Below are 455,160 nucleotides of genomic sequence, written 5' to 3'. Positions count from 1 at the left end.
TGTCTGTTTACCAATATCACACAGTCTTGATTACTGTAGCTATATAATAAATCTTGAGACCTAGTAAACTGATTTCTCACTTCATTCTTCTTTTTCTTTTTTTTTTTTTAGTCTTTCTCTGTCACCCAGGCTGGAGTGCAGTGGTGCAATCTTGGCTGACTGCAACCTCCGCCTCTCAGGTTCAAGCTATTCTCCTGTCTCAGCCTCCCAAGTAGCTGGGACTACAGGCACACACCACCACACCCAGCTAATTTTTGTATTTTTAGTAGAGATGGGGTTTCACCATATTGGTCAGGCCGGTCTTGAACTCCTGACCTCAGGTGATCAGCCTGCCTTGGCCTCCCAAAGTGCTGGGATTACAGATGTGAGCCACCACACCCAGCCCATTCTTATTTTTCAAAATTGTTTCAGCTATTCTAGTTTCTTTGATTTTTTCATATAAATTTTAGAGTAATTTTGTTTCTATCTATTAAAAAAATCTTGCTAGGATTCTGGGCCAGGTGTGGTGGCTCACACCTGTAATCCCAGCACTTTGGGAGGCCAAGGTGGGCAGATCACAAGGTCAAGAGATCGAGACCATCCCGGCCAACATGGTGAAACCCTGTCTCTACTAAAAATACAAAAATTGGCTGGACGTGGCAGCGCACTCCTGTAGTCCCAGCTACTCAGGAGGCTGAGGTGGGAGAGTCGCTTGAACCTGGGAGGTGGAGGTTGCAGTGAGCCGAGATCGCGCCTCTGCACTCCAGCCTGGAGACACAGTGAGATTCTGTCAAAAAAAAAAAAAAATCTTGCTGGGATTCTGATAGGAATTATATTTAACCTATATATCAGCTTGGGGAAACTTGACATCTTTATGATGCGAATTTTCTGATCCATGAACATCGTATGCCTCTCTATTTTGTGAAACCTTCATTGATTTTTTTAAAAAAACAGTGTCTCATAGTTTCAGCATGAAAGTCCTGTACGTGTTTTATGTTGAGCAAGTGTGAATGGTTTTGTGGTTTTTATTTTGGTGTCTACATGTTTATTGTTGATATATAGAAATTCTAATGTTTTTGCATGTTCATCTTGTATCCTACAACCTCGCTGAACTCATTTCCTTAATTCTAGGAGTGGTTTTTGTTAAATCTTTGGGTTTTTTTTTTCAAAGACAATTATGTTTTCTCTAAATAGGGACAGTTTGATTCCTTGCTTTCCAACCTATATGCCTATATTTCCTGGTCTTGCCTTATTGCACTGGCTAAAACTTCCAGCACTAAGTTGAATCACAGTCATGAGAGTGGACATCCTTGCTTCATTTCTGATCTTAGGGGGAAAGCATCCAGTCTTTTGCATTAGTTGCATGTTTTTTGTAGATGTTCTCTATCAAGTTGAGGAAAGCTCCCATTATTTCTATTTCTCTGAGAGTTCTTATTGTGAATGGATATTGAATTTTGTCAAATGCTTTTTCTGCATCAATCAATCTGATCCTGTGACTTTTTCCTTTTTATGATGACAAAATATATCCCACCTCCCCTCTCTGCCAGGAACAAAGGTTAATCACTGACAACAACTGGATTCTTATTGGCCTAAAGATGATACTAGAAGAATCTATGATATGGTTTGGATGTTTGTCCTCTCCAAATCTCACACTGAAATGTGATTCCCAGCGTTGGAGGTGGGGCAGGATAGCAGGTGATTCTGTGATTTCCAGCGTTGGAGGTGGGGCAGGTGGGGCAGGTGGGGCAGGGTAGCAGGGATTATATGATTCCTGGCGTTGGAGGTGGGGCAGATGGGGCAGGGTAGCAGGTGGTTATGTGATTCCCAGCATTGGAGGTGGGGCAGGTGGGGCAGGTGGGGCAGGGTAGCAGGTGATCGGATCATGGGGCCTGATCCCTCATGAATGGCTTGGCACCATTGCTTTGGTGATAAGTGAGGTCTCGTGCTATCTGCTTGTGTAAAGCATGTGACACCTCCCCCTCTCTCTTGCTCCCACTGTCACCATGGGAAGTGCCTGTTCCCACTTTGCCATCCACCGTGATCGTAAGTTTCCCAAGGCCTCCCCAAAAGCTGAGCAGATGCTGGCGCCATGCTTGTACAGCCTGCAGAACTGGGAGCCAATGAAATCTCTCTTCTTTATAAATTACCCAGCCTCAGGTATCTCTCTAGAGGGAAGCAAGAACGGCCTAACACCATCTACACAAGCAAGCTTCCCCAACTCACCTCCATCTGCCCTTCTCTGCCTTCCCACAAGCTGCCAGCCCTGGGGACTCAAAGTCCTCCTCTGCCTTGTCACTTCTCCAAAAATGTACTGTCCTTGGTTGAAGATGCTACATAAGCTGGAATTCAAAGTCACCTCTTGGAGAACGACTCATTCTGTAGGTTCTTCCGTGAAATATGCACGTTCATAAACTTCTGTTTGTTTCTCTTGTTAAAATCTGGTTTTTGTCACAGGGTCTATTCCAACTAAGAATTTAGGGCCAGGCGCAGTGGCTCATGCCTATAATCCCAGCACTTTGGGAAGCTGAGGCAGGTGGATCACCTGAGGTCAGGAGTTCAAGACTAGACTAGCCAACATGGCAAAGCCCCGTCTCAACTAAAAATACAAAAGTAGCTGGACATGGTGGGCGCCTGTCATCCCGCCTACTCGGGAGGCTGAGACAGGATAATCGCTTGAACCCATGAGGCGGAGGCTGCAGTGGGCCGAGATCACACCACTGCACTCCAGCCTGGGTGACAGAGCGAGGCTCCATCACAAAAAATAAAAATAAATAAATAAATAAATAAATTATGAGGCTCAAGAAAAATGTTTTGCCTCTGCTACAATGAGCAGAAGCTTTTCATTCCGAGAAAGCACAGTGCATCAATTTCTCTTTCATGGCTAGTGAACTGGGCTACCCCAGTTCACACAGATATTCTCTTATATTCTAAAAGTTCTGGAAACTTCATCATTTACTTCTTTTTTTTTTGACTGAGTCTCGCTCTGTCACCCAGGCTGGAGGGCAGTGGTGGGATCTCGGCTCACTGCAACCTCCGCCTCCCGGGTTCAAGCGATTCTCCTGCCTCAGCCTCCTGAGTAGTTGGGACTACAGGTGCACGCCACCACTTCCAGCTAGTTTTTTTGTATTTTTAGTAGAGACGGGGTTTCACCATGTTGGCCAGGCTGGTCTTGAACTCCTGACCTCAACTGATCCGCCCCCCTCAGCCTCCTAAAGTGCTGGGATAACAAGCATGAGCCACCACGCCTGGCCTCAAATTGACTTCTGTGTATGGTGTGAAGTAGGCAGGAGCTGAGGTTTATCCTTTTGCAGGTGCGTGTCCAGTTGCCCTGGCACTGGAAATACCCCTTTCTCCATTGAATGGTCTCTGCTCCTTGGTCGAAGGCCAGCTGTCCATAGGCATGAGGTCTGTTTCTGCATCTTCCCCCTTCCACGGTCCGTGTGTCCATTGGTTCACCTGGGCCCTGTGGTCTTAGTGACCGTGGCTCTACACAACCACGTCTTTGGAGTCTGGCCACACAGCGATCCCCTTGCTTCTGCTCTTAGAAGTCCTTGGCATTTCTATAGGAAACTTGGGGTCACCCTGTTGATTTCTAGAGCTGTGTCCTTGGGGCCACTTGAACCCCTCAAGGCTTTTGGTGGGGGGAACCCCTTCTTGGCTCCCCTCAGAGGCCCCCCATAACCTGCAGAAACTCGCCCACACCCAGGACCGAGGTTGAGCTCAGGCGTCTGCCAGCCTGCCCGGCGGAGGTGCTGGTGGGTGTGGACACCACCTTTGGATGGGCTCCAGGTACTGCTCACATTGCACCACTCGGAGGGAGCCCAAGGTGCCCCACAGGGGTCTCCAAGGACTTCCTAGAACAGAGCCCCCTCCCTTCCACCCTCCACATCTTCCCTCTGCCCACCTGCTCCCTGCCAGGGTAGGTGGCTCTCCCCTGCTGGGCCTTCCATCAGCACCAAGGGGTTGGCAGCGTGGCACCAGGGAACAGCCCTCTGGCACCCCCACCCCTGGCATGGGCCCCATCAGCACTGGGGTTTGTAGTCGGAGCTCTTGTTACCGAAGGGGTTAAAAACAAGCAGCAAACACAGCCGGCTCCACCATAGTCAGAAAGCCCAGAACGAAAGGAATGGAAGAAACCACCACAGGGCGTTGCGTGCTGATGGGAGCTTCCCACAGGGTCTGTCCCCATGAGGCAGTGCAGAGGTGAAGGACAAGGAAAGGATCCAGAACGCATCGGCCAACCCTGAATCCAGAGTCAGACGGTGGCCCTGACAGAGGGAGGTGGGTAAGTGGGGTGTCCTCAGCTGGAGGCCCGGGGGAGCCTGTCGTCTGGACCCGCACACGGCCACCTGTGCCGAGGCGCATCCTCACCCTGGCCCCATTGTGACAGTCCTCACCTGGGGCCCTGCCCCTCTGCTGTCGACTCAGGTGCTCACGGCTGTGCTGGCTTACAGGCTCACCCTGGGCAGGAAGAGCCCCCGACCCTGGGCAGGAAGAGCCCCCCACACCGAGGAGAAGCCTGTGCTCAGAGGGGCCCCAGGAGCCTTCTACGCTGGCAGCCGCCCATGGCCCTTGGCACCAGAAAGGAAGGCACCGCACCCTTGGTCCCCTCCTGGCCCAGCCCAGCACCTGCTCTTCCTCCAGACCCCAGCGCAGCTTGACTTCCCAGCCCCTCATTGCTGGCCTTTTGCCGGGCAGCCAGTCCCTGTTCCCTGCCATGGAGGAACCCTCCCTCTGCCCAGCAGGCCTGCCTTCTGGCCTCACCCCTGTATCTCTGCAGGGTCCCCTGGCTATCCCAGGTTCCCAAAGAACCCGCCCTAGCCCACTTGGCCTCGGGGCCGCAGCCCTGCCTGGTGGGTCCACTTTTCCCAGAGACTTGGCTGGCTTTCTCCCAGCGTCTGCCCAGGGCCTGCCCTGGAGCAGGTCTGGACACACCCACTGCATGGACAAGAGAAACAACATGGCTCCCTCAGCCTCTCCACCCGGCCAGAGACAAGGGGAGCAGGCCCCAGATGTGCTGATGGGTTAGTGCTGGGGAAAGGTGCCAACCCTTGAGTGATAGTAACGTGTGCAGAAAACACACAGGGAGTCTCCAGGTCAGAGGGCCTCTGCAGGCACCCCCATTCCGGCATCCTCAGCCCTGGCCCTGAGCCCCCAGGCAGACTCCAGCCATTCCTCAGCCCTTCCGGGTCTCTGGTGTGCTGTTTCTGAGCCACTGCAGGCCATGGAAGCGGGCACTGAGGCCAGGGTGCTCTGGGGACGTCCCTTCCACACCCATGTCCCCACCTGTTCCTGGCCTGCTGAGGCACAGAGAATAGAGGAGAATGTGGCCTGGTTCGGGGCTGGAAGGGAGTCCCCTGAGATTAAGAGGGAGGACAAAAGAACGGAAACTACCCAAATGTCCCTCAGTGGGGGCAGGTGAGAGACCGGGCGTCCCTCTCCGCAGATAATGGGCCAGCCAGTAACGGGAAGCCGGGACCGAGGGCTCAGACTGCGTGGGGTCCAGCGTGCCACTGTTTAATCTGTAAGCATAAGCGTGGCTTCAGTTGTAGACACATGCATAGATTCATTCTGATGTTAAAATAGGAACTAGGCCGGGCACAGTGACTCACACCTGTGATCCCAGCACTTTGGGAGGCTGAAGCGGGCAGATCATCTGAGGTCAGGAGTTCGAGACCAGCCTGGCCAACATGGTGAAACCCCGTCTCTACTAAAATTACAAAAATTAGCCGGGCATGGTGGCAGGTGCCTGTAATCCCAGCTACTCAGGAGGCTGAGGCAGGAGAATCGCTGGAACCCAGGAGGCGGAGGTTGCAGTGAGCCAAGACCGTGTCATTGCACTTCCAGCCTGGGCGACAGAGCAAGACTCCGTCTCAAAAAAAAAAAAAAGAGAAGAAAAGAAAAGAAAGAAAAGGGAAATAAAATATAATGGAAAAATATTCACAATACCAGTGAATACTCACTTTTTTTTTTTTTTTTGAGACAGAGTCTTGCTCTGTCCTACAGGCTGGAGTGCAGTGGTGCGATCTCAGCTCACTGCAACCTTTGCCTCCCAGGTTCAAACAATTCTCATGCCTCACCACACGAGTAGCTGGGATTACAAGCATGTGTCACCATGCCCGGCTAATTTTTGTATTTTTAGTGGAGACAGGGTTTTGCCATGTTGGTTAAGCTGGTCTCTAACTCCTGGGCCCGAGTATCTGCCCACCCAGGTGCTGGGATTATAGGCGTGAGCCACTGCACCCTGCTGTAAGTACTCAACATTTTTTAAAAAGAGGAAAGAGACTGGGCGCGGTGGCTCTCGCCTGTAATCCCAACACTTTGGGAGGCCAAGGTGGGGGGATCACCTGAGGTCAGGAGTTTGAGATCAGCCTGACCAACATGGAGAAACCCCATCTCTACTAAAAATACAAAAAATTAGCTGGGCATGGTGGTGCATGCCTGTAATTCCAGCTACTCGGGAGGCTGAGGCAGGAGAATCGCTTGAACTCGGGAGGTGGAGGTTGCGGTGAGCCGAGATCGTGCCATTGCACTCCAGCCTGGGCAGCAAGAACGAAACTCCGTCTCAAAAAAAAAAGAGGAAAGAGGCCGGGTACAGTGGCTCACGCCTGTAATCCCAGCACTTTGGCAGGCCGAGGCAGGCGGATCACCTGAGGTCAGGAGTTCGAGACCAGCCTCAACATGGAGAAACTCCGTCTCTACTAAAAGAAATACAAAATTAGCCAGGCGTGGTGGTGCATGCCTGTAATCCCAGCTACTTGGGAGGCTGAGGCAGGAGAATTGCTTGAACCTGGGAGGCGGAAGTTGTAGTGAGCCGAGATCACGCCATTGCACTCCAGCCTGGGCAACGAGAGCTAAACTCCGTCTCAAAAAAAAAAAAAAAAAGAAAGAGGAAAGAAATGGAAAGATACATCATGTTCCTAGATTTAACTTTTTTTTTTTTTTTTTGGCAAGGTCTCACTCTGTCACCCAGGCTGGAGTGCAGTGGTGAGACCACGGCTCACTGCAGCCTCGAACTCCTAGACTCAGTGATCCTCCCACCTCATTTTGGGTAGAGATGGGGTCTTGCTATGTTGCCCAAGCTGGTCTCCAACTCTTGGCCTCAAGAAATCCTTCAGCTCAGCCTCCTAAAGCACTGGGATTACAGGTGTGAGCCCCTGTGTGTGCCTGGATTTAATTTTTTTTTTTTTTTTGAGACGAAGTTTTGCTCTTGTTGCCCAGGCTGGAGTGCAATGGCGCAATCTTGGCTCACTGCAACCTCTGCCTCCCAGGTTCAAGCAATTCTTCTGCCTCAGCCTCTCAGGTAACTGGGACTACAGGTGCCCACCACCACGCCCAGCTAATTTTTGTATTTTTAGTAGAGATGGGGTTTCACCACGTTGGCCAGGCTGGTCTCAAACTCCTGACCTCAGGTGATCCATCTGCCTCGGCTTCCCAAAATGCTCAGATTACATGCGTGAGCCACGGTGCCCGGCCTGGATTTAACTTCTTAATAGTATTTTTACAAGTCAGTTCTTCCTTAATTAGTGTGTAAATCTAATACCATTCATTCCAATCAAATTACCAATGGGATTTTTCAAAGAACTTGATTTAATGTTCTTGTGGAAGGTGAGTGAACACGAGACAAGACACTTCTGAAGACTGTCACACGGCGCGGGGTGTTTAAACATGGTATAAAGCTACAGCCAGCGTGGCAGGAGCTCCAAGGCAGAAACTGACACACCCCTGGAGAGAAATGCAAAGCCTGAGACCCAGGCACTCAGAGAGGCAGGTGATTGACACACGGTTTTGAATGCATCAGGGAATGGAGGGCGTATTCAAAAGTGATCTTGAGAGAACTGGATAGTAATTCGCAAAAGCCATGGCAAACACTAAAATTATTCCAATTAGAATTAATACATAAAATGACTTAAATGAAGACATGAAATGATGAAATGGAAAAAATGAAATAAAATATCCAAAGAAAATAAAGGTGCATGCTTATACCATCTTGGGGTGAAGAGGAACTTTTTAAATATGTTAGGAAGAATGGAAATCTAAAAAAAGACTCGTAGACAGGGCCAAGCGCAGTGGCTCACACCTGTAATCCCAGCACTTTGGTAGGCCGAGGTGGGCAGATCACGAGGTCAGGAGTTGGAGACCAGCCTGACCAACATGGTGAAACCCTGTCTCTACTAAAAATACAAAAAAAAAACCAGCTTGGCATGGTGGCACGTGCCGGGAATCCCAGCTACTCGGGAGGCTGAGCCAGGAGAACTGCTTGAACCCAGGAGGCGGATGTTGCAGTGAGCAGAGATCATGCCATTGCACTCTATCCTGGGCAACAGAGCGGGACTCCTTCTCAAAAAAAAAAAAAAAGACTCATGGACCTGACTAAATGATAATGTAATATGCTTGCATAGAAAAATGCCATTAAACATTAAAATAGATTAACAAGCTGAAGAAAATATTTGTGACTTATGTATACGAGGATTATATGAGTCAATATCTTTAATATATAAAGAGGCTTTCAAATTAATAAGAAAAAAACAAGCAAGGGTTACAAAGAAAATGAAAGGAACAGAGAAGAGAGACTTAAGCTTTGCCAGAGATTTCATGTCATAGTTCAGTAGCATTGGGGGCTGCACAATCCAGCACCATTTCACTGTTCCCACTTTGCAGCTTTTGAATATTGAGCTATGAAAGTATGTGACATATGCGAACATCATAAAACTCGTGTTTTCCAGAACACAATTTCGTACATGGCTTTTATAAATGTACCATAAAGGAAATTTCCTTTACTTAGTAGGTTTGGGGGAAATGGTGGATAATTTAACGGGTGAAGCAGATGTAGTATTTCGGGATTCTCAGACTCTAATACAAAGGTGCCAACTGTGACCACAGCGTGTCCCTGACTATCTGACCGTGTTCACCGTGGCAGCTCTGGACCGGGCTCGGCTAGGAGCGCTGTGGTTCTTCAATGGGGAGCCTCAGTGAACCCCAACTATGGCCCGGGAAGAGGCTTCACGCACCCCTTTCAGCCAGGAGAGGGGGATATTCGGTCATTTTTGTGGGTGGCCCCGGGACCTTGTTTTTGTGGGAGCCACGATTTGGAAGTGGCCTTATTTTTTCACTCGTTTTATTATTGTCCCGAACAGCCTTGTCTGAGGCCTGCTCTGTGAGGCTGCTGACGTCTGCAGGAGAGAACCAGGACCTCACTGTGGGCGCTGGGCCCACTCCCAGGCTTGTCTTTCTCAATATTAAAGCATCAGCTTCATCCAAGGTTGAGAGAGCCGCAGGCCTGGGTGTGGCGCTGGAGAGCAGTCTGGGGACCCATGGGCCCTGGGGCGCCTTGCAGTCCTCTCTAGATCAGGAGACGCAAGAGCTCACGCCACCTCTAACTCCAGCGGCACTTTGTCTTCAGGAGAAAAATGAATGTTTGCTCATTCGTTCATTCACTCCACAAACACAAAACGTATCACCCCCCACCCCACTACAGCTGTGACTCGATGTGGCCACTGAATGTGGAGGGGTCACCACGTCCCCTTCGCCTGCCGTGATCACCACCTCAGTCTGCCCCTCAGAGGCCCAAGGACATGAGTGTGTCTCCAGATGCTGGGCTTTGGCTCCTGCTGTCTATAGATTGATCAAGCAGAGGTGAGACAGTGTCTTCCGCACCATGGGCTGGAGGGCAGAGGGCACACGGTATGGGGTCCCCGGGGCTCCCCAGCCCCCAGCGGGCCATCGGCGCCAGTCCTCGCACTATCACGGGCTCCTGGAGAGAAGATGGTTTGCACGGTCTTCCCACTTCTGGAGTGCGATTTCCCACATGGGTGTTTTCTGAAAGTTTCCCGTGCCATTTATAAATGCACCATCAAGGGAAGGCTCTCTGCAGAAGCAGCTTTGGAAGAGATGGGGGCTTCCATTGATTAAGGGTGTCTGTCCTATGTGCTTCTCAGAAACTTCACGCAGGGATGTAAATCACAACCCTCCAAGCAGGTGAGGGGCAGACAGTGTGTCCCAAACAATCTGACTATGCACCCTGTTCCCAAGCACACTCATGACAGTGCCTTCTGGAGGGTGGGAGAAGCGGCAGCCCCTGCTGGGGTCCAGTGCATTGGCCATCAGGTCTGGGTGAGGCTTCAGTGACCACCCCCAGGCTCCTGGGGCTTCCACAGTGGAGGCTGCCATCCTGTCCTTTCTTCCTGACCCTCATGGCCCTGGCTGTATGTGGCCACCCCGGGTCCAGCTGGGCCCAGGCCAAGGCCAGGTTGAGTCACAGGGGCCTTTCCAGACCCCTAGGGTCAACAGCATCAGAAATCATCGTGTAGGCTGGGCTTAGTGGCTCACGCTTGTAATCCCAGCACTTTGGGAGGCCGAGGCGGGTGGATCACGAGGTCAGGAGATCGAGACCATACTGGCTAACACGGTGAAACCCCGTCTCTACTAAAAATACAAAAAAATTATCCAGGCGTGGTGGCGGGCGCCTGTAGTCCCAGCTACTTGGGAGAATGTCGTAAGCTTGCAGTGAGTGGAGATGCGCCACTGCACTCCAGCCTGGGTGATAGAGTGAGACTCCGTCTCAAAAAAAAAAAAAAGAGAAATCAATGTGTAGTGAGCTGTGGGTCACCCCATCAAGCCAGCACACGGGTGGCTTCCAGGCTGGAGAGGACATGGGAGCTCATGCAGAAGGAAGACTCCAGATGCATCCATGAGTGCCAGGAAGGGGCAGCCACACAGCGGGGACTGTGCTCCACCAGCCCCCGTAGCCCTGCTTGGGGAGCTTTAAGGCCCACCCTGCCACGTTTGCGTCCTTGGGGCTTTCTGGGGCATGGAGAGTGAGGCCAGAGGTCCCCCAGTGACCAGCACCTGTGGTCCGCATGCTGGTGGGTATATCACAGGGGCCGATGCCAGTGGTGGCCTCAGGGACTGAGCTCCCAGAGAGCTCCCCATGAGAGGCCAGCTTTTCTGGGGCCCATCTGTAGAGCACCGGGCCTCTCTCCTGCTGAGACCGCTCTGGTCTCTGCTGAGCAGCAGTGGGGTGCACGGGGACTGGGGGCTCTGATGGATGCGAGGGGCTTCCTGTCCTGTGGCCTACGCCAGGGCACCCGCCCTGGACAGAACCTTCCTTTACTGCAGGAGGTTCTGGGGTGTGAAGTTAGAAAACTGCCCTTCCGGAAGCCGGGCGCAGTGGCTCACACCTGTAATCCCAGCACCTTGGGAGGCCGAGGCAGGCGGGTTACCTGAGGTCAGGAGGTCGAGACCAGCCTGGCCAACAGGGTGAAACCCCGTCTCTACTAAAAATACAAAAAATGCTGGGTGTGGTGGCATGCACCTGTAATCCCAGATACTAGGGAGGCTGAGGCAAGAGAGTTGCTTGAACCCGGGAGGCGGAGGTTGCAGTGAGCTGAAATTGCTACTGTACTCCAGCCTGGGCCACAGAGCGAGACTCTATCTCCAAAAAAAAAAAAAAAAAGAAAAGAAAAGAAAAAAAGAAAAAAGAAAACTGCCCTTCCAGGATAACTTGAGGTCAGGAGTTCGAGACCAGACTGGCCAACATAGTGAACCCCGTCTCCACTAAAAATACAAAAATTAGCCAGGCAGCCGGGGCGAGGTGGCTCACACCTGTAATCCCAGCACTTTGAGAGGCTGAGGCGGGTGGATCATGAAGTCAGGAGTTTGAGACCAGCCTGGCCAACATGGTGAAATCTTGTCTCTACTAAAAATACAAAAATTAGCCATGCGTGGTAGTGCACGCCTGTAACCCCAGCTACTCGGGAGGCTGAGGCAGGAGACTCGCTTGAACCTGGGAGGCAGAGGTTGCAGTGAGCCGAGGTGGCAGCACTGCACTCCAGCCTGGGCAATAGAGCGAGACCCCCCTCCCCAAAAATTAGCCGGGCATGGTGGTGCGTGCCTATAATCACAGCTACTCAGGAGGGTGAGGTGGCAGTGAGCCGAGATCACGTCACTGCACTCCAGCCTGGCAACAGAGAGAGACTCTGTCTCAAAAAAAAAAAAAAAAGAAAAGAAAAATAGGCTGGGCGCAGTGGCTCACGCCTGTAATCCCAGCACTTTGGGAGGCTGAGGCGGGCAGATCACAAGGTCAGGAGATCGAGACCATACTGGCTAACGTGGTGAAACCCCATCTCTACTAAAAATACAAAAAATTAGCCTGGCAGCCCGGGCGCGGTGGCTCACGCCTGTAATTCCAGCACTTCGGGAGACCAAGGTGGGCAGATCACGAGATCAGGAGTTTGAGACCAGCCTGGCCAATATGGTGAAACCTTGTCTCTACTAAAAATACAAAAATTAGCCATGCGTGGTGGTGCACGCCTGTAACCCCAGATACTCAGGAAGCTGAGGATTCTCTTGAACCGGGGAGCTGGAGGTTGCAGTGAGCAGAGATGGCACCACTGCACTCCAGCCTGGGCAATAGAGGGAGACTCCTCAAAAAACAAAACAAAACAAAACAAAACAAAAGCCGAGTATGGTGGTGCATGCCTGTAATCACAGCTACTTGGGAGGCTGAGGTTGCGGTGATCCAAGATCACGTCATTGCACTCCAGCCTGGCAACAGAGCGAGACTCTGTCTCAAAAAAAAAAGAAAAAGAAAAAGAAAAACAGGCCGGGTGCGGTGGCTCACGCCTGTAATCCTAGCACTTTGGGAGGCCGAGGCGGGTGGATCATGAGGTCGGGAGATCGAGACCATCCTGGCTAACACGGTGAAACCCCATCTCTACTAAAAAAAAAAAATATATACAAAAAATTAGCCGGGCATGGTGGCGGGCGCCTGTAGTCCCAGCTACTCGGGAGACTGAGGCAGGAGAATGGCGTGAACCCGGAAGGCAGAGCTTGCGGTGAGCCGAGATGGCGCCACTGCACTCCAGCCTGTGCGACAGAGCGAGATTCCATCTCAAAAAAAAAAAAAAAAAGAAAAAGAAAAAAGAAAACTGCCCCTCCTTGGAGCCAAAACCAGCCCCCAGGAATTCTCCCCTTTCCACTTGTGCTGGTGGGAACAGCCCTGCAGGGCAGGGGAGGTTGGGTGTGGGGCTGGGGTCAGGGGACAGATGGGCCTGCTGCTCCCGCTGTCTCCTTCTAATCACTTTCAATCCCGTGAGCTCCTGAAAAACAAAGCTCTTTGGAATAAAAGGAGGAGAAAACAAGATCATTTTACTCAAACACAGGGAAGTGATCTCACTGTCATCCTCAGTATTCTCTCCCTTCACTTTTTTTCATTAAAAAAAGTAACTATGTTAGAACAGCTTTAAAGTTATACAAACCTTGAGGCGCTAGTCCAGAACTGCCGCAACCCCCACCCAGCCCTCAGGCCCCCATGGACACTGTGGTTACATGAACAAACCTGCAGACACACCAACTTAGAGCCAAGGAGCCACATTTTATTCAGATTTCCCACTCCCTACCGCCCCTCTCTGTCCCGGGATCCCATGTGACACTTCATTGTCGCAGTGCCTCAGGGTCCCCCCGCCCCCTGCCCCGCTGTTTTTCAGACTCTCCCGCTGGGCGGCCTGACTGCCCCAGTGAGGAGGGCTCAGGCACTGGGCCGCCTCTGCTCCGACCCAGTTCACTCCTGGAGAGGCTGGGCTGTGGGTGGGGGGAGAAAGCCCCGGTGCGGGGCACCCACCCAGGCGAATCCTCCCCGAGACGCTGGCCTGGGCCAGGGGCCAAGGGGTCATCAGGCTGCCCCTGTGTGGTCACCCCTCATGCAGTACTTGCAGAAGGAAGTCACCAGGCCCAGCCCACACTTCAGGGGGGTTACCTCCCGCAAGGGTCTTCTCCCACTTTCGACCAGCACAATTGTCCTGTGGCTCCAGCCCTGCCCGGCGGTCCTCCGCCCCCTGCTCTGAAGCCCCTAACCTCCCTCCAACAAAGTCCCCCTTCCCAACCCACCCCGCACCTCCCACACTGCCCCTCTGCCCACCCCACCTTCCTGCTCCCTTCCCTGCTTCCACGTTCCACCCCCACCCTGAACCTACCCCTCCCAGCTCCCCAACCCCCCACCTGCCCTGACATTCCCCACCCAACACCCCTTACCCCATCCTCCAGGGCCTTCCCTGTTTCCTTCTCTCCCCCACAGCTGCCCCCCAAACCTGGGGCTCCAGACTGAGCTCCCAAGCCCGGCTCCTGAACGCCCCTCCCTCTATCCCGCCAGAGGACCACCTCCCCTGAACACCCCCATCTCCTCCTCACCATCTACCCCCACCCCCACTCCCATCCCAACCGACCCTGAGATCCCTGAGGCCCATCCCCACCCCATTCTCACCCCTATCCTGCCCTAAAGGCCACCTCCCCTGAAACCCCCATCCTCGGCCTCACACCCCCATTCCTACTTTCACCCCGTCTCTACCCTTGCCCTGAGCCCCGACCCCCGCCACTGAGCCCTGCCCCGGAGTGCCCACCCTCACCCTATCATCACCCCCATCCCGCCAAAGGACCACCTCCCCTGAAGGCCCCCATCTCCAACTCAGCATCCACCCCCACCCCCACTCCCTAATCCCCCAACAGATCTCCCTAAGCCCCGCCCTCCACCCACCCACCCTGCCCTGAGGGCCACCTCCACTAATCCTCACCCATCTCCACCCAGGGGGCCAACTCCACCTAACCCCCCGCCCTGCCCTACCTCCACCCTCCACCCTCCACCCTCCACCCCTCCACCCCTCCACCCTCCACCCTCATCCCTTTCTTCACCCTTGCCCTGAAGCCCACCCCTATGACCTTCCTAAACCCCACCTCTGAGCGCCCTGCCCCTACCCCACAGCCACCCCTATCCCCCACCCCACCCCAAGGGCCCCCCTCTACTGAAACCCCCCTCATCTGCCCCATCCCCAGTCCTCCCATCTCCACCCCTCCCCTGAACCCCACTCCCCACTGAGGTCCCCAAACCCCACCCCTCACTCCACCCTGAGGGCCCCATCCTCTGAACCCCAATCCCCCAGCCCCACTGAGCTCTTAACCCTCCCCACCTGAGGGTTCCCTTTCCCTGCCCGTCCCCCAGCTTCCTAGCTCCCCACCCCAAGTGACCCCCCGCAGCTCCTCGCCCCTCCCACTGCAAACCGGCACTGAAGGGCTGCCCCGCCCCCGCCCCTCCCCGCCCCCGCGGGACACGCCCAGATTCTTTGCCCCCATAGCCTGGTGACCTCTGGCCACCCGCTGTCCCAGGTGGGCCTGGATCCTTCCAGCTCATTCTTTGCCTGCGCCGTCCCTCGTTCCATGGCCCAGTCCTCCCCGGGGACCCTGAGCCTGGAAGCCCCGGACCACTGGAACCTTGAACCCACCAGCTGGCTGTACCCGGAGCCGTGGCAGCAGCCCTGTGAGTCTCTTTCCTACTCCCTGACCATGCTGCCTTCAAGGGTGCGGCTGGCCAAGACCATCCCCAGGGGTCCCTGCTGGGCCTGAGGGACACTGTAGGAGGCTGGGGCATGGGAGTCCCTGAGGGGTCGAAGGCTGGGCCCAGAGGAAAGCAGGGGCTGCAGCGGCCATTGGCCCCAGGTCCTCATGAGGGCCCTGCCCTCCCCTTTTTGCCCCATCTTCCATGTTGTAACAGGGCCAGGCAGGTGGGGGGCACGCCTCAGGGGACCCTTGAGCCCCTCTCAGGGCTGGCACTGGCCTTGGCTGTCCTGCCCCTCATCCCTGGGTTGGGCAGGTGGGTGTCACCGCGGGGGTTCAGGTGGCCTGAACTAGTCAAGGTCTGCTCAGCAAGCTGCTTCCCGTGCTGGGGTGCATCAGGGATCTGAGCAGGGGCTGACGGCTTTCTCACATCTGTGTCCGTGTGTCCTGACACAGCATCCCCATGGCGGCCATCCCAGCCCTGGACCCAGAGGCCGAGCCCAGCATGGACGTGATTTTGGTGGGATCCAGTGAGCTCTCAAGCTCCGTTTCACCCGGGACAGGCAGAGGTGAGGGCTCATCTGCTTATTGGACCAGTCACTTAGGATGCTGATCCCAGGCCTGGATGAGGTCTGGAGTTCCAGGCTTCTGGAGTATTCATGCATTATTCAGGCACCCGGGCTGGGGCAGGAGGTTCCCCACCCACAGTCTTCCCCCAGGTATGGGCGTTTAACACACCAAGATAAGGTGTGAGGGCGGGATGGCAGGGGACCTCAGGCTCCTGTGACTTTGGAAAACGAATTGTGATGCTCACTTCCTGGCCGAATTTAAATTAAGAGATCAGAGGAAGAAGAAAGGGGCTACTTCTTATCTTCCTTTCCAGATCTTATTGCATATGAAGTCAAGGCTAACCAGCGAAATATAGAAGGTGAGTGTTTGCATACTGGCCCACACCAGACAAAAGAGACGGGGCACAGTGGCTCACACCTATAATCCCAGCACTTTGGGAGACCAATGTGGGAGGATCATTTGAGCCCAGGAGTTTGAGACCAGCCTAGGCAACATAGTGAGACTCTGTCTCTACAAAAAAATAAAAATAAAAATTAACCAGGCATGGTGGCATGCACCTGTAGTCCCAGCTACTCAGGAGGCTGAGTTGGGAGGATTGCTTGAGCTGGGGAGGTCGAGGCTGCAGTGAGCTATGATAACACCACTGCACTCCAGCCTGGGTGACGGTGAGATCCTGGAAGGAGGCAGTGGACACCACTGTGCCACGTGTATCCCTTCTCCCCCTCCCAAGGCCCCTGTAGCTTCATTTAAAGCATATAGTTTAATGTATTTTAGTTTATTTACAGAGTCAGCAACCATCATCACCATCTAATTTTAGAAGGTTTTCATCACCCTGAAAAGAAAACCCATGTCTAGTAACAGTCACTCCAAATTCCCCCTTCTTGCTTCCCTTCTTTTAACTCTAGGCAACCACTCCTCGACTTTCTCTCAACGTGGGTTTGCCTTTTCTGGATCCTTTGCATTTCCGTATGAATTTAGGATCAGCCTGTCAACTCCTGCCCAAAAGCCAGCTGGGATTTTGAGAGGGCTCTGCAGCTCCATTTGGGGACTCATGCTATTTTAACAATATTAAGTCTTCTTCTTTTTTTTTTTTTTTTTTTTTTTGAGACACACTCTCACTCTGTCCCCCAGGCTGGAGTGCAGAGGCATGATCTTGGCTCATAGCAACCTCTGTCTACCAGGTTCAAGTGATTCTCCTGCTCAGCCTCCTAAAGTGCTGGAATTACAGGCATGAGCCACCACACCCAGCCAATGTTAAATCTTCTGATCCATGAACATGGGATATCTTTCCATTTTGTTCCATCTTCCTTAACATCTTCCAACAATACTTTGCAGTTTTCAGTGTATAAGTCTCATATTTGTTTGGCTAAATTTATTCCTAATCGTCTGCTGTATTTGACAGCACTGGGAAAACACAGTGTGCTTTGAATGTTTCCTTTAGACATCTGCATCTGCTGCGGAAGTCTCCAGGTTCACACACAGCACCCTCTGTTTGAGGGAGGGATCTGCGCCCCATGTAAGGTAGGCAGGGAGGCTGGGGGTGACTCCCTCATGGCCTCAGAGCAGGGATGACACAAGCCAGCCTTGCTTTGCTCCTTCCAAGGACAAGTTCCTGGATGCCCTCTTCCTGTACGACGATGACGGGTACCAATCCTACTGCTCCATCTGCTGCTCCGGAGAGACGCTGCTCATCTGCGGAAACCCTGATTGCACCCGGTGAGGCGAGGGGCCTGCCCAGGGGGGTGAAGGGGCTGAGGACACACCCATCCTTTCAGCTACTCATTCTGGAGTGTGGGTGGATTTTCTTCCCAAATGGATGATTTCCCTGAGAGCTTCTGATTTCTGTCTCCAATGCGTCATTTGGCATAGAGCCCTGAGCTATGGGAGGCGGGTGTCTACGGTTGGCGATTGTGATTTTTCTTTTCGGTGTTGATATTGCCACATCGCTGTGCAGGGGAGCGATGGAAACCCCACACCCCAGGCTGCCAGTCATGACCGGGGTGACAAGGGGTATGCTCACCCCTCAGTCGTTACTCCCTCGCCTCGGCTCCCTCCGTGGGCTCCTCTCCTCGGTCCTTCTGGGCCATCCTCGTATTTACAGCTCCCCACTCCTCAAGTTCTCTCCCCCAGCTGCTGTTGCTACATTTGGTTTTGCTGGGAGTCCCTACGCTGTTTCTGCAGGCTCGAGTTTGGGGGCAGACAGGTGGCTTAGGGGGTTCCTTGGATCTGTCATTGCCTGTGAATCCACCTCCCTGTCTTCTGCACCTGGCTCGGCTCCTGTCACTCTGCGTCTCTAGGAAGGACCGTCTCCCTCTTCCCAGTCCACCACCTGGTCTTCCCAAAGGGAGCTCCAGCGTGACTTTTCCCTCCAAAACAAGGCTCAATCAGGCCCACCTCTGCCATCCTCAGGAGAGGTGGGCTGTCATGTCCGCTGCTGTGGTTTTCTGTCTGGCCTTAGATGCTACTGCTTCGAGTGTGTGGATAGCCTGGTCGGCCCCGGGACCTCGGGGAAGGTGCACGCCATGAGCAACTGGGTGTGCTACCTGTGCCTGCCGTCCTCCCGAAGCGGGCTGCTGCAGCGTCGGAGGAAGTGGCGCAGCCAGCTCAAGGCCTTCTACGACCGAGAGTCGGTAAGGAGCCCGTGGAGGGGCAGCACCCGGCAGCAGCAGGCCCTGACTTACGGCCTTCCCTCGGTTCCCGCTGCAGAATGCAGGCGCGCCGACGGGCACCACGGCTGCAGCCTCGGGAGCAAACACTCTTTCCTGGGTTCCTCTCCGATAGTGGCTTCCACTCGATGGTGGCTTTGGGTAAACTGCTTTGGCAGTTTTGTTGCTTCCAAGCCTAGGAACGAGGCCCTGGTAGCAGATGGGAGAGGGGCCGGGAGAGGGTGGCTGGCACGTCTCAAAGTCCAGTCCTCAGGAGCAAGTGCCTGGGCTTCTGCTGGCCAGGTGTGGGCCGTTTTGGGAGTCCAGCCGAGGAGCCAGGGGGGCCGGCAGGAACCTCAGACAAAGGCAGAGAAGGTGGAATTTTGTCCCTCTGAGAGGGACATCCAAGTCTCCATCCCTTACCTGTGAATGTGATCTTATTTGGAAACAGGGTTTTTGCAGATGTAATTTAGTTAAGGATCACGAGATGAGATCATTCCAGATTTAGGGTGGGCCCTCAATGCAGCGACTAGTGTCACTGTAAGAGATTTGGGAAATGGAGACGGAGAAGACAGTCACATGATGATGGAGGCAGAGACTGGAGTGAGGTGTCCACCAGCCATGGGTGCCAGCAGCCCCAGGAGCTGGGGGAGAGGCCTGGCACGTCCTTGCCTGGCGCCTTCTGAGGGAGGCACGCCTGCCGGCACACCTTCACTTCAAAACCTCTGGCCTCCTGAGCTGTGAAAGAATAATTTCTGCTGTGCCAAGTCCCCTGGTCTGTTTTTTATTTATTTATTTATTTATTTATTTATTTTTTTTTTTTTTTTGAGACGGAGTCTCGCTCTGTCGCCCAGGCTGGAGTGCAGTGGCGGGATCTCGGCTCACTGCAAGCTCCGCCTCCCAGGTTCACGCCATTCTCCTGCCTCAGCCTCCCAAGTAGCTGGGACTACAGGCGCCCGCCACTACGCCCGGCTAATTTTTTGTATTTTTAGTAGAGACGGGGTTTCACAGTTTTAGCCGGGATGGTCTCGATCTCCTGACCTCGTGATCCGCCCGCCTCGGCCTCCCAAAGTGCTGGGATTACAGGCGTGAGCCACCGCACCGGCCTTGTTTTTTATTTTTTTATTTTTGAGATGGAGTTTTGCTCTTGCTGCCCAGGCTGGAGTGCAATGGCACCCTCTTGGCTCACTGCAACCTCGGCCTCCCGGGTTCAAGCGATTCTCCTTCCTGCCTCCTGAGTACCTGGGATTACAGGCACCGACCGCCACACCCGGCTAATTCTGTACTTTTAGTAGAGACAGGGTTTCACCATGTTGGCCAGGCTGGTCTTGAACTCCTGACCTCAAGTGATCCACCTGCCTCAGCCTCCCAAAATGCTGGGATGACAGGCATGAGCCACCGGGCCCAGCCCCTCCAGTCTGTTTTAATTTGCAGGCCAGCCACGGGAAGCTCCTACAGAAGGGGTGTGGCCCCCGGTGAGGCAGCCAGCGGGGAGCAAGGGACCCCTGAGCTGACCATGAAACTGCACTGGCCTCCAGCTCACATTTGTTAAGGTTGAACGAAGTCATCTCTCCCTGCCTAGCAAGCTTCAGCCTGCTCCAATTCGAAGGAAAGGGTCAGATGGGAAGGTATTTTATAGGAACAGAGCCTAGCACTCTGAAAGCCGAGGCCCCCGAGTTTTGGGCCTTGGGGGTTGGCCCTTTAACAGGGAGCATGTGAGGCTGGAGCTGGCTGCCCGCCTAGCCCATCAGGTTGGCAGGGTCAGGGAAAACCACAGGCCTCACCTGCCCCGAGGCTCACCTCTCCCCGGCATCTCTGGCCTTGGGGCTCTCTTCTCCGAGGTTCTGGAAGCTGCCAGGATGAGCAAGACCAGCCTGGCCAATATGGTGAAACTGTCTCTACTAAAAATACAAAAATTAGCCGGGCGTGGTGGCGGGTGCCTGTGATCCCAGCTACTCGGGAGGGTGAAGCAGGAGAATCGCTTGAACCCGGGAGGCGGAAAGTTGCAGTGAGCCAAGATTGCACCATTGCACTCCAGCCTGGGTGACAGAGCAAGACTCCATCTCAAAAAAAAAAAAAAAAAAAAAATCAGCAAACCCCTCCACACCTACTGTCTCTCGGCTGGAGACAGGTCAGAGCGGGAGACTGAGGCTGGAGCAGGGGGTGGAGTTGGCCTTCCTGGGGGGGCAGTGCTGGTCAGGACAGGCCCAGTCAGCCTCAGCAGGTGTGTCTTATGTGTGTCTCCGGTGAGTCTCGAGTGAGTGTTCATCCAGGGAAGAATTTTCATTGTAACTCAAGGGCTCTGTAGCCAAGTAGCCGGCACAATGTCCTGTTTTGGTTTTTTAATAAATAGGAGAATCCCCTTGAGATGTTCGAAACCGTGCCTGTGTGGAGGAGACAGCCAGTCCGGGTGCTGTCCCTTTTTGAAGACATCAAGAAAGGTGAGTCAGTGATGTCCCAAAGACACACATGGAAAGATGCCTCTAAACACCTGACTGCCCCTCAGGCCACCCCCCGGGACTCCCCACCCCCTCCCCTAGACCGGCCAACTGCTGATGTCCTGTACCCTTCCCCACCCTGGGCCCATGCTAACCCTGCACTGGGGCCTTTGGAAATGGCACTTGTCTTCTGGGCCCCGCAGGCACAGCCAAATCCATGAAGACACTCCCTCTCCTCTGGCCGTTAGGGATGTGTCCCGCTGGGACACCCACTAAGGCCCACAAGTGTCTCAGAGCGGCCTCATGCGGGAGCACATATCTGCCCCATGCAGCCGATCAGGAGCCTGATCCCGCAGCGCCTGCACAGCCTGTCCAAGGTCTTGCTGCCCAGGAGGGGCTGAGAAAGCCAGGGCCTCCTCCAGGGCCGTTCCAGGGCTCTGCAGCTCACACCAGCTGCAGAGTGGAGTGGACTCCACTGCTCTGTGGATTTCCTAGCCAGAGGTGACATCGCATCCCAGAAATGCCTGGTGCTGTAATACAGTCCTTGACATCCTTTTTTTTTTTGAGGCGGAGTCTCGCTCTGTTGCCCAGGCTTGATCTCGGCTCGCTGCACCTCTGCCCCCCGGGTTCAACCAATTCTCCTGCCTCAGCCTCCCGAGCAGCTGGGATTACAGGTGCTCACCACCACGCCCAGCTAATTTTTGTGTTTTTAGTAGAGACAGGGTTTCACCATGTTGGCCAGGCTGGTCTTGAACTCCTGACCTCAGGTGATCCATCCGCCTTGGACTCCCAAAATGCTGGAATTACAGGCTTGAGCGTCTGTGCCCGGCCGTGCTTGACATTCTTAAATCAATACTTGGCAATGTTTGCTTGTTTAGCTTGTTGTGAGACAAAAACCTCCATCCTTAATCCTCCTGCCACGTCATTAAAAAGATAAAGTTGGGCGGGGTGCAGTGGCTCACACGTGTAATCCCAACAATTTGGGAGGCTGAAGTGGGCGGAACATTTGAGGTCAGGAGTTGGAGACCAGCCTGGCCAACATGGTGAAACCCTGTGTCTACTAAAAATACAAAAAAATTAGCCGGGCGTGGTGGCACATGCCTGTAGTCCCAGCTACTCGGGAGGTTGAGGCAGGGGAACCGCTTGAACCTGGGAGGCGGAGGTTGCAGTGAGCCAAGATCACGCCACTGCGCTCCAGCCTGGGCGACAGAGGGAGACTCCATCTCAAAACAACAACAACAAAAATATACAGTTGGCTCCTTAATGGTAGGAGGGTCCTCTGATCGTCCGTCAGCCTTTTCGAGTCCCTGTAGGGGCACAATCCACGCTCACCCTCTGGGCCCTTCTGGTCTCTCCCCATCCAGAGCTGACGAGTTTGGGCTTTTTGGAAAGTGGTTCTGACCCGGGACAACTGAAGCATGTGGTTGATGTCACAGACACAGTGAGGAAGGATGTGAGTACCGCCGTGAACTCTCAGACACTGTAGTGGGAGCGGGGGTGCGAGCTTCCTCAGAGGAAATGCCAAGGATGAGGCGGGCAAGGAGGCGGCAGCAGGGGCTGGGAGGAGTCCTGAACACACGGGGGCCTCTCGGCAGCCTGGTGGGGATCCTGGGTCTGACAGGAGTCAGCCCAACCCCGCCGGCCCAGCCACCACTGTGATGCCCCGCAGCGGAGGGCTGAGCAGCACGTTTTGGTGGTCCCAGCATTGCCCAGAGCCCAGAGCCCAGAGCTCAGAGCAGGGCAGTTGGGCAAACATCTTGTCCAACATCTTGAAATCTAAGTAGCCAAATTCCACTGCCTGTGATGGGGCGCTGTCCGGCAAGGAGGGGCTGAACCCCCACTCCACCCTCTAAAATGAGGAGGCCGAGCCTTGACCTGGACAACTGGTCACTGTTTGAAAGCATCCTCCCGCTGCTGGAAGGAGGTGACACAGCTCCAGTCGTGCGTTCCCCCTGTAGGCCAGATTCCCCGCTGCCTTGGTGCCTTCCCATGCCACTGTGAGAGAAGCATGAGCAGCCACCTGTGTACAGGTCTTTTGGGGGCTCCCGGCCTGGGACCAGCAGCCCCCCCTCACCTCCGCTGTCCCCACCCCACCATGCCTTTTCGGCACTCGGAGACCCTCAGGTTGCACCTGCCATCAACAGTTAGGTTTATCCACTTGCTACATCGTGGAAGGACACAAAATGATGCCCCGGAGGCATGAGGAGTTTGGGGCTAATGGGATTCGGGCTGTTATGTGATTTGAGGGGGTCCAGGGAAGTGGAGTCCATTGTTGACTGGTGCTATCAGGAGACGGGGTTCTGATACTTGACTATCTTAAGTTTTGGGGGGCTTTTTTGTTTTTTGTTTTTGAGATGGAGTCTCACTCTGTTGCCCAGGCTAGAGTGTAGTGGCACAATCTGGGCTCACTGCAACCTCCGCCTCCAGGGTTCAGGCGAGTCTCCTGCCTCAGCCTCCCAAGCAGCTGGTATTACAGGCACCCGCCACCATGCCCAGCTAATTTTTTGTATTTTTTAGTAGAGACGGGGTTTCACCATATTGGCCAGGCTGGTCTTGAACTCCTGATCTCAGGTGATCCACCCGCCTTGGCCTCCTAAAGTGCTGGGATTACAGGTGTTAGCCACCACGTCCAGCTGTTAATTTTTATTTAATAAGAATGACAGAGTGAGGGCCATCACTGTTAATGAAGCCAGTGTTGCTCACAGCCTCCCCTTGGTCACTTTTTGTGACTGAAGGGCATGTGTTCAGGCAAGATTGTTGGGTGGCTGTGTTTTGTCTTCTTCCAGCTCGGCCATGGAATAGCCTGTGGGGACCTACTCTGTGGTCCCCAGGGAGCTACTCTGTGGGGGCTGTTTCTGTTCAGCAGGGAAGGCTCTGCCCTTGCTGTTAGCTCCTGGAGGGCTGCGGACGGCACCTGCTGTGTTCACAGATGACAGTTACTTCCCTAGGTAGTCTGCATGTTGGGCCTCCCAGGACTGGTTCTCTAAGGGCAATGTGAGGACAGACAGAAAAACCAAATTCTGCCAAAGTTTTTAAATAGGTTTATTCTGAGCCAATAAGAGTGACCATGGCCTGGGAAATACAGTCTTAAGAGATCCCGAGGAAGTGCACCTGAGGCGGTCAGTTACAATTTGGTTTTATGTATTTATTTATTTTTATTTTATTTATTTATTTATTTGTTTTTGAGACGGAGGCTTGCTCTGTCGCCCAGGCTGGAGTGCAGTGGCGTGATCTCGGCTCACCGCAAGCTCCGCCTCCCGCGTTCCTGCCATTCTCCTGCCTCAGCCTCCCGAGTAGCTGGGACTACAGGCGCCCGCCACCATGCCTGGCTAATTTTTTTATATTTTTAGTAGAGACGGGGTTTCACCGTGTTAGCCAGGATGGTCTCAATCTCCTGACCTCGTGATCCGCCCGCCTCTGCCTCCCAAAGTGCTGGGATTACAGGCGTGAGCCACCACTCCCAGCACAATTGGTTTTGTACATTTCAGGGAGATGCGAACTGCAGGTGGAATCAGAAAACAGTACACGGGCCGGGCGCGGTGGCTCACGCCTGTAATCCCAGCACTTTGAGCTGAGGAGTTCAAGACCAGTTTGAGCAACTTGGTGAAACCCCATCTCTACCAAAAATACAAAAAAGTTGGCTAGTCATGGTGATGTGCACCTGGGGTTGCTCAGGGGGCTGAGGCAGGAGGATTGCTTGAGCCCAGGAGGTAGAGGTTGCAGTGAGCCGAGATCTCGCCATTGCACTACAGCCTGGGTGACAGAGTGAGACCCCATCTCAAAAAATCAATCAATCAATAAATCAATACATAGAAGATGTGCATTGGATCAGCCCCAAAAGGCGAGATATCTTGAAGCTTACAGGTTATAGGTGGGTTTAGGGATTCTTTAGTTGGCAGTTGGTTGAAAGAGTTGAGCTTTGCCTAAAAACTGGGAGTCAGTAGAAAGGAATGCTTGAGTTAAAATAAGGAGGTCTGCTGTCTGTCATGTGGTGCCATGGCAGAGTCACAATATACCAGGTCAAAAACACCCATTCCACAAGCTTTTGTGGTTTGTAAGGCGTGATTCCCCTACGCTCCTTAGAAAGGAATTTGAGCAAGAAAAAATAAAGGCAGAATTCAGTCCCCAAATGCATGGCACAGAGTCTTCACCTCAGACCCGGAGCTTTCTCCTCTGGGCTCCAGGCAGGCAGCCCCTGAGGCTGGTGGTGGCTGTGGATGGCTCTGCCCTAGTGGGCTCCACTCCTCAGCTTGCCCTGGCCTGTGGGCCCTGCGAGCTGAGCAGGGTCTGCCCTGGGGTCATCTCGTGCTGCCGCACGCGACCTTGCCCACTGCTGCTGCCTCTCAGTGCCCACTCCCCTCTGTCCTGCAGGTGGAGGAGTGGGGACCCTTCGATCTTGTGTACGGCGCCACACCTCCCCTGGGCCACACCTGTGACCGTCCTCCCAGTGAGTGATGCTTCAGTTCTGGCAGCCTGTCCCCACCACCCCTGTCTCCTCTCCTCTCTCCTCACACCTCCATGCCAGGGCAGAAACTGCAAATTGTCAGCATTTTTCAAAAACAGCTTTATCGAGGCACCACTGACATACAGTAAGTTGCACGCATTCAGTGTGTCCGACTGGATGAGTTCTGAGCTAGCTCCACACCCATGCACCCCTCATCAGAGTAAGAGAGCAACAGAGTAAGAGTCCCCATCACTGCAGGCTTCCCTGTGCCCCCAAGCCTCCCGCTGACCCCATGCAGCCCCCAGCGTGCCCACATCACTGCAGCTCACGTGTCCTCTGGAGCTTCCTCTAAAAGGCGGTATTTGTGCCGCGGCACGCGCTCTGCGTCAGCTCCTCCCTCGGGGTTGCCTGTCTGTCTCTTCCCCACTCTAGGCCTGCCTGGGGGAGGAGGGGTCCATGCACCTCTGTGGCCCCAGCACTGGGCAGGGCTTCATTGCTGCTGGAGGGACAGGGGCAGGGGGATCCCTCAGACCCAGGCCGGTGCGTCCCCTCGACCCCCTCAGCCCTTCTCTCAAGCCCCAGTTTCCTTAGGCCCCTGCCCAGATGCACCTGAACAGCGTCCCCATGACCAGCCCCCCCGGCCCCCCCTCAGCCCTGCCCCCTCACCCCACTCCAGGCTGGTACCTGTTCCAGTTCCACCGGCTCCTGCAGTACGCACGGCCCAAGCCAGGCAGCCCCAGGCCCTTCTTCTGGATGTTCGTGGACAATCTGGTGCTGAACAAGGAAGACCTGGACGTCGCATCTCGCTTCCTGGAGGTGCGTGCAGGGCTGCGTGGGCCGCCCTCTGACCCCTGCCCACGTGAGGGAGGGGCTTTTCTGGTGGAGCTCAGTCTACACCCCAGGCTCCGGGCCTGGCTCCTTGCGGCCCCTGGTTTCCAGGTGTGTACAGGGCCCAGGAGAGCTGCTGTGCAGTCCGGGCAGGGACTGCGGCCTGGGACACAAAGCCCCTTCAAGGACAGCATGGGAGGGCAGTCCCACCTCGCACCACTCCTGTGCTCACAGAACACGGCCTCGGGGGCTCACCTCCTGCCCCTGCCCCCTCAGTCTCCACCCACACACACGCACATCACACCACACACACAGGTGCACACACACTGCAGTGCACAGTCACTGTACACATGCACCACACACAGGGACACACTTGCCACACACACACAGGCACACTACGTGCACACATACTCACACCACACACATACAGCCTTTTCTTCACACGTCTGAATCCTGATTGTCAGAGCAGCCACTTTTGGACTCAGCGGATGGGTCCCCTCTGGGGCTGATGGGCCGGGTGTTCCAGACACTTCCAGGGTTGGGGAGGGACGGCCACACCTCAGCCACAGGAGACAGGCGTGAGGCTCAGGAGGGGGAATTTCCTCATGCTCTCAGGTTCCATGGAGGGGCCACAGCCAGCGGGGGCCCGACCCACCGAGTGGGCAGCACCTGTGGGCCAGAGCCTTTGCTGGGGGTCCAGGTGGCGTTGAGGTTCCTTTGGTGCTGGAATCTCGTGGAGTGGCTGGAATGCAAATCCAGCTATTCAGAAGGGGAGCAAACGCCATGAGCTGAAAATCACAAAGTCTGTGCTTTTAGAACAGGAGACTTTGTTTCTGTAAAGGGGCACAGCCTGCAAGGTCCCGTCCCCCAGGCTGGGAAGCACGGGGCCTCCACCAAGACCAGAGGAGCCAGGAGGAGGCACTTCGAAGGGGAGGGGTGGCTGGGGCAGGAGCTCCGTGCTGACCGGGTTGGCTAAACCTGTGCGGCAGGTTATGGAGGAGCGGTGAATATTCATGAAGGGGGTCCTGCTGCGTGCGTACTGAACAAAATCCGTGGAACTTACGACCTCTGTTCACTCCGGGGTGGAGTCTTATCATGTCAGTGTGTCGCAATGAGGCCCTAAACCTCAGAGGTCTTCTCAGGACACAGGCCCTCAAGCGCACAACCTCTGTAAACCGGCCGGAGCCAGTCTGTGGTCGGGGTCCCTTATCAGGAGGAGGTTCCTGAAGTCAGTCTCCTGCCCAGTCAGAGCTGTGGTCATGGCTGTGGAACGTGGTCAGTTGGCATCTGCAGGTGGATGAGCTGCAGTCATTTGAACCTTGCTCATCCTCATCGCGGGGCCAGTGCGTGTTTAGCCGCTGCAGAAAAAGCAGCAGCTGTGGCGTGAGGGCAGAGTCCGTCCTCTCAGTGTAGGGCACGCGGCTCGGCTCGACCCTTGCCTGGCGCGGCCTGAGGTCCTGTTTGTAATTTGATATCTTATTGCCACAGAGTCTGTTCTGTCAGTTTAAAATAATTCATCAGCATTTTTCTCCAAAGGTGATTCATAAGAAAAAAGGACGTAGGGAACACAGTCGGGCTAGAAAGTCCATTGACCACTCAGGGCCATTGGCGGCTGAGGCCAGTGGGCCTGTGGGGGGCGCTTACCGTCCAGGTCCCCTGACCCACGGCCGACCCTCCCGCCCCCAGATGGAGCCAGTCACCATCCCAGATGTCCACGGCGGATCCTTGCAGAATGCTGTCCGCGTGTGGAGCAACATCCCAGCCATAAGGAGGTATTTCCTGGGCAGCTGAAAGCGTTCAGGGTCAAGGGGAACATGGACCCAGAAGCGGGGTTCACTGAGGAAATGGGGTCTGTCTAGCAGAGCCAAGCCCAGAGCAGCCTCTGCGCCCCAGTGGGACTGCGGTCGGCCTTCGGGGCCACCCTGAGACCCTGAAGACACCGAAGCCTGAGGATGCCCCTTTCCCCTTGGGGAGCTTCTCCAGCACTGGCTCTCAGCTTCTCGGGGTCCAGCCCCTGGACACCCATATGCGCCATGGCGGCCTGGCCCTGAATCGGCTGCAGCCCCCAGGCTTTCATTCCGTGTGGCCTCCCCACCTCCCTTGCACACCCACAAGCTCATGCGTGCTCACACTCAGCCACACTCACATGACTCACTTGCACGCTCATCCATACGCCTGTGTGCTCATGTATGCACACACACACAGTCATTCCCACGGTCACGCTCATCCACACACCTGTGTGCTCATGCATGCACACACAGTCATCCCCACAGTCACGCTCATCCACACACCCACATGCTCCCTCAGTCACATGCTCACACAAGCACACTCACGACTACCACCTGCATCCACACGTTCACATGTGCTCACAATCACACAGGCACACACGCATCAGTCTCACCCACCCACACGCTTGCACCCCCTGCGGTGCACTCCTGGGCTGCCCTCCCCACCTTTTGGGGCCTTGAACACATGGCCTTTCCCCACGTGCCCTCTCTGCGGCTAAGCACCCCCTTCTGCTGCCCCCACAGCCTCTCCCAGCTGCCCCCGCCCCTCAACAGCCTTTCCAGGCGGCCCAGACCTCACGACCTCCAGCCAACCGCCCATCCATCCCCTCACTCCCACACTCGCCTGGCGTGCCTCGCTCATACGTGCATTCGTGTGGAACGAGCGCTTTCTGGCTCAGCTGAGTCATGATCTCCTCCTGCCTGAGAGTGAGTTCTGGAAACTTACTCCCTCTCACCTCCCCGGTTCCAGCATCTCCCACGTCACCACCGAGGCACGATCCTGTTGCCTGGCACCTGCCAAGGCATGGCACCTGCAGGTCTTGCTGGCCTGGCTTCCCCTGGATTTGAGTTTGGGTGGGGCTGAGCCGAAGCACTTTTCCAGCATGCTTTCTCTTCAGAAGCCCTCTCACCTGCATGCCAGCCTTCGCACAGCCTCCCCCTAACCCTAAGCCTGTTCCCCGCCATGTCACTTCCTGGGAGGCCATGCCAGGCTCTGTGGGGCTGGGTGAGCGGGGGTGAAGGTGGGGGCAGACCCAGCAACACCTGTGTGCATTACAGGCCATGCCTCACCTGCTGCCTGGCCCCAGAGGCTCCTTGGCCCCCGGAGGCTCTATGCGTCCACACAGCAGTGAGAACAGCGCCCCATCAGGGTTCTTAAGTGGCAGGTGCAGCCAGACCCAGGGTTGCTGCTCCACAAAAGGCACCTCCCTCTGCTCCAGTGGCCACACTTGTGGCCCCTGCAGGCTTGGGCTGTGGGCTGGCAGCTGCTTCTTCCCAGCCCCCCTTTCTGAGCGAGGCTCCACAGAGCTCCTCACAGGGTTTCGAGGGCTGGATCCACCTGAGCCGTGATCCTGGGGTCACCTGGTTCCCAGAAGGAGGCTGGCAGTTCCTTCCCACAGGTTTCCCTCCCAGGCTCCTGGGTGTCTCAACAGTGACATGAGAGACACCCACTCACTGAAAGGAGAAATCCTTTTGCAGAGGTAGCCACCATCACCCCCAGGATGGTTAAGGACAGTCCCCACTGCCCTAGGGAGGGTGCCTGAGGAGGAGGAGGAGGAGGGGGACACTGTATCTGGCACTTCACTCGCAGTCTTCACCCCAAAATAAACTGAGAAATGTTCCTGGCCTCCAGTGGGGTGGCTGGGAGCAGGAGAGGGGGTGTTGGTGCCAAGTCTGCAAAGCCCGTCTTCCTCAAGGGCTCCTCACAGCAGGCTGGCAGGGGACCTTTCCTCTCACCACCTGCCCTCCTGCACCCAGGGCTGGGGCTCCCGGCACAGGCAGCCCCAGGAACCCAGGGGACGGCCTTTGTGATAGAATTCCCTGGGAATGCTCGCTGACTCTGCGAGGGTTTGGCCAACTTTTGCCCAGAGTCCTGTCCTTTCCTCTGCGGGGGTGCTGCCCAGGGATGGTGACATCCTCTAGCGATGGCCCTGGAGCTCGCTGTTCACACGGAGTGACCCCCAGCCTGCTTCCCAGGGGACCAGCCCCCGGCCGGGGGAGGCGGGAGGCAAGGGAGTCATCTGGTCCCCTGTTGCTCACTCCACCTCCATGAGAAAAACTCCCAGAATCAGGCGGGGGTTCCGGGGGGGGGGTCTTAGGCACCTGGGACAACTGAGAGGCAGGCTGTTCCCCTCGCCCCCTCGCAGCGATTCCTTCCCAGCCCCATCTCCGGGGCCACCCAGTGGGCGCTGCGCTTGCTCACAACCTTCCCTCCCCTCCTCTCAGCAGCAGGCACTGGGCTCTGGTTTCGGAAGAAGAATTGTCCCTGCTGGCCCAGAACAAGCAGAGCTCGAAGCTCGCGGCCAAGTGGCCCACCAAGCTGGTGAAGAACTGCTTTCTCCCCCTAAGAGAATATTTCAAGTATTTTTCAACAGAACTCACTTCCTCTTTATAAATGAGTCACTATACTGTGAAGAAAAAGACTTTTCCTAGAACAAAGGCAACTTTCCTCACGTTGTCTCTTTCCTCTTCGGATTCTTGTTTTTTTGCGTCTCCGTCGTCACTGCAGACCCACGTTCCGTTGGGTTCTGGAGACTCAGGGTCTCTCCCCCATCACGCTGGCTCATGGGACGGGGCGAGGCCCACGCCGCTGCACACAGGACCACACGTGGTGGTGCGCGATGTACTTCCTGAAAGCATTTCTGTGTTCTAGTTGAGAAGTTCGAGTATATTTATTATAAGATAGTTATTGGTCACGTCTGGTGTTTTATGTGTAGGCACAGCCATCTGTCACCCTGCAGGGCAGGGGGTGGAGGCCAGAAGTGAGCAGGAGGCGTCTTCGGAGCGCCTGCACCGTGTCCCGCATGATGCACTTTCTGCCGGGGCCTTCCCCTTGAGACCGCTGTTTGCGTTCATAGAGAAACCACGCACCCTGATTGTAGCTGCACCAAACAGCCTGGACCTTTGCAAAAGTACAGGACCTCAGCCTTGGCAGACAAAGGAGGGACCTGCTGAACAGACGGTGCGGAGGCCAAGGCCAGATCCACACACAAAAGTACAGGACCTCAGCCTTGGCAGGCAAAGGAGGGACTTGCTGAACAGACGGTGCGGAGGCCAAGGCCAGATCCACGCACAAAGGATGTCACTTGTGGGTCCTACCCCAGGTGGTATTGCTTGCAAAAAGCAGGGCTCCTCCTGGCCCTCTGCAGTCTGAGTCTCAGTGAGGATAAACCCAGCAGAAAGCTCTGCCTCAGGCTGTGCTCGAATCACAGGAAATGAATCTTACAGGGGAACTTTGGGGTCTGCACTGGGACTATTAGTGGTACGTAAAATGCTTTGTGGAAGAAAGGTTAAAATTGGACCCTTTGAAGGTTAAAAAGGTGTATCTGGAAGTAGAATAGAAGCCTTCACTTGAGTGAACATGACTGAACGCCTCTCCCATCTTGGGACAGTCCTGGATGCTTACGACACACATCTCACGTCCAGGGATGAATTTAGCAAGCTCTGTAATGACCCCGGGGTTCCTGAAGCCACAGAGGGAGCACAGGTGAGGGCATCCAAGTGCAAATGAGCCCTCTGGGGAGGCCTGCTTGAGCTGACACATAAATGGGGTTGAAGCCATTGTGAGCCCATGGGCACGGGCCAGGCAGGGTGGTGAGAGCTCCAGACAGGGCGGGCTGGGCTCAGGCTGTGTCCACCCAGGGAACCAGTGTCATGGGCCCAACATAACTCGTGGTCAGTTTCTGTGAGGGCTGCTTCAAAGCAGGGGCCCAAGGCTCTGTTAGGGGCTTTCTGCCACCCAAAATGCACTTTCCTTCTTTTGTTCTCTCCCCAACACTCAGAACTGTCCACACCACCTTGAGATTCTCTATGTATTTTATTTTAAATTTTTATTTTTTGAGACAGGGTCTAGCTAGTCCCCCAGGCTGGAGTGCAGTGGCACAACCATAGCTCACTGCAGCCTCCGTCTCCTGGGCTCAAGAGATCCTCCAGCCTCAGCCTCTGGAGTAGCTGGGACTACAGGTGCATGCTACCATGCGCTGCTAATTTTTAAAAATTATTTGTAGAGATGGGGTCTTGCTCTGTTGCCCAGGCTGGTCTCAAACTCCTGGGCTCAAGTGATCCTCCCACCTTGGCCTCCCTAAGTGTTGGAATTACAGGTGTGAGCCACTGTGCCCGACCTGCCAAGTATTTGAATTTTATACACAGGACCTGTATCATGATCCCATGCTCAGCTGAACCACCCTCCAAAGGATGCCCATGTCCCCATTCCCGGATCCTGTGAATGTTACCTCATGTGGCAAAGGAAGGACTTTGCTGACGGGATTAAATTGAGGTGGAAGGCCTCCCTGGATCATCCAGGTGGGTTCTACGTGTCATCCCAAAGGTCCTCATAAGAGAGGGGCAAAGTGAGGCTTGACCACACAGAGAAGCCACATGGCCACTGAGGCGGCTGCTGGAGCTAAGCACAGGGATGCCTGGGCCACCCAGAGCTGGGAGAGGCAGGTAGGATACTCCCCTAGCGCCTCCACCAGGCAGGCTTCCGCTCTCCAGGGCTGAGAGAGAATAGACTGCTGTTGTTTTGAGCCAGCAAGCGTGAGGTCGTTAGTTCCAGCGCCCACAGGAAACGAACATACAGTCATGCACCACATAACCTTCGGTCAACAAGCAATGCCACAGTGCTCCCATATCACAGCGCGGTATTTTTACTGCACCTGTTCTATGTTTAGATGGCTTTAGATACACAAATACCAGTGAGTCACAGCTGCCTACGCTATTCAGCACAGTCACCTGCCGCGTAGGCTCGTGGCCCTGGAGCAGCAGGCTGTGACACACAGCCTCGGCGTGTAGCAGGCTGTGCCACCAGGGCCAGTGTGTGCACTCTGTGTTCACACAAGGACAAAATCACCTAAGGACGCATTTCTCAGAAGGAATGTATCCTTTTCGTTAAACAATGTATGACTGTTCCCCGAAGAGAAAAGATCTTCCTTGGACCAGAAGTTGAGCTCTCAGCATCAGCGGACGCCCATGCTGTCAAACGCAGGTTGCTGTGCCAGACCCCAAAAGGACCCGGGCCTGGAGGTGCATCAAGGTGGAGATCAGAAGACCCCCACGCCCTCGAAACGGCAGAGCAGGGCGGCCTGGGGCTAGGGGCATCAGGCAGCTGCTTCCTGCTTAAGCACTACGACTCGCACCCAGAGCCTCGAACTCCAGGCTGCACAAATACGATTCCTGCTTGGTTCCCAGTTGGCCCTGGACGCTGCCAAGGGGCCCTCTCTCCACACCCCTAGAACAAAAGCCTATCCTGCCGGCCCAAGAAACAGTCACGGTTGAGGGGGAAAACGAAAACCTTCCTTTGACTACAGGAAACTTCCCAAAGGTTTCCCTGTTTCTTCATCTAAACCCATCTAAGTGTTGTGACACATGTGCCGGTGTGCTGTGTGCGTTCACTTACAACAGCCCCATTCATGTATATGTCACACGTCAGGGGATGCAGGCACCAAGGGGCTAAGGAACTTTCTGGGGTCACACAGCTCCGGAGTTGGGATCTGAACCAGCCACCGCTTACCGTGGTCTCCGAGGTTCCTGGGCTGGTCCTGGCACCCTCCCCCGCGGCCGCCTCGGCCTGCCTCAGTGTCCCCTTCTGGCCCAGCTGCCTTCCTGCCCCTGCCTGGCTGTGGCCTCCACGCGGCGTCCCCTCTCTCGGGGGGGCGGGGGGGGGGCTGCCCGCAGCACTTGGCTTGCTGGGGTCTCCGGCGTCTGCCCGGGAAGCAGAGCCTGGACCTGCCCCCTCGGCCACAGCACGGCGGGCCCTGCGGTGTCGGCCCCTCTCCCACCGCCCCCGGGCGGCACTGGGGGGCTGCGGGGTCCGGACGCACCGACAGGGCACCTTCCCTTCGCCGCCGCGGATGACCGGCCGCGCTCTTGGGAGGCCTTAATTTGGGAGGCTCTGCTCCCCCAGGACCCATTCCCCATCCTCCCAAAGCCCCCACGCGGTATCCGGGGGCCGTCCCCCTCTCCGCAGTCCCGCGGGTGGAGGGGATTCAGGTGCGCCCGGCCCTGGGGGTGGAGCGCTCGGCCCGGCGTCAGCTCATCGGCGCGGCGCAGCCCCGGACCTCAGCCGCAGGCCCAGAGGCGCGCGGTTCCCGGCCGGTCAATCAGGGAGGGCCTCCGGGAGGAGGTGGCGCTGCCCGCAGCCCGCCCGGCTCACCTGCGCCCTCCTCACCTGCGCCCTCCTCACCTGCGGGGCCATGCGGTCCCTTACCAGCAGCCGCCCGCCCCGGGGCGAGGAACCTCAGCCCCCAACATCGCCACCCCTCCAGCCTCGCCGGTCCTAGCCGGCGTCCCTGGGCGTGTCCCGGGAAGCGCACGTCCACGCTGGCGCTGGACCGGGTTTTCTGACTCCAGGGACGGGACTCGTCCTAAAGAGTCCGGCTCAGATGCGGTTACGCGCCTCACCTCACCCGGGTGCGGACCGCCAGTGCCTCCGCCCTGCACTCCGCGGGCCCTGCCCAGCTCTTCCCGCCGGAGGGCAGGTGGCCCCCGCCCCGCCCCTGCCAGGCGCGCGATTTTAAATCCCCCCAACCCCCGTCTCTCAGCGTGGCCTGGGAGGGGGAAGCCGCCCGGCTTCAGGGCTTCCTGCGCCTTCGCCGCCGCCCTCCCTGCCCTTCCCCGCCGCCGTCCCCCCTATCCCCCCAGCCCGTCTCTTCCGCCTTCTTATTTTGTGCCTGGGCTCTCTGCTCCGCAAAAATGTTGACTTCCCACGGGCAGAGGTTTCAGAATTTTTTTAAAGCTTTTGTCCACGGCGTTCTCTACATCTTGGTTGAAGGAATGGCAGCCTGCGGGGTGCCGTCTGGGGCCCCCGTCTCCCTGCGCTTCTCGCCTCCTCCATGCGCAGGAGGCGGTGGGGATCCGAGCCTCAGCCCAGAGGCGGGGGCTCCGGGAGGAGGGTGCCCCGCTGCCCTGTCTAGCAGCCTCACCCAGGCCCTTCCGGAGGTGCCTCTGCAGAAAGGGAGTCACGTCCCCCCTGGGCCTCACCTGGCTTGCAGGGATCAGGGAGGGAGGGCGGGGTGGGCTGGGTGCGGTGGGGAAGGAGCAGGGACTCTGGGTCCCACCCTCGGTTGCGTGGTGCAGCCTTTCCCAAACCAGCTGCCCCAGACTCCAGGCCAGACGCCACTGCCAAGGCTGACGAGCCCAGAGCCGCAAGCCTGCCTCGGTTTCTCGGCGGGGGATCCTCAGAGCCAGTGTTAAGCAAAGAGGCTGCGCCAGCGCCCTTCACACCCCTAGAAGGCTAGGGGAGCAAGGCTAGGTGGGGGCGGGCTGGGGCTGGCCCAGAGGGTAGAGCCCGCCCACTTTCCCTCCCTCCTTCCATTCATGCATGCGTTCATTCAGTCATTCATTCCTCAGCAGTCGCTGAGCTCACTCGCCTTAAGTCCTGGAGATCATCGGAGCGCAGCCGGCCAGGGGCCTGGCGCTCTCCCAGCCTTGGGGCCTGGGTCCCCGGACTCCTGCTCGGGGAGGGCCGCAGGACCGGCGCATTGTGCGCGGCGCGGGGAACGGCCCTTGCCTCCCACGGTGCCCTCCCTCGCTGCGCCGGCACCCGCAGCACCCCTGGCCACCTTCCTGCCGGGTACCCCCCACCCCTGCGCTTCCCAGGGCACCTACGGCGCCCAGGTCCGCGTCCAGGCGGACAGGCCGACCTGCCTCTGTCCCGCCTCCGGCCGACGGGCACACGCCTGGGCAGAGCCGAACTTTCCGGAGCCGCCGCGCAGCGCCCCGCCTCCTGTCCCGGGGCGGTCTCGGTCGCCAGAGGAGCCAGGCCGGGGGCGGGGCGGGGACGGGGCGGGGACACGGCTGCCTCCAGCACACCGCGCGCTGGGCGCTCAGAGCCTCGGGCGCGGCGGGAGCGCAGTTAGAGCCGATCTCCCGCGCCCCGAGGTTGCTCCTCTCCGAGGTCTCCCGCGGCCCAAGTTCTCCGCGCCCCGAGGTCTCCGCGCCCCGAGGTCTCCGCGGCCCGAGGTCTCCGCCCGCACCATGCGGCTGGGCAGGTGAGCCGGGGAAGGAGCGGAGGCGCCGCGGTCAGGGGCGGGGTGGCTCGGCCCGCGCGTCCCCAGCTCGGCTCGGACGCGGGGCCTGCGGGGCTCGCCTGGAGGTGCCGGGCTGGCAGTGCGGGTCCGAGGAGCGGGCGGCGGAGGCGCCGGGGCGGCCGGCGGGGCGTGGACGGCAGTGGGCGGCGGGGCCTGGCACCGGGACCCATGGCAGGACGCACAGCCGTGCGGGGGCGGGCTCGGGGGCGGGGTCCCTGCCAGGGAAGGAGGACCGCGAACGCTGGAAGGAGGGAGGGAAGGCGGGCGCACCCTGCACGCCGGGGCACGGGCGCTGCCCCTTCCACTCCCTGGCACTGCTGATTTCCTAGAAGAAGGGAGAAGGAGGGAGGTGACCGGCCGAGCGCTCTCCAAGGCCAGCTGGTGCCCACGGTCTGCGGACACGCCCTCCCCCACACACGTGGGATTCCCCGCAGCCCGGCAGCCGATCCACACTGGGGAAGGCGGGGCTGCCTGAACCAGGAGTGACAGCTTCCTCCTGGATTTTTGCGAAAATATCCAAAATATACTCTTCGCAACCCACGTTGTAGGGTCCGCAGCCTGTGCTCCCCTGGGTGAACCTGTGAGGCCCCTGACCCCAGGGATGCCTCCCGCACAGCTCAGAGCTGGGCCACACCGGAGTCACACTCCCCAGGTCCCCTCCCCATTAGAAGTGTATGCAGTTATGATCCTGCCCTAGAGAGAAAGAATTTAAAGGTCCCGGAATGTCATAGCCCTCCCAAATGTCTTAGCCCTCCGCCACCCACACCTTCAGGTAGGCGGCCCTGTCCATGCTGGGTCTTGAGGCAAGCTCGGGGTGGGGGTAGGTTAGATGCAGGGGTGCTGAGGGTCCAAGGAAAGGACACAGAGGCCGCTGCTTAGGCAGCACCCAGGGAGGGGACAAGCCAGAAACAGCCTGGAGCAGGCACCCCCCACCCTGGCCCAGGAAGCCCCCAGATGTCCTGAGGAGGCCTCCATAGACAGGAGGGGCCTTGTGGGCTGGTGATGAATATGGGCACTGTGGGAGACAAATGGGGGCACAGAGGAGTTCTCACAGCTGTCGTTTAGATGGTGGCTCTGGGGAAATGCTTGAAGGGGCTAAGGGTGGAGGCAGGGGGCCTGCTGGAGGCCATCACAGCCATCTTGCCAGCCAGAATGGTGGCCCCAACAGGGGGAGTGGGAGAGAGAGGAAGGGCCGCCTGCAGACTTCAAGAGCCCCTGGTGGCCAGGGGCCGCCTTGGTGCATGTGTGCTCACTTGGCACAGACACACCTCCATGCAGACTCAGATGACAGCCATCGTGGGTGGGGCAGGGGTTTCTGTGGCTCCAGGGCTCAGGGACAGCCCACTGGGAGGTTCCCACAAGACCAACCTTTGACTTACAAAGCCCCCAAGCTTTCCCAGGCAGAGGCCACAGAGAAGAGGGATGAGCGTCTCCCAGACCTTGGAGGTGCAGGGACATCAGAGAAGGAGATGTCCCTGCTCCTGGGGCTCTTGCTTCATGGGGAGCTGGCCCCAGAAACTGATGGTTTGGGGGGCTGGGGTAAGCACTGCTACCAAAGTGGTCCCGGCCACTAAGGGCCCCCACGTGGGGAAGGCATCCTGGGGGCTGGCGGGAGGAGGTGGCGAGCCTGTGGCGTGCAGGGTGCAAAGGCTCCCAGACCCAAGATGGCAGGGGCATTGGAGTCACGAGGGGAATTTGCTGCCCGAGGCAGGGGCACCAGCTGCAGCAGGATCTGAAACAGGAGGAGCTCAGGTTTGGTTTCAAAATGATCCGCGTTCCGCACAGGGCTGTCCCGTCACTCACCTGACCCTGTCACGGGCACGCCTGATGTTCTCCGTCTCCCCAGCATTTTAAGTGACACTCCTACTATATGTGCCCTGAAAGCTTTTTTTTTTTTTTTTTTTTCTGATTTCCTACAACTTCTTGGCATCTGTCCCCAGGAAGGCTAGACCAGCCTCACTGGCGTCCCTCGCTCCCCTTCATCCTCACGCCAGCATCACTGTGTTTCTGGGGATTTGTTACCGCGAGAGCTAGAGAGTGGTGAGAGGCTGCCAGCCCCTCGGACTTGCTGTGCTGGGCAGGAGGGTGGTGGTCCTGGCCCCGGACCCCGAATTCCCATGGAGAACAGAGGCAGGCAGGCTCCTGGCTCTGCCTTCACATTTCTGTGATGGGCTTAACTACCTCCTGCTCATGGGAACCAGCCTGTTCCTGTTTGGAAGATACAGGTAACTCCCTGGTGGCCCCGCCTCACCTGCCTTTCTGGTTGTTTTTTCCAGTCCTGGACTGCTCTTCCTGCTCTTCAGCAGCCTTCGAGCTGGTAAGTTCAGGGGGTGCTTTGCCATGGGGCGCCCAGCTCAGAGATGGGCTCTCCGGCTGTGTGGACTGCTGGCCGCAGGGCACTGGGAGCAGCCTCACCAGGCTCCTTCTTGCTTCTCAAGTGGTCCTTTGGAGACAGTTGGACCCTAAACCTAGGTTGCTGCACAGGATAGAAGCGTTTCCTTAAAGGGAAACACTTCTGCAAACTCCGGAGTTCTTGTTTGACTCCGTCTTTGTTGCGGGCAGAATGCAGTTCCTCTGAGCCAGGGCTTCCTGGGTCCCCTGGTCTCCCTGTCCCAGGCAGCAGCCCTGCTGAGCCCTAAGAGCCACCAGCCTCTGGAAGAGCCAGGAATAAGGACGAAGCACCGCAGCACAAACCTGAAACCTTGCCAAGCCTTCCAGCCCAGAGGGCTTTGGGGGCAGGGGACACACACAGATTTTCCTGCAGGTGCCAGGTGCAGTGGCTCACTCCTGTAATCCCAGGACTTTGGGAGGCCAAGGCGGGTGGATCACCTGAGGTCAGGAGTTCGAGACCAGGCTGGCCAACATAGTGAAGCCCGATCTCTACTAAAAATACAAAAAATTAGCTGGGCATGGTGGCGGGCACCTGTAATCCCAGCTACTTGGGAGGGTGAGGCAGGAGAATGGCGTGAACCCCAGAGTCGGGGGTTGCAGTGAGCTGAGATCACGCCATTGCACCCCAGCCTGGGTGACGGAGCAAGACTCCATCTCAAAAAAAAAGATTTTCCCACAGGCATTTACGTAGCTGCACAAACAGTAAAGCTACCCTGTGTCTGCCACATTTGTGACAGCTTTCCTACTGCAAGTGAGCAGCAATATAATGTAATTGCTGAGAAATTCTTTTCCCTTAAATGCCTTTCCCTTAAAGAACTTTTTATTGTGCATTAATTATAGACTCCCGAGAAGTAGTAAAAGTAGTGCTGAGTAACAAAAATAACACTGAGCGGCCAGGCCCCATCCAGCCGCTCCTCCCCATGGCAGCCCCTTACATAACAGGAGTGTGTCATCGAAGCCAAAGACTGACATGGACCTCACCATGAAATGTCTGCGTTTTTCAAGTTTGACTGCATTCCTACATGTGCCTTGTTAATAAATTCTGAGCCACCGTTGGTGTTTGAGGCTTGAAACCCAAAGTCTGCCCCATAGAGTAGCTTCATGGCCTGGGCATCAGCCTCCGAAAACAGATTTTGCACCTTTTGGGCCATTGCAGATACTCAGGAGAAGGAAGTCAGAGCGATGGTAGGCAGCGACGTGGAGCTCAGCTGCGCTTGCCCTGAAGGAAGCCGTTTTGATTTAAATGATGTTTACGTATATTGGCAAACCAGTGAGTCGAAAACCGTGGTGACCTACCACATCCCACAGAACAGCTCCTTGGAAAACGTGGACAGCCGCTACCGGAACCGAGCCCTGATGTCACCGGCCGGCATGCTGCGGGGCGACTTCTCCCTGCGCTTGTTCAACGTCACCCCCCAGGACGAGCAGAAGTTTCACTGCCTGGTGTTGAGCCAATCCCTGGGATTCCAGGAGGTTTTGAGCGTTGAGGTTACACTGCATGTGGCAGGTAGGACCATCGAGGCGGGGAGAGCTAGGTCCATCCCAGCCTCACATCGTGGACAAGTGTTCATGAAACCCCCTCCCTGGCTCATTCACTGTTTCTTCCAGTGAAGAAAATTCTCATCTGTGTTATCAGGCTTCTGTCTAACTTCGAGGGAAACTAAACAGCTGAAAAATCCTTAGTGCATGACCTGCGGCTGCTTGGTTTCCCGGAAGAGCTCCTACCCTTGCTGTCTTTGCCTCTTGAGTTAGTTAGCTTTTGTTTTTGTTTTTGTTTTTTGAGACGGAGTCTCGCTCTGTCACCCAGGCTGCAGTGCAGTGGCACAATCTTGGCTCACCGCAACCCCCGCCTCCTGGGTTCAAGCAATTCTCCACAGCCTCCCGAGTAGCTGGGACTACAGGCGCGTGCCACCACACCCAGCTAATTTTTGTATTTTTAGTAGAGACAGGGTTTCACCATGTTGGCCAGGCTGGTCTCAAATTCCTGGCCTCGTGATCCGCCCGCCTCAGCCTCCCAAAGTGCTGGGATTACAGGTGTGAGCCACCGCGCCTGGCCAATTAGTTTGTTTTTTGAGACAGGGTCTCACTGTTGCCCAGGCTGGAGTGCAGTAGCGTGATCACGCTGCAGCCTTGACCTCCTGAGCTCAAGCAATTCTCCTGCTTCAGCCTCCTGAGTATCTGGGACTACAGGCACATGCCACCTCGCCTGGCTAATTTTGATTATTTGTAGAAATGGGGTCTCACTATGTTGCCCAGGCTGGTCTCAAACTCCTGGACACAAGCGATCCTCCTGCCTCACCCTCCCAAAGTGCTGTGATTACAGGCGTGAGCCACCACATCCAAACTAGAGTTTTAAAAGTGAAATTTGAAGGGAACTCTATAAAGCACTAAATGAGAACAAAATTTAAGAGAAAAATAAGAGGCAACCAAGGAGCTCTGGGCAGTTCATTGGGGAGAACAGCTGTGTCCATTTCAGATGGACTGTGAGCCCCTGTGTCAGCAGTGAGAATGACCAGATCCAAATGAGGGGGTCCCGGCACAGCCGACGGCTGTGGAGTGGGGGGTCTGTGGGTGCCAGTCACTGCCCGACAGGCTCAGCGGTCCCTGGCTACTGGGACTGGCTTGGGGGATGACTCTTGGGCAGGACAGGGCGGAGCCTGCTGCTCGGACCACAGCCCTGGTCCTGGCCTGTCACCCATGTCGGGGCACAATGGGCCGCCTCCCCTCTGACCCAGCCTTGGCACCGTGTACCCTCTGTTTCTTGACCAGCAGGGTCTGGCATCTCTCACAATCTGTTTCCCTCCCCTGCAGCAAACTTCAGCGTGCCCGTCGTCAGCGCCCCCCACAGCCCCTCCCAGGATGAGCTCACCTTCACGTGTACATCCATAAACGGCTACCCCAGGCCCAACGTGTACTGGATCAATAAGACGGACAACAGCCTGCTGGACCAGGCTCTGCAGAATGACACCGTCTTCTTGAACATGCGGGGCTTGTATGACGTGGTCAGCGTGCTGAGGATCGCACGGACCCCCAGCGTGAACATTGGCTGCTGCATAGAGAACGTGCTTCTGCAGCAGAACCTGACTGTCGGCAGCCAGACAGGTAAGGTCCCGGCGCCTGCGTGCTGAGCTGTGCCCGACAGTGGGGCCAGGGCTGGCTTGGGAGAGCCTCTGAGGTAGGAGACAAAAAGTCCCTTCGACGCGGCTCAGCACCCGAAAGGTGGTTGGAAGGGAGGGGAGGTGAGAGGCACATGCCGCACAGTGAGAACCACCGCGGTCTCTGGGAACAGGAATGGGTGCCGTGCCCAGTGCATATTGCTCCATTTTCTTCACCTGGAGTCGGTTTTCTTAAACCTACTTTACAGATGAGGGCTGAACTCTGAGGCTGGGTAACACTTCAGAAGCCGCAGCACTAGGCAGCAGCAGCCCAGAACAGAAGCCCACAGCTGTGCAGCCCCCACCCAAGCTCCCTGCCTCTTGGGCGTGTGTCCCCTGAGAAGACTGAAGCCCCCAGACACGGGAATCCCACTGCGCACGGCTGCTGGCCCAGCCCCTCCCTGTGGAAGGGGTGCCCTGTGGAAGGGGTTCCTCTACGGGGACTCCTTTGTAGAGGACACAGGCCCTCCCCATTTGTGTCCCCATCTCCTGTGTCAGGATGAGAGGCAGAAGATGGAGGCAGGAGATGATCGAGGAGGGGTCCTGGGGCCCTGCTGGCTGCAGGAAAGGGGCTGCCAGCAGGACTCACCGTGTGGCCCTGGGCAAAGCAAGAATGCAGGGCTCCTTGTTTCGGGAGCATTAAGAATTCCAGACAGTGACCACAAGCATTGCACCTCCTGCCGGCCTTTCTGAGCTCAACCCCAGAAGCCTGCACAGGTCATACCCTCGAAGTCCACCCTGGCCGCCAGGATCCCCGGCAGAGCCGGACCTTCTCCTTCTTGAAATCAGGGCTCAGCCCTTCTGACTCAACATTCAGAGTGTCTGAGCTGCATGCAGCGGGATGAGGGGCTGCTCCCAAAGCAGCCTCTGATAACTGCCTTCCAGCCAGCATACTCCCCGCAGAGCAGCCCAGGTGGCAGCAGAAGCTTCTCCCAGGGCTGTCGTCTCAACCCCGGCCACACAGTGGGGTCATCTGGGCAGCCTATGAAAGCCCCCATGCCCAGACCCATTGCACCTGAAGCTCTGGGCTGGCACCTGGCATCGGGACAGTGTCTAAAAGCTTCAGAGGTTCAAGGTTGAGCACCGTCCAGGTGGTTTCTCCAAGTGTGTTTGGAGACGCGCCGGGCATTCAGAACAAGCTCCCAGGGGGATGCCGCTGCTTGTTTGCCGGTGAGGACGGCTCTCTGAAGGGCACTGCACACAGAGACCAGAGGCATTGTTAGCTTTGTGCATCGTGGCGGAAAAGCAGAAGGGCGCAGCTGCCATGGGGAACGTTGTGGCAGTTCCTCGAAAAGCTCAGCGTGGAAGCACTGCAGGACCCAGCAGTTCTCTCCTAGCGATATAGGCCAGAGGATTCAGAACAGGGACTCAAACAAATGCCTGTCCGTGAATGTTCATGGCAGCCAGAAGGTAGGAACCACCCGAGTGTTCCTCGTGGGTGGACGGATGCACCAAACGTGATCCATGCGTGCAGGGGAGAATTAGCCTGAAAAAGGAAGGAGGCCGCTGTCCTGACGCACGCTGCGGCGTGGAGAACCTCAAGGCCATTATGCGAGTGACAGAGCCAGACACCTGAGGACAAGCCTGTGGGACTCTGTTTATGCAAAGTGTCCAGAATAGGGTGAGCCACTGAGACACAAAGCAACTGGAGGCTTCTGGTGCAGGAGGACAGCAATTCTCCTGCCTCAGCCTCCTGAGTATCTGGGACTACAGGCACATGCACCTCGCCTGGCTAATTTTGATTATTTGTAGCGATGGGGCCTCACTGTGTTGCCCAGGCTAGATTCAAGCTCCTGGACACAAGCGATGCTCCTGCCTAAGCCTCCCAAAGTGCTGAGATTACAGGTGTGAGCCACCACGTCCAAGCTAGAGTTTTAAAAGTGAAATTTGAAGGGAGTGCCATGAAGCACTAAATGAGAACAAAATTTAAGAGAAAAATTAGAGGCCCCAGCTGTTCTGAGACCCCCTCATTTGGATCTGCTCCTTCTTGCTGCTGACACGGGCTCACAGTCCATCTGAAATGGACACGACCATTCTCCCCGATGAACTGCCCAGAAAGACAGCAGACGGCAGGGAAGAGTGGGGAGTGACTGCTCATGGACACAAGGTTCCCTTTTGGGGGTTACAGGTCCTGGAATTAGGTGGTGGTTATGATGGCACTGGCACCCTGAATTGTTCACTTTAAAATGGTTCATTTTGGGCCGGGAGGGGTGGCTCACACCTGATCCTAGCACTTCGGGAGGCTGAGGTGGGTGGATCATCTGAGGTCAGGAATTTGAGACCAGCCTAGACAACATGGCGAAACCCCTTCTCTACTAAACATACAAAAATTAGCCAGGTGTGGTAGCATGTGCCTGTAATCCCAGCTACCCGGGAGGCTGAGGCAGGAGAATTGCTGGAACCTGGGAGGCGGAGGCTGCAGTGAGCCGAGACCGCACCACTACACTCCAGAGTGGGCGACAGAGGAAGACTGTGTCTCAAAAAAGTAAATAAATAAATAAAGCATAAAGTGGCTCATTTTGGCTGGGCAAGGTGGTGCACACCTATAGTTGCAGCTACTTAGGAGGCTGAGGCAAGAGGATCACTTGAGCCCTAAGACCAACCAGAGCAATATAGTGAGATCTCATCTCTACCAAAAAAAAAATTAGCCAGGCCTGGTGGTGCACGCCTGCAGTCCCGGCTACTTGGGAGGCCGAGGTGGGAGAACTGATTGAGCCCAGGAGGTCGAGGCTGCGGTGACCTATGATCACACCGCTGCACTTCAGCCTGGGCAACACAGCAAGACCCTGTCTCAAAAGCTCAATAAATAAAATGAAATGGTTAATTTTATGTTATGTGGCTTTCACCTTTTTTTTTTTTTTTTTTTTTTGAGACGGAATTTCACTCTTGTTGCCCAGGCTGGAGTACAATGGCACGATCTCGGCTCACCGCAACCTCTGCCTCCCGGGTTCAAGCAATTCTGCCTCAGCCTCCCGAGTAGCTGGGATTACAGGCATGCACCACCACACCTGGCTAATTTTGTATTTTTAGTAGAGACAAGGTTTCTGCATGTTGGCCAGGTGTGTCTCAAATTCCCAACCCCAGGTGATCCACCCGCCTTGGCCTCTCAAAGTGCTGGGATTACAGGCGTGAGCCACCGTGCCTGACCTCACTTTGATTTTTAAAAATCCAGTAAGGGCCGGACGCGGTGACTCATGCCTGTAATCCCAGCATTTTGGGAGGCCGAGGTGGGTGGATCACAAGGTCAGGAGATCGAGACCATCCTGGATAACATGGTGAAACTCCGTCTCTACTAAAAAAATACAAAAAATTAGCTAGGCATGGTGGTGGGCACCTGTAGTCCCAGCTACTCGGGAGGCTGAGGCAGGAGAATGGCGTGAACCCAGGAGGCAGAGCTTGCAGTGAGCCAAGATCACGCCACTGCACTCCAGCGTGGGCAACAGAGCAAGACTCTGCCTCAAAAAAAAAGAAAAAAAAAATCCAGTAAGAACCTGTGCTTCCCACCATACCCAGCCCTATGGTCCCCTGGCTGTGGTTGGGGTTATCGCCCCTCCCAGGTAGGACGAGGAGGAACAAGATCCCTGCAGGAAATGAAGCCCCTCTGTAAGAGAAAACCCTCATCTCATCAGTTTGGTGTTTTTAAAACCTCAAAATCATGTCAGGGAAGTTCTCTGGAATAAATACTTCCTTGCAACACTTTCTACTCAAGGATGAAAAAAAAGACCCTTTTCCTCTAAGATCCTTTAAGTCGGGTTATTTTCCTCTTTCTTGTAGGAAATGACATCGGAGAGAGAGACAAGATCACAGAGAATCCAGTCAGTACCGGCGAGAAAAACGCGGCCACGTGGAGCATCCTGGCTGTCCTGTGCCTGCTTGTGGTCGTGGCGGTGGCCATAGGCTGGGTGTGCAGGGACCGATGCCTCCAACACAGCTATGCAGGTAGAGACGGCCCCATATTGTGGATGTTAGTGTTTGTCCTGTTGGTGTGAATGTTTGCCTGCTTTAACTTCCCTCACTGATACTGATTTAGCTTGAAACTTTATTGTGGTAGGCTGGGCACGGTGGCTCACGCCTGTAATCCCAGCACTTTGGGAGGCCGAGGCGAGTGGATCACGAGATCAGGAGATCGAGACCATCCTGGCTAACACGGTGAAACCCCGTCTCTACTAAAAATACAAAAAATTAGCCGGGCGTGTGGCAGGCGCCTGTAGTCCCAGCTACTCATGAGGCTGAGGCAGGAGAATGGCGTGAACCCGGGAGGCGGGGCTTGCAGTGAGCCGAGATCACGCCACTACACTCCAGCCTGGGCGACAGAGCAAGACTCTGTCCCCCCCAAAAAAACAAAGGAACTTTGTTGTGGTAGCACTAATATTCATGAGGCTTAGCAACCCGAACTATCCCACAAAGTGGTTTTGAAACCCAGCATCTCTGACATTCCTGACACTGCCAAGCCAGAAGGGCGCTGCGAGGTCTGCCCTGCAGGTCGGGTGGGCAGGGTGGCTTCTGCATGTAGAGGCCGGGGTGGTGGTCATTTCCAGGGAAGCCGCTGAGGCTGCCTTGAGCACTCCTGCCCTGTGGGTCTGTGACTCTGGCCAGCTCCGCGACAGAGCCCGGAGGTCTGTGTTTCAGCCATGTAAGACACAGCAGCAGGACGCAGTGGCGCAGGAAGCCCTGAACGTTGGCTGCAGTGATGGTCCTGATGACGGGGGGGGCTCTTCCCAGAACCCCCCAAGGGTGGCAGTCAATGGAGTGCAGGCGCAGTGGCCACGGAGTAGGGGCGGCTCCTGTGGGCTGCCCCTGGCTTTCCCATTTGTGGCCAATCTCAGTCATCCCAGAAACATCTTCCACGGCCATGATGCCACTGCTGGCTGGGCCGCAGAAGGGCCCCAGATCCAGGTCACAGCATTTTAAGTGCTTCCCAGGCACGTACCCCTTTAAGAGGATCTTTCTCAAAAGCCACGTGGCCTGGGGAGCCCCTCATCTGTGAGTGTTTTCCCCGCCTGGAGCTGGGAGCCTTGGGGAGACTTCCAAGTAGGGTGTTTAGGGGGCTGCTGAGAGCTCAGGAACACCAGGGGCTTTAGGGACACCCCCCATCGCTGCTGCCCTGACCATTTTGGTTTGTCCTCCAGGTGCCTGGGCTGTGAGTCCGGAGACAGAGCTCACTGGTGAGTTTGCCGTGGGAAGCAGCAGGTTCTGGGGGGCCCAGGGGAGGCTTGGCTGCCAGCTGTCTTTCAGAGTTTCAAAAAACTTTCAAAAGGCAAAAGTCCCTTGCCTTGAACAACTGTTGTTCCTGGAGACGCAGCGAAGCCCTCGATGGTGCGCATGGCATTTCCTGCAGCCTCCCCTTGGCATGGGATGGCATCCTGGTGTGCACTTTGTCACACTGCGATGGGATTTTCCCAACATGCACAGAAGCAGAGAGACGAGTGCTAGACCCCCGCGCTCCCCAGTGCCCAGCCCCGACCAGGGTGTCCAGGGCGGGTCCAGGCACCGGCGCCCAGCCCCCATGGGGTGTCCGGAGTGGGTCCAGGCACCGGCGCCCAGCCCCCGTGGGGTGTCCAGGGCGGGTCCAGGCACCGGCGCCCAGCCCCTGTGGGGTGTCCGGAGTGGGTCCGGGCACCGCCAGCTTCTCTCTGTGGCAGCCACTCCTGCAGCTCTCGTTTGCCCCTCAGTTCCAGGAGCAACATAGATGTGGATTCCTGTCCAATTTGGGAAAAATGTCCACACACGGTCACCCACCTGGCAGGTGCCTCTGGCTGCAAGGGGCGCTGGGCTTCGCAGGCAGGCCAGCCGGGCTCCCCGCCATGGGCCAGGATCCCCTCCGAGCCCTGTTTGCCGCCCAGGAGAAGGGGTTCCCCGGGGACAGTGGGCTCAGGGTGTGCGCAGCCACCATGCTGTGGTGTCACCTGTGGACCCAGGCGAGCTGATGGCCGACCGCAGAAACGCACTTCCAAGGCCAGGTCGGCCCATCCAGATGATGCAGGAACACAGCTTGCTAAAAACACGGCCGGCCTGTTCCCGTCGGAGCCAGTCGAAGTTCCCTGAACAGGCCGCTGTTTCCGAAGCTTTAAACCCTGTGTTTCCACCAAGCTGAGTCCTGAGAAAACCGACGTCTGCCTGCAGAAGGGAAAGGGGTGCTTCATGTTCCTCTCTCTCCTTCATCTCCCTTCCAAGGCCACGTTTGACCGGAGCTCACCGCCCAGAGCGTGGACAGGGCTTCCGTGAGACGCCACCGTGAGAGGCCAGGTGGCAGCTTGAGCATGGACTCCCAGACTGCAGGGGAGCACTTGGGGCAGCCCCCAGAAGGACCACTGCTGGATCCCAGGGAGAACCTGCTGGCGTTGGCTGTGATCCTGGAATGAGGCCCTTTCAAAAGCGTCATCCACACCAAAGGCAAATGTCCCCAAGTGAGTGGGCTCCCCGCTGTCACTGCCAGTCACCCACAGGAAGGGACTGGTGATGGGCTGTCTCTACCCGGAGCGTGCGGGATTCAGCACCAGGCTCTTCCCAGTACCCCAGACCCACTGTGGGTCTTCCCGTGGGATGCGGGATCCTGAGACCGAAGGGTGTTTGGTTTAAAAAGAAGACTGGGCGTCCGCTCTTCCAGGACGGCCTCTGTGCTGCTGGGGTCACGCGAGGCTGTTTGCAGGGGACACGGTCACAGGAGCTCTTCTGCCCTGAACGCTCCCAACCTGCCTCCCGCCCGGAAGCCACAGGACCCACTCATGTGTGTGCCCACAAGTGTAGTTAGCCGTCCACACCGAGGAGCCCCCGGAAGTCCCCACTGGGCTTCAGTGTCCTCTGCCACATTCCCTGGGAGGAACAATGTCCCTCGGCTGTTCCGGTGAAAAGTTGAGCCACCTTTGGAAGACGCACGGGTGGAGTTTGCCAGAAGAAAGGCTGTGCCAGGGCCGTGTTTGGCTACAGGGGCTGCCGGGGCTCTTGGCTCTGCAGCGAGAAAGACACAGCCCAGCAGGGCTGGAGACGCCCATGTCCAGCAGGCGCAGGCCTGGCAACACGGTCCCCAGAGTCCTGAGCAGCAGTTAGGTGCATGGAGAGGGTATCACCTGGTGGCCACAGTCCCCCTTCTCACCTCAGCAATGATCCCCAAAGTGAGAGGTGGCTCCCCCGGCCCCCACCACCCTCAGCAGCCCCACCCCACTCAACCCTGAGGGTCCCCAGGGTCCTGATGAAGACCTCCGACCCCAGCGCCAGGCTCCTCGGAGCCCAACAGTCCCAAGGGGGCAGGAGACGGGGTGGTCCAGTGCTGAGGGGTACAGCCCTGGGCCCTGACCAGCCCCGGCACCTGCCATGCTGGTTCCCGGAATGAATCAGCTGCTGACTGTCTCCAGAAGGGCTGGAAAGGATGCTGCCAGGTGACCCGAGGTGCACTCGCCCCAGGGAGATGGAGTAGACAGCCTGGCCTGGCCCTCGGGACACATTGTCTGCCCCGGGGCTATGGGCAAATGCCCCTCCTTCTTACTTCCCAGAATCCCCTGACATTCCCAGGGTCAGCCAGGACCTGTTACAGCCCTGGTCACTTGGAACTGACAGCTGTGTGAGGCCTGCACTTCTCAGACCCAGACTTAGAACAAAAGGAGGAGTGAGGACTCAAGGCTACAATGAGGTTCCAGTACTTGTTACAAGAAATTGGTTTTCTGCAAAAAAAGTCCCTACCTGAGCCTTTAGGTGAATGTGGGATCCACTCCCGCTTTTAACATGAAAGCATTAGAAGATGTGTGGTGTTTATAAAAGAACAGTTGTCATCACCGGGCATTGATTGGCAGGGACAAGGAGCTGCTTGGGTGTGGAAAGTTGGGGCGTTGGAAAGTGGGCTGTGGTGCCCATTTGCAGTGACTGTGAAGTGACTCCAGGACGGACCTGCGGGGGCACCCAGAGGTCCTAAGCCCCAGGACTGAGGGTCGTGCATCACCACTCGGGTGTCCCGGGAGGTGCCCTGGGCCCGGGGACCTCACAGGCAGGACGGCGACACTAATGCAGGGAGAGGGAGTCTGGCCCCAGCTTTTCCTATCAGAGGCGATTTTCCTTCACCAGGGGATGGGCAGGAAAGAGGCAGGGGCCCCAGAAGCTTCTGTCCCTCATGCCTGAGGGCACGGGGGACACTTGGAGGCTGCTGTCACCACTGTGCGTCCAAGGCCATGCTCTCTGCGGGTCAGTGCCTGAGTCTCGCCTCCCTGCTGGTCCCTGAAGCCCCCTCAGAAGCCCTGCCTGTCACGTCGGCATTTGTGAGACCTACCCTGTAACGCCTGCCCCTCTCAGCCCAACATCAGCTTCCTCTTTCTCCCTTGCTGTAGACAGGCTGGATTCCAGTGTTGGGACAGCCATCTCCAGAAACCTGACTTAAGAGAGTAAGATGCAAATCGTGCCTGTATCCAGTGGCTTTGGTGGGTGCAGGGAGTCTTGGGCACAGCCAGCTCAGCTGTCTGTGGTATGAGCAGGAACAGGTGCCACTCCTGCTCAGGGGACCCTGCCCTACACCAGGCTGTTCCGTCCCCCTGGAGGACATGGGGCCAGGTCTGGAGGCATTTTGGGTTGTCACAGCTGGGGGCTGTTCCTCGGCTTCAGCGGGTGGAAGCCTCAGATGCTGTTCAACATCTTCTGGACACGGGAGGCCCCGACAGAGAGAAGCGTCCACCCGCAAGTCCACAGTCTGAGGTCTCCCCTCAGAGACCCTGCCCTGCACACCCACCTCCAGCCAAAGGTCCTGCCTGCCCCAGGGCTCAGGGGAACCTTGCCGGTCTGTGGAACAGGAGAGGGGACTCTCGCCAGCTGCACCACCCTGCACGTAGTAGGTGTGCGGTAAACATCCACCAGGGAGGCTCCAGTCAAGGCTGGCAGATGGGGCGGTCCATCCCTAGGGCAGGTGACAGAAGGGAAAAGGCTGCCTGCTGGCCCCCGAGCCAGGTAGCACATGCTTGTGCCTCAGTTTCCCCTCCTGTAAAGTGAGGCGCTGGATCCAGGTTCTGTCTACTGGGCTCTGCAGCTTGGACGCTCCTAAGACCAAGCGACCCACCCTGGGGAGGGCAGCTATGGCTTTGGAATAGCTGTCCAGGCCCGGGTGCCTCCAAGACGGCCACCACACCCTGCCTGTGCTGCAGGGGTGCAGGGGTAAGGGGCAAGACTCCAGAGGCCTCCTCTCTGCATCTCCTTGTCTTCAGTGGCCGGAGGTGAGGCCTGAGCTCAGGGGAGGGGCTTCTGCCACGAACCCTATGGCGGGGCACAGCACACTTTTCCCAGGGAGGACCCCTGGGCCCCCTGCATTATCCCCAGCGGAGTGTGGGGTCACCTTCCAAGAGCGACATTGAGAAGCTCCAGCTCTAGGAGTGTGCAGACTCTTAACCAGGCAGGCCCAGGCCCTGGGGCACACAAAGGCGGGGCCTGCTCTCCCCAGCTGCCCCTGCCAATGGGGGCTGGACTGTCCTACCCTCCTCCCTTCTACCTCCCCACTGTCTTCCCTCTCCACTGTCACCACTGCCTCCCTCTTCCACTGTCCTCCATGCACTGCCCTCCCTCCACCTTCCCCCACCCCCACCACTCCCCATGCTGTCCCCAGGCTCCCCCCGCTCTCCCCCCTCCCCACTGTCCCCCTCCCCATGCTGTACCCAGCTCACCCCGCTCTCCCCTCTCCCCACTGTCCCCCCTCCCACTCCCCATGCTGTCCCCAGCTCACCCTACATGGACTTGGCGATGTCCTTCCATGGCTCACCGGTCTGAATTTCCATGATGAGCCGGGCCTGCAGCTTTGCTCCCCTATCCCTGCCCAGGCTGCAGCTGTCCATGCAGGGAGCGAGCTCCAGCACCTGCGGAGTCCTTCCGTGGGGGCCTCTCCGTGCCACAGCAGCCAGGGACCTCAGGTGCCTGTGCATGACACCACCGCCCATCCTCATCCTGAGCCAGCCTCTCAGGATCAGGACTTGGTTTGGCGGCGTTAACCTTAGAGCCTGCAAGGGGCTTCCTCCTGGTGGGTCTGGCCGTAGCCTGGGGAGGCCACAGCTCCAGGCCACTCCAGACCTCCCTTCCTCTGGGCCTTCCATGTGGTGGCAACCACCGCAGCTGTAAGGGAGGGAAAATGGAGCGTTTGTTCTCGGGCTGGGCTGGGGTCTGGGGGAAGCCATGGGCGTGAAGACTGGAGTATTATTTGATGGAGAAGCGGCCACTCCTGGAGACCGGCGGCAAACACAGAAGCACAGCGTGGAAGGTGCTGGTGTCAGCCCACACGGGTGATGGGGTCAGACTCAGGAGTCACACTCAGGAGTCACCAGGCTCAAAGGGCCCAGGCACCGCAAGTCCTGCTCAGCCCCAGACACAATGCATTCCTGTTGCCCTCGCCCTCAGCCAGGCCCCACGCAGGCCAGGGAGCACTGGCAAAGCTTGGCAACCCTCTGGGGGCCAGCCTTCATCCAGGCCGAAGGTGGTCAGTGGCCCACCATGGCCCAGGTAGAAAACTCACGGATTAAGATTTCATGCCCGACTCCAAAGGCAAGAGACTTTATTATTTTATTTTTTTTGAGCCAGAGTATCGCTCTGTCACCTAGGCTGGAGTGCAATCTCTGCTCATTGCAACATCTGCCTCCCGAACTCAAGCAATTCTGCCTCAGCCTCCCAAGTAGCTGGGATTACAGGTGTGCGCCACCATGCCCAGGTAATTGTATTTTTAGTAGAGACAGGGTTTCACCATGTTGGTCAGGCTGGTTTCAAACTCCTGACCTCAAATGATCTGCCCACCTCGACCTCCCAAAGTGCTGGGATTACAGGTGCGAGCCACCGCACCTGGCTACCAGACACTTCAGAGTTACAGGTTAGTTTTTCTTTTTCTTTTATTTTTTTTTTTTTGGCGGAGGTGCAGGGGGAGTTAAACAAACAAACAAAATAAACAGGCCGGGTGCGGTGGCTCATGCCTGTAATCCCAGCACTTTAGGAGGCCTAGGTGGGTGGATCACGAGATCAGGGGTTCAAGACCAGCCTGGCCGAGATGGTAAAACCCCGTCTCCACTAAAAATACAAAAATTGGCCAGGCACGGTGGCTCACACCTGTAATCCCAGTACTTTGGGAGGCTGAGGTGGGCAGATCACCTGAGGTCAGGAGTTCAAGACCAACCTGACCAACATGGAGAAACCCCATCTCTACTAAAAATACAAAATTAGCCAGGTGTGGTGGTGCATGCCTGTAATTCCAGCTACTCGGGAGGCTGAGGCAGGAGAATTGCTTGAACCCAGGAGGCAGAGGTTGCAGTGGGCCAAGATGGCGCCATTGCACTCCAGCCTGGGAACAAGAGCGAAACTCTGACTAAAAAAGAAAGAAAGAAAGAAAAAAATTAGTTGGGCACGGTGGCAGGCGCCTGTAATCCCAGGTACTCAGGAGGCTGAGGCAGGAGAATTGCTTGAACCCGGGAGGCAGAGGTCGCAGTGAGCCGAGATTGCACCACTGCCCTCCAGCCTGGGTGACAGAGCAAGACTCCGTCTCAAAAAAAAAAAAAAAAAAAATTGGATACATTGTAATACCTCAAATACTTGTAAGTGAAGCACCCCAGTTCCCATAGAGCTGCCGCACTCAGAGGCTTCTGTAACCTGCCTGCTCCCAGCATTCTATTTAGGGTCTGGTATGTCCAGAATTTGCAGACACAGCAATTCCTGCAGCAGCAGTGCACCATGTGGAAGGGGCCCCATGACCAGCCCACTGTGAGCTCACACGTGATGACTGAGGCTTCTTCACACAGCAGGGCTCTGGGTGTGATACCCAGGGCACACGCGTTTGCACAGGCACAGGCCACACAAGTTCTCACATGCTCAGCCCCATAAGCCGTGCTGGACAGGCATGGCCATTTACACCCAGGATCCTGCTGAGAACAGCAACCAACTCACCACCCTCGCATCATGATCCTTGCCACACAGGGGCTCTGGTGGCTTTGGTGGCCTGGGCTGTGGCTCTGCTGCCAGCCACCTTGAGTGAAGATCCGGGTTCTCTGGGTGCTACTCAGCTGCTATGTGGGGAGCTGGCCCCTGGGGTGATGAGGGCCCTTCCCAACCCGCCCTCAGCCCTTGGACAGCCAGGATCACCCGGGGCTGTCTGCATACAGACTTCTCAGGGGAGTTCTCAGCTTGGACCCTTATCTCCCCAGAATCCTGGAACCTGCTCCTTCTGCTCTCGTGACTGACTGTGTTCTCTATGCAACTTCCAATAAAACCTCTTCATTTGAAAGGAAAAAAGTCTGCATTATCTGTTTAGGAAGGGAGAGAGTTCATATTGCAATCTTTTTTTTTTTAATAAAAATAATCTCAGCCTGGGCAACATGGTGAGACCCCATCTCTGTAAAACATTTTTAAAAAATTAGCCGGGTATGGTGGCGCACACTTGTAGTCCCAGCTACTCAGGAGGCTGAAGCGGGAGGATCCATTGAACCTGAGAAGTCGAAGCTGCAGTGAGCTGTGATTGTGCCACTGTACTCCAGCCTGGACAACAGAGTGAGACGCCGTCTCAAATAAATAAATACATAAATAAAGGACTCTGAAGCCTTATTACCATGGTTCACTCTAAGTATTTTTGCTCTGAGGTGTGCTTCCATACATAACTTTCATTATGCCCATTAGGGTCCATAACTATAAAAATCCACAATTAAGTCATATTTTATATGCTAATTTGTCAGCCCGCCATGGTGGCTCACGCCTATAATCCCAGCACTTTGGGAAGCCAAGACGGGAGGATCGCTTGAGTGTAGGCGTTTGAGACCAGCTTGGGCAACATTGTGAAACCCTCTCTCTACAAAAAATACAAAAATTAGCTGGTTGTGGCGGCATGTGCCTGTAATCCCAGCTACTCAGGAAGCTAAGGTGGGAGGATCAGCTGAGCCCAGGGGTGTCGAGGCTGCAGTGAGCCATGGTTGTGCCACTGCACTCCAGCCTCGGTGACAGAGCAAGGCCCTATCTCTAAATAAATAAATAAATAAATAAAAATTAAAAACAGGCCGGTGCGGTGGCTCACGCCTGTAATCCCAGTGCTTTGGGAGGCCGAGGCGGGCAGATCACGGGGTCAGGAGATCGAGACCATCCTGGCTAACACGGTGAAACCCCATCTCTACTAAAAATACAAAAAATTAGCCGGGCGTGGTGGCGGGCGCCTGTAGTTCCAGCTACTCAGGAGGCTGAGGCAAGAGAATGGTGTGAACCTGGGAGGCGGAGCTTGCAGTGAGCCGAGATGGCACCACTGTACTCCAGCCTGGGTGACAGAGCGAGACTCCGTCTAAAAAAAAAAAAAAAAAAAAATTAAAAATAATTTGTCAATTGGCTGGGTGCGGTCCTGTAATCCTAGCACTTTGGGAGGCCGAGGTGGGCGGATCACCTGAGGTCAGGAGTTTGAGACTAGCCTGGGCAATATGGTGAAGCCCTATCTATACTAAAAATACAAAAGTTAACCAGGTGTGGTGGCGGGCGCCTGTAATCCAAGCTACTCAGGAGGCTGAGGCAGGAGAATTGCTTAAAACCGGGAGACAAAGGTTGCAATGAGCTGAGATCACGCCACTGCACTCCAGCCTGGGTGAGAGAGGGAGACTCCATCTCAACAACAACAAAAAAGTCAAGATAACATTTTTCTTAGGTATTCCCCTAATTTAGGTATTTAGAAATAATACCCTATGGTTGGATAAATCCAGATAATTACCAGATAGAGATTGGATATTGTCGAACATTATTGTTCAAATAATCTTTCATTTCTGCCAAGAAATCCTTTTGAGTAATTTGTGTTTGATCGAATTGCTTTTAACCAAATCATCTGTATTTTTTTCTTCTTTTACACATTACCCATATCCCTTTTTCCTGAACCCAGAATTCAATCACTTTGACCCTCTCTGCCTCTCATTCTCCCAAGCCACCCACAGGTGACAATCTTCACTTTAATTTGTCCTCTGCAGGGATCGAAATGGGAAAAACCCGGCCAGGTAAGCAGGCAGGGAGGACAGGCTGGAGTCGGGTGTGGGGAGTCAGCCACTGAGGTCAGGAGCCCTGCAGGCAGCAAGCCACCCGGGCTTAGGAGGGATGGTTTAGAAAGTATCAACAAAGGCTGGAAACAGTGGCTCACGCCTGTAATTCCAGCACTTTGGGAGGCTGAGGCAGGTGGATCATCTGAGGTCAGGCGTTCAAGACCAGCCTGGCCAACATGGCGAAACCCCATCTCTACAAAACTACAAAAAAGTTAGCCAGGCATGATGGTGGGTGCCTGTCATCCCAGCTACTCGGGAGGCTGAGGCAGGAGAATCATGGTGGCTGCTGAGGCAGCAGAACAAGGCTGTTCTGCTCTGCGGTTTGTGGGTTTGACACTCGTGGCCCAGGAGGCGGAGGTTGCAGCGCAGTGCAGTGGCCGAGATCGCGCCACGAGCCTGGGCAACAGAGCAAGACTCCATCTGAAAAAAAAAAAAGTATCAACGATGAAATTATCGACGATGGGGTAACCCCGGGAACCTCTCTGCCTCCACCGTGAAGAAGCATCAAGCAGAACCCGGCTGTGTGCAAGGGAGTCACATGCCTTCGGAAGAGCCCAGGTCTGGGCACAGCTGCCTGCTCAGACCAGAGGGAGGCCTGCCATGCCCCAGGAAGGCACTGGCTTGGAGTTTTTCTTCATTGTGAAGAATCACGATGACGAATTAGAATCAGTGAGTTTGGCACGAATGAGGTGCTTCCTCCAGGACGTTGCTGGAGGGCGCTGCTATAGCTGGCATCCCGGCCTGGAGGCACTTCCCCTCTCATTCTTCTCAGGAGTCAGTCCTGACTGAGACCTGCTCCCAGGGCAGGACTCTGGGCTTCAGGAGCGTGGTCCTGAGCCGCAGGGACATGGTGGCTGGTCTGCAACAGGCTTCCCATCCCGTGGACATGTGGACACTCCAGAGCCCTGGAATTTCAGCAACATCAGCCAACGGCCACAGGGACAACCACAGTAAAGCCAGCCTGCCAGCAGAAAAGTAACAGACTGAGCTAAAATCACCTCTGGAACTTCCTGTCTACCTGGACACCTGTCTACAGGGCCTGAGAGAGGAACTGACACTTTCTCCTCCAGCAGAGCCATGTCAGGAAGGAGCCTCTCCGGCAAAGGCTGCCCAGGCCCACCCGGACTCCACTCAGAGCCTGAGCCCTTGGTTCCCGTGAAGCTCTGAGGGCAGGTTGGCAGCCACAACACTGGGCCAGGACCCAAGATGGGGCAGGCCAGGCCCTCCACCAAGGGCCCAGACCCTCTATGCAAATGCAGGCCATGCCTGTGTGCAGCCAGGGGCCCCTGGGAGAATGCAGTGAGGAAGGGCAGGTGGATGTGCTTGGACTGAGACAGAAAGCTCCAGGGTGACGCTTGCCATGAGCGTGGGCACGACCCTCCTCCTCTTCCTCCTCCTCCTCCTCCTCTTCCTCCTCCTCCTCCTCTTCCTCCTCCTCCTCTTTCTTTTCCTTCTCTTCCAGGCACTTCCCCTGCAGCTGCAGTGGGAGGTGTTTCCAGATGCTGGAATGTGCTCCTGGGGCAGCAGCTCCCTGCCTGCTGGAGTCTCCTGGGCTCCTCTGCTGGGCTGTGCACACAGCACTGATCTTAGGGCACAGCCGGTGGGGAGGCCACACAGGGGAATCCTCCTGTGGCACTGGGGATAAAGGTCCTGTCTTCCAGCCGGGGGCAACTCCATCCAGTGTGGCCTAAGGCAAAACTTGGAATCCATGTTGACTGATTTTTGAGATGGTGTTTTGCGAACAGTAAAGGGATAGGCAAAGTTCTTGTTGTAAGCCACTCAGGCACCCTCCTGACAGAAGCCTGGGGATTCCGGAGGTAAAAGCTGTAAGGTTGGGAGTGGACCCTGGAGCCCACTCCCCCGACCCCCGACCCTCAATGAGGTTCTTTAGAAGACTGTGCCCTGGGGCTGCCCACACAGCCAGGCACTCTAGGGCCTGGGAAGACACTGCTCTCCCGTGCATGTCGGGGACACAGGCTTTCGTCCTCAGCAGTTGTGCAGGTCAGGTGGGGACTCAGGGAAGGCAGCCGGGCTGGGTGAGAGCTTAGACAGAGACAATGACCAGCCACAAGATGCAGTTAAACAAATACACAAACCTGCTTTCCAATGGTTTACAATGGATTCTGAACAGCCCGGGGCCCCAGAACAGCTAGATTCCTCACTCCTCTCCATTCTCAGGCCAACCTGTGGTCTCATTTTATAAAAAAGAGATTGGGCTGGTTTACTCAGCCAAGAAACATCGAAGAGATGGTACCTAAAACCAAGGGCTTTGGATCATCTGTCTGGCCCAGGGCGTCCCACCTCCCTGCCTCTGACAGGACTTCCCACCTCCCCGCCTCTGACTTCAGTTGGGAAGAGGATGGTGGCGGGAGATGGAGGATGAGGCCCTCCTCATCTGCTTGGCCAAGGCTGTTCTGCTCTGCGGTTTGTGGGTTTGACACTCGTGGCCTTGAAAGCAAGCCTCCCGGCCCAGCCTCCATCTTCCTGACAGTAGTGCTGCCTGTGAGTATTTGCATGGCACGGCAAAGTCACAGCTCAGCAGACACTCCTGATAACACTCTTAACAACACCATGCACAGGGGAGGGTGAGCACACTGCCCTTCTGGAGACCAGGAAACTCCCCGAAGCCTCAGGGTGATTGACCTGCCCCTGCCACGCCCCTAATAGCTCCATCTTCTCACTCCACCTTCCTGCCTCTTTCTGAGTCGTGGTTCCAGGTGCCTGCCTGCCCTGGGTGAGTGAAGCCACCAGTACACACCCAGTCACATTAGAACTGCCCAGTTCCATCCCAGGCCAGTGTAAACCAAAAATAAAACCCGAAGTCCCCAGCCAACTGAAGTGACCCCCGCTTGGCCATGTCCACCCCAGAGAAGCCTGAAAAACCTCCTCCTGGGTGGTCGCACAGGCCTCGTTATGTCACCGAGCAGCTCAGCTTCGAACTGTGTTTTAACACGGCCTTTCTTTCCTCCTTTCTCCCCAGTCTCAAGACATGGCTTTGAGCAAACTACAGATGTGCTTCCTTTCATCTTGAAATCCAGCCTGGGAGCAAGCTGTGAGCCTACTGCCTTCCCTCTCCCACCTGCAGCTCCCGGGCCCTGTGCACATTTGTTTATCTGGATGCTTGCTGAGTGCACACCATGCTCACCTGTCTGGTCATCTATTTCCTAGAAGCTTTGGGGGCCAGATCCTGGGACGAACCAGGCATCTCCAGAATTCCTTCCCCAGCAGGCGGGTTACTTTGAGGCCAGAGCTTACTCCTGGCTAAAGACTCACTGCAAGATTGACTGTGATTGATTTCTAATCTGGGGGCGACCCGCGATGGCGCAGCCCCTTCACCAGATGTGTTTGTGGTGGAAGTTATCCAAGTGACACGGCACCAAAACCTGTGATCGGTGGCAAATCCGTACAGGTCTGCGGCAGCCGCAATTCTCACCTCCTCAGAAGAAAGAATTCGACCAAGGGGCAGAAGGCAGAAGAAGAGACCGAGACAAGTTTTAGAGCAGGAGTGACATTTATTAAAAAGCTTTAGAGCAGGAATGAAAGGAAGGAAAGGACGCTTGGAAGGGGGCCAAGCAGGTGACTTGAAGGACAGGTGTGTGGTTTGACCTTCGACTTGGGGTTTTATATGTTGGCACGCTTCCGGGGTCTGGCCTGCCTTCTCCCCTGATTCTTCCCTTGGGGTGGGCTGTCCACATGTGCAGTGGCTGCCAGCCCTTGGGAGGAGCACGCGCTATGTGTTTACTGGAGTTGCGCGCCTGCTTACCTGAGGCGTTGTTCCCTTACCTGTCAAATGTCCCTAGGAGGCCATAGACCAGTTACACTCCACAATTTTGCCTTTTAATACACATGCTTGAGCCCACTCACCCAATGCCTGAGGTCTTATGGGGAAGGATTTTTCTGTCTGTTGGGAGGCTGCCTTTCCCTGGCGTTGGCTGTGACCAATTATTATTTTAGAGAGACAGTTAACAGCCACCCGACCAACACTGATGGTCGCCTGACATTCCTGGTTGGGAGGGCCCTCTCCTGCCCTGCTCATGTCTGACCAGCTGCCTACTGTAACAGATGGAACAATAACTCAAGAGAAGCCATCAGAGCAGGTCACCTGGCACCTCCTGGCCCCTGCCTCGCCTGCATTCCAGACCCCCTCTACACGTCCCTCTACAAATTGAAGAGTGGCCATTTTTGGAAAGGATTCCGGCCAATCTCCCCCTTGCTAGCATGAGAATGAAGCTCACGCTCTTTCTTTTTTCTTTCTTTTCTTTTTTTTTTTGAGACGGAGTCTCGCTCTGTCACCCCGGCTGGAGTGTAGTGGCGTGATCTCGGCTCACTGCAAGCTCCGCCTCCCGGGTTCACACCATTCTTCTGCCTCAGCCTCCTGAGTAGCTGGGACTACAGGCGCCCGCCACCGCGCCCGGCTAATTTTTTGTATTTTTAGTAGAGACGGGGTTTCACCGTGTTAGCCAGGATGGTGTCGATCTCCTGACATCGTGATCTGCCCGCCTCGGCCTCCCAAAGTGCTGGGATTACAGGTGTGAGCCACCGCGCCCGGCAGCTCACTCTCTTTCTATCACGCCCCACTCTTGTCATCGTGGCTTCTTTTTAAGCGGTGAGCAGCCAGACCTTTGCTGGTTACAGCCACAACCCTCCCTTTCAGAGTTGAGGCACAGCTGGCCAGTCCTGACATTAAAATCAGGATCCTAAGACGGATGGAACACACTCTATGTGGCAATAAGACACCAAATTCCAGCCTGACTCTGGTATAGCATCACGTGACGGATAGCAGACTCTGAAGGAAATGAGAATATTTTGCCTTAAAATATATTTCTTTGACATATTTTGAAAGGGTCCCACAGAACCATCCTTTCTCAGAGAAACTAGCACCCATAGAGAATCTCCACGAATGCAGCCAGGACTTCCTCTTCTAGTACTTTCCAGACCTAGGAGAGATTAACTGAGGGCCTGACACCTTTAAGGTCTGAAAAGGGACATTTGCCATCTATTCTCTCTGAGGGCTGCAATCTACAAGGCTTCATCTGCAAACCAAGGGCCTCGGCCCCCACACCCCTCATCTTAATTCCAGCCTTCCTTCCAGCTGACTTCACCTCTGTAGACAAAGCTTCACGCTTTCAATCAACCGTCAACTAAAGAATCGCAGAACCAGCCGGTGCAGTGGCTGATGCCTGTAATCCTAACACTTTGGGAGGCCGAGGTGGGCGGATCACTTGAGGTCAGGAGGTCAAGACCAGCCTGGCCAACATGGTGAAACCCCGTCTCTACTAAAAATACAAAAATTCACCAGGCATGGTGGTGGGCGCCTGTAATCCCAGCTACTTGGGAGGCTGAAGCACGAGAATCACTTGAACCCAGGAGGCAGAGGTTGCAGTGAGCTGAGATCGCACCACTGCACTCCAGCCTGGGCGACAGAGTGAGACACAGTCTCAAAAAAAAAAAAAAAAAAGAATCGTGGAACCTACCTATGACCTGTAAACCCTGCTCCAAGATCTCCTGCCTTTCAGGCCAAATCAGTGTGCACCTTCCACATTCTGATTTATGTCTTGGCCTGTAACTTGTGTCTTCCTGAAATGAGTAAAACCAAACTGTAACCCGGCCGCCTCGGGGCCACTCAGTCAAGCTGTAACCCGGCCGCCTCGGGGCCACTCAGTCAAGCTGTAACCCGGCCGCCTCGGGGCCACTCACTCAGGCTGTAACCCGGCCGCCTCGGGGCCACTCAGTCAAGCTGTAACCCGGCCGCCTCGGGGCGACTCACTCAAGGCTTCCTGGGTTTGCTTCTCTCCAGGCCACAGTCACATGTACAGGCTCAGAATAAACCTCTGTAAAATGTTCTAGAGTCTGTTTTTTCCCATTAACAGCAGTTACGGAAGGGTTGTTTTACCACAAAGGGATCCCAATCCAGACCCCAAGACGGTACTTGGACCTCCTTCCAGAAAGAATTTGGGACGATTTTATAAAGTGAAAGCAAGTTTATTAAGAAAGTAAAGGAATAAGAAAAATGGCCACTCCATAGGCAGAGCAGAAGTATGGGCTACTGGTTGGCTATTTTTACGGTTATTTATTGATTATATGCTAAACAAGGGGTAAATTATTCATGAGCTTTCCGGGAAAGGGGTGGGCAATTCCTGAAACTGAGGGTTCCTCCTTTATTTGTTTTTTGTTTATTTATTTTTTGAGACAGGTCTCACTTTGTCACCCAGGCTGGAGTGCAGCGATGTGATTTCGGCTCATTGCAACCTCCGAATCCCGGGTTCAAAAGATTCTCATGTCTCAGCCTCCCAAGTAGTTGGGATTACAGATGTGCACCACCACACCTGGTTAATTTTTGTATTTTTAGTAGAGATAGGGTTTTTGCCATGTTGACCAGGCTGGTCTCCAAACTCCTGGTCTCAAGTGACCTGCCCATCTCAGCCTCTCAAAGTGTTGGGATTACAGGCGTGAGCCACTGCATCTGGCCATCCTCCCCTTTTTAGACAATATAGGGTAACTTCCTGATGTTGCCATGGCATTTATAAACTGTCGTGGTGCTGGTGAGAGTGTCTCTTAGCATGCTAATACATTATAATCAGCGTATAAAGAGCAGCCACATGGTGAAACCCTGTCTCCTCTACTAAAATACAAAAAATTAGCCAGGCATGGAGGCGTGTGCCTGTAATCCCAGCTACTCGGGAGGCTGAGGCAGGGGAATTGCTAGAACCCAGGAGGCGGAGGTTGCAGTGAGCTGATATCACACCACTGCACTCCAGCCTGGGTGACAGAGCGAGACTAGGTCTCAAAAAAAAAAAAAAAAAAGGCAAGGCGAGGTGACTCACGCCTGTAATCCCAGCACTTTGGGAGGCCGAGGCGGGCGGATCACAAGGTCAGGAGATCAAGACCATCCTGACTAAGACAGTGAAACCCTGTCTCTACTAAAAATACAAAAAAATTAGCCGGGCGTGGTGGCGGGCGCCTGTAGTCCCAGCTACTCAGGAGGCTGAGGCAGGAGAATGGCGTGAACCCGGGAGGCAAAGCTTGCAGTGAGCCGAGATCACGCCGCTGCACTCCAGCCTGGGTGACAGAGCAAGTCTCCGTCTCAATGTTAAAAAAAAAAGGAGCAGTGAGGACGACCAGAGGTCAGTCTTGTCACCATCTTGGTTTTGGTGGGTTTTACCCAGCTTCTTTACCACAACGTGCTTTATTAGTGAGATCTGTGTGACCCGTACCTTGTGCCGACCTCCTGTCTCATCCTGTGACTTAGAATGCCTGACACCCTGGGAATACAGCCCAGTAGGTCTCAGCCTCATTCTACCCAGTGCCTATTTAAGATGGAGTCACTCTGGTTCAAATACCTCTGACAGTGGGGTGGGACCCAGGTACATCTAACATGCAGCCAGCTTATACTCACTCAGAAGAACCATTGTGCTGTGCAAATGGCAGGCCAAAGGAAGTGACCAACAGTTACCTCACGGGAGCAGTCTTATGGCGACAGACAGGGTCCCACCGTGATTTTACTGAAAGGAGCCAGAGGCCCAGGGGGATGGGATGGTCTGGCCAGGGGTTGTGATCCATGGCAATAGCCACGTTGGCCACCACCAGAATGGGTGAGGGGAGACAATCTGGGAAGCCAGGGAGGAAAACGCGGGGTATGCTCACCCCTGGGGCCAACGCTGCACTTGCTGGAGCATGAGGGTCTTCCCCAGGCCTCACCTTGGTGCAGCCCTGCCCAGGTCCCCAGGTGTGGAAACCATTACTAAATATTCAAGAATTTTGCAGCTAGTTGAGAACTAGCTGGAAGCTTACAAATGGCCACAGCAGGAGTATGGAGCATTTACACGACAGAAACTGTGAACTCTAAAATCAGGGCTGCGCTTGGGGTGTGTTTTGTTTGGAACACCTGCTTAGCCGCACCTACCACTCCTTGCTCTCCCATGGCCAGCCCTGAGCCCACAACCTTCTCCAAATTATTTATTTATTTATTTATTGAGACGGAGTCTCGCTCTGTCGCCCAGGCTGAAGTGCACTGGCGTGATCTCGGCTCACAGCAACCTCCGCCTCACGGGTTCAAGTAATTGACCTGCCTCAGCCTCCCGAGTAGCTGGGACTACAGATGCATGCCACCACGCCCAGCTAATTTTTGTATTTTTGGTAGAGACAGGATTTCACTATGTTGGCCAGGCTGGTCTTGAATTCCTGACCTCAGGTGATCCGCCTGCCTTGGCCTCCCAAAGTGCTGGGATTACAGGTGTGAGCCACCACGCCCAGCCCAAATTATTTATTTATTTGGATTTTTGCATTTCCTGTTGAGAAGTTCCACGCTGACAAATGCTGTTTTGTCCAAAAAATCCTCAGGACAAATTGGCCAAGGGCATTTTCCTTAAATAACAATCCTTTATGTGGGGCCCATGGTTTATTTGCAAAATCCATGAATGAATTGTCAGTGTCTTTCTTAGTGACTGTTGGATGACTGTTTTCCAAAGGCCCCACCCACCCTGGACACAGACCCCCATGTCAGCCTCAGCTTCCCCGAGCAGCTGGCCTCACTCCCGGGCTGTCCCCAGGGAAGCCCCCAGAGAGGTGTGTTATATTTTCAAGAAAAGGCCCTCAGCTCCTGAACATGTAACTTTTCTGAATTCAATGACAGTGACTCCTTTTGATAAAGGGAATTTCCGTTCGTTTGTTTTAAAAAAAAATTTTTTAACGGTCTCTATTTTTAACACTCTCAGCTGAAGCCCCAAGGTTGGCTTCATGAGGCCCAGGGTCCAGGACATCTCCTTTCCCATGAAACTGTTCTGCTGAAGCACCTGGGGGGTGGGGGGGCTTTGTATTCATTCATTCATCCCACATTCACTCACTCATTCATCCCACATTCACTCACTCATTCATTCATCCCACATTCACTCATTCATTCATCCCAAATCACACATTCATTCATTCATCCCACATTCACTCACTCATTCATCCCACATTCACCCACTCATTCATTCATCTCACATTCAGTCATTCCTTCAACACACATTCCCTCATTCATCACACAGTCACTCGTTCATTCAGCCCACATTCACTCACTCATTAATTCATCCCACATTCACTCACTCATTCATTCGTCCCACATTCACTCACCCATTCATTTCAGTCACTCACTCATTCATTCATCCCACATTCACTCAACCATTCAGCTCAGTCACTCACTCATTCATTCATCCCACATTCACTCACTCATTCATCCAAAATTCACTCATTCATTCATTCATCCCACATTCACGCACCCATTCATCCCACATTCACCCACCCACTCATCCATTCATCTCACATTCACTCACTCATCCATCCCACATTCACTCACTCATTCTTTCGGCCCACATTCACTCACTCATTCATCCCACATTCACTCAGCCCACATTCACTTACTCACACATTCATCACACATTCACTCACTCATTCGTCCCACATTCACTCAGCCCACATTCTCTCACTCACACATTCATCACACATTCACTAGCTCATTCATTCATCCCATATTCACTCACTTTTCACTCATCCCACATTCATTCACAGGCATCCATCCATCCATTCCACATTCATGTGTCCCTGACAGATGTCAGGTGTCAGGTGGTGGGACCTGTTCCAGGAATTGGAGACAGAGGGCAAGCCATGCAGAAGGCAGGTAAACCAGACAGTGTTGGAGTGACCTGGGCTCTGGGAGAGAATCAAACAGGGGACTTATCAAACTGTGAGTGTTAGGGAGGCTTCTGAGGAGGTGACATTTGTCAAACCTATGACCTTGTGTCCTGTATCCTTCCATCCATTCATCCCTCCCTCCCTCCTTCCCTTCATCTATCCATCCATCCCTCCATCCATCCATCCCTCATCTCTCCATCCATCCATCCTTCCCTCCTGTCCATCCCTCCCTCCCTCCCTCCATCCATCCATCCCTCCCTCCCATCCACCCCCTCCCTCCCTCCATCCATCCCTAGCTCCCTACCTCCATCCATCCATCCCTCCATCCATCCATCCATTCCTCCTTCCCTACCTCCATCCATCCATCCCTCCCTCCCTACCTCCATCCATCCATCCCTCCATCCATCCATCCATTCCTCCCTCCCTACCTCCATCCATCCATCCCTCCCTCCATCCATCCATTCCTCCCTCCCTCCATCCTTCTATCCCTCCATCCTTCCCTTCCATCCATCCATTCCTCCATCCCTCCATCCATCCCTCCCTCCATTCTTCCCTCCCGTCCATCCTTCCCTACCTCTTGTCCATCCCTCCCTCTCTCCCTCCCTCCATTCATCCATTCCTCCCTCCCTTCATCCATCCATCCCTCCTCCTTCCATCCTTCCATCTATCCATCCCTCCCACCCACCCATCCCTCCCTCCGTCATCCCTCCCTCCATCCCTCCATCCCTCCATTCCTGTATCCCTCCCTCCTTCCCTCCATTCATCCATCCAGCCAGCCAACCATCTATCCTTTTGTTTGCTCCTGTCCTGGGTGCCGGGAATGTGTGGCCTGCAGTATTTACACCCCTTGCTGTGGCACCATGCCTAGCTGGAGAGACAGACACATGTAAGTCACCAGTCATCTCCCCAAGGGGTGGGCCTGGGGCTGACGGAGAAACCCAGAATGTTCTTCCACAGTAGGTGGGGAATGCCAGCTGAGCAGGGGACTCAAGAGAGAGGTTGGGGGAGCAGGGCCTCTCCATGCAGAAATCTTACCCATGGTGGGTAGGAACTTCCAAAGGTGAAGGACAGTGGGCTTCTCTTCAGGTTGATGGATTACTTTTTAAAATCATAACATAAGTCAGGCATGGTGGCTCATGCCTGTAGTCCCAGCTACTCAGGAGGCAGAGGCAGGAGGATCACTTGAGCCCAGGAGTTTGAGAGCAGCCTGAGCAATATAGCAAGACATGTCTTTAAAATAAAATAAAATAATAACATCAAGTTGTCCCTCGGTATCCTTTGAGGATTAGTCCCAGGACCCCTGCAGATACTGAAGTCCCCAGAATAAAATGGCGCAGTGTCTGCCTAGCACCTGTGCCCACCCTCCCGCACATCTTCCTGCATCCTGCAAACCATTGCTAGATCACTTATCAGACCTAACACAACACAATGCTCTGTCAATAGCTATACTGTATTTTTTATTTGTGTTCTTTTTTATTGCTGTATTGTTCTTTTTTTCATTTTTCTTTTTCAAATATTTTGCATCTGGCTTGGTTGCCTCCAGGGATGTGGAACCCTTGGGTCTGGAGGGACAGCTGGTCTCTCAATTGGTGAAAATATTCCCTTAACCTGGAGAATACTTTTGCCACTTTTGCTCAGTCTGCTCCTGGATCCGGTCTGTGTCATTTTGCCCGGATCCTGGGCCCGCTCCCAAGGAGGGCTCCCCCAGCTGCAGGGGTGAGGGCCTGTGCTGTGTGGGCGCATGGCTTATCTGCCAGCGACCCATGATTGTTCCCTGGGGCTCTGCCACCCCCAGCTGACTCCTCTACACAGCTCCTGATGCCTTGGGCAGGCCATGTTGGGGGGGTGTATCCCAGAAAGGCATTGTGTGGGGTGCTGGTATCGCTAGGGGCCTGGGGTCCCCGGTCCCCTCTGTGACTTTCATGAGCAGAATGGAGGTACCCAGTCTCTCCTCATGTCACCACACCCCGCTATCAGGAAGGGACAGGGTCTCAGGTTCCTAGTGTTCCCAGGACCTGCCTGCCGGAGGGCTGCAGCTGAACTGCTGTTAGCGTGGGTGGCTCTGAATCAATGGCCCATTTTTCTGTGCAGTGTGTTGGGGGCAGCCTGAGCCTCTCACTCAGGTTGAACAGGAGCTTGGGGAACCCTCTTCCAGACCCTGAAGGGGTCCTGCTCTGTGTCCTGACCAACACTCATAGGGTCTGCTCTGTGGTCCTGACCTCACTCAGGCCCTGCTCTATAGCAAAGAAGCAAGCTAGACCTTTCTCCTTTGATGTGGAGACGGGAAAAAACAAGTTTTAGAATAACATGCCCAGAATGACCCCAACTAGGAACAATCGACTGTAGGACTGGGAGGATTTGAACATGTGCAAGCAAAAGGAGGCACCAGAGGGCTGTTCAGATGGATAACTGTGCAGGTGGGCATCCGTGCGGGTGGGCATCCATGCAGGTGGACATTCACGCAGGTAGGCCTTTGTACAGGTGGGCATCCGTGCAGGTGGGCATCTGTGCAGGTGGGTATTCGTGCATGTGGACACAGGTGGGCATTCATGCAGGTGGACATCTGTGCAGGCGGACATTTTTGCAGGTGGGCATTTGTGTGGGTGGGCTTCTGTGCAGGTGGGCATTTGTGCCAGTGGACACGGGTGCAGGTGGGCATTTGTGCCAGTGGACATGGGTGCAGGTGGGCTTTCAGGCAAGTGGGTATTCATGCAGGTAGGCATCTGTGCAGGTGGATATCAGTGCAGATGGGCATTTGCATGTGGACATCTGTACAGGTGGACATTGGTACAAGTGGGCACTCATGCAGGTGGGCACTCATGCAGGTGGGCATCTGTGCAGGTGGACATCCATTAGCTGTCACCCTTCTACCCACCATCCACATCCTGAGGATCCAGGGCCTCCTTCCTTGCAATATGTCCCCCACTGTCACCTCAACAGGTAAGGCAGGTCCTTACCACCTGCCTCTGCCTGCCCTCCAGGTCAGCCTCCCAAGGTTGGGCCTTCTTCTTGCCTCAGACTCACTTGCTTTGCAGCAGTGTGGCTATGTTATGGGCCCACATCCGAAATCCACACAGCCCACACCACCTGCAGGACAAGGGCAGCCAGTTAAGCTTGTACAGTCAGTCAGGGCTCACTGCTCCCTCCCTGGCCCTCCCTTGCCCTCTGAGAGGCCCTTTTCTTACCCACCCAGGTGTCCATCCACCTGCCCTGGGGTCCCCTCCCCTCCTGTACCCTTGCAGCTCCCATGAGCCTCAGCCCCCTCCAAGCCCGTCTCCCTAGCAAAACCTTCCCTGAGACTCTAGCCCTTCCCTTTCTGCTGTGATAGGATCTTACCACATCTGCAGAAGATTTAGTGCCTCCCGGCCCTGAGGCCCCGATGAATCACCCAGGCCTGGGTTCTTCCTGCGGACGGAAGACACTGACGGAGGCTGCGGGGCCTGCTTCCCTGAGAACTTGCACATTGACATCCTCCTCCTTGGTGGCTCCTTCCAAACACAACAAACGTGCAGGCCCAGAAGGACAGGCAGGATGGCGATGTGGGGGCAGGGAGGGCTGAGAGCAGCTGCCCCCAGGGAGGGAGAGGGCCAGAGAGAGTGACCGGAGGGACACAGACATGGACACGTCCCCACCATCGCCGGGGCTGGAAAGGAACAACCCAAAATGTCTCTGGACTTTGTCGAGTATCCCCTGGGGTTTCAAATGGCCTGGGGGTGAGAAGCTCTGGTCCAGGCAAAGTTGTGTCCCTGGACAATGACTGTGTCCAAATCATACCCCCCGCCCGGGGTCTGAGTCATCCAGTCGTGCCACGGTGGTGGCTCTTCTGCATGTGGACCAGAGACACCTGTTTTCCCTGATGCCCAAGACAGTGTTAGCGATGAACAAATGAATGAACAAACGCTGCAGAGGGGAGGCCTCCCTCAGCCTGGGGCTGCTTGCCCACCTTCCCCGTGTGTCCTCCTGCCCCCAGCCCTGGAGGGAGCCCACAGTCTCACTTCGGAAAACCCCTCCAGAAAGCCCGGGACAGAGCAGGTGTGTGGTTCAGCTCGAGGAGGAAACCGGAAGCGGCCATGAACCCACGCCTGGGCAGCCACCTGGAAACGTGGTCAGATGTGACCTCTTCACAGACTCGGGGGTGCTGGGCTCTGAGCAGAAGCGGCCGGGTGGTCCTCCTGGGTGCCTCAGGGGCCCGGGGAGCATGGGTCAGGGCGAGTGGCTGCTCCCTGGCCTCAGGTTATCTGGGTGCCCGGTGAGTGAGGCATGGCAGGCGATACCGGACCCCACCCACCGCGTATACCTCTGGAATAGCGATTGCCATGATTGATGTCAGTAGCCTGGGCTGGGAGCCTGCAGGTGGGTGTGAGGGGGTGGAAGGAGCTGGTGTGAGAGGAAGTAGGGCAAGCGGGGGCTGGGAACTGGTTTGGGAACAACCGCAGCCTGGTCAGCAGGACCCACAGGGCCTGGACAGGGGCTGGAGCTGACCGCTGGCTGACCGGCTTTGCTGCAGCCACGTTCCTGCAGGGGACACAGACCCACCCACATTAGAAAAGTGACCCCTGCACCCCCAGTCAGCCTCCCGGAACGGCTGTCACCACTGTTTCCTGATTCGCTGGTGCATGTCTCCCCCACGGGGCACACATGCGTGGCCTTAGGCCTGAACAGAGCTGCTCACAGCACCCACTTCCCTTTCGGTTTTAAAGCTGCTGTGCCCGGGGGAGGGAAGCCTTCCCCCAATGGGTGTTCTTATTTATTTTCTTAATCACAGGTAATCAGAACTGCGAAGATGATTGGGTCACAGCCAGGAGACTGATTTTGTATCCAGAAGTTTCTGTTTCACAATCACTAAACTACTCATGCTCAAAGATTAGTGTCAACAAGAAATAAACAGACTCTGATACCGATATAAAATGAACGCGCGTTCAAGATTTCCTTCAACTCATTGTTAGCGCAGAAACCGGTAAGATGTGCCAGCCAGGTCAAAGGAGAAGTGACAAAGGCACCTGTGTACGCGGAGTAAAGGGATACAGGTACGCTTCACATACGAGGACTGGCTCTCCCACGGACGGGCGGGCGGTGGGAACTCGTGGGCAGCCGCGGGCAGAGCCCATCTGCATGCTGTCCAGGCAGTCCAGACTGTCCAGGCTGCTGCAACAGAGGACCACAGGCGGGGCCTAGAAACCGCAGATGTTTGTCCTCGCACATTTCTGGAGGCCAGAGTCCAGCATCAAGGCGTCGGCAGGACTGGCTCCTTCTGGGAACTCGGAGAGAATCCGGTCCAGCCTCAGCCCCTTCTGGCACAGCCGGCAGCCCTGGTGTCCCCCGATCAAGGCCGCGGTGCTCCAGTCTCCGACTCCGTCCTCCTGTGGTTTGCCTCTGCGGACCCCAAATCTCCCTCTCGTTCCTTCCACACGGGTGCTAGTGTCGGATTCAGGGTCCATCTGCATAACCCAGGATGACCTCGTCTCAAGAGCCTTAATTTGTCTGGGCACGGTGACTCACGCCTGCAATCCCAGCACTTTGGGAGGCCAAGGCAGGCAGGTTGCCTGAGGTCAGGAGTTTAAGACCAGCCTGGCCAGCATAGTGAAACCCCATCTCTACTAAAAATACAAAAATTAGCTGGGTGTGGTGGTGGGTGCCTGTAATCCCAGCTACTTGGGAGGCTGAGGCAGGAGAATTGCTTGAACCCAGGAGGCAGAGGTTGCAGTGAGCCGAGATCGTGCCACTGCACTCCAGCCTGGGCAACAAGAGTGAGACTCCGCCTAAAAAAAAAAAAATAAAACAAAAAACAAAACAAAAAAACAAAAAAAAAGCCTTAATCTAATGACGCATCTACAAACACCCTATTTCCAAATAAGCTCAACCCCATAGGCATGAGGGTCGGGACTTACACATAGCTTTTGGGGGCCACTGTCAACCCACTACACGTGGCTATAAGCAAGAGTTATCTGCATTGCTCTCTGTTATCTGTAATGTACAGATTGGAAAATCGCTCAAAGGCAGCGCGAGGCTAAAATCAGAAAACCCAGAAGGGAGATGGCTCCCACTGCAGGCACCCAGTCCTCCTTCAGGCTCGGCTGCGTGTTCCAGACATGCTCACACTCACTTCTCAGGGTCATTCCAAGGCTCCCAGAATGGCCGCTGTGTTTTTTTGTTTTTTTTTTTTTTGAGACGGAGTCTTGGTCTGTCGCCCAGGCTGGAGTGCAGTGGTGCGGTCTCGGCTCCCTGCAACCTCCACCCCTGCAGGTTTAAGCAATTCTCTGCCTCAGCCTCCGGAGTAGCTGGGATTACAGGCACAGGCCACCACGCCGGCTAATTTTTTTGTATTTTTAGTAGAGACAGGGTTTCACCATCTTGGCCAGGCTGGTCTTGAACTCCTGACCTCATGATCCACCCACCTTGGCCTCCCAAAGTGCTGGGATTACAGGCGTGAGCCGCCTGGCCCGCTGTATCTTTTTACGCCCACCCGTCCCTGGGGGCTGCAGGCACAGGCCCTGGGGGCCTGGTCAGTGCTGTTTGGGCAGGGGGAATCCTGGACCTGGAAAGGGGAGGGGTCTGGAGCACAGAGGAGCCAGGTGAGGGAGGCCTCCAGGTGCAGGCAGGGTGGAGCCTGGGATGGAGTGATGCAAGAGCCCGCTCCACTCCGCCAGCACCCAACAGCTCTTCCCTTTCTCTCCCAGGCCTCCTGCCTTCCCTCTTCCCTGGTCTTCCCTTCAACACCAAGACTGCAGGCATCACCCCCACCCTAAGAGCCCAAGCAACCACCGACGCCCCATCCCCTTCCCCTCCCCCTATCCCCTCCCCTCTCCCCCTCGGTCCCTTTTTCCCATGGGCGCTGGAGCTTGCAGGGCAGCTGTACCCGTGGCTCCCTCTCCAAATGCTCCCCTAACGCACGCCCTTCTCACTTCCATCGGGCTCTGCTCAGAGAGACCTACCAATGTCCAGCACCCATGGCCGCAATACTGCGTGAGCTGAGACCCCCCTGCAGCCATCCCCATCTGCACCACAGGTACTCAGCAGACAATGGCTGCAGGTGGGCGAGGGCACCCTCACCATCCACCTCAAGTGCAGACCTGCCAGCCTCACGCTCAGCCCTTGGGCCTGGCTGGGGAAGTGTCTAGGGCACAGATCCTGGCACAGGGCAGGCCCCTCCTCCACATTTCACAGATGGCAGATGAATGAGGAGGAGGGGAAGGAGGGGGTGAGCAGCCCATTGCCAAAAGCCCGTGGGAAATAGGGATCCTGGGGGAGATCCTGGCTCACGGAGATCAGAGGGGCGGGGCCACCAAGGAAGGGTGTGGGGGGGAGGCAGCTGCTGCTCATGGAAGGCAGCCGGATGGAGGTAGCGGGGTCAGGCAGAACAGGCCTGAAGAGAGGGGCATAGGGTAGGGACATCAAAGGAAGAGGCAGCGGTTGCCCTGGCCAGGGCCCACAGCAGGTGCGGGCATGGCTCTGGGCTGGCTCACCTGGCCCCCCCGACACCCTCCCTGCAGAGCCCCCGCCCACAGCTGCTCCACAGGGGGTACCAGTGGGTGTCAACCCCTGGCAGCGGGGACACCAGGCCTCTCTGAGCTGATATGGGGGGTGCAGGGGCAGCCCTGGAGTCCCAGCGGGCTGTGCCCTCTGTCCTGGCCTCATCCCTGTGAAACTGCCTTTGCAAAAATTGTAACAGCCATTATTCCGGAGGTCACACAATTTGCAACTTCCCCAATTACTCCTGAGGATGAATCACTATTGTAGACGCTAAGATCGGCCTTTTGAGGTGTCTTTTCAGGTTTTTGCATTTCTGACAATGATGGCTCCACCTGGATTTGGACACACCAACCCCCCTGCCCGCCACAAACGGGTCCTGTGGCCCCACCCAGAAGCAGACTCCCTGGCCTGCCAAACTATCCTTGAAAAACCCGAGCCTGAGAATTTTGGGGGAGATGATTGATTTGAGTAATAACTCCGTCTCTTGGGGGAGATTGATTTGAGTAATAACTCCATCTCCCACGTGGCATGGCCAGCCTGGTGTCTATTAAACTCTTTATAGCAATGCCTTGGGCCCAGTGAAGAGGTTTTGTCTGTGCAGGGGCAGGAAGAGCCCATCAGGCGGTTACACCTGGAGGCCCAGCCCTGAGCCTCCCGCCTTCTCCAGCGTCTGCAGAAGCTGACCCAGAGCCTCTGCTTCGGGATTCCTGGGCTGTGGTCAGGGTGGGTCTGGGGACTCCCGTGCTGCGGGGCTCCTGGTCTGCTCCCCAGAGGCTGTGGGCAGAAGCTGAGACCTCTGAAGAAATCCTAGGGATTTTCAGGAAACCAGTGCATGTTTTCTCTTCTCTAACCATGCACAGGGGACACAGAAAGCCCCAAAGATCGGGGCCACTGCGATTCGTTTTCCAGAGAAGGACGCTCCGAGTTTGCACTCTGACCGCACTGATGGGGCCCTGTTCCTCCGGTGTCCATGGCTCCCAGCAAAGCAGACCAGCACCGCCCCCACGCACACCTAGGCCCAGCCCAGCCCCAACACCGGCTGCCGAGCTCACCATGATGAGGGCTAATGGCTCTGGGCATCGGCCTGCAAGCATTTACTGAGCACCTACTGTATGCTCAGTGCCCACAGGCCGAGAGGCAACGAAGACAAAGTCTCTGTCCTTAGTTCAGGGAAGCCACTCCCAGGCAGGGTTCTAGGAAAGAAAGAGCCCCGGGCTGCATCCGCACTTCTCTGGGCTCCAACAGGATGTGGTTGCATCATCTCCTGGAGGAACGGATTTGCCTTGAAACGCAGGAGGCAGAGCGGGCCTGGGAGAAGGAGGTTGTTTCCACGCCTTCCTGGGGGAGAGGCTGGTGCAGTCGTGAGAGTCAACCGGGAGCTCGGAGGAGGAGCAGACAGGACGTGGGAGAGCTCGGGAGAGACCCAGGCTGGGCGTCTTGCAGCTCAGACCCTTGGCCACCCAAGCAGCGTAGCCGGCATCACAGCCCACGGCGTGAGGCCACCAAGACAGACAGAGGAGGTGAGGGGGACCCGGACTGGGCCAGCCACACGTGGAGGTCGTGGAGGAAGCAGGCATCTATGCGGAATCTCGGCCGCCCAGTCTGCCTTGTCCACAGAGAGGTGCCTGTCCGCTGCTTCGAGCGTGTGCCGACGTCTCCCGAATGTGTCCCCTTTCTCTTCTTCCTTGGGATTTCCTAACGTCTGACGATCCCAGCTTGCGTTGGCCCCCTGTGCTGTGGCCCCACGACGTTTTGTCCAGCTTGATCAGAGCAGAAAGGGGACCTGGTGGGCAGCCCAAGGGGCAGGAAACTTCCGGGTGGATTCCAGCACAGCCCCAGCCCTGCCGGGGTCTTCATGCCAAACCCCTGGTCGGCCAGGCTTGAAGCTGGGCTGTGGAGCCACAGTCCTGGCCTACAGGCAGGTGCTTAAGTCACTCAGGCCACTATGACACAGTTCCACAGCCTGGGCAGCCTACATAACAGACATGTACCTCTCACAGTTCCAGAGGCTGGACGTCCACAGTGAGACACTGTCTCTAAAAAATAAATAAATAAAAAATAAACAAAAGGCCAGGAAAAACGTAAGGTAGTATCAAAAATGTAATGTGTCAATCTCTTTTCATGACAGGCTACAACTGAAAACACCAGTCATATTACCAAGGCTGTGACCGAAATCGTGTCTCTGAGAATGTGCCTCAAGCGTTCCAAGCCTGGCCGGCCGCGCTGGCTCACGCCTATCATCCCAGCACTTTGGGAGGCTGAGGTGGGAAGATCACCTGGTGTCAGGAGTTTGAGACCAGCCTGGCCAACATGGTGAAACCCCATCTCTACTAAAAATACTAAAATTAGCTGGGCGTGGTGACAGCCGCCTGTAATCCCAGCTACCTGGGAGGCTGAGACAGGAGAACCGCTTGAACCCGGGAGGCAGAGGTTGAAGTGAGCCAACATCGCGCCATTGCGCTCCAGCCTGGGCAACAAGATCAAAACTCCATCCCCCCTCCAAATAAAAAGAAAGTTCCCAGCCTTACAGCGAGAGTAAATAAAAACTGTCACCATCTGGCAGGCCCAGGAACCTCAGGGCTATCGGTCAAATCTAAAGCCTGCCTTGGTTTGGCTTCTTAGCCTCAAGAGGCCATTAAATCTGAGATTCCCATCTGATCAACATAGGGAGAAAAGCTTATGTTTCTAAAGAAAAGCTGTAGGCCTGGGTGCAGTGCCTCACGCCTGTAATCCCAACACTTTGGGAGGCTGAGGTAGGAGGATCACTTGAGCCCAGGAGTTCGAGACCAGCCTGGGCAAAATAGAGAGACCCTTATCTCTATACTTTTTGAAAAAGGAAAAGAAAAGCTATAATACATCTGTTAGGAGATTGTAGCTCTGGGCATTGTATTTGAGCTCTTATATCTACCTACAGACTAGACTAGATCCTAAATTCTTCTAGATTCCTTCAGTCAAAATTTCTTCCATGGAATTACTAAAAATAAAAACTGCTCTGTTCCTAAATCCCTATAAACTGAAACTAGATGAATTTTAAGGAACAAGTCTCATATCTGACATATGGGCCCCACAGGAGTTCACCAAACCATCCAATGCCATAACCACAGACATTTCACCTGCAAACCAGGCAGAGAAGCTGGCGTTTTCACACTGTAGCCAGGGCTTCCAGTTCATCGGGACGAGATTCTGTATCAGAGACGCCCTCCCTCTTACCGTCTACCTGCTCGTGCCACAGGATCATGGTCATTTAGTTCATTCAACTGGTGATCTTAAGCCTAGGTTTGTAGCTCAAAACTGTTATGCAAACTGGGATTTTCATATTACTATTAATTTTACTTTGTATTTTCCCTTTTTAAACTTTGTGCCTGTTACTTGTTAAATTTCTGCAGATGTACACCTCCTAACTGAACAATGCTGGACCGGCTCTTTGAGATGATAGCAAAGACTATGAAACAAATAAAACTGAAATTAATAATGGACTCCAGGTAGACTCAGCCTGAGAGACATTCCTTTCAAATCTCTCTTGTTCAAATGTGGCTAAAGGTTTTGCCACTGACTTCTAGCTGCTAATCACTTCCCTCCACTGTGGGACAAGACCAGCAACCGCAGGACACCACATCCCAGCACCAACAAGGGACAATCAAAACCTAACAATAGAATAATTGATCAGTGATTCTTTCAAAGAAAGACCTTGGTAAAAAGGGGACAATGAGAAAGTTATCAGAATTAAAATGGAGTCACTTCTGTTAAAAAAAAAAAAAAAAGCCTCTGACAAATAGGCTGGGCGCAGTGGCTCACGCCTGTAATACCAGCGCTTTGGGAGGCCGAGGTGGGTGGATCATGAGGTCAGGAGTTTGAGACCAGCCTGGCCAATATGGTGAAACACCGTATCTACTAAAAATACAAAAATTAGCCGGGCATGGTGGCACCTGTAGTCCTGGCTACTCGGGCGGCTGGGGCAGAAGAGTCCCTTGAATCTGGGAGGCAGAGGATGCAATGAGCTGAGATCATGCCACTGCACTCCAGCCCGGGCGACATATACTCTGACAAATAGCGCTGGGGGAGGCCATAAAGGGAGGGTTCTCCTGCATGAATTACTGATAGCAAGAGCTATTGATACGGCTCCAATGACTGGAGGAACATCACGGTCCTTGGTCCTCCGCCGATTTAGATAAAACGACATGGACACATGTGGAGTGGTTTTAAGGAGCAGAAAGTTTAATAGGCAAGGAAGAAGGAATAAAGAATAAAACAGCTCCCCTATACAGAGACGCAGTGGGGCTCAGAGCAAAGAGGCCCCGCATGCCGCAGAAGGGCATTCCACGATAGCGGGAGGCTGGAGGAGGCGGTGTCTGGTTTGCATAGGGGGCAGGGAATTGGTTTGACCGGGTGTATCATTCACGTAGTCCATGAGAAACCTGGCCCTCCCACCTTAGTCCTTTAATATGCAAATGTGGGTTGCCATGACGTTTTGAACACATGGTGTTATGTGGGGGCGGCCATGACACCTGGCACACCTGTCGACAAGAAGATGTGGGAATCGCCATGTTGGGTAGACCCAGTGTCTATTTGCCGGCGTTTGCATATCAAAGCTTGCTGGTCTGGCTCTTTAAGCCGCCTTTCTGTTAGTTTCCACCTAGAACCTTTACCCTATCCAGCTGCCTAAAAATTATTTCTTTTTTTTCTTTTTTTTAAAGACACAGTCTCACTCTTGTCCCCCAGGCTGGAGTGCAATGGCGTGATCTTGACTCACTGCAACCTCCGCCTCCCGGGTTCAAGCGATTCTCCTGCCTCAGCTTCCGGAGTAGCTGGGATTACAGGCACCCGCCACCACGCCCGGCTAATTTTTGTATTTTTAGTAGAGATGGGGTTTCACCATGTTGGCCAGGCTGGTCTCGAACTCCTGATCTCAGGTGATCTGCCTGCCTTGGCCTCCCAAAGTGCTGGGATTACAGGCGTGCGCCACCGCACCCGGCATAAAAATTATTTCTTAATAACTCTTGTATTACTATCACAAAATACTGAGAAACCACAACGCTGTATGAAGTCCACTGCAACCATGGACAGAAAATACTGTGAGGACATCTGCCCAGCAACTGCGGTCCAACCCTGGACTGGCACCCCCCGCCGCTGATGCTTGTAGACAAGGGGAATCGCCTCAAAACAACGGTGTGATCCTCGTTTTCCCTTTAAAAGCCTTTTTCTCCCTTTACCTCCCTGAACACACACAGTCTACCACCGCACGTGTGTTCCGACTGCAACGCCCTATTTTTGAATAAATGTCGTTTTCTTTCACAGAGCCTCTCTGTTATCTAAGTTGACAAATGTAATCATAGCACAACAGTGGTCTCTGTTGTAATCCATATTTATTCAATTTCAACGGCATACACACTGTGGAGTAAAAGCCATGACAAGGAGGCAGGGCGTGGGGCTCATGCCTGTAATCGCAGCACTTTGGGAGGCCAAGGTGGGTGGATCACTTGAGGACAGGAGTTCGAGACCAGCCTGGCCAACATGGTGAAACCCCGTCTCTACCAAAAATACAAAAATTAGCTGGGCATGGTGGCGCGCATCTGTAATCCCAGCTACATAGGAGGCTGAGGCAAGGGAATTGCTTGAAGCCAGGAAGCAGAGGGCGCGGCGAGGCTGAGACTGTGCCATTGCACTCCAGCATGGGCGACAGAGTGAGACTCCATTTCCAAAAGAAAAATCATGGCCGGGCATGGTGGCTCACACCTGTAATCCCAGCACTTTGGGAGGCTGAGGCAGGCGGATCACGAGGTCAGGAGATCGAGACTATCCTGGCTAACAGGGTGAAACCCCATCTCTACTAAAAATATGAAAAAATTAGCCGGGCATGGTGGCGGGCGCCTGTAGTCCCAGCTACTCGGGAGGCTGAGGCGGGAGAATGGTGTGAACCCGGGAGGCGGAGCTTGCAGTGAGCCGAGGTTGTGCCACTGCACTCCAGCCTGGGCGACAGAGCGAGACTCCGTCTCAAAAAAAAAAAAAAAAGAAAAAAGAAAAAAGAAAAATCATGACATTGAGAGGATTGGGGGAGGAAATGTGGTTGTAAAAGGGTTAAAATGTAACCATTTGTCGCAGGAAGCCAACGCATAAAGTCTAAAATGATAAACCAAGAAGCTGAGCGTGGACCCATTTTCCGTTCTGCTGCAGTGCTCCCTCCCCTCCCCGAGTCCTCGGTGGGCTGGCAGACGGGGCTCTGCCGTGGCCGACTCTTGGGGTCCCTGCAGTAAATCCAAGCGCCTCCAAGGACATCCGAGTGACCAGGGACTGGTGAGTTTTCTTTGAGTTGTAGGGCTGTGGCGGGCTGCCTAGAGGCCCCCGACATGGGCTCATTCTCCCTCCTTCTTCTCCGCCAAGAGAAGAGCCGTGATCCCCAGGAGGAATCCTGTGTGGAGTGTCTGTCTGGAGTTGGATCAGACAGTGATCCAGGGATTTCTTCTTCTTTGAACAGTGATGGCCCAAGGCCAATCCTTTCCTACAGAATCAGCCTTCCCAGTGTTGCCACGGTGGACGGCCTGAATTTATCATACGTGGCTCTTGCTGGTGACATTGCCACGTGTGGGAACTACTGTACATCAGATGCCTGCCCCAGCAGCCTGGCCGGTCTCAGAGCGAGACATGCTGCTCACCAGCCCTCCCGGTACCTCAGGGGCCAGAAGTGGACAATCGGCCCTGCGCCTGGACCGGCCATCCCTGGGCGGCAGGCCAGGACCTCCTCCACCAGGCCCGCATGCCGCTGGGACCATACATGAAGGGAAGGTCCCAGGAGGTGACGCTGTCGGAGCCGATGGCCTTGAGACTGGTGCCGGGCTGCAGAGAGAAACGCGTCCTCGGCAGACCTCGTCAGCGCTGACACAGACGCTTCATCATGGGAGCCTCGGCCACAGCTGTGCCCTAGGTGGTGATTATGAGAAGACCAATTCTAGGAAATTTGAGGAAGGAACAGCAAGTTCTCTTGATTAAACTATGAATGAATTTTAAAAGTCTGTAATCGGACAGTTTTCTTCCTTGGACGTTTCTGTGACTCTGGGAGCTGACTATATGGCTTCAAACCAACCCTGAGCCTCTACCCCAGGACAGAACGCAGGGCTCCCGGGTGAGTGCACCGAGCTGAAGGACCTGAGAGCGGTCCATTGCCAGGTGGCTCCATTAGGGGCATCTCACCTGAGGCTGCCTCCAGGGTAAGGCTCGGCCTCAGGGATGGAGAGTGGTGCTCACACTGGGGGCCCTGGATTCTATGGGCAGCAAAGCCGTGTGTGCTACATGAACAGGCCCAGCCAAGAGGTCCCCACCCACTCTGCATGACCGGGATCAGCTCATCGGTGCTTCAGGGCAGGATGACCCCACCTGCTCCCTGACAGACAGGTCTGGCCGTGGGTGATAAACCTGTGTAGGCTTCCAAGGCCTCAGCAGTGCATGTGTCTTGCTCCTGGAGGGGCCAGAGGAACAGGTGCTCTGTGTCCCTACCAGTAGGATGAGGACCGTCTCGGACAAACGTCCCTCAAGGCCTGTGTCCTCCCACCAGGAAGCCACAGACAAGGCTGAAGCTGGGCCTCCCACAGCCAAAGAGGAGCTGTCCTGGGACTGAAAAGAGGAAGCAAGCCCAGATCTCCACACCTCCCGCCCCGACTCTGGCGTCACTGAGGTGCCTGCCCCCGTGTCACGGCTGTGGCTGTTGTGCTGATGCAATCTCAACAGCAGAGAAGCACGCACATCCTGCAGGCCCACGTGGGCCCCCGACCTGGCAGATGGGGCCCTGGGAGACCAGCCCAGAGTGCCACTAGTGCCCTCCAGCCAGGCTCCAGCCACCCATCTCTTAGAACAGGGCCCTGCTCTCAGCACCAGGGGCATCTTTGTCCTGGGGCCATCCTGTGTGGTTAGGGTATTGAGCCGCACCCCGGCCTCCACCCTCCAGGTGCCCGTGGCACCTCTGCCCCAAGTCATGACAACCAAACATGTCTCCAGACACTGCCAGTGTCCCCTGAGGGGTAAAATTGCCCCTGGTTGAAAACGACCACTTTAGAATTGACATTTACTAACCCATCACCGTCAAATCTAAGGTTGAAAGGTGTGTGCATAAACACAGGGACCGAAATTCTCAACAAATGCCGTAAGTTGGCAAAATCACAGGTAGTTGAAATTCCTAATTATATCTTTATTACCAGTGGAGAGAAGCTCCCCTAGGAAGTGTCAGATCCCACGGGGACGCCTCACAGTTTCTCATTATTGATCACGATCTACGTAACCAGAGCTCTGTTTTGAATGGGATTTTAGCGCGGTCGGTAGAGTTTTAGACAAGACCGCTTTTGCTAATGGAAATGTTGGTTCTAAAATTTTATCCTGGAAGTTGGATCTTTCTTGCACCTATTTTTGGAAAATCTGCTCTCTTGATTTTTGTGGGTGTGTGAATGTGTATTCTATGAATCTTTTATAAGATGGTGTTGAATGTCCCAGATCATAAATAAGGTGTTTACGCCACTTCTGTGAGTGGATCAGGACCAGACAGCCAGGTTTTATTTCTATTTGGCCACCAAGAGCACCCATTCCATGAAAGCCAACTCGTGGCTCCTTCTTGACAGAGGCATCTTACAAAAAAAAAAAAAAATGAAGGACGGCTCAACAATCACTGTTAGACTCGATTAAAAAGAAATATCTAAGAGCAAATCTGCTTGAGGCTCGTGACATTCCTTGGCAGGGCGGGGGCTTCCCAGCTGGAGCCATCCCATTTCTCAGAGGGGGTCTCTGGCTCTCAGACAAACTCAGGATGTGCACAGGCATTGGTCAGGGCCGGGAAGGCCATCACTCAAGACGACGTCTGTCCCAAGAGTACATGCGAGATTTTAATATTTGTTTTACAGGCCATTGTGGTTTACTCTTGTTTCCTAGGAGGAAGCATCAGGAATGGTAACAATTGAACCAAATCACGAACCGTGAAGAACAACACTCTAAGGGAATCTTGTGTTCTGGAAAAAAAAAAAAAAATGTGCAACTTTGGTTTTCCTGGCTCCATATGGTCAGCAACACTGCCCTTGGTGGGTGCCCATGACCCATGAAGCCCTTCCCAGCTCTCCCAGCTGTGAGCCAGACACTGGCCCAGTGGGGAGCACTGATGGCTTTGGGAAGGAGGGCCCACCCTGTCCCTGACGTTCAGCGAGCACAGTCCTTGTGACCCGGTGCGTCCTCCTTGTGTTGGGGTCCCCCCACCAGCTCAGCTCAGACTCAGGCTGCAAAGCACCATGCATGGCTTTGGTCTCCTCTTCTGGGAACCCCTGAACCCCAGTGCGGTGGGCTTCTCCTCCCCACCCGGCGCAGATCCCAGCCCAGTCACCCAGACCCCAGCTCTCAGCCTCTTCCTGGAGCAGCTGCCCTGCCCCACGGGAAGCGGCCTGGAGCCCAGATGCACAGCCTGGACCAGTGTGTTGCCTCTGCAACTGCTAGCAGGAACATGATGTCGAAACACCCTCCATGACACGATCCAAATGGCCCTCTTACTCTCTTAAGTAGCAAAATAAATACCAGCATCAAGGTTCTGGATGGAGACCACTTCATTTGCTCACATATTTTTGCAAGCCGTTTATTAGGATACCGCTTAAATAATTACTTCTTGTTTTTATTTGGCTTTTCTTAAACATGGTCTTGTTAGGTGAGGTTTCATAACCACCACACAACTGTCTTTGTTCTCACGCTGCTGGAGCGTGTTTTATGGGCATTGTGATAATAGCTGTAGTTTCCAACGGTTGCAGTAGCTGACTAGTCAGTGGCTTCAGCAACACACATTTATTCTCCTATAGCCCTGGAGGTCAGAAGCTCCGATCCAGGTGTTGGCTGGGTTCCACTCCTCCTGGAGGCGCTAGGGGAGGATCTGTGTCCCTCTTACCATTTCTAGGATCCGCTGCACCCCTTGGCTCAGGCCTCTCTTCCATCTTCAAAGTCAGCAGCCTCTCCTCCCCTCTGACCTTGGCTTCCTCTGCCCGACTCTGACCCCTTGCCTTCCTCTTACAAGGACCCTGTGATGACCTGGCGCCCACCCAGCTAATCCAGGGAGGAGAAGAGAATACTGAGCGTCTTTTCGTTGTAAGCTTTTCAGATTTCTTTGGTTTTTGTTCTTTTAAACTGAGTGACACATGGATGTATGGATGGACGGATGAATTGAGACAAGATCTTGCTCTGTCATCCCAGCTGGAGTGCGGTGATGTGATCACGGCTTCCTGCAGACTCGACCTGCTGGGCTCAAGTGATCTTCCCATCTCAGCCTCCCGGGTAGTTGAGACCACAGCCCCGTGCCATCACACCATGGCTAATTTTTTATTTTTACTTCTATAGAGATGGGGTCTTGCTATGTTGCCCAGGCTGGTCTGGAACTCCTGGGCTCAAGTCATCCTCTGGCCTTGGCCTCCCAAAGTGCTGGGATTACAGGCATGAGCCAGCACGCCCAGCTTGCCTGTATTTTTAAAACAGATAATGGTGGCTATCAAATCACTGGGGTTTTGAATACATTTAAAAGAGTGACTTCATGGTTATTTCTTACATATTGGTTTTATAATATATCAGAAGTTATATCCTTTGCAACTACTTAAACTTACGATGAGAAATTTTAGTTGTTAGAGACTGAATGTGCACATGGACAGCGGCCAGCCCAGCTATAAAAATGGAACTCCACCCCACATCTGCAGCACCCAGCCCAGGAGGCCTCCCCCCTGCCCCCATAACCAGCCCGGGAGGTCGCCCTCATCCCTGGTAAGCAGCCCAGAGGCCGCCTGCTGTGTTGAGTCATAGGAAGGGAGACTGTCATCTCCAGAGAGCATCCAGGAAGCTAAACAACAGCTCCTGTTACCATCAGCTCCAAACAGCTGGGACTGGATTAATACATCAAATGACAAATGTAATTCACTCATTAATTAGCTTCCCTAATTTTTGCTCCCACTTTTTTTTTTTTTTTTTTTTGAGACAGAATCTTGCTCTGTTGCCCAGGCTGGGGTGCAGTGGCGTGATCTCGGCTCACTGCAACCTCTGCCTCACAGGTTCAAGCAATTCTCTAGCCTCAGCCTCCCGAGTAGCAGGGATTACAGGTGCCTGGCACCACGCATGGCTATTTTTTGTGTATTTTTATTAGAGATGGGGTTTCACCGTGTTGGCCAGCCTGTTTTCAAACTCCTGACCTCAAGTAATCCACCGGCCTTGGCCTCCCAAAGTGTTAGGATTACAGGCGTGAACCACCGCACCCGGCTTCGCTTTAAACTTAGGACCAACCAGAGAAAGCCACTGTGCAGCCCTCACCAATCCCATAGGAACCCTGCTGTCTGGTGATCCACCCCCACGCCTGGCCGCCTGCCTTCCCAGGGCACACCTGTGCCTCCGCTCTCCCACTCCGAAGCTTCCCCTCCCTGCCTGCCTTTGCATCTCTGCCAAACACAGAGGCCAGCACCAGGGACCTCTGCCCAGACCCACCCCGCTCCACCAGCCCGAGCTGTGTATCCCTGCCCTCATCCTATCACATGACACCCTTGGGTGGGGACCCCCGTGTGCTCATGCACGGTGGCGGGGGGGTGTCTATTTTCAGCTGTGTGTCCAGGGAAGAAGGGTCGCCTCCCATTACAAAGGCCTGAGGTCCCTCCCTGGCCCCTAGATGTCCAGAGAGAGCCCAGAGCCTAAAGCCCTGAGATGTGAACTGTGTCCTGTGTCCTGAAGCCACTCAGTCACAAGTGAGACCCAGAATGACTCACCATCAGAGCAGGCAGGGAAAGCCAGCCAGACAGCCCAGCAGGGAGCAGCCCCAGCCCCTGGGGTCTGGGGGACTGGCCGAGTGGTGGCCTCCTGGCCCAGAGGCAGCCCAAGGCCCTACAGAGGAGGACTTAGGATAGTGCTGGGAAGCCCCATCAGACTTTCTGGCTCATCACACCTCGTCCTGAGGGAAGAAGGACAAACAGCATGCAGCCTTTTGAAATAACACCATTGTCCCTCATCTCCATCCTGATGCCTCAAATCACAGAGCTTCTTGTGTGCTCTACAATGGCACTCCCCAGCCTTTTGGGCACCAGGACAGTTCCATGGAGAACAATTTTTCCATGGATGCAGGTAGGGGGATGGTTTTGGGATGAAACTGTTCTATCTCAGATCATCAGGCATTAGATTCTCATAAGGAGCACACAATTGAGATCCCTCCCCTGCGCCCCTATGAGACTCTAATGTGGCCGCTGATCTGACAGGAGGTGGTGCTCAGGCTGGAATGCTCACTGCTCCCCATCCTCACCTCCTGCTGTGCGGCTCCGTTCTTAACAGGCCACAGACCAGTAGTGGTTTGAGGCCCGGGGGTTGGGAACCCCTGATGTGTAAGTACCAGGTGGGTGGGGGTCCTCCTGACTTGTAGGTGCCCAATGTGGGCCAGGCTCAGCTCGACCTGGGTGTACACAGCCCACGCCAGCCCCCACCCAGCCCCACCTTGTCTGGGTCCCTTGGGGCCAATGTGCACCAAGGACATGGAGGGCCCTGTGCCACTGATGGGACAGCAGTGGAATCAGACTAACAGTGGTCCTCTCAGCAGAAACTTTACAAGCCAGAAGAGATTGGGGGCCAATATTCAACATTCTTAAAGAAAATAATTTCCAACCCAGAATTTCATATCCAGCCAAATTGAGCTTCACAAGCAAAGGAGAAATAAGATCCCTCTTATTGGGGCCCTGCGTCCCAACATGGTGGAGGACTACCTAGGCTCGGGGGAGAGAAGACAGGAAGGGCAGCTGAGAGTGCCACACACACCCCATCACACGTGCACTGCAGACCCCCTCACACATGTGAGCACAGGGCATAAGCACGGCCTGAGTCTATGGATGGAGGGAGGCTCCCAGGCCCAGAGCACACAGCAAGCCAGGTCCCAAGGCCAGTAGACAAGAGGCTCCTGGCCTGGATGACGAACACAGAGATGTGTGCCCATGTGACGCCATGGGATAGGGCCACCGTGGCCAGAGGACAGGAGCGAGGACGGTGTTGCCGGCTGGACGGACAGACAGGCAGAGGGAGGCCAGGCAGAAGGAGCCGGCTGGGTAGCCTCTAAACCGCTAGGAATGGGTAGAGTCCATGAGCAGCAACGATGCAGGATTCCCACAATCCTTCCATTTTCCAAGTTAGTATTGAGCCTGCTAGGAGCTGAGGATAAGGCAGCACATAAGGTAAGTTTCCAAGGGTCAAATTTCCATCTGTGTGTGGAATTTGTGTTGTTCATAGACTAATCAAGTGGTTTCAGATGTCTGGGTCTGTCTCTAAGTCTGTTTACTTGCAAATCCAAGCCAAGGTTAAACAAATGGTCTTCATTAAACCTTCATTTGATCTCATGTCCACAGTCTGCTCTGCCAGTAGTTTACAGCCAGAGGCAAAGCAAACCAAGAACACAGAGCCATCTACAGGGAAAAATCCTGGGTAACTACTTCTTCTCAGAAAAGCCCATCACCATCTCCACGCTCAAGAGAATAGTGCTGGACCCCTACCTCACACCATGTACCAAAACTAACTCAGAACAGACCAACAACCCTAATGTAACAGCAAAAAATATAGAACTCTCAGACAAAAACCCAGGGGAAAAGCTTGACAACATTGCTTTTGGCAGTGATTTCTAGGATATGACACCAAAAGCACAAGCAGCAACAGAAAAAAACATTAAATTTAAACCATCTGTGCACCAAGGACACTGAACAGTGAAAACACAACCATGAAATGGGAGAAGGTAGGTGCAAATTGTGTATCTGATATGGGATGAATATGCAGAATATGATTATTTTATTTTTACTTTTTTTTGAGATAGAGTCTCGCTCTGTCACCCAGGCTGGAGGGCAGTGGCACAATCTTGGCTCACTTTAACCTCTGCCTCCCGGGTTCAAGTGATTCTCGTGCCTCAACCTCCCAAGCAGCTGAGATTATAGGCGTGTGCCACCATTCCCGGCTAATTTTCAGTAGTAGAGACAGGGTTTTGCCATGTTGGCCAGGCTGGTCTCAAACTTCTGGCCTCAAGTGATCCACCTGCCTCAGCCTCCCAAAGTGCTGGGATTACAGGTGTGAACCACCGTGCCCAGCCATGATTATTATTATTTTTTAAATATAGAGACCAGATCTTGCTATGTTGCCCAGGCTGGTCTTGAACTCCTGAACTCAAGCAATTCTCCTGCTTTGGCCTCCCAAAATGCTGTGATTACAGGCATGAACCACCACGCCCGGCCCAGAATATGATTTTTTTTAATTGGCAGAGACAAGGTCTCATTTTGTCACCCAGGCTGGAGTGCAATGGCACAATCTCGGCTCACTGCAACCTCCGCCTCCCAGGTTCAAGTGGTTCTTCTGCCTCAGCCTCCCGAGTAGCTGGGATTACAGGCACCTGCCAACATGCCTGGCTAATTTTTGTATTTTTAGTAGAGATGGGGTTTTACCATGTTGGCCAGGCTGGTCTTGAACTCCTGACCTTAGATGATCCACCTGCCTTGGCCTTCCAAAGTGCTGGGATTACAGGCGTGAGCCACCGTGCCTGGCCAAAATGTTAAATTCTTTACAGATATGTCAAAGTCAGCAATAAACCATACTATATAGAAACAAACAAAAATTTACTAGAAATAATTCAGTGAGCCAACTCTTTGTATCAGTCATTATTTATTATTATTATTATTATTATTATTACTATTTTGAGACAGGGTCTCATTCCCATTGCCCAGACTGGAGTGCAGTGGTGTGATCACTACTCACTACAGCCTCAACTTCTTGGGCTCAAGTGATTCTCTCACCTCAGCTTCCCAACTAGCTGAGACTACAGGCACCCGGCTACTTTTTGTATTTTCAGTAGAGACGGGGTTTCACCACGTTGCCCAGGCTGGTCTCAAGTGACCCACTGCCTCAGCTTCCCAAAGTGCATAGTCATTTTTAAAGTACAGTTTAGGGATAATGTATTATTTCTATTAGAGTTATAACTTTAAGCTGGGAGATGTTCAGTAACTAAGTTTGTGAAGCTATTAGAATGTTTAAGTGCATTTGGTTTGCTATGAGCTTGATTTATTAAAAGGATAAGAGTAATTTAAGTGTTTGACAAGTCTGGCTGTCTGTTTTGCAAATGTTTCCTGTCAGGTATTTGAAATGCTTAAAAAGAAAAATGAAGACATTAAATTATAATCAAACGTTAAAAACATAAAGGGAATTTAACTTTAATAAAAAGCCTATCAACAATGATACATCTACAAAGAGGCAGACATTCCAAGTTGGGAAGATGGGGAGGTTACTTACCCGTGCTGCTCCCGAACCAATTAACTAGCAGAACTTGTTTTCAAACAATAAGATACAACCTGGTACAGAATGTTCCAACGCGGTGGGGGAGGGATCACGTTTGCCGATGAGGACTGCAATGTTGGGACTAAAACCGTGTGTGAAACCTGAACGGCTCCAAAATCATCTGTTCCCTTCTCATCTCTCCCAGAAGTGTCCGTGACAGTCGCTGTCATGGAAGTCACCTCCCCAGCACCACAAGGGAGAGCCATCCTTCCTGCAGGGCGGCCACGTGGCCACCTAGGCTGGTCCCGGGAGACCTTGGACCCAGGCTGGTGCCTGCCCCAGCTCCTGTCCCGAGACGTGGCTGAAGGTGAGCATCTCACCCAGGCTGGGCAGCAGTGTCCACCCTGGGACTTTTGGGACTGATGAAGACAGTCAAGTCCATCCCCATGAAAACAGAGAGGGCTGCTTTTCCAGCAGAATAGAAATCACCAAACTCAATCCTAGAAGAACTGGAATATTCGAATAGTCCGCCTTCCACAGGAGAAATTAGAAAGGTGATGGATATTTATCTTTAAGGAAAGTGCAGACCAGTTGAATTTTATTTAACCTTTAAAAAGATAATTCTAACTTTTCTAGGCCACAGAAAAAGATGGGAAACCTCCTATTTATGAAGGCATAGCTTTTGTCAAGGGAGCATATAGGGCCAGGTGCGGTGGCTCAAGCCTGTAATCCCAGCACTTTGGGAGGCCGAGGCGGGTGGATCAGCTGAGGTCAGGAGTTTGAGACCAGCCTGACCAACATGGAGAAACCCTGTCACTACTAAAAATACAAAATTAGCCAGGTGTGGTGGCATGTGCCTGTAATCCCAGCTACTCAGGAGGCTGAGGCAGGAGAATTACTTGAACCTGGGAGGCAGAGGTTGCGGTTAGCCAAGATTGCACCACTTCACTCCAGACTGGGCAAAAGGAGCGAAACTCCATTTCAAAACAAAAAAAGGTGGTGGGGGGGAGCATATAAAATGATAAAGCTATGTTGCTTGTACCTATAGATGCAAACAGTTTGGATAAAATATTAGCAAAAATATACTACCAATGTGTCAAAATCATCACACACCACCCCCAAGCAGGTGGTTTATTTTAGAAATGCAAAGATGGTTCAGGAACAGGACATCTATCAGCATGAAAAAGAAATTAGTGGACAAGGAGCAGTGGCTCGCACCTGTAATCCCAGCACTTTGGGAGGCCGAGGCGGGTGGATCACCTGAGGTCAGGAGTTTGAGACCAGCCTGGCCAACATAGTGAAACCCCGTCTCTACTAAAAATACAAAAATTAGCCAGGTGTGTTGACGGGTGCCTGTAATCCCAGGTACTTGGGAGGCTGAGGCAGGAGAATCACTTGAACCCGGGAGGCAGAGGTTGCAGTGAGCCGAGATCACGCCACTTCACTCCAGCCTGGGTGACAGAGTGAGACTCTGTCTCAAAAAAAAAAAAAAAAGAAAGAAATTAGTGAAAGAAGAAAGATGCAGATAACTCAGGCTTAGCAATCCTTACGCAGCTGCTCCTGGGTGGCCTGAGGGCAACTGGAAAGGGAGCTGGGCCCAGCCAGCTGCAGAATGACCAGGAGCTCAGCCCGACACAGCCTCACCAAGGTGGGCCTGGCATGCAGCAGGGGCTGCACGAAGGCCTGGGGAGGGGAGGGTCTGTCCGGCCTCCGAAGGGACCCTGAGAGTCCTGGGCAATAGAAAGTTCTGGGCATTGAGTTGTTAGAGGGACCAAAAGGTGGGGAAAGAGCGTGTCTGTGGTTGGGATGTGTGGGCTGCAGGCCACAGCCAGCAAACTCCTCCGTGCAGATGCTGACAGGGAGCGTGTCAGCAGGGTGATCTGTGATCCCAAACCAGGCCTGGAGCAGTGGCCCCCGGGTGGCCCGCCAGCCTCGGACTCTGGCCTCATCCCTCCTCCCTGCTCCTCTCAGGGGCTGGACACTGCCTCCTTCCCCTCTGGCCCCCTCTGATCCAGCCTCCAGGGGTGGGGACCTCAGCCAGCTGATGTCCAGGTGTCCTGGGAAAGTGGCCCTAGCCACAGATTCACACTCCTGAGGCAGGCTTCGGATGGGCCCACCTGGGACCCATGCTCACCTCTGTCAGAGGTCAGGGCCCGGTGTCCCGTGGACAGGAGGGCAGATGCAGAGAATACCCTCCCCACCCCTCATCCTTTCTCGGCCTCTCAGCATAGGCCGGCAGATGTCATGCCAGGCACGGTGGGTGAGGACCACATCAGCCAAGGCTATGCTCTGGTAGGGCCTAAACGCTGCGGGATGCTTTACGCCTGCTTGGTGTTCACGATCGTCGTGAAACAAAGCCAAGGAGCTCATGCCTGTGGGGACCCTCCCCTAGGGTCACGGGTCTACCCCGATCTTAGTCCTCGCGCCAGCCTGTGGAGGGAGTGCTCTGATTTCAGATGGGAAATCGAGGCAGGGAACGGCTGTGCAGCTCACCCAGGGCCAGGCTCGGGCCAGTGCTCCTGTCCGGGGAGAGGCACCATCCTGGGTCTGGCTTGTCATGCTGCATTCATCACGCGTGTCTGCAGCCGCATTTGTCGTGCATGTCTGTGTGGATATGGCTCCTCCAGGTCCAAGGAGCAGGAGCAGAGCAGGCCCCGGGGGGCAGGAAGCTCCGTCCCCACTGCCCCACGCACAGTGCAGAGGACCCGTAGGTGGCCACAGAGGTCTCCGCTAGTTGAGGCCGGCATGGCTTGTCCTCCTGCAAAGGTCCAGCCCCGAGGGTGGGCGCTCGGGGCCATAGGCAGCGAGGGCAGTTCTGGTGGATCCTGGGGCTTGGCATCTCGGGGCAGGCAGGGGCTTGCAGAAGAGAAGCCAAGGTCACTGCTGGGGAAGCAGCCGGCACCAGGGGCCACTGCCTGACGCACCATTGCAAGCAGGGTGTGGGGCTGTCCACCACCCCCAAAAGACCGCCAGCATGCCCCCTGCCTCCAGCACCACCCTCCCCATCCACAGCCTCTGTGCTGGTCCCGGCCGCTGGCCAGGCTGGCATTGGCCCCTGGAGCTGGTGGGAGAGGGTCCTGTGTCTCAGGCTGCCCTCCGCTGTCTTCAGGGCTCAGAGACTGGGATGAGTGGCCTTTGTACCAGGTGCTGGGGGCTGACAGCAATGAGGGCCAGGCTCCAGCATCACCAGGACTCGCCTCTTTGGGTAAAACACTTTCTCCAAAGGGCCCCGTGGCAGATGCAGCAGGTGGAGCAGAAGCCCCCACACCTGGGGTCTGGCAGGGAGGGGCCTCACTGGGGTTTCCCAGACACTGGTGCGGACGGGGCTGCTTCAGTGGGAGGTGAGTGACCAGGAGGAGGAGGGGCGCTGGGACCCGCAGCCCCTACCATGAAGGCTGAGCGACAAGGGGAGGCAGGGCCCCAGCAGGGCACCCGGAGGGCACGGGGGACACAGAGACCACAGAAAGCTGAGGGACAGTTCCTGGCCAGGGCGTCCTCTCCCCAGGTAGGAAGAGCCTTCCCTGACCTGGACAGTGGCAGCCCCTGGAGGGGGCAGCTGTGGGCAGGGGCTGGAAGCCTGGGCAGGGGCCAGGATGAAGTGGGGCCAAGGCCAAGGCCAGCACCGGAGGAGCCCGTTCCCAAAGGGCAGGGCCTGGCCCAGCCCCGTGGCTTCGCTGTGATGGAGTAAAAGACACAAAGTCCCCCATGGGGTTTCCCGGGGCTGCTTCCACCCCAGTACCCCCAGGCAGCTGCAAAACTAACTTGGCAAACACCATCTGCCGAAAGAGTAAGTAGGAGTTCAACCACAGCGGAGTGAAAAGGAGGAGAGGCTGGAAAAACCCACTCTCCCTGTTCAACAGGGAAAGTCCCAGCTGAATCACACTGATTATTCATGAGGAAGAAAAGGAAAACTGGCAGAGCTATAAAAATATTCTGTTTTATCAAATCAGGAAAACACAGTACTCAACCTGCGGATTAAAAACACTTTCTGAAGGAAGAAAGAATACATTTAGGCGCTAGTTTCACTGGAAAAATTCAGGAAATCATTAAGTGTAGGCACTGGGTGCTGAGATGTCAGATGAAATAGATGGGAATGGAACAGGAGCTGGTGAGATGTCAGATGAAATAGATGGGAATGGAACAGGAGCTGGTGAGATGTCAGATGAAATAGATGGGAATGGAACAGGAGCTGGTGAGACGTCAGATGAAATAGACGGGGATGGAACAGGAGCTGGTGAGATGGCAGATGAAATAGACAGGAATAGAACAGGAGCTGGTGAGACATCAGATGAAATAGATGGGGATGGAACAGGAGCTGGTGAGACATCAGATGAAATAGACGGGAATGGAACAGGAGCTGGTGACACATCAGATGAAATAGATGAAATAGACAGGAATAGAACAGGAGCTGGTGAGATGTCAGATGAAATAGGAATGGAACAGGAGCTGGTGAGAGGTCAGATGAAATAGACGAGGATGGAACAGGAGCTGGTGAGATGTCAGATGAAATAGACGGGAATAGACAGGGATGGAACAGGAGCTGGTGAGATGTCAGATGAAATAGATGGGAATGGAACAGGAGCTGGTGAGATGTCAGATGAAATAGGAATGGAACAGGAGCTGGTGAGAGGTCAGATGAAATAGACGAGGATGGAACAGGAGCTGGTGAGATGTCAGATGAAATAGACGGGAATAGACAGGGATGGAACAGGAGCTGGTGAGATGTCAGATGAAATAGATGGGAATGGAACAGGAGCTGGTGAGATGTCAGATGAAATAGATGGGAATGGAACAGGAGCTGGCGAGATGTCAGATGAAATAGATGAAATAGATGGGAATGGAACAGGAGCTGGTGAGACGTCAGATGAAATAGATGAAATAGCTGGGGATGGAACAGGAGCTGGTGAGATGTCAGATGAAATAGATGAAATAGATGAAATAGCTGGGGATGGAACAGGAGCTGGTGAGATGTCAGATGAAATAGATGGGAATGGAACAGGAGCTGGTGAGATGTCAGATGAAATAGATGAAATAGCTGGGGATGGAACAGGAGCTGGTGAGATGTCAGATGAAATAGATGAAATAGATGAAATAGCTGGGGATGGAACAGGAGCTGGTGAGACATCAGATGAAATAGACAAGGATGGAACAGGAGCTGGTGAGACGTCAGATGAAATAGTTGAAATAGATGGGGATGGAACAGGAGCTGGTGAGGAGTCAGATGAATAGACGGGAATGGAACAGGAGCTGGTGAGACGTTAGATGAAATAGATGAAATAGATGAAATAGCTGGGGATGGAACAGGAGCTGGTGAGATGTTAGATGAAATAGATGAAATAGCTGGGGATGGAACAGGAGCTGGTGAGACATCAGATGAAATAGACGGGGATGGAACAGGAGCTGGTGAGACATCAGATGAAATAGACGGGGATGGAACAGGAGCTGGTGAGACATCAGATGAAATAGACGGGAATGGAACAGGAGCTGGTGAGATGTCAGATGAAATAGACGGGGATGGAACAGGAGCTGGTGAGAAGTCAGATGACATAGACGGGGATGGAACAGGAGCTGGTGAGACATCAGATGAAATAGACGGGAATGGAGCAGGAGCTGGTGAGAAGTCAGATGAAATAGATGAAATAGACAGGGATGGAACAGGAGCTGGTGAGAAATCAGATGAAATAGACAAGGATGGAACAGGAGCTGGTGAGACATCAGATGAAATAGACGGGAATGGAACAGGAGCTGGTGAGACGTCAGATGAAATAGACAGGAATGGAACAGGAGGTGGTGAGGAGTCAGATGAAATAGATGAAATAGATGCGGATGGAACAGGAGCTGGTGAGAGGAAATATATGGGAATGGAACAGGAGCTGGTGGGACATCAGATGAAACAGACGGGAATGGAACAGGAGCTGGTGGATGGGCATGAATTAGCTGAGGGCAGGTGTGAGGAGGTGATCTCAGGAGAGACCCAGCGGCAGCTTTCAAGGCACTGGGAGCTGAAGGAACAGCACCCACAAGCACAGAGCCGGACCAGGAGGCCGAGACACAGGCGGCGGCAGCCCCACGCCCCACACCCCATGCCCCAGGGAGGAGGAAGGCAGAGATGAGGAGAGAGAAAGCAGACATGGAGGACGGAAGCCAGAAACCTGCTGGGCGAAGGAGCAATTTTCCAGATAAAGAAACTCGAACAACCGGAACGGTGCAGCCATAGAGTATGTAAGAGAAGGAACTTCTAGAATGAAGACAGATCTGAATCTATTTAATCAAACGGCTCACGGGGACAAGCAAAATTAATGAAAATGAATCTGGTGGAAATCTTCCACTTCAAGCATAAAACACCAGACAAGCACAGAGAGAAACTGAGTAGCCCAGCAGCATCCTGTGCCAGGAGACCACGGAGACCACAGGGCGACAGCTGGAGCTTCATGGCTGCAAACCCACCAATGCCAGGAGACCATGGGGCGACAGCTGGAGCTTCATGGCTGCAAACCCACCAACGCCAGGAGACCATGGGGTGATGTCTGGAGTCTCACAGCTGCAAACCCAGACTTCTGTGCTTGGCCGGGTCACTATAGGGAGACCCGCTGCACCAGTCCAGGCAACAGAAAAAACATTCTCAGCTACATAGAGGCCAGAAATTGCACCAAGAACATTTCCTTCCCGAAAAAGCAACTCAAAATTAATTATTTGAGGCAAACAAGAGGTGACTCCAAACAAAGACCCATAAACAGGGAAGGGCAGGCAGGCAGTGGTGGCCGGGGACATGGAGATGGCTTGAGCTAGAATTGAGTCCACGTGGATTTTGTGAATAAAATCTAAGAATTGCAAAATAACAATCACTAAAACTTAAAACCACCTTATCAGGGATGACGGCTCTTTGGGGGTCTTGTAGTGAGGCCAAGATAGACTTCAGGATCGAGGTTCTACCAGTGATTTAAAATTAGGATGTTGAAATTTGGCAGAATGACTTAAGTTTTAGAAAAAAAGGAAATTGGGTCATTCTCTTTCCAAAGGAAAACTGTCCCGTGATGGAATGCGTAGTCATTTGTGTCTGCAACAGTAAGCGTCTGTAACCCTTGGGAACTTCACATTCTCAGCCTCACTTCATCCCAGAGAAAGTCATGGGAAATGCCAGTCACTCTGGAATGTTCCCAAGTGTGCAGAAACTGAGAGGCCTCCCACCAGGCTCACCTGGCCTCCTTCCCCAGCTGCTTCTCTCCCATCTCACTGCTCTACTGAGCACTAGGGGCTTCCAGACCTCCCTCCAGCCTCTGAGCTGCTGTGAGTCCCACTGAGGCAGGGCAGGGGCAGGGGCAGCCTCGTGGCTGTCCTGGGTGTCATGAAAGGCGGTTTGGTGAAGCTGTTGGTAACAAAATCCAAATGCCAGGATGGAAGAGCGATATGGTGTCGCCAGATGGCAAGGCAGACCCTAGGCCAGCTGGCCCCGGCCCACCCGTCACTGTGAGCACTGGCATAGTCACCCTGAACGTGAAAGGAGGCAATTCCCTGCCCGGCTCTGGAGTCGGGCTGCCCAGACAGCTGGGCTGGCTCTGCCGTTGGGCTGGGCCTCAGTTTCCTCACTGCAGAGAGGGTGACAACACACTGGCCCACATGTGAGGGAGTGGGACATGTGAGCCGGCAGAGGGGAGGTTCGCTCATGAATGCTTACTTACCAAGGCCTCCTCCATTCCAGGCACCTGCCCAAACATGGCCCTTGCACGCCTCCCGGGACCCCACATCTACACCCAGTGACGGTCCCATCCTTATGCTCCAGATGAGGAAACTGAGGCACAGTGCTGGAACCCAAAGCCTTCTAGTTTGGGCTCCACAAAAGGCCTTTTGATTGAATTATGCTTGAAAAGGCAGGTTTCTCCGGCAAGAACGAGTGGGAACCACACCCAGTCTGAGGCTTCGTGCCTCACCGCTGCCCCTGGTCCTGCAGCTGCCTGGTGCCACCACCCAGGGCCACGGCTCCTCCAGGGCCCACTCCTTCCTCTGTTCAGGAGATTGCTCTCTTCACGTTAGTGCATGAATCCCATCCTGGGTCATGGAGCCAGCATGGCTGGAGCTCAGAGCCCAAACGCAGCTGAAGACAAGATGGCTCAGGCGGGAGCCCCGCAGAGCTCATCCCCGTCCATCCAGGCTACAGTGGGGGTTGGGTGGGGACATTTCTAGGGGGTGGGTCCGAGAGAAGCATGAGGACCTAACCCCACGACCCCCAGAAACCAAACTGGCTCTCTTGGTACAGCGCTAGTCTGTGGAGTGGGCCCATTCCCATGGTGTAAACACCCCCACTGATGCTGGCTTCCAGCTGCTGACGTGCTGTCACTGAATGTGGAGCCGGGAAGCATTGTTCCCTTTTGGCTTTTGAGACATGCCAGGCCCAGTGGACCACTTCAGGCTGCAACACATGCAGGGCAGGGTGTGGGCCAGGGCATGGCCTGAGTCCTCAGTGCCAGGGCATCGGAACACCTGGGAGTCCCTTGAGGATAAAAAAGGAGACCCAAGCCAATGAAATGGACACACAGCCCCTGCAAACTGAAGGTCCGTCTTCATGAACTTGATGATCATCTGTGGTGTTGGGTGATTTTTGTTTGTTTGAGACAGTCTCACTCTGTCACTGGGGTTGGAGTGCAGTGGCACGATCTCGGCTCACTACAACCTCTACCTCCTGGTTCAAGTGATTCTCCTGCCTCAGCCTCCCAAGTAGCTCGGATTACAGGTGCATGCCACCATACCAACTAATTTTTTATAGTTTTCGGTAGAGATGGGGTTTCACCATGTTGGCCAGGCTGGTCTCAAACTCCTGACCTCAATTGATCCACCCGCCTCAGCCTCCCAAAATGCTGGGATTACAGGTGTGAGCCACTGCACCTAGCCTGGGTAATCTATTTCAATTTAACAAACCAGCCCAACACTGCATGGCTTTAAACAGTAATAGCCGTTTCTTTAACTCACGCATGTGCAGTTTGGGCAGGGCTCAGCAGGGCTGGCTCATCTCCTCTCCGTGGAGGCCTGGGGCTGGGAGCCCTGCAGGCTCAGCTCGGATTCATGGGGATGGACATTCAAGCTGCAGGATTCACCAGGAACCTTACCCTTATCAGTGAAGACTGAGTTCACCTCTGAAAAGAGGGAGCCACATGGCTGGAGTTTGACCACCAGACATTCCTGGGCAGAACTTTGGGTCTGGAGCAAGTGACCCAGAAGCAGGGACAGTCTGGGCTGTACCAGCAGCTGCCTCACAGCCAGGCTGCCCTCTTGGCCTCCCTGGACCTGCCTATGCCCAGCCCTCATTCTCCAGCCTTCTGTCTGGTTTCCAGAGCCCCAAGAGCCCTCTGAGAAAGTTATTTAGCATAGGTTTCCATTCATTGCAACCAAGATCCTGAGTGCTTGTATGATACAGCAGATATGGTTAAATTAAAAAAAAAAAAAAGAAAGGAAAAAGCAGAGAGAGGTGTTTGTGCAACAGGACTATGCTGCAGAAAAGTTGCATGGAGAAGCTCTGGCAGAGTGGGCAGGCAGGGGCTGCTGGGAGGGGCCTCCGGCTCTATGGCTGAGCAGACCATAAGGAACCTGGTTTTCCCAGGGCTGGCCGGCAGGCCGTTCTCAGCTCCTCTGCCTCCACTCAGGGGAGGGTGGGCAGACGAGTGGGCAGGTGGGGAACCATGGCTCCACTGGCTCCTTGGGGCAGCCCCTGTTGGGCCCTGTCCTTACCCTCAGAGAACACGCTGCCTGCACCACCCCATGAAGGGGGGTCCACGAGGGTTAGGGCTACAATGCACTTGGTGACATCAGGACCATGGCAAGGTGTGGAGGGGGTGGACTCTGATCTGGATGCCACTGAGCTCATCCCATGGCCCCAGCCTCAGGGAGGGGCTGGAGAGCGTCCATTGGGGCATGGTGTGGACCTGGACGGTAGCCTGGGCACTGGAATCCTGGCCCTTCCCAGACCTGCTGAGCCAGCGCCAGCATCCTAACCCCAGGGACCCCAGGGACGCCTGTGCGCAGTCGCTCAGAGAAGCCCCAGGACGCCTGTTCGCAGTCACTCGGAGAAGCCCCAGGATGCCTGTGCGCAGTCACTTGGAGAAGTCCCAGGACGCTTGCGCGCAGTCACTCGGAGAAGCCCCAGGACCCCTGTGCACAGTCACTCGGAGAAGCCCCAAGCTGACTCAACTCTGTTGAAACGACTGTTGTAAGCAGATCTTGGAGGTCGCCCGTGGTCTCTGCCTCCAGTGTTACTCCCAAGACGGCTGTGTTGTGTGGCAGAGGGATTCTGAAGGCATGGTGAAGTTCACCAACCCGCTGACCTTAAAACAGGGAGGTGCCTCCGGGCCTGACCTCATCACACCAACACTTTAGAAGCGGAGTTTCCTCTGGCGGGTGCAGAAGGGATGGCCAGAAAGAGCCACTCATGGGGGGACTCCACCGGCCCCTGCTGCTTGAAGATGGAGGGGCCACCAGAGGCCACCAGGCAGGGACCCGAGAGAAAGCCCTAGGAGCTGAGGGCAGTCCCTGACAACAGCTGCGAGAAAACGGGGACCTCAGTCCCACACCCACAAGGACCTGGATTCTGAACCAGCCTGGGAGGAGGCCTGAGCCCCAGGTGAGGCCCCAGCAGGGGACCCAGGCCGGCTCCTGACCTGCAGGTGTGAGCTACAAGATGGTGCAGGCTTGTCCATTTATTTACTTATTTGTATGGTAGTAAAACACACATAACATAACATTGCCCACCTGAACTATTTTAAAGAGTCCAATTCAGCCACATTCCGTGCACTCACACTGTTGTGCAGACACTGCCTCAAGCAAGCTCCAGAACTCGTTCATCTTCCCAAACGGAGACCCATCAGCAGCCGGTCCCTTCCCTCTGCCCTCAGGCCCTGGAAGCCACGAATCCACTTCATCTCCTGGGTTTCTCTACTCTAGACACTTTACATCAGTGCAAGCTTTTTATATAAACGCAGTCACTTAGCACCATGTTTCTGAGGCTCACCCACGCCATAATGTGTAAGGGAGCTTCACCCTTTTTCTGGCTGCACAATACTCCGTCGTGCGTGCGCCGTGGCCTGTTGATCTGTTCCTCGGTCCACGGACACTTGGGTTGTTTCCACCTTCTAGCTACTGTGAATAACGCTGCTGTGAACACTCATGTCCGAGTTTTTGCTCAGACACCCGTCTTCATTTCTGGCTGTGCATCCCCAGGTGTGGAACTGCAGGGTGCTATGGCAATTGTTTAGCTTTGCGAGGAATCACCAGACCATTTCCCACAGCAGCTGCACCATTTCACACTCCCAAAAGGAATGTGTGCCGAGCGGGTGCTGTTTCAAGCTGCTAAGTTTCTGGTAAGTAGAAAACAGAAAACGAACACAGGGACTGGCCAGAGGGCTGGGAACAGGAGGCAGGGTGGCAGCAAGGTGGCAGCAGGGGGGTGGCGAGGGGGGGCAGCAGGGTGGTGGCAGGGCTCTCCTCCCTGGCCTCTCAGCCCAGCTCCCAAACTCCAGGTATCCTCAACCCCTCCTCCCAGCCTCAGCCCCAGCTCCACATCTCAGCTCCCAGCCTCAGCTCCAGTGGCCTCAGCTCTTGCTCCCAGCCTCAGCTAGCAACCTCACCTCCTGCTCCCGGCCTCAGCTCCTGGACTCAGCTCCAGCTTGCAGATGGATTCAGAAAGGCCCCAGGGCCTTACAGCAATGCCCCAAGACCATGCAGCTGCAGGGGGTCTGATTGGCAGGCCCCAGGAGGACTGCAGATGGGGCGGAGGTCTAAGCCCCCCACTCAGCTAAGTGGGGCATACGCCAGGGCAGGAAGGACACCTGAACGCCCACGTCCGGGTGTTGAGAAGGGCAGAGGCCTGGACAACGTGAGTGAGAGGGCGCGCGGGCACCAGATGTCCGATGAGGCCAAGGGCCTGCTGTATCCCTGTGCTGGGGGAACAGCGCCTCCCAAAATCAGGTCCCCTGGAACCCAAGAAGGCGACTTTATTTGGAAATAAATCTTTGCAGCTGTGATTAGTGGAGAACGAGATGAGGTCATCCTGGAGAGGCCCTCGCCGTAGCAGGTGTCCTTCGAGAAGAGAAGGGGAGGCGGCCTGATGACAGAGGCGGGGCCGGCGCGATGCTCCCACAAGCCAAGGAACCCCAAGGAGTGCCCGTGACACCAGCAGCCGGACAAGGAGGGCTCAGGACCAAGAGTGACCGCGGCCCTCACAGGCCGATCTGCCTTCCAGCCTCCAGCTCTGCGAGACGAGGCATTCCTGTAGCTTTAAGCCCCTCGTCTGTAGGACACTCACCCCCAAGTAAAGGCCCAGCCACGATGGGAGGGGAGCGTGAGGCTGTAGCCCTGGGGAAAGCTGTCCTTGGTCTTCCAGAGGCGAGGAGCTGCGGAACCCCCTGCGGGACACTCAGCTCCGCCCAGAACACCTGGGCTTCTCCATTTCCTCTTGGCAAGTCCCTCGGTGTTTACTTTCTCCCAGTCCAGGGAAACTCCACGCCCAGGGCTTCGGGACTCGGGTCAGGAGAATATTCCCCCTGCGGCCAACCGCAGGCACGGGGAGGAAGTGAGCCTGACCTTTCTCAGGTCCAAAGGTCCCTGAGCTCATGCAGCCCCGCACAGGGAGGGAGGAAGGTGGCTCTGCCCTGCTCCTGACCTGAGACACCAGGGCCACAAATCACCTGTCCTGGGGCCTTCCAGGCCTCATGGTCCTGGGCTTCAGGGCTGCCCTTGGTTTGTACTTGGCCGGTCTTTCGTTGGGTTGGGAATACTGGTAGGGAGGTGCGGGGGTCCCAGGCAGAAACCGACAAGAAACCTGTGGTCGCCAGACCTTCTTGGCACCTGTCACCAGGTCACATCTGATTTGCTGAGCCCCATGGCAGAGTCCAGATGAAAATGCCGGCTGGGCATGGTGGCTCACGCCTGTAATCCCAGCACTTTGGGAGAACGAGGCAGGAGGCTCACTTAAGGCCAGGAGTTCGAAATCAGCCTGGCCATCATGGTGAAACCCCATCTCTACTAAAAATACAAAAATTAGCTGGGCGTGGTGGTGCGTACCCCTAGTCCCAGGTACTCAGGAGGCTGAGGCACGAGAATTGCTTGAACCTGGGAGGTGGAGGTTACAATAAGCCGAGATCACGCCACTGCACTCCAGCCTGGGCGATAGAGCAAGACTCTGTCAAAAAAAAAGAAAGAAAGAAAAGAAAAGAGAGAGAAAGAAAAAGGAAGGAAGGAAGTTAGGAAGGAAGGAAGGAAGGGAGGAAGGAAGGAAGGAAAGAAAGAAAAGAAAAAATGCCTACCTCCTGGGACAGAGTCTCTGTGAAATGCAGCCTCTTCCCTGAACCATGCACATGCCCGCGCGCGCGCGCACAGCAATGGCCGCCCTGCAGACAGCCAGGCCTCGGAAGTCTGGACGTCCGCGAGGCAGAGAGGCGGGGGCGGGCCACTGACCCACGCACAGCCGGCACCTGCATTTCCCCTTTCCCAGAACCAGATGGGGCAGGGGAAGTGGGGTGGGGGTTTCAGTTCCTCTTGACCTCATCAAGACACTGTTGTCTAGAACCTTCTTTCTGCCCATCACGGTAATTGGAGATGCTGCTAACTAGCTCCCACCTCTGCCTGCCCGCTTCATGCCTGCCATCCTTGGCATCCCTACTTGAAAAAAAGCTCTCCATTTTTGCAGGAAACCCGAGTGAAGGCTGAGTGCCCCATGAGGGACCCGGGCTCTGACACAGACAGACTGTCCCGGCTGGAGTCCAGCTCCTGGACGACCTGGGTCTCCCCGTTCTGCACTGGTATCGCGCGGTGAGGCGGCGCTGATCAGAACCTCAAAAGACCTGACCCCGAACACCGTCATCCCAAATCCTGAGCTCCTGAAAGATCAAAACCTAACATGTTGGTGTTCTGACCAGTTTCTCTGTGAATGGTTCATCTGCACATAACTCATATCCACGTGACTGAATGAGCACACCTGTGTGTCTGTGCTGGAGAAAATGTTATGATCACCGACTTTATTGGGTAAAGTCGCCTATGAGGGGTGCTGTCGTGTTTTTCAGTTTCTCAAATCCCCCTTAAAATATAAATAAATAAATGTATTTTATTTATTTATTTATTTATTTTTCTTTTTTGAGACAGAGTCGCTCTGTTGCCCAGGCTGGAGTGCAGTGGCACAATCTCGGCTCAGGGCAACCTCCACCTCCCAGGTTCAAGCGATTCTCCTGCCTCAGCCTCCCGAGTAGCTGGGACTACAGGCGCCCGCCACCACACCCGGCTAATTTTTTGTATTTTTAGTGGAGACGGAGTTTCACTGTGTTAGCCAGGATGGTCTTGATCTCCTGACCTCGTGATCCACCCGCCTCGGCCTCTCAAAGTGCTGGGATTACAGGCATGAGCCACCGCGCCCGGCCAAACAAATGTCTTTTACAGAATGTTTTCGAATTAGTTTTTCCAGAATTATAATTTTGGGATTTTGATCTTTCAGGATGTCAGCATTCAGAACTGTGTCCCAGGATCGTGGCCCAGACCCACAGGGCAGGGGCGTGCACTTTTGAGGGTTCTGAAGACGACTCAACAGGGTGCCTGACCTGCTGGTAAGGACTCAGGAGACCTCACCTGTCCTCGTCACACTCATGGAAGGGGACTCCAGATCCCTGGCGTAGCTGGTCTGGGAACTGGGGAGGGATGGGCAGTGCCCGGTATAGGGTGCAACCTCCAGTGCCCACATTAGCACGTCTGTTGCTGTGAGATTCTATCCTGTGGACACCTGTGGCTGTAACACACACCTTCCCACTGCTGTCACAGGAGTGATACTCTTTCCGATTCTAACATCAGTGTGTGCACATTTTGGGAAAACCAGCAAGTACAGAAGAAGAATTTAGGCCGGGCCCAGTGGCTCACGCCTGGAATCCCAGCACTTCGGGAAGTCAAGGCAGGAGGATCGCTGGAGGCCAGGAGTTTGAGATCAGCCCGGGCAACATAGTGAGACCTCATCTCTATTTAAGAAAGAAAAAGACCACTGGTCCTCCCAGTGTTTACAAGATTTTTCCATTAAAACAGGAGGGATCATAATGAGCGGCCTAACAAAGACATTTAAAGACACGCCAAGAAGGGGCGCAGACAGGAGTCCTGAGATGCAGTCATGGGAACCCGCACCTGTTTTCCCGCCCTGGGCACCCAGCGTGGACAGGCTGGCCGGTGCCAGGGTGAGCAGGGCAGGCTGAGGTCTCCAGTGGGTGGGGACAGGTTAGGGGGCAGCAATTCAGTGACCCTGTCCAGGACTGGGTCCCTTGCAGAAGGTGAGGTCAGCCAGGGGTGGGGGTGGTGGCTGTGGAATCCGTTGTCTGGTCTATAGGGGGTCCCCCTACCGAAGCCCTAACCCTCTCCCCTTCACCACCCCAGTGATCTCCTGGCCCAGGCTGCTGCCTCCAGCAGCTCCCCAGCCCCCAGGACAGTCCTTCAGGACTCTAGGGGGAGTCCCGTCTACAAGGACGGCTCACCAGTCTCCCGCCACAGCCAGTGAGGATGGGGTCCTGCAGCCGAAGTGGTGTGTGCCCAGTGTGGTGTCCCTGGCAGGCTGGGAGGGTGCCCCCAGCTGCCAGTTAGTGAGGCTGGGTTAGCACGAGGGCAAGGAGCTTGGATTCTGGGGCTGACAGCCTGAGCTCAACTCCAGCGCCCCATCTTGCTGGGGCTCCTCCGCCTGGAGGCGGCTCCTCCACCTGCCTCTGCCTCCGTTTCTGCAGCAGTTGCCTGCCGGACTCCAGCCCGAGGCGGGGGCCACGGCTGACCCAGCTGGAGAACGCCCCACTGGCCCAGTCAGTGCTGTCCTCTGCACCTGATGGCTTCTCTTGGCAGGGAGGGCTCCCCCGCCCCCGGGCTCTGTGCCAGCCAGAGGTTCCGCAGGAGCTGCTCACTTCCTCCCGCCGGCAGAGGCAGCCTGCGGGGCGGCTCCAACCTGGAGAAACCAAAATCAGGGCAAGTCCCTGGCTGCTTCCCTGGAAAGCCCCGACGGAGTCCCCGCTCCTTCCCGCCGGTTCTCAGGGTGCTTTATTTCAGAAGGGGATTTCTTCCTCCTGAGAATCTGATGGCCACAGGGTGCCTGTCACATGTCCACATCGGGCCCTCCTGGCTGTCACCAACTTGTCCAACTGTCAGAGGTGTTTGAACCAGAGCGACTCCGTCTTGAATAGGGGCTGGGTGGAATGAGGCTGGGGCCTGCTGGACTGCGTTCCCGGGAGGGTAAGGCATTCTTAGTCACAAGACAGGAGGTTGGCACAAGATACAAGTCACGAAGACCTTGCCGATAAAGCAGGTTGCAGTAAAGAAGTGGCCAAATCCCACCAAAACCAAGATGGTGACTAGAGTGACCTCTGGTCGTGCTCGCCACTCATTATACACAAATTCTAATGCATTAGCTGCTAAGAGACACTCCCACCAGCGCCATGTCCACAAATGCCATGGCAACGTCCGAAAGTTACCCTGCACGGTCTAAAAAGGAGAGGAAGCCTCAGTTCTGGGAATTGACCACCCTTTCCCAGAAAATTCATGAATAATCCACTCCTTGTTTAACATATAATCAAGAAATGACCAAAATAAGCATAAGAATATTCAGCTGAGCAGCCCAGCCCTCCGCACTGCCTCTGGAGTAGCCATTCTTTATTCCTTTACTCTATTAATAAACTTCTCACTTGACTCTCTGGACTCACCCTGAACTCCTTCCTGTGTGAGGTCCAAGAACCCTCTCTTGGTGTCTGGATCAGGACTCCTTTCTGGTAACACAAGCACACAGAGACGTCTCCAGGGGAGTGGGAGGGCCCACTGAGCAGGCCGCAGAGGCAGAGGCTGAGCGCCATCCCACACACTCATCACCAGGGGACGGGCCACCCACACCACACCGGCAGCCCCCTCATACCCCCATGCTCCAGCCCAGAAGGCTGCCCTGGGCCGGCTCTCTATGCTGCCTCGATTTCCCCCTTTCTAGGCCTTGCTTGGGATGAAGGTCACTGCACACCAGATGTCTGCACGTACCGGAGCAGAGCGGGGCCGCCTGGAGCCCCTTCCCACCAACCAGAGCTGCGGCCAGGCAGGGTGGAAATGCAGGCTGTGGGGAGACGAAGGTCAAGTCCCAGAACATGGACGTGTCCCGGGCTCCTGGCTGGTGGGGGCCTGGTCCCTGGCGGGGAAAAGCAGCAGTGCAGGAGCCAGGGCTGTCTGCAGGGAACCAGCCAGGTGGGCTTGGGGGTCACAGGGTCCCTCAGGCCTCTGCTTTGCTCTCTGCTCTCTCTCTTCCTCGGAAAAAGTCTGTGCTGTTGGTCACTTCGCTTTCATTCAACAAGCACAGAGGGAGCACCTGCTCGGGCCAGGCCCTGGGCTGGAACCACGTGGGCGAGTCCCTGCACCCTGGAGCTAAGGTTCTGGGGAGAGGAGACCGGGAGGCAGGCGGTGCCCGTGTGTGCGCGGGTGAAGAAGCCTCAGGGAGCGTGCGGCCGAGGAGGAGCCGCCTCAGCAGATCTCGGGAAGAACTTTCCAGGCAGAACGGTCCGTGCAAAGACCCTGGGGCAGAGGTGCTCAGACACAGCCAGGGGGCTGAGGGCAGAGGTCTGGGGTCAAGCTGGGGCTGGAGGGTGGGAGGGGTCCCCGGGAGGGGGTGTCCTGGCTCCTGGTGGCTCTTCTAGGGCAGGGACCTGGGCTGCTCCACTTTCACACTCCTGGGGTTTCCCCGGGAGCCTTCTCTGTGGCAAGAAGCCTGTCCTGGAAAGTCCCGGACCACAAGTCAACAAGGAAAGGTCAGCTCTGGGCTACGGCCGGGCCAGGCCAGGCCTGTGCCCTGTGGTGCTCCCGAGGACGGGGCCAGCGACCCTGTGTCCTGCTCCAGCCCCTCTGTGGGTGCAGGAGGTTGGGGGCTGCCCTCCCAGGAAATACCACTGAGGCCTCGGCTCTCAGGCTGCCCACAGGGCCTCTCCCACTGAGGCAGCGGGGGCAGCAGGGCCACAGCCCCCGCTTACCCCCTACCCAAGCCCTCTGCCCTTAGGCGTGCAGCCACACCCAAGAGTGTCAGGCCTGGGGTCCTGGGTGTGGAGCTGAGGGGCCTGGGCAGGGCAGATGGGGGAAACTGGGGGTCCAGGTTACAGCAGGCTGGGAGGGTGAGAGGTGGCCTGAGCACCAGTGGCCCTCTGGGATGTGACATTTACTCTGAGGGTGAGAGGAGAGGCCGGGAACAGAGAGGGCAATGAGCAGGGAGGCAGAGGCGGCAGAGACGTGCAGAAGCAGGAGAACTGGGCAGAGCACCTAACCCGCTCCGCTCCGTCCCGTAGCCTCTCCCCTCCAGGCACAATCTGCCTTCCTCCTCCAGGCACAAGAGAGTTGGCCAACGCCTCCTGGGGCAAAGTCCCCAGGTGAAGAGCGGCTGCTCTAAGGTTTAACCTCCAGGTTATCACAAACCCAGGGAGGGGAAGGAGGGACAAGTTGTTATAAAAGACAAACCCCGGTGGCAGGACATCCTCCCAGCAGAGTCAGTGCCACTCTAACAAGCTGGGGCACGATTCCAGAAAGGCAAGGCGTGGCACCGAGTGAGGGCACCTGGGACATCCGAGCGCGAGTGGGAGGCTAGATGCTGTGTGGAGTTTTCCGAAGGCCTTGTTGTGATGGCGGCGACGCGGGGAGTGTCCTCATTCCCAGAAGTTTGCTGATTGATGTTTTTAGGGCCAGTGTTCAAATGTCTGCAACTTGTGTTCAAAAATGGTGCATGAAAAAATAATGCGAATGGAACACGGATCCTGAAAGAGGTTGGGTGCCTTTCAAGCGTTTCCTGAGGGGACGGGCTGGGCGTCCACACTCTTATTCTTTACACTTTTCTACGTACATCACAGTTTTCACAACACGCACACATCGGGATGGCTATTATCAAAACACAGAAAATCACAAGTGCGGGCAAGGATGTGGAGAACCAGACCCCTTGGGTGCTGCTGGCAGGAGTGTAAAACAGTGCTGCCACCGTGGGAAGCAGGATGGCAGTCCCTAAAACAATTCAAATAGAACTGCCAGGCCAGGGGCGGTGGCTGGCACCTGTAATCCCAGCACTTTGGGGGCCGAGGCAGGAGGATCACTTGAAGCCAGGAGTTCGCAACCAGCCGGGGCAAAATGGCAAAATTCTGTCTCTACAAAAAAATGAAAACTTAACCAGCCATGGTGATGGCCACCGGTAGTCCCAGCTACGTGGGAGGCTGGGCTGGGAGGCTTGCTTGAGCCCAGGAGACCCAGGTTCCCGTGAGCTATGATCATGCAGCTGCACTTTAGCTGAATTCTTCAGCAGAAATAAAAACTTCGGTCACACTGGTGTATACTGTCTTATTCTGTGCCCCTTAAGAAAGGTTTGATTCCCTAATTCCTTTTTATACACTAGTTTTTTTTCAAAAGTGTTTGCAGGGTTAGATCGCGTCTCTCGTCTCCACACTGCAGGTAACTGGGTAGAAACTCTGCCCTCATGCATCAGACACGCTCCTGGTTCCCTGCAATCGGACCTGTCACTACAAACAGACCAAGCTTTCCAGATGCCAGTGGTGGTGGGAAAGCTGACAACACTCCCTACAGCAGGATGACGGAGGACACAGCCTGCTCTATAACGTCAAAGTGGCCTCTGGGTCCTTGTCCCAGGGCAGAAACAGACTCCTAAGTGTGAACGGAAAACAGAGGATTATTAAAATTGTCACCTAATGCAGAAGCCCTGCTACGCCCTTAGGTGGTCAAGGCTGATTTCTTACCCATCCACGACCGCAAAGGAAACCGTTCTTTGTTGGGGTCGAAGAGCATGAACCCTCTTTAGAATGGATAGTGTTGGCCAGGCACGGTGGCTCACGCCTATAATCCCAGCACTTTGGGAGGCCGAGGCGGGCCGATCACCTGAGGTCAGGAGTTCAAGACCAGCCTGGCCAATATGATGAAACCCCGTCTCCACTAAAAATACAAAAATTAGCCGGGCATGGTGGCATGTGACTGTAGTCCCAGCTACTCAGGAGGCTGAGACAGGAGAATTGCTTGAACCTGGGAGGAGGAGCTTGCAGTGAGCCGAGATCGAGCCACTGCACTCCAGCCTGTGTGTCAGAGTGAGACATCATCTCAAAAACAAAACAAAACAAAAAAACCAAGATGGATCGTGTCCATGTCTGCACCACCACACATCAAACAATCCAACAGGTGGAACTGTGCAGACTTCCCCACACTCAATGTCCTCTTTCCAATGTCGCTGTTCGCTATCTGTGGATGTCCCTAAATGGCCTCAGAAGTTTCCATTAGAAGAAATTAGAGATATTGTAGGTTTTAAGTCATTGAGCAATCACTTACTAATTACAAGTCACTTATTTATTAGACAAAAATGAACATTTTATGTGCACAAAGATAGTATCATAAGAGGTGTGGCGTTTTGCCATTGGAACCTGGGCATACGGTCATTTGTCCTGCAGTTTCTCGTGTACTGAAAGGTGGCGTGGATCCTACAGTTTCTCGTGTACTGAAAAGCGGTGTGGATCCTACAGCTTCTCTACTGAAAGGTGGCGTGGATCCTACAGCTTCTCGTGTACGGAAAGGCGGCGTGGATCCTACAGCTTCTCGTGTACGGAAAGGCGGTGTGGATCCTACAGCTTCTCTACTGAAAGGTGGCGTGGATCCTACAGCTTCTCGTGTACGGAAAGGCGGCGTGGATCCTACAGCTTCTCGTGTACGGAAAGGCGGTGTGGATCCTACAGCTTCTCTACTGAAAGGTGGCGTGGATCCTACAGTTTCTCATGTACGGAAAGGCGGCGTGGATCCTCAGCTTCTCGTGTACCGAAAGGCGGCGTGGAGCAGCACAAGGAGCTTGAGCGTTGCAATGAGAAGTCATGGCTGTGAATCCCACCCCATCACGTTTTGAATGTTGGGCAAATTAATTAATCGTTTTATCCACTTACTAGGCGATGTATAGTTTGTATACTTCATGCCAGTCATTGTTTTAGACTCTTAAGATGCAAAGATAAATAAGAAAGTTGCTTTGGGCAAAGAGTGAGACCTTTTTCTTAAAAAAACAAAACAAAAGAATTACCATGTGATGAGCACTTCTCCTTCTGGGTGCATACCCAGTGCTCTGAGCTACAGCGTCTAACGTTCAAGCCAGCTTCTCAATCGGACCCCAGGATCCTTTCTAGAGAGAAATCCTGTCCACGTCGCCCTCCTAGCTGGCACGGCTGCAGGCACCAGTGTCGTGGCAGCGGGAAGGGGAGGACGGGCTTGGTGAAAGGGGACTGGGGCCTCCTCACTCCTGGGGCTGCCAGCTCCCTCACCCTGAAATCAGACCCACGCCCGCCCTGCACTTCCTGAGTGTTTCCTGAGACCAAGGGATCAGAGCTTCGGCTGTGAGGGGCGGTGCTGTGCCCTGGGACACACGGAGCCACAGCCTCCGCTTCCAGGGTGCCCTGGGGCCTCTCTCCACGTCTCCCTAGGGGCAACCGCCACAACTACTCTGTGTCGTGTGTCCTGCGCCGTCCATCCGACCCCTCGCAACTCATCCCAAGCCTGGGGGGCTCTGGGGGACAGGGCAGGTGGGGCCATGTGACCAGGAGAACCTGCTGGTGTCTCCGGCCTCCACTGGGTGCCCCAGGACTGTGGTCAGCAGGGTGGAGCCCCTGATGCAGCTTCACTGCCTGCTGCAGCCAGAGGGGGATGGGGTCCCACCCACAGCCCCTCCTCCGGAGCCCCCAGCTCTCCCCTCCGAATCTCTCCACCCACCGCACCCCTGAGCGTGAGGGGCACTGGGGTCTCCTCCCGGAAGTGGGGGTCCCGCCTGGCCCCTGAAGCCCTGGGGAAGGGTTTCTGTGGAGCTGCTCATGGTCCCTGCCTGTCCTGCCCCCGGGCCCAGGGCCTGGCTCCACCGCCCCGGCATGTCATTCCCGGGGGTGGGGGCGGCACCACGGAGAAGTCAGACTCCGGCTGGGCTGGCAACAAGGGTGGGGTCAGAGGAGCCCCGTGGCGCTGTGGAGGGTGACCGGGTGCCAGGGTCCCGGGAGCTGCAGGGTTTGGGGCTGAGGCGCAGGATGAGGCCGACACAGGGGTCCTGGGGCGCGGGCGGTCCGAGCCGTCCCCTCACCGCCCAGCCTCGTAGGGGCCCGCTGTGGGCCAACTGCAGCAGGAGCTGGGGACACAGCCGTCTCACACCTGCCTCCTGGTGCGTTTCTGGGGCTCAGGGATAGGCGTCCTCACTCAGGACACACAGGACTGGTCTGGCCGTGGGGTCAGGCCAGGAGGCATCCCCTTTGCACCTCCTCACACCCCTGTGGGGAGGGGAGGGCCCTGGGAACCCATAGACGCCTGCCCCACAGCAGCTGAGGTCCCGCAGCAGCCAGCAGGGCTGGGCCACTTGAGGCCTCCGGCTCTGATCGCCCAGAGGGCGCACGGGGTTTGGTGCAGCCTCTGATGGGCACGAGGCGGCCGCACGGGATGAGCACAGTGGGCGTCCCTTCCCCATGGCCAGGACTCCAGGCTGGAATGTGGAGGTTCCCGAAACCCACACTGGAAGGCACCCCATGGATATGCTGGGGACTGGGGCCGAGAAGAGGGCACTGCAGGCACGCGGTGGGGTGGCCTCCCAACGCCCAACTCTCCTGCACACCCCAGCCCCTCCCGCAGGCCTGGGCATGGAAGTGAGCCCGGGGCGGGTTCAGGCAGCAGTCAGGGCCTTTGTTTCAGTGCCGTACGCTGGCCAAGTTCAACATCCAGGGGGATAAACAAAGGTCCTGCACACGGCCTGCACTGGGCGGGAGCAGCTCCAGAGAACCTGCCTGGGCCAGGGCTGCCCACAGCGCGGGGGCAGCATCTGTGGGCACACCCGGACCCTGGGTGACCAGTGTGGGGGCCTCTCTGCATGCTCAGGCAGGTGCAGACAAGGCCGCGGCCTGGGCAGCCATCTGCCTGTCACTGCCTGGGCAGCCATCTGCCTGTCACTGCCTGGCCAGTCATCTGCCTGTCACTGCGTCTCAACAACTGGTGCCACAATTCTGTGCTGACAACAATCTCCACGCTGCAGCCACCGCCCGCCCCACAGGCCCCTCACCCTCAGGCCACCTGCCCGCCCCACAGGCCCCTCACCCTCAAGCCACCCGCCTGCCACACAGGCCCCTCACCCTCAGGCCACCCGCCTGCCACACAGGCCCCTCACCCTCAGGCCACCCGCCTGCCACACAGGCCCCTCACCCTCAGGCCACCCGCCTGCCACACAGGCCCCTCCACCTGAGACGCCAGCAAAGGAGGCCGAGAGGAGAAAGCCCCAGGCCGGCTTCCCGGCTGCCACTCCCCGCACCCCGTGCCAGTTGAACTCCTGAGGCTTCAGGGTCCAGCCTCTCTGCAACCTCGGCTCCACCCCGCCCTCCCCATGCCTTCAGATTCCTCCGCTGGCTCTGAATGGGGTGCCGGGAGGGCCCCTCCTTCTGCAGCTCAACAGCCACGTGAAGCCCTCGCTGCTCCAGGAAACGGGGCCCCGAAGGCTGGCCCACGGAGATGGAGGCAGGCACCCGCCATCCTCAGCACCAGGACCACGGGTTCCATCCTGGCTGCACACCGCGCTCCCTGGAGAGCTGTAATGTGTCCCGATGCCCAGGCCACCGCCTAGCCAGTCCACCCTGGACAGTGGGGAGCGGGGTCCCCGCATCAGCACTTCTGAAGGTTCCTGGGTGACCTCAAGGTGCAGCGGGAGAGATACTCACCACTCATGGGTGGTCCCCGGCCCAGTGCTCCCCGGAACTGGGGAGGGGCTCCATCTCAGCCACCCAGACCGAGGGACCCATGTCTGCACCCACAGGACCCCAGGGGCTCCCTGTGCTTGCCAGGTGCAGCCACAGTGCGCAGCGAGGACTCAGCGAGGGACAGGTAGCAGCAAGGCCAGCTTTAACTCGAAGGGGCCCAGCCCAAGCTGCCAGGTGTCTGGGTCCCCGATCAGGGTCTGTATCAGCTCCCATTGCTGGCACTGCCAATCATCACACAGCAGAGGGCTTAAAAGGACAGTTTATTCCCTCATGGTTCTGGGGCCAGGAGCCTGAGGTCAAGCGTGGGGAGGCAGTGGCTCTGGGGATCCGCCCTGCACCTCCCTCCTGTCACAGTCCTGCCCTTCTCAGCCCATGGACGTGCCCTCCACCTCTGCTGGTCTCCCTCCAGGACACGCCACTGGACTCAGGGCCCAGGCAGGCAACCTGGGGTGACCTTATCTTGAATCTTGAGATCCTTAACTCGATCACATCTGCAAAGGCCTTCCCGAGGTTCCAGGTGGACGCGTCCCTTCCCGAGGTTCCAGGCGGACGCATCCCTTCCCGAGGTTCCAGGCGGACGCATCCCTTCCCGAGGTTCCAGGCGGACGCGTCCCTTCCCGAGGTTCCAGGCGGACGCGTCCCTTCCCGAGGTTCCAGGCGGACGCGTCCCTTCCCGAGGTTCCAGGCGGACGCGTCCCTTCCCGAGGTTCCAGGCGGACGCGTCCCTTCCCGAGGTTCCAGGCGGACGCGTCGCTTCCCGAGGTTCCAGGCGGACGCGTCCCTTCCCGAGGTTCCAGGCGGACGTGTCCCTTCCCGAGGTTCTAGGTGGACATGTCTTTTGAGAGGGCCTCAGGTTAACCCACTACTGTGTCTGAATCTGTCCCTTCCCCAAGCAGCAGCTCTGTGTCCCAGCATGGCCACTGTGGGGCAGAGACACAGCAGGTCCCACATCTCTGTGCCCTGCAGACCCGTCAGCCCTGGGGATGCTGGTCTGGGACGGACCCCTAGATATCACACAGCCGAGAGGTAGGTCAGTGCTTTAAGATGCTGATACTGCTGGTTCAGCTCCTGGAGCAGAATTCTCAGGGTGGATTTCCAGCAACGCCTCCTGGGAGGGTCAGCAGGGGCTGGGGTCCGTGGGGTGGTCTCCGGGAGGTTTGCCTGTGTCAGGCCTGTGCTGCTTCTGGCGGAGGCGCTTGTCCAGCCTCATCCAGCCTGGTGTCTCCGGTGCCACGCGCTAACACCTTCAGTGCACGCTCGGGAACGCGCCTGGAAGGCCCTGCCCTGCCCCGCCCCAGGCTCCAGCCAGACGCTGCCAGCACCCGGGCCCTAGGCTATGCCAGTCCCACAGGACTTGGGTGAAAGTGGGTCCCAGAGGCAGGGCAGAGGGCAGCTCCTGTCTGGGGGCGCATGCTGGGCACCTGATCTATACCCAGAAGCCCATAGGGAGCAGGGTCCACAGGGCTGGCGATGCCGCTCCCAGGAAGCCTTTGTGGGCTCAGACACAGGACCCAACAGCCCTGCAACAGTGCCTGGAGCCAGACGTTCACCCCAGATCCTTCTGTGGGGTGAGACTGCAGGTCAGGCCGAGGCGTGTCAGCCAGGGTGGTGTGACTGCACCTCCAGAGCCAGCAGCAACGGCCAGGCTCAGATTAACGTTCAGAAACTCTGGCACCTCCAGAGCCAGCAGCAACGGCCAGGCTCAGATTAACGTTCAGAAACTCTGGCACCTCCAGAGCCAGGAGCAACGGCCAGGCTCAGATAGAACATTTAGAAAGAACTCTGGCGGGCAACCGTGGGTGGCAGAGTCACAGCTAATTCACAATTTACAGCCAAGACTGTCCCTGATCCAGTCTAGAGAGAACCTGTTAAGGAAAAATTATCCTGGTGCTTATCGTAATGGCAAGGAAGACTTCATTATGGACTCCCGCAGTGAGGGAGAGACGGGCTCTATGTTGGGTGCAGCAGGACAAGGGGGGTTCACAGCCGAGAAGTGAGGGGGTCCGTGGCTGGAAAATCACCAGGAGGGTGCGGCAGGGCCGGGGCATCCTGCTGAAGGCGTCGAGGACTGAGGTCTGATCTGCTCCTGGAGCTCAGACATCGGGGTGGGATTCTCTCTGACCTGACTCTGGGTTCCTGCTCCGTTGGACTCGGCAGGGTTGCACATGGAAGCCCAAGGTTGAGTCCCCCTCAAGAAGAGGCTCCAAGAGTCTCTGCCGCGCCTGTGTCATTTGGCCGCAAGCACAGCTGTGTGGGCCAGAGTGTTGGGGAGATCCACCCCTGCTCAAAGAGTGGGCAGGGGCTGAAGCCAGGAGGTGGGCCCTGCGTAGGGGTAGCACCCACGAAAACAGAGCGAGGAGGCACACGTAGGCTGAAGCATCCAGGAGCCAGGGCCTCAGGAGTGGGCAACACAGAGAGCCAGGGAGGACGGTGGCCACCTGGATCCCGGAGAGCCACCACGAAGTATCCCAAAGCTCTGGGCATTGAGGAAGCCTGATCAAGGAAACCCGAGAGAACTGACATCGTCAGACGCAGGCTGGCCGGGCTGGCAGTGGCTGAAGGTCTGGGATGGGGCCCCTGCCACGTGGCCACCACAGGCTGAGCAGAGCCCAGCGGGGAAGGACCCACCAGCTCCCCTGGAGACCCTTTCCACCCCTGGCTCTGGGGGCCAACCCTACAACCAAAGTCCTGCCCTCCCCAGGGGGCCAGGACCACCTCCCTTTCCCTGGGCCCTGGGAGTGGAGAGGAAACGGCTTCCTTTTTCTCCCCCAGCCCAAGATCTAGAAAAGCGGGGCTTAGCCGGGCACGGTGGCTCACACCTGTAATCCCAGCGCTTTGGGAGGCCGAGGCCGGTGGATCTCCTGAGGTCAGGAGTTCAAGACCAGCCTGGCCAACATGGTGAAACCCCGTCTCTACTAAAAATACAAAAATGAGCTGGGTGTGGTAGCAGGCACCTGTAATCCCAGCTACTCGGGAGGCTGAGGCAGGAGAATCCCTTGAACCCAGGAGGCGGAGGTTGCAGTGAGCCAAGATTGCACCATTGCACTCCAGTCTGGGCAACAAGAGCAAAACTCTGTCTCGAAAAAAAAAAGAAAAGAAGAAAAGAAAAGCAGGGCTCATACCATATGCCATGGGCACCTGACACACAGGCCCCTGCCTGCCCAGACCTCCACATGTATCCAGGCCCCGAGTGAGTGTCCAGCCCCCCCACCGTGTGTCCAGCCCCCCGCCACGTGTCCAGCCCCCCGCCACGTGTCCAGCCCCCCTGCCGCGTGTCCAGCCCCCCGCCACGTGTCCAGCCTCCCTGCCGCGTGTCCAGCCCCCTGCCGCGTGTCCAGCCCCCTGCCGCGTGTCCAGCCCCCCTGCTGCGTGTCCAGCCCCCTGCTGTGTCCAGCCCCCCTGCGTGTCCAGCCCCCGCCACGTGTCCAGCCCCCGTGTCCAGCCCCCCACCGCATGTCCAGCACCCCAACCGCGTGTCCAGCCCCCCCGCCGCGTGTCCGGCCCCCCCGCGTGTCCAGCCCCCCTGCCGTGTGTCCAGCCCCCCAATGCGTGTCCAGCCCCCCCAACTGCATGTCCAGCCCCGCACCGCATGTCCAGTCTGAAGAATCCCACAGAAGAGCAGCCCGCATGTGGGAACGCACATGCTTTTCTATAACACAACATGGCTACAAAATGTTCACAGCCCTTGAATCTCTGTCATTTCTCAGAAAATACCCTAGGGAAAAGGCCTCAGAGGCCCAAATGTTCTTCTCAACATTATTTTAATCAGGAAATACTGCAAACTATCCCAAAGCCAACTAAAATGGTAGGGCAGAGGGAAGTTTTCTGTAAATGCCACTGGAGAAAGTATCACACGGCCCTCGCGGTCCCAGGGGCTGGGCCAGGGCAGGCTGTGGCCTCCCAGGGAGTTTTACAGATGCTGGATCACAGGGGTGGGCCCATGAGAAGCGGGCGGCGGGCTCCTCCGCCCTCAGACTTGCAAGCACGGACCACGGCCGCCTATGCTGGCAAGACCGCGATCATGCTTTTTCATTTCTCAGGGTTCAGTAATCTGCCTGCATCTCTTCTCCAGCAGCAGCTGCACATTACGCCATGGGGCATCAACTCCGAGGAGCGCTTGGCACGCGCCTTCCTCCTCCCAGCCTGGAATCATCGCCCGGGCCCTTCCCTCTCAGGGCGGGGACCTCTCTAGGGAAAGGAAGGGCTTTCCAGGGCAGCCCCTCCAGCCTGCATCTCCTGGGAGGGCCCCAGAGAGGGCACTGGGCAGCTTCACTTCAAATCGGGGGCATTGGGGCTGAGCCCGAAGCAGGAGGGCAGCAAGGGTCCTGACATTGTGGACTTGGCCAGGGAGGGGCCAGTCCCTCTCAGCCACCCACAGCTACCTGTCCCGAGAGTGTGAGGATTCGGGTCTTTGGTGGGCTCTGGGGAAGGGGCTGCAAGGAAGCGGGCCCAGAACCTGGTGCTGAGGCCCAGGACCCATGCAGGGACGTGGGGCAGGACAGAGAGGGGCAGGGCAGGGGCAGGGACAGGGGCAGGGATGCGGGATAGGACAGGGGTACGGACAGGGATGGGGCAGGGACGCAGGGCAGGACAGGGGCAGGGACGGGGCGGGACACGGGACAGGACAGGCGCAGGGGCAGGGCAGGGATGCAGGGCAGGACAGGGATGAGGGCAGGGACGTGGGGCAGGGACAGGGACGTGGGGCAGGGACAGGGACATGGGGCAAGACAGGGACGGGGCAGGGACGTGGGGCAGGGCAGGGAGAGGGGCAGGGACGTGGGGCAGGACAGAGAGGGGCAGGGCAGGGGCAGGGACAGGGGCAGGGACACGGACAGGGCAGGGATGCGGGGCAAGACAGGGAGGGGGCAGGGATACGAGGCAGGACAAGGAGGGGGCAGGGACTCAGGGCAGGACAGGGCAGGGGCAGAGGCAGGACAGGGACGGTGCAGCCTCCGCTGCTGCCCTCTCGGGGAGCCTGGCTCCCACCCTCACCCAGCCACTGCTCCTGGGCACAGAGCTGAAGGGGAACTGGAGGCTGCGGCGTTCCTCTCTCCGTTCCCCTCTCTCTGGTGACTCGTGATAACGAACCGACCTTTTGGAGACATTCTGTGCCCTCAACAAAAGCGGCCCCTGTCTGGAAACCCCCCCGAGGGAGACTGACTTCCTCCCCTGCTGCCTGGGCTGCGGTAGCTCTTCCGGCACCTGCTCTTCAGGCACCTGCCCTGTGCTGGCCCCTCCTGCAACAATCGGGTAAGGGGACCCAGGACCACAGGGAGGCTCCAGGGAGCCCCGTGGGTGCCTCCAGCAGCCGTCGGGGGTCTCTGTCCCTCACACCTCATCTGTGAGGGTCCCTTGGCAAGGCAGCCCCTCCCGCTTGCCCAGGGTGGCAGGCCGGCTGCCCGCATGCAGAGGCTGCTGGGAGGGTCCCCTCATGCTCTCCCCTCCCCGTCCCCTGCCTACCCAGCCAGGGCTCTCGCTCCCAGCAGCCAACGGTACAGCCCGCCTCGGTCTCTGGGGTGCTAGATACACTCTGCCTGGAGCCCAGGTACTGGAACCTCTGTGCCTGGGCCATGGGGGGCAGGTTAAGGGAGGCCCTGCCCCTGGAGCGCAGGTACTGGAACCTCTGTGCCAGGGCCATAGGGGGTGGGTTAAGGGAGGCCCTGCCCTGCCCCTCACCTGTCCCCTCATCTGCACATCCCTCCTTCGTGTCACCTGCACAGGAGCCCTCACCTCAGTCGGCGCTGCAGAACCAGCCCAGGAGAGCAGCTGGCCTGTCATCTGCTGAGGAGCGGAGGCGTGCGGGGATCCGGAGGGGAAGGGGGTCTGGAGTGCTCCGGGGGAGACCCTCAGGGACTGCCCTGCTGCTGGCAGCGCCTGGGCCCACGGCTGATGGAGGCGTCTCCTGGCCCCCAGGGCTGTGCCCAGGACTGCAATGGCCTCCCACACTACCTCACTACCCTGGTCCAGGCTCACTGACAGATGAGGAAACTGAGGCAGGGGCCCCGGTCTCACGGCCATTGGTGCAGAGCTGGGATCCACGACCAGGTGGGCTCTTTGTTATTACTTCCTCCAAGGACAAGCCCAGGTTCTCCAGGGTGTGGGGTCCACGTGTGGCCACAGCGGGCCTTAGAGACAGACAGGCCTGGGTAGGGGGAGGGGTGGGTGGGCAAGGCCTTAGAGACAGGCCTGGCGGGGGAGGGGCCGGGCCTGTGCACTGGCAGTGGTGGCACCACGGGCCCTTGGGGACACCAAGTGAGCTCTTTAAAGTGGCTAAAGTGGTAAACCTTGTGTTTTGTATAGATTCTACCAATTAAAAAAAGGAAATGTGGGCCGGGCGTGGTGGCTCATGCCTGTGATCCCAGCACTTTGGGAGGCCGAGGCAGGTGGATCACCCAAGGTCAGGAGTTCAAGAGCAGCCTGGCCAACAGGGTGAAATCCCATCTCTCCTAAAAAAACAAAACAAAACAAAACAAAACAAAACAAAAACAGAATTAGCCGGGCATGGTGGTGGGCACCTGTAGTCCCAGCTACTGGGGAGGCTGAGGCAGAAGAATCACATAAACCCAGGAGGCCGGAGGTTCCAACGAACTAGGATCGCACCACTGCACTCCAGCCTGGGCAACAAAGTGAGACTCTGTCTCAAAAAAAAAAAAAAAAAGAAAAAAAAAGGAAAAGAGAAAGAAAAAGAAAAAAAGTGACAATTCACATAGACCCCTGAAAACCTCTGGGCTTAGGGACAGCAAGAGCCTTCCTGGGGCCTCCTGGACCATGTCAGGGCCTCCGAGGCCTCTGGGACGCCATCCCTGCTCAGCTTCCTCACTCTCCTTTTGCCCGAGAACAAGCTCTGTTCTGGCCACGGCGTTGTCTACACAACACAGCTAACTGCTTTGCCATCAGCCCTCATACAGATTTAAAACACACACACACACACACACAAAAGATAAGGTTATGGGCTGCACTGCGTCCCCCAAATTCACAGAGTGAAGTCCCGACTTCAGGATCCGCCTGTATTCAGACACAGGGTCTTTACAGAGGCGACAAAGGTGAAACAAGGTTACCAGGGTGGGCTCTGACCTGACCTACCGGCGTCCTTAAAAGAGGAGGACACAGACACGCAGGAGGGGCGGCCACGCAAGGACACAGGGAGGTGGTGCCGCCTGCCTGCAAGGAGAGGCCTCGTAACAGCCACGCCGCACCTCAACCCGGGACGCCCCCAGGACTGGAGAGAACCCACATCTGCTGTGGGAGCACCTGGCCACGGTGTGTGCGAGGCGGCCCCGGCAAACTCACGTAGACAGGACCCAGCTCCCCCAGGCCATCTTTCAATGGGAGAGGGTGACCCAGTGTTTTCCCAAAACCCAGCACGGTCCCCAGGACGCGTTCCCCACCAGGGTGGGCTGGGCCGGATCACAGCCCAGGCTCCCAGAGACTTCCGGTGCCACATCAGCTCACAGAGCTTCCTGTTTCAGCCCAGATCAGAAACACCATGAGACGCCCAAGGAGGAATATTTTAATACTTCTGCTATTGGCCTCACCCAAAACCAGAAAGTGCAGGGAGTCGTGAAAATGAAGAAAATGATCAGAACCTGAGGGACCAGGCCGTGCCATCCGAAGACAATCCTGAGATCTCTCTCCGGGCCCTGCCCTGCCCCTCCCTCTCTGCCCCCAGCAGGAGCCCCCTTTTCCCCTGGGGCCAAGAACCCAGGCCACACAGGGTGCAGAAGACCCGCCAGGGAGGCCACAGCAGGGGACAGAAAAGAAGGCCCGTCGCTGGCATGAGGGGTGGCTTCCATGTGGGGAAACTGAGTCAGTAGCAATTCCAGATTGGAGGTCCTAACCAGGTCAGGTATGCGGGCACCGCACCGTCAGCCAAGACCACAGCCCCACCTCCTCAACAGCTGGGCCCACGCCATCGGGGGGGCGTTCCAAGAGACTTAAAAAAACCATAACCCAACCCCGAGGAGGTGCCCTCTGAGGTGGGGTGTCCCATACTAGAGTCAGGGTGACCTGAGGACAGGCCAGGCACACAGGGCCACCCTGAGTAAAGACGGGGGACCCAGGAGGGCCTGGGACTAGCCAGGATGGTGGCTGCTGTGTTGAGAGGGCATCTGGGACCCCAACCCGCAGCCCCTCGTCTCCTTATGAGCCATGGGGCCTCAGGAAATGCACCCCATTTCGTGCCTCAGTTTCCCTCCTGGGCTGAACTGTGTCCCCCACAGCCATGTGTTGAGGTCCTGACCCCAGACCTGTGAGTGTGACCTTATTTGGAGGCAGGGTCTGCACAGAGGTAACGAGGTTAAAGCAAGGTCAGCTGGGTGGGCCCTGACCCACCCAGACACACAGAGAGAGAACAGGCCACATGACACGGGGCCGAGGCCGTGGCAGTGCTTCCGCCAGCCAAGAAGCACGGAAGACCTCAGGCCACAAAGCCAGGAGCGGCCTGGGACAGACCCCACTCACGGCCTCGGGGGCCAGCCCTGCTCACACCTTGACCTTGGACTTCTGGCACCATAACTGTGGGAGGGTGAATCTCTGGTGGTTTGGGGGCGTGGGGTGAATCTCTGCTGGTTTGGGGGCGTGGGGTGAATCTCTGCTGGTTTGGGGGCGTGGGGTGAATCTCTGCTGGTTTGGGGGCGTGGGGTGAATCTCTGGTGGTTTGGGGGCGTGGGGTGAATCTCTGGTGGTTTGGGGGCGTGGGGTGAATCTCTGCTGGTTTGGGGGTGTGGGGTGAATCTCTGCTGGTTTGGGGGCGTGGGGTGAATCTCTGCTGGTTTGGGGGTGTGGGGTGAATCTCTGCTGGTGTGGGGGTGTGGGGTGAATCTCTGCTGGTTTGGGGTGTGGTGATTTTTTGCCACAGCAGCGCTGGGTTTCCGATACGGCTACAATGCACATCTGCAGCAACTGCTAAATGAGGTAAAATACGTACAGAGCCAGCACGTGGTAGGCACGCCCTCAGAAGAAGTAGTGGGAGCAACAGGGCCCTGGAAGGTTCCAGAAGGCCTAAAAGATGGGAGAAGAATGTGAGCCGAGCTCTGGGATGGACCAAAGAATTCCAGAAGGGGTTGGAGCACCAAGTCTGACCTGGGGGGCTCCTCTGAGCAACCCCAAACCTCCCAGACACCCACGAGCCGCCTTGGCTCTGGGCCAGCACTGACCCCGACTGCTGACGAATCGAGGGCCCGCCAGCCCCGTGCACTCGCTCGGAGCCGCGCAGGTTTACAGCATGGTCCTGTGTGTGACCGCACTTGGTCCTCGGAAAATTCGGAAGGTGTGTCCCAGCCGCAGCCTGAGGACCGGCAATGTGGGCGTCCCACAAGCCACACGCCACACGGCAGGAGCAAACTGCCAATCCTCCCCTCTGCCCACCAGGCAGAGGCGGGAGCCGGGACAGCCAGAGCGCCTGATAGCCCTGGACTGCCACCACCACAGGAGCGGGAGCACCCGGCCAGCTGCAGGCTTAGAGACGATGCCCTCCCGGCTCCTGCCGGCCACAGGCTCCGCATTCGCCATAGAAAGGCTCTGCTGCATTCAGCACCCAGCCCGTGTCTCTAAATGACTGGCTGCTGTTTGTTTTTCTTGTGGCTGCAGTGGTTTTCTAAGAAGGTAACTCACACTGCAAGGCAGTAAAAATAGTTACCATTCATGCCACACCTGCAGGCTGGGGCCTACCGGACCTGGTCCCAGAGGCTTACACATGTGCACAGATACACATATCACACATGACTATGTGCAGACGTGTGCACACACACCTGCCTGCCCACAGGTGCGCTGCACACCCGCACACACACATGCACGGATACACACATCACACGTGCCTATGTGCACACCTGCACACGCACGGATACACACGTCACACGTGCCTATGTGCACACCCGCGCACGCATGCAGTTCAAGTCCTTGCAAGCCCCATGAGCAGGTGTCCTCAGCCCCTTTCTCTGGAGCCGCCGCGGGCACATGATTTGTCTGAGGTCCCATGGCAGGAGAGTCAGCTGCTGAGCTGGAATCAGGAACTAGGCCTGGCTGGCCAACACTGCTTGTCTGGGCAGTGAAACTCATTCCTCATGAGGCCCTCCAGGCGACTCGGTGGCCTGGCCGTGGGAAGAACGCCTTGCCCCGCCTTCCCCTCGCCCCCACCGCAGCACCAGCCAGGGTGCTGCGCTCCTCTCGCTGGGGACCTGCCAAGTCATCACCAGAGATGGAATCTGCCCCGTCAGACGTCCATACCACGCCCCCAGGGCCCTGAGATCAGGTCCCCAGGAGGAGCGGGGAAGGGACTGGCTGGAGCCCCGGCAGTCCTGAGCTCCACGAGAGCAGGGTCTGCCCGCTCAGGGAGGTCTGTCCTTTTGAGGCCAGGCACCCAGTCCTGGTCATCCGGGTCCACCCAGGATGACCCTGCCCTGTTCCTGCTTCTCCCAAGCACCCGTGACCTGGGAAGCCTGTCACAAACACCTCCCTGGACAATCCACGCTACAGAGTGCCCTGCTCCATTCCCACCACAGCCTCAGGCAGCACTGGCACCCACAGCAGAGGCCACCCTCACAATCTCACACTTCAGGAGCCCAGATGGGATGCTAGCCAGGTTCCCTAGAGGTGGCTTTGCCGGCCCAGGCAGCCCCATCTCTCCGGGACCCCACTGCTCCCCGGGTCCAGCCCGGACCCTGCAGTCGGCAGTGGCTCCATAAAGAAGTAAAATGAGAATATGCACGGGGCCCACACTTAGGGGACTCGTGTCACATGGTGTCCAGCATGGCTCGTGGGTGAGGACAGCAAAACCACCAAGAAATGACCCGAGAGGCCAACAGCAGCTCCCCGGGAAGGCCTGGCAAGAAATCCCCACAACCACCTCACATCCATTATCAACAAAAACAGTGACAAGTGTCGGCGAGGATGTGGGGAAACCGGAAGCCTTGTGTAGCGCTGCTGGGTTGGAAGATGGCGCAGCTGCAGGGAGAGCAGGAAGGCAGTTAGTTCCTCAAGTCAGAACGAGCACATGACGCGGCAATTCCACTTCCAGGCGTGGGCCCAGCAGAACCGAAAGTGAGTCTCAGAGAGACACCTGGCGCCCATGTTCACGCCAGCATTATTCATACCAGCTAAAACATGGAAGCAGCCCGAGCGTCCATCGCCAGAGGAATGAACACACAAAATGTGGCCCACGCACACGATGGAATATTTTTCAGCCATAAGAAGGAAACTCTGACACACGCTGCAACACAGATGGGCCCCGAGAACATGACGCTAAGTGAAATTGAGAGATTTTGTTAGTGGCTTGAAACCATCATTGTATTTGCTCACAATCCCGTGAGTCAGCCGTTTGGTTTGGGCCGGTCTCCTGGCCTGGTCTACCCAGGCTGCCCCCACCCCTGAAGCCACTTGGTGGTTAGTGCCGGCCAATGACCCCATGGTGCACACCTGGTCGACTTCCCAGGTTCCAGTTCCTCCCCTCTAGGACAGCCGCTGGGCCTCAGGGTCGGGGTGACTGAGGCTGACGGAGATGGCAGTCTCTTCCACGGCTGTGCCCAGGGAGGCTGCCAGGCACCCATCTACGCAGCAGCACAGTCTAAAGCCAGCCAGCCCCTCCCTCGGCCCCCACCCACGCCTTTCTCACCACGGCTGGAGGCCCCAGGAAAGCAACACAGACACGGGGGTAGGGAGCACTTCCAGACCCAGCAGGAGCCTGGAAGGCTTCCGCAGCCACACCTCTTCCACAGCCACACCCCTTCCCCAGCCACATCCCATTCCTGCAGGGAAACGCTCGCAGCAGCTGGGGTGAGTCCTGGAACTGTCTCCCCTGCTGGGTGCCTGTCCAGGCACCAAGTCCTGCTTGTGTTTTAGAGCAGGCTAAAAGCGGTATCATGCCCAATCTACACCTAGGCATTTGGTATTGAAACTGCAGAAAGTTAAAGAAACAATCTTGAAAGAAGCCAGCAGCGGGTGGGGAGGAACACCTAAACTACAGACAAAGAATACATTCATTTCTTATAGAATTAGTTTTGACTTTACAGAAACTGTGCAAGTAAAAATACAGTGGACTGAAATATTTAAAGTGTTGAGAAAAAATCCACAAGCCTAGAATTCTGTATCCAGCGAAATTATCCTTCAAAAGTCAAGGAAAAATAGACTTAGACAAAAATTGAGAATTTGTTACTAGTAGACCTGCTTTGCAAAAGGTGTTAAAAGTTCTTTAGAGAGGAAAAAAAATGTACAAGTCAGAAACTTGGATTTACATAAAGAAAGGCACGAGTGATCGAGAAGGAATAAGAAAGGTAATAAAAGCTTTTATTTTTCTTACTCTTTTTTTTTTTGAGACAGGGTCTTGTTCTGGAGTGCAATGGTGTAATCACTGCAATCTTGATCACCTGGGCTCAGGCGATCTTCCCACCTCAGCCTCCCAAGTAGCTGGGACCACAGGTGCACACTACCATGCCCAGCTCGTTTTTTAATTTTTGGAGAGATGGGCTCTCACTATGTTGCTCAAGCTGGTCTTGAACTCCTGGCCTCAAACGATCCTCCCACCTCAGTCTCCCAAAGTGTTGGGATTATAGGTATGAGCCACAATGCCTGGCCATTAATCTTAATGGAACAGACAAAAGTTTGTTAAAGTTATAACAATGTACTTGATTATATATGCTTATGTATAAGTGAAACTAATAATAGCAGTGATACAGGGGACAGGAGTGAAGAATTGGGAACATACTGTTATTAAAAGATACTTTTGGTGGGGCACAGAGGTTCACGCCTATAATCCCAGCATTTTGGGAGGCCAAGGCAGGTGGATTGCTTGAGCCAGGAGTTTGAGGCCAGCCTGGGCAACGTGGCAAAACCCCGTCTCTATAAAAAATACAAAAATTAGCTAGGTGCTGTGGCATGCGCCTGTGGTCCCAGCAACTCAGGAGGCTGAGCCAAGAGTTCCAGGATGCAGTGAGCCGTGATCACACCACTGCACTCCAGCCTGGGCGACTGAGCAAGACCCTGTCTCAAAAAACAACAAAACAAAAAATACTTGGGCTACCGATTAGCAAGCAGTTCAGTGTTATTTGAAAGTGGGCTTGAAATAGTTGGAAATGTGTATCACAAAATCTAGGGTAACCACTGAAAATGTGAAAAAGTATAATTGATGTCTAAGAAAGAATAGAAAATAAAATCATAAAATGGTCAATTAAAACCACAAAAGGCAGAAAAAATAAAAAACAAAAACAAAAAATAGAAAATAGGAACAAACATGGTAGATATTAATCCAACTATATCAACAGTGACTTTGAATGTCAGTGGTATAAATGCACCAATTAAAAGACAGAGATTGTCAAAACGGATCAAAAAATAAGACCTAACTATATGTTATCTACACAAAACCCACTTTAAAAATAAAAACAATGGCTGGGCGCAGTGGCTCACGCCTGTAACCCCAGCACTTTGGATGGCAGAGGCGGGCGGATCACTTGAGGTCAGGAGTTCGTGACCAGCCTGGCCAACACGGCAAAACCCCATCTCTACTAAAAATACAAAAATTAGCCAGGCGTGGTGGCTTGTGCCTGTAGACCAGCTACTCAGGTGGCTGAGGCAGGAGAATCACTTGAACCCGGGAGGCGGAGGTTGCAGTGAGCCATGATCTCATCACTGTAGAGATGGGTGGCAGAGCAAGACTCTGTCTCTAAATAAATAAATAAATAAATAAATAAATAGACACATGTAGATTAAAAGTAAATGAACAGAGGAAGAAATACCATACTCACATTAATCACAAGAAAGCTGGAATAGCTATATTAATTTCAGAGCACACTTCAGAGCAAAGAAGCTTATCAGGAATAAAAGGAGTTATGCATAATAAGGGGTGTGGAATATCTTTCCATTTTACCTCTTTGACTTATTAAAGTTTTATAATTTTCCTCACAGATCTTGTAAATATCTTGTTAGATTTCTACCTAAGTTGTGTGTTTCAGAGTTGCTATGTCTTCCTGGAGAGTGTGGCCTTCCCAGGGAGCTGCTGTTGGCCTCTCGGGTCATTTCTTGGTGGTTTTGCTGTCCTCACCCACGAGCCATGCTGGACACCATGTGACAGGAGTCCACTAAGTGTGGGCCCCGTGAATATTCTCGTTTTACTTCTTTATGGAGCTGCTGCTGAATCAGGGCCTGGGCTGGACCCAGGGAGCAGCGGGGTCCCGGAGAGATGGGGCTGCCTGGGCCGGCAAAGCCACCTCTAGGGACCCTGGCTAGCGTCCCACCTGGGCTCCTGAAGTGTGAGATTGTGAGGGCGGCCTCTGCTGTGGGTGACAGTGCTGCCTGAGGCTGTGGTGGCAATTGGCGTGGTGCACTCTGTAGCATGGGTTGTCCAGGGAGGTGTTTGTGACAGGCTTCCCAGGGTCACGGGTGCTTGGGAGAAGCAGGAACAGGGCAGGGTCATACCAGGTGGACCAGGACAACCAGGGCTGGGTGTCCGGCCTCACGAGGACAGACCTCCCACAGCAGGCAGACCCTGCTCTCCTGGCGCTCAGGGCTATGGGTACTCCAGCCAGGCCCTCCTGGGGATCTGATCTCAGGGCCCTGGGGGCATGGTTTGGACATCTGATAGGGGCAGATTACAACTCTGAAGACTTGGCAGGCTCCGGACTTACTATAAAGCTACAGTACTCACGACAGGGTGTTGGCAAAACAGACCAGTGAAAGCGGAGAGAGAGCCCAGAAACAAATCCGCATGGAGAGTCAACTGGTCTGTGACAAAGCGGCAAAAGCAATGCAATGGGGCACAGCCTCCACCAAATGGAGCCAAACAACGGGGCGTTCACATTCCCAAAATGAATCCCAACACACACATTCCACCCCTACAGCAATTCACTCAGAATGATCACAGACCTAAATGTGAAATGCAAAACTATCAAACTCCTAGAAGATAACACAGGAGAAAATCTAGATGACCGAGGGTTTGGTGATGAGTTTTAAAAACACAAGACTGAGCCCAGTGGCTCCCACCTGGCATCCCAGCACTTTGGAAGGTTGAGGCAGGAGGATCAGTTGAGCCCAGGAGTTTGGGACCAGCCTGGGCAACACAGTGAGACCCTGTTTCTTTCTTTCTTTCTTTTTTTAATAAGGCGGGGGCGGACCACAATCCAAGAAGAAACCAGTGAGAAACTCGATTTCATTAAGATTAAAAACTGCTCTGTGAAGGCACTGTCAAGAGAATAAGAAGAACAAGCCCCAAACCTGGAGAAAATAACTAGAAATGAGATATCCATGAAAGGATTACGAGCCAAAATTTACAAACAACTCTTACAACTCAACAAAAAGAAAAGGGACAACCAATTTAAAAATAGGCAAACATTCTGAGCAGATACCTCACCAAAGAAGATACGCAGATGGTAAATAAGCCATGAAAAGGGGCTCAGCATCATATGTCAGTAGGAAATAGCAAATTAAAACAATATACCACTACACACCTATCAGCTGGCCAAAATCCAAAACACGAACACCACCAAATGCTGGTGAGGACGTGAAGCCACAGGAACGCCCATTCATTGCTGGTGGGAACACAAAATGGTGCAGCCACTTGGGAAGACAGTTTGGCAGCTTCTTGCAAAACTCTCACCATATGATCCGGCAATCACACTCCCTGGTAAATCCCCTTTGGGATTTACCCAAAAGAGGTGAAAATGTATGTCCACACCAAAACTTCCACACCGGTGTTTATAGCAGCTTTATTCATAAATGCCCCAAACTGGGACAAGCCTAAGATGCTCTTGAGAGAGGGTAAATGGATAAACTGTGGTAGAGCCAAACAATGGAATATTATTCGGCACTAAAAAGAAATGAGCTGTCAAGCCATGAAAACACACAGAGGAAATATAAATGCTATTACCAGGCGAAAGGAGTCAATCAGAAAAGGCCACATAGTGCATGAGTCCAACCACATGACATTCTGGAAAAGGCAAAACTGTGGGGACAGTAAAAACCATCAGTGGTTACGGGGGTGGAGGGTGGGGGAGGAACGGGCAGAGCCAAGGGTTTTCAGGGCAATGAAACCATTTTGCATTCTCTGTAAATGGCGGACCCGTGTCCTACATTTGTCCCAATCTACGGAATGGCTAACACCAAGAGTGGGCTCTAACGGATGCCGTGGACTCGGGGTGATGGCGCATCCGTGTGGGTTGGCTGCCTTAATAAATGTGTGCTCTGGCGGGCGGGGGTGTGCGGGGGTGATGGTGAGGGAGGCCGTGCATGCGTGGGGGCAGGGAGTGTGTGGGACTCTCTGTACCTTCTGCTCCATTTTGCCATGAAGCTAAGACTGCACTAGAAAATAAAGTCTATTTAAAACAAAACAGAAAAGGTGATGTTGAGGGAGCCCTAGAGGAAGACGCTGGCCAGCAGTAGGTGGGAGGGGCCTGGGAGAGGGCGGGCACCAAGGTGGGCGTGTCAGGTCCGTGAGCCTTGGGCCTCGCAGCACGCACTGGCCTGCTCATGCCCAGAGCCCACCACCTCAGAGCCCGGGCCTGGCCGGGGAAGGTGGAGGGCACCCATGAGGCCCCCATCCTCTCTCCTGACACTCCCAGTGCAGTGGGGAGACAGATGACAAAGCTGTGATACATGTGTACTCACAGACCTCGAGATCTGTGCAGCGAGTGGCCCAGGGACCCCTCCTCAGCCAGGGCGTGCTGGGAAGTCCTCTCTGCAGAGTGATGCTGAGAGCCGAGAGACAAGGGGAGCCAGTAATACAAAGAGGGGGGCTGGTCGTCCCAGGAGGGAGGGATGGAAGGTGTCAGGACCAGATGTGGGGAGTAGGCATGAACCCGGTCTAGGCACAGGAGAGGAAGGGGGTGGCTTGGACATATTTGGAGGCAAAACCCATAGCTGGCGGCAGAGGGAGGGGCAGGGAGAAACAGGTGGCTGGGACCAGTTTCTCATGGGGATCTGGGCACATGATGGCCCCCAAGACAGAGACAGGAAGAAGTACGCGTGGGGGGCCCAGTCTGGATATGCTGAGTGGGCGGTACCCCACTCCAAGTGTAGTGCACAGAGAAGGGCTGGAGTTACAGGCCTCCTTGGGCAGGGGTCTGAGACAGCAAGGAGCTCAGGGGGAGAAAGGGAAGGAGCAGCCTTCAAGAGAGCCTGGAGGTCAGAGCGGAAGACGTCCATCCCCAGGTAATGAGGGACTGGGAGGGACAGTCAGACCAGGTCTGGGGAGAAGAACACCAGGAAGGAAGAACAGGTGGGAATGGAGAAGCAGCTGGGAGTGGTGGGGGGGTTGGGGGTTGAGTGTGGAGGAGCTGGGAGTGGTAGGGGTGCTGGGGGTTGAGTGTGGAGGAGCTGGGAGTGGTGGGGGAGCTGGGGGTTGAGTGTGGAGCAGCTGGGAGTGGTGGGGGTGCTGGGGGTTGAGTGTGGAGGAGCTGGGAGTGGTGGGGGTGCTGGGGGCTGAGTGTGGAGCAGCTGGGAATGGTGGGGGAGCTGGGGGCTGAGTGTGGAGCAGGGGACTGAGTGTGGAGCAGCTGGGAGTGCTGGGGGAGCTGGGAGTGGTGGAGAAATGGAGAATGAAGAAAGGATTATCAGGGAATGGGGCATGTCCACAGGTGAAGCTCTGGTGACCTGGACAGGAGGTGAGGAGGTACCCTGGAAGGAAACAAGAGGGACAGGGCAAAGGGGTGGGGCATGTGGAGACCAGAGAGGGCTTCAGGAGAGGATAGCCCAGACTCTGATGGCACCAACAGGAAGCAGCTTGGTGAGGGGCCGCCTGCCCGTGGTCAGCCCCAAAGACAGTTCTGCCACGCCCCCTGGTGGCAGCACCTAAAGCCACAACCACGTTCCAGGGTGCACAGCCTGTGGGATGCAGAGGCCTCTGGGATGGCAGGACGGGCTGGTCCCGGGAACCATGCATGTCACCAGCGCCCCTCCCTCCCCACGCCCTGACCTTGAACCCCTGGTTAGCTCCTGTTCCCACTGGACCCCTTGTCCCCTTCCTTGATCACTTTATGCATGCCTGGCACTGCCATCCTCCTTCCCAGCATGTCCACACCCCCACCACTGCCAGGGGGACTCCATGGCTCACCGGGCCACATACTGGCTGCCCCCACCTGAACTCCAGGACGAGGGCATGCTCGTGACAATGCCCTTGGTACCTGAAGGTGCCTGGCACGCAGCAGCCACGGAGTCACTGTCCAGTGAACCCAGGACCAAACTCTCCTGCAGTGAACCCAGGACCAAGCTCTCCGGTTCTGTCACGGCCCCTCTCTGGGCTTCCCAACGTCCCAAGATCTATTTCTAGGGCTGGGGTTCTGGTGCTGCGCTGCCCGGAGCTGAGTCCCAGCCAAGCCCTACAAGCTGCAGGGCCCTGGGGGGAGCAAAGCCTCATCTGCAAGTGGGGACACTGAGGACCCACAGGGCCACCTGGGCTAAGGGCAGATGCAGGTGAGGACAGGCCTGGCCCAGCAGAAGCACCTGCGTGTGGGGCGCCACACTGGATCACCTCAGAGAGAGCGCGCAAACAAGCACGCAGCCAGTGCCTGCAGGAGGCTGAGAGGCTCTGGGGACAGTGCCACCGTTCCAGGCCCGAGCGATGGTTTTGCGTATTTGCTTTGTGGAAACCCCAAAGTGAATGCTTGTGACTTGTGCACTTTTCCATACACTCACACACACGTGAATAAACATGCGTGGTATACGGGTACCCCCCCTCCAGCCATGCAAAATGTGTCCCTACCAGCCTATGAGAAAGGGGAGGAGCCCCACCTTACCCTGGACATGGGAGGCTCCTCCGCTGCTGGGGACAGGGTAATCCTGGCCCCAAGGCGAGTGCTGTGGGCGTTTGCAGCGGGCGTGGGCGCCCGTGAGGACTTCCTGAGGCCCGGCCTCCGTGGGAGGAAGGCCACTGGAGAACCCAGCTCCCACGGAGGAAGAACCAGAAGTGTCCGGCTGAGACCCGATGCAGGGTGCACCGGGGCCTTCCTGCCTTACCCATGGGCCCCCCACGCCCTCTCAAGGCGGTAGAATGAATCCGCTGATTCCATGCAGTGGGTGGGGAGGGCCGAGGGGGTGTGGTGGGTACCAGTGCAATTGAGGGTTCGAGTCTTGTGGGACCAGGGCCTGCACCCCCATTCCGGGCCCAGCACCTGACACACAGGGAGGTGCAAACCAGACCACACGGAACAGCCACGCCAGCAGCCAGAGTGGGCGTTTCCCACACCGCCACCCAACACTGGGCAGCTCCTGCCACCCACCCAGCGTGGGGCCTCTCAGGCTGGCCTGGCCCTGGCTGCTCAGGCAGAGACAGACCCAAACAGCAACAGATATGTGACACTGAGTGAAGCGTGCAGACACCTGACTCCCACCCCAAATGTTTTCTTCCCCAAACAACCCTGAACACACAGATGAATGCAGCACAAAGTCTAACGCCAACACACTTTATTTCCCTTCGGACGCATCTGCAAGCTTCTGCCACACCTGAACCCACGGCCTGGCACCAACGCTACCATCACTCCCCAGAGGTCAATCCTGGGGGCTGAGGGGCTGCAATTTCCCTTTCTTCCTGAAAATTAAGAGAACTGAGACTAATTGAAGAAACCTCACTGCCATTCCTCACTCAGCAGTCTCAGCAGGTCTGAAATGTGGCTGTGGGAAGTTGCCATTTTGGGAAGGCGTTTATTCTCTGCGGCTACAGGGATTGCCTGCTTTAGAAATCCCCTTACGCTGATTAACTCAAAAGTCCCTTCAGAGTCAAGAACCAACCTTTCATGGTCCATAAATGTGGTATTTCTGGTTTCCTGATCAGGAGGCTTGCAAACCTAAAAATGTTCTTCCTTCCAAAAACTAACTAACCTGAAGTATAAAACCTCAGACGGCAGAATTTTCTATTTCTGGAAAAGCTGGCTGCGATTTGTTTTTGGGACACAGTGAGGCAAGTCCCTGTGGCAGAGAACGAATTGGCCCCTCGGCCTCTGTATGTGAGAGCAGCCCAGCCACACCCAGGAAGAAACATCCCCCATGCACTGCAGCACATCCTCCTTAGAGAGAGAACGCCTGCAGGTTTCGGCAAAGAAAAAAAAAAAAGGGCCTGCCAGACTCCCAGCTGGATGGAAAGCAGCCGACAGCTCCTCAGCCAGAGGGTGAGGCCAAGTCCTGGCGCCTAGCTGGGCCCCGTCCATGCGCGTCACTTTCCAGTGAGTTCCAGCACCTTCCTCACCATGGCTCCGATCCCATCATGGATGTAGTGGAGTGCCGTCTCGCACATGAAGGCTGGGGTCGTGACCACCTTGTTTTTCTGGTCCACGTGAGCTTCGTGTGCAGAGTTACGGAAAAAGCCACCCAGCACGGACCTGAGGGACTTTCAGGTGTGGAGCCCCGGCCCCTCCCCCACCCTCACCGCGTGTCCTAACTTTGTTCTCAGATAACTTGGAAGAGGAGAACTCGCTCCTGGTGCAGTCTGTGCCGGCAGGACCCTGCTTTCTGTATGATTTATGCTGCTGAACAACATAAGAAGGAACCTGTTCCCAATTCACATGCATTCTAGAGGAAGAAAGCAGCGGGAAATTCCAGGGAACGGGGCACCTTTCATGCCAGCATCACACAGGCCCAACACCCACACATGGCCACGAGCTGCCCCGCCATGGGGGCGCACACATGCCTGGGGTGCTCACAACCACCACGGGAGGCAGTGGCAGCACCTCCGCTTTTCAGATGAAGAACTGGCCGTGAAGGAGCCGGTCCTCATGGGGCAGGGCAACAGGCAACAGGGCAGCAGGTGGCACAACTGGGGCCGGCCAGCCACAGACCTGAGCCTCCCCAACACCATGCATGTAACCACTGGCCAGGCCTCCACACCACCCAAGACACGTGCCCCTATCTTCCTGCAAGCAGTCAGAGGCCTGGGGCCAGCCTTGCACTGCGCTCCTGCCCAGCAGGAAAGCCGCAGGGAGGGAGATGGGGCCTGACGTCTGAAGCTGCCTGTGAGAAAAAAGCTGCCCCATTGAGAGGAACTGCACCCTTCAGAACAACACCTGCAGGGGACCGGGTCCATGCTCTACTCATTCCAGTGCCTTCCGGCACCCCGGAGTGTTCTGTTCTCTCAGTTGGGCTCACATGGACATTCTCCCAGATCCAGGCAGGGCCTTCCAGGAGCCTCCCTCCAAATCTCCCTGGGCAACAGCCCCGCTGGTGTTCTTGGTCCATCATCTCAGAACTCAGGGTACACACCTCAACAGGAGGGGCTGGGGGCCGCAAGGCTGGCTGAATCACCTGGCCACCCAAACTGGCCTGAGAACTTCCGCCCAAATGAAGCCAGGAAGCCCCTTCTCCTGCACACCCGGCCGCTTTCCCCCAGCATCTCAGGAAGCCCCCGCCTCCTGCACGCCCGGCTGCTCTCCCTCCACACCTCGCACACACTCTTTCCTCACCCTCCCCCCGCTGGGCCCGGAGTGTGGCTGCCTGGGTGTTGCTGAGCAGACTAAACAGTCAGGCAAGGGACCTGGATCTGCCAGATCTGCCAACCACGCACCAGAGCTGCGCTTCTGACGTGTCTGTGACCCACCTCACACCAGCTGGGCTGTCACAGCCATCTGCTCTCTGCCCTTAGACACATGGCTGCGGTGCCCACTGGGGGAGGCCCCACAGGGAGAGCAGCAGGTGCAGCTCCCGGTGAAGAGGCCACCCACCAAGACAGCCCGGAGGGAGGGGCGTCCCTATGCACGTCTCAGGGACAAGCACGACAGCGGGCCGGGCCTGGCTACCAGGAAGGATATGACCACTTCCTTCACGCAGTGCTTGGCACCCAGGGCCTTGATGGCCTCTGCGGTCCCGGCATAAGGCCACTTGCCACCTTCCTCCTGCTCGTGGCCCACAGTCACCTCGACGCCTCTGAGCACCTTGGCCGCGAGGACAGGTGCAATGCAGCACAAGCTGAAAGGCGAAAAGAACACGGGTCAGGCAGGCTGCATGGCCTGCAGAACAGAAATTACCCTCGCCATGACCCCAGGCTGCCCTGCCACGGGAGCCCTGCCGACCCTGCCCCCTGTGAGCCTGCGCTGCCAGAAGGCTGTGGCCCATGGGATGTGATGGAGGTGGCACCAGGTGACTCAAGGCTGAGAGTGAGGTGTCCTCAGCCCCACTCCCCGCCAAGCACGCCCTGCAGGCACTCAAGCACCAGGCCAAGGACCCCTGAGGGGAACCCCCAACAGCCATGGGCTAAGCCCCAAGCCCCAGGACACCCCAGACTGGCGAGAGTCCCGGGCTGCCAAAGTCCACTCACAGAGAGGGTAATGATGTGCGGCTGCCCCAGCCCTGAGTTGTGGGGTGGTCTGTGACCCAGCAATAGATAACACAGCTGCACTTCTCATTCACACCAGCCCCCCTTCTACAGGAGGCACAACGGGCCAGGAGCAGCCTCGCCAGCCTCCGACCTGCAGCACAACTCTCAACAAGTGCAGGCTGGTGGACGCACGCCCCTGACCCTGACGCACAGGCCGCAGCAGCCCTGAAACTGAGGGTCCTGCCACACCCACCCCTGGGACCTGCTTCTGCTTCATCAGGAACCCCTCCCTGCCAAGTCAACAGAGGCCCCTGTGTGCCAGGCACTGTGCCCACAGCAGGGCCTTCAGTGACCTGTGTCGTCCAGCGCCTCATGGCCACCCAGGGGCAACAGTGGAAGGAGTACGGCCTCATTAACAGCAGCCCCATCCCCTGGCAACCTGTGGTGTAGCCCACAGCTGTCAGGCCCCACCCTGCCCTCAACACCCCGCACCCTTCATCCCTCCTCCCGCTGTCTACAGTCCTACCCACTCCCGACAGGCCCAGGTGGAAACTGCTACCGTGAGCTGTAACGAAACACTGTTAAAAACACATTTCACAGCCAGGTGCAGTGGCTCATGCCTGTAATCCCAGCACTTTGGGCAGCTGAGGCAGGCAGAACACCTGAGGTCGGGAGTTCGAGACCAGCCTGACTAACATGGCGAAAACTTGTCTCTATTAAAATTACAAAAGTTCGGCCTGGTGGCAGACACCTGTAATCCCAGCTACTTGGGAGGCTGAGGCAGGAGAATTGCTTGACCCCGGGAGGCGGAGGTTGCAGTGAGCCAAGATCACTCCAGCCTGGGCAACAGAGCGATACTCTCAAAACAAACCCGCCCCCAAAACTGCATGTCCTGAAGCAACTTCTGGCTGCCTATGAGATGAAACCCCCCTGCCGCCCTCTGCGCAGGCAGAAAGTCCAGGAAGCAGGTTCTCAGCAGCTCCCGACGCTGCGTGCAGCCGCCCAGCCATCAACTGCCAGCTACAGATGCCACAGTGGCTCCTGGCACAGCCCAGCGCCCACCTCGACTACTGCATTCAAGGAAGGGGTCCCAGCAGTGAGCGGCTGGGCCGCCTAACAGCCCCTGGCTGGCCACGCAGGCCTCTGACACCAGGCTGAGGGGTGGGTGGGGCCAGTGGGAAAGGATTTAGGTTTCCTCAGGAAAAAAGCCTGTGGGTCACCGTGCACGGAAGCCCCATGGCTGGACCGGGGAGCAGACGGGCTTGTGCCCTGCAGTTTTCAGGGGAGCCTCATGGCTGGACCGGGGAGGAGACAGGCTTGCGCCCTGTGCTGTTTCCAGGGGAGCCTCATGGCTGGATTGGGGAGGAGATGGGCTTGCGCCCCACACTGTTTTCAGGGGAGGCATGCTCAGAGGCAGTGGTTCACCTGCCAGGGGCTGTCTTGTTTCATCGAGATTTTTAATCAGTCACAGAAGAAAGGGCCATGGGCTCCTCCCTCTGGGCGCTCATCCAAGGAACACTTCTCTGACAAGGACGGGATCCCGAGGTGGAGACCATGGGCGAAACCTTCACCCCGGCTGTGACACGGCTGCAGCAGGGACCTCCTTCAGGAGCTCTGAGCCTGCACCTCTTCCTGAGGCTCCACTTTAGGGGCCTCCCTGGACAGTGACCAGGCAGGTCCTTAAGTGAGTGACTGTGGATGGGGAGACAGAGGATTCCGATAGATCCTCATCCTTGTTCGGCTGACAGAACTCGGTAGTGAGCGGCCATCGCGAGTGCGCCTCACTGATGTTCACCCACGCAAGTGCGGCTCTCGCCCTGCCAGCACCAGACGCAGCTGAGACCTGGACAGCACAGCGCCGCGTTCCAGGACCACCAAGGAGCAGGTGCCGGGAGGCTCGTGGAAGCATCACACCTGCCGAGGCGGAACCCGGCCTTGCTGGGTCACCCTCACACATCTGAGAGTGACTTCCCGGCAGCAGACGCTGAAGAGCACACACTCCCTGCGGGGCTGCGACCCGCCACGTAAGCCAAGGCGCTTACGTGGATGAAGGAGTGGGCGCCCTACTCGTGCCGCCAACCTCAGGACCCAGGCTTTGTCTGAGCAGGGACAAAGGGGCGTGGTTGGCTGTGGCTCCCCAGGAGGGAGGCCGCTGGGAGTGGATGGCGTCAGGGATGGAGCACGTGCTGCAGTGACTGGCCAGAAGTCAGCGGGGTTGGGGGTACTGTGGCTAAGGGGCTTGGGAGAAGGGGTCTGGTAAAGGATAGGGGTCCTGAGGGACTGCCTAGGGACACCTCTGGGAGCCAAGAGAATTCCAGGCCTCCTCTAGGGAAGTGCACTGTGCCTCTCCTTCCTGTTAAGTCACCAGTGACATCGTGTGAAATCCCCTCAGTTAAAACAAGAAAAGCAGCTGTGAGTTTTCAGGATCAGCGGCAGCTCCTGGCTGAGAACAGAGGCCGCGGGCCCACGCACCCTCCTCCCTCCCTCCCCGAGGCCTGCACGGCTGTACACACCCGATGGGCTTCCCGGCCTGGTGGAACTCCTTCAGGACACGCTCCACTTCTTTATTCACCTTGCAATCTTTCCCGTCCACGGCAAACGTGCTCCTACCGGGAGACAAAAGGCCTCCTCAGACAGCCTCACAACCAGGGTCTATTCCTGGGGGGCTTCCTAGGCACAGCTCCAGACCCTCAGTCAGCTGCAGCAAGGGACATGGGCATGGCTGCACATATGCGCGTTTGATGTGAACATATTTTCCTGTTTTTTAAACAGAAATAAGCATAGGAAGCAGGAGGATCAGGAAGTGGTGCAGCAGGAGGCCACCAGGGCGAGAGGGCCCACGCCCTGGAACCTTCCGGAGCAGCTGGCAGAACCCGGGCTGCGGTGCTGAGACTCAGACGCTGGTTTCCGGCTCCTAACTCCCGTGCTGCTTGTTAGCTTTCTGTTACGACGTTGGCTGTGTCGGGCCTCGGGCAGCCTCTGACCTTCCCGCCTGCCCTTTACCTGCCCCAAAGCAGGACTCTAATGTTCCCCGCCTTTCTGACTGTGGGTCTCAGGACCCTCTCCTGAGAGGGTCCCCCACTCCCCGGGGGAGAATGCTGACGTCATGTTTCCCTGAGCACTGTGAGCCACGCCAGCAAACGGGGTTGTGGGAACCCCAACTTGAAGCCAATTGGTCAGTTCCAGAGGCTCAGACAGTTTACCGGTATGTGTCAGAGGGCAGTTTTGGGGACGGAGCCCTCAACCCGTGCGATCGGACGCTACCCCGGGTCCATACTGTTGGAACTGAATTAGAAGGCAGCAGCGACCCCTGCGTGGTGCATGGGGAAGACCCTTCACACCCACCTTCTGTGTGGACAACTGTTGTGGTGGGAGGAGGAGAAACACGGTGTGAGAGTTTTTCCTTAAAACAAAGGGGCAGCAGGAAACTCCAGGAGTTCCCAAAAAAAGAAACGCAGTCGGCCTCCAGGCATACCAAGCACTCTTGCTTCGATGACCGTGAAAGAAACGCCAGTTTACCTGCGACACCAGCATCCACACCTCAGGCCGAGGAGCAGGAGCTGTGGAGGGCACGCGGGGCAGGGGAGGTCTCTCCACACTGCCCATGGGGCGTGTGATCTGGCAATGCCACCAAATCTACAAGTGGACACACCTTCCCACGAACCCACCCCTGGGCTCTACGCCACCCTCACGCACCCCAGTCCTCTGCCCCAGCATTTTCCACATGGCTTTGCTGGCAGAGTGCTGGGAATCTTCTGGAGGCAGTGGGTGTTCGCCGTCCCCATGGGTGACTGTCTCAGAGGGTGCAGAGTGGCCACGGCTGCAGCTCATTAGAGCGCGCCGCACCATGGACACGCAGGGCAGGCTCACCCAGAACGCTCTGGACAGGTCAGTGAAAATGGGAGCTTCGCCCAGGGGACGTGGGCTCAGACACACGGGCACATCAGTCCCAGGGCCCATCAACACCTTGAAAGCCAAGGCCAAGACCCACTGACCCTGAGAACCACCACACACCTCACGCCTGTGCCTCTGGGTTGGCAAAATGTGGAGGAGCCATGCCAGGGCACGGAGCCCCCAGCACACCCTCCAGCTGCCCCTGCGCCCCGCCACACACGGTGTCAGTGGTCAGAGCCTCGTGGAGACGGCAGCGACGCAGGGACAACTGGACAAAAGATCGAGCCTGACGTGGGGCTGCGTGAGGTCAGGGGTGTGGGCGGCACCGACGAGGCTTGCTGGCTTTCAGGAGACCGGGGACGACAGGCTGGGGTGGGGCTTCCGGTGAGAGAGGGGTGAGGGCACGGCCAAGGGCACTGAGAAAACAGCTGGCATCTGAGGAAGGAGGCCTCTGAGGTTTCGGGATAAGGAGGGGCGCATTCTTCGGATGGAGACTGCCTACCCCTCGACTCTGGGTGCAGGCTGCCCAGGGTGGGGCAAGCGGCCAGCCAGCCTCCAACCTGCCCTTGAAACAGGAGCTGCCGACCGGGGCCGGCCGTGCTGGGGCTGCCACCCACACCATGGCACAGAAGCCACCTGCACGCTCCGATGCACTGTGGCCAGTGCTCCTGCAGGTGGCAGAGCTGTCCCTGGAGGGTCAGCCTGGCACCACCTCCACCTCTCAGGCAGGGCCATGGGGGCGGTGCCCAGAGAACCTCCATGAATGTGCAAAGAGAGAGAGGAGACACAGAGAACAGAAAGAGGATCTGGAACTCAAGGACGCCACCGTGTGGGAGCCAGCCAGGCCTCCATGATTCACGGTCCAGCTACCAAAACAGCCACGCCAAGGCGGCCTCCCTTCTTCCTGTCAGGACCGCCGCCCAAACTACCAAGAAGGAAACCCATTTCTGATCCTGCAAGGTTCCATAAGAGAATTGGGGCCAGGCGCGGTGGCTCAGGCCTGGAATCCCAGCACTTTGGGAGGCAGGAGGGTTACTCGAGCCCAGAAGTTCCAGACCAATTTGGGCTACATACATGGCCAAAAAAAAAAAAAAACAAAACCATGGGCATGGTGACATGCGCCTATAGTCTCGGCTACTCAGGAGGATGAGGCTGGAGGATGGCTTGAGCCCAGGAGATCATGGCTGCAGTGAACTAGGATCGTGCCACTGCATCCCTGCCTGGGCAACAGACCAAGACCTCATCTCTACAGAAAAAAAAAAAAAAAAAGAGAGAGAGAGAGAAAAAAAACTGGCACTTGCAAGGAGTAAATACTCAGAGACTGATTTCAACGTGACGAGACCTACAGCACAGTGATGAGATAAGAGGGAGCCCCAAACCCACTCTGACAAGCTGCTGGGTACCAGGAATGCTGAGAGAAGAGGCAGCAGAGAAGCAGAAACAAAAGCATGGCTCGCTACAACGCTACCTAAGACCCAACCCTAAGAACAGCTCCCAAGTCAGAGGGCAGGCACGTGCCCTGCCCAGACCCTAAACCCAGAGACTGCTCCTATCACCACCCCCTCCCATCGCCGCTCCACTGACCACATTGGACAGCAGACAGGTGCACCCCCTTCCCATCTGCTCCACATGGAAAGCGGAAGACCTTGGAGCTCAAATACGCACAGGTTTTTAGCCGCTCCAAAGCCTCCTGGAAAGATGGCAGCATCATGGTTGGCTGCACTGAGGTTGGCCAGGTCTGTGATTTTGCCACGGGCGATCCTCGCAGACTCGGTCAAAACATTCCTGGGAAAGAGCACAGGGCAAAAAGCCTCAGCATGCAGGTGAAGGACTGTGGAGCGCGGCAGGGGCACAGCCCACAGGCAACACGCTCCACACACGTGGCTCTCAGCCACACGGGGACTTACTTCCAGGTCAGCATGTTTGGTCACTACCTGGAAAGACAACATGGTTCTAGCAACGCTAAATCTATGCTGGGCTCTTCCGATCAGCACTTCAGAACCTGCGCCAAATCACTCTGAATCTTCTGCAGTCAAGGCCCATGGGAAATGGAAGTCTCTCCGAGTGTCTAAAGCAGACAGAATTCTGTGCACTCATCAGGACGGTGGGACTCAGAGGGGAAGGTAAGAAGCCAGGACTCAGGACCAGTGAAGCAACCCGAAGGCCAGCCACCGCAGGAAGCTGCTAGCCCCCAGGTGTGGGGGCCGAAGGTGCAAGTCCAGGTGCAGAAGCCAGGGTCCCAGGCAGGAAAAGAAATCACAGGGGTCCCCACTGGTGAGAAGCACAGCCCCAGGAGGCAGCTATGGCTTCTTCCTCGAATCTCCAGCTCCGACCTCTCGTGGTCCGAGGCCAGTTGGAAGGCACCTTGGAATGGCCTGCACAGGGCTGTCAGGCAGGACAGGCAAGGGAAGGGGATCTCAGGCCACACAGGCCAGAACCACACACACCGCAGTAACAGACATGCTGCTGGGAACCAGCAAAACAGATCTGGAGCCCAGACAGGGGAAGAAGGTGGGCGACCAAGCTGAGAACCACCACCTTTGCTTAAGACCAAGGTATGAGCAGCCTGACTCAGTGGGAAGCGATCCGGTCGCCATTTTCAGTCCTTCTGTGAGTACTGGAAGGAAGGCACTCCTGAGCCTTGGCAGCATTACTTCTGGAACAGCCCGAGCACAGCTGCTCAGAAGGACGTTCATTTGCACACAAGACTTGGTTTAAGCTAAGCCAGCAAAAAAAGGCTGCACCGTGGGAGGTAGACAAGAAGCAAGTTCCAATCCCACCCCCACACCTGCTCTCGCCTTCGGACGGCTGCCCCTTGGTGTGGTCAATCACGTGCATCTGAGGGACGTCAGGAGCAAAGATCTGGACTTCAGCCCCTCCACGGCTCAGGTGCACCAGGATCCTGCACGGGGGAAAACCAGAGACAACTCTTCAAAACGTGCCCCACTCAGATTTGTGTTAACACATTTTTAAAAACAGGATTTTAGCTAAGTACCAGGAGCAAATTCCTAATGTATATTAATATCTTACTTGCTCTGCAAAAAGTTACAGTTGGTTCCATACCAAGCCAAACGTCCCCCACACCCCCATTCCAATTCACTGTCGGTTGGTGGGTTACGACTATGACAAACCCTCAGAAGTGGGCTATGGAGATCAGCTGGTCCCAACAGCTCCCTTTGCAAACTGGGGTATGGGGGCCGGGTGACTCCACTGAGGGCACAGCCTGGAGGCGTGCGGGTCCCCGGCTGCTGAGTGCTCTACCTACACCCAGGGCCTGGCTGCCCTCCTCCAGTTGCTTGCTGCAAGCACCAAGAGTGAGAAGCAGCAGTGTGCTCAGAGTGCCACGTGCACAGACGGTGTGACGGGGCTTTCGGTCACTACTTAGTTCAATTTCTAGTCTCCCTCAACTTTCCCATCACAGATGGTGGGAGAGACACAAGAGACCCCAGGACAACACCACAGGCCAGGCAGCTCCATCTCCCCAAGGGCAAGGGCAACAGAAGCTCCTCCTGGGGACAACAGCTGACATTATGGGGGCTCACGCTGGCATCCGCAACTCCCAGTGCCAACAGGAGATAGGTGGCTAAGCCCACCCACACACTAAGCCCTCACTGCCCCTTACGTGGAGGAGGAAACCGAGGCATGAAGTGCAGTGACTTGCCAGAGGGAGAGGTCAGCACCTGGCCCTGGCACTTGGGTTCCGCTACCCATAAGAAATCCACCCAGACACCCCAGACACAAGACCCTGCCGTTCTGCCTGGGAGGGCTCAAGCTATTCTGGGGCTATTTTCTATCCCACCAAGGCCAAATCATGAAACACATCCTGGCCCTTTCCCCCAGCTCACTCTGCCTAGTGCCAACTCCAACCAGCCAAGGTGGGCCACCCACAAAGCCACCAGCCTCAGGCCACTCTCCATGGCCTGACACCCCTTTCGCCACCACCCAGCTCTCCCCTCTCCAGTTCACCCTGAACCACATGGGAACTACAGGTACCTGGCACGCGTGGTGGCCTCCTGCCCTACTGGTTCGGCCTGCAGTCATTTCCAGTAGCACAGGAAATCAGGCCACCAAGCACTCAGCAACAGCTGACCAGTTACGTAAACAGTAACCTGTCTAGGACCCAGAAATACCACGCAACTGTTAAAATGATGTTGAGAACTGAATGAATGGGAATTACTTCCCATGCGTCAGAAACATTTGCAAAACACGGGTGAGTGTGATCTCAGTGTTTTCAAAATGTGTGTGTCCTGAAAAACACTCAAGTGAAATGCTAAGTCATTTCTAGGCTCTAGGTGACAGCATAAGCGACACTTAAAAACTGTTCTTTCTTAGCGTCTCCCTGGGTTTTGCAAGTCGTTTTTGCTTTTTTTTAGCCAAGAATAGGGTATTTAAAATACAAGCTCTCTCGGCCGGGTGCAGTGGCTCATGCCTGTAATCCCAGCACTTTGGGAGGCCAAAGCGGGAGGATCACTTGAGGTCAGGAGTTTGAGACCAGCCTGGCCAACATGGTGAAACTCCGTATCTACCAAAAATACACAAATTAGTTGGGTGTGGTGGTGCATGCTTGTAGTCCCAGCTACTCGGAAGGCTGAGGCAGGAGAATCGCTTGAACCCAGGAGGCGGAGGCCGCAGTGAGCCAAGATCGCGCCATTGCACTCCAGACTGGGCGCTGTCTCAAAAGACAAAAAGTAAAAATAAAATAAAATACATGCTTTCTCTAAGCTGTTCAAAAAAGAGTAAACTTCACTGGTGGAGAGGCCTTCTCGAGGCCCCCGGGGTGGAGGACCAGCTGCCCCTGAGGACTTACGCCGAGGCCTCGTGGATCTCGGTCCCATCGTAGACTCCGCATCCAGACAGCACCTGCGAGAGGAGCGGGAGCTGACCCGGGGGAAAGGGGCCGACCTGGGCGGCGGGAGTTGACTGGGGGGAAAGGGGCCGACCTGGGCCGCGGGCGCTGACCCGGGAAAATGGGGCCGACCTGGGCCGCAGGAGCTGACTTGGGGTGAAGGAGCCGACGTGGGGCGGCGGGAGCGGACCTAGGAAGAGGGGCCGACCTTGGGCAGAGAACAGCGAAGGCTGATCTCTGGAGGCGGGAGCTGACCTCACCCCCTCCGTCCACTCACCAGCGCGACCCTGGCCGCGGGGCGCGGCACGGAGAGGTGAAGGGCTGCGCGCTGGGAAGGCGTCCGACCGCCGGGGGACAGGGACGTGAATGCAGATGCCGCAGCGAGCCTCGAGGCCACCAGGACCCTCACAGCCGCCATTGCGGTGAGGACAGCGGGGTCGGAAGGTCACGCAGGGACAGAGCGTGCGCACCCACCCCTCTACAAACGCGTTGCTCGTCGGGACTGCGCCTGCGCAGCCTTCTGGGCGGAGCCAAGACCCGCCCCCGTCTCAGCCCTATCCAGTGAGTTCGCCGGTGGGCGGGGGCCGCGCCTGCGCAGAGCCTCCGAATAGAGTTCCGGGAACCCTGTCTTCCTTCCGGTGGTGGCTGAGGGCTCGTGCTCGAGGCTGAGGGATGCTGGTGACTCCCGGGGTCCCCAGCCCCGCCCCCATCGGACGCCTCCACAGGCGGCGCACCCTTTCCGCCATCCGCAGAGCAAGGCTGCCTCGGGGCGGCTCAGTCCGGCGCTTCTTACCTTACCTCCGTCTCATCCTTAACTCACCACGAGCGTCCAGGGTCCACATCCTCCTAAATGGCCACTCGTCTTAATCTCGGCGTCAGGACCCACGCGGGGTCAGGACTACCCCTCCGCTTCCATGACTGTCTCCTCGCGGCTCCGGCTCCCACGGAGCGACCCCTCCGGGTTTTACTGACCCCGGGATGTTGTATCCTGGAAACTGCAGTTCCACCCAGGGGCTTGATCTGGGTTAGTCTGGGGGCAAGTGAGCCGCCGATTCTGTTTGGGTTTTTTTTTTTTTTTTTTTGAGACGGAGTTTCCCTCTTGTTGCCCGGGCTGGAGTGCAATGGCGCGAAGTCGGCTCAACGCAACCTCCGCCTCCCAGGTTCAAGCGACTCTTCTGCCTCAGCCTCCCAAGTAGCTGGGACTACAGGCATGCGCCACCACGCCAGGCTAATTTTGTATTTTTAGTAGAGACGGGGTTTCTCCATGTTGGTCTGGCTGGTCTTGAACTCCCGAGCTCAGGTGATCTGCCCGCCTCGGACTCCCAAAGTGCTGGGATTACAGGCGTGAGCCACCATTCCCGGGCGCTGTTTGGGTTTGTTTTTTTGTTTTTGTTTTTTACGTTCACAGCATGGACGGTCAGTGTGAAGATCCCAGCTGCTCGGGTCCTAGCTGGAATTCTTCCATTAAAAAAATCTGTTTGTTATGCATGGGTTAGTTCACAGAGGAATAGCTGGATAAGTGCTGGCTTTTTCCCCGATTTACCCATTTTCAACCTAATAATGCAGGTTTTTGAAATAATGTGAATGGTTACTGCTGGCGGATGTTCACAGGGACACACCGGATTCTACAGACACATCTGATGATCTAGCCACGGCTGTCACTTTCCCCACTGCCGCGTTGTCCATCACTAGGACTTTACTGCCAATCCTTGCAAGATAGTGGGGAACTAGAATAACAGACATGGGACATTACCAGTTACAACCAAAGACAAGCTTGGCACATTTGACTGTCCTCGTTCCTGCTCCTCCGTGCCTGGCCCTCTTCAGGCTTCTCAGCTCCTGGGGAGCGGCCAGCCAGGGAGCATCAGCTGGTGGGAGCGATGGGGTTGTGGGATGGCACAAAAAAACACCAAGCGCCACTCAGAAAGGAAATGCCGAATGCAGACTCTCACTCAGTCGGTGTGGGGGCCAGGACCCTGTCTCTACCAAGTGTGCGGGAGCTGCCCCTGGCCGGGAGCTCCCAGACCCCACTGCAGAGCCGCAGCTCCAGTTGTCCCAGGGGCGACTACTCAGGTGTCCATCGCCATGCACATGTGACACAGAAAAGGGTGAGGCGAGGAGGGGGAACGCTGGAAATTGTTTCACGGAAAAGGGCGAGGCAAGGGAGGGGAACACTGGAACTTGTGCTTTGGGTAGGCGATAGCTAAGGATTCTCTCTCGTCTGGGTCACGGAGATTGTGCAGCCACAGAACACCTGGTGTCATCAGGGCCTGAGCTCCTCCCTTCTACAAAGACCTCTGGTCTGCAGGCCTGCAGGTACAGTGCTGTGGGCCACAAGGCACTGCCTGTCGTATTCATCTCCACTCTCTAGCACATCTGGCCTCACGCCACCCCCGGGAGGCCGGCAGGCAGATATCAGCTCCACTTCCCAGATAAGCAAGGGAGCCAGGTACTACCCAGGGTCTTGGGGGCCACACCGCTGGCGAGGGACAGGCTGGGCCTGGCAGACAGCACTGGCAGTCGGTGAAGTGCCCACCTCAGTGTCAGCCTCAGGTCCTGACCCTGGAGGCTGCTGTTACTGAGCTGTGGGGACCAGGATGCCCTACCATGATGGAGACCCAAGCCTCTCTCATGATGACTATTCCCAAGGGCACTGCAGAGGGGAGGAGCTGTCTCCTCCTCCGTGTGGCCCACGCAGAGCTGGTGCAGGTCTGAGTGAGCTCACCAAGACAGGCCAATCCCAGCCCCAGACTCCAAAGCATCCCCAAGAGGTCAGGGAGAGGCTCTGTGCCCCTGACCCCAAGGATATGCACAGGTCACAAGGCAGAGCCCCCGCTAGACAGCAGGAGCACCCTGCTCTGTCAGCCTGCTTCCCCAGGACGGAGGCCCTGGTGGTAAGGCAGGCAGGTCTTGAGCCCCCACAAGACAGCAGGATACAACATAACCCTTTTTAATCTGAAGTGTAGACTTCATCCTCACGTTAGAAAACTCCATCTTTTTTTTAATCCCTAAGTTCTTTATCAAACCTTTATGTTAAAGATATAAATAAGTCTCATACAAAGTTCATGTGAATACCTCTCTGAGACGCATTTTCAACATTCATCACCGTTCACACGGCCCCGCTCCTGGGGCCAGGTGCCAGTGCGTGCCGGCCCCTGGCGTGACCCGTCGGCTCGCTGTCCTGATGGGCTACATGTGTGCACAGGAAAAGCAAGTCACTACCACTAGTGACAGTATTTCAGCTGTTCTCTGGACCCCTCCTCTTTGCTGGCCCAGGTGGCACAAGGGTCCCATCTCCCTGGCAGGTCTTAGCCGGCACAATCCAACGCTGCAACCGGCTGGCTCTAGGCCAGCATCTCTTCTTCTGAGTCTCTGCCTCCTCCTCCAAGCAGATGCAGGCTGTCATCTTCAGATGCTTCTGCCTCCTCCTCACTTCCCAGCGGGTCTAGGGAGCGTTTTGTGCCCCGCTGCTTGGAAACTGCTAGTGCGTACTGCATGTTATAGTGGTTCCAGCTACAGCTGTCAATCACACAGGGATGGTCAATGCCAGCAACGCCCAGGCCCTGGCCTGTCCTGCACCCAACCACCTCCTCTGTGACCCCTGAGAAAAGCAGCAGGGGCTGGACATGCCGGTTCCTCCACCCCAGCAGCCATTTTTTTCCTCTTTTCCCTGCCCCAACAATCTGGTTCTGCCCCATCCAGCCCTGGGGCAGCAAAGGCCTTCAAGGACCCAAGGACCCAACTGTAACATCCCATCCCTTTGGGGTCATCCTGGCAGCTCAGCCCTTCCGCTGGGCCCAATCTAGATGGCTTCACCAGCAAGTTCCACCAAACACTTAGGAAGAGACCGCTGCAGAGCTATGTGGTGTTGTGGAGCGAGAGGGGAGGAAGGCACGCTCTGAATCAGTTAATTTTCTGAGTTAATGGAATAAAGGAGAAAAGTGATGCCACCATCACTTTACATAGGAAAGGAGAACTGAAAGATAAATGGATGAGAAAGGAAGGAAGCGCCCCATCGCATCTGCAGGGCACAGGACCCTCTGTGCAGGACTCTTCCTGACAGCCAATGGCAACCCTACAGATTGGCAGTGAACGCCTAGACAGGAGGTCCAAGGAACAATGCACTTACGTGAACTCTAAAAACATCCCATAAGAGGGAATAAATCTAAAGGAGCTGGGCCGGGTATGGTGGCTCATACCTATAATCCCAGCACTTTGTTTGAGAGGCAGAGGCAGGCAGATCACCTGAGGTCAGGAGTTTCAGACCAGCCTGGCCAACAAGGTGAAACCCTGTCTCTACTAAAAATACAAAAATTAGCTGGGGGTGGTGGCGTGTGCCTGTAACCACAGCTACTTGGGAGGCTGAGGCAGGAGAATTGCTTGAACCTGGGAGGCAGAGGTTGCAATGTGCCGAGATCACGCCACTGCACTCCAGCCTAAGCAACAGAGCGAGACTTCATCTCAAATAATAATAATAATAATAATGAATTAAAAAATAAATAAATACATAAATAAGGGAGCTAGACAACCCTCCTCCCCTACAGAGCTCTGTGAAAAGTCCAGGACATCTCAGCCGAGGGAAGGCCTGGCACCAAAACTGTGGATCAGGGCACATCCCAGCCTTCTGTAGGGCACCCAGAACACGAGGGGAGGACAGGCTCGACCTGGACTCCAGGACTCTTTCCAAAGACTGAGTGACACTTCAAGGACAGACAGGAGGACCACATGAACCCACAAGGCCCAAACTCAGGCTCTGCCCCTGAACCCTGGACAGAGCAACTCGCAAACAGGACAGAGAACAGACCGTTCAGAAACGCAGCTGGGAAACCCGGCAACTGATTGGCAACAGAGGGTGATATCCCTCACATGGCTACTCTGAGGCCTGCCTAGTCCCGGCTCTGCAGGACCTTTAGGGAAGGTGAATTGGTAGGGACAAAAAAGGCACAAACCACAAAGAAATGACAGGAGAAGAGGCGGGCACCCCTGCAGAGTGAGCACTGCGGAGGGCCAGGCCCTGTCCTAGGCCCGCGGATGAATCCTCGCAGCAGCAGCAACAGCACCCTTTTCTAGGGGAGCCACAGCTCAGGGCAGCCACACCTCCAGGACTCCAGGCTGCCTGGCCTCACAGTCCTGTGACCACCCCCACTGCCTGTGCAAGTGACCTGCAAATTCAGGAAAGGCTGCCTGGTCCTACGAATGCGGCAATCCCTCCAAGAGCCTGGAGGATTCCGGCCGCACCTGGAGCGCGCCACCTGCAGCCTGTCTGCCTGCCACAGTGCTCACTGCTTTCCATTCAGCGCCAGGCCATTTCCCAAGCTGCTCAACCACGGGGTGGCCGGGCAGGTGCAGTTCACCCGCAGGTGAGAAGACAAGCCTCCAGCACTGGTTCCTTTTGTCCTCAAATCAGATGACACAAGGAGCACTCCACAGTGTGGACCAGCAGGGGACCGTGCACCCCACCCACCCCCAGGCCCTGCACCCACACGTACAGTTTCGACAGGTCGTCCAGGTGCCGCTGGATGCTCTTCTGGAGGAACTGAATGACAGGCAGCAGCGTCCCGGCTCTGAAAGGGAGACTCCCTAAGCGTGCGGGGCTCACCCCGTGGTACAGTGGGCTCACTTCATGCTGCATTGGCATGTCAAAGTTCCCTTTTATCCAGCAGGACAAGCTGGTCCAGTGACCTGAGCCACCGATGAACTGCGGGGGAGACCCTCTACCTGGACTTCAGCTTCTGTCCGTGCAACATGAGCAGTTTGTGAGTCCAGAGGAGGTAGAATTCCAGGTGGCGAGACACTTCAAAGGAGGAAGCTAAAAACTCCAGCACTTTCTCCACATACAGTTCAGGAAGGGAGGAGGTGACCACTTCAACTGCAAAAGGAGAAAAAATCATGCTTATTCTGCCACCAACTCAAACCAGGGGAAGAGAGGATGACCCCGGCGCCCGACACCGAAGCCCCAACTCACTCTCGCCCCTGGGCACCGCCTCCAGGGCCTCCTGCACCAGTTTGCTCTCGTTGAGCCGGAGGGCCATGAGGATGGCCCTGGTGAAGTCCTGCTGGCGCAGTGCCTCGCGCACCCTCCCGGGGGTGACGCTGGTGTCCAGCTCAAACGGGTCAAAGAGCACGCGGGTGTCCAGGGAGTAGATGAGGAGTCCCTCCGTGGTGGTGGCCGCCCAGCAGCGCCCTGGGAAATTAAGCAGTGCTTTCCTAAAAATTTAAGCTCATTCCTCCCAACATTTTTTTTCTTTTTTTTTTTTTTTAAAGAAACAGTATTAAGTACATTCCCCTGGGACAAAGTGCAAAAATCAGGAGGAACCGGGACGTCTGCCTCTAGCCCCCACCCCACTACTCCCCTGGGAAGGAATGAATGGATCATCCCAGAAGTTACTCTCCCAGGGATGCACATATAAGCAAATATGTACACGCATGCGTCCTCCTCTCTTGACGCCGGGAGCCAGCCAAGTCTTCTGTCTAGCTCAGGCGTCTTCAGCTCCGCAGGCCCTGTGGTCTCTGCTGCACCTACTCAGTGCTGCACGGATCACTAGAGACAGCCAGAAGGATCCGCCAACAAAAAAACGCCCAGTAAAATGTCCCAGTAAAACATCAGTGACCAAAGCAGGTGGCCAGCCAGATTTGGCCCTTGGGCCCGAGGGCACAGACCCCTGGCTCACATGGGCCTCTCTGCCCCTGGCTCTGACACTCAGTCTAGGCTGGAGCACGCTTGCCAATAGCCCTGCTCCTGGCTCCTCTGTGTGGGGACCATGTGCACCGCCAGGCTCCACAGGCCTGTGGCACAGACCCTCCTCCCCACTGCGAGAGGATGGGGGCAGTGCGCAGGAGACGGGCTCTCCGTGATGGCAGAGCCGCCCCCAGGCAGCACGTCCAGGGCACTCGGGGAGCTGCTAGAGCAAGGGCATACCAGGCCTGCCATGTTTCAAAGCTCAGTGCATCTGAGGTTGGCACCGTGACAGCCATCCATCCTCAGGGACAACAGCCATCTTGTGGCCTGCAGGGTTTGCAGGGCCATGTTCTTACCCAGGGGCACAGGGCACAGCCCAGAGCCTGCAGACAGCTCCATGGTGGCCAGCCTTGCTATGGCACAGATGCCCCAGTGCCCACCGGCACCAAAAGCCCATGGCTCAGTGCTCACCAGTGGGAGAGAAGCGGAGTGAGGTCACCCTGATCTCAGGTTTGAAGTGCCGAGAACTCATGTCACCTGGGGAAAAAAGAACCGTTAATGATCACTGGACAGCATATCCAGGCTGCTCTCCCCACGAAGCAAGTCATCCTGCGGTCTCCCGGCTGGCTGGGGGGTGCTGTGGGAGCCCCATCAAGAGCAGCAGCCTCTACTCATTGGGTCCTGCACAAAGCGGAGGCAGAAGCAGCCCTTCCCTCGCTGCAGCTGCGGCAGGTGGGCCCGTGCTGGGGCCGCGGAGGCTGTTCCGGGTGAGCTGCCAAACAGATGGCCCAGCCCATGGGGCAGATGCTCAAAAAAGCCAGCCCGGCCAGCAGACTGTGTGTCCAACCCAGAAAAGGGCCCCAGCCCAGCCCAGGAGTGGGTCTGCTGTGCTCAACACGGTACCCTGGGCCTGCATATGGAAGCACTCAGGGTTTCTGGCTGGCGAGTGTCCCATCAGGATGGTCTACCTGGGACCCAGATCTTCTAGAGCACCTGGCTCTCTGTGCGGCGCACATGGCCTCACGCCAGAATGCTCCGTGTGCTGTGCAGCAGACGGGGCACCCAGTCCCAAGAGCAAATGGACGGGTCCCGCCAGGGCAGGGAGGCCACGTGTAGCAACACATGGGCAGCTTCTCCTGCCCAGGGGCTGACGGCACCAGCACCAACCCACTGGGCCTTTGACACCCCCAGTGTCCAGCAAATGTCACCATGTAGTAACTGTTATTTCCACACACTGCAGCCCCAACCAGGGGCATGAATGCGTGGTCACCCAGGACCGGTGAGTGGTGGGCAGATGCGGGAGGAACCTCTGCTCACCTTTCCTGACGCCTGGCAGTGGTATCGCGACTCCATCCTCCTGCCCAGCATCCTGATCAATTAGTGCCAGGTTGCCAAACTCTGTCATTTTTCTTCGGTTCAAAAATTCCTAGAACAGCAAAAGCAGTGGACGCCTTGCTTCTGATGGCCTGGCCGCCTGGCCCTCGTCTCCTACCCTTGCTCTTTGACCCCAACACCAGACAAGCCTCAGCCCTGTCTAGAACAAGGACGGGGAGAGAGCCCTGCAGTGCCCCAGGGACTCTTCCTGCAGAGCTAGCTGCAGACAGGGTGGGTGTGGAAGCTGTGGAGCAGGGCAGGTGCGGAGGCTGCGGAGGGGGATGGACTGAGGTCTACATGCTGGCATTGCTGCCACCATCACAAAGGCTGGGGCTCACAGCGAGGATGGCCGTCTACTCCCTTGTGAAAATGCCAAGGACACTTTCCCCCAGAAACATTTAGGGGACAGTGGGCTTCTGCCCCGATGGGGCGTGGACAGGTGAACCCAGCAGCCACACCCCTGCTTAGAGGCTACCAGGGCTTCCTCACTCTCATTCTGAGGTCCTGCAGGAGCCAGCATGTGAGTGGGACCTGAGCCGAGGGCTGTGCTGAGGGGGAAGGGCAGGCACCAGTGGGGACAGTGAAGGCAGAGCCTTGTACACAGGACCCCGGGCAGGAAGCCATCGGGCAGGGCCTACCAGCACCCTCTTCGTTCACTCCTTCCCTGACAGATGTCCGTGTCTCCTGAGCCAGCGTGTGCTGGGCACTGCCCCTCACAGCTCCAGCCTCCTAGCAACCAGCCTCGGCAGGGTCATCCACAGCAGTGGTTCCCAACCCCTGGTACTGGCCCATGGTCTGTTAGGAAACAGGCTGCACGGCAGGAGGTGAGTGGTGGGCAGGTGAATGAGTGAAGCTTCATCTGAATTTACAGCCGCTCCCCATTGCTCGCATCACCACCTGAGCTCCGCCTCCTGACAGATCAGTGGCAGCATTAGATTCTCACAGGAGTGCGAACCCTATTGTGAACGACACGTGAGGGATCTAGGTTGCACCCTCCTTCTGAGAATCTAATGCCTGGTGATCTTGATCTGAGGTGAAACAGTTTCATCCCAAAATCAATCCCCCCAACCCTGTCTGTGGAAAAATTGCCTTCCACGAAACCGGTCCCAAATGCCAAAAGGGTTGGGGACCGTGGCTCCACACACAGCTGAGGCAGGTGCTGGCTTCACGGCCGGACTCTGCTGGGGCAGGTGAGGGGCCCGTGCACTTAGATACAGGACAAGCACCACAACTGTGCCCAAGGCCCCATGGAGCCAGGAGTGCAGAACGCAGGAGCCCGACGCATTCCACCTGCATTGGAAGCAACATCCATCCGGCCCCGCGCTGGCGGCTCACCTCCATGGCGTCCAAAGACAGGTTGCAAGAGATCTCGAACCTCTTCATGAGAATCTGCTCACGGACGTGGTAGATGCACACGAACTTGGACATGCCTCCCGCCAGGATGCTGTGGCCGTCTGCAGAGTAGCACAGGGCGGTGAAGGCCCTGGGTGGAGAGGAGACATGGACTTACGGTGGCCACCACGGAAACCTCAGCGTATGGCTCCTAAAAACCAACTTTAGGCCTGCATGGTGGCTCCCGCCTGTTATCTCAGCACTTTGGGAGGCTGAGTTGGGAAGATTGCTTGAGTCCAGGAGTTCAAGACAAGCTTGGACAATATACCAAGACCCTGTTTCTACAAAAAATAAAATTAACAGGGTGCGGTGGCACATGCCTGTAGTCCCAGCTACTCAGGAGGCTGATGTGGGAGGATCACTTGAGCCCAGGGGTTGGAGGCTGCAGTGAGCCATGATTGCACTCCTGTACTCTAGCCTGGGTGACAAGAGCGAGACCGTGTCAAAAATCAAAAATAAAAATAAAAATAAAAATAAATAAAATAAAAACTAACCTTAGGAAATAGAGGAGATCCTATACCAGCCCTCCAGGAAGCAAACACCAGCCTCAGCAACTTTCGCCAAGGCTCGCTGCCTCAACTCACGCGAGACTTTTAAAACCCACAATGTCCAATGGTGCCATCACCTGGTTCCGCTCTGAGCCAGCACCACCCTTAGATGCTTCCGCTTCCTGAGAATCAATGTCTTTTTCACAAAAGGAACAAGTGGCTCAAGGAACAGTGTTCCCTGCTGAGGTCAGCACAAAACGGCGACCAGTCGGCCTCCACCCTAAGCAGCCTACTCTCAGTCACGTCTGCTTAGTCCTGCAGAAACCAGAAACCAGCCCTTACCACCCCGCTCAACAGACGCCTCGGGGTGGGCAAGGTCCCTTAGTTATGACAGTAGAGAACAAAGAACAACAGAAAAAATGAGCAAAGTGGACATCATCAGAACTAAGAGTGCCACCAAAACGGTGGAAAGACAGTTCACAAAGCGGAACAAATATCTGCACATCAGGTATCAGAGAAACCCCTAAAATCCACAACCAAAATCCAAACAACCCAATTCAAAAACAGGCAAGAGACCTGAACAGACACTTCTCCAAAGAAGACTTACAAACGGCCAAGCCGCAGACAGAAAATGCTGAATGTCACTAGAGAAACCACAATCACAACTACAATGAGATACGAATTCACATCCACCCCAACAGCTCTCATTAAAAAAATAATAATAATAAAGCAACAAGTGCTGGCGAGGAGGTGGAGAAGCCAGAAGCCGACAGCGTTCCTCGTGGGAATGGCAACCGTGCAGCTCCTCCAAGCTGGAAACAGAACCACCAGCACCCAGCAGTTCCACACTCAGGGCGAACCCATGAGGACTGCACACAGGCATTCATACCACTTCCAAGACAGGGTCGCTACTTCTTTCTGGAGGAAGACCTTCTGCTGAACAGGTTCTGAGCTCCTGGGACACAGGTCCAGCCCCCAAGGCCACCCACCCCGGGCACATCCCACAGATCCTCCCCCTTCTCCTAAGCCTGACCCCCACCCAGTTGAGCCTCACAGCCCAGCCAGGACCCCGCGCAGGCAATTTGGTCAGTGCTGTGCTGGCCCGACTCCTTGAGACAAGGGGACACTATGTCTTCACCATCCACGTAGCACTCTCTAGTCAAGTGAGGTGACTGAGGACCTGCATTTTTACTCTTAGGAGGCTGCCAGGGCTGTTTTCTGCTTTTGTTTGTTTTGTTTTTGAGACAGGGTCTTGCTCTAGCACCCAGGCTGGAGTGCAATGGCATGACGCCATCCTCACTACAGCCTTGACCTCCCGGGTTCAAGCGATCCTCCTGCCTCAGCTTCCCGACTAGCTAGGACCACAGACATGTGCCACCACACCTGGCTAATTTTTCTACTTTTTGTAGAGATGGCATTTTGCCACGTAGCCCAGGCTGGTCTCAAACTTCTGGGCTCAAGCAAACCACCCGCCTCAGCCTCCCCAAGTGCCAGGTCTCCAGTGTGAGCTCGGGCACCCGGCTGCTCTCCCCTCTGCACACCAGGACGATGTCATAATTCAGGATCAAGGTTTGGAAGTGGATGCAAGCTCTCAGCTGAACAAGTTTATGTTCAGTAAATCCAGACGTCCTCCTGTGCTGGGGGCTGTGCGATCCCAGGAGTTAAGGAGGACATGGACTCTCCCCAGAGGGCTCAGGACCACCTGCCTCCACCCACAGGGACTCAGCGGTCTCAGGAACAAAGAACAAGGCCAAAAATGGAGAAGCTGCAGGAGCCTGGTGGCTGGCTGGGGTCTCAAATCAGGAGGCCCGATGCTGACACTCACTTCCCCTTGGCCGCGTGCTTGGCTGTAATCTTGTCCAGCTCCTTCCTGCCAGTCTTGAGGTCATGCCTGCCCTCAATGGAGCCCGTCTGCACCGCGTTCTCAGGGTCCCAGAAGGTGATCTGTGAGTTCAGTGTGGCCACAGCCAGCTCCGCACCATCAGGGCGAAAAGTCACAGCCAGAGCTAAACAGAGATGCAAAGTAAGGCCCAACGAAGACCCCAGTCTCCCGCAGGCAGGCCACCAACCACCCTTGGCTGGAGACCAGGCCGTGCCCTGGCACCCCTAAGAGACCAGCGCCTGTTTGGTCTGGTACACAAGAATCTCCTCCCAGGAGAAGCTCCAACCCAGACAGGTGAGGAACAACTCAGCGCCAGTGAAGAGCACCAGGCGGTCCAGCTGGGGCCACAGGACCCACAAAGGCCGATGGAGGGGGCGCTGGGAAGGTGAGGCTGATGGGTGAGTGATGGTGGTTACTGAGGGCGGCTGGACAGACTAGAATACAGAGCCTCTGCAAAGAAGCCACATGTGATGCCAAAAGCCTGGCCAATGCCAGGCCTGGGGGTGGGGTGAGGCAGCGGGAAGCAGAGAGAACCAGCCTCCTGGGATGGCAGAGTCTGTCCACACCCGGACATGGATGGGCTGGGTCTTTGTGAGCCACGTGGTCTTTCAACACCGCCGCTGAGGCATTGACAGCCACAGACCATATGAACACAGGAGGCCACGGCTGCCTCTAGTACAGCCCCGTCAGAAAGACAGGCAGTGGCCTGAGGCCAGTCTGCAGATCCCTGGGCAGCCGCATCTGGCTTCCGGGCCCACCTATGGCCCCCTCATCCTTCTCCCAGTCTGCAGATTCCGGGACTGGCCGCATCCAGCGTCTGGGCCCCCCATGGTCCCTGTGTCCTTCTCCCAGTGACACAGCCCTGGCAGAGCTCCAAAGCAACTCCGAAAATCAGGAAGCAGCTGCGGCAGCAGCCCTTCACCCTCGGGGAGCTGTTCTCTCCTGCCTGGCGTACTTGCCCACAGAGCGGGAGCCCCACAAGGACTTGTGGAAGCCACGCTGGCCTGACTCGCCAATCTGCTGTCTCCTAGGTACTGCCAACCTCAAGGGCTGCCACACCAGCAGGTCTGGATAAAAGCCACCCCCTGCTTCCCACCAGAAGGTTCACACCAAACCCACAACGAGGAACAGGGCAGTGGGTGTGACAGCATGCTGCTGGTCCCCAGGCCGCTGCTCCTGCCTGCTGCCTCGTGCTCACCATCAGAGGTCAGGGCCAGCGTCTCCTTGGTCCTCCAGCTGTCAAACATGTCCCATAGGCGCACTGTCTTGTCCCAGGAGGCACTGGCCAGGACGGACTTCATTGGGTTAAAACACAGACCACTGATGGGCCCTTCGTGTCCAGACAAAACCTACCGTAGAGCAAGGAGGCGTGAAGAGTGGAGGTGGCGGCCGAGGCGGCTCTCTGGGCAGCTCTGGGCCAGGGGCATGGGCCCTCGGAGTGTAACCTCAGCTCCCTGCGCTCCTCTCCCAGGAGACAGGAGGGCCCCTCCTGAGCCCCAGCCCAGCCCCTCAGGGTGCTTACATCAAGGAGCCTGCCTGTCTGCATGGACCACACGAAAATCTCAAAGGAGTCCTGCGCCCCTGCAGAGACGATCTCACCGCTCGCATCCACCGCCACACAGGAGAACTGGGTGGGGCGTGGAGAGGTGAAGGTGCGGAAGTTTCGGTACCTGCAGAGAAGAGGCAAGGTCAGAGTCACGTGCCAGGGTCCCCTGCCCCAGCAGCTGCACTGCAGCCTCACCCTCCACCTTCACCTCTGCGTGGGGGAAGCCTGCCCCAAGCCAATCCGGAGCAAAAACATCACCTGTGAAGGTCAAAGGCTCGCACGGTCCCGTCCATGGATGAGGTCACCACAACGTAGCCGGTGGCAGTAAAGGTCACACCGGTCACCCCGCTGGAGTGCTCCGTAAAAGTGACGAAGCAGAAGCCGCTGAGGGTGTTCCACACCTTGACCTGAGGCAGGACAGGAGGGGCGGGGGCAGACCCCAACCCTGTGTGCCACGGCTTCGGCCAGGATCCCTGTCCCCATGCCGCCCCACCTAAGATGCTTGCCCCTGTACTGCCCCATCCCTGAGACCCTACCCGTGAGTAATACCCCATCCCTGAGACCCCCAACTGTGACTGACACTCCATCCGAGATCCCCGCACATGACTGAAACCCCATCCCTGAGACCCCCAACTGTGACTGATACCCCATCCCTGAGACCCCCACCTGCAACTGACACCCCATCCCTGAGACCCCCGCATGTGACGCCACATCCTGAGAGCCTTGCCCCTGTGCCCACGGCTGCCCTGGCTCACTCAGCCTCCCCAACAGGCCTGAGGCTGTGCTGAGTGGGTGGTGAGTGGGCCGTCTGCCCCAGTCTCTTCCTGTCACCTCCAGGAGGAGCCCATTTAAGGCCTAGATGGCCCGCAGGGGCACTGCACACACCAGAACCCTGTGGATGCTGGCCGGATGCCAGCTGCCAGTACCATGGACCCACCCTCGGCCACGTACTGGAGCCCCTTGGACACTGGCTGGATGCCGGCTGCCGGCACCACAGACCCTCTCCCCGCCACGCAGCCACCACCGTGCAGGAGACCAAGTCAGAAAGGGGAAAGAGGGACACCCAACCCTCTCCATTCACATTTTTGTATGTTTTTAAACGCCTACTGAGCTCATGAGCCCGGGTGAAGCTGTGAACACCAGCCCTACCGTCAAGACACGGCCCCACAGACCACTGCATCTTCACAGCCCCCCAGGCACAGAGGCCAACGGGACGGGGACAGGAGCCTACCTTGCCGTCGTCCCCGCCAGTCACGATGTACTGTCCGTCGGGCGAGTAGGCCAGGGCCACCATGCTGTTGAAGTGGCCCTGCTGCTTGAGCACGTAGGACTCACTCTGCCACTCCCACACCAGCAGCTGGCCCAGGCCTGTGCACACGGGGGAAGCTGGGGTACCCGGCTCAGGCCCACCCCAGGTCAGACTGGCCCGGCCCACCTTCCCACTTGGCACAGGACTGAGAAAGCTGCCGGGCAGGGGGTGAAACGCACAAACCCCCAAGCATAGGCTGGGACCACTGCCCGATGCTGCAGCTTCACCAGCCAGTGATGGGCCCCGCCCGTGCAACCCAGTGGTTGCAGGTCACAACTGAGGCAGGCTATGACCCCCGACCCCTGAGCAAGGGGCTTAAGACAGAGAGGTGCTTGAGGAGGGCCAGAGCAGGAAGGGCACCCCTGGGAGGCAGCTGGAAGAGAAGAAGGCACCCCCTGAAAGGTGGCTGGAGGAGGGGAGGGCACCCCATGGCAGACAGCTGGGGGAGGGGAGGGCCCCTTCTGAAAGGCGGCTGGGGGAGAGGGCACCCCATGGAAGACAACTGGGGGAGGGGAGGGCACCCCCAGTGGGTGGCTGTCAAGTATGCCTGTAGCCGGGCAGCACTGGTCCCTAATGGGGAGTCCATCTCTACCACCCAGGCGGGGGACAAACCTGAACAGCCAAAAGCAATCCAGTCCCCCGAGCTATTGATGGCCACTGAGGCGATGCTCTGATCTGAAATGCTGCAGAGAACGGGCCTGTAAGTGGGAGGCCAGCCTGCCCGGGCTGAAGCCCCAGTGCCCACTCAGGGCAGCCCCAGACACCAGATTCTATCCCTGTGTGCAGAGCTTACCCCACCCACTCACCAGACTCCAACAATTCACTTCAGTTCAAGTATCAGAGGGCTGGGTGCAGTGGCTCACGCCTGTCATCCCAGCACATTGGGAGGCGGAGGCAAGGATTGCTTGAACCCAGGAGTTCAAGACCAGGCTGGGAAAACCCAGCAAGACCCGTCTCGACAAAAAATTTAAAAACTAGCCGGGTGTAGTGGCGCACACCTGTGGCCCCAGCTCCTCAGGAGGCTGAAGTGGGAGGATCATTTGAGCCCGGGAGGCGGAGGTTGCAGTGAACCGAATTACGCCACCGCACTCCAGCCTGGGCGACAGAGCAGGACTCTGTCTCAAAGAAAAGAATCAGAGAAGGCCCAGAGGGGAGGCCAGGGTTCAACAACTTGCAACTTCACAATTTTATGAGCATAGTATTTTCGTTCTCTGTGTCTCACAGATGAAGAAAAGCGGAGACAAAAACTTGAAAGGCTGTGACTGACCCGAGACCAATGCTGCTGACTGCCAGTGGGGGCGGCAACACTGTCGCACTGACCAGCACCAGCGGCCGGGCAGGTTTCGGGCTGCCGTCCTGTGGCCTGAGCCGGCGCTCCAAGTGGCTCTGCTGCCCCCACTGCTAAGGGCAGGCTTGGCTGGGCCCTCAGATTCAGGGCCAGTGAGTGCATAAAACCACACCCCACTGCGAGCAAAGGCTTACCTCAGGGAGTGGATGAGGTTAAACTCTGGCAGCTCATGAAGATGGAAGATTCCAGAAGCAAAGCCAGTGACCAAGAGGTGAGACTTCTTATGAAATGCTGCAGCTGTCAGGTTGTTAAAATCCCCTTCTTTATTGAAGAAGTACCTGAATTGACGAGAGAGAAGAGTTGTGAGGAGGAGCGCAGAGCCAGACTGCCACCCCAGCTTGCTCTGGGCTCCAGGACACAGGCCACAGATCCAGGCAGGAGGTCCCAGACCTGCCCTCTCCCTCTCCACCCCAGGCCCTGAAGCTGCCCGCCTCCATCCCAAGCTCGGGACCCCAAAGGAACCTCACACAGCATCTCCACTGTCGCCAGCTGGCCCCACAGCAGAGCTAGTGGTGCACCCAGAGACAGCAGTGCCCATGGGAGGCAGAGGAGGTGCGGGAGGCGCGGCATGGCCGCCAGGCACACCCGAATCCCATCATCCCCTGCTGCTTCCTCCTCTAAGGAACCCTCGGTCCCCATCAGCAGACGAAGGTGACCCTGATGGCACCCCCGCCCTCAAAACCTCCCCAAGTCACGTTGTAGCTCAGCCCTGGTCCTTCCCTCTCCTTTCTGGACCCCGTCCCTCCTGAACAAGTGACAGGGAGCACTGGCTGCCAATGCAGCAGGCCCTCCCTTCACATGTTTCGCGCTGACAGCCCGCAGTCCCCGCCTAGCAGGCACACTGTCTTCCTGGAGCTGCCTGGAACCTCCCTTCCCCAGGGCGGGGTTGGGGGGCCCATCATCCCTTCCTCTTCCTCCAGTCCCCATTCAAGTCTTGACTCCAGCACAACACCCCCAAGTCCCCGCGGGCACTGACGGGCACGGACTCACGGGCACTGACCCACCCGCGGGCACTGACTCACTTGTGGGCACTGACCCACTTGGACCTGTTCTGGCCACCCTCCAACTCCGCTGCCCTTGGCAAAGCACCCTCCTCCCACTGGAGTCCAGCCGGCCCTCCCTGCTCCTCAGACCCAGGGCTCTCATGGCCACAACTCCCACCTACCCAGCAGACCCCAACCCCTCCAAAGGCAGCCCGTTCTGGCCGCCTGGCTCCCTCCACAGGCAGGGCCTTGTGTGGGCGCCTTCCCCACCCAGGGACCCCAACTGCCGCCCACCTCCGCACGCAGCCACCTCATCACTGCACCTCTCCTCCCCGGCGGAGAGGAGGCCTCACAAGGGTGGGCAGTGTGTCTCAGTGCCAAGTTCAGAGCCCTGCACACAGCAGGCGCTAAGCAACTGCAGCAAGGAGGGGCCCAGGCTGGGGCACCCGGGTGACGGAGACACCATAGCTGCGGGCAACTCTGCCTTCATGTGATCCTGACCAGCCTCCCCCCACAGCCCAGACGCGGGACACCCCGAATCAGGGCAGCATCTCTGCCAGGGCTCCAGGCACAGCTAAGGCCATCCCACAGGCAGTCCGTGGGGCCGGGCTCAGTCTCATCTCATCTCGTCTCGTCTGGGGGACTGAGTCCGGATGCGGGGCTGCACGGCCCAGCTCAGTGCCTGAAAAAGCACCAAGTACCACCCACCAGCGGGCCCCGAAGCAGGACTCAGACCACTCGCTGCGCCCACTCACAGCCCGGTCCCTCCCTCCACCCTTGCCAAATGCTCTCCCGGCATCTCCCTGCACGAGGCCAAGGGACTATCGCCCACACCAAACTCCACAGAAGCTGGTGGGGCCACAGACAACTCCCAACCCCCTTAGGGCCCAAGGTGCTGCTATTCCCGTCACGGAGTGCCCGCACACCTCCCTGCCCCCTATGCACCCCTACCCACCGCCCTCTGCCCTGCCCTGGGCACACAGGCAGCTCAGACAGCCGAGGCAGGGACCCTGCTTAAGGGGCAGGGTCAACACCCAAGCACTCGAGGGTGCTCAAACCGGGGCCCTGAGACGCAGGCCTGCTCTCTGTACCTCCCACTCCTCGGCCCTGGGGACCCCACATCCAGATCCCTCTGGGGGCAAGAGATTCCCACAGGAGTGCCCCGCCACAGCCCACCACACCTCAGAGACCTACTTGGCCAGCCGTGAGTACTTCACTTTTCCTGTCTTCTCCTCCTCGGCCGGAGTGGCTTTTCCCCGGATGGTGGTCTCTCTGTCGCCCTCCTGGTCCTCCTCCTCCTCCTCTTCCTCCTCCCGCTGCAACAGGTCTGCTTTCCAGCCCGCAGGGGGCTTCAGCCGCAAGCCCTCGGGGGGCGTGTCACACTGCCACATGCACAGCACTCCGTCCTGGCTGAGTGAGTACAGCTGCAAGGGGAAGCACAGGGTCACCCCAGCCCCAGCCACACTGGCCCAGCTGCCACAACCCGGCACCTCCCTCCAGCTCAGATCCAGGGACCAGTGGCACCGACGGCCCCTCTGAACTCTGAGAACAATTCTCGATGGGCCGCCACAGCTGCCATCGGTCCCTAGATGCCCCCAGGCCACACGGGAACAGCCTGGGGGAACCGCAGGAAGAGGCCGCCTGCAGCCTGGGGCCTCCCTGAACTAGCCGCTTTTGGCCACCATCAGGCTAGGGAACTTGGCAAAGGGACATACGTCCAGGCTGTTGGATTCAAAGAAGCAGGCCACGATGGCATCCTTATGTCCCCCCAGTGCATAGTAGATGAGGTTGTCCCAGCGCTCGGCTCCGAACACCCAGGTGGACATGTCTTTGCTCCCAACCACAAAGCACCTGGAAAAGAGGGAGATGGCACCTCCTCAGGGCTTGGCCATAACAAAGCAGCCAGGTGCAAGCTCCAGAGGGCTGCACGGAGACCGCTACAGCCCCACGTGGTCTCAGAGTGAGCTGAGACGCCTCCAGGCACAGGAAGACACCCCGGCACAGCCCCTGCCCTGTCTGCCTTCCTCACACCTCCCAGACGCTGTCCCTGCCCTGTCTGCCTTCCTAACTCCTCCCAGACGCTGCCCGAGCCAACCACAGCATTCCCAGTTTCTGGGACAAACAGGTGAAAGGGCAGTGCAGGGGCAGGAGGCTCGGCCACAGCACACACTTCAGAGCCGCAAAGACTCGACCACAGCCACCCAGCCAGTCCTGATGGTGTGGGCAGCGCCCAGCCCCAAAGGAGGCCGAGATGCCATTGCGGAACGAAGCTGCAGGGCCCAAGGGGGTGACCTGTCCAAGGGGCCTCTCTCAAGCCCCGCTCCCCCGAAGCCTCTGAGGCCGCACCTGGAGTCATCCGTCCAGTCGATGCAGGTGGTCTCATCGTAGGGCCCAAAATAGGTCTTGTCCAGAACGAAGGCGTTGAACTCCCGCTTCTTCCCAGGGGCATGATACATCTGGGCAATGTTACCCTTTGTGACAACAAACTTCCTATGGAAGGAACGCGGACATAGTTGATATTCAAGACCAGCAATGGCCCTAAGGCCACTGTGGAGTCTCAGCCTGCACCCACCTGGGCCTTCTGGAGTCCCGCCTCCTGCAGGATGGAGGCCAAGGAGCAGAGGAAGCAAAAGTCAGGGAAGAAACAGCCCTGGAGGGAGGGCAGCCTGGCCGCACCAAGCCTTCTCCTCCAGAAAAGGGGGTCACCAATGCCAGAGCTTGGGCCGTGTGCCCAACCCAACGTCACAACCCGGGGCCCAGGGAAACGAGCTGGGCAGTGGGCCTCACCGTCGGCATGCACGGCCGAACCCTCCTGCCCCCAAGCTGTCCCCCTTACCTGCCATCAGGGGAGAAGGACACACTGTGCACAGAGCCCTTGAAGTGGAAGTGGTGCAGCACAGACCTGCAGACCAGGCTGACCAGCAGCGCATCGCCCCCTGCAGGACGCCAGAGGTCACCACCGCGCAGCTACCCCAGGGGCCACCCCAGATACATAGCACGGGAAAAACGGAGAAAGGTCTTTCTCGCGTCCACTGTGAGGAGTCAGGACTGAGAATGCCCAAGGGCCATGAGGCCCTGCCCTGCCACAGGTGATGCCACAGACACAGCCTGCGGCGGGGACGCAGCCTCGCCCATGACACCCTCATCCCCAATCCCCACCCGGGCCCCAACACGGAGGCGACTGGGGAGCGGATCATTTCAGACCCACACAGCCCTGAGTCCTCCTCACTGGTCCCCTCAGTACCCGCCCACATCAAGGGCAAGTACCTTCATCGACGATGATAGCGAGGCGGCCATCCGGGGACAGCCCCACGCACTTGACGTTGTACCGAGTGGCCAGGGGCAGCGTGTCAGATTTGTTGCTGATAAAGACAAAAACCACAGTGTGCTGTTGGTCCTCAAGTCACATGAGGGAGACAGGCCAGGCCTGGCCTGGGACCAGCGGCTCACCCTCCCCAAGTAGCGCCTCCAATCTTACTGGACCCCACAAGCCAGAGCTCATCTGTGGATACCCCCCACTCCTGAAAAAGAAATGACATTGTTGGCCGGGCACGGTGGCTCACGCCTATAATCCTAGTGCTTTGGGAGGCCAAGGCGGGCATATCATAAGGTCAGGAGTACGAGACCTGCCTGGTCAACATGGTGAAACCCCGTCTCTACTATAAAAACAAAAAACAAAAAATTGGACAGGCGCGGTGGCTCACACCTGTAATCCCGGCACTTTGAGAGGCCAAGGCGGGCGGATCACGAGGTCAGGAGATTGAGACCATCCTCACTAACACGGTGAAACCCCGTCTTTACTAAAAATACAAAAAATTAGCCGGGTGTGGTGGCGGGCGCCTGTAGTCCCGGCTATTCAGGAGGCTGAGGCAGGAGAATGGCGTAAACCCGGGAGGTGTAGCTTGCAGTGAGCCAAGGTTGCACCACTGCACTCCAGCCTGGGCGACAGGGCAAGACTCTGCCTCAAAACAAACAAACAAACAAAAAAACCCAAAAAATTAGCCAGGCGTGGTGGTGGGCGCCTGTAATACCAGCTACTCAAGAGGCTGACGCAGGAGAATCGCTTGAACCTGGGAGGCAGAGGTTGCAGTGAGCTGGGACCGCACCACTGCACTCCAGCCTAGGTGACAGAGCAAGACTCTGTCTCAAAAAAAAAAAGAAAAAGAAATGACGTTGTCCCTGGAGGAACTCTAGTGAAATGCATTAAAAGCCTTAAAAATGGGCTTTGGATACATCAATTCTGCTTCCAGGATGATATGATGAGAGGATTATTCCGCCTCAGTGTGACATCAAAATACCAGAAGCAAGCTAAGTGCCCAACAGGAATTAACCACCATGACAGTGCACCCATGTAACACTGTTGCTAGAAAAATGGAAAATAAGGGGCTACAGGAATCCCGCGGAGATGCTGCAGATAACGCTTACACTGCAACTGAGTGAGGCACACACATTCCAGCTTCCCCATAAGCAGCCGAGCTGTGTTTACACCATACTGTAAACAGTACGGCGTAGTCTACTAGCGTGTGCTGTAGTCTGTAAGCGTGCACTGTGCTCTATTCGTGTGAGTTGTAGTCTGTTCGTGTGTACTGTCGTCGAAGTGTGTACTTTATTGGTGTGCGCTGCAGTCTACTCATGTGTGCTGTAGTCTATCAGTGTGCACAAGCATTCTGTCTAAAGCAACAACGTGCATCCCTTAATTTAAAAACACTTTACTGCTAAAAAATGCTAACAATCATCTGAGCCTTCAGTGAGTCTTCATCTTTTTGCTGGCAGACAGTCTGCCTCGATGTGGATGGCTGCTGACCAGGCACAGTGGCAGCTGCTGAAAACGGGGTGGCCGTTGCCAATTCCTAACACAACAGTGAAGCTTGCCGTATCGATGGACTCTTCCTTTCACAAGATGTCTCTGTAGCATGTGATACTGTTTGATAGCATTTTACCCACAACAGACCTTCTTTCAAAACCGGAGTCAATCCTCACAAATGCTCCCAGCGTTTTATCAACTAAGTTGATGTCATATTCTAAATCCTTTGTTGTCATTTCAACAGTCTTTACAGCATCCTCACCAGAAGTAGATTCCATCTCAAGAAACCACTTGCTGGCCGGGCATGGTGGCTCACACCTGTAATCCCAGCACTTTGGGAGGCTGAGGCGGGTGGATCACCTGAGGTCAGGAGTTCTAGACCAGCCTGGCCAACAATGATGAAACTCCTTCTCTACTAAAAATACAAAAATTAGCTGGGCGTGGTGGTAGGCGCCTGTAATCCCAGCTACTTGGTAGGGGGGCCCGAGGCAGGAGAATTGCTTGAACCCAGGAGGTGGAGGTTGCAGTGAGCCAAGATCATGCCATAGCACTCCAGCCTGGGGGACAAGAGTGAGACATTGTCTCAAAAAAAAGAAAAGAAACCACTTGCTTTGCTCATCCACAAGCAGCAGCTCCTCATTCATTCAAGATTGATGGCAACATTGCGGCAATTCAGTCCCATTTCAGGCTCTGCTTTCATTTCGAATCCTCTTGCTATCTTTACTGCATCTGCAGTAACTTCTTCCACCAAAGTCTCGAACCCTTCAAAGTCATCCATGAGGCTTGATACTAAACTTCTGTCAGACTCCTGTTAATGTCGACACTTTGCCCTCATTGAATGAATCATGAAATGACAACTAGAATGGCGACTCCTTCCCAGAAAGCTTTTTATTGGCTTTTCCCAGATCCATTACAGGAATCACTATCTTTGGCAGCTAGAGCCTTATAAAATATATTTCTTAAATGGTAAGACTTGAAAGTTAAAGTTACTCCCGTAGGCTGAAGAAGAGATGTGGTGTTAGCAGGCATGAAGACAGCATCTCCTTATGCGTCTCCATTGGAGCTCATGGGTGACCAGGTACGTTGTCCAACAGCAGAAATATTTTGAAAGGAACCTTAGTGGGTTCAACAATGGGCTGGAAAGATTCAGGAAACCATGCTGTAAACAGATGTGCTGTCGTCCAGACTTTGCTGTTCCACTTATAGAGCACAGGCAGAGTAGCTTGGGCATCATTGTGAAGGGCATTAGGATTTTCAGAACAGTGAATTAGCACTGGCTTCAACTTAATGGCCCCAGCTGCATTAGCCCCTAATAAGAGAGTCAGCCTGTTGTTTGAAGCCAGACACTGACTTTTCTCTAGCTATGTAAGTCCTCGATGGCATCTTTTTCTTTTTTTTTAATTTATTTATTTTTAGATAGAGTCTTGCTCTGTTGCCCAGGCTGGAGTGTACTGGCACGATCTCAGCTCACTGCAACCTCTGCTTCCCAGGTTCCAGCAATTCTTCCACCTCAGCCTCCTGAGTAGCTGGCATTACAGGAATGTGCCACCATGCCTGGCTAATTTTTGTACTTTTAGTAGAGACGGGGTTTCACCATATTGGCCAGGCTGGTCTCAAGCTCCTGGCCTCAAATGATCTGCCTACCTTGGCTTCCCAAAGTGTTGGGATTACAGGCATGAGCCACTGCGCCTGGCCATCTTTTTCCAATAGAAGGCTGTTTTGTCTCCATTGAAATTTTGTGTTTAGTGTAGTCAGCTTCATCAATGATCTCAGCTAGATCTTCTGGATAACTTCCTGCAGCTTCTCCATAGCACTTGCTGCTTCGCTTTGCACTTTTATGTTGTAGAGATGGCTTCTTTCCTTAAACTTCATGAACCAACCTCTGCTAGCTTCCAACTTCTTTCCTGCAGCTTCCTCACCTCAGCCCTCACAGAACAGAGGACAGGTAGGGCCTTGCTGTGCATTAGGCTTTGACTTGCTTAAAGGAATGTTGTGGCTGGTTTGATCTTCTATCTGGATCACTCAAACTTTTATCCGTATCTGCAATAAGGCTATTTTGGCTTTCTTGTAATTTGTGTGTTCACTGGAGTAGCACTTTTAATTTCCTTCAAAAGCTTTTTCTTTGCATTCACAACTTGCCTGTTTGGTGGCAGAGACCTGGCTTTTGGCCTATTTCAGCTTTTGACATGCCTTCCTCACTAAGCTGAGTCCCTTCTAGCTTCTGATTTCAGGTGAGAGTTGTGTGACTCTTCCTTTCACATGAACACGTAGTGGCCACTGTAGGCCATTATTAACTGGCCTAATTTCAGCATTGTTTGTGTCAGGGAATAGGGAGACCCAAGTAGAGGAAGAGAGACGTGGGGGGGTGGGGAACAGCCGGTCGGTGGAGCAGGCACAGCACACACAGTGCTTACCGATTAAGCTCGCTGTCTTACATGGGCACGGATCACGGCACCCCAGAACAATCACGATAGCAACAGCAAAGATGATCACAAATCACCCTCACAGGTATAATAAACTTTGAAATATCACAAAATTACCAAAATGTGACACAGAGACATGAAGTGAGCCCCCACTGCTGGAAAAATGGCACCGACCAACTTTCTCCAAGCAGTGTTTCCACACACCTTCGCTTCGTGGTAAAACAGCATCCGCACAGAGCCAGAGTGCAACAAAGTGAAGCAAAGTGCAACAGCACACAGGAAGAAACCGCTAAACCCCAGCGAATAAAACTGACCTCCGGCTGCAGAGCTGGAAGCTTTGGGCCTGCCCGTCCGACTGGTGAGGCCCAGTGGCAGCAGGGCTCCCGAGCAGGGGTCCAAGGTACCTTCAACTCCCCCAGCAGCCCTGGCCTTTCAGCCCTTAGGGGCCTTCCCTGATGGGGGAAGGGCTAACCCTGAGCTACACCTTTTCCCCCACCCACCCTTCACAGCACAGGGACAGGGTCCCTTCCCACAGAACGGAGCCAAGTGACACACCACTTTATGGGGCCTGGCTAAGGCACTACAACGAAGAACTGGGTCTGGCTGCCAATTTCCACAACTGATCTGCTGACCCTAGTCTGTCCTGTAGTCCTGTCCTGGGCTCCCTTAATTAACGGGTGCACCATTAAAAGGAAGGCACAGAAGACACTATCAGTTTTCATATGTTACTTAAAAAATGGTGATAATAGTAATCAGTATCACTATTATGAATACCACTTTCACATACTTACTTTTTAAGGTCAAATACAGTGACTCTATTGCCCACGGGACTGATAACTGAATTTCCATCGCAGGTAAAATTTAGGTTCCCACGCCGGTACACCGTACCCAGCAAATTTGAAAACTGTGAAGAAAACAAAATTGTCTTAACACAAAGAAAACAGTCGACTCCCAGAAAAGCACTAAGTGAGGCATCTGGGCAGAGAGATGGCATAGAGAACCCCACCTTGGGGGCCCGTTCACCTTTCCTGGGTAAGAGAGGAAGAAGTGAGCCTGATCCTCAGGAGACCAGAGGAGCCCGGGCGGCCCCAAGCTCCCACAGAGATGGGTAAGATGCCCCTGTGAGCACTGAGGAAGCCTCCCAAGACAGGAGGCGTCTGCCAGGTGAAGAGGGGCATGGAGCCCACACTTCACCAAGAAAAAAGCTGCAACAATGGAACAGCACCCCAAAAGTGCTTAGAACTCAGGGCTTCCAGAAGTGTGGTAAGCCAGCATCCTATTTACTAACTCACGAGCACGAGCGTTCACTGGAGACTGCCATGCGCACAGACACGCACACCTTATATTCTCTCTCTAGCAGGAGGGGGATGAGAAGTGTGGGAGCAGGGGCTACTTTAGACGGTGGTCACGGAGAGGCACCTGGAAGGGTCACCTGAGCTGGAATCTAAATGGGAAGGCACCAGCCAGGCCCTGAAGCTGTGAGTGGGCAGCGCCCTCAGGACCTCAGGGAGGAGCTTGGTCAGCAGAAGGACTTTAAGCGGCCAGGCAGGCTCCAAGGCACATTTTTTGCCACCTTGCAGTAGGAATGTGGAGCGGATGAAGTCCTGGCCTGTGAGGACGTGGATATGGTTTCTGGTTTGGTGCTGGGCACACAGCGGTGGCTCCACCAGCACAGGGGACACAGGAGCAGCACTCTGAGGGGCCAGTACCATGCCCAGTTTCGGACAGGACAAGTGTAGTACACGGTGGGCTCAGCAGCAGGCGGCCCGTGCAACCCTGGAAGCGCAACGGTCAGGGCCACTGTGGGAAACACAGGCGTCCCCATAACCGGCCAGCTGTAGCAAACGCTTCAGAGACCCCCAGGCCGGCTCCACGGCCCCCTCTTATTACCTGTCTCACCCGCCTCCTGCACTTCACATCTGGGACAAGTCTTCCCTGGCTCTCAAAGCTGAGGGCGTCCGCCTCAGGAATTCCCTCCGGCCTCGGGAAACAGAGCTCACACCTGGGTTCCCCGCCCTTCCGCTCACCTGGACGCTCGCTCGTTAGGGACCAGTCCCGGGCCCCGGGTCCCTGCTGTTCTCACCCCGCCTGCGCGCGCCCGCGTCCCCGCCCCGTCCCACCTCCTCATCCCTCCCGAGGGTGCTGTGCCCTCCCCGACTGCACCAACTCCAGCCTTTAGGTTGGGCCATACTCAGGTTAAAAATATCCCGGGACCCCGACAAATGTCCCTGTTCCCTCCGAGAAGCCGTCGGCGCCTCCGTCCCAGCTCTCCCAGGAGCCCCACCACAGCCCCGCGTCCCCGAGGCCACGGGCGCGCAGACAGCCGGCGACCCCCACGCGGCCAGACGCCGCAAAAGCAGACCACGCGCCCCCAGCCCGCCCGGAGCCAGCTCAGGCGCCGTCCACCGGAAGAGCCGCGCCGATCCAACAGACCGCCCGCCGCCCGCGCTCACCCGGTAAGCGAACTTCATCACGGCCGTCGCACGTGTGCCGCAGCTCAACCCGGCGGCCGCCCACAGAGACACTTCCCGGGGGTCCGCGCGGCACCGCCCACAGCACGCACTTCCGGGAAGCGACGGCGTGCACCGCCCACAGCGCGCGCGCCCGGGACGGGGTCGCGCACCACCGTCCGCAGCGGCCCAGGAGGCAGGAGGAGCTGCGTCGCCCTCGCCCCGCCCCGAGGCGGAGTTTGAACGCGAGGCCCAACCCCTCCCAAGGCGGGGGCCTTCTCCGGGCCCCGCCCACACCCCGGAGCCACACTGCAGGGCGCCTCTTAGGCGCGCTCCAGCGCTGGGCGCGCTCCGCACGGACGCCCAGCCTGGCACAGCAGCGTCCACAACATGAGAGCGCTGCACACCCAAATGTCTTCGTTCTTGTGAACTGTTGGGTAAGGAATTATGAATAAAGTCCCGAATGCTGGCCGGTGCGGTGGCTCACGCCTGGGAGACTGAGGCGGGTGGATGACCTGAGGTCAGCAGTTCGAGACTAGCCTGGCCAACATGGTGAAACATCATCTCTACTAAAGTATAAAAATGAGGCGCATGCCTGTAGTCCCAGCTACTCGGGAGGCTGAGGCAGGAGAATGGCTTGAACCTGGGAGGCGGAGGCTGCAGTGAGCCCAGATCGCGCCATTGCACTCCAGCCTAGGCAACAGAGCATGACTGTCTCAGAGAAAAAAAAAAAAAAAAAAAAAAAAATAATCCGAATGTTTCCCAAAAGGCAAATAATCTATGCCCAAGAGTCAGGAACAAGGACTAGGGAGATAAAACAATAAAATCTTCACATTACATACTGTTGTCACACCATGTCGCAGCAAAAGATCCAGTGCAAAATAGTTTCTTCTTAAAATGTGTATTTTCAGAATTACAATGCTTACATTTTAAAGTCTTAATACAATGGTTTTAATCTAACAATATATTACATAATATGAAAAATGACTTTTCATAGTAAACCATGAAAATGGAATACCTGCAGTGTCAAAGTCACCAACTTGTCACCTTTTCCAGTCACAGAATCCCAACACATTGTATTAATGATGACTGGGGGGGGTCTTACAGCCTGATGTATATAGGATGAATAAATGTAGAGAAAGGAGCATTTTCATGAAAAATAAAATTTAAAAACCAGGTAGGATTTATTTTAAAGAACACAGTTGAAAGTAAAACATTTACATCAGCCCAGTTTGCCCTTTTGTAAAAAGTAGTATAGCTTTTCATTTTATATACAAACCTGCAGTGTCTGATTTCATTTTAAAACTTAATTTTAAGCACTAAAGAAAATTTGAATAGAAGCCTGTGTGTATTTTCTCTGCTAATTCTGTATGGGATATCTGGCATCTCCACTAAGAGTAATTAATACAGGATCTGACCTTCCTAGGCTGTGCTGACAATGGAACTGTTGTAGGTAAAGTCATTTTCAGATTAAATACAACAATTTCCACATTAGAATCAGAAGAGTTATAATTTTTCCAATCATAGGACATCCCATGAAATTCACAAAAATTATAACTTATTTTATTTTCCATTTGACAGTATTTACATGTTCCACAGATATTTGTAAAACGGCTGCAAATTCCTTGCTTTTCAGATACACATTGCATATCTGGCTTCACAATTATTTAACATCTCTTTATCAACAAAACCAGCTTGTCTCAAACACATACACCTTACTTTAGATAAAAACAATAAACATCCAATTACAGTTACTCTTTTAGGACTTTTATGATGAACATTAAGAAAAAAATGACAATTTTGGGTGACATTCTTCTTTGTCTTAAAGAGGCAGAAGCATTCATGTAACATAGTTTGCAAAAGATCTTTTGGGTAATTAGGGGGAAAAAAACTGATAAATTTGATTTCATTTCATTTCCAGGCAATTAAGCGCCGTAAACATTTTAAATTTCCCCTTCACTTTCTTCCTCTAAATATATATGTAGTTGGATAATTTCATCCTGGGAGTAGAACCAGATACAAGAAAATCAAACAGTAATAAATGAAACATTCCCTCTTCCAGAAGGTAAGAGAGAAAGCTACATTACACTGGGGAAGGCTCCCAGGCTGACGACACGGATTACAGTCTCTTCTGACGGAATCAAATCTCCCATCTCTTTATTCACAGGACTTGGTAGAAATGCAGGGCAATCGTCAATTTTTACAATAAAAAACCTTATTTTAGAAACCCTAAACTATCATTAGATTCTGAAGTTCTAATTTGCTAACTAGTTTGACCAAGTTTGTTAAACTGCACATGAGGAAGATAAATTTCTGGAAAGTTTAATTACACAATTATTTATCTTCTTTACACGTCTCCAGTTTCTACAAATGAAAAAGACAGGAGGAAAAAAAAATCACACCACCTTTATTTATTGAATGAGCTAAAAGACAACACAGAGAATACTGGAAATGACGGCTGTCATATTTCCCCGGTCTGTGCCTCCTTCCTCCCATGCCCCACCGCCTCCCGCAAGCACAGTGCTGGGCAGGAACCCGGTGCTCCTTCTCTCCACAACTTGCACATCCACGGGGATTCACACGAGGGCCACCCACTGCTGGACCCGACTCTATCTGCTTGAGCTAATCTTGTCAAGTTCAATTCCAAGCACATTTGCCCAGTAAATTAAGAGTACTCTATTTCAAGTGTACAAAAATACATCGCTTTGGAGAACTGGAAAAGGTTTAATACATACAACACTTATTTACAAGCTGTGACTTTCACACCTGTAAAAACAAACACACTTATTTTTGTCCTTGATTTTTGGTGCAACTTATACATAAACATTACATCAGTTAGTCTGTATTTTTAAAAATAATAAATCAACCATATGTACAATTAAATTTACAACCGAAAGCAAATAATCCATTGGAACAGTGTGACTGCAACTCAGTAGACCAGTGGAGGACATTCCAGGACTTGAGTCCTTCCCTACAACCAGACCAAAAACACACTGAGGACCTCTCTCATCCTCACGATGGAATATCTTAATTTCTAAGACTTAAGATGCAAAAGAAAAATAACGATTATACAGCTACAATTACATGTAAAGACTTTAAAGGGACAGAAAAACAACATATTAACCCCCACATATATAATGATCATTAAATTAAATATATTTAACTCCCAGTGCATATGATATTCTATCAACATTATGGGGGACCACAGGGTTCCAGAAACATTTATCCCTAAACCACCTCACCGCTGAGGCGCTCCTCACAGCCGGGTCTCAGCTTTCTTCAGTACCTTTCACGTGGCTCCGGCTGATGGGCCTCCAGGTCCCCCAGCTCCGGCATCCCAAGGCACAGAAGGGGTTATGATCCCTCCCTCCCCCACCCGCCTCCCCTAGAAGGGTGTTATTCTAGAAAAGCACAATGAGAGGATCTGCGGTAAACGGCTGTTTTACCCCTTAGGGGACACAAATCCACCCCGATCAGGAAACTGGGCAGCTGTGTGACCAGAAAGGCACACACGTCACTAAGACCGTGAGGGCTGCTGAGTGTCTACCTGAAAGACAAATGGCCTTCCACGAAGAGCCAGCAGACGGAGGCTGTTCCGTGGAGACAGCGTGGGTGGAAACTTTCATGAGCAGCGTGTGAGGTAGGGGGAGGGAGGCCAGGGCTCTGAGTAAGCGGCGTCGGACACCAGCATGGGGACGGGGTGAGAAAAGCAGGAATCTGAGATCACAGGCGGCATGAAAACAACAACAGAACTCAGCTGGCCAGCTGCGTGATGACACTCTCTGATGTCCCCACGGCCAGGCAGGACCACTGAAGGTCTGGCTGGAGCCAGAACGGAAGAGTCCAGTCACAGTCCCATAAAGTGCACTCCTAGCTGGGAAGTGGCGTGTGTTCACCCTGGCGTTGTCATGTTACACTGACTTCCAGGACGTGGTCATCTTGGCTGGGGATGACCAGGACTTGTGTGCCCGAGCTGGAGTTGAAGACCTGGCCGGCCGGCAGTGCCTGCAGCCGGGGCATGGGTAGGCCTTTGTGCTCGCTGCTGCAGGCCGAATGCACGCTGCCCCTGCTCTTGAGGCTGCTGCTGTCCGGCTGGTCGTCCCCGTGCTTGTCTACTGACAGGCTGTCGTTTTCTATCCAGCTGTCTGCAAAACACACAGGAAGTTAGACCCAAGCTGCGCCGACACTCACCTGGGGACGGGCAAAGCCACACGGAGCCAGGCTGAACGTGCAGAATGCCACCCGAGGCTGCCCCTTTACAGAGCACTCTGTGCACAGAGGCTTGGCTTTCAGAGCAGGTGCCTAAGATTCTAACAGCGGATGAGGCTTCTAGTACCAGTTTCTACCGGCACTGAAAACACGCCGCTAGTTCTCCAACCTGCTCAGTCATAAGTTTATCACCTCTCGCACAAAGTGCTCACCTGCTCAAATACTGAAGGTAAACTTTTTCTTCCAAAGTCCTTACCAGCGTCCAGTTGGGAGGAGTGTGCAGAATGATGGGGGAGGTACTTGAACAGCCTGACGTCGGGCAGGGGGAGATACCCGGCGAAGAGCGGCATCACTTCCATGTGGACCCTGTGAGTGGCCCGAGCAGCCACTGGCATGGAGATGACACCGCAGCTTTTCCCACACACTGCCCAGTTGCTACTGTTGTCGACAACTGAAACGAGAGGAAGCGATGTGTCATCCAGGACGGGCCTTCCAGTACTCAGGCGAGAGTCACGGCCGTCGTTACCCAATCCTCTCACCCAACGCTGTCTGACAAAACACTGCGGACACAGAGCCCAGTGCCTTGTAGCTGCGCCTGAAGATAAAGCCATGCACTTTCACGGTGGCAACCCCTATTTCATTGAGTCCAATTTCAATTAGTTCTGGATTAGAATGAATTATGCTGGACGTGTACAGAAAACTGCATTTTTCCTGTGAGGTTAATAAATGATTTAATTTTGTTTTCAAATTTTTGTGTCATCTTCCACAGTATGGTGACTTTGGCAGTTAATGGGTTCTGTCTGGTAAGTGGCAGTATCCAAGACCACTGGGTCTGAAGCCAACTCTGCCACTCAGAAGAGCACCCCAAGGCCTCCAGGCTCAATGACCGCTGTATAGTGCTGAGACCACCACCAGCCTCACAGAGCTGCTTTTTAAGGATGGAAAGAGAATACGTATGAGGGAACTACAAAAAGTTCATGCAAAAATGGAATCCAAAGATGAAAACAGAAAATATAAGCTTTATTTCTCAACATAAGCCCCACCAAGGTCAAGACATGTTTGTAAGCAATGATGCCATTGCTTACGATGCCATTTAGTCCATCCCTGAAGAACTGGGAGGCCTGAGAATTTAGCCATGTCAACGCAGTCTTTCTCTACATTATTAGCTGAATAAAAATGGGTGCCTTTTAAAGACTTCTTAAGATCAGGAAACCAAAATCAGTCAGAAGGAGCCGAATCAGGTCCACAAGGTGGATGCCTCATGATTTCCCATAGAAACCCTCACGAAGTTGGGCTTGTTAGAGGAATGAGCAGGAGCTTTGTCGTGGTGGAGGAGGACTCTCTGGTGAAGCTTCCCCAGGGGTTTTTCTACCAAAGCTCTTGCTATCTTCCTCAAAACAATCTCATAATACACAGACGCTGCTGTCCTTTGACTCTCCAGAAAGTCAACAAGCAAAATGCCTTGAGTATCCCAAAAACCTGTTGCTGTGGCCTCTGCTCTTGACCAGTCTGCTTCTGCTTTGGTGGGGCCACCCCACCTCTTGGTAGCCATTGCCGTGTCTGCTTTGTCTTCAGGATGGTACTGGGAAGGCCACACTGCATCTCCTGTTATGGTTCTTTGAGTAAATGCTTCAGGATCTTGATCCCGTGTGTTTGAAGTTTCCATGGGAAGCTCTGCTCTGGTCGGCCACGGACCTGGGTACTAGGGTTTTGGCACCCACTGAGTGGAACGCTTGCTCACCCTTCAGGCGTAATTGCATAAGCTGAACCAGTTCAGATGTCTGCGGTGTTGGCTGTCATTTCTGCTGTTGTCAGTTCCCTCCAATTAGGGCATGAACAAGGTGAATTTTTTCCTTGAAAATGGATGTGGATGGTCTGCTTGCTATGGCCTTAATCTTCAGCATCATCTCGTCCCTTCTTAAAACAAGATATCCATTTGCAAACTACTAATTCTTTGGGGCACTGTCCAAAGAATTTCATAAACTTTTCATAAAGCATCAATGATTTCACCATTCTTCCACCCAAGCTTCACCATAAATTTGATGTTGGTTGTTTTGTTGTTGTTGTTGTTGTTGAGGCGGAGTTTTGCTCGTTGCCCAGGCTGGAGTGCAGTGGCGCAATTTTGGCTCACTGCAACCTCCGCCTCCTGGGTTCAGGCAATTCTCCTGCCTCAGCCTCCCAAGTAGCTGGGCTTATAGGCGCCTGCCACCACGCCCAGCTAATTTTTGTATTCTTAGTAGAGATGGGGTTTCGCCATATTAGCCAGGCTGATCTTGAACTCCTGACCTCAGGTGATCCGCCTGCCTCAGCCCCCCAAAGTGCTGGGATTACAGGCGTGAGCCACTGCACCCGGCCAATGTTGGTTCTTGATTTAATTTTAGCAGAATTCATGTTGCTCTGATAGGGGCTCTTTTAAAACTGATGTCTTATCCTTCTTAGTGCCTCAAACTAGATCCTGCTCAGTGAGTAGGAGCTTATTTTGGTGCAAAAAGTGTTGAAATCCATGCATAGTTTTTTCATAACGTATCTTCCATGATTTTTTTGAAGACCCCTTGTATGTAAAGCACTTAGTACCACTCCTGGGACATGGTAGTGTCTTAATATATGGCAGGTGTTATTATTAACATTAATTATTAAAACACAACCATCATGTAATTCAATGCAATTCAAACACTTAAGTGATCATTCACTGGGACTAGCCCTGGAGATATGAAAGTAAGCAAGACAGGATCCTTGCCATCCAGTAGCAGTAGACCTGGTAAAGAGGTCACAGCTTCCCATCATGAGGATACCGAGCAACCGCCCAGGGGGAGTGAGTGACCAGAAGGCCACGAGCAGCAGAGAAGGGCTCAGGGAGGTGGACATCCTGTAGTTGGGGATGGGGGACCTTTGAGGACAGGAGCTACTACAGGACATGCAGAGGCCCTAGGAGTGTCAGGAGGAAGGCAAAGGAGTGACAGTTCTCAGAGTGTGGCTCTCAGGGCACCCGCAAGCTCATAGCTTTCACACTGCTGCCTTTCTACGCTGCTGACCTCGCGCTGCTGGGGCAACCACAATGGCATGAACTCGGGCCAGACTGCGCAGTCATGTCACTCATGTTCTTTACTACCATGAACTCACAGCAAAAAAACAAAAAAAAAAATGCCACGCTTCACAAAGCAGTCAAAAGTGCTCATTTTATTAAATTCAGCTCCTGAGTAGACTTTTTTTTAATTGTGAAATGTTTATAGACTCACAAGAAGTTGTAAAAGTAGTAGAGGGGTCACATACCTTCATCACCAGCTTCACCCAACTGTGCCATCTCGTGTAACACAGGAAGCTGACACTGGTACCATACAGTGACCCAGGCTGCAGACCCCACTGGATTTCACTACAGAGTGAACCAGGCTGCAGACCCCACTGGATTTCAATACAGATAGAACCAGGCTGCAGACCCCACTGGATTTCACTACAGAGTGGACCAGGCTGCAGACCCCACTGGATTTCAATACAGCTAGAACCAGGCTGCAGACCCCACTGGATTTCACTACAGAGTGGACCAGGCTGCAGACCCCACTGGATTTCAATACAGATAGAACCAGGCTGCAGACCACACTGGATTTCACTACAGAGTGGACCAGGCTGCAGACCCCACTGGATTTCAATACAGATAGAACCAGGCTGCAGACCCCACTGGATTTCACTACAGAGTGAACCAGGCTGCAGACCCCACTGGATTTCAGCAGCTTTCGCAGGCATTCTTTGGGTCTAATTCTATGGCATTTGTCACATGTGTAGATTCGTGTAACAACCACAGCGGCCCTGGCCCAGAACTCTCCATTACCACAGAGGACGGCCTCCTGCTGCCTCCCACTGCTCCGTGGAACACTGACCCGCTCTCCTTCTGAGGCTGGCATTTTGAGGATGTCATTTAGAAATGGAATCACACAGTACACCTCCTTATAGGACTGGCGTTTTTCTCTTAGTATAATGCCCTTGAGATCCAACCACAGCACTGCGTGTGTCAACAGTCCCTTCTGTTTCACTGCTGAGGAGGAATCAGATGTGCCAGTTTAACCGCTCTCGAGCTGAAGGACGTTTGAGTTATTTCCATTCTTGAGTGCTTGTGTTCTTGACATTCTCTGGGTCTCTGCTGCAGAATGACAGCTGGCTCAGGGAAAGCACACGGGGAGCGCTCGGTGCTGCGAGCTGAAATAGCCGCTGTTTTCACAGAACGCCCTTTTCACTTGCAAGAGCGCTGGGGAAGCTAGTTATTCAGTGTTGGGTATTTGGTAGACGTCTGATTAAAAATGAATGATGTAAGCCTGTCACTTCAAAGAAAACAACACGACTATTTGCTGCCAATGATGCCATCTGAGACTTTAAGCAAAAATCAGAATTTTGGAAAACTTACACTTGCCACTGTGAGCTTGAAAGAGTTCTGATGCTCCAAGCCCTCCCTGAGAGATCACAAATGCAGATTTTAAAAAAATATTGTCAAACGAAAGGTGCCCACATTTGGAAGATCTGCACAACTCAGGAAACCATGTTTCCCACATGACTAATGGCACAGGGTGTAACGCTATGATGCCTGGGTAAAAGAGCCATTCAAAATGCAAGATAGGCTGAGTGCAGTGCCTCACACCTGTAATCCCAACACTCTGGGAGGCCAAGGCGGGAGGACTGCTTGAGCCCATGGGTTCGAGACCACCTACCTTCATACATAAGCTTTGTCGAAAAATGCTCATCAGATTCAGTCAGTGCTTCATCTTTATCCACCTCCAAGAGGTCTGAGAGCCTCGTGATCAAAACCTCCAGGGAGCAGAGGGAGCCTGTTCTGCAATACTCCATTCCCGAAGGGGGAAAGATCTCAGCCTTCACGTTGTATAATGTCTGGGCAGGAAAGGGAGAGAATAGAAAGGAAATGTACCTAAGTGGCCTCAAGAAATGCAACTAGAGGAAAAAGCAGAGCTGCCCACAGACCCTGGAGAGCTGAGGATAGACACCTATCTGCTCGGCTGGCCTTAGAGCAACTGTCGCCACTCACTCTCAATAATTCCCACTGGAGATGCAATGTTTTCGGAAGTCCTACACTCCGAACCTTAACATCCTTCTTTAAATTATGAACATTTTCAACCACAGGAAGAAAGGATAGCACAGAGCCCTTCCAGCCGCCTATCACCCAGATCCTGAGATCTCAGCATCTTGCTGCCTCAGCATCCTCTTATCAAGCCATGGACATTTCTGTATTTGCCTGAGGTAATTTAAAGCGAATTTCAGGCCAGGCATGGTGGCTCACGCCTGTAATCCCAGCACTTTGGGAGGCCGAGGTGGGCAGATCACTTGAGGTCAGGAGTTCGAGACCAGCCTGGGCAACATGGTGAAACCCCGTCTCTACTAAAAATACAAAAATTAGCCGGGTACAGTGGCAGGTGCCTGTAATCCCAGCTACTTGGATTACTTAGCAGGAGATTCCCTTGAACCCAAGAGGCAAAGGTTGCAGTGAGCTGAGATCGCACCACTGCACTGTAGCCTGGGTGACAGAGCAAGACTCTTGTCTAAAAAAATAAAATAAAATAAAAAAATAAAGCAAATTTCAGACAACCTGTTATTTTGCCCCATCTGCTTCAGTATGCATTACTAAACACTAAGGCCTTTTTCTTACCAAAACACAATGCTATTATTACAACTAGCAAAAGCAACAGGAATTCCTTGGTATAACCCAATTCAGTCCATAATCTACTTTGTCCGTGTTTTCTTTCCATAATCAACCTATTCTCGGTGGCTATTCAAACATGCTTAACATTCTACCACCACCCATGACAAACGATCAAAACACATCTGCCACTGCCAAGATGAAAAAGGGCTCATGCACTACAACCTGGCAGTTCCACTTCTGAGGGGAAGCGTTGTGTGTGCGCGCGAGCGTGTGTAATACAGTATAGCTTGACTTAAAAAGTGTTCTATTGGCATTGTAAAATGTTCAAAGAAGAGATTTCAGTATATTAAGAAGCATTTGTCTGGAGTCTGAGGCCAAGATGAAGCCGTTTTATGGGAGTTCACAGCCTAAACAGCAGTCCCAAGAGCGGCCTTTCTAGGTGATCTCCTACCAAATGCCCAATTACCTCTGTTCGGACATGGGACAAACTCCCACCAGTCTCAAGAGGGGCCATGCTGGGACTTCCTGGGGCTCTCAAGCCACAGGGCAGAAAAGATCCCAAATACACAGATGCAAAAGTGCCAGCCGTGGGCCCGGGTGCCCGTAGGTCCTGGGAACTGAAGCAGTAGAACACTGTGCTAGAGGCCCACTGAAATACCTCCTCCTCAGAAGCTTCTGGCTGGGGCACAGTCTGAATGTTTCTGAATCCAGCAAAGAATGCAGATTTGCCTCAGGGCTTGAAGGACACCCAGAGTTGCAGTAGGACACAGTGGGGTGTGATGAGACCTGCGTGTGCCTGAACGCTGCTCTGGGCTGCATCTGGGAAGGAGAGTGGCTGGGGGAAAGCACAGCCCAAGGCGAGCAGCAGGGGCCTCACCTGGCGGCACCTGGAGCTCAGGCACAGGGACCAGAACCGCAGAGCCTCTTCAGAGAGACACGCGAGCACTGACGGCCAGCTGGAATCTGGCAAGGGGGCCAGGGCCACCCTGCAGGGAGGAAAGCATCGTCATGACAGATGGGATAGGGACACCTGCTGGGTCATTTGAAAAGAACAAATTTGGACCCTACCTCTCACCATACACAGAAATTAAGTCAAAGTAGATCACAGACCTAAATGCAAGTGCTCAAATTACGAACATCTTGGAAGGAAATGCAAGAGAAAATCTTTTTGACCAAAGGCAATGATTTTCTAGGTCCAAAGCAAAAAATTTAAGCAATAAAAGAGAGAGTTGAATTGGATTTCATCAAAATTTAACTTTGGTGCTTCAAAAGACAACAAATGGAAGAAAATACTTGCAAATCATATATAAGGACCTGGTACCTAGGATATATAAAGAACTTACAATTCAATAATAAAAAACAAATAACCCTATTTAAACATGGGGAAAGGATCTGAACAGACATCCTTCCAAAGAAGGCAGAAAAATGGGCCACACGCCCACGAGCCGCAGCACATCACCAGCCACTGGGGAAACGCCTGCCAATTGGGACAGCCACAACCAAAAACACAGTGAGACAAGTGCTGGCAGGACACACAGAAGCTGGGACTCTCTGGGTCCCAGCTGGAATCCACTATGTTGCTGGTGGGAATGTAGAGCCCTCTGGAAAAAGTTGGCAGTTGCTCAAAAAGCTAACCACAGAGTTACCCTATGACCCAGAAATTCCACTCAGGTCTTTACCAGGAGAATTGAATAGATACAGCAACATACAAACCCGTACTTTGGGCCAGGCACGGCGGCTCATGCTTGTTATCCCAGCACTCTGGGAGGCCAAGCGGGGTGGATCATGAGGTCAGGAGTTCAAGACCAGCCTGGCCAAGATGGTGAAACCCCATCTCTACTAAAAATACAAAAAATTAGCCAGGCGTGGTGGCACAGCACATGCCTGTTATCCCAGCTACTCCGGAGACTGAGGCAGATAATTGCTTAAACCTAGAGGGGCGGAGGTTGCAGTGAGCCGAGATCGCGCCACTGCACTCCAGCCTGGGCGACACAGCGAGTCTCTGTCTCAAAAAAACAAAACAAAACAAAAAACAAAAAAAAACCCATACTTTAGCCGGGCACAGTGGCTCACACCTGTAATCCCAGCACTTTGGGAGGCCAAGGTAGGTGGATCACCTGAGGTAGAGAGTTTGAGACCAGCCTGATCAACATGGAGAAACACCGCCTCTACAAAAAATTAGCCAGGCGTGGTGGTGCATGCCTGTAATCCCAGCTACGCAGGAGGCTGAGGCAGGAGAATCGCTTGAACCTGGGAGGCAGAGGTTGTGGTGAGCCGAGATCGTGCCATTGCACTCCAGCCTGGGCAACAAGTGTGAAACTCCGTCTCGAAAATAAATAAATAAATAAATAAATAAATAAAATAAAATAAAAATAATTAGCCAGGTGTGGTGACACGTGCCTGTGGTCCCAGCTACTTGGCAGGCTGAGGTGGGAAGATAATGAGCCCAGAAGGTCCAGGCTGCAGTGAGCTATGATTGTGCCACTGCACTCCAGCCTGGGCAACAGAGTGAGACCTTGTCTCATAAATAAATAATTTGTTTATATATAAATTATTATTATAATATATACTATTATTTGATTTAATTAAATTATTTAATAATTTGTGGTTTTATTTATTCATTTAAATTTATTTAAGGAGAGTTATATAAAACATGAAGGTCAAAACAATTTGTCTTGGATGGAAGAAGATAGAAAAAAACTGCTAATATCAAAACTATAAAGACAAACACTTCAAATAAACATTGTTTGATAATTTCAAATAGTAAAGAGAAGAAAAGAAAGTATCACAAAATTGCAAAACATTAAGTCAAATCATCTCCCTAAAGGAACACAGCACACACCTGTATCTACTCACCTAGCTCAAGGCTACTCTTCATTCCACACTCAAATTGGCTTCTACCAAATGATGCACAAGTTCTAAGAAAATCTTCACAATACTCAGCTAGCAGGTTTTCATATGTTTTCAGCTTTTCTTTGAAAAACTAGAGATATGCCTTAGAAAGCAATGCCCCTGAAGATGAAATGACTCCAAGAAATATTTCCAGGGAGTTACTAAGTCAACATGAGAAAGGGAAAAAGATAGAAGAAAAAAGGAATCTTTGGGCTTTCCAAATGACAAACACTCCTCTTAGAGATGCCCCCAGGAGTGTGGGCATCTCAGATGTGTCACTTGAGAAGGACCTGGGGTTCTAAAATAAAGACAGTCAATGATTCAACTACCCCAACAACTGTTTTTCTCCAGCTGCTCCTTCATTATGTTGACAGAAGCTGTCTATTCAGTTCTTCAGATTATAAAGAACATAATGCCATCTTTCATTTTTTCACCCCCACCCTCCCAAAATAATACATCACTTACAAAAAAATTTTCCACTTTAAATTCATAAGTATACGGCTTTAAGGAGATAGACAGCTGTTCCTCAGAAGCTGGGGAAAATCCAACAGAGAACCGGCAATGCAGAGAAGGGGGAGGCTCTTCTGTCCACTTGAGTTCCCAGACGAAGAACACCGACTGCTTGCTGTAGATGGGCTGGAAAGAGAGTTGGGGGTCACTGCTCACACAGCACCATAACCGCAAAGAGGACACAGACACTGCAGCGAAACACACGCCATGCGAAGGGTGCTGAGCAGACACCATGGGCAGGCCCCGCCTCACAGCACGCCTATGCATGCTGCTTTAGGCCCCACAGCACCTGTCCCTGCCCTGACTCCCTTTGCCTGGCCTTGTCCCAGCAGAAGATTGTACAAAATTGGTAAATCTTTAACTTTTTATGATACCATAAGTTTTATATCATATGAGATCATTAAAAAGTAGCTTAATTTTTTTTTCTTTTTGAAATGGAGTCTCGCTTTGTCGCCCAGGCTGGAGTGCAGTGATAGGATCTCGGCTCACTGCAACCTCCACCTCCTGGGTTCAAGTGATTCTTCCGCATCAGCCTCCCGAGTAGCTGGGACTACAGATGCACGCCGCCATGCCCAGCTCATTTTTTGTATTCTAGTAGAGACAGGGTTTCACCGTGTTGCCCAGGCTGGTCTTGAATTCCTGAGCTCAGGCAATCCACCTGCCTCGGCCTCCCAAAGTGCTGGGATTACAGGTGTGAGCCACCACGCCCCGCTGATTTTTTTTTTCCCTTTTTTAGAGACAGGGTCTCACTCTGTCACCCAGGCTGGAGTGCTGTGGTGTGATCACAGCTCATTGCAGCCCAACCTCCCAGGTTCAAGAGATCTTCTCACCTCAGCTTCCTGGGTAGCTGGGAATCCAGGTGTGTGCCACCATGCCTGACTAATTTTTGTATTTGTAGAGATGGGGTTTGCCACGTTGCTCAGGCTGGTCTCAAACTCCTGAGCTCAAGTGATCCACCCATCTGGGCCTCCCAAAGTGTTGGGATCACAGGTGTGAGCCACCATGCCCAAAGGATATTAATTAATATATAGCATATCCCATGCAGCTCCAAAACAGGGGAATATATCATCAATTAATTAAAGAGTACATCTTGGCTAGAGGTGGTGGCTCATGGCTATAATCCCAACACTTTAGGAGGCCAAGGTGGGTGGTTCACCTGAGGCCAAGAGTTGAAGACCAGCCTGACCAACATGGTGAAACCACGTCTCTATTAAAAATACAAAAATTAGCTGGGCGTGTTGGCGGGTGCCTGTAATCCCAGCTACTCAGGAGGCTGAGACAGGAGAATCGCTTGAACCCAGGAGGCAGAGGTTGCAGTGAGGCAAGATCACACGATTGCATTCCAGCCTGGGCGACAAGAACGAAACTCCATCTCAAAAAAAGATAAATAAAAATTTAAAAAATAAGATAAAAAGTAATCTTTACATCCAGCCAATTATTTTATATTTAAATTATTTTAGGAACCAGCACAACCTAATGCAGGGGCTGAACACCGCTATTACATGTAAAGTCCACACCTAAAAGCACAGTGATGAGCCCCCAGTGATATCTGAAAGAGCTAAAGGATTAGTGGGGGCAAATCCTTTGAAAATGCTGAGATTCAGACATCCATTAAGGAAGCCTTTGATCTCTAAACACTCAGCATTTACTGCCTAAAAACACACGTGAAAGATAAACGGAAAAAGCAAGTTCAAGATTCATCCAGGCAGCGAGCCATAAACAGAAAAAGCAAGGTCCAGATGCAGGCACAAGCATGGCTCTTTTACAAAGGCACCAAGGTGTCGGGCACCATCGCTCTGGCACTGGCAGGCATCAGGCTCTGGGCAGAGTGGAGCAGTGCCCATGCAATCAACAGTGCGTTCAAACAGAAGCTTGGATCTGCACACGTCTACGCATAGAGTGGGACCAGTTTCAGATTTAATTCTTCTAAAAAGAAGAATTCATCCATCCAGCCACCCGCTTACTCAGGAGCAAGCCTCGATCCAGCCTCAGGGCAGCCGGAGGAGCTGCACAGGAGCCTTTACTCATCAGCAGTGCAGCTGTTCTATCTAAAGGCTCAGTCGCAACACATACTACATCATTTCCGTACACTCTGGTTCTCTGTTGAGAAGTTTATGCTCAGGTCTACACAATGTTTACCTGCTGGGACTGCGTGTTCAGTGGTACTAGTTGCAGGTCGGTACTATCACCGGTATCTACAAGATAACTATCTGACAGCTGAAAGTCAAGTTCTGACAAATTCTGGACACAAACTTGAACATATTTCCTAAAGTGGAAAAACAAAAAGTATTATTTTGATATGTAAGAACTTTATTAAATATATCTTAGCTTTGTTAAGGAGACCCTCTCTGCCTGGGGAATCAAAAAAGCAACAAAGCAAAGTAAGCTAAGTTGTTGCATAAGTTTCCCTTCAGATTTCACACCGAAAAGTGCCAGAAAATAAACCTTTTTGGCCGGGCACGGTGGCTCACGCCTGTAATCCCAGCACTTTGGGAGGCCGAGGTGGGCAGATTATGAGGTCAGGAGATTGAGACCATCCTGGCCAACATGGTGAAACCCCATCTCTACTAAAAATATAAAAATTAGCCAGACGTGGTGGCACGTGTCTGTAATCCCAGCTGCTCGGGAGGCTGAGGCACGAGCATTGCTTGAACCTGGGAGGTGGAGGTTGCAGTGAGCTGAGATCACGCCACTGCACTCCAGCCTGGTGACAGGGCGAGACTCCATCTCAAAAAAATAACAAATAAAAATAAATAAAAAAAGTTTTTAAAGAGGCAAGTTCTGTGAGGCAATGGAAGAAAGAATATAGTTTCTGACCAGCCTTATTAAGTGATCATGGCTGGTCACCCTCACTGGCCTTTGGGGAGCCACGGGGAGACAGCAGCAGCCCTCCTCATTACAGGTGAAGACTCTCCATTGAGAGATGATAGGCGGGGCTTATATCCATTTCCATTACATGCAAAACTTTGAAAATATTAATAATAGTTACTATTTTTTGAGACAGAGTCTTGCTCTTGTCGCCCAGGCTGGGGTGCAATGGCACGATCTCAGCTCACTGCAACCTCTGCCTCCCAGGTTCAAGTGATTCTCCTGCCTCAGCCTCCCGAGTAGCTGGGATTACAGGCGCCCGCCACCATGCCCGGCTAATTTTTGTATTTTTAGTAGAGACGGGGTTTCACTATGTTGGTCAGGCTGGTCTTGAACTCCCGACCTCGTGATCCGCCTGCCTCGGCCTCCCAAAGTGCTGGGATTACAGGCATGAGCCACCACGCCCGGCTGAAAAATAATTTTTTAATAAGGTTCTTTTAGAGATTATTGATGTTTTTAACTATTAATATCTACAGTTCCCTTTGCTGTGATTTGAAGGGGAAAAAAGCTGCTAGTATAATGTTCCATTCTAAACATGGGTCTGACGTTTTTGTTTCCAAATTATCCACACATCATCAATGGATAAAAAGTTGTGGTGAGAGGCCAGGCTAGCATCCCGAGCCCATTGATCAACGCTAGCACCGTCACTAAGGTAGGACACCTGGACACCGTGGGCCTCCCGGTGCAGTCAACAGGAAGCACACAGCCCCGCCTGCCTCAAAGCAGAACTGGAGTCTACTCAAGCCTTTAGGGCAGCTGTTTTCCACTGGGGCACGTCCGCCCCACCCAGAGGACACTGGGCAGTGTCTACAGACATCTGTGGCTGCCACACCTGCAGGTGGGGAGTGCTACTGGCATCTCATGGGAGAGCCTGGGGTGCTGCTCAACACCCTACAGCACACAGGAAAGCCCCTACAACAGAGTTATCTAGCCCAAAATGTCACTAATGCTGAGCTTAAAAGCTCCTGTTCTAGAGGTTGCAGGCAATTGACAAGAAATACAGGGACAGGAGAACTAGTTAACAAATCCAGCCAGATCCAGAAAGGCGGGCGTCCAGAGGAAACCTGGCCTGCAAGTGAACAAGTCGATGGCTTGAAAACAGGGAAGAAAGGATGAACAGAGATCTAGTGGTCTGATGGAGATTTTGGACCCCAAGTCACACAAAGCAACCATAAAAGGTCATTTTCAGACAGTTGGGAAAACCTGAATATGAACTGGATGTCACAGGACACCAGGGAATTGTGGATTTTAAGACACAAACAATGGCCTTGTGGTCACATAAGAAGACATCCTTGGTCACCACGAAGGCCAGTTTTGAACATTAGGAACCTCCACTTAGAAGAGTCTGGGGAAAGAAGCCAGGGCCCGCACGCTACGCCTCCGTTACCGTGTTCCTGAGGACAGGAGGCTGTGTGTGGTCCTGAAGGGTACGCTGAAGGTCAGTGCGATGACTGTGGAGTAGATGGACCACGGGCAGTCAATCGACACCTGAGGAGGAAGCACAAAGACACTCTCAGACCACTCGCCGACGGACAGCACAGCCACCACCACTGCTGCCCAGACTCACCTGCAGTGCCCGCCCACGCCCTAGACATTTTATTATGGCTTCAACCACTCATTATCCAGGAAGCAAAGCCTTACCCAACACATACACAAACCAACGAGAAACAGGAAGCTATGCATACAGACAAGAGAAACGAACGCAGAACTGGCAAGACATGCACACATCACCAGAGTCACCTCAACGGCGGAAGAGCACAGCCGTCCTCTAAGCAGCAGACCCACCTGCTGCTCCCATACACGCAGGGCCGCGGAGCCATGCATGTTGCAATGTGCACAGGGTTTTGACAAAGTGCTTTCAGTCATGTATTTCCAGATGACATTAGCCAATCAGTAACTACTCCATAGTTAATGAATTATCTAAGCATTTAATCCATGTGAGGCTGAATATGTAACTGAAAACCAAATCAGTTTAGGGGCACAGTGAGGACAAAGCTATTACATCCCTTAAGGGCAGGAAGGAAGCAAGTCTCAAGCCTTATTCCCCACAGGGAAGAGGTGAATACCCCAGCACACAGCGTGCGTGCCGCCAGTGCCAGGGAAGAGAGGATAACACGGCACATAGCACAGGTGCCACCAGCGCCAGGGAAGAGAGGATAACACAGCACACAGCACAGGTGCCACCAGCGCCAGGGAAGAGAGGATAACACGGCACATAGCACAGGTGCCACCAGCGCCAGGGAAGAGAGGATAACACGGCACATAGCACAGGTGCCACCAGCGCCAGGGAAGAGCGGGGTAACACGGCACACAGCACAGGTGCCGCCAGTGCCAGGGAAAAGAGGATAACACGGCACACAGCACAGGTGCCGCCAGCGCCAGAGAAGAGTGGGATAACACGGCACACAGCACAGGTGCCGCCAGCGCCAGGGAAGAGAGGATAACACGGCACATAGCACAGGTGCCGCCAGTGTCAGGGAAGAGTGGGATAACATGGCACACAGCACAGGTGCCGCCAGCGCCAGGGAAGAGTGGGATAACACGGCACACAGCACAGGTGCCACCAGCGCCAGGGAAGAGCGGGATAACACGGCACATAGCACAGGTGCCACCAGTGCTGCGCGCTCCTGCTGAGCTAAGCGCCACCTTCGTGAATGGTGAACGTCTGTGTGAGTTAAGGGAAAGACACTTCCTCAGGTTCTTCAAAAGCTGAACATTACAACATTCGTCTTCAGGCGTGGACTTGTCTGGTGACTCCGTGCTTTGGAAAGACGGCATGCCTTGCCCTTTGCCCCCGCTGCTCTTGGGCGTATACTGCGGCCCCTGGGCTGTTTCAGGGCCCTCAGGATTGATTTCTGGGCTACGAGACTTGGGCACACCCTGAGTAACATGATGCAGCGACACATTCCATGAGCTGATATCCTGTGGCTCTGGGACCGAAATCACATCTTTCTCAAGTAACTGTCAGTAAGTACCAGCACCAAAGCCTAAAATGAGACAGCTCCTCCGTGGCTGAGCTTATGAGTTTCAGTGGACAGACACCGAGGCACACACGACACAGACCTCCTCTGGCCTCGTCACCGGTCTAATGGACATGACCCAAGTTTTACGCCCCTCATGCCTAAGCCGGCCCTAACCTCTTACAGCAAACTCCCTGGCCCCTGGAACTGAGAGGGAAAGGTAGAGCTGGCTTGTCTCTGCCCTTGCAAAAAATGCACCCCTTATCTAAGAAAGGGTGATTCACAGACAGACAGAACTGCTAAACACATGCCCAGGGCATCGGGAATCAGAAGGAGCCAGGCTAACAGCAGGCATCGCTACATCGCCTTTCCCAGCAGGCAGGCGGGCGGCGGACGCCCCACAAGCTAAGCTCCTCCACTGTCCCTACTCACTTTGTGGTCTGTGGTAACCATGCAGCGGCCAGTTCTCTGTTTGTCCTTATGCTTCCTGTGGGGCTCTGCCATCCCCAGCATGTCACTCTCCCCTCCGAGTGCTGGGGCTGAAGGTAAAGAGAGAACTTCCAGTTCAAATTCGATCACGTGGTACGCAGGCGCAACAGGCAGACTGATGCTCGTGACCTTGTCGGAGGACTGAATCCGGAGCGCGGCCTCAGAAGACTGTTCTACGAAGGACAGAAAAAGTCACTTCAAAGCTGTTCCCTCGGTTTCACTTGTCCTTTTCCTTACAGCAGGTGATGGCCCAGCAGTGAGGCCACTGCTCAACCTCTCCCGCTCCTGCGCACCTGGCAGGCAAACCCAAGAACAAGGCCCCTAGGACAGAGCAGCCCTGTGTGAAAGCCGGCAGGCAGGCGCCCAGACCCATCATTGATCTCAATCTGAAGAGAGGAAAAGGGCATTTCCCACGGGGCCCACCCAAGTCCTGTGTAGGTCCCTGCATGACTTTCTCCCGTTCCAGCTCATCCGCAGATCCACCCCCACCCCAGGGGAGCAGGGTCCTCCCCTTCCCCTTCCTCGTGGCTGGGAGGATGGGAGTGCTCAGGGCTCTCAACAGCACCTGCAAGGGCTGCTCTGCTTTTGCTTCTCGGGAGCAGGGCCAGCCCAAGGGGGACAGGGTCTGGCAGGCATCACCATGGAACGTGACCCCAGCCGTGACCCCCATCTCCTAATCCTCAGCCAGACAAGCACTGCTCGGCCACTCAGCGTGTGAACCACTCTCAGTTTATCACCTCAGATGGGACCCCAGCACAGGCATCAGGCCGCAGGGCTCCTATGGAACACGGACTCCAGACACTGTTGAGGGGCGCTCAGCAGGATGGCAGCAAGGCCAGGCTCACCCTCACACCCACACAGTGCAGGGCAAGGTGGGCATCCTCCTTGGGCCTGGGTGGGCGGCACCTCACCTCTCGTGTTGGAGTAGACCACAGCCCTGCTCTCCGCCTGGCACAGGATGAGCATGGCTTCGGCATTGCTAAGCTGCAGGCTGTCTCCATTCTTTATCGTATAATGGCCGGTAGTGACAGTGAACTTGACTCTCTGAGGAATGCCTGCCAGAAGGCTATCTAAAGGAAAAGAGATCGTGGCTCAGCACCGCTGCCAACCGGAAGACAGCATCTCAGGGCCCGCAATGGGGTGAAAGGGGCTCTATTTCTTTTACTATGAAAGATTTGCTCCTTTGGGATCTCCATGAATTCCTTCTACTTCCATTCCCTTCTGCCCTAACTTTTCATCTCAATGATGTGGACTACAGGGTTGAAGGAGAACCTTGCTGGGGAAAAAAGAATCCTGTGAGTCAAGGAGTCTTATACCCATCTTGGTTCAGCAAGTCAGGGATTATGATCATGACTACGTCTCTGAGGGTCACAAAATTTGCCTGCCCATTAGTAGTAGAAGAGAATCACATAATGAGGCTTAAGAAGAGACTGTAAAGAAAACTTGACTGTGCTGGTGCTGCTCAAATATTCAAAACCTTCTCTGGATTTTTCAGCTTCAGGCCACGGGCTTTTGGGTTAAGAACAGTCAGCAGTCAGGTGGCTCCCCCTCACTCCAAGACAGCAATGAGAGGCAGGAGTGAGCTGAGGCCTCTGAGAATCCTGCTGCAGGGAAGACAGAAGGCAGGCAAGATACCAGGACCGGGGGGAGAGTGGACAGAGACAGGGGACACTAGGCAGGAAGCAGGAGCCAGGCCATGAGCCTGGCACTGCAGCCGCTGGGCCATGGGGAGGGCAGGGCCTGCTGGCTGGTGCTTCGGCTCCCCTGCGGGAATCGAGTTCAGCTTCTCTACACAATGTTCCAATGGAAGAATCACTGGAGAGACTGACTGCTGTGTCCCACATCTGACAGCCTTTGCTGGTGGCCACACAAGAGGCACAAATGCAGAAAAATAGGGGGAATGGGGGAATAACAGAAAAATGCCCTTTGTGATTTTTTTCCACGTAGAAGAAACAGGCAAATAAATAAATCGTTGCTAGCCCGAACAAAGGAGACATTCACTCACTCTTGTTCAGCTGCCACATGTTCTTCAATCATTTGTTTATAGCAACTCCTTCCAATTTTAGAACTTATCAGAAAGGACAATAGCTTTGAATTTCTCAAATGCCATGCCAGACGGACAAGTTTAATCAACCCTTTCAAAGGAAAACTTTTTTTTTTTTTAAGAGATGGAGTTTTGTTCTGTCACCCACGCTGGAGAACAGTGGCGCAATCACAGCTCCCTGAGGCCTCAAACTCCTGGGCTCAGGAGGCTGAGGCAGGAGCCTCAGCTGGGGCTCCAGCCTGTAGCTAGGACTAGAGGCCGTGGCGCACGACTACACCCAGCTAATTTACTTCATTTTTTTATTTTGCAGAGATGGGGTTTTGTCATCCTGCCCCGACTGGCTTACCCATGCTGGTCTCAAAGCCTTGGCCTCCCAAAGTGCTGGGATCTGAGTATAGATCCTAACTAAATCTAGTGTTTAGCATTTGAAACGTACTTCTAAGCAGGAAATTATATACATATTTATGAAACCCTGTGGTAGACATTAGCTGCTTCTTGGCCTAATGTGACACTGTAAAATACACATGTAGTTTTCAACCCCATTTCCAGGCATACTAGCTCCCAAATTCCTTAGAATCTCCAAAGTGATGTCTTTTTGTAGGCTAATGAGTTGATTGGAGGCTGGCAGCTCCAAGGTAGCTTCAAGATGAGGACTGGTCACCAGAATGACCAGGGCAGGATTAGAGGGTCGGGCCTTTCAGCAGTGGCACCCAACCTCCAGGGAGGAAAGAGGGGCTGAAGGTCGAGTTGCTCATCAGTGGCCAGTGGTGTAATCGATCATGCCTGTGTAATGTCACTTCCATAAAAACCAAAGGACAGGGTCTGGAGAGCTTTCAGGCAGCTGAACACATGGAGGTTCCTGGAGGGTGGCGCCCAGGGAGGGCGTGGAAGCTCTGCACCCCTTTCCCCATACCTCACCCTCCACACTTCTTCATCTATATCCCTTATAATAATCCAGTCAACCTGTTTCCCTGAGTTCTGTGAGCTGTTCTAACAAATTCATCAAACCCAGAAAGGGGGTTGTGAGAGCCCTGATTTCTAGCTAGTTGGTCAGGAGCACAAGCAAAAGAACCCTGGGCTGGTGGCTGGCATGGGAAGGGGGGGACTGTCTTGGGGACTGAGCCCTCACCCTGTGGTGTCTGACGCCAGCTCCAGTAGACAGGGTCAGAACTGAATTGCAGGACCGACTGCTTGCTTGCTGGCAGGGGGAAATCCCTGCACATTTGGGCCCAGAAGTCCTCTGCATTGACCATTAGGTTGAGTGAGCCAATAGAAAAAAATACCTTGAGTTTCTTTTTTCCACTCTCAGAGCTAATTCTTCTGTGTTTCTTATTTTCAGATACACCATGTTTATTAAACATGAAAAAGCAATTACAGGAAAGCAAACATTCAGATAAACAAAAGAGGCAGTCAGCTAGTTCCCAGGCAAAATTTCCATTATGTTACCCAAAATATCTCTTAAAGGCAGACACAGCTAAAACTTATGAGAAGCCTGGCATCTCAGCAGGTCTCCTCAGAACTGCCCCAGCAGCACGCCTCCTCAAAGGCTGGGGACCCCACTCACCAGCCAGCGGCTCCACGTGCAGCTGGGGCTCCTGTGAGTACACGTCGTACTGCACAATGGGGTAGATGTGAGGGAGGACGAACCACACGGAGCCCACCGAGGCGCACAGCTGCCTGAGTGTATACGTTCCAGGTTCCTTGGCCTAGAGTCAAAGAATCAGGCATTTGAAACCACGTCACCCAGTTTTGCAGTTAGCTTCCTGCGGTAGCGCGGTGCAGCGGTCTCTCTGAACTCCAGAAAGGCCTGTACTTCTTTCCCTCTTGTACCCCCTGCTCTTGTGCCTAAACCTCTAAGCTTGGGCTCTTCACAAGGCCCTCAGAATCTCTCAATTCGTGATTTTCTGAGTAACTGATGCTTAAATTTAACTTTAATAAGGTATTTTCAACTTATCTAAACTGTATTTGTGGCATTGTAGAGACATTCAGCACGAGATTTAAGCCCTGCCCTAGACTAAAAAATGTGACAAATAGCTGTACTTTCCACAGGCCAAATCCTGTTGAGTTAGTGGAACTTACAGGATATCCTGTGTCAGAGAAAACTTTATGTTAGAGTGGGTGAGAAACACCAGTTTTGACACCCAGCCAGCCACAAAAGGAAAATAAGTTTGAGTGGGAAAGTGTACCACCTTCTTTGAAAGCTCATTTTAACAAATGAGGGTGTGTATTTTCATATGCAGGGGGGAAAGCTAACTGAATCCAATAATCCAATGAGTTAAAAAGCTAACTTAATCTAAGAACAAATATCTACGTTAAGAACTTCACTCAGAATTTATCAAATGTCAGAAAATTGTATAAAACACGAAAGAAAACATCAGTGTATTTTTGTATAAGGACAGAGACAAAAACAGGGTTAGGAGAACAAAGGACTCTACTCAATTCACAGCACACTCCAGACAGTTCTTGTAAGCTCCACGGCCCTGCTTTACAAACTTGAAAGTCAAGTTCCCACCCTGAACGCATACCTGAGTCCTGAATGTTATCTGGTTGGCCCCTGGTTCCAGGGTCACGTGGCTGCACCTCAGCACGTGGGCACCCTCCTCCAGAGCCACCCCTGAGGGCATCTCTAGAGAGGAGCTGCTCTCCTGCCTTCTCAGGAGCATGTGGACGTTTCTGCAGATAATCCCAGTCGTGTTCAAGGAGTTATCAGATGGGCTTCTCTCAAACATTTCATACAACTCCAGCGCGGGCAAACTGTTTTGGGATACAGGGAAAGGTGCGGTCTCGGGTGGAAAGTTAATGATCCCATTGGACGTCTTGTGCTTGGTAAGCCACTCCGCAGTCTTCCGGTAGCTGTTTTTCTCAATGCTGAAGTGGACATTGACCACAATCTGCTCCACGTGAACAGGCACAGGCATCTGGCTGTACATGGTTATCTCAACGCACAAAACGCCGCCCACGTGGACCACGGCATTGGAGGGATCAAAATGGAGATCTCGCAGTTGTGCAAAGGAATGCATGGGTAGCACTATCTTATGACCTGTAAATAGACATTATCGTAAGTGACTCCCCAAGTCACACTTCCTGACAGTAAGCAGCAGCAGGCCGCGGACACAGTAAGATCACCGAGAGCAGACTGAAGCAAGCAGCAGTGATGGGCACAGCAGCTGAGCCCAGCCTCCTGCCATCTTCACACCCCCCAAAGGCTATTGTATCAAAAGCAGAATATTAGCAAATACCTACGTAATGCCTAGAAATCATAAAATGTACAGAAATTAACCTTCTCAAGTCTGCTTTGACAAACCTAAGAGAAATACAGGTCAACTACCTCTCAATTTCAAACGACAATTTGTAAATAGTCCAATTTCTACAGCTATTTCCAAGGGATTCCAATATTTTCTCACCTACTTAAAAACATGCTCAGTGAAGATGCCCAAGTGCCCTGCTGTGATGTGGAAACAAACCCCAGGTGTCTGCCAGTCTACAAAGTCAGCCGATTAAGCAGGACCCCTCTGTGCCCCCAGGCCCAGGATGGCAGCAACCAGCCAGGTCTACAGTTGCTGCTGGAATGAGAGCCTAATGCTCTCTCTGGGCCCTTCTCTCTCTGACCGAACTGTAAGTACCTTGGTTTTGTCTAGAAAATACACAAGGCTGCAGAAGTGACCAGTTAAGTATTTATTAAATATTCATCAACGAAAGGACTTGCCAAGACTGATGCCATAGATCATGAGAAACAGTAAACGATTGTGGAATATTTTATTCGTATAGAGATACCAAGGAACGTTGGCAGGAACATCACAACTCAAATAGTCTCAAATACAAAGCAGCAGCAGATGTGGTCACGGCTCTACCAACAGTCAGCTTGGGCGCGTTAAAGACTCCACAGACTAACGTCATGATGCTCCCGAGAAACCCACCCACATGGATCTTTTGTTGTCCCCCTTTCTTTGAGACAGGGTCTCGCTCTGTCGCCCAGGCTATAGTATAGTGGCACCATCTTGGCTCACTACAGCCCAGTTCTCCTGGGCTCAAGCGATCCTCCTACCTCAGCCTCCTGGGTAGCTGGGACTACAGGTGCCCGCCACCACACCTGGCTAATTTTTTGTAGAGACAGGGTTTCGCCATGTTGCCCAGGCTGGTCTCAAACTCCTGACCTCAAGTGATCTGCCTGCCCCGGCCTCCCAGGGCAGGCAGAAGTTCCTAGAAGTTTCAGGGTCAGGTTGATGTGGTTATTGACTGCTGGGGTGTATTCACTTACAAGCATCTGGGGCCCAGCGTGGTGGCTCACGCCTGTAATCCCAGCACTTTGGGGATTACAGTATGGGGTTTCTTTTTAGGGTGATAAATATGTTTTAAAATTGACTGTGGTGGCCAGGCATGGTGGCTCACATCTGTAATTCCAGCACTTTGGGAGACCGAGGTGTGTAGATTCCTTGAGCTCAGGAGTTAAAGACCAGCCTGGGCAATATGGCAAAACCATCTCTACTAAAAATACAAAAATTAGCCAGGCATGGTGGTATGCTCCTGTAGTCCAAGCTACACAGGAGGTGGAGGTGGGAGGAGCAATTGAGCCCAAAAAGCAGAGGTTGCAGTGGGCTACAATCATGCCACTGCACTCCAACCTGGGAGACAGAGAAGAAAAAAAATAGCTGGGTGTGGTGGCCCACACCTGTGGTCCCTGCCACTCAGGAAGCCAAAGTAAGAGGATCTCTTGACTCCAGAAGGTTGAGGCTACAGTGAGCTGGGATCGTGCCACTGCACTCCAGCCCAGGCAAGAGAGCAAGATAGTCAAAAAAAAAAAAAAAAAAAAGAAAAAAAAAAAGAACAATAATATTGACTGTGGTAATGGTTGCACATATTCCTGAAACAGACTAAAAGCCATTGAATTATAAACTTCAAATGAGTGAATTACATGGTTTGTGAATATCACAATAATGCTGTTACATTTTAAAAAAAAAAAAAAGCACCATCTTAAAAAATGAAGAAAAAGACTGGGTGCGGTGGCTCACATCTGTAATCCCAGCCCTTTGGGAGGCTGAGGTGGGTGGATCACCTGAGGTCAGGAGTCTGAGACCAGCCTGGCCAACAGAGCAAAACACTGTCTCTACTAAAAATACAAAAAATTAGCAGGGCATGGTGGCGGGCGCACGTAACCCCAGCTACTTGGGAGGCTGAGGCAGGAGAATTGCTTGAACCCGGGAGACGGAGGTTGTGGTGAGCTGAGATGGCACCATTGCACTACAGCCTGGACAACAGAGCGAGACTCTGTCTCAAAAAAAAAAAAGAAGAAGAAGAAAAAGAGATGGGAAGAACTTTTTTTACATTAAAAGAGAACTGAGATCTAACAACCACATGTAATATGTGATATCCTGTTGGACTCCATTAAAAATGATTTATAAAATACTTTAAGACAATTAGGGAAATATGAATATGGCCTACTTAGCAGATGATATTAGAACCTTATTAATTCTTTGGGTGTGGTTAAGAGACTGTCCTTATTTTTAGAAGATCTAATGTGGTCTAGAGTTTGACTTAAAGCAAAAATAAAAAAAAAAGTCAGGTGAAAGACATAGATACATGTCAGCTACACAGCAAAATGTTAGCAACTGTTTACTGTAAGTGGTTGGTATATCTTGTATTCTTTTTTACTTCTGTAATATTTGAAAATATTCCTAGTCAAGTTGTAAGAACTGGTCTTACCTGGGCTGTCTGACGGCTGGCTGGCAAAGTCAAGTATCTCCTGGCAGAAGTGCTTGCGCTCCTCTTCAGTGAGGTGGTGGTCACTGGCTAAGAGGCTGCTGGTCTGCAGGTAGCTGGAGCGGAGAGGTAAGGAGCGTGGAGAGGCTCATACTTAGGAGTGCGGGGGGAAGTGGATGCAAAGTCTCCTACGGCCTTCACAGAGGCTTCAAAAGCCAAAGGGCTTTTTTTTTTTAAGTTACTAGGGCTCAAAATTAGATTATAAAAAATCGACTAGACATTTCATTCATTTTCTATACAATACATATGTATAAGTTAGGACTTTTCTCTCCTTAATAATAGGTGTGAATGAAACATTGATTGTGGGCAATGTTGCCGTATAAACAGAAAATAATTTTCCTGCTTCATGAAAACATTAAAGGATACTTTTCAATTTGTCCAAGGTGCTTTTGACATTCGGCCAGCTGCTTCCTTGTGTGTGTGATGGGGAGTGCCCAGCCCTCAGCCAGGTAGTTTTTCAGTGCTCCTTGAAGATAGATTTCTGCCTTTTGTGGAGCCTTTTTCCTCCTTGCAAAGTCAACAAACAGTAGCTTTCATTACAGCTAGGGATAATCAACACACTGAAACCCCATCTCTCCCGCTTTGGCCTCCATCCTCCAGACCCCATGCCAGGACAGACTCAACATCTCTAGATAGCCCTTTTCCACCCACCCCACTCCGTGAGAAAGAGTACCTACTCAGGACGACATAATTAGACTCCCAGGCAAAGATCTGAGAAATGAGCGTGTGGTGATAAGAGCACAACACATCGTTGGTCTGGCTTTATACACATGTCGAGGAACTTTCATAGCTGAATCTCAGGATAAGAAAGTGAGCCTATCATTCATGATCTCAAGCTGACAGGCAAGAGGGCCAAGGCTAAGAGAAGGTGAAGGAAGGGCTTGTCCACAAGTACACTGCTAGTCAGCAATGAAGCCAGGAAGTCCAAGTATGGGTCTACACTACCTACTAAAGGCACAGAAACACAGAAGCAGTCTACAGGGCGCAAGCGGAAGGGAGCACAGAGCCACTTGGAAACTCAGGCAAAGAGCACTCCACAGGATCCAGCTTCCAGAGAACGCCGGAGAATTAAAATAGCCACACTTGGCCCCCAAAGCAAAGTTTAAAGCACAACTGTTTTTTTTAAAGATGGGGTCTTGCTCTGTCACTCAGGCTGGAATACAGTGGTGTGATCATAGCTCACTGCAGTCTCAAACTCCTCAGCTCAAGTGATCCTCCCGCCTCAGCCTCCTCCACTGTAGCTGGGACTACTGGTGTGTGCGGCCTTGCCTGCCTTTAAAATGCAAATTAATAAGGGCTTGTCAAAGCCTCAGGAGCAACAAGGATCCCCTCCCCTTTCCCGAGAAGCCTCTCTGCTTCCTTAAGGAGCACCTTCCTCTTCAGATACACAGCATGGAAGTTCAAGAGAGCTACATTCTAGCTGTGACTCTGCTGTTAACCAGTGGGTAATCGGCAAAGCTGCTCCAACCACATCCGGAAAACCAGAAAGTTCACTTAGCTGATCTAAGAATCCCTTTCCAGCCAATTCACATCAGTTCAAATCAATTCTCATTTCTTGCTTCACCTAATGAAATCACTTGAGTACAGATTTCAAGATCTCATTTCAATCACTTTTTTTTTTTTTTTTTTTAGAAAATGAAAACAAGCATCTTTTTCCTTATAGCTTGTATCTCCTTTGAGTACTCTGAAATGGTAACCACATGACCCACTGGGGTTTCTTCTCTTTGATAGTCTGATTTTATGAAACACACCAGAAATACGCTAAATTTTGAGTTTTTCTGGAATCAAACTTCAAAGCTGGAGCTGGAATGGAAACCCTGCAGTCTTTGTACACACCTTCTTCCAGTCATCCCTAGATCATCCCTCTTTCATGAACCTGACACATGCAGTAGCTTTACATCAATGGCCTTGAGGTTTTTCAGTCCTCTTAATACTTGATAAAATTAGAGAAATGCTATATAACAAAATATGTAAGAATCTATATGCCAATTTACTCACCATTATACTGTCTTATAATTCTTTAATTAAACTTAGTTACAAAAATGTATATATTTAATTAAATAAAAGAACCTCAAAGACCAATAACAGTTATTAAGAGTAACAAGCAGAAAATCTCTCCATCTGGTTTTCAGAAGAAACTGAAAAAAAAATTATGAGGACTGGGTAAGAGAATCTACACTTTTCAGTCTACAAATTTATGTGCACTTTATACTAACTCCATATATAACAAATCTTCTCGTGTTATTTGTATGTTTAGAATTCAAAGAAAAGTACAAAATCAATTACATGTAAAACTCTGCCAGATCTTTTCCAACAAACTTAGCAGATCGAATCCTCCCAATGCTTGTATACATTTCAATGGTGGCATGGGACAAATCCTGTGGGGAAGTAAAAACACAATTATGTACTTGAACTTTTAATGATGGACAAATACTACATTTATTCACCTAAAGCTCACACAAAAGACATTGTTGGGTTTTTGTTTTGAGACAGAGTCTTGCTCCATCGCCCAGGCTGGAGCACAGCGGTGAGATCTCAGCTCACTGCAACCTCCGCCTCATAGGTTGAAGTGATTCTTGTGCCTCAGCTTCCCAAGTAGCTGGGACTACAGGCGCCACCAGGCCCGGCTAATTTTTTGTATCTTTAGCAGAGACAGGATTTCACCATGTTGGCTAGGCTGGTCTCAAACTCCTGACCTCAAGTGATCCACCTGCCTCAGCCTCCCAAAGTGCTGAATTACAGGCGTGAGCCACCATGCCCAGCCCGCAGAAGACATTGCTAATAATGTAACATTATTTTTTCCTTTGCATCTATTTTTGTGAATTTTTCTGTAATATATAAGCAAAATTGGTAACCTGTGTATAAATTATGAAGCATAATAATAAAAGAAACCCACAAACTCATCCAAAACATCTAACTTTTCCAAGGACTTTCTGCACGTGGGTGACATGCTGGGTATTTTTCATACTTGTGTGTATAAGAGGTACAGCCATTACGGGCAGACCAAACGCTCAAGTTGCCCATGACCCGGGAATGACGCTGACCCACCACACTTCTGCCTACGCCGTTTTTTAAAGTTTTGCTAATTTAAGTCTTTCAAAATCAAATACAATAGCTCTGCCCAAGTCCAAATTACTCCTTTTTACAAAGAAAAGTATTCACTAGCCTCTCTTATAATTTCTGTGTGAGCAAACCCAATTTGAACAAAACGGTAAATATTCAAAGATGATTCCATGCCTAGCATGGTACCATGGGCACTAATACACATTTGATGAACTACTCCATGTTTTGTCCACAACTCCCCAGGTACCAAAGAAACTAAAAAAAACCAACAAGAAGGGGCCCCCCACACCAGTTCCTTCCCAACTCAACAGGCCATGTAGCAAAGCCTTCTAGAGACAGGTATTCACAGAACAGACATTGAACACTTGTTAATACTTACTAAGTAGTGTTTTTCAAAAGCTTCCACTGACGATAATGCTTCTTTCAGTTTCTTATAAGGACTCTGAGCTGTGTTGGCTTAAACAGAAAGAAACGAGAGTCCCTCTTCATCTTCATCATGTCCAGTCACATGACTTTACATTCACCTTCACATACTGCAGGTAGATGACCTCATCTGACTCTTGTGAAATTACAAACCGGCCAATGCCAACGGAAACTACATGATTATGTACATTCTCTTTCAATTCACATATTCATAAAATAGTCAAAACGCTTTGTGTCATGCTTTTTCTCTGATCTTTAGAACTAAACTTTTTTAGAAACATATATTACAAATACTCCGATGAATTAAATTACTTCCGAAGTGATCTGAAATGGTCTCAAGTTGAAACAATGAAATATAAATACTACGTATTTTTTCCCTTAAACATTTATTCAATTTACTAAGAATGTTTTCAGCTCATCAGATATTCTTTAGCAACAGTCTTGCTAAATAATACTCATCATATATTCCTACGTAAAACAATGAGTAATCCTCCTTTCAAAGAGCCTTATTATCCAGGAGAATTTTTTTTTTTTTTTGACAGAGTTTTGCTCTTGTTGCCCAGGCTGGAGTGCAATGGAGCAATCTTTGTTCACCACAACCTCCACCTCCCAGGTTCAAGCGATTCTCCTGCCTCAGCCTCCCGAATAGCTGGGATTACAGGCATGCACCACCACACCCGGCTAATTTTGTATTTTTAGTAGAGATGGGGTTTCTCCATGTTGGTCAGGCTGGTCTCGAATTCCTGACCTCAGGTGATCCGCCCACCTCGGCCTCCCAAAGTGCTGGGATTACAGGTGGGAGCCACCGTGCCCAGCCAATTTATTTTAAAAAATTTGCTGGGAGGCCAGGGCAGGAGGATCACTTTAGGCCAGGAGTTTGAGACCAGCCTGGGCAATACAGCGAGACTCCATCTCTACAAAAAATTAAAAAATTAGCCAAGTATGGTAGCACACACCTGTAGTCCCAGCTACCTGGGAGGGTGAGGCAAGAGGATCCCTTGAGCCCAGGAGGTCGAGGCTGCAGTGAGCCAAGATTGTGCCACTACACTCCAGTCTGGGCAACAGAGTGAGACCCTGTCTCTTAAAAAAAAAAAAAATCGTCAGGTCGTATTGTTAGAAAAACAGATCATCTGTAATTCAGAGAGACAGTGGTGCATTTGAACATGAGCTATAAAGTCCCTTAAGCCCAGGAGAAACTCAGCTACATTTCTGAAACTCCTTCCAATTTCTTCAACTATTTCTAATATTGCATTATGCTGTTAAAAGGTAAACTATCATGTGCTTTAATCCAGTCAGCTAACAATGGGTATAATTTTCCAAATGGTGAGTAATATGATTACTCTTAGAACTTCGGTTAAATGTGCCAACTTGCAAAGGACATTTTCATTACTGTCCACCTCACCACTCACACAGGTATATACAAAAAAGTACCTGTTTCTGGTCGCTCAGCTCCCAAACCTGCCAAAAGGTCAACTGTCCTGTTGAGATCTTCTGAGTTAGGTCCTTTCTCTGACACAAGTCCACATAGATAGCCCAAGGACTTTAACTGTTAAGATAAATCCACAATTTCAATTAATTTGCCGTAAGAGTCAGCAGGGAATTCAAGAATTTAAATATAAAAATTCAAATCCAGCTAAATTCTAGAAGAAATTTAGCTTTCCTACCCAATGACTCAAATCTGGATACAAAAATACATCCTACACAACAGCTCCCAGTGAGGCTTGGAGGGTGGGAATCCTCCGCTTCTGTCCTTCACCTCCCTGAGTTCCCCAGGCTACGCCTGCACCTGCATAAGCCCAGCCTACCTGCTGCACACACCAGCACAGCTCTGCCTGGTGAGCTGACATTTCAGCACCACCCTCGTGTCCCCCGACTCAGGGTACAGAGTCAATTTCACAGGAGCACAGCAAGTGCTTGCTGTCTGCTGACTACATCGACATGTGGTAGGGAACTATGACTTCTTTGGCTGCACCCAGACACCTTCTAGGGCCACTAAAGTGGATGCATCGTGATCTAAATGAGCAACACCTCTCCTCCAAACAGCAGACTTCCTCCGCCACCCAGGCATGGCCGCAGAGACAACGTGAGCATTCCACACTTGGGCAGGTAGGCACCTTTTCTGTGGCATAGCTCCATAGCCCCACAGTGTGGGCAATGTTTGAGTCGATCTGTGCCCGGTCACAGCAGCCTTCTATCCTCTGCAACACCTCCAGACAGCTCAGAAACACCCAGCAGTCCAGAGCACCAGGTGGGACAGAGACCTGTGGGGGTGCAAATGCGAACGTGTGAGGGGTGCTCCGGGACAGCTCTAGCTTGAACAAACCCACATGCTCTAGCTTGAACGTGCAAAACCCTCCATCCTTCAAGCAGCCACCTCATCTAACAGTTCTGTGATATGCAGAGCTACAGGAGAGAGAAAGGGGCAAAGAACACTAATCACCTACATTCACATGGGAAGAGAGAAGCAGTGTGACCTATATTCAAATGTGTTATCAGGTTTTATGTATAACTTTCAATTATTGTATTTTTGAAAACCTTATTAAGAAAAAGCCTCTGCAGGTCTAGATCTGAAAAATATATATAGAAAAAGAATTTTTTTTTAAAAAAAGGAAAAACCTAGAAAAAGACCAAATATGATCATTTACTCCAAGAGTGAGGATTGGCCACAGATTAGTGTCAAGAGGGGAGGGAAAACTAAGACCTCAAATGACTGCTTGGTCACATTTAAGAAAGATCACGTTCAACAGCAGAAACTGAATACCGAGTAGAAATATCACACGAGGAATTACAGTTCACTCTTCAGGCGTGATAAAGACAGTATATTTATGTTTGGGAAAAAGAGCTCCCTATTGCTCCCTATACACTGCAGTATTTACAGGTGAAACCCAATGTCTGTATTTGAAAAACGTCCCAGGGCAAGTGAACGAGGATGCAGATGAAGTAGAGGCTGGCCAGGTACCGCGCCTACTGTAACTGTTCATGGGTCCTACATGGGAATTATGTTATCCTCTCTGCTTCTGTATTTACTTGAGCCTTTCCACTTAAAAAACAAAAAAAAGAAAACACTATCAGAAAAGCAAAATCGCCTGCTGTATAAGATGCAGTTTTCCCCCACATTTTAGCACTTCTGAAATAGGAATGTTTCTCTTAATCAAGTGGCATCTTACACTTTTAAGTGGCAATGCTGACTTTTTCTCTGGTGGCACTGACTTCATGATGTGTCCTAGTTTTGGTGAAATGTGTTCACCTGTGCTCTTCAAATCACCAGTCAACAGGTGATGAGCTGCCAATGCCGGGGAAACTGACTCCCATAAGAACTCTTGCAAGGCACCCTGAGCACAAATAAAGGACCTGGAACCAACAAGGAAGAACCAAAGAGTGCCATCAAATGTTCCCATAAAAGCTAAAAAGCCCAACTTCTGAAAAATAAGATAAGCTACTTAAACCTTTTGGGAAAAAAAAATCAGTGTAGGTCAAAAACTGCATAATCGGAAGCCACTTTCATAAAGCTGCACAACTCTCTCACCCAAACATACCACACTGAGGGAAGGCACAGAAAAGCGGGGCAGCAGGAAGCAGCTCTGAGATCCTGGACAGAGCGTGTCCCTCCGATTGATGAGCGTCCTCATCAGTCAAACCACAGCAGGCCTGGAGCGGGCTGACCGCACCTTGCAGGCCCGCCTGGTTCCCAGGTGCCAGGAGATCTGGGATACTTTTCATCTCCCAAGACGCTACCACCATCAGTACCCACTGCGCAAAAGCTTCTGTAAACAGGCACCTCCCCTGGGCACACACTGGTGACAGAAAGACCTCCTAGGAGAGGCCGGGCGCGGTGGCTCACGCCTGTAATCTCAGCACGTTGGGAGGCCGAGGTGGGCAGATCACCTGAGGTCAGGAGTTTGAGACCAGCCTGACCAATATGATGAAACCCCATCTCTACTAAAAATACAAAAATTAGCCGGGTGTGGTGGCATGCACCTGTAATCCCAGCTACTCGAGAGGCTTAGACAGGAGAATCATTTGAACCCGGGAGGCGGAGGTTGCGGTGAGCCAAGATCATGCCATTGCACTCCAGCCTGGGCAACAATAGCGAAACACAAAACAAACAAACAAACAAACACCTCCTAGGAGACCACGAGAGACTCTTACAAAGCAGGAAGACGTACAGTGCTTTTGGTAAAGATGCATCCACAGAGAAGGGAGATAAAGCCCAGGAGCCACAGCAGCGGAGCCGCGGCAGAGGACGCTGGATGCAGAAGCAAGAGCAGCCAGGGCACGAGGGCCGCTCCGCGACCAGGCGCTGAACTGAGTCCGCAGGGAACAGCAGCAGCCGAGAGCTGAGGCGCCACCTGACAGCACAGGTGCACCCCAGAAAGGCTCCCAAATGATACCACCAAAATGCCAACAGTGGCATTAATTACTGCATGGCATGATTATAGAATAGTTCTTTGTATATTTTTTTCCTGCAAAGAGCAAGTCCCGCTTTGGTAAGCTTGAACGACAGTATTAAAAAAGTAGCAGCATCAGGTAGCGGCAGCTTTTCTGGGGTACAAACAACAAAATCCAGTGGCACCCATTGGCCACTGGCTGCTGAGACTTCACCTTCAACTTCCATCCTGAAGGAGGTGGGAGAGAGCAGGCAGGTCCTGCACACACCCACGCCAAGGAACAAGGGCAGGCTTTCACTGAATAACAGAAACCTGAAGGTGAGCTCGGCCACCCCTCCCTCTGGAACTCACACCTCCCAAAGTGCAAAGCCTCCCCCGGGCCTGCTCTGGTCTCCGCTGCGAGTTCTCACCGGCTCCATGCTCTAAGTGCCTTTATTTCCCAGGAGAATCACAGCTCCCTGTATTTCCTATCACAGATCATTTTAAAATTTCAGTTTTTATGGGGAAAAAAAGACATGCATGTGAATTTGGCATATGATGTGGCATACACAACCCTTTCTGCAGTGCCGCCTTGCAGAGCCGCCTGCCTCGTATGTTACTACTTACTGTGTGTGTCTCTTAGCTCCCACCCAAACCCCAGGTAACACCCCAAAGGGGGCCGAGCACTCTGCTTCTTCTCTATACTTTAGAGGGCCTGAAAGAGGTGGGCTCCACAGCAGCGAGACCTTCCACAGTAAGACATCTAAGACTTCCAGACATGTTAACGAAACAAATTTATTTAAAACCTAATTGCAGTGATACTTTTTCATTGCTTTGAAAAAACAAGTGGCAAAATGCATACAACAAGGTATGTGAAGGGCACAAACCCTAAATTTAGAGGTCGATGATTTTTACAAATGTAACCACCACCTAATCAAGAAATAAAATTATCCTAGAAGGTTCTCTCAAGTCCCTTTTCCCGGTCAAGATCCACCCCAAAGAGGCACCCGGCTCCTGACTTCGGCCACCATCAATTCCTTCTGGCTGATTTGTGAACTTCATATAATGAAATCACACAGCATGTCCTCCTTTGTGCATGGGGCTTCTTTAATTCCACACAGTATCTTTAAGATTCAACCTTGCTGAGTCTGTCGGCCTGTTCTTTTTCACTGCTGCTTATTAAACCTTTCTACAAGTTGGCCACAGTTTATTTATCCACTCCTATCAAGTGTCTGGGTTGTTTCCAGTGTTTGGCTACTATGGGTAAAGCTATTTGCAATGTTACCCCTGCCTCAACGGAGGGATGACTTCTCAGGGTCCGAAGACGCCCCCAGGCCCAAGTGCGCCAGGCTACTCACAGCAGAACACAGGCAGTGCCAGCACTCTTCTCCCACCAGCATCCCTGCAGCAGAGACGCAAGAGCTCGGGGGAAGGGGACAGAGAGTGCCAGAGCCACCCTGGCTTATTTTACCCATTAGAGTGCAGCTTGAGAATAAAAAACAAGAGTCTCACAAACTCTGGAAAAGAGCAATTGTTCTGCAGCCATGGCTTCATGGCTTTGAGTCGTCCAAACAAATGTCAGCCCCTTGCTCCTAAATGGTGGCCGACACAGAAAATGGGCACCTCAGCCAACAGCACGAAGGCCATGCCTCTATGGTGGCATCTGCCACCCAGCATGCCACAGCACCCAACACAACAAAGACCAAGCCTCCGCTCTGCCCTGAGAGCCTGAGACTGAATGGCAGAGCGTGCAGCTTGGTCACCTCACTCTGGAACCGGGTGGTGGCCTCACCGTCTCCAGAAAACTCACATTTCCCTAATGGGCCATCAGATACCTCTTGGCCATCTGGATATCATCTTTTGTGAATAACAGACTTCTTAAACAAATTCTTAATTTATATTAATTTTCCTTAAAGTCCCTCCTCCTCTCCTGATTGCTGTATTAGCAATGGCAAGTGCCATCTTGCCACTTCCAAGTATAAAATTAAAGGCATTCTTGTTCTTCTCTCTTTTGATACCCCTACCACTTGAGTGCAACCCACACACTGGAAGGTACATGAGTCCTAGGTGAACGCCTGCTATGCCTCCCGTGAAGGCAGCTCCCGCTGGAACTCCCTGCCAGTCACCAGCCCCTCCACCTGCCAGAGAGCTCACAGCAGACTGGTGTAGCTTCACCGTGAACTTCAGACACAAGGAATCAAAAAGTATGCCCTCTCTTATCGCTTCAACCCGGGAGGCAGAGGTTGCAGTGAGCCAAGATCACGCCACTGCACTCCAGCCTGGGAAACAGAGCAAGACTCCATCTCAGAAAAAAAAAAAAAGTATGCCTTCTCTTGTGTCTAACTTCTTTAGCTCAACTTCAGGTTGGTTAGAGTCATCCACTACGACCCATTCACGTTCATCACTGTACCCTAGCACACTACAGGGCCACGGTGCAACGTTGTCATCCCTTGGACAAGATGAACATTTGAGTTCTTCCCCGTTTGCAGCTCCAATGACTCACGGGTGCCACAGGTATCTCTGTGTACTTGCCTTCTGATGCATGTGTGTGTGCATGTATCTGTACACACCAGGGGTGGATGTGCTGGGTCACGGGGCATGTGTTGTAATGGCGATACCCATTAGATATCGCAAACAGCCTTCCAAAGTGGTCCCAGTGATGCACACTACCATCAGTGAATGAGCGCCAGCATCTCCACCCTCCCACTGATACCCGAGGAAAGCCTTTCCATCCTGGCCATTCTGGTGGTGTGTGCTGGTACTTCATTAATAATGGCTTCAGTTTGCATTTTGCTATGATTCATGAGACTGAGCCCCTTTTCATGTTTATCGGCCATTTGGATTTCCTCTCTTGCCTGTTTTTCTACTGGTTTGTCAGTCTTTCTGCATTGATGTATGTGAGTTCTTCACAGTACGCCCTGGAGTAAGGGCCCTTTCTTGTCTATATATACTGGTTGTACTCTTCCAAGCTGCGGAGGGCCTTTTCACTCCCTTCAGAGTACCTTTCAGTGAAGAGAAGCACTGATGTTTACGTAGTCTAATGCAGGACCCTCTTCCTTCACGGCTGGTGCATAACCATAAAGGTTTCATGTCCTATTTAAGGAATATTTGCCAACCTTAAGGTCCCAAAGACATTTTCCCAAGTTATCTTCAAGAGTTTTCTTATTTTATTTTTCATGTTTAGATCAAAACTCCACCTGGAATTAATTTTGTTTATGGGGTGAGATCAAGATTTGTTTTTATATATGGATATCCAGTGGACCCAGAACCATCAATTCACTAAATTTTTCTTGAACCTATTTATTTAAAATCTGCCGGCTGGGTGCAATAGCTCACGCCTGTAATCCTGGCACTTCGGGAGGCTGAGGAGGGTAGATCACTTGCGCTCAGGAGTTCAAGACCAGCCTGGGCAACATAGTGAAACCCCATCTCTGCCAAAAAATACAAAAATTAGCCGGGCATGGTGGTGCGCACCTGTAATCCTGGCTACTTGACTGGCTGAGGCAGGAGAATTGCCTGAACCCTGGAGGCGGAGGCTACAATGAGCCAAGATCACACCACTGTACTCCAGCCTGGGCAACAGAGTGTTTCAAATAATAATAATAAAAAATAAAATCTACCTCAACTGCCTTTTGGAACTCCGTCTTTTCCCTTGGACTATGGCAGAAGTTTCCAAACTCTTCACCTCTCTCTGCCTCTCTCTGCCCTCTGCCTCACTAGGTCCTAACCTTTCATGGCTCCCTACTGGCTACAGAACAAAGGGCAAGCTTCAACGTGACACACAAAGAACTTCAGAATTTCCCTTCATTGCCCCCAAAGCCTGCCTCACCCCTGAAGTTCTAGCAAGACCAGGCTCCTCCAGAGCACCTTCAATAACACCATCTTCTCCACCTGAAACGCACTCTCCCGCGCCACCAGCAGTCACATCTACCTGGTGAGTTCTTACTCCCCCTACTCATTCCTTAGCACGTAAGCTTCATAAGGCCAGGAATTCTATTTCACTCTCTGCTGAAAATACAGTGCCTACCACAATGGTTGGCACAAAACAGAAGCTCAATGAAGATCTGATAAGTGAATGAGTCCTTTTTTTTTTTTTTTTGAGACGGAGTCTCACTCTTTTGCCCAGTTGGAGTGCAGTGGCATGATCTCGGCTCACTGCAACCTCTGCCTCCCAGGTTCAAGCAATTCTCCCGCCCCAGCCTCCCGAGTAGCTGGGATTACAGGCGCCTGCCATCACGCCCAGCTAATTTTTGTATTTTTAGTAGAGACAGGGTTTCACCATATTGGCCAGGCTGGTCTGGAACTCCTGACCTCATGATCCGCCCACCTCGACCTCCCAAAGTGCCAGGATTACAGGCTTGAGCCACTGTGCCCAGCCTGAATGAATCTTTTTAATGGAGTTCACATAGGGCCTCCTCTAGAAAGCTTCCCTAGCACCTATCAGGCACCTGCAAATGTTTACCAAGCTGACCTGAGGCATCCGGCAAAGCTGCCTTTCCCTCCCTTACAGTCCCCTGTGTGCAGACAACACTTCGTCACTACTTGGACACTGTGCTGATGACCCGTGGCACCTCATGCCGGTAGGTGGGGCCCTTTCCTCTTCATTTATGTGCACCCCCATCCCTGTCTCCCACAGTGCCTGGCAGGCAAGGAAACGTTTCTTGAATGATTCTTGACAGTCCTCTCTTTCCTTTTGTCCAGTGAGCCATCAGTTCTTCTTCAGCAACAGCTCTCACAACCACCCCTCCTCCTTCAATCCAGCTCCTCCCCCTCATGGCTCATGGGTGCACAAGATCCTCCACCTACACATGAGAGCACCCACCCAGCAGGGTGTCGGGTACACTGTAAGCCCTCAGCAAACACAATCTACATTCCCACACTACATCTCTGCCTTTGTCCTCTGCCAGGCCTGCACCTCAGAATACCGATCCCAGCTGGCCAGCTTTGACTGTAAACCTTCTTCTTCCTCTGGTTCAACCTGCAGGTTGGCCACACACAGCCTCTGTTCACAAACCGGCCAGCTAACTCCGACGGCGTCCCATGCACGGTTCCTCCGTGCCACAGGCTAGGCTGGTGACTCCCCTGGGGTCTGGAGGAGTCCTGACCCTGCTAGGCCCACACGGTCTGTTACATAACCAGCAGCTAAGGTGATAAAAGGTCAAACGCTGAATGAAACACATTCCAAACCCCCCCAAAAAATCACTTGGGCAATCATTGTAACAAACACATTATGGCCTTCAAGAAAGTATCTTCCCCGTTCTTCTAATTTGGCGACAAAATATATAAGTATCATACTTTTTTCTTACCAAAGGTGCAGGAAAACAGGCATCACTAGCATGACTGAAAATGGGAAGACCTTTCTGGAGGACAAATTAACAACATATAGCTTTAAAAACATGTCTATCTTCGACCTTCCAATTCTACTTGTATGAATTTACACACAAAGATGTATGTATAAGGATACAAACTGCTGCAATTGCAAAGAATTTTGAAGAATTCAAATGTCCAAATAGGAGCAAGGAAATAACTGCAGTTCATCTATACATAAGAAGGCCATGGACAAAAAAAGGGAACCTCTTCCTGCTAGCAAAAGCAACGACATTTTCTTCGTATATTTGTCTGTTATTTTCCAAATTTACATAAAGAAAACATTCAACTTTTGTAAATGGAGGGAAAATTAGAAATTGTTACAGAAAAAAAAAGGAAATACTCTGTCAAGGAGGATCCTGAACTCACGCAGAACTGGCCTCACTTCACGGGTGTTACCGCTCACCCCAGCAGCCAGCTGTGCAAGGTAGGCACAATCTCCATTCTTAACACATTTTCCATTAAGGGAGTGCGCAAGGCTAGTAAGCAGCACCCACAGGGCAGAGGCCTCTATCCGGCCGTCTTGCTCCCCTCCTCAGCCCCCGTCGCCCCTGGAGTGTGGATCAAGCCCTACTACAGAGCAGGGCTAGTTTCCATCACAGCTGGCCACTTCGTTGCCTCCTATTCTCTTTAAATAAATGAGGTACTTCAAATCAACTGGTAAAGCAACCAGGATGTTAGCAGGACATGTTTTATAAGCCACCCACTCGAAAGTGGGACAGTGGGATCTGCAACTGACAGTGGCACACCTACCCCCTGGCCTCTGCTCAACTGTAGCCCTAAAACCTGACTCTCACCAAAAAATCCTAACAACTAGACTGGAGTAAAAACTACTGCACAAGAGAGAAAAACACAGCCACGGGCAGCTCAGACCTGTAATCCCAGCACTTTGGGAGGGGAGCAGGGAAGATCACTTGAGCCCGGAAGTTCCAGACCAGCCTGGGCGACACAGTGAGACACTCATCTCTACCAAAAAATTTAAAAATTTAGAAAAAAGGAGAGAAAGAGAAACACTTCTGACGTGAAGTTACCAGCGAAGCCCTCTAAGTAAACAGTGTGAATCTCAGTGTTGATCAAACACAGGTGCAAAGTGTGCAAAGAGGATTGTGTGGGCTTCAACACAAGCGACAAGGGAGGCTGTCCTCTCTGGCCTGGGAAGCCGACAGGCACAGCGCATGTAAGGAGGCGCAGCCAGCTGTGTGCATCAGAAGATGACGAAACAGGAAGCGGGTTCTTAGAAGGAAAGAGACTGACAGACTGTGAGAAAGTCATCAGTGGGTGACACGTCCTTGCCTCAAATCCAGCATTCACCTTTGGCCACCTCCTCTCACTGGAGATGCAGAACTCAACCGTGCAAAGAGGTGCAATAGCTATGACTAAAAGCAATGGGGCAGCTTCCACTCAAGGAAAGGCCAAGGGGACAACAACTTCATTCAGCAAAGCAAAGGGCTCGGAAAATACACCACGGATAAGAGGCTCCTCACACGATACAAAGCCTTGAAAATACCTGTGACTTCCCGGCCCTGCAGACGAGCACCTAGAGGAGCCAACAGACCCCGTATGGCTCCTGTGAACCCCGACGCTACAAGGGAACTCCAGAGCCCACACCCTCTATTACTTACACATTTCTCCTTCCAGCCACAAGGTAATAACAAAACTAACAGCCCTCTCCAATCAGCCTCCTGGGGTCGTCTCACTCAGAAGACATCATGTCTGAATCATTTGGACTTGAATACTTCAATTTTCCCCCCTCCCGGCTAGTAAGACAAAAATCTCAACATCAGGTGAAATCCCTAGGTACACATGAACAGAGAGCCCGGCTCTAGGAGTGAATGGTTCCCTCACAGCCCCGTCCCCAACCTGCAGTTAGGGCTGAGCAACCCAGGCAGAGTCTCTAAATCCAGGTGATTACAGGCAGCCCAGAGGGTCATTTCGAGGTGGAAAATGTTTCTTTTCCTCATTTGCTTCATTAGGTGAAGAAAAATCATTTGATAAAAATTCTTAAGTTTCTGAGTTTGTGACTTGGGCTAGGTACTAATGAGCTTAGCTCTGAAATAAGAACTTCTCCTTTTGAAATTAACTAAAATATATTTCTCTTCATTAATTAAAGTTTAAATCTCTTAAAATTATTTTAAACCAAGCACACAAAAATAAGTTCCTATATTATGAAACACCGTCCCCATCAATGGCTTATACTCTTCAGACCTAATCACTTCCAGACTCCGTTTTCTTGTTTACAAAACAGCATCAGAGACCACTCACTCAGGAGATCTTAACCAGGGGATGGGTGGCAGGGATGTACACAAATCCTCAGGTCGTAAGTATCATTTTGTGTGTGTGTGAATTGTTTTGGGTAAAGAGGACCCTGAAACAAGAATCACCAGACTAGATACGGTCTCTACAGTCCTTTCATCTCACTACAATGTCCGTGGTTCTATGGACAGTAAGAGTTCAGTGCTTGGGTGAATTTATCTCTAAGGGCAAATGTTTTACTAACTACATTCTCACACTCACACACACACACACACACACACACACACACACACATATTTATGACATATCTTCCATGAAGCTCCGTACTACTAATCAATGGGGCACAGCCTGCTGTGTGTCACTCACATTGCTACCTGCATGGCCATGTGCAAAACTATTTATCTGAAAAGACAAATAAATAAATGTCTACATGACATAAGTGTCTGAAATAAAATAAATGTCTACATGCAAAATCTAGCTCTGCGTGTCCCTCAGGTGAGTGACTCTTCCCCGTGGAGACAGCTCACGCAGCAGCACAGGCCGCAGTCAGCCAGTGAGCTTCACTGAGAAGCTCATCTAAGAGGCTTGCTCTGGACCGGCACAAACTCCAGCATGTTGAGAACAGAGTTCTATTTTTGAGCAATTTATCAACGTAAAAAGTAACTAAGCAAACAATATACTGAAAATTAAAGGCATTCAGAAAAGAAAACCCTTTCTTAAGCACAAACAGTTCAATGCCTGGGATCTCAAGGTTCAGAGATTTCTGCTGGAACAATCAAGAAACGGGTAAATTGGGAAAACAGCCGACTCACTTCTAAGAGCTTCAGTTCCTGCACGCAGTTGTGCAGCAGCTCTAGGGCGCGCTGGGCCACCTCCCACGGCCTCTGCAGGAAGAGCAGCAAGGTGCACTGGCGAGAGAACAGGTAACTGCGCAGATCTAACAGGGTGGCTTCTCGCCTCTGGATCGATTCCCGCTTCTCCATATCTATGGGTTTTCGGAGGATCAATCCGTTCCAGCTCTTCACTGGCTGGCAGAAAAAAGTCAGCCAGTTGGCACCATCTAAACAAACACACATCATGAAAGGTGCTGATTGCAGGTACTTCACCTTCCTGAGCTTCCTGCTCAGGCTGAGGATGGTGGGCAAACAGGCAGCTTCATAACCAGTTTTTCTATGAACACTGGCCCACCCCCTGTGGTCTAGTGATGCATTCGGCTCCCAGCACTGACAGCCGAGCTGAGGGTAACGTGACCCAGGCAACAAGGCACACCACCCTACCATGCCCAGAAAGTCATGGGCGGGAGCTGAACAGGTTGGGAAGTCACCCAGAGACAGACAGGCTACATGGTTAGGGGAGCTCAGGCTCTGTCTCAGGCCGAGGGAGGGCTCTAGTCTTAGGCTGCAGCGGGGCTGGGCTTCCTTATCTTTACCTGTGGGCTGGAGTGCAGCCTGCTCTGACCATCCTGGTGTTTTTTGGTCTTCCTTAGATTACATATTCCTTCCTTATTTCCCTAACTCAACCACGTCACGTCCCTGAGTCAAGCTCCTGGAGGAAGGGACAGGGAGGACTTGGTAGCAGCACATAGAAGGAAAAAGAATTACTGCTTGTCGAAAATTTCAGCAAGGCTCCCAGAGGTTTACTTACATCCCTAAGACTCAAATATGATCTTAAAATAAGCATAACAATGTATAATAACAAGTCCATCAATCATTATTGAAAAAAATCTTTGAATCTATTTTTCTCACTTCAACAGAGAGGTGTCATAACCAGTTCATTCCTACGTGGCATCCTGGCATGGTTAAACGCTCCCTTCACTGACGTGAGCTTCTCCTCAGACCCGGGGAGCGCATAGTGGTGTGGTGTGGACCTGCCAGCCCAGCCCCTGCACCAGCATCCTCAGGGCTATTGGAGCACCCAGCAGTGTGGAGTGGACCCGCTGGCCCAGCCCCTGCACCAGCATCCTCAGGGCTATTGGAGCACCCAGCAGTGTGGAGTGGACCCAGCCCTGTACCAGCCCAGCCCTGTACCAGCAGTTCCCTTGGCTAGGCTCCCCTCCCACAGGATTCTCACGGGGCACTCCCACATTTCAGTCAGGCCTCTGTGCCAGTGCCGCCCCCACAGGGAGGCCACTCCAGTGCCCTATCTAAGCTCCAATGGCACATACTGCCCCATCTCTCACCTGAGCCCCTTTCTACGGCCCAAACTTACTATTATGGACAGCAAGTGATAGATTTACTTTTCTGTGCCTGTTTCCCCTTCATGTAAGCATCATAAAAAAAGGGATTCTGCTTTATTCCTCCCTGTATTTAGAACAGTGCCTGGCACATGGTGGTCCCTCAGTAAGTATTTGTTGAATGAAAGAACAAAAACGAACCATCTTATTCAGTGGCAAAATTTGGTCCAGGCTTACTTTTGGATTTTAAATTGCCCCAAATTTTAAAACTGAGAGAAAAAACCAAATAAATTATGTCAAATATAAGAAATATGTAAGATATTTCAGCCTTGAAGGCTCCTTCTCACATGCACTGACATCCATTCAGGTGCCTGGTCCCTGACGCTGCCCAGCACCTATTCTGCTGCCAGGGACCATATGGTCTTTACCTTATAAATAACACTTATTTACTCAATGTTGTGTATATGGCATCACAAGCACATGGACCTGTGATTACCAGCCTGCCTGAGGCTAACAAATGCCCTCAGTTAGAATGTATAGGTTAAACGCAGCTTTTAAAGCTCCTATGATATGACCTCAAGGTTGTTAACCTGGTCATCTCATGGTAATTAGAAACTGTGATTGGCAGTTTTAGATTTCTCGATTAAAAACCTAAATAAACAGATTAAGTTCTAGGCATTCTTTCAAAGGAGTTCTCCATGAAAAGACTGAGAATTATTCTATTTGGTGCTCAGTGTAAATATTTTAATATTTTCAACTAATGTATGCACCAGTTATTGCCATTTCTTTATTAAATTCAAACGTTTTTTGCTAAATAAATCTATTTTTTAAAAAAATGTAAGATATTTAAAAAATACAGGCCAGGTGCGGTGGCTCACGCCTGTAATCCCAGCACTTTGGGAGGCTGAGGCGGGCGAATCACGAGGTTAAGAGATCGAGACCAGCCTGGCCAACAAGGTGAAACCCCAACTCTACTAAAAATAAAAAAATTGGCCAGGCGCAGTGGCTCACGCCTGTAATCCCAGCACTTTGGGAGGCTGAGGTGGGCAGATCACGAGGAGATCGAGACCATCCTGGCTAACACGGTGAAACCCCGTCTCTACTAAAAATACAAAAAAAAATTAGCCGGGCTTGGTGGCGGGCACCTGTAGTCGCAGCTACTCAGGAGGCTGAGGCAGGAGAATGGCGTGAACCCGGGAGGCGGAGGTTGCAGTGAGCCGAGATGGCGCCACTGCACTCCAGCCTGGGCTACAGAGCAAGACTCCGTCTCAAAAAATAAAATAAAATTAAATTAAATTAAAATTAAAATAAATAAATAAATTAGCTGGGCGTGGTGGTGCGCACCTGTAGTCCCAGCTATTTGGGAGGCTGAGGCAAGAGAATCGCTTGAAATCAGGAGGAGAAGGTTGCAGTGAGCCAAGATCACACCACTGCACTCCAGCCTGGCAACAAAGCAAGACTCCGTCTCAAAAAAAAAGTGTGTGTGTGTGTGTGTGTGTGTGTGTGTGTATGTATGTATGTATAGGCTGGGCATGGTGGCTCACAACTATAATCCCAGCACTTTGGGAAGCCGAGGCAAGAGGATCACTTGGGGCCAGGAGTTCGAGACCAGCCTGGCCAACATGGTGAAACCCCGTTTCTACTAAAAATATAGAAATTAGCCAGGTATGGTGGCATGCACCTGTAATCCCAGCTACTCAGGAGGCTTAGGCACGAAAATCGCTTGAACCCTGGAGGCAGAGGTTGCAGTGGGCCAAGATCACACCACTGCCCTCCAGCCTGGGGGACAGAGTGAGACACTGTCTCAAAAATAAATAAATAGATATGTTTGTATAATATGGACACATAAGGCCGGGCATGGTGGCTCACACCTGCAATCCCAGCACTTTGGGAGGCTGAGGCGGATCACGAGGTCAGGAGATCGAGACCATCCTGGCTAACATGGTGAAAACCCGTCTCTACTAAAAATACAAAACATTAGCCAGGCGTGGTGGCAGGCGCCTGTAGTCCCAGTCCCACTGCTGAGGCAGGAGAATGGCATGAATGGCATGAACCCGGGAGGCAAAGCTTGCAGTGAGCCGAGATTGTGCCACTGCACTCCAGCCTGGGCAACAGTGCAAGACTCCATTTCAAAAAAAAAAAAAAAAAAGACACATAAAATATAAGAAATAGAAGTGTTTTTTTATTTTATTTTTTTACTTAGTAAACACTTTGCTTTGGTTCTGTGTCTATACTGGCATCTCAGGAGAGTGAGATATCCAGACCTGATCTTCAGAAGCACTATGAGCCAGTATCCATCGGCGCCACTGATGAGTTCCAGAGTGAGGACAGTGCTCACAGCTAGAACTGACCGTCCCCACACTTCATCTCCCTCCAGGTTCTCCTGCTGACACCAGGGCTCCTCAAAATTACTCCTTCCTTCACACATGGTGACAAGGGTTCTCAAAAAGAACACCTGGCAGAGATGCCCACTACAGCACTGCTTGTGGTGGCAAGAAGCATAAAAGAACCCAATGTCCAACACCAGGTAATGGAATCAAGCCAGGAATACCAATTGTAACAAAAACAACTCCAAACCCCACCTGCTAACCTGGAGAGATGCCCAGGATGGGCTGTGAGTAACAAAAAGGAGCGACAGAGAAACAGCTATATAACGTGGTATCACTTTCATCAAAATAAGTATCAGCGAAAAACACTGAGGACAATAACCAATGTTTCTCTCTGTGTATGGTTTCACTGTGCTAATTCTTTAATTGTAAAGGAGCTTAAGATATTATTTAAAAGTGCAAAAGAAAGATGAACACCCAAGGGCATTTTATAAGTTCACAGCAATGAGCACTCGAGCATTCCAAAGATAACCCCTGGATGGAAGGCAAAGGGACGTCCACTCTGATTCTAACGAGGGACAGAATCGAAGCATCACCAGCAGGCCACTGAGTTGTGGAAAGGACATTTTATACCTGGAAAACAGTTTTTTTAAATTATTATTATTTTTGTTACTTAAGATTCTTCTAAAAGTGAAAATGACTAATTCTTAATTCTCATTTCATTTCCTCTAGGAATCACGAGAATATATCCGATATAATGTGTATAAAGACAACAACAAAACATGCGTACTCCTGAGGTAAATAAATGGCTGCTTCAAGCCTATCTGAAGTTGGAGAAAGCCACACTAAGAAAAGCATGCGTTACTGAAGTGCCACTACTCACCCCCGGCCCCGAAGTTGACCACATACTGAGAGAAGAGGGCGTCCAGTTCGTCGTACTGCACCAGGGCGTCCTCGAACTGCTGCAGCATCTCGAAAACAAAGGCAAGCTCCTCCTATTCGCCCAAGATACGTTTTTTAAAAAAACAAAAACATAAATCAATGTATAGAAGAAACAGTATGTAGCCATTAAACGACAGAGAAAGGCACGCAGCACTATGAATAATGTCTACGCTCCGCTAAGTAACAACCAATGTGACGACCGCATATGTCAACATTCACGCATGCACAAGAAGCTAGGAAAAGCTAAGGTAATTTCTGAACCCTCCCCGACCTATCGGCAGCACCAGATATAACTGGTCACCCCCCTGTCCTTGGGATGTTTCCTGCTGTCCAGGACCTGGCCACCTGCTCCCCTCGCCCCTCACTGTGGCTCCCTCTGGTCAGACGGCTGGTTCCTCTCGCTCCCCGAGGCTCTCTGCTGGAGGCCGCAGGGCTCCGCCCTTGGACTTCCCTGTCTACACTCACTATTCCCTCTCCATGACGGAGCCCATCTACACAGCATGACCACCACACATTCAGGACTCCAGCTCAGACCTGACTCTGGCTCCAATGGCAGGCACAGCACGCTTGTGTGGATGCCTAACAGACAGCTCAGGCTTACACATGGAAACCTGAACCCCAACCTTTCCCACAAAGTGCTCCACCCACGGTCTTCCCCATTTCAGTCAGCGACTGCTCATCACATTCAAGAGACTCCTAAATCCTTTCGAGACATCCCCAGGCCCTGCAAAATCTATGTCCCCCACCCCCACCCCTTCCCAGCACCAGCCCTCTGGCCTCACTCAGCTCCACCACCAAGGCCTCCTCACCGCTGCTCACGTGTGCGTGGCAGGGAGCTGCCTCGGGACCTGTGCGCTGCCCCACTCCATGGCCTGGAACACCTCCTCTTCCTCTATACACCCACATGGCTTGCTCTCCAAACTCCTTCAGCTCTGGCTAAGTCCCCAGCCCAGTCAGGCCTTTCCTCCTCCTGACCCGCACAGCACCCCACACCATCTCTGCCTTGTGCCTCTCTCTCGCCCTAGCATATGCGTCACTTCCTTTCCTGTATCTCCTCCACTGTCACACAAGCTCACAAAAAACTGTACACTGACGGCGTCCCAGCATCAAGGAGGGCCTGGCACCTGTCCGTGCTCAGTAACCTTTGTTGAATGAGAAAATGAAAAGAGAGGGCAACAGGTGATTGCCTTCTGATCTCCATTACTGCACATTAAAAAGTAAAGACCAGGAGGATGTGCACGCACATAAACCTCCCCTGACATGGTCAGGTCTTTGGAATCCAGTTCCACCCCATGTATTTGTGGACATTATTCCCAGACCCCTAAGGGCCCACCCAGGTCCCACTCACTAGGTGAGAACTGAGAGCTCTCCTTTGTATCCTGTTTCCCGTGAAAACAGTGGTGGGCTGTGTTTTGCAAGAGAAACTGCTAAGTTATGTTGAACTTCATTTTATTTGTGAAGTATTTACAAGACTCAGCACTCTAATAAACTCATCTTTTTCTTTTAAATTTTGATTGAAATGTATGTAATATAAAACTGACCATCTTAACCATTTTTAAAAGTACAGCTCAGGCCGGGTGCAGTGGCTCAGGCTTGTAATTCCAGCACTTTGCGAGGATCACTTGAGGCCAGGAGTTTGAGACCAGCCTGGGCAATATGGCAAAACCCCATCTCTACTAAAAATACAAAAATTAGCTGGGCGTGGTGGCGCAGACCTGTAATCCCAGCTACTCGGGACTGAGGCAGGAGAATCGCTTAAACCTGGGAGATGGAGGTTGCAGTGAGCCGAGATCGCACCACTGCACGCCAGCCCTTGGTGACAGAGCAAGACTCCATCATAAAAAAAAAAAGAGAGAGAGAGAGAGAAGACTACAGCTCAGTAGTGTTAAATGCACTCACACTATTGTGCAACCAATATCCCAAACTTTCTCATCTTCCCAAACGGAACCTCTGTCCTTTATTAAACACTCATTCCCATTCTCCCTCTGCCAGCCCCTGGCAGCCCCCATTCCACCTTCTGTCTCTGAACCTGAGCACTCGAGGGACCTCACATAAGCAGACACAGCATCTGTCCCTATGTGCCTTATTTCACTCGGCATCATGTCCTCTAGGCCCATCCATGCTGTAGTGTGTGTCAGAATTTCCTTCCTTACTCATTTTAAATTCTGAACTAATCTTAGACTTACAGAAATATTGCAAAAAAAAAAATTATCTAGTTTCCATATAGCCCTTACTCAGCTTCCTAAACATTGCCATCTTATATGACCGTGGTACAATTGTCACAACCAGAAAATTAACCTAAGTATAATACTATTAACTAAATAGCCCTCATTGGAATTTCAGTGGTTTTTCCACTGATGTAGTTGTTTCTGCTCTAAGACCCCACCCTCGACCCCCAAACCAGGCCGGAGCTGTTGCTTCCTTCAGCCCCTGCAGTCTGTCAGCTTCACAGTCTGTCTTTCACTGCCGTGGCACCCTTGAAGAGAGCTATGTTGTCTAATGTCCCTTTACGTGGGTTCATTTGATATGTTCCGTGACTGCCGTGAGATGATCATTTTTTACAGAGAAAAGACGCTAAGTATTTCTCAGAACATCTTACCAAGGATTTCATGAGGTGGACACAGCTTCTCATGGGCAGAAGCGGCCTTATCATTTCATTCAGGTGGTATGTACCTGGTTTCCCCACTGTGGAGTGGCTACTGCTCCCTCAGTAGCTGACAGACATCTTGGGGGGCCACCGTGAGACTGTGCAAGCCCACCTCTTCTCAGGCCTTTGCCCACCACCCCGGACACCCATCAGTAATCCTGCCTCCAACAGTTCTTGCTGGAGCACTGGCTTAAAAGTGATTTTCTGTTTTTCTTTCCTTCTGCGTTTAAGTGGAATTCTTCTGTATGGAAGAGTTGACCCTTCTCCTCCATTTATTTATTTAACTGATGATTTCTATCGATACAGACTCATGGATATTAATTTTATTCCATGGGTTAAACCTCGACTCTATCCTTATTTATTCTGTCACTGAAACTGCTCCAGCTTTTGCCCCCAGAGGCTCCCCGGGGCAGTGTGTGTGTCCTTTTCATGCCCCATCTGCTTCCATACACTTCCTTTCTAGTCCTAAAGATATTCCAGGTTTTTTGTTTTTAAAAACTCTGCCAATGAGATTACCACGAGAGGTGCCTTACTTAGAAAGAAAGGAGGAGAGAGGGAGGGAACAAAGGAGGGAAGGAGAGAAGGAACTGTCTAGTTCTGTAATGAGTCAAGTACCTGAACCATGAAATATTCACAAAAGCTCCAGCCTGGCTCAGTCCTCTTCTCCCTCAAGGTTCTCATGTCATCCTCAAACTTGCCTAGGTTTTTGGTAAAAGACATAAGAAGCAATGTCCTGAGTTTGGTCAGGAAGGCATTCCAGGATTCCTGAGTTCGAGAAGAGTCCTTCAAGGGGTCGGAGAGCACAACACACCTGCAAAGACATGAACAGACTATCTGGGAAAGACCCTCCATGCACAGCACCACGACTCAGCAGCTGCCATTGTCCTGAGCGGCAATTTTCTTCCTTCCTCCTCCTTTTTTTTTTTTTTTTGAGACAGAGTTTTGCTCTGTGGCCCAGGCTGGAGTGCAGTGGCACAATCTTGGCTCACTGCAACCTCCACCTCCCAGGCTCCAGTGATCCTCCCCAGTAGCTGGGATCACAGGCACGCACCACCATGCCTGGTTAATTTTTGTATTTTTTTGTAAAGGTGAGGTCTTGCTATGTTGCCCAGGCTGGTCTCGAACTCCTGGGCTCAAACAATCCTCCTGCCTCGGCCTCTCAAAGTGCTGGGATTATAGGCATAAGCCACCGCATCTAGCTTCTTCCGTCTATAAACAGTCAAAAACATGAGGCAGGCGGTAAGAAACCAGGTTAGGAAAAGGCTTCATCATGAACTGGTCATGAACACGAGCAGTAAGTTCTACAGAAATTCAAAGGAGAGTTTGCTATAGAATCAACTGGAAAGGGGGAAAGGGATTTACATGAGCCCTGAGCCAAAGACGCAGCTCTGAGTCCTCTGTAAAATAATGTGATCACGCCTCACTCAGTTCCCTGCCTCCTTCAAAATCCATTTTGGTTCCTTGGGATCGACAGGATAAATTTAGATTTCTCAGCACAGCACAAAAGGACCACGATGTCTCACTTTACTTCCTCTGCTTCCCAGCTCAAGCCTGCTGACCTTCTCCCGCTCTCCTCTCTTCATGAGAACATTCCTTCCACCCAGGCGTGGCATCTTCACAAACCTCCCCCAATCACCATCCCAACTGCTCTGCCCACACTGCTGCTAGGCTGTGGGCCTCACAGGAAAACACTCCCCTTCTCTGGACCTCTATCCCTCCCACTAGCCTGTGAGCTCTTGAAGGGGAAGGTTAATAAACAATTAACAAATAAAGGCTTAGAACATGGCTTAACATATAGAGCAAACAGTTTAATTACAAAGAGGCTGAACCCATGATGTAAAAAGGTCAAACACACGAAATTACACAAAGTTCCCAACAGATTTGGACAAGGCAACGTATTTATCTGATAGGCTGGAAATGGTAAATTTCTTTAGCCTTGGTAATAGTAATCTAGAAAGATGATTAATAAATCTGAACTCAGAAATAATTTTAAAACATTGATTCTATGAGCTTCACCAGTTCTCCTTAGTAAATATTTTACTTGAATTACCAAAAAGTAGCAAAATGAACTGACTCTAAGTTCCTTTTTTCCGTGCCCCAGCATATCCTTTGGAGGCATGGCTAAATTCATGGAATTATAAATCAGTGGACAAAACAGTGAAGCAGCATACACTCTACATGTTCCACCATGTGAACAACCAGAACCAAGAAGAAAACTTATAACTTGGTGGCTGGCTTTAATTCCATTCAATCCACCCCACTGCACACTTTCTTCCCTCAAAGACAAAGGGACCAGAGCCGCTCACTCCAAAGGTCCCCCAGAGGACTAACTTGTATTTATCCACAGTAGGAGCTTGCTAGAACCTATGAGTTAGGTAGTTTATCCTTAAGGCATTCTCAAGGATTATAATTACCAACATTTATTCCCGACCAGACGCGAATTCTCCTGTGCGCCTACAGGGGTGAATGGAAATGGAAACTTAACAAGTGCCAACCACCAAAACAGTAACTGTTTTCAGAGGTCAATCAGATACACAGTCATGAAATGTCCTATCTCTATTAGATCCTGTTTCTATATCATCATCAATTTTTTTTAAGTAAAAAAGAACTACACTTCAGAAGTTCACATCAAGCCTAAATCATTAACTCAGAAAAGGAGAGCCCAAAACAACGAATGAAGTCAGGGATGGTGGGCCAATCTGGAGAGCGGCGTGATCCCCCCAGGCGCGCAGACTGCAGGGGCTGGAGGCACATGTGGAACAAGGGGCTCCCGGCTGCAGCCTCAGCGAGACACCACAACGGCTACTGCTGTCACAAGTCACACTGCTGATCACAAGTCAACCCTTGCCTCTACCAGCCTCGTAACTAGCAAAAGCCCAAAAAATGCACAAAATCTGTTACCAAGCAATTTTCCTTTAGGGAAGGTATCCTGAAATAATTAAGGATGCTCACAACATTTGAGCTAGAAAAGTATTCTAATATTGTTGTTTATAACGATAAGTAAGCAATAACCTAAGCCCAGCAGCAGAATGTATAAATAACTTACGGCACATTAATACTATGGAATATTATCCACTCACTAACACTGAGAGTCTGGAAATGCATTTATTGTTTGTGGAAAATCTTTACAATATATTGAGTGAAAAAAACAAGTATAAACAACACATAACGTTATATTAACTTAAAATACACACACGTATTATGTATGCATAAAGAAAAAAAGTCTCAGAACATACATACCAAAATACTAAGAGTTAATATCCATTTTCTTTTTGCTCATTACCTTTTTCTAATAATTCTACAATGAGCATGTACCTCCATCTGAACCCTCGCCACCATAAGCATGGTGACCATGGCTATAATGACCTGCTGGACCAGGGCAGGGTCCATGTTCGCCCCTGAATCCCCAGGCCTTGGGTGAGTTCCAGTGCTAAGCTACGAGATACAGACCATCGGTTATAGAGGAGTTAACGTGCTGGCTGGCTCAGCTGGCAATGGCATCACTGAAGAGAAAGGGAGTGAGCTACCCCAGGAGAGAGAGCAGGGCAAGGCGGAGAAAGCCCATACAATCTATTAACTGCCAAAGTTTCAGGATTCCCTTTCACAGTTTCTGAAGGGGTTAGGTCAGCATTTTATAACTTGTGTTCTTAGGAACTCTCAGGTGTTAAGGTAAAGAAAAAAACACAGGTGCCGTCATTTCAAAAAAAAAACAAAAACCTTTAAGGACCCGTTCTACAGAAGAACTGCAGGAGCTGCTGCTGTCAGTCTTCAGAAAGGACCCACCAAGAGGCCTCCCAGGACTATGGGCCCAAGACCCGCTCCTCCCAGGCAGCACACTCGGGGGATGACTGCTTCGAGTTCTTTGCCTGCCTAAACAGGAACTCCACAAGGACAGGCACCAGGTCTCCTTGACAGCACCCCATGGACACTCACTCGAGATTGCTGAGTAAATATTTATTACTACCCAGGAAGCCAGCAATCTGTATCATGTCAAGTATTAACCAAATGAGGTAAAATTAAAGATACACTTACCTGTCACTCTGTTTATTACAAAAATCATTTCTTATTTTGTCCACAATAGAGGTTCGGGGAAGGATGTTGGTTTTGTTTTTTTTCTTGGCATCATTTTCAACTATCACTATTAACCAGTCCACAGAGCTATGAGCCTTCAGAACATTCTGCCACTTGGTGAGGTCATCTTTTACTGTAGCTTTATACACTTCGGTATCCTAAAAACAAACAAGTCACTGTGAAAGCAGGTTAACTAATGCCCTTTAGTTTATACAGCAAAATGTGCCTAATAACAGCCTGCAAAGGCCGCAATGTTTTAAAGCATCAGGACAGGCTCGGGACTTAAATTGAATAAAAAGCCCAGCGGCCTAGCAAGCCTGCGGGCGTGCTCTGTGGGTCTCAGTGCCGCACACAGGCATGCATGATCCCCAGTTCTCACAACCCCAAGGGATGTGAGCGTCCCAGTGATCCAGATAAAGAGACTGAGAGTCAGAGGGTTGAGTGAGCTGCCCACAGCAATACTGTCTGTTAGGCAAGTCAGGGCTTTAAAACCCAGGCCCACTATGGCCAACAGCTCTGGGCCCAAGCACTACATGACTGCCATCCTGCTGTGTGCCGTGCCTTCATCTCAGGAGGCAAGCTGGCTGTCATGGCACAGCCCAGACTGCCCACAGGAACCCCAGGCAAGCTTCCCGGCAGCTTCTACCACAGCCTCTGAGCTCTGTACCCCTGGGAACCACCCCAACCGCAAGTCTGCGAAGGCCGTGTCAGAGGCAAGCAGCTACAGCTGTGAGACCTCAGAAAGAAGGCGACCTGCAGCTTCCGCAAGGCTGCTCTACTTCCCGACAGGCAGCAGGGAGCCGTGCCATCCCAGAAATCAATCCTGCTTCTCACGCAGAGGCCCAAGCATGAGCCTGCCAGAGAAAGGGCCCTTTCTACATACATGCCAAGGCCTTCAGCTTGGTTCTCTTCCATAAAGAACCAGGAAAACAGACACTTTGCCTGTTATCACTTATAACTGCGCTTCTATTCCATAAATCCACTCAGAAGAGTCCAACTCCCTTTAGATTTAGAAAATCTAAAACCAAGATACTTAATTCATTTCCAAGTTAGGCACTGACAATATCTGGACACAGTAACTCACAGCTACCATCTAAATCAGTGCTTTCTCCTCTTTTGCTAGTTCCTCACTGTCCTGCCCTAATTCCTCCGGACTTTCAAGTCACTCTTGAGTAACACTCAGGCAGAGAGAAGCCAATCAGAGTATCCACGAGTGAGTTAAATCTTAAATCCTGGCCAGGCACAGTGGCTCACACCTGTAATCCTAGCACTTTGGGAGGCTAAGGTGGGTGGATTGCCTGAGCTCAGGAGTTCAAGACCAGCTTGGGCAACATGGTGAAACCCCATCTCTACTAAAAATGGAAAGATTAGCCGGGCATGGCGGTGTGCACCTGTAGTCCCAGCTACTCAGGAGGCTGAGGCAGGGGAATTGCTTGAACTGGGAGGCGGAGGTTGTAGTGAGTCAAGATCGCACCACTGCACTCCAGCCTGGGCGACAGAGCGAGACTGCGTCTCCAAAAAAAAAATATTAAATCCTAAATTCTGTACCCAGCCTCTCTTTTGGTTTAACTAACTAAATAGAAAGTTCCAAAAGGCAGTACTTCTCATTTGTATCCTGATTTTAAAAACTGCTATGTCCTGATTTAAATTACAAATATCATACAATCTGAAAAGATCTTTTACTTTGAAAACTGAGATTAAAACCAACTGGTAAACTCAATTTCCTGCAAATAAATACCCAACAGTAACTTAATTATCTAGTGCACATTTTCCACAGCACGGCAGTTCTTGGGACTTGAAGCATAGATTTTACAGCACTGGTGAACCATTCTGTGCTGGAAGCCCCAACACGCCATGCCTGGAAGCAAAACCAAAAGGCCAACAGGGCCCAGAGCCTGTGACTGCCAAGAAAATACACATAGCACCCGGCTGACCCCATCCACACGTCACAGGTGAGCCATCCAAGGAGCTGCTGGAAGCCTCTCCACCTCTTACAAGGCCACCAAGAGCCCTTTAGCTGGACTCCTCCCCACCCCCACCCCAGAAGGAGTCCTGGCTCCAAGTTGTCCACACCGGGCAGGGGCTGCCACATCCCAAGGGGACATTAGAGCAGCTCTGCTCAGTCAATTTGCAGGAACTCTCCAGAAGAAACCTCACAGAGCATGAGGCAGGACAGAGGGAGTACAGAGAAGTTCCACATAATCCTGGGGCAAACCGGTTGGCAAGATCCAGCCTATCACTCATCCCAGCTAGCAAACAAAACGACATGTTAAAAACGACTCTGTGACTCTTAAGAGGACCAGCAGAGCCAGTGAAGCTAAGGGTCTCTAAAGAAAACAAAGTCCCAGCATGGCCAAATAGTGAAATCCCATCTCTACTAAAAATAGAAAAATAGCCATGCGTGGTGGTGGGCGCCTGTAGTCCCAGCTACCCAGGAGGCTGAGGCAGGAGAATTGTATGAACCTGGGAGGCGGAGGTTGCAGTGAGCCGAGATCATGCCACTGCATTCCATCCTGGGCAACAGAGTGAGACTCCATCTCAAAAAAAACAAAAAAAAAAGAAAGAAAGAAAACAAAGTCACTACAGGAAAACCCATGAGCAGTGGGCAGGAATACATGCAGGACCCAAGAGCTGAGTCAGAGGGGAAGGCTCCAGCTCCAAGACAGAGGCAGCAGCAGCCAGGGGCAGGGCATCAGGGCCCAAGGTGGGCAAGCACAGCAGGCCGCCCCAGGTACCAGAGCTCAGCAGTGAGGAGGGTGTCCAGGTGGCAGTAGAGGGAAGTACAGAACAAGATGTGAGGCCCCAAGTGAGATGATGAAGGATTTTGGGGCTGGCACAGAGGTATAAGGGTGTAAGTGGTATAAGGGGCCAAGCAGGGCACAAAGGGCATCCCCCAGACAGGGATGCCTTTTTATTCAATTTAAGTCCCGAGCCTGTCCTAATTGCAGATCAAGTGAGGTGAGGAGGAAGTCTGTGCCAGGCACACTGCCAGGCAAGTGTGGGAATGGGCATCCACCTGCTGGGAGCAGAGCAGCAGTGACAGGAGGATGGTCATTCACAGAGGGATTACTCCCATCAGAAACACAGAGGAGAACCAGTGCCTGGCTCCTCCATGTGGAGAAGGGAGTTACAAACATAGAAGGGAGGAAACCAGGATCACCCTTGCAGTGCTGGACTGAAATGGGCTCGTGTGTACATGTATGTATGTACGTACACAAGCAGCTACACACGAAATACAGATGTAAATGTGTGCACGTACACGTGTGGGTGTACACACGTGTTCTCTAGCCATGCCCACTGAGAGCTCACCAGCAAAGCTCTCCCCTAGCTCCAGGTCCTGACTTCTAAATACAGTTTCCCACTGGAAGGAGCCAGGGCTGAGCCCTGAGATGAAGCAAGAGGAGGGGATGAGCCCAGAGAGTACTCAAAGAATCAGTACATTCTCAGTACATCAGTACAGAAGCCAAATTCAGAACAATCTGCACATCAATGATATTAATTATTAATACTATGATAGTAATAGATTACACTCCATCAAAAGCTAGAAATCAATGAGTGAACTGCTTCTAGCCAAGATGAAGTGACAGGGACTAGATTTACACCACTGCCTGAACCAACCAAAAAAAAAAAAAAAAAAAAACACAGGGTGGGCATGGTGGCTCACACCTGTAATCTCAGCACTTTGGGAGGCTGAGGTGGGCAGATCACTTGAGGTCAGGAGTTCGAGACCAGCTTGGCCAACATGGTGAAACCCCGTCTCTATGAAAAATGCAAAAATTAGCTGGGCATGGTAGCGTGCACCTGTAATCCCAGCTATTTAGCAGGCTGAGGCAGGAGAATTGCTTGACCCCAGGAGGTGGAGGTTGTAGTGAGCTGAGATCTCACTACTACACTCCAGCCTGGGTGATAGAGCAAGACTCTGTCTCAAAAACAACAACAAACAAACAAACAAAAACCAAAACAAAACACCAAAAACCAAGAAACATGAATCAGTGGTTTTCAAGACCAGGACACCAAGGAACAAAGGACAATGATTCCTCCCCTCAACACTCAGAGATGGGAAACAAGCCCAGCAAGCCCTCTGGGTGCCCACCAGAGGGTGGGGAGGGCAGGGGGTGACAGAGGGGAAGCTGGCAGACTCCCTGAGTTGAGGACACAGAGCCCAGGCCAGGGAGATCAAGACAGCTAGACTTCCTAGGACTGTGTTAGGAGAGGAGAGGGACATGGTGAGTAAAGTAGACCGGCACAGGGCCCTCGAGTATTCCACAGGGAACTGACGAGTAAGTACATGCGGGAACCACCCATTGCTGGAACAGAACCCGCAGACACGATCAGAGGCACCCATGCTTGGCAGTCACACAGGGCAGGGAACAGGGCTGTCCCCATAGGCCAGTCTGGAAAACCAGAGGAACTCAAGACTGTGTTGCCTCGGCTGTAAGGAATAATTTGTCCTGGACTGATCACTGCTCCAGACCTATCAAATCATAAAGCTATACTCAAAAGGAAAAATCAATCAATAGAAATAGCCCCAGTAATGACACAGAAAGCAATTAAAAGAGTTACAGTAACTACTGTCACTTAGTTATTTCATATGTTGAAGAAGGTAGTGGACTGAAGTGAAGAAGACACATGGAAGATACTTAATTAAGAAAAAGACCCATATGGAACTTTTAGAGATGAAAACCTCAAATCTAAAATGAAAATATGCTAAGTGGAATGAGAGCCGATTAGACACTGCAGAAGAAAAGGTTAACACGAAGACAGAGCAGCAGCAATTACACAAATGAAACACCAAGAAAAAGGGAAAAAGGACTACAAAAAATATCAACAGATTATCAGTGAGTTATGGAACTTCATGTAGCGTGTGCGCGCACACACACACACACACACACACACACACACACATACTCCCCCAGAGAGGGTGCAACAGAAAAACAATCTGAGGAAACAATGACCAAAAATGTTCTACATCAGGCCATGTGCAGTGGCTCATGCCTGTAATCCCAGCACTTTGGGATCACTTGAGGCCAGGAGTTTGAGACCAGCCTGGCCAACATGGCGAAACCCCATTTTTACTAAAAATACAAAAATTAGCCGGGTACGGTGGCACACGCCTATACTTCAAGCTACATGAAGATGAGGCACAAGAATCGCTTGAACCCAGGAGGCAGAGGTTGTGGTGAGACAAGATGGTGCCACTGCACTCCAGCCTGGGTGACAGAGTAACACCCTGCCTCAAAAATAAAATAAAATAAAAATGTTCCAAATTAAATCAAAACTATAAACCCCAAGCAGTTTGAATCACAGTGCGCCGAAGGAGTAGGTGGTGGGATCTCGCCATGGGTCTGATTAGCCCTTTCTCTGCCTTGCTTGCTTGAGCTTCAGCAGAATTCGAAATGGCTGGCAGTAAGGTGGGAAAGGACTCCAGAAAGGCCAAGACAAAGGCGGTTTCCCGCTCGCAGAGCCGGCTTGCAGTTCCCAGTGGGCCATATTCATCGACACCTGAAATGTAGGACGGCCAGTCATGGACGTGTGGGCGCGACTGCCGCTGTGTACAACACAGCCATCCTGGAGTACCTCGCTGCAGAGGGACTTGAACTGGCAGGAAATGCATCAAAAGACTTAAAGGTGGCCGGGTGCGGTGGCTTATGCCTGTAATCCCAGCACTTTGGGAGGCTAAGGCAGGAGGATCGCCTGAGGTTGGAAGTTCAAGACCAGCCTGACCAACATGGAGAAACCCCGTCTCTACTAAAAATACAAAATTAACCGGGCGTGGTGGCTGCCTATAATCCCAGCTACTCGGGAGGATGAAGCAGGAAAATCGCTTGAACCCGGGAGGCAGAGGTTGCAGTGAGCCGAGATCGTGCCATTGCACTCCAGCCTGGGCAACAAGAGCGAAATTCAATCCTCCCCCCAAAAAAAAAAAAAAAACTTAAAGGTAAAGCGTGTCACCCCTTGTCACTTGCAACTTGCTATTCCTGGAGATGAAGAACTGGAGTCTCTTGTCAAGGCTACAATTGCTGGTGGTGGTGTCACTGCACACACCCACAAATCTCTGACTGGGAAGAAGGGACAACAGCGGACTGTCTAAAGGATGCCTGGATTCCTTGTTTCTCAGGACTCTAAATACTCTACCAGCTGTCCAGTGTTGGTGATTCCAGTGGACTGCATCTCTGTGAAAAACACAATTTACCTTTCTGTAATTCTATTTAAGCAAGTTAGAAGTTTAATTAGCTTTCCAACCAACCAAATTTCTACATTCGAGTCTTAACCATATTTAAGGGTCACTGTGGCTTCAAAGAAGCTATTGATTCTGAAGCAGTGGGTTTTGACTGAGTTGACTGTTTTTTAAATACTGCTCGGATTTTAATTGTGATGCAGAAGGTATAGTAACAAACATCTGGTTTTGTACAAACATGATTTCCTCTCCGGTGGATATGCTCAATAAAGGTCATATCCACCCCCACAAAAAAGAAAAAAAAAATAAACCCCCAAACCCCAAGTACAAGAAATATTAAGAAATCTACACCAAAGCATACCATAATCAAACTGTTAAAAACCAATATAAAGAAAAAAAATCTTGGCCCGGTGCGGTGGCTCACGCCTGTAATCCCAGCACTTTGGGAGGCCGAGGTGGGCGAATCAGAAGGTCGGGAGCTCGAGACTAGCCTGGCCAACACGGTTAAACCCCGTCTCTACTACTAAAAATACAAAAAAAATTAGCTGGGCATGGTGGCGGGCACCTATAATCCCAGCTACTCAGGAGGCTGAGGCAGGAGAATCGCTTGAACCCGGGAGGCGGAGGTTGCAGTGAGCCGAGATTGCTCCACTGCACTCCAGCCTGGGCAACAGTGCGAGACTCTCTCAAAAAAAGAAAAAAGAAAGAAAAAATCTTAAAATGCAAAGAAAAAAAGCCACTTTTGTACAAAATAACAAAAATAATAATGAAAGATTTCTCATGGGAAACAATGGAACCCAAAAGAGGTGAAACATCTTTAAAAAAAAATTGTCAACCTAGAATTCCCTAACGAGTGAAAATATTTTTCAAAAATTAAGGCAAAATAGACTTTCCCAATGTACAAAAGCTGAAAGAGCTTACCGTAACAGACCTACACTACAAGCAAGGTTACAGAAATCCTTCGGTCAGCAGGAAATCCAGACCAGATGAAAACCTGGATCTGCACAAAGGAAGAGACAGCAACAAAGGCTGGGCACGGTGGCTCACGCCTGTAATCCAAGCACTTTGGGAGGCAGAGGCGGGCGGATCACAAGGTCAGGAGTTCGAGACCAGCCTGACCAACATGGTGAAACCCCGTTTCTACTAAAAATACAAAAATGAGCTGGGTGTGGTGGTGTGCACCTGTAATCCCAGCTACTCAGGAGGCTGAGGCAGGAGAATCGCTTGAACCCGGGAGGCGGAGGGATTTTAAAGAAAAGGAACAGGCAGCAATGGAAATGGAAACTGGGTGGGTAAATATGTGCAGTGGCTCACACCTGTAATCCCAGCACTTTAGGAGGCCCAGGTGGGCAGATCACCTGCGGTCAGGAGTTCAAGAATGGCCTGGCCAACATGGCAGAAACCCCATCTCTACTAAAAATATAAAAAATTAGCCAGGCGTGGTGGCAGACGCCTGTAATCTCAGCTACTTCAGAGGCTGAGGCAGGAGTATCGATTGAACCTGGGAGGCGGAGGTTGCAGTGAGCTGAGATCACCCCACTGCACTCCAGCCTGGACAAGAGCGAAACTCTGTCTCAAAAAAAAAAAAAAAAAAAAAAAGACATGATTTTCTATTTTAATCTCTCCAAGGCATAACAGACTGTTTAAGGCAAAAAATAGTAACAATGTACTATGGGGTTTTAACAAGTATAGAAAATGTATGACAACAATAACAAAGGCTGGGAGGGAGAAAACAGAAGTCAATGATCCAAAGTTCTTATATCACGCATCAAGTAATATAATTCATATTACTTGAAGGAAGAATTATGCTGTTACAGATGTACTCTATAAGTCCTAAAGCAACTATTCAACATAACAGAGTTTTACTTTAAATCTAAAATCCTCAATATTATCAACTTACTCCTTTTTTTAAATAGACGATAATCAAGATTTGAAAAAAAAAAGGCTATTAGAATGTAATTTTAAGGAAAAAAGTCTCATTCAAAATGGCCACAAAAGCTAAAGCTAACAATAAAAATGTAAAACTTTTACGAAAAATAAGGGCAGAAAAAAGTCATAAAGAATGGAAAAACATACATACCACATTCCCTGATTCAAGAAGACTCATGATTAAAATTCTTCTCAAATGAATTAACAACTTATTCAAGGCAATCCCAATCAAAATGCCTCCAGCCTTCTCTTTTTCAACTGATATTCCAGTTATCTACTGCTGTGTAACAGGCCACTCCAAGCTATAGTGGTGTAAAACTTTCTTTTGCTCACGGATCTACAACTGAGAGAGGATTTGGTGGGAACCAAGGTCTCTGCTCCACCTGGTGTCAGTGGCGTGTTGAGGCTGGGAGCTAAAACACACAGTGGGACTCAGCTGGGGCAGGCTGAACACCTGCGAGTGGCCTTCCCACGGGGCTGCTTGGCTTCCCCACAGCATGGTGGCTGGAATCTAAGAACAAGCACCCCGAGAGAATCCAGCAGAAGGCACGTTATCTTTTAGGACTTCCTCTCAAGTATCACAGTGTTGCTTCTGCCACAGTCAGAGGCCCACCCAGATTCAACTGGAGGAAACACAGGCCCAGCCTTTCAACAAGGGAAAGTCACTGTCACATAGAGAGGAGCATGTGGGATGGGTATGCTGCTACAGCCATCTTCAGAAAATAAATTTGGACACTCGACATGTGGAAGGGAAAATGTAGATGGCCACAAGGTTTATTTTAAAAGAAAGATATTGATACATATTATAAAAGTGTAATAGGCCAGGCACGGTGGCTCACGCTTGCAATCCCAGCACTTTGGGATGCCGAGGCGGGTGGATCACGAGGTCAGGAGTTTGAGACCAGCCTGGCCAATATGGTGAAACCCCGTCTCCACTAATAATACAAAAATTAGCCAGGGGTGGTGGTGGGCGCCTGTAGTCCCAGCTACTCAGGAGACTGGGACAGAAGAATCGCTTGAACCCGGGAGGTAAAGGTTGCAGTGAGCCAAGATCAAGCCACTGCACTCCAGCCTGGGCAACAGGGTAAGACTCCATCCCAAAAAAAAAAAAAAAAAAAAAAGCGTAATAATTAAAAGTCTGATTCTGGCACAGGATAGACAATGATCAATAGAACCAAAGTGTCTAGAATATTGTGCATACAGGATGTTGGTTTAAAATACAGGTGACATTCCCAGTAAGTGGAGAAAAGACACACTATTATGAAATGGTGTTAGGCCAATTTGCTATGCATTCAGACAGTAAAATTAGACCCTCAACTCCCAGAGCTCCTAATATATATAAATAATTTGAAGCTATACGGGTCCCAATATAAGACATAAATTACAAAATTATTAAAATAAAATACAGAAAATCAGTTCTCTTCAGACAGACAAGGCCTCCCTAAGCAAGATACACTGCCCAGAAGCCATTCTGTAAATGACATATTTCACTCCATAAAAACTGTAAGTTGTAAACACCTAAGCACCAAATAATACATCAACCACCTATACAAAACAGAAACTACAGGAGATGCAAGAGAAACAGAAACACACCACTAACAGAAGACTTTACCATACCACTGTCAGTTAAAGATAGGTCAAATGGACAAAATTCAAAATATAAATGACCTAAACAACACAAGCAGTAAGATAGGTCTTGTGGATATTTAACATTACAATCTGGAAACAGAAAATACATTCTCAAACACACATGAAATGTCCAAAAAAACTGATCATTTATTAGGTCACACAACAGTCAAATTCATAAAATTTTAAAAATAAGTTTCATAAAGCAAAAATATAAACACTTTCTGAACACAATGCAATAAAGCTAGAAATTTCTAAACAAAATTTTTTTAATCTTTTTTTTTCTGTAAGCTAAAAAGCTTTCTGTTAAACAACTATTTAATGAAAGGGTGAAATACAAATCAAAAATAGAGAATTTCTGAAAAATAATGATAAAACAATGGGATATATTTAAAGTAGTAACCAGAGAAAAATTCCTAACTTTAAAGACCTATATCAATAAAAATTTAAGAATGAAAATAAATGCATTTCAAACGCCCGAAAACTAAAAAATGAACAAAGTAAACCATGAGAAAACAAAAAGAAGAAAATAATACAAATGAAAGTAGAAACTTGAGTAGAAAACAGACTAACGATAAATCAGATGAATACATTAAAATCCTGGTTCTCTGGAGGGAAAAAATCGAACTAGCTAATTTAATCAAGGAAGAAAGAGAGAAAGCACAAATATACAAAATAAGAAATAATGATGGGGGCTGGGCGCCGTGGTTCATGCCTGTAATCCCAGCACTTTGGGAGATCGCCTGATGTCAGGAGTTTGAGACCAGCCTGGCCAACATGGTGAAACCCCATCCCTACTAAAAATACAAAAATTAGCCGGGCATGGTGGCAGGCGCCTGTAACCCCAGCTACTGGGAGTCTGAGGCAGAAGAATCACTTGGACCTGGGAGGCAGAGGTTGCAGTGAGTCGAGAATGCGCCACTACACTACAGCCTGAGTGACAGAGTGAGAGTCCGTCTCAAAAAATAATAATAATAATAAATAAATAATGATGGGAAAATAATTACTGACAAAACATTTTAAAAGTCAAAAAAGCTGGGCGTGGTGGCTCACGCCTGTAATCCCAAAACTTTGAGAGGCTGAGGCAGGCAGATCACCTGAGGTCGGGAGTTTGAGACCAGCCTGACCAACATGGAGAAACCCCGTCTCCAAACTACAAAATTAGCAGGGCGTGGTGGCGCATGCCTGTAATCCCAGCTACTCGGGAGGCTGAGGCAGGAGAACCACTTGAACCCAAGAGGCAGAGGTTGCAGTGAGCCAAGATCGCACCACTGCACTCCAGCCTGGGCAAGAAGAGCGAAACTCCATCGCAAAAAAAAAAAGTAAAGAAAGACCACTTAATATACCTCAATGAAAGTAAGTTTTACAACTTAACCGAAATACGTAATTTCCAAGAAAATGTACTTTATCAAAATTAGCAAATGGCTGAAAACAGACCAATTTTCATCAAAGAGTTACAAAAAAGTACCTGGCCCAGCTAGTTTCCCAAAATTCCACCAAACCTTAGAGACCAGGTAGCGCCAGTGCTACATAAATGACTTCAGAAACAGAAAGTAAGTAAAAACTTCCAAATTATTTTAATGAATTAAGTAGAACATCAATACCAAAACCTCATAAAAAGAGCATAAAACAAAAGTTACCGATCAACCACTTGTGAATTATAGATGCAAAAACTCCTAAATAAAATTCAAGTGATAGACTCTAATACCACATTAAGAAAATAATACTATGACTAAGTGGGATTTATACCAGCAATGCAAATAAATATAGTTCAATATTGAACTATGGCGGCCGGGCGCAGTGGCTCACACCTGTAGTCCCAGCACTTCAGGGGACTGAGGCAGGAGGATCACTTGGGGCCAGGAGTTTGAGATCAGCCTGGGCAACATGGTAAGATCCCATCTCTACTAAAAACACCAAAAAAAAAAAAAAAAGGCAGGCGTGGTCCCAGCTACTTGGGAGGCTGAGGTGGGAGGATGGCGTCAGCCTAGAGGGGCGGAGGTTGCAGTGAACCAAGATCGCACCACTGCACTCCAGCACTCCAGCCTGGGTGACAGAGCGAGACCCTGTAAGGCACCGTGGCTCACACCTGTAATCCCAGAACTTTGGGAGGTGGAGGCAGGTGGATCCCTTGAACCTAGGAATTCAAGACCAGCCTGTCCAACATGGCAAAACCCTATCTCTACAGAAAATACAAAAAAATTAGCTGGGCGCATGCCTGTGGTCTCAACTCAATCAAGAGGCTGAGGTAGGACAATCACTTGAGCCCGGGAGGTTGAGGTTGCAGTGACCCAAGAACCCACCACTGCACTCTGGCCTGAGTGACAGAATAAGACCTTGTCTTTAAAAAAAAAAAGAGAGAGAGAATTTTTAAAAATCTCTAATAAAATAAAGTGTAAAACACAGAAGCAGACTTGCACAAAAGGAAAGGCAGCCCTTGCTCTTGAGTATGTCTCAACGTGATCAAGATGTTAGTTCTGCATATGGGAACTTATAAACTTAGTTTGATCACAACAAAAATACCTCAATTAAACATGCAAGACTAACTACAAAAACCCTGAAAAGGATGAAGCTGAAGGAGACGTTAATAAACACTATGATACATACTGTCCAAAAGGAAAAGTTTAGTTGCAAATTTGGAGCTGTTCTCAGTAGGTCTGCTCCTAGTTGTGGCGCAGGTGTACCAATTCTGAAACTATCTTATGCACGTTGTAGCACTGAGCAAATACAGAGATGTGTTGATGTTGGTGAGAGCAGAAATAAATGAGAGGCAAGAAAGAGCCCTCCAAGTTATAAAATTGGACGCATCAGTATCAGTTCGTGATTTCTTTTTTTTCTTTTGAGACAGAGTCTTGCTCTGTCTCCCAGACTAGAGTGCAGTAGCACGATCTCGGCTCACTGCAACCTCCACTCCCAGGTTCAAGCAATTCTCCTGCCTCAGCCTACCGAGTAGCTGGGATTACAGGCATGTGCCACCACGCCCAGCTAATTTTTGTATTTTTAGTAGAGACGGGGTTTCACCATCTTGGCCAGGCTGGTCTCAAACTCCTGACCTTGTGACCCACCCGCCTTGGCCTCCCAAAGTGCTGGGATTACAAGCGTGAGCCACCATGACCGGCCCAGTTCTTGATGTCTAAGGCACATCCCTATCAGCTCTGTCTGCGTAAAGGGTGGAGAGGCAGCAACGCCACCATGGCAGCAAGCACGCCTGCTGCCAGAGGAACCAGGGCTCCATGGAGACGCGGCTGACTCCAGCACAAGGGCAACGAGCTCCCAGAACCTAAAACATCTTGGTATGCCTCAAATGATTAGAAAGTGCTCAAAAGAACACAGGTGCCAGTCTGAAGTGACTCTTGATGGCCAAATCTGGGACAACCTGAGCATCAGTAAAGGTGACTGACTAACCACTGCCTGAGCAGAAGGCCCTTGCAGGCGCTCCCCAGAATAGGGGACGGGCTGACGGAGATGGGTGGAAAGGTCAGCACCCTTAGTAAAGACTCTGGCTCAGGAAAGAATCACCACTGGGTGAGGGGCAGGACACTTAAATCGCCTCACAGTGGCTCCCCAGAGTTAGATTACTGATCGCAAGGGGACAACAGCCCCACGCCAGGGAGGAACCGGACAACTCCTGGAGGAGTGATCAAATCGAACATTACAACCAGGTGTTATGGGGAGAAGAGCTGGCACAGCAGGCCAGGGACAGTGTCCTTCTCAGGCACGCCAGGCAGAGGGGGCCTACGGCGCAGCCTGGTGAAAACCTTGGGTACAGAGTCTCCGGCAGAGGCTTCCCCGGTGGAAATCTCCTCACGTGTGTCCTCACTGGCTGTGTGGAGCCCGTGGGAAAGGAGGCGGAGCAAAGTCAGCAGAGAAAGGGTGCATGAGGTGAAATCTGAGGAAAACCAGGTGCAGACTTACAGTTCCTGTCTCATTAAAATCACCAACAACTACCTCTGTGCCTCAGGTCTAGGCTACAATGTCACAGTGTGTAATAATCTATGTACTTTCTATGCTGCTAAATCTTGCTTTATTTGACTCAAAATACAGGAAGAAGTGCCGCACAGAATTTTCTATTAGTTCACGACAGAAGAAGTGTGTCAAGAACGAAAAGGTTCTTTCTGGATTCATGAATACACAACCAGAAAATACAAGTGAAAGCTGTGGCGGCCACAGGGCTGAGGCCCACTCGTTCCACGGAGAGTCACGGGGCGCCTCCTGCCCAGGCACGGCAACAGGGAGGAAGGACATGGTCCTAGCCTCAGTGGGGTCACAAACAAGCAGAAGAAACAACAGATGACCAAGGACAATGGAGCCACGATGGGAACACAGGGGTCATGAAAACAAAGCTGAAAGTCATGATCAAACACAGCTTAGACTAAGCCTGGCAGCCGTGGGGCACAGTGAGACAGCTCACAAGACTGGAGACATGGGAACACGACCACGCTCGGCGCCACGGTGAGCACAGCACGCCAGACCAGGGCGCAAACACGCAACAGCAAGTCCCGCACTTGGCCAAGGAATGAAGGGACAACCTATAACAGAGTATGTTAAAAAGTAAATTTGAAAAATTACAGCTGGCTCAACAAAGCCTAGACCCACACCTTTCCAACCCCATCCCACCGCGCGTCCTCTTCCCCCACTGGTACTCACACAGCACTCTCCACGCATCTCCAACTCCACCCCACCACGCGTCCTCTTCCCCCACTGGTACTCACACAGCACTCTCCACGCATCTCCAACCCCATCCCACCGCGCATCCTCTTCCCCTGCTGGTACTCACACAGCACTCTGTCCAGTAAATATGGAGGAAGGGAAACGTGAGCAGAGCTTTGTTTCCTTCTTTGGGCAGCAGCTCCTCTTTGAATTGAACAAAGTTAGACTCTAGGTGAATCATCTTCGGAGCCCGGCCATAGGACCTGTAAACAATTGTTTGAAGTCACTGAGAAAACAACTAAACAGCATTCATCAGAAGAGGGGAAATAGAACAACAAATAATGTAATGGTATGCATGAGTTCAGAGCACATATATTAACCCCAAATCATAACTACGCTATTCTGCTCAGAAACATTCTAGGAATTATTTTAAACACAGTTCACGTGTACAGGTCAAAGCTCCATTTCCACAAAATCTTTCATTTTCCTCAAGGATACAGGCACAGGAATACATTCTTCCAAGTACTGCATTTAACCAGGGCCACTACAGACTCGACGGTGGGTTTCAGTGTAACGGAATCTATAATTATGTCACCATAAAAGAAGAAAAGTGTGTCCCAAATGTCCAAAGTGCAGTTTTAATTACGAAAGCTTTAGGGTTGCATTCGTATTTTTGGAACAACTTGTATTTTATCCAAGAAACAAAGTTATTTGGCGAAAATATAACATATTTTTGTTTGCAGAGCACAAATAAAATAGCAGGACAAACCTCTACTTTATTCTCAACCCAAGAAGAAGGAACCCATCAAGAAATCCCACACGCCCCCTGCATCTCATCCAAGGCTCTCAGTGACGGCCTAACGATGCTTCTAACAGTGAACCACACCGCGTGGATCTCTGTGCCGTGCCTTTACTTCTCACTTCTAGCAGCTGCGTCTCTTCTGAATGTTATAGCTGGATTTTGTTTTTCATCCGATCTAAGGGTGCTGTGTTTAATAACTTAAAACCAACCATCATGAATGGGACTATGCTGATGCTTAAATATGTACATTTTCTACTTGCCGGCTCTAGTTTTCCCCTGTCCTTTGGGAGATTAATCAAGTTTTCTTTTTCCATCTTTTCTCTCTGCTGGTTTGAAAGTCTTATCATCTATCTCTATTCTACCGTTGGTTGCATTTTAATTCTCAGTACGTAACTTAAGGTTTTATTACAAAGACTAAAGTTAAAGTCTATCTCCCCTTCTCTCTGTTCTCCTTCACACACATCTGAAATTTTAGATTTTTAATTTTTTTAAAAAGTGACACCTTAACTTCAGCAAAACATGTCATGTTGCTGGCAGACGTTGCTTTCACCCTGGATCCCTGGGTTCATCTGCCTTCGTATTGGGATACATCCTTTAATTACTCAGAGGGTCGCAAGGTTTCTGTTCTTATAGATGTCTGAAAATATTTGTATTCACTTCAGTGCACCTATCTCCGTATCATGACAAGCAGTGAACATATGTGAATGGGACTCTGGGGTAGACAGGAATGGCTTTCTGTACACAGAAGTGATGGAACAGAACTGCACACAGAAGTGATGGGGCAGAACTCCTGGCCATCCTGGCCCCCACACGGCCAGCCGGGGGCCTAGAGGAAAAATCTCTCAGCACCTGTGGCTCACGCAAGGCCCTCAGGGTGGGAAGCTGTGACAGAGTCTTCCCTCTTGATGACACTGTGAATGATAAAGAATTCTAGGGTCTGGGGTACTTTCCCTCAGGACTGTGGGGAGGCTGCTCGTAAATGTATTTTATGTTGCACTGTAAATGGTTCTGTTAGAAACTGTCTACTTGGTTCTTCTTCTGTTTCTCTCTGATTCCCTGGCATGATTTTCTGTTTGCTTTGTTTTCTTCATTCTGCTTGACATTCACTAGGCTCCTGCAGTATCCCAACTCCCTTCTGGGAGAAGCTTGACAGCCATTCTTCAAATGTCACCTGTCCTCTGTTCCCTCCACTTTCCTTCTGAAAAGCCCCTCAGGTGGATCCTGGAGCTCCGTGATTTATCCTCCAGGGCCAGCTTTTCCTCCATGCTCTCCCATTCCTGCTTTTAGCAATGATCTCCCGAGTCTCTAAGCTCAATTCTTCCAGCTCACTAATTTGCTTTTCAGCTATACAGCTGTTTAGTGCATCTGGCAAACTTTGTTTCAATTGTTTTCATTTCCTAGATCCAATCAATTAATTTTAAATTTCTACTTTTTATCAAAGTAATTATTTTTTGTTTTATTTCATTTTATTTTTTGAGCCAGAGTTTTGCTCTTGTCACCCAGGCTGGAGTGTAATGGTGCAATCTTGGCTCACTGCAATCTCCTCCTCCCAGGTTCAAGCAATTCTCCTGCCTCAGCCTCCCGGGTAGTTGGGATTACAGGCGTGTGCCACCATGCCTGGCTAATTTTGTATTTTTAGAAGAGACAGGGTTTCACCATGTTGGCCAGGCTGGTCTTAAACTCCAATCTACCCGCCTTGGCCTCCCAAGTGCTGGGATTACAAGTGTGAGCCACTGTGCTGACCTGAGATAAGTACTTCAATACAAAGAGTACTGAAAAGCTTTTCTCTCTCTCCCTCTCTTCCTCCTCACCGCCCACCAACACACACACACATCCATGTCTTGGTATGTTTTCTGCTGCTGTAACAGAATATCACAGGCTGGGTAAATTATAAGCAACAGAAGGTTATTGCGCTCACAGTTCTGGAGGCTGGGAAGTCCAAGATCAAGGTGCCAGCATCTGGTGAGGGCCTTCTTGGTATGTCAAAACCCGCAGAGGGCATCACATGGTGACAGGGCAAGAGCCAGAGAGCCAAAGAGAGCTCACTTTGATAAGAAAGCCACTCACGTGATAAGGAGCCCACTCCCGTGACAGCAACATTAATCCACTCACGAGGGCAGAAATTAAGTTTCCAATGCAAGAATGTTTGGGGACACATCCAAACTACACCAAGTACCTGCTCCATCCTCCTCAACCTGCCCTCCTGCATGAGTTTCCAGACCTGCTGTCACAAACTACCACAAACCTGGAGGCTTAGGACATTAGCTTATTCTTGCATGTTTCATGAGGCCAGAAAGTTGAAATCAAGGTATGGGTGGGCTTAGTTCCCTCTGGCTGCAGTGGGAGGTTCCTTGCTTCTCTCCCAGCTTCTGCTGGCTGCTGGCATCCTCAGCATTCTTCGGCTCATGAACACATCACTCTCATCTCTACCTCCATCTTCACAAGGTCTTCTACCCTGTGTCTGTGTCTTCTCTTCTGCCTCTTACAAGGACACTTGTCATTGGATTCAGGGTCTACCCTAATTGAAGAGGATCTCACAGTGAGGTCCTTATCTTAACCATATCTGCGAAGACCCTTATTCCAATAAAGACACATCCTGAGGTTTCAGGTGGACGTATCTTCCCTAAGGTAACACATTTCTTTCCCAAATTTTAAGGTTGTTTCTGAAAAACGTAGTCTTTTCCCTGGGGCCATCCAATTTTCCTGAGATAAGTTCTCTACTCTCTTGCCTAGGAAGCATGGATCTGGCTACAGAGTTCCCGGAGCGGAGCTGTGCCCTGTTCAGAACCTAGGCCGGCTGGTTTTAGAATGGCCCTTCTCCCTTGCCTTCTGCAGCACCTCAGATCCGAGGGTCTGGAGCTCTTCTGTCCACAGAAAGACTTTCCAGGTTCCTGAGGGGCGGCGGGGGTGGGGGGGGGGGTTGGGGGAGTGGGCAATGACAGCAATCACTTCACTACAGACAGGAGTGGGGACCCTGAGTCTAACTGTCCCTGTCCACACCTCTGCCAACCCCCATCTCCAGCCCTGCTTTCACCCGGGCCTTCCAAGATCTGGCACTTTGTCCCTTGTCAGAAATTCCCCTCCTCTTATGGAGCCACAAGACACAAGGGATTGAACTTCCTCAGCTTTCTCTCCCAATTCCTCCACCTGTTTCTCTTTCTCCCAAAAACACAGCTATATCCTGCGGCCTCCGCTGCCTCCTCCTTTCTCTGTCTTTATGCACGTCTGCCTTTTTAGTTCTTTAGGGTGATTTGTTTAGCATTTGTTTGGTCCATTTTTTTTAGTCCATTTATTTGTTTAGTATTTATGTAGTCCATTTACTGGAGTTTCGGAAAGGGGAAGAGATGAATACAAATATTAAATCTACACAGTTTCTTTTTATTTATTTTTTAGCCAGGGTCTTGCTCTGTCACCCAGGCTGGAGTGCAGTGGTGCAATCTCAGCTCACTGTAGCCTCCAACTCCTGGGCTCAAGTGATCCTCTCACCTCAGCCTCCCAAGTGGCTAGGACTACAGGCGTGCACCACCATGTCCAGCTAATTTTATTTCTTCTTTACAGAGACAGGGGTTTCACTATGTTGCTCAGGCCGGTCTTGAACTCCTAGGCTCAAGCGATCCTCCCACCTGACCCTCCTACAGTGTCTGGATGACAGGCGTGAGCCACCATGCCGGGCCTACATAGTTTCTCCATTTAATTTTTTTCTCAAAATTATCTTGTTTCATGAACACACTTTTTTTTTCCCTTTATCTATCAGAATGCCCTTACAGATTACTCCATTTGCTAAACTCTTTTCTCTCTTTCACAGCACTGGGCCTCCTCACATGTTAAGCAATTTTTCTCTTACACTCTGTACACTCTTTATATTAAATATTAGCAACTAAATGCATATCTTGTAAGACACTATAATCAGCACAGAAATTAGACTATATTCACCTGGGTAAGTCAACTCCAGAAAGCCACCTTAATCCCTCATGTTACTAAGGCACAAACTGGTGGTCAGAAAGGAATAATGCTATAAGAATCAGACTTACATAAACACAAAGAACAACAGGAAATTCTGTATACCCTGGTTAAAATCAGATTACCTATGTTACAAGACAAAATCCAAATTTACAAATTTACATTTACATATACACAACTTTATATTTACAAGTAACACCTGCTCTTACCAGAAATAAGTTTTCCAAGAAGAGGATTCCCAGTCAGTGATTTCCTATGAGTATGTCACCAGACGACTAACTGTAAACATGCAACAGAGCAACGGTGATGGCTGATCTAACCTCGCTCCTAATTTTTAAATACCATCTTTCTGTTTACCTTCTTGTCCTTAAGGAAAACGCACAGGAGCCAGGGTGGAGGGAGGGTCTTGTAAGATGGCTGATACAGCCCAGTTCTTCCGCTTTAAGGTGGAGTCTAAGTGAGCACGTGTCTCCTTTGCAAAACGCCTGTGCCTTTAAGACATTCTGGTCAACCATGAAGAATCACAGATCATTCCTATAAAAGTGAGTCTTTAACTCAAAATAATTGTCTTGCTTCTACTTTCCAATGTCTCGTTAAGAAAAACCATCGTAGTCTGGGCACAGTGGCTCATGCCTATAATCCCAGCACCTTGAGAGGCCGAGGAGGGCGGGTCAGTTGAGGTCAGGAGTTCAAGACCAGCCTGGCCAACATGGCAAAACCTGTCTCTACTAAAACTACAAAAATTAGCCGGGTGCGGTAGCGCACACCTGTAATCCCAGCTACTCAGGAGGCTGAGGCAGGAGAATTGCTTGAACCCAGGAGGTGGAGGTTGCAGTGAGCCGAGATTGCGCTACTGCACTCCAGCCTGGGCGACAGAACGAGACTCTGTCTCAAAAAAAAAAAAAAAAAAAAAGAAAACCATGGCATTCCATAAAGAATAAGACCCACAAAGACCCACAGATTATGTGAGGTCATTCTGTTTCTTTAGAACTGAGGCTTTTAACTTGTGCTACTTCACTTGTTCACATAAATGTCTAAACAACATATACTTATTTAAAAACATGTACTTCATTTTAAAAAATGAAGAGAGGGATACAGCCAAAAAACACACAACTCATACCTTCTCCATTCCATTGGTTCTCTTGGAAGCTGCTGAGAGAGCGTTGGATAAACAGAGGTAAATAAATTCTGATCTCCAGCACCTATGAAGGGAAGAAAGAAATTCAGTTACCATATTTTTAGGTGAATACATGCAAAATGGCTCTAGAGCTTAATAAATTGGTGTTTTTAGGTAGTTTTATGTTTAGTAAAGCGATATCGCAAGATTCTTCTGTACCTGTGCCTCTACATAACACGTCTCAGGAAAACCCAGCACGGGACAGATGTGATGAAGCTGAACCCTCGTGACACCTCCATGGGGTGGGTGTGATTTTCCCCACAAGGAAAACAAGGATCAGAGAAGGTGAAGAACTTGCCCCAAGGACACAAAGCTTAGGAGAGGGAGCCTGCTCCACCTCACCCAGCTTTGCTGTGTTCTACAGCCTCCACTTTCTCCCAGACGCCCAAAATCCATGGAGAAAAAGAAACCAAAACTTCACCAAAATCAACTCACTGTTCAACCAAGTGCCAGGAGGAGCTAAAATTTATAGGTGGCTCCCCATGTGCGAATATTACACAAGGCACCTGCCAGGCACCCTCTCATTCTGTCTTCCCCATAACTCCTGGGAGGAAAGGCACAAACACGACCCCAATTCACAGATGAGGAAAGTCAGCTTTGAGGGCCAACGTGTTCAGTGCACAGAGCTGACAGTGGCAGACGCGAGTTAGGAATCCAGCTGCGGCCGACTTTACGCTGCACGCTCAGTGTTAATTCAGCTTTTATCTTTGCTTTAATAGAAATGAAAAATCCATTTTGTTCTCATAAAATGATGATATAACTGTATTACACTTCGGCTAAAAAAGAACCTTTTAATATAGATGACTAAAATTCTTATACTCAGAGGATCCTCTTTACTTTAGCAAACCATTTTCCAAATTGCTTTTATATTGATCTTTAAGAAATCATTGGGAATTGATGTGTGCCATTAACACATCTGCTTATTTTGCTATCAAAAGCCTAAAAATAAAAAACCTCCTGAAACTCATATAATAATGTCAAGTCACTGAGGAAGGGTAATGACATTTCCGGGCAGATGGCACGGTGAGTGGGCAAGGCGCTGGTAACCTCACTGCCCGGTCCCCATCTCAGTTCCATCACTGACCAGCTGACTGCACCTGGGGAGATCATTTAACCTTCCTGTGCCTCGGGGACATGGGAAATGGGAAAATGAGAAGAGCTCGGCCAGAGGAGCTCTGGTGAGGATTAAATGAGACAAGACACGTCAGTCACTTCCAACAAGGCATGGCACATAGTGGTTAAAAAGGGACTATTACTACATTTTGTTAACACAAAAACAGTATGTTTGAACTTATCACTTTTTATCTTGTTCATTTATTTGGTAGTCATCTTAGAAATCAATAAAAGAGGCCAGGCGTGATGGCTCACACCTGTAATCCCAGCATTTTGGGAGGCCGAGGTGGGCAGATCACCTGAGGTAGGGAGTTTGAGACCAGCCTGACCAACATGGAGAAACCTTGTCTCTACTAAAAAAATACAAAATTAGCCGGGCGTGGTGGCGCATGCCTGTAATCCTAGCTACTCGGGAGGCTGAGGCAGGAGAATCGCTTGAACCGGAAGGCGGAGGTTGCAGTGAGCCAAGATTGCACCATTGCACTCCAGCCTGGGCAACAAGAGCGAAACTCCATCTCAAAAAAAAAAGAAAAAGAAAGAAAAGACATCAATAAAAGAAAAGAAGAAAATCTTTAGTTAGCCTCTGGTTTCTTAACTTTGATTGCCAATTTCTGTTGTCCTGTTAAACAGTTCCAAGATTAATGTATAAAAATCATTACTCTTTGCTAAGTGGAAAGTAAGCCAACTAAATGGAATCGCTTTCTCCTCTTCCACTTGGTTTTCTATATAAAACTACAAACACACACACACACACACTCTCTCGCTCTCTCTCTCACATTCTATCTTTGCAATACAGTTACTTCACATACGTATACAAATAACATCCGTACAGAGTAAAAGTGGAACTGCCTCCAACACCTGCTCCAAGCTCTTCTCCCTGGGAACCCTGCCGTACAGTAAGACTCGTCTAAATGGAGACTACCAAGTAGCAATGTCTCTCGCATTCCATCATGGACTAACTCTCTAACCTGTGTTCACCTAGAAGATGACCAGTCAATCAGCACATCCAACAGTGGCAAAAGTGTCATCTGACCTAAGTAGGAATTTGACCTGGGACCATCTGACCTCAGTACCTGTTATGGGCTGAACTGTGTCCCACAAAAACCTACCTGTTGAAGCCCTAAAATCCAGTACCTCAGAATATAACCATATGCAGATAAGGTCTTCAAAGTTGATAAGGTAGCTTAGTTAAAATGAGGTCTTCAGGATGGGCCCTAATCCAACTGACTTGTGTAAAGAGAAGATTTGGTCACACAGACAGAAGGAACGCAGGAAGGCCCCATGAGGACACAAAGGCCCATGCTGTGGCTGCCTGGACCTGGTCTCCAGAGCTGTGACACAGCGCATTTGTGCTAAGCCACCCAGACTGTGTGACTCTGTGGCGGCAGCCCTAGCACACCAAGACAGTGCCCCAGCGTAGATTTGAAGGCCCAATTCTAACCCACTGAGGCGCTGCATTAACAATGTGAAGAAAAATCACCACCATTTTCTCAGCATATACAACCATTATTTTAATAAACTCTTAAATCTTCACATCAAGTCTTATGAAATTAGAGATGCCTTTGAAAATGGGGTATGGAGAACCAGCACATGAAAGATGGTGAAGAGCAGCTGGGCGCAGTGGCTCACGCCTGTAATCCCAGCAGATTGGGAGGCCGAGGTGGGTGGATCACAAGGTCAAGTGATAGAGATCATCCTGGACAACACGGTGAAACCCCGTCTCTACTAAAAATACAAAAAATTAGCTGGGTGTGGTGGCAGGCGCCTGTAGTCCCAGCTACTTGGGAGGCTGAGGCAGGAGAATGGTGTGAACCCGGGAGGCGGAGCTTGCAGTGAGCCGAGATCACGCCACTGCACTCCAGCCCGGGCGACAGAGCGAGACTCCGTCTCAAAAAAACAAACAAACAACAAAAAAAAAGATGGTGAACAGCTTAAGTTTAAGAGCCCAAAAGAATTCAATCTTGGCTCACGCGGTAGGTAATTAAATTAACAACACAGACTTTGTAGTTTCCTGAACTAACCCAACCATTAAGCAGAAAAGTCACTAGAGCTCTGCGGGCTGAACTGCGAGGCAGAGCACGTTCCAGGCTAAATTTTCATTTTAATCCCACGGGCAACAGAGGCATGAGCGAAACCCAGCAGGAACTCGCTTGTTAATAGGGTGGTTCCTAAGAGCCAAAACGGGGCTTGAGACTGATGTGCCCACACTCAGAAACCCTGTTCACAAAGTCACCCAGTTCACTGTTCTGCCTCAGGAGGCTATTTATTAAGAGACAACTCAGGCCTTTTATTCCAATAACTAAGGTCTCCTTTTTTTGGTGACAGAGGAGATCTATCAAAATAATTTATAAGAGCAATTCAAAACACAACTTCACTACATACACCCCCATCCCTGTGCGTCTCCACACCCACCATTGGCTCTCATGCCCACTGGGGAGACAGGGAGATAAGAGGGTGCGGCAGGTCAGGAAGCTGGGGTGCCATGGATCCCTAAAGTCTGTGGGAGCACAGCATCACCCTGGCTGAACAGCAGGCACTGGAGTCCCCAGATGGGAAGAGACATGTAGAGGGAATGGCAAGCAGCAGCCACCCAGAGGGACACAGGCACTCTTTCTAGGGTGCCGCCTGGAGCCGCTGGATGGGCCCCCAGGCTGAGGAAAGCCCAGTTCAGAGAATCCCCGGGAAAGCGGGGCAGAGCTCTGGGGTCTGATTACATGGACCAATCAGTTTTTGGATTATTTATGCAGTTGCAATTGGATTTTCTGTTACATGCAATCAGATTACTAACATAGGCTTAGCTATTTCCTGAATTATTACTGTATTCCCTGAGATTTTTACAAGCACGTATTCATGCATTACTTGTGTAATTTAAAACCTTTTATGTTCAAAGCAAATAAGAAACACGATGGGGGAAAGAATTCAAAAAGATGACTTCAGTGATTTAGTGTAACAGGTAACATTTCAATAAATTCAATGTCTTACTCTGTTCAGGCTGCCATAACAACATACAATAAACTAGGATGGCTTATAAACAGCAGAAATTTATTTATCATTTCTGGAGGGTGTAAGTCTGAGTCAAGGCTTCAGCAGGTTGAGTACCTTGGTCTTGCTGTGCCCTCACGTGGGGGAAGGGGCAAGGGAGATCTCTGGGGCCCTTTTTTATAAGGGCACTAATCCCTTTTGTGGGGACTCCAGCCACATGACCTAATCACCTCCCAAAGGCCCCACCTCCCAAAACCATCACATTAGGGTCATGGAACAGCTGCTAGGTAACACAGTCAAGAGAAGGGCCACCTGTTTACCGTCCCTCCAGACAGCACCGTGCGCCTGCTATGCCCCCGGCACTTCACGCATACTCACCCTGAACCCTCATATGGAAACCAAGACATCAAGAACTCCCCTAATTGGCCCAACATCAAGCAAATGAGCGCCAAGGCTGGGATTCGAACCCAGGTAGCTTGGCTTAGGACTCAATACTGCCCAGTGCTCCTTCCCAACTTCTTAATTCTAACAAGTTTACTACTTACTCTGCAGCAGTTGTTTTAACAATGGTTGGCTGAAAATATGGGTTCCAAAAGGCCTTCCGCAGACAGAGTGAACATTTCTGTCATCTGTTTTTTACTGAACCAATTCTTGAACGTGCAAAGCCGTGATGGTCTTACTCATACAAAAGTATAAAAGGATCACAAAATTATAACCCTGAGAGAGTGGCTAAGCAAAACAGAATGTTCAGTCAGTTTGTCGCTTTCCTAAATACCTGACATGATATATTTTCAAGGTCAATACTTCTATTTGGAGATTTATGTTGGAAAAAAAAACCTTGACATAAGGAGTCTGAATATTTGCTGATACTCTGATACAGGACAATTTTTCTTCAAATTCTTTAGCATAATCTTGGTAAAAGGAACAGTAAGTTTTCTAATAAAATACATCTCACTTTATCTTAAATTGTTGGAGACATGTGGAGTGTTTCAACCTGTTAACAAGACACTGTCCTCGGCCACCTAATGGGCTGTCTTATTTTCAAAGGCTGGCTTTATTCTGTAGGGCTTAGTAGGCCCCAGAGCACTAATGGGTGAGAAAGACAGAGAAATGGATTTAGCTCAACCCAAGAAATGCTGTGGCCTACGAGAGAAGACCCTGAGGGTGGAGGGGGGTGAAGAATGACAGAAAGTGTCCCACAGCTGGGGGCCTCAACCATGGGCTGGGTCATCTCCCAGTTGCGACTAAAAGCAGCGGAGTGACTGGACTAGACAAGAGATGAACTAATTTTAAGGCCCTCCAAGCAAGGTTCCATGATTCTATTTTTGAACAAAAAAGTCAAAGGAAATGTATAATTTATCTAAGATTTGCTTTACAGAAAATTTTGCAGAAATAATAATTCTTTAAGCCTATTAACAAAAGAAAGCTGCAATCCACTATGAGGCAGTTCATGTTTGAAAACACGGGATTAGAGAGGGCACCGTCTTCAAGCCTAGGAATGCAAGTGCTTGCCCATAGGCCATACATTCATTTCTCTTCAATGGCTTTTGGTAAAACGGGCTTTCAAATGGACGATAAAAACATCCGAGATTACAAACTGGGAAGTCATCTCAGCCTGTTCAATAATGCATAAAGTATTTGCTATAATTCGTGTATAATGTCGAGGCAGTAATGAAAATTAATGCTTCAGATTGGGAGCTCTTTCATGGTGAAAACTAACATCAAATGCATAATCATGGGTATGGAAGCCTCCCCGGTGCTCCTGCCAGAGTATCTGTCCGTGAAAAGCCTTCGCAGTCGGGGGTGGGGGCAGGGAGTGAAGGTCAACGAGAAAGCACAAAAAAGGATCCAGATGTTATCCAGATTCTCTAGGTAGAAAGCAAGGTTTAGTCACCCCCTAAGATGACTAGGCAACTAACTCCACATTTCTAGCATAGACACTGTCCTCCCTTCATTAGAAGGCACATATTTGAGAAGTAAAGCAAATGAACCCTCCCACAGTTCTGCACCACCAAGTTTAAAGGCCAAGTCTAAAGAAGTACTCAGTACACCCCCTGCCATGTCATCGCCGGCTTAACGTTATACCCATTCAGCCTGGCTCTCCTCCAGGTCCTTCCTGTGGTCTCTACCTTCCCTCTGACACACACACACACACACACACACACACACACACACACACACACACACACACACACACACCCCTGCCCTCTGCTGCTCTCTCCCAGCACCCAGTCATATGACAATACTACCCACTGTAGGTGGGGTCAAAAGAAAACCCATACATTAGTGTTCATCAAGTTTCCTACTGTGGAAATTTGCAGAAAAGGAACTACTACACGTAAAGACTAGTCAAAAGACAGAAAGTCCCAGTCTTTTTCTGTTTTAACTTAAAAGACAAGAACACACAGGCCAAGAATGTTAAGAAGTTGAATGAACTCTTCTAATCAAGGAAACAAGTTGCCTTCTCTAGCCCTCAGAGAGCAAACTTAAAATTCAAGAGTTTAAAAACAAAAAGACTGGATAAATGCATCTGAATATAAGAATACTGAGGAATCAGCCTTTAACAGTGTATACATTTTTTAAATAAACACAGCATTACTGTAGCAGTTTGAACCACAGTACTGTATTTACAAGTTAAAAAGAGACACTCCTGTTCCTGGCACCCCAATGCCTTAAGGCTTTAGACAGAAGGGTTCCCAAACTGGTCTTTCCCCAGACTTCCCCTTTGCCACTGGCTTTGTTCAAGGGCTGGCTTCTCAGCGAGGCCTACAGGCAGTTTCCCAATGGTGCAAGCACTCAGGAGGGAGCTGAGGCAGCATCAGCACAGTGACATAACCATTTGCCTCAGCCCAGCAACCCGCCCTGCAGGGCTCCATCCCAACAGGCCCGTCGGAAAGGCCACAGACAGGCTATCTGTGCACAACTACTGGAAACAGTAAAACACAAAACAACTCAAATTCCACCAGGAGGGGACTGGCAGAATAAACCACGGAATATCGACATCATGGAATGAGAATGATCTCAACATACTCCTAGCGTGGAGTGGAGTCCGGGGGAAAGTGAGGTGGGACAGTGTGTGCAGCTGGCAATGTCTAAGCTAAGAAAGGGAAATACAAATATGTTTGGATGTTTTTCACGTGGAAGGAAAACCATAAAAACTGTGATGGAGTACTCAGGAAGGGAGGAGTTAGCATGGAGAGGACAGAACATACACAAGGCTTCTTTAAATAGACCTCATTTTGTAGATTTAATTTTGGAAGTAAATATTTTATATAGTTATAAAGCAATTAGATTTTTTCAAGGTTTTCCCTAAAAATAATCAGGAAAAATAAAACAAGTGAACTTAAATGTATACATATACATTTAGTGGTATAATCTCAGAGAGAGGAGCTATGACAAGTAACTTTAAAACTACAGTAATTTGACTGTTCATTCCTTATGGGATACATCCAAATGCCAATAAGAACTGTCAAAAACAGTTCTAGACCTGTGTTCACTAGTCCTGTTGTTGATGGTGGAGTTAATAGTGTTATTCAGAGTCTATGTAATGAGGGATAAAGCAACTGAAAGCAAGTGAGCAATCGTGTGATGTTCTATTCAGTGGCCCCTGGCCCTTCAGCATCAGCACCACCTGGGCATTTGTTAGAAATGCTCATTCTCAGGCCCCACCCAGACCTGTTCAATCAGAAATGGGGAATGGACCCAGCCATCTGTGTGTCCACAAGCCCTCCAGGTGACTGAAGCAGCATGAGCTGGGGAACCTCTAACTCTAGCCTCCTCAAGTACCCATGAGAATTAGGATTTTCAGTGTGGAAAAGAGAAAACACAGAGGATGGAGCTGTTAATTAAAACCCTGCAGCCCTGAGTTTTCATCAAAAAGAGTGAACTTATGATGTATTTTATCTTAAAAATACAAAAAACAAAGAACAATTCCTAGGCTGGTGCGGTGGCTCACGCCTGTAATCCCAATGCTTTGGGAGGCCAAGGTGGGTGGATCACCTGAGGTCGGGAATTTGAGACCAGCTTGGCCAACACGGTGAAACCCTGTCTCTACTAAAAATATAAAAATTAGCCAGATGTGATGGCATGCACCTGTAATCCCAGCTACTCACTACTCGGGAGGCTGAGGCACAAGAATCTCTTGAACCTGAGAGGCAGAGGTTGCAGTGGGCTGAGATCGTGCCATTGCACTACAGCATGGGCAACAGAGTAAGAGCCTGTCTCAAAACAAAACAAAACAAAAACAAAAAACAAACAAACAAAAATGCCTAGCTATTCCTAGCTCTGCCTATTGAAAAGGCCTCACAGCAACTAGGAGCCCAAGCTTGCAGACTATGGTCTTGAAATACTATTTTTCACTAAAAGGAATCAGGGCTCCTTGGCAATTGCTAAGTGCAGATCAGGGCATTAAATGTTCAAAATGAGCCCGGAACATCTTGTCAGGCTAGATAGGAAAGAATCTGACAAAGATGCCTCTATCTTAGACCCCAACATGAAAGAGACTCTCCCTGGCCAAAGGGAGAACAACCTGCTCACCAACGAGGCAACAATGCAATGGACTGTAACACATCAAGTATGTTCATAATGATTAAGTTCACAGCCATACTAAACGAACAACAAAAACACGCCAACCGATCACCTCTGAAAGATGCCAGTGAACCAACTCACTTTGAAAATGGTTACATAGGCCGGGCGCGGTGGCTCACATCTGTAATCCCAGCACTTTGGGAGGCTGAGGCGGGAGGATCACGACGAGGTCAGGAGATCGAGACCATCCTGGCTAACACGGTGAAACCCCATCTCTACTAAAAATACAAAAAATTAGCCCGGCGTGGTGGCGGGCACCTGTAGTCCCAGCTACTCGGGAGGCTGAGGCAGGGGAATGGCGTGAACCCGGGAGGTGGAACTTGCAGTGAGCCAAGATGGAGCCACTGCACTCCAGCATGGGCGACAGAGCAAGACTCTGTCTCAAAAAAAAAAAAAAAAAAAAAAAAAGACATAGGGAAATGAGAATATCACCATTTTGCAACCTTTAGGGAATTAGTGATGTGAAAATAAATGGCTGCCAATTTCCAAAAGGAGAGGTAATCGGACATCACGCACCTGCTGGAAGAACAGCAACACCCATGATAAAGTCCTGCCGACAAAAAATCCAGCCTGAAGCTGACCCAGCCTCCAGCTCCAACTACCAAAGTCTAGGCAGTGGGACCTTTTCAAGACAAATGAGCCAGGTTCATCAAGTTATAAAGAAAAAAAAAGAGACAGAGGGAACATGAAGATTTTAAGAGACTTAAAGGATTTATCTAAAAACTGTATTTGGATACTAATTCAAACAGTTTTAAAAATGGACATTTAAGACACACTGGAAACTTAAACACTGAATATTTGGTATTAAGAAACGTTTTAGGCCCAGGCATGGTGGCTCACACATGTAATCCCAGCACTTTGGGAGGCAAAGGTGGGCGGATCACCTGAGGTCGGGAGTTCGAGATAAGCCTGACCAACATGGAGAAACCCCATCTCTACTAACAAACCCCGTCTTTGTAAAAAAAAAAAAAAAAAAAAAAAAATTAGCTGGGCATGGTGGCACACGCCTGTAATCCCAGCTACTCGGGAGGCTGAGGCAGGAGAATCGCTTGAACCTGGGAGGCGGAGGTTGCAGTGAGCCAAGATCGCACCACTGCACTCCAGCATGGGCAACAAGAGTGAAATTCCATCTCAAAAAAAAAAAAAAAAAAAAAAAATTTAGCCAGGCATGGTGCCATGTGCCTGTAATCCCAGCTACTTGGGAAGCTGAGGCAGAAGAGTTGCTTGAACCCGAGAGGCGGAGGTTGCAGTGAGCTGAGATTGTGCCACTGCACTCCAGCTTGGGCAACAAGAGCGAAACTCCATCTCAAAAACAAAAACAAAAACAAAAGAAAGAAAGAAACGTTTTAGGTGTAATTAAAAAATACCATGAAAGAAAAAAAAAAAGAAAGAAATTTTTAAAAAGAAAAAAAAATGCCATAGACTGGGTGGCTTAGAAAACAGTTTTTTGTTTTCTCTCTGAAAAGACCCTAAGAAAGAAAAAAAAAATCGCAATGTATTTTCTCATAGCTCTGTAGGTCAAGAAGCCCGAGATCAAGGTGTCAGTAGATTAGGTTTCTGGTGAGGCCTGTGTTACAGACTGCAGACAGCCACTTCCTTGCTGTTATCCTCAGGTGGCCTTTCCTCGTTTCAAGGGGGAGGTGTCCTCTCACTCTTCCTCATCTAATCCAATAATAAAGGGCCCACCCTCCTGACCTCATCTAGCCCTGGTACTTCTCAAAGGCCCATCTCCTATTCTTAGCACACTGGGAGTCAGGGCTTCGGTGTGTAGGGAGGGACACAAATGTTCAGTCCATAACATCCATTCGTGGATAAATTATATGTCTGAGATTTGCTTCAAAATAATATAAGACTGGGGAGAATGAGGGGTATAGAGAAGCAAGATTGGGCAGTTCACCTAATTGCTGTAGTTGGGTGAAAGGTTTGTAGGGTCTCTTTATAATATTCTGTCTACTTTGATACATATTGCACTTTTATAATAAAATATGTGAAATGTTACAGTTCTTCCATTTCCCTTATCCTTCTCTTTTTCTTTTTTCCATAGCACTTGTCACCTAACATTATTTGTCTATTGTCTATCTCTTCTTGACAGAATGTAAACTCTCAAAGGGTTGGGATCTTTGCTCTCTGACATAACCCAAGCCCCTTCAGCAGTAACTGGCATGTAATAGGTCCTCCGTAAATGTTTGCTCACTGATGAAAACAGCCCAACTCCTCCATACTCCACACTAGACAACCCAGGATCCCCAAAGGACAGAACAGACTACAGGAGAAGCAAAGACAGTGCTGGGTATCAAGTTCTCAGAATAGGAATTTAATTTTGGAATAAGACTATACTAAAAATTTCTAGTGTATAGCTTACTTACTCAATTCTTAGAATGCTAAAGTGACATTTTTATTTAATTATATGGCAAAGGCTTTCTCAGAAGCATAATTTTAGGGACAAACTCCCTGCTTCCATGTGAACAGATGGTGTCTGCCTTCCCTAAGTACTTGGTAAAGCAGGAGTCATCAGACATGCTAATATTGGTCCGAGCTGTGCTACTAAACAGTTACACTGATCATGGCCAGTCACAGCAAAACCAGCCCTCAGCTCCTCAACTTCAAAATGACTTCTGACGGCCCTTCTCATTAACCTGGATGTTTAGAGCTTGCTGACTGGTCTAGGTGAACTGACAGTGCCCACAAATGGCAAGCTACAGATTGAGTTAAAGTTACTATCCAAACAGGTGGTTGTCAGTTCCAAGGCTCTGCTAAAAATTTCAACCCTGAAATTGTTTTTTTTTGTTTTTTGTTTTTTGAGACAGGGTCTCACTCTGTCGCCCAGACTGGAGTGAAGTGGCACAAACATGGCTCACCGCAGCCTCAAATTCCTGGGCTCAAGCGATCCTCTGGCCTGTCTCCCAAGTAGCTAGGACTAGAAGCACGCACCACCATGCCCAGCTAACTCTGAAATGTATACAATCGCTTCAAACTGCTAACAGATCTCAGTTAAAAATAAGAAAAATGGGCCAGGCGCGGTGGCTCATGCCTGTAATCCAGCACTTTGAGAGGCCGAGGCGGGCAGATCACAAGGTCAGGAGATCGAGACCATCCTGGCTAACACGGTGAACTCCATCCTTACTAAAAATACAAAAAAATTAGCCAGGTGTGGTGGTGGGCGCCTGTAGTCCCAGCTACTCGGGAGGCTGAGGCAGGAGAATAGCGTGAACCCAGGAGGCGGAGTCGGAGCTTGCAGTAAGCCGAGATCACGCCACTGCACTCCAGCCTGGGCAATAGAGCGAGACTCTGTCTCAAAAAAAAAAAAAGAAAAGAAAAGAAAAATGTCCAAACATACAATGGAATGGTCCCTGGTCACTGTTAAAAAAAAAAAATTGCAAACAGGGGCCTAAAATAATATTCAGAAATTAAACACCATGTAACAAATGTCCAAAAAGCCACATAAGGGAGAGAGCACAGAAGAGGCTGGACTTTTCCTAAGAAGGGATCACCCCACCTTGTAACCACATCTAGAACCCAGAAGCCCAAATGTCAAGATAACATTCCCTCGGTCAGGAGTACACGAAGGACAAACCTCCAAAGACAGACGCAGCTGTCTAAAACCAAAGACGCTTGATGAATGCCGGCCACTGCGCGCTTGGTAGCTAACACAGACAGTGGTGCGGCAGGTGGCATGGTGCCCCACAACATCCTAACCCTCAAAACCTGTGAATGTCACCTTATTTGGGAAAGGGGTCTTTGTAGACTTAATTAAGTTCAGGAGCTCAAGATGTGATTATCCCAGATTATCCAGGCAGGCCCTATATATAGCTGGATTCTAGATATATTTCAAAGATAATGTCAGTTGTGAGAGAAAAAAGAAGTCATAAATGACTCCAAGGTTATCAATTTTTAATTTAAAAACAAATATTCTCTAAGGCCAAAATACTGTGACTATATTTGACATTAAGAGCAGATAGAGGAAAGATTTGAGGAAGAAAGAAGGTGAGACACAGGACAGGAAGCCACAGGAAGCTCTGAGGCAACCCACCACAGAGGCAGGCACTGAGGTGGGAATGTTTTGACTGTTTAAGACCCTGCAGCTGTCTGGGCACAGTGGCTTATGCCTGTAATCCCAGCACTTTGGGAGGCCAAAGAGGGCGGATTGCTTGAATCCAGGAGTTCAAAACGTGCCTGGGCAACATGGCGAAACCCCATCTCTACTGAAAATACAAAAAATTAACTGGGCATGGTGGCACACAAGCAGCTACTCGGGAGATTGAGGTGGGAGAATCACCTGACCCCAGGAGGTCAAGGCTGCAGTGAGCCGAGATCATGCCACTGCACTCCAGTCTGGGCGACACAGTGAGACCATGTCTTAAAAAAAAAAGACCCTGTAATCTTCTGCCGTTGCTGGTCTCTAACTCCAGATCTAAAGCCACCAGGTCTAGAGTGGAGCACGGGGGTGGGAGGGTCAGTACTTGGAGATCAGTGTGCAATACCTTTGGAGACCACACACTTACACACTAAGGCATGCGACTCCAGGGAAGACACTCTGTCAACTGGCAACAAACTTTCCTACGACAAAAAAATCCTTAAGTCAGTTATTTGTATTTCCATTAAAAGATAACCAACTCAGCCAGAGTGAGCCACACAATCACACTGTCAGTTGGCAGGCCTCTGGTGGAAGCACACAGCAAAAACTCTCTAAGGAAAGACTGGTTCATGTGTTATGCCCGACATACTTTTTTTTTTTTTTTTTTGAGACGGAGTCTCACGCCAGGCTGGAGTGCAGTGGCATGATCTCGGCTCACTGCAACCTCCGCCTCCCAGATTCAAGCAATTCTCCTGCCTCAACCTCCCGAGTAGCTGGGACTACAGACGCGAGCCACCACGCCCAGCTAATTTTTGTATTTTTAGTAGAGACGGGGTTTCACCATGTTGGCCAGGGTGGTCTCAATCTCTTGACCTCATGATCCACCCACCTTGGCCTCCCAAAGTGCTGGGATTATGGCCATGAGTCACTGCGCCCAGCCTTTATTTTTTTTTCTGAGACCAGGTCTTGCTCTGTCACCCAGGTTGCAGTGTGAGGTACAATCACAGATCACTGCAGCCTTGACGTCCCAGGTCCAAGTGATCCTCCCGCCTCGGCCTCCCAAGTAGCTGGGAGTACAAGCGCACACCACCACACCTGGCTAACTTTTTTATTTTCATTTTTGTAGAGATAGGAATTCCCTATGTTGCCCAAGCTGTATCATACTTGATTATTTCAGAGATTCATCAGCACTTAAGAAAAAAAGAAAAAAAAAAAGAAAATCAGACCTTTCCATTTCATTTGCATAAAGAACTTACTAGAAACTCTTCAGAAACACATCTTGTAGTAAAGTAGGTGTGTGAGCTGAAAAGAAAGGAAGCTTTTCAATTCTAAAGTATCAGTTCAAATCCACCCTGGAGTTGGGCTAATAACACTAACAGCACGGGTTCCCAAACTGTGTACCTAGGCTTCCCACACACTACGCAGAGAGGCACCAAGAGATATTTTAAATTTATGAGGGAAACAGCAATGCTTGTGGTGTAGGAACCCCACACAAGGTATTCACAGTGTCAACATCAGATCAGGGCTCCACTTCTTTCGATGACATCATTATCGTCGCAAAACAGGGTGGCTGCTCTGATAAAAAGCAAGTACCACCAAAAAGAAGAAGAAAAAAAAAAAACCAAAGGGAGAAGCAGCGTCCAATCCGACCTTCAGGTGAGAGGTGCCACAGAGCTCCCGCAGGGCCTGCCCCCCACGTAGCACACTGCTGCAATTAGGAAGAATGATGAAAATATTTTTTTCTTCCAACTTATATATATTTTTTTTCAAACAGCTCTTGTTAGGACATAATATTTAATAAATTACTGGAATCTAACTACTTAATAAATGGAATTTTTAAGTATTCCTTTTAGCCTAGAGATGCCATGAAAAAAATTACCGAGACACTAAAAGCATTGTGAACAGAGAAAATTGAGGAACCTCTCCTTAGTAACTTTTTTTGCACACTGACTATAATCCTGACACTCTCCTGAGTGCTTTACACACCCTTCTCAACCCGATGGGGTTGGTACTGTACCCGTTTCACAGCTAAGGGTCTGTGAAATTATGTAAGAACCGAGGTCATGCGTACAAGATGGAATGGTTTGTAACCATGCTCGGGTAGAAATGACATAGTAAGTTAAGCACATTTGTTGGTGCCTTTAGTCCCCGCCTCCAAATACATACTCTCTGCAACAACTGCGATTTCCTAAGAAGAATGTTTCTCCTACTTTTCAATCTTTGGTTCAACATTGCCTTGAGAATTCAATATGAAACAAAATCTGCATTTATAACATATTCACCCATTTAAACAGACATTTCAAGTGACTTTTCTGGTAGTAAAACTAGTGATGGTTAAATCGCAAGCACCACATTTTCAGGTTTAGTAGAAAATTTCAATGTGCAAATTTAAAAACTTTAACCTGGCTGGGCGCGGTGGCTCATGCCTATAATCCCAGCACTTTGGGAGGCTGAGGCGGGCAGATCACAAGGTCAGATCAAGACCATCCTGGCTGACACGGTGAAACCCCGTCTCTACTAAAAATACAAAAAATTAGCCAGGCGTGGTGGCGGGCGCCTGTAGTCCCAGCTACTCGGAAGGCTGAGGCAGGAGAATGGCGTGAACCCGGGAGGCGGAGCTTGCAGTTAGCCAAGATCACACCACTGCACTCCAGCCTGGGCAACAAAGCAAGACTCCGTCTCAAAAAATAAAAATTAAAATTAAAAAAATTTTAACCTACAGGGGAAAATCCCAAAGTCCAACCAGACACGAAGCTCTACATATCTGCTCATTTCTGTTGCCTGTTTTCCCCTTTAAAAGTTTCTAATATCAGACCTGGAACCCCAAATACAGAAACTCAGAAAAATGAAACAGGCAACAGATGTGACTAATGAGAACAGATCACCTAGAGGGAGGGTACTATTATTGTTCAGAGAAATTCAATTCCAAGCTAATAACAGGTATGTGCTATTGTAGGTATGAGGACAGTCAACAAAGAAAAGCCACAAATCACTGGAATTACATTAACTTTGTCACTAACTGAATGAGATGGCTGGAAAAGGAACGTGTCTTTCCTAATACACCCTTGGAACAGAAACCCAAGTCTATTTCAAAACAGAAAACTGACCCTGTGGCTGAAAAACAAATCTACGCTAAAATTTAAATTTAGACCAAATGGATCTGCTGGATTTGTTTCAGTTACGCCAGGCATTTTTCATGATTAATAAAATATACTACAAGTTTTCCTATTGCTATGATTCGGTCATTCATCACCCAACCCCGTCAAAGCATTAGTTCCACTAACTGTTCAGCTCCCATCCCTGCACATTTCACATACACTCTTCAGTATTTACAAGCTGTAACTAGTTCTGAGTTTAAGAAGGCCCCTACTGTGCTAGTCCCTCTTCACAGGAGCCCGTTAGGCAGGAGGTTTAATTATGGGCTAAAGTCTATTAAAACATTTAGGGCCAGGTGCGGGGGCTCACGCCTGTAATCCCAGCACTTTGGGAGGCCGAGGCGGGCAGGTCACCTGAGGTCAGGAGTTCTAGACCTGCCTGGCCAACAAGGTGAAACTGTGTCTCTATTAAAATACAAAAATTAGGTGGGCATGGTGGTGTACGCCTGTAATCCCAGCTACTTGGGAGGCTGAGGCAGGAGAATCGACTGAACCCGGGAGGCAGAAGTTGCAGTGAGCCGAGATCGCGCCACTGCACTCCAGCCTGGGCAAGAGAACAAGACTCTGTCTCAGACAGAAAAAAAAAAAAAAAATTTGGAGAGCTTCAAAATATTATTAAAATAATTCAGGCCAGGTGAGGTGGGTCATACCTGTAGTGCTGGCTACTTGGCAGGCTAAGGGAGGGGTCACTTGAGCCCAGCAAGGCTGCAGTCGGCTATGACCATGCCACTGCACTCTAGCCTAGGTGACAGAGCGAGACCCCATCTCTAAAAAAATAATAATAATAAAATGAAGTGAAATAATCAGCTAGGTTTTAAAGTAATAATCTATTCTAATTACCCTTAATCTTTGGGAACTTTTCATTCTTCTATCCCTACATATACACAGTTTTTAAATTCACCTGAACCAGTTACATTCTATATTCTTCCCAGAAAGGTCTAAGCAGAATGCATTTTCACTGAAGTAAAATATTATACATTCTATGGAAAAAAAATTCACAACATGCATAAACTCTACTTTCATTTTAAAATGAACAGATCTGAGGTAATACCATTTCAAGTAAGAATTTAAAAGATTTTTGAAAACAAAAATGTTGCCTACTAAGAGAACTATGTACATAATATTAAAAAGTTAAGGGTTAATTAGCCTCTGGGTGGATTTTTTTAAAGCAATTGTTCATACCACCTTCTCCTTTCAAAACATGTATAGCTGAAAGAGAGGAGCAAGATGAAGGCATAAAGTGAAACCAGGCCAAGTGCTTCCTAAAGCTTCAGTCCCAGATATACCACAACATAATTTCAAGTGGGAAGTATGAAGTCAGCTTTTTACCTTCACTTTTAAAGTGATCATTTTTCAAGTTAACTTTGACAGTCTACTGAAGCCCCCTTCTCTTCTGAGACTCCAATGAATGAAAGTTTGCACCTTCTAGGACAGTGTACCATCCATGCAGAGATTAACATTCACTATGTTGCTTGAGGCCAAGGGTGGGGGCTCAAGCCTGTAATCCCAGCACTTCGGGAGGCTGCGCAGGTGGACAACCCAAGGTCAGGAGTTCGAGACCAGCCTCACCAACATGGTGAAACTCTGTCTCTACTGAAAAAAAAAAAAAACAAAAACAAACAAACAAAAAATTAGCCGGGCATGGCAGCATGCGCCTGTAATCCCAGCTACTCGGGAGGCCGAGGAAGGAGAATCGCTTGAACCCGGGAGGCAGAGGTTGCAGTGAGCCAAGATCATGGCCGAGATCATGCCACTGCACTCCAGCCTGGGCGACAGAGAAAGACGCCGTCTCAAAAAAGAAGAAGAAGGAAAAAAAAAAATTCACTCTGCTGCTCAAAACACAGGAAAAAACCCACCACCAAGATGACAATCCAATAAATCTGTAGGAAAGAAAACCGCATCCTTCAGCTGTCCGTGATGCACGCATGTACAAAACTAAACATTAAATATCTCCAACACTGGCAACCAGATAACAAACTTTACCCCTTTAGTTATGGTTGAATCCAATAGAGCTTAGGAACTTTCTCCTCAGAAATGTATTTACATAATGCCTATAAATACATATTGCTATTGAAATGTAAGCAAGCTAGGAGGTAGAAGATAAAATTAGATGTGTGGATGTCCGTACAGGCAATGAATGTGTATCCAGCATTCACAACGTGCACAGCACTTTAGGAGAAAAATGTTCAACCTCTGGAAGACAGTAAAACTTAACATGAACTGCGCATGGCTTCATCTTCCCTGAGCACTGGGAAAGCCCCTGGGAAATTGCAGGGCCTGCAGACCAGCTCTACCCACATCTGCCCTCTGGGGCTGAAGGTGCAGAGTAGGAAAAGACTTTCAGCTGACAAATATTCTGGGGAGGAAAAAAGACAGCTACTGCTGAACTATGCAAGTCTCCAATTTTAAATGAGACACAGTCCACTTCCCTAAGAAAAGTCTATCATCTCGTCTAGGTCTCTGTAGAAAAAAAAGAGAGAGGAGGAGAGGAGAAGAGACAAAATAAAGCAAAAGGAAGGAAAGAAATAAGTCTATCACCTAAAGCTGAAGCAACAAAATTCAACCTTCAATATACAGTTTCTCAGGGATCTAACAGGAAGGAACACAGCAGGTGCACACCCGCTGACAGAGTGAGAGGGAAACAGGAGTTCTCACGACATACAGTCTACTGTGGCCTGGGCACCCAGATTTTGCAACAGAGAGTGCTTCCTTTCCAAGCACGAAAGACAACTAGAAAAAAACTAACTGCATACATGCATGAAAATACAGAATACTGTCAAAGGTCAAAAATCGTAACAGTCTGAAACACCTCTCTGCAAGTCACCTAAAAGCCAACCAACAAACATTTCAATACTTCCCATAAGCTCACTGTTCTTAACCGTATTTAACTCTGGAGAGTCACACTTCTAAAATTTAGGGAACATTTTTCCCGTAACAGAAAAACAGTTCCTTTGTGTATGCATTAAAGGAGGGGTGCGGGGAGGACACGACACCCAAGAGGCACCAGGTGTCCGTAGTGTAGACTCGAGCGGGAGGCTGTTCATGGGGAGCAAGCTCGCCTAAGCGCCCGAGCCTCGGCTTTCTCATCCGTAAAATGGTTTGAGTGCGCGGCGGGGAAGTGTGTAGGAGCGAAAGCAGTCCCGGCGGCTCTGCCTGACGCTTCACCCCGCAACAAACTGTTCCTACTTCGCCAACGCCTGCAACTCTGCGAGCCCCCAAGGACTTCCCCGTAGTCGGGGAAAGGGCGCCCGCGGGCAAAACCGCCCGGCGGAAGAGGCCGGGGCCCCCAGGTCCCGGGCGCGCGGCTCAACGGGGGCGGGACGGGGCGGTGGCAGCCCCCGCTCCTCGCCCTCGACGCCGGCGCGCGCCCAGTCCCGGGCAGAGTCCGCCGGGTTCCACCGGCTCCAACTGCAGCCGGCCCGAGGGCGCCCCCCAGGGGTCAGAGGTCGCCCGGCGGGAAGGTCAGAGGGCGTCCCCGAAAAGTCAGAGGGCCCCGCCTCAGCCGCAGCCCTGGTCACACCTCCAGGAAGCGGCCCAGCCCGGAGCGCGCCGGGGGCTGAAGGTCTGGGGGCGCCGGGTGCATAACGCCAGGGCCCGGGCCCGCCCAACGACCGCCGCGCCCTCCCCGCCTCCGGGCACTCACAGGTGACGATGGGCTTGTTCTCCATGGTGTAGATCACCGGCGGCAGCGGCTCCTCAGAGGCGTCCATGGGCGTCCGGCGTCACCGGCCCGGCCCCCCGCGCCCCATGGGCAGCCCCGAGGCCGCGCCGGGCCCAGCCGGAGCCCGAGCCTGAGCGGCGCCGCCCGCCCGGCCGCGCCAGGCAGCTCCGGAGCCGGTTGCGCCGCAGCTGCCGCCCGCTGCTGCCGGCCTCAGCCACTTCCGGCCTCGGCGCCGCCGCATGACCATTTCCGGGGCGCGCGAGGCTTCACGGGGCGGGTCTTCGCCGCGCTTCGCCTCCGACGGAAGTGCGCCCGGGCCGGCCGCGCGGGACCGGGAGGTGGGAAGTGGGAGGCGGAGCGGGGCTCCCGGGACACGTCCATCTTCCTCCCTCGGCAGTGGGCGCCCCGCTGGGCCCTGCGCCGGAGCTGAGGCCAGGACTCGGCAGGCGGGCCTCGCGCGCGGTGAGCGAGCCTGGACGCTCCCGGACCAGAGACGCCGGCCTCGCTGCCCTCGCGTTCCCCGCAGCTCGGGCGTCCCGCGGCGGGCCGCTGCTCCCCGGCCGGGCTCCTTATCGCGCTGGGGGCTCCCGCAGGCCCTCGCCGCTGAGTGTCCCCGGCGCGTGCCTTCCGCCTACCGCTGGGCTCTTCCCGTTTCCCTCACGCCGCAAATGTTTTTGTGGGGACCTGGCCCTCGGCATTTCGGAATGCCACAAAATAAACCTCACACTTAACTGCATATGGGCTTCTTGTGCACGTAAACGGGGGGGGCGGGGCGCGGGTGTTTCTTTTTCTTTTTTTCTTTGGAGCAGGGTCTTCCTCAGTTGGCTCAGGCTGGAGTGCAGTGGCGGGACACGGCTCACTGCAGCCTCCACCTTCCAGGCTCAAGCGATCCTCCCGCCTTGTTTCCCCCCGCCCCACCCCCTCCGCCAGTAACTGGGACCACGGGGGCAGCCACCACGCCCAGCTAATTTTTTTCTTTTCTTTTCTTTTGTCGGGATCTCACTATGTTTTCCAGGCTGGTTTCAAACTCCTGGGCTCAAGTGATCCTCCAGCCTTGGCCTCCCAAAGTGTTGAGATTACAGGTGTGAGCCATCACTCCCAGCCATAAAATGACAAAAACTGTCAACCAAAAATAATCAAAAGGGTCAGAATCTAGAGTTTAGTCAAATGCGAAGCTTGAGGCGCCCAGGAAACATTATAAAGAATGGAAGTCAGTGTTCTCAAACGTAGAAATTTGGGGTCGTTTCTATAGCCAGCGTCTCGGGAAGCCTAACCGAATTTCAGCGTCTTTTCTGTATAAGGCCTAATGCATAGTTACAACAGTCTGTTTAGTCGAGGTGGTCTTTTTCTTTGGGGACCCACTGAAGATGAAACAGTCCTGGGGTCTCTGTGCTGTCTGGTCTAAGTCAGGTACAGGACAATGGAGACAGCTAATCTGTAACAAAAATCACCAAATGGGAAGGGGGAGACCTGGTCTTTCTTAGTCATTAACAGCAGCAGTCCCCAACCTTTTTGGCACCAGGGACCAGTTTCATAGAATGCAGTTTTTCCACAGACAAAGTTGGGGTGGTTTCAGGACGATTCAAACACATTTCATTTATTGTGCACTTTATTATTTTTATGTTGTAATATGTAATAAAATACAACTTCCCATAATGTGGAATCAGTGGGAGCCCTGAGCTTGTTTTCCTGCAACTGGACGGTCACATCTAGGGATGATGGAAGCCAGGGACACATCATTAGGGATGAGATTCTCATAAGGAGCACGCAACCTAGACCCCTCCAATGTGCAGTTCACAACAGGGTTCACCCTCCTAGGAGAATCCAGCGCTGCTGCTGACCTGACAGGAGGCGGAGCTCAGGCGGTAATGCCAGCGATGGGGAGCAGCTGTAAATACAGATGAAGCTTTGCTCCCTGGCCTGAAGCTCACCTCCTGCTGTGTGGCCTGACCGGTATGTGTCTGTGGCCCTGGCGGTCGGGGAGCCCTGATTTACAGAGCAGCCACAATGAGGAAGACACTTGTGCTCAAGAACAAGGAGGAAGAGCATTAAACTGTAATCGAAGAAGCAGAATTGCAAACTTGCTACTGACTCAGTCTCCAGGGCTTAACTTCACCCTTGGCATCATAAGTTTAGAGAGTCCTGAAGTTTTTTTTAACAAAATGTATATATGAGATAGTTTGGGTGTGAACACAGCTGCTAAATGTGTGAACATAGTGTAGTGTGGTGCACTGTAATGGTGTGAGAGGCAAGAGACCAGACTTCTGGGCAGCTAAAGCAGCAGGCCGGCAAGGCAGGGCACTGGAGGGGAAGAAGCTTAGCAAGAGTGGGGAGCCGAAGTCGATGTAGGGTTCCCTGAAAGTCCTTGGCCTAGGCTGGACTACACGTGTGGGACGACTCTATGGGTTTACCAGGAAGCGGCTGTTACAGAGTTGAGGATGGCACAAAGACTAGAGGTCCAGTAGTGCTACAGGAAAGGACTTTCCGTTTTGTTTTCTTTTCAGACAGTCTTGTTCTGTCACCTAGGCTGGGGTGCAGTGGTTTGATCGTTATCTCAGTGCAGCCTAGAACTTCTGGGCTCAAGTGATCCTCCCACCTCAGCCTCCCAAGTAGTTGGGACCACAGGTGAGTGCCACCACGCCCGGCTAATTTTTTCTTTTTTTGTAGAGAGAGGGTCCCACTCTGTTGCCCAGGCTGGTCTTGAACTCCTGGCCTCAAGCAGTCCTCCTGCCTAATCCTCCCAAAGTGCTGGGATGACGAGTACGAGCCACCGTGCCCAGTCAAGACCTTTTTAATGCCATTAACACTGAGGACATTGAGCTGAGACACTAGATTGAGAATCACATTCCCAGGGGTCAGCAAACGACCTATAAAGGGCCCAGATAAGTATTTTAGGTTGTGTGGGCCACATGCAGTTTTTGTTTCATATTTTTGCTTGTTTTTTTTTTTTTTTTAAACAACTCTTTAAAAATATAAAAGCCATTCCTGGCTTTAAGTGCTGTACAAAAACAGGCCATCAACACATGTGGCTTGTGAGCCAGAGGTTGCCAGTCCCTCCCCTAGAATAAGGACTACTCCAGGCCCGCCTTAACAACGTCTAAAGCAAAACCCTGACCCGATCCACAAGACGGTCAGAGTTTGGAGGTTAAGTCCTGCCAAGTAAGAGGGGCCTGGGAGACACCTGGGACATTGCTCAGTAAACAGAGCCTAAAGCTAAGCCTACACAGCCCAGCATGGTACGTCCAGTAATGGAACTACAAACTAGAACGAAAGTCAGGATTTTTCAGTGGAAGAGCACCCTGAGTCTCCCTCATTTGTTATTTATCAGTGTTGAATATACACTAAAAAAACAAAAATCACTAAACATACAAAGAAAGAGGAAAACGTAAGCCATAGTTAAGAAAAAAAAAAAGCAGTTAACAGAAACCAATCCCCCTACAATGAACCAGATTCTGTATTTACAAAGATTCTAAAGCAGCTCTACATATGTCCAAAGGAGGCTGGGCACGGTGGCTCACACCTGTAATCCCAGAAATTTGGGAGGCCGAGGTGGGCAGATCACTTGAGCCCAGGAGTTTGAGATCAGCCTGGCCAACATGGTGAAACCCCATCTCTACTAAAAACACAAAAATTAGCTGGGTGTGGTGGCGCACGCCTGTAGCCCCAGCTACTCGGAAAGCTGAAGCAGGAGAATCGCTTGAATCCGGGAGGTGGAGGTTACAGTGAGCCAAGATAGTGCCACTGCACTCCAGCCTGGGTGACAGAGCAAGACTCCATCTCAAAATAAATAAAAATAATATGTCCAAAGGATTAAATGAAAATATTGTCTTAATGAGTAAAGAATCAGAAATTCACAGCAGAATAACAAAGTATCTAAAAGAATCAAAAGAAAAGTCTAGAACTGAAAAGTACAATAACAGAAATGAAAATTTCACTGAATTGGATTAACAGATTGGAGAAAACAGGAGTTTGGGATCTTGAAGGCAGATGGATAGAAATTATTTAATCTGAAGAAGAGAAAAAAGTTGAAGAAAAGTGGAGAGAACCTCAGAGACCTATGGGACAGTATGAAATGGCCAAAAGCATGTGTGATCGGAGCTCCAGAAGGAGAGTATGAGTCTAGGAAGGAAACATTTTTGCAAAATGATGGCTCCAAATCCAAACACGTGGTGAAAAATACTGATTTACAGATCAAGAAATTCAGCAAAACCTGAAGAGAACACATACAAAGAAAATTACATGCAGGCATATCATACTCAAACTGGTGAAATAGATCAAGAGAAAAAAAATGTTTTGGTGGGGGGACAGGGTCTTGCTCTGTCGCCCAGGCTGGCGTGCAGGGGCACAGTCACGGCTCACTGTAGCCTCAGTCTTCTGGCTTCAAGCCATCCTCCCACTACAGCCTCCCAAGTAGCTGGGACCACAGGCACGTACCACCATGCCAGCTAATTTTTTAATTTTTTGTAGAGACGGCAGGGGGTCTTCCCCAGGCTGGCCTTGAACTCCTGACCTTAGGTGATCTGCCCACCTTGGCCTCCCAAAGTGCTGGGTTACAGGCATAAGCCACTGCACCCGGCCCTTCTCATAATTTCTTTAAGAGACCACTGACTGTTTAAAACAAACAATAGCTTGTGATACTTCTACAGTGTGTGTAGAAGTAAAAGGTAAGGACAGTGTGAAGGATGGATGGTGAGAGGTAACCCACTGATAAGCTCCTCACACTGTGAAGTGTGGAACTCCAGGTGTGAGGTGCAAGATGCAAAGGGTTATGTATGAAGAGGGAAGACTGAAGTGATACAATATTGACCCTACATTAAATTTGATATGTGAGGCATACGTAGTCTGTGCCCAGGAGAAAAAGCACTAGGGAAAAAATGAACAAAAGGGGTTTGGCTAAGAAGCCAATAAAGAAAAGAGAAATAATAGAAAATATCTGACTAATCCAAAAGAAGTCAGGGAAAGAACAACAGGAGAAAGACAGAAAGGACCAGTTATGTCAGGAAAAGACACTCAGCGCTCATTAGACATCAGGGAAATGCAAGTTAAAATGAAAATGAGATGCCACTTCACATGTACTCAAATCGATAAAATTTAAATTTATAATTAAAAACCCTGACGAGGCCAGGCACGGTGGCTCATGCCTGTAATCCCAGTGCTTTGGGAGGCTGAGGTGGGCCTCAGGAGTCAGGAGTCCGAGACCAGCCTGGCCAACATGGTAAAACCCCGTCTCTACTAAAAATACAAAAAATTAGCCAGGCGTGGTGGCGTGCACCTGTAATCCCAGCTACTTGGGAGGCTGAAGCAGGAGAATCGCTTGAACCCGGGAGGCGGAGGTTGCAGTGAGCCGAGATTGCACCACTGCGCTCCAGCCTGGGGAACAGAGCTAGACTCTGTCTCAAAAAACAAAAAATAAGTAAATAAAAAATAAAAACCCGACAATACCAAGTGTAGACTCCAAGCCGAGGAATATCTATGTCTTTGTACTGTTCTCACAGAGAACTGAGTCCAGCTGCTCTGAGAAGACAGACACTAGCCATTCCCCTTCCCGAAGACGTGGACACAGCGTTGTGCGGCTGGATGGGCTCCCACGTTAGGGAGTGTTCTTTCTGGAGGAAGGGAGGCAAAGGCAGAATCCCCTCCTCCAATCCCACCGGCTCTGGTCCAGGCAGCCTTTGGTGCGTGGGCAGTAAGTGGACTGCAAGCCTATTTTCCCTCTGAGCAGACCTATAAGAGATTTTTTTTTTCCACTTGGGAATTTAGAAAATGCTTGAATTCAGCACAAACACTGGTTTGGCACTTTCTTTTAATGAATCATGGTGAAATGATGCTAGTCCTGTCAATCGATGTTCATTCTTTTTTTTTTTTTTTTAGTACCTTTTTTCATGAGGCAGCATTTGGGGTGTTTTTTATTTTGTTTTATTGTTTTTGAAAAGTTGCTGGAACTTGAACTCAAATGGTTTTTCCTGGTAACCCATTACATCGTCTCCAGGCTGCAAAGAGCCTGTTAAATTATGTATTGGGACATTGTGTCTGCCTTATCTAACCAGAGGGACTGCTCGGGCCCTCTGCACAGAGGGCAAAAGGAAGGGCCAGTCAGTGAATGTTCACAGCAAGCTGCCCAGAACCGGACACAATCCAGACATCCCTCAGCCTCTGAATCATCAAACAGTGTGGCCCATCCACACCCAGAATACTACTCAGCAGCAGAAAGGAACAAACCATCCCCACAAAGGCCTGGAGGAACTTCCAGAGAATAATGCTGAGTAAAAACCTTCCAGGTCAGGTGCGGGGGCTGTGCCTGGAATCCCAGCACTGTGGGAGGCTCAGGCAGGAGGATCGTTTGAACTCGGGAGTTCAAGAACAGCCTGAGCAACATAGGGAGACCCTCGTCCCTACAAAAAATACAAAACCTAGCTGGGCCTGGTGGCATGTGCCTGTAGTCCCAACTACTTGGGAGGCTGAGGTGGGAGGATTGTTTGAGCCAGGTCGGCCGAGGTTGCAGTGAGCTGTGATTGGGCCACTGCACTCCAGCCTGGGCAACAGAGAGAGACCTTGTCTCAGAAACAAAACACAAAGCCCCTTCAGCCCCAAAAGGTGACACGCCGTGCAGTTGCTTTTATCCAACATCTTGAAATAACAAAATTATAGAAATGGAGAACAGACAAGTGTTTGCCAGGGGCCACAGGGGTGTGGGGTAAGGAGGGAGGAGGGTGTGGCTAGAAGAGGGCAACAGAGTGGCTCCTGCGGAAACAGAATGTTCTGGATCTGGACTGTGTCCACGTCAATACCTGGCTGTGACACTGTGATCCAATGTTACGAAACGTCACCACTGGGGAAACTCAGGAAAGGTGCACAAGACCTCCCTGGATTACTTCTTATACCACACGTCAACCCATTGTCATCTCAAAATTGTTCTTTTTTGAGACGCCGTCTCACTCTGCTGTCCAGGCTGGAGTGCAGTAGCATGATCTCGGCTCACTGCAACCTCCGCCTCCTGGGTTCAAGCGATTCTCCTGCCTCACCCTCCTGAGTAGCTGGGATTACAGGCACCCACCACCATGCCCAGATAATTTTTTGTATTTTTAGTAGAGATGGGGTTTCACCATGTTGGCCAGGCTAGTCTTGAACTCCTGACCTCAGGTGATCTGCCCACCTCAGCCTCCCAAAGTGCAGAGATTACAGGCACGAGCCACCGCGCCCAGCCTCACATTTTTAATAGAAAGCCAGGTAACTTTAAAGTAATCACGTGAGTTTTCACACTGTGTGTGGCTTTCAGTGTTTCACCGCGCGCTTCCTCCTCTTGGGCTCACCAGGCGTTCTAGAAGCCGCTCCGGGTGCAGGGAAAGCCAGTCCTGAGTCCGGTGCAGTTTATGGTTTTTGGTTTTTTTTGAGACGGGATCTCACTGTTGCCCAGGCTGAACTATGGTGGTGTGATCTATGCTCACTGCAACCTCCGCTTCCTGGGTTCAAGAGATTCTCCTACCTCATCCTCCTGAGTAGCTGGGATTACAGGCACAGCCACCACACTCAGCTAATTTTTGTATTTTTTTGTAGAGATGGGGTCTCACCATGTTGCCCAGGCTGGTCTTGAACTCTGAGCTCAAGCAGTCCTCCCACCTCAGCCCAAAGTGCTGGAATGACAGGTGTGAGCCCAACCTTGGTGCAGATATTTTTTGATGCGCATTTTCATCCGTCCATTTAACCAATCCCTCCATAAATAATATCCCAGGTGAGCAAATAGTCCAAAAAAGGGAAGATACTGCCTCCTGGGGCTCGGTGGGAGATTCTCTAAGGTGTCACCTTTGTTTGTTTGTTTTTGAGATGGAGTCTCTGTCGCCCAGGCTGGAGTGCAGTGGCATGATCTCTGCTCACTGCAACCTCCGCCTCCCGGGTTCAAGTGATTCTCCTGCCTCAGCCTCCCAAGTAGTTGGGATTACAGGCATGCACCGCCACACCCAGCTAATTTTTGTATTTTCAGCAGATGGAGTCCCCATGTTGGCCAGGCTGATCTCGAACTCCTGGCCTGAAGTGATCTGCCTGCCTCGGCCTTTCAAAGTGCTGGGATTACAGGCGTGAGCCACTGCGCCTGGCCAGGTGTTGGTTTTTTAAAAAGCAGTTCCAACCTTTCGTCCTTTGAGCCAGCAATTCCACTTCTAGAGCTCTTTGAGGAAGCAAAATCTCTCCCAAACCTTTATGGGTAAAAACACATGTTGCAGCATTGCTTTGCGGGAGCAAACAACTGGAAACAACCTGCACGTCAACAACTGTTAGCTGGGACCAGAGGCGCAGCCTGTGTCACATGAACCATGCTTTGTCCATTTGATGAACTATTGTGTCACTGTCAAAATGGTGTTTAGAACAGGCTTGTGAATGTTTGTGGAATTACTTGTTGAGCACGATGTTTGCTACGTGGGTGACGGGTGCACTAGATGCCAGAGCTCACCAGTATACAATATATCCACATAACAGAGCTGCACTTGGACCCTCTCCATCTATAAACACTTTTTAGAGGGGCTTATGATAATCTGGGAAATACTTAAAACGTCAGTTTATAAAAATCTTGAAAGTGAAGGCCAGGCACGGTGGCTCACACCTGTAGTCCCAGCACTTTGGGAGTCCAAGGTGGGAGAATCACTTGAGCCCAGGAGTTTGAGACCAGCCTGGGCCACATAGCAAGACCCTGTCTCTACAAAAAATACAAAAATTAGCCGGGTGTGGTGGCTGCATCTGTGTTCCCAGCTACTCGGGAGGCTGAGGTGGGAGGATCCTGAGCCTGGGAGGTGGAGGCTGCAGTGAGCCTAGACTGCACTACTGAACTCCAGCCTGGGCAACAGAGCAAGACCCTGTCTCAAAAAAAGAAAAGTGATGTGATATAATAACAACTACATAAAAGCAAAAAACTCCACCCCACTATCATTACAAAAGAGATTGGAAGGAAATTCATCAAAACAGTATCAGTGACTATGATTGGGTCACAGACTCTGCAGTTTCTTCCCCCTTTTACCCACATATCTGCATTTTCCATCTTTTTTTTTTTTTTTTGAGACACAGTTGCTCTGTCACTCACTCTGGAGTGTGGTGGTACATTCATAGCTCACTGCAGCCTCCATCTCCTTGGTTCAAGTGATCCTCCCACCTTGGCCTCCCAAAGTGCTGGGATAACAGGCGCATGCCACCACACCCAGCCCACGCAGTCCATAGGGAGCTTCCCTGTTTGTAAAAAGTGGAGCCACACTGTGGTTAAGCAGCAGATCCTGGAGCAGGGCCACATGGATTCTCAATTACTCTTCATGTCTCCTGCATCTGTTGTCTCATCTGAAAACAGGGATTATGATAGAATTTCCCCCCTTTAAAACATGTATTCTATGCAGTCAACACACCTGGATTTATTTATTTTTTTATGTTATATATATATTTTTTTTTTTGAGACAGAGTCTGGCTCTGTTGCCCAGGCTGGAGTGCAGTGGTGCAATCTCAGCTCACTGCAACCTCCGCCTCCCAGGTTCAAGCAATTCCCCTGCCTCAGCCTCCCGAGGAGCTGGGATTACAGGCACACGCCATCACGCCCAGCTAATTTTTGTATTTTTAGTAGAGACGGGGTTTCACCATGTTGCCCGGGCTGATCTCGAACTCCTGATCTCAGGTGATCCACCTGCCTGGGCCTCCCAAAATGCTGAGATTATAGGCGTGAGCCACCGATGCCTGGCCTTGAATTATTTTAATGCCTACAAAAAGCCTGGGAGGAGGTATCCTAGCTCCATGTCGCAGAGGAGAGACAGACAGAGGCCCAGGGCTCGCCCCATGGCAGCTCAGAGATCAGGCCCACTGGGGCTTGGCCGCGCCCGGAACACAGTTGCCAGGACTGCAGCCATCACCCCATTTCGTACAAGAGGCAATGGCAGGTCCCCTGGCACAGCAAGGGTATGCCCGGCCTTTAGCCTGGCGCCTCTCCTCTTGCTGAGTCTCAATCTTGTGCATGGCACACTGTCAACTGCTGCTGTCACTGTGTGGTGTCTTCAGAAAGAACCTGCTCCCACCTGAGCTTGTGCAGAAACAATACGCTCTTCCCAGGTTTTAGGCTGTATAGTGTGATGTAAATAAGTAGCGCTGATGGAATCAAGCCTGGCGCTGTGGACGGCTGCTCCAAACACTATGCCCCATGCTATTTTTTTTTTTTTTTTTTTTTGAGACGGAGTCTCACTCTGTCGCCTAGGCTGGAGTGCAATGGCGCAATCTCGGCTCACTGCAAGCTCCACCTCTCCCGGGTTCACGCCATTCTCCTGCCTCAGCCTCCCGAGTAGCTGGGACTACAGGTGCCCGCCACCACGCCCGGCTAATTTTTTTTATTTTTATTTTTTTTAGTAGAGACGGGGTTTCACCGTGTTAGCCAGGATGGTCTCAATCTCCTGACCTCGTGATCTGCCCGCCTCAGCCTCCCAAAGTGCTGGGATTACAGGCGTGAGCCACCGTGCCTGGCCCGTGCTCCTATTTTGAACTCAGTTGGGTCTTTCTTGGCTTCCTGACAGTCTGGATTCTCGTGCTCCCTCTCCAAGCAGAGGTCACTCCCCAAGAGGCCTGTCTGTGCCTTGGCCTCATGTCCCCCGCTTGTGTCCCTGCGCGGTGGGGTTCGGGACTGGGGCAGGAGCAGCCACCCTGCTGGAGGCCCTCATCTGTGCCCCACCTTTTCCTTGCTGTTCTCAGGGACCAGGGAGCCGCCCACTGCCCAGATGGCAGAAGCCGGCTGTGGCCTGGCTCAGACATAGGAGCAGCACCAATGCCTTTCACGCCAACCCCTGGCACACCTAACAGCGGGTGATATAACATCCCCCTTGCACAGAAGAAGGTGGCAAGAGGGAAGAGCTGGTTGAGGGCTGAGCTGCCAGTAAGCCAACCTCCAAAACATCACTCGAATAGCCTGGAGGGTGGTGTCAGCTAGCCCAGTTTCTACATCTCTTCCTACGTAAATGGTACAATGCGAAAACTGTCCAGTCACGGTGGCCTGAGTGGTGACAAGAGAACAGTCCTCCCTGGTGCACTCAGACCCTAACAGACGCATTGGGTGCCCCAGGCCACATGCCTTCAGCTCACTCTGATTTCAGGTGCAGCTGGGTGGCACCAGACAGTTAGGGTCCCTCCTCTGAGACTAGTTGGGGGCCCCACTTTTCTGCCGCAGGCCTAGAACCTTCTCCATGGGCTCAGAAACAGGCTCAGCCAGGAAGCGTTGGAAAATGGACACCAGCAGGCCCTGTCTCCACGATGGCCGCCCTGGGGTAGGTGGGTGGTCATGCAAACCTCCCTCTGCTCAGAGGTACTTTGTTCACAGCCCTGGCCAGGTCGAACTATGATGGGAACTAGCTCAGTGACAGTCCCTGTCTTACCCCCATCCTCTACACCCCACCATCCCCACTCCCTTCCCCCTCTCTCTGGGCCCACCTCAAATAAACCACCTGTACCCCAGTCCATGCACACTCTGCCTCGAAGGCAGATGGCTCTGTGATGGACGCATCTCTCCTGCTCCCCTGTCGTCCAGCCCCCAGCCCTGAGAGGGGCCCGATGGCTGCCGGAATTCTAGGAGAGATGCACCCACGGCCTGGTACTGAAATCAAGAGTTCATCTCATTACCTAAACGTTACATGTTTAATACACTGGCTGGGAACTTGGCTGACTCAGAAAATTGCAAGTAATAAGTGTTCTGTTTTGAACATGAAGAGTACTTAATTGTTATTAATATAAAACCAGCTCCTCCCTGCATCCTTTAAATAAATGTGGAAACAAGTCTGAGGACGAGGGTCTGCAGGGGGCCTTGTGGCCTCAGCCCAGCTTTTTTGGGAACCAAAGGCCTCCTCCAGGCAGTCTTCCAACTGTCCCTGGCAGGATGGGCTGTGAGCTGCAGACCTAAGGCGGCTGACTGCTGTGGGGTGAGGCTGCGTGGTGTCCGTGGGAGGCTTGCCAAGGCCCATCTGTCCCGTCCTGGCCCAGGCTGGTGCAGGGACAGCAGTGGGTTTTCTGATCAAAGGGACTTGCTTTTTTCCACGTGGCTCTTGCCACTGCCTGGCCCCAAGGGAGGCTCCCCCTGGCCCAGCTCCCACCTCTGTCCCAGGCTTAGTCCCGGCCCCACTCCCCTCCTCCCTTTGCAGAGATCACTACAGAGGTTTGCACAGACACATTCAACCAGAGACAGTGGCGGGGGGCAATCCCCAGAATGCAGGGGAAAGGAAGAGGTGCTGACCTCCTGGCAACTTCAGCCAGAGCATCTTGGCCCTTTTCAGGCATGGGAGAAAGAGGCAGGTCTTTATTTAAGATGCATTCTCATGTCAGGAGAGGGAGAGGCCAACACCTGCTAGTGATAGGAGGGTTTTCCCTCTCTTAGTCCAACCCAGCATGAGCAGAAATAGTAAACCCTTCTGAGACACCAACAGCATCAGCAATAAGGTGGATGAGGGACACGTTCCTGACCCAGCAATGGGGGTGCGGCACCACATGGCAGTGGAACATTTCTAAACACTGACATACACTAAGCTGCCAAGGAAGCTTCCAGAGAGCCACCCAGCCAAGCATGTCCATTTTTTGAAAAGAAAGAATAAGGCCAGGTGCAGTGTTCACGCCTGTAGTCTCAGCACTTCGGGAGGCTGAGACAGGAGGATCATTTGGGGCCAGGAGTTTGAGACCAGCCTGGGCAACATAGAGAGACCCCCATGTCTACCAAAAAATAAGTTAGCCAGGTGTGGTGGTACACATCTGTAATCCCAGCCACTGGGGAGGCTGAGATGGGAGGATTGCTTGAGCCCAACAAGTTGAGGCTGCAGTGAGCAAAGGTTGACCACTGCACTTCAGCCTGGGCAACAGAATGAGACCCTGTCTCAGAAAAAAAAAAAAAAGGAATTACTGGAAACATACACTAATACAAATATGTATCTACAAGCAGGGGTAAGACTTACGATACTTGCTGGCCAATATAGCACAGGAATTGACCAATTGAAACAGACTGACAGCCACTCACAGTAGGTATCATGGGCACCGCACCAGCCAAGCTCCAGCCTGTGGAGGACACAGGCAGACAGGGCTGGGGAGACGGAGGCCTCTCCTTTGCACTGGGCTGGATAACTGCAATGTCTGAACGATGGGAGTGTATTCACTACTCCGAAAAAGGACAGTGTCTCCAATCAGTGGTGCCAGGAAACCTGGATATCCACATGCAGAATGAAATTGGACGCTTATCTCATACCATGTACAAAATTCAACTCAAAATGGATTAAAGACTTAACACAAAACCCGAACATGTGAAGCCACTAGAAGAAAACGTAGGGAAAGGCTCCATGACAATGATCTGGGCAATCATTTGTTTGGATATGACCCAGAAGCATAGGAAACAAAAGCAAAAATAGACAAATGGGATTACATCAAACTAAAAGGCTTCTGCACAGCGAAGGAAACAATCGACAGAGTGAGGAGAAAGCCTACAAAATAGGAGAAAGTATTTGCAAACCATGCATCCGATAAAGAGTTAATATCCAAAATATATAAGGGGCCGGGTGCAGTGGCTCACGCCTATAATCCCAGCACTTTGGGAGGCCGAGGCAGGCGGATCACCTGAGGTCAGGAGTTCAAGACCAGCCTGGCCAACATAGCGAAACCCTGTCTCTACCAAAAATACAAAAAAATTAGCCTGGCTTGGTGGCAGGCGCCTGTAGTCCCAGCTACTTGGGAGGCTAAGGCAGGAGAATCACTTGAACCCAGGAGGTGGAGATTGCAGTGAGTCGAGATGGCATTGCTGCTCTCCAGCCTGGGTGACACAGTGAGGCTCTGTCTCAAAAAAATATATATATATATATAATACATATATATTTATTTATATGGAACTAAAAGAACAACAAGAAACAACCCAATCTTAAAAATGGGCAAAAGGAATAGCCATTTCTCAAAAGAAGACATGCAGCTGACCAACAGGCATATAAAAAAACACTCATCACTAAGCATGACTAATTATTTGCATTGCAGGAAAATTCAAATTAAAACCACAGAGCATAATGTCATCAGGGTGGCTGACTAGAGACCCCTGGCACTTGTCCTCCACAAGAAAGGACCAAGACAATGAATAAATAGCTAAGATTTGACTGGAGTGTCAGAGGGAGAATGTGAAGCGCAGCAGGGAGAAAAGACACACCTTTGGTGATTGGAAGCCCTTCAAATTGGAGGGCAGTGTCGAGGCACCTGGCCCTGCAGCTCCATCTCCTCCACCTGGATTGAATCTGCTGGGAGTCAAGAGGGACACCCCCTTGCGGGGCAAAGGTAAGTAGAAGATCCTCATCAGCCCCCATTGCCACCACCAACACCTACAGTCCTTACGACAGGAGAATCCCACAGTCCTTGCAAGCCCTGAGCCCAGCTTGGAGAGCTGCCAGGAATTCACACAGCAGCACTGCCCTGGTCTAGGAGCACAAGGTGTGCACTTCCGATTATTTTCTGATATAGAAAATAATCAGAAAACATCAACAACATGATAGGAGTAAATCCTTACCTATCAGTAATAACCCTAAATGTAAATGGATTAAATTCCCCCATTTAAATGATATAGACTGGCTGAATGGATTTATTTATTTATTCACTCATTCAAGATAGGATCTCACTCTTTCACCCAGGCTGGAGTGCAATGGCATAATCATGGCTCACTGCACCCTCAACCTCCCAGGCCCAAGTGATGCTCCCTTATCAGCCTCACAACTAGCTGTGATCACAGGCATGCACCACCACACCTAGCTAATTTCTTAAATTATTTTGTAGAGATGGGGTCTCCCTATGTTGTCCAGGCTGGTCTTGAACTCCTGAGCTCAAGCAATCATCCCCCCTCAGCCCCCCAAAATGCTGGAATTACAGGCATGAACCACTGCACCCGGCATGAATGGATTTTTAAAAAGACCCAGCTATACGCTGCCTACAAGAAACTCACCTCATGTGTGAAGAAACATATAGGCTAAAAGTGAAGGGATGGAAAAAAATATTCCACAAAAATGGAAACCAAAAGTGAGCAGGAGTAACTGTACTTATATTAGACAAAACAGACTTCAAAAGCTATAAAAAGAGACAAAGACGCTGTATAATAATAAGGGGGTTAATTTGGCAAGGGAATATAACACTTAAAAATATATATGCACCCAACACCAGGGTACCCAGGTATATAAAGCAAATATTATTATTAATAGATCTAAAGGGAGAGATAGACCCCAATAGAATAATAGTTGGACTCTAAAACCCCTCTCTCAGCATTAAAAAGATCATCTAGATAGAAGATTAACAAAGAAACATTGGATTGAAACTACACCGTAGACCAAATGGACCTGACAGACCTTTACAGAACGTTTCACTCAACAGCTGAAAAATACATTCTTTTCATCAGCACATGGGAGATTCTCCAGGATTGACAATATGTTAAGACACAAAACATGTCTCTACAATGTTTTAAAAATCAAAATGATACCAGGTATCTTATCTGACCACAGTGCAACAAAACCAGAAAGCAATAACAAGAGGAACATTTGAAACTGTACAAATACATGGAAATTAAACAACATGCTCCTGAATGACCAGTGGATGAAGGAAGAGACTAAGAATGAAAATTTAAAATTCCATACTCACTTGGGCAGCACAGATACTGTTGCAGGCCGAAAGGAAGTCCCTCTGCGCCTTCCTTAGTGGCTGCTGCAGAAAGTGAGGGTGGTGATCAACTCAGTATACCACTGGAGGGTATGTGGGTAAACAGCAAACTGTTCTCAGAAAAGCAGAACGTTGGCAAACTGGTAAACTGACAAACTGCTTCTGCCGCCCAGAAGGAATACTGAGGCAGTCACGACCCAGGCACAAGTGTTTCTTGTGATTAGCTACAGGGCACATCTGAAGGCTGTTAGTAATAATATGCACCTGTGATCAATTAAGCAGCTGAGCAATCATTACCTCCTCCTCCCTGCTCATTCTACTCAACAAATAGGAAGGGCTGTGGAAGCTCAGGTGCTGTTCATGCTCACCGGAAGCTGCGAGTGCTCTTCTTCTTCCCCTGGCCCCTTCCTTTAAAATACTTACTTTTGTTTTAAGTTTTCATTTCTGCGTTGGTCCCCCTTTGTTCAGTCCTGTAGAAACCGTGGCAATATCCTAAAGTGGAAATGATAGAGAAGATTAGCATGACCCCTGCAAGGAAACGTGCAAATTCATGAAGTGATCCATATTTTTAACAATGAAAAAACTTTTAAAAATATTAAATTCCTTGAAACAAACAAAAATAGAAACACAATGTGCCAAAACTTCTGGGACACAGTAGACGCATTAAGAGGTAAGTTAATAACAATAAATGCATACATCAAAAAACTGGAAACCTTGCTGAGGGTAGTTAGTGGCTCACGCCTGTAATCCCAGCATTTTGGGAGGCCGAAGCGAGTGGATCACTTGAGGTCAGGAGGGAGCACTTGCTGGGTTTTGAGGATGGCACACGCGGATGGCACGCCCAGCTCACTGTCTCCACGCCTTAACTTGGGCTGGAGGCTGCTCCTTGCTGCCCAGGGGTCTCTACCCACGTGAATCCTGTGGCCTACGTGACAATCCGCTTTAATCCAGGCACTCACATTCCTTCCACCCATCAAAGTCAAGATCAAGTTCTGAGCTCAGCCGCAAAGCCCTGTGAATGAACGGCAGTTCCCCAAGCACCCAGCTGTCCGACACCAGGATCTGGAGCCACTGGGATGTGGCTCTCTGTGCTCCCGCCCTGGTTATTTCCACTTGACTCTGAACTAGCTGGACGGCTTGGGCATGGTCAGTGTCCTTGGTCTGGTCCCTGGCTTGGGCATGGTCAGTGTCCTTGGTCTGGTCCCCGGCTTGGGCATGGTCAGTGTCCTTGGTCTGGTCCCCGGCTTCCTCATCGGGTAGCATGTGGGCTGCTGTTGGGAGTTTCAAAGATCCCTCGCAATTTTGTACCAAGTCCTGGGACTCGGCAGTCAGAGAGCACCGTGTGGCTTTGTCTCTGTTCCTTTTTATTGTTATTGCTATTCTTATTTTAAGACAGGGTCTCACTCCATTGTGTGGGCTGGGGTACAGTGGCACATTTGTGGTTCATGCAGCCTTGAACTCCTGGGCTCAAGCGATCCTCTCACTTCATCCTCCCGAGTAGCTGGGACTACAGGTATGCACAACCATGCCAGGCTAATTTTTTTTTTTTTTTTTTTGAGACAGAGTTTCGCTCTTGTTGCCCAGGCTGGAGTGCAGTGGCACGATCTTGGCTCACCGCAACCCCTGCCTCCCGGGTTCAAGCGATTCTCCTGCCTCAGCCTCCCAATTAGCTGGGATTACAGGCATGTGCCACCATGCCTGGCCGATTTTGCATTTTTAATAGAGACAGGGTTTCTCCATGTTGGTCAGGCTGGTCTCGAACTCCTGACCTCAGGTGATCCACCTGCCTCAGCTTCCCAAAGTGCTGGGATTACAGGCATTAGGCACTGTGCCCAGCCAATTTTTTTATTTTTGTAGAGACAGGGTTTCACCATGTTGCCCAGGCTGGTCTTGAACTCCTGGCCTCAGGAGATCCTCCTGCCTCAGCGTCCGAAAGTGCTGGGATTACAGGTGTCAGCCACCATACCCAGTCCCTCTGCGCCTTCCTTAGTGGCTGCTGCAGAAAGGAAGGGACAAGCTCTCATCCAAGGTCTCCTCGTGAACCGCTGCCTGGGCCCCCACTGTCCGGGCCGCCACTGCAGGCTTCTGGCCCAGGTACCCTGGAGACCCCCAGGGCAGAGCTGTGGCTTCTCCCCACACCCCAGGTTGTGCTTATGGCCCAGTGAGTTGTCGGATGGGAGCCCGGCTCCTTTCCCTCAGCCTTCTGGGGAGCTTTTGGTTTGGGTTTTCATTTTCTGATGAGGAGGCTGAGAAATGACTTCTGAAGTCGGGATTTTCCCTCAGGTCTGACTCTGCAGCCTGTGGGTCCCACCTGCACCTGCGGGAGAGACGGAAGAGCCACCTCGGGGGCGGGTGTGGACAGGCCCACCCTGAAGAAGGAAAAGGCTTCGGACCAGAAGATGGAATGGGATCACTTCCTTCCCCGACTAAGGGCGAAGCCTCTGGCAGGCATCCCTTCCTGCTCCCTCCGTGTGCTGGTGGGCAGGGGAGACACCACGGTGAGGCTCTGTGGGCTGATAGGGGCTGGGCACACAGGACCAGAAACCGCTGGTCATCTCCCCACACCCGCCTTCCCACAGCCCCAGGGAACCCAGCTGTCTTGGAGGGGATGGGACGCCTGACTCTGCCAGCAGTGGCTGTTCTCTGAAGAAGGCGCGGCCTTTGAACTCAGACCAGTCTCCAGCGCAGGCTGGGGCTGGGAGGGGACGTGCTGGAGGAATGACCCAGGCAGCTCAAAGTGGGTTCCCTCTTTCCTCTCAGGAATTTCCTGGGGGGACCTGCAGGATGACCTATTTCTACATGATTATGCCCTGAGGACAGAGTCCCCTCATCCCAAGGACAAGGGAAGGGTTATTTCAGGGCAAGTTGCCCCAAATTCTAAGCAAAAACAGAGTTTAGGATAATAAAAGTGAGTTTCTGTCACTGAGGACAGGGAATGTGAAGAGCCACCCCCTACCCCATCCTGGGTTGTGCTCACCCGGGTGCAGCTCTGCCATCAGCAGACCTTAGAGGCACCAGGAATCCAAACTGGGGGGCCAGGAAGGCACGCGTCTCCTCCGTGCACGGGTCACTGCCAAGACTCCCGTGGAAACCGGCCTGGGAACACCTCAGGCTTTGTTCTCCGACCGGTCACTGCCCAGGCCTCTGCGGCCATCTGCTGACCTAGCGTCATTGTGGCCACTTCTGCTCCAGGAAGCATTCCTTCCTTGCTCCGAGGACACTGGAGATGTTCATGGCTGTCCTGGAGAAAGCGGCCAGTGGGGGCAAAGCAGGTACAGACCCCACACACTCGGAGGCAGGGTGTGGCAGGGCCCCTGGTGACACAGCAGGGACAATGAAGTCCAAAGGGGGCGGAATGCCCCAGAGAGATGGGCACCAGCATCGTCATACCTGTCCCCCCGACCCCCAGAGACCCCACGCCTCCCCACCAGATCTTTCACTGGCAAAGGAGGGGCTGCAGGCTGTCTCCATCCTTATTTTCTGGTTGGGAGCAGCAGAAAAGGGTTTGGGCAGGAGACATGGCATAGACCGTTCACAGCTGCCCTGCTGTCTTCGGCCATCCAGGCTGTGTCCTGCGATTGCACAAGCTCTGCCGTGAAGCCGCTGGAAGTGGCAGCCACCTTCCTGTTTGTTCTGAGGAGAGGGTACATCCGATGGCTTTGGACCAGCCTGAGGGGGGTCAGGTTTCTTTTTTTTTGAGACGGAGTCTCACTCTTTCGCCCAGGCCGGGGTGCAGTGGCGCTATCTCGGCTCACTGCAAGCTCCGCCTCCCGCATTCACACCATTCTCCTGCCTCAGCCTCCCAAGTAGCTGGGACTACAGGCGCCTGCCACCACGCCCGGCTAATTTTTTGTATTTTTAGTAGAGACGGGATTTCACCGTGTTAGCCAGGATGGTCTCAATCTCCTGACCTCGTGATCCACCCTCCTTGGCCTCCCAAAGTGCTGGGATTACAGGCATGAGCCACCGCGCCCGGCCGAGGGGGGTCAGGTTTCGTATAAAGTCCTGGGCAGGTGGAACTGACCATGTAATTACAGCTGTGTGAGTTGGAATTTCGGGGGCGGAAGTCCTGCATTTAAAAGCTGCTTGAGCCAGGCACGGTGACCACGCCTGTAATCCCAGCGCTTTGGAAGGCCGAGGTGGGTGGATCACCTGAGGGGTCAGGAGTTCGAGACCAGCCTGGCCAACATGGTGAAACCCCCGTCTCTACTAAAAAAAAAAATTACCCGGGCATGGTGGTGCGTGCCTGTAATCCTAGCTACTTGGGAGGCTGAGGCAGAAGAATCGCTTGAACCCAAGAGGCGGAGGTTGCAGTGAGCTGAGATCACGCCACTGCACTCCAGCCTGGGAGACAGAGCGAGATTCTGTCTCCAAAAAACAAACAAACAAACAACTGCTTGAGGGGAAAGTATGCTCTAGAATCCCTTCTGGTCCCGACGGGCGACTGAGAATCGCAGAGAAGCTGAAGGGAAGCCATGGGGACAGGTGTACAGCCCCTTCCCAGACACACTGCGGGCAAGGCCCACCCAGTTCTGCAGCCCCTTCCCGGACACACTGCGGGCAAGGCCCACCCAGCTCTGCAGGCACCCAGGACAGACATGCCGTGGGTCCTTCTAGGTCCTCTGACCTCTGGCATAGCTCAGGACTTCAAGTCCCTCCATGACAAGAGGCACATGGGAGCCGAACCCCATGCTCACGATGTCTGTCCCCTGGATGTCCTTAGATCTTGCAGGGGTTTTGCAAACAGGCTGGACATGCCTGTCTAGAGCCGACTCTCCCCTGCCCCATCTCCAATCCCGATTTCAGATCATTTAGCATTTGCTTGTCTCTAAGGTCCCCCCTTGCCACTGCGCACACTCCCTGGCTCCAAGCGCCCGAGGAGCTCCACCAGCCCTTGCTCTGCACTCCACAAGCCGAGCCTGGCCAAGGCCTGTGGGCGTCCCAGGCATCCCGGGTGCGGAATGTACGGCCTGCTGCGTGGGCAGAGGAGCACAGGCTGGCACAGCGCAGCTCATCTGCTTACACACCCTGCCCCGCGTGACAATCCTTCCTGAAGGCAGCTCAAGGTCTTCGTGGGCCCCAAACATGAAAACCAGCTCCTAGGGAGTCGGGCTGGGTCCCTCCCACCACACGCGGACTCTCCCCGGGAGAGCTGTGCAGCTGCCGTGTTCCCCGTCTCCCACCTCTCCGGCCGGGTCTGAACACCTTGGGCTTGCCCGCCTTTGCTCATCCGGCTTTTCCGGCAACACGGTCCCATCCCACTTCCCGGAGTCACGTGCGCTCCTGCGGGTCTAATGACCTCCCACTGGTCTGAGGAGCTGCAGCCAGAACCCTGGCTTTGGGTGTGTTGCTCTGGTGGACACAGTCCTGCTGAGGCCGGTCAGGAGCCCGCCCTCCTCGTGCGCCTTTACTGGGGGGGATGACGTCGGTCACCATGCCCCGTGCTATCAACTCTGCAGAAGAGCAGCAGTGTCACAGCGGTGTGGAGGGACACGGCGGGGCACACACCTCAGAGATGCTAAGGGATGAACCGCACTGCACTCGCAAAGGAGGCCCAGCCCAGCAAAAAGGGGTGATTTTCTTTTTTTGAGATAGAATTTCACTGTGTTGCCCAGGCTGGAGCGCAGTGGCACGATCATGGCTCACTGCAGCCTCAACCTCCTGGGCTCAAGTGATCCTCCCACCTCAGCCTCTCAAGTAGATGGGACTACAGGTGCACGCCACCACACCTGGTGGATTTTTTGTTTCTGAGACAGGATCTTGCTCTGTCACCCAGGCTGAAGTGCAGCGGCACAATCTTGGCTTACTGCAAACTCCGCCCCCTGGGTTCAAGTAATCCTCCCATCTCGGTCTCCCAAGTAGCTGGGACCATAGGTGTGCACCATTATGCCCAGCTATTTTTTATATATATATATATATATATATATATATATATATATATATACATACATACACACACACACACACACATATATGTATATATGTGTATATATGTGTATATATGTATATATGTGTGTATATATGTATATATGTATATGTATATATGTATATATATGTATGTATATATATATGTAATTTATTTATTTTTGAGATGGTGTATCATTCTGAGGCCCAGGCCGGAGTGCAGTAGTGCAATCTCAGCTCACTGCAACCTCCACCTCCCAGGTTCAAGCGATTCTCCTGCCTCAGCCTCCCGAGTAGCTGGAATTACAGGCTCCCACCACCATGCCTGGCGAATTTTTGTATTTTCAGTAGAGATGGGGTTTCACCATGTTGGCCAGGCTGGTCTCAAATTCGTGACCTCAGGTGATTTGTCCACCTCTGCTCCCAAAATGCTGGGATTACAGGCATGAGCCACCATGCCCAGCCATATATATATATTTTTAGTAGAGATGGGGTCTCACCATGTTGCCTGAGCTGGTCTCGAACTCCTGAGCTCAAGTGATCCTCCCATCTCGGCCTCCCAAAGTGCTGGGATTACAGGCATGAGCCACGGTGCCCAGCCAATTAAAAAAAAATTTTTGTTTTGTAGAGATGGGGTCTTGCTATGTTGCCCAGGCTGGTCTTGAAATCCTAGGCTCAAGTGATCCTCCCACCTCAGCCTCCCAAAGTGCTGGTATTACAGGCATGAGCCACAGTTTCTGGCCAATTAAAAAAAAAATTTTTTTTTTTTTTTTTAGAAATGGGGTCTTGCTATGTTGCCCAGACTGGTCTTGAACTCCTAGGCTCAAGTGATCCTCTGCCTTGGCCTCCCAAAGTGTGAGGCTTACAGGTGTGAACCACTGCACCCAGACCAAAAGGATTTAAGAAGTGACAGGAGGCCAGGCGCAGTGGCTCACGCCTGTAATCCCAGCACTTTGGGAGGCCGAGGTGGGTGGATCACGAGGTCAGGAGATTGAAACCATCCTGGCTAACATGGTGAAACCCCGTCTCTACTAAAAATACAAAAAATTAGCTGGGCATGGTGGCAGGCGCCTGTAGTCCCAGCTACTCGGGAGGCTGAGACAGGAGAATGGCTTGAACCCGGGAGGTGGAGCTTGCAGTGAGCCGAGATTGCGCCACTGTACTCCAGCCTGGGGGACAGAGCGAGACTCCGTCTCAAAAAAAAAAAAAAAAAAAAGAAAGAAGTGACAGGAAAAGATGAATGATGGGGAGGAGGAGACACTGGGGGCTCATGAAAGGTTCCAAGGGGAGAGGAAGCAAAGGCCACTACCACAGCCCCTCCCCTCCATGCTGGCACAGGCAGGGCCCAGGACAGATGCAGGTTTGGGATGCCCCCGGGTCTGCCGGGACAGTAGCCACTTGCTGAGCACCTGTCACGGCCTAAGCCCAGGAGGTACGCTGATCGTCCTGATGACCATCCCCACCTTACAGGCTAGAACACGGAAGGGCATGGAGGCTAAGAACCTTCTTGGCCTGGGCCACACAGGTCCTAAGGAGTGAGTTTTGGGTTTTCATCTAGAGGCCTCCAGACCCCCAAATCCAAGCCTCCCCCGTAACACACTGTCCCACGGAAACACACTTGTGCTCCCCATCTGTGATCGATGGAATGGGCCAATTCAGACAGTAGAGGCACGCTGGGATCTGGCTGGGTTCAAGCAGAGGCTGCGCCAGCAGCTGTGAAGTGAGGTCACACATGTGACCTTGCTGGCATTTCCCATCCCTGGATCCTAAGACTTCGGAGCGGCTCCACCTGGCAAGTGCTATGAGGCTGGGACCGACTGCAGGGCAGCAGCCGAAGCCATGCGGAGCCCTCCGTGGCCTTGTCCTCTGGTGCCTGCCCCTGTGACTGGGCCTGTCCCTCCCCCAGGGGTTCAGCGGCAGGGCATGCACCTGCTGGTGTACGTGCACGTGTGTGTCTGTGTGTGCATGTGTGTGCACGTGCACCCTCACAGGCCCCCTGGCCACACGTGGGACGATCAAGGCTCACGTCCAGGGTACCTGCGGTTGGACTTGTTCCTGCCCAGCCCAGGTGCAGGCCGCCTGCAGTGGAAGAGCTCACATCCAACAGCAAAGCAAAGCTCAGGCCACGTTGCTAGCTTGCTAAGACGTCACGGGACTGTTTGGTTTCTTCATCAAGTTCCTTAGCCCTGGGGGGCCACTTTCTTCAAGAAGGGCTTTTATCTCCATGAACCCTGCTGCTGTGTGAGCCACCTGGACAATTCCGGGTTCTCAGGCACTATGCTCAGAAGAGACGTGAAGAAGGCCAGCTGTGGTGGCTCACGCCTGTATTCCAAGCACTTGGGGAGGCCGAGGCAGGTGGATCACCTGAGGTCAGGAGTTCGAGACCAGCCTGACCAACATGGAGAAACCCTGTCTCTACCAAAAATACATAATTAGCTGGGCATGGTGGCAGGTGCCTGTAATCCCAGCTACTTGGGAGGCTGAAGCAGGAGAATCGCTTGAACCCGGGAAGCAGAGGTTGCGGTGATCCAAGATCACACCATTGTACTCCACAGCCTGGGTGACAGAGCGAAACTCCGTCTCAAAAACAAACAAACAAACAAGAAGAGACATGAAGAGGATGGTTTCCCAAGCCCACTTCCTAACGCTGCCCCTTATTCTTCAGGTGTGCCCGTGTGTGTGCTGGGACGTGTGTACATGTGTGCATGCGTATGGCTATGAAGGTCCCCACACACATGGTGTGTGCATGCATGCACATGTGTACACACTCACATGTCCCAGAATGTCAGGTGGCAGGGACTGACTCCTACGTACTGAGCTTCTGGGTGAAGCGGAGGTGGGATCTGGGCCAATAAAGGCAGGCAATGGGCCTCATGGTTAACCTTGGCCCCTCTCCTGGGTGAGCCAGATGCCTGTGATGCTGGGGGTGATGAAGTCCGAAGGGGTCTGCATGGCTGCCCCCCAGTGCCCGTGAGCACTTGTGTTCAAACAGGCGAAGTGGGGTTCAGGCAAGTCAGTCCCTCTTGTTAGAGGGCAAGGCCTGACCCACCCATGACATCCCCATACCAAGTGGCACCAGGCACTTCACTTTCATCTCCCGAGAAAACAACAGAACATCATGCAAAATTCTGGGTGCTCTGACTTCAGGATATATTTTAAAAAATAAATGGCATCTGGACGCAGGACTTTGAGCCAGGCCTTCCCAGCTTCTCAGGAGCTGGGCTAAGCACCAGCATGGACCTGTCACCCTCACTGATGCCATTAGGGAAGGAGGCAGCCCCGGAGCAGAGAGCATGTCACCAAGGTTGCCAGGGCCATTCCCAGGAGCATGTGGACACCCAGACTCTTCAGCTTAGCTTATTTTTAGAAGACACGAAACGAGAACTCGGAATATCTTTTGGTTCTAACAAGAGTTTTTGTTTTGCTTTTTAATAAAGAAGAGAAAGGGGTTCCTTGGTTTTCTCCACAGATGAATGTTTTTACAAAAAAAGAGTAGTTTTGGATGTATACATGCCACTTAGGAAAACCTTTTGTCCTTGATCGCTTTTAAAACCCTTTTTTGGACATCATCAGGTCATTTTGCGTATTTTTGTGGACTGGCTGATTTCCCCTGTGTTTTTGCCAGGTGACCGCTCTCCTTTTCAATTTCCCCTCCCAGAAAGCAACTCGTAGGGAAGGGAGGGCCTTGAAAAGTGCCATCGGCAGGATGGCCTCCAAGGAAACAGAGCCCGTGGGAGTGGGCTCTGAAGGTGGGTGGCCCCATGGGACAGGAGTGCCTGGTGGCCCTGGTTTCCCCTTGGAGACATCTATGCAGACTGGAAACGAAGAAACAGAAGGAGGCACGGAGTCGCTTTCTCTTATATTGTGGATATTTTATCCCTGTCTTTCACAGCAGCAATTTTAATAAACAGATGCCTGCAGCATTTCACCACTACACAAGAGCTACTCGCGCTCGGGCAGGCGCACACCTGCCTGTGTACACAGGTCCTCGCACAGCACGGCAAACGCAGCCAGGCCTTTGGGACACAGGCCTCTGAAGTGTAAGTTAGCAGCCCTCACCCCGACAAGCTTCTAAAGACCAAAAATACCTCTATCCTCCACTACATAAAGCTTGTGAGTAGCAAAACTTGTAAAAATGAAGTGTACAAAAGGAAACATCCGTATAATACATTTGCACCCTGTATACAATGGGTCCCTTTGAAACTGGCCAACAGTCAGCGATGGCAGATTTTCAATCATAGAAAAAGAAGCCAGTGGCTGTCATGCGCACTCAGGTCAATGGTTTGTGTGGGTTCTCCAGAGAGAGAGATTTTCCTTTACAGTTACAGTACTTGCTGGCGATCTTGCTGATTAAAAGGCCAGTTGAATTTCCTGGCATTTAGGCAAGTAACATTTGATTGTCACAACGTACAATTCTGAGACAATAAATACAAGTAGATCAGATGCATTTCTTCATTGTATCAAGTAACTCCAGTTTAATGTAATACAATTTAGTGCATTTCAGTATCTCATTCACAGTTCGACTTCTGTCCAAATACTTGTGCAACAAAAAGTTAAGAAATGGAGACGAACTCCAGGTGACATTGTCATTACACAGCTTCAAATTCTAAGACAACTCAATGATCTTTGAAAAGCGTACGCTGCTGTTGCCTGGGCCGGCGACACCAATGTCCCTGGTAACTTCCTGGGCTCCCTAAAAGTGTTCCCGTCATTCTATTTCCCGAGCAGTTTGTAAGAATGCCACCATTATCCCTGAATTAACAAGCAGCCAGTGGCGAGTGTTCATGATAAAACTGAATTCATGTGTCCACCCCACTCCAGCAGATCAGTGTGACATCTTTTACGCAAAAATTGTTTTTGCATCCTGGCCCCGATAGGCAGGAATACGGAGCCGGATGTCTGCATCCCCCAGGTCGGCCCCACGGCAGGGGTATGGGGCAGAGCCAGGGCGGAGTCAGGGGTGTGGCCGGCCCCATCCCCCGAGGCCCGAGGGGGCTTGCCTTTGGTTTGGGGACTAGCTCAGTAGAGAAAGGGGCAGGCACACGGCCGGGGACGTGCTGTTTCCAGAAAGAAGGCAGGCAGGCTTTTCGGGCTGGCCGTTTGAACCCTGAGCCTAGGTGCAGTGCAAGGGCTAGAAGCACATCGCGCCGTGGAGCACTAGTATTGCACGCCAGGGGCTGCATGCAGTGAGCCACAGGCCAGAGGCCTGCAGCGGGAGTCTACGCATGGGGCTGAACAAGTCAGGTGAAAATCTGCAGGGCTGGAGAGATTATACTTGGCTTGTTGTAGAAGTGTCTCAGGTAGAGACAAAGCATGCAGAAACTTACTCATTCTTCACCCCAAATCTGACCCCAACCGGTAGTCACAACAGGCATGGACAGCCTGGCAACAGCTACTCAATTGCACGTGAGTGAAACACACAGCTGGGTCCAACCACGGCTTTTCCTTCAAATCAACATCAATGCTCAGCAATACCGCAACGAACAGCGTGAGGAAAGATTCTCATGCCACGGTGCGCGAAAGGGAGTCGGGACAGGCAAGGCAGAGAGACTCAAAATTCATCGACAGGACGTGCTTTTTTTTTTTTTTTACACAAGAAAGTGCTGCTTACATTGTTGTTTTGTGTTATTTAGTGATTTGTTCAGCGCTCATCTCTTCCACCAGACTGCGCTTCCTGAGGACAGGGACCTTAAAGCACCTCACATAGGGTGCGCGTCTGGTACACTGTCGCCGAGTACCAGACAACCAGTGTCTCACACGGGGGAAGACGATGAAGACAGCAATGGCATCCTTGGGAAGATGGGCAGGAGACCCCATGACACCTGGCACCTGGGCCTAAGCTGGGAGGCCAGCGGCGTCCCCAGGAGACCACGGCCCAGGCTGGGAGCTTGACCGGCCAGACGCCCGTGGGTGGGCCTGGGCCCTCCCGCCTGGGAGCCTCCAGTGTGGCGCCTGGCTCTGGGTGGGTAACAGGAGCTACAGGCCAGCAATGCCCTTCCTGTCCTCGGCCTGGCTCAAGGACTGGGTGCAGAGGGCATCAGCGATGCCAGGCCTAGAATGTGCCTCACCCCGACAGTGGCCAGCACGGACTGTGGGCTACAGAGTTGCTTCAGCCTGAGCACTCAGCCTGAATTTGGACATAACATCAACTGAATTAAGCTCAGAAGTAGGGTGTAAAGGAAAAAGAAAAAAAAAAGACTGTTCTGGGATTTATGAATTTAATTTAAAAAATGTAAAGGAGCTCTCCTCCCCTTTTCCTTCTGGATGAAAAGCAAAATCCACCCTCCCCCCCCCAAAAAAAAAAAATTCAAACATTCATGGTGTAGTTTTTATTGCTCTTAAAGACTTGGTGTTGAGAAGCACAAGCTAAGCTGTGAGATGGGAAGGAAACCAGATGAGGTGTGACCCCTGCGCCTGGGCCTCCGTCTCCACTCTAACCTAGGGGCTGCCCAGCTCCGCCATGGCTCAGTGCAGAATTTATACATTATATATTAATTTCAAAGGGAGGGAACTTCTATGGGAAACAATAATAATTAAATCATAAAAGATCTAAATTTGCATTTTCCAGGTCACATATGTGCATGGTCGTACCCTTCAGCTTTTTTCCTTAAAGATTTTGCAGGTGTTAGTGAGTCAGTGAATGGCATGGATCTAAACACACATGGAGACGGATGAGCAGCGTGCGGCATGAGGAAGGTGCAGGAGAATCTCTGGGGTGCTCAGCCAGGGGAGCGCATGCCCTGCCCACGGCACAGCTGCCCGAGTGGGCGGGTGGAGGGATGAGATTTCAGATGGAGGGAAGCACATTTCCAAAACAACAGTGTCTGCAAGCGTGTCTCGCATGGTGTCGTTGGTCTCATCTGGTTTCGTTGGTCTGCCCCTTCACCCCTGCGAGGAGCCGTGCTCTGAGCAGGTGTGCACAGGTGGCGTCCCGCACACGCCCTGAGAGCACGGCCCCCACAGACCCGGGGCCCGGCAGCGCCTCCATCATGCAGAACGCTGCCGTCCCCTCCAATCTCCCCAGGACACTTAGGCCCGATGCCTAATTATGTTCTCGGTTTACTTTTCTTCATGCCTCTTTTCTCCATTTGTTTTCCCCTAGAAAACTCAACCTACCTCTATTCAGAACGCTGGTTTCAAGATATCAGAGATAACACCCATTTTGGTTTTTTTACCTTGCTAAAAAGATGAGGGCGCTGTGACTTAGAACAAGCAAGTCGAAAGCCAAATGCAGGTGGGCTGATGGTACCGCAACCAAGTTGAGCGTTCTACCACTGCCATTGCCCCAGGGGCCCCACCTGGCCATGCCGGGGGAGTGGACATGCTGTAGGGAGAAGCATCCCTCGCTCGGCGTGGGCCAGGGGCTCGCTGCAAGGCCAAGGGAGCCAGCATGACCGGCCGAGCGCTGCCCTCTGCTCTGCCTGGACTCTCAGAGACGTCCAGGAGGTAGGGAGCTGGGCGCTCAGGGGTGGCCGGGCCACAGTGACACCGGCCAGGATGGGGGCGGGCCTTCCCCAAGGACACAGTGCGAGGCTGGGGGGTGGGGGGTGCCCCACCTCTAGTTTCCAGCAGGAAGTTGAAAACCACCAAGAGATCAACCAGTAAAAATAAAATCTCTAGAAGTCAATGAGCTCAGTGTTAACAGTCTCCAACCACCTTTAAAAAACAGAGGGTTGACGGTGCCGTCGCTTCTTCTGAAGCATCCTAGAGTCCCACAGGCTGCCCTGTTCTCCCTCCTTGGCTCCTGATCTGTGGGATGGGGGGGCGCGCGGTAGCCCCGAGGGTCCTCCCTCCCCAGCACCCAGTGTGGAGGGACCAGGATCTGACAGCCATGAGAGCGACAAAGGAGCTTTAGGTGCATGGAGAACTCTGCATTTCACTGAGTTCTCAGGGGCCCATCCACTTTAAAAACAGATGTACGTATTTACACACAAGGTCAGATAGGAGCTAGGACAGACAGGGCTCTAGAAAGTGAGGTGGGGCGTTCGCCCTCAGCCAGCCCCAGGACAGGGCAGAGTGAGGGCTCCGACTTCGAGGAATGGACCTGACGTTCGTGCCGGTGTGCTTATCACTACGGGCGCCCTCCACGGGGCCCCCACTGGGAGCCAAGGTGCTGAGCCGAGCGATGCTCCCGGGGGACGGGACCCGGCCGTCCACTCCCAGGAGGACAGCAGAAATTCATTACGAGACAGTTTCGGGGGCGGGGGGTGCAGAAGAGGTGAGGGGCCAGGTTAAGTTCCCAAGATAACTGATTAAAAACCAAAAAATTTGATCTAAGTTTAAGGAGAGAAAGCAGCCAAAGGCTCCCTCTTGGAAGCGGAGTTCTGGAGAGACGGCGTCCGCGGGAGGCCTCTCCGGCCGGACCCACCTCCCACGGGCGCGCGTGGAGATGCTGGGACCCTGCGCTGTGGGAGGCTGAAGACTTCACCTGACAGGCCTTCTGAATTCTTTACTCTTGGCTCAAGTTTTGTTAATATTAGTCACCAGTTAATAAGAAAAATAGTTTCTAATTGTCTTTTCCTGCACTCTGTGTGTTGGTTTTGAGTTAACTGGATACCACCGTCAGGGCCGCGTGTGTTCAGTCACAGCCATTAATTATTCCTTTTTCTTAAACTCTTGGTTTCCGTAGCTGGAGCCTTTTTCTATCTCAGTTACTCCTATCAGTCTGCGAACTCCAAAGGAAGCTTTCAAGACAGGAGAGAGAGAGAAGAGGTGAGACGGATGACTTTGCCTTTTTGCTGTAAAACGTGTTACTGGGGCTTCCTTCCTCTGCCCCAGACCCTGTCCCTCTGCCCCGCACCCAGTGGCCTCTGCTGTCAGTGAGTAGGTGTGGCCCGCGGGGAGACAGCCCTCTCAGACCGTGGTCTGCTCAGGCAGGGGTGAGGGGCACGTCTTCTGACCGGCTGGGTCCGAGGCAGGTGGACACGTGGACCTTGCCCTGCCTGCCCCTCTGGGTCTTTGGCTGGTGGGAGCAGAAGGGCTTCGGGGCATTCTAACAGCTCGGCCTTGCAAACCCAACAGGTGACAGAGGTGGACGAGCAGGACCCTCGGATGTAAGCAGGTCACATCCTGTCCTCTGTGGGTGGCCTCAAGTCATCTCGTAGTCCAATGGGAGAGGCTGGTGGCAGTCACTGCCTCTCAGGACCCCTCCCACCAAGGCCCCTGGCAGGGGCGGCAGGAGCAGGGGAGGAGCTGGCCCAGCTGCTGGGCCTGGGGAGTCGGCTCACGGGGCGATGCACACGGACTGTGTCTCCACGGACAGAGACCCCTCAATTACGGGGTGTGGGTGGGCGCCGGAGCTCACCACAGGGACAGGCTGGGTGTCTGTTCGGCCCCAGGCTAGCTGATGAGTCGTGGTGGGCCTGGCATTGTGCCTGGGGTGGGCACACAGTGGGGAAGTCACTGGGGGTCAATGGGGAGGAGCTGAATGATGATGTCCTGCTTAAACCTCCCGAATGGCCAGCCCAGCCTGACCCCTAAGAGCCCAAAAGCAGACAGGGGGGCTGGGGACCCTCTCGGGGACCCTCTCGTCGGCATCCTCAAGGGCGCCAGCCAGTGGGGCTGCAGTGGGGATGGCGCCAGGTGGCGGCCGTTCGGCTCTCTGGGGAGGCGACCCTCAGCTCAGTGCAAGAATCCAGGCTCTGAGGCCCGCAGGCCGTGGGGGGATCCTGGCTCCAGGGTCCATAACAGCCAGGCCCCTGCCTCCCACAGCCACTGTGATGAGTCACCAGGTCCCGGACCCTGTGGCTGATACTGTGAGGCCCGTCAGAGTGTGAGCTGTTAGCGACAGTGTCCATTACCTGCTCCCACAAACCCCAAGAAAGTCAGGATCAGGAGAGGTGATCCGCTGGCAAAGACGCCCAAGACAAAACTGAAGAGGGGAGACAGGAGAATGGTGGCCCAGGACAGGAAGTTCAGGAGGGTCCACGGCCTCCGGGCAGGCTTAAACTGCTCCCCTGGAAACATGCCCTTCTGATTATATATCTCCTGGAGCGCGTCCTAGAAGAGTCAACAGAGAAAAAGGAAGCGTGAGGCTTCTTTACAAGCTATTATTTCAATGCAGGAGAAGATTGTTGGCAATGAAAAACGACTCAACCTAAAAAAAGCGCCACGTCAATTAAGAGCACAAATCACAGAAGCTGCAGGTGCAGGCGAAGCTGGCTGTACGTTTTTGGAGAATCTGATAGCGTGCATCGAGAGCTCGCAAGCATATCAACCCTTTGACTGAGGAAGTCTCCCAGGAAAATAATCGGTCAAGAAAGCAACGTTGTGAATACCAACACCTGCCTGCCCAGCACTGCCCCGGCCACCCGCCACATCCCACACCTCCCACGAGCCAGAGGCAGTGGGGGTGGCAGGTGTGGCCTGTGTGAGTCCCGCGGCCTGGATGCAAATCCCTGCAAAGCGCACTCTCAGCTGCACGGCCCAAGGAAAGTTCCTTAACCTCGCATACCTCGGTTTCCTAGCCTGGCAAAGGAGGCTAATGAGGAGCTGGGAGGAGAGAGGAGCCTGGCCAGGGCCACCTGCAGAAGGTTCTGCCTCTGGTGGGAATGTCAAAGGCACAGGCTGGCAGGAAATCACCATGCCTGATAGAGCAGACACTCCGCAGCCACTGCCCGTGGGCGGGGCAGCCCGTGGGACTCTAGGATGCTTGGGAAGTAGTGAAGGGCACCATCAACTCTCTCGTTTTTTTTTGTTTTTTTTTTTTTTTTGAGATGGAGTCTCACTCTGTCGCCCAGGCTGGAGTGCAGTGGTACGATCTCGGCTCACTGCAACCTCTGTCTCCCGGGTTTAAGCGATTCTCCTGCCTCAGCCTCCTGAGTAGCTGGGATTACAGGTGCCCACTACTGCGCTAATTTTTGTATTTTTAGTGGAGACAGGGTTTCACCATGTTGGCCAGGCTTGTCTCGAACTCCTGATCTCGTGATCCACCCACTTCGGCCTCCCAAAGTGCTGGGATTACAGATGTGAGCCACCACACCTGGCCGACCCGCTCTCTTTTAAAGATGGTTGGAGACTGTTATCACTGAGCTCACTGGCTTCAAGATATTTTTTCTAGTTGATCTCTTTGATCTCTTCATGGTTCTCAGCTTCCTGCTGGAAACTGGGGTTGGGGTGCCCCCTGCCAGCCACACACTGTGTCCGTGCAAAGGCAGGTGTCATCGTGTCCTGGCCACCCCTGAGCACCCAGCTCCCTGCCTCCGGAATGTCCCCGAGTGTCCTGGCACACACATTTTGGCTGTGTGCTTCTTGAACTATGTTGTTTGTATAAATTCAAACTTCAAGCCTGTTGGAGGACAGGCCTGTAATTATGAATTCCCAGGAAGACTTTCTTGAGCCCAAGAGGAGAAAGGCAGGTTTCAAGGCCATTTCTCTGTGCTGGGAGGTAATTTTCTTTTCCAGTTTAACCTTCCTGAGGGTCCAATTCTTAGAGGGTCCCAGCATCATGTGGGGTTTTTGGTTCTAACGTCCCGCCTTGAATGAGGGGAAATCTTTATCTTCTGTTTCCATGTAGGCATCACAGCACGAGACTTCAGGGGATGGGGCAGGCAGAAAGCACCAGGTGGGCATGGTGCTGCTGGCTCCCAGGCCCAGGACCGAGTCTCAGCCCCACCTCCCTTTTCAGTCCTGGAGATTTCCCTTTTTTTTTTTCTTTCTTTTTTTTTCTTTCTTTTTTTTTTTTTTTTTTGAGTTGGAGTCTCACTCTGTTGCCCAGGCTGCAGTGCAATGGGGCGATCCTGGCTCCTGCAACCCCCACCTCCTGGGTTCAAGCGATTCTCCTGCCTCAGCCTCCCCAGTAACTGGGATTACAGGCATGCGCCACCAGGCCCAGCTAATTTTTTGTATTTTTAGTAGAGACGGGGTTTCACCCATGTTGGTCAGGCTGGTCTTGAACTCCTGACCTCAGGTGATCTGCCCACCTCGGCCTCCCAAAGTGCTGGGATTACAGGCATGAGCCACAGCACCCGACCGATTTCCCTTATTTTCTTGAGAGCCCATCAATGCATTTACGATGATATTTTTTACATCCTGGGAGGATTTCCTGGTTATCTCCTCTCCCACAAGGCCGACAGTGGAAATCGAATGCCCCATGCATTTGTGCGTATAAAACAAAGAGAAAGTAGTTCTTGGGCTGAGTAAGCCGTGGGGGAAAGAAATAAGAACTGAGTGTGGTTTTCAAAGCAATGCTCTAACATCCCTAATTTGTTTCTGTTATACAAGGAGTCTAGTGACCATCTATGTCTGTTACATACCTGTAATGTCTTTTAAGAAAATGAAACAAATGTGACCAAATGTTACCAGCCATAATTATACAGGCATCATGTTACCCTTCATACTTGTCTGTAGTTTGTTAATTTCTCAAACATTAAGAAGAAGGGACCAGGTGTGGTGGCTCATGCCTGTAATCCCAGCACTTTGGGAGGCCGAGGCCAGAAGATTGCTTGAGCCCAGGAGTTGAATACCAGCCTGGAAACATAGTGGGACCTCATTTCTACAAAGATACATTTTTTGAATCATTAGCTGAATATGGTGGCTTGCGCCTGTAGCTCCAGCCACCCGGGAGGCTGAGGCAGGAGGATCGCTTGAGCCCAGGAGGTCAAGGCAGCAGTGAGCCAGGATCGCACCACTGCACTCCAGCCTGGGTGACAAAGTGAGACCCTGTCTCAGAAAACAAAACAAAACAAAAACAAAAACAAAACAAAACAACAGAAAGAAGAAATGAAAGAAGGATCAGGAGTATTTAGGACCTGGGTGGCACTCCTGTCTCCCACGGAGTTCCCACGTGTCACCTGCCTGCTCGCCAGCACCCCTTCCACAGCCTCTTCAGGAGACCGGGACCCTGAGCGGGAGCAGAGCCTGCTTACCTTCTCCTGGTACAGTTTATGAAGCCACTGAGCTGCTTCCTTTTCATCCAGCGGGATGTCTTCCAGAGGAAATCTCCTGTTTTATGAAGAAGATTCAAGGTAGGGTGAATCACCACATGACCTCACACTAGAAAGAGGGCACAGGGGAACATGTCGTGTGCCAGGGTGGCCTATGGGCCCCACTCCTTCTGTCACATCTCACTCTCAATTTCTTTTCTTTTCTTTTTTTTTTTTTTGAGATGGAGTCTCGCTCTGTTGCCAGGCTGGAGAGCACTGGTGCGATCTCTGCTCACTGCAACCTCTGCCTCCCGGATTCAAGTGATTCTCCTGCCTCAGCCTCCCCAGCAGCTGGGACTACAGGCATGCGCCACCACGCCCAGCTAATTTTTTTTCTTTGTATTTTTTTTTAGTAGAGACGGGGTTTCACCATGTTGACCAGGATGGTCTCGATCTCTTGACCTCGTGATCCACCCGCCTCAGCCTCCCAAAGTGCTGGGATTACAGGCGTGAGCCACTGCGCCCAGCCTCTCACTCTCAATTTCTAAAAACAAACATTAAATGAGCTTCTCCTCAGGCATCCGCCCTGAGTACACAGTCAGCGTGGCATGGCGGCGAGAGGCCAGGATGTGGCCTTCTGTGCAGGGTGGCGGCAGCATTAACCCCCAGGGTGCCCACGAGTGATTTAACCGGGCAGGCCACGCCCCTGGTCCCATGAGAAGGGTGGTCATGTGTGCGCTCCCGAGAGTTCTGGTCTTTCTTAATATGTTCATTCTTCAGAGACAGTCATGACTGAGAGTGTCTTTCATTAGGCAAAGATTATTTCACAAATGAAATCCACTTGCTTCAAATATGAAAAGTATTAAAAATGTAGGCATTTTCATCTCCATTATGAAATAGCTGATTTCTGTCTGGACACTCATTTATTTACATACTAAATCTACCAAGATTAAGTGCTAATCTACCAAATGGATTAGCAGCCCACAAGTTGACACCTCTACTTGGTAAGATAAGCAGGGTAATTACAAATTACCTAATTGGACAAATCTAATCGGAAAATTTTAAATGAGTAACATGTTACAGCTCTTATTTTAAAAGTCAGTTGGAATTTGAGTAAGTACACAGGGTAAGCCGCTCACATATGATATATTAAAATCTTTTAAATACTTTTACAATTTAATAAGAACACCAAGTTTGCCAGCTAGGATGACGGTGGTGACTAAGGCAGCAGTGATACTGTGTGTACGGGAGCTGGGATTCAGGGGCTGCCACGTCCACAGCGCCCGTCACTGAGCCACACGGCAAGACGTCAGGTAGGCGTGACCTGTTTTCACTGGTGCCCAGTTCTCCCTTCCCTCTGGGCAGTTAAGAAAAACACATATCTGAACAAGTTGGCTACTATTCAAAACAGGCTATTCAGGCTATTAATTTATATAAACAGGTTGTTTATATAAATTAAGCAATAAAATTAAAAACACTGATATAAGAACAAAATTTGGCTCATGTGTCTGAAGAGTTTTCTTAGAACGTGAATGTACTCTTTCATTCAAAACAATTATGAAAGTTATACGAAATTCATAAAATCTTGCCTTACAGTCAAACTGATTAAAATTAAATTCATTTTCAGCCGGGCACAGTGGCTCATGCCTGTAATCCCAGCACTTCGGGAAGCCGAGGGGCAGGCAGACCACGAGGCCAGGAGTTCAAGACCAGCCTGACCAACATGGTGAAACCCCATCTCTACTAAGACTACAAAAATTAGCCAGATGTGGTGGAATGTGCCTGTAATCCCAGCTACTCGAGAGGCCAAGGCAGGCAGATCACGAGCTCAGGAGTTCGAGACCAGCCTGACCAACATGGTGAAACCCCATCTCTACTAAGACTACAAAAATTAGCCAGACATGGTGGAATGCGCCTGTAATCCCAGCTACTCGAGAGGCTGAGACAGGAGAATTGCTAGAACCAGAAGGCGGAGGTTGCAGTGAGATGAAATTGCACCACTGCACTCCAGCCTGGGTGACAGAGCGAGACTCCGTCTCAAAAAAAAAAAATAAAAATCATTTTCTATAAAATTTTATTGAAAATTAACTTCAACATTAACAAAAATAAAATGTGGTTTTCTCTTAAAAAAAAAAAAAAGGAAAAGAAAAACACACATCCCTGCCTCCCACAAGTCGCTTCCGTAAGGGAGCATCTTAACAGCGGGTGCTCAATGCTGCCTCTTCCCTGCGACGGCCGTCAGAGAATCACTTTGCTAAGGAAGGGCGGCCCCGTGCCACCAGGTGGGGACAGCTGGGCTGCCCCGAGCACTGTCTGGGCTCATCGTGGACCTTTATGAGGGAGAAGCAAATCGCTGCGTTGTAAGCCAAAAACAAAAACGAAAACAAACAAACAAAAAAAACCCAAAATTAAGATACACAGGTAGGAACCTGCTGTCCACGGGCAACCGCAGTGCTCCCAGCGCCCAGGAGGGGGCGACGACGCACCTCAGAGCAGGAAAGACCAGGCTTGAGCTGCGGGGCCCATGGGTGAGGTTTCCACAGCCAGGCAGGTCTCCACGCTCTAGGGTCACGCGCCTCACACTTCTGTCTAGGAACTGAGGAACCCAAAGCTTTGGTGTATGAGGATTCCACCTATGGATCCTCACCCCATCAGAAGTGAAAGCTGAGTCTCGTTGCAACACAAGCACACGCCAGCATGCGTCATACACCAGCACCCACCACACACCAGTGCACACACCGACACATGCCAGCACATGCCACACACATGCCAGCACACACCAGAACATACCACACGCCAGCACACGCCAGCACACTACATGCCAGCACACACCAAAACATACCACACGCCAGCACACACCAGAACACACCACACACCAGCACACACCAAAACATTACCACACACCAGCACACACCAGAACACACCACACGTTAGCACATGCCATACACCAGCACCCACCACACACCAGCACACCTCGACACATACCACATGCCAGCACACACTACACACCAGTGCACACACTGGCACATGCCAGCACATGCAACATGCCAGCACATACACATCACATGCGAGTGCACAACACACACATCAGCAAACGCCAGTACACAACAGCACACAGCACACACCAGCACACATGCAGTGTTCACAAGCCTCTGCCGCATGCTGGTGAGCAGATGGCTATGAAGACAACATCACGTCCCAGTAAATAAAAGCAGCTTCACATTGGCCCCAGGTTCAACTGGCATGGGGAGGATTTGCCACAGACGCCATGTGAGGAACAACCGAGGCGCAGAGGCTTCTTTGTCTACAGTGAGGGGAGGGGCCTGCCCAGAGGCCCACACTGGCTGGCTGTGGTCCCTGACACACACAGCCCCATGTCGTACACACCACACACATCAAACACATACAATTTATACACACCACACACACCAACCCTGATTCATATACACACACCACACACACATTTATAATTTATACACACCACACCACACATATCAAACACATAATTTATACACACACACCACACACACACCACCCTCACGATTTATATACACACACTACACACACACCACACACATATAATTTACACACACACCACATGACACACTATACCACACATACCCCACACACCAAACCCACCCATTTTGCACACACATGCACATTTATAATTTATACACACATACCACACACAGTTCAACACACACCACAAATATAATTTACACACACCATACCTCACACACCACACACACATCACACACACCATACACATATGTAATTTATACACACGCCACACTATACACACACCACATACATCACCCCACACGAATATATAATTTATACAAATTTTTACACACATACCACACACATATAATTTATACACACATATAATTTATACACACATAGATAATTTATATGCACACTATACTGCAAATACCACACCCATATACAACACACACATAATTTACACACAATGCACATACGTACACCACACATGCACACATCACATATACTACATACATAATACACACCACACATACACATCCCACATGAACACACACACACCCACACATGCCCCACATACAGGTTTTATCGTATGTCTGTTACATACATTATGAAACATATAAACATAAGAATTAAAAATAAGATAAAAAGTAAATATAAATAAAAATTCTATTTTTTTTCTGCACCCCAGGGTGTCACCCTGAGCATCTGCCTCCTGGAGCTGACTCAAGCCACTTGAAGGCCCTCGGCCCAGGGGCCAGCCCTGGGGACAGGAGAGCCCTGCAGCCGTCCTGCACACATTGGCCCTGCTTCCCCATGGCCCTGGGCATCGCCACCAAAGCAGGAGGAAAGAGGGCCAGCCCCATGCTGTGGGGAGCCTGGCGCTGTGATGGCTCGGCTGCAGGGGCGCGCGGGGACACTGCTGCTCCTCAAACAGCGAAGCGGTGAGTGACCTGAACAGCCGAAGCCTTACAAGTTCAAAGCGAGTATTTATTAAAATATGATCGGGCAAAATAAAGGCAGCGGCAGGGAGGATGGCGGATGAGGAGTCTCTCCGTGGGGGGCTGTGTGGCACCCGAGGCGGAGGCGCCGTGCAGCTTGGCGGGTGGCCGGGCTCCTCCATGGCCAGTGCTGACCTTGGACAGCTACTCTGACCACCCAGCCTCAAGCCACCACTAACCACCCAAGGATGAGAGCAAGACGTGCCTCAAGGGCTCCTCTCGTGAAGATGACTGAGGCCAGCTGTGGCCAGGATCTGGCACAGGGCCACCAGCTGCTATCATCCCCTCTCATGTCCTGTCCCAGCCTGCCATCTGGACCGTCCAGGGCCCCGGTCAGTCACCGCAGCCTCCATGGTCCACAGTGGCTCAGAGCTCCCTCCCAGGGGTTTTAGGCACATAAGGGAGAGAACTCTCAGCTCGTGGCCCCACTGACCCCGGGTCGGGAGAAGAACGCCTCCGCCTCTAATCAGCCAGTCCTTGAACTTCAGAAAGGAGTGTTACCTAGCTTATGTTTATGTTCACAAACCCTTCCTGGAAACCTCCTATAGTACGGCCAGAACTGGGTGGTGTCGTTTTGCTTCGTTTAATTTGTACATGCTCAGGCTCTCGAGATTAGAATGTAGAGGGCCTGTGGCCACCGTGGGCAGGCTCGGCTGATCAGGACGCACACTCAGTTGGTGGTGGTTGGATTGCAAATATGGAAACACATATAGTGACCGCTCTGTGCAGCTTTACATGTGGCAAGGAGGGCCCTGCCTTTCCGCACACACTTGAATGAAACCAGAGACTGACAAGCTCAACAAGGGCCATCCAGCGCACGGTTTCTTCGTGCCTCAAAGGCCTGCCTGAAATGATGATTTGTGCTGGAATCAAGGTCACAACCCCAGCCTGTGTTTTAAGTCAACAGGATTTCTGGGTGGATTTTCTCCTCTATGTGAGCCAGAGAAGCTTGGAGAGTCCAAGGGCAGCAACGGATTGGTGGCGGCACCCACAGCCCTGACTGTGTGGGGAAAGAGACACACTGCCCCAAGGAAAGCCGCTGGTACCCTGCAGAGCAAGCCCCAGGCTCCTCCTGGGGTCTAGACACGCCACTCCCATTTTATTTCATTGGGACAGGACTGGGGCCCCATAGCACTGAAGCCCCAACTCTCAAGACAGGGTTTGAAAAAGGCTCTTCGGCCCAACGTGGTGGCTCACACCTGTAATCCCAGCACTTTGGGAGGCCGAGGCAGGCAGATCACTTGAGGTCAGGAGTTCGAGTCCAGCCTGGACAATATGGTAAAACCCTGTCTCTACTAAAAAAATATGAAATTAGCCAGGCGAGGTAGTGGGCACCTGTAATCCCAGCTACTCAGGAGGCTGAGACAGGAGAATTGCTTGAACCGGGGAGGCGGAGGTTGCAGTGAGCCAAGATTGAGCCACTGCATGCCAGCCTGGGCGATGGGGTGAAACTCCGTCTCCAAGAAAAAAAAAAATCAAACAGGCTCTTCCTTTCCCTTCACCACTGTCTCCTTCAGACACTGCGGTCCCTCGCGTGCTGCGGCTGCCATCACCAGGGCCAGCAGAAAGCCACTCCCATCACCAGCGCTGCTTCAGGCCAGGGGCTCCGCAGGTGGTCCCGTCCTGCCCACCAAGAGACCTGCCTGGGTTTCACCCCTCGGTGAGAAGTCAGCACCGTATGCCCCCCAGGTCGTGTGACTGTGGGCCCCAGGAGACTTATGGAGCCCAGTGGGGTTTGAGACAAAGCCCACAAAGGGACAGAGCATCTTACAGAGGGAACTACAGGGGCTTCCCAAGGAGGCAGAAGGAGAGGATGGAGGTGGCCTCGAAAGCCAGGTCAATGATTTCCCCAAAGGAATGAAACACACCGTGGGCAATGGTGAGTCTCCCCACACATCCCCCGTGTCTCCATGTCCTCTCCGTGGCCTGCAACCCAAGCCCCGGACGAGTCCTGCAGGGCCTCTCCTGTGTCTGCTCAGCAGGGCAGGGCTGCAGACAGGCCTTCCGTGTGAGTTCCACCCTGCGGGGCTGTGGGACGTGGGGCCTGGACCCAGCCACCCTCCTGGCCTCTGCCCAGCGCAAGCTCATGAAGGTATGGGGGGCGGCGCGAGAGCCACAGGGTCTGGCCTCACCTCACGCACATGTCCGCCTCGTACTTCTTCCCGTAGAGGATCCCCAGCAGGGACGGGTTCTTGTTTCCTCTGAAGTTCAGGGTTACATCATAGACAGCTGCGACTGTGGGAGGAGACGGGAGGGTGAATGACCCAGCCCAGGCGGCTGCATGGTCACTGCCAGAGGGAAAAGCAAGTTCCACCTGGGACCCGGCCCCGTCCTGGGGAGAACGCGTGAGGGGTCTGGCCCCGTCCTGGGGAGAACACACCAGGACCTCTTCTCTAAGTTTTCTTTCCCCCTCTTTTTTCCCCATTCTCTGTTGGTGAGGGCATTTAGTGGCTGACGTTTCCCATGGGTACTGACGCTGTGAGTGTGACCCTGCTGTCTGGCTGTTTTCTGTTCTTTGTCCCTTTCTTTTATTTTGACTCCTTTTGGATTAATAAGATACAATAATGATTATTTTCCCTTCATAAGGTTTTGCATTATGTATTTTTTATTATTTTAATTGTTTCTCATGAATTAGCATTTTATCACCTCAAAACCTGACGCGGGAACCTTGCGGCGCCGACCCCCTCACTTGATTCCTTTTGCACTTCTGTTCTTCTGTGTTTCACATGGAATGCACTCATTTTTTTTTTTTTTAAAGAAATCACTATTTTCCGTGAGCATAGCGGTGGCCCCGGCTCGGGCAGTCTGGGGCCTACCTGTCCCCCGGAGGCACTTGACTGCGGTGGTGAAGCCCTTGGTCCGCGGCAGCAGGTGGTACTTGAGGACAGGAAGCCCCTTAGCAGCCGCCACCTCCATGCTAACGCGGTGCTTGGTCTCCGTGAAGCGCGTCCCCTCGCAGTACAGGAGAAACTAGGATCAACACGGAGACAGGGTCACTCCACAGAGCAGCTGGGGTGGGTGCATGTCCAGGCCAGGCCTGCCTCTCTGACAGGCAGCAAAGGTTGTGGCTGAATTTGTGGAAATCTTGGAACCGCTTTAGCGAGCAGCATGGGTTATGACTGAAAGGTTCTTTTATTCTAGGGCCACAGTCTGCACTCCAGTCACACACGTTCATTCACACAGGAGAGCTCTCCAGAAAGAACTTTCCAGAAAGAAGTGAAACATGAAGGTGTGTTGGGGCAGCAGCCTCTGAGCAGTGTGAAAACAGAGAGGGTTTCATCGACTTGCCACAGCATGAGTTAGAAATGTTAACAGCAGGCCGGGCGTGGTGGCTCACCCCTGTAATCCCAGCACTTTAGGAGGCCGAGGCGGGTGGATCATGAGGTCAGGAGTTCAAGACCAGCCTGGCCAACATGGTGAAACCCCGTCTCTACTGAAAATACAAAAATTAGCCAGTCGTGGTGGTGAGTGCCTGTAATCCCAGCAACTTGGAGGCTGAGAGAGGAGAACTGCTGGAACCCGGGAGGCAGAGGTTGCAGTGAGCTGAGATCATGCCACTGCACTCTAGCCTGGGTGACAGACTAAGGCTCTGTCTCAAAACAAAAAAAAAGAAATGCTAACAGCAGGCTGGCAAGCTGGCTCATGCCTATAATCCCAGCACTTTGGGAGGTCAAGGTGGGCGGATCACCTGAGGTCAGGAGTTTGAGACCAGCCTGGCCAACATGGTGAAACCCCATCTCTACTAAAAATACAAAAAATTAGCCAGGTGTGGTGGCACGCACCTGTAATGTCAGCTACTTGGGAGCCTGAAGCAGGAGAATCGCTTAAATCTGGGAGGTGGTGGTTGCAGTGACCCGAGATTGCACCACTGCACTCCAGCCTGGGCGACAGAGCGAGACTCCGTTTCAAACACACACACACACACAAAAACACACACAACAAAACGAACAAGAAAACAAAAAAACAGAAATGCTAACAGCACAGGCAGCCCATTTTCCAAGACAGACCAGGAAGAAGGGACAGAAAAAGAATGGGGATGCACACTGAGCAGGGCGGGCAGAGCCAGGGCTCACTGGGGGCACCCTGCTCTGCCCCCTCCCCCGGCCAGATCCCCTTAGGATGGCCTGGTCAGAGCTGGGATTGCGGCGAGTAGCAAGCAGGTGGCCCAAGAGAAGCCTCCACGCCTGCAGCTCAGATGGGGGAGTCATGGCCCCATGGAAACAGCACCCCATGTGCAGAGGCTCTCATGGGGTTTCCCAGCCTGGGATGTGGGCAGCCGTGCATCAGGAGTTGGCGTGGCCTCCTCCAGGCATGCAGGGTATCGGGCTGCTCCGCGCACTCACCCACATGTACTCGGGGTAGTCCGACAGGCGCCTCAGCCCTTCGACCACGGTGTCCCGGTCCTCCTCCCACTTCCGCTTGCAGAACACAATCTCCAGAAAGTACCACGTCCAGCCGATGAGGGGCACGTAGAGCAGCTCCTTCTTAGCGAGGACCTTGGAGCTCTGGAGGGAGGAGAAGGAGGGGCACCTGGCACTTCAGCGTCGGACAGAGGCCAGGGGCTTGGCCAGGCTCCCGCTGCACCCAGCTCCTGTGTGGTGTCGCTCTAGGAGTCACGGCTTTGTGGCTCAGGGGGTCTGCTGTGAAGCAGGACCCGGCTTCTGAGGGTGAGTGGGTCGCCCCAGAAATGAGGAAACTGAGGCTCAGGCTTGGCTGGGAGGGCCCTCAGGGAAGGTGGATGAGCCGGATGCAGAGGCTGCCAGGCTTCCGGGGGGTGGCCTGGGGGTGCTGCCTCACACAGGGGCTTTGACTGCAATGAAATTCTTCTGCCAGCATCGGGGAGTAGTTTAGGTTTCATCTGAGGCAGCTTAGCTAACGGAAGTGGTTCTGCAGGGACGCAGGTGGGGTCATCTCAAAGGCAAAGGCCATGATGAGAAAGGAGGGCACAGCTCGGGGACAGCTGAGGCCCTGCGGGCCAGGGCCCCTCAACCAGCCAGGCACCACTGCCGAGCTCAAAGAGACGCCCCAGGAGGAACACCCAGGGACTCGGACCCCAGGGGCCTCCCCGGCACCTCCTCAGGGAGTCCCCTGCTCCCCTAGCCCTTTCCCTGGGAAACCCAAGGCTCTCCCAGCTCCTCTGCTGGGACCCCCACTGCTCCACCCAGTACCTCCCCCACCCAGGGCCCTCTTGCTCACCCCAGCACCCGCCTACTCCCCCAGATCCTCCCCAGGACCCTTGCCGCTCACTCCCAGCACCTCCCCTGGAAGGTGCTCACCCTAGCCTCTCCCTGGGACCCCCCACTCACCCCCAGCCCTCCCCAGGACCACCCCACCCTGCTCATCCCCAGCCCTCCTGGGACCCCGCCCAGCTCACTCCCAGTCACCACCCCACCCCCAGCCCTGCAGGGACCCCCTGCTCACCCCGGCCCTCCCTGGGTCCCCGCTCACCCCCGGCCCTCCCCGGGACCCTCCTGCTCACCCGTGGCCCTCCCCAGGTCCCCGCTCACCCCCAGCACTCCGAAGCGCTCACACATGGTCCACCCACAGAGGAAGTCGATCTCGAAGTTGTGGTTGAGGATGATGACTGCGTGCTCCTTCCCAAAGCGCTCTACCGTGGCCTGGTCCGTGAACAGTGTACACTCCGTGCAGGACCACCACTCCAGCAGCATGACCAGTTCTGCGGACAGGGGGAGGGCGTTGGCACTGGTAGGACCCCTCCTCCTGGGATGGTCAGGGAGCGCCCACAGGAGACACCTACAGTATTTTTGTCCAGAGAGGAAGTCTCTGCTAAACATGAGTTTTGATGACTTACACTGAGTACGTTTTATGAAATTACAATAACTTTCTCTAAGCAACAGTTGGGAGGAGACAGATGGAAGGTAGCAGCAGAAAGGGAGAGAACCGCCACTCTGCATGGAGACGCTGATCTTTACGCCCAATTACGCTTCTCACGTGCACCTTGGTGTGGCCGAGTACCGCACAGCCACGCCCCGTGAGAGGTGCAGAAGATGAAAAATGTCACTAGATGATTAGGAAGCAGAAAACAACCATCGTATGTCTGCAGAACAGACAGTGGGAAAAAATGAAGAGTTAAGAGCAGAATGGAATTATAGACGACAGAGTAATAGGAATTATATTTTCTCCTAAAACTTGCTTTGGGGTTACACTGGTTTTCCATATTTAAAAAAAAGCCATGTGAGGCCTAGCCCGCCCCCAGGAAGGCCGGCTGGGGGTGCTCGACGGGGCTTGCTGCTGGGCAGGTGGCCAGAGGCCTGCGGGGTCCCCAGAGACAGCAGGGCACACCTGACCCCGTGGGTGCTGGCATGTGAGGGGTGCCAGTCCTGGCTTTGAGTGCTTGTCCCCCCCACCCAGGGGTTCTTGGAGCCTCCTCCCTTGGTCTCTTCCCCTGGCTCCGGCCTGGTGAGCTGAAGACACTCTTCCCAGAAGTGTGGAGGGGCTCGTGCCGGGAGATCTGTTTGCCGGCAGGAGACCTGCACGCCTGGGAGGGCTCTGGGGCTGCTGGGAACGCAGCATCGTCTGTCTCCTGATGGGGACTCTGGGATGCCCTCATTCACCTTCGGGAGAACTGCAGGGCTGAAGAGTTCCGTGGTGAGAACGGTGCATCTTTGTCACACGTGGGCCTCAGAGGGAGTTAGTCCTGTTCAGAGGGCCATGTGGGGAAGGACAAGAGGGAGGCCAAGCAGGTGGGCCTCTTGTCGGCCACCAGAGTCTTGTGCCCCCCAGCCAGTTGTCCGGGAAGGATGGCCCCACAGAACCAGGACGCGGCTTCCAGCTCAGGACGGCCTCAGGCTTCTCGCGCTGGACACCAGCCCAGCTCTGAAGTGTGGGCTTTCTGCAAGGCCATTGCCCGGGGTTCTTTTATACCAGTTATTTATAAAGGACACTAGAGACCAATTCCAAAGACATCCTGCACGGGTGAACAAAGGGCCGCTACCCGAGATCACGCAGCTCAGCCCAGGATGGCCAGAGACGCCTGCAGACAGCGTGCAGGTGCAGGGAAGTGTCTTCCCAGCGGTCATGATGCTGCAGGCACATGCAGGCGAGCAGAAAGGACGCAGAAAGGAGAGAGGGAACTCAGGGTTTGTGGGGGTACCAAGGGACCCCAATTCCTTTAAAAGAGAAAGGTCACCTGTGGGCAGAGGCAGTGGACGGGAGGAAATCCTGCGTGTGGGGAGAAGACTCGCTGACCAAGCCCCCACAGCAGGCCTGCCCTGGCAGGGGCGCCCCCACCGCTGGCTCACCCCTGGCAAGTGCTTGAGACCTCTGCCTTTAGGGTCATGCCTAAAGGCTGGAGAAGGGGAATGAACTGAATGGGAGCCCACACAGCCAGCCAGACACAGGCACACTCCCCATGAGTGTTCTGGAAAGACGAGCTGCGCTGTCTGGAGAATGGTCCCATCCAAAGGTCACCTGTGGCAAGCCCAGGGACATGTGGCACTTTTCCCTTGCTGTCGGCATGCAAAGGCAGCCTTCAGCGGATCTCAGGACCCCTCGGCTGACGCTGGCTAACTGCAGACAGCTGTCAGGGCAGGCATCTGTAAACTGTCTTGCAGGGTGGGCGGCGCCTGGGCCCGATATGAAATTCCTTTTATCATTTCCTTCACTCAAATACATGCTTCCCTAAAGCACAATGAGTAAGCCAGCCATAGCCTATTTTTCAACCACGGATTTAAAAAAATCTAAAATTCTGGACGGGTGCGGTGGCTCAAGCCTGTAATCCCAGCACTTTGGGAGGCCGAGACAGGAGGATCACTTGAGGCCAGGAGTTCAAGACCAGCTGGGGAAGCATGGCAAAAGCCCATCTCTACTTAAAAATAAAAAAAATTAGCTGGATGTGGTGGCAGGCACCTGTAATCCCAGCTACTTGGGAGGCTGGGGCACGAGAATCACTTGAACCTCAGAAGATGGAGGTTGCAGTGAGCCAAGATCGCACTGCTGTGCTCCAGCCAGGACAACAGAGAGACTCTGTCTCAAAACAACAACAACAACAAAAAAAACCTAAAATTCACCCAATAATAGTAACAATTTATCAAGCATTGCTGTGTACCTGCTGTGCGCATTGATTTAGGCTTTATAAGACAGCTCAAAGGCAGGTGGTTTTGTCTGTGCTCTGCAGATGAGAAAGCTGAGGTTTAGAGACTGAAGCCTTGACCAAGGTCAGCAGGGAGTGAGGAGGCTGGGCCAGGTTGTTTAAACGGCTCCAAACCTGCACCCTTCGCCGCAGCACCTATAGCTCTGCACATCAGATGACAGCAGAGACACACTGGCAGTGAGTTCAAAATGGGCAGCAAGAAGGCACCCAGCATTAAGGAATGAGAACAGGAATGAAGAATTGAAAATAAAACCGTGGTTCAGGGTCATCAGAAAACACTGTGGCTGGTGCGGTGGCTCAGCCTGTAATCCCAGCAGCCCAGCAGGCTGAGGCAGGAGGATCACATGAGCCTAGGAGTTGGAGACCAGTCTGGGCAACATGGCAAAACCCTGTCTCTACAAAAAATACAAAAATTAGCTGGGCATGATGGTGCACACCTGTGGTCTCAGCTACTCAAGGAGGCTGAGGTAGGAGGACTGCTTGAGCCCAGGAGGCAGAGATTGCAGTGAGCCAAGATCACACCACTGCACTCCAGCCTGGGCGACAGAGCAAGACCCTGTCTCAAAAACAAACAAACATAAACAAACCCACTGTGAGGTCTGCTCTCACCATGCGCCCCTGAACTGGCAAAGGCTTCCACATACCTCTGACTGCAGAAAGGCTCCCACAAACATATTCATGGAAATAAATCTAAGTGGAGAACATCCCAAATCCAACAAGTCACAGACGGAATTCACATACCCACGCAAGCCCAGCAGATGGAGAGGCCGATTATTTCTGTTCTTACTGAAGTGCTTTTCTTGTGTATTTGTGGTCATCCCAAGTATCTGGGAATTTTATATTGATCTTAATGTATACCTCAATATTTCTTATTTTAATGCTTTTCTTTCTACTTTCTTGCATTAACAAAAGAGATTTACCTTTTTTTCTTTATCTTTTTCTAATACTTTGGAAGCTATGTTTGATCTCTCTTTTTTCCTACCCTATACTTAACAAAGTTACCATTAAAATCTGAACCTGGGCTGGGCGCTCCCGCCTGTAATCCCAGCACTTTGGGAGGCCGAGGTGGGCGGATCACCTGAGGTCAGGAGTTTGAGACCAGTCTGGGCAACATGGTGAAACCCCATCTCTAATAAAAATACAAAACAAAAAATTAGCTGAGCGTGGTGCAGTCTCACCTCACTGCAACCTCCACCTCCCAGGGTCAAGCGATTCTCCTGCCTCTGCCTCCTGAGGAGCTGGGATCACAGGTGCCCACCACCATGCCAGGCTAATTTTTGTATTTTTAGTAGAGATGGGGTTTCACCATGTTGACCAGGCTGGTCTTGAACTCCTGACCTCAGGTGATCCGCCCACCTTGGCCTCCCAAAGTGCTGGGATTACAGGCGTGACCCACTGCGCCCGGCTGAGCACTGTTTTTATTTTACATACGGTTTAGATTCATCCATCTCCTAATTTCTTTGGCTACCATTCTTTCTTGAAAATTATACCCTACTTTTATAATTTTTGTTCTTACTGAAACACATCCTTAAAAAATATTGAAGTGAAGATCTATGGGCAGTAAAAGCTCTCATTTTTTTGTTTACCAAAACCTTTTTATTTTATTTGTACTCTTGAACAACACAGGGTGCTAGGTTGGTGATTTTCCAGCACATTGAGGATCTTCCACCTTCTCCCGCCACTGCTGCCTGCCGTAAGAAATCTGCTGTCGGCCTCACTGCTGACCATCCAGCGTGGTTCTCCAGCTTTCCTCTCCGGGGATTCGAAGACTTCCTTATCTTTTTTTTTTTTTTTTTTTTTTTGAGACAGAGTCTCACTCTGTCACCCAGGCTGGAGTGCAGTGATGCAGTCTCGGCTCACTGCAACCTCCACCGACCAGGTTCAAATGATTCCCCTGCCTCAGCCACCCCAGTAGCTGGGATTAGACATGTGCCACCAGGCCCAGCTAATTTTTATATTTTTAGTAGAGATGGGGTTTCACCATGTTGGCCAGGCTGGTCTCAAACTCCTGACCTCAGGGGATCCTCCTGCCTCAGCTTCCTGGAATGCTGGGATTAGAGGCGTGAGCCACCGCGCCCGGCTCCTCCTTGTCTCTGATGGTCTGTGATGCCCCAGGGCCTGCCTAGGTGTGGATTTCTGTGCATTCGCTCTGCTTGGTCTACATGTGCTTCCTGTATCTGAAAAATCGTGCCTTCATCAGTTCAGGAGGTCCTCAGGCATCCTCTCTTCCCAGGAGGCTTCTCCTGTTCTCTCCTTTGGGGATGGGGGCCAAAGCCCTATTTTATGAAGGTTCTCATTCTGTCCTTACATCTTTTCACGCCTATTTCACATTTTTCACCTCCTTTACTGTCACTGGATGATTTCTTCACATTGATGTCTGGTGTACCCATTCTCTCATTAACTGTGTCTAATCTGATACAAAATCCATCCATACGGTTTTGCTTTAAAATATCTACAGTTTTCACTGAGAGCAGTTCTACTTGGTTCTGTACCCATTCTCATTAACTGTATCTAATCTGATACAAAACCTGTCTGTAAGTTTTTGCTTTAAAATATCTACAGTTCTCACTGAGAGCAGTTCTACTTGGTTCTCTTTCAAGTCGGGGCACAGTGGGTCATCTTCAGTCCACATCTGCTGTTTACGTTGTCATTCTTGATTATGAATTCATATTTAATTTTCCTTAATCTGTGGGATTCTTCAGGCCTGAATGAGACTTTCTCCAGAGTGTACTTTCGTTTGCCTCTGCTGAAACCCAAGGGTCACTGTTAACCCTAGCTTGTCTCGCGCCCTCGCTCAAGAGTCCTGGTTTAGCTTCAGCGCCCTCTGCTACAGCTGCCCAAGGGTTAGGCTCCTGAAAGGCAGTGCTGACATTCCATTTCTGCACACCCCGGTTTTTGCTAAAGGGATTTGGTGGAAGGGTGGAGCTGAGAGGTTTTTGTTTCCTTACTGTGAGCCCAGAAATGCATTAAAAAGCCAGTTTCAGGCAGGATTTAGCTGTTTTGTAGTATTTTAGCTTCAGAATACTGCTAGAAAGTAGGAGTCTGTAATTTAGTTTTCATCAGTTAATATTTGCCCTTTTTGTATGTATTCATCTTATCCAGTTATACTCATGAATAACTCATTTGTATATTTTATATTATAGGATTTCCAATTCTCCCTTCCCACAGAAAAAAGCAGCAGCCTTTCATTTAAAAAAGGAAACAAACTGGCCGGGCGCGGTGGCTCACGCCTGTAATCCCAGCACTTTCGGAGGCCGAGGTGGGCAGATCACGAGGTCAGGAGATCAAAACCATCCTGGCTAACACAGTGAAACCCCGTCTCTACTAAAAATACAAAAAAAATTAGCCAGGAGTGGTGGCGGGTGCCTGTAGTCCCAGCTACTCGGGAGGCTGAGGCAGGAGAATGGCGTGAACCCAGGAGGCAGAGCTTGCAGTGAGCCGAGATCGCACCACTGCACTCCAGCCTGGGCAACAGAGCGAGACTCAGTCTCAAAAAAAAAAAAAAAGAGAAAAAACAAACCAGGAACTGAAGCTATAACACATTTAAGACAAGCTAGTCTAAGGGCTGGGTTACTAGTCTCTCTGCAGACAGTGGGGTGTCGCAGGCATGAAAAGTTAGCTGACATAAACAGCCTTTTCAGCAGTGCTACCGGCTCCTGAACTGGAAGGAGATCGTGCAGACAAGGTTACAGGCCAGCCATTTCCCATATGAGACAAAGTGTCTATGCGCTCACCATTTCCTACATGAGACAAAGTGTATACGCGCTCACCGTTTTCCATATGAGACAAAGTGTATGTGGGTTCACCATTTCCCACATGAGACAAAGTATCTATGCGCTCACCATTTCCCACATGAGACAAAGCGTATACGCGCTCACCGTTTCCCATATGAGACAAAGTGTATGTGGGTTCACCATTTCCCACGAGACAAAGTGTCTACGCGCTCACTGTTTTCCATATGAGACAAAGTGTATACGCGCTCACCGTTTCCCACGAGACAAAGTGTCTACGCGTTCACTGTTTTCCATATGAGACAAAGTGTCTACGTGCTCACCCTTTCCCACATGAGACAAAGTGTCTATGCGCTCACCGTTTCCCATATGAGACAAAGTGTATGTGGGTTCACCATTTCTCACGTGAGACAAAGTGTCTACGCGCTTACCGTTTCCCACGAGACAAAGTGTCTATGCGCTCACCGTTTCCCATATGAGACGAAGTGTCTATGCGCTCATGCAAAAACATGGAAACAGCATGAGAGTGTGAAATAAAACGTAAGAATCCCCTCCTTTCCCCACTCCCTGGATATCAGCATCACGCAGTTTTCTCGGGCATCCTTCTGAGATTTTTGTTTTCTTTTTTTTTTTTTTTAGACAGAGTCTTGCTCTGTTGCCCAGGCTGGAGTGGTGCAGTGGTGTGATCTCAGCTCACTGCAGCCTCCACCTCCCAGGTTCAAGCAGTTCTCCTGCCTCAGCCTCCCGAGTAGCTGGGATTACAGGTGTGTACCACCATGCTCAGCTAATTTTGTATTTTTAGTAGAGACAGGGTTTCACCATGTTGCTCAGGCTGGCCTTGAACTCCTGACCTCAGGTGATCCACCTGCCTCAGCCTCTCAAAGTGCTGGGATTACAGGCATGAGCCACCATGCCCAGCCCCTTCTGGGATTTTTCCACACATGTACACACCACACACACAGCATCCTTTCTTAAGACACAAAATGAATCATAGCATACTATGGACTTTGTTGTATACTTCCTTTTTCGCTTAAAACTGTACGGGCAAGATGAAGGCTCTCCATGATGGCCGCAGAGGGTCCCTGTATGGGTGCCGCATAATTAGTCTCCAGTGACAGGTGCTTGGGTTGCTTCTAGTTTTGTGCTACTATAAAAATAATACAATAATGAGAATACCTGTGATAAAATGAGAACACCTGTCCAGTTGCATACTTTTGCACATCTCTGTAGGTTGCATGTTATTCTGTGGAATTGCTGAGTTGAAAATTGCAACCACTTAAACTGTTGACGGCCACTGCCAAACCACCCTCCAGAGATGCGCCTGTTCATGTCCCCACGACGCCCGGTGTGAGCGGTTACCTGTCCACAGTGGGTGTTGTTACCAAGCCTCTGAGTCTCTGTCCACATGACAGGTACAGATCGGTTTCTCTATGTATAATACACATACGCACAGAGGCACATACGGACAGACACACAGCTACACATGTGTTTGATACGCAGGGAGGCAGGACACCTTTTCTTTCAGGGATGCATGCTGAAATACGCGTCAGCATGCTCTGGTGTTGGCGCAGTGTGGGCAGGACACACGAGGGGCCATGTAGGGAGCTGTTGGAGCTTGGTAACGGGTAAACAGAACTCAACATTCTCTTTACTTTTGTTTAAACATTCCCATATGCTCTGGTAAACCGTGGGAAGCTGCCATTGCTATGGGTCAGAATGGTGAGAGTGGCACGTCACACAGCTCAAGCTAAGAAAAAGAGGTAGCCAGGTGCCTTCCGACAGCCTGCCAGCCAGATGGCCTCGGCACCTCCTGCATAGCCCTCACTTCCTGCCTGAGAGCCCACGGCTGCCCCGTGCATGGTCGCGCGCCACCCCCACGGGAGCCCCAGGCGGCAGGGACTGGCCCAGCAGACACTCACGGCTCCAGAGTGAGTAGGCGAGGCGGCAGTTGAGGCGGCGGTAGAGCTGCTTGCTGACCGGCCAGAGCGCCAGCGTGCACAGCTGGACGAAGTTGATGACCAGACCACTCACCACGAAGACAAAGCCGACCAGCAGGTGCAGCACGAACTGGGTCTTCAGGAAGGCCAGCAGGCCCATGGCGCTGCTCAGGAGCGGGTGCACGGCCCCTCGCTGAGGACAGCCGTCCTGCAAAGACAGGGACAGGGACAGCGTCAGGGTGGCCACGCCCACACCCTCACAGGAACACCGGGGCACTGCTCACTGCACACCCCGCACATGCCTCACGCTTATACACACATGCTGCACAGCACACTGCAAACCCCACACACGTGCCACACACATACAAACCACACACATGCCACACACACCACACTGCAAACCACACACACGCCACACACCACAAACCACACACACACCACTGCAAACCACACGTCACACACACACCACAAACCACACATGCCACACACATACCACACACACGCCACACACACACAACCACACACACGCCACACACCACAGCTCATCACAAACCCCACACATGCCACACACATGCCACACACACCGCAAACCACACACCACACACACACCACATCACAAACCCCACATGCCACACATCACACACCACACACGCCACACACACTGCAAACCACACACACCACACACGCCACACACATACCGCAAACCAAACACATGCCACACACACACACTGCAAACCACACACATGACACACACACACCACAAACCACACACACCACGCATACCATACCACAAACCACACACATGCCACACACACCACACTGCAAACCACACACATGCTACACACACACCGCAAACCACACACATGCCACACACACCGCAAAACCACATACACGCCACACACACACAAGCCACACACATGCCACACACACACCACCCCACCACCCACACACACACCATACACACCACACACCACACACACACCGCAAACCACACATGCCACACACACCACACATCACAAACCACACACACTACACACACTGCAAACCACACATATGCCACACACACATCACAAACCACACACACTACACACTGCAAACCACACACATGCCACACACACCACACATCACAAACCACACATATGCCACATACACACCACACACCACAAACCATACACATGCTACATATACCACACCACACCACAAACCACATACACGCCACATACACACACTACAAACCACACATATGCCACACACACCACAAACCACACACACGCCACACGCACCACACACACCACAAACCACACCTACACCACACACCAAAAACGACACACACGCTCACACATATGGTGCATACCACACTGCAAGCACCATACCACAAACCACACACACTGTAGCACAAACCACACACACCACAGTGCAAAACACATACACCACATCCCACACGCACTGCTGCACACAGCCCCATACTCTACACCACACACACACAATTGTACCACACACCACACACTGCAACACATCCCCCCACCCCATGCACACTCATATGCACCACAGTCTCACACACACAACAAGCACTATACACATAAACATGCCACACTCACACACACACACTCTCCCATGCAAACCAGAAAGAAAAAACGAAAAGACTAGAAGAAATACACCCAAATATTGATAGTGATTAACTTGTGGTGAAGGCATCATAATTTTTATTTGATTTAGTATCTCATTTAAAAGATCCAAACTGCACAATCAATCTCTGCAAACAGAGCCAGGAGGCCTCACAAACCCCTCAGTGTGGGAATCAATGCTTTTCACTCCCACACTCGTGTGCGTATTTGAAGCGTGAAAGATTTCTGTTCTGGTTTCCTGCACAAAAGGAGCGACTCCCCAGGGGCTCCACCGGCTCCCCCTTTCCTTCTACGCACGTCTCACAGTTTCAGCAGGGAAGCCGGTGGCCCCCCTCCACTCTTGGCAGCACTCCTACTGAGCGGCCCTACAACCCCCGTGTGGAGGGGGAAACCCGAGACCCCAGTGTGGAGGGGAAAACCCGAGACCCCCATGTGCAGGGGGAAACCCGAGACCCCCGTGTGGAGGGGAAACCCCGTGTGGAGGGGGAAACCAGAGACCCCCGTGTGGAGGGGGAAACCCGAGACCCCCCTGTGGAGGGGGAAACCCGAGACCCCCGTGTGGAGGGGGAAACCCGAGATCCCTGTGTGCAGGGGGAAACCCGAGACCCCCGCGTGGAGGGGGAAACCCCGTGTGGAGGGGGAAACCCGAGACCCCCGTGTGGAGGGGGAAACCCGAGACCCCCGTGTGGAGGGGAAACCCGAGACCCCCCGTGTGGAGGGGAAACCCGAGACCCCCCGTGTGGAGGGGAAACCCTGGCAGTCAGGCTGGCGGTGCTGCCAACCCCTGACTTGGTCCTCTGGAAGGGCACTGAGTGCACTCCCATGGGGCAAAGGGGTGGGCTCTGGAGTGGCACCAGCTGGCCTTCCACATTCCCAGGGCGGCCCCTGTTCCACACCGCCAGCTGCCCCCACTGTGGCCATTCTTGCACCCAGAGCAAGGCTCTCCATGGGCGCCCACCCCACCCGCCCATGAAACCCCCTGTCCCGACTCCACAGAGCGCCCTCCATACAGGCCCCCACCCTCTGCCTCTCAGGGATTTGCAGGCGCTGCCTTGAATGGCACTCGGGGGCCACAGATGCCAGTGTCACTCCCACCACCCTTGGACGTTCTCAACCTATGGGGCATTAAAAGTCACCTCTCCCAGACACTGGGCCCTTGGCTCCCCAGAAACCGTGGGGACAAGAGCTCTGGTCATGGTTTAGGAATGGGCCTGAAACACTTTCGCTCCTCCCCTCGAAAGGTGGAGGGGTCTTCTTCCCTTTCTGACTATGGCCTGGACTTGGTCATTGCATCTGATGAACAGCCTTGCAGAAATGTGCTACGTGATTGCCAAGGCTAGGTCACAAAAAGGACAGTTTCTGCCTGGCTCTGCTCCCAGGATGGCCACATCACAAGGATGTGTGAGCGGCAGGTCCTTCCTGCGCGGAAGGGGCTGACCTCCTACTCCTGAGGGGGCCACCTGGGAGGCAGGCCCTCTGGCCCTGGTCAAACCTTCAGATGAGCCCAGCCCTGGCCTCAGCTCACCTGCAACCCCACAGCACCCAGCTAAGTCGCTCCTGAATTGCTGACTCCACACACTGTGGGGTTAAGGAGTTGTACTGTTTGATGCCCCCACACTGTGGGCTGATTCATTAAAGCAGCAACAGGAAATTAATACCCTAGACAGAAAGGACAGAAAAGACAAGGGGGCAACAAAAACACTTTTTATGGGCTTAACTTGTTCCACGGTCTGTGTTGAACACCTCTCACGCATTCCAGACTCTCAGATGACCCCAGCAGGATGCCATCACTGCCCCAGTTGACAGGTGAGCAAACAGAAGCACAGAGAGGCTTCGTGCATCATATGGGGCCACACAGGGAGTCAGCAGTAGAGCCAGTGCCAGTCCAGATAGCGAGGCTCAGAAGTCAGTGCTCGCCCAGACACACTGCAGCCCCCCCAGGGTGGGCAGGGGCCCCTTAGAGCAGAGCCTCAGACACGCTGGGCAGACCAGGCTTGCTGTTTCAGAACGCCTTTCTTGAGCTAGAGACGATATATTCGACCAGATCCTGAGTTGTACAGGGTGGGGGCCGCCCTGCAGCCCATCACCTGGCCCCCACCTGGCACACAGCAGAGCCCCAGGAGACCAGGTGGTCCTCACCCAGGGGCACACATCACTCCACACTGGCCCAGAAGAACCAGGGTCCCAAGAAGCCTGCTTGAGGGCCAGCACATCAGCTGTGATGCTCCGAGAAGCAGATGCCCGGGCTCCACAGCAGACCTGCTGATTCCGTTGCTACGGCGCAAAGTACAGGAATCTGATTTTTTTTTTTTTTTTTGAGACAGATTATCTCACTGTTGCCCAGGTTAGAGTGCTGTGGTGCCATCTTGGCTCACTGCAGCTTCCTGGGTTCAAGCAATTCTCATGCCTCAGCCTCCCGAGTAGCTGGGACCACAGGTATGCACCACCATGTCCAGCAAATTTTTGTATGTTTAGTAGAGATGGGGTTTCGCCATGTTGGCCAGGCTGGCCTCGATCTCCTGACCTCAGGTAATCCGCCCAACTCGACCTCCCAAAGCGCTGGGATTACAGGTGTGAGCCACCGCACCCAGTCATGACGTTTATTTTTAAAAATCAGATTCTCAGCCGGGCGCGGTGGCTCACACCTGTAATCTGAGCACTTTGGGAGGCCGAGGCAGGAAAATAGCTTGAACCTGGGAGGAGGAGGCTGCAGTGAGCTGAGATCGCACCACTGCACTCCAGCCTGGGTGACAAGAGTGAAACTCCATCTCAAAAAAGAAAAGAACTTCATCCAGGAATAAATAACACACGATTAAGATGGGTTTGCCGAGTGTCCGTGCATAGCGTTATGGGTGTTGACAAGCTAAGCCGCCTGTGACCCCACCACACTGCAACAGGGAACATTTCCATCCAAGTCCTTCCCCACCCAGCCTGACAATGCAGGTCAGCTTTCCAGCTCTATAGGTTAATTTACCTTTTCTAGAGGTTCACAAACACAGAATCCCATGGCATCTGGCCCAGCCGGTCCAGCGCGGTGCTTCTGAGACGGCCCCGGGACAGCACCCAGGGCGCATCCGTGGCTGCTGAGTGACCCCCACGGCATGGACGTGCCACGGTGATACGCTCCCTGCCGACAGGCAGCTGGCACCCAGCCTTTGGGGGCCACAGATAGAGCCGTGATGCACATTCACGTCCCAGCCTCTGTGTGGATGCAGCTTCCCCTCGAGAATCCACTTTATCAACCGTCCTCGGTGTCACAAAGCGGCCAGTCTCTGGTCCATCACCTGAACCTCTGGGCTAGAAAGTCTACGCAGAGACTCCCCGGAGAGCCCACGCCTGCCCTCTGGCACATGTTTCTCCTGGCCCGGGTGCCACACAGCACTCAGTGCCCCCGGAACTCTGGCGTCTTGGGTCCAGCTCTCCTCAAAGGAAGTCTCTGCGGCAGTAAGCCCCAAAAAGGGTGAATGGAGCCGGCCAGTGCCAGATCAGAGGGGCTGGCTTCAGCCCTGGAGCCCAATTCTAGGAGCAAGTCCACCACCCTGCCGTGTGGCCCAAGGTCACACCCGGGACGGTGTCCCCCAGCTGTCTGCACGGCCCACAGCCTTTTGACGTGCTCCCTCGCTGAAGGCCACCTGCCCGGATCATCAACCTCTACGTCCTGGAGGTCCTAGATACGGAGTCAAAACACATCTTCATCACTTACTATGGACCAGACTCCATTCCAAGAAACATCTGCTGTTCACCTGCTTAATTCCAGCTAGCGGAACTCAGGGGCCTCTCCCGCCCGCCTGCCCCCACCAGAGCGCTCAACACGGTTTCCCTGGGTCATTGCCATGTCTCTGTCCAGCCAGCAGTGTAGTTTCACTCACAGACCTCGCAGGTACCCTGTTCCACCTCCCCACACCCAGCCCGCCTGGACCTCCTTGATAAACCTGACTGCACAAACCTCCAATGGCAGCAGGCAGAGGCCACCTCCCTCCCTGCAGAAGGGTGACGGTGAGGAAGGTGCCCTGCTTGGCCACACCGGTCCCCGCCTCCAGCTTCAAAGTCCTTTGGGCTGGCAGAGCAGGAAAGCATTGGGAGGGGCCTGGACTCAGTGGCCCCCTAGAGCATTTGCTCGTGAGCCCATGAGAGCGATTTTTAGGAAATTATGCATCCCCAGACAATGTGAAGTTGACGTCTACATTTTTATTTTTTATTTTTCATCTATTTATTTATAGAGACAGAATATCACTCTGTCACCCAGGCTGGAGGGCAGCGATGCCATCATGGCTCACACAGCCTTGATCTCCTAGGCTCAAGTGATTCTCTGGCTTCAGCCTCCCAGAGTGCTGGGATTACAGGCATGAGCCACTGCAACCAGCCAGCTTCTACATTTTTAAGCCCAAGTTTAAATATGCAAGGGGTGTAAAGTCTGGCATATTGTAGATTTTGACTCTGTAAAGCATAGTGTTTTTCTTTCTCTCCAATGTAGCTAGTAGAACCTAAATGCCATCATGATTTGACAGCCACCATTGGCACCTGTTTTCAAACCCCACAAAAAAAGCTCTTCTGGACAGCTGGCTTCGTTCCACTTGCTCCTGGAATCTGCATTCCCACTGCCCTTCTTCCACAGGATTTTATCATTGTGGAATATATTAAAAGTCTCTTTTGCTTAACATTAGGCTTGAAAGTCTTTTATTGATCACCCTAAACTAATATTCTGCAATGAAATATGTATGAACATCTAAAACTCACTTGCCTATTTCTTATGCACAGGCTTTAAGCTAAAAAGGTCTCCTGGGCTACGTCACGGCACTCCCTCCATGTCCGTCCACATCTCCTACGAATCAGGACAGCCTGCTCACTAGGACACCATGAGCACACCCAAGAAATGAATACCGACAGAATACTGCCGAACATCCCGTCCCTGTTTCCATTTCACCAACTGTCCCCAGATGACCTTCCTAGCTGCGGGGATGCAGGGCCCCGTGGAGGACACACATGCATTTGGATGGCACGTCTCTCTGTCCCCTTTCCCCGAGACGCTCCCCGCCTACTCTGGCCTGATGGTGTTGAAGCGGCTAAGGCAGCTCTCTGCGGCGTGCCCCACACCCTGGATTTGTCCGTTTCCTCACAATTAACTCGGGTTCAACATTTCTGGTCAAGAATGCATGGCAGAGCCGCTGGGTACTTCCTGCCACATCCCACTGGAGGCCCATAAAGCCACTTGGCCGGCGATGTGGAACCTCGCCTCACTTGGTTATGGTGGCACCACTGACACCCTGACCGCAGCAGATAGCCTGGGCAGCCCCCAGCACCCTGGGGACCTTGGAGAACGCCTGGGATAGAAGAGCCACACAGGGTGGGACCTCAGGGGTGGGACCTCTGGGGCTCCATCTGATTTCTGGGGCTGGGGCTGGGAGGTGTGACAGTGGGCCTCTCCAGTCCCCATGGCACCTTTTCATGGCTGCTCAGATGCCACCGAGACACTGAGGACACTGAGTTGCTTCTGAGCCCCTTCATTAAACAACAGGTTTAGGTCGCCCAGAAGCTTGGTGCCAGCGCGTCTTCATTAAACAACAGATTTAGGTTGCCCGGAAGCCTGGCGCCAGCACATCTTGGTCCTGGGGCGTGATGGCTGCTTCTTGGGTTTTGTCCTGGCCCCTGCACAAGCTACCGGGGTGTGCACCTTCTTAGATCAGGGGAGCAAAGGTGAGGCACGAGGCTGCCTCTGCCTGGGCAGGGCCAGAGCACTGCTTGCCAATCAGAGCCCAGCCCCACACGCCCACACCCAATTCTGCCACCTTTTGTTAGGGTGAACTGAGTTCCTTCCACAAAGGTAATGCCCAGGTCCTCGAAATGTGACCTTATTTGGAGACAGGGCCTTTAACACAGTAATTAAGTTAAATGATATCATCAGGGTGGGCGCTGATTCCATCTGACCGGTGTCCTTATGAAAAAGGGAGACCGCCTGCAGTCAGAGCCCGGGTGAGAAGCCTCAGAAGGAATCCTTGACCTTGGACCTGCAGCCTCCAGGACCACAGGACGACAAAAGCCTGCAGCTGCAGCCCCGCCTCTGGTGCCGTCACACAGCCCAATCGCACTCACAGGCCGCCTCATCCCAGGTCCGTAGTTCTGGAGAGGTACGGGCCCATCCCCGTGTTCCGCCATCCAGCCCACCCCCTGCCTGCCCCAGGTCCTTCGCTGCAGCATGTGGACCCTCCTCCCCGTCGCTGGTCCCTGTGACCCTCTTCCTCCAAAACCGGCCAGGCAGAGGATCTCACCCACATGCAGTCTCCCCAGAGACCCCCCTTCTTTGCCAAAATCCCCAACCTTTCCGAAGACGCCTTTTTATGGAATGGAAACTACAGTTCCGAGCCCACCACCTCCGCACCGCTGCCAGGCCCACCAGGCCCCTCCATTTCTTCCTTCTGAACAGAGGAGTCCCTGGTTTTCTCTGCACACATAGGACGGCAACTTCGTTTCTATGAGGGGTAAACACCAGTTTGTCTATCCATGAGCCTTTCATGCCTCTGTCACCAGCGCTGAAATCCCCCAGAGGAGATGGCACAGCCTCTGAAATATAGCACTATCTTCCCAAAACGCCACAGAGTGCCCACCCCAGCTGGCGTCCTGCTCTGTGCAGGGGCAGGAGCTGGGCAGAGCTGGGATGGGACCTGCTGTCCTTGGGTCCTGGGGTCCAGGAAGAAGATGTCACCACTGGCAACTATTCTGGGATCAGCAGATGCTCCCAAACCCTGGAATTCTCCCTTTGCCCTGCCCAAGCCGCCCTTCCGAGAGCAAGGCTAGCTCTCAGCAGACAGCAGTTGGCGGAGGAGAAAGACATTTCAGGATGCCAAAAGCACATCATTTCTGATGCTCTAGACAGGAGTTTTGAGTTGTGGGATAAAGATAACTTCTTAGTTCCATATGGATTTCAGTGATCCAAATCCAAGTCCATAATGGGGAACTGAGAAACGGCTGTCAGCTCCCTCCTTCCCCCCTTCCTCTTCTCTGTCCCGCCCACCCCGCACCCAAGGGCTCTGGTGTAGTGGGCCGAGCAGACCTGGCCCCTGCGAGGTGGTGGCACGGGAGGGCCTTGTGTGCTGGCTGCACAGGAGGGGACCACGGTGAGCCCCGGGCTCTTGGGTGCTGGGGAAAGCTCCACTGTTACTGTCAGCAGACGCTGGAGGAGAAAGTCCACCATCAGGAACAGTAGAGACGCAGTGATATCTCAAAGGGTCTTCATTTAGGTGGCAACGTTTACTATTCAGAACACCGCCAAGAACCCGGAAATAAACTGCACACACTTTCTGAGAAGCCAGCCTAGGTGTCCCATAAGGAAAAAGACTTCACTCACAGTGGACCTTTCGGGCCCTGCATTGGGTCCTCCTTCCTCCCGCTTTAAACGCAGCGTGGACAAGTGTGACGGGCTGGTTTCCTGGCCCACAGCTCATTGGAAGTGCGGGCTGGGGAACAGGGAAGAGGGGCTTGCAGAAGGCAGGCATGCCGCTGACAGCACTACCTGGGGCAGAAACGAGCCCAGGACTTGAGGCCCCTTGGAGGCCACTGAGCAGCGGGGGCGCGGTTGCAGGCTCTCTGACATCACGCATGAGGGCACAATGCGGTGACTGTGGCCCACGCTGATCTCGTCCGAATGCTGAGAGAGGGCGGCGTCACAGTTACCACATTATCTGAGAAGTCTGGTAAGCAGCGAAGATACTACTAAGCATTCAACTAAAATTTTAGATGAAACAAACACAATCCTATTTTGAGGTTTAAAGGGCAAATTTCAGTTCTTGGGTAAATTCACTTACAGAGACCACCTTACCTCTTCATAAGCCTGAAAAATATGAAATTGTTGCCAGCCCAACCTTATCAGCATTTGGAATTAGCAGGAGACTAAAAGTCTGGCAGGAGGAGGTGAAACTGTCAGTCTGTGCAGACGATTGTGTAGCCTCAATACCCAGGAGAATCCAAATCTACTACAACAGGAACTAGAGTTGATAGTGATGCTAACAGGAATAATGTACAACATGCAGACTGCAGTGGCCTCCGAATCAGTCAGAAGAGACCAAGACAATCACAGAGTTTATCTCTTGCTCTCTTAATGGCTCTAGGTCACTGGCAGCTCTGTCCCACATGGTCATCTGGGCCCAGGCTCTGGGGGCTCCACCACCTTCAACACGAGGCTTCCAAGACTGCCTGGCTGGTGCCTTTCAGGCAGGTGGGAGAGGGGGAAACTGGAAGTTTAGGGGAAGGGCTGTCCTCTACGGCAAGTAGGATGCAAGTTTGCAGCCCAGCGCAAGTGCTTACAGCTTGGGAGGATATGGATATATGATCCCCTTGTGTGTTCAGGAGCCAAGGAGAGGGGCCCAGCAGACCACCCCTCCACAGGAACACACAAAAGCAGAAGGTGTCTTGAAGGAGAGCGCAGATTGCAATAAGAAAGAGAAAATACCTAAACAAAAGCTTCAGAGGAAATAAAGCCTCTATGAGGAAACCACAGAACATCTTGAAAGATACAAAAGCAGAGCTGAACAAATGGAAAAACCCCGTGTGACCAGGCTGCAACCACCCCTTCCCTGAACACATGCCCTTAGTAACGTGCAGCTCCTCCTGCCAAGACATGGAGTCTACTCCCCACCCTTTTGAACCCAGGTTGACTTCAGGGCTCACCCTATCAATAGAATGTGGTGGGATTGGTGTCACAGGACTTCCAAGACAGTCTTTAGAGCGTTGCCACTCCCTTACACCCTTGTGGCCATCAGAGGTGGTGGCTTGGGCTAGTCTGACAGAAGGTGGTCCCACATGGAGCAGAAATGGACCAGAAATGGGCCATTCCACCTGAGGTTCTCCAGGCAGCTCTAGCTGACGACAGCCACTCCAATGACCCCAGGGGAAACCAGCAGAAGAACCATGTTGCTGAGCCCAACCCAAATTGCTGACCCACAGAATTGAGGGCCCCCCGACATGATGGTTGTTTTAAATTGATACATTTTGAGGTGGTTTGTTAGATAGTAATATGTAAATGATACATAAACCTAAATATATAACTGAATCCTAATTAAAATAGCAAAAGCTCCCCCCCAGCCCCAGAACTAGACATACTGATTCTATAGTTCATATGGAAAACTAAACAGGGAAGAAAAGCCAGGAAAATCATGAAAAAGAACAAGAAAATAGCCCTAAAATACACTACAACATCTAGAAAGCCTCAATAATTAAAACAGCACAGTACCGGCTTATCAGTAGACATGCAGACCAACAATTGAGACTAAAGAGTCAATGCTTCACTGACTAGGAGCAGCTGTCTGGGGCACCTCAGCACCTGGAGCAGGGTGTGGATCTGCAGCCACTGTTTGGGGACTTGGATCCCATGTGCATGAAGCACTGACTACACGTTCGTCAACAACACACATCTCACATGATCCATTCCATTTCTATTGTATTTATATTTCTATTGTATTTAGATACTGATAAAATAAATAAAATACAAAATTAAAACCGCTGCTAGGTTCATGAGAATCTTTTAGCATTGCCTGTTTTCTCAACCAATGGATTTAAAGGCATAATTATATGACATACCTAAAACCACTCCTCCAATTCCGGATAACAGAACCCCGCCTTTTGCAACATGCAAGTCACTGTGAGTTACCTACCTGCCACTACCCCCTTTGCTGGTAACAGAACCTCCTGCTATTATGGCAGCGCTCACCCTTGGATATGGGAGGGAAGCCCAGCCCCAGATCTAAGCCATAAAGGTAATCCCATCCCCTCTTTGAGCAAGTGATCCAGGGATGGGATGGGCATGTGCCCTGGGTCCAGCCAGGGAGAAGTCTGCGGGGGCTTTAAGGGAGGCTTTTGCTTTCCTAAGACAAGAAACAAATACCTCTGGTCATCACCTTTGTCGTTCTTCCCTCCCTCGGTGAGGAGGCAGTGTCTGAAGGTGCAGGAGCCACTGTGGGAGCGTGAAACCATAGGCGTGAGGACAGAAGACCAACACCGTTGGTAGAAGGTGGAAGGTCCCAGATCCCCTTAGGGTCTGGGGAGCAGCTGAGGTCACACCAGCAGCTGCCCTCTTCAAGAGGCGGGGAAGACAAGAGGTAACGGTGTTTAAATCACTATCTCTGTTACCTTTGGCCAAAAACACAGCTTACATCATCAACAGCTATTACTCTTACTCACGTGGGCCTGGCATAGAATACAGATGCTTGATCAATGTTTTCTAAGCGAATGGCTCGTATTCAATATACATTTGTGAGAAACAGCCAGCATAGGCTGGGCACGGTGGCTCATGCCTGTAATCCCAGCACTTTGGGAGGCCAAGGTGGGCAGATCACTTGAGGTCAGGAGCTTGAGACCATCATGGTGATGGTCTCACCAACATGGTGAAACCCCGTCTCTACTAAAAATACAAAAAATTAGCCGGGTGTGGTGGCAGGCGCCTATAATCCCAGCCACTCAGGAGGCTGAGGCAGGAGAATCACTTGAACCCGGGAGGCAGTTTTTTTTGAAACTCTGTCTCAAAAAAAAAAAAAAGAAAAGAAAAGAAACAGCAGCATGGCTTCTTAGTCCACACTGGTTACATGCCACCTCCGTTTACAGTTCCTGAAAGAACAACGTCACTCCTGAAAGAGTCCATGGAGCACTTCAGCAAACAATCTCATCTCAGAATCAAGGCCCCGACAGACACTGGACGGGCCCGAGATGGAAGTGACTTTGGACTCAGTGAAGAGGAGACTGCGACGTTTCCAGGCCTCGCTGGAGATGCCGGGGGCGTCACTCCAGCAGGTAGAGGCCAAACAGAAGCTCCGCTTGGGCAGCCCTGGTCGGCCTCTCTTATGAGACCCACACGGCTGCACGCTCTCCTGACTGCAGCTTTGGGCTGGATCAGTAGCCCCAGGGCCCCCAGGCCACTTCTGAAGAGGGCGAGAAGCTCCCCGCCAGGTACTGTCTCACCGGGAATCGGAACTAAAGACCAGGGTCCTAGAGTTATTTCCCCAAGTTGTGTCTGCCACTGCATCACTGCCAGTGTAAACTGCAAACCCTGGCAGGAAGAGGGCAGGGAGGAGGTGGAGCTGGGCAGGACGAGGGGAGGATGAGGGTGCTGGTGGCCCAGGATGGGAAGGCTGCTGGCCAAGGACCTCCAGCCCCCCACCCTCCCGTCACCTACCCCAGCTCTCTGAGCTCCAGAATTTGTCTCCTCTGGGGTGCTGTGATGGTCTCACTGGCCGGAGAGTGGTGATGTTGGGTGGGAGGTGGAGGGATGTGGAAAGCTCCCAGGGCCTGATGACTGCACAATGGACCTGTGACAAGTCTGCGGGCCTGCAGGACACAGCAGGCGCTTCCCATGCTAGGGCACAGCCATGCACCAGGGCAGAAGAGCATTCTCCAAGGGTGGCAGATTTGTGGGGACCACACTCCAAAACACACACACGCCCATGTACACACACACACATACATGCATGCACACATAAAACAGTCACAGCTAAGTTGACCTAGACATAATTTTCTTACAACGAACTACGCGTTATAATAACTACTTTTACTCTATAGAAACAGATGGATATTTGCTGCATACTTATTCATTAAACTGGTCATCAATGTCTCATGCACTTTTTTTTTTTTTTTTAAGAAGGAGTCTTGTTTTGTCCCCTAGGCTGGAATGCAGTGGCATGACCTCAGCTCACTGCAAACTCTGCCTCCTGGATTCAAGTGATTCTCCTGCCTCAGCCTCCCAAGTAGCTGGGATTACAGGTGCGGGCTACCACGCCTGGCTGATTTTTGTATTTTTAGTAGAGAAGGGATTTTGCCATGTTGGCCAGGCTGATCTCGAACTCTTGACCTCAGGTGACCCACCCACCTCGGCTTCCCAAAGTGCTGGGATTATAGGCGTGAGCCACTGTGCCTGGCCTCATGCACTTTTCATTATATTTTGCAATTTACAAAGTTATGTAGGAGGTGGAATTCTGGTTTCTGCTGGGGATGTACAGAGCTTGTCACTCCCACTCTCACAAGAATAAAGCCAGACAAACCGTAAGTTCTCGACTTTGCTTCATCCCATCAGAGACCTGAGGCTGCAGGACAACCAACTGGAAGCTGGGGAGAGACAGGGCCTGCAGGGGAATGGCATTGAGCCCTCCCGTCCCTGGGGCAGTCACGGGGCATCGTTGGTAAGAGGAGCTTGGCTGGAACCCCTGAGTCCTGGTGGAGGCTGAGTGTGTCTGGGCAGAGAGGGGAGTCCTGCGGGGACAAGGTGGAGGGCCCACCACCCTCCTGCTGGCTTCTCCTCGTGACCCCTGTCCAGCCCCCACCAGGTGCCCACAGGGCTGCCTGGGGATGAGTTCTGACAAAGCCACGCTCCTGTGCAAGCATGAGATGATGTAGGCATTCCACAATGTTCTAAACAAAGAGTGCCTGGACCTTAAAGGTGTACTCATTATTTACCGATTGAAATGCCACATCTGTCATTCTACAGGCACCCTGAGGCACGGACTTGAAAAAATGCATTGATTCAAGATGGAATAAACCGAGTAGGTTTCAGAACAGCCACCCTTGGCCTGGACAGTGCAAGAGCTGCAGAGTGTCACCTCACAGGGCCAGCGGCGACCCAAGACACGGGTGCCTGGAAAGGGGGCTCTCTGCGGGGACAGGGCTCAGAAAGGCTGGACCTGTCCTGAACCACAGAAACAGGGTTCCCTGAACCTCGGCCATCGTCTACCATTACGGCGCCCTGTCCAGATATAAAGTCAGAAAATCTCAGATGCACAAACATTTTGAAGTAAAAGATAGTTTCTAAACCATTACTCAAACCAATAAAACGTGAAGTGAAATGAAATGTGTAATGTGAATGAAAATGCTCCCCAATGTGCACAGTTCAGCCGAATTTTCTTTAGGGTGACAACTGTCAGGTGTGCGATGGGCTGTGTGTCTCTCCTGAAATCGCACACAGAACCCTCAAGCCTGGTAGCCAAGGTGCGACCCCGGGATGACCCTGGGACCCCGTAGGCCAAATCGCAGGCTTTTTACTTCCTGTCACCATAGTCCCCAGACTGGAAAACGGAGCTGGCTGGATGTGCACATATGCAAACCGCCACCTGCAGGGCCACCCATGCTGCCTCACCTTGTCATAGGTGCTGTTAAAACATGCACTAGCCCAGCAGATGCCTCCAAACTGTGGCTACGGCTCTGCCCTCCCTCTGGGCTTCTGAGAAAGGGTCCGACTTGCTGGCGTCAATCCCAGTGGTAGACCCCGAGGGACCCTTGCCTGCCGGAGCTGAGTCAGTGATGATGTCTCCAGGCGGGCTGGGGAGGGAAGCCCCTGAGGGCACGTGGCCCCCCCGCACCTGGACACCTCCCGCACTTGCTGTTCTAGAGGTAAGAGGTGATTCATGGAAAAGCGCTGACACTGCACATCTGAGCTTTTCCTCATTTCCTGGCACGGTGTATTGACCTCCTCCTGGGCTCCCTCTTTTCTTCTGCTTTCCCCAAATCCCCAAAAAGCTTAGATGAAACCCAAGTTTTGTTCTGGAATTTGTCCCTAATAATCCCACTGCACAGAGGCCGAGCACAGCCGTCCCCCTGCCTGCCTCCCGGCACATGCATCTCCTGTCTGAGGAACAAGGCTGGTTTTCTGTGCTTTTCTGGGGAACAAGCCTCTGTCTTTCTCCCCTGTCAATCAGTGCCACTTAGGAGGAGGGGCGGCCTTGCTGGCCTCCAGGATCTGCCCCGCGATGACTCCCGCGGCCTCCTCTCCAGGAAAGAGAGTGCCCTGGAGTACACAGGCAGCACCCAGGGACAGCAAGGCCAGCGCCTGCAGGCAGGGATGTACAGGCCACGCTGTTACCTTCCCTCTCTCTCTCTGCTCCAGATTCCAGGCACCCAGGGCCCACGGGGGAGGGACGTGTGGCCCCTGCCCAGCCGCAATGCAGGGCCAGCCCGGGAACCACTCAGCGGCCTCCTGGAGCCTGAAATAGCCATCGCTCCAGAGTGGCGAGGGCCGGGGCCTCCACTCAGCCTGCATTTCCGAGGTGGGGAGGGGCTGTGACATTTGGGGCACAGATTCTGCCACGTGGGTGAAATGCTGGGGCCCTAGCACACGTGGTGCTGTGGCTCGTTTCCATACTTGGCCCGAGAGGGAGGTGTGGCTCCTTAGAGAGGCGGCGCCTGAAGTGGATGCTGCTGTCCTGAGGGGGCCCAGGAGAACACCCAGCTCTGCCGGGACCCTTGCTTCCCGAGGCAGCCTCATGGAACCCTCCCGAAGCTGCCACCACTGGGCCCAGGCACTTGCCCCTCCACTCCAGGTGAAAGATGCGGCGGGAAAGTGGTTTAGGCGGCGGAACGTTCCCTCCCTGTCTCCCTCTCGCCCTGATTTTAAACACAGCGCAGGCTTCTGACCTTGCTGAAAACGCTCCGGCCTCTCCTGATGTGGTAATAAGCTGCCACTACTGCCATCGCCCACCCTACACCAACAGCACGCGGCCCGCCCCACCCCGACTCCAACCTCCCCTCCCGGGGGTGCAGCTGCAGCCCCCTTCCTCCGTGACACAGGCCGTGGCGGCTGAGGCCTGGCAGGCCAGGCGCAGGGAACCGAGGTGCCCCGGCAGACTCTCAGCGTGGCCTGGCGGCAGGAATGGCCGAAAGCTGAAGCTGAATGTGGAACTTGCTGACCCCTGAGGACTGGCTTTCTCTTGAGGGTTCTGGGAAATCGAGCCCCAGGAGGGTGAGGACTGCCTGCTCACCACTGTGCGTGCAGGGCTTAGCCAGTGCCTGGTATACAGTAGGTGATCGATAAAATCCTATGGGACGGCAGGAGGGAGGAAGGAGGTTTCTGGTTTACAAGTAGAAAATGATGTCCCGGGTGGGCGCAGTGGCTCACGCCTGTAATCCCAGCACTTTGGGAGGCCGAGGCAGGTGGATCACGAGGTCAGGAGATCGAGATCATCCTGGCTAACACGGTGAAACCCCGTCTCTATTAAAAATACAAAAAATTAGCCGGGCGTGGTGGCCGGCACCTGTAGTCCCAGCTACTCGGGAGGCTGAGGCAGGAGAATGGTGTGAACCTGGGAGACGGAGCTTGCAGTGAGCTGAGATCACTCCACTGCACTCCAGCCTGAGCGACAGAGCGAGACTCCATCCCGCCCCCCACCAAAAAAAAGAAAAAAAGAAAATGATGTCCCAGCATGACCATGCACCCTGGCCACCCAGCCCTGGGGAGCGGGCCTCCCTCCCTCTGCTGTGGAAATGCCAGATGAACAAGGCTCCGAGGCCTGTCTTCCTCCATCCCCAACAGGCAAGGGGCTCTGAGGGCTGCCAGGACGGCTTTTTCTCTGTATACAACACAGGTGACGGGAGACAGAACAGAGGTCCTGCCTTGTCTCCCTGAGCCCAGATGAGGCAATGGCACCGCCGTGCCACCCTCCTCCCGCCAAGTGAGCCACCGAAGGGGGCTAAAGACAAGACCCCACCTGACCACAGCAGCCCAGGGTGACCGCTGCACCCTAGGGTGACCGCGGGCAGGCGTGGCTGCAGGGCCAGGCACCCAGCTGCCACCTGTGGGGTTTTCTCAGCATTCGGAGCCCCTGCTGCCCATTAAGAACAGGTCTCTGAAGATGAACGAGAAGCTGCTCTTTTCATGTGGACCGAGCACAGAGGGTTCCTGGTCTAGAACCCCACGCTCAGAGAGTCACATACTGAACACCAGTGGCCACCGCAGGGGCGGGCGTCTCCAGGAAGAGCTGGCATTGTGGGCTCCCTGCTGTCCGTCGCCAGGTACCTGGGCACGTGTGGCGAATGCAGGGTAGGCAGAGGTGCTTCAGGAGCGCCTCGTGAAGGACGCCAGACTCCCAGGCTCCTGGTGAGTGGCCAGCCCGCCTTCCTGCTCTGGGAGGGAGCTGGCGAGGCCTCCCTGGACCCGTGGTGCCATCAATGCAGAATCGCTCCTATTACAGGCCTAGCACCCACCGTGACGCTCAACGTCTCTGTCCCCACAAAAAAACCAAGCCGCCTCTGTGGCCCTCCAGGTCAAACAGGATCAACAGGGACCTCACAAGCCCACAGGTTCCGGAAGCTCCCAGGTCGTACTGCAAGTGCCACTAAATGGCACCTGTGGGTACGCTGCCACGGCGCAGGCCACCACTTGAGGCCTCGAATTCCACAGCTAACTTACTGAAGACCTGAGGGCAAAGGAGAAATGCACATCCTTGGAAACGCTGTGGGTGAGGAGGTGGCACAGCCAGTCCCCTGCCACCTGGTCAGCAGGCTGAAGCTGAGAGGCTTGGCATAAGCCAATTACGAGCAGCTGCTCAGGCGCAATGCGGCACTCTTCCCAGACAGAGGCGCTCTTTTCCCAACACCTAATAGGTCTTTCATCATTTTGAGCATTTGTGAAACTGCATAGCTCAGCCACGAATCCCAGGAAATGATTTGATACCCTTTCTCCGCCCAGGCGCCAGGAACGGTCCGTGGAAGCTGCCAGAGTCGCCCGCTCGCTGGGGCCAGCCTGCCCTGTATACATGGCCCCCGTCACACTCGCGGTAGCCCCAGGTTGAGGATGAGTGAGCGGTTGCTCCTGGGGTTTTGGAACCCTCACCAATGACCGACCCCCTTGCTCAAACTCTCAGAGGCCCCAAATCCCAAGCTAATTTGTCTCCTAAATTCCACACTTAGGTTCTGTTTGTTTTTTAGAGATGGGGTCTCGCTCTGTTGCCCAGGCTGGAGTGCAGTGGCGTAATCACAGCTCACTGTGGCCTTGACCTCCTGAGCTCAAGGGATCCTCCTGCCTCAGCCTTAGGATTCTGTCTTTTGGCTCTGGGTAAACCTCTTTGTAAATAGTATTGATCGTTTTTACATAAACTGAGTCATGGGGAAGACTGGGCATCCTCCTGCCTGTGTCACCTGCAGTGACCCTCCCCGCTGTTAGCAATGGAAGTGCATTAATCGGATCTATAGAAGAGAAAGCTTCCAGATCAGAGAGAAGCAGCTCCTGGCCAAGTGTGCACCAAGAAAAACAAACACAGTCTAGCGTGGAACCTCCAGGGGAGCTGTGGTCTCTTCCTAGGAAATCACCTCGTTCTCCGGCTCTAGAAAATAAAGTTGGCACCCAGACTTGGGGTTTTTGGGTCCCCCCAGCTGCCCCCTGCACCACCTGGTACCATCATCACACACCCCATGGACAGAGGCTGGCACGCATCTTGTGCCCTTTGACCCTCTGCAGAAACAGCAGGCGGCATCAGTGTCCCGTTTTACCAACGAGCACTGGAGGCCTGGAGCACAAACACCCCATCTAATCCCAGCCCGGAGACACAGCGGGGTTGGGACCGAGTCTCTGAAATCCTAGGCCAGCGTGATCTGTGACACCTGCTGATTCTCGGCTTCTGCAGTAAGAGCCGGCACGGACTCTGGTCAAGGGCAGCTGGGAAATCGCCTGCGATCACCATAAACCAGCCCATCAGGCAATGGGTGTGACAGAGCAGCGCCACTTTGATGGTAACTACGCATTTTCTGCTCAGGGTGCAGATCACCATGTAAATCAGCCATCCTACAGCACCTGCCTTGGGGGGCAGTGGGAGTCTGTGCCCATACATCAGGCACTTGTCCGTCCCAGGACATGCCAGGCATCTACAAACACCGCCCAGATGGTATGAAACCGCTCAGCTCCTTCAGGAATGTTCTGAACAAAAACCCCTTTGCAGAAGGATGGGAGAGCTGCCCAAGGACCCCAGGAGGGATCAGAATGAGTTCCTGCCATCCCCTGCTTCCCTACCTCCCAGGAGTTCCCCTGCAAAGGGCTAGGCAGGGTTTGTTGACATGCAGAGAACGGTCCAGGGCTGGAAGAGGAGGGGAGCACACAGTAAAGGCCCCCAGGACTGCCCAGGCCCCCGGGCCCCGGCCTCACTCACCAGTAGAAGTAATAGGCCAAAGCCACCGCCAGCAGGGCCACACAGATCCCTGAGAAGAGGCAGGCCGGGTAGCTGCTCAGCATCTTCAGCCCTCGGTCCTGTGCTGCCTGAAGCCGGCGAGAAGGACCTGCGGGGAGCAGGTGTCAGCCTGGCCAAAGGGTGAGGAGCCGAGCTCAAGCGGAGGGATTAGGACCTGGCCTGAGCTGCCCAGGCTTGGCAGGGGCCGTTGCCACCCAGAGCATCTGCTCAGCAGGAAGTGGGTGCTGGGCACCCCCAGGGTGCCACCTGCGTGGCCAGCACTGTCCTTCTAGTCACAGAGACCAACTCAAGGGACCCCAGGAGCGCGCTGAAGCAGGACATACACACAGGTTCGTCCTCCTGCGCACAGCTGCGGGCTCTGCCGTCGGGGCACCGGCTAATCCAATAAGCAGCTTTTGGCCAGGAGCTGCTCACTGTAAACAGGCAGAGTCACAGGGCCAGCCAGGATGCAGGTCAACGAGCCCCACCCCAGCACAGACCCCTAGGACCAGGGACCTAAGAGTGCCCACATCTTCCTCCTCACAGCACCAGTGTGTCAAGGGGCCAGGTTGTGGGTGAGTTGGTGAGGTCTACCCTGTGCTCAGCCGTGGGCTAGCAAGATCCCTGAAAGGCCTCCAAGTGATAGGCAAACGTCCTGCATGTGGGGCATGGCTGTGGGCTCAACAGAGAACAGCCACCCAGCCTGCCGGACAGGCCAGGCGCCCGCGACACTCTCTCCAAACTGCAGCAAGGTTTGCTAAACGGTGGTGCTCCGGGTCCCATGTTCAGAGCTCCCACGCTGGAAGAGCTGTGGGGTGGGCCGCCTCTTATCCTCCAGAAGTCAGGCACGTCCCTCCATGTCACTCCAGCCTGAAACCTCTCAATCTGAAATGGAGTTCAAAGGCTAAACTAGGGAGATGAGATCAAAGGACCCAGGGACCAGAGCATCGCCCTGGGAAACCTCCTGGGGCGCGGGAGGCCCCCGACAACAACAGCGACGGGGGTGGGGTGTTATCAAGGGAGCGCCCGCTAGAGGCCCTCGACAGCACACGGGGACGGGGATGGGGTGTTCCTAAGGGAGCGCCCCCTGGAGGCCCGGCCAGTGCATTCTCGCTCAGGGTCACGGGGCCACAGTGGGATAAAGTGAAAGTCACTGCTCGTGCATCTCCCACGGCATCAGACACAACGAACCTGTCCCCAGCAGGGTTTGCCCAGGATGCTCCCCTAGCCTGGTCGCAGCCCCGTCCCAGCCCTGGTGCGGCCCCTGCGTGCTCTGTGGGAAACTGTGGACTGAGAGGTGGGAACCGCTCAGCTCAGTCCTGACATGCTCAGCCTTTACTTCTGTGAACCTGTGAACCTGGTGGAGGAGAGAGCGTGATGGGGCAGCCGCAGCCTTCCCAGGCCTGGGGGAGCCCCTCCTTCCCCCCACAAGGCTTCAGGTGACTGCATCCCCGGCCAACACATTGACCCCATGTGACTCCACGTGACACCCAGAATCGCCCGCTAAGCCACTCCTGGATTCCTGACCCTCCGCAGCTGTGTGAGATAATAGATGTCTGCTGTTTTCGCTGCTAAGTTTGTGGGTAACTCGTTACACAGCAATGTAACAAACACGGTAAGGCAACCAGGCAGATCAATATGAGGCGCACCATTTACTGGAAGTATTGGATGACTATTTATAGGGCTGGAGTTAGTGTCTGAACAAAATAGAAGATTTGCAGGCCGGGCACGGTGGCTCACACCTGTAATCCCAGCACTGTGGGAGGCCGAGGCTGGTGGATCACCTGAGGTCAGGAGTTTGAGACCAGCCTGGCCAACATGGTGAAACCCTGTCTCTATTAAAAATACAAAAAATTAGCATGCCTGTAATCCCAGCTTCTCAGGAGGCTGAGGCAGGAGAATCGCTTGAACTCGGGAGGCAGAGGTTACAGTGAGCACTCCAGCCTGGGCAACAAGAGCAAGACTCTGTCTCAAAAAAAAAAAAAAAAAAAAAAAAAGATTTGCAGATTCAAGAATTCTGACTTCTAATCCTCAGTACGTTCCTCAGTACGTTCCTTCTATCCCAATGAGCGATGTTAACTAACTTAGCTCTCTAGCGTAACATGCACATCATGGAACCAAGACATTCATTTAATCCTGTTAGCAGCCCAAGAAACCCAACAGTGAGTGTGAGTGTGTGTGTGTGTGTGTGTGTGTCTGTGTGTGTGTGAGAGAGAGAGAGAGAGAGAAAGTGGGGGAGAGAGGAGAAATGCAGCCCTCCCACCAGACAACAGCAAGCGTGTGAGCTGCTTCCTCCTCCCTCTGCAGCGAGGACCCAGACAACTTCCTTGGTCCAGCACTGTCTGCACAGTCACCCCAAAATATGCAAATATGACTGGCTGCCCACACAACCTCTGCCTGGCACTTCTTCTAACAAGAACCTGCCTGAGGTATAGAAGGCAATGGCTATGCAGAAGTCATCTGGTTTCATGGGATGCGTCCTAATGACTGCCTTAGAGATAGTTAATGAGAGAGAGAAAGGAGTCTTTTGGAGCTTCCAGAAAGGTTTCAGCCCCTGACAAAAGGTTGCAAAAAGAAATTTCCCTTTTCCTGTCCAGGCATGGTGGCTCACGCCTGTAATTCCAGCACTTTCGGAGGCAGGAGGATCACCTGAACACAGGAGTTCAAGGCTGCAGTGAGCCACGATTGCGCCACTGCACTTAAGCCTTAGTGACAGAGGGAGACCCTGTCTCCAGAAAAACAAAACAAAACAAAAAAAACTCCCTTTTCCTGACATCAGACTTATCTGTATCAAGTTGTGATGGCTGGTGCAGAGGCAGCCACGATGTCACCTCAAGGAGACAGGCCTGCAGTGGAAAGCAACCTAGAGGGTGGCCCAGAGGAGGAACAGATATAGTCAGGGGCCTTGCGCGCCTCCGCCAAGCCAAGCAAAGGCCAGCGTAGAGGAGCTGACCCCTGGGGCTTCCCACCTAGGTCAGCTCAAGGCAGATTCTGCTACTTTCAGCTCAATTCACCAGCGCCCCACCCAGTGGGCCTTTGGGACTCACACATATCTAGGGACCAACTTCTTATCTACATGCTTTGCATTTCCCAAAATCCAAAAGTCACTCATGGGTACCCCTGTGATAACAGCAAGCCTGAGTTTTCTCCAGGGCCACAGGAAGCCACAGGGTCAACGTTCCCCCACCCAGGAGTGCCAGCCCCACTCAGGTTTGCAGGCGGGGTGTTCTTTTATCTTAAAGCAAACATGGCTACCATTCAGAACAGTACGTGAATGGAGAATTCCTTTTAAAAACAAAACCAAAGATTTCTATTAGAGAAAAATACTTGGGGGAACCAGCATCCCAGGGACCCACAGCCTACTTCTAAATATGTCATTTTTTTAAGAGGAAAAAAGCTTGTTCACATCTTGAAGATTTTAACAAATTTTAGGGCAAGGAAACAGGCCGTGCAGTTGCAAATACACAGGGAAGCCCTTTTCGCTGAGGCACAGAGGCCTGGGAGCCGCTTTAGGCGGAGCTGACACGGGAGAGCCAGGCTGGCGCCAGGCATGGCTCCACTCAGAAGCACTAGGCCTCTGCGCCTCCATCCAAGAGCTGCGGTCGGGAAAAGGAAAGGATGTCTTGTTTTTGCCAAGGTATCTGAAGTCTCTGTGGGCAGCAGTCGGGTGAGCTTTTCGGCTGTGATAGAACAGAAGTATTATAGGGGCAGAGCTCATTCACGAGCAGGTCTTTCAACACAGGCATTACCGGCGTGCCACCTGATTCTCTCACTGTGTCTTCCTCTGCCGGAGAAATCCTTGTACATGAGGAGACAACTAAAACTTGCAGCTTTGACTCCCAGGCCATTCTTCCGGAGGGAGGCACTGTGGCCGTGTGCCAGGAGGGCAGAGGCACTGGCCCCACGGAGGACAGCAGTCTGCTCTCAGACAGACGAACGCTGCAGGTGCACCCACAGAAAAGTCCACAGCCCCCGGTAAACAATGCCGTGCTCGCCACTGCTAGGGGAGGCTGAGGAACCCGGCTGGGGTTGGAGGCCTGGTGCCAGCCTGGTGTGACGTCAGGCACAAGGGGCTGGGGCTGCATTGTCCTCCCCTCTCCCTGCTTTTGCTTCAGTCCTGGACTCTTTGGGCTGCAGAGCTGGGGTCCTGGCAGGTCACTTGACTTCTCTGGCCTTGGCTCCCCCTCTTTGAAGTGAGCAGATTGACCACCACGGCTGTCCCCAGGGGTGCCCGAGCTGCAGGTGTGGGGGCCAGGGCTGCGGCATGTGAGCCTTCCGTGTGACCCTGCAGTGGGGCCTAGGCCTTGCTTAGGAACAGCTGGGCGGGCTCCGCTACTGTTCTACACTCTGGCTTCCGACTCGAGCCGCCATCAGGGAAAAAGCCTGGCATGATCTGTTTGCTTAGCGCACCTGGAGAGCCAGGGCACTGCCCCAAGCCCCGAGCCCTGGCTGAGGCTTCTCCACTCCTTAATCTCCAGAGTAGCTGAGGTGCTGTGGGCCTGAGTCTGAGCTCCTCCGTGGCCGCCTGTGATGATGAAGCCAGGTTGTCCTTCCTGCCCCACGCCTGGGTCACTGCCTTTCTCGTGATAAGGAAAAAAAAAAATCCCTTCCTGGGAGAGTCGTTCCCTTTCCATGTCTGAATAACAGACTCCCCAAATGCCAGGCAGACCCAGCCCTGAGGCCCCAGAATGCCCCTACCGAGCAGTGAGCATCTGTGGGCCCGGCCTCAGGTCTCTCCGAGCTCCGCAGCAGCGCCGATGCCCAGTACTGCGTGCAGAGGCCGCCCTGCAGGCCGCTCCTGGACTTGACCTCTAAGGCCACTTCTCACTGTAAAAACTGTGGGGACATTGTGGGGCCTATGCTGGCCCTGCCCTCCTCCTGAACGGCTTCATGCCTGCCAGGGCCAGGCGCCTGGGGGCACTCCCAGCTGGGGACCCCGGCTCAGCCTCCCCGGGGCTGGAGAGAGGCGGGATCTGGGTGCTGCTACTGGAGGGTGCTGCCCCTGGGTCCCAGCTCTGACATTTGCTCTTGTGGTGTGTCCTGAGCCTGCCTCCTGCTCCCTCACCACGCAAGGCCACCACACGGCCCAGTGTGTGACACAACCGATGCCCGCACAGCAAAGCGTGCTAGCGCGGCACGGCACTTTGGTGACTTGGCTGAGCTCTCCAGAATTGCCAGGTGCTCCCCACTGCTTCCTCACGCTCTCAGGTGAGAAGCCCCCCCTGTCCAGCCTCCACACTGGTTCTGTGTGTGGCATGTGAGTGGTGTGGGTGGCGTGGGTGGTGGACGGCACATGGGTGGCATGGGTAGTAGCGTGGGTGGCGTAAGTGGCGTGGTGGCGTGTCAATGGCATGTGAGTGGCATGTGAGTGGCGTGGGTGACATGTGAGGGGCAGAGGTGGTGTGGGTGGCATGGGTGGCATGTGAGTGGCGTGGGTGGCGTGTCAATGGCATGTGAGTGGCATGTGAGTGGCGTCGGTGACGTGAGGGGTAGAGGTGGTGTGGGTGGCATGGGTGGCGTGTGAGTGGCGTGGGTGGCGTGATGTGATATGGCAGCACGTGGGTGGCATGGCGTGGCTTGCTTTGTGCTGTGGCTCCTCCACCATGGGCACGTGGCCTCCTCGTGCTCCCAGCTATCTGAATGTCATCCTGCTCACGACCAGGGCTTGAGCCCGCCCCTCCACAGGTTCCCGCTGTCCCCTCCTCCGCCCCATCACCATCGCACACCTCCTAGTCTTACCTTCTGGTTACCCCACGGGGCCTAAAGGAAACAGTTCTTTTCTTCCAGGTCCTTTCCCGTCTCTGACACCTAAGCCATGCTGCCTGTATAACATCCTAGTGGAGGCCCAGCCTCCTGACTCTACCAACGAGGTTGCGCTGCCACGCAGGCCAGGGCCAGGCAGCCGACGGCCTGGGGACTTGCGGAGCCTCTGTGGCCTCTTATGAAGTCACCATCTCTGAGCATGGGCACAGTGAAGGAAGACGAGGCCTGGAGGCCCCTCCTTCCGCCCTTGGGAGGTGGGGACAGGCACACCGCGGTGAGAGGGCTGGTGTGTGGGAGCTGGTCCTTGGGGGGCTGGCGTGCTCAGGGAGCTGGTTCTCAGGGGACTGGCATATGGGAGCTGGTGCTCGGCAGGGGAGCTGGTGCTCGGGGAGCTGGCGTGCCGGGCACCCATGTCTGCCTGTTCTCCAGCATCCAGGTCTCAAAACCTCATCACCCAAACTACCAAGGATGAGCAATGTAGGGCAGACACCTGCTCCACTGCCCCTGCCCTGGTACGGCATTCGGCAGCTGGCCATGACTGAGAAAGGAAGCGGCACACCAGGTGTGGCCAGTCCACACAGTGACAGCACATGGGGACCCCAGGCTGTTCCAGACCAAGGGCCTCCTCTCGTGCACCCACAGACCCCGTCCTGCTGCTCAGTTCTAACCCTCTGGCGTTTCCATGCCACTGTCCACTCTCCACGTGAGGCTCGTGGCAGGCGCGGGAGTGCCGTCCTCTGGCTCTTGCAGCTGGTGCTTGGGCCTGTGCTTGGATGGAGGCCGCCGGGGCCTCTGGGCATCTGGTATGCGGCGTCCTTCTCTCCTGACTCTCCCCTCACCTTTCCCCTGTGCTGCCCCTCCCACATTTGCTGCTACATGCCGAGACTACTGGAGCCTAACCCCAGTGCCAACCGCTTCCAAGCTGTGCCTCAGTTTCCTCAACCATAAAGAAAGAATAAAAACACATGGACGCCAGCAGGCTATGGAGAACCAAAGACCCCCGGGGCGCACTGAGAACAATGCTGGGCATGGAAAATGTCAAGAAGCAGCCAGGAGTATGATGACATCATCGATATTCCCAAACCTTTCCCCATGGAGAAAACAGATGGCAGAGCTTTAAAAAAGATACACGACAAAAGCAAACATAGACCACTGGGATTACGGCAAACTAAACAGCTTCTGCATGACAAAGGGAACGACAGGGTAAAGAGACGACCCGCAAGGGAGAGAAAACCCTGCAGACCACATGCCCGATGCAGGCCCAGCATCCACAGGGTAAAGGGGCTCAGACTCAATAGCAAGAAAGCAAACAGCAAAGGACCCGAACGGCTGTGCCTCAGAAGGAGCCACACCGACAGCCAGCAGGTTAACGAAGAGCTGTTCGGCATTATTAACCATCAGGGAGAAGCAAATCGAAGCCACAGGGAGGTGTCATTTCATGCCGTTCAGTTGGCTATTATCAAAAAGACGAATGTAACAGGTGTTGACGAGAACGCAGAGAAAAGGCACCTGGCACGCTGTGAGGGAGAGAGAGCGTCAATCAGTGTGGCCACTACACAAACCATCTGGAGGTGCCTCCAAAAGTCAAAAATGGAACTACTGGCCCAGGGCGGTGGCTCACACCTGTAATCCCAGCACTTTGGGAGGCCAAGGCGGGTGGATCACTTGAGGTCAGGAGTTCGAGACCAGTCTGGCCAACATGGTGAAACCCCATCTCTACTAAACATACAAAATTAGCCCGGCATGGTGGCGGGCGTCTGTAATCCCAGCTACTCGGGAGGCTGAAGCAAAAGAATCGCTTGAACCCAAGAGGCGGAGCTTGCAGTGAGCCGAGACCGTGCCATCGCACTCCAGCCTGGGCGACAGAGCAAGACTCCGTCTCAAGAAAACAAAAGGAACTACCATAAGGTCCGGCAATCCCACTTCTGGGTATGTATCTAAAGGAACTGAAATCAGTGTGTCAAATAGACACCGGCACGCCCATGTTCACTGCAGCATCACCCCCAACAGCCACACGATGGAGGCAGCCCAGGTGCCCACCAACAGACGAATGGATAGCGAGCGTGCGGTGCGTAACGCCGTGTTATTATTCAGCCATAAGGAAGAAGGAAGTCCTGTCACTGGCAACATCACAGACAAACGTGGTAGACCCGACACTAAGTGGATAATCAGCCAGTCACAGAACGACAAGTCCTGCACGACCTCACTCACACGAGGAATCGGAAACGGAGGTCTCACCAGAACTGGGAGGAGCACGGTGGTTACCAGGGGCTGGGGGCTTGGGCAAGGACGGGCAGGGGAGGTGCTGATCAAAGGGAGCAGTTTCAGTTAGACTGGAGGGACGTGTTCGTGATCGGCCGCGCTGCGTGGCGACCAGTTAACAATAACGTATCATGTTTCAAAATCAGGGAAAGAATAGATTTTTAACATCCACACCACCAAAAACGATGTTGGTGAGCTGATAGCTATGTTAATTAGCTTAATTAATCTTTCTACAATGTACACATAGATCACATGGTACTCCATATACACAATCATATTTTGTCAATTATAGATAGATGACAAATAGGTAGTAGGTAGGTAGACACACACACACACACACACACACACACACACACACACACACACGAGATCCTCTTCAGGTAAAAAGCAGAACGGAAACAAAACCTCAACCTGTATGGAACATTGAGATAGCTGGAGCTTTTCATCATGCTCTTTACAGCAAACCTAGAATGTTTAGAATCATGGTTTTACTTATTTTGAAATAATGGATTTTGGCATAAGACCTCTGCCAAAATCCCCTTCTGGTGGTGTTTCTGATGAACGGGAGCTGCACTGTCTGAATACTGACGACAGTGCCGGTGGCTGGGGATGCTCAGTGTCAATCAAAGCTGAAGCACGCGGCAGTTCTCTGCCTGGGAGTCGCACTAACGGGGCCGATGTGGCGTCCTACTCCACGTCGCTCTTCGGTTTTTACCTCCACATCTCTTTTTCAAGGTTAAGAAGAACAAAGCTCATCTGAACATATCGCCCAAACAAATGTCATAGGAATATAATATCTCCTGATTATTTCCCTGGACATGAAAACTTAATGATTTATTCAAAAATATTAAAAGAGAAGAACCGAGTATGTTGATTCAATTTCCTGGAGGCCTCCTCAGAGCTACAACATAAAATAGAGTGTTTTTAGGATGTCAATAAAATCTTTCTTCAGATAAACCCCATGAAGATTCCACATTTCCTTTCTCATGCCAGTGACCGAGCGAAACTCCAGGTGTGATTAACCTCCCTCACCCCAGCAGTGGGACGTCACTAGCACCAGATGCGGGGAACGTGGGAGGTCCAGCACACAGGTGTCAGTGTGACATCATTTCTAAAAGGTCTCTGTTTCCCTCACTGACACTCCCCCTCATCCAGTGTCCGCCCTGACCCCGGGTCTGGACAAGAAAACTGACCTGGAGAGCAGTTGGGCTGTCCAGTCACGGGGCCCTCGAGAAAAGGCAATGGCAAACCCACCCCAGGGCCCCACGCTGAGTCCCTGATGAGCCTCAGACGTGCGTTCACCCCCACTCTAGAGCCCCCACAGCCCCTGCCCCAGGATCTCACGTAGTGGGGGCCATAAAAACAATCTGTAATGCGGAACAGGAACATGCAGGAAGGAAGTGGCGCCCGCCCGAGGGGACAGGGCAGCAGGCCCCTTGCGTTTGTCACCAGCAGCTTGAGGACCGCACACTGGCCTGCCGTGGGCCACCCCGGCCACCGTGAGGAGCCACCTCCTGCCACCCCAGGAGGGGACACTGGCCCTACAGCAGCCCCCTGGGAATGTGCCAGCAAGCCCTGCTTCCCTCTGCTCCCCTCAGCCCAGGTGTGCACCCCCACCTCATCCCCGCCTTCCCCTCATCCCGACAGAAACACCCACCCACCCTCACCCCGCCAGGCCTGCCCACTGTGGACACCCACAATCAGGAGCTGCAGCCTCTGAGTTCACGGGGCAGAGCTTGCTGTCCCCAAGGTCTGAGAGAGGCCCAGAGAACAGGGACAGTAAGAAAGATGATGTTGCTGAGACACACCACAGCGAGGTCCCATGGGCCACGCTGAGGTCGCACGGGCAACCCTGAGGTCACACTCAGTGGCAGGTGCTTTACACAAATGATCCCTCAGCGCTCAGCACAGCTCTGCCCCGCTAGCTCCACTGCCTCTGAAAATAATCCTGCCCAGGACCACAAAGTCACTGGCAGGCCCAGGACAGGGAACCGGGCTGCATTGGTATTGGCACCAGAGCCCCCTACCCCACCGTGCGGCGTCTCTGCCCTGAGACCTCCCACAACTGTGTCCCCGGGGGCAGGGAACCGTGGAAGGGGAACCCAACTTCTCTCTGCCTTAGACTCTCCGTGGAGTGACGGTTGATAACTCTATTCCCCACTTTCTTCAAAGACACTGTGGATTCGTGACTTCCTGAACGTGAAAACGGGGCTGGATGATGTACACAGAAGTGCCAGGACAAGGCACCCTGGGTTCCAGGAGGACAGTCACTCAAGTCCTCTCTCTCCGGCACGCCTGGGCTGTCGGTGCTCCAGAGAACGCGTCTGTCACCTGCAGCCCAGTGTCCGCTGCATTTATGAGGTTAATGAGACACTGTGAGCTCGCTGGGAGCGCCATCTCACCAACCTGTCTACCTGGATTTAGCTCGGCACTCAGCCAGGCGGGAGCTGTCCCCAGGCCAGTGACACAGGCAGGACCTCAACAGAGAGGGTCAAGGCCCAGCACTCACGGGCCCCACAGCTCCTGCCCATCCTGCCCACCCTCCAGCCTGAGGAATGTGGGCCGCGTCTTCTCCCTCCATCCCAGTAAGGAGCAGCATCCACAGGCCAAGCCTCTGCAGGTGTCCCCTGTCCTGCCACACACACTGGCTCTGGCAGGCCGTGTCCGGTTCTGCAGGGACCAGGCCTTGCCCAGGACAGCGGCGACCGGGGGAGGTGGCTTTGCTGTGGCCAGCAGGCGGCACCGTCTTGTTCTGTGTGCCAATCCCACTTGCCCTTCACATCTTTCAATAAACAAATAAGGACACACATAAAAATAGAAGTCCCACCGTGGGAAGGCTCCTGGCTTTGACTCGCTCTGGGGTCAGCACGGGCCGTGGTGGCAGAGGCTCCAGGAGTGTGTGGTGATGGCAGGGAGCGGCTGACAGAGTGTCCTTCCAATCCACATGGGGACAGGGCGCGGGTTACTATGCAAACCAAACAAAGCACACAAGCCCGCATGCGGCCCAGAGCCAGGCCCGTCTCCTGTGCTCTGGAGCCTGTCGGAACCATCTTACGCTGTTGCTGCCGCCACACGGCTGTACATGCCCTGCTTCCATGAAAGGTGGGCACACAGAGCTCCCCACCCGCATGAGGCACCCACTACGGGAGCAGTGGCCTCCTTCTGAAGGTCACAGGGGACTGGCTATCGGGGCCCCGCCACTCAGGCACCTCACAGTGAAATAACGAGAACGCACGGAGTTTTCAAAATATGGTATGTCTGGCCAGGGTGGCACACTCTGCTTCCTGAATTGTGTGGCCTCCTAAAGTCAGTCACAGTCACGTGCAGACAAGGTGGGGGTGGTGGGTACACACAGCTGAGGAACCTGCCGGAGCCACCTAGGGTGGGGCCAAGGCACAAACTCCGTAGGGCAAAAAGAGGATTGGTGTGGGGATAAATTTCAGCTCATTGTGAAACAAAATTAGACAGCGCCTCATCTGTAGTATCCGTAGGTAGCCAAACACACGCAAACACACCCTCCTCAGTAAATCCGATGACGTCTCCAGTAGCGAGTGCCCCAGCTTGAAATGCATCCCAGAAGGAAAACTCCTACATGGAAAGTGATTTCTAAACAAGATGTAGTTTCAGACGTGAAATCTGTTGGAACAATTATCACGATTACTAAAATGCGCATGTATCAGCTTGCTCTGAGTAAAAACACTTAAAACCTAAGTCAAACCTTCAGACAGAGCAGTGAACTGCATGGATCACTGCAGCCTACGGGTCGGGAGAAGCAGAGGCCTCTGTCCCCAGGCGGGAGGCACTGAACCCTCCAGAGTGCTGCTGCCCACGCTGATCTGCAGAATGTCTTGGTGAACCTTACCCTATTTCACTCCCTCGGGGTGACGGGGTGGGGAAACAGAACTCGGCTGCCCCCCGGAATGACGGGGCTTGCCACCTTGCCTGTGTGTATATTCCTTAACGCTGTGTCAGCGTTTCTGAGCAGGCATTTTCAAAACAGTGGCCGTGTCGAACTCAGGGCAGGGGTACACCTGCAGGCCCCGGAGAAGAGGGCCCCTGTGGCTGGAGTTGAAACCATCATGCCCTTGGCCTGCCTGAAACCGTCGCTTCTTATTGTGCAGCGGAGACTTCCACGTCCAGCAAGGATCACAGCTTCCGGTGGGCCGAGTGGTTATTCCGTTTCTGCTGCGTCCGGGAGCTGCGTCCGGCTGGTTCAGCTTCCCAGGGCACGGGGCAGCAGGTGCCACGTCAGCCCTGCCAGGATGCAACAGGCCCAGCTCCTTGGAGAGGGAGGGTGTGTTCTCCTCCAACACCAACAGAAAGAGTTCCAGAATTTGGGGCAAGGCGTTCTAACTTGAATTGTGTGGCCTCCTATAGGCTGGGGTACCTGTCCCCAGGCACGTCGGTCGCCCTCACCAGGCCCCTCTGCAGGCCAGGCCTGACCTGGCAGCTCTGTGGCCCCACACATTTGCTCCTCATGGAAGCCCTTACACCTTACAGATGAGGAGACTGAGGCACAGAGAGGTTCAGCAGCTTGCCCAGAGCCACACAGCCAGTCAGTAGCAGAATCAGGACTCAAAACCCAGGCCATCTCACCACAAAGTCACTGCTCCCACAGATAGGAGCCAAGGATCAAAACCCAACCAAAGTGCTTATCTCACATCTTCACTGGAAAGGAGGTTTCCCATCAGCTGAGAACACTTCAGCCTCTAGCTGGAAAGAAGCCTGCTGCAATTTAAGACGGGAAGAGCAGAGAGGTGCCGAGCACTTGACACAGAGCTTCCTTTTGCTAACTTCTAAAATCAGGTCTCAATGGACTGGGAAGAAACAAAAACTCAGCCCTCCAATCAACCTGGAGCACCAGCCCTGATAGCCTCACAGCCTGGGGGAGACAGACCCACCCAGTCCTTCAGCTGCAATAGAACATTTCAAGCAAAAAACACTCCAACTTTTAACTCTGTGGGGTTCTTTTTTAAAGATTTTGTAAATTTATAAATATATATACCTACTATGTACCCACAAAAATTAAAAATACAAGATTTTGTAAATTAATGATATTTTATAAAAGAGAGTAATACACCTTGCTGTAAAAATTTTAAACCAAGACGAGGTACATGGTCAGAAGGGAATGCTCAGCCCTCACCCCGTCTCCATCCCCAGGACTGACCACTGTTCAAATCTGGTATTGGCTGGTGGCTCATGCCTGTAATCCCAGCACTCTGGGAGGCTGAGGCAGGCAGATCAGGAGTTTGAGACTAGCCTAGGCAACATGGCAAAACCCTGTCTCTTTTTTTTTTTTTTTTTTTTTTTGAGACAGAGTCTTCCTCTGTCGCCTAGACTGGAGTGAGATGGTGCAATCTTGGCTCACTGCAACCTCCACCTCCTGGGTTCAAGCAATTCTCCGGGTTCAAGCAATTCTCCTGCCTCAGCCTCCCAAGTAGCTGGGATCACAGGTATGCTCCACCACGCCCAGCTAACTTTTTGTGTTTTTAGTAGAGACGGGGTTTTGCCAGGTTGGCCAGGCTGGTCTTGAACTCCTGACCTCAAGTGATCCACCCACCTCGGCCTCCCAAAGTGCTGGGATTACAGGCATCAGCCACTATGCCCAGCCCTCCTTTTTATTAAAAAAAAAAAAAAAAAAAAAAAAAAAAAGGCCAGCGTAGCTCACGGAAGCTACCCCAGCAGCACGACACAGAGCTCTTTTCTTAAATGCCGCAGCATGGAAACCCAGGAACGCGCCGTGGGGGCTGGGGGCTCCTCTCGTGCACGCGTGGCCCCTGAAGCTGCCTGTTCTCTGTGAGAATGAAACACCCGAGCCAACGCTGGGCCACCCCAGGGGATCCCGGATAAAATCACCCCCAGTCCTGCCACACAGATGCGCATGCCCTCCCTGCTGGACCACCCCGCTGTCCTACGTGTTACCTGACGTGGTCCCCAGAGAAACAGCTTGTTCAGCCAAGGACGGCAGAGCGAAGGCTCAGCACCCCCTTGGCGCCAGTGCGTTACTCAAGAACACTCCAGATTTCACCGCTGCTGGAGGACAGGGCTGAGGAGCTGGAGTCCATGTCCCAAGCAGGCGTCTGTGTCTCAGGCAAAAGTCTACAGATGACCTGTACCCTGGTGCTGACCCAGCGGGAGAAGGCAAGCCGCAGCCACCGTACCACTGAATGCTCCAGTGGCCACAGTAAAACACAGAGAAAAGTGGAATTAACTTTAACGATGTGTTTTACCTAATCCAACATATCCAAAATATCACAGACTTCTCCATCGGACACTGAAATCCAGTACCTATTTCCAGCTCTCAGGGCCTCACACGTGGGCCTCGCCGCTTCTCCTGGGCAGGCAGCTACATGGCGCCGGCGGCCACCACACCAGAGAGGCCAGCTCTGGGTTTGTTACTCCCAGGACATTTGCAGCAGACGAGGATTGGCCTGCCCTGACGGAGAAGGTGGAATGGACTTGGGAGTCCTGCTGTGGCACGTCCTGACAGAGCTCTGTGTGGGAATGTGGGCGCTGGAGACAGGCGCAGGCCAGATGCATGAATGTCACAGGTGCCCAAGTCAACACAGGGTTATGGGGTGCAGGGGCAACAAGCCACGGGGCTACAAGGGGTCAATGCCCCCTGAGGGGACAGAGCGGAGCTGGAGGCGCTGGGGCTGGGGCTGAGGAAGAGTCCAGCCCAGAGGGCACAGACTTGGAGACAGCATGGGGTCTGAGACCAGGACCCCAAGCTCCCGTTCTCCCTCCCCCTTTTGTCTACCCACAATGACTCAGGTGCCTCAAAGTCAGCCAGGGAAGAAAGAGAGTTCTGCTCAGGGGCAGCCCCGCTGTCCTTACCTTGTTGGACCCCGGGGGCAGGTCCCTGGCTGGAGTGTGTGAGCAGCAGGAGGTGGCAGAAGTGTGGGGCCCTGGCTTTTATCTGCTGCCCAGACTGGGAGGGGCAGGAGGGTGGGGAGGAAGAAATCTTGCTGGATCCTCTCTTGCCTGAGCAGGGAGGAGGACTCTGCCCTCTTCCCCGCATGACCCAGAGTCTCTGCAAGCCAGGACGGCAGAAGCAGCCAGCAGCATGGCTGGGAGCAACCACAGGAGGGCCCGGGACAGTGCCTACGGCCGCTCACGGCAGCTGAGCCAGCGCCAGCGAGGGGAGAGAGTCCTGCCAGGGTGGGCACCGTGGCCGTCTTCCCGTTCTCATCATCACAGAGACACTGACCAAGAGGATATGACCAGGCCCCACACTCACAAAAGAGGCCAAGCCAGAAGTCGAACGACCATGTGTCGGCGCCCTGGCTGAAGTGCAGTGAGGAAGGACTCGCAAAGAAACAAGAAAATGCCTCTTCTCACACAGCTCAGGTAAAAGGTCAAAGACACACGGGGCTTGAAATCCTGACAACTCTGCCAAGTTGTAGGAGGCTCGGGCTGCCATCCCAAAACGCACATTCCCACACGCCTCTCCAACACGGCAGCCCTGGACTCAGCCCACAGGGTGACAGCCCAAGCCCCTTGCGGCAGGGTGGGGCTCAGGGGGAGTCTTCAAAAGAAAAGCCCAGGCGTGCCCTTCTCGACCTTCCTGCCTGGAATGCAGATGAAACAGCCGGGGCAAGGCAGCCATCTCGAGACCAGCGAGCCACAGCTAGGACAGAAGCCGGGGCCGGAGCATGATGTCGGAGGAGGTCAGGGTCTCTGCGGCATGGCAGGGAAGTGGCCGCCACCCTGACCGCCTGATTGCTAACAGGAGGAAGATGGATCTGCTGTTCGTGAAAGTGCTTGCAAAGGCAGAGCCTGCTCCTCACGGGAGCGGACCTGGGGAGCTGTGTGATAAGCAGCAGGTATTTATTGGTCTTAGTCCCTGGTTCCTGACACAAAGCTCATAAATTCCTTGTAATTTCCTGAGTGGGAAGGGTGACAGGAGCATCTTTTGTTCTATTTGGTTCTTGTACAAAGTTCTTAAAACCTTACATTTTCCTGGCTCGGCGCGATGGCTCACGCCTGTAATCCCAGCACTTTGGGAGGCCGAGGCGGGCGGGTCACGAGGTCAGGAGATTGAGATCATCCTGGCTAACACGGTGAAACCCCGTCTCTGCTAAAAAAAAAAAAAAAATACAAAAAAATTAGGCAGGCGTGCTGGCGGGCACCTGTAGTCCCAGCTACTCGGGAGGCTGAGACAGAATGGCGTGAACCCAGGAGGTGGAGCTTGCAGTGAGCTGAGATCACGCCACTGCACTCCAGCCTGGGCAACAGAGCGAGACTCCGTCTCAAAAAAAACCAAAAAAAACACCTTACATTTCCTACAGGATGGGAGCATCTACTGTTACTCCTAACAAGCCTTTCAATCTCACCTGAGTGACAGGAGACTTGCGGGGCCCTCGACAGCACTCCCCAGCCCCCTGCCGTCCTCCAGGAAGGACAGGGGCTGGAGACCAGGCTCCCTCAAAACTCTTGTACAATGGACTTCAGGGTGGTGAACTCACCCACATGCTGGGAGGCCCGTGCACCCCAGCTCCCCAGGGACAGAAGCCCTGGTACCCAGGATCCCCCAGGCCTCACTCTGTACCCCTTTCCCCCTGGCTGTCCATCGGATCCTTCGTAACACCCTCTACCAGAAACCAGCAGACACAGCTGGTATTTCCCTGAGTTCTGTGAGCTGTCCTGGCAAATGTTCAAACTCGAGGGCATCATGGGAACCCCAGCTTCCAGCCAGTTGGGTCATGGATCACAACCTGGGATTGGCATCTGACAGTGGGGCAGTCTTGTGGGACTGGGCCCTGGCCCTGGGGGATCTGACGCGTCAGAACTCAATGGAATTGGAGGGCGCCTGGGTGGGTGCCCTGGAGCACTGCTTGTGGGGAAACATCCACGCATCTCACGGCAGAAGTGTTCTGTGTTGAGTATGAGAGTGCAGTAGGGAGAAAATCTTTCTTTCCTTTTCACAGGGGACAAACTAACGAGTATTAAACTATAGATCCTGACATCAGCGCAGGCTGCTTCCCGAGGCGTTGCCCGGTCCCCGAGTGCATGAATCTGGAGGTACATGGAGTGCCCCCCAGACAGCGACTCCCCCCACCCCCTACTTCATGCCAGTGTCCCTTCCTGCAGCACAAGGAGCCCTGGGCACTGGTGGTGTGCTGGTGAGCACAGGTCCCCGAGGCTGCGAGCCTCATGGCACGCCTGGCTGGATTCCATCCCCTCTAGGAAAGAACCCAGTGCTCTCTGGGTTTGTTCTCCTTGTGCCAGCACAGACACCTGCAGCTGGTTTTCTTTGGGAAGCACACCCTTCACAAAGTCTAAAAACCCCGTGTGAGCATGGGGAGAAAGAAACAGGGACTCCTGACACAGAACAGACGCTCGCACCCCAGAGCCCGCCCCGCTGGGGACAGGCGCCCCATGCCCAGACCCCAGGCTGGCTCTGCCACCACCACTGGGCAGCCAGTCACATCACACAGCGAAAAAATGCAGCCAATCCTCATGGCAGCCCCTATGCTGACGGAGTGACCTGCCTGGCACGTGGCTCCTGAGCCACAGCCCCTGTGCTGGGAGACCCTACACTGACGGAGTGCCCTGCCTGGCACATGGCTCCTGAGCCACAGCCCCTGAGCTGGGAGACCCCATGGAAGCCCAGAGCACACTGTTGTTTCCCACAGAGCAGGTAGCTCCAGCCCAGACTTCAGCCTTTGGTCACAGGTCACAGACTGTGCCGGGGGGGACCCAGGCCCAGAGTCTCTGTGCCCCCTGCCATGCAGGCCTCTCTTCCAGGGACACAGGGACACTCTCCTCCACGTGCTGCCTGCCTTGAGGGTGGGGTTAAGGAGGGTCCCAGGGAGACTCTCCTCCACTCGCTGCCTGCCTTGAGGGTGGGGTTAAGGAGGGTCACAAGCCAGCAGCCTCCTTCGAGGACTGAAGCAGGTCCCTGCCTGGCTCGGCCCAGCGTCCTGGGGGCTGCACTCCTTCGCACGCACGCTTCCCCCCACGCTTCCTGTTTGCTGATGTGTTCACCATCCTCGCCTCGCCACCCCCACAAGAACAGGAGCCTCCTCCGTCACATCCACTCCTCGTCCCCAGGCTGAGAAAGGCCCTGATAAATGCATCACACACGTGCTCTGTGCGACTCCCCCACAAGCCTGGGCCTCCACATGCACCAAGGCCCCCGGGTGACTCATCCCCGTCCCCAGGTGACTTCCAAAAAAGGAAACCTTTTCCATTATAAAAAATCTCCCCCAAATAAGGAAGCCCACATTCTCACAACAATCTATCAAGTATTTGCTAAACCTTCACAAAAATGGCATCGAGAGACAGAGAAATCAGGAAAAGAATGTCCCAACACTCACACTGATGGTGACCCCCGGGGAGCTGTGAAATGTCCTCTCCACACTCACCCCACACCTTGGTGGGGGAGACAGGCCCGCCGTCCCCAGACACCCAGCTTGGGGTGGGAGGCTGTCAGGAGGTTAGTATCGTGTTAAAAAAGTAATTAACGCTTTATCCCTGGGGGAAAAAAAAAAGAGCTCAGAGAATCAACAGTGTGGAGCTAATTACTGATTAACAAAAGAACCACCACCAACCCCGGCTTTTGATTGCGGACCCAGCGAAGTGACTTCAAAGGCACCACAAAACTAACAAGCGCTCCAGGGCTGCTCATCACCTGGTGCAGCCCAGAGTCTCACCCGCAGGAAACAAACTCTTCTTTCCTTCTGTCCCCACATTCAACACTCAACACAGAATGCTCTGCTCACCAAAACGGGTGGGGATTTCGGCATCAGAAAATCCCATGGCGCCAGGGCTCGCCCTGGAGACTGCCCCACTTGTGACCTGTGCTCCTGACCACCGGGTCAGGATGCTGATCCTAGCTTGTGACCTGTGCTCCTGACCACCCGGCTAAGCTGGGGTTCCCACGGTGCCCTCCTTGAGTTTGATCATTTGCTAGGACGGCTCACAGAACTCTGGGAACACCGTCTACTGGTTTATTATAAAGGGTGTTATGAAGGATCCGGATGGACAGCTGGGCGGAGAGGAGCACAGGGCGAGGCCTGGGGTGTCCAGGGCACAGGAGTGTCCAGTGCTTCTGACTGACCAGCTACAGGGTGGCTTTCCAATGACTCCCCCTCAGGTTCAATTAATTTGCCAGAGCAGCTCACAGAACTCAGGGAGACACATTTACTGTTTTGTCTTGTTTTGTTTTTTTGAGGCAGAGTCTTGCTCTGTTGCCCAGGCTGGAATGCAGTGGCCCGATCTCGGCTCACTGCAAGCTCCGCCTCCAGGGTTCACGCCATTCTCCTGCCTCAGCCTGCTGAGTAGCTGGAACTACAGGTGCCCGCCACCACGCCCGGCTAAGTTTTTGTATTTTTAGTAGATATGGGGTTTCACCGTGGTCTTGATCTCCTGACCTCGTGATCTGCCCGCCTCAGCCTCCCAAAGTGCTGGGATTACAGGCGTGAGCCACCGCGCCTGGCCTCATTTACTGGTTTTTATAAAGGATGTTACAAAAGATACAGATGAAGAGATGCACAGGGTGAGGTATGGGGCAGGGAGCTCGGAGCTGCTGTACCCTCCCCAGGGCTCCACCCTCCGGGAACCTCCCCGTGCTTAGCAGCCTGCAAGCCCCCAAACGCTGTCCTTGAGGGAGTCTGTGGAGGCTTCATTACACAGGCACGATCGAGCAGAACACCGGCCACTGGTGATCCACTCCACCTCTGCGGGCTCCCTCCCCTCCCCAGAGGTCCACGGGTGGAGTCCCAACCTCTAATTACATGGTCAGTTGCCCTGGCAACCAGTCCCCCAGGAGGCTGTCCTGGAGCCCCAGCCACAGTCACCTCATTAGCAAAAAAAAAGACACTCAGCACTAAAGGTTGTAGGAGCTGTGTGCCCAGAGCCAGGGCCAGAGACCAAAGTATGTTTCTGATTACATCACACTATCACACTCACCAAGCATCACCTGCCCAGCTGCGCTGTCTCCTCTCAGCCGAGTCACACTCACACACACATTCAACACTCACACGCACACACACACTCTCACACTGACACATTCACGCTTTACACACACCCTTACACACACACACTCACTCACAATCTCTCACACACACACACACAGGGCTGAAGACATGATGAGTGTCCCAGCATGCAGTGGGGGAAGAAATGGACTAAAAAGACACAGCCTCGCACTCTGGGAGGGGTGCGGACGTGGTCACACCCCCGCCTGCAGTGCACTCCTGTCCCTTCTCCAAGCTTCAGGTGACAACCAGGATCCTGTCTGGAGACCCCCCGCGGACTCCAAGCATGGAGATGCAGACGCCCGCATGGCACCCACACATGAGGAAAGCCGGTTTGAAAACACCATGGAACCAAAGTCCCGGCTCCAAGATCTTTACACTATTTGGGAAGAAAACAGAGACACCCATGCTTGCGTCAGCAGTACGTGTACTAAAACCGGAACGAGGCAGAGAAGATTAGCGTGGCTCCTGCAGAAGGACGACATGCAAATTCGTGAAGCATTCCACATTTTTGGCTGGCATGGATGTGGTGAACAGGGAACACCTCTACATTGCTGGTGGGAATGTAAACTAGTACAACCACTGTGGAAACAGCATGGAGATTCCTTAAAGAACTAAAAGTAGATCCACCATTCGATCCAGCAATCCCACTCCTGGGTATCTACCAGAGGAAAAGAAGCCATGAGCGGAAAAAGACATATGCATGTTTGCAGCAAGATGACTTGCAATTGCAAGGATACAGAACCAACCTAAAGCATCCATGGACCGAAGAGTGAATAAAGAACACGTGGTCCATATACACCACGGAATACTACTCAGCCATCAAAAGGGACAAAATAATGTCTCACAGCAACTTGGATGGAGCTGGAGGCCATTATTCTAAGTGAAGAAACTCAGGAACGGAAAACCAAAAACTGTTCTCACTTATAAGTGGGAGCTAAGCTATGAGAACGCAAAAACATAGAGTGATATAATGGACAGGGAAATTGGGAAGGGGGTGAGGGATAGAGACTCTATATTGGGTCCAGTGTACCACTGCTCGGGTGACAGGTGCACTAAAATCTCAGAATTCGCCACTAAAGAACCTGTCCGCATAACCAAAATCCACCTGTACCCCACACACTAGTGAAGTTTAAAAAAAAAGAAAATAGAGACACCGGTAAACTTTTGTGACATCAAGCATGCATCCTAACATTTAAGGACGACACTCCAAGAATATAAATGATGGACAGATGTGTGACTTCTGCAGTAGGAGAAACAGGAAATAAAAACAAACTTCACCCAGTCTCAGAGCAGGCAGGAAAGTGAAGGAAAAGAATGTTAAGTAATAACGATGGTGATGGTAAAGTAGAAAGTTAAGACAAAAAAAGAAAAAAAAGTTAAACACATAAGTAATCACAAGTATAAACAGCATTTAAAAATTTAGCTGTCAGCCGGCAGGGGTAGCTCACACCTGTAATCCCAGCACTTTGGGAGGCTGAGCCATGCAGATGGCTTGAGGCCAGGAGTTCAAGACCAGCCTGGCTAACATGGTGAAACCCCATCTCTACTAAAAATAGAAAAATTAGCTGGGCGTGGTGGCGCACGCCTGTAATTCCAGCTACTCAGGAGGAGAATCACTGGAACCCGGGAGACGGAGATTGCGGTGAGCCAAGATCGTACCACTGCACTTCAGCCTGGGTGGCAGAGCAAGAGTCAGTCTCAAAAAAAAAAAAAAAAGCCAGCAGTCTGCCAGATTGCTAGATTTACAGAGACACACAAAGCTAAAATGTAACCAAGTGTCCCCCATTTTTCTGTTTCTAAATTATTTTTATCTCTTCTCTTCTCTTGTCTCCATTTCCCCCTGTTCCCCACTTCCTACATAGCCCTTTAGAAATGCAATTATACCCTTTTCCCTTCCATTCACTGGACACTGCCGATGGGGCAAGCTCACCTAACCATGTGCTCAGGAGCTCCAGGGGAACCCTCAGCCACCAGGTGGCTACCTCTAGAGACAACAATTGATCCACACCCAAAGTGCTGTTATGAACTAACTCTCTCCACCTGGAAAGTTCTGGCCACCTACAACACCCACAACACCCACAACCGCCGCAACACCCACAACCTCCACAACCCAACACCCACAACTCCCACAACACCCACAACTCCCACAACACCCACAACTCCAACACCCACAACCCCCACAACACCCATAACACAACACCCACAACACAACACCCACAACACCCACAACACCCACAACCCCAACACCCACAACCCCCACAACACCAACAACCCCTACAACACCAACATCCACAACACCCACAACCCCCACAACACCCATAACACAACACCCCCAACACCCACACCCCCTACAACCCCCACAACACCCACAACACCCACACCCCCTACAACACCCACAACACCCGCAACCCCTACAACCCCCACAACCCCCACAACACTCACAACTCCTACAACACCCACAACACAACACCCACAACCCCCACAACACCCACAACACAACCCCCACAATACCCACAATACCCACAACACCCCAACACAGTTCTGCCGGGGAAGATGCCAACTCGACCACCCGGTAGATAAGGCAGCGAAACGAGTTATGCGGACCCCCACCTGCCAGCCTCCTCCCCTGTGTGCCACACATCCCCCCACCTTTAAAAGTTCCCACTTTCTGCTCCAAAAGCAAAGTGGTACCCTCACTTTACCTCTTCCCCTAAGCTAGCTTTGGAATAAAGTCACTTTCTTTATACCCGACGTGCTCTTGTTAATTGGACTCTGCCAGCAGCAAGCGACTAAACCTGTGTTTTGGTCACAGAAACTGTGAAACTGTGTCACACAGAGGCAGAACTTAAAGGCAGAGAGGACACACAGACGGACACCAACGTGGAGATGACTGGAGTGGGAGCGTAAAGCTGCACTCTATAAAACACCTGCAACCAGACGGCAGACCTGAGCGCCTGGAGGGCTCAGCAGAGACCCGGAGGGAGGGTTGTGCCACGGCAGTGCAGGGCAGCAGAAGGAGGAGCAGCGGGACCGCGCCGGCAACAGGCTCACAGCACCCAGAGGGGCGGATGTGCCCTGGATGGAGGTGACGAGCAAGAAGGCTGACAGCGGTACGTGTGTGGGGGGCGGGGGCGGGGGTGCTTACCGTGTGCTTTGAGGACAACCCAGCAAATGGGGCGGTGGGGCAGGCCAGGGCAGAGTGGGCCCCCCTCACTTGCCCGCAGGGTGCCCGGGAGTGGGGAGAGGAAACAGCTTGGCTCTGGGACAGGAGAGAGGGGCCACGGGCTCTGCCACCGTCACTGTTCCTAGAGAAGCAACAGACCTTACCCAAAAAGGAGCAGCCTGAGGATCTTAGATACAGACACGAGCACGAGGCGGCCACAAACAAGACTCCAACTTCCCCGGCTATCCGCTCAACACCACCAAAAACTCGACCGAAGTGAAACAAAAACCCAGAGAGGCAAGAGCAGAAACCACGCATGGGAAGATGCAGGCGTCTGTGCTGTGTGTGCGAACGTGCATGTATTTTATCTGCAACTCCCTAAAATACACAAAATGACCACAGCCCTGGTCCAAACACACCAATCATATCTACCGATACAAAAAGCCTCCAATCACCTACTAAAAGGACAACATTCGCACTGGCTTAAAACAAACCCCAACTCTGCAGATAGAAGAGAAAGACCTAAAACAGAGAAATTCAGCAGAGTTAAAAATACATGAAATAAATATATACTGGAAAAATGCAAAAAAAAAAAAAAGGGTTCAATATCTTGATATTAGACAATAAAATATCAGGCCAAATGAAATAAATGAGACATCAGGAATATAACGCTAAAACTAAAATTCTTAGAGCAGATATAGTCATTCGATATGTTCGTACCAAATAACCCGACACACTTCATTCAGCAGAAATTCTGGGGATGCTACAGAAACCCATCTCAGCATGTGAAGGCAGGAGACGTGCGTGTCCCTTCCAACCCGAGACAGAACACGCGGGCAAGAAATAAGCACACAAGGCTGTCAGACATATAAACAACAAAATTAAAGAAGCAGTGCATAAGGAGAAAGAGGCAATTCTGTACTTGGTAAGAGAGAACACACCTTTCTTTTTTCAGTATCCCATGGAAACATTCATAAACAGCACCCATATATTAAGCAGCAAAGAAATTTTCAACCAATACCAAGTAATAATTAAAATACAAACAATATTCCCTAGAAATTAGTAACAAAATCAGAAAACAGGGTTTTCTACACTGAAATTTAAACATTATCTTCTTAGATATTCCTCTTAAAGGGAAAATAGAAGTAAAAACTGAAGAATTTTTAGAAACCATACTAATAAAACTAAAGCAGTGCTTTAGAGGAAAATTTAACCCATTGATTACTTTACATCTTTAGAAATGAAAGCAAGACAGTAAGAGAATGAATGAAGCCTCCAACTTAAAAAGTTGAAAATTACAAAGTAACTGAAGGAATTAATAAATATAAAAGGAAAAAAATTTTTTTTAATCTTAATAGCTAAATTGAAATTTTTTTTAAATCAACAAAACAGTAAGCTACTTATAGCAGTTTTTAAAAAAAGCTAATCAAGGCCCAGCACAGTAGCTCACGCCTGTAATCCCAGCACTCTGGGAGACCAACGCGGGTGGATCACTTGAGGTCAGGAGTTCAAGAGCAGCCTGGCCAACATGGAGAAACCCCGTCTCTACTAAAAATACAAAAATTAGCCAGGCATGGTGGTGCATGCCTGTAATCCCAGCTACTCAGGAGGCTGAGGCAGGAGAATCGCTTGAACCTGGGAGGCGGAGGTTACAGTGACCCGAGATCGCACCACTGCACTCCAGCCTGGGCAACAGAACCAGACTGTCGCAAAAAAAAAAAAAAAAAAAAAAAAAAGCTAATCAAGAAAATGGAGAATAAAAATATACAAAATAAGAAAACAGGGCTGGGGGGCAGGCGCAGTGGCTCATGCCTGTAATCCCAGCACTTTGGGAAGTTGAGGAGGGCGGACTGCTTGAGCTCAGGAGTTTGAGACCAGCCTGGCCAACATGGTAAAATCCCATCTCTACTAAAAATACAAAAATTAGCCGGGCATGGTGGCGCGCACCTGTAATCCCAGCTACTCGGGAGGCTGAGGCAGGAGAATCACTTGAACTTGGAGGTTGCAGTGAGCCAAGACTGCATCACTGCACTCCAGCCTGGGTGACAGAGGAAGACTCCATCTCAAAAAAACAAAAGAGGAAATAATCATCAAAATAAAATACATTTTTTAAAAACTCACAGAAATAATTGCATATCTCTATGCAAATAAATTTTGAAATCTAGATAAAATGGATAATTTACTAGGAGAAAAATTAATTATAAAGTGTGGCCATGGAAAAGATAGTTTAAACAGAACTATCTTTATAGAATTTTATAGAATTAAGAAAGACTTGTTTTTACAGAATTAAAATATCTGAGTACTGGGCACGGTGGCTCAGGCCTGTGATAACAGTGCTTTGGGAGGCCGAGCTGTGAGGATCACTTGAGACCAGGAGTTCGAAACCAGCCTGGGCAACATGGAAAGACCCCCATCCCTACAACAAATTTAAAAATTAGTTGGGCGTGGTGGGGCACACCAGCCACTTGGGAGGCTGAGGCAGGAGGACTGCTTGAGCCCAAGAGTTCGAGGCTGCAGTGAGCCAAGATCGCACCACTGCACTCCAGCCTGGGAAGAGATTGAGACTTCAGCTCTAAAACAAAACAAAACAAAACAAAACAAAACAAAAAAAACCTCTACATGGAATCTCATATTTTAAAAAATTTTTAAATAAAAATAATTAAAATATCTATTAAACAGTTTTTTAAAATTTACCTCTAACAAAAGTACCAAAGGCAGATGATTTCACAAGTGAATTCTACAAATCCTATAAGAATAGACTATTTTAACATTAATTAAACTTTCCCAGAACATAAAGAAGGAAGACGTCCCAATCCCTTTAATGAAGCAACACTGACATAAAATTCACAAGGAGAAAGAGTGCAGAGGGAAGGGAAGAAGGAAATTTGTCTAAATCACCATCTCAAATTGTGGCGTAAGGACCCCAGGGGGCCCCAGGCCTCGCAGGCAGGGGGGTTCCAACAGCCTTCTTCATGAGCGCATAGCCTTGTGCAGCATAATTTTCTTTATGAGCCTCAACCACGACACAGAGCAACAGGCTGCCTGCAGAGGCAGAGAGACGTCAGCCGTGGCCTCTGAGGTCAGACATCAAAGAGACTGATAAAAATAGAAAACAGGGCCACTGTCCTTACTAATTTTGGAAACTATGGGTTTTCCTTACAAAAGCTGGTTTATCCCAGGACACAGGAAAAAAAATACTTTTTTGTATGCATTGGACTTTGAAATGAATTATTAAATATTTTTTAATGTTCTCACTGTTAATTTCTTACCTAGTGTATATCAACACCATATTAGAGGTCTCTCGACCTCGGTACTCCTGGCATTTTGGATGGGATAACTCTGCTGCAGGGCCGGCTGTGCCCTGCGGGATTCAGCAGCCTCCCTGGTCTCTGTGCATTTGATGCAGGAGTGACTGTCTCCCAGCAGCTGCCAACCAAAAACATCTCCTGCCATTGCCAAATGTCCGCCAAGGGACAAAGGGAGTCACCCCAGTTAAGGACCACAATAGCCGCAACTCAAAAGCAAAATCTCTTTGGGGTCCTCAATAATTTTTTTTGAGACAGGGTCTCGCTCTGTCACCCAGGCTGGGGTGCAGTGGGGTGATCTCAACTCACTGCAACCTCCACCTTTGGGGCTCAGGTGATCCTCCCATCTCAGCCTCCCAAGTAGCTGGTACTAGAGGCGTGCACCACCATGCCTGGCTAATTTTTGTATTTTTTTATAGAGACGGGGTTTCACCATGTTGCCCAGGCTGGTCTCAAACTTCTGAGCTCACCTCGGCCTCCCAAAGTGCTGGGATTATAGGCATGAGCCACCACACCAGGCCCTCAGTAATTTTTTAAGAGTGTAAACTGCCCATAGGTTTGAGAACCACTGCTCTTCATATGACTATGAATGCAAAAATTTCTTTAAAATTTAGCAAACAGGGCTAACAGCACATTAAAAAGTCAACACATACATGATGACCATGTGGATCTGTTTCATGAATGCAAGGATGGTTTGCTATGAGGAAATTGACTAACAAAGTTCATCTGATTCCTTAACAAGAAGGCTTGACAGGCAGCACAACAAAATTCAACCCTGCTTCCCAATAAAAACACTCAGTAAAGCAGGGGCCAGTACTAAATATTACACGTCCTCAATGTCTGCCTCTCCGAGGAGAACACATTCACTGAACTTCCAGTGAGGTGCTCATTCACAGGCCACAGTCAGCATTTCACTCGCTGGGCAAACACCGGAGGCACCGCAGCAACCGTCAGGGACAAGGCAGAGTGCCCTGTAGTTAAAGGCCAGCCTCGTGCATGCACAGCGATGGAATACCCACAGTAAATAACATTTGCAAACTGACTCCAGCCAGAACTTTACCAAAACATCATGACCACATATGGTTTATCCCGGGACACAGGAATGGTTTACTATAGAAGACCAATTAACAGGACTATTGACGATAAGTGATAAAAGGAGAAAAGCAACAGGATGATTTGCATTTAGACTCAGGAAAAGCAGATGCTGAAGTCCATGGCCACGCACCACTGATTAAGAAAGAAGTAGGCATGAGGCCCCGTTCCTCAGGGCACTTCCTGCAGCCACTGGCATAGGACGAGTAAAGGAGAGAAACAAAGATTGGAAAGAACAAAGCAAGCTTTCATCATTTGGACATAACACAATCATCTGCACGGAAAATCCACAAGTTCCTGGCCATGGCCAGAGCACCCCTGGTGCCCACGGGGGCTGCCTGCCATCCTCGCTAGGTCTGCGCCATGGCCAGCGCCTTCCTCAGGAGAAATTCATCCTCACTTGGGAGAGATGAGGAAGGGAGACAAGGCCACGATAAAAGGAGACGTGGCTCACATGTGCCCCACCCTTTGCTCGCGTGCCAGGATTGCCCCATGGCCCCGGCATCGTCCTCTGCCACTCTGGCAGGCTGGACTGAAGGCACACAGTGGTCCCATCCAGCTCGGGCCCACGTGTTGCCATGGACACACCTCCTGATTCCAATTCACATGGAAGTGTTGAGATGAACACTTACGGCAATGCTCAAGCTGAGCCTGTGAGGACGACTAAGATACCTCTAGGCTCCCAGTGCCACCATGCCCATGAGTCCGTGGAGTTCCACCAGGACCCCTGACCTAATGCCAAACCAGCAGAGCAAGATGCGCTGGGGCCCAGCCTGGAAGCTCCAGGGGCAGCCTTTGCTTTGAATTACATTCACCAAGAGGTAAGGGGGTGCCAGGCAGGCAGTGTCTGAGAGAAGACACACGCACAGACACACAGCAGCCTCGTGACTAGGCATGGTCAGACGAAAGCCACCGCCCCCGTCTCTGCTGGCCTGCACTTCAGAGGACTGCAGGGGAGCTGCTAGCTAATGAACACAGATGACCCGGTCAATAAAACACGCAGAAATGTGCATGCATAGAGCCCTTTACCTGTGTTCCAATGGGAGGAACCCCGTGTGGGATGTTCCAGAGCACAGCAGCTCCAGAGTGGAAAAGGAGTCTGCAGCCCAGGCCACGGAGCACCTAGGGCCTCCTTGCCACCTTTATGAACTTATGAACGGCACCAGACAGACAGAAAGAAAGAGCAGGCAGGAGGCAAAGTCTGCCTTCCAGCGAGGCGGCATCTGGGCCAGGCGGGGTCACCCAGAGACCAGGGAGCTGTGAGGGCCAGTGTTGCAATCTTCCCAGACAGGCCTCGCTGCGTTGGCCTGGACAGGCTGCTTCTGACCCTGCCCAGCCCCTCAATATAAGAGCGCAGCTCTAGGACACTTTCCAAATCACACAAACACAGTTCAAGTCTTTAAAGCACACTCGGGTTCTAGTAGACTGATAATCAGGTAACTGTGCTCCAAAACTATCACACGGACAGTTCTTACAATGCACATGTGTGTGTGTGCCTACAGGTATCTCTTTAGAACATGCATAAAAGAGGAAGTGTTTCTTTAAATGAAGTAGATCTATGTGTAGTAAAAGTTTTCCAAGACAAATTAAAGTCAGGTTTTGCAGAGAGATGTCATGACACGTAGGTGCATTTTTGGAAACTCTGTCGGTGTATGTATGTTCTTATGTGTATTTTTTATAAACTCTAGAAGGATAAACCACAAACCGCTTACAGTGGTTCCCTCCAGGAAACGGAGTGGGATGTGGAATGGAGTAAAGAATGCAATTTTAATTATTTATTAGATTTGGCTCTGTGTTTAATTTTCATAGGCATGTATTACTTTTATAATGAAAACATAAATATCAAATGGAAAATTAACTTGTGCGCCTTAACCTCCAACCCTCCATCTCTGCGGTGGTTGGAACAGTACAGCCTTGTCCTGAACACTGATGAGATTTGTTTCTTAAGAAAAAAGCTTCCCTTGCAGAATACCTGACTTCACGAGACACAGCTTGGCAGATCAAAGTCTGAGCCCTTTGCTCTCCCCTCATATACATCACACTTCAGAGCACAAAGATAATTCCTCCTCCCACACACAGCAAAGATGTAAGAACTGCAGTGACCGGAACACCCACCTCCTCCAGTCCCCCGTGGGCATACAGCACACTTGCTTCCAGAGGGAAGGCCGGCCCTCCTCGGCCCTCCGCTCCACCTTCACCTCACTGTATTAGGACTTCACCTAATTCACTTAATTCACCTAATTAGGACTAATTCACCTGTATTCACCTAATTCACTAATTCACCTAATTCACCTGTATTAGGACTTCACCTAATTCACTTCACTGTATTAGCACTTCACCTCCTCCTTCACCTCACTGTATTAGGACCCTAGACTGCTGCTGGCAATACGCGCGGCCACAGCCGCTGGGAGACACCTGTGGCTCCACTCCCCTCCTCCAGGGCATCTGTCACCAATCTCTGCAGACCAGCACCCTCTCACGGGCGCAGGACCAGCCTGGCACAAACCTTTGGCTGCCATCAGGGCTGAACACGCACTCCCCAGAAAGAGGCCAGGAGCACAGAGGGAGGCCGTCTCCATCCCTCTCTGTCCTCTGTGTTCCTGAGATAGGTGTGAGTCACACCCTGCAGGCTCCCCTTCCTTGAGAACTCACGAACAGGGGGATCCCAGCCACGGGTCACGCTGTGGGTTTTAACCCGGAAAGAACAAGACACCACACACCTGCCTCACTTCCCCAGGATGCGTCCTAGGTCTCCTAAACTCCCAGTCCAGGGTGTCCTGGGGCACCCTGGTGCAGACCTGGGGGCTTACTCCTCACCACCACCCTCTCCATGATGAGGCCTGGGCCCCCCTCCCCACCGGGCTAGCGTTCAGATAGACCCTGCAGGACGGTGTACTAATGCTCAGGGCGGGGGCCCAGTGCTCCCTCACAGCTTCCCCCTGCAGCAGAGAACAAAGTCCCACCCAGTGGCTTCTCGGAGATCCACAGCCGGCCTGCAGGCCTGGGAGCCAGGCTCTCCTGCAACGAGGGCAGAGCAAGGAGAGACGAGACCTGAGACAAATATGATGGAACAGCACCGTCGGGATACCTTTCATTATCCAGGAAAGACTCAAGAACACTTTAAAGTCCTCTTCAAATGTGTATGAAAAGGCCGGGTACAGTGGCTCATGCCTGGAATCCCAGCACTTTGGAAGGCCAAGACAGGTGGATCACGAGGTCAGGAGATCGAGACCATCCTGGCTAACACGGTGAAACCCCATCTCTACTAAAAATACAAAAAAATTAGCCGGGCATGGTGGCAGGCGCCTGTAGTCCCAGCTACTCGGGAGGCTGAGGCAGGAGAATGGCGTGAACCCGGGAGACGGAGCTTGCGGTGAGCCGAGATCACGCCACCACACTCCGGCCTGGGCGACAGAGTGAGACCCCGTCTCAAAAAAAAAAAAAAAAAAAAATGTGTATGAAAAATGAGTGGCCCACCGCCGGCCAGTCCACTGCCTGCCGTGAAGGGGCCATGGACCGAGGGGCCTGTAGCTTCCGAGGAAGCCACACCAAGTGATGTCAGAGGATCGGCCCAATGGGGCCCTTGGAGCACCCAGACCCGGGAGGAGCCTTTCTTGAAGTTGGAAGAGTGAAGTCCCTTATCAGACAATGTTTGTTGTACAAAGAAAAAAAATAGTAAGTAAAAATTAAAATCAACGAATGAAGTCCTATTCAGGTGAGGCCCGCCTGCTCTCAGGGTTTTTCCCAGTGGCCTCTCTCTCCAGGGCAGGGCTGGCTGTGACAGGGCACGTAAGGACCCAGGAGCAAAAGACGCAGGCCAACCTCGGAGCACAGCAGGGGCATCCGGGGACCGTGTGAGCTGAGCCTGAGCCTGTACCCTCATCCAAAAAATGCAAACAACAGGGTTCGCTCCACAGGGATGGAAGGAAATGAAATGACGAGGGACTTTTGCAGCCTGGAGCTGGCAGGCCACCACGCTGACGCAGCACGGGCTTTGATCCTCGCCCTCATCAGTGAGCATCCTCTGCAATTAGCCTTTTCTTAAAGAACCCAAAGGTTTTAGAAGCTGCTGGCATTTCACAGTCCCCTGAACCTGGACACAGCCCTGAACCCGGAGCTGGAGGCCATAGGTCCTTTCTCATCCTTCTAGTGCCGCACCCACGGCTCCACTCCCCCTACCCCATGCCCTCACCTTCTGTCTATGCAAGAGCTGGGCTCCTGTGCCCATTTCACAGACAGGTCACCAAGGCCCAGGAAAGCAAATGCCTTGTTATGAATCACGGAGCGAGTCATACACACCGGGTTCCACAAGTTCCCAGCCCATGTGCTCCCCCTGATCGGGACACCTCCTTTCTGATCGAGAAGGGCCGGGGCTCAACACACAGGTCAGGTTGGCAGGTGGCCATGTGTGAACTTGGCTGGTTCCGCTCACGACAGGCATTCCTTCCCCAGAGTCCTCAGGGCTGGGGAGTGACCAGCCCCAACAAAGCTGCCAGCTCTGGATATCACCAAATTCACCCCAAGCCCTGGTATTTTGTGCTTTAGGGCACAAGTGAAGCTTGCCAAGTGCCTCATACAAGCCTTGGAAATCTCACTCCAGCTTTGGAACACACACACGTTTTTCCCACATAATTTAGGCTCTGAAGCATTCAGGTCTTCCAGCACACGGAAAGAGAAAGCGTCCCTGGGGTGCCTGAGCCAGCGCCCTCCTCCGAAGACCATCATCCCTTTGCTCTGCTATTACGGGAACATGCTTCCACGAGGGTGGGGACTACTCGGTCCCGTGGGGTCTCCAGCACACGGAGCCGTGCGACGGAGAGGGCGCGCAAACACCCGAGCAGGGGAATCGACAAACGTGTGGCTTTAACATGGTATCGGTCTGCTGGGTTTGGGGGTTTGGTTGTTGTTGCTTTTTGAGTCTGCTGTTTTGTAGAAGCCCGTATTTTTCACAGAGGGAATCAGATGAAACCGAAAACGCAAGCTCTTAGGAAGCTTATATGGAACGGTTTTTTTGTTGTTGTTGTTGTTGAGACGGAGTCTCGCTCTGTCGCCCAGGCTGGAGTGCAGTGGCGCGATCTCGGCTCACCACAAGCTCCGCCTCCCGGGTTCACGCCATTCTCCTGCCTCAGCCTCCCGAGTAGCTGGGACTACAAGTGCCCGCCACCACGCCCAGCTAATTTTTTGTATTTTTAGTAGAGATGGGGTTTCACCGTGTTAGCCAGGATGGTCTCGATCTCCTGACCTCGTGATCCGCCTGCCTCGGCCTCCCAAAGTCCTGGGATTACAGGTGTGAGCCACCGTACCTGGTATGGCACAGTTTTATGGGAAACTTTTTGTTAAAGTGTAATAGATACAGAGAAGTACATAAATCTTCAGCATGCGGCTGGATGAAATTCCAGAGAGGATCCACTCTGACCAGCAGCACCCAGATCAAGAAACGAATCCCAACTACTTTGGGAGGCCGAGGCCGGCAGATGGGCTTGAGCCCAGGAGTTCAAGATCAGCCTGGGCAACATGGCAAAACCCGGTCTCTACAAAAAATAAAAAAGCCGCGTGTGGTGGCCCATGCCCGTGGTCCCAGCTACCGGGAGGCTGAGGCAGGAGGATCCCTTCAGCCCAGGAGAGCTCAAGGCTGAAGTGACCTGAGATCGCGTCATTGAGCTCCAGCCTGGGAGACAGAGAGAGACCCCCTCTCAAAAAAAAAAAAAAAAAAAAGAAAGAAAAGAAACAGACCCTCGCCAGCCCCTGAAGCCCCCTGGGCCTCCTTTGCCTCCTGCCAGGGCAGCTACCCTTCCTGTTCCCCCTGCCAGGTCTGCCTGTCTCTGTGCTGCACTTACGAGGGCCTTGCACATGTGCTGACCCACTGCGCTTCTTCCACCCAGCATGTGTGTGTCGGCTCGCCCAGGCGGAGCACGGGTGTCTCCACGCAGCTCATTCCATGCTGCTCCCCTGGGCAAGTAGCCGGCAGTGTGTTCACCCAGTCCACCTCCGCAGGGCACACAGGCCTGATGAACACGGCTCCGGCGACACTCCTGGCTGTGGGTTCACGCCTCAGAGCAGAGCTGCTGGGTCACAAGCCATGGGTTTGCTCCGCTTTAGAAGATATTGCCAAAGTTTTCCAAAATTAAGAGGTGAGGTCACAGCCACCATGAGGAACAAGCGTCCCATCACGCCCCATCCCACCTCCTCATCAACTCTGGCCTTATCTGTCTCGTTGGTTTTAGCCAATCTGCTGACTGTCTAGTGATACAACATTTCTGGTTTAAAAAGTTCGTTTCTCTGATAACCAATTGAGTTGCATGCCTTTTCAGATGTTTATTAGGTATTTGGGCACCTTTCGAGAGGTACTGGTGCAAGTCATGGACAAACATTTTGCTATAGATTTCGATATTAACACTCACCAGCTTGGGCGGGGGGGAGCTGCAGTGCCACACCGTCTGCTTAGTTTTGCAACCTCTCCTCCCTCCCAAAAGTGATACGTGGCATGCCATCACTGACAGTCACCCGGTTTGGTGAATATCGAGTTACTCACCCTAGAAGCTTGGTTGTAAATCGGATTTGGGTTGTTCTGCAGCTACTACTAGCCCCAAAAGACACAATGTTTCCAACCTGCCCTTCTTTCTGTTCTTTTTCCTAGACCTCAGTTATTACAGAACCGTGATGTCCCTGTCCCCAGAAAGGGAACAAAGGAGATCAAACCGATTTCCATCTTCATCTTCTCAAAATGTCCTCCTTCTGGGAGAGGTCTGCTGATGCCTGACGCGCCTTGGCCGGTTTCTCCCCTAGAAGCAAAACCTCATCCACAGCACAAGCCCACGTGCGCCACACCCTGCACCTGACAGATCAGAAGCCCTCTGGCCCCCCAGCCCTTGCTGGTGGCCTTCCCACAGCCCTGTGGTGACTGCAGAAGCCCCATGCCCTCCTCTCAGCCCTGAGTACAGTCCAACAATAGCCAAAGGACAGGCAGAAGAGCGGGAATGCAGTGAGAGCTGAACTGGGGGGTGCAGGACAGTTCAAGTTTCTTTTGCACAGAATAGCAATTTGCAACAATTTAACAGTTTAAACCACAGGCAAAGTATTAAATCAACAATGAGCAAACCCAGCAAGTAAACTTTTGTGAATCCAGAATGTTAGAGGACAGCTCAGAGTGCCAGTTAGCTGGGAGCTGCCACTGTGTCTTTATAGTATCGTTAGTATCTTCATAGTTATCTGCTATCAAATAAGCAATCTTAATAAAACAATCCTAAAGAGACACTAGGCCGGGCGCAGTGGCTCACGCCTGTAATCCCAGCACTTTGGGAGGCCGAGGCAGGTGGATCACGAGGTCAAGCAATAGAGACCATCCTGGCCAACATGGTGAAACCCCATCTCTACTAAAAATACAAAAATTAGCCGGACGTGGTGGCGGGCGCCTGTAGTCCCAGCTACTCAGGGGGCTGAGGCAGGAGAATCATTTGAACCTGGGAAGTGGAGGTTGCAGTGAGCCGAGATCGTTCTACTGCACTCCAGCCCGGGCGACAGAGCCAGACTGTCTCAAAATAAATAAATAAATAAATAAATAAATAAATAAATAAATAAATAAATAAATATTTTTTTTAAAAAAAGAGACACTAAATACAGTCATTTTAATTTGAAAACTATGGAGGCATTCAGCACCCAGCTCAGATGGTCAGCAATGCTGTTTGAGGTCCGCCATGACTACATCTCTGAAAGCCCGAGCTTGGTGTTGGTCACTTCAATCTTGCTCATGTTTGTTTTTATCAAATGGTAGCTTTCAACACACCCTGGGTTGTGACTGGGACACAGAAGGCTAAATCACCTGCCTACCAAGAACTGGGCCTGTGAGTTACACCTGGAAGCCTTGGAACATCAGGGATGGGATTTGATCTCTGCCGACAGCATTTGGAGGAGACACCTCCTGGGTAGAAAGCAGCCACAGTGGGAGAAGGACACAGGGTCCAGGGCCACCCAGAAGGGACCTGCAGCCTCATCAGCCACAGCAGCGGGCCTGGGAACGGGGGTGGAACACATGGGAGCAGTGGGCAGGGGCCCTATGACGACGGGCTGCAGGAGCACAGGAGGAGCTGCCCCAACCCTGGGCCCACCCAGTGACTCAACGGCCAGGCAATTCCATGCTCTCCACCAAACCCAGGGCTTCCTGAGGAGCGCGTCCCCCAGGAGCAGGGCACCAACCCCCAAGAGCAGGGCACCGACCCCCCAGGAGCAGAGCACCCTCCAGCAACAGATAGCTGGGCTCCCCACGGGGATTGTGCAGCTGTCCCCGGGCCACACCTCTGCCCCATCCCAGACAGACGGCTCCCAGTCGGTCTCCAGGAGAGGGGTGGACTTCCTGGGCTGCTAACAGAGCCGGGGCAGCCCTGTGAGGTGACTCCCATGTCCGCTGTGCCCTGGTAGGCGCCTCAGCCCAGCGTCATTTGTAGCTCAGCCCCTTTGAGCTCAGCTCATCCCTCGCAGGAAGAGAACAAAGTTACCTGAACTTTATCATCTGGGTTTTGGACAAATGAGAAGGGACTGTAATAAATATTCTGTTGGTCATAAGCAAAGGTTAAAATATATACCTTTAAGAAAAATTAATCAACAAGGTATCAAGGCCCAACGCTGACCCCAACACTGGACACATACACACACACACACACACACACACACACACACACACACTCTCACACACGGCGCCCTGCGTCAGGCGGCCTCACTGCCCACTTACCAAGGCACAAGGTCAGCAGAGCCAGTGGGAACAGCTGCCCTCAGGGCTTCCGGCTGGACAAGCCTGAAAGTGAAAGGCACACATGTCAACGTGCTTGCGCAGGACTGGAGAGACGCCGTGTGACCAAATATATGCATCCACTTCAAAACCCGAAAGGCTGCATGTCAGGGAGACTGACAAGCACGCATTAACATCCTTTCCCGATCAACCAAACACTCCGTCACTTAAACATCAGGGTCAAGGCCATTCAGGGCATTGCTGGCACGCTGCTTCCCACTGCCTGGCCAGGAGGCCCAACAGATGGCTCATAAATGAACAGTCCCGGAGCCGCCAGAGGTCACGCCCCAGGAAGGACACGGAAAAGCCACCCAGCCACCTGCAGGCTCTTGGAAAGGCGGGGCCACCATGGGCCCCTCCGGATGCCACAGCTCCTGCGACAGCTACACCAGCCTTACATGCGCTCCCGCTGCTTCCCAAAGCCCTGCCAGCCGCAGCCCTGGGCTTCTCCAAAATCCAGCCCAGCCCAGCCCCCGCCAGCAGACCATTAGCCTGCCTGCCGGCAACCAGGAAAAAGCCCGTGTTTGCTCATTTGTGTTACATTGTGGTGACGTCCACTAACATAAAATCCACCATTTTTAGGTATGTGGTTCAGGGGCTTTATGTCCATTCCCACTGCTGTGCAATCATCACCCCTGTCCATCTCCAGAACTTTCTCATCTTCCCAAGCAGAAACACTGTCTCCATTAAACACCTACTCCCCATCCCCGCTAGCCCCTGGCACCCACCATCACACTTTCTATCTCTACGAGTTAACCACTCTAGGGACCTCATATAAGTGGAATCATACACTATTTGTCCTTATGTGACTGGCTTATTTCACTCAGTATAATGTCCTCAAAGCTCACCCACTTGGTGGCAGGTGTCAGAATGTCATTCACATTTCAGGCTGGATAATATTCCACTACAGACACTATGGACTGAATGCTTGTGTCCCCCAGCTACAAATTCATATTTTTTTTGAGACAGGATCTCGCTCTGTTACCCAGGCTGGAGTCGCCGTGGCACAATCACCGCTCACTGCAGCCTCAGTCTTCTGGGCTTAAGTGATTCTCCCACCTCAGCCTCCCAAGTAGCTAGGACTACAGGTGCATGCCACCATGCCCAGATAATTTTTTAAATTTTTTGTAGACAAAGCATTTCACTATGTTGCCTAGGCTGGTCTTGAACTCCTGAGCTCAAGTGATCCGCCTGCCTCGCCCTCCCAAAGTGCTGGAACTAGAGGTATGAGTCACCATGCCTGGTCCAAATTCATACGTCGAAATCCTCCCTGCTAATGTGATATTTGGAGACAGGGCCATTGGCAGGGGATTAGGCCAAGAGGGAGGAGCCTCAAAAATGGGATTGGTGCCATTATGCCAAAAGACACGGGCCAGCTGCTTCCTATCTCTCTGCCATATGAGGGCACAACCAGGAAGAGGCCCTCACCAGCCACCAAACCTACAGGCACCTTGAGCTCGGACTTCCAGCCTCCAGAACTGTGAGAAATAAATTTCTGTTACTTAAGCCAGCCAGTCAGTGTTAACTTTTTTTATAGCAGCCCAAATTGACAAAGACAGTGTATATATCGCATATTTTCCCCTATTAATCTTACAGTTCTAACTTTCACATTTAGGTCTATGATCCATTTTGGTTAATTTTTAAATATAGCATAAAGTAGGGTGAAGGGCCATTGTTTTTGTAGATAGGTGTCCAATATTGTCTTTCGATATTTGAAAGGCATTCCTCCACTGTCTTCAAATTGTATAGTTTCTGATCAGAAACCGGCTCTCATTTTTGGCTTTGTTCATCTGTATGTGATAGCATTTGCCTCTGTCTACTTTCAGGATTCTCGGCAATTGGATGATGGTGTGTATTGGGGTGAATTCCTTCATGTTTCTTCGGTTTGAGATTTGTTGAGCTTCTTCGGGATGAGTTTCATCAGATCTGGAAAAATTCTAGCCATTATTGTCTTCAGGTATTTTCTACCACACACGCCTCTTTTCTGGAAATCAGTTTCATATGTTACTCTCGATATGGTCCCACTGATGCTCTGTTCATTTTTTTGTCTTTCTTTCTTTGTGTTTCATTTTACAAAGTGCTGTGTCTTCAAGTATACTGATCTTTTCTTCTGCAATGTCTAATCTACCACTAATCCCATTCAGCATATTTTTCATTTCTAGAAGATTTATTTGGGTCTTTTTTCTTTTTGAGACAGTCTCATGCTGTCACCCAGGCTGGAGTGCAATGGTATGATCATGGCTCACTGCAGCCTCAACCTTCCTGGGCTCAAGCCATCCTCCTACCTCAGCCTCCTAAGTAGCTGAGACCACAGGTGTGCACCACCACGCCCAGCTAATTTTTGTACTTTTCTGTACAGATGGGGTTGTCCAGGGTGGTCTTGATCTCCTGAGCTCAAACAATCCTCACATCTCAGCCTCCAGAAGTGCTGGGATTACAGGTATGAGCCATGACGCCCGGCCCTAGGTCTTTTTTTTATATCTTCCATTTTTTTCTTTATTTTTATCATATTTGCCCTGATTGAACACGTGGAACATATTTATCAATGCCATCTTAACATGCTTGCCTGCTAGCTCTATCATCTGGATAGATATAGTTCCCTTCCCTTCTCTTTTCTCTTCTCTTTTTTTTTTTTTTTTTTTAACAGAGTTTCACTCTGTTGCCTGGACTAGAGTACAGTGGCATAATCATAGCTCACTGCAGCCTCGAACTCCAGGCTCAAGGGATCCTCCTGCCTCTGCCGTTGAGTAGCTGGCACTACAGGTGCATACCACTATGCCCAGCTAATTATTTTCTTAAAACAAACAAAAGAACACATATCTTTTTAGAGACAGGGTCTCGCTATGTGGCCCCAGAGGGTCTTGAACTCCTGGGCTCAAGTGATCCTCCTGCCTCAGCCTCCCAAAGGGCTGGAATTGCAGGTGGGGGCTACAGTGTCTAGCCTGGATGTTTCCAACCATTGATTTTCCTCTTCTTCTGGGTTTTCTGTATGGCAGTCACTTTTGCTTGGCTGCTGGGCACTGTGAACTTGGTGCCTGTGAACTTGGCACTGGACGCTGGGTTTGCTGCTGTCCTGCATCTCCGGGCTTTGTTCTGGGAGCAGTCAACCTAGAACCAGTTTGATCTTTTCAGATCTCGCTCGTAAGCTCTGTTTGGTGAGTCCTGAGCGGACCTTTGTAGGACAACCTTGGGTGGTGAGTCTCTCCCTCTGGCCACTGAGCACACAGATTCACCCCACCCTGTGAACTCGGGGACTGTGCCACCCCTGCTCTCCCACGCCCCTTTCCCTCACCTGGGCAGCATTCACATGCCACCTGTGGTCAGCTCTCAGAGACTGGAAGGCCCCTCCTCAGCTCTCCAGAGCTGTTTCTTTATGGAACTCCCTCTTCTTCCATATTTTTCTTTGTACATTCCAGCCTTCCTGGAGCCCCTTAACTCCACACTCTGTCTCCACCAGGTCCTGGTTCCCCTCCCTGCCCTGTGGCTGGAGACTCTGCAGGTGACACGCTGGGCTACTGAGGCCTCACTTCCCTCATGCCCCTCTCTGGTCACTGTCCACACGGCCTGCCACCAGTGTCTGAAGCCTGTGGCTTCATGCACTTTTGTTTGGCTTTCTGGTTGATTAAGGTAGGCTGTGAAATTTGGTCTGTATCTTCCACCATGGCTAGAAGTGCAAGCTGGAATCTTGCATTTTTAAATCCAGGTTTTCACTCATCCAGAATGGGCTTCTCCAGTGGACCTCACAGGTGTTCCCTCTCCAAGACACACTGACCTATGTCTAAAGTGGAACCTCAGCTGCAGAGGGCCTGACTTGCAGAGCCAGCTTGACAGCCGTCTCTGGAAGAGAACAAAAGCATTTGCCTTTTTCTTTCTACCTCCAGATCATTTACTCTCCATGAAGACATCTCACTCAAAGTACATTTTCTATGTCAGAATGCAATAGCAGGACTATTTGCCTGCCCACGTTAAACTAGAAGGCAAGCCTGCACTTAATCAGCAAAAAGAAGGCGGTGCTCCAAAGGCAGACCATGTACTGACAGCACCTGAGACACTCCTCCTCTCAGTTCATCGCCTCTTCCCAATTTCTTCTTGACCTAGGCAGGTCAAGAGAGCATCACCGGGGCTGGGTCACGAATCTCTACCACTCCCAGTCATGGGTTCTCCCAAGCTCCTCTCAACACCCAACAGAACCGGGGCCGAGGCAGCTGCTGCACACACACACACGAGGTGATGCCTGGGAAGCCTCCTGGGGGACCAGTGATCCTCAGCGGTGGGGAGCAGATGGGAGGGGTGCTCTGCTCAGGGCAGGAAGGCAAGAGCCAGAACCACAGCGCTGCCGCTGCTCACCGCGGCCAGCCCAAGCAGCAGGGCTCCCTCCTCCCTGTCTGCCAGCCCTCCCCAACGCACTCGGTAAGGGCAAGGGCGTCCCGGGGATCCGGTCACGAATCGCTCAGACCTTCTAAGAGACCTTTAGAGGCTCTGGGTGCACATCCCCGGCCGGATCTGTGATTTACAAACATCTTCCCCCTTCCTGTGGTCGTCCTTTCTTGATGGTGTCCTTTGTAGCACAAAGGTTTTTAATTTTGATCTTAGAAGCAACCTGAGAAAAAAGGGAGACTACCTTCAAAGGAGAGATGGCCTGACAAGGATGTCTTCACACAAAAAGATGCTGACGCCAAGCAGAGGCTGACATCAAAGTGCTGAAAGAACGGCACTGCCAACCAAGAGTTCTGCAACCAGCAAGCATATCCCCCAAGGGGCAGGGAAAACTAGTGCTTCCGGACAAACACAAGGGGCGGGTTCGCCACCAGCACACTCTAACCAGAGGAATTTCTCATGTACGTGCACTTCAAGGAGAAAAAGAGATCCCAGATGGGAAGTCTGAGATGCAAAACGTAAAGGAAAGAGAGCGGCAAGTGTGTGCAAATCTAACACAAAATGTAATCAGGCCGGGCAGAGTGGCTCACGCCTATAATCCAAACACTTTGGGAGGCCAAGGCACAAGGATCACTTGAGTTCAGGAATTTGAGACCAGCGTGAACAACATGGTGAAACCCTGTACCTACAAAAAAAAAAACAGTAATAATCCAGCAATGTCTTGTGATATTCAAAAGTAAAAAAGAATTTAAATACACAGGCTGGGTGTGGTGGCTCACGCCTGTAATACCAGCACTTTGGGAGGCCAAGGTGGGCTGATCACCTGAGGTCAGGAGTTCAAGATCAGCCTGGCCAACATGGAGAAACCCCGTCTCTACTAAAAATACAAAAATTAGCTGGGCATGATGGTGGGTGCCTGTAATCCCAGCTACTCAGGAGGCTGAGGCAGGAGAATTGCTTGAACCTAGGAGGCGGAGGCTGCAGTGAGCCAAGATTGGCCCACTGCACTCCAGCCTGGGCGACAGAGCAAGACTCCGTCTTGGGGAAAAAAAAAGAATTTAAATACACAGTCTATTAGTTGTAAGGGGCATTAACGAAGGTAAGGATGCTTGCAGGTCCTTGGATATTCCCGAGTGTAAAACGTACAGGTTAATTGTAGATTCGTTTAATAAGAATGTTGTGCTTGTGGGGAAACCAGTAAAAGAACAGAGTCTGTAACATCCAAACTGGTGGAGGGCAGAAAATGAAAGGATCAATAGTTGACTCAAAAAGAGCAAGAAAGGAGAAGGAAAGGAAAACATCAGCACAGACCAAGAAATCAACAAAATATAAGATGGTATATTTCAACGCAAATATCTGCAGCTACATTTAAAGTAAACCAAATAAATGATCCAGTTAAATTTTTTTAGTTGTCAGACTTAAAAAACCAACTGTCGCTCTCCCTCTCCCCTCTCCCCTCTTCTTTCTTTTTTCGGTCTCCCTCTGTTACCGAGGCTGGACTGTACTGCCCTGATCTCAGCTCGCTGCAACCTCCCTGCCTGATTCTCCTGCCTCAGCCTGCTGAGTGCCTGGGATTGCAGGCGCGCGCCGCCATGCCTGACTGGTTTTTGTATTTTTGGTGGAGACGCCGTGTTGACCGGGCTGGTCTCCAGCTCCTGACCTCGAGTGATCTGCCCGCCTCGGCCTCCCGAGGTGCTGGGATTGCAGACGGAGTCTCGCTCACTCAATACTCAATGTTGCCCAGGCTGGAGTGCAGAGGCGTGATCTCGGCTCGCTACAACCTCCACCTCCTAGCCGCCTGCCTTGGCCTCCCAAAGTGCTAAGATTACAGCCTCTGCCCGGCTGCCACCCCGTCTAGGAAGTGAGGAGCGTCTCTGCCCAGCCGCCCCCTCTGGGATGGGAGGAGCCCCTCTGCCCGGCCGCCCCGTCTGGGATGTGAGGAGCGCCTCTGCCCGGCCGCCCCCTCTGGGAGGTGAGGAGCCCCTCTGCCCGGCCGCCCCGTCTGGGATGTGAGGAGCGCCTCTGCCCGGCCGCCCCCTCTGGGATGTGAGGAGCGCCTCTGCCCGGCCGCCCTGTCTGGGAACCCTTCTGCAGGTGTGCCTAACAGCTCCGAAGGGACAGCGACCATCGAGAACAGGCCATGATGATGACGGCGGTTTTGTCGAATAGAAAAGGGGGAAATGTGGGGAAAAGAAAGAGGGATCAGATTGTTACTGTGTCTGTGTAGAAAGAAGTAGACATAGGAGACTCCATTTTGTTCTGTACTAAGAAAAATTCTTCTGCCTTGGGATGCTGTTAATCTATAACCTTACCCCCAACCCCGTGCTCTCTGAAACATGTGCTGTGTCCACTCAGGGTTAAATGGATTAAGGGCGGTGCAAGATGTGCTTTGTTAAACAGACGCTTGAAGGCAGCATGCTCCTTAAGAGTCATCACCACTCCCTAATCTCAAGTACCCAGGGACACAAACACTGCGGAAGGCCGCAGGGTCCTCTGCCTAGGAAAACCAGAGACCTCTGTTCACATGTTTATCTGCTGACCTTCCCTCCACTATTATCCTATGACCCTGCCACATCCCCCTCTCCAAGAAACACCCAAGAATGATCAATAAATACTGAAAAAAAAAAAAAAAAAAAAAAAAACGGACTGTCAAACTTCAATTTAAAAAAGATCCTCCAATCATACACTGTCTACAAGAGATACATTTCAGATTTAAAGATACAGAAAAATTAAAAATAAAAAAATAAAAGAGACATGCAAAGCAAACAGTAAACAAAAGGCAGCTGGTGCCGCTATATTAATTCCAGACAAAGTCTGAAAGGCAGAAAGCATTAAAAAGGTAAGAAGATAATTTCACAGTAATAGTCGCTTCATTCATAAGGAAGATATAAAATTTTAAGTCTGTATCACCTAATAACATAGCTCTCAAGTATATAAAGCAAAACTCGATACAACTGCTAGACAAAATAGACAAATCCACAATGCAAAAACAGCTGTAGACAAGACATAAACAAATGGTGTGACTGCGGTCCAGCAAAACTTTATAAAAGCAGGTAGCTAGCCAGACTTAGCCTATAGGCTGTAGTTTGCTGACCCTTAGTATAGAAGATTTGAATAACATGATGAATAAACTTGATTCAATCAATCTACACACAATGCTGCCCCTACCACTGCAGAACAGAATCTGTTCAAAGACACACAGAACATTTTAAAATCTGACCGTGTGCTGGGCCATAAGGCAAGTCCTAAAAAGTTTCAGAAGACAGAGATCAAGCAGAGCAGATTCCTTCACCCCACAGACGCTTAAACGAGGGGAAAAAAAAGTAACAAAAAGTTATCTGCAAAAATCCTGGTATGCTCAGAAGTTAAAAACAGTTATCACGGCCAGGCGTGGTGGCTCACCCCTGTAATCCCAACATTTTGGGAAGCCAAGGCAGGTGGATCACTTGAGCTCAGGAGTTCAAGACCAGCCTGGCCAGCATGGTGAAACCCCATCTCTACTAAAAATACCAAAATTAGGCCGGGCGCAGTGGCTCATGCCTGTAATCTCGGCACTCTGGGAGACTAAGGTGGGTGGATCACCTGAGGTCAGGAGTTCGGGACCAGCCTGGCCAATATGGTGAAACCCTGTCTCTACTAAAAATACAAAAAATTAGCCAGGCATGGTAGCAGGCGCCTGTAATCCCAGCTACTTGGGAGGCTGAGGCAGAAGAACCACTCAAACCAGGGAGGTGGAGGTTGCAGTGAGCCGAGACTGTGCCATTGCACTCCGGCCTAGGCAACAGAGCGAGACTCTGTCTCAAAAAAACCCACGAAAAACAAAGAACAAAAAATTAGCCAGGTGTGGTGGCGGTTGCCTGTAATCCCATACTTGGGAGGCTGAGGCAGGAGAATCACTTGAACCCACGAGGTGGAGGTTGCAGCGAGCCAAGATCGCACCACTGCACTCCAGCCTGGGTGACAGAGACTCTCTCAAAAAAAAATTTTTTTTTAAAAAGTGATCAATTGTCAAAAAATTCAAAAGAGGAATTCAAAAATATGTTGAATGAAATAGTAAAAAAAAAAAAAAAAAAAAATCCTGTCACTACATATAGGCTGACGCAGCCTAAACAGTTCCTAAGGGGAGTGGCAACCTTAAGTGTGGACTGCATTAGAACATTGTAAAATGCTGATAACAGGCTGGGCACAGTAGCTCACACCTGTAATCCTAGCACTTTGGGAGGCCAAGGCGGGCGGACTGCCTGAGCTCAGGAGTTAGAGACCAGCCTGGGCAACATGGTGAAACACTGTCTCTAATAAAAAAATACAAAAAAATTAGCTGGGCATGGTGGCATGCACCTGTAGTCCCAGCTACATCAGAGGCTGAGGCAGGAGAATCGCTTGAACCCAAGAGGTGGAGGTTGCAGTGAGCCGAGATCGCACCACTGCACTCCAGACTGGGGGACAGAGCAAGACTCTGTCTCAAAAAAAAAAATAAATAAATAATAAAATAAAATGCCGAAAACAAATGACACAAGATATATCTCAAAAAATTAGGAAAACAAATTTAGAAGAAGTAACAAAACAATCTAAAACTCAGAAATTAATAAGATAGAAAACATACAAAAAGCCACAAAGTTGGTTCTCTGAAAGGATCAATAAAATCAAAAGAGTTTTATCAAGAGAGTTGATGATAAAAAGAGAGGAGGTGCGAATCAGGTCAGGAAAGAAAGGGGAACAGAGTCCAGTGCTTCAGGTCTTTTAAAATCAGAGGCCACTGATGCCTTTTCATAGGAATGAACTTGAAAATGTAAAGTTAAATGGACAAATTCCTAAGAACAATAACGGACAAAAATATCCTCAAGAATAAATCAGGGGCAGAGAGGAAGAGAGGTTGATTAGTGGGTATAGATAAACACTTGATAAAAGAAGTAAGACCTAGAAATAAGACCCGGTGTTTATAGATCAGTATGGTGACTACAGTTTACAATAATCTATCGTATATTTCAAAATAGATAGCAGAGAAGAATTTGAATGTTTTTAGCTTAAAGACGAGACAAATACTTATGGTGACAGATATGCCAATTTATACCAAATTGACCTTTACAAATTATGTGAATATATTAAATTATCACACTTATCCCCTCGAAATGGGTGAGTCATATAGTGGGTGAACTATATCTCCACAAAGCTGTTACCAAAAAAAAAAAATAGAAAACCCAAAGAATACCATAATCGTTACAAAACTGAAACAAAAGTCAAACATCCACCACCAAAAAAATGATCATGCTAAGTTCAGAACGATTTCACCAGTGATATCCTACACTCTTGGTGTAGGGATTCCAATCTTCCATAAACTCTTTTAGAGAAGTTAAAAAAAAAAAAAAAAGAAAGAAAGAAAGAAATACCTGGCCCCTGCCCAGTGCATTTTGAAGCTAATATAATCTTTTTGCCAAAACCTGACAAAAACAGGATGCAAAGGATAATTACGGAGCAGTCTCACTCACGAGCATGAACGCCAGAAGCCGGAAGGAAGCTTGTTCACTGTGCCTGGCTTCGCTGCACTTCCAGATACTGAGTTTTTGCAGCGTGAAGGTTCGTGGCAGCCCTGAATCCAGCAAGTCTATCGGCCACGTTTTTCCAACATCAAGTGCTCACTTCTGGCGTCTGTGTCACATTTTGGTAATTTTCGCAATCGTTCAAACTTTTTCATGATTGTTATACCTGTCACAGTGATCTGTGGTCAGTGATCTTTGATGTTCCTACCATAATTGTTTTCAGTGCTGTGAACCGGGCCCCCATCAGAGGAGGAACTGAGTGGAAAAAGGTCGTGCATGCTCTGAACTGCTCGGCCGAGCGGCTCTTCCCATCTCTCTCCCTCTGTTCCAGCCTCCCTATTCCCTGTTACACAGCAGTGTTGAAATGAGGCCACTTAATAACCCTCTGATGGCCTGTAAGTGTTCAAGTAAAAGGATGAGTTGCACAGCTCTCACTTTACATCAAAAGCTAGAAGTGACTAAGCCTGCTGAGGAAGGTGTGGTGAAAGCCGAGATAGGCCGAAAGCTGGGCCTCTTGGGCCAAACAGTTGGCCAAGTGATGAATGCAAAGAAAAAGTTCTTGGAGGAAATTAAAAGTGCTACTTAGGTAAACACACAAATGATAAGAAAATGAAACAGCGTTATTGCTGATATGGAGAAAGTTCGAGTGGTCCGGAGAGAAGATCAAACCAGCCTCAATATTCCCTTAAACCAAAGCCTAGTGCCTAGCAAGGCCCTTACTCTCTTCAATTCTGTGAAGGTTGAGACAGTTGAGGAAGCTGCAGAGAAAAAGTTGGAAGCTAGCAGAGGCTGCTGGCTCAGGAGATTTAAGAAAAGAAGCCACATCTTCTTCACATAAAAGTGCAGGTGAAGCAGTAGGTGCCCACGGAGAAGCTGCAGCAAGTCATCTGCAGATGGAGCTAAGATCACTGATGAAGGTGGCCACACTCAACAATAGATTTTCTTTTTCTTTTTGAGACAGGGTGTCACTCGGTTGCCTAGGCTGGAGTGCAGTGCCATGATCTCAGCTCACTGCAACCTCTGCCTCCTGGGCTCAAGCAATCCTCCCAAGTCAGCTTCCCAAGAGGCTGAGATGACAGGCACAAGTCACCATGCCTGGCTAATTTTGGTGGGGGTTGCAGAGACAGGATTTTGTCACGTTGCCCAGCTTGGTCTTGACTTGAACTTCTGAACTCAAGGAATACACTCACCTCAAGCCCCTCAAAGTGCTGAGATTACAGCTGTGAGCCACCATGACCACCCAACAGATTATTGATGTAGACGAAACAGCCTGATATTGGAAAAAGATGCCATCTAGGACTTTCACAACTAGAGAGAAGTCAATGTCTGGCTTCAAAGCTTCAAGGGACAGGCTGACTTTCTTGTTAGGGGCTAATGCAGCTGGTGACTTTAAGTTGAAGCCAATGCTCATATACTATTCCGAAAATCCTAGAGCCCTTAAGAATGATGCTAAATCTACTTTTGCCTGTGCTCTAGAGATGGAATAACAAAGCCTGGATGACAGCACACCTGCTTACAGCATGGTTTACTGAATATTTTAAGCTCACTGTTGAGACCTACTGCTCAGGAAAAAAGGATTCCTTTCAAAAAATTACTGTTCATTGCCAATGCACGTGGTCACCCAAAAGCTCTGGGGGAGATGCACAAGGAGATGAATGTTGCTTTCATACCTGGTAACACGACATCCACTCTGCAGCCCATGGATCAAGGAGTAATTTCTTTTTTTTTCTTTTTTTTTTTTGAGACAGAGTTTTGCTCTTGTTGCCCGGGCTGGAGTGCAGTGGCATGATCTCAGCTCGCTGCAACCTCCGCCTCCCAGATTCAAGCGATTCTCCTGTCTCGGCCTCCTGAGTAGCTGGATTTACAGGCGTGCACCACCACGCCTGGGTAATTTTTGTATTTTTAGTAGAGACGGGATTTCATCATGTTGGCCGTGCTGGTCTCAAACTCCTGACCTCAGGTGATCCACCCACCTCAGCCTCACAAAGTGCTGGGATTAGAGGTGTGAGCCACCATGCCCAGCCGTGGAGTAATTTATACTGCCAAGTCTTATTATTTAAGAAATACATTGTATAGGAATATAGCTGCCATGGATAGTGATTCCTCTGATGGATCTGGGCAAAGTAAATGGAAAACCTTCCGGAAAGGATTCACCATTCTAGATGCCATTAAGAAGACGCATGATTCATGGGAGGGGGTCAAAATATCAACATTAATAGTTTAGAAGAAGCTGATTCCAAGCTACGTGGATGACTTTGAGGAGTTCAAGACTTCAGCAGAAGAAGTCACTGCAGAAGTGGTGGAAATAGCAAGAGAACTAGAATTATTAGTGGGGTCTGAAGATGTGACTGAATTATTGCCACCTCATGATCAAACTTGAACAGGTGAGGAGTTGCTCCCTTTTTTTTTTTTTGTTTAGATGGAGTCTCGCTCTGTCACCCAGACTGGAGTGCAGTGGCACTATCTCGGCTCACTGCAAACTCCACCTCCCGGGTTCACGCCATTCTCCTTCCTCAGCCTCTTGAGTAGCTGGGATTACAGGCGCCTGCCACCACACCCAGCTAATTTTTTGTATTTTTAGTAGAGACAGGGTTTCACTGTGTTAGCCAGGATGGTCTCAATCTCCTAACCTCGTGATCTGCCCACCTCAGCCTCCCAAAGTGCTGGGATTATAGGCGTGAGCCACCGCACCCGGCCCGGAGTTGCTTCTTATGGATGAGCAAAGCAAATGGTTTCTTAAGGTAGAACCTACTCCTAGTGAAGATGCTGTGAACATTGTGGAAATAACAACAAAGATCCAGAGTGTTACATAAACTTGATTGATAAAACAGCTGCAGGGTTTGAGAGGAGTGACTCCAATTTGGAAAGAAGTTCTACTGTGGGTAAAATGCTATCAAATGACATCACGTGCTACAGAGAAAACTTGTGAAAAAGAGAGTCCATCCATGTGGCAAGCTTCATTGCTGTCCGTATTGGTCTGTTCTCACACTGCTATTAACAAATACCTGGCTGGCCAGACATTATGGCTCACACCTGTAATCCCAGTACTTTGGGAGGCCAAGGCAGGCAGCTCACCTGAGGTTAGGAGTTCGAGATTGGCCTGTCCAACATGGCAAAACCCCGTCTCTACTAAAAATACAAAAATTATCCAGGCGTGGTGGCGGGTGCCTGTAGTCCCAGCTACTCAGGAGGCTGAGGCAGGAGAATCACTTTAACCTGGGAGGTAGAGGTTGCAGTGAGGTGAGATTGTGCCACTGCACTCCAGCCTGGGCAACAGAGTAAGACTCTGTCTCAAAAAATTAATAAATAAATAAATAAATGAAAAAAAAAAAACCTGGCTGGGCACAGTGGCTCACACCTGTAATCCTAGCAATTTGGGAGGCCGAGGCGGGTGGATGGCTTGAGCCTAGGTGTTCAAGTTCAGCCTGGGCAGGGTGGTGAAAACCCATCTCTACAAAAAGTGCAAAAATGAGCCAGGCATGGTGGCTCACACCTGTGGTCCCAGCTACTTGGGAGGCTGAGGTGGGAGGATCGCTTGAGCCCACGAGGTCAAGACTACAGTGAACAGAGATCACACCACTGCACTCCAGCCTGGGCAATAGAGCAAGACCCTGTCTTAAAAAAAAAATTGAGACCGGGTAATTTATAAAGAAAAGAGGTTGAATTGGCTCACAATTCTCCACCCTGTTTCAGAAGCATGGTGGCATCTGCTCAGTTTCTGGGAACACCTCTGGAAGTCTACCATCATGACGGAGGCAAAGCGGGAAGCAGACGCGCGGTCTCACAGGGCCAGAGCAGCAGGAAGACAGAGGGGGAGGGGCCACACACTTTCAAACAGCCAGATCTCACGACAACTCTATCACAGTTACAGCACTAGGGGGACGGTGTTAAACTATGAGAACCCACCTCCAGGATCCGATCCCCTCCCACCAGGCCCCACTGCCAACACTGGGGATTACAATTCAACTGAGATTCAGACAGGGACACAGATCCAAAATGTCAGATTTTAGGGACACAGATCCAAAATGTCATATTTTAGGGACACAGATCCAAAATGTTAGATTTTAGGGACACGGATCCAAAATGTCAGATTTTAGGGACACAGATCCAAAATGTCATATTGTAGGAAATTGCAATGGCCACCCCATTTCAGCAACCACCTCCCTGAGTGCTCAGCAGCCATTCACGTCGAAGCAGACCCGTCTACTAGCAAAAAGACGAAGACTCACTGAAGGCTCAGATGATCATTAGCATTTTTTAGCAATCAAGTATTTTTTAATTAAGGCATGCACACTGTTTTTTTTAGACACAATGCTATTGCACACTTAACAGACTACAGTATAGCAGAAACATAACTTCTGATGAGATCAGGCACGTTCAGGGTGGCATGGCTGTACACAGCATAAACCTAACTTCTGTATGCACTGGGAAATCAAAAAATGTGTGTGCCTCACTTTATCGTGATATTTATTTTATTGCCGAAGTCCGGAACGGAACCCACAATATCACCAAGGTGTGCCTGTATTAGTTAACTAATCCAGTAATTTATGAAAAAGATCATGGCTAAATTGGGTTTATTCCAGGAATGCAGGGACTTTTTAACATGATATTAACAAATCAAAAGGGGAAAGCCACAAGTTCACTGTAACTGGCAACATCCAATCATGATTGTGATTAAAAACAAAAACCAGAACCTCCTGGCAAATGCGAAATGGAGGGGAATTTTCTCAACTTGATAAAAAACATTAAAAAAAAAAAAAAACCCACAACAACCACTTCACTTAGCAGTGTAACAAGGAAGGTTTCCCTTTGGTGAGGACCCTCTGTCGCCAACATGCCTTCATCACCTCAGTCCCATGCTTGTTGGAGATGCCAGCACAGGACGACAAGAAAAGTCAATAGAAATCTAAGGACTGAAAAGGAAAACAAATCTGTTGTTATTCACAGATGACATGACTGTGCACTTCAAAATCTAAAAGTTAAAGAAATAAATGTTTAAAAATCTGAAATAATGTACAGATAAGATTTTTAAAATCAATAAGAAACTTTGTTTTTTTTTTGAGACAAGTTCTCACTCTATTGCTCAGGCTGGAGTGCAATGACACAATCTAAGCTCACTGCAACCTCCGCCTTCCGGGTTCAAGCCATCCTCCCACCTCAGCCTCCTGAGTAGCTGGTATTACAGGCGCATGCCACCATGCCTGGCTAATTTTTATATTTTCAGTAGAGATGGGGTTTCACCATGTTGGCCAAGCTGGTTTCGAACTCCTGACCTCATGATCCGCTCGCCTTGGCCTCCCAAAGTGCTGGGATTACAGGCGTGAAGCACCTCGCCCGGCCCATGTTCTGTTTAATGTTTTCCTGGTACTTCATATTTTGGATGCTACTGTAACTGGTATTTAAATAATTCATTTTCTACCTGTTTGTTGCTGATATATAAGAATATTGATTGACCTTACCATTTATCTAGCTACCCTGCTAAGGTTTCTTTCTTTTTTTCTTCAACTTTTATTTTAAGTTCCGGGGTACATGTGCAGGATGTGCAGGTCTGTTCCACAGGTAAACGTGTGCCACGGTGGTTTGCTGCATAGACCATCCCATCACCTAGGCATTAAGCCCAGCATACATTAGCTTTCATATATATATATATCCTACACAAAAACAATTCCAGGTGGAGTAAAGCCTTACAAATGTTAAAAAGTAAAACCAAGCTGGGTGCAGTGATGCAAGCCTGTCATTCCAACATTTTGGAAGGCTGAGACAGGAGGATTGCTTGAGCCCAGGAATTCGAGACCAGCCTGGGCAATATACTGAGACCCCATCTCTACAAAAAAATTAAAAATTAGCTGGGTGTGGTGGTGTGCACCTGTAGTGCCAGCTACTTGGAGGCTGAGGTGGAAGGATCGTTTGAGCCTGGGAGGTTGAGGCTGCAGGGAGCTGCGACTGTGCCACTGCACTCCAATACAGGTGAAAGAGTGAGACTCTGTCTCAAAAATAAACAAACAAAAAACTAAAACACGATGTTTTCTCCAACTTTTTAAATGAAAAGTTTGTATAGAGAAGTTGAATTAATAGTACAACAAGAACGTGTATATGGGCCGGGCGTGGTGGCTCATGCCTGTCATCCCAGCACTGTGGGAGGCTGAGGCAGGAGTTCACTTGAGCTCAGGAGTTTGAGACCAGCCTGGCCAACATGGCGAAACCCAGTCTCTACTAAAAATACAAAAGTCAGTGGGTGTGATGGCGGGCGCCTATAGTCCCAGCTACTTGGGAGGCTGAGGCAGGAGAATCACTTGAGTCTGAGAGGTGGAGGTTGCGGTGAGCTAAGATCACGCCACTACACTCCAGCCTGCGTGACAGAGCGAAACTCTGTCTCTAAATAAATAAATAAATAAACTCTGTATACAACTACCTATATTAGAATTAACATTTGAGGAGAGCGCAGTTGTGTGTGTGTGTGTGCGTGTGCGCACGCTTTTATTCCTCAACCACCTGAGCATTACTTCCAGACATCATAGCACTTTATACCCAAATATTTCAGTGTGTCTCTGCTAAGAGTAAGGCCTTCTTCATCATCACAATAAAATTAGCACACTAAGAAAATTAACCCTTAGTCCCTGATATCATCTATTAGTCAACCTACATTTGCATTTCCCCAGCTGTCCCAGAAACACTGAGATAGTTGCTGTTTCAACCTGGACTCTAATCCAGGTTCCTAGGCTGCATTTGGTTGTTTCTTTGGGGTCTTTTCATCCAGAACAGAGGGTGGCGACTGCTTCTGGGCAGGAAGATGGTGAATATTTCAGGCTTGGGGCCATTGCAGCTCAACAGTGGCCACAGGCACCAAGAAGGCAATGGAGTGACAGCCAGTACTACTTCACCTGCAAAAACAGAGAAGGAGCTGGGCCTTGACCTGGTTAGCAGGGCTGCTTTGGAGTACCCACGTTTAGCCAGTTCCTGCACTATGAAATCTCCAGCAAACCACTGTTGGTGGGAATGTGAGTTAGTACAACCACTATTGAGAGCAGTTTGGAGGTTCCTCAGAAAACTAAAAATACAGCCACCATGTGACCCAGCTATCTAACTCTTAGGTATATACCCAAAAGAAAGGAAATCAGTATATCAGAGATACCTGCACTTCCATGTTCATTTAGCACTGTTCATAAGAACCAAGATTTGGAGGCAACCCACATGTCCATCAAGAGACGGATGGATAAAGAAAATGTGGTTCTTATACACAATGGAGTATTATTCAGCCATAAAAAAGAATGAGGTTCTGTCATTTGCAACAACATGGATGGAACTGGAGCTCATTATATTAAGTGCAATAAGCCAGGCACAGAAAGACAAGCATAACATGTTCCCACTTATTTGTGGGATGTAAAAATCAAAACAACTGAACTCATGAAGACAGAGAAGGCTGGGAAGGATATGGGGGTAGAGGGAGGTTAATGGGTATAAAAATTAGTTAGAAAGAATGAATAAGGCCTAGTATTTGGCCAGGTGTGATGGCTCATGCTTGTAATCCCAGTACTTTTGGAGGCTGAGTCGGGTGGATCACTTGAGGTCAGGAGTTCGAGACCAGCCTGGCCAACAGGGTGAAACCATCTTTACTAAAAATACAAAAAATAGCCAGGCATGATAGCATATGGCTGTAATCCCAGCTATTCGGGAGACTGAGGCATGAGAATCACTTGAACCCGGGAGGCAGAGGTTGCAGTGAGCCGAGACCACGCCACTGCACTCCAGCCTGGGCAACAGAGCAAGACTCCATCTTTAAAAAAAATTTTTTTAATAAAAAAAGATCTAGTATAAAGACCTAATATTTGATAGCACAGCAGGGGGACTGCCAGGAGGAGCAGAGGTGATATTGGTGACTCCCTCCCCTAACCATCAGCTCCAAGCCCTGCAAGTTTCCATGCCAGGCACCCCCATGCTCAGCCACCAGTCTCTGGCCGCAGGTGCTGCGTCCACCCAGCTGTGCCCTTTGCAGGCTTCGGCTTCCTATGGCATCACGATTGCCATGTCGCTGCCCCGGCTTTGCAAAAACCCCTGCCTGTATTTGGAGCCCCTGACCGGGCAACCTTCCCTCCTGTCAGCTGCTGCCAAGGAACCCCCTTGCCAGCACTGGCCCGCTCCTCAGTGCTCCTGAAAACACTGCTTACCCATCCCTGAGCCACGGTGCCCTCACCCACAGGAGCCCTGCGCACCTGCGCACCTGCACACCTTCACCTGTGGCTCCCCTCGCCTGTGCCACAAACCCCGGCCGTATACTCCAGGCTTCCACAGGGCTGGGCCTGGGGCCACAGAGTCATCAAACAACAGGCCCTTTTCTTCCTCCAAATCAGCTTATATAAGAAACTGGCACTGGGCACGGTGGCTTATGCCTGTAATCTCTGTACTTTGGGAGGCCAAGGCGGGTGGATCACTTGAGGTCAGGAGTTTGAGACCAGCCTGATTTTTAGTAGACCATCTCTACTAAAAATACAAAAATTAGCCAGGCATGGTGGCGTGTGCCTGTAATCACAGCTACCTGTGAGGCTGAGACAGGAGAATTGCTTGAACCCGGGAGGTGGAGGTTGCAGTGAGCTGAGATCATGCCATTGCACTCTAGCATGGGTGACAGAGCAAGACTCTGTCTCAAAAAAAAAAAAAAAGAAAAAAGAAAAACTGGCAATCATAAGTAGAAAAAAAATTGTAATTGAAAGTTATTTGTTCAAGAACTGGAGACCAACTAGGAACACACGAAGCAGAGAAGTGAGTCTCCGCGTCTGCATCAATGACGCAAAAGCAGCTGTGCAGGGAACCCGTCTGGCCCAGGCCCAGGCCTCCTGCACCCAGCGTCTGCGAGCTCCATGCTACCAGAGGGGCTGCAGTTGGCTGAGGGAGGTGGGGATGCCATTTGAGGTCTAGCCGCAGGGTGAGGGGAGCACGGCCGGCCAGTGTACACAGGTCAGGGGCCAGGTTCCCGGCCTTGCTCAGCACCGCACGTCACTGCATTGAAGCACATCTTTAGTAAAACCAGCTCTTCCCTTAAAGAGAATGCCACGGGGCATGAGTATGATGCTTTTGACAAAAAACAAAGGCATCACTGTTAACTCCGATCTATCCCATGTGAGGTGGGAGAAGGGAGAGAGCAGAGACAAGGAGACAATTACACAAGCAGCAGCCCAACGTGTGCTTTGCAATATGCTGACCTGGCTTGCCCCACACCCAAGGGCAGACCCACAGATAGCCCTGCCTCTGCATCCACCACCAGAGCACCCAGTACCCAGCACCAGGCCACCCAGCACCCAGCACCAGGCCACCCAGCATCCAGCACCAGACCACCCAGCACCCAGCATCAGGCCACCCAGCACCAGGCCACCCAGCATCCAGCACCAGGCCACCCCAGCATCCAGTGCCTGGGCACCCAACGTCCAGCACCAGGGCACCCCAGCATTCAGCACCACAGCACCCCTGCATCCAGCACCAGGGCACCCCAGCCTCACCCACCCCAGGCCTCTGAAGGAGCAGGAGGCTGGGCCCCATGTCCCGCAATAGCACAGCCAGCTGGGCGAGACCACAGGCAGCACTGGAAGGGACTGTGCGGCTCTTTCGGATTAGGAAAGGGCCATGCTCCGCACAGCAGAAAACAGGGACGAGGTCGAAGAGGCAGCACAGAAAGCCCAGAGTCACTCCCCACCCACCATCGGAAACCAGTGAGCTCATTAGAAACCGCTTATCTATGAGGCCAAATGCCCTCAGCAGGAGAGAAGGAGGAGGGGGAAGGAGGAGGGGGAAGGAGGGGGAAGGAGGGGGAAGCGGGTGGGGAAGAGGAGAGGAGGAAGAGATCAAAGGGCGTGGTGGAGCTACACTTTCGACAGGCCTCCAGCACTGGGGACTATCTGGGAACGTCCAGGAAGGCCTGCGAGCTGAGACTGGGTGACTCATCTCTGGTGACAGAGGTAACCACCTGGCCAGAGGCACCTCTTTAAAGAGACAGATTCTTACACCCATCACAAACAGACCAGAACACTGGCCAGGCGTGGTGGCTCACACCTGTAATCCCAGCACTTTGGGAGGCTGAGGCAAGCGGATTACTTGAGCTCAGGAGTTCAAGACCAGCCCGACCAACATGGAGAAACCCCGTCTCTCTACTAAAAATACAAAATTAGCTAGGCACAGTGGCTCTCACCTGTAATCCCAGCACTTTGGGAGGCCAAGGCAGGTGGATTGCCTGAGGTCAGAAGTTTGAGACCAGCCTGGCCAACATGGCAAAACCCCATCTCTACTAAAAATACAAAAATTAGCCAGGTGTGGCAGTGGGCACCTGTAACCTCAGCTACTTGGGTGCCTGAGGCAGGAGAATCGCTTGAACCCAAGAGGCAGAGGCTGCAGTGAGCCGAGATTATACCACTGTACTCCAGCCTGGGCAACAGAGCGAAACTCCATCTCCAAAACAAAAAACAAAACAAAACAAAAAAACGGAATACTGACCAGAAGAAAATACCCAGGCTTGCTATTCCTTATTGAGGACACTCTGGGGAAAAACTCAAGGACTGGCCAGGCTGAGTGACAAGGAACAGAAATGGCTCCCGGGGCCCAGGGCCCCGGCCATGTCATCTGCAGGGATTTTCCCCATCTTATTTATGCAAGGGGCTCCTACTTGTAAACTGGAGAGAAAATGTTGTCCAAGAGGCTCAGAACCGGTGTCGGAGGCTCAGCGAGGACAGGCCCTCTCCCTGGGGTCCCAGAGTGGGCAGGAGGCCACAGCACCATGGACTCTGGGCTCCTCTGGCTGATCACGGAGGTCCAGGCCATGAGGCCCTTGAGGCTCAAGGAGAAGGGTGTCTGAGGCAGGTCAGTCTCACGGTAGCCACAGAGCATGCGCAGTGGAGTGACCCGGGCAGGAGGCTCCCCAGGCCAGCACCCCAGCCAGGAAGGGAAGGAGCAACTCTGTGTGTATCACAGCTTCACAGTCTCCAGCAATTCAGCATTTGCCCGCTTAAGTTTCTAGGTGCTGATAATTCACAAATAAAGGAGAAGAAAGCTTGCTCTCTCCTGCCTTCCAGGCCTGCGTGGAGGTGTGGGCCTGGTGTTGGGGCTGACCAGGAATCCTGCATCTCATGGGTGGCCCCACAGGACAAGTGAGCGGCTATGACACTGGACACTGCTTGGTGGCCAGCAGTTGCCCCAGGCCCCTGAGGATGGAGACAACAGGCAGAGCTGGGCAGCTACCTCCTTAAGCCCCACCCAGGGGCACCACCCCCCAAGACCAGGGCACCCGTGGCTGGAGGAGACCCAAGCAAGGGCCCTCTGACCCAGTTGAGTCTCACGGGATGTGACTGCTCGCTGCCCTAGATGTTTATGGAGGGGTGTTTGCTGTTGCAGTGATGGAAGGCACTGCTGGTTCTTAGAGGGGGGCTGAAATGCAGCCTTCATGGGTCTTACCAGACACCTGCCCTCCGGGCTCACATCTGACTCCAACTGTGATGCAAACGCCATGTATGTTGGTTTCATAGACACTGGATTTTCCAGGAATGAAACCTCCGATAACACACACCTGAGGGAGGAAGAGGAAGCCTGCTTTGGCCAACCCCGGCAAGGGACTGAGTCTACCCCCACCACCCTCTCACTGCAGCTTGAGCCAACAGGGACCACTTCATCTCCCAGTGCAAACGCGTGCAAGAGTTTCCAGATGGAAATACGTGTCAATCTGAAATCCTGAGTGCAATCTACGAAACCTATTTCCATACTGCACAAGAGACATCACAATGCTTTATTAATAACACAGAGCACTAATAACACATTTGCCAGACCCTGCTCTAAGCATTTTCCTGCATTACCTCCATTATGCAAAGGAGATGTGGGGCCCGGCAGGGCGGGGAATGACAGGCTGAGACTGACCACTCCCTCAGCCCTGGGCACAGGGCCCCCAGATGAGGGACTCACCCAAGGGACAAGGGTCTGCCCCTGCAGTGGCTTAGACCCTGGACCACGCCAACATGGCAAACACACGTGAGCTGCAAATGCCGGCCTGTGTGCAACTTTACATTGCTAGAGGCCACATTCAAAAGTAAAAAGAAATTGGCAAAAAAATGTTTTTAATAGGCCGTGCATGGTGGCTCACGCCTGTAATCCCAGCACTTTGGGAGGCTGAGGCAGGTGGATCACCTGAGGTCAGGAGTTCGAGACCAGCCTGACCAATATGATGAAACCCCCGTCTCTATTAAAAATACAAAAATTAGCCGGGCGTGGTGGCATGCACCTGTAATCCCAGCTACTCAGGAGGCTGAGACAGGAGAATGGCTTGAACTCAGGAGGCAGAGGTTGCAGTGGGCCAAGACTGTGCCATTGCACTCCAGCCTGGGCGACAGAGCAAAACTCCATCTAAAAAAAAAAATTAATAATACATTTTATTTAACCCAGTATATCCAAAATATTATCATTTCTACGTGTAACCAATATAGAAGAATATGAATGAGATCACTTACATTCTCTTTCATATCAAGCCTCTGAGATCGGCGTGCATTTCACACCACAAACACATCTCAGTTCCCACCAGCCATGTTTCCAGCATGCCTCTGTGGGCTGCATGGCTCATGCCGTCTGCCCCAGACAGCACAGGCTGAGGTATGACACGTTCTCTGAGGGCGACATCCTTCCCACCTCCCTTTTCTGTCTGCATGTTAAGAATTTTAGCAGTTTTCAGCTTCACCAACCCTTTGCCTTCTAAAGTATTTATAGTGGTTAATTTCTCCACTTGAGGCAGGTGCAGGGGTTCAATACTTTATGTATGTGTTTTCATATAAAGCATTTCTTAATTTAAGAAAAAATTGACCCACTCCCCAAAATACAATGTAATCACAAGGCACAAAATAAAAATTATGACACAGTTATTAAATACTTTCAGTTTTCTTTTTCTTCCACAAAACTTGGAAGGAAGAAAAAACTGATCCCTTTCTGGAAATAAATACATAATAAGTGACAAAGTAAAAACAATTAGTAATTACTATCACTTTCTTCTCAATTTTCTTTTTTTCCAAAAAAAGTTCTTACATTTGTTCTCATTCATTCTCTCTCATTTTCTCTCTCTTCCCCCTCCCTGGCATTAAGAATGACCAACTTGTAATCAAACCACCAGCCTGAAAACAAATCTTCCTTGCTACGAACAGTTAACATATTGCCACCTGTCACGTGTCCAATTCACCACCATGTCAAACACAGTCGACTGGAAATGTCCAGGGACCATCACTCAGCAATAAGCCGCCTGCCCACTTAATGCCAGTGAGCAGGAGACGTCCAGCGCCTGTCTCTAGACGTGTCCTTGTTTCCACTTTGGGGAGATATATGTGAGTGGAAATAACAAGGGTAATTGGCAAAATCATTGTGAAATGAATCTGTCCTACCATAAATGTGACTGCAAATTTTGAAGTTGATTTGCAAAAGGCCACAGACATAGCTGTGACCCATCCCACACTCAGTGGCAATACCACTGGGAAAAGGGTAGCTACTGTCTCTGAGTCATCAGAATCCCTGCCAGTAAAGCTGGACAGCCACCAGCACTCAAGATCAAAGCTGAGCTCCTGGCAGTAGAGACCTGCAGAGCACCTTTCCCATCTTCCTGCCAGTGACTTACAAAGGCAGCCCTCGCATACCTGAGGAAGTGGCACCAGAACAAGACAAGAACAGGCTGACCAGGAGCCCCACCCCGCCCCTGCAGATGCCTCTCCAGTGTGTTCCACAGGAACAGTGGCTGCCCCTGCCGCTCCCAGATCTCGGGCTCTAGGGGACAACAGTTGCTGCCCTCAGCTGTGCTGAGCCATGAAGTGATTCAGCAGCAGGGAAATCGGACGCTGGTCCAGGAACACAGCACCAGCCTGGGAGGCCACAGACAAACATCAATTTCATGGGTGCAAAAGGCCAGTGCCAACTGATGTCGAAGCTCAAGTCCACACCCTGAGTTTCCACAGTGCTCCTAAGATGCCTGGGGACGCAAGGGATGCAGGGCTGCGTCCTCCGCCCCGGAGTCATGCTGCCCTGTTCTTCAAGAATAAACAGTAACAGAGACGGGCAGAACCCACGTCTTCTCAGTTCCACCCCAGGAGCATAGGGAGAGGCCCACATGCCAGGATGCGGGGACACGGGAGCTCACGGGAAGCAAGAGTACCAGGTGCCCAGAGGTCCTAAGGCCAGCTCAGGACAAAGGCGCAGAGCTCAGGCTGTCGCTTCTAGATTGCTCTGCTTTTCAACGTGGTGCTCATTGATTGCAGTCACTCTTCCCTAAGTGCCATCATCCCCGGGCGGCCCAGCCAGGACTCAGAGTGCAGACAGCCACACACAACATGGCCGCCCTGACACGCACACAGCGCAGCAGGTCCACGTGCCACTGTGCCATTGACAAGGCATTTTCACATGTGCAGCCTCACAAACTGCTGAAGGAGAACAGACAAGGAGACAGGTGCACAGCCGAGAGCAGAGAAGGAAACTTGCCTGGGCCACACCCCCACGACCCAGCCTCCAAGCCCACGGCCACCCAGCACTTCCCACCGAGAAAGACCAGACTCCTCCTCCAGCACAGCCAGACACCCGCGGTCCCTTTTCACAGCTGAAATAAAATACTGTACAGCATCAATTGTGCTTTATACGGTATTCACAGGAGATGAAGCTTTACTCAGTCTTAGCATGTTGGATTTTTTTTTTTTTTTTTTTTTTTTTTGAGATAGAGTCTCACTCTGTTGTAGGCTGGAGTGCAGTGGCACAATCTCAGCGCACTGCAACCTCCACCTCCTGGGTTCAGGCAATTTTCATGTCTCAGCCTTCTGAGAAGCTGGGATTACAGGCACGCACTGCCACACCCAGCTAGTTTTTGTATTTTTAGTAGAGACAGGGTTTTGCTATGTTGGTCAGGCTGGTCTCGAACTCCTGACCTCGAGTGATCAGCCTGCCTCAGCCTCCCAAAGTGCTGGGATTACAGGCATGAGACACTGCAGCCAGTGGCATGTTGAATTTCAAAACTAGAAGACAAGCCAAGCGTGGTGGCTCACACCTGTAATCCTAGCACTTTAGGACCCGAGGTGGGCAGGTTGCTTGAGGCAAGGAGTTTGAGACCAGCCTGGCCAATATGGTGAAACCTCATCTCTACAAAAATTACAAAAATTAGCTAGGTGTGGTGGCGTGCAACTTCAATCCCAGCTACTCCAGAAGCTGAGGCACAAGAATCGCTTGAACCCGGGAGGTGGAGGTTGCAATGAGCCAAGATCGAGATTGCACCACTGCACTCCCGTCTGGGCAACAGAGTAAAACTCTGTGTCCAAAAAAAAAAAAAAAGACAAATGGAAATAAAAAACTATTAAACATCTACAACAGTGTCATTCTTTCAAATACTACTGGTGTGAGTAGAAACAGACGTGATCTTTGCAGAGGGTAAATCAGCAACAACGTGTCTAACGTCTTTGAAATGGCAAGACCCTTTACTCAGCAATCCACCTGTAGACTTTACCTTCAAGACATTGACTAGAGAAGAACTGTACAAGGATGCCCATCATATTTATAACTGGGAAAACGGAGCGGCATCAGTGTCCATTGACAGGGCTGGCCACAGCTGGCTGTGTCCACACAGCGGAGCCCAGTGCAGCCCTCCCTCGAGGGGGCAAATGGGAAGGTCAGCAGTGCAATGTGAACTGAAGCGGGCAGGCCGCAGAGACAGAGCCACGACGTGACTCCGTTGTGCATTAAGTGTGTGTGTGTATCTAACTCACACTCAGGATAGGAGCAGGCCACCTCGGCAAAGTGACATCCAGGTCGAAGTCACCAGGCAAAAGGAGAAAGTGTGTTCCAGGCAGGCTAAAGTCCAAGGCAGAGTGTGGCCAGTGGGGCAGCTTGAAGACCGGGTGTGGGGGTGCAGAGCGTGAGGTCGGGGGACACTGACATCAGCAGGCGTCATCACGGGTGGGGGCTGAGCAAGCAGTGGCGGGGAAAGCGCAGGGCCACTGAAAGGCTGCCTCTTGTTCTGTGGGGAACAAGTGTGATGGGATCTGAGCTGGAGCGACCCCACGCAAGACCACGGGCAGTCTCAGTCGAAAGCGAGGCTGGTGGTGGGGCAGGAGGCGGGCAAGGGGAATCGTGAGGGTCAAGGAGCCATAGATGGGGAAGGGGGTGTGGGAGATGGAGGAAGGGGGTCATAGATGGGGCCCAGGTTTCTGTCCTGGACACCAGTGGAGACAGAAGATAGAGGGGACAAGATGGTGATACCAGAACAACGATGGGAATGGGCCTGCTGGGAAGATATCCTCAGCCAGATCCCAAGAATAGCACCATTTCAGCCAGGCGCAGTGGCTCATGCCTGTAATCCCAGCACTTTGGAAAGCCAAGGCGGGCGGATCACCCGAGGTCGGGAGTTCAAGGCCAGCCTGACCAACAAGGAGAAACCCCGTCTCTATTAAAAATACAAAAAAATAGCAGGGCATGGTGGTGCATGCCTGTAATCCCGGCTACTCAGGAAGCTGAGGCAGGAGAATCACTTGAACCCGGGGGGCGGAAGTTGTGGTGAGCCAACATGGCACCATTGTACTCCAGACTGGGCAACAAGAGTGAATCTCAAAAAGAAAAAAAAAAGAATAGCACCATTTCAGGTGCTTCCTAGTCTTTTCCTTCACATTTATTTTCTACTTTTGAAACCTCACATGCCCTTTAACTATTACTGGCATATGCCATGTATATGTACAGCAGTTCTTCAGCTACCGAATACAAGTCATCTGAAGAAAGCCAATTGAAATGGCAACCTAGTCTGCCTGTGCTAAAGCAGCAGAAAGCATCTCAGGTGGGATGGGTGACAGGGAAGTCGACAAAAGGTTAAGTTTATAAGGACAAAATCTGAGTCACATTTTGCAATTGTTAAAACTGGTGGGCTGGGCATGGTGGCTCACACCTGTAATCCCAGCACTTCGGGAGGCCAAGGCAAGCGGATCCCCTGAGCTCAGGAGTTCAAGACCACCCTGGGTAACATGGTCAAATCCCATCTCTGCTAAAATACAAAAAATTAGCTGGGCGTGATGGCATGCACCTGTAGTCCCAGCTACTCAGGAGACTGAGGCACAAGAATCACTTGAGCCCTGGAGGCGGAGGTTGCAGTAAGCCAAGATCGTACCACTGCACTCCAGCTTGGGCAACAGAGTGAGACTTTGTCTCAAAAAAAAACAAATAAAACAAACAAAAAACAAAACAAAACAAAACAAAAACTGGTGAAAAGCATTTGATAATGACGTGCTCAGTGGGGAGGCTTCCCAGCTTTAAACACCCTGGAAATTACACGTTGTCCTCCACCAGGTAGTTTTAGAGTGAGAAAAAATTTCCCCCCAGACAGCCTGGTCATTTTGGTATATCTAATCTGTGACATTCCTTCTACTGTTCATTACGGTTTCACTCATCAGGATTTATGTAGATCCACCTCCACCATCAGCAATTTCTTCAATCTCAGATTTCTGCTGTAGGATCACTTTCCATCTAAGTCAATTATGTCTTTAGACATCCCCTTTGTGAGCCCAGGAAATCAGCCTAAAGTAATTCTAGATCAGTCCCACTCCTGGACTCCTGGTAGGAGCAGGGCTTCTCCAGGGAGGCTTTGCTCCCTTCAAGCCTTGCAGGAATCCACAGACAAAGCCCATGTGAAATGAGCCCACAATCCAAAATCACAAAGTGTGTGACAGGCAAGGATCAGGGAGCAAGAGGTAGCAGAACAAGTGGCGGAGTCCAACCCTCAAGAAATTCAAATTTTAGTATTTGTTAATATTATTATCGGTATTACTTTGGTATTATTAGTTACAGTATAGAAAATAAGTATGTTTAGACATAAAGAGAAAATAAAAATAAGTGTAAGGAAAAGAATACCAAACAAGAGGAGAGGCAAACTTGGAAAAAAACAAAGAGAACTTTCAGGAATGAAAAATATAACTATTAAAAAAATGAAAATTAAAAGAACAGGTTAGGCTGGGCATGGTGCCTGTAATCCCAGCACTTGGGAGGCTGAGGTGAGAGGATCACTTGACCTTGGGAGTTCAAGACCAGCCCTGGCAACATAGCAAGACCCCATCTCTACCAACAAAAAAAAAGAAAAAAGAAAAAGAACAACAATAACAGGTTAAATATTAATAGCGCAGAGGCTGGGCACGGTGGCTCACACCTGTAATCCCAGCACTTTGCGAGGCCAAGCCAGGTGGATCACCTGAGGTCAGGAATTTGAGACCAGCCTGGCCAAATGGGTGAAACCCCGTCTCTACTAGAAATACAAAAATTAGCCGGGCATGGTGGTGGGCACCTGTAATCCCAGCTACTCTTCAGGCTGAGGCAGGAGAATCACTTGAACCCAAGAGGCGGAGGTTGCAGTGAGCCAAGATTGCACCACTGCACTCCAGCCTGGGCAACAGAGCAAGACTCCATCTCAAAAAAAATGTATACCTATTTAAATAGCACAGTAGATGGAGATGAAGATAGAGTTGCTAAATTGGAAGACAGCTGAAGAAATAACCTGGAATGAAGCATAAAAAGACTGAAAGGTAAAAACATGAACGAGAGTTTAAGTGGCTGGGAGGATGGTATGAGAAAGCAAAGCATAAGGCAGATGCTGTATGGTTGACCCTCCATATCTAGGGGTTCCACATTTGTGGATTCAACCAACTGTGGATCAAAGATATTTGGGTGGAAAAATTCCTAAAAGCAAAACTTGAATTTGCTGCTCTCTACTATATTAAATCCACATTAATGAAGTTATATATAGGCATTGTATTAGATACTATAAGTAATCTAAAGATGATTTAAAAATACACGGGAGGGAGGCCGAGGAGGGCAGATCATGAGGTCAGAGTTCAAAACCAGCCTGGCCAATATGGTGAAACCCCTTCTCTACTAAAAATACAAAAATTACCCCAGGCGTGGTGGTGGGCGCCTGTAATTCCAGTTACTCAGGAGGCTGAGGCTGGAGAATTGCTTGAACCTGGGAGGCGGAGGTTACAGTGAGCCAAGATCGTGCCACTGCACTCCAGCTTGGGCGACTGAGTGAGACTCCATCTCAAAAACAAAGAAAAAAATACATATATGGGAGAATGTGCACAGGTTATATACAAATACGACACCATTTTATATCAGGAACTTAAGCATCCACTAATTTTGGTATCCATGGTGGGTTCTGGAACCAATCCCTAGTGGATACCGCAGAATGACTGTATTGAACAAAATAATGGCTGAAAATTTTCCAGAATTGCTGAAAGACATGATACTTTATCTTCAGAAAGTACAATGAATCCAAAACAGGATAAACAAAAAGAAATCCATGCTAGAAAGACCACAGTCAAGTTGAAAAACACCAGAAATAAAGAGACTATAAAAGCAGCCAGACAAAAAGCTTACTACTGACACAGGAAGGACAATTGAAATGACAGCTGGCTTCCTAACCGCAACTTTATAAGCCAGAAGATACATAATAGAATTCAATCCTTAAAGAAATGCCAGAGACTCAGTGCTATACAGACTATATCCCTCTGCCCATGAGGCTTTTCAGCTGAAATCATAATAAAAACAACCTAAAATCCTCAATGCCTTTGGACATAAATGCATTCATGGGTCATGGAAGAATAATAAAATTGTAAAATGCTGAACAATGAAAATATTACATATCAAAATAAACAAGACGACAGTACAGCAGAACTAAGTAGGAAAGCTACATAGACTTAAATGCTTATGACAGGACCGGGCGTGGTGGCTCATGCCTGTAATCCCAGCACTCGGGGAAGCCGAGGTGGGCGGATTGCCTGAGGTCAGGAGTTCAAGACCAGCCTGGCCAACATGGTGAAACCCTGTCTCTACTAAAAATACAATAGTTAGCCAGGCATGGTGGCACACGCCTATAATCCCAGCTACTCAGGTGGCTGAGGCAGGAGAACCACTTGAATCCGGGAGGCGGAGGTTGCAGTGAGCCGAGATCACGCCAGCCTGCGTGACAGAGGGAGACTCTGTCTCAAAAAATAATAATAAAATACTTATGACAGAAAGTTGAAAATTAAGAAACTAAGCTTAGAGAAAATAGAAAAGAAAATGTTTCAATTCAGTAACCTAGAAAGAGAACACCAGAATAAACCCAAAGAGTGTAGAAGGAAATCCTGACAATGAGCAGAAATTAGTGATACGGAAACAAAGACACAGTGGAGAAAATGAGTAAGACTGATAGCTGGTTCTTTGTGAACACTAATAAAAAAGATGAGCCTCTGTGAGATGAATCTAGAAAAGAAAGGTAAAACCATTTTAGGAATGAAAAGGGTGATTTACTGTCAGATATAGTAGAGATTTAAAAATTAAGAAAATATTCTGACCTTTGTATCAAGAAACTGACAACTTGGGCTGGGCGCAGTGGCTCACGCCTGTAATCCCAGCATTTTAGAAGGCCAAGGTGGGAGGATCACCTGAGGTCAGGAGTTCGAGACCAGCCTGGCCAACATGGTGAAACCCCGTCTCTACTGAAAATGCAAAAATTAGCCAGGCGTGGTGGTGCGCGCCTGTAATCCCAGCTACTCGGGAGGCTGAGGCAGGAGAATCGCTTGAACCCGGGAGGCAGAGGATGCAGAAGCCCTGTGTTCTCCTTCCAGGTACTAGAGCCGGAGTCCTCAGGGCACATGGGTTTTGCTGGTGCGCGTGCTTTACCTTGATGAAGTCAGGTGCTGCATACACTTCTGCGGCTCACTCCTTCCACCCAGCGTTATCCTCCGGAGGCGCACACATGTTGCGGCCTGGAGGAGCTCCTTCCTTCCCCTTTCCATGGCGAATGTAGCACGAGGTTATTTTTCATTTTATTTGGAGACAGGCATTGAGAGAGCTCCCGGGGTCTGACTCCAACACCCATGCCACTATGAGCACCTCAGCATGTCCCCCGGGAAGCACACGGCAGGTGCACCCGCCACTCGATGCCATCTCCCTGCAGCTCCTGCCATTCCCAAAGCAGCCACGCTGGCACCAGTGCTCTGTCTGCCCCCACATCTTCTCCAGCACTTGTCCCCACAGTCTTTTAAGTTTCGCCGTCCCGGCAGGGGGAGGCCGCAGCTCTCTGTGGTTTTGTTTCTGCGTCTTCCCGGTGACCCATGACAGTGGATCTTCCATCTCTCCAGCTCCTTGCTTTTGGGTCACTTTGTTTGTATTTCTCACACCAGGCCTCCTCTGCTTCAAGGAGGCAGAGTGGGACGATTCAGAACTAAACGGCCACTGTTTGTACCCACACCGGAAGGCAGCATGGTAGAAGCATTTCCCTAAAATCAGGAACAGGACAAGGATGGCCTGTCACACTTCCATACAGCCCTGCTCAGGAGGGCCTGGCCCAGGCAGCAAAACAGGAAGGAAAAATACGAAAGATATAAGGAAGAAACAGAGTCTTCACCACTCCCACATGACGTGAATGTCTACTGAGAAAATCCCCAAAATCTACAAATAAATTTTAAGCAATGGCAAGGTGATCAGCTGTTAAATCAATACCCAAAAGTCAACTGCATTTCTACAGAACACCAGCAAAGACTTAGAAATCAATAAAAATAAAAAACACCATTTACGGCCGGCGCGGTGGCTCACGCCTGTAATTCCAACACTTTGGGAGGCCGAGGTGGGTGGATCACTTGAGGTCAGGAGTTCGAGACCAGCCTGGCCAACATGGTGAAACCCTGTCTCTACTAAAAATACAAAAATTAGCTAGGCATGGTGGCGTATGCCTGTAATCTCAGCTACTCGGGAGGCTGAAGCAGGAAAATCACTTGAACCCGGGAGGCAGAGGTTGCAGTGAACTGAGATCCTGCCACTGCACTCCAGCCTGGGTGACAGAGCAAGATTTTGTCTCAAAAGAAAAAAAAAAAAAAACACCATTTACAAAAGCAAGAACAATAATAAGGGCACCTGGGAATAAATGTAAGCACAGAGTGTCAGGTGGAATGTGAAATACCACGGTGCTTTATCAAAAGACACCTCGGAAGACCTGCACAGTCAACTCTAGAGAGATAAAGGGCTTAAGCAGAGAAAGCAAACTTTACAACTTCTACAGAAAAATACAGAATACATTTGTGACCCAAGAATTGGGAAGAACTTAAAGTAACATGCAAAAGGCACTACCTAGAAAAGAAGGATGGATAAAATTATACATTACATTAAAACTATCTTTTCACCAAAACAAAAAAAGTGAAAAGATAAAACCCAACTGGGAAAAATATATAATGCACACATTACAGCCAAAGATGAACATCCTGAATCTATAAGGAAATATATAATATGGAAACTATATATAAGGAATAGGTGAGAAAAAGACATCACCCAAAAGAAAAATGGATGAAGCACATGAACAGGAACTTCACAGGGAAGGACACACATAACCAATAAATATGCAGGATGCTCACTTTCATCCAGCAGGCAGGCGTAAATCAAGACCACAACTGCACAACACTTTGCATCTACCAGCTTTGCGAAAATCAACAGCAATGCCAAGTGCTGACGGGTATGTGGATCACGTGTGTCCAGAGACATGGACATAGAACATTCCATGTAAACAGGTCAAGATTAGAAGTGCTTCTGGTAAATGTATGGATGCATTCTGAAAACATTATTTTTTGCAGGCTTTATCTTTGCATAGATCTTACGGGAGGGTCTCCCGTAGGCCCTTAAAGACACGTGGAGTTACGTTGTTTTTCCAATTGATGCTTATTCTCTTAGTACCATCTTCTCCTTTCCTCTAAGCATCATCAGAGAACGCTGTTTCCAGCAGCCATCCCTGAGACAGAGGCAATGATTCTTTTGGTTTCATCTGCACATAAATTCTTGGGATTTTTCCCCCTCTCTTCCTGCATTTTGGAAATGCGTGTTTTGTCCTCATTTAATTAGTTCAGTTACTTTGTTTCAAGAAATAAATACTGTAGCCCAGAGACTGTAAAAACAGTAGCCCCAGTTGAATTCAGTTGGCAACATTTGTAATTTGGCGTGTGCAGTTTGTTAAAAATAAATACATTGCATATAAAACTCCAGATACCTGGTTTCTCTCGGAAGACTAAAGATGGAGTCACTCTGGTCCTATACCCACCTGGCCCTGCTCAGCTGGGGGTCAGTAGCGGGTGGTCAGGTGAGCCAGACCCTGTGAAAGAGGCCTCAGTCTCTCACTCATGTTCACCACAGCCACCCCTTCATAGGCCTCATGTCTGCATTCTCACTTACCTTCCTAGCTGGACCCTGTCAGAATCTGTGTTTACGATTTTCCTGTATAGCTTTGTTCACCAAAAAGAAACATTATATACTGAATAATTCACTAACATTTATTTATTTGTTTATTTATTGAGATGGAGTCTGGCTCTGTCACCCAGGCTGGAGTGCAGTGGCACGATCTCAGCTCACTGCAAGGTCCGCCTCCCAGGTTCAAGGCATTCTCCTTCCTCAGTGTCCCGAGTAGCTGGGACCTATGCATGCGCCACCACACCTGGTTAATTTTTGGGTTTTTTTTTTTTTTTAAGTAGAGATGGGGTTTCATCATGTTGGCCAGTCTGGTCTCGAACTCCTGACCTCAAGTGATCCACGTGCCTCAGCCTCCCAAAGTGCTGGCATTACAGGTGTGAACCACCACCCGGGGACCCAATAATTCACTAACATTTAAAGAAAAGAAGTAAAAGTTACAAAGGCTTTGGGGCTCCAGGAAAATGCAATGCTAGCCTGGAGCTGGAACTGAACTGCACGACAAACATATTTTCTAACCAATGTTCTAGAACTTAAGTCATAGTAATAAGCTCCTGATTTAGAAAACTGAAAATAACCTGTGTGCACTGAAACACGTGTGTCCTGATCGCTGTAGTGCATTTGAAAATTCCCAGAACACCAGCACTTCGCCTCCCTGCACCAGCTCACTGCCAGCCACGGCAGGGAGTCCAAGGAGGACGGCTGTGGTTCGCTTCCTAAAACTAATCCAAAATCCCGCCCGCCCGTGCCGCATAATGAGTCACAGTTGGGATTGTCTTTACTGTTCCTTTTGTTTTTGTGGATTATCAAAAGTCACTAAACTTAGCCACGTGTGGTGGCAGCACCTGTAGTCCCAGTTACTGGGGAGGCCAAGGTGGGAGGATCGCTTGAGCCCAATAGTTTGAGTCCAGCCTGGGCAACACAGTGAGGCCCCACCTCTAAAATACATGCATAAAATTTTAAGTCCCTAAACTTTGTTTCTGAGGCCGCCATGGAGCTCTGCCAGAGAAAGCCGCTTCAAGGTGACAGGTGAGGAGACAGGTGAGCCACAGCCTCCTTGCTGAGACACCTTCGGGACCCCTTCAGGGGTAATGACCAAAGCGGGTACTCACGCAGGGCCACCCTGGGGGTCCACTTGGCACTGGGCTGGCTGTGCCTAACTCAGGGCTGGGTCTGAGGCTCCTCCTCCCCAGCACTGCTCCCTCCGCCTCCTCTCACGGGGGTCAGACCTGCCTGGAGGTCTGGTGCTCCCCCACCATCCTCTGCAGGGTTTCTTCCTGCACTTCCCATCTCATCGTGGCACCTGCTTCCCAAACTGACAAGTGCATAACCCAAACTGACGCGGTCTTCCTCTAACAATCTGACTTCTGTCTATTTTGGCAAAAATCAATGCTAGTACACCATATTTTACAAAGTATAACAACTGGTTAATTTCTCAATGCAAAAATTATGTGTAGCTCCCTAATAAAATGCACATTTGTTCACTCAATCAATCACTCCAATTAGACTAGGACAATGGCCTAAATCAGAAATCAATCTATGAAAAGCTTAACCCAATCATCAGCACATTCTTCACATGAGGAGTCAATAAACAGCTCTTCATTTTACTCCCACCAAGTGTACCGTAAAAAGCTGAGCATAGATGAATTTACGTCAATTGAATTAATTTTCTTCTTGATTCCATATCCAGCATGTATCTGTTTCTATCAATTCAGATGGAGATTTCAGAGCCCCCAGTCCAGCAAGTACGGCCTTCTACAAGTGAAAAGTGTTTAAATGAATACGTGTATGTGAAGCCAATGACTTAGTCTCCGTTTCAGAAATGTAGATTTTCATCTATTGGATCTTATGAGCATCAAGGTGGTTTGGTGGAAAGAATAACAGCTTTGGATTCTATTGGACCTTTGTTTAAATCTAGATTTGCCCAAGCTGAGACGCTGGCCACACTTCCCCACTCAGTTTCCCATGTCAGTGTCTCTGTCAGTTTCTGTGTGATGGGGCAATACCACTCTCCTTACAGGGATGTAGAGGAGCTTATAAAATAATAAGGTAAGCATGTCATAAAGCAGGTGACAGATTTAGTGTCAGGTCAGCTAATAGGACATGAGGAAGAGAACAAGAGCCAGCGTGGCTGCAGCGCCGGTACTCAGCTCCCAGCACCTGGCTGAGAATCAGGAGGGCAGACAGTCAGGGGTGAGTAATCGATCTCAGGACAGGTATTTCCTTGTACAGCTTGTTACTGCTGCTCATTTTATAATTCATCATTATTGTTATTTATTATGCATTTCATTCTCTACCCGCTTTCAGAAAGGAATCGAGACCATCTCCAACAATGATGCATAGCCTTCCCAGTCACTGGGGACAGGCCTCTGGGCTGCAGGCACACTGTCCCACCAAGAGCACCCAGCTCCACTTTGAGTCTTAAGTGACACAGGGCACGCTAGCCAGGAGGTAGATTTCTGCCAGTCACACACTGAAGGATAGTTGTGTTGCTTTCAATTCACCACCAGTAACATTTAAAACATATCCTATCTGCAATCCTTCTACCTAGGCTTGGGAAAAGACGTGGCCAATTTAACCCCAGCATCCATGCACCCTAATAGCCAGGTACAGACTTTGGCCCTGCAGAAAGAATGGCCAACTTTCACCATCAACTCGGCCTTCCCGCCTCCAAAACTAAACACAGACACTGCCCCAAGGTTATGAGACTGCCTGTCTCCTGCACTTTGCTTGACAAAGATAATCAAAACATGGCCGCTTGTAAATGACTACATGAAAGCCTGTCAGAAGGTGAACGATTAATGCACTTGCCTAAAATGCAGCGCTTTGAAATTGGTAATTTAGAATCAATCTTGAAATTATGATGAAGTGGTTTTAGGAAGGACAGACGCCTCGTGGTCATGTTACTTTACCACTTGAAACGACCCGTTTAAAACCCCAAACACTCTTCGGTTAACCAAAAGTAAATTCCCATGAAATTTCTGAGCAACTGTCTTTAGAAAACTCAGTCCAACTTTACTGTAACAAAAATCTTGCAATGAGATGGAGCAGCTAAAGATCTCACATTAAACAAGTCATTAAAAAGGAAACAGTCAAATGTAGCCAATCACGTCCCACGCTGCGATCTAGAAACACCAGTCCACCGGCGATACCTTATAACAGGGACATCACAAGAGTTTTTGACAAGGCCAGAGAGGGGGGGCAAAGCGTGGAAGCAGAAGCCATTGAATTTACCAGAGGTGGGTTTTGATGGTGACAACGGGCCTGCACTGGCTCTTCAGTGCCAAGCACTAGGGGCTCTGCCGTGGGGTCTGCAATGTGAGAGCCTAAGCGGGGCTGAAGATTGATGAACAGGGTAAATGTGATTGGGCAAGTTAAGGACACCCCTCCTCCAAAGGAATCCAGGAAATCAGGCTCTTCTCAAACACACATTCTGATCTTCCCCTTCCCTGTTTAGGAGAATTCCAACATTTCCCACCTACCTCTGATTTGACCAGGGATAGCATCCGTGGACTTTCAGCACCCGGACGGGTCTGTGGAGGTGGGAGTTCCAGGGATGTAAGCCTAAAGGCGGCCCTGCCGTTCCGTGACACAACCTCGGGCAAGTAACTCAAGCCCTGTTGTGTCAGATCACTTGTTTACGAGGTCAAAGTGCGGAGGGGATGGGAGGCAGGTGTATCAGTCACGTGTCTACGGCAGGGACGGAACAGATTACTTTGGTGAATGCTCTTTTTCTAATTTCCAAAATAAAGCCATTACTTTCAGTTTGCTTCCCCAGTCCTGGCACACAGACGCGCGTCCAGGCGCAGGGTGTAGCTCCCCAGCGTGGAGTCTGCACTGGGGCCCCAGCCTGGGGCGGGGCAGCACCCTCCCTCCAGGAAGGCCTGTTCTAGAATCCACACTCCTGGGGACTTTCCCACCCGGCCACACTGCCTTTAACCCAGCAGTCTTCAGGCTGCTGCAGCGCGTCCCCCTGGCAGATACGCCAGGACAGGGCCACGCACAGGTAGGGTGACCACAGAGGGCGGCCACTCCATGAAGTCACCTTCAGAATATTTAAGGCCCCTACACCTTCTAAGGCCAAGGGGCCCTGTTCTGTCTGAATGTCAATGGCATGCAGCTGCTTTTTAGACAATGTCCTCAAGAAGATACTTAAGACTAACCAGAAATGGATACAAGAAGCGAGTTGTAACAGGCACAGGCTAACGCCGAACTCTGTGGGGGAGGAGGATTGGTTGGAAAGAGGGAGGGGGGGCGGCAAAGAAGTGGCCAAATCAAGAGAGTGCTCAGCATCCTCGGGAGACCCCTCTGAAGCTTTCAAACTGAGAAGACGAAGTTCAGCAATTCCTAAGCGAGTCGAGTCGGAGCAGCCGCGCCTGCAATTTAAAAGCTGCAGGATCCTGGGTCCCTCTAGCAGCCTGGGCCCGCCGCCCGCCCCACCTCCCAGCCCCCAGCAGGCTCTCGGCGTTGGCTTTCATTTTTAATAAGAGCCGCATGCTCATCACCCTCTGTCTGGAGGCCAACAGCCCACATCTTTCTTCTACTAAGATCATGTTTCCCAGGAAAAAGAACCCAACTGCTCAAGTATTCTCCTAGACAAAGCTTTTAAAATTGTGCTTTTTTTTTTTTAAAGGTCTGGGAAGCCATTTATAAAAGCATTTTCCCCATGTCACTAAACTTCTCTCAAAGTTAAAAAAAAAAAAAAAAACACTGCACCATTTTTAACTGCCTTCAAATACTAATAACCCTCCTTTCCTAAGTACTTGGGACCAATGTTCCAAGGGTCCTGGGGTGGCCAGGAGTGGGTTTTCGCCCCCACGGCTCTTGCCCCCGGACTGACCCCATCCCCTGACCCGCCCGGTGCAAACGCGCCGCCGGTCTCCGGGCCGAACCCACAGCCAACCCCGGGCCCCGCAGCCCTCCCCGCGCGGAGCGGCAAAAGTGAAACTGCTCCCTTGGCCTGGGCGCGCGAGGAGGAGGCCCCTGGGGGGGGTCCCGGGTCCGCCGCGCCCCGAAACCAGGCGGCGGGCGCGTCCTGTCCACGGGGGAGCCGAGCGGGGCCCGGAGCAGAGTCCAGGACGGAGGGATGGGACGTCCCCGCGGGAACCCACTCGCCCTCCCTCGGCCCGGCCCGGGCCCCTCCCGGGCGCCCCGAACCCCCGGGCCTCCCCGCTGGGCCCAGCGCCACCGAGGCTGCTGCGGGAAGCGGCCGGGGCCTCGCGCTGGACCAGGCCGCCGGGGAGGCCGGGGTTGCGGGGGGCGCACAGGACCCGGGCCCAGACCTCCTCCCGGCCCCGCGCCTTCCCAGGCCCCGCGCCCCGCGGAGCGCGGCCGGCCCATTGCGGCGCGGGGCCCCGGGCGGCCCGAGGTCGGACGGCTGGGGCAGGGGCGACCTCCGGCGGCGGGAGGGCGACCTCGGGCGGCGGCGGGGCGTGGGGGAAGAGGGGGGCGGCCCGACCTCGGGTGGGGGCCTCGGTGCTCACCTGCAGCCGCCGCCACCTGCTCGTCGCGCGGGCGTCCCCGGCGTCGCCTCCGCGGCCCCGCTCTGGCCGCCGCGCTCCTCGGCCCTGGGCCCGGCCCGGCCCTGCGTCGGGGCCTCAGCGAGTGCGGCGCCCGCCGCCCCCGGCCCCCATCCCGCCGCCCTCCGCCCTCCGCCCTCGGCCGCGCCGCCGCCGCCACTTCCTGTGCGCGGCGATCCCACAGTTCCGCCGGCGCGCGCGGGGCGGCCGAGGGACACGCTGGGGGGACACGGGGGAAGGACGCGGGGGGGGACGCGGGGGGACGGCGCGGGGGGGGACGCGGAGGGGACACGGGGGCGACACGGCGGGACACGCGCGCGGAGAGAGGTGTGGGCCGAGGGCGCCGGCGGGGCCGGGCGCGGAGCCTGCGTGGGATCCGCTAACGGACGGGGCTGGGGCCCGGGCTGGGGGAGGGGGCGGGCCGGGACCGCGGGGGGCGCGGGGATCAGGGGGGTCGGGGCTGAACGGGGGGAGGCGGCGAAGGACCAGGCTGGGGTCCCGCGAGGGCTCCCCCGGACCGGGTCGGGGGCAGAGGGGGCCGGGGCGCGGGGTGGGGCCGGGAGGGGCCTCCGAGCTCTGCCTGGGCCCCGCCATCTCCCCTGCCGGGGTCTCCTGCGGGCGCCGGGGAAGTTTCGCGCGCGAGCTCCTGCCCTGGTCGGCCGGGGCTTAGGGTCGCCGTCAGGGGTCGCCGCGCGGCGGGCTCGGTGGGGACGGCCCTGCGCGCAGCGGCTCCGCGGAAGGATCGCGTTTCGGCCCACGTGCCGCGCCCTTGGACTTATTCATAGTTGGCACCCGGCTGGCAACACTGTATCGACACTTGACCGTGGCGGGGGTGGGGGTCGCCCCGGGGCTGCCCTGCGAACCCCCGCGGGCGCTGACGCCGTCCCCTCCAGACCGCGGAGCCCTCTCAGCCCCAGGACAGCGGCTGCCGTCCCCCCTCCCTTGCACCTGGCCAGCGGCCGATCCCAGAACCTGCGGAGGCCGCGCAGGTGCCGCTGTCAGGGCAGGGCCCGCTGCGGGCTCCGCCTCCTGCGCCCGGTACCTTGTGTGACCTGGCGCCTGCTCAGGTCCTCAGGCCCCGGCTGGACTTGCTGAGCTTGGGTGGGCTTCATTTGAAAACCATTTAAAATACCAAGTACTGGTACTGTCTACTGTGCCCCTTTTTTTCCTTTTTTTTTTTTTTATTTTTATTATTATTGAGACAGGGTCTTGCTCTGTCGCCCACCCTGGAGTGCAGTGGTACAATCATAGCTCGCTGAAGCCTTGAACTCCAGGGCTCAAGTGATCCTCCCACCTCAGCCTCCCAAGTAGCTGGGACCACAGGCACACACCACCATGTCTGGCTAATTTAAAAAAAATTTTTTTTGTAGAAATGGGGCCTCACGGTGTTGCCCAGGCTGATCTCGAACTCCTGAGCTCAAGTATTCTCCCACCTCCTCCTCTCAAAGTGCTGGGATTACAAGTATGAGCCCCCGCACCCAGCTTGCACCTCCCTTTAAGCCTCCTCAAATTATTTCAGAAAATACTTAGACTAAAATAAAATGAAAGTACCGTGCACCTGTCCTACTCACAGTTCCCTTATTCTTGAAAAAGGAGTTAAGATTTGCAAAGCTCGTGGAATTCACCATTTGTAAAACCTCTCACCCCTCATGTCATTTTGGGTAATCTGTGCCACAGATAAATTCTCACAGGCACCACGGGATGTGTGGATACAGGGATGTGCTGACTTACAGCTATACCTATAATCACAGGAAGCCTGAGAACAACCAGACACTTGGTTAAATAAACTCTAGAACATTCATTTAGCATTTTTAATTTAAAACATTTTCTAAAGTTGTGATGTGATAATTCTGTGTACACAGATAGGATATAGTCTCCAAGATCTGTTAAATTAAAAAATAAAAATAGTGCAGAGCAGTGAATATACAATGATGTGCTTTATTTAAAACAAACAAACAAACAAAAAATGGCCAGGCACGGTGGCTCACACCTGTCTGTAATCCCAGCACTTTGGGAGGCTGAGGCTGGTGGATCACGAGGTCAGGAGTTCAAGACTAGACTGGCCAAGATGGTGAAACCCCGTATCTACTAAAAATACAAAAAAAAAATTAGCCTGGCGTGGTGCAGGCGCCTGTAATCCCAGCTACTCGGGAGGCTAAGGCAGAGAACTGCTTGAACCTGGGAGGCAGAGGTTGCAGTGAGTCAAGATTGTGCCACTGCACTCCAGCCTAGGTGACACAGTGAGACTCTATCTCAAAAAAAAAAAAAAAAAAAAAGACCAGATGCAGTGGCTCACACCTGTAATCCCAGCACTTTGGGAGGCCAAGGCGGGTGGATCACTTGAGGTCGGGGGTTCCAGACCAGCCATGGTGAAACTCCACCTCTGCTAAAACAAGATACAAAAATTAGCTGGGCGTGCTGGTGCTCTCTTGTAATCCTAGTTACTCAGAAGGCTGAGACAGAAGAATTGCTTGAACCCGGGAGGCAGAGGTTGCAGTGAGCTGAGATCTAGCCATTGCACTCTGGCCTGGGCGACAGAGCGAGACTCTGTCTCAAAACAAACAAACAAATAAAAAAAAAAAAAAAACAGAAAACAACATAGGCAGATACAAGTCCAGAAGGCTCTGTGAAGATATGATAGTGAATGGGCAAGGGTAAAGAAATTTTATTACAATAAAATTTCTATGTATGTTAGGTAGTAATGTTTAGATTTATCATAAGCACACATTTTATAATTTATATATTTTATAATTTATTATTACTATTAGAAAAAGGGTGTCCCCCCGTCACCCAGGCTAGGAGTGCAGTGGTATGATCATAGCTCACTGCAGGATCCCTGAAGGGATCCTCCCACCTCAGCCTCTCAAATAGCTAGGGCTATAAGCATGCACCACCACGCCCAGCTATTTATTTATTTATTATTTATTTAGTAAAGATGGGGTCTCATTCTGTTACCCAGGCCACTCTCAGACTCCTGGCTTCAACGATCCTCTCACCTTGGCCTCCCAAAATGCCAGGATTAGAGGCATGAGCCACCCAGCTCTGCATACTTATTAAAAATGAATTATGATGTACCTCTTCATTTAAACATTGGATGGCTCCTTCAGCCTCACTTTGAGCTTTTAGATGAGCCCCAAATATTATGTTTGTCTCACTGGTGTAAAACTTCACTGACAGACCAGCCTGGGCAACAAAATTAAAATTAGCTGGGTGTGGTCCAGCACACCTGTAGTCTCAGCTACTCAGGAGGCTTAGGTGGGAGTCGAGGCTGCAGTGAGCCATGAACGTGCCCCCTGCACTCCAGCCTGGATGACAGAGACAGACCCTTTCTTCATTAGAATCTGTGATCACTGAGACCTGAGTCGAGCCCCTGGAGAGCCGCAGGTGCGCAGACACTCAGAGAAGCATTTGAAGGGAACTGGAAGTCAGCCACCCACCCTCAACTGTTTACAGGGTTCCAGTGTGCAGGTGCTCAGATTGGCAGGAAACGTCATCGCTAACCTTTGTTGAGCCCTTGTTATGTGTGTAGATTAGTTCATTAACCAAAACCAGGCCACAAGGTAGAGACGACTGACACCCCATTTTACCTTTAAGGAAACTGAGGCATAACAAACCTCCCTACCTTATCCGCCAGCACACAGGGCAGCAGAGGCAGGCAGCCCGGCTCTAGGCCCTGATGCAGCCACAGCGCAGCAGCTTCTCCTGACCCGGTAATGGGGTTGGTTATTAAGAAAGAGACTCGTGGTGAGCCAAGATCATGCCATTGCACTCCTGCCTGGGCAACAGAGTGAGACTGGATTGGATCTCAAAAAAAAAAAAAAGAGAGAGACTCAGATCCTCAGCCTCCTCAATGAAAAACTGGGGGCAAAGGGAGATTCTGACCTTGAGTAGTATTTGTCCAGAGAGGGGATTTTTGCTAGGAATGAAAAGAAGAAAAGTAGTTTTTTTGTTTATTTGTTTGTTTGAGACAGAGACTTGCTCTGTCGCCCAGGCTGGAGTGCAGTGGCACGATCTTGGCTCACTGCAGCCTCCGCCTCCTGGGTTCCAGCAATTCTTCTGCCTCATTCAGCCACCAGAGTAGCTGGGATGACAGGCACCTGCCACCACGCCCGGCTAATCTTTGTATTTTTAGTAGTGGTGGGGTTTCACCATGTTGGCCAGGCTGGTCTCGAACTCCTGACGTCAAGTGATCCACCCACCTCGGCCTCCCAGAGTGCTGAGATTCCGGGTGTGAGCCACGTGCCCAGCCTTTTTGGTATTTGTTGTCCACGGTGCATATGAGCCAGGCCCTGGGAAAGGGGCTCCCTCTTCATTATTTGCTCTAATTCTCAGCCTGAACTTGCCGACATCTGGGCTCACAGATAAGCAAACTGAGCCAGAGAGATGACCCCAGGGCCAAATGGCAGATTGCTGCCCACCTCCACACCCAGAAGGAGGCTTTCCAGTTCTGAGGGGGCCTCATTGGACAACTTGCCCATCCAGCCCTGCCCAAGGCCCAGGGGGCCCAGTCTGGCTCAAGGCAGGTCAGGGGAGAGGACAGGCAGCGGCTGGCAGTAGGGAGGGCCCTGGAGCAGGTAGGGCTGGACGCTGAGTCGCGCGACTGCCAGGGGAGCTGAGAGCCAAGGCTCAGCGCCAGCCTGTGACCTTAAACAACGACGTTACCCATTTGGTCTTAGTTTCTTTTTTTGTAAAATGAGGAGGTTCCCACCCAGATTTCCCTGATCTCCAAGAGGATGCCGGGAGAGCCAGGGGCCCTCGGGGTAACTCCGGCATTCTTAAAAGCCCAAAGACAACTCTATATTTATCTCAGATGTAAAAGTTTACCAAAACGAAAGATAATAACTTTGCTGTAAATACACGAACTCCGGCATGTGGATACTAATCTCTACTGGATGGACGTTAACTATTTTTGGCTAATAGGTAATAGGAAAACAATGCAAACAAAAGCTTTTTTTCCTAGGAGACACATTATTTTTTAAACATAGACTTCCACAGAGGCAAAAATTATAAACAAGATCTTTCACAGCAAAGAGATTAGAAACCCTGGGTGCACTAAGACCTCACCCCTGGAAATGATTCTTGAGAAACTGAGTTCAGTCTGGAGGCGCTGAGTCCGGTGAGATTGTTGCCATCTGTCAGAGGCTTTTGAACCAGAGCGACTCCGTCTTGAACAGGGGCTGAGTAAAAGGCTGAGACCTACTGGGCTGCGTTCCCAGACAGGTAAGGCATTCTAAGTCACAGGATGAGCTAGGAGGTTGGCACAAGATACAGGTCATAAAGACCTTACTGATAAAACAGCTTGCAGTGAAGAAACTGGATAAAACCCACCAAAAGCAAGATGGCCACAAGAGTGACCTCTGACCGTCCTCACTGCTACACTCCCACCAGCACCATGACAAGTTTACAAATGCCATGGCAACGTCAGGAAGTTACCCTATATGGTCTAAAAAAGGGAGGCATGAATAATCCACCCCTTGTTTAGCATATCATCAAGAATAACCATAAAAATGGGCGACCAGCAGTCCTGGGGCTGCTCTGTCTATGGAGTAAGCCATTCTTAATTCCGTTATTTTCCTAATAAACTGCTCTCACTTTACGGACTCACCCTGAATTATATTTCTTGTGCAAGATCCAAGAACCCCCTCTTGGTGTCTAGATCCGGACCCGTTTCCTGTAACACATCCATCCCCCATCCCAGGGGTCAGCAGAGAGTAGAGAGCGACTCCCAGAGGAGCCTGGCCTCATCAGCCTGGAGGTCAAAGTCAAGGTCACAAGAGCAGGCCAACGCCAGCAGGTGGGGAAGTGTCTGCACAGAGTAGCAGCCCTGGGTGAGTCCAGACCCCATCTCCTCCTGCAAAGTGGGGCGACAGTAACCGCACTGTGAAGTGACCACATGGTAAAGACCGCAGGCCTGCAAAGCCCAGCGCAGGGCCTGGGCAGGTGAGAGCTGGGAGCTGTGGTCCACGCTTCGCACCCTCTCAGCGAGTGTCAGAGTCTGAGGGGCTCCAAGGTCCTGGCTGAGGGAGGAGCAGAGACAGAGAGAGACCAAGTGGAGGCTGCTGGGGTGCAGGCCGAGGCTGCCCTCTTCAGGCACCCCAGCCAGTCCGAGCAGGCGGGGTGTGTGGCCCCATGCTCCTGGCCACCAGCCTTTGCTCGGGGCCTGGGTCTGAGGCTCACCTGCCAGTCCCACTCCCCTCTGGAGTCTTTCGCAGAGGTTACGACACCCCGCATGCCCCGTGCACCTAAACCCCACTGAGTGTCCACCGCCTGGAGGCCTGTGTGACCCAGGGACCTGCAAAGGACCCAAACCCCACTGAATGTCCACCGCCTGGAGGCCTGTGTGACTCAGGGGCCCGCAAAGAAGACCTCAGCCTCCCGCTTGCTTAGAAATGCGGCTTGGACCAGAGCACCTCCCGGGGCCCACACCCTACTCTGCAGGCAAGGGCAGGCACCTGTGCCCCTGTTTCCGAACTGAAGACACATCCACGGGTCCCTTAAATTCACTAAAGCCTCCTCATGAAGGCAGGAGCCACTGTCCCAAGCAGGCTCCTGCCACAGGGAAGGGGACAGACCCACTTCAACTCCTTAGCCATGCACTTCCCCCTCAGAAAACACAGGGAAACGCCATCTCTCAAAGGAAGGCCTCTTCCTCCCAGACGCCTGCACACCAGGACACACGCCATGTGCACACGAGCAAGCAAAAACTTTAGTTTTTCTCTTTTACACAAATATTTTTTCAAATTGTACTCTGGGGCAAAAAACAAACAAACAAAACATACCTACGTTTTCTAAAAATTAACAGCCAGGCCATGGTGGCTCACTCCTGCAATCCCAGCACTTTGGGAGGCCGAGGTGGGCGGATCACCTGAGGTCAGGAGTTCAAGACCAGCCTGGCCAAAATGGTGAAACCCCGTCTCAACTGGAAGTACACAATTAGCCAGACGTGGTGGCGGGCACCTGTAATCCCAGCTACTCGGGAGGCTGAGGCAGGAGAATTGCTTGAACCCAGGAGGCTGAGGTTTCGGTGAGCCGAGTGCACCACTGCACTCCAGCCTGGGCGACAGAGCTAGACTCTGTCTCGAAAAAACAAAAAAATTCACCTGTTCAAATTTGGAGTTTGTTTTGAGACAGGGTCTTGTTCTGTCACTCAGGCTAGAGTGCAGTGGTGTGATCACGGCTCACTGCAGCCTCGACCTCCTGGGCTCAAGTGATCTTCCCACCTCAGCCTCCCCAGTAGCTAAGACTACAGTTGCGAGCCACCGTACTCGGCTAAGTTTTCTTTTTTTCGGTAGAGACAGGGTCTCACTATGTTGGTAGGCTGCTCTTGAACTCCTGGGCTCAAGTGATCCTCCCACTTTAGCTTCCCAACAGATTTGTTTGGTTTTTTTTTTTGCTTGTTTGTTTGTTTTGAGACAGAGTTTTGCTCTTGTCGCCCAGGCTGGAGTGCAATGGTACGAGTCAGCTCACTACACCACAACCTCTGCCTCCCAGATTCAAGTGATTCTCCTGCCTCAGCCTCCTGAGTAGCTAGGATTACAGGAGTGTGTCATCACCCCCAGCTAATATTGTGTTTTTAGTAGAGACGGGGTTTCACCACGTTGGCCATACTGATCTTGAACTCCTGACCTCAGGTGATCTGCCCACCTCAGCCTCCCAAAGTGCTGGGATTACAGGCATGAGTCACTACACCCGACAGATTTGTTTGTTTATTTTTGAGATAGAGTTTTGCTCGTCAGCCACATTGGAGTGCAGTGGCATGATCTCGGCTCACTGCAATCTCCGCCTCCCGGGTTCAAGCGATTCTCCTGCCTCGGCCTCCCAAGTAGCTGGGATTACAGGTGCGTGCCATCACACCCAGCTAATTTTTGTTTTTTTAGTAGAGACAGGGTTTCACCATGTTGGCCAGGCTGGTCTCGAACTCCTGACCTCAGGTGATCCACCCACCTTGGCCTCCCAAAGTGCAGGGATTACAGGCGTGAGCCACCACGCCCAACAGGTTTTTTGTTGTTGTTGTTGTTGTTGTTTATTTGTTTCTTTTTTTCTTTCCTTTTGAGACAGAATTTTGCTCTTGTCACCCATGCTGGAGTGCAGTAGCACAATCTCAGCTCACTGCAACCTCCGCCTCCTGGGTTCAAGCGATTCTCATGCCTCAGCCTCCCAAGTAGCTGGGATTACATGCACCTGCCATCACGCCCGGCTAATTTTTGTATTTTTAGGAGAGATGGGGTTTCACCATGTTAGCCAGGATGGTCTCGATCTCCTGACCTCAGGTGATCCACCTGCCTCAGCCTCCCACAGTGCTGAGATTACAGGTGTGAGCCACCACACCCGGCAATTTGGTATTTTAAATGCGTGCAGGAGAACCCAACGGCTCACAGATCCAATATATCACCTAATTCCCGAAAAATAGGGAAAGGAGCGGCTCAAGTACTGATGCCGGCGGGGCCAAGGAAGTCTTCCAGAAAAAAGCCCAGTGAGTTAGCACGAAAGGGAGTTTTCTCAGGCTATTCAGTGTCTTAGGCAGGGCGATTTAGGCATAGACATAGATCATGATTATAAAATATTTCACTGAGCCGGCCAGGTGCGGTGGCTCACGCCTGTAATCCCAGCACTTTGGGAGGCCGAGGCGGGCGGATCATGAGGTCAGGAGATCGAGACCATCCTGGCTAACATGGTGAAACCCCGTCTCTACTAAAAATACAAAAAAACCCAGCTGGGCGTGGTAGCGGGCGCCTGTAGTCCCAGCTACTCGGGAGGCTGAGGCAGAATGGCATGAACCCGGGAGGTGGAGCTTGCAGTGAACTGAGATTGTGCCACTGCACTCCAGCCTGGGCAACAGTGAGACTCCGTCTCAAAAAAAAAAAAAAAAAAAAAAAAAAAAAAAATATATATATATATATATATATATATATATATTTCACTGAGCCATTACTACAGGGAAAGTTCCTGTAGAGCTGAGCAGTCAAGACGTGTGACTTCACCAAGGACCAGCACAGAGTTCAAGGCTGCCTTCCGGCTGTTTGACTGAACAGGTGATGGCAAGGTCCTTCCAGCCCCTGTGGGGGCGTGATGAGGGCCCTGGGCCAGAACCCCACCAATGCCACGGCGCTCGAGGTCCTGGGGAACCCCAAGAGTGATGAGATGAACGTGAAGGTGCTGGACTTTGAGCACTTCCTGCCCCTGCTGCAGACAGTGGCAGGGAACAGGGACCAGGGCACCTAAGAGGATTATGTGGAAAGACTTCAGGTGTTTGACAAGGAAGAGAATGGCACCGTCATGAGCGCGGAAATCCAGCATGTTCTTGTCTCACTGGGTGAGGAGATGACAGAGAGAGGAGGAGAGATGCTGGTGGCAGGGCATGAGGACAGCAGTGGTTGCATTGACTCCGAAGTGCTTGTCCGCAGGCTGCTGAATGGCTGAGGGTCTTGCCAGCCTCCCCAGAGCCCAGGCCTTTCCCTGGGTGACATTTCGTATCTAGCCTGAGGCTCCCTAGGGCCTCTGGTTGCAGCACCTTTCCCATCTTGTCTCTCTTGGATGATGTTTGCCATCAGCATTCACCATATAAACTTGCTCTCTGTGTACCCCTCCCACCCAAAAAAATTTCAAGGCTGGGCACAGTGGCTCACGCCTGTAATCTCAGTAATCCCAGCTGAGGCGGGTAGATCATTTGAGGTCAGGAGTTCAAGACCAGCCTGGCCAACATGGTGAAACCCCATCTCTACAAAAATACAAAAATTAGCCGGGCGTGGTGGTGGGTGCTTGAAATCCCAGCTACTCAGGAGGCTGAAGTGGGAGAATCACTTGAAACCAGGAGGTAGAGGTTGCAATGAGATGAGATTGCACCACTGCACTGCAGCCTGGGTGACAGCGCGAGACTCTGTCAAAAAAAAAAAAAAAAATTTTGAAACTCAAGCAACAGAAGAGTTCGTTCTGGGAGACAAGTGAGCGTTAGATAAGGGCACTCAGACCACACCCCTCCTGCCTGGGAAGGCACCACACAGGCCGCTAAACACAAGCCTAGTGTCACTTCTTGGAAACACTAGAGGAGGTACTTCAGGGCCTCTCCCTCAGTTTCAGTTCTCATCTGGTTAATTTCCTAACGTCCCTGGTCCTGTCATTACACTAAAAAATAAGCCCATCCTTTAGTGTCGGGACAGGCCACAGACTGAACTTGGTCTCATAAAATCAGTGTGTTTTTGTTCCTCTGTTTTGCCGGAGCTGGAAGGGCTCAGTCCCTGGTGCCCCCTGAGCGCGGTGCAGTGAGGGGCGGGAGGCACGTGTTCTCTGCCACCACAAGCCCCCTCTGCCTCCGGACACGGCTCCATGGGGAGGGGTGGCCATGCTGGAGGAGTCTGTGCGCCTCGTGGGGAGGGGTGGCTATGCTGGAGGAGTCTGTGTGCGTGTCAGCGGTGTGGGGGTTCTGTTGGGGGCACATTGTCTTGTTCAGAGCGTCTGCTTCCTGCGTGGTCAAAAGCGGTGGTGGGCGCTGACCAGCTGGTCTCATAGGTCTCCGCGAGTATCAGGTGAATTTGCACTAGGGGAAAGCCACTGACGAGTTTCTCTGAAATTCTGTCCCTGAGTCTGTCCTTTACAAATCCACCTCCTCGGGGGCCTTTCCCTGACAGGGCTGTACCCGGCAACCCCACCCGGGCCCTGATACAGGAGCCCTACCCTGCCTTGGCCCTTCTGTGCACCCAGCCTGAGCAGCACCCGTCTCCCGGAAGCTCCACGATGGGGGTGCTGTCTGCCAGAACACAGAGCAAACTTCTGACAGCAGGGAGACTGCAGCCCCTTGCTCGTGTGGTGGCCTCCGGCAGTAGGGGCCGCAAAGACAAGTGTTTTCTCAGCCTTGTTGATGTGCTGGATTTGCTTCCCGGGCTGCTGTGCACAGCACACAGGCTGCAGGGCCTCGGCCACAGACACGCATCCTCTGACATCCTGGGGGCTGAACATCCAAGATCAAGGTGTCAGCAGGGCTGGTTCCTCTGAGGCCTCTCCTTGGCATGCAGACGCCGACTCCTCCGTGTATCCCCACAGGGCTGTCCCTCTGTGTGTGTGTCTGTCCTCATCTGCTCTTCTTACAAGGACACCGGTCCAATCAGGGCCCACCCTAGCGACCTCATTTTACCCTAATCACCTCTGTGAGGACCTCATCTCCAACGCAGTCCCCTTCTGCAGTGCTGGGGGTTGGGGCTTTGACAGGTGAATCCGGGGGAGGCACGCCCACCTGAACGCTCAGCCCATAACAAGTGCAGTCTCTCTTTTCCTCGCTGTCTTTCTGCAATACATACGAATGACTTATGTAACGCTGAAAAGCACTCTACGGTAATATACGCCTTACAGATGCAAAGCTGCAAAGCTGCCAAGCTGCCAGGAGCAAGTCCCGCATCTGGAGCCACCTGGCCTGCGTGGAGAGACGGAGGTGCTGACTGGCCGGATCGATGAGGTTCACGGCTCGCTTGCTTCTCTGTTGGTTGCAGCTGGGACTCACAGGTTCATGCCACCTCTTGGGAAGAGAATTTGGAATCTGGTAGGAAAGAGAAGACAAGAGCACGAGGGAGAACGCTGTGAGATGCAGGAGTGTTTCTCTGGGGCGGTTCATAGGATCACCTTCAGGAGGAAGCACCCCAGCCCTTCACCAACCCAGCCAATCAGAATCAGGGCAAAGCACCATCATCACCATCGTGGTCGTCATGACAAAGCCCCCGTTCATGGCATGCTATACCTGTGTAGCAGAAGCACCTTCCGAGACTAACTTGCCTGAGGTCACACAGCTGCAGGGAGTAAAAGCTCAGTCCCTTTAGCTGGAGAGCTTCTTTGCTCAACCCCTCGTAAATAATTGGAACAAAATAGGAGGGGCAGGCCTGATGTGGTGGCTCACACCTGTAATCCCAGCACTTTGGGAGGCAGAGGCGGGAGGATTGTGTGAGTCCAGGAATTCGAAACCACCCTGTGTAACATGGCGAGATCCTGTTTCTACAAAAAATAGAAACATTAGCCAGGCATGGTAGCATGAACCTATAGTCCCAGCTACCTGGGAGGCTGAGGTGGGAGAACCACTTCAGCCTGGGGAGGCTGAGGCTGCAGCAAGCCCTGATGGTACCGCTGCACTCCAACCTGGGTGACAGAGTGAGACCCTGTCTCACAAAAAAATAAAATTAAAATTAAAATAGGCCAGGCGCGGTGGCTCACGCCTGTAATCCCAGCACTTTGGGAGGCCGAGGCGGGCAGATCACCAGAGGTTGGGAGCTCGAGACCAGCCTGGCCAACATGGAGAAACCCCGTCTCTATTAAAAATACAAAATTAGCTGGACATGGTGGCACATACCTGTAATCCCAGCTACTTGGGAGGCTGAGGCAGGAGAATCACTTGAACCCAGGAGTCGGAGGTTGCGGTGAGCCGAGATCGCACCATTGCACTCCAGCCTGGGCAACAAGAGCGAAACTCCTCAAAAAAAAATTTAAATTAAAATTAAATAGGAGAGGCAGCTCATCCTTCCCCTGCCCTCCCCAAGTTGAAGCTGTCAGGGACCGTTGCTTACACAGAGACTGTGAGCAGAGAGCTGCTTGGGAGGGAATAGGAGTGGAAGTCCCCGGCAGGTAGGAGGTCCCCCTGGATGATCTCGAAGCTCCTCCTTGCCTCACGGTTCCAGATGTACTGATTCCTGGTCTGCAAACTGGATGCTTTCCCGTCTCTTTGGAAGCCTCTGGCTCCGTCCGCAGCCCCCTCCCTGCAATGGCCAGGTCCCTGCCAGGTCACCCAGCTTCCCAGCCTTGTTTGACCTCAGAATCAGAATTGACAGCAGAGTTGTCATGAGGATAAAATGAGATACAAATATGAAGCACCTGTCACTGTGACTGCGGAGGGACCTGGCACCCATCACTGTGACTGCGGAGGGAACTGGGCACCTATCACTGTGACTGCGGAGGGACCTAGCACCTATCACTGTGACTGCGGAGGGACCTAGCACCTATCACTGTGACTGCGGAAGGGCCTGGGCACCTATCACTGTGACTGCGGAGGGACCTAGCACCTATCACTGTGACTGCGGAGGGACCTAGCACCTATCACTGTGACTGCAGAGGGACCTAGCACCTGTCACTCTGACCACGGAGGGGCCTGGGCACCTATCACTGTGACTGAGGTGGGAACTGGGCACCTATCACGGTGACTGCGGAGGGGCCTGGCACCCATCACTGTGACTGCAGAGGGACCTGGCACCTATCACTGTGACTGAGGGACCTGGCACCTATCACTGTGACTGCGGAGGGAACTGGGCACCTATCACTGTGACTGCGGAGGGACCTGGCACCTATCACTGTGACTGCGGAGGGGCCTGGGCACCTATCACTGTGACTACGGAGGGACCTAGGCAAACTCCAGCTCCCCCGACCAGGGCTGTGTGCGTGGAAACGGTCCTGCCATCCACGAAGGAAGCTTTCTCCTTGGGGATTCAGTAGACAGATCCCCAGGCGTGGACAATTGTCACAGCATGCACCAGCCCAGCTGGGACACGCACAAACACCAGACGGTCTGTAATTGAACTCTGATTAATACACACAGCAGGCAGCCTGCTGAGAGGCAAGCCATTTCACAGCAAACCCGGCAACAGTTTATTTTATAACCTATATAATGAAGAGGTCGTGGTTTAAGTGAAATTTAAAAATGTCTGTCCTGAGGAGGAGGGTTCAGTTCAGATGTGCACGATTCCCCTGTGGCCCGGCTGCCAATACCAACTGCCTGCACCTCCAACAGCCCCCCTGGATGGGTGAGTGCAGAGTCTGCTCATGAGGTGGGGCCTCACTCCCTTCCCATGCTTGTGGGGCCCCAGCTGGCTTTGCTCATGAGTGGCCTGTCCCCATCTCTTTCCATGTACCCAGGCTCATGACTAGGCATTTGCCCTGGTCTATGATATGAACCCCAAATATCTGAGACAAGTCTCAATTTAGGAAGTTTATTTTTTCCAAAGTTAAAGGTGCACATCTGTGACACAGCCTCAGGAGGGCCTGGCGACCTCTGCCCAAGGTGCTCAGCACACAGCTTGGTTTTATACATTTTAGGGAGGCACGAGACATCGATCAATATATGTAAGATGTTGATAGGGTTGAGCTTTGTGTCCCCACCCAAATCTCATCTCGAATGGTTTGGCTTTGTGTCCCCACCCAAATCTCATCTTGAATGGCAATCCCCACATCCCCACACGTTTAGGTCGAGACCTGGTGGGAGGTGACTGGGTCCCGGGGTTCCACCCTGCTGTCCTTGTGATAGTGAGGGGGGTTCTCATGAGATCTGATAGTTTTATCAAGGGCTTTTCCCCCTTCACTCACCACTCTCTCGCCTGCCACCATGTAAGACATGCCACTTCCCCTTCTACCACAATTTGTAAGTTTCCTGAGAGCTCCCCAGCGCTGCAAAACTATGAGTCAATTAAATCTCTTTTCTTTCTAAATGACCCAGTCTTGGGTATGATGTCTTCATAGCAATGTGAAAATGGACTAATACAGAGGACATTGGTTTGGTCTGGAAAGAGGGCAACTTGAAGTGGGGAAGAGTCTTCCAGGTCATAGTAGATAAGAGACCAATGGTTGCATTCTGGTTATTTATTTATTTATTTTTTGAGGCAGTCTCCCTCTGTTACCCAGGGTGGAGTACAGTGGTGTGGTCTCAGCTTACTGCAACTTCTGCCTCCTGGGTTCAAGTGATTCTCCTGCCTCAGCCTCCTGAGTAGCTGGGATTACAGGTGTGAGCCATCACACCCGACTAATTTTTGTATTTTTAGTAGAGATGGGGTTTCACCATGTTGGCCAGGCTGGTCTCGAACTCCTGACCTCAAGTGATCCGCCTGCCTCGGCCTCCCAAAGTGCTGGGATTACAGGCGTGAGCCACCGCGCCAGCCAATGGTTGCATTCTTTTGAGTTTCTGATCAGCCTTCCAAAGGAAGCAATCAGATATGCATTTATCTCAGTGAGCGGAGGGATGACTTTGAATAGAATGGGAGGCAGGTTGGCCCTAAGCAGTTCCCTGCTTGATTTTTCCCTTCAGTATAAATAACTTAGTAATTTTGGGGTCCCAAGGCTTATTTTCCTTTCACATTGACTATCATTAGTCAATAAAACAGGGACTAGTGTTTATTGAGTGCCTCTGAAGTGTCTGCTCCCAAACAGGCGGGCGTGCCCTTCCAAACCCTGGTGCGCTGGGCGGCACCTCAACCCCTGCCACACCCTTCCTTCCTTGCTACGCCTGTTCCAGGATGCTGGACAGGGCACAGGGCTCCAGCGCCTGCTGGAGTTCCTGTTCCCTCCTTGGCTGAAGCTCCTGCAGCCGTGTTCCTGCCATCCTCCTGTGGTCTCGTCCCCATCAGGTGTCCTAGTGGGGGCACTCCTAACACCTTTCCTCAAAAGCAGCCTTCCAGATAACTGCACCCCACACTCAGATGTCAGCTCCACAGCCCCCCGGCCCTGCCATTTCCCAGCTATGGTCCATTGCACTAATAGCCCCAATAATCTTCAGCTCCTCCTACTGTCAGAGGCATTTGAACCAGAGCAACTCCATCTTGAATCGGGGCTGGGTAAAACGAGGCTGAGACCTGCTGGGCTGCTGCATTCCCAGGAGGCCAGGCATTCTTAGCCACAGGACGAGATAGGAGGTCAACAGGACTGGTATCACAAGACACAGGTCACAAAGACCCTGCTGATAAAACAGGATACACTAAAGGCACCCGCCAAAACCCATCAAAACCAAGATGGCAATGAAAGTCACCTCCAGTCATCCCCATTGCTCATTATACACTAATTATAATACATTAGACACTAATATATTATAATGAAAGACACTCCCACCAGCACCATGACAGTTTACAAATGCCACAGCAAGGTCCAGAGGTTACCCTACATGGTCTGAAAGGAAGAGGAACCCTCAGTTCCAGCGTTGCCTGCCCTTTTCCCTGGAAAACGTGTGAATAATCCACTCCTTGTTTAGTACATGATCAAGAAATAACCATAGGCGCCTGTAATCCCAGCTACTCCAGAGGCTGAGGCAGGAGAATCGCTTGAACCCAGGAAGCAGAGGTTGCAGTGAGCTGAGATTGCGCCATTGCACTCCAGCCTGGGCAACAAGAGCGAAACTCTATCTCAAAAATAAAATAATAATAAATAAATAAGTACATAAATTGTTTTTAAAAAGAAAGAAGTAGCTTTAAAAGCACTTGCATATTGGGGCTTGTTTTCTTGCTAGTCCTGGAAACCCTGTTATCCCGCCCTGTGAACAAGCCTAGGCTAACCTGCTGGGTGACGAGAGGCACAGCCTACCCTGTGACCAGGTGACTGCCAGCCAGCCACCGGGCACGAGAGTGAGGCCACCGGCCTCCAGCTGACTTCAGACAAAACCAGAGGAAGAACTGCCTAGCGGAGCCCAGCTGATCCCGCTAGAATGCAGGGCGAGGTGCCGTGCCTCACACCTGTAGCCCATAGAATCATGAGCTAAATAATGGTTCCTCTAAGCCATTCGGTTTTGGGGTGGTTTGTTACACAGCCATAGGTAACTGCTACATCAACTAATTGCCCTGTCTCTGCCAGCTCACACTGACAGAGGCCTCAACATGCCCTCCTTCCAAAATTGCTGATGAAGATACAACTAATACCTTATGTTCCCAGGAATAAAGAAATATTCCGCTATTTTACAGCTGAGATGAATGGATGTATTTCAAGTTGCCTCAGTGTTGATGTAAAAAGAAATGAGCCAGGTGTGGTGGCTCACACCTGTAATCCCAGTACTCTGGGAGGCTGAGGTAGGCAGATCACTTGAGGTCAGGAGTTCAAGACCAGCCTGGCCAACATGGTGAAACCCTGTCTCTACTAAAAATACAAAAACTAGCTGGGCGTGGTGCATGCCTGTAATCCCAGCTACTCGGGAGGCTGAGGCAGGAGAATCTCTTGAGCCTGGGAGAAGGAGGTTACAGAGAGCCGAGATCATGCCACTGCACTCCAGCCTGGGCAACAGAGCGAGACACCGTCTATAAATAAATAAATAAATAAATAAATAAATAAATAAATAATGAAACCAGAGGTGTCTGTTTAGCCCAACTCCACTGGGCGGCTGCTTGAATCATGGCCCTGAGAATTGTGATTTTACGGAATACACTGTAGGGAGCATCTAACTGGGTGAGACTTCAGAACCTGCTGGACTAAATTACCCTAACTGCTTTACAGTTTTGCATTAGAGAGGATAAAGGTGGGGTGGGGGCCACAGAAAGGGGGGGCTTCTATCGCTCCATAACAGGGGTGGGCTCCGGACGCTCTTCCAGCCATGTTCTTCCCACCCCCAACCTCCTCATCAGCTTTAGACAGGATCCTACCATCTCGGGCAAGAGATGGATTCAGTGTGGCGTCCGTCTACCCCCCCAGAGGGCCGAGCCCTGTCGGGTACGTGCACAGTCGTCAAGACTATCATAAAAGGATACAAAATGCCATGACAGAGCAGCACAAGGGCAGATGGAAACTGGAGCCCAGGATGTCTGGTGAACAGGTGGAACGCAGCAGAGCTCTGAGGGACGACCAGGCACTAGGAACAGGATTCAGGCAGAGAGGACGCGGGCGGCAAATGCAGGACCAGGCCACGGGGACACAGCAATGCTGCCACATCGTCCCTGCCTGGGGCCATCTGGCCTCTGTCCCCTCCCCACACTCTTGTAGAGGGTGCAAGTCAAAGCCCACACTCTGTCTAATCCTGTCCCTAAATTGGATTCTACCGCTCTCAAGGACGATCCCGCTGGTAGCAGCAGCGGTTAAGTGCCGAGCACATGTTCTGTCCTGGGCGCTGCGCTGGGCCCCTTCCCTGTCTGGTCTCTTTAATACCCCAAGGCTAAGAGGGCAGTCTCAGCACTCTCAACTTGCAGGTGGGAAAGAAAACAGCGGCAGAGACTGACTTGTACGTTCCTGACCACACAACCGAACCAGATGGAAGCCCAAGCCGTGCAATGTGAGAGAACATAACAGAGGCGACATTTTCCCTCTGAGTCAAACTGCTTGGGCAGAGAGTTTAGGACTGAAATCTGCAGGCTTTTAAAATATTTATTTATTTACTTATTTATTTATTTTGAGATGGAGTCTGTCTCTGTCCGCCAGGCTGGAGTGCAATGGTGCGATCTCCGCTCACTGCAACCTCCGCCTCTCGGGCTCAAGCAATTCTCCTGCCTCAGCCTCCCAAGCAGCTGGGACTATAGTTGTGCACCACCACACCTGGCTAATTTTTGTATTTTTAGTAGAGACAGGGTTTCTCCATGTTGGCCAGGCTGGTCTCGAACTCCTGACCTCAGGTGATCCACCCGCCTCGGCCTCCCAAAGCTCTTGGATTACAGGTGAGTGCCACCGCGTCAGGCAGGTTCATTTTATCTTTATTGGAACAAATATGAATGGTTAGATGGATATTATTCTTTAGGGCAAAACTAACATTTTAAAAAGCTAGCCCATCAACTTAAAAATTAAACAAATTAAGATATATAGGATACTTGTATTAAAAAGCATTCCTTAACTTTAAAATGGGCCTAGCAAAAGAAAAAATATTAATAAAGGTGGCAAAGAAACAATTAAGTTTAAGAAACATGGCTTAGCCCAACCATATGCAGTGACTCACACCTGTAATCCCGACGATGTGGCCAAGACAGGAGAATCACGTGAGGCCAGGAGTTCAAGATCAGCCTGGGCAACATAGCGAGACCCCATCTCTATAAAAAACTTAAAAAATTAGCTGGACATGGTGGTCCGGGCCTATAGTTCCAACTACTCTCAGGAGGCTGAGCTGGGAAGATCTCTTAAGCGAGGGAGGTTGAGGCTGCTGAAACAATGCTTAAAGAGAGTGGGCACATGTCTTTGTTAAATTACCAGCCATTTTTTTTTTTTTTTTGAGACAGGGTTTTACTCCTGTCGCCCAGGTTGGAGTACGGTGGCACAATCACGGCTCACTATAGCCTCTATTTCCCTAGCTTAGGTGATCCTCCCACCTCAGCCTCTTGGGTAGCTGGGATTACAGCCATGCCACCACATCCAACTAATTTTTTTGTATTTTTAGTGGAGATGGGATTTCACCATATTGTCCAGGCTGGTCTCAAACTCCTGGACTCAAGTGATCCACCCGCCTTGGCCCCCCAAAGCATTGGGATTACAGGCGTGAGCCACTGCGCCCAGCCCATTCTTAAGAATATACCCAATCTGATCCTTGGTTGGCCTTGGCTTGTGGTGACCTTGGCATTTGGAAAGACTTTCCATCTGCATCTCAACATCCCACCATGTTTCAGAATCCAGTTCAGAGATGTGTGCTCGAAAAACACTCCTGAGCTAGGAACACAGGCTCCCTCCCCGGTTCCCCTGGCCACCAGCTTGTCCTCGGAACCCCTGTGGCAGATGTGTGCATTTTATCTCTTTATACCACTTTTTACTGCAATTTCATATTGGGTGAAAGTGGACGGTAGGCCTTTGATTTATATCTCTGATGCTTAGGGACCCTCAGAAAGTGTGTACGGTAATTCCACAGGTCTGTGTTCTCTCCTCCCTCTGTATTTATTACCCATTGCTGTGTTACAAATTACTCCAAAACTGAGAAGCTGAAACCAGCAAACGTCGTCAGCGCAGTCTCTGTGAGTCAAGAGCGGGGGAGCTGCGTGGTGGGAGATCCTGGCTCAGGGTCTCTTGTGAGGCTGCATCAGGCTGTTGGCTGGGCTAGGGCTGCTGTCCCCTGAAGGCCCCAACAGGGAGGACGCATGCCAAGCTCACGCACGTGGTTGCTGGGAGGCCTTGGTTCCTCGATGGTTGTTAGACGGGTTCCCTCTTGAAGACCTGAGGTTAATTCTTCAGCGTCCTTCGGGAAGGACAGAGCTCCCCAGTGGGTAATTCCTCGATGTCCTTCTGTAAGGACAGAGCTGCAGGATGGGTCTTTCTTTAGCATCCTTCGGGAAGGAAACCCGGCCTCTACTAAAAATACAAAAATTAGCCGGGTGTGGTGGCTTGTGCCTGTAATCCCAGCTACTCAGGAGGCTGAGGCAGGAGAATCACTTGAACCTGGAAGGCAGAGGTTGCAGTGAGCTGAGATCGTGCCATTGCACTCCAGCCTGGGAGACAGAGCGAGACTCCATCTCCAAACAACAACAACAAAAAACGATGGTGCTGGGCCAGTGCAGGTTCACCACTACGGCAAAGGAAGCCCTCTGGTGGAAATGTTGGGGGTCGGGATGTTGGTGGTGGGGAAGGCTCAGTGTGGAGGGAGGGGACATATGAGAACTCTGTGCTTTTCACTTAATTTTGCTGTGAACCTAAAACTGCTCCAAAAAATAAAGTGTATTTTTGTGAAAGAAGAAAGATCTCAAAGCAAAACCATAAACTTTCATCTTAAGAAACAAGGGAATAAAAGAGCGAACTAGACCCAAAGTGGAAGGAAGGAAATATTAAAATTTAGTGTGGAAATGAATGAAATAAAGAATAGAAAAACAAGAGAAAATCAACAAAACTGAAAGTTGGTCCTTTGAAAAGATCAACAAAATTGATAAACCTTTAGTAAGACTAACCAAGAATAAAAGAAAGAAGATTCATGTTACTAAAATAAGGAATCAAAGGGGGGACATTGATAATGACTTTTTTTTTTTTGAGACGGAGTCTCGCTCTGTTGCCCAGGCTGGAGTGCAATGGCGCCATCTTGGCTCACTGCAACCTCTGCCTCCCAGGTTCAAGTAATTCTCCTGCCTCGGCCTCCCAAGTAGCTGGGATTACAGGTGTGCGCCACCACACCCAGCTAATTTTTGTATTTTTAGTGGAGACGGGGTTTTGCTATGTTGGCCAGGCTGGTCTCGAACTCCTGACCTCAGGTGATCTGCCCTCCTTGGCCTCCCAAAGTGCTGAGATTACAGGCATGAGCCACCATACCCGGCCTACTACTGACATTACAGAAGTAAAAGTATTATAAGAAAATAAGATAAATAATTGTATGCCAACAAATTATATAACTTAGATGAAATAGACAAATTCCTAAAAAGATACAAACTACCACATTGACTCAAGAAATAATAGAAAATCTTAATCGATTTGTAACAAGTAAAGGAATTGAATTAGTAATATTTTTTAAAAACTACATACAAAAAAAAAAAAAACCAAGGCCAAGATAACTATATTGGTAATTTCTACCAAACACTTAAGAAAGAATTAATACCAATCCTCCACAAATTTTTCCAAAAAATAGAAAATTAGAGAACACTCCCAACTCATTATAGGAGGCTAGTTCTATCCCGAAGCTAAATCCAAGCAAAGACATCACAAGAAAAAAGAAAAAAAAAAAAAAACATACAAACCAGCATCTGTCATGAATATAGATACAAAAATTCTCCACAAAACACTAGCAAATCAGATCCAGTAAAGTACAGAAAGAATTATACACCACAACTAAGTGGGATTTATTCCAAGAATGCCAAGTTGACTCAAGATATGAAAATCCAGGGCTGGGCATGGCAGTTCACAGCGTAATCCCGGTGCTTTGGGAGGCTGATGCTGGAGGATCGCTTGAGCCCAGGAGTTCAAGAACAGCCTGGCAACATAGTGAGACCCTGTCTCTACCCAAAAATTTAAAAATTGGCCAGGCGCGATGGCTTACCCCTGTAATCCCTCCACTTTAGGAGGCCAAAGTGGGTGAATTGCTTGAGGCCAGAAGTTGGAGACCAGCCTGGCCAACATGGCAAAACCCTGTCTCTACTAAAAATACAAAAATTAGTTGGGCGTGGTGGTGTGCGTGCCTGTAATCCCAGCTACTTGGGAGGTTGATGCACGAGAATCACTTGAACCCGGGAGGTGGAGGCTACAGTGAGCCGAGATCGCACCACTGCACTCCAGGGCCTGAGATTACAGGCATCAGAAGGAGGCGACAAAGTGAGGCTCCGACTCAAAAAAAAAAAAAAAATTCCGGGCACGGTGGCTCACGCCTGTAATCCCAGCACTTTGGGAGGCCGAGGTGGGCGTATCGCCTGAGGTTGGGAGTTCGAGACCAGCCTGATCAACATGGAGAAACCCCATCTCTATTAAAAATACAAAAAATTAGCTGGGCATGGTGGCGCATGCCTGTAATCCCAGCTACTCAAGAGGCTGAGGCAGGAGAATCATTTGAACCCAGGAGGTGGAGGTTGCGGTGAGCTGAGATCACGCCATTGCACTCCAGCCTGGGCAACAAGAGCAAAACTCCATCTTAAAAAATAAATAAATAAATAAATAAATAAGCATTTGACAAAATTTAACATCCTTTCATGGTAAAACAAAAAAAAACTAGAAATAGAAGGAAGCTTCTTCAACCTGAAACTGAAAGTGAACCTGAAGTGAAAACGGGTACTTATGAAATCCAGCTAACATCATACTTAATAATGAAAGACTAAATGCTTTCCCCTCAAGATTAGGAATAAGACAAGGATCTCTGTTGTTACCACTTCTGTTCAACATTCTACTAGAGACAAACCAGAACAACCAAGCAAGGAAAAGAAATAAAAGGCATCTGGATTAAAAAGGAAGTAACACTATCTTTATTCACAGATGACATGGTCTTATATATGGAAAATCATAAGGATCACACACACACACACACACACACACACACACACAAAAAAAAATCAACAAATATTAGGATGAATAAATGAATTTAGCAAGGCTGCAGGAAACACAATCAATATACAAAAATATGTTGCATTTCTACAAATAGTAATGAACAATCAGAAAGTCAAATTAAGGAAACCGTTCACAATAGCATCACAAAGATTAAAATACTTAGGAATAAATTTAACAAAAGATGTGCAAGATCTGCACACTGAAAACTACAAAATATAACTGAAAGAACTTTTTTTTTTTTTCCTGAGACAAAGTCTCGCTCTGTCACCCAGGCTGAAGTGCAGTGGCGCAATCTCGGCTCACTGCAGATTCCACCTCCCGGGTTCAAGCAATTCTCCTGCCTCAGCCTTCCATGTAGCTGGGATTACAGGCATTTGCCACCACACCTGGCTATTTTTTGTATTTTTAGTAGAGATGGGGTTTCACCATGTTAGCCAGGCTGGTCTCAAACTCCTGACCTCAAGTGATCTGCTCACCTCGGCCTCCTAAAGTGCTGGGATTACAGGCATGAGCCAACATGCCCGGCCTGAAAGAACATTTTTAAAGACCTAAGTCAATGGAAACATATCCCATGTTTATAGATCAGAAGACTTACTATTGATGGCAATACTTTCCTAAGTATTGATGGGAATACTTACTAAGATGGCAATACTTTCCAGGTTGATCTGCAGATTCAACTCAATTCCTATCAAAATCCCAGCTGCTTTTAAAAAAAAAAAAAAAAAAAATTGAAAAGCTTGCCTTAAATTTTATATGAAAATACAAAAGATCCAGAATAACCAGTCTTGAAAAAGAAGAAAGTTGGGGGACTGGGCATAAGGATGGACATAGAGATCAATGAGGTAGAATGAAGAGTTCAAGAATAAACCCTTACATACATGGTCAATCGATTTTCAAAACAGCATTCCAAAAACACTCAATTGGGGCGGGCGCGGTGGCTCACACGTGTAATCCCAGCACTTTGGGAGGCCGAGGTGGGTGGATCACGAGGTCAGGATATCGAGACCATCCTGGCTAACAAGGGGAAACCCCGTCTCTACTGAAAATACAAAAAATTAGCCAGGCATGGTGGCGGGCACGTGTAGTCCCAGCTACTCGGGAGGCTGAGGCAGGAGAATGGCGTGAACCAGGGAGGCGGAGCTTGCAGTGAGCCAAGATCGTGCCACTGCACTCCAGCCTGGGCAACAGAACAAGACTCTGCCTCAAAAATATATAAATAAATAAATAAATAAATAAATACACTCAATCAGGAAAGAATAGTCTTTTCAACAGATGGTGCTGGGACAGCTTAATAGCCACATCCAAAATAATAAAGTTAGACCCTTATCTCACACCATGTACAATATTTAGCTTAAATCAAAGACCTAAGTATAAGACTAAAACTATGAGACTTTTAGAAGAAAACACAGGCATAAATCTCGGTGACGCTGGATTAGGCAATGGCTTCTTAGATATGACACCAAAAGCACACGCAACCAAAGAAAAAAAATAGACAGATTGGACTCCATCAAAGTTAAAACTTTCACTCTGTGACCCAGGCTGGAGTGCAATGGCGTGACCTCGACTCACTGCAACCTCCACTTTCCGGGTTCAAGCAATTCTCCTGCTTCAGCCTCCCGAATAGCTGGGACTACAGGCACGCGCCACCACTCCTGGCTAATTTTTGTATTTTTGGGAGAGATGGGTTTTCGCTGTGTGGGCCAGACTGGTCTCGAACTCATGGCCTAAAGTGATTCTCCCACCTCGGCCTCCTAAAGTGCTGGGATTACAGGCATGAGCCACTGCGACTGGCCGATTTGTAAATTTTTAAAAGTTTAAACTTTTGTGCTTCAAAGAACACCATCAAAAAAGTGAAGAGAGGCCAGGCGCAGTGGCTCACGCCTGTAATCCCAGCAGTTTGGGAGGCCAAGGTGGGTGGATCACCTGAGGTCAGAAGTTTGAGATCAGCCTGGCCAACATGGTGAAATCCCGTCTCTACTAAAAATACAAAATTAGTTGGGCATGGTGGCACGCACCTATAATCCCAGCTACTCGGGAGCCTGAGGCCGGAGAATCACTTGAACCTGGGAGGTGGAGGGTGCAGTGAGCCAAGATCTTTAAGCAAAACTCTGTCTCAAAAAAAAAAAAAAAATGAAGAGAGCTGGGCATGTTGGCTCATGCCTATAATTCCAGCAGTTTGGGGGACCGAGGCAGGAGGATGGCTTGAGGACAAGAGTTTAAGACCAGCCTGGGCATCATAGCAAGACCCCATCTCCACACAAAAAAATTTAAAATCAGCTCAGCATGGTGGCATGCACCTGTAGTCTCAGCTACTCAGGAAGCTGAGGTGGGAGGATCAGTTGAGCCCAGGAGTTTGAGGGTGCAGTGAGCTATGATCATGCCACTGAACTCCAGCCTGGGTGACAGAGACAGACCATGTCTCTAAAAAGGAAAAACAAAAACAAACAAACAAATCTGAAAAGACAACCTATAGTAATGAAGAAAATATTTGCAAATCATACGTCTAGTAAGGGACTGATATCCAGAATATTATCTTAACAATAAATAAAAAGACAAATATTCTGAATAAAAAACGAGCAAAGAGGTTGAAGACACATCTCTCCAAAGAAGATCTACGAGTGGCCGATTAGCACATGAAAAAACGTTCAACACCAGTAACCTTAAGGAAACGCAAATGAAAACTACCATGAATTATCACTTCACACCCACTCAGACGGTTATAGTAAAACAGGCAGGCAACAGAGAGCCTTGAAGGGGACGCTGATAGGAATGCACCATGGTACAACCACGTCCGTAAGCAGGGCAGCAGCCTCTTCAAAAGTTCAACATAGAGGTGCTGTATGACCAACAGTTCCACTCCTCGGTAAGGCCCCCAAAGAATGAAAACGTGTGGGCCAGGCGCGGTGGCTCACGCCTGTAATCCCAGCACTTTGGAAGGCCGAGGTGGGCGGATCACGAGGTCAGGAGATCGAGACCATCCTAACACAGTGAAACCCCGTCTCTACTAAAAATACAAAAAATTAGCCAGGCGTGGTGGCGGGCGCCTGTAGTCCCAGCTACTCAGGAGGCTGAGGCAGGAGAATGGCATGAACCCGGGAGGCAGAGCTTGCAGTGAGCCGAGATTGCACCACTGCACTCCAGCCTGGGCGACAGAGCAAGACTCCGTCTCAAAAAAAAACAAAAAAAAAGAAATGAAAACGTGTTCCCACAGAAACTCATACACGACACTACTGTCCTTAGCAGCATTGTTGTTATTATTATTATTATTATTATTATTTGAGATGGAATCTCACTCTGTCACCCAGGCTGGAGTGCAGTGGTGTGATCTCGGCTCACTGCAACCTCCACCTCCCGTGTTCAAGTGATTCTCCAGCCTCAGCCTTCCAAGTGGCTGGGATTACAGATGCCCACAACCATGCCTAATTAATTTTCGTATTTTCAGTAGAGATGGGGTTTTCACCCTCTTGGCCAGGCTGGTCTCGAACTCCTGACCTCAGGTGATCCGCCCAGCCTCCCACAGAGCTGGGATTACCGGCGTGAGCCGCCGCGCCCAGCCTATTGGTGGTGTACATTCTGTGGGTTTTCACACATGCACCTGGCGTGGATCCATCATTACAGTGTCACGCAGAGTGTTTCATGGCCCTAAAAGTCCCCTGTGCTCTGCTTACTCATCCCTCCTTCCCCCTACCCCGGCAAACACTGATCTTTTTACTGTCTTCATAGTTTTGTCTTTTCCAGACATCATATAGTCAGAATTGAAGGGAATATACCAGCCAAAAACCTGCCACTATGGCATAAGAATTATTTTAGCTAAAGGCACTAAAAATAAAAGTAGCTGCAAGAAGTACGCTTAGACCCCCCGCTTTTCTTCCTGAAAGTAGGAGATTAAATTCCCATACGAGAGCCCAGTTCCCTATACCAGGAGGAAAGAAACATTTTTATCACCAGAGATGGGGATTCCAGGCAGAGAGAAATCTGTACAAACAGATCTTGTTACAATAATTCTTGTCTTCCTTTGGTCGCCTCACATATTTTAGTGACTTTTCCACAATTTCCTCTCTTTGCTCAGCCTAATCTACAGACATTTAGGCCTGGCCATGTCTTTGGGTCTTCATCTTCTTGTGGGGACTTCCATGTACCTGTAAAACAAAATCTGTCTGCTTTTCTCCTGTAATTTTTTTGTTTTGGTTTGGTTTGGTTTGGTTTTTTTTTGAGATGGAGTCTCATTCTGTCGCCAGGCTGGAGTGCAGTGGCGCAATCTCCGCTTACTGCAACCTTTGCCTCCCGGGTTCAAGTGATTCTCCTGCTGGGACGACAGGCGCCCGCCACCATGCCTGGCTAATTTTTGTATTTTTAGTAGAGACAGAGAGTCACCATATTGGCCAGGCTGGTCTTGAACTCCTGACTTCAAGTGATCTGCCCACCTCAGCCTCCCAAAGTGCTGGGATTACAGGCATGAGCCACTGCGCCCGGCCCTGCTTTTCTCCTGTTAACCTGACTTAGGTCAATTTGATTCTTAGACTCAGCCGAAGACCCCAAGAGGGTAGAGATAAGGTTTTTCCTCCCATACAGAATCGCCCAGTAGGTAGGATTTTCAGGCTGGCTTCTTCCACCTGGCAATACACATCTGAAGTTCCTCCGTATCTCTTCACAGTTGACAACTCATTTCTTCTTAGTGCTGAATAATAGCCCACTGTCTGGATGCATCGCTGTTTATTTATCCATTCACATACAGAAGGACATCTTGGTTGCTTCCAAATTTTGGAAATTATGAGTAAAGCTGCTATAAATATCCAGGTGTAGGTTTTTGGTTGGTTGGTTTTTTGGTTTGGTTTTGTTTTTTTTGAGACAGGGTCTTTCTCTGTCACCCAGGCTGGCATGCAGTGGTGTGATCATAGCTCACTGTAGCCTTGAACTCCTGGACTCAAGCCATTCTCCCACCTCAACCTCCTGAGTAGCTGGGACTACAGGTGTGTGTCACCACACTTGGATAATTTTTAAAAATTTTTGTAGAGATGGGATCTCATTTTGTTGCCCAGACTGGTCTTGAACTCCTGGGCTCAAGCGATCCTCCCACCTTGGCCTCCCAATGTGCTGAGATTACAGGTGTGAGCCACTACATCCAGTCCTGTGTGCAGGTTTTTGTGTGGATATAAGTTTTCAGCTCATTTGGGTAAATACTGAAGAGTGTGATTGCCGGGTCCTACGGAAAGAGCGTGTTTACTTTTGTAAGAAGCTGCCAAACTGTCTTCCCAAGTGGCTGCACCATTTTGCATTCCCACCAGCAATGAATGGGCGTTCCTGTGGCCCCACGTCCTCACCAGCATTTGGTGTTGTCAGTGCTTTGGCTTTTCCCCATTCTAATGGACATGTAGTGGTATCTCACTGTTTTTCCTTTTTCTTTATTAATGCAGGTGTTTACAGCTATAAATTTTCCTCCAACCACTTCATTTCTGTATTGCATAAATTTTGATATGTTGTGGTTTTATTTTCATTCATCTCAAAGTGTTTTCTAATTTATTTTGTGATTTCCTCTTTGATTCATTGGTGATTCAGGAGTATGTTACTTCCACATATTTGTGAATTTCCCAAATTTTCTTCTATTAGTGATTTCTAATTTCTAGATTCCCAGGAACATGTCAGCCTTTCAGACCCCCTGTGGACATCCCATTCCCCAGCTTTTCCTTTTAAGGTTTTGGTCTTCTTGTTTGCCCCTACTGGTAACACCAGCTAGGCAGGTATGATGTTAAGCAGTTTCCACGGATGGTTCTCAACAATCATCCCAGGGAAAAAGCTGTTCCTAGTAAGTAAGGTCTGAGTCAGGTCAATAAAGACAAGCCCTGCAAAGGGTGGTGGTGGGGCGGGGTGCGGGGGAGTGTTTCTAGGACGCTGCCAGATGGGTCAAATAGTGACAATTATCAGGGGATGGGGCTTCTGGGAGCTCCAAACCCACCCTAGTCGGCCAGTGGGTACGAGGATGCTGGTTTTCAAGGCTACTGCAGGGGTAGTGGGAATAGAAACAGTGACAGCTAAAATGACCCAACACTCATTGTTCCAATGAGATTCAGCGGTTTTTTTGTTTGTTTGTTTGTTTGTTTGTTTTGAGATGGAGTCTCGCTCTGTTGCCCAGGCTGGAGTGCAGCGGCACAATCTTGGCTTAAGCTCTGCCTCCCGGGTTCACACCATTCTCCTGCCTCAGCCTCCGGAGTAGCTGGGACTACAGGTGCCCGCCACCACGCCTGGCTAATTTGTTGTATTTTTTAGTAGAGATGCTCCTCAGAGGGTTGCAACCCTTTGGTGAATTTCCAGAGTTCTGAAAGAGTTCACTTTTATAATTTTTGCCAGTATTCTCATTGCTTTTATGGAGAAACAGATTTGGAGGGGCCCTACTCTGACATTCTGAAAGTGTCTATCCCTGATGCTTGGTTTTTGAACATTGAATAGTATTAAATTCCAAGATATCCTCTCTCTCCTCCCCACTGCCTCTTTCTCTCTCTCCCCATCTCCCTCTCATGTTGATGTCTGGTGACCGCCACCCCCGTCAGGGTTTGGCCCAGGTGGGGTCCTAGCTCCTCAGCTGTGTGTGGCCAGTGATGGTCATCCTGTGGGGCTGGGGTGAGGGACCAGGGTGAGGAGATGGCCGGGACTGCTGCGTCTGGAGGGCTTGAGTCCCTGTGCCTCCTGATCCTGCCCTCTTCTTGGTGGTGGACTGTGGCCATGGTGTCTGGGCCATAGTGGTCCCACGAAGGTCTGTCTGTACGGGCCCCCTTCTGACTCCCTTAATAAAATCAAACTCTGGAGCTCAGGCTGGCCTGGGAAAGGATGTGTCCCCAGGAGGTCCATCTCTTGTCCCCCAATGCCCCTTGCCCTTCAGGGAGGGGTAGGGCCTGGAACTTGGCCCACAGGGAAAGGCACTGCTTGTTTCCTTCCTGAAGATGCTGAGGGAGACCCCGTCCCCACCCTGGCGCTCAGAGCATTGCTTCGTTAAGGAAGCCAGCAGATCCTCCAGGGGCTCCCTGTGGGCCACAGCTTGCTCCGAATGAGCTGGGGCGCTGGAGCCAAGCAGTGGCGCTTCCAGGGCCTTCTTTCCACGTTGCGGTATGAGAAGGACCTGCCATTCGTTTTCATCATCACATCAGTCAGAGAACAGTTTTTCACCAGGTGCGCTTTCCCCCCAGGGGTCAGGCCTTCAGCCAGGCTGCCCCCTCCTGTGTTCAGGGGGATGAAGAAGACACAGCCGGGCACTCCCTTCCTCTCCTCCCACTGCAAATATCCGGCTTTGGAGTCGTTCTTGAAAGGTGCTCCAGGGGGTCCCAGCGTTCTCCTCTGCAGAAGACAGATGGCATCACTGCCCGCCCCGGAGTCACAGCCAGGCCCGGCCCTGGTCGGGGGCGCAATGGAGAAGGTCTCCACGCCCCGTTACAGCTCCCCAAAGGGCTCCCCAAACACCACGCCCAGTGGTCTGGGTGTGGAGAATGAGCTTCCTCTTGTCTTTCCTTATAGGAAACCTGCTTTTCCTGCAGTTCCTCTACCAGGGCCCCGTTGTGGTTTGGGGTCCAGTCCAACAGCGTCCGCAGAGGTTTGTGAGGGTCCATGAAATACTTGAGTTACCAGGATGTTCATTTTGCAACATTTTCAACATTTGTAATCCAGTGAAATATCAATAAAAACCCCACAGGGTTCTGGTAATAGGAAGAGTATGCTTTCCTCCGGAGACCAATCCTTTCTATTCAGACCATTTCCAGACCTGTGAGCTCACCTCTGAGACAGGCCAGCGCTCTCTGCCCAGCTGGGTCACACTGCCCCTGCCTGGTAATGACTCTACCTTCACACCTGCGGCCTTCATACCCCCTGCCCAGCCAGCTCCCTCCTGGTGAACAGCTCACAGCGAGGCCTGAGGCCCCAGCAAGCAGTTCCTTCTCATGGATGCGCTTGCTTTAAATAATTCAGCAAAATTCAGTCTTTTCAGAGATGATTCACCAAAGCTGCTCATTGAGGGGCAAGATTGTGAGCGCGGCGGCTGCACCAATCCCTCCTCTGAATGAGACGTTGGAGACTCGGCCTGGCCACATGGAAGCCGCAACAGGAAGGGCTGACCGCTATGGGCGCCTTGAGAGACGCAGCCCCAGCAGACACAGGCTCTGAGCTCTGAGACCCTCCTGCTGTGCCCCAAGAACCCAATGCCACCGTAGACGATGGCACCAGACAGCCCCCAAGCAGGCTGCGAGGCGATGGGTGCTCCTGGGTGTACACAGGCTCCCCTGCAGGGCGGGGAGGTGACGGGCGTTCCTGGGTGTACGCAGGCTCCTCTGCAGGGCGGGGAGGCGCTGGCCCGCTTAGACATCTCGGCCTATCGCCGAACGGAATGCTGAGGGTGGCCTCGAAAATCAGCACAGTATGTGGACCCCCAGCCTGGCAGAAGGAAGGAAGTGAAATGGGGGGTGCACCCAGTAGAGACACCTCCCCAACCCCAGACCCAATGGGCCCTCTGCAGGCTCCTCTCCTCTAGCCCAGCCAGTGTCCACGGTGGGGACGAGCTTGCTGAGCTCAAATTGCTTTCCCTCCTCTCCCTGTCTGCCAAGTGATACAATGCACATCTTCAACGCAGCATGTTCCACCCTGAAACAAGATCACTGCCCATCACTTGTGTCTAAGGGCCTACCACAGCAATTCCATCGCTCCTTCCTCTTCTTGGCACTGTTTCTTTTTTGGCACCTTTTCTAGTTTGTTTGTTTGTTTGTTTGTTTTGAGATGGAGCCTTGCTCTATCGCCCAGGCTGGAGTGCAGTGCCAGAGATTATATGGGTGATAGACACCCACTGACAAAAGATGCAGCCCGCACAGGAGCCAAAATATGTTCAGCAGGCCGGGTGCCACTCTAAGTTTGCCCATTTGTTTGTCAAGGAACCCTGGATTGATTCCAGCTTTTGGCATTGTGAGTGCCACTCTAAGCCTCTTGGGGCAAGCATCTCTTTGAGTCCCTGATTTCAGTATTCTGGGTCTGTCCTAGGAGCGGAATTGCTGTGTCACATGACAACTCCATGTTTCATATGTTTAAGCTTTTGAGGAACTGTCACACGCTTTTTTAAAAAAACAATCTGGCATCTGGCCAGGCGTGGTGGCTCATGCCTGTAATCCCAGCACTTTGGGAAGCCGAGACGGGCAGATCACGAGGTCAGGAGATCGAGACCATCCTGGCCAACACGGTGAAACCCCATCTCTACTAAAAATACAAAAATTAGCTAGACGTGGTGGCGTGTGCCTGTAATCCCAGCTACTCAGGAGGCTGAGGCAGGAGAATAGCTTGAACCAGGGAGTTGGAGGTTGCAGTGAGCCAACATGGTGCCACTGCACGCCAGTCTGACGACAGAGCAAGACTCCATCTCGAAAAGAAAAAAAAACAACCTGGCATCTGATATTTATAAATCACCATTGAAACAGTCATGATGGAAAACTAAGGTATGAGTCAAGTGGGAAGGTGGCCGGTGGTCGCTGACATTTCCTGCCAGTCACAGGGAGGCCCCGGGAAGGGGTCATCTCCACTGCCCCTGACCCTGTGCAGGGAAGGGCTGTCTGGGGCTATCAGTCAGATCTGGCCCAGAGAGTGGAAGCCACTCCAGGTGTTCCGAGGAGAAGGGTTCAGACGCAGGTGCTCAAAGCCTCTCGCAGCTGCTGGACAGGACCCTAAGGAAGGCCAGGAGCGAGGTGACAGCTCTCAAGCACTCTCAGGAACCTTGGGAGTCCCTGCCGCGGTGACTCCCTGGGAGCTGCTGCCAACCTCACATGTCACCTGCTCGGGAGGCCAAGTTGCCTGCCTTCCCCGTTGCCCACAGCTGCCTCATTGGTGACGAGGGACTCAGAGACATAGCCTTATCTGCAAAGTCACAGGGCTACAGGGAGCCATGTGCACTGGGGATGGGGGCGCAGGGAGCATGCAGGCCTGGGTGAGGGCAGCCTGGAGGGCAGGTCAGATGCTGGAAACATCGTCCAGGTGGGGCTAGCATGACTTACTGATGGACTTGTGGGGGCACAGGGTGAGGGGAGGAGAAGGACCTGGTGTTTTGTCATGGACACGTGTTGGAAACCCTTGGCAGGGCCTTGGATGTCCGAGGAGGGCACCTCATGCAGCATATGGGAAAAGAAGCCTTAAAAATGGAAAGCGCGTACGCTCTAGGCCCCCCGAAAATCCTGGGCCTGGAAGGGTCGATGAGAGAGAGGGAAACGGCCACACAGGACAGCTTGAGGCAGAGGGAGGCTGCGTTCTGTGCCTGCAGGAGGGCCATGCTTTCACGCCCTGCCACTCAGGTTGGTGGGACACTCTCTTCGGAGAAGGGGCTAGCTCCAGGGTGGGGCAGTTGAGGTCCTAGTGTGCCTGGCACCTGGTCATGCCAGAGGTGAGGACACTTACCCACGTCCGGCAGGGTGGACAGCTGGGCCGCCAGGGGCTCCCACTGGCCAAGTGTGGGTCATTTGGAACATTAAAAAGAGCAATCGATTATTTTGATCGTAAACTAGTACTAAATAAAAATCTGGCTCGAGCCTGTAATCTCAGCACTTTGGGAGGCCAAGGTGGGTGGATCATCTGAGGTTAGGAGTTCAAAACCAGCCCGGCCAACATGGTGAAACCCCATCTCTAATAAAAATACAAAAATTAGCCAGGCGAGGTGACAGGTGCCTGTAATCTCAGCTACTCGGGAGGCTGAGGCAGGATAATCTCTTGAACCTGGAAGGCAAAGGTTGCAGTGAGCCGAGATTGCGCCACTGCACTCCAGCCTGGGCGACAGAGTGAGACTCCACCTCAAAAAAAAAAAGAAAATATCTGTAAGTCCACAGTGACACCAAAGAGAGAGCGAGGGGGAAGAAAGCAAATGTCATTTGTCACCCAGAGATGACATCCTGCGAATCCCTCCCTCTGAAGATTGGCTTTGAAAGGAAAGTGATCACCAGTCACCGGCCTTTTCTAGTTAATGAGGAACAGCTTCTCCTTACAGAAAATGTCAGCTAAGAAGTGTGGCAGGAACAGCCGACTGAGAACGTCTCCAGACACCAGCCCCCTCGGGGAACGGCTGATTCAGGCAGGGGTGAACACTGGCTGCCGAAACCCTGGGGGTGTGTGGGAAAGCCGCGTCTGTGGTGCTGCTGAGCCGGCGACTTGCTCACTGCCAAGGACCCTCACAAAAGAGAGCTCTCAAGGTCACCACCCCCACCAAGCGGTCCATTTGGTGTCCCCACCCATGGGATGATCCACACCGTGGCCTCACATGAGGGCAGCGTGAACCCCCAGATCCTCCACAGGACCCTGCACACGTTTTGACCTGGATGGATCCTCCAGACCAAGGTTGTTGGGGTTTGTTTTGTGTTTGTTTTTTGAGACAGGGTCTCGCTCTGTCGCCCAGGCTGGAGTGCAGTGGTGCGGTCATAACTCACTGCAGCCTCAAATTCCTGGGCTCAAGCGATCCTCCCACCTCAGCCTCCTAAGTAGCTGGAACTGCAGGCATGCACCACCACACCCAGCTAATTTTTTATTTTTAGCAGAGACAGGGTCTCCTCTGTTGTCCAGGCTGGTCACAACCTCTTGGTCTCAAGCAGTCCTTCCATCTCGGCCTCCCAAAGTGCTGGGATTACAGGCATGAGGCACCGTACCTCACCACACTGACTTCCTAACATTGTTTTAATTTGCTAATCTTCTCTGTATTGTTCCAATTTTAGCACACGTATTGTCTAAGTGAGCACATTCTTCACATTTTTATGCCATGGCCCACCTGGCATAAAAATCTGCTGAGCCTATGGACTTCTTCTCAAATGATGTTGACAAATCCGTAAGATAAAACACATCTGATTGCAAAGAAAACCAATTAAAGTGAAAAAGTTATCGAAATATTAAAGTAATATGTTGGCGCATTTAATAACAAGACAGTGCATGCACACATAGGCAGGTTAGAGTTAAATATTGTTTCCTGAAGGGCAGCTGTGTGAAGGCCGTTATGTGGCTGGATAAGAACTCTGCACCATTGGGTGGTCCTTGGTGAGCTCCCTTCGTGTCTGATGAACAAGGGCTGTGGCTGAGGACACCGAGAAGCAACGTCGGCTCCTGAGCTGGCGTGGGAAGGCAGTGTGGGTTTGCGGTGACCAACCAGCCTGGTGCCGGCGGCCACCCATGGGAAGCTGATCCCACCGCTGGGGCACAGTCCAATGACCACTGAGTGACTCCTGGCGGCGACGGCAGTGACAAGCGGGGTTTTCTTTCTTTCTTTCTTTCTTTTTTTTGAGACAGAGTTTCTCTCTGTCGCCCAGGCTGGAGTGCAGTGGCGCCATCTCGGCTCACTGCAAGCTCCGCCTCCCGGGTTCACACCATTCTCCTGCCTCAGCCTCCCGAGTAGCCAGTACTACAGGCGCCCACGACCACGCCCGGCTAATTTTTTGTGTTTTTAGTAGAGACAAGGTTTCACTGTGTTAGCCAGGATGGTCTCGATCTCCTGACCTTGTGATCTGCCCGCCTCAGCCTCCCAAAGTGCTGGAATTACAGGTGTGAGCCACCACGCCCGGCAGACATGCAGGATTTTCTAACAGCCTTCCTGGCATGTGGAAGCAGCTGCGTTTCACGTTGCCTGAGGGTCACAGGCACCGCTGACACTGGGGTTCCCTCTCCACGTCCATCACCCAAAGCAGCACCAAATCCGAGATGGAAGCCGGCAGCCAGGTGACTTCTGTCTCCACGCTGCCGAGACGCCTGCTGTAGACAGCACTGCCTGTTTCAGGAGCACTGGGGAGGGCTGTGCCCTGGGTGTGCCTTCTCTTCCGAGTCAGTGTCCTCAAACTGTCACGGAGGAGGAAAAGTGGGGAGGGCTGGGGGCTTCTGCCACAACAGGGACAAGAAACCCGCGGCCAAGGAGAGCGTGAGTCTTGGCGCTGGTTTGGAAGAACACCGCGTGTGACACGCTGGCTCAGCTGGGAGCCTGAGTGTGGACTGGATATTGGGCTCCAACAGAAAGACACTGCTGTGAATTTCCTCAGTGTGGCGCCAGCACTGTGGCTTTGTGGAGAATGTTCCCGTTTGAGTAGAAGTGTGGTGATAACCTCAGTTGTGTCTGCGGGTAGAGGCCACGGGGTGTGGGGTTCTCCTGTGTGGACTCATCTGATGCCCTGGGGGGTCTGGGAGATCCGAACTATTTTCATGGCAAGACTGAGATGTTCCTCGAGATGTTTTGTTATGGGACTCACATTTGCACTGTCGATGGTACAGAAGCAATGGCAGGTAAAGCCGGGGGTGCCGGCAATTCTGACATGTGGGGACATTACGCTCAAAGAAGCCAGGCACGAGAGCCAAATGCTGTGTGACCCCACTTAGGTCCCTAGAGGAGTCTGACCCACACAGACAGCAGGTGAAGCGTAGGTGCTGGCGGGGGGTGGGGAGGGAGTGTTTCATGGGGACGGAGTTCCAGTTTGGAAAGCTGAAGCAGCTCCGGGGTGGTGAAGTTGCACAGCAATGTGGGTGCTCTTAGTGCCACCGAATGGGACCCCTAAACATGGGCAGGATGGTAAATGTGTATTTTACCACAGTGTGCTTTTAAACTGCTGGTGTCTTAGCACAAATCAAGGCCATGGCCCCAAGCTCTACTAATGGACATCGGATCCTTCATCACCAAACACCTGACGTGCTTGATGGCCTGGAAGTATCAGTTTTATCAAATCTTGACACTTGAGTACAGGTGTTTTGGGGGTGGGGGGGGGCGTTGTTTGTGGTTTCTTTGTTTTTTGAGACAAGGTCTTGCTCTTTCACCCAGGCTGGTGTGATCTCGGCTCACTGCAACCTCCACCTCCTGGGTTCAAGTGATTCTCCTGCCTCAAGCCTGGGATTACAGGCACACGCCACCATGCCCCATCTCTCCATAAAAATTCAGTAGAGCAGTTGCTAGGTTATAGGGTAGTTGTATATTTAGCTTTATAAGAAATTGCCAGATCTTGTATCAAAGGGATTGTACCATTTACACACCCACCTGCAGTGTGCAGCAGGGATTCCAGGGGCCTCCACCACAGCTAAACACCCCATCATTTTAGCTTTAGCCTTTCTGATGACATATCTCATGTGGTTTTAACTTTTATTTCCTCAGTGTCTGATGATGTCAAGCACTGTTTCGCGTGCTTATTGGCCATCTGTGTGCCATCTTTCGTGACGTGCCTGTTCAGATTGTTTGCCCATTTTTAGTTGCCTTGTTTTTCTTTTTATTGACAAATGTGTAGTTTACAAATATTTTTCTCTCAGTCTATGGCTTGTCTATTTATTTTGTAATGATGTCTCTTAATAAGCAGAACTTTTCAATTTTGATGAAGTCCAATATATCCAATTTTCTTTTATGGTTCTTGCTGTGTCCTTTCTTTTGTTCTTTTTTTGAGACAGAGTCACACTCTCTGGAGTGTAGTGGTTTCATCTCGGCTCACCGCAACCTCCACTTCCCAGGTTCAAGGGAGACTCCAGCCTCCGCCTCCCGAGTAGCTGGGATTACAGGTATGCGCCACCACGCCCAGCTAATTTTTGTATTTTTAGTAGAGACGGGGTTTCACCATGTTGGCCAGGCTGGTCTTGAGTGCCTGACTTCAGCTGATCCACCCACTTCGGCCTCCCAATGTGCTGGGATTACAGGTGTGAGCCACCATGCCCAGCCAGCCACAGCACCTGGCCTAATTTTTATATTTTTTGTAGAGTTGAGGTCTTGCTGTTGGCCCAGGCTGGTCTTGAACCACTGGGCTCAAATGATCTGCCTGCCTCAGCCTCCCAAGTAGCTGGGATTATAGGCATGAGCCACCACACCCAGCTAATTTTTGTATTTTTAGTAGAGACGGGGTTTCACCACATTGGCCAGGCTGTTCTCGAACTCTTGACCTCAAATGATCTGCCCACCTCAGCCTCCCAAAGTGCTGGGATTACAGGCGTGAGCCACCACGCCCGGTCATCACTGTATTTTTTTGTTTTGTTTTTAATAATGTTTTAAATTGAGACAGGGTCTGACTCTGTCGTGCCCAGGCTGGAGTGCAGTGGTACTATCTCAGCTCACTGCAACCTCTGCCTCCCAGGCTCAAGCCATCCTTACACCTAAGCCTCTAGAGTAGCTGAGACCACAGATGAATGCCACCACACCTGCCTAATTTTTGTATTTTTTTTTTTTTTTTGGTAGAGATGGGGTCTTGCTATGATGCCCAGGCTAGTCTCGAACTCCTGGGATCAAGCGATCTGCCCGCCTTAGCCTCCCAAAGTGCTGGGATTACAGGCATGAGTCACCGCACCCAGCCAATCACTGTAAAATTTTTTTTTTTTTTTTGAGACGGAGAACTGTTCTGTCGCCCAGGCTGGAGTGCAATGACGCGATCTTGGCTCACTGCAGCCTCTGCCTCCCAGGTTCCAGCGACTCATTCTTTCTGTCTCAGCCTCCCGCGTAGCTGGTGCCGGCTGAGCTTGCTGCGGCCCTCCCTGAACTGCTGCTCAACCGAGACCCCACCCCATACCCCCCACACCCAGATGCATCTCTCTCGGCTTAAGGGCCCTGTGATGTCCCTCCCGTGGGACAGGCTTCCCAGCTGCTTCTGCTCGCCCTGGGGAAGCCCAGGGATGCCTAGGCCTGGAGGGCTGCCTTCTCCAGAGGGCAGCTCAGGATCCGGCCCAGGGATCTGACCCTAGCAGTGGGTGGACACGGCCACCTCACACGGTCACTTCCTGGTCCCCTTCCTGGGCCACCTTGTGCTAATTTGCTGCTTCTCCTTCTCTTCTCCTCTCAGGCTTTAAGCCCCTCCCAATCCTGGACCTCAGCACCCCCAGTTCTGCCCCTCTGTGCAGCCCTAAGTTGGAGGCTGAGGGCAAATGCAGCCCTGTGCCAGGGGAGGGGCGTGGTGGGAGGGCTCCTGTCTCCTCCGGCCTCCCCACGCCCCTTCCTCAGTGTGTCCACAGCGGGTCGGCAGGGTCTGTGCTGGCGCACACAGTGAGCAAACAAGATGAGGGATGGCGGTCACGCTGCAGTCCCCTTAGCACTAGCTTCTGTGATAAAACCCTCTTCTACTAAGTGGTGTAGCCTTTCCACATGAGCGGGAACGTGCGGGACCCACCGTCCTGGCCCTGCAGTCAGAGATGTGGCGCTGGGCGCTGGATTTCCATGAGCGGGAACGTGCGGGACCCGCTGTTCTGGCCGTGCCGTCAGAGCAGACCTGGCGCCGGGTGCTGGATCATGCTCTCCTTGTGTACGGGGCTGTCGAAATTCCTCTCTTCTCGGGTTACCGTATTTGATACCTGCCTTGGCCGGGTTCTCAGCAAGCCGAGCTAGTGCGGGATCCTGCATGGGGACATCTCACTGTGGCCAAGTAAGCCAGTGGGTGGCAGGGGCCACCTCCCTGCTGGGCACCACTGGGTACTGCGGGCAGCTCACTGCTGGTGCCCCTGAGAACCCTGCCAAGAGGCCAAAGGAGCCCCTGAGCCTGGGGACAGCTGCTCCCAGGGCAGGATGGGGAGGGGTGGAGACGGCTGAACCCCCAGTTCCTGATGGACAAAGTTCTGCCCTAACCTCCAGGTGAAGCTCCGGGGGCCAGGAGGTGCAGCGCTGGGTGTGCCTTTGCCAAGCTGATCTCCCCATGGCGGGGCCTGGAGACCCAGGCTGTGAGAGGACACGTGAGAGGGACCCCCATCCCGGAGGGCAGGGCGGTCGCAGGGCCCAGGGAACTTCCGCCCAGAGGCCCCCACCCTCACCTTCTAGACCACATTCCAGGGCCCCAGACAGAGATTTCTCTGCCCAAAGACCCCAGCCGGCCTCTGGGGTCTGCATGAGCCTCTCCCAGGTCCTTCCTCCAAGGGGACCACCCCAGGCCCGAGGGGCAGCCAAGGACAGCTATTTGCTGAGGGCTGTGGTGGTGCCGGAGGGTCCTGGCTAGGAAGAGGAGGCTGCAGGCTGGGGCTGAGGCCGGAGCTCCTGACGCCATCTTCCAGAACCCAACCTAGAGCAGCCCGTTTCCGAGTTCTAACGGGCCTTCCGGGTCTTCGTGGAAATACGCGTGTCCAGTAGGAGGATGGAAAAGATCTCATGAATGGTTTGTTAGCTCATTTAGGACTTTTATGGATTTAGACATAGCCGATGGTCTGCAGCCATTGAGCCATCAGACAGTGGCACCAGCCTCCGTTCCACATGGCCCTGAAAAGCAGCTTGAGAGGCTCTTCCTGGTCTGGAGCTGGAAGAGGTGGAGCCGCACCCACCCGGACTCGATCCAGGGGCCTCTCCCCATTGGGCACGGCGCCTGCAGCGAACACGGGGCACTGTCAGGGAGGCGCTTGATAAACATCCAGGAGGAGGAGGGACCTGCACACATGGAGTGCCTGCTGTGTGCACGCTGATCCCTGCACACATGGAGTGCCTGCTGTGTGCACCCTGCTCGTGTGTCATCTCTTACTCCTCAAAACAACCCTGAAAGGTAAGCATTGTGATTCTGAGGCATTCTCATCCTCACTTTGTTGACGAGAAAACTGGGATGGATTGAATGAAAGCACTGGACAGCCCCTCACTGCTCACAGGCAGGGGCTACTCTGGCCCTTGGCTTCCTGCCCCAGGGATGGGGGTGACACTAAGCATTATGGCCAGGGTGGGGTGCAGGGCTTGGGACGAAGGCCTCCTGAAAGCAGCACAAACACGAGTGTGACTTCCATGATGACCACTTCCATACGCCAACTGCCTGCCTCAGAAAACCTCCAGGATGCACTTAAACACCTATCAATGCAAGGGGCAATGATGTGGAACATAAGTGACTTTGTCTTTGATCACTGGGAGGGCTCATCATTGCCTCTGAGCTTCAGGGGAGTGGCTGTAAACAGCTCGCTAGATACTCTGGACAGAACCACTGATGGAACGTTCCAGTTAAGACAAGATGCTGGAAGATCCAGGTTCCCTGAACTCCACACACAACCAAGCTGTCTAGAAATAGACCCAGCAGTGTGGGTGTGGAAGAGGAGACACTGGCTGGGCTGTGAGTCATCTCCAGCTCTTCAATGCCAACACTTCTAGAAACAGATATTTTGGGTTCCCTTGGAAAGCAGTTTTAAGGAGTCTGACTTGTGACACTGTTGATCCAGCGAGAATCGAGGACCCGGAAGGAAAGCGAGCCTGGCTTCCCCGTCCATCAGCGAGGGGAGAGGAGCCCCCAGCCTCGCTGATGGGACCTGGGTGTGGGGGACAGCCCCACTGCTCTCGGGAACCTTGGGAGCAGGCCAGGTCCCGGTGACAACGAAAGCTGCTGGAAGACCCAGGGCCTTTGGCTGGGGGCCTGTCTGCACAGCCACTCTAGGCTCAGCTTTGCTGTCTCACCACCGAATTAGAAAAGGAGCTGAAATGGGACGAGAACCTCCCAGGGGCAGGGTTTTGCTTTCTGAGGCCTCTGTGGGGCCACAGTTTATCCAAGATGAAGCAGAGGCCAAGGTTACCTGAGGATAGGATGGAGACCAGGGAAGAGGCCTCGGGGACATGGGGTTCACTCCCAGGCCCTGTGGTCAGCAGGCCCAGCCTAAAATCAGCCTGTGAACACCCAACCCTCAGCCGACCTCAGCCCTGACGACCCAACAGGACCTGAGGAGACCTACGAGGACTTGGGCAGGTGTCACTCCCGGCTGCTTCCATCTTGTATGGAAGAGAGCAGAGGCCGGTATACTGTGGCTGCGCCTGGGGTCCCAGCTGCTCGGGAGGCTGAGGCGGGAGGATCACCTGAGCCCGGGAGGTCGAGGCTGCAGTGAGCTATAATCGCACCACTGCACTCCAGCCTGGGCCACAGAGTGACATCCTGTCTCAAAAAAATAAGTAAATAAATAAAAAGGAGCAGAAATAGGAGCTTTGGGGCCTTGAAGATGAGTAGCCAAAGCCACCTGGGTCTGAGGCCGGGGTCCCGTGGGGCAGTGGGTCCGAGCTCCAGCTCAACCACATCTGGAGGGAAGGCCTGGACTTGCTCCTAACTTACAAGAAGCCCCTCTGAGCCGGGCACGGGGGCCCACGCCTGTGATCCCAGCTACTCGGAAGCTGAGGCTGGAGGATCACTTGAGCTCAGGAGTTTGAGTTCAGCCTGGGCAACATAGCAAGACCCCATCTTTTTTTTTTTTTTTTTTGAGATGGAGTCTCGCTCTGTTGCCCAGGCTGGAGTGCAGTGGTGCAATCTCGGCTTACTGCAAGCTCTGCCTCCCGGGTTCACACCATTCTCCTGCCTCAGCCTCCCGAGTAGCTGGGACTACAGGCGCCTGCTACCACGCCCGGCTAATTTTTTGTATGTTTAATGGAGACGGGGTTTCACCGTGTTAGCCAGGATGGTCTCAATCTCCTGACCTCGTGATCCGCCCGCCTTGGCCTCCCGAAGTGCTGGCATTACAGGCGTGAGCCACCACGCCCGGCGCAAGACCCCATCTCTTTTTTTTTTTTTAGCTTAAAACAACATGAATTTATTATCTTATAGTTCTGGAGGTGAGAAATCCAAAATCACAACTACTGGGCTGAAATCAGGGTGTCAATAGGGTTATGTTCCTTCTGGAGGCTATAGGACAGAATCAGTTTCATTGCTTTTTCTATATTCTAGAGGCTGCCTACATTCCTCAGCTCATGGCTCCATCCTTCATTTTCTTTTTTTTATTTTTTTATTTTTTTTTAGTATTTATTGATCATTCTTGGGTGTTTCTCGGAGACGGGGATTTGGCAGGGTCATAGGACAATAGTGGAGGGAAGGTCAGCAGATAAACATGTGAACAGAGGTCTCTGGTTTTCCTAGGCAGAGGACCCTGCGGCCTTCCGCAGTGTTTGTGTCCCTGGGTACTTGAGATTAGGGAGTGGTGATGACTCTTAAGGAGCATGCTGCCTTCAAGCATCTGTTTAACAAAGCACATCTTGCACCGCCCTTAATCCATTTAACCCTGAGTGGACACAGCACATGTTTCAGAGAGCACGGGGTTGGGGGTAAGGTCATAGATTAACAGCATCCCAAGGCAGAATAATTTTTCTTAGTACAGAACAAAATGGAGTCTCCTATGTCTACTTCTTTCTACACAGACACAGTAACAATCTGATTTCTCTTTCTTTTCCCCATATTTCCCCCTTTTCTTTTCGACAAAACCGCCATCGTCATCATGGCCCCTTCTCAATGAGCTGTTGGGTACACCTCCCAGACGGGGTGGTGGTCGGGCAGAGGGGCTCCTCACTTCCCAGACGGGGCGGCCAGGCAGAGGCACCCCCCACCTCCCGTATGGGGCGGCTGGCCGGGCGGGGGCTGCCCCCCACCTCCTGGACGGGGCGGCTGCCGGGCGGAGGGGCTCCTCACTTCCCAGACGGGGCAGCTGCCAGGCGGAGGGGCTCCTCACTTCTCAGACGGGGCGGCCGGGCATAGACACTCCTCACCTCCCAGACGGGGTGGCAGTCGGGCAGAGACACTCTTCAGTTCCCAGACGGGGTCGCAGCCGGGCAGAGGCGCTCCCCACATCCCAGACAGGGCGGTGGGGCAGAGGCGCTCCCCACATCCCAGACGATGGGCGGCCGGGCAGAGACACTTCTCACTTCCTAGACGGGATGGCGGCCGGGAAGAGGCGCTCCTCACTTCCCAGACTGGGCGGCCGGGCAGAGGGGCTCCTCACATCCCAGACGATGGACGGCCAGGCAGAGACGCTCCTCACTTCCCAGACAGGGTGGCGGCCAGGCAGAGGCTACAATCTCAGCACTTTGGAAGGCCAAGGCAGGTGGCTGGGAGGTGGAGGTTGTAGCGAGCCGAGATCACGCCACTGCACTCCAGCCTGGGCAACATTGAGCACTGAGTGAGCGAGACTCCGT

The 455,160-nt window shown here is 52.1% G+C and overlaps 6 protein-coding genes, 9 long non-coding RNA genes and 4 pseudogenes across 86 annotated transcripts, besides 99 other annotated features; 10 read left to right on the top strand and 9 right to left on the bottom strand.

The window, feature by feature from the left end:
* Window positions 5,111–5,717: an enhancer, noted in NCBI's record as "H3K4me1 hESC enhancer chr21:45691192-45691798 (GRCh37/hg19 assembly coordinates)". NCBI's record gives its function as "activates a minimal SCP1, AML or CMV promoter by ChIP-STARR-seq in primed H9 embryonic stem cells {active_cell/tissue: H9 hESC(primed)}" and the evidence as "EXISTENCE:reporter gene assay evidence [ECO:0000049][PMID:30033119]".
* Window positions 9,731–10,360: an enhancer, noted in NCBI's record as "H3K4me1 hESC enhancer chr21:45686549-45687178 (GRCh37/hg19 assembly coordinates)". NCBI's record gives its function as "activates a minimal SCP1, AML or CMV promoter by ChIP-STARR-seq in naive H9 embryonic stem cells {active_cell/tissue: H9 hESC(naive)}" and the evidence as "EXISTENCE:reporter gene assay evidence [ECO:0000049][PMID:30033119]".
* Window positions 10,361–10,990: an enhancer, noted in NCBI's record as "H3K27ac-H3K4me1 hESC enhancer chr21:45685919-45686548 (GRCh37/hg19 assembly coordinates)". NCBI's record gives its function as "activates a minimal SCP1, AML or CMV promoter by ChIP-STARR-seq in naive H9 embryonic stem cells {active_cell/tissue: H9 hESC(naive)}" and the evidence as "EXISTENCE:reporter gene assay evidence [ECO:0000049][PMID:30033119]".
* Window positions 14,855–15,414: an enhancer, noted in NCBI's record as "H3K27ac-H3K4me1 hESC enhancer chr21:45681495-45682054 (GRCh37/hg19 assembly coordinates)". NCBI's record gives its function as "activates a minimal SCP1, AML or CMV promoter by ChIP-STARR-seq in naive H9 embryonic stem cells {active_cell/tissue: H9 hESC(naive)}" and the evidence as "EXISTENCE:reporter gene assay evidence [ECO:0000049][PMID:30033119]".
* DNMT3L (DNA methyltransferase 3 like) lies at window positions 15,129–30,687 on the top strand. 2 transcript variants are annotated; one of them, NM_175867.3, is made up of 12 exons: window positions 15,129–15,286; window positions 15,760–15,872; window positions 16,187–16,231; window positions 17,315–17,394; window positions 17,477–17,589; window positions 18,332–18,503; window positions 20,872–20,959; window positions 22,321–22,409; window positions 25,328–25,403; window positions 26,077–26,216; window positions 27,915–28,000; window positions 30,464–30,687. In NM_175867.3, exons 2-12 carry the CDS (start codon window positions 15,767–15,769, stop codon window positions 30,627–30,629), a joined length of 1,161 nt encoding a protein of 386 aa, NP_787063.1. In that variant the 5' UTR covers window positions 15,129–15,286; window positions 15,760–15,766; the 3' UTR covers window positions 30,630–30,687. The 2 variants fall into 2 exon arrangements, with proteins under 2 accessions (NP_787063.1, NP_037501.2); NM_013369.4 differs by having other exon boundaries at window positions 30,461–30,687.
* Window positions 18,525–19,025: an enhancer, noted in NCBI's record as "H3K27ac hESC enhancer chr21:45677884-45678384 (GRCh37/hg19 assembly coordinates)". NCBI's record gives its function as "activates a minimal SCP1, AML or CMV promoter by ChIP-STARR-seq in primed H9 embryonic stem cells {active_cell/tissue: H9 hESC(primed)}" and the evidence as "EXISTENCE:reporter gene assay evidence [ECO:0000049][PMID:30033119]".
* Window positions 19,920–20,908: an enhancer, noted in NCBI's record as "H3K4me1 hESC enhancer chr21:45676001-45676989 (GRCh37/hg19 assembly coordinates)". NCBI's record gives its function as "activates a minimal SCP1, AML or CMV promoter by ChIP-STARR-seq in naive H9 embryonic stem cells {active_cell/tissue: H9 hESC(naive)}" and the evidence as "EXISTENCE:reporter gene assay evidence [ECO:0000049][PMID:30033119]".
* DNMT3L-AS1 (DNMT3L antisense RNA 1) lies at window positions 25,505–26,213 on the bottom strand. The gene is made up of 2 exons (NR_135514.1): window positions 26,085–26,213; window positions 25,505–25,899 (listed from the first exon to the last, which is right to left on the bottom strand). It is a non-coding gene; the product is annotated as a DNMT3L antisense RNA 1 (long non-coding RNA).
* Window positions 26,104–26,618: an enhancer, noted in NCBI's record as "H3K4me1 hESC enhancer chr21:45670291-45670805 (GRCh37/hg19 assembly coordinates)". NCBI's record gives its function as "activates a minimal SCP1, AML or CMV promoter by ChIP-STARR-seq in naive H9 embryonic stem cells {active_cell/tissue: H9 hESC(naive)}" and the evidence as "EXISTENCE:reporter gene assay evidence [ECO:0000049][PMID:30033119]".
* Window positions 26,619–27,135: an enhancer, noted in NCBI's record as "H3K4me1 hESC enhancer chr21:45669774-45670290 (GRCh37/hg19 assembly coordinates)". NCBI's record gives its function as "activates a minimal SCP1, AML or CMV promoter by ChIP-STARR-seq in primed H9 embryonic stem cells {active_cell/tissue: H9 hESC(primed)}" and the evidence as "EXISTENCE:reporter gene assay evidence [ECO:0000049][PMID:30033119]".
* Window positions 27,136–27,651: an enhancer, noted in NCBI's record as "H3K4me1 hESC enhancer chr21:45669258-45669773 (GRCh37/hg19 assembly coordinates)". NCBI's record gives its function as "activates a minimal SCP1, AML or CMV promoter by ChIP-STARR-seq in primed H9 embryonic stem cells {active_cell/tissue: H9 hESC(primed)}" and the evidence as "EXISTENCE:reporter gene assay evidence [ECO:0000049][PMID:30033119]".
* Window positions 28,551–29,492: an enhancer, noted in NCBI's record as "H3K4me1 hESC enhancer chr21:45667417-45668358 (GRCh37/hg19 assembly coordinates)". NCBI's record gives its function as "activates a minimal SCP1, AML or CMV promoter by ChIP-STARR-seq in primed H9 embryonic stem cells {active_cell/tissue: H9 hESC(primed)}" and the evidence as "EXISTENCE:reporter gene assay evidence [ECO:0000049][PMID:30033119]".
* Window positions 33,785–34,323: an enhancer, noted in NCBI's record as "H3K27ac-H3K4me1 hESC enhancer chr21:45662586-45663124 (GRCh37/hg19 assembly coordinates)". NCBI's record gives its function as "activates a minimal SCP1, AML or CMV promoter by ChIP-STARR-seq in naive H9 embryonic stem cells {active_cell/tissue: H9 hESC(naive)}" and the evidence as "EXISTENCE:reporter gene assay evidence [ECO:0000049][PMID:30033119]".
* Window positions 35,273–36,272: a transcriptional cis regulatory region, noted in NCBI's record as "chr21:45660637-45661636 region (GRCh37/hg19 assembly coordinates) targeted for CRISPR interference". NCBI's record gives its function as "positively regulates ICOSLG and IFNGR2 gene expression in GM12878 lymphoblastoid cells {active_cell/tissue: GM12878}" and the evidence as "EXISTENCE:mutant phenotype evidence [ECO:0000015][PMID:33828297]".
* Window positions 35,348–36,272: a transcriptional cis regulatory region, noted in NCBI's record as "chr21:45660637-45661561 region (GRCh37/hg19 assembly coordinates) targeted for CRISPR interference". NCBI's record gives its function as "positively regulates ICOSLG gene expression in THP-1 monocytic cells {active_cell/tissue: THP-1}" and the evidence as "EXISTENCE:mutant phenotype evidence [ECO:0000015][PMID:33828297]".
* Window positions 35,357–36,272: a transcriptional cis regulatory region, noted in NCBI's record as "chr21:45660637-45661552 region (GRCh37/hg19 assembly coordinates) targeted for CRISPR interference". NCBI's record gives its function as "positively regulates ICOSLG gene expression in anti-CD40- and anti-IgM-stimulated BJAB lymphoma cells {active_cell/tissue: BJAB(+anti-IgM and anti-CD40 for 4hr)}" and the evidence as "EXISTENCE:mutant phenotype evidence [ECO:0000015][PMID:33828297]".
* Window positions 36,083–60,045, top strand: ICOSLG (inducible T cell costimulator ligand). Of its 12 annotated transcripts, XM_047440730.1 has the most exons (8): window positions 36,083–36,222; window positions 38,202–38,301; window positions 38,538–38,578; window positions 39,809–40,159; window positions 41,464–41,754; window positions 45,582–45,746; window positions 46,937–46,972; window positions 58,782–60,007. In XM_047440730.1, the coding sequence occupies exons 4-8, from the start codon at window positions 39,835–39,837 to the stop codon at window positions 58,967–58,969; spliced, it is 1,005 nt and encodes a 334-aa protein (XP_047296686.1). In that variant the 5' UTR covers window positions 36,083–36,222; window positions 38,202–38,301; window positions 38,538–38,578; window positions 39,809–39,834; the 3' UTR covers window positions 58,970–60,007. The 12 variants fall into 12 exon arrangements, with proteins under 12 accessions (XP_047296686.1, XP_011527816.1, NP_001269981.1 ...); XM_011529514.4 differs by lacking the exon at window positions 38,202–38,301 and having other exon boundaries at window positions 58,782–60,045; NM_001283052.2 differs by lacking the exons at window positions 38,202–38,301; window positions 58,782–60,007 and adding an exon at window positions 47,982–54,035 and having other exon boundaries at window positions 39,961–40,159.
* Window positions 36,828–37,606: an enhancer, noted in NCBI's record as "H3K4me1 hESC enhancer chr21:45659303-45660081 (GRCh37/hg19 assembly coordinates)". NCBI's record gives its function as "activates a minimal SCP1, AML or CMV promoter by ChIP-STARR-seq in naive H9 embryonic stem cells {active_cell/tissue: H9 hESC(naive)}" and the evidence as "EXISTENCE:reporter gene assay evidence [ECO:0000049][PMID:30033119]".
* Window positions 50,226–50,726: an enhancer, noted in NCBI's record as "H3K4me1 hESC enhancer chr21:45646183-45646683 (GRCh37/hg19 assembly coordinates)". NCBI's record gives its function as "activates a minimal SCP1, AML or CMV promoter by ChIP-STARR-seq in primed H9 embryonic stem cells {active_cell/tissue: H9 hESC(primed)}" and the evidence as "EXISTENCE:reporter gene assay evidence [ECO:0000049][PMID:30033119]".
* Window positions 50,727–51,227: an enhancer, noted in NCBI's record as "H3K4me1 hESC enhancer chr21:45645682-45646182 (GRCh37/hg19 assembly coordinates)". NCBI's record gives its function as "activates a minimal SCP1, AML or CMV promoter by ChIP-STARR-seq in naive H9 embryonic stem cells {active_cell/tissue: H9 hESC(naive)}" and the evidence as "EXISTENCE:reporter gene assay evidence [ECO:0000049][PMID:30033119]".
* Window positions 53,185–53,684: an enhancer, noted in NCBI's record as "H3K4me1 hESC enhancer chr21:45643225-45643724 (GRCh37/hg19 assembly coordinates)". NCBI's record gives its function as "activates a minimal SCP1, AML or CMV promoter by ChIP-STARR-seq in naive H9 embryonic stem cells {active_cell/tissue: H9 hESC(naive)}" and the evidence as "EXISTENCE:reporter gene assay evidence [ECO:0000049][PMID:30033119]".
* Window positions 53,685–54,186: an enhancer, noted in NCBI's record as "H3K4me1 hESC enhancer chr21:45642723-45643224 (GRCh37/hg19 assembly coordinates)". NCBI's record gives its function as "activates a minimal SCP1, AML or CMV promoter by ChIP-STARR-seq in naive H9 embryonic stem cells {active_cell/tissue: H9 hESC(naive)}" and the evidence as "EXISTENCE:reporter gene assay evidence [ECO:0000049][PMID:30033119]".
* Window positions 63,049–63,548: an enhancer, noted in NCBI's record as "H3K4me1 hESC enhancer chr21:45633361-45633860 (GRCh37/hg19 assembly coordinates)". NCBI's record gives its function as "activates a minimal SCP1, AML or CMV promoter by ChIP-STARR-seq in naive H9 embryonic stem cells {active_cell/tissue: H9 hESC(naive)}" and the evidence as "EXISTENCE:reporter gene assay evidence [ECO:0000049][PMID:30033119]".
* Window positions 66,905–74,080, bottom strand: LOC102725065 (uncharacterized). Its single transcript, XR_937789.3, has 3 exons — window positions 73,993–74,080; window positions 68,807–70,908; window positions 66,905–68,557 (listed from the first exon to the last, which is right to left on the bottom strand). It is a non-coding gene; the product is annotated as an uncharacterized LOC102725065 (long non-coding RNA).
* Window positions 67,561–68,476: an enhancer, noted in NCBI's record as "H3K4me1 hESC enhancer chr21:45628433-45629348 (GRCh37/hg19 assembly coordinates)". NCBI's record gives its function as "activates a minimal SCP1, AML or CMV promoter by ChIP-STARR-seq in primed H9 embryonic stem cells {active_cell/tissue: H9 hESC(primed)}" and the evidence as "EXISTENCE:reporter gene assay evidence [ECO:0000049][PMID:30033119]".
* Window positions 68,622–69,122: a transcriptional cis regulatory region, noted in NCBI's record as "chr21:45627787-45628287 region (GRCh37/hg19 assembly coordinates) targeted for CRISPR interference". NCBI's record gives its function as "positively regulates ICOSLG gene expression in anti-CD40- and anti-IgM-stimulated BJAB lymphoma cells {active_cell/tissue: BJAB(+anti-IgM and anti-CD40 for 4hr)}" and the evidence as "EXISTENCE:mutant phenotype evidence [ECO:0000015][PMID:33828297]".
* Window positions 68,622–69,150: a biological region, named in NCBI's record as "CRISPRi-FlowFISH-validated ICOSLG regulatory elements GRCh37_chr21:45627759-45628259 and GRCh37_chr21:45627787-45628287". NCBI's record gives its function as "regulatory_interactions: ICOSLG".
* Window positions 68,650–69,150: a transcriptional cis regulatory region, noted in NCBI's record as "chr21:45627759-45628259 region (GRCh37/hg19 assembly coordinates) targeted for CRISPR interference". NCBI's record gives its function as "positively regulates ICOSLG gene expression in GM12878 lymphoblastoid cells {active_cell/tissue: GM12878}" and the evidence as "EXISTENCE:mutant phenotype evidence [ECO:0000015][PMID:33828297]".
* Window positions 69,149–70,198: a transcriptional cis regulatory region, noted in NCBI's record as "chr21:45626711-45627760 region (GRCh37/hg19 assembly coordinates) targeted for CRISPR interference". NCBI's record gives its function as "positively regulates ICOSLG gene expression in anti-CD40- and anti-IgM-stimulated BJAB lymphoma cells {active_cell/tissue: BJAB(+anti-IgM and anti-CD40 for 4hr)}" and the evidence as "EXISTENCE:mutant phenotype evidence [ECO:0000015][PMID:33828297]".
* Window positions 69,149–70,521: a biological region, named in NCBI's record as "CDK7 strongly-dependent group 2 enhancer GRCh37_chr21:45626388-45627587". NCBI's record gives its function as "regulatory_interactions: ICOSLG".
* Window positions 69,283–70,348: a transcriptional cis regulatory region, noted in NCBI's record as "chr21:45626561-45627626 region (GRCh37/hg19 assembly coordinates) targeted for CRISPR interference". NCBI's record gives its function as "positively regulates ICOSLG gene expression in GM12878 lymphoblastoid cells {active_cell/tissue: GM12878}" and the evidence as "EXISTENCE:mutant phenotype evidence [ECO:0000015][PMID:33828297]".
* Window positions 69,322–70,521: an enhancer, noted in NCBI's record as "CDK7 strongly-dependent group 2 enhancer chr21:45626388-45627587 (GRCh37/hg19 assembly coordinates)". NCBI's record gives its function as "activates an origin of replication core promoter dependent on BRD2, BRD4, P300/CBP, MED14 and CDK7 cofactors, with strong dependence on CDK7, by STARR-seq in HCT116 cells {active_cell/tissue: HCT116}" and the evidence as "EXISTENCE:reporter gene assay evidence [ECO:0000049][PMID:35650434]".
* LOC105372832 (uncharacterized) lies at window positions 69,617–76,421 on the top strand. Of its 4 annotated transcripts, NR_188576.1 has the most exons (4): window positions 69,617–69,823; window positions 70,236–70,497; window positions 75,069–75,203; window positions 76,011–76,421. It is a non-coding gene; the product is annotated as an uncharacterized LOC105372832 (long non-coding RNA). The 4 variants fall into 4 exon arrangements; NR_188575.1 differs by having other exon boundaries at window positions 75,069–76,421; NR_188574.1 differs by lacking the exons at window positions 75,069–75,203; window positions 76,011–76,421 and adding an exon at window positions 73,801–75,008.
* Window positions 69,807–70,307: a transcriptional cis regulatory region, noted in NCBI's record as "chr21:45626602-45627102 region (GRCh37/hg19 assembly coordinates) targeted for CRISPR interference". NCBI's record gives its function as "positively regulates ICOSLG gene expression in THP-1 monocytic cells {active_cell/tissue: THP-1}" and the evidence as "EXISTENCE:mutant phenotype evidence [ECO:0000015][PMID:33828297]".
* Window positions 73,649–74,411: an enhancer, noted in NCBI's record as "H3K27ac-H3K4me1 hESC enhancer chr21:45622498-45623260 (GRCh37/hg19 assembly coordinates)". NCBI's record gives its function as "activates a minimal SCP1, AML or CMV promoter by ChIP-STARR-seq in naive H9 embryonic stem cells {active_cell/tissue: H9 hESC(naive)}" and the evidence as "EXISTENCE:reporter gene assay evidence [ECO:0000049][PMID:30033119]".
* Window positions 74,412–75,175: an enhancer, noted in NCBI's record as "H3K27ac-H3K4me1 hESC enhancer chr21:45621734-45622497 (GRCh37/hg19 assembly coordinates)". NCBI's record gives its function as "activates a minimal SCP1, AML or CMV promoter by ChIP-STARR-seq in naive H9 embryonic stem cells {active_cell/tissue: H9 hESC(naive)}" and the evidence as "EXISTENCE:reporter gene assay evidence [ECO:0000049][PMID:30033119]".
* Window positions 79,785–79,963: a silencer, noted in NCBI's record as "fragment chr21:45616946-45617124 (GRCh37/hg19 assembly coordinates)". NCBI's record gives its function as "represses an EF-1alpha promoter that drives an FKBP-Casp9 reporter gene in an ReSE screen in phorbol 12-myristate 13-acetate-treated (for megakaryocytic differentiation) K562 erythroleukemia cells {active_cell/tissue: K562(+PMA)}" and the evidence as "EXISTENCE:reporter gene assay evidence [ECO:0000049][PMID:32094911]".
* Window positions 80,340–80,840: a transcriptional cis regulatory region, noted in NCBI's record as "chr21:45616069-45616569 region (GRCh37/hg19 assembly coordinates) targeted for CRISPR interference". NCBI's record gives its function as "positively regulates ICOSLG gene expression in GM12878 lymphoblastoid cells {active_cell/tissue: GM12878}" and the evidence as "EXISTENCE:mutant phenotype evidence [ECO:0000015][PMID:33828297]".
* Window positions 80,340–80,843: a biological region, named in NCBI's record as "CRISPRi-FlowFISH-validated ICOSLG regulatory elements GRCh37_chr21:45616066-45616566 to GRCh37_chr21:45616069-45616569". NCBI's record gives its function as "regulatory_interactions: ICOSLG".
* Window positions 80,342–80,842: a transcriptional cis regulatory region, noted in NCBI's record as "chr21:45616067-45616567 region (GRCh37/hg19 assembly coordinates) targeted for CRISPR interference". NCBI's record gives its function as "positively regulates ICOSLG gene expression in anti-CD40- and anti-IgM-stimulated BJAB lymphoma cells {active_cell/tissue: BJAB(+anti-IgM and anti-CD40 for 4hr)}" and the evidence as "EXISTENCE:mutant phenotype evidence [ECO:0000015][PMID:33828297]".
* Window positions 80,343–80,843: a transcriptional cis regulatory region, noted in NCBI's record as "chr21:45616066-45616566 region (GRCh37/hg19 assembly coordinates) targeted for CRISPR interference". NCBI's record gives its function as "positively regulates ICOSLG gene expression in THP-1 monocytic cells {active_cell/tissue: THP-1}" and the evidence as "EXISTENCE:mutant phenotype evidence [ECO:0000015][PMID:33828297]".
* Window positions 80,528–80,717: an enhancer, noted in NCBI's record as "active region_18563". NCBI's record gives its function as "activates an Ori minimal core promoter by ATAC-STARR-seq in GM12878 lymphoblastoid cells {active_cell/tissue: GM12878}" and the evidence as "EXISTENCE:reporter gene assay evidence [ECO:0000049][PMID:35858748]".
* Window positions 86,273–104,878, top strand: LOC105377139 (uncharacterized). Its single transcript, XR_001755082.3, has 4 exons — window positions 86,273–86,678; window positions 88,407–88,568; window positions 101,874–102,208; window positions 102,672–104,878. It is a non-coding gene; the product is annotated as an uncharacterized LOC105377139 (long non-coding RNA).
* Window positions 95,133–95,632: an enhancer, noted in NCBI's record as "H3K4me1 hESC enhancer chr21:45601277-45601776 (GRCh37/hg19 assembly coordinates)". NCBI's record gives its function as "activates a minimal SCP1, AML or CMV promoter by ChIP-STARR-seq in naive H9 embryonic stem cells {active_cell/tissue: H9 hESC(naive)}" and the evidence as "EXISTENCE:reporter gene assay evidence [ECO:0000049][PMID:30033119]".
* Window positions 95,633–96,134: an enhancer, noted in NCBI's record as "H3K4me1 hESC enhancer chr21:45600775-45601276 (GRCh37/hg19 assembly coordinates)". NCBI's record gives its function as "activates a minimal SCP1, AML or CMV promoter by ChIP-STARR-seq in naive H9 embryonic stem cells {active_cell/tissue: H9 hESC(naive)}" and the evidence as "EXISTENCE:reporter gene assay evidence [ECO:0000049][PMID:30033119]".
* Window positions 100,119–100,764: an enhancer, noted in NCBI's record as "H3K4me1 hESC enhancer chr21:45596145-45596790 (GRCh37/hg19 assembly coordinates)". NCBI's record gives its function as "activates a minimal SCP1, AML or CMV promoter by ChIP-STARR-seq in primed H9 embryonic stem cells {active_cell/tissue: H9 hESC(primed)}" and the evidence as "EXISTENCE:reporter gene assay evidence [ECO:0000049][PMID:30033119]".
* Window positions 100,765–101,411: an enhancer, noted in NCBI's record as "H3K4me1 hESC enhancer chr21:45595498-45596144 (GRCh37/hg19 assembly coordinates)". NCBI's record gives its function as "activates a minimal SCP1, AML or CMV promoter by ChIP-STARR-seq in primed H9 embryonic stem cells {active_cell/tissue: H9 hESC(primed)}" and the evidence as "EXISTENCE:reporter gene assay evidence [ECO:0000049][PMID:30033119]".
* Window positions 104,879–112,194: 7,316 nt separating the features above from the next.
* Window positions 112,195–114,824, bottom strand: LOC124905035 (uncharacterized). The gene is made up of 2 exons (XR_007067899.1): window positions 113,627–114,824; window positions 112,195–113,571 (listed from the first exon to the last, which is right to left on the bottom strand). It is a non-coding gene; the product is annotated as an uncharacterized LOC124905035 (long non-coding RNA).
* Window positions 116,918–117,226: an enhancer, noted in NCBI's record as "active region_18265". NCBI's record gives its function as "activates an Ori minimal core promoter by ATAC-STARR-seq in GM12878 lymphoblastoid cells {active_cell/tissue: GM12878}" and the evidence as "EXISTENCE:reporter gene assay evidence [ECO:0000049][PMID:35858748]".
* On the top strand, window positions 117,164–118,253 carry LINC01678 (long intergenic non-protein coding RNA 1678). The gene is made up of 2 exons (NR_146631.1): window positions 117,164–117,201; window positions 117,672–118,253. It is a non-coding gene; the product is annotated as a long intergenic non-protein coding RNA 1678 (long non-coding RNA).
* Window positions 130,164–130,823: an enhancer, noted in NCBI's record as "H3K4me1 hESC enhancer chr21:45566085-45566744 (GRCh37/hg19 assembly coordinates)". NCBI's record gives its function as "activates a minimal SCP1, AML or CMV promoter by ChIP-STARR-seq in primed H9 embryonic stem cells {active_cell/tissue: H9 hESC(primed)}" and the evidence as "EXISTENCE:reporter gene assay evidence [ECO:0000049][PMID:30033119]".
* Window positions 131,315–143,343, bottom strand: GATD3 (glutamine amidotransferase class 1 domain containing 3). 6 transcript variants are annotated; one of them, NM_004649.8, is made up of 7 exons: window positions 143,188–143,343; window positions 142,872–142,924; window positions 140,853–140,966; window positions 139,730–139,849; window positions 136,684–136,776; window positions 133,665–133,821; window positions 131,315–132,205 (listed from the first exon to the last, which is right to left on the bottom strand). In NM_004649.8, exons 1-7 carry the CDS (start codon window positions 143,326–143,328, stop codon window positions 132,077–132,079), a joined length of 807 nt encoding a protein of 268 aa, NP_004640.4. In that variant the 5' UTR covers window positions 143,329–143,343; the 3' UTR covers window positions 131,315–132,076. The 6 variants fall into 6 exon arrangements, 5 of the variants coding, with proteins under 5 accessions (NP_004640.4, NP_937798.4, XP_016883968.1 ...); NR_135220.2 differs by lacking the exon at window positions 142,872–142,924; NM_198155.5 differs by lacking the exon at window positions 136,684–136,776.
* Window positions 135,647–135,805: a silencer, noted in NCBI's record as "fragment chr21:45561103-45561261 (GRCh37/hg19 assembly coordinates)". NCBI's record gives its function as "represses an EF-1alpha promoter that drives an FKBP-Casp9 reporter gene in an ReSE screen in phorbol 12-myristate 13-acetate-treated (for megakaryocytic differentiation) K562 erythroleukemia cells {active_cell/tissue: K562(+PMA)}" and the evidence as "EXISTENCE:reporter gene assay evidence [ECO:0000049][PMID:32094911]".
* Window positions 138,818–138,967: a silencer, noted in NCBI's record as "silent region_13210". NCBI's record gives its function as "represses an Ori minimal core promoter by ATAC-STARR-seq in GM12878 lymphoblastoid cells {active_cell/tissue: GM12878}" and the evidence as "EXISTENCE:reporter gene assay evidence [ECO:0000049][PMID:35858748]".
* Window positions 142,260–142,787: an enhancer, noted in NCBI's record as "H3K27ac-H3K4me1 hESC enhancer chr21:45554121-45554648 (GRCh37/hg19 assembly coordinates)". NCBI's record gives its function as "activates a minimal SCP1, AML or CMV promoter by ChIP-STARR-seq in primed H9 embryonic stem cells {active_cell/tissue: H9 hESC(primed)}" and the evidence as "EXISTENCE:reporter gene assay evidence [ECO:0000049][PMID:30033119]".
* Window positions 142,788–143,315: an enhancer, noted in NCBI's record as "H3K27ac hESC enhancer chr21:45553593-45554120 (GRCh37/hg19 assembly coordinates)". NCBI's record gives its function as "activates a minimal SCP1, AML or CMV promoter by ChIP-STARR-seq in primed H9 embryonic stem cells {active_cell/tissue: H9 hESC(primed)}" and the evidence as "EXISTENCE:reporter gene assay evidence [ECO:0000049][PMID:30033119]".
* Window positions 143,316–143,843: an enhancer, noted in NCBI's record as "H3K27ac hESC enhancer chr21:45553065-45553592 (GRCh37/hg19 assembly coordinates)". NCBI's record gives its function as "activates a minimal SCP1, AML or CMV promoter by ChIP-STARR-seq in primed H9 embryonic stem cells {active_cell/tissue: H9 hESC(primed)}" and the evidence as "EXISTENCE:reporter gene assay evidence [ECO:0000049][PMID:30033119]".
* PWP2 (PWP2 small subunit processome component) lies at window positions 145,845–169,627 on the bottom strand. Its single transcript, NM_005049.3, has 21 exons — window positions 169,592–169,627; window positions 167,930–168,042; window positions 163,179–163,273; window positions 162,748–162,847; window positions 162,258–162,401; window positions 161,627–161,762; window positions 161,106–161,335; window positions 159,063–159,206; window positions 158,193–158,263; window positions 157,503–157,639; window positions 156,530–156,678; window positions 156,248–156,395; window positions 155,924–156,074; window positions 154,669–154,849; window positions 152,299–152,446; window positions 150,907–151,015; window positions 150,061–150,126; window positions 148,876–149,094; window positions 148,629–148,779; window positions 148,400–148,474; window positions 145,845–146,429 (listed from the first exon to the last, which is right to left on the bottom strand). The coding sequence occupies exons 1-21, from the start codon at window positions 169,607–169,609 to the stop codon at window positions 146,255–146,257; spliced, it is 2,760 nt and encodes a 919-aa protein (NP_005040.2). The 5' UTR covers window positions 169,610–169,627; the 3' UTR covers window positions 145,845–146,254.
* Window positions 162,744–163,038: an enhancer, noted in NCBI's record as "tiled region #9823; HepG2 Activating non-DNase unmatched - State 12:CtcfO". NCBI's record gives its function as "activates a minimal TATA promoter and a strong SV40 promoter by Sharpr-MPRA in HepG2 cells {active_cell/tissue: HepG2}" and the evidence as "EXISTENCE:reporter gene assay evidence [ECO:0000049][PMID:27701403]".
* Window positions 165,711–165,913: a silencer, noted in NCBI's record as "fragment chr21:45530994-45531196 (GRCh37/hg19 assembly coordinates)". NCBI's record gives its function as "represses an EF-1alpha promoter that drives an FKBP-Casp9 reporter gene in an ReSE screen in phorbol 12-myristate 13-acetate-treated (for megakaryocytic differentiation) K562 erythroleukemia cells {active_cell/tissue: K562(+PMA)}" and the evidence as "EXISTENCE:reporter gene assay evidence [ECO:0000049][PMID:32094911]".
* Window positions 169,565–170,081: a silencer, noted in NCBI's record as "fragment chr21:45526826-45527342 (GRCh37/hg19 assembly coordinates)". NCBI's record gives its function as "represses an EF-1alpha promoter that drives an FKBP-Casp9 reporter gene in an ReSE screen in K562 erythroleukemia cells {active_cell/tissue: K562}" and the evidence as "EXISTENCE:reporter gene assay evidence [ECO:0000049][PMID:32094911]".
* Window positions 169,591–169,974: a silencer, noted in NCBI's record as "silent region_13211". NCBI's record gives its function as "represses an Ori minimal core promoter by ATAC-STARR-seq in GM12878 lymphoblastoid cells {active_cell/tissue: GM12878}" and the evidence as "EXISTENCE:reporter gene assay evidence [ECO:0000049][PMID:35858748]".
* TRAPPC10 (trafficking protein particle complex subunit 10) lies at window positions 170,474–264,717 on the bottom strand. 25 transcript variants are annotated; one of them, XM_011529714.3, is made up of 24 exons: window positions 264,466–264,717; window positions 244,854–244,935; window positions 239,099–239,234; window positions 224,550–224,746; window positions 221,133–221,328; window positions 217,812–217,923; window positions 213,241–213,488; window positions 202,556–202,702; window positions 201,873–201,987; window positions 200,398–200,474; window positions 199,242–199,333; window positions 197,322–197,462; window positions 196,899–197,011; window positions 193,724–194,238; window positions 192,763–192,904; window positions 192,328–192,438; window positions 190,066–190,224; window positions 189,098–189,327; window positions 187,093–187,193; window positions 184,977–185,103; window positions 182,793–182,963; window positions 178,492–178,669; window positions 174,054–174,248; window positions 170,474–173,733 (listed from the first exon to the last, which is right to left on the bottom strand). In XM_011529714.3, the coding sequence occupies exons 1-24, from the start codon at window positions 264,530–264,532 to the stop codon at window positions 173,495–173,497; spliced, it is 3,891 nt and encodes a 1,296-aa protein (XP_011528016.1). In that variant the 5' UTR covers window positions 264,533–264,717; the 3' UTR covers window positions 170,474–173,494. The 25 variants fall into 25 exon arrangements, with proteins under 25 accessions (XP_011528016.1, XP_011528017.1, NP_003265.3 ...); XM_011529715.3 differs by having other exon boundaries at window positions 189,098–189,204; NM_003274.5 differs by lacking the exon at window positions 192,328–192,438.
* Window positions 209,229–209,771: an enhancer, noted in NCBI's record as "H3K27ac-H3K4me1 hESC enhancer chr21:45487136-45487678 (GRCh37/hg19 assembly coordinates)". NCBI's record gives its function as "activates a minimal SCP1, AML or CMV promoter by ChIP-STARR-seq in primed H9 embryonic stem cells {active_cell/tissue: H9 hESC(primed)}" and the evidence as "EXISTENCE:reporter gene assay evidence [ECO:0000049][PMID:30033119]".
* Window positions 211,326–211,375: an enhancer, noted in NCBI's record as "active region_18562". NCBI's record gives its function as "activates an Ori minimal core promoter by ATAC-STARR-seq in GM12878 lymphoblastoid cells {active_cell/tissue: GM12878}" and the evidence as "EXISTENCE:reporter gene assay evidence [ECO:0000049][PMID:35858748]".
* On the top strand, window positions 229,880–231,047 carry H2AZP1 (H2A.Z histone pseudogene 1; annotated as a pseudogene).
* Window positions 244,451–244,663: a silencer, noted in NCBI's record as "fragment chr21:45452244-45452456 (GRCh37/hg19 assembly coordinates)". NCBI's record gives its function as "represses an EF-1alpha promoter that drives an FKBP-Casp9 reporter gene in an ReSE screen in K562 erythroleukemia cells {active_cell/tissue: K562}" and the evidence as "EXISTENCE:reporter gene assay evidence [ECO:0000049][PMID:32094911]".
* Window positions 263,213–263,262: an enhancer, noted in NCBI's record as "active region_18561". NCBI's record gives its function as "activates an Ori minimal core promoter by ATAC-STARR-seq in GM12878 lymphoblastoid cells {active_cell/tissue: GM12878}" and the evidence as "EXISTENCE:reporter gene assay evidence [ECO:0000049][PMID:35858748]".
* Window positions 263,283–263,342: an enhancer, noted in NCBI's record as "active region_18560". NCBI's record gives its function as "activates an Ori minimal core promoter by ATAC-STARR-seq in GM12878 lymphoblastoid cells {active_cell/tissue: GM12878}" and the evidence as "EXISTENCE:reporter gene assay evidence [ECO:0000049][PMID:35858748]".
* Window positions 263,893–264,562: a silencer, noted in NCBI's record as "silent region_13377". NCBI's record gives its function as "represses an Ori minimal core promoter by ATAC-STARR-seq in GM12878 lymphoblastoid cells {active_cell/tissue: GM12878}" and the evidence as "EXISTENCE:reporter gene assay evidence [ECO:0000049][PMID:35858748]".
* Window positions 264,713–265,092: a silencer, noted in NCBI's record as "silent region_13376". NCBI's record gives its function as "represses an Ori minimal core promoter by ATAC-STARR-seq in GM12878 lymphoblastoid cells {active_cell/tissue: GM12878}" and the evidence as "EXISTENCE:reporter gene assay evidence [ECO:0000049][PMID:35858748]".
* On the bottom strand, window positions 279,515–283,498 carry LOC105372829 (uncharacterized). Its single transcript, XR_937781.3, has 3 exons — window positions 283,112–283,498; window positions 280,558–280,626; window positions 279,515–280,179 (listed from the first exon to the last, which is right to left on the bottom strand). It is a non-coding gene; the product is annotated as an uncharacterized LOC105372829 (long non-coding RNA).
* Window positions 280,606–280,704, top strand: RNU6-1150P (RNA, U6 small nuclear 1150, pseudogene; annotated as a pseudogene).
* A 5,935-nt stretch (window positions 283,499–289,433) lies between the features above and the next one.
* On the bottom strand, window positions 289,434–411,803 carry AGPAT3 (1-acylglycerol-3-phosphate O-acyltransferase 3). 28 transcript variants are annotated; one of them, XM_047440916.1, is made up of 14 exons: window positions 411,681–411,803; window positions 409,680–409,887; window positions 394,411–394,522; window positions 393,626–393,979; window positions 373,007–373,069; window positions 336,695–336,821; window positions 317,167–317,392; window positions 308,911–309,080; window positions 307,747–307,908; window positions 306,220–306,373; window positions 305,536–305,638; window positions 298,905–298,980; window positions 295,839–296,037; window positions 289,434–294,722 (listed from the first exon to the last, which is right to left on the bottom strand). In XM_047440916.1, exons 4-14 carry the CDS (start codon window positions 393,844–393,846, stop codon window positions 294,634–294,636), a joined length of 1,590 nt encoding a protein of 529 aa, XP_047296872.1. In that variant the 5' UTR covers window positions 393,847–393,979; window positions 394,411–394,522; window positions 409,680–409,887; window positions 411,681–411,803; the 3' UTR covers window positions 289,434–294,633. The 28 variants fall into 28 exon arrangements, with proteins under 28 accessions (XP_047296872.1, XP_047296871.1, XP_047296882.1 ...); XM_047440915.1 differs by lacking the exon at window positions 409,680–409,887; XM_047440926.1 differs by lacking the exons at window positions 393,626–393,979; window positions 411,681–411,803 and having other exon boundaries at window positions 409,680–409,804.
* Window positions 290,552–291,082: an enhancer, noted in NCBI's record as "H3K4me1 hESC enhancer chr21:45405825-45406355 (GRCh37/hg19 assembly coordinates)". NCBI's record gives its function as "activates a minimal SCP1, AML or CMV promoter by ChIP-STARR-seq in primed H9 embryonic stem cells {active_cell/tissue: H9 hESC(primed)}" and the evidence as "EXISTENCE:reporter gene assay evidence [ECO:0000049][PMID:30033119]".
* Window positions 291,843–291,902: a silencer, noted in NCBI's record as "silent region_13375". NCBI's record gives its function as "represses an Ori minimal core promoter by ATAC-STARR-seq in GM12878 lymphoblastoid cells {active_cell/tissue: GM12878}" and the evidence as "EXISTENCE:reporter gene assay evidence [ECO:0000049][PMID:35858748]".
* Window positions 293,535–294,296: an enhancer, noted in NCBI's record as "H3K27ac-H3K4me1 hESC enhancer chr21:45402611-45403372 (GRCh37/hg19 assembly coordinates)". NCBI's record gives its function as "activates a minimal SCP1, AML or CMV promoter by ChIP-STARR-seq in naive H9 embryonic stem cells {active_cell/tissue: H9 hESC(naive)}" and the evidence as "EXISTENCE:reporter gene assay evidence [ECO:0000049][PMID:30033119]".
* Window positions 294,297–295,058: an enhancer, noted in NCBI's record as "H3K4me1 hESC enhancer chr21:45401849-45402610 (GRCh37/hg19 assembly coordinates)". NCBI's record gives its function as "activates a minimal SCP1, AML or CMV promoter by ChIP-STARR-seq in primed H9 embryonic stem cells {active_cell/tissue: H9 hESC(primed)}" and the evidence as "EXISTENCE:reporter gene assay evidence [ECO:0000049][PMID:30033119]".
* Window positions 295,059–295,820: an enhancer, noted in NCBI's record as "H3K4me1 hESC enhancer chr21:45401087-45401848 (GRCh37/hg19 assembly coordinates)". NCBI's record gives its function as "activates a minimal SCP1, AML or CMV promoter by ChIP-STARR-seq in primed H9 embryonic stem cells {active_cell/tissue: H9 hESC(primed)}" and the evidence as "EXISTENCE:reporter gene assay evidence [ECO:0000049][PMID:30033119]".
* Window positions 320,364–320,864: an enhancer, noted in NCBI's record as "H3K4me1 hESC enhancer chr21:45376043-45376543 (GRCh37/hg19 assembly coordinates)". NCBI's record gives its function as "activates a minimal SCP1, AML or CMV promoter by ChIP-STARR-seq in naive H9 embryonic stem cells {active_cell/tissue: H9 hESC(naive)}" and the evidence as "EXISTENCE:reporter gene assay evidence [ECO:0000049][PMID:30033119]".
* On the top strand, window positions 330,512–331,623 carry LOC105372826 (uncharacterized). The gene is made up of 3 exons (XR_001755079.2): window positions 330,512–330,551; window positions 330,862–330,967; window positions 331,273–331,623. It is a non-coding gene; the product is annotated as an uncharacterized LOC105372826 (long non-coding RNA).
* Window positions 332,349–333,192: an enhancer, noted in NCBI's record as "H3K4me1 hESC enhancer chr21:45363715-45364558 (GRCh37/hg19 assembly coordinates)". NCBI's record gives its function as "activates a minimal SCP1, AML or CMV promoter by ChIP-STARR-seq in primed H9 embryonic stem cells {active_cell/tissue: H9 hESC(primed)}" and the evidence as "EXISTENCE:reporter gene assay evidence [ECO:0000049][PMID:30033119]".
* Window positions 336,093–336,264: a silencer, noted in NCBI's record as "fragment chr21:45360643-45360814 (GRCh37/hg19 assembly coordinates)". NCBI's record gives its function as "represses an EF-1alpha promoter that drives an FKBP-Casp9 reporter gene in an ReSE screen in HepG2 liver carcinoma cells {active_cell/tissue: HepG2}" and the evidence as "EXISTENCE:reporter gene assay evidence [ECO:0000049][PMID:32094911]".
* Window positions 336,804–337,702: an enhancer, noted in NCBI's record as "H3K4me1 hESC enhancer chr21:45359205-45360103 (GRCh37/hg19 assembly coordinates)". NCBI's record gives its function as "activates a minimal SCP1, AML or CMV promoter by ChIP-STARR-seq in naive H9 embryonic stem cells {active_cell/tissue: H9 hESC(naive)}" and the evidence as "EXISTENCE:reporter gene assay evidence [ECO:0000049][PMID:30033119]".
* Window positions 337,703–338,603: an enhancer, noted in NCBI's record as "H3K4me1 hESC enhancer chr21:45358304-45359204 (GRCh37/hg19 assembly coordinates)". NCBI's record gives its function as "activates a minimal SCP1, AML or CMV promoter by ChIP-STARR-seq in naive H9 embryonic stem cells {active_cell/tissue: H9 hESC(naive)}" and the evidence as "EXISTENCE:reporter gene assay evidence [ECO:0000049][PMID:30033119]".
* Window positions 337,946–338,345: an enhancer, noted in NCBI's record as "active region_18559". NCBI's record gives its function as "activates an Ori minimal core promoter by ATAC-STARR-seq in GM12878 lymphoblastoid cells {active_cell/tissue: GM12878}" and the evidence as "EXISTENCE:reporter gene assay evidence [ECO:0000049][PMID:35858748]".
* Window positions 338,882–338,931: an enhancer, noted in NCBI's record as "active region_18558". NCBI's record gives its function as "activates an Ori minimal core promoter by ATAC-STARR-seq in GM12878 lymphoblastoid cells {active_cell/tissue: GM12878}" and the evidence as "EXISTENCE:reporter gene assay evidence [ECO:0000049][PMID:35858748]".
* Window positions 342,053–342,871: an enhancer, noted in NCBI's record as "H3K4me1 hESC enhancer chr21:45354036-45354854 (GRCh37/hg19 assembly coordinates)". NCBI's record gives its function as "activates a minimal SCP1, AML or CMV promoter by ChIP-STARR-seq in naive H9 embryonic stem cells {active_cell/tissue: H9 hESC(naive)}" and the evidence as "EXISTENCE:reporter gene assay evidence [ECO:0000049][PMID:30033119]".
* Window positions 344,469–344,969: an enhancer, noted in NCBI's record as "H3K4me1 hESC enhancer chr21:45351938-45352438 (GRCh37/hg19 assembly coordinates)". NCBI's record gives its function as "activates a minimal SCP1, AML or CMV promoter by ChIP-STARR-seq in naive H9 embryonic stem cells {active_cell/tissue: H9 hESC(naive)}" and the evidence as "EXISTENCE:reporter gene assay evidence [ECO:0000049][PMID:30033119]".
* Window positions 350,223–351,120: an enhancer, noted in NCBI's record as "H3K27ac-H3K4me1 hESC enhancer chr21:45345787-45346684 (GRCh37/hg19 assembly coordinates)". NCBI's record gives its function as "activates a minimal SCP1, AML or CMV promoter by ChIP-STARR-seq in naive H9 embryonic stem cells {active_cell/tissue: H9 hESC(naive)}" and the evidence as "EXISTENCE:reporter gene assay evidence [ECO:0000049][PMID:30033119]".
* Window positions 351,121–352,020: an enhancer, noted in NCBI's record as "H3K27ac-H3K4me1 hESC enhancer chr21:45344887-45345786 (GRCh37/hg19 assembly coordinates)". NCBI's record gives its function as "activates a minimal SCP1, AML or CMV promoter by ChIP-STARR-seq in naive H9 embryonic stem cells {active_cell/tissue: H9 hESC(naive)}" and the evidence as "EXISTENCE:reporter gene assay evidence [ECO:0000049][PMID:30033119]".
* Window positions 353,819–354,716: an enhancer, noted in NCBI's record as "H3K27ac-H3K4me1 hESC enhancer chr21:45342191-45343088 (GRCh37/hg19 assembly coordinates)". NCBI's record gives its function as "activates a minimal SCP1, AML or CMV promoter by ChIP-STARR-seq in primed H9 embryonic stem cells {active_cell/tissue: H9 hESC(primed)}" and the evidence as "EXISTENCE:reporter gene assay evidence [ECO:0000049][PMID:30033119]".
* Window positions 353,819–354,842: a biological region, named in NCBI's record as "H3K27ac-H3K4me1 hESC enhancer GRCh37_chr21:45342191-45343088".
* Window positions 354,593–354,842: an enhancer, noted in NCBI's record as "active region_18557". NCBI's record gives its function as "activates an Ori minimal core promoter by ATAC-STARR-seq in GM12878 lymphoblastoid cells {active_cell/tissue: GM12878}" and the evidence as "EXISTENCE:reporter gene assay evidence [ECO:0000049][PMID:35858748]".
* Window positions 355,184–355,478: an enhancer, noted in NCBI's record as "tiled region #2423; HepG2 Activating DNase matched - State 5:Enh". NCBI's record gives its function as "activates a minimal TATA promoter and a strong SV40 promoter by Sharpr-MPRA in HepG2 cells {active_cell/tissue: HepG2}" and the evidence as "EXISTENCE:reporter gene assay evidence [ECO:0000049][PMID:27701403]".
* Window positions 355,617–356,514: an enhancer, noted in NCBI's record as "H3K4me1 hESC enhancer chr21:45340393-45341290 (GRCh37/hg19 assembly coordinates)". NCBI's record gives its function as "activates a minimal SCP1, AML or CMV promoter by ChIP-STARR-seq in primed H9 embryonic stem cells {active_cell/tissue: H9 hESC(primed)}" and the evidence as "EXISTENCE:reporter gene assay evidence [ECO:0000049][PMID:30033119]".
* Window positions 356,515–357,414: an enhancer, noted in NCBI's record as "H3K4me1 hESC enhancer chr21:45339493-45340392 (GRCh37/hg19 assembly coordinates)". NCBI's record gives its function as "activates a minimal SCP1, AML or CMV promoter by ChIP-STARR-seq in primed H9 embryonic stem cells {active_cell/tissue: H9 hESC(primed)}" and the evidence as "EXISTENCE:reporter gene assay evidence [ECO:0000049][PMID:30033119]".
* RNU6-859P (RNA, U6 small nuclear 859, pseudogene) lies at window positions 357,125–357,231 on the top strand (annotated as a pseudogene).
* Window positions 358,713–358,762: a silencer, noted in NCBI's record as "silent region_13374". NCBI's record gives its function as "represses an Ori minimal core promoter by ATAC-STARR-seq in GM12878 lymphoblastoid cells {active_cell/tissue: GM12878}" and the evidence as "EXISTENCE:reporter gene assay evidence [ECO:0000049][PMID:35858748]".
* Window positions 359,239–359,788: an enhancer, noted in NCBI's record as "H3K4me1 hESC enhancer chr21:45337119-45337668 (GRCh37/hg19 assembly coordinates)". NCBI's record gives its function as "activates a minimal SCP1, AML or CMV promoter by ChIP-STARR-seq in naive H9 embryonic stem cells {active_cell/tissue: H9 hESC(naive)}" and the evidence as "EXISTENCE:reporter gene assay evidence [ECO:0000049][PMID:30033119]".
* Window positions 359,667–359,716: an enhancer, noted in NCBI's record as "active region_18556". NCBI's record gives its function as "activates an Ori minimal core promoter by ATAC-STARR-seq in GM12878 lymphoblastoid cells {active_cell/tissue: GM12878}" and the evidence as "EXISTENCE:reporter gene assay evidence [ECO:0000049][PMID:35858748]".
* Window positions 359,789–360,339: an enhancer, noted in NCBI's record as "H3K4me1 hESC enhancer chr21:45336568-45337118 (GRCh37/hg19 assembly coordinates)". NCBI's record gives its function as "activates a minimal SCP1, AML or CMV promoter by ChIP-STARR-seq in naive H9 embryonic stem cells {active_cell/tissue: H9 hESC(naive)}" and the evidence as "EXISTENCE:reporter gene assay evidence [ECO:0000049][PMID:30033119]".
* Window positions 368,153–368,654: an enhancer, noted in NCBI's record as "H3K4me1 hESC enhancer chr21:45328253-45328754 (GRCh37/hg19 assembly coordinates)". NCBI's record gives its function as "activates a minimal SCP1, AML or CMV promoter by ChIP-STARR-seq in primed H9 embryonic stem cells {active_cell/tissue: H9 hESC(primed)}" and the evidence as "EXISTENCE:reporter gene assay evidence [ECO:0000049][PMID:30033119]".
* Window positions 382,876–382,925: an enhancer, noted in NCBI's record as "active region_18555". NCBI's record gives its function as "activates an Ori minimal core promoter by ATAC-STARR-seq in GM12878 lymphoblastoid cells {active_cell/tissue: GM12878}" and the evidence as "EXISTENCE:reporter gene assay evidence [ECO:0000049][PMID:35858748]".
* Window positions 383,546–383,595: an enhancer, noted in NCBI's record as "active region_18554". NCBI's record gives its function as "activates an Ori minimal core promoter by ATAC-STARR-seq in GM12878 lymphoblastoid cells {active_cell/tissue: GM12878}" and the evidence as "EXISTENCE:reporter gene assay evidence [ECO:0000049][PMID:35858748]".
* Window positions 383,646–383,765: an enhancer, noted in NCBI's record as "active region_18553". NCBI's record gives its function as "activates an Ori minimal core promoter by ATAC-STARR-seq in GM12878 lymphoblastoid cells {active_cell/tissue: GM12878}" and the evidence as "EXISTENCE:reporter gene assay evidence [ECO:0000049][PMID:35858748]".
* LOC124905034 (uncharacterized) lies at window positions 387,231–389,142 on the bottom strand. Its single transcript, XR_007067898.1, has 2 exons — window positions 388,437–389,142; window positions 387,231–387,890 (listed from the first exon to the last, which is right to left on the bottom strand). It is a non-coding gene; the product is annotated as an uncharacterized LOC124905034 (long non-coding RNA).
* Window positions 390,697–391,282: an enhancer, noted in NCBI's record as "H3K4me1 hESC enhancer chr21:45305625-45306210 (GRCh37/hg19 assembly coordinates)". NCBI's record gives its function as "activates a minimal SCP1, AML or CMV promoter by ChIP-STARR-seq in naive H9 embryonic stem cells {active_cell/tissue: H9 hESC(naive)}" and the evidence as "EXISTENCE:reporter gene assay evidence [ECO:0000049][PMID:30033119]".
* Window positions 390,901–391,056: a silencer, noted in NCBI's record as "fragment chr21:45305851-45306006 (GRCh37/hg19 assembly coordinates)". NCBI's record gives its function as "represses an EF-1alpha promoter that drives an FKBP-Casp9 reporter gene in an ReSE screen in phorbol 12-myristate 13-acetate-treated (for megakaryocytic differentiation) K562 erythroleukemia cells {active_cell/tissue: K562(+PMA)}" and the evidence as "EXISTENCE:reporter gene assay evidence [ECO:0000049][PMID:32094911]".
* Window positions 394,222–394,808: an enhancer, noted in NCBI's record as "H3K4me1 hESC enhancer chr21:45302099-45302685 (GRCh37/hg19 assembly coordinates)". NCBI's record gives its function as "activates a minimal SCP1, AML or CMV promoter by ChIP-STARR-seq in naive H9 embryonic stem cells {active_cell/tissue: H9 hESC(naive)}" and the evidence as "EXISTENCE:reporter gene assay evidence [ECO:0000049][PMID:30033119]".
* Window positions 396,946–397,130: a silencer, noted in NCBI's record as "fragment chr21:45299777-45299961 (GRCh37/hg19 assembly coordinates)". NCBI's record gives its function as "represses an EF-1alpha promoter that drives an FKBP-Casp9 reporter gene in an ReSE screen in phorbol 12-myristate 13-acetate-treated (for megakaryocytic differentiation) K562 erythroleukemia cells {active_cell/tissue: K562(+PMA)}" and the evidence as "EXISTENCE:reporter gene assay evidence [ECO:0000049][PMID:32094911]".
* Window positions 411,045–411,364: a silencer, noted in NCBI's record as "silent region_13373". NCBI's record gives its function as "represses an Ori minimal core promoter by ATAC-STARR-seq in GM12878 lymphoblastoid cells {active_cell/tissue: GM12878}" and the evidence as "EXISTENCE:reporter gene assay evidence [ECO:0000049][PMID:35858748]".
* Window positions 411,485–411,834: a silencer, noted in NCBI's record as "silent region_13372". NCBI's record gives its function as "represses an Ori minimal core promoter by ATAC-STARR-seq in GM12878 lymphoblastoid cells {active_cell/tissue: GM12878}" and the evidence as "EXISTENCE:reporter gene assay evidence [ECO:0000049][PMID:35858748]".
* Window positions 412,385–412,744: a silencer, noted in NCBI's record as "silent region_13371". NCBI's record gives its function as "represses an Ori minimal core promoter by ATAC-STARR-seq in GM12878 lymphoblastoid cells {active_cell/tissue: GM12878}" and the evidence as "EXISTENCE:reporter gene assay evidence [ECO:0000049][PMID:35858748]".
* Window positions 415,879–416,376: a transcriptional cis regulatory region, noted in NCBI's record as "candidate enhancer chr21.1179 targeted for multiplex CRISPR interference". NCBI's record gives its function as "positively regulates PFKL gene expression in K562 cells {active_cell/tissue: K562}" and the evidence as "EXISTENCE:mutant phenotype evidence [ECO:0000015][PMID:30612741]".
* On the top strand, window positions 420,641–421,303 carry MYL6P1 (MYL6 pseudogene 1; annotated as a pseudogene).
* Window positions 420,646–420,695: an enhancer, noted in NCBI's record as "active region_18552". NCBI's record gives its function as "activates an Ori minimal core promoter by ATAC-STARR-seq in GM12878 lymphoblastoid cells {active_cell/tissue: GM12878}" and the evidence as "EXISTENCE:reporter gene assay evidence [ECO:0000049][PMID:35858748]".
* Window positions 426,470–427,016: an enhancer, noted in NCBI's record as "H3K27ac-H3K4me1 hESC enhancer chr21:45269891-45270437 (GRCh37/hg19 assembly coordinates)". NCBI's record gives its function as "activates a minimal SCP1, AML or CMV promoter by ChIP-STARR-seq in primed H9 embryonic stem cells {active_cell/tissue: H9 hESC(primed)}" and the evidence as "EXISTENCE:reporter gene assay evidence [ECO:0000049][PMID:30033119]".

The sequence above is a fragment of the Homo sapiens genome, chromosome 21 (assembly GCF_000001405.40).
Source record: "Homo sapiens chromosome 21, GRCh38.p14 Primary Assembly".
Taxonomy (NCBI): domain Eukaryota; kingdom Metazoa; phylum Chordata; class Mammalia; order Primates; family Hominidae; genus Homo; species Homo sapiens.
Note: the sequence above shows the minus strand (reverse complement) of the source record. Positions and strands in the feature narration are given on the sequence as shown.

Bases quoted from the DNA above. Each gene is read 5' to 3' on its own strand.
- AGPAT3 (XM_047440916.1), bottom strand. From the start codon at position 393,846: ATGCTCTGTGGCTACCGTGAGACTGACCTGCCTCAGACACCCTTCTCC. The intron at 373,070-393,625 runs GTAGGAGCCCCT...TTTCACTTTCAG, and splicing joins ATTTTCTCTCCAGTTTACAA to GCTTGTCCAGCCGGAAGCCC. The intron at 307,909-308,910 runs GTGAGCGGGGAC...TCCTCCCTCCAG, and splicing joins AGCGCTTCGGAGTGCTGGGG to AGCTCCAAGGTCCTCGCTAA.
- DNMT3L (NM_013369.4), top strand. From the start codon at position 15,767: ATGGCGGCCATCCCAGCCCTGGACCCAGAGGCCGAGCCCAGCATGGAC. The intron at 16,232-17,314 runs GTGAGTGTTTGC...TGTTTCCTTTAG, and splicing joins TAACCAGCGAAATATAGAAG to ACATCTGCATCTGCTGCGGA. The intron at 28,001-30,460 runs GTATTTCCTGGG...CCCTCCTCTCAG, and splicing joins AACATCCCAGCCATAAGGAG to CAGCAGGCACTGGGCTCTGG.
- PWP2 (NM_005049.3), bottom strand. The intron at 161,336-161,626 runs GTATGTCCCTTT...TTCCCCTTGCAG, and splicing joins TTGAATCCAACAGCCTGGAC to CTGTACTCACTCAGCCAGGA. The intron at 157,640-158,192 runs GTTTGTCCCCCG...CCGTGTGCACAG, and splicing joins GATTGCTTTTGGCTGTTCAG to GCCTGGGCCAGCTGCTGGTG.
- ICOSLG (XM_047440729.1), top strand. From the start codon at position 38,429: ATGGGCTTAACTACCTCCTGCTCATGGGAACCAGCCTGTTCCTGTTTG. The intron at 41,755-45,581 runs GTAAGGTCCCGG...TCTTTCTTGTAG, and splicing joins GACTGTCGGCAGCCAGACAG to GAAATGACATCGGAGAGAGA. The intron at 46,973-58,781 runs GTGAGTTTGCCG...CTTTCTCCCCAG, and splicing joins TCCGGAGACAGAGCTCACTG to TCTCAAGACATGGCTTTGAG.
- TRAPPC10 (XM_011529714.3), bottom strand. From the start codon at position 264,532: ATGGACGCCTCTGAGGAGCCGCTGCCGCCGGTGATCTACACCATGGAG. The intron at 197,012-197,321 runs GTATCCTTTAAT...TCTCCGCTCCAG, and splicing joins CACCTTGGACAAATTGAAAA to CTACCTGCAGACCAGCAGCC. The intron at 185,104-187,092 runs GTAACGGAGGCG...TTTCCACTTTAG, and splicing joins CTCCTGTCCTCAGGAACACG to GAAATATGTTCAAGTTTGTG.
- GATD3 (NM_004649.8), bottom strand. From the start codon at position 143,328: ATGGCGGCTGTGAGGGTCCTGGTGGCCTCGAGGCTCGCTGCGGCATCT. The intron at 133,822-136,683 runs GTGTGTACAGCC...TTCGCCTTTCAG, and splicing joins CAGGCCGGGAAGCCCATCGG to CTTGTGCTGCATTGCACCTG. The intron at 132,206-133,664 runs ATATCCTTCCTG...AACTCTGCACAC, and splicing joins ACTGCGTGAAGGAAGTGGTC to GAAGCTCACGTGGACCAGAA.